This window comes from Leucopleurus acutus, assembly GCF_964270905.1.
Source record: "Leucopleurus acutus genome assembly, chromosome: 14".
Classification (NCBI taxonomy): Eukaryota; Metazoa; Chordata; class Mammalia; order Artiodactyla; family Delphinidae; genus Leucopleurus; species Leucopleurus acutus.
In genome coordinates, this window is record NC_139156.1 from 31,645,881 (window position 1) to 32,222,596 (window position 576,716).

Consider the following 576,716-nt stretch of genomic DNA (forward strand, 5'->3'; position numbering starts at 1 on the left):
TGCAGATGACATGATACTATACATAGAGAATCCTAAAAATGCCAGCAGAAAACTACTAGAGCTAATCAATGAATTTGGTAAAGTAGCAGGATACAAAATTAATGCACAGAGATCTCTTGCATTCCTATACACTAATGATGAAAAATCTGAAAGAGAAATAAAGGAAACACTCCCATTTACCACTGCAACCAAAAGAATAAAATACCTAGGAATAAACCTACCTAAGGAGACAAAAGACCTGTATGCAGAAAACCAGAATACACTGATGAAAGAAATTAAAGATGATACAAATAGATGGAGAGATATACCATGTTCTTGGATTGGAAGAATCAATATATTGAAAATGACTATACTACCCAAAGCAATCTACAGATTCAATGCAATCCCTATCAAACTACCAATTCCATTTTTCACAGAACTAGAACAAAAAATTTCACAATATGTATGGAAACACAAAAGACCCCGAATAGCCAAAGCACTCTTGAGAAAGAAAAATGGAGCTGGAGGAATCAGGCTCCTAGACTTCAGACTATACTGCAAAGCTACAGTAATCAAGACAGTATGGTACTGGCACAAAAACAGAAATATAGATCAATGGAACAGGATAGAAAGCCCAGAGATAAACCCACGCACATATGGTCATATTATTTTTGATAAAGGAGGCAAGAATATACCATAGAGAAAAGACAGCCTCTTCAATAAGTGGTGCTGGGAAAACTGGACAGCTACATGTAAAAGAATGAAATTAGAACACTCTCTAACACCACACACAAAAATAAACTCAAAATGGATTAAAGACCTAAATGTAAGGCCAGACACTATAAAACTCTTAGAGGAAAACGTAGGCAGAACACTCTATGACATAAATCACAGCAAGATCCTTTTTGACCCACCTCCTAGAGAAATGGAAATAAAAACAAAAATAAACAAATGGGACCTAATGAAACTTAAAAGCTTTTGCACAGCAAAGGAAAACATAAGGTAAAAAGACAGCCGTCAGAATGGGAGAAAATATTTGCAAACGAAGCAACTGACAAAGGATTAGTCTCCAAAATATACAAGCAGCTCATGCAGCTCAATATCAAAGAAACAAACAATCCAATCCAAAAATGGGAAGAAGACCTAAATAGACATTTCTCCAAAGAAAACAGATTGGCAACAAACACATGAAAGGATTCTCACCACCACTAATCATTAGAGAAATGCAAATCAAAACTACAATGAGGTATCACCTCACACCAGTCAGAATGGCCATCATCAAAAAATCTACAAACAATAAATGCTGGGGAGGGTATGGAGAAAAGGGAACCCTCTTGCACTGTTGGTGGGAATGTAAATGGATACAGCCACTATGGAGAACAGTATGGAGGTTCCTTAAAAAACTAAAAATAGAGTTACCATATGACCCAGCAATGCCACTACTGGGCATATACCCTGAGAAAAACATAATTCAAAAAGAATCATGTACCACAATGTTCATTGCAGCACTGTTTACAATAGCCAGGACATGGAAGCAACCTAATGTCCATTGACAGATGAATGGATAATGAAGATGTGGCACATATATTCAATGGAATATTAGCCATAAAAAGAAACGAAATTATTTGTAGTGAGGTGGATGGACCTATAGTCTGCCAAACAGAGCGAAGTAAGTCACAAAGAGAAAAACTAATACTGTATGCTAACACATATATATGGAATCTAAAAAAAAAAAAGGTTCTGATGAACCTAGGGGCAGGACGGGAATAAAGATGCAGATGTAGAGAATGGACTTGAGGACACGGGGAGGGGGAAGGGTAAGCTGGGACGAAGTGAGAGAGTGGCATTGACATATATACACTACCAAATGTAAAAAGATAGCTAGTGGGAAGCAGCTGCATAGCACAGGTGCTTTGTGGCCAATTAGAGGAGTGGGATAGGGAGGGTGGGAGGGAGACACAAGAGCAAGGGGATATGGGGATATATGTATACATATAGCTGATTCACTTTGTTATACAGCAGAAACTAACACAGCATTGTAAAGCAATGATACTCCAATAAAGTTTGTTTAACAATAAAGTTTAAAAAAAAATGGCTCAAAGATATTCTGCTTAGGTGGAAAAAACCTAAAGGAAAATTTTAGATAGATTAAAAGAGACCTTGTTTTGAAGGGGGAGAAAAGCCAGATGACAGCAAAGACAGAATTCTTCCTGCCCTCTTCCTTTTAGCTTACCCAGCACTGGCAGGCCTAAGTAACACAGCATATTAGCAATTTGGATAAGAAGGGACTGTAGCAGGGAGAAAAACAGGGATCTTTATAGAAACTATTGAATATTTACATTAAAAACGTGCTAGACTTATCCCACAAAGGTATATTTCAGTCGTACTAAAAGAGAGGTTTTAGGTTTAAACATACATGAAAAGCAAAAATTACAATTTAAAATAGGTGATTCATTAGCCTTCTTCAGCTTCTCAGTGTCAAAGGAATATTTTAGAAGAGACTGTCTATAAGTAACGTAACCCATTGATCTGCTGCTATACCAGAATGATTCTGCTATCCTCTTTAACTTCATAATCTAAAAAATAAATAGGCAAGTGTAGCTGTGGTCCTGATTCTTCCTGCAGCTTGAAGAGGGGCCTATAAAATATGTCCCACCTTCTTTCATGCAAGATGCATCCTTCTGTTAAGGACCTTAACCCTCTATGTACTTTACCATGTTGCACCATGCAATGATTCTGCCCACTTTCACCATTTGACTGTTGGTAAAAAAGTATATTTTACTCTTTTCCACGAAGTTTGAATCCTGTTTTATCTCTGATTATAATTAACACTTGTTTCTGCAAGATTAGCAAAATGATGACAATTGATGAATTCTGTAATGGGCACATGGATGTGTATTGCATTATTCTAGTTTGTATTTGAAAATTCTCATAATAAAAAGTTAAAAATAACTTGTTTCTATTTAGACCTCTCTGTCCAGATGATAATCGAAGAATATATCCTTCAAATGGATTTAACTGCAGGAGACAGAGCAGATTCACACCATATTCTTCACAGGGACTTCCATCTTCATGCGTATTCCTAAAAGGTGGTTCGGTTGACTAATGTAAGGTAAAAATCCAAGAGGTACGGAATAGCACAAAAAGTCATATTTTTAAGCTACTGATTACAAATATGTATGCCTGTGTACTGATGAGCTTTAGAGAGAGCATTATGATTTACCATCAGAAAAAAGTTCAATTGGTATTGAGTCGTTCACTTTACAAACAGCCCACCATTTACCTATCTTTGCCCCTTTTTCATTGTTACTTGGCCAAAAATCATTTCATAATAGAAAATTTACGTTGTATGTCAAAAGGCAACTTGTGTTATTACAAAATGAGCCATCTACATTTTTTAAAATATTTAAGAGTATTTATAAATATAAGGAAACTAACAGTGTGGAGCATGTATAATTGTTGCTTTTTCAAAATCAGAAATCTAATTTATTGAGGCTGTACTTTTAGTTACATATGCTAATGAATTGCATTTCTGGTTGTAAACTTTGTAAAAAATAATTTCCTTATGATTCATTGTTTTTCATTTTATAAATAATTCTTGTGTGCATATGGCAAGAGATTGTAGCTTCTACCCAGCTGGCTAGACTACAAAATCACAGTATTTAAAACCCATCAGAACTCTTTCATCCTTGGTAGAGTGACAGCAAAGGAAAAAGCTATCAGAGACAAAAATAATAAGAAACCAGCAGAAATTTTAAAGAATCTTTAAAGGTTGCATGTAGGCGTGCATTATGGATCGCCTTCCAGCTCTTTCCCACAGGGTTCTACCAAGAGCACAGAGGCAGTAACTGAAGGCTAGGGGCAGGGTGAAGAGCTGGGAGAAATCCCTCTGAGGCACACCAGTTCTTCACTTGAGTGCCAGGCAGTGGCTCCCCAAAGGCAGAGGGCAGCACAAACAGAAAACTCCTGAGGCACAGAAAACTGACAAAGGAAGAAACACTTGGGGGTTGTTGTGTAGCAGAGGGAGCAAGCTTTGTAAGTGGCAGTCGAGCTGGCCCACTGTGGAACAGGCTGCCAAATGAAGCAGGGCAGTCAGGCAGTAGACGGCCACTTATCTGAGAGCCATTAGAAGGAACTCCATGGAATGGGAAAGTAATCTAGATCTTTGATACCCAAAGTTTGGTTCCCATACAGTTGTAGTGGCATTACCTGGCAGCTTGTTAGAAATGTAGAACACCTCAGCCTCACCCCAGACCTACTGAATCATTTTTTATTAATTAAAATTAAGTAATTTTTACTTCAACAAGACCCCTGGGTAAGTCATATACACATTAAATTTTGATAAACATTACCTTTTAAGGTACATTCTAATCCTTAAAATTCTACTTTAATAATATGCACAATCAATTCCCACGTAGTGAGCTCTATTGAAACTAAATGCATGGTCCAGAAGGGAAAGTTCAATGTGGGTAAAATCAAAGAGGGCTTCACTGGGGAGTCAGGAGTTGAGCTGGTCCTTACAAGCTGGAGGAAGAGGATGGTCATGTCAAGAGATAACATAAATAAGGATACTGATGCAGAAACAGTGGTATGGACCAGCCCATCTGGCAATGGACAGAGCGATTAACTAGGACTGTTACCTTAGTTCCTGCTAAAATACCCCTGAGCCCAACTTTTCAAAAAGAGATAGGTCACATATCTTGTCCCCAAGAAGCTTAACCCAAATACTGAATAGAATGGTCTGAATGCTCTAATGGAGGCCCAGGTAAAGGGCTGTGATAGCACAGGGAAGAAGCAGTTTATTCTGACTTAGAGATTTGGAGAAGACTTCACTGAAGAAGGGTCATTTGAGCTGAGCCTTAAACGCAGAGTGGGGCAAAGGTGCTCCAAGTTGAGCAAATAACCTGAACAGCTCTGGGTAAAGAATCAGTCTACCTTGGCTAGAGTGTAAGGAACATCAGAGGGTAAAGTGGGATGTAAGCCTGGGAGAGCTTATAGGCATGGATCAAAGGGCCTGAATGTCTGTTGGAGAGTATGACCTTATTTCATAGGCAATAGAAAGTCACCAACAGTTTTAGTTGAGGAGCAATGTGATTAAGCCCACTTTTTATAAAGATTAATCTGGAAGTAATAGTTTGGAGACAAGATTACTGTTTCTGATATCAGGTCTCTACTGGGGTTAAAGGGGAATCAAAATGAAAAATGCTGCAAAGGCAGAATGGGCAGGTCTTGGCCAGGACAGGCCCCTGTCACTTCAACATTGATAAAGTTGATTCTGATCTTGGTTACTAGAGGCAGTGGTGGCATTAATCATGATAAAATGCAGGAGGAGGAGCAGGTTTAGGAGGAAGGGTACAGTTCAGTTTAAGTCATCCTAAATACATACTGTTCCCTATCTGGTTCACATGACTTTCCTCCCCTCTCTTCTTAGAACTTCATTATAAGAAATGATGTTGTTTCTTAGGTGACTGTATCTCACTTCTCATTGACTAATCCATGTTCTCTGCTATTCATCATGCAAAAGGGATATAAAAATAAAAAGCCAACTCAGATGCTGATGACAGTGGTGCCATCATTATATCATCAATTTAAATTTAGAAATTAAATTACTTAAAATAGAGAAATGCAAAAAGTACAACAATGCTTTTACCACATGCACAGTCCTTAAATGCCACTTTTGAAAGAGAAGGCTTTTGGAGACATTCCTTTCCCTTTTATTAAAAAATCCATTATACCTATGATAAAACAAATTATGTTCAGTTGTATTAGGTTCTTGTGCAAATAAAAACTTGGGTAGTTAACTATACACTGTCCTAAACATATAAGGAAAATAAATAGATGGTCTCTTAGGAAATCTATCATTTTAGAATGTGAGACTAATTTAGGAGCTGCCAGAGCACCCTGATTAAGGCCGTGAAAAAAAGTTGTAATTGATGATGTCACAGAAGAAATGACATTTTTTAAGAAGAATATTCTTTGGCAAGATAAGTAGATTTTAATTTGAAGAAAACGTACTTTATGTTTCAGTTAATGAGACGCTGTGGTAGATTGAATCGTTGTGCCCAATGTTTCACGAGTTTTCTGTGTTAGAATTAGTTATTCATGTCCTTTGCCACATGACTCTGCCATTCCTCCCAGTGTTTCTCCAGCTCCCTAATGTTGGGCTTAGTCATATGACTTATTTTGGTCAGTAGAATGTGGATGGAAGTGACAGGGGCCTGTCCTGGCCAAGGCCTGAAGAGGCATCCTGTATTTTCTCTCCCTTTCTTGTGCCCCTACCACTCATCATGGGAACATGGCTCAGGAAGCCACCAGACAAGGAGAGTGGGAGATATATGGAGCAGGCCTGAACCAGACCTACCACCGCAAGGAGATATACTAGCTGACTTGCAGACCCATGAACATGAAAAATCAATGTTTATTGTGGTAAGCCACTGAAATTTTGAGGTTGTTATAAGAAATTTTAAAAAATTATAAAACTAGCACAAACTGAAAGAAATACCTGGCTAGCATAGGCTAACTATGAGCAACTTGTTCTAACAAGATAGCAACTATTAGACTCTGAATCAGAGAGGAATGAGACCAATTTCAGTGAAATTCAGCTCATCTTTCAAACTGACAATAAATGAGAATATGTTTTAACAGTAACGTTACTATTATATAGTAAACTTTGCTCTGTGAGCTATTAAGAGACTAATCTTTATTTTAATATTCAAGTTTACATTTTGACCATAGAATATAAGCACCCAATTATCTTGTATTATCTTTGAATCCAGATTAAATTTCCCAAAGGTCTTTCATCAGGCATCTTGGCCTGAATAATAGGCATCTGTGTCTTCACAAAAAAGGCAACAAAACCTGAGGAGTAATGTGAAATTCTGAGCTGGGATGTTAAAAGCTTGTTAAGAATAATGTTAAACTTCATATATAATAAATAATAGCAAGAATGTTATAGCATCTATAGCTGTTTAAAGAAAATTCCCCCCCTCAAGAGAAAGACAAAGTGTTATTGCCTGTGTCTTTTTAGCTGTGAATGTACTTTTAGACGTGTGCTATTCAATATGGTAGCCACTAGCCACACGTGGCTATTGAGTACTTGAAATGGAGTCCTGGTTAGGATGTGCTGTAAGTGTAATATACACAACAGATTTCAAAAACTTAATATTAAAAAATATATCATTAGTAACATATTAATTACATCTTGAAATGGGTTCTAGGTACCTTCACCATAAGCATCTTTGCCATTGACATCTCTGCCACAAGCACTTCTGCAACAAACATTTTCGTCGAATAACTAATTGGCTGTAAGGCAAATTCCCTGTGAAAGATAAAATAACTGGTTGACAGTTTTTGGTTTGACAGTTTGGTTTCAACTGGTTGAAATATGTTAGCATTTCTTCCAGTTGGCGACATTATTGATGGCTTTATCGAGCTGGCATATGACAGTGATTTGCCCCAAAAGTTGGTTTCTTATTTTGAAACACACTACAGTGGAGGAGAAAGAGACCAAGGTCCTGGAAGGTGCAGAGGTGAACCCACATTTCCCACACAACTTTGGAACATCTGTCAATGGACACGTGACAATATGCCAAGAACAAACAACAACCATGTAGAAGCTTTCAAAACACAACACAAAGCTCAGTTACAAAGATGCCTCTAAGTATTTGGAAACTTATATCGCTCTTTACGAAGGAAGAAATTTTAGCAAAAAAAGAAAAAGTACGATGCAGAACGAGGAGACAAATCAATGAGCAAAAAAAAAAGTATAAAATGCTATGAATGAAAGACTTGGAAGACAAGTGCTTAGATACAACCCACAAAATAAAATCAGTTATGTGCACAGTATTGCCATGAATCAACACACACTTTAAATGTACTCAAATATTTTATATTTCACAATAAGTCTTGAATTTTGTTATTCGTTTCATTATGTCCTTTTAATTATCCCTCTTTGATTTTCCATTATTTTATCTTTTATGGCAAAATTGCTTTAGAGCCAATTATTTGCAGTGAAATGTTTGTGGCAAAAATGTCTATGGCAAAGATGCTTAAAGCAAAAGTACCTAGAACCGGCAGCAAAACTTGCAGATGTGGTTCCTTGCACATTTTGTTGTGTAAATACCATGACAACAAAAAAGGCATGCCACTCTTCACTAATGCAACTCTTTCACTAAATTAAACCCTGGGACAGTAAGATATGGCATGGCTTTAAAACTCAGTGAGCATCTTTGTGGTGCAACTGGTTAGCATGCTTGGCTGAATGGAAAGGTTGATGGTTCAAGCCTACCACAGGATGGTCTTATCCCCAGCCAATAATTTCTTAGTGATGAAAATATTCTGGAATTAGATATTGGTGACAGTTGCACAACATTGTGAATGTACTAAATGCCACTAAATTGTATATGTCATAATGGTGAATTTTAGGTTATATGCGTTTTACTGCAATAAAAACAAAACCCCAATAGATGTGTTGGAGGATGCACTTTCCTGACCTTGTGTTGTAACTGTATTTTTCTTCCTGACATGTGTACACCTACCAGATAATATGCCCTGATATTTGAATGCCTATGTATATGTACAGCAACTTTTTAAGTAATCTCTGGTCTGGGTGTCCCACTCTAGCATTTTGGCATCACCCAGGAATATGTGACTTACCCACATCCCTCTTTTGTCTTGGATTAACTATTGGATTAACTGCACATCCCATAAATTCCTTTGTAGGACTCTTTCGCCCTAGCACATACTTGCCTAGACTAGAAAATTCTCCCATGCAAAGGGCAGGCTGGGCATGGGATATGTGTCTGTCTTCTCCAAAGGCATTGGATGGCTTTCTTAATAAATGGGAAACAGGAGAGAGAAAGGGTCTGTAAGACCACAACTGAATCAGTTCCCAAGATTCTTCTTTCAGCCAGGGCAACTTCCCAGCACAGGACTCAGGACTCTCAGTTCTTCTGGATAAAGTCAATATTGTTCTTTTATAAAGCAACTATCATGAAAGGAGGCAGGTCTTCAAGAGCTACACAAGCACAGAGTACAAAAGAGAAAGGGGGGGAGTTTGGAGAGACTCACAAAAGAGACAATGTCTGCCAGGAAGTTCTTGAGGCAGTGGGTGGTAAATACCTCCCATGGAAAGGCTTCAGCAAAAGCCAAGGAAGCTTCATGCTGGTCAAGACTGGCCTTGTACACCACTGTGGAGGAAAGTGCTCCCTGGGCAAGTTTTCTTCTCACTTCAGCCAGCAGATTTCAGCTGTTCCTGCTATACCATGTCTTTCCAGAAATACGAAGGCTTGTGAAAGATAAATATGCCTATTACGACCACTATGACCAGGATCAGGGAGAAGAGGACCATGAGGAAGACATATGTGGAGTGGGAGAGAGGTGTGGACAATGGCTCTTCAGATGGGATCATGTTGGTCAGGTTCAGCATGTAGCCCAAAGTCCACCCGACGCTGGTGCTCCGGACCTGCAAACAGTGGGGAAAGTCTGTTGTTTCTGGTCCGAGGATTAAATGAGCTTTCATGCAACCCTGTCCATAACACTGAACAACCAGGAAGTGAGAGCACCATGTTCAGTTCTCTAAATGGATTACTTTTATATTCTGAATTGGGAAGGCGGCTGTGGGGAAAATGGAGCAGGAGCAAGTGATTAAGAAGGAGAGTGTGGGGCCTCACTACTAAATTCCCCCACTTCAGAAGAGTGTGGGGCCTCACTACTAAATTCCCCAAATTCAGAGAGGAATTTGGGGAATGACGGCTCAGTTCTCCTGCCTAGAAGAACTTAATTTAAATTAGGCCTTTGGAAATTTGCATTCTTCTTTTGCTGTTTGTGTGAATGTGGGTGGCTGGGGTGGGGAAGCGGGGGTGGATGACGGGAAGCGGGCAAAGGGTGAGAGAATAATGACTGTCCCTGGCCTTGTGTATCAATGTCAGGCCCAAGAATCTCATCCATATGAAACCAGGACTTCTTTTATGATTCAACTAGGGAAAAATTGGGGAATAATCCCAGCAAGTCAGTCTTACTTGACGAAAGATGAAAGACTGCATATGCATGAGAAAGGATTATTCTTAAATAAAAAAACATTTTCCAACCCTGCCATCTTCCTAGGAATATTTTCAAGTCACCTCAAAATGTATTGAAATACAGGTAGTCTATGAATAACAAAGAATTGTGGAAATGTTTCTATTACATGAGTTGTATGTGGTCATGGTAGGAAAATCATGAAGTACAGATAATACTAAAAAAGAAAATAAAAACCACCGCAACTTCATCATTCAGAAGTTGCTGCTATTATCATTTTGTGACATATCCTACCAGTCCTCTCTGTGCATGTTTTTCACATAAAAAATGGAATTAAATTGTATGTAGAATTATTCACTTAACAATTCCTTGTAAACATCATCCCATGTCTCTTAAGGGATTTCTGCAACATCATCACTGACATGAACTGCCTTGTATGTTCATTTTTACTCATTTTGTTCAATTATTTATAAATCCTAGAAATGGAGCAACTGGACAAAATGATGTACATGTTTTAAGGCTCCTAGCTCATGTTGCCAAAACAGTCTTCCCAAAGGTTATGCCAGTTTACATTCCAACCAATACCATGTGGAATGCTCCTCTCCCCTAAACCTTTACCAGTACTGGGAATTAATAATTTGTAAAAAGGCCCATGTCCCTTTATGGGGAATGGAACCAGATCTGACTGCCTGTGTCAAGGAAGCCTCCAGAGTTAGAGGAGTTATCACTTAAGGTTTAGAAATAATGGATCATAGATTGGAATTCAAAGAATATAAATCACTAGGTAAATTTGGCATAGACATATCTCTCAAACAGACAAACTGTGATGGAACGGAAGGAAGACTGGGATGTTAAAACAAGGAAAAGATTTTAATTAGCAAAGTCAATATTGATAAGAGTGTGATGAAACTAGTATCTTTAAGGCTACTACAGCCCTCTGCTGCCTCAATGCTTTGTTTTGCTTGAAGTCACCATATTTAATAAAGGGGTAAATTGTTTTTGCCATTAGTGGATATGGGTTTAAAAGGTAGAGAAACACTGCTCTTGATATTTTTCATCAAGCATGAGTGTGCCCATGAGTCTCGCTGCCGAGGTAAATGTTGCTGTATGCCTGGAGGTAATGCTATGGTAATGCAAAGCTATGAGCTTGCTTCTTTAAGGCTCATGCTAAGCCTGGCTTCTAAGCAAAGGCCCCCATTCACAGCCACTCATCTCATTCTTCACAGCGAGCTTTCAGATTGGTGAGTCTTGAAGCTACAACCAACAAGGCCTTAACCCCTTGTGACAAACCATGATCATCCCTTCTGGATTCACGAAGGGGCCTTTGGGATGGATGCTGAAGTCAGCTCGCAGAATCACTGTGGCTGTTGAAATACTGTTATATTACTTTACTATCTCATTTTTTGTTTTATAAGGAGTTAGTCACTGTTCTGTGAGCAGAAAGGCGAGGCTGAGAATGCAAGTAGCCCTCCTTAGACAGGATATCCGCAACTGGCTGGTCAACATTATCAGGAGATGCCATCTTGGGTTACCACCCAACCTCCCCACAACCTAACAAACCTTGCCCATGAAGTGAATATCCTTCCAGGACTCAGCTGTAAAATGATAGCCATTCAGAAGAAGAGCGAGGATGTAGGTGCCAGAAAAGCAGTATTCACTCAGGTACTTCTCCTTCACTTCACCAAAATACATCTGCAGCTGGAAGTGAAGTGAAGAAAACATCATACTTGGACAACAACAGGCACTTCTCCATAGCCCTCATGTTCGCTATTAGAGCTGATCAAGAGAGGAAAAAGCCCCAGCTCACATGGGCCTGAGAGTTGGCCCCTGCAGAGAGCTTTGGGAGTGGTGCTGCACTCCTTCAGTGGGTGCAGGGGTTCACAGTTTAGGGTCTGTTAAGCAATCTTTTCCTCCACAGGGTTCTATGAGACATTGATAAGTGTTCTAGGAAAAAAGTAGTTTCTGTGGTCTGAGAGGTTCAACAACACTGAATTTTACTATAGTTTGCCATCCCTTGTGAAACTTGAGTTTCACAATCACATTAGCATATTAAAAACTGTGAAAAATCTTGCATGAAAGAAATCTAGTAATCTTTGTTTAACCAGAGTTTTCTGTATGCTCTTGACCAAAGTCTTTGGTTTAGAGCCTCTATAAGCATCTTGAAGAAACAGTTTCATAAAAAGCCTTGCCACTCAGTTAGGTCTCTGGACTAGCAGCAGCAGCATCCCCTGAGAACTTGTTAATCCCCACCCCTGATCTGCCAGTGCAGAATGTGCTGTTTAATATGATCCCCATATGATCACATACATAGTAACATTTGACAAGCACTGCTCTGGAACCCAGTTTAGGAAGCATTTTGCTCAAGAACCCGAGATGCTCGTCTTTCTCCACAGATCACCACTAGCTGCAAAAAGCCTCCCCTGTTTTGTAAAGTGCTGAGGCATATTTGAGCTGCTCTTTCCAAAAGCCCTGAATACCCTTCCTTCATGTTCTAACTCAGACAAAATACTTAGAGAAAATTTCAGATGTCCAGGCTCTTGCACAACCTTCCTTCCTCTGTTGTCAGTGCCCACGAGAACAGCCTTCATTTTTAATTAATTGCATATCTTCAGAATGAAAGCACTGGTCACTTTTGCAATCTCTCTTAAAATCACTCATTTTAAGTCACTTTTGTCAACTTAAAACAACTGCTGTTTTGAGCCACTCCTAGGTGATCTGTTTTTCTAAATCAGAGTAGACTCCATATCCTTCTCTCACGTCCCTGGAAACTTTCATCAGGTAGCACTGGATCTTGAATGACTCAGTGCCTCAGACAAGAAAAATTTTGGGCTTCAAATTTATGAATAAGTAGGAGATACCTTGGACCTGTCTGATGAAAAAAGGGTCTTACCACAATGGTGTCTGTGGCAGATTCTGTGAACTGCCTGTCTTCCCTGGGAGTTGGGGGAAGGAGTGGGGGACAGTGTGCTCAGCTCCAGGAAGTAGCTCATGATGGATCTAGGGCTCTAAGCCAGTCATAAAATCCTGCATCCTGCTTTCCCAGCCAGTCCTGGCCAATGAGATGTAAGAGAAAAGACTACTAGGAGCTTCTGGGATAGCTTTTGCTTTCCTATAAAAAGGAACAGACGTATCTGGCGCTATCCTTCTTCTGACCTCGAACACGGCTGTGATCCCTGAAGCTACACCTTGCTTCCATGAGGAAACAGGCCTAACAACAACTGAAGAATGGCTGAGATAGTCAAGCTGCCCACTCCATGCCAGCAACTGACTACTTCCGGACTTCGAATTAGGTGAAAACAATAAGACCTTTTTTGTTTAAGCCATTGTATGCCAAGTTATCAAGGAATGCCAGTGAACTTACTCTTAATTGAGTGTACCATCTAGGCTTCTCTAACATGAGTGCTGGATCTTGGTCACATTAGCATGACTTGAAGAGCAGACTCACATCCTCCATGCTGTCAAGGGCAGAGAGCAATGGTAACAGATGCTGTTTCTAGTCACTTACCTCTTCCCAAGGCCGAGAGCAGAACTTTTCCAACGTGCTAATCATCTTTTTATGAGTTGACTGTTCCTCTGATGTAAGGTTTAAAAACTCCATCACATAGTAGAAAGCTGAAAATGCCTACAAGAGAAAAATGCTGAGTTTGGTGCAGTGTCCAACACAGAGGGACACTGATTCACTCTCCAGAAGGCCTAATGAAAGTGCCTGGAAATCTCTGATGAGTAAATTATGGATCAGGTGATACTCCATCCCCAACAGCTGCTTCCTTCCTGGAAGGGGGTCACTTTGCTGCTGACATGCATTTCTGAGCCATCTGGTAGCTAATTTTCTCGATAATTTTAATGGGAGAGTCAGGGAGAAAGAAAGATGGGGGAAAAAGAAGATAAGAGGAAAAGTTACAAAACTCCCATCTTTTTTTTTTTTTTTTTTTTTTGCGGTACGCGGGCCTCTCACTGTTGTGGCCTCTCCTTTGTAGGCATATGTTCTGTAATTTGCAACCAAAAACCATTGTAACAAATATATCATCATGTCACAAACTTACCCCAAAATTCCCTTGGAGGGGTGGCAAGAAAATCCCATTGAAGGAACAGCTGGAGTAAGGGCAGTAACTGGTGTTAAAGAGTTGAAGGATGCTTCGCCGGCATTGTTGATAGTTTCCAGTGCCACGGATTTCAACTTCAGGGAATGGAAGAAATGGAAAAGTTGCCTCAAATCTCCCGGTGCAGGGAGCCTCATAAAGGTCACTCATGTTCATTTTCCTCCGGTATCCAGAGTTAAAGCATGGGTCACGGATGGTTCCATTTGTAGCCTGAATAGAAAAATCACTTGAAGGCATCATGTGCAAATGCTTTGAGTACAAAAGCACCAGTCTGACTTCAATAATGTGTAGCAATTGAGAAACAGCCAGGCACTCAGCACTGGCATCAATATGCCCCTGCGCTGCCTTTTTTACCCTTGGCTAACAGTCATATTTGTATAACAGGCACCAGAAGTGGTATCAGATGTAAATGAACTTTTGCTATTCACAGAAAGCTAATATCGTTGAAGCTGGGCCCAGAAATTCCATTAGTTTGGAATGGCCCCTAGCGCTTAGTACTAATCGCGTAGGTCAGAAGCAGATCCACAAGGAAAACTCTCAAGGTTCTCACAATTCCGAGCCTAGGGTAGTTCTCTGGGGGTCTGCCTATATCCCTGGCCCTACCTCCAAGCCGAAAAGCAAAAGCTTCAAGAGCTGGAAGTGCCTCAGATCACTTAAGGCAGGAGTACCAAAATGGTTTTCAACCCACAACCCAGTATGTTCACGAGACGTAAAGGGGCTGCTGTGGATGAGAGGCTTAGTGGAAACTTAGGGCTCACTAGGCGTCTCTCAGCAGCCCCTCCTCCCATGGCAGTCATCTTATTGATAGTGTTTCTGAGAACCAGAGAGCGAGCTTTGGAGGAAAGCAGAGAACTGGTTGTCCTTTCAGTAGAGACAGGGAACAGCTGGATTTGACATCCTTGCTCTGTGTTTGTCAGGATGTGCTGGTACTTGCATGATTTTGAGTATGTTTAACTTTTCTCGCCTTCAAAACGCAAAAAGCGTCTAGGGACAAGATTTGAAGTGTTGATCAATAAACTCTGCATTTTCTCTGAGGTTTTTTTTCTCCTCCTCTCCAGGTTGTTTCTAATAGCCTTGTTTTCTGCAGGTCGTAGGAAATGGAGATTGAAAAGTGGGAAAGAGCTTAAAAACTGTGTGCACGCACACACGCACACACACATACACACACTACTGTAGCAGGTACTTTTCATTGTCAGCCCCACAGGGGTGAGAAATTATTTCCAAAGAAAGGATTTGAGTCATGTCCTTGGAGACAGTGCAGTAAACAAACATAGGAGGTGGTGTCTGGATGGGACAATTCACAGGGGTTGACCAGATGTCGTTAGATATCCTGCCTGAAAAGATTTGGAAAGTACAGTAACCAACTTCAGATCAGTTACTGAAATAGAAAGAGAAAACGACGCGGGGGGCTGGTGGCCCAGTTGTGGGGAGGGTGGTCTGGATTCAGTTACACTCGCCTGAAGGTCCTTGGACAGTTTCTGCAAGAGGGCTTGATCCTTCCCATAGCACAAGAAGCTGTGCGTGTATACACCGTAGTTCTTGCCATAGAGGCGAAAGTGCAGAGTGTTGTTAGAAGACTCAGTCGTTTCATTTCGAGGCACAAAAGTGATTTGTGTAGAGGCTCCCCCAAGGTCTAAAGCTCCATAGGTTTCCTGAGTATCGCCTTCACTTGGTTTCAGGTTAAACCAACTCAATTTCTGAAAGACAGTACCAACACCAGTGGTAGAAGGATCTGGACATCCCCCTTTTCATGCTATTTCTTGGACTCAGGGACTTCCTAAGGCAAAGGAGCAGGAGGATAAGGGTGAAACAAAGCTCACCAGAGGTTCCTGAGTCTGCATCAGATCAACAGCAAGAAAACAGGGGCTTCAAAGACATAGCTCAGACTGCGGCAACATAGGAACAGCTTACAAACACAAGATCTGGGGCCAGAAAGACCCAAGTTCAAATCCCTACTCATTGGCTTATTAGCCATGTGACCTTGGGCAGAATAATTGCCTCCTCTAGGCCTCGATTTGAGGCTCTAAAATGAGAGAACACCTCATATGGTTATTCTGAAGATTAAGTCAAACAGTACATGAAAAGTGCTTTGCATAGCACAAGACACATGGCACTACGCAAATGTTAGCTATTTTTAATGATAGATTTAAACATTTTTTTTTCTGTATCTCTGTATATGGCTTCCTTATTCTCCAATAGTGAGAGTTCTTGTGAGAGAATTATGCCTCTGGTGACCCCTGCAAATGTGAGGGTAAATTAATTTGTTCATTTATCCATCATTCATTCTGTCTAGTGATCCAAGTACTGCCTGAGATATCAATGGCATTGACCCACAGGGAGCCACCTCCACGGATGCTGTGAGACAATCACCTGAGTGAATCTGCCCAGCAGATAGTTGATAGTAATCCAGCCATAGGCACCTTCCTCTTGGCCAGTGATGATTCTGGCACCCTGGAAGTCAAAGGGGTAGCTGCTGATGCTCTTTGCCACTGCAGCCAGGATCTTGTCTGCCAACCGTTCATTTTCCATCCTGCACAAAGAGCTGAGGTTACTGGTTTTGTTTGAATAACTATGACTACCCATTGCAGCCAGAGCTTCCAGCCAGTTCCCCTAGGAAGTGAAGCATAAGCTCACTGCAATAAACAGAAGGATGGAGATGCCCACACATGGCTGTCTGAGAAGCCCTCCTTTGGGGAGGAGCATAACTACTCTTTTGGCCCCTCTTCTCCAAATCCAGATCCTTCCAATCCCTACGTAGGTTGGTCCTCTTAAAATACCATTTTCATTGTTGTTCCCTGGCTCCAAGAAATTATCAGAGTAATTTAAATTGCTGTGGTGGTGGTAGCTGGATATTGTTTGATCACCAAGCCTAGAGCTGATGTGTGCTACATTAGCCATTGCCGGTGGCTTCAAGCTGCTTACGTAGCCTCAAGGCTCTGCTTGAAGTTTTAAATTAGGGCTCTAGCAGACACCAAGTGGAAAACGTCCTGGGACAGATACCCAACCTCAGTTGGTGCCGGAGCGGGGTAAAAAATCTTTCTCATATTCTGCCTTGGTTTTTGGGTCTGAGACCTTGAGATCTAAAGAAGAAATCTTCCAGGGTTGTCACAATGAAGATGGAATACAATTGCTTCCAAGATCTAGGCAATATAATACTGAGAGTCTCTGGGTCAGAAAATGCTGCCTTCCAACTGGCATTAGACCCCAGTAATCTCTCATTTGAATGGCTTCCTTACCCTATCAACTGGCCTCCTTGTCCCTAGTTTTCCTCTCCTCCAATCCACCTCTCTACCACTGGCACCAGTTGTGTAACATCCTTTAATGGCTTCCCATTGTTTCCCAGATAAACTTCAAACTCCCTAGCATGGCCCACAAGGCACTTTGTGATCCGAATCTTGCCTTCACAGAATCCCACTCAGAATCCTAGCTCTACCACTTGCCAGGTATGTGACCTTTGGTGAGTTACTTAACATCTGTACACCACAGCTTCCTTAATCTGATTAATAATAGTTAATAATACCTGTTACTTCATAGAGTTACAGTGATTTAAATTAAAGCACAGTGCTAAGAACATAGTAAGGGCCCAACAAATACAAGCTGCTACCATTACCATTGTCATTATTAGTATTAACTCTATGTACCCTATGTTCTATCTATGCAGAACTATCTATAGTCCTCTGAACATGCCCTGATCTCTCACATATCACTCCTTTGTGCATCTATTAGAACACAAGATCCAGGAAAGCAGGGACTTATGCCTGACACATAACAGGTGCCAAATAAACATAGGTTATGGAACGCATGATGTCTGCTCTGCCTGTAATGCCCTTCCCCCTCCCCCCACAAGTCCTTCATGATTTGGCTCATGTATCCCCTCCTCTGGTGAGTCTTCTTGACCTCCTCCCATTCTTGGCAGGGACAAATATGCTCCCATAGCAGCTCTGAGCACTCTTCTATCAAAGAATCGGTCGCCCTGTATCAAAACCCTGATCTTGGAAGATGAGTCACCTACTTCCATGTCCTGGGACAGAGCAGGCAGTCAATACAAACTGAATGAATGAATGAACAAACAAATGAACAAATAATGCCCACAGATACTAAGTGGTGACCAGTAAAGATGTGCTAATTGTGATGATTTGTGTCTCGGGATGTCTGCGAGTCTCCTCTGGCCTTCCTCCTCCCAGATGTGGAATTGCTAAATCTGTAGCCCCAAATCCCAGAGTATAAAGGCTCAATCTTCCTCTTTTTGTGCCATCACTCCCTTGAATTCCCTGTGGGGAGATGAGTAAGAGGCCTTTTTTTTTTTTTTACGTACTTAAACTCCCATCATTATGCAAGCTAAGAGTTTGGGAATTTTACCCATTTACTGAGATTTTCTTTCTTAGGTGTGGACATTTAGCATGTCTAGAATTGGGGTGTTAGAGAAGTGTGGCGTTCGCCCATAACTCAGAGGCTCTAGCAACTGCCAAACCTATCTCCCTGCAGCTCTCAGTCCCTACAGGCTGCTATACCTGAGCAACCGCATGCCTGCCGTGGCTCCCAAGTAAACAGGTGTCTCTGTGTGCTGGGATGCTGGAATCACTTTCCTGGCTCTTTCCATGCATGCAGTCAGATAAATGTCTATTTCACTTAATTTCTGAGCAAATTCTGAGATTCCAGGACCTAGAGAAAGCAGATGAAAAAAGTAGAAAGTAGAAGCAGATGAAAATTGTTTTTAAAAGTAAAGGACATATCTTCACATTATTAGAGAAAACACTGATGTTTTCTGAGAAAATGCAAGGAGACAATTTCTTTTTGTGATATCTGTTAAGTTTTTGTACTTAGAGGGTAACTCACTGAATCTAGCCTCAGTAGGATTTATTTTCAGACCTCAAGCCGGGTCTGTCTGCTGTTCGGTAATCTTGCCACTGGATGGCGCAATTTTCACATTTAATTGCATGCATAGCCTTCTTAAAACCAGGCTCTCTCAGACTTAAATGGGGATCTTATAGATAACTACTCTATATAGCTGTTTATGACGCTTCTTCCACAAAGTTGTAATTAACAACACTAATTCCTAGAAGATGGGAAAGGCAAAAGATAACAGAACAAAAATTAAAATATGTACCAGGCACATGGGCTTTTACTGAAAAGACAGGAACAGCTACTAACTAACACTAAAATTTCTGCAGCAATGTTTCTTCCTTTGTTAGAAGAAACAGGCATAGAACCCATGTCTCCTCAGCAGCTTTTCTACTCTGATACCCTGTCTGCCTAGTAAAACTGTCCAGTTTTAGAGCTGTTTTAACTGCTGCTGTGGAGAGGATTAGAGAGCCAAGATGCTTTACGCTTTTTGAAGTTATTTAACAGTTAACAATTTTGGCTCACTTTAAGCTAAACAGCTACATTTTCAGTGCTTTATAGTGAGGATTTGCTTTAACAATAAGTAACCAGATATCTGATCCATATCTCGTTCACCAAATTTTAAATAGCCTGTTTACTTAACTGTAATGAGAAAATCAGCTCCAACTCATCAGCTAAGTGTTTTGACTCAAAAAGCCTGGCCTTCCATAACCGGTAGCTTTCAACTCACCTTTCTATTTAAATAGTTGATTAGAGAACTCTATTTTTTTTTTTTTTTTTTTTTTGCAGTACGCGGGCCTCTCACTGTTGTGGCCTCTCCCGTTGCGGAGCACAGGCTCCGGACGCGCAGGCTCAGCGGCCACGGCTCACAGGCCCAGCCACGGCTCACAGATCCCAACCACTGTGCCACCAGGGAAGCTATCTTTTGAGAAGGGAAAATTACTGCATTTATTAGGCCAAACACGCATGGGGATATGTGTCTCAGGAGACAGCTGCTAGGTTAACACCACAACAACACGTGGAAGAAGAAATGGAAGGCAGTGAATTATTAAATAGAAGTCAATAAAACGAGGGATTTGGGTTTTAAGAAATGTTTGAAGTACTACCTCAGAACTGATGGGGCCAGATTCTGAGGACATCAGGCTACTGGGTAGAACGACTTGCTCTCTTGGAAACGTATCCTATCTACAGCTTTCTTGATAAACTATGAAAATTAGTGGACACCACAGGCCACCAAACTAAAAGTCAATTATATTCTGGGGCCTAGGTTACCTGTCTGACCAAAACTAAACAGTGAGTCCCTGGCTAAAAAGGCCAAGAGAGATGAAGGTCAGAAAGGTGAGGGCACGGGTGGGAGTGTTGGGCAGGAGGGAGCGGGAAGAGCTGCTGTCCACAACTCTAACTGGTCTTGTGACCTTAAAAGGAAAGTAACTAGGAAAAGACTCAATACGCAGTGTGGTGACTCAGAGTAGCAGGAAGCCTGCAGTGCGACTTGGAGGCCCAGATTCTTGTCCTGGTTCTGTTCCTCCTTGCCAGTCACTAGTCTTTCAGGTTTTTGCTTCCTTTTCTATAAAACAAGACTTCAGTGATCCACAAGGTCCTTTTTGCAGCCCTAAGGGTCTATGATTTGCCTGCCTATACAGAAGCTAAAGGCTTTTGAAAACTCCTTCCAAGCCATAGATTAGAGGACAAAGATTAAGAGCAGCAAGGCTCTGGATCCACCAGCCTCAACATCACCTGGGCACTTGTTAGAAGTGCAAATTCTCAGTCCTCATCCCAGACCTACTGAACCAGAAACTCGGGGGCAGGAGCGAGCACCTGTGCTTTAACACACCCTCCAGGTGGTTCTGATGCAGGTTCAAATTTGAGAACCACTGGCTAACACATGGGTTTAAAGTTGGGCAGATCTTTGCACAGCAAAGGAAACCACTGACAAAACGAAAAGACAACCTACTGAATAGGAGAAAATATTTGCTAATCATATGACTGATAAGGGTTTAGTTAAGTTTGGGCAGATTTCAGTTCGAGCCCCAGTTCCATCACTTACTAACTAGCTCAAGTAACCTTAAACAAGTGCCATAACCTCTTTCAACCTCAGTGCCCTCATTTTTAAAAAATGGGAATAATAATACATTCCTTAAAGGGAGACTGTGAGGATGAAATAACACATTTTCAGTACCAAGTGCATGGCACATAGAATTGTTCTGTTGATGGGAGTTACTATTACCCAATTATTTGGAAGTTTATCTTTCAAGGGCTTCATCATTAAGGACTGATTTCAGTACCGTTTTCATAATGATAATAAAGTAGCAATTATTTATAAAATAGCAACAATAGCAGCTCCGCTGCGTTCTCACTTGACTTCCCTTTTTCTCGTGTGTTTGTTTCACTTCCCACATGCCTCTCATGCCCACTGTCTCCCGGTCCCTTTTTCTTCATCTTACCTTTTACCTTGCACTCTTCTATCTGAGTCACCACCCCTGTGTCATTCTCCTTTTCTGCTGGCCACTTATAGATGTACAAATTCGTGTGAGAAGAGCCCGCATCCAGCACAATCCCAAACTGAGGGCAAAACAAACCAAGAACTCATCAGCATTACATCATTCTTCTCTGTATTCAGCTTGCAACAGAAAGGAGACAAAGACATGGGTTTTCAAAAACACAGAGGAGAAAGTATTTTAATTCATAGTGGGGGTAGGTTGGGGTGGAGTGAGTGCCTGGAGTTGTGCTGATCATAAGATCTACCAGGACACCAATCCCTCTAGAACTATGGCTCTCAGTGCTGGTTGCACATTAGAAATATCCAGGCCTTAGCCAAGGTAGGGCCCAAGCACCCGTATTATTAGAAGCTTCTCAGGTGATTCTAAATTGGAGGCAAGGTTCAGAACCATACACTGAAGTAGCCGAGACAATATAGAGGGAGTAGAAAGCCATCAATCTAGCAGTTCCCAAACCTGTATGCACATTGGAATCATATTAGAATCATCTGAAGAGCTTCAAAGGCTACTGATGCCCATGTCTGACCCCCAGATTTGTGATTTAACTGGCCTGGTATGTGGCCTGTACTCTGGAAAAGAGACATGGAAAATACTAAGTGGGCTTGTTTTTAATTACAAATATAACTATAAGTTGTATTCAATAAATTTTAAAAGATTTGTACTTTAACTTCATGCTTTTGGCTCTTAAGCATAGAAGGCAATGAATGGAAGAATAAAGTAAGAAAGAAGGTGGAGGAGGAAAGGTAAAAAGACAATATGAGAAAGAACTAGGTGGTCAGAAGAGAAAGGAGAAGAACAAAGTCACCACATCACATTTCATGAGGGCATGACGTGCACCAGCCTCGTGTTGTGAGGAGTATTTTATAAGAATTATCTGACTTAACTGCTAGACCAGTACTATAAGGTACATACTGTTTTCATGCCCGCTATACAGATGAGAAACTAAAGTACAAAGAGGTTAAGTAATTTAGTCAAGATACAAAGTGATTAGGTGACGGAGCCTGGTTTTCGATCAGAGTCAGGCCTTTAAGTGGGGCACCAATTTGAAAACTATAGTCTGGACCTTGCTCCTCTGTTCCTCTGTATAAGGAGCACAAGGTCTTGGGTCTGACTCTGATCCAAATCCAGGCTCCGTCACCTAATCACTTTGCCCGAAGCAAGCATGCGGGCCCTTTTCTTTACGGGGGCATAACGCTGACTACCACAGGGAAGCCCCACTGTGCAGAAGGAGGCAGAGATACTGCAGATGTTATGCAAGGTCAAGGATGCTCACACAGCAGCACAGTGATACTCCCTGGGGTGAAATGGAAGAAAACTTGACAGCTCAACAAGCTCTACGTTTAGCTATCCGCAGTGGTCCAGGGAGCTGAATTCTAATTCTTGTCTTCTTTTCTCCCTGGAGTTTTTAGGTTCTTCCCAGGTATAAGATAAGACAATATGAGGGGAGAGATGTAAAACAACTGCTGACTTAAGCATTATCAAGTGGCAGATCGCACTGTGAGGGCCACAGCTCAGATGAGCAGCAAGGAAGGAAGCTGCGCAGACTCCTCAGCAGCTAGGCTTGCAGTGAGATCAAACCAAGAACGGGCTTAGGCGGTGACCTTTGTGAGCAGACAGGGGTCTAACTGAGGTCTGGGGCCTTTGAACCTGTGGGAAACCTCTCAGGGTGGAGCAAAAGCCTCAGGCGTTACACGGCAGGAAATCCTGCTGTTCCCTAGCAGGGTCCCTGAATTCTTCCTGTCAGAAGATGTTCTAACCACAGAAGTATATGATAAAAGATAGCGAGGCAGCAGCAGCAAGAAGCCTTTATCTGGAATCAGGATGTTCTATTCTGTCTACTATGTTGACATGAAAGATACTCTTCCAGTAGAGCAAAGGAACCAGCCTTGCTCCTATCAGCCTGTTTCTCTAAGGCCTTACACAGTGAGGTGGTTGAGAAAGGAAAACTTTTACTACATTTCATTTGGCAAATGCTTGAGAAGGGCGGGTAGAGCATTGACACAGGAATTGAGGGCATTTCCTGCTGTTATGGCAGCCTGGAGTGCTAACCTGTTGAACTGGAACAAATGTTCTTTGTCTTCCAAATGAATTGCAGAAGGAAAATTCGGCATCACTTGCTGCCTTTAGGGAAAGATAAAGCTTGATTGTCTGCAAATTCTCTGTTTGAACATTCGGGGAGTTTGCCTTTCATTGTCACAAACCTACAAGCATATTCACTTGTTTTTCATAGCTGGCCCATTTTAGAGCTAGAAGTTTATTTCATCAATCCTCTTATTTTATAGTAGAAAACTGGGTCCAGAGCAGTTTGACTTGCTGAATGGGTAGTAAAGATAGTTATACCTCACCTGATCCATCTAGAGCCCCAGGAGCCACCAGCTTTTGCTCTCTTTCCCCACATAAGCATCTTCCAAAGCATGTTCCAGAGAGCACTAAGCCTGCAGGGACCCGAGTGAAGAAAGTTTCCCAAAAGTCTGGGGAATGCTGCATGCTCTCTCCCCATCCTGGGCTCACGAACCCACTAGGTAGTGACTGCTTCAGAGAATTCTAACAGTGGAGAAGCCCACTTAACCTAGTTTAAACCAGCATCCCCCAGACTCAGCGACAACAGAATTCTGTTTTAAATAAAAATTCCATCCTATAGAAATGTTTTGTGAAATGCTGTGCCTTGTCATGCTATTACTCGTACCCAATGTTTCTCTGTAGCTCATATTTAAAACATTTCTAAAACCCCTAAAAGTATGTCCTTCACATCAAAGAAAAATCAAAGATTTGAGTAGTGAGGAAGAGATCTGACATCTCCTTAGTATTATTATTTCAATATGACTTTCTCTTTTAAGAGTACTATAAATTTATTAAGTAACATCTAGAAAATGAAAGGAAAAGGGAAAAAAAGACATTAAAGATTTCACCAACTAGCCCCAATATTCATTTACAGCACTATTTACAATAGCCATGTCATGGAAGCAACCTAAATGTCCATCGACAGACGAATGGATAAGGAAGATGTGGTACATATATACAATGGAATATTACTCAGCCATAAAAAGGAACAAAATTGGGTCATTCATAGAGATGTGGGTGAACCTGTCATACAGAGTGAAGTAAGTCAGAAAGAGAAAAACCAATGTCATATATTAACACATATACGTGGAATCTAAAAAAGTGGTACAGATGAACCGATTTGCAAGGCAGAAATAGAGACACAGATGTAGAGAACAAACGTATGGACACCAAGCAGGAAAAGGAGTGGGGGGGATGAATTGGGAGATTGGGATTGACATATATACACTAATATGTATAAAATAGATAACTAATGAGAACCTGCTGTATAGCACAAGGAACTCCACTGTACAGTAGAAACTAACACAACATTGTAAAACAACTATACCCCGATAAAAAAAATAAAATTAAGGAAAAAAAAGATTTCACCAACTAGACATCACTGTTCTTTTTATTTATTTCCTTCTGGTCTTTTTTAATGCATGGTAATTTTTATATGGTTGCAATCATACTGTGTATAAACTTCATCTTAAGCTAGTTTTTGATCATACACATGATTTTATCAACCATAACTGATCTTCATGAGCTATGCTGAGTGAACAGAAGCAGTGGTCTAGAAAGAGGGTCAACAGAAATGACCTTGCTTGGGTCATGAGACACCAGTGTGCCTTGGTGAAGATCTGGAGATGTGGGTAGCAACAGAGCCCGAGCTCAGGGAGACTGGAGGCCATGTGGAAGTGGGGCAGATCCTGTCTTTGGATGGAAATAATTCTACCTGTGCAAATGTCACAGGTCCAGGCCTCTGAGTAAGTCTCCTTCAATGTGAAAAGAAAGAGAAAATTGGAACAGTAGATGACGTACTTCTACTCCTGACTCAGCAGAAGTGGGATGTTCAACCCTCTCCTCATTCAGAAAACACCCACCCTCACACTAGCGTACTCTCAGTTCCCCACTGGCCACGAGGTTTCTGTTCCAGAGACTTTGCCCAGAAAGCCCTTCACCTGAGATCCCAGCTTTCCCTGACCTTCTCAGATCTGAGTCTACCCTCCTAATCCATGTCTCAGACAACCTGTATTTTCCCTCTAAAGACAGCACTTGCCACAATGTGTAATTACATATTTACGTAGCTATTTGATTAATGTCTGTCTTCCCTATTAGATCCTAAGCTATATTAGGGCAGGTCTGTGTTGCATACTATGGTATATCCAGCATCCACAATGGTAGATCCTATTATATGTTAGGTACAAAGAAGGAATTCAACAGACAACTGTTGCTCAAAACACATGAATGAATAAGGGGAGTTAGAACTATATAGTCCCTAAACTCCTTCCAGTCCTAAAAGATGTTAATATACAAGTCTAATATAAAGTAGTGCCATGGGGCTGAGTTCCACCCCTTCCCCGCAACAAAAACCCCAGAAGCCAGGTAACATGGGCAATGGTGTGAATTAACTTCTTTTGGTCTCTTCAGACAGACTGGTCCTTTAGAATCTTTCTTAAAAGTCCCTGTAGCTTTTATTTATTTTTTTTTTATCAAATTTATACACATCAGTGTATACACGTCAATCCCAATCGCCCAATTCATCACACCACCATCCCCACCCCTGCGGCGGCTTTCCCCGCTTGGTGTCCGTGCGTTTGTTCTCTACATCTGTGTCTCAAATTCTGCCCTGCAAACCGGTTCATCTCTACCACTTTTCTAGGTTCCACATACATGCGTTAATATACGATAATTGTTTTGCTCTTTCTGACTTACTTCACTCTCTATGACAGTCTCTAGATCCATCCACGTCTCAACAAATGACCCAATTTCATGCCTTTTTATGGCTGAGAAGTATTCCATTGTATATATGTACCACAACTTCTTTATCCATTCGTCTGTCGATGGGCATTTAGGTTGCTTCCATGACCTGGCTATTGTAAATAGTGCTGCAGTGAACACTGGGGTGCGTGTGTCTTTTTGAATTATGGTTTTCTCTGGGTATATGCCCAGTAGTGGGATTGCTGGATCATATGGTAATTCTATTTTTAGTTTTTTAAGGAACTTCCATACTGTTCTCCATAGTGGCTGTATCAATTTACATTCCCACCAACAGTGCAAGAGGGTTCCCTTTTCTCCACACCCTCTCCAGCATTTGTTGTTTGTAGATTTTCTGATGATGCCCATTCTAACTGGTGTGAGGTGATAACTCATTGTAGTTTTGATTTGCATTTCTCCAGTAATTAGTGATGTTGAGTAGCTTTTCATGTGCTTCTTGGCCATCTGTATGTCTTCTTTGGAGAAATGTCTATTCAGGTCTTCTGCCCATTTTTGGATTGGGTTGTTTGTTTCTTTAATATTGAGCTGCACGAGCTGTTTATATGTTTTGGAGATTAATCCTTTGTCTGTCGATTCATTTGCAAATATTTTGTCCCATTCTGAGGGTTGTCTTACCATCTCTTTATGGTTTCCTTTGCTGTGCAAAAGCTTTGAAGTTTAATTAGGTCCCATTTGTTTATTTTTGTTTTTATTTCCATTACTCTAGGAGGTGGATCAAAAAGATCTTGCTGTGATTTATGTCAAAGAGTGTTCTTCCTATGTTTTCCTCTAAGAGTTTTAGAGTGTTTGGCCTTACATTTAGGTTTCGAATACATTTCGAGTTTATTTTTGTGTATGGTGTTAGGGAGTGTTCTAATTTCATTCTTTTACATGTAGCTGTCCAGTTTTCCCAGTACCACTTATTGAAGAGACTATCTTTTCTCCATTGTATATTCTTGCCTCCTTTGTCATAGATTAGTTGACCATAGGTGCGTGGGTTTACCTCTGGGCTTTCTATCTTGTTCCATTGATCTGTGTTTCTGTTTTTGTGCAAGTACCATATTGTCTTGATTACTGTAGCTTTGTAGTATAGTCTGAAGTCAGGGCGTCTGATTCCTCCAGCTCCGTTTTTTTCCCTCAAGATAGCTTTGGCTATTCGGGGTCTGTATTGTCTCCATACAAATTTTAAGATTTTTTTGTTCTAGTTCCGGAAAAAATGCCATTGGCAATTTGATAGGGATTGCATTGAATCTGTAGATTGCTTTGGGTAGTATAGTCATTTTCACAATATTGATTCTTCCAATCCAAGAACATGGTCTATCTCTCCATCTGTTGGTATCATCTTTAATTTCTTTCATCAGTGTCTTATAGTTTTCTGCATACAGGTCTTTTGTCTTCTTAGGTGGGTTTATTCCTAGGTATTTTATTCTTTTTGTTGCAATGGTAAAAAAAGAGTGTTTCCTTAATTTCTCTTTCAGATTTTTCATCATTAGTGTATAGGAATGCAAGAGATTTCTGTGCATTAATTTTGTATCCTGCAACTTTACCAAATTCATGGATTAGCTCTAGTAGTTTTCTGCTGGCATTTTTAGGATTCTCTATGTATAGTATCATGTAATCTCCAAACAGTGACAGTTTTACTTCTTCTTTTCTAAACTGTATTCCTTTTATTTCTTTTTCTTCTCTGATTGCCATGGCTAGGACTTCCAAAACTGTGTTGAATAATAGTGGTGAGAGTGGACATCCTTGTCTTATTCCTGATCTTAGAGGAAAAACCATTGAGAATGATGTTTGTGGTGGGTTTGTCGTATATGGCCTGTATGATGTTGAAGTAGGTTCCCTCTATGCCCATTTTCTGGAGAGTTTTTATCATAAATGGGTGTTGAATTTTGTCAAAAGCTTTTTCTGCATCTATTGAGATGATCATATGGTTTTTCTTCTTCAATTTATTAATATGGTGTATCACACTGATTGATTTGCATATATTGAAGAATCCTTGCATCCCTGAGATAAAACCCACATGATCATGGTGTATGATCCTTTTAAGGTGCTGTTGGATTCTGTTTGCTAGTATTTTGTTGAGAATTTTTGCATCTATATTCATCAGTGATATTGGTTTGTAATTTTCTTTTTTTGTAGTATCTTTGCCTGGTTTTGGTATCAGGGTGATGGTGGCCTCATAGAATTAGTTTGGGAGTGTTCCTTCCTCTGCAATTTTTTGGAAGAGTTTGAGAAGGATGGGTGTTAGCTCTTCTCTAAATGTTTGATAGAATTCCCTGCGAAGCCATCTGGTTCTGGACTTTGTTTGTTGGAAGAATTTTTTAATCACAGTTTCAATTTCATTACTTGTGGTTGGTCTGTTCATATTTTCTATTTCTTCCTGGTTCAGTCTTGGAAGGCTATACCTTTCTAAGAATATGTCCATTTCTTCCAGGTTGTCCATTTTATTGGCATAGAGTTGCTTGTAGCAGTCTCTTAGGATGCTTTGTATTTCTGTGGTGTCTGTTGTAACTTCTGCTTTTTCATTTCTAATTTTATTGATTTGAGTCCTCTCCCTATTTTTCTTGATGAATCTGGCTAATGGTTTACCAATTTTGTTTATCTTCTCAAAGATCCAGTTTTTAGTTTTATTGATCTTTGCTATTGTTTTCTTTGTTTCTATTTCATTTATTTCTGCTCTGATCTTTATGATTTCTTTCCTTCTGCTAACTTTGGGTTTTGTTTGTTCTTCTTTTTCTAGTTCCTTTAGGTGTAAGGTTAGATTGTTTATTTGAGACTTTTCTTGTTTCTTGAGGTAGGCTTGTATAGCTATAAACTTCCCTCTTAGAACTGCTTTTGCTGCATCCCATAGGTTTTGGATCGTTGTGTTTTCATTGTCATTTGTCTCTAGGTATTTTTTGATTTCCTCTTTGATTTCTTCGGTGATCTCTTGGTTATTTAGTAACGTATGGTTTAGCCTCCATGTGTTTGTGTTTTTTACATTTTTTCCCCTGTAATTGATTTCTAATCTCATAGCATTGTGGTCAGAAAAGGTGCTTGATATGATTTCAATTTTCTTAAATTTACTGAGGCTTGATTTGTGACCCAGGATGTGATCTATCCTGGAGAACGTTCCGTGCGCACCTGAGAAGAAAGTGTAATCTGCTGTTTTCAGATGGAATTCCTATAAATATCAGTTAAATCTATCTGGTCTATTGTGTCATTTAAATCTTCTGTTTCCTTATTTATTTTCATTTTGGATGATCTGTACATTGGTGTGAGGTGTTAAAGTCCCCCACTATTATTGTGTTACTGTCGATTTCCCCTTTTTAGCTGCTAGCATTTGCCTTATTTATTGAGGTGCTCCTATGTTGGGTGCATATATATTTATAATTGTTATATCTTCCTCTTGGATTGATCCCTTGATCATTATGTAGTGTCCTTCCTTGTCTCTTGTAACATTTTCTTTTAGAGTTCAGGTAGTGTTTTGGTTTATTAGTGTTGTCACAGTGACAGGAACACCCAGAGTAGGAAGAGGAACTCCTACTAGAACCTTTCTCTTACCATTCCCTTCCCCTGGGGCTCAGAGCCTCTAGGCTTTTCCTTTCCCCCTACTTCCAGGCCTTTCCTTTCCCCCTACTTCCAGGCCTTTCCTTGGCCCTTAGCATGCTAGGATGTGGCCAGGAATCAGAAACGGATCCTTTTTCCAGCACTAGCTGTGTGCTGCATTCATGGAAAGTGGGAAGCTATACACAGGTATCCGTCTTGGGTACCAAGATTACCAGTTCCCATAGGGCTGGATCTCGGCTGTCTGGTAAACCAGTGGCGCTTCACTGCCCCAGGGTGGTTGGCCATCCTTCTGGATTTTTTTCCCACTGCAGCAACTGCCACCATTCAGGATGGCTCCCCACATCTGGCACGGCCACCATGAGTTCTAGGAGCCAACAGGGCTTCCTCCTCAGAACAGTGCTCGGGCAATCTTCCTCCCTGTGGCCTTGATCTTGGGAAAAGAACCCCCTCCTCCCTCACTTGGGGGAGTTCCCGAGGCAGAAGGGCCACTGGCATGGCCCACTGTAGCAGTGGAGGAACGTCACCGCTGCCGCAGGAGGAAATCGAGTGAAGCTCCATCCATAGCGTAGAAGACGTTAGCCGAGGGGGGGATAGTCAGCTCTCGCTTCCCTGGGAGCAGCTGCACTAGCTCATACTCTGAAGCCACCGCAGAATCGTGATTGTTTTTCTTAAGGACATGACTGATGACACTTGGAGCCTTGTCCTGGCTTGTCACCAAGATGCTCTTGTAGACACTGCCGTCTTCCCCCAGCTCCATCTGGACTTGGATGATGCGGCAATCAGAAGCCCCTGGCCCAGACCCCCCTCCCCCATATCCAGCCCCCCTGGAGGCCCCTTCTGCACCCCCACTGAGTGGGGAGCCACAGGAGGCTGAGCAGCAGTGACCTCGAGAAGGCCTCAGGAAGGAAGTTGGGGGAGAGAAGTGGCTGGGGTCAGCGGGACTCTGCAGGGCTGGAGTGCTTTCCAGGGTGGAGTCCAGAGATGAGACAGACGGCCACTTCATGTGCTGGGCCAGCCGGGTCAGCAGTGGAGCGGGGATTCCAGGCACCTCCTCTGCCACCACACTGGGCCAGTCCCAGGAGACAAGGGGTGTGGGACCTCCAACAGAACCCAGCACCTCTGTCCACTGCGAGATGACCAGCGTAGGCCGAAGCACCCGTGGGGCAGGAGGGTCACTGGTACTGGATGGCTCCACCTCACAGGACACTTGATGGCTCTGGGCCTCTGTCAGTGGCCGGAGCCCCTGTAGCCACCGCTGGATATCAGGGTCAGGGCGGAGGTCATAGCCACGACATTTGTTCTGGAGCTGCCTCAGCTCAGAAAGGACAGTAAACTCCTTCCTCTGCTTGTCAAAATTGATGTATCCATTCTCCAGCTCATCCTTGGAGGCTGCGTCCAGCATCACAAGGTCCTTCAAGAAGGTGCCAAGGTATGGGACCACACCCCCACCCTGGGAGCCAGACCTCGGGGACTTCTTGGAATTTGGCTCCCGAGAAGGCTACAGCTTCATCTCCTGCAGGAGGAGCTCCCGGCTCTGGGAATAATTATCCTCCTCGGAGAAAATCTGGCAGAGGCTGGAAAAGACTCTGAGGCTGTCCCTGGCTGCTTCCTCCCAAGCTGTCCGAAGCCTGTGGATGGGGCTGGATTGCAGGGCCGACACCACAGCATACACTGAAGAGAAGTTTCGGAGCAGACGGCACTCCTCTGCCACACGGATCCACTTCTCCAGCATCCGGGCCCTCTGGGGTGGACGGAGTGGCCGTATGGTCACCTCCTCAGGCCCCTCTATGGTTGAGGTAGCCCCCAGGACAGAGCTGACCACTGCCCCTGCCACCTTGTTGAACTGTATGACAGGAGCCCGGACAGATGGGCAGAGGTGGGAATGTCCTGGCCGGTCTCTGTGACCCCACAGACCCCCCAGGCACTGAGAGGGGACCAGATTGAGAAATAGCTCCGCATCTAGCAGGGTCAGCTGTTTGGCCAAGTGGTCAGCGACGAACACCAGGACATCCGTGGGGTCAGCAGGGGGATCGCCGGGGAGGGCCAGGGGCTTAGGAAGTTCGGGGGTCTGGGGGTCCACCCAGGACCGGAGGTTGCGGATGAGGTCAGCGCTGCCCCCCACAACACCCTCCCCTGCTGCATACCCTGTCCGAAGCAAGAAGCTCTCAAGCCGGTCAATCTGACCCTTGACCTCAGAGCCAAAATCTTCAGGGTGAGAGGCCAGCCAGGTTGACAGTACAGAGATGGCTACCCCTTTTGTCCTCTCTAGCTCATCAGTAGGATGAGATTCAAGGGCTTCCAGCCTGTCAGCCATAAGCCCTAGCAGGGCGGGCGTGGAGGTGAAGGCCCGGTGAGTAGCCAGGAAGGCTGCTGTGAAGGTCACGTCAGTCCTCGATGTCCAGGCGTCCAGCAGGTGTCGGACCAGGGCCTCCAGAGTGCCAGCTCGGAGCCTCCGGGAGGAACGCGGGGGAGGCCTCAGGGCCAAGGGATCAACAGGCCGATACTGGCGACTTGTGACAGTAAAGGTGACACCATCCTCCTCCTCGTCCCAGACAGACACAGGGGCCTCATCGTCTTCCTCCTCCTCCTCCTGCCCCCCGCCCACACCCCGGCCACCTGTGCCCCCACCCTCTTCGGGGTCTCGACTCCGGACGCTGCTCAGCACGACTCCCCCGGGGGGGCTCATGTCCCAAAACAGCCACAGGGGCCGCGGGAGCATGGCCGAGTGAAGGAATCAGTGGGGTCAGGCCATGGGGGCGCCTGCTCAGGAGGGGTGGGGGCAGCGCGGGTCCCGAGCCACTGTTCCCGTAGGTCTCCGGCCCCTGATCCTCTTGTAACATTCTTTATTTTAAAGTCTATTTTGTCTGATATGAGTATTGCTACTCCAGCTTTCTTCTGATTACCATTTGCATGCAATATCTTTGTCCATCCCCTCTCTTTCAGTCTGTATGTGTCCCTTGGTCTGAAGTGGGTCTCTTGTAGACAGCATATATATGGGTCTTGTTTTTGTATCCATTCAGCAAGCCTGTATCTTTTGGTTGGAGCATTTAATCCATTCACGTTTAAGGTAATTATCGATATGTATGTTCCTATGACCATTTTCTTAATTGTTTTGGGTTTGTTTTTGTAGGTCCTTGTCTTCTCTTGTGTTTCCCACTTAGAGAAGGTCCTTTAGCATTTGTTGTAGAGCTGGTTTGGTGGTGCTGAATTCTCTTAGCTTTTGCTTGTCTGTAAAGCTTTTGATTTCTGCATCGAATCTGAATGAGATCCTTGCCAGGTAGAGTAATCTTGGTTGCAGGTTCTTCCCTTTCATCACTTTAAGTATATCATGCCACTCCCTTCTGGCTTGTAGAGTTTCTGCTGAGAAATCAGCTGTTAACCTTATGGGAGTTTCCTTGTATGTTATTTGTCGTTTTTCCCTTGCTGCTTTCAATAATTTTTCTTTCTCTTTAATTTTTGCCAGTTTGATTACTGTGTGTCTCAGCATGTTTCTCCTTAGGTTTACCCTGTATGGGACTCGCTGCGCTTCCTGGACTTGGGTGGCTATTTCCTTTCCACGTTAGGGAAGTTTTCAACTATAATCTCTTCAAATATTTTCTCTGGTCCTTTCTCTCTTCTCCTTCTGGGACCCCTATAATGCAAACGTTGTTGCGTTTAATGTTGTCCCAGAGGTCTCTTAGGCTGTCTTCATTTCTTTTTATTCTTTTTTCTTTATTCTGTTCCACAGCAGTGAATTCCACCATTCTGTCTTCTAGGTCACTTATCCGTTCTGCTGCCTCAGTTATTCTGCTATTGATTCCTTCTAGTGTATTTTTCATTTCAGTTATTGTATTGTTCGTCTCTGTTTGTTTGTTCTTTAATTCTTCTAGGTCGTTGTTGAACATTTCTTGCATCTTCTTGGTCTTTGCCTCCATTCTTTTTCCAAGGTCCTGGATCATCTTCACTATTGTTATTCTGAATTCTTTTTCTGGAAGGTTGACAATCTCCACTTCATTTAGTTGTTTTTCTGGGGTTTTATCTTGTTCCTTCATCTGGTACATAGCCCTCTGCCTTTTCATCTTGTCTATCTTTCTGTGAATGTGGTTTTTGCTCCACAGGCTGCAGGATTGTAGTTCTTCTTGCTTCTGCTGCCTGCCCTCTGGTGTCCCTGTAGCTTTAACAGCAACTTCAGCAACCTCATCAGTCTGCCTCAGTTAGCCCTTTTGAATAAACAAAGCTTGTCCTTTTGAATGTGACTTTAGTACTCTATAAACAAATCAGGTCTCCATTAGCTACAGTGATGCTGGCAGGGCCTGGAAACAGAGACCATTTTCCTCCTTTCTTTTTTCTTCAGTTGGAGTTTCTAGACCTTTAATACAAACTTCAATTTTGTTGTTGTTTTCATTTTTTTAATTGTGGTAAAATACACTGAATATAAAGTTGACCATTTTTACTATTTTTAAGTGTACAGTGTAGCATTAAGTACTTTCAAATTGTTGTGTAACCATCACCACCACTCATCTCCAGTTGTTGTTTTTTTAAAGTCCACTGGAGTAAAAATAATATATTTTCCAAGAGTATTTGAGGTTGAAAATTGAGGTAAATTCTTCCAAATTCTCCATAAAAAGATAAAGTCACAAGCGCTCATCTAAGAACAGCACTTCAGTTCCCGGCGACAAAAGCAGATGCCTGGGGACAGGCCACTTTCCCTTAGCAGCAGTTGGAAATCCTGGGAGCACCCAGCTCTGTGACCACAACACACCAACAGCTAAGGGCCTTTCCTAGAACTCATCTCCCCCAAAGCAGTGTTGACAGCTGGTCTCCACTGAGGGCTTCTGACGTGCTGGGCACTCTGGTAAGTGAGTTAGTGGTATGATATTATTCCATTTAATCCTCACAACCATCCTCCAAGTAGGTACCATCTCCATGTAACACATAAGGAAACAGGTGTAGAGAGAATACACTTGCCCAAAGTCTCAGAGCTGGCAAATGGCAGATCTGGGATTGAAATCAAAGCTGTCTGGTCCCTGGCCAGCATTCCACAGAAGTGGCAGCTTTTAATTAAGGCACGTGGTTTGGGACTGGATCAGGTGGTGCCTTCGAGAGAAACCTGTGGGGTTCTATGTGTGCCAGAATGTACAATGTTTGTGCTAAAGGAATATCTGACAACTCGCTAACTGCCAGTGACAAACCAGCAATTAAGGAAGTGGTAAACCAAGCAGACCTCAACTCTACCTCCCCGCCAAGTCCACCAGGACAAAGGCACTTTCCCAGGGGACACAGGTACAGCTCATGATTCTTCAGTTCATTAAGCCCTATGTTTGTTTGTTTCTGCAACGTGGTCGTTGCGTATCTACATGGCAGTAGTTCCCAGACTTCAATGTCATGAGAACAGCCCAGGATGCCTGTTACCTGTGTAGATTCCCAGGTTCTGCAACCTGGAGGTTTGAACTGGGTATGCTCTGGGAGTGAGAACGGGGAGCCAGCATCCGCAGGGGAGCCTGAGGCAGAGGCTGACAGATTCTGCTGTCAGGCTAGTCTTTCTTCACAGGCTCTTCACAGCCAAGGAGGCAGCAGTTTTACCTGTTCAAGATGCTCACTCTACTCACTGAGTCAGCGAACTTCTATGAGGCAGCCACCCAAGTCAGAGGCTGTGCTAGACTATAACCTTCATGAGGGCCAGGACTTTGCCAGTCTTGCTCAGTGCTGTATCCCTAGGGCCGAAAGCAGAGTAGACGGTCAATGACTATTTATTAAATGAATAAATTGAGTGAAAGAGTATTAAAAAATAGGCAAAGACAAATGAAACCCAGTCCTTGTCCTCAATATGCTTACAAGCTGGGTAGCTGGGCAAGTAGACTCATCAGTACAATAAAGACTTCCTGTGTTTTGCCAGATGTGGCCCAGGCATGAGGCCACCACCTCCCCAGCAAGGCTGAACCCAGACTGGACCAGGCAGGAAGACGACAAGACTGGATCTTCAGGACTGGAGGGCTGACCAGAACTGGGCTAGAAGAGGGCAAGTCAGATGGGAAGAGGCAGGGAAAAAGATAAGTGGCGATTTGTCACCAGACAGATAGGCTACAAAGATGATAATGATAACACATGAGCTACCAACCACTGAGTACCTGCAATGGGCCAGCATCCTATTCCACACTTCACACTGCATTTACTTTATCCCACTTCATTCCTACAGTAATTTATGAGATATCAATTATCAGTTCTGTCTTACAAATGGAGAAACTGGGGCTCAGAGAAGTTATGTCCTGTGACTGTAAGAGCAGGGCTGAGGTTTAAACCCAGGCAGTGTGAACCCATGGCCCATGTTGTGTCACACTCTGAGCAGACAGAATAATTATTCCTGCAATAAGACAGGGATGAAGAATCAGAGGCAGTGGGTAGAGAGACAGCTGAAAGTCTTTCCATAGAGGGGCTTATGGCCACCACCCTCTTTAAACAGAAGCATGCAGAGGCTGTTCTCAACATTACATCCCAACGTGTTCCATCTTTATCCTAAAATGTCCTCTAAGAAATCTAATCACTAAGATCTGGTCAACCTAAGTGTCTCTCACATTATCTCCTTAATGCCTTAATTCCACAGAAAATGCCTTAGTTCCAGGCTCAACTGCCTTGTCTACACAATGTCAGGAACATCCTAACTGGTCTTTCCTCTTAATATGCTCTCCAGCCAAGAGGAATCTTGGAAACACAATCTGGGCATAACCTTCCTGTTTGAAACCTTCGAAGCAGTGGTTGGCAAGCATGACTGCTCATTAGAATCACCTGGGAAACTTTTAAAACATAGCAGTGCCTGGGCTTCACCCCAAAGATTCTGATTTAATTGACCCAGAGTAGGGCCCAGATATGAGTATTTTTAAAAAGCTTTCCAGGTGCTTTTAATATGGAGCCAATCTTGAGCACTACTAGAGTTGAATGGATGAGACATCCACTCCTGAGCTAGGCAAACTAAGCTCAGACTCAAGTCTCCTCTCCCACCATTCCTTCCTGCCCCATATTTAATATTCCAGCCACACTGAACTGCTGGTGATTCCCCAAGATCACTTGCTAATTTAGGCTGCCACTCTGTAACACATGGTATGGTCTTTGTAAAGAACATGTCCTACCTCACCTCCTGGGAAACTCCTAGTGTTCCTTATTACATGGCCCCAAGGCTGCCGCCTCCATGAAGTCTTCATGTGACCAGGCACAATTGGTGACTCCTACCTCTGGGCTGCCATAGCACTACACCTACCTCTGTATTAATATGTCTCTATTGTTCTGAAACTATTTGTACAAACGACTCTCTCCCCCTACAAAAAGCAATAGGTATAGTGATGCTTCAGATACCTCTTGTGGCCACTTCACATGTCCTTGACCAACCTTCTTACTCCAGCTCCACCTGTACCTTCTCATCTCTCTATTTCTTCTCAGGGTCCTCTCTCCTACCACCTAGTAGGTCACCTGTGGTACCCACATAGCCCTTCTGACACATGTGCAAAACTGGAAGTGCCCAGGAGTTAACAACCTCTGGGACGACCCTTGACCAACAGGGGTAGATCATTCTGAAGTGCTTTCAGAATGGAAAGGGGTAGATCTACCAACAGGGTAGATCATTCTGAAGTGCTTTCTCCACGGCTCTTCAGAGGGTCCTAGTGGGATCAAGCCAGTGACATTGCTATAAAGATACACTTCAGATGCCAAAGACCTTGCTCCGTTTTTCCAGGCAAACACAATATAACACAGAATCACGGCAGTCTTGAAGACAAACATCATGAATGACGGAAGGTCATCCACGACCATGGGTATTCACCGAGAACACAGAGCCTAAGTCTGTCGTGGATTTTGCCTCCTAGGCAGTCTCCCTCTCCAGTGATGCAATAATGAAGATATAAAAAGGTCAAATCAAGAAGGCAATCATGTACTTTTGGAGCTGGTAAACAAATAGCAAAACCAAGATGTCATGAGCCTTAAGTTGTGAGTGAAGTTTTGCCAGGAGAGCCAATATCACTCAATATTAAAAAGCAAGAGACCATTGACAATGAGACAGTATCAGCCTTCTGTGCTGACAAAGGGACTGCTGTGCACAGCCCCACTGGGTTGAATCTGTGTGGCAAACGGATGCCAATGTAATATCCAGGCCTCTGCTATATAGCAAATGGCTTGGGTGGTTGGCAATAGTTTCAGAGGCCTGGCATATGCATCCATTTTTCCAGGCTCACAGTTTGGTATCTTCAAATGCAAAAAAATATATACTTCTGTATATGTATTCCAGGGCCTCCGTAGTCAAGTTAACTTCTGCCCACGTGTACGTATGCCTTCATTAGCATATTGGTCTCTTGGCCCTTGAAGATTTATTTATTATAATTCAAATGAAAGTTTAACATTGGTGTATTTGCAATACAAATTTAAACTTACCATATGTTTCTAAATTAATGGATTAAATAAAATGATGACCATATTACAAGGTATTAGTGAGCTATCCATGTCTCTGAAATTCTACTTTGATGAATTTGAAAGGAAGCAGAAATAAATCACAGCAGAGTTAATGACCCTAATTATTTTTAATGATACTAACTAGCTCTTCAAATGTGGAAATTTCACAAGAAGTCTGTTCATCCATGAATTCATTTCAAATTACTATATTTGATACATGTATGTGTTCTCTGGGGTCTTTTTTAAGTTGATTTTAAAATTGATTTATTTAATATTTTGGAGATGAGGAACAAGTCTTCTCCACAATCTTTGTCTCCCAAAGTGCTTTATACAGAGCTGTCTAATAAATTTTATAACTTTGGTGATAGTGATAATAACAGAGTAAGGGGACTTCCCTTGTGGCGCAGTGGTTAAGAATCCGCCTGTCAACACAGGGGACATGGGTTTGAGCCCTGATCCCGGATGATCCCACATTCTGTGGAGCAACTAAGCCCGTGTGCCACAACTACTGAGCCTGTACTCTAAAACCCGCGTGCCACAACTACTGAGCCTGACTGCCACAACTACTGAAGCCCACGTGCCTAGAGCCCATGCTCCACAACAAGAGAAGCCACCACTATGAGAAGCCTGCGCACCGCAACTAAGAGTAGCCCCCGCTCACCACAACTAGAGAAAGCCTGCGTGCAGCAATGAAGACCCAACACAGCCAAAAAATAAATAAATAAAATAATAATGGAGTAAAAAGAACAAAGAATGCAGTGTTCAATAAACAAAGAGTTCACTGTTTCCACAATGAAACAGTGAGTAAGAAGCAGAGATAGCACTAGATCGTAGAATACCAGCACAGTATATCACAGATCTGGATGTGGTGAATAAAAGCATTTGTCTCTATTAGAATATTGATTTAATCAATTTGCTGAACAATCATCTTCCCACCACTAATTGATTCAAGGCGTTCTTTCCTTCAGAATGAGCATCCGCTGCCATTTTACTTGCCTAGTTCCACGGAGACTGACTTGCTCCTGGGCTTCCAGAACCGCAACTTCTACTGTATGCTCTGACTTACCATAACCTCACTTTCCCTCCACCCCACCCAGGGCCCCTCAAACACATGTGCGTGCACACACACACACACACACACACACACACACACACTCAGGGGTTTGAGTTACCTTAACATTTTCTGGCAGTGGTTTGTTCTGGGTCAGCCCCAGAGCGAGCAGTGCTACCACAGCGATGACACAGGAGAAGCCAAGGATGCCCAGTATGTTTTTAGAGCAAAATATCTTCACTTCAGACTCTAAAAACGAAAGAAGAATAGAAAATATCAACAAGAAATCAATAGACATTGATTTTCTTCCCCTTTCTCTATGGCCTTGTGCTGGCTTTCTGGAGACAGCAAAGATAGATAAAAGCTGATCTTTATCCATGAGGCACTTGCAAAGTAATTGGGAAATAATACAAGAACAAAAGGATTTGTCTGTACTGTGACAAGGGCCAAAACTGAGTTAGTGGCTATGGTAAGGAGAATGGGCAGAATTAGATCGGTGATCAGATATGGGATGAGGAGAAGGAAAAATCCCAAACTGGCAGCTTGTTTAATAGGTCATGTAGGTCTATCAAGGTTCAAGTAACAAAGAAAGCAAGGACAGCCCTCCTCATTTCTAAAATCTACCGGAAAATGAGCATGATATTAAAAAGTATTCAGAGTGTATCATCGAACATCGTAGTCCCTCTACTTCATGACATTTCCTGGCTTGACACATTCCTTCACTTCAACCACGCTTATATGTTAAGTAATTGGTAACAGCGTAGGGGCTGTGGAGTCTTGAACATTTCATCATTCACATTATCTTGTCTATCCTGTTCATACTCTTACCATCATGGGACATAAAAAGTTCCAGAAGGAGAATTCTATAAAAGGCAAATTTACTTTCATCAGGATAAATAGAGCCTACAGCAGAGGTGAACAGGAAATGGAATGGTTACACCATTCCCTCCATTCTCATCCTTCCTCTCTCAGCTTCCCAAGCTATCCTCAAGCCTTTTTCTTAGGCTTTGGGGAAGAAAGATAGGATCAAGTAATAAAAAAGCATGTGGAAATGAGATGGGTTCTCCAAAATAGTTTTCACTTCTCTAAGGACAGGGGAAGGTATTAAAGCAACTGAAAGAGGAACCTGCATCCCCTCCTCCTCTTTAGCTCTTTCTCAGCAGCTGTGGCTGCACCAACACAGGAGCTCCCCTTCGAGCTTGTGAGCACAGGTTGGACTTAATCCAAAGGACTGGAACTGCCTGGGTCTCCAGTCTGCATCCATCTTTAGAATCTTGGACCAGTTTGTACCCATCAGACCGATCAGTACAAAACTTAGGAGAAAAAGTTTTATCAACACCATTATCTATTGCTTCCAAACAAGGGAATCATAAATGAAATATACAGCACTTCCCCCCTTCTCGCTTCCCAAAAGAACCTCAGTTTTGTTCAGATGCCTGCCCCTCCCCCAAGCAGCCCATACACCTCCTAGAAAGGGGCTGACTGTTCTGCATAATCTCATTCCCTCTCCAGTGACTGGTTCAACAGTGGGCATATACTCTCAAAATGGCCTGTGAGACCCTGGAGGAAGTCTGCTGGGGCAAGCCTAGGAAAAGAAAGGAAGCATTCTCTCTTCTTCCTCAGACACTGTCCAGCCAAGGATGGCTGAGCAGAGAGATGGAAAGAACTTGAGTTCTTAAAGCATTTTGAGCTGCTAAAACAGCTAACCCTGATCTGATCCTCCCATGAGACTTACGCTTTGATCCAATTAGAGTCATGATTTAAAGACCTTGAAGCCAAAACATCCTGGTGTGGCAGAAACGTCCTTTTTGCTGCCAGGGCTCTGGAATTTGGAAAAGAGCCCCCTAAGTACTGCCTACCTACATGAGTACTACCTACCTCACTTCCCAAAGTCGTGATATTGACAAACACAGCTTACAACAAGCACGTTTTAGACGAAACATTACATATCTAATACCCGAGGGTTGCACACTGCAGCAATGTTTCTACTATAATAGAACTTTGAATGCTTTCCTCCTTCAAACTGTCCAAAAGGTCTACCTAGTGGTTTCCGTAAATACAACAATTTTGATTATATCATTTTCCTTCTATTCATTCAGGCACTAATCTTAGTAGCCAATGAAAATGACCAACAAGGTCCCTGATCTTTGGAGTTCACATCTAGTTGGGGAGACAGATGAACCAGAAAAGAAGTATGCAAATAAGTGACTTCAGGCCATGAAAAGTGTTGAGGAGAAATTAAAACCAAGGAATGTTACAGAGTGACTTGCAGCAGAGTTGGGGTGGGGAGATCAGACTGAGGGTCAGGAAAGGCTCTCTGAGAAGGTGATGTTTGAGCTTAGACCTGGATGATGAGAAAACAACAGCTATGAGAAGGAGAAAGAACATTCCAGGAAGAGGAAGTATCAACTGCAAAAGCCCTGAGGTGGGAAATAGATTGATATGACTCTAGTTGTTTCTTCCTTTTCTTAATGAGAATATTTACTAACTCATTATTATCACTGAACAGTTGAAAGTGTACTTTTCCAGGGAACCCACCTATACTGTTGGTGGGAATGTAAGTTGGTGCAGCCACTATGGAAAACAGTAAGGAGGTTCCTCAGAAAACTAAAAATAGAGTCGCCATATGATCCAGCAATCCCACTGCTGGCATATAACCAGACAAAACTAAAACTATAATTCAAAAAGATACATGCAATCAAGACAGTATGGTGCTGGCACAGAAACAGAAATATAGATCAATGGAACAGGATAGAAAGCCCAGAGATAAACCCACACACATATGGTCACCTTATCTTTGACAAAGGAGGCGAGAATATACAATGGAGAAAAGACAGCCTCTTCAATAAGTGGTGCTGGGAAAACTGGACAGCTACATGTAAAAGAATGAAATTAGAACACTTCCTAACATCATACACAAAAATAAACTCAAGATGGATTAAAGACCTAAATGTAAGGCCAGACACTATAAAACTCTTAGAGGAAAACATAGGCAGAAAACTATGACATAAATTACAGCAAGATCCTTTTTGACCCACCTCTTAGAGTAATGGAAATAAAAACAAAAACAAACAAATGGGACCTAATGAAACTTAAAAGCTTTTACACAGCAAAGGAAACCATAAACAAGACGAAAAGACAACCCTCAGAATGGGAGAAAATATTTGCAAAGGAAGCAACTGACAAAGGATTAATCTCCAAAATATACAAGCAGCTCATGCAGCTCAATATCAAAAAAACAAACAACCCAATCCAAAAATGGGCAGAAGACCTAAATAGACATTTCTACAAAGAAGACATACAGATGGCCAAGAAGAACATGAAAAGCTGCTCAACATCACTAATTATTAGAGAAATGCAAATCAAAAGTACAATTAGGTATCACCTCACACCAGTTAGAATGGGCATCATCAGAAATTCTACAAACAACAAATGCTGGACAGGGTGTGGAGGAAAGGGAACCCTCTTGCACTGTTGGTTGGAATGTAAATTGATACAGCCACTATGGAGAACAGTATGGAGATTCCTTAAAAAACTAAAAATAGAACTACCATATGACCCAGCAATCCCACTACTGGGAATATACCCTGAGAAAACCATAATTCAAAGAGATACATGTACCACAATGTTCACTGCAGCACTATTTACAATAGCCAGGACATGGAAACAACCAAAATGTCTATCGACAGATGAATGGATAAAGAAGATGTGGCACATGTATACAATGGAATACTTCTCAGCCATAAAAAGGAAAGAAATTGAGTTACGAGTAGTGAGGTGGATGGACTTAGAGTCTGTCATAGAGAGTGAAGTAAGTCAGAAAGAGAAAATAAATACTGTATGCTAACTCATATATATGGAATCTAGAAAAAAGGTACTGATGAACCTGGGCAGGAATAAAGATGCAGATGTTGAGAACAGACTTGAGGACACAGCGGGGGAAGAGGAGGCTGGGATGTAGTGAGAGAGTAGCATTGACATATATACACTACCAAGTGTAAAATAGATAGCTAGTGGGAAGCTGGTGCATAGCACAGGGAGATCAGCTCGATGCTTTGCGACGACCTAGAGGGGTGGGATAGGGAGGGTGAAAGGGAGGCTCAAGAAGGAGGGGATATGGGGATATATGTATGCATATAGCTGATTCACTTTGTTGTACAGCAGAAAGTAACACAACACTGTAAAGCAATTATACTCCAATAAAGATTAAAAAAAAAAGACATATGCACCCCTATGTTCATAGCAGCACTACTCATAATAGTCAAAACATGGAAGCAACCTAAATGTCCATCAACAGATGAACGGATAAAGAAGATGTGGTGTATATATACAATGGAATACGACCCAGCCATAAAAAAGAACAAAATAATGCCATTTGCAACAACATGGATACACAGCTAGAGATTATCATACTAAGTGAAGTAAGTCAGAAAGAGAAAGACAGATACCATATGATATCACTTATATGTGGAATCTAAAAAAATGAACTTATCTACAAAACAGAAACAGACTCACAGACATAGAGAACAAACTTGTGGTTGCCAAGGGGGAGGGGGGGAGGTAGCGGGATGGACTGGGAGTTTGGGGTTAGTAGATGCAAACTATTACGTTTCGAATGGATAGACAACAAGGTCCTACTGTATAGCACAGGGATCTATATCCAATCTCCTTAGATAAACCATATTGGAAAAGAATGTAAAAAAAAGAATGTGTATATGTGTGTATAACTGAGTCACTGTGCTGTACAGCAGAAATTAGCACAACACTGTAAATCAACTGTACTTCAGTAAAAAAATAGAGAATAAAAATAAGGAAGTATACTTTTCCACATTTGCCCAGTTTTTGCAATGATATCCATATTATTAGAATATATTCAAGGCTTTCATCATATTTGTCTTATTAAAGATATGATAAGAAAAAGAACTTAGATCAGAGAGGAAGTTTTGGAATTTTTCATACACAATTTTCAAAAGCTGTATTATCAAAAAAATAATGGCTAAGTTTGTTTTTCATGTGACCGACTAGATTACCCAGAGAGGAATAATTAAAATACTGTGTTTTCTATGAACCATGGCAGGTAATTTTCAAAAGTCCTTATCACATGGAGGAAGCCAGACTCTTCTTAGGAAGTGGTAGCAGACGCGGGGGTCTAGGTGGACATATCTAGGATGTATTCATAAAAGGGAACCACTTCAGTAACTGCCCTCTCTTCCCAGGCCCCAGAGCTCTTTCAGATGCTATGACTGCTACAGTCAAGTTCTGTTACAGAAAATTCACAATGACTGTATTTCCCCCTGAAAAGCTATTCATTTCCCTTGTGGATAACAGAAACGTGACTTATATCATACAATGTGAAACAGTATTTCAAAAAACAATTTCAAGGAACATTTTTACCAAAAATATCTACCAACAGCAAAGTGTTGTATTTGTTTTCCTTTGAATTGTCTCACTATCCTGGAGAATTCAAGACTGCCACTTCCCTCCCATTCTCCTCCTTTCCTATGACAAATGAGAAAGCTTTTCTGTTTGAGGTGAGAGCCAGGTAGAAATGTCAGCTCTTCACTTGACAGAGACAAAAGTGAAGGAAATTCAAGCTCTGAGAAAACACAGACTGATTTCAAGCCAATTAGCTATTTCAGAGGCAAAAAAAAAAAAAAAAAAAAAGCTGATTCTTTTTCATTCTTACAGAAACAGCCATCATGACATCCACAGTTGGCATCCTATTAATGATTAAAATTATGTAATCTGTCCTTAGTCAAAATTCTGCTATACAGAGAAATCCCAGCACCTCTACTTCATGGTACCAAACATTATCCTAAAATTTTACTCCATTAATAAAAGGATTTGGGGTGTTGACAGATGTAGTGGGTTTTTGGCAAAAACAACAAAAGTTTTGCTCTGCGGATTCAGTGAGACTCACTAGATTCAAATCACTTCCAACTTCTGATGGGTCACATCCGGACCAAGCTTGGCTTGTCACATAGAGAACAAAGCAGCCAATACAGACAAGCACTGGAGAGTAAACATCAGTGCAGTGCTGTGGTCCTTCCTGTGTTTACACAGCCCAGTGATGGAAGAATCACTGAAGCTCAAGGGACTGGTCCTAATCTGGCTTTGCCATTTCCCCAACTCCTAGAGTCTCTGCCCCCTTTCTGCGATCTTCCTTCCTCTCCATCACGGAGGAGTTCTTGGTGACACGCACTTAAGACTGTTCTCCCACTCAAGGGCTTTAAGATCCTTTCCCAGGTGCTTCATTCCAGGGCCCTTAGACCCAACCTCTTCTATGGTGATATCCACCCCCCCGTTCCAGTCACCCCCACCTCTTCTACAATAGCCCTTTCTGGTATCTCCCTAATTCCCTTTCCTATCAGAATCCATCCTTCATGCGGCTGCAGAATTCCTCCATAATTGACATTCCCAGGGTTCTCCCTAATTAAGAATTTAATGTAGCTTCCTTCTGCTTGCCAGATGAAAGCCTCACTGGTCTACTTGGACCCCTCAGCCCTTCAGAAATTTAAGCCCTTCCCATCTCACCATTCCAATAAGCAGATGTGTGTGCCCGAGATCATAATGCCTGACATTATGACCACTAGACTGTAAGTTCCTTAAGTGAAGGGACTTTTTTTTCTGGCTCATTCATTGCTATATCCCTAGTTGAATGAATAAATGAATTTTGGATTCTGACATTTGTCAACATGAGATTTCCTTCAGTTGGAATTCTGTTCCCCTCTTTCTCCACCAAATCTTTTTCCTTGTCACCTTCAAAAGCAAGCTCCCCTCCGTATGCTCCAAAGCTCAGTTGTTCCAGTAGTCCTCTCTTCACGTGCTACCTCTGGATATTTAATGGATTGGCCTATTTCGGTTCGGGAGTTCTATAGTTGTTGTTTCATTCATTGTTCAATTAGTCAACAATTATTTATTGAATGCATTATACTATTCACAGACCTGCCCTGGGCTCTGAGCTACAGCAGTGAACAAATCAAACAAACATCCCCATCCTCATGGTGCTTAGACGTTAGTCTGAAAGAAAAGATAATAAGCAAGATAAGTAAAATTTATAGTATGTTACATAATTATAAGTGCTAAGGAGAGAGAAAAAGCAGGTGAAGAGGCAGGATAGGGTAATTAGGAAAGACCTGAGATGGTGATATTACAAGTGATAGGAATAAAGAGAAAGCAAGCATACCACTTGGGCAATAGAATTTAAGGTAACTGGAACTGCATGTGCAAAGGACCTGGGGTGGAACAGTGCCTGGCCATAAGGCCAGTGTGGCTGGATGAGTGATGAAGGGGAAAATAGTAAGAGATGGTCAGGGGTGGGGTCACTGGGTGCCTTGCTTGTGGGGCCTTGCAGGTTCTGGTGAGGGCTTTGTCTTACTCTAAGTGATCCGACTTACTTCTAATCATTTGTATAATTTACACTCAGCACCATAGGGGTAAACAAGGAACCACCAGGAATCTTTGAAGTACCTGGATAGGAAGGGTGTGGCCTTTTAGGCGGCGCACCCCTGTCTCTTGTGATGAGGTGCTGAGGCACCCCCATGAAGTCAGGTCATAGGACAACCACACAGTCAAGTGTGGACAGAGCGTGGTTCTGCTTGTGCCAAGACCAGAGCTGAGAAGACGCATCCAGGAGGAGCAAGTACCATATCATGATAGGTCTTCTCTATACCCTCTGGGCTTCTTGGTGACCCAGGACTGGTGAATCTTTGCTGAGAGAGCACCATTATGAGGGGTCGCCAAGCCAACAGTCACCAGGATCCATCAGTAGAAAGCCAAACTCCACAGACTTCTGAAGGGTGGCTCAAGCTAGAGCAGAGTCCAAACAACCTCGCCTTTGCTCAGTCTCTCTAAGCCTCCAATTCCTTGCATGCAAAATGGGAGTCACAATAGTACGGAATTCATAGGGTTGCTAGGTAAGAGTCAGTGAGCAAACAATTTACATAACAACCTACAAAAGAGCCCTCGATGCATTCCAGATTCTGCTCTCAGCACTTTAAACACAGCAACTAATTTAACCTTCACAACACTCCTGTGAGGTAGTACTATTATCATCATCTGTATCAGTCTCCTAGGGCTGCCACAACAAATTACCACAAACATGGTGACTTAAAACAATAGAATTTTACTCTCTCACAATTCTGGAGGCCAGAAGTCCAGAATCAAGGTGTTAACAGGGCCAAAGACTCTGGAGAGATTCCTTTCTTGCCTTGTCCAGCTTCTGGTAGCTCCCGGCATTCCTTGGTTTATGGCTGCATCACTCCAATATCTGCCTCTGTCTGCACATGGCCTTTTTCCCTGTCTCTGTGTGTATCAAATTTCCCTCTCCTTTCTCTTAGGAGGACACCAGTCATTAGATTTAGGGTCCATCCTAAAGCCAGAATGATCTCAAGATCCTTAATTACATCTGCAAAGACTTTACTTCCAAATAAGGTCACAAATTACAGGTACTATTATTATCCTCATTATTGTCACTTTACAGGTGAGGAAACTGAGTCAGAGAGAGGTTAAGAAGATTGCCCAAACTTACACTGATGTAAATGTTGGGACCAGGAATTAAAGTCAGGCATTCTGGATCCAGAGGCCAGGCTTTTAGCCACCACCCTACCCTACACCACATGACTGAGGCTTAGTACGGTGCCTGTTGTGTGGCACTAGCGCTGTACGTAGAAGCCAACCTCATTATCCAGAAGCGAAAAGTGACTGACTTTGAGGATTTGGCTGAAGGGGTTGTCTGGACTGTTGTCACTGATGACATCAGACAATGTTATATTTTTAAAATATGAAGTCTTAGAGAACGGACTGGAGGGCACAGTGGGGGAAGGGGAAGCTGGGACGAAGTGAGAGAGTAGCACTGACATATACACACTACCAAATGTAAAATAGCTAGTGGGAACCTGCTGCATAGCACAGGGAGATCAGCTCGATGCTTTGTGACCACCTAGGGGGTGGGATAGAGAGGATGGAAGGGAGGCTCAAGAGGGAGAGGATATGGGGACATATGTATACATATAACTGATTCACTTTGTTGTACAGCAGAAACTAACACAATATTGTAAAGCATTTATACTCTAATAAAGATGTGAAAAAATAAAATAAAATATGAAGTCTCTCAGTCCCTGATGGTCAGAAGCTAGCAGCTAAGAGGCAGAGGCTGGGATTACAGTTCCTAGGGAGGTTAAGGGACTTGCTCAAAGTCACACAGCTTGCAATTGGCAGAGCAGTGACTGGATCCAAGTCTCTCAACTCCACTCCACTGCCTTAAGCACTGCCCTGCATTAGAGATGCATAGAAATTACTCAGCTTCATTCCTTCTCAGGTGACACAATGCAAAAGAACTCACCCAAAGTTCTGTTCAAATAGAAAGATCTTACATTTCACACCCCCGCCCCATATTCTCCCAATTAATAAATCCAGAGTCAAGTTTGAGGATAAAGCAGTTTAATTTGGTGGGGTTTTTTTCCTGCCTGCTTTTAGGTCGAGGAAGTCAGTACAATGTCAATAAATAGACAAATGCTAAAAATGTACTTCAAGGCCTCAATGATGACCAGTTAGTTAAACGGTGAAAAGTAAAGGAGAGGGAGGGAAAACAAGATAGACACAGGCTTGGGAGAAGGAGCCAGAGAATAAGAAGGGAAGGGATAGGCGGGGGTGGGAACAGAAAGAGAGGTAGAGAGTCAGGTTATTGAGTAAATACCCATGGTCCTGTTCCACTGATCTCCTGAACCCAAGACTTCAGAGAAAGTTACTTGCTTTTACTTAATGATCTTTTGTTTCTGCTCTTTGAGATGTTACTTAGCTGGTTAGTCTCCGTTCACAGCTCTTTAGTTAGAAAAGGGGTGCATTTATCCTAACAAAGTAGACTGGCTGATCCTGAGTGGGCGCCTCAGAGGTTCAGCTTTGGGTGGGAAGAGCCCATTTCGTGACCCGGGGCAGTGGAACCGGGGTGGGAGTGCACAAGCTCTTCCTGCAAATCAGACTCTGCCAACTCCACACTCTCCATCCCACCATTCCTTTTGCTGTGGGCTGTGCTCTTCTCAGATTAGAAGCAAGTAACTAACTGACTTGGCACTGATGTGCCTGACTCTAAAAACGTTAATGACTGCAAAAATCAAATGCCAACAGAGGATCTGGGTGTGGGAAATAAGGAAGCAAAGGAATCCCCTTCCCTCTCTCTCCTTCTCCTTACTTCCTCCCACCATTCCGTCCACCTCCTCACCCACACCCCTTCTGGCCTTTCCTGAATTCTTTTACCCACAGACTGCATGGAGCACAATAGGTCTTTGCGGACATCGTCAAATCCCATACTCAAGTATAGGGTTGGCAAGAAGAGGGTTGTTTCTGGCAGAGTGATATCATTGAGACTGCAGACAGGAATTCCGTGTCTCAGCCAACCAGTGTTAACAATCTCGTGTATTGATGGTCTCTGCAATAAACACATTGCTCCCGCTAAACAAATCATCTTCCACATCTGAAATTGAAGAATTGTGCCCTGGGGATTCTACCTTTTCTCAAAGCAGCTGCGTTTGTCAACAAGCCTTGGGTATGTGTTGCTGGTGAGAAAGACTGAGACAATCTGTGCTGGCCAAATATCACTAGTGTGGGGGTCAGAGTGGGGATGGGGTGAACTGATTCACCCACGTTTCCCAGCCTTACAGCCCCCTGTCTTCTACATCTCACATTTGTAAGTTACCTTATTTCTACCTCCTCAGTTTTGTACCTATGAGGTACAAAAGTCAGAAGCAACATAAAAATATTTCTGCAGCACAATATGCCATAAGCAAAGTAAAAAATAACAAACTGAGGAAAATGTTTGCAACGACTATTAAATAGTTGGTTTCCTTAATATACAGAGTCATTAAAAATCATTAATAAAATGATCAACCCATCTAGTAGAAAAATGGGCAAAGAACATAAATAGGCAATTTAAAGAAAAAGAAATATTTTCAACATATTAGAAGTATTCTAATTACCCTAACTTAAAGAAATGTAGTCAATGAAAATTGAGATACCTTTTATTACTTAGAATAGCAAAGTTTTTTTAAAGTTTGATAATATATAATATTATTACATACTCATTAGAATGGCCAAAAAACCTGACAATACCAAATGTTGGCAAGGATGCAGAGCTACTGGAACTCTCATACACTGCTGCTGGGGATGCAAAATGGCTCAGCCACTTTGGAAAGAGTTTGGTAGTTTCTTATGAAGTTAAGCATATACTTACCATATGACCAGGCAATCCTACTCTTAGGTATTTACTCAAAAAGAGTGAAGACATGTCTACACAAAAACCTGTACCTAAATATTTCTAACAGCTTTATTCATCACCAAAAACTCAAAACAACCCAAGTGCACATCAACTAGTGAAATGTACTCAAATTGTGATACAATGGAATTCTATTCAGCAACAGAAGGGGCATAAACTACTCATCAATGCAACAACATGGATGAATCTCAAAAGCATTATGCTAAGTGAAAGAAGCCAGACTCAAAAGACTATGTGTGATTTCATTTATATGATATTCTGAAAAAGGCAAAACTAAGGACAGGAATCAGATCAATACGCAGTTTCAGGAACTGAGGATTGACTACAAAGGTCCACAAGGGAACTTTCTGAGATGATGGAAACATTCTATATCTTGATTGTGGTGGTAGTTACAAGACTACATATATCTGTTAAAATTCACAGAACTGTACACCTAAAAAGGGTGAATTTTATTGAAAATTTGATAAAGAAATATATATCAACAAAAATATGGGGAAACAGGTACTTCTTGCATGTTGATGGGAGTAAAAATCCACACAGCCTCTTTGGTGGGGGGCAATTTTGCAATATCTATCAAAGAGCAAAGCATATATATCCTTTGACCCAAGAATTCTACTTCTAGGAATTTAACCTGCTGGTAATACTTATCAATGTATGAAAAGATGCATGTATAGAAATGTTCAATGCAGCATTATTTGTAATTGCAATAAAAGTTACTAAAGGTCCATTAATTGAGATCTGAATATATAAATTCTAGTACAGTTATGCATAATACTATTCAGGCATGGAAAAGATTAAGATCTATGAAGGTTGATGCAAATAGTCTTCAAAACATTTTATATTGTGAAAAGCAAGATGTGGAACAATGTGAACAGTATGTTCCCACTGGGTAAAGGCATAGACATTTCTGAAAATTTATAGATTCACTAGGAAGACTCACAGGACTCAGCATATAGTCATAACTCATGACTAAGATTTATTACAGTCAAAGAATATGAAGAAAAATCAACAAAGAGAAAAGAAGTATCAGACAAAGTCTAGGGGAAAGCAGGTGCAAGCTTCCAAGGGTCTTCTCCCAGTGGAGACCACAGGACACATTTAATTCCCCAGCAATGAGTTGTGATAACACATGTGAAATGTTATCTATCAGAGAAGCTCACCAGAGCACAGGGCCTTCACTGGGGGCCAGTCACACAGGCACCTACCATCCAGCATACATCAAGATTCCAGACTCCAGATGGAAAGCAGATGCCCAACACAAACCTCACTACCTGCACAAACAGTCCAGGCACAGCAAGCCATTTCCTTAATTCTCAAAATGGTGAGAACCCTCCCCAAATCCAAGCTCCCAGACACCAGCCAAAGGCCAACCCTGTAGGCAGGTCCCCCCAAGGATAGAGTCCCAGGCCTGCATGTTAATGCCCTTTTGCACTGAGCAATTCATAAAATATTTTACCATGTGACCTTCCTTACTCCTTCCCTTCTTCTTTCCCCTCCCTTTTTCTCCTCCTCTTCTCCCCTTCCCTCTCTTCCTTCCTTCCTTAATTCTCTGAGCAATTAAAAATTCTTAATAGAAATTCCTGAAAACCCAAAGGCTCTGAGTTGAAGAGAAAGAATCTACAGAGGGTTTCCAGTTTGGATTAAAGTGACAAAGATGCTAGGAACCTGGAAGGTGGGCATAGGGTAAATGGGAAGAGATACGTTGGTGATTTGATGTCAACTTTGCTGATCCTCTGCCCACTCTACCACTGTGCCAGCTACTCACCAACTTAATTAGTCCAAGCATCCGTCTCTGGGTCCCCACTCATTCGGTCTTCCCAGATCAATGTCATCTCTTTTGTATTCTTTAGAGCAAAATCGTCAGGTCTCATTTGGCCAGGCTTTGGGTGGATTAAAAGCTTTATTCTAAGGGAAATTTGGCACCTCTGCTGTCACGTATCAATACAAGAGGGAACAGCTCTCTGAATAAGATATGATCAAGTTTCTAAATGTCCATGGTAACTCTGTCACAGATGACCTGGTATCTAAGCAGCTCTCTTCAACGATCAACACAGAGTATCTGCACTTTAGATGCTTATGTGAGAACGCAATCTTAAATTGATTAGTATCTGGTTCCTGTCAAGGATGTGACAGATACAACTGATATTTGGGAGGGGCAATCTGAGAGTACCCTAGATTTTTTAAAGCCTATTTTCTGTACTCATTTAGTGAGGTGGAAAGCAGGAGGGGTTAAAGAAAGGTTCCTGGACCTTGGAGAAAGTGTCTTCCTTAAAGAAAAACTAGTAAGATCAACCCATAACAGATGGGGGCAGCTCCTACCAAAATGGCCCACACTTTAAAAAAAAAGTATTTTCAATCTTGTGACTTGAGTATTTCCTCGAATCCAGAACGCAACTAAGAAATTGATGTCCTACTCAATTCTGTATACTGAATGAAGAAAGATGTGTGAATATGGAGAGGCAAGGTCATCTGCATGGAGTGAAAAGGCAACTAAAAGAACTGGTCAATGCAGTGCGCCTCTAGCACAGCCTTGGGGGAGAAGGTGCCTTGGCTCATGGTCACTTCCCAGAAAGTTCTTTCTCCATAGTGATGTAGGATGACTCCGCAAAGTTAATCAAACTAACCCCCTACTATGATTTCATGTTCAAGTTATCTTGCCATGATTTTTCTACAAGGTGAAAAGTGAGCTAATCATTGTTAAACAATAGGGGGTATTATGCCACATATAGATACCTCATATGCATGTTTGGTTTCATGGGATTCTCATTTTCTTTATTCCACAAAGTGAAATAGATTGTCTCTCCCTGTGAGACGCAGGCTGCCTGTAGAATACTGATGCAATGCGGAGACCACAGGAGCCACATGTACAGCACAGTCTATGCACTTCTTGCTCACACCCAGGCGGGCTGCTTCCTTATTTGCTCAGACTCACAGAGGTAGGAGGAGCTCAGCCAGACAAGGAAGCACACTTTAGGGGGTCAAAACAGACAAGAGGGATCCCATATACTTTCCCTCCTTTGGAATTATAATAATGTTCTGAGTGGACGGGAAAGTGTCTCCACCTCAGCAAAAGCTCAGGATACCACACAAGGATACCGTACAAGGAACCATACCTTATGGTCCTTGGAAATGGTGGCTAAAATAGTTGAAATTCTTTATAAAAATTCGTACACACCCAAAGACTCTGGGGAATGCAAGAGTTGAAGAGGAAAATTTTACTCCACCTTCCAGGAAAGTCTTTGTTGCCTAAAACTGACCTCTGAGAATGCTGCATTGGTAGACCGTCTTCAGGGATGGGATAGCTAAATCAGATAACAAAGACGCTCCTGGGCCCACCACCACCAAGGCTCTTAGGACAGGGTGGAGAAAGGCCACTCCCCCTTTTCTCAGAGCTTTATACAGCGCAGGGACGTTCATTCCATTTCTCTTGCCTTTGGCTCTCTGCCTCCAGCCTCCCAGTGAGCTGATACAGGCCGCACCAGTTCTTAAGATTTGACTTCCTCTGACTTGTTCTGTTTTCCTCCTTGCACTCTATGCATTCCTAAATTCCACCTTCCCACAACCCACTCACTCCTTGATCCACCACACCTGGCTTCTGTCCCACCATTCTACTAATGCCACTCACACAAATATCCGATGGGTGCTTTTCCATTTCCTATAGAATGTGACACTGTTTACTACATAAACTCTCTTTTCTTGGCTCCCATGACACCAGACTCTTCTAATAGTCCTCTTACTTCTCTGACCCTTACTTTGCTGGCACCTTTTTCTCACCATACCCTTTAAATAGGGATGTTCCACAGTGTTCCATCTTGGAAACTTGGCTCATGTCGCTTCATACACATACGACCAACTGAATGGTGATGGCTCCCTAAACTTTATTGGGATGACCCCCTGATCTGTATCTCCAGTACAGGACTTTATCTGGAGCTCCAAATCTATAGTTCTAGTCACCTACTGAACATACCTGCTTTGATGTTCTGCAGCCAAAATCACCATGTCTAAAACTAAACTTTCTTTCCCACTCCAACTGTCCTGTATAATCTGCTCAGTGAAGGTTAGCGCCATGCCCCCAGTCTCCCCAGACTCTCCCTTCTCCCTCCAAGCAAACTCCCTCCGAGGTTTTACCGATTCTACCCACTAAATATCTCCCAAATCTTTTCATTTATCTATTTCTTGCCTGGACTTCTACAGTAGCTTCTGTAGAGGCCTCCCCACATCTAGGCTCTGCCCCTTCTAATCTGTCCTCTACTTTGAAGCTACCATGATCATCCTAAAAATGCAAACCTGATTATATGACCCCACCAGTGTGAACTTCTTCAATGATTCCCATGTGTCTCAAAATAAAAGTTACACTCTTTAACCACAATTTTAAGGCCAAGCCCCCACACAGTTCACGTGTAGTTCAAGGTGTTAGTCTCTAAATTGGCCCTTCTTTTTCATATCTTCATGTCTTGTACAATGTTCCTGCTTTTCTCTTCTGCCTGAAGCTCTCTTCTTTATCTTTTTGTACCTTATGAAGAAACTGAAGCTGAGGATAATCAGTTTATGTGTCACCACTTCCAGAAAGTCTTCCTGAAAGCCTCTTGCCCCTCCTCTAATGATGGATTTAATACCCTCCTTTGCATCTGTCTCATAGCTTCCCTCCCACAATGCTATAATGGCCTTTAACCTGTGTCAGTCTCCTCTATGAGACTGAGCACCTTGAGAACACAGTATACCTTTTTAGATCTCCAGAAACCAGCAAAGGGTCTGGTCTGTGTCAGTATTCCATATGTCAGTTGAATAAATGAATGGATAAGATTGATTTGAATTTTTAGTACACAGTGTTTTCCCTCAAGAAAAGGGGAGATTTATTTGATTATTCCAAACGTGTTTTAACTTCTCAACTCTATGGTTCTGACTATTTTTAGTGAGCTGCCAGGCAACTCGACTTCAGTTTGCATGTATTGTAGGAAGCAAGAGGACAGATGTTTAGGCAGTAAATCCCAAATCTGGATCCCAGAACTTAGTCATAACCTCCATGGAATACTTTCTCGCTGAATTACCAAGAATAATAGACTCAGATGATAAGTGTATAATAGAAGGAACTACACATTTAGCTGGTCCTTTCTAAGCAAGCATGGTTAACTACATTGTCTCTGACAGTGAGTCATTCTAAGAGAAGCAGTATGATTAGGTAATAATGCATCTATTTCCTTGTTTTTGATTATTATAACTATCCTGTAGGATGGACACTCACCCCTGCCTCTTAACTAGCTGTGTGACCTGAGAAAGTTACTTAGCCTTTCTAAATTTCATTTTCTAGACCGAAATTTTAAAAACATCCATCACTTAATTTGGGGAGCTGATGTGAAGATGCAGTGAGCTCTGTACGAAAAGAAGGATTAGAGTGATCCCAACCAGCCCCATGGCCTCTGTTAGTACTGTCCATATGTGGGAAATACACTAACTTATATTTAGCCCAGACATATGTATTCCTGACCTTTCAGCTGCCTCCTTGACCTTTCACCTTGGATAACTCACAGGCACCTCAAACCTTTTCTGCCCAAACAGAATTCATGCTTTCCCCTTCTCCCCAAACCTGTTCCTCCCCCAGCTCTCCATAGTTCAATGCCCATAGGTCAGTGAGCATATCTACTACTCATCCAGTTGTGACCCAAGAACAATGGCATCGTCCTCCATTCCTTCCTCACCCTTGTCCTTCACATCCAAGGAGCCCGCTCATTCAGCAAATGTTACTGAGAGCTTGTGTCAAGTCCTGGGATTCTACCTCCCAAAGATTCTGATGCCCACGCCCCCCCTCCATCACCCTGCCACCTTCTTAGTCCAGCCACCACCACCTCCCACAGCAGGCTCCTGACTGGTCTCCCTGCATCCACTCTTGCCTCTCGACAATTTGTTCGCCACACTGCAGCCGCAGTGACCTTTTCAAAGTCTCCATATGATCACATCACCCACTAGTTACTTAAAACCCTTCATAGCTTCCCATTACTTTAGAATAAAGACCACAATCCTTCATGTAACCCATAGGTCCTACTTGTCCTGCCCCTTCTTGGGTTTCCAGCCTCCCTTATCACTACCCTTCCCTCACTCTTTGCCTCGTTTCAGCCCTCACTTCACCTTTCTTCCCCTGCCAACAGGCCCCCGCACAATTTTTTAACTCTGCCTAGAACATTCTCCTCCCACTCTCTTTGCTTAGCTATATTCTGCTCGGCCTTCAGATTCCAGGTGCAAGTTCTTCCTCAAGGATGCCTCAGAGACCCCTTCCATGAACCCCACACTAGCTGGCACTCCTCACAGCACTCTAAATTTTTCCTCATATCACTTAAGGCTACTGTAATTAATTAACTACATGCTTAAGTCCTTCACTTCGTCAGTCATTCTCAATTCTAGCTGCACATTAGAGTCACTGGAGAACTTTGTGAAAATACCAACCCGCGAGTCCCATCCCAGACTAATTAAATCAGAATCACTGAGGTGAAGCCTGGGCATTGTTATTTTTTAATGGCTTCCTGGTGCAACTAATATGTAGCCAAGGTTGAGAACCACTGCTTTGGAGGGCAAGGACCAGGTCTGCTTATCCACAACTTTATCCCTAGTGCCAAGCACACAGCAGTGTCTGCACACAGTAGGCATTCAATAAATGGTAACTGTAGTCATGGTTATTATTGCTGTTGCTGTTATGGTCAATATGGTTATGATTAAGATCATAACTTTTTCACACTTCTGGCATCTGTGATTCTTTACCACAAAACTCCAATTATGTAGCAGCCAAATCATGTTTTTAAAATTCAGCAAGTTTCTATTTTCCTGTCAACATAGAGCTTCAATTAAGGACTGACCAGACCTACTAGACAAAATATTTTCACAAGCTACGTCTCCAAGGTGAAACAAAATACAGCATATTAAAAGAAAACCTCAATTCATATCTTATTCCTTTCTATGTAGGTATGTATTAGTAACTACAGTCATTTGAATAGGAACTTTCTAGTTTTGTAACGACGAGTGTATTGGCCACTACCTTGTCATTCTGATTCCACTTGGTTTTGCTCTTCTCTATTAGTAGTTTTTCTCTCCTGCCACATGACCTATTTTACTAAGCAAATGTCAACCGCACTCCCTACCCTGGCTCAGTGGTTACAGGCGAAGTTTCTTCAGCTTGCAGTTTTCCTGTTCAGGCCTGTGTCAGAGGGCAGGCTCTGTACAACTTTTAGAGAACCTTCTAAAGACATAGTTTCTATAGTCCTATAGTCCAGTTCTCAACCATAAACCTGCTCAGAATCACCAGGAAAGTTTATTAAAACAAAAACTGCTGGACCCCATCCTCAGAGTTTCTGATTCAGTATGTCTGGGGTGAGGCCAGAGAATGTGCACTTCTAACAAGTTTCTAGGTAATGCTGCGGATGCTGGTCCAGGGACCACACTTTGAAAACCACTGCTACCTCCCACTTAATGGCTGATATTTTAAAAAATAGAGAAGTTGTGAGAGCTTTTAGGGGTACAGTGGGTGAAGACTGTATCTAATTTATTCTTTATATTTAAGGCACAACCATGGGACTTTTTCCCATGATTTCAGAGGGGTTTTCTCTGCGCTATTTTTGTAAACAACTCAGCACATCCCACCCATACGTCTCTTTTTATAAGAGACTGTGAAGGTATAGGGGGCAGCACACCTCCAATCTGTTCCCAACAGGCAATTCCCTCAGCTACTTCCAGGCTCCTTTTTATTTTTTATTTTTTTTTTTTTTTGCGGTACGCGGGCCTCTCACTGTTGTGGCCTCTCCCGTTGCGGAGCACAGGCTCCGGACACGCAGGCTCAGCGGCCATGGCTCACGGGCCCAGCCGCTCCGCGGCATGTGGGATCCTCCCGGACCGGGGCACGAACCCGCGTTCCCTGCATCGGCAGGCAGACTCTCAACCACTGCGCCACCAGGGAAGCCCCTCATCTTTTTATTTTTAATGTATCTATATAATTATATTTGAAGTGAGTTTTTTGTAGATAGCATATAGTTGGGTTATGTTTTCTTTTTTAATACCTTTTGACAATTTCTTTTTTAATTGGAATATTTAGACTGTTTACACTTAATACAATTATTTATGTTTGGACTTAGGTCTACCATTTTATTATTTGTATTCCATTTGTTCCATCTGTTTTTGTCCCACTGTTTTCTCTTTCCTACATTATTAGGTTATTTGAACATTTCTTAGCATTTCATTTTAATATATCTATTATTATTTTTTTATTTTATTTTTTTATTTTTTTTTTGCGGTACGCGGGCCTCTCACTGTTGTGGCCTCTCCCTTTGCGGAGCACAGGCTCCGGACGCGCAGGCTCAGCGGCCACGGCTCACGGGCCGTGCTCCGCGGCATGTGGGATCTTCCCAGACCGGGGCACGAACCCGTGTCCCCTGCATCGGCAGGAGGACTCAACCACTACGCCACCAGGGAAGCCCCAGGCTCCTTTTTAAAGGCAGCTCTGGTTCACCATCCCTGAAGCCAGCCAGCTTTCTAAAGCTGACTTCCGGATTGTTTAATACAGTGGTGGAGGGGCTTGAAATAGCAGCAAGGGAATTCCTAAGCAGCTCCTCAAAGAAGCAAGCTTCAAAATCACTCTAGGAGGTTTCATCAGAGGTTGGTGGGGAGAGGTGGAGTAAGGGATTCCAAGGTATACCAAAGAAAGCTACTGAGCCCGACGCCAGCACCCTGGCAAGATGGCAGGCAAGCAAGCAAGCAAGACACTGTCACTGGAGAAAACAGCTAGAGTGCACGTGAATTTTAGCCTTAGCAACTGCTAAGCATATCATGAAAGACTTTGTTATACATCTTTCTCATACTGAAGTACTTACCAGTAAAATTACATAATATGTGGGATTTGCTGTAAAAAATTCCAATACCAACAACAAAAAGGCTTGGTGGAAGGGAGAGTAACAGAGGAAACAAAAATCTCAGAACATGTATTGATAAATGTTGAAGATGGGTAATGGGTATGTAGAGATTTATTATACTATATACTACTCTCTTTTTTTTTTTTCTGGGTACAGTGTACTTTATTGATGGTACATGCTCTCTTTGTTTTTGTCTGAAATTTTCTATAACCAAAAAATTTTGTGAACCTCTTGCTGAAATAAAGTACACTATTTCTATATATTTGAGAGACCACCAAAATTTATTAACTCTAACAACTTCCTGCACGTCTTCCCCATAATTACCCCATATCAAATTGGGGTAATTTGATATAACTTGACTTAGTAAAACTATGTCAGTTTCAAGTGATTGGGTCCTTTTTTTGTCCTAGGTGTTAATAAATCTTTCATGTTTATTTTAAGGATTTGCCAAGAATCAACCTCATGTGGAGTTTCCAGAATCCATCCTCTCCCATATTTTATGATTTAGATTACTAACTCTGAGAATTTAAAGAACATCATCTCTGTAATGTTCTTTAAACTTATTTAGAGAAGTCAGGGGCTCTCGTAATAACTTCCCATCTGTTTCAATGACTTCTTAATGATACATGTTTTAGTTTGTATTGATTGAATTGAATTTTTCTAGATTGAAGCAAAATGGAAGTTCAGAGGTTCCAATTCCTTTGTAAAATCCATTATCATTGTGCATCTCCCTTCCTGTTCATGTTCTTGCACTGAACCATAACCAAAATAACATTTTTTTGTTATCTTTAGCATTTTTTCCTGCATGCCTCATCTCCAAGTGATACTTAGCCCAAGTGATGCTGCTTTTAAAAGAATTCTCCTAGCTTCTAAACATTTTCTCAATTACTTACCATTTTTTCTCTATTGTACAAATACCTGGGGAAATTTTTTTTATTTTATAGAAGTTATGGTCATCATAGAAATTTTTAGAAAATAGAGAAATATATAATATAAAAGAAAAAACTCCCCCATAATTTCTGAGCTCCTTATCAAACTCCCTCTGGTCAAATGAGTGTTTTAAATGCCTTTCACTTTTCTTATCCATTAAGATTACTTGTGATTACATGAGCATATGTCTCATTTAGTTGGTTATTTCATTTTTAGACTCTTAACCTTTTTGAGCCATATTCTTTAGCAAATCTGGCCATGATATCTCACCTATCATCTTTCTGATTTTTTTAAAAAAATCTGCCTTCTTAAAAATTGAAGCCATGTGCCTGATTGCCTTATGTTTCTCTTCTTCAGGATTATCAATGCCTAAATGAACTAGTCACTTCTCCTACATTCCTAACCATATCTTTCTTTTGTATCAGAATTAAATCAAGGAAGAAGGGCACTAATATCTTCCTCTAACTTGCAAGGAAAATCAATAATTTTTCACTCTTTGTATTTTTTGGAAAATTATATTTCCAATTAATGTCTACATAAAGTTATAGTGCTTCAGAATTTCATACAGGGTTGTGGTGGGGGATAGTGGAGGACAGGGTTGCCAACATCTATTGTGACCTTCTTCAGGCCAGGCACTATAGTAGGCACTTCACATAACTTTTTTTCACTTAATAATCTTAAAGGTCCTGTATGTTAAGTACTGTTTTAGCCCCTGTTTTACAGATAAGAAAAATGCAAATGAGATAGGTTAAGCAACTTCTCCAAGACAATGTGGTAGAATATCTTTGAAATACTGTACTAATAATTTGCATATCCAGTGTACCAAGTCCTCCCTTAGTTGAAATATTCCACTGATGGTCTATTTTGCTCCTGTCCTTGCTTTGTAATTTGTAAGAAAAACACTTCATCCAAAGCTTCCACTTGACTGGGGTGGCTTGTCTTATTCTCATACAACAATGTCCTTTTCACTCTCCTTTGTATTCTCACCCAAAGCCCTTCGTGGAGCTACCAATCTCATGCTTCTTTGTATTTTGATATAGACAAACATTATCTTTAACATTCGCTCCCCATCCTAAAACATCTATGTCTTTAAATAAGAAATAGACTTCGTGGCCCTTAATTAATTAGGAGGTCCATCCTTCTAAGCTCTTTGTAACATATAGAGCTTCATGTCTATGTAGAGTGGAAGCAGCATGTCTATTTCAATAGGTTACACTTTGATTCGAAAAAGAGAAAGAAAAAAAAGAAGATGGTCAAAATCAAACTTGGAATACTAGACTGATCAAATTTCCCTAAAAGTTGTATCATGAATCATAGATTTAGTCTCCTTTTTTCTCTCTCAGCTCTTTTCCTGGAAATTAATATAGCTTATTATGCTTGACACTGGAAGATGCAAAGTCCATAGCCCAGCACATTTCTACAGTTCATTCTAACGTTGGTCGCTCACCTAAATCAAAAAACAAAAGCAAAACAAAAGCTAGAGGTTACTGGATCTGGGATCTTGAGTAAACTCACATTCTCACCCTTTGTTTTCTCAGCTGTAAAATGAGGATTAATGGTAATACCTACTTGACAAGGTTGTTAAGATGATTAAATTTAATCGAATAATGTGTAAGAAACTGCCAAATGAACTGTAAATTAAATGATTGGGATGATTAGTAAGATGATGATTATAGTCCACAACGCCATAACTTCATCTGTAATCTACATATAAAATCAAATATGCAAATATGCAATACCCGAGTAACCAGAGCCTTTTTACATCTGTAAATGGGGTTGAAAATTTTAATTTCCCAAAATTCCAAGGTTCCTCTTTTTCTTATGATAGAAAAGTCTAGGGTGGATGAAAAGATTCCTGTCACTTTAGCATTTGCTGATACTTTTCCTCCCAGGATTTGGTGCTTTTAGGAGCCAGTTTTGCTGCTGACAATGGGTATGGGGAGCCAGAATCCAGGGCTGACCCTGGCTTGGTGGGTGTCAGTCCTGAGTTGCCCTCTCCCTTGGGTAGCAACATTAGCCTCATGTTCTAGAATCAGGATTCACTTTCTCAGGCAAAGAAGCGGGATGCAGTAGGGAGGTTAGGGAACCCACACATTCTTCCTCTCCTGCTGATCCTGCCCCTTTCCCCAGGTTTGGCTTTCAGGTTCTTTTCAGGGCAATATGGAGGGCCTTGTGCTCTAAGTACCCTCTACCTTCCACTGCTTCTCACTCAACTAATTTCCAATTTGGAGGAGTTAAAGAAGAAATAGTCTGGTGACCTTAAAAGTAGAAGGGAGTTGTGTGGTCCTTCACACCTTAGAGTGAATTGTTGAGATGGACTGTGTTCCCCAAACCTGGCTGTGGCATAGCTGAACAGAAAGAATAGGAGTTTGGAAGTAGTATAGACAGGAGAGGGGCAAACCACCCCATGGGATGGTTTAGGAGCAAAGGGCTTTAGGCAGCTCCCAGGCACTGGGCAGCAGGGTGGGAGGACATAAGGGAACAGGAGTAGAAGAGTGGCTCAGAAATGAGGCCCTCAGTTAACACATCTATTACTTCACCAGCACCCAGTTTTGCCCAGTACCTACCCTGTCTCCTTCCCACCTCCTCAGGTGGAAAGAGCAGGACTCTAGACCAGAAAAGCTCCCGTCATCCTCACAGTCATGTTCATCATCATTTGTTATGTGCTTGCTGGGTACCAGGCACTGTGCTAAGCACTTTACATGCATCATTCACGAAATCCTCCAACACTCTAGATATCATTAGCCCACTTTGCGCTTGAGGAAACTGGGGGGCAGAGAGTCTAGTAGTGTGCTCACGGTCACACAGACACTGAGTGCAGAGCTGGAATTTGAACACAAGCCTGTCTGACTCTGGGAAGTCTATGCTCTTAATCACCAGGAGGAACTGATAATCATTTAACTCTTTTCTCTTCTATCCCTGCCACTCCCACCTACCACCTATCCACTTCCTTCAGCCAAGTGGAGCCAGTTTACATAGCCATCCTCTGAGAAAAGTTGCAACAGATGGTTTCTGTCTCATAAGTTGCTAGGTTGGGTTTTGTGACTAACCTTCCAGTCCTGTGACCTTATGATCTTGGCCACAAAAGATTGTTCCAGCAACTGCTGCTTGAGCCAAAGTGTGGGCTGGGCTTGCATGATCTCATTTAATATTTATAACAAAGCTATGAACTAAGTACTAATATTAATCCCATTGTACCGGTGGAAAAACTGATACTCAGAGAAGTTAAGTTACCAACCTGAGGTCATATAGCTAGTAAGAGGCAGAACTAGGATTGGAAGTCAGTTCATCTGAATGTTTGAATACCCTACTCTACCTTCTTTTGGGGGAAAGATCAATGGAGTTGGCCTGGAACAAGAGACCCTCCTGAAATCAATTAGTGACAACAAAGGAGAGTTGTCCAGCTACTGCAGCAGATGCTGCAGAACAGAGAACAGAATCAGAGAAGAGTGGAGTTTTTGCCATGCAAGAATGATCAGAGGGGGAGACTTCCACAGTAGCTGTCCATTCACGTGAGCTGGCACTACAACCGCAACAAAGGGGCCCCCATTCCAGCTGATATGCAGCAATAGAGCCTGTTACTTGTGTTTCCTGACTTCTCCGTATGGGCCTGTCAACTCCTATAACCTCAGGTAAAAGAACCCAGTTCGGGGCTTCTCTGGTGGCGCAGCGGTTAAGAATCTGCCTGCCAATGCAGGGGACACGGGTTCAAGCCCTGGTCCGGGAAGATCCCACATGCCGCAGAGCAACTAAGCCCATGCGCCACAACTACTGAGCCTGCGCTCTAGAGCCTGTGAGCCACAACTACTGAAGCCCGCGCACCCTAGAGCCCGTGCTCCGCAACAAGAGAAGCCACCACAATGAGAAGCCTGCAAACCGCAATGAAGAGTAGCCCCCACTTGCCGCAACTAGAGAAAGAGCCTGCACAGCAACAAAGACCCAACGCAGCCATAAATAAATAAATCTATTAAAAAATGGTAAACTAATTAAAAAAAAAAAAGAACCCAGTCCGTATCATCTGTGCCTGACACATACACACTCCCTTAGGCTTAAACCCCCTGCAACACACCCCATCCTAATCTGGCCGATGGAATGGAGTGGAGAGAGCCTTGGAGCCTTGCAGATCCTGATGCTTGAATTCTAACCACACCCCAGCCTCCAGCTTTACTTCCTCTCCCAACAAGTAACTCTCTCCCCTCTCTCCTCATTGTCTGCCAGCTCCAGGAGAAAACATTGAGGCCTAGGGCTGCTTTCCAACAGGCCCTCAGTATTCTGGGTGTGTATCAACTGTTTCCTGGGGGAACAGCAAGTCAGATGCAGTGTGCAACTCAGAAGGCCATACAAGTATCGGTCTCCAGAATTTCCACTTCCTGGGTCTACCAGGGTCTTGGGGTGGCTGGGGAATAAAGCCAGAATCTTTTTCCAGGCCTTCACACCTGCAGTTAGCCCATGAGACTCTCTACATGAGACATCAGAGCGCACAGCAGTCCCCATGTCTCTGAGGTTGGCCAGAGTGAAGAGTTGCTGGTGAGAGTCAGTGCGGGAAATGCTGGCAACAAACCATGTAATACGTTTTTAGTGCTCCCATGAAGTCTGGGTACTCTAAGGAACTTGTATTCATGAGCAGCTGGTGCTGTATCTTCAGATGTCACGCATGATGGGCTGTTCCAAGAAAGATCCAGGAATACAAAAAGCAGGATTTCTTGGCTTCAGTGTCTCTTCCCTTTGATACTCTGTCTTATGGACAATTTGGCAAATAGTCAAATTGCTATCCTGATCTTTCCTACAAAAAACAAAAAAAAAAACTGAAGAAGAAAATCACCTGGTTATTAAAGCATCCCACCATATTCTGCCCTCAGGAAGGCAGTATACAGTAATCAGAAACAGACAAAAAGAAAAAAAATTTGACTAGGAACCTGCATTTTTTACGTAGATCTACTTCCTTCCACCCTCTTCCAGGGCCTCCTGCTGTTCTATTTCTTGATCCCCAAATTGTCCCATCTCCAAATCTGTTCCTCCTTTCCATAATCAGTAATATCTAGAAACTGAGTTCCCAAGGCAACCACAAATATTTGCTATCCTTTCTGTTATGTGACTTGCCCTAAAAATAAACTCAGATATTTTTCCTACCATCAAAATGCTAGGAAGAATGTAAATGGATATTGGGTTTTTTATGCAGACCTATGAAATAGAGAAGGCACAGTGCTACTTAAGCAAAATTTCTAGGAATACTGTGAAAGTCCTAAAATAGAAGATATTTATAAAAATTGGGCATGTTAGAAGATTATACCATGTATAAAATGGAACAAGCAAAGGAAGGCTTGGGGGAAAAGGATCAGAATAAGCAGATATACATAAGTTACACACACCCAAGTAAGTAGAATTTGTTTTCCTTTTTAGAAAGGGAGTAGCAAAGAGAAGAGTGCACATTTGCTCTGAGGTCTAGTCAAGGTTTAGCCTCTTTTCTTTGAAATGCCCCCTTGATGTGCCAGCCAAGGACCCCCCAAGACCTCCATTTGAAACTGACAGTACTTGAAGCCAATTCACAAACAAGATTTGCTTTCTGTTCTCATGTGACTCCAGGGTGGCTGACCTTTCAGGAATCGTGGATAAAGTCTCCATTTAAGGCTCCAACGTGGTAATGACCCCACTACACAAATCACTGTGAATTAGGGAGGTTCCAAATTAAACGAGGTTCAGCAAATGGCAGTGTCACAATAGCAATAGTGACAGTTATAAAACTTTACATTTTGATGGTCTCAACAACAGTTTGCAAACACATTTACGTCCACTCTCTTTTCCGATCCTCAGAAAAACTCTCTAGGACACGGAGGATACATAGACACACATACATAAATCCCGTTTTCAGGTATGTAAAAGCTGAGGCTAAATAGCAAGGGAAACTGTCCAATCTGTATGTGGCTGGGAGTACAAAGGCTTCCACACCCAGCCCCGTGTCCTTTTATCTTAGATGTTCTCTATGTCTCCACCTCGCCATTCCCACTATCATCCAAGAATCCTAAAACCAATAGGATTTGTGATACAGAGGACCGGAATTTTAAAAAGCATCCTTAGAGCTATTGTAAATAGAGCTGCAATGAAAAATGTCATCAAGAACCTAGGGGTAAGACAGGAATAAAGACACAGACCTACTAGAGAATGGACTTGAGGATACGGGGAGGGGGAAGGGTAAGCTGTGACAAAGTGAGAGAGAGGCATGGACATATATACACTACCAAACGTAAGGTAGATAGCTAGTGGGAAGCAGCCGCATAGCAAAGGGAGATCAGCTCGGTGCTTTGTGACCGCCTGGAGGGGTGGGATAGGGAGGGTGGGAGGGAGGGAGATGCAAGAGGGAAGAGATATGAGAACATATGTATATGTATAACTGATTCACTTTGTTATAGCGCAGAAACTAACGTACCATTGTAAAGCAATTATACTCCAATAAAGATGTAAAAAAAATAAAAAATTTTAAAAAAGCATCCTTAGAGCTTTCAGGGAATCAATTCAGAAATAGATAAAACAATAGAAAGACTGTGGAGAAACAAACAAACAGGAAGTGTTTAGATGAACTAATGCAGGATGAAGTCAGTAAGGCAACAGGGAAATTCTCTCTCTCTTCCTCCCTGCTCATGACTGTCTGTTCAGGACTTCCCCAAATGGCCCTATAATAACCCTTTCCTCCAATATTGGATAGTCCCTTAAAGTCCTCTGGCTAAACTTCCTGATTGACCAGGAGCAGGTTTCCAAGTTTTTCTTGGAACTACCATATTAGTACCAGTCACATTCATGTCCCTACCCACTTCAGCACATGTTCTTTATATAACGTGGCCTCTGGATCCTTCCCCTTTCTGGACACATCCACCCACCCAGTTTATCAACATCTCACTTTCAATGTGATGCACAAAGGAAATGTACCACCCATAAAGTGATTTTCAGTTCTTCACTCAATAAATCAACCATAAAGTTGGGGACAAAAAGGGCTGTTGTAGGACTAAATGAGGTAGTGAAAGTCAAGCACTTAATAGGGGCTGGCACAACCTAAGTCCTTTATAGATCGCTGCAGATCAGTGCCTTCATGGCACTATCTCTGCAGTATTAGCTACACACGTCAGAGCAGTGTGTTTTGAGAAAGACATTAAGAAGCCAGAGGGAAGAAGATCCAAAGAAGAGAAAGAAGCTCCTACTCACTGAACTTCCAGCAGCAATTTGTCCCTCTCTGTTTGCCCCTGCCCAGCTTTGCCCTCCTCTGGTAAAGATATAATTGGTTTTCATCCTGAGGAGCAACCCCACCTAAGTCCTGGAACATACTAGGAACTTTTTCACCTTAGCGGGAAAGCGTCTGAAAAACCATGACTGCTCCCATGCCTGGGGTCAAGTGCCCTGGAAGGACTCTAACCTCCCCTTTGGGAGAATCTGGAAAAACTTCTTTAGCTAAATCCATCCCAAAGTGTATACCAGTCTGTCTGGCTACATTTCATTTCCACTCCAGGACTAGAGTCTGGCCATATATGTTAACCAAATTGGTAGGGGGCTGACTCCCTCTACTGGTTTCAGTCCACTCCTTTCAAGTAGGATCTAAATTCAGTTTCTGATGTCCCCCTGGTGCTCATGCAGACAGATCTCCCTACCTGACGATTTGGCTACAGACCAAGAATGTACTCCCCTGATGCCGCTGGAGCTGGACCCCACACCTCAGATCAAAACCCTTAAATATGGCCATGGCCTGGATCAAACATGAGTTTATTCCTCTCCCTCGGACATGATGATCTGAACTAACCAGGGCAACTTCCTTTCACTCTCTCCCATCTGCAGAGCTGCAGGCATATCTCATGTCTACGGATATCCCATTTAGAACACTGACAGGAGGGAAAAAATGTACAAAGAGCAGACATATGAGCTCATAGAGCAAAGCAGTCTATTTAGGATTTAGTATAGGGGCAAATAAGTCTAAAAATAATAATAGACCTAAAAACTTTAATAGTCATTACTGTCTTATAATTTCATCCATTCATTCATCCATTAATTATGCGCGCATTCATATACTCATGCGCACACAGATATGAATCATATTTGATTGCCTGGAATGTGCTTGGTACTGGATATATAAATATGAATAAGACTTAATCACTGCTCGTAAAGAACCATAAAAATTAATACTCAGAATGTCAATGTCATCACCTTGACCTATCAAATACATTTTTTTTAATGTTTGGTGTGCTCTCTTAAAGAAAAGGGAAAGATGCATTATACCTTAGTAAATTAGATAATTCCATTCAACAATATCAGCTATAATTAGCACGAAGTGTAATGGGTGAGCTTCATTTCTTTAGGTAACAACACTATCAGCCTTGAGTCTGGCATTTCTAGGTCTGCATCTCACCTTTGGCCCTCCTAGTTATACGAGGCATTGCCCTCACTTCCTCACTTCTAATATGGGAATAACAGTAGTTCTCATCTCAAGATTACTACAAAGGTCTGGTGAGGTAATGTGTACAAAACATTCAACATGGTGCCTGGAACAACCCTGTTTATGTTGTGCTTTCCTTTTCAAATATGCATATTATACTTTTTATTTATGCACTTTACATTAACAAGATCTTTCCATTTTTCAATATCACCTTAGCACCTCCGTTTTGGGTTAATACTATCCAAGGTCAAGTGCAACTGGCCTGGAAAAGGAAATCCTAAGAAGTTAAAACAGTAACTAACATAGAGTCCCCCACCCTCACCCCTTCACTAGACACTTCCATCCCCGACACCCTCCCCGTCCCTTACGCGAACCAAGCCTCTTCCCAATGCAGGGCCTTGGCATATGCTGTTTCCTTTCCCTGCTGTATGTTCCCCTTACCACATCCTCCCCCAGTTTCTGCCTTCTCATTTTTAGATCTTAACTTCACCTCACTTAATCGTACCTAACTTTTGTTGGGTGCCTGCTGTCCTCCTGACACTGTAATGAGTGCTTTCATGGGCTTTCTTATTCAGTCCTGGCAACAAACCCTGAGCCTCTACCCTCACAGAGGCTTTCAGCAATAATCAGGTGACCTGTGGAGACAGGACTCAGATGCAGACTCTGTGTCCCACCTCCCTTCCCCTACCCACCTGTACCCCCTCACCTCCCTGCACCCTCTACCTCTTCACCCCTCAGCTCCATGACCCCACCTCCCTACACCCCCAGCTGCCTGCATCTCTCACCTCCCTGAATCCCCACCTCCCCTCACTCCTCACCTCCCTGCATCCCCATCTCCCTGATCTCCCACCTCCCCACACCCAACAAAAAAAAAACCCATAACACTAATCAAAAGCAGCCCAGAAATTAAACTTTGTGAGAAACTTATCAAAACTATCACCTACTAGGAAAAGATGCACATGAAACTTCCCAGGCTAAAACTAAACCAGTGGCAAGACACAAACAAACGTATGGACACCAAGTGGGGAAAGTGGCAGGGGAGGGTAGTGGTGGGATGAACTGGGAGATTGGGATTGACATATACATGCTAATATGTATAAAACAGATAACTAATAAGAACCTGCTGTATAAAAAAACTTTTTTTAATTGCTATAAATAAATAAATATAAATAAAATGAGACTATCCCACTCAAGGCTCAGTGTTTCAAAGCACATCTGGAGTCTGCATGAAGTTACAGATACTACACTTAAAGTGAGACCTTGACAGCTAGGAGCTGATCCAAAGGCTTACAAAATGTTAGCCAACTGGAGCTTGACAAAAGAGTGAAATACAGTAGGAGAGACTAGGCCTCTTCAGGCTGGGGAATGGCAGACACAGAGGAGGCATGACAGTAACCTTTCAAATATCTAAGGGACTATCCTATGGAGGGGCATTTAGATTTGGTCCATATCTCTATGGCCCAGAGGACAGAACTAGTGCTAATGTCAGAGGAAAAATGCAGGGAAGGAGAAATGTTTCAATTAAACATTAGAACGATCAGATCTTTCTAACAGAGCTGTCTAATATAGTAAGACAACTGTCTCTGGGTATTGCAGGGAGGTAAAATATAGGAGGGTAAGAAGAAACTTTAAGGATTCAATAGAGAATCCAACTTGATTGAGAAGCTGGACTGTGGATGTGGCTGGTCCGTGATGACTTTTTCAGACATCCATGGTAAGAAAAATAAAACAATAATATACTCTCTAAGACCCATTAACTATAAAATGAGGATAATAATAATATCAACCGGATAGAATTGTGTGAAGATAATAATAATATGTAAAAAAAAGTCTTCAACATGGAAGACAGAAATGAAAGCAAACAACAAAAAGAGGAAACAGAAGAAAGCTTCAATTTCTAGCCTCAGAGAAATAAGAAAATATTACATCTATGAGACCAAAAGTGTGTACAGTTTTGTTTAAAGAGATCAGAAAATAAAAACAAGCTTTTACAAATTTAAACTATAATAACTGAAATAAGAAATTTTAACAAATGGTTCAAAGATAAAGTTGAGGAAATATCCTAGAAGGTAGAGCCAACTGTCAAAGAGTAAAGAGAGAAAACAAATGAAATGAAAATTATTACCACAAGAGAGACATCTGACTAATAGGCCTTCTAGAAAGAGAGAACAGAGAAAATCGTGGGCAGGAAATTATCAAAGAAACCATATGAGAAAATTTCCCAGAACTGAGATCTGAGTTGCCAGACGGGAGGGGCTGAATGCCTAACACAATGGATGAAAAACACACACCAAAGTACATCAGCATAAATTTTAGTACGTAAGGGATAAAAAAAAATCCTAAATGCTTCCTGGAAACAGAGGGTGGGGTGGGAGGAACAAGTGAGATAAAAATAATTGGGAATAAGAATAGCATTGAACTTCAAAATTCTGATACACAAAGGCCTCAACATTTTTCCTCCAATGCACCTTTTCTCAGGAAGTTACTGAAGGGTATGCTCCACCCAAATGAGGTGGTGAACATAGAAAGAGGAAGAGATATAATACAAACTGAGAATCAACACAGGAGAGAGGTCAAGGGAAGCCCAGCAAGACAACTCTGCAGCTGGCCAGGAGAGCAGCCAGCTTAGACTAGAACAGGACAACAGATTCAGAAAGGAGGTTTTAAAAAGGACAGACAGGGGGACTTCCCTGATGGCGCAGTGGTTAAGAATCTGCCTGCCAATGCAGGGGACACGGGCTCAAGCCCTGCTCCGGTAAGATACCACATGCCATGGAGCATCTAAGCCCGTGGGCCACAACTACTGAGTCTGCACTCTAGAGCCCACGTGCCGCAACTACTGAGCCCAGGCACTGCAACTACTGAGCCTGCATGCTGCAACTGCTGAAGCCCTCTTGCCTAGAGCCCATGCTCCACAATGAGAGAAGCCACCGCAATGAGAAGCCTGTGCACCACAACGAAGAGTAGCCCCTGCTCGCCGCAACTAGAGAAAGCCCGCATACAGCAATGAAGACCCAACACAGCCAAAAATAATAAATGGATTTGCCTTAAAAAATAAATTAAATAAATATAATAAATATATTTTAAAAAAGGACAGACAGGAAAAGAAGGGGGACAAAAAAGAAAAGATTACTATGTAGGAAATTATATCAAAGGGTTTGCAAAAAAAATTACTATTAGAGACATAGATGAAGAAATGAGACCTTATTAACACCAGCAAAAATGAAAAGTTGTACCGGAAAGGAAATCTAAGGCACAAACAATACTTACCTAGACATGCTAAGGTAAATATTGGATACTGATTTAACCAAAAATTGTGATATCACTATATAGAGGTGGTATGGAGAGGACAACCCTGAGGGAATGTAAGAAAGCAAAGTACTCAGCTACCACAATAGAAAGCAACAGATAACATCTAAATTAGCAGAGGAAGCACAAATGGCAAAAGAAATCCTAAAAAGATGTAAAGGGCTACTCTGGAGAATAGGGTTTAAGGGTGAGGGGAGGGTAGAAAGTGATGGGATGGGTGACTGCAGTTCTTTGCTATGATTATTAAACTTGACTTTTAATTATATGCATGTATTACTTTGGTAGAAATTGATATTGACTTTTTAAAAAGAAAAATCCTGCCAGTCCATCAAATTTAAAAATTCCTGGGCTTCCCTGGTGGCGCAGTGGTTGAGAATCTGCCTGCCAATGCAGGGGACACGGGTTCCAGCCCTGGTCTGGGAAGATCCCACATGCCACGGAGCAACTGGGCCTGTGAGCCACAACTACTGAGCCTGCGTGTCTGGAGCCTGTGCTCCGCAACAAGAGAGGCCGCGATAGTGAGAGGCCCGCGCACCACGATGAAGAGTGGCCCCTGCTCACCGCAACTAGAGAAAGCCCTCGCACAGAAACGAAGACCCAACACAGCCAAAAATAAATAAATTTATTTTAAAAAAAATTCCTGTAGCCACTGAACTAGGCGGTTATCAAGGCCTGTTCTGCTTTGAGACTTATTTGATTTCCTCATGTCCTCTAGTGGAGCTATTGTTCTTTGCTGGGAAACTTCATTTACAAGGCAGGCAAAGGAGCATCGCTGCCAACCTTACTATACCCATATGTTAAGAGTTTAACAGTTTTCAGTTTTGTAAACACATGTTCTTTTTTAATCCAATATAATTTCCTCATTTCACTTTCATTCTTATTTTCACCTGCTTCTGCTATTTGAAATTCATGTGTATTTCTTACCTGCTTAATTTTTTACTAGTCAATTAGTTACTTTTCATTTAACGTTAAAAGCTTTCCATGACAGATTTTTTTATGATTGTAAAATATTATATGCTTACTGTTAAAAATTTGGAAAATACAGAAAAGTATAAAAGAGGAAAATAAAATTCACTCTTTTGATCACCCATAAATAGTCTTTTTAATATTTCACTATATATCTTGCCAGTCTTCCTCCTGTGTATATTTCATGTCTACATTTATTAAATATTTTAACAAAATGGGTCTTGATTGTTCAACTTTATAACTTGTTTTTCTCCCAACAGTGCTTTTTATCTCTTGTTCTTGGAAATTCTTTCACAACATCATTTAATTATTTGGTTGTTTCACCTAGACATATACATTACTTCAGGTTATTTATAGTTGTTCACCATTACAAACAATGCCCTGATAAATATCCTTGAAGGCACATCTATGCACACATCCAGGCTGCTTTACTTAGGGTGAGTTTTCATAGTAGATGTTCTGGGTCAGAGTGCACACATTTTTAAGGCTTTGAATAATTATAGCCACATTTCCCTCTAAAAAAGTTTACCCATTGCCAACAATCTCGCCAACAATTTGGGCCACCTCTTCAACAACAATGGACATTTTTTAAAAAAAAACAAAAAACTTTGCCTTTTGATATGTGAGAAACACAGCCCTAGTTGGGTGTTCAGGGGTCAGTGGCAGACCTTCTGGAATCTATCTTGGGGATATTCTGAGATGTGTAACTGGTATGTTTTCTATAGCATATTTTTGACATCTAGGATCATTTTACATATTAGGATGAATCATAAGAAATTGACAATTTTTGACTGTACAAAACTGTCAGTTTCAAAAGCTTCAATCTAATAAATATATTTGTAAATTGGGGAAGGTCTTATAGGCTAAGAATTGGCCAAATTGCCATTGCCTTTTAAAAGTTTCTCAGTTATGGAAGAGCCACCAGTACAACTTGCTCCAACGTGTAGGCCTTGCTGTGTTTCTGCCAACTGACTGGATGGGTTGGGGTGAGTCAAAGTGAACCACAACTCGGGTAGGAGGGGGACTCAATCACTGGAGTCCACTGAAAGGTGGCCTTCCTATCGAGAAGCACTACTGTGAAGCAGGATTTTGGAAAGAAAGTATATAAACAGTAAGGGCAAAAAGAAGTCAGAGAAACCTCAGGAACACCTCATGTGTATGAGGAAATGTCTAGTGGGTATGGCCCTTGACTAATAAAGAAATATTTATCACCCTAAAGGGGAAAGGTATCTGAGGAGCACCATCGTCTCTCATGAAAACAGGTGTATCTAACTGTTCAGAGTTCACGCCCACAGATGAATTAGAGGACTAGTTTGGCATGAGTGGGAGCCACACAGTTTGCAGGAAAAATTTATATGTCATCAAGGTCTAAGGGTTCCTGCAGGACATCACTAACAAGAAGCTGAAATGTAACAGGAAGCATGGTGTCAAGGAAAAGGGTCTCTCAAAAGACAGGGAGCTGGACTCCAAAACACACTCAGCCACTGACCAGCTGAGTAACTTGGGCATACTCCTTCCTAACTCAGGACGTCAGTGTTTCTGTCACTCAGATACTGCTGTAATTTGGAGAACAATTTAGAAATTCTACTTTTAGGAATTTATCCTAAAGACATCTTCAAAGACATGCACTGAGATTGATCCACAACAGTTTTTATAATAGGAAAATATTTGGAAATTTCCTAAATATTCCATAAAAGGTAATCATTAAATAAGTACATGGTATATGTTCAAATGATGGAATACTATATGCAGTCATTAAAAATCATACGGTAAAAGCCATTTGATTGTCATGAGAAATTATGAAGTAAAATAGAAGATTACAATCAGTAAGAAAAACATGGCTCCAAATTTTTAAAAAATTAATAATAATAAAAAGTAGGAGAAAGAAGAGAACAAGAGAAGGACATGACAAAGAGGTATGAACAGTGAGCTTACAGAGAATTTTTATTTTCTTACTTGTTCTTTATGTATCCCAAATTTCCTGTAATAAACTTGTATTATTTGTGTAATTTTAAAAGACAGCAATGTAATTAATTCTGTTTTAATGAAGAGATTTGAGAATACTCAAGTCCCTTCCAGCACTAACATTCACTGAGTCTTTTTAAAATGCCAAATGCAGAAATATCTAGACCATGTTTGAATTGTGATTTCCTACTCCTACCCTGCCCTTATCCTCTCTTAAAGTGTAAAGGCCTCCAAATCACTGGATTTTGCAAACAGATATACCACATGAAACCATAAGGCAGTTCTGGAAAGTGTAACAGTAACTAGGAGCCTGGGGTTTGGGCTATCTTCACAGTCTGAATCCTGGAGTGAGCTCACTGAGAAAGACACATTTGTGAAAGAACACACTTCCTAGCCCTGTAGGGCCTCTGGCTTTTCTTTCAGAGAAAATGTCTGCAATCTGGATGGTCTATCAGCACCAGGGGTTTATATGCCTTCCTATAAAAGTTTCCATTCCTAAAAATCTTTACAGAGAACTGATGCTAGAGACTGTAAATAGGATACACAGGACAGGAACAGGCTATTTCTGGCTAAAGTGAACATTTGCTGTATTGTCTGCCAAGAATCCATTTCCCCTTCTTCTGGTACTAGGACTCTGAATTTCCTTTGAGGAACCATGCCTCCCTCACACTCAACCATGTTCTTCAGGTACCACTGATTTCTCCTTAGTTCAGGGAGGAAGGAGGGGGAGAGGAGAAGCAGTAGGATGAACTCCAGTGAGAATTTTGCTCCCAGCACTCCACCAAACAGGCTCTTACCGAGATCACCACGGACCTCCACTGTGCTAAATGCAATGGTCAATTCTCAGTTTCACCTTATTTGACCCATGAGCAGCATTAGATCCAGCCAACCACTTCCTCCTCTTAACACTTTCTTTACTTGGATCTCAGGACAACATACTCTCCTAGTTTATCCCCTCCTCCCACCCCAACACACACACACACACACACACACACACACACACACACTCTCTCTCTCTCTCTCTCTCTCTCTCTCTCTCTCTCTCTCTCTCTCTCTCTTTCTCAGTCTTGTTGGATGATTTCTCCTCTTGTCCCCAACCATTAAATTTGTAGCATCCCAAGGCTCAGTCCTTGGAATTTCTTTTCCATCTACATTCACTCCTTTGGTGCTCTCATCCAGTCTCGTTGCATTTAAGTCCAGTCTCACTGAGTTTAAACACCACCTAATGACCCAAATTTGTATCTCCAGCACAGTCTTCTCCCCTGAACTCCAGACTTGTATATTCATCTGCTTAATTCAAAATCTCCATGTCAAATAGGCATTTCTTTTCTTTTTTCTTTTTTTCTTTTTTTTTGGCCACGCTGCGCAGCATGCAGGATCTTAGTTCCCTGACCAGGGATCGAAACTGCGCCCCCTGCAGTGGAAGTGGGGAGTCTTAACCACTGGACCACCAGGGAAATCCCCAAACAGGCATTTCTTATCAAAGGCATCTCAAACTTAAAACATCCAAAACTGAGATCCTGAGCTTCCCACTCAAACATGTTCCTCCTACAGTCTTTCCACTTCAGCTCAAGGCCACTCCATCCTTCTCGTTTTTGGAAGGCCCAAAACCTTGGAAACAAATTTCCTTCTCTCTTTGTTTTCCATCCGGATCCAGTCAGGAAATACTATTGGCTCTGCCTTCAAAATCCAATCACTTCTTGGGAGAGTTCCCAAGAGGGTAGAGTAGGAAGCTTATATCTTCTCATAGGCACACCAAAATTACAACTATTTACAGAGCAACTATTGATGAGAAAGACCAAAACCTACCAGAAAAGATATAAAGAAGGAACTACAATGAGATGGGCAGGAGGGGCAGAGGCACAGTACAGTCAAGACCCATATCCCCAGGTGGGTGACCCCCCAAAGGAAAGAATAATTACAATTGCAGAGGTTCTCCCCAAAAAGCGAGGGTCTGAGCCCCACATGGGGCACCTCAGCCCTAGGGTCCTGCACAAGGAAGTCGAGCCCCCAGAACGTTTGGCTTTGAAGGCCAATGGGACATACTTTTGGGAGACCCAGAGAGCTATGGGAAATGGAGACTCCATTCTTAAAGGGCTCACACAAAATCTCACATGCTCCAGGAACCAGGGCAGAAGCAGTCATCTGAAAGGAACCTGGCTCAGACCCACCTGATGATCTTGGAGAGTCTCCCAGAGAGGCAGGAGGCAACTGAAGCTCACCCTGGGGGCACAGGCACTGGCAGCAGGCATTTTTTGGAGCTCGTTCTACTGTGTGGACACAGGTGCTAGCAAGCTCCATTTTGGAATCCTCCCTCTACCTTATTAGTCTTGGGACCTAGCCCCAGCCCCGCTCACCAGCCAGTAAGCACCAGTACTGGGATGCCTCGGGCCAAGCAACTAGCCAGGCCGGGACACAGCCCCACCCACAGCAGGCAGGCTGCCTTAAGATTCCCTGAGCCCAGAGCCATCCCTGGACACAGCCCTGTCCACCAGAGGGCCCAGAACCTAGCCTCACACACCAGTGTGCAGGCACCAGCCCCAGGACAACCCGGGCCCTGGCCCCACCCACCAGCGGGCAGACACCAGCCCCAGGACAACCGCAGCCCTGCATCCTGCCATGGAAGGACCCAGCCCACCACCAGCAGGTAGGCACCAACACCAGGACCTACTGGGCCCCAACTCTGCCCACCAGCAGATCAACACCAGCTCTGAGGCAAGTTGAGCCCCTCAGCCAGCCACACTGAGATGGGGCCTCACTTACCAGCAGGCCAACACAAACTCCAGTACATCCCAGATCATGCAGCCAGCTGTGCCAGGAACTGGCCCCACCCACCAGCAGTCCAACACCTGCTCTTGGACCCCTGGGCTCTGGAGCCAGAGACTCTAGGACCTGGCTCTGCCCACCAGTGGGCCAGCAGCAGCCCTGGGACTCCCTGAGATCCAGCCCCACACACGAGCAGGCTGACACCAGCTTCAGGACCCCCAGGGCCCTGTAGCCAGAGACCTTGAGACATGGGTCCACCCACCAGTGGGCCAACATTATCCCTGGGATCCCCTGGGTTCTAGCACCACCCACCATCAGATCAACACCAGCTCTGAGATACCTTGGATTACTCAGCCAGCTGCCCCAGGTTCAGCTCCACTCACCAGCAGGCCAGCACCAGCTTTAGGACACCCCAGAACCCACAGCTAGCCATGTCAAGAACAAGCTCCACCCACCACCAGGCCAACACTAGATTAGGGAACCCTGACGCCACAACCACCACCCCAGAACCTGGCTCTGCCCACCAGTGAGCCAGCGCTAGCCTTGAGACCCCTGGGGTTCTTCAGGCAGCTGCCTCGTGACCCAACCCCAGCAACCAGCAGCTAGCAGCCCCCACACAAAGCAGGACCTGGCAACCAACCAGACTGGGGGCCAGCCACACCTACCAGACCATCCACAGCAGTCAGCCTGCCACAACAGAAGGACTCAGCCCACATGGGAGCACCCCTAGAGCATATAGCTTTGGTGACCAGAGGGGAGTCTGCTGCTGGGACTCATAGGACATCTGCTACAAAAGGTCACTTCTCTAAGTTTGGGAAATATAACCAACCTGCCAGAAACATAGAAATAAAAACAGCAACTTAGGCAAAATGAGGTGACAGAGGAACATGTTCCACAGGAAGAAACAAGATAAAATCCCAGAAGAAAAACTAAGTGAAGTGGAGATAGGCAACCTATCCAATAAAGAATTCAAGGTAATGATTATAAAGATCAAAGAACTCAGGAGAAGAATGGATGAACAGAGTGAGAAGTTAGAAGTTTTTAACAGAGAGAAAATAAAAATAAGAACCAAACAGAGATGAAGAATACAATAACTGAAATGAAAAATACACTACAAGGAATCAACAACAGACTAAATGATATAGAGGAATGGATCAGCGAACCAGAAGACAGAGTAGAGGAAATCACTGATGCTGAACAGAAAAAGGAATAAAAAGAAATGAGGAAAGTTTAAGAGACCTCTAAGATTATATCAAGCATAATCAGCTGACTTTTCAGCAGAAACTCTGCAGGCCAGAAGACGGTGGCACAATATATTTAAAGTAATGAAAGGGAAAAACTTACAACCAAGAATACTCTACTCAGCAAGGCTTTTGCTCAGATTTAATGGAGAGATCAAAAGTTTCATAGACAAGCAAAAACTAAAAGAGTTCAGCGCCACCAAACCAGTTTTACAAGAAATGTTAAAGGGACTTCTCTAAGACAAAAGAAAAGGCCACAACTAAAGACATGAAAATTACAAAAGGAAAAAGCTCATCAGTAAAGGCAAATATACAGTAAAGGTAGTAAGTCAACCACATACAAAGCTAGTAGAAAAGTTATAAGACAAAAGTGGTAAAATCATCTATATCTGCAATAAGCAGTTAAGGGATACACAGAAGAGAAATATGTAAAATATGTTGTCAAAAATAGTAATCATGCTCAACATTGTTAATCATCAGAGAAATGCAAATCAAAACCACAACAAGATACTACCTCACACCTGTTAGAATGGCTATCATCAAAAAGAACACAACTAACAAATGTTGGCGAGGATGTGGAGAAAAGGAACCCTTGTACAGTGTTGTTGGGAATATAAGTTGGTGCAGCCACTACAGAACAATATGAAGGTTCCTCAAAAAACTAAAAATAGAACTACCATATGATCCAGCAATTCCACTCCTGTGTATATATCCAAAGAAAACAAAAACACAAATTCAAGAAAAAGATACATGCACCCCCATTGGTCACAGCAGCATTATTTACAACAGCCAAGATATGGAAGCAACCTAAGTGTCCATCAACAGATGAATGGATAAAGAACATGTGGTATATATATACAATGGAATACTACTCAGCCATAAAAAAGAATGAAATTTTGCCATTTGTAACAACATAGATGGGTATTATGCTTAGTGAAATAAGTCAGACAGAGAAAGACAAATACCGTATGTTATCACTTATATGTGGAATCTAAAAAATAAAACAAATGAATGAATGTAACAAAACAGAAACAGACTCACAGACATAGAGAAAAAACTAGTGGTTACCAGTGGGGAGAGGGAAGGGGGAGGAGCAAGATAGGGGCAGGGCATTAAGAGATACAAACTACTACATATAAAATAAATAAGCTACAAGGATATATTGTACAGCACAGGGAATATAGCCCATATTTTATAATAACTTTAAATAGAGTATAATCTATAAAAATTTTGAATCACTGTGCTATATACTCAAAAGTAATGTAATATCGTAAATCAACTCTATCTCTATTTTTAAAAATCCAATCACTTCTCACAACTTCTACTGCTACCACCTAGGACTAGACACAATCATTTCTCACTGGTATTATTGAAGTAGTTTCCCAACTGATCTCTCTCTTCTACCCTTGCCCCCTTTCCGTCTATTCTCCACATAGTAGCCACGGGGAGCCTATCAAAATGTGAACTGGATCCAGTCACTACTCTGCTCAAAACCCACAGTGGTTTCCCATTTCACTATAAGGAAAGCCAAAGGTTAACAATGGCCTGCAAGACCCTAGACAGTCTGTTTAGTTCAAATCCACCTCTCAGCTCTCACCTCCTGCATTTTTTTTCCTTTTATTTTGGCCGCACAGCATGTGGGATCTTATTTCCTGACCAGGAATCGAACCCACACCCCCTGCATTTGAAGCATGGAGCCTTAACCACTGGACCGCCAGGGAAGTCCCTCAGCTCTCACCTCCTTGTCACCTCTCTTCAACTCAGCCACACTGGCTTCTTTGCTCTTCCTTAAACACTTAATTTCTCTGCAGGACTTTGTATTTGCTGGCCTCGCCACCTGGAACATTCTTCCCAGAGAGTGCCACATGCTGGCCTTCTTTACCTCTTTAAGGTCTTTCTTCCCAATCACCTTCTATTTTACCACCCTATGTAAAATTGTAACCTCCCAATACTTCTCAACCCCCTTTCCTGCTTTGATTTTTTCTTAGTACTTATCACTAACATACCATATACATCTTACTTTTTTTTTTTGATGATTATCTGTGCCCTCACCCCACCCCTCCACCCAGAACATAAACCCTGTGAAGTTAAGGATTTTGTTTTGCTTTCCACTGTATCCTCAGTGCCTAGAACAGTGCTTGACATATACTCTTTGCTCAATAAATATTTGTTAATGAATGAGTCCATCTCCCTTCCATTGGCTCTTTTTTTGTTTTTAGTATAATTGTTGTTTTATTTTTTAACATCTTTATTGGAGTATAATTGCTTTACAATGTTGTATTAGTTTCTGCTGTATAACAATCATCCCCTATACTTTCCAGGGTAACTCATACTTTAAATGCTCATATTTTCAACTATTGACTCCATGCTCCAACTCTAACTCCCATTATCTCTTGATTTTGGCCAGACCTCTCCAAGCTCTACATCCACATTTCCAGCAACCAACAGAATATCTCTGCCTTGATATCTTATAAGCATCTCTTATTTAGCATGTGCCAGGATAAACTTATTATCTCCCTCCTCCCCTGCCAAATCCACTCTCCCTCCCTTATTCCCAGTCTTATTCATAAATATTAATCCAATCATCTAAAGCTAAACTTGAGAATAAATCTTAACATCTCCTCCTCCTTCCTTCCCAACAAACCACCTAGCCCTCTACCTCAAACTCTACCTCATAAATATTGTTTAAATCCAGCTCCTCTCATCCATCCCTCTTCCCCATCCACCCACCATCAATGCCTTAGTGCAGGTCCCCATCATCTCTCACCCACTGGACTATTGCAAAAGCCCGATACTAGTTTCTTCCCATTGCTCACCAACTTCTTGGTTCATTCCTGCCCAAGTGATCTCACAGAGCCAAGTCTTAGGACCACTAAGTATGATGACAGCATAAGTGAAAATACTTTGCCACACTGTCCCACATTCTTGTGAAAATCTATATCTGTATCCTAAAAGAAATGATATTTTTTCCTCAAATGAAACGTCAGTGCATTAGCATTAAGAAATGACGCTAATGGCCAGCATCACCTCTTCTGAGACAAGGCAGCATGAGAGAGGCAAGTAAGCAGAGGCCTCAGCTGGCCCACCTAACACTCATTAACTTGGGATCAACAAAAGCGCACTGTGGGAGAAGAGAAGCATGGTGTGACGGGAGGGGCACAGGGAACACTTTGGGAAGTCCCGGGTTTGTTGTTTTGTCTTGCTTTGTTTTGCTTGTTTGTGTGTTTATTTTTGCCTCTGTGAACTGATACGCTCACTCTACCATGAGTATAAAGAGACTTAGAACTGATCTCCAACCAAAGACATTACTTGGGCAAGGTGCTAAGCAGTGGCATAGGAGCTTACTCCGCAGTTTAATGAAGGTTTGCTCTCAGTGGGAAAGGGGCAAAGGCAAGAAAATGGGCCCAGAGAAGGGTCCTTCCTGAATGCCTTTATGCCTCTGGACAAAAATACTGACAGAATCCTGAGAGCCCTAGCCTCTCTATCCTCTGAAACATGACTCTATGGCAACAGGACTGTTGCCTTCTTTCCTGGATCCGAGTGAGCTTTCTTGGGTAGAGGACTGAGATGTCTTCCCACACATAGAAGGGGATGTTGCATTTGGTGATTGCATTATTCTAGGATCCAAACGGAATCTAAGGGAGCAAAGGGTAGACCAGGCATTCCCCATCTCTAACACTGAACTGGGATGAATCTCCCCTAGTGCTTCCTTAAATTCTTTTTAGAATAAGATGAAAAACACATAACATTCATTTGTGCACCCCTACAGAAGGTATCTCTTTTCTTTCAAGGATAAGGCCTTAGATTAAATAAATTTTGCAATAAGTAGAAAGAATGGTAGAGGAAAAGCTTGCTTCCAAAATAGATATGAAACAGGAAAGAGAGGGAAATCTTTATTTTTTGGTTAGATACAAGAGGATGTTGGTCTGAGAAGAGAACAGATTAGGATAAAAGATTTCATGGAAACTAAAAATACTGTAGCTGAATGAAAGTTTATACTAGAAATAATTAAGGGAAACTGAATCACTGATGTAGAGAATATTAGGAAAATATTGTCAGAATACAAAGGAAAATAAAGAAAGGAAAGGAAAGAAGGAAGGAAGGAAGGAGAGAGAGAGGGAAAGAAAGAGTGAGAGAGAGAGAGAGAGAGAGAGGGAGGGAGGGAGGGAGGGAAGAAAGGGAGAGATAAACGGATGGAGTAAGTTCAGAGATAAGAGATCCAAATAATAGGTCCCTGAAGAAGAAAAGCAAGCAAACAGAGTAGGAGCACTGATTAAAGTTATGAAAAGAGAAATCCTTCTTGCCCCTAAAGAAGTCCTGAATTTGGAAATCAAAAGGGTTTACCACATTCTAAGCAAAATCAATGAAAGGAAGTCTATACTCAGTTGTCTCACTGTGAAAATGTCAGGAATAGAGAACAGAAAAATGTTCAGGCTGAAAAAGTGTCCTCAAAGTACTTCACAGCATCAAACTTCTCAAGACAATGTGGGCATATTTCCAATTACTTGAGGGGGATAAGCTATCTATATTTAGACAAGTTGTCACTCTCTTACCACACTGATGCCCCTTCTAAAAAATTACTTTCATATGCACCAGATCATTTTGACAGGAACAAAAATTAAGAACTCAAAAATGGGGCAAGTCATAGTGAGAAAAGAACTATATTAAAGTTAATTAAATTCATGCTAATGGGTACAGGTTTTCCTCTTGTGGTGATAAAATGTTCTAAAATTGATTGTAGTGATGGCCGCACGATTCTGTGACTATGTTTAAAAACAATGAATTGTAAACTTTAAGCAGGTTAATTATATGGTATGTGAATTATATCTCAAAATAATAGTAAGATCAACAACTATGGGTTCAAATCTCAACCTCAGCACTTACCAATTGAGAGACTTTAGGTAGGTCACTTAACTACTCATTCCTTGGTTTCTCATTTGTAAGACAGGGACAGTATCAACTTCAAACAGTTGTTTGAGAACTGAGTTAACATCTGTAAGTTGACTGGAACAACATGTGGCTCAATACACACTACAAACCTGTAGATTAACTAACTAAACCATCACCACTTCCATGTATTGAACACTTACCCTGTTAGTTTCCTACAGCTGCCATAACAAATTACCACAAACCCATTGGCTTAAAACAATACACATTTACTCTTACAGTTCTGAAGTTCCAAGTTCAAAGTCTGAAATCAATTTCACTGGACTGAAATCAAGGTGTGGGCAGGGCTACTCTTCCTTTTCCATCTGCTTGATGGCATTCCATGCATTCCGCATTCCACATTCCTTGGCTTGTGGACCTCTCCTCCATATTCAAAGCCAGTAGCACAGCATCTTGCTACAGTGGTTGCCTTGCCTTCTTCTGTGTCAGGTCTCCCTCCTCCTCCCTCTTATAAGACCATCTGTGATTATCCAGGATCTCCCCAGTTTAAATTCCTTAATTTAATCACATCTGCAAAGACTCTTTCCGTATAAGGTAACATTCATAAATTCTGGGGATTCAGAGCTGTAATCTTTGCAGGCTACCACTGTTACTATATCAACCAAAAACGAAGAAAAAGAAAATAAATCTACGAAAAAGCCCTAACGATTATTTGTAAGTACACCGAAATAAAGCAATAAAAAAGAAGACATTAAGCAAAAGATGGTATCAAGAACATTTCACACAGCTTAAATTAGAAAATATGAGTACTGCACTATTACTTTCTATTTACCAACCTTTGTTCACTGGAAACTTTTCGAGTCCTCCCTACCCTGCCTTTTCAGTTCAGTGCCTAAAAAGTTATTTTGCTGATGACACACTGCTTCAGATGTCTTTTGTCCATATATCTGAGTCTTTATCCACTTGAGCAATACTGTTTCAATTTTATAGTTCAGAGATTCTGACCCTCACCTCCTATATCCTGCCAACCAGACCCACCTCCTGGCTCTGGCCTCCTGGGGCCTGCCATGATTATTTGGGAGGGAAAGACTTGGTAATTTTCACTCACACCATACTACAATACTTCCTAAAGTTATATAGCCATACAAGGTTCAGCTGTCTAAGATGCTGAGAACTTTATCTCATCTTCTTTCATCTTTCTCAAGACTTTATTGACTTACTCCTTCTCTGCATCTATTTTACTTCCTTTTATAGTCCCAACTCTCTATCACTGCCCCCCACCCTTTTCTAATAAGCCACAATAAAAAGTTATTCACAGCTCATTCTTTTTCCTGGAATTAAAATTCTCATAGGTAACAATAAAAGTATACAAAAGTAAATGCAGATGTACTATAATTTCACATAGGAGAATATTATGGTTGAGGAGGGATTACCATATACTTGAAATGACTGGATAGATTTACAAATATCCAATTTTATATCTTAAAAACAGAATATATCTTATTCACAAGTGTTCACATTTATAAAAATTCACTACATGCTTAGGCACAAAGAAACCTCAGAAATACTAAAGCCATATTCTCTAATCATTGTGAAATAAAATTAAAAATTAATAAAAATTAATGGTTTAAACAAAAATGACAATTACCTGGAACTTTCAAAAAATTATCCTGGGTTAAAGAGACAATAAATGTAATATCAAACTTTTTTGAAAATATAACACCACAGATAAAAATGTATTGGATCTATTCATAGCTGTAAGTCTCTGTATAAAAACACTAAGGTTTTGGAAAAACTGTTGCAAATATAGTAGAAAAACCTGAATATCTTTATTTTATCAAGAGCTCACATAAATTAATTTAAAACATAAAATCCAATAAGTAATAAACAGGCAACGGATGTAAACAGTATACAAAAGAAGAAGCACATTATGTGAAAAATGTCAAATTCACCAGTAATTAAACAAACTAAAACAACATAAAAGTGGACACGATTATTTAAAGAAAAAACAAAACAAAACACCTAAGTTGTCAGGGATGCAGCAAAACAGGAACTCCTCGTGGGAGCATGAAGGGTCCATCCTTTGGTAAAGCAACTTGTTAATAGTAATCAAGAACTTTAAAAAACATTTACAAATTTTAATCCAGTAATTCTACTTCTGGGATTCTATCCTCAGCATGCATCCCTACATATGGAAAAACTTCACTCACAAAGATGTTTATTGGAAATGGGAACAACCTAAATGTTCAATAACAGGGACACTTAAAAAAAACTATGTGACTATAAAAATTATGCTAACGAAGACTATGCTATAAGGTGGAAAATACTTGTGCTTCACTGCTACACTGAAAGTCAGGCTTTAAAACTGTATGTATAGCCTAACAATCACAATGTCACCTCGTAATTTTTCAAGGTTGTAGTCAAATAAGTGCTAAAAAAGAGAAACAACCCAGGCATAGAAAAAGGAACTACAAGGAAATACACCAAAATATTGTCATGAGCGATTGTTTTTCTTTCTCCTCTAATCCATATTTCATGTCTTCTTTAATGAGTATATGCCATATTACTTATATCTTCACAGACAGAAAGAAATTGTCCACATCCTCCTTATGGATCAGAAGGAAACACCTTTTTTTTGTGTGTGTGTGTGTGTTACGTGGGCCTCTCACTGTTGTGGTCTCTCCCGTTGTGGAGCACAGGCTCCGGATGCGCAGGCTCAGCAGCCATGGCTCACGGGCCTAGCCGCTCCGTGGCATGCGGGATCCTCCCGGACCGGGGCACGAACCTGCGTCCCCTGCATCAGCAGGCGGACTCTCAACCACTGCGCCACCAGGGAAGCCCAGGAAACACCTTTTTACGTAGGGCATGTACTGCCATTGTTCCTGGGTCTCTAAATTCATTTTGATACTCTAGCACAAAAACTGTGGGATGGAAGTATGTTAGGCAAACTCCCTCTTGCCTTCTCTACTCCAACGACTTCTTTTTTCCTTATGATTCCCTCAATTTTCCAAACCTAAAGAAATCCTATCAGTCCTCTCTGCATTCACTATCCTCCTTTGCGTCTGGGATCATTCTCACCTCACTTCTGCAGTGCAGACAGTGCCCCCCCTGGCACGCTGCTCCCAGTCTCAGAGTCCTGAATCCTTGCTAGCCCCAGCTCTCGGGCACTCCAAACACCCAGCAAAGGGTTCTGGGGCAACCAAATGTTCTGTTCCAGTACTTCTCAGGTTGGAGGAAGGGAATGAAAGCAGCATAAGGAATCTTGGAGCCATAGAGAAAAGGTGGGAGATGTTTAGGAAATCCAACACAGGGCCTTTATGTGCAATTACAGATTGTATGTGATAAAGATTCAGATTTGTTTCTTGTATGGCAAAATTCTAGGACATATGTTTACTGAAAGAACAAAGGAATGCATGAATTAGGTTTCCCATCATCCTGCAATGACATAACTGATCAGTGACTCAAAGTGGTAGCTTCAGAGGAGGGGGCGGGGCAGGGAGCACTGGGGAAGGAAGGGCTTGGTTGTTTGGTACCAAAATAAGCCCTGACACTATGGCTTGCAATGACACTATGACATGGCTAGTCGAAGTGTGGCCTATGTAGGGGCAGCATTACTAACACCTGGGAGCTTGTTAGAAATGCACAATCTCAGATCCCACTCCAGAGCTGCGGGATCAGAATCTGCATTTTAACGAGATCCCCAATGATGCACATGCATATCGAAGTTTAAGAAATACTGCCTCAGAACACACACACACATTCACCAAGACAAAGGCAGTGCCTCTGCTCATCTGCACTTCCATCAAACCTTCAAGAGGTCTGATGATTCTTCACCACAAGGGCTGCCCTCAACTTTGGCCTCCCTCCAAACTTTTTCAGGGAATGGAGCTCACAAGGAACAGACCCGATGGGATGTGCCCCAGTCCTCACCTTCACTCTGCATAGGCAGGTGGAATTAAACAGTAATGCCCTTCGGCACAACCACTGGTTATGGAGTGCAGAAGCAACCATAAAGACAACACAAGGGAGAAAATACTCTTAAAATACGGTTTGGCCAAGTAAAAGCAAGACCAATCACTGCCATTTGTAAAAAACTGTTTACCACATGTGCCCAATGACCATGCAAGACAATCATGATTAAAGAAATCATTTAATATGCACCTGTTGACTTTGTAAAGGTTTATTAGATTACAGGACTGGTAATCCCAAACTCATAATCAAGGTTGAACTTTGGACTTCTGCCTGCAAATCTCCAGGATGAACATGTAAATAGGTTCCCTACTTGGAACCTGGAAAAAAGTGAAAAAAGCTTTTTATTCTTAAATCTAGGCTGCAGTTTTGGTAAAAGAGAAAGGTCTTTAAGCACTGCTGGGATGTGGAACGGCTTATTGTGGGCACCAGACTCTACTCATCTTTCTAGGTCCAACTGAAGCGTTCCACATCTTTGAGAAGTTTTCCCCCAAATCATCAATCCCTGTTCTGTTTCTCATGGGATTTTCCTTAAACTTCTATTATGGCTCTTAGGGAGGTAGGAGAACTTATCTATTAGGAACCCATGCTTTGCAGCCTAACTATATTGGTCTAAATTCCCCCCTTTGCCTATTACTATCTGGATGATGTTGGCCAAGTAACTTCCCTCCACAGCTGTAAGATGCAGAAATCTCTATCATAGGTTTTTTGGGGAAGATGACATGAGACAATGCCAGATGTATGTATAAAAATTACAGTGCCTTGCACATAATAAAAAACCAATGTTAGCTATGATTATTAGCACTTCACAGAGTCTGGCTTCAATTAGAGTTGGTTGTATATATGTCTGCCTCCCTCACTAGACTGTGAGCAAACTGTTTATATCCCACACATCTGGCACAGGGATTTACAAATGGAAGACACAATAATATTTGTCAAACGGGTTTGAAGGTATGCCAAGAAAAAGAAAGGGAGGGTGCCGAAACAAATTTAATGTACTTTATGATTTTATCCAGGGCCAACCTCTGTGGTGTTTGTTTTTCTTCTATTACCAGAGTATGTTGTCTCAGACTACGAGATTGGTCGCTATAAAATGGGGCTGGTGGGACACTATTTCTGGAACCAGATGTTCTGTTCAGAGATAGTGAAGTTGTGCTGTGAGGCATCTGAAATCTCCAGTTTGGTTCTCAGCTGAAAGGGGACTGGGGGCTGAAGTTCAGCCAGAACTGGACGGGCCAAATGGGGTGCCCTAGCATAGAGTCACATCAGCTCTGAAGGTCACCCACCTAGAAGAAATGCATTTTGTTTTTCAGTGTATTCACTTAGAGGGATGTCTTTACATATTGCACAAAAGAGCTGTTTGTACCAGCAGGACTCCACTGCAAACTCAAAGGTCCCCTTTTAAACCAGCCTACTGACGCTTGGATGAACATCAACTAAGATAATATTACTTAGCTTACTAAATATTTATTGAGTGCCCATTATGTGTTAAACACTGTGCTAGACACTGCAGATCCAAAGGTAAATAAAGAAATTATAGACAGGGGAAGGTTGGGAAGCAATGCAGAAGGCAGGAGTGTGGACGAATATGACAAGTGCCACCTTAGGTGTAAGTGGTGAGGTATTGCAGAAACATCCAATATAAGGCTACTATAAGGCTTAAAGGAGGGACTAACAATCAAGATGAGCCTTGAAGGAGTGATTGCCACAGGTAACATTTATTGAGCACATATTATATACATCAGGCCCTGTTCTGAGAACCCTGCATGAATCCCTCATTTAGTCCTTACAACAACCCTGTGAGGTAGATAACATTATTCTCTTCATTTTACAGATGAGGAGACTGAGGCTCACAGGAAAGGGTGGAGCTGGGATTCAAACTTGAGCAGCTTGGTTCCAGACTAAAGGAGGAGGAGAGGGCCAAATCAGCCTTCAAGGCAGAGGCAAGTGTCTTGAAACAATCTGGAAGGGAGGAAAGAAGTTCCCCAAGTCCCTTGAGGAACTGAAAGTGTCTGGGGGTGGGGACAGAAGTTCAGAGATGACTCAGCTCAATCTGCAGGTTAGAAGGGAAACCAGAGGCAGGGGATTTCTAGTCTGCTTTGGACTTTTGAAAACGAGCTGTGTGATTCCTGCCATCTAACACCTCCTGGCTTCAGTCTCTCCCTTTTGTAAAAGTCAATAATAACAATACCTGGGCCCTACCACAGACAATGGCCACGGGCACCAAATGGGAAAAATGCATGTAAACTTGATAGCAAAGAACAAATTCCTTACCAGACTTGAGATTTCACCAGTATCATTTCCCCTGTAGCTTCAAAGATTTGCAAAGCCAAATCAACAACGTCGAAGCAGTAACAAGAGACTCTGAAGTGGAGCAACAGGGTAGGGAAATAGACCCTCGGACCCTGCGTCTGTCGCCTGCATTCAAATTCACCACTTACTGTGTGATCCCAAGGTAAGCTACTCTCTCACTACCTCAACTCCATCATCTGGGCAATGGGGATGATAATGATAGCACTCACCTTATAAGTTGCTGTGAGGAATAAGTAACACGTGTAATACGCTTAGAACAGCTCCCAGCACAGAGTAAAGACGAAAACGTTAACAGCTATCATTACTGTCATTATTAAGAACTCTAGTGACTACTCATCCCATTCCTCCACGTTGTATGTGATAAAAACATGTGGGGATATTAGAGACCAGAGCTGATGAAGGTTTGCAACCCTACACAACCACGATGCTGCAGACATTCTTCCTGGCTCCCACGGGCTGGCAAGCAGCTGGCTCTCTGTCCTGGCAGAAAATGCCCAAAAGAGGTAAAGGACAGAGACCGCACACCATCTGTGCAAACCAGGCTGCTCTCCCAGTTTTTAGACAAAATCTAAATATAGTCCGTCCGATAAGCCTTGCTTTTTAAAGATAAAACTGTTCTTCGTACCTATACCCCTTCCCTCCCTCCCCACACCCATGCACACTCCCCCACACCTCCCAAGAAAAGTTTAGTCTTTTGTAAGACATACTCTCGGGTCCTGTTGTGACAGGCTCTTGCCACATTAACTTCTCTGTCTAATTCCAGGCAGAGAAGCCTTTGCTAGTTTCACAACAGGAACGCACACAGGAAATTCGAGAACAAGGCAAATCTACACACAGAGCCCAGCATCTTCAAGCAAACTCACTGAGGTACTGACCCGAAGCAAGACGACTCTGGACTGTAAATGAGGCAGCTGCCTCCTAAACTGCGAGGGGACGGAAGAAGTCTTTTGCCTCTAAAAAACCAGATCTGAATACCAATTGCTAATGAATATTCATGAGCTGCTCCAGCTTGCTCAGGAGCCACCCTTGACTCTAACCCCGGAGCCTGGCTTCCTAAAATGTTTCCCAGAGTTTTTTCTCTGCCTCCTCTCAGAAGGAGAGGGTGGAAAAGTGTATTTAGGGCTTTTTGCCTCTTGCTATTTCAAGTACTTGCTTTTGGTCCGGGCTTTTGGTTTTCTTTTTTCCTTTTTTTTTTTTTCTTGTTTGTTCTTAAGGATTCAGATCAAATCAATTTTGCTCTTACCCCTTCTATCTTCCATAATTGGCAGCTTTTGTTTTCTTCCTCTTTGCTCTTTATTTTTCAGCCTCTGCTTGCTGTGGTCGGTCTCAGTGAGAGAGGTACTCAAGGCACAGAGATATAACAGACCCTCGGGCTCGTGGGAGGGGCTAAATTAGCCTGCCCCGTTTCGGAAGGAACCTCAAACCCTATGTCTTTTTCATTGAAAGGACAGACTGGCCGAGAAGTCCAACAGCTCATTCCCCTAAAGCTTCCCCAGGTCGCAATTTTTTGTATCCTGAAACAATGTATGTTCAGATATCTCTCTTCAGCTCTTTCCCTCTCCCTTTGTTACAGAAATCCATTTTTCCCCTAAAAAGTATATCTTGGCTGCAAGCAAAAAAAAAAAAAAAAAAAAAAAGCTACTTACTTTTTGCAATTTTGAAGCAAGATAACAAGAAACTTGTTACCTTTATTCTGCTCTGCAGTAGTTATTTCCAATATTTTATCTTCCAGGTCACTTATCTGTTCTTCTGCCTCAGTTATTCTGCTATTGATCCCTTCTAGAGTATTTTTAATTTCATTTATTGTGTTGTCCGTCATTGCTTGTTTCCTCTTTAGTCCTTCTAGGTCCTTGTTAAATGTTTCTTGCATTTTCTCTATTCTATTTCCAAGATTTTGGATCATCTTTACTATCATTATTCTGAATTCTTTTTCAGGGAGACTGCCTATTTCCTCTTCATTTGTTAGGTCTGGTGGGTTTTTATCTTGCTCCTTCATCTGCTGTGTGTTTTTCTGTCTTCTCATTTTGCTTATCTTACTGTGTTTGGGGTCTCCTTTTTGCAGTCTGCAGGTTCGTAGTTCCCGTTGTTTTTGGTGTCTGTCCCCAGTGGCTAAGGTTGGTTCAGTGGGTTGTGTAGGCTTCCTGGTGGAGGGGACTAGTGCCTGTGTTCTGGTGGATGAGGCTGGATCTTGTCTTTCTTGTGGGCAGGTCCACGTCTGGTGGTGTGTTTTGGGGTGTCTGTGGCCTTATTATGATTTTAGGCAGCCTCTCTGCTAATGGGTGGGGTTGTGTTCCTGTCTTGCTAGGTGTTTGGCATAGGGTGTCCAGCACTGTAGCTTGCTGGTCGTTGAGTGAAGCTGGGTCTCAGTGTTGAGATGGAGATCTCTGGGAGATTTTCGCCGTTTGATATTACGTGGAGCTGGGAGGTCTCTTGTGGACCAGTGTCCTGAAGTTGGCTCTCCCACCTCAGAGGCACAGCACTGACTCCTGGCTGTAGCACCAAGAGCCTTTCATCCACACGGTTGCAACCTTGCCCCCCGACCATGCTCACCCAGTGCGCCCACAGAGTCTGGCGCTGGGTAGGGGGCGGGCTTCAAGGACCCTTCCTCGCTCCTGGCCTCTCTCCCGCGGTGTCCTCTCTGCTGCTGCTGCCACTCTCTCTTTCTCTGGGCTTCTGTTGCTCAGTGGGCGCCTGCCACTACCAGCCGCTGGCACCCAGCCCCAGCCGGCCAAGCCCATGGAATTGGAAACCAGCAACAATGTAGATCTTTTAGGATGTGTTTGATCTTAAAGGACTACCTGCTAGTGTTGGAGGGTCTCCTGCAGAGGCAGGGGGTGGCTGTGGCTCACCGTGGGGACAAGGACACTGTCCAAGAAACTTGTTACCTTGATACCCACCGGAAAAACTGTGGGACCCAAGAACAGTTCTTCCAGCCCCATGAATCTGATCACTTCTGGTCCCCTAATGAGCAATCCCTTTTAGAGGCTCATTACACCAGAAGAGCAACGGGTCACCCTAGCAAAAGATGCTGTGGCGAGAGAAAGCGTGGTATTGGTCAGAAGGCAGGGTGGGACGGCAGGGGAGGCTGCTCGCTGGGAACAGCTGTCTAGCTGTACTGATGCAAGTTGTCTACCTTTTCCAAACCTAGACCTCCTATCTCTGAAGTCTTATGAGCAAGAATTGCTACACCCAGGCTTTGCCAACATGACCCAAATGCAGATGAGAAACTGACCAAAACATTTTAAAACTGTGTATATGAAGTTATTTTGAAATCAGGACAACAGCCAAGCCTCAGAGAGGAAGGTAAGTTCCCAAGTCCCAGGGCTGCCTGTCTGGGCAGCTTCCCCCTCCACAAGGCTGTCACAAACCTTAGCATTTTAGATTTGAAAGAGACCTCGGGCATCTAGTCTAAGCAAGGATAGAGGCGTGGAGATGTTAAGCTACAAGTTCATGTTCACATTGAGAGCAGGGAGCTGGTTACTACCATGCTCTCCAGCACTTAATATAGTTCCTCCCACGGTGTAGGATCTCAATAAATTTTTGATAAATGGTTGAGTTAATGAACAGCAGCAAAGCAGAACATAAATCTGATTTCACTGATTGCTAGTTCATGCTCTTTCTACACTGTTTCTTCAGCATGAGAGATGGTATCTAAAGCCAATTGTACCATAAGACATTTTTCTTCCAAATATACCATAAGCCATTAAATTTGTGACCAATAAAGATTGTTTTTGACTCTATATATAACATATATTCTCCATTATACTTTTAATCATACTTCAATAAAGGCAGGGGCTTTTTTTAGTTTAGGCATCTCTGCTATCTGCACAGTGCTCAGCAGCATAGTATGTGCTCAATAAATGTTTGGTGCTGGACTGCCCTGGTGGTCCAGTGGTTAAGACTCTGCGCTTCCACTGCAGGGGGCATGGATTCGATCCCTGGTCGGGGAACTATGATCCCACAAGCCGCATGGTGCGGCCCCCAAAAATAAATAAATAAAAATTTTGGTGCTTTAATAAATCTGGGTCTGTACAATACTCTTTCTTCACTTTACTAAAGGTTTCAGATTTAGAGCATTTGCCATTTATAATAAAAACTAATTATACTAAATGAAAATCCAGTGGATGCCTTCTCCCGAGCCCGTTTAGACTCCATTTCTAATAATATTGGTTTGATATCTGTGCTGTTGTGGTAAAAAAATTTTTTACTCTTTTTTTATTTAATTAATTTTTATTGGAGTATAGTTGCTTTATCATATGTGTTTACAATATGTATTTTGTGTTAGTTTCTACTGTACAGCAAAGTGAATCAGCTATACGTATACATATATCCCCTCTTTTTTGGATTTCCTTCCCATTTAGGTCACCACAGAGCAGTGAGTAGAGTTCCCTGAGCTATATAGTACATTCTCATTAGTTATCTATTTTATACATTGTATCAATAGTGTATATATGTCAGGACTTCCCAGGGGTAGAAGGTAATAATTTAGTGAAGACCTGGGGGAATGAGCTGTGTGGTTATTTATGTCCTTTTGATATTATTTAAATGGTTCTTACTCATGGTTGGTTTCAAGGCTAAAAGGAGACTGCAAAAGAATGGGGTTTTATCATAGATAGGGATGTCAGAGGCATGATAAATCATACTTCAAGAAACATGTTAAATGTTGTATGGCAATTAACAAATCTAATCTCAGGAATTCATAGATTTTTTTTTTTCCACCAGGAACACACCCAAACCCCATCTTCTTACACCTGCTATAAACTAAGATACTAAGTCAGTACTCTTTGGTATTTGGTGTATGAATATTCAACAAACAAAATTTGCCAGCACCTTTTGAAAATCATATCAAATTTTCTTGACACTATTTGACATTGTACTTTGACAATCTATCAGCACCACATGCACGTCTTATCAAAAAAATTGTTTAGATTAACTCAATCATATTTGTAGTTCTCTACCATCAGTAATAACCTCTGCCCCCACTCCACCTGCCTGCTTACAGGTATTTAGGGATGATAAAAACCCCTGTGAGGGATAGGAAATAGGGCATGGGGTGGATATAAAAGTACTCTGAGAGTATTTAGAATGCACACTGGTTCAGAAAATGCCCCTTCCCTTCTTTTAGGAGAGGAGTAGGAAAGGCACTGTCTCTCAGAGCAGAGCCATGGTTCTCAACCCTACCTGCACATTATACATTATATGTAATCACTGCGGGTGCTTTAAAAGTGCTAATGCTCATCCCTACCCTCAGAAATTGGAATTTGGTCTGGGATTCAGATAAGGATTTCTCATAAAAGGGCTCAGGTGATTTTAATGTGCTGCCAGGGTTTTAGAGTTAAGGAGATCTAGGTTTGAATCTTCACTGTGTAAAATTAGACAAGTTAGTGAGCCTCTCTGAACCTCAGTTTATCTGAGAAATAAAGATTAAAAAAAAAAAACCTACTTCATAGAGTCATTGTAGGGAAATAAATGTGTAAGAAATCCCAACAGAGACCCTAGCACATAGATGGCACTCAACAAGTTTGAGTTCCTTTCCTCTTCACTTATAGGCTAGGTATATGGTTCAGATTAAATAAAACATTGTCTTCTCTTCTTGTGTCCCTTACTTTCTCCCCCTCCAATATCTTCCATTTATTTTTCAGACCTTCTCCCCCTCCCATATCTTCCATTTATTTTTCAGAAGTAACCCCAGGGCAACTGAAGGGAATGAGAACAGAAGTCCCTTCCCTCCAACAGCACATAGTACCTCTCCACCTCCCTTCCCCAAATTTAATGTGATCCTACATATTCAACAGCAACTGTGGGACTAGGGACATGCTGAGAGACGGGACTGGGGAGTGAAGTATGACCAAGGGTCACCCATGCCTTTGTTGTTCCAGGATAAGCAAGTGGTCTTGGTAGTCAGGAAGGAATGCCCTGAACTCTGAGTTAGGGGAAGCCCTTGAATGTTGCAGAATGGCCAGCTCTTCCAAAGTGGAAGTATGTGACCAAACAGTTGCACCAGAAGAAGGCATGCTCAGAGCACATAGCACAGCAAAGTCAAGCACAGCAGACACTCAATAAGGAGTGTGCAGAATTGAAATAAAGGTCCTGAACTGCAGGTAAATGCCTAACCTGATCCCAGTACTTCATCAAGTCTGTGTTGTGTAAGCATTATCTTGGTTTACATCAAGTATTTCACAACTGATTCATAACCACTCTTATCTGAGCTACAACTACCCCTTACTTCCCCCGCATTAGCTGAAATCTCTTGCATTTTCTGTTGAAACATCCCCTTTACCTCCTTCATCCTTCTACCCCCACTTCAAGTGCCCTGATTCCTCTGAATGTCTCAGAGGTTTGCAGACATAATGAGTGAAGTGTCCCTTCATTAAAAAATGATAAAATTGTATTGCTACTCAAGAGGCAGGCCCCAAATCCAAGAGTTTCAGGTATAATAACTGATAACAGCTATAACATCTTTAAGGTCAAAGACATTCATTTCCAAAGAAAGTACTCACAATCTATGAAAGTCCAATCGATTTATAAAAGCCCCAACTATTTAAAAATTTTTTTTAATTTTAACATATTTTTTAAATGTTAAATTTAAATAGAGATGGTAAACAGATCAGTGGCTGCCTGAGATTCACTGGGGTGGAGGGAGGTCTGAATAGGTGAAGCTCAGGGGACTTTTTAGAGTGTGAAACTATTGAGTATGATACTGCAATGCCAATGTAAACGTGACGATATTCATAACCTATAGAAATTTAAAGGACAAAAATGAACCTTAATGTATACAGTTTTAAAAAAAATCATCCATGGGGTTAAGGGATCCCTGAATGGAATGTTGATTGTGACAAAAGAATGTAACTGTATTACGAATGTATGAAAGAGCCTCATTGAAGGGAGTAGGGGAAAGGGTACTGACCTGAGTCACTTTGGAAATGAGTAAAGTTTGTAAGACTAAAGGCAAAAGGAACTATACAAAAACATATTACTCTATTTGATGAAGCTGTTTCCCATGGGGATACAAGTTCATAATTCTGAGACCACTACATATGTATACTGGAATTGAACAATTATGTAAATAGATGACAGTAGGAGTCAGGGTTCTCACTGTTGGAGCGGAAGGTTACAGACAGGCAAGGGTAAATGGCTAATTATAACAATCTATCACACTAATTTAAGATGTTAACGGGGAAACTGGGCATGGAGTATAGGAGAACTTTCTGTACTATCTTTACAACTTTTCTGTAAATCAAAAACTATTCTAAAATTAAAAGTATATTTTTAAAATTATGTTGTTAAGCATTGTATAGGTGTTTAAAGGCATCTGTTGTACCGAAACCCCTTGCTGAAGGACATCTTTACTAAAGTAACTGCTAAAAGGACACGGTTTTGCAAAAGCATTTGTTACACATGATTTCTTGTTCAAACAATTCATTGTCTCTACATCCAGCAAAGCAAAATTAACTCAGGCTGTGGGCCAAGACATGGAAACAGCCTTGTTATATAGACTCAGTGTGATACTGGTAGTACTCAAATCTTTTCATCCATGACACACAATATCTCCATTGGTCTAAAAGAAAAAAAAGCCTCTAAGTTGATTCCCCACTGGCTCAAAAAGTTTCCAAATAAGTGTCTCTGGAGAGAAGTCAGAAACTCTGGAGCCAAGTGAGGGCAGGAAGGAGAACGGACTGCTGCTTCCAGAACTTGAAAAAAATAATAATAAAGGAAGGGAAATGCCTACGCTTCTTCAGACGGCCACCGTCATAGGGGAACATTGCCAGAGAACTTAAAGTAGCTCCGAGAAGGCGAAAAGTTGGAGTTAAGAAAAATTCATCCTATTTAACTGACCCTAAGTGCCTGACTGCATTTGCTAAGCAATCAAGATTACAAAGGGCATAAATCTCTGTCTTCTAATTGAGGACATTTCTGGCCCTAGGAGGCAGGGGAAATTCTTAAAGAACACATGGCTTCTAGAATCTTATGCTCAAGACCTTAACAGGGTGGCTCAAACACCCAGTTTCTGAAGACAATAATAGCCCGTAATACCAGGCCAGTCTGTAGCAAGAAGCTCCCATGTTGCTGTTAATGCTCTGCCTCTGCAGAGATCTGCCGGGGGTGACAAACCCTGGAGACAAGGCCAAAGTCAGGCACCCTGCACTCCTTTACACTCCTTACACTCCTTCATCCATTCAGGACCATCAAAGCCTGAAGAAATAATAGAGTGGGAAACGATAATAGTGATTTTCTGGCTTTTGAGATTATTACTTAGCCTAGACAGTTATCCCAGCTCATCCTTCAAGGTCTAGTTCAAACCTTAAATCTTTAAAGCCTTCCAGCTCCTCCAAATTCTGAGAGCATAATTCTTCTCTCTAAGTGACAAATAGCTTGGCACTTGCTTAATGCCTTGCATTGCTAGCTTCAAGTGTGATTTATCTCATATGCACAACGTAGAGTCTGACTGCAAATTCTTTTTCTCTCCTCCCCATCCACATCTTCCATATTCCATGGCACCCAGTCCAGGGTTTTGCATATGTGCTTAAATTTTAGGGGGAAAAGTTAGCTAGAACCTTTTAATAGATGAACCATTCTCAAGTAAAACTCCTTCTCAGCATATGAATTGGTCACTCAAATCTCTCCCAACTCCGAAATTTTCTGATCTAGTCCAAAGTATGTAACAATTCCTATTGTTTTTTTAAATTCATTATTCGGCATATGACAGGTAATCTTCCACTGCTGAACTGTAATCTTTAAAAGGTTTCAAAAGCCAACCGGGAGTCATGAATTAAATTAAAATTCACCTGCATTAGGCATTGTTACAAACAGCTCATCTGAGTTGGCGATCAGATGAAAAGATACCTTCCACACAACACTAAGCATGCACGTGCACAAAGACAAACACAGCATAACTTACAGTTCTGCCTGGAAACAGACTGATTTCTTTTGACATTAATTGCGAGACACACACTTAATTTCAAAACGTTAAAATCTGTTTTTATCACGTGTTTTAGAATTAAGGATATACAGACTACATATAGAAAATGTCTGTAAGCCTACCCACACAACCGTTCACCTTAATTTCCAGGAAAAATAGAAATTACATAGGGTTCCCTGCTCCAAAGCCTCTGCAATGGCAAAGAGAAAGCTGCCGGATGAGAAAGGTGTCTGTGGGAGGGACGACGCGGGAACACAAGGATCTGCACTTTGTGTGTCAACAATGCCTTGCAGACGAGACAATGTTTTTTCTGCTGCCATAATCTGGAGGATGGACAACATGGATTTTACAGGACATACTGAAGCGTGACATGCAACTAGAGGAAAGTAGAAGGAATTACCAGGATATAATACGTCATTAAGGGCTTCCCTGGTGGCGCAGAGGTTGAGAGTCCGCCTGCTGATGCAGGGGACGCGGGTTCGTGCCCCGGTCGGGGAATATCCCACATGCCGCGGAGCGGCTAGGCCCGTGAGCCATGGCCGCTGAGCCTGCGCGTCCGGAGCCTGTGCTCCGCAACGGGAGAGGCCACAACAGTGAGAGGCCCGCGTACCGCAAAAAAACCCAAAAAACTTCATTAATATTTGACTAATATATAAATATTTACCACATGTACAATTATGTTACTGTGCTTTGAAAAGGGAGTAGGTTAGAAGAGAATCAGTGAGGGAAAGAATAGTTTCCCCTTCTCTGCTTAACTGCCCTCCAGTTCCTTCTTCTGCCTAGCCAGAAAAGCCCTGTGAAAAAGAGACTGCAGTGCTCCCAAACAGTATGCCATGATTTATTATAGCTGTGCTACATCCCTTAGCCTCCCATACAGCCAGCACTTGTCATATTCTGCTTTTGTTTGGGTTATTTATGCATGGAGCAGATTCAATCTTAAACCACCACATTTAGGTATCCAAGAAATTTTGCTATGTTTATTTTCTTTATATCAACTTAAACCCATCTCAGTTCCCTCTGAGCTGCCAAGAAAATCAATCACAATCATTACTGGAGTCCCCTCACCTCCCTGGTTTACACCATAATCTGGGAGAAGTGCATGTATCAGAAAATAGGGGAAGGACTCCTAATCTCTCATTTACTTTGATCCCTTTTGATATTCTCACTGCCCAGCCTTGAAATGTGACAGGCTTTCTGTTCCAGTGCTGAATGGGGATGGATGAGGACTGGCGAGGGAGCTTTGCCTCTGATGGAAGCGCTGGCCATCCTACTGACCAGGACACAACCACAGAACAGTCAAGGGTGCCCAGTACCCATGGCCCACCAACCTCCACCCCCTTCCCAGTGCTCCAGAATTTCCACTCTTTCCTGGCCCTCAAAGGTACCCCTTTATTTCTTCCTGAATACTCTATTGCTTCAGAGCACCTTGCGCAATTTCAATAACAAGCTAGGGTAGGATTGGAGACCCACAATAACTAACACCTTAACAAAGTATCCTGCCTCTTACACTGAGTTACCATTCCTTCCCACTCCAAACTTCCCTTCAGTCCTCACTACATTCTCCATCACTACTAGACTTGGAGTTCTGGAGGGAATGGACAGTTTACTACTCATTTTATATCCTCTAAAATACCTAACATGGGGATTCTCAACCACTGCACACAAGAAGTCAAATCCCCCCTCCCCAGTAAAAATTTAGTCACTCCAAATTTTTACTGATGTTTTAAAAAAACTTTTTGCTACAGTTGAGTATAAATATTGTCACAGCAATGCCTGAGGCATGAAATGAAGCATATCAGGCAGCTGAGTGTAGAGCAGCTTTGCTGTAACTAAGCAGTATGAGGTTAGCATATCACCAGATAGGGCTACAGAGGAATTCCACGAGCTCTGCCTCCAAGAAGTGCACAGCTGGGCAAAACCAGCTCTTCTCCAACAGCAGCTATCCTGAAGAGCAACCCATAGATAACCCTGATACCTTTATTGACATTATGGTGGCGATTGCGTTATAATCATTGCTGGCCTGATTTGTGTTGCTGTCAACCATTTAATTATCCCACAGTATGTCTCCAAAAATTCTAAAGTTTGAAGTGTTCCTCTGAAGAGACTGCTAGCTGTTCACTCCTCTTATTCTCATTTTCTTCCGATCTAAAAGAATATCCATTGTTTAGCCACCCGGCATAAAGACTACATTGCCCAGCCTATTTTGCAGCTGTGTGTACAAGAGCAGTGAATCACTCTGGGGCTAGCAACAATGGGTATCCATGACTACACTTGACCTGAAGGGGCAGGGAGAGGAAGGAAGAGGTTCCTGGAATCCACAGAGTAAGCTGTAGCTACAGAAGACAGCCGTCTGACAAGAACTGTGGCTTCTGCATTGGGTTGGGGTCCCCCAGAAGTAATTCTCAAAGGTAGGATTTCAGCACAAGTAGTTTATTTAGAAGCAATTCCAAGAGGCACTGGAAGTGGGTGGGTAAGTGAGACAGGGGAGGGAAGGAGGCCAACACAGTGTGCACTGATCAGCAGATCACCACTGAGTGCAAATGGGGCTCAGTCTCGATAGGGACCTCTAGGAGATGGTGAAGAACAAGGTTCAGAGTTGTCCCAACCTGGGGGAGAGGACATGGGGGTGTTTACCCACCAATTCCCATACATCATTGGTTAAGGGCTGCTCCCTGGGGATATCAACTGTCCAGTACCTTTGCCCTGCCCTGCGCATGGGGTAGGCATGCTTCCATGGCCAGAAAAAGCCCTCAGGCAGAGAGTGGCGGGTGTTCACACAGGAAGCAGCCACCACCGTACATCAGGCATGGTGAGGGCTGAGGGTACCTGGGCAGGGGACCTATGGCATCTGCTATACCTTCAGTTAAGGACTGTAGCCACTGCCACTGTGGCCCAGCAGGGAAGGAGCAGAGGAATAAATACCTGACCTCACTCTCTGCCCTCCCATCTCCTGCTGAACCTAATCAGAAGCCCCTTGATTCAGTTCACTCTGAACAACCTCCCGTGGCACAGAGGAGGGTGGAAGAGGATCAACAGTGGACTGTGGAGCAAGCAGAGAACATCTAGCACATCTGCCTCCAAATGTCTATATTTAAAATCTAGGACAGGGACTTCCCTGGTGGTCCAGTGGCTAAGACTCTGTGCTCCCAATGCAGGGGGCCGGGGTTTGATCCCTGGTCAGGGAACTAGATCCCACATAACACAACTAAGACATGGTGCAACCAAATAAATAAATATATAAAATATTTTTTTAAAAAATAAAATAAAATCTAGGACAGCACTTTTTGACTATAGAAATATTGTGATACATTTATATCTTCGCTAAAACTAAAGAAACCTGTGACTGGAAAGGACCTTGGAAAACATCTCTGTGAGTCCAAGCAGTAGAGAGAGCACTAAGAAAATGAGAGGAGACTTAAGTTCTAGTTCTGGATCTAATAATTACAAATGATGCCACTTCGGGCAAGTCATTTAGTACTTCGGGCTGTTTCCTCATCCTTATAATAGGGCAAGGTCCTACTGACATAACAAAGATATTATGAAAATCAAAACAATATAAAATACCCTGTAATTAAAAGGGTTATACAGTGAGGTGTTAGTATACCCTCACTGTTCCAGACAGATGAGAAGTAATACCACTTTTAAACACATTTAGGAAGGAAATGCCACTATTTTGTTTAACTATGTTTTTTTCAATTAGGAAAATATTTACATATCTACCACCACAAAAATTTTTAATGAGACAAGGCAAAAATAATTAACATGTATTTACTTATAATTATTTTCTGACCACTAATCCCCCACAAAAAAATCTACATTCAATTAATTACATCAGTTTCCAATGAATAGGCATAGTCATTTTTCTCTAGTTATTTCCTTTTATTGTTGACAGTGTGCTTTACTCTTTTAACCACTTCTTCTTTTATCCTATGTGTTCAACATTTCTGATGATCCAGTAATCATGCCCAAGATCACAATTCTACGTCTTTTCTCTTTTCACTTCCCTTTTAATGTAGAAAATAAGGCTAATGATGGAGGCACCATCAGATTATAGTAAGAAATACTAGGTAGAACATCTTCTAGGTGCAATCACCAATCCAAGGAATGAATAAAGTTACAATTATTGTTCCTAAATGGAGATGTCAGAGTTGCTGCCTTGCTACAAATCAGGAATCAAGATAACATTAACCCAGAGAAATTCATGAAACAAAACGCAGTGTTTCCTGTGGTGTTATCACACTCTTACTGCCTTAAGATCCCAACCAGTGTAGTAACTCATTTGGCTGGCCTAAAGTTTTCACAAAGGAACTCTGGGGGAGGGGAGATTGTTTTTAAATGTACCACCACTAGGAAAATAAGCATTTGATAGTTCTTACCCATCTACAAGGTAGAGGAAGTGGAGACAAAGTCATTAAGGAAACAAAATAAGACATTTCATAAGAATGAACAATTTTTTTAAAAAGAGTGAACATAAAGATATCATTCTTTTTGCTGACTCTATTGTTTCAAGTCTTTGTGGTGGGTGGGAACAGGAAGACTTTAAAGCAGGGGGAAGGAAAAGGCTTTGCCCTTTTCCTTAAAGCAAGTTAACTCTATTTTACTTAGCTTTCTGGCTGTTACCTCTTTGCTTCACATCAAGAACACTGCAATACCCCATTATCACACCATCTTGAGGAAAGAGATACTGCCCTCCTGAACTTTGGCAAGAAGCATAACAGACATAGCACCTCAGGACTGACCACTCCAGAAAAGTTTTTGCATAGACCCTCCTCCCAGTAAGGTTAAAGGAAACTACTTAAAAAAAAATTCTCTATGAAATGATAAGCCATTTTCCATGTAGGTAATTTTCATTGTCCATGTTTACGTTTCTCTGAATATAATTGTTAGAAACTCCATTTAAAATGCTAGAATGTCTGATATGTGCTTAAAAAAAGAGGGGGGAGGGAGGGAAGAGGGAGGGAGAGAGAGATACGGGGAGAATACTGGAGAAGAAAATTCAAGTAAGATGAAATATATTCAGTGGCTAGCTAGCCTTAATAAGCTATTATTTTTATATTCCTAAAGTTGCTAAAGATTATTCCAATTTGTAATACCTAAAACAACAAACTTATATTAGGATTTAAAAAAAGGTTTTGATGGAAGGGATATTCAAATAATTTAATTTACAAAGAATGTTAAGTGAATACTCTGATATTTACACAACTTTCTTTCCAAATGTGGAAACTCTATAGATTGGTTTGGGTTTCGGCATCAGACTGCTAGGAATAATCAAACAGATAGATATTATCTGGGTGTTATTTTTAGGGTGCTGTTAAGAGAGCTTCAATCAAAATTTAAATACCTCTACCACCTGCCTGCTGAGATTTTAGACCTCTGTTAACTGTGGACAAATTCACTCCACAATTAGCTGTAAATAGCCATGAGAAAAGTAACAACAGATACCATTTCTAGGTTTAAAAAAGAAGAAAATGCATGTACTTAAATGAATTATAAATATTGATATTGATATGAATTGTAAATATTGATCTGACCAATAAATGGGAAAGAGGGGATAGAGAGGTTATGCTCTCCCCAGAACACATTTTGAGTTCTTCTATGGCTGATTGACTAGTGAGAGAGTTCTTTCCCAATGAAATGGGTATTAATTAAAATAAATCTTTATGATTGTAAAGTATGAACTGCATACATATTATCTGCAGGAAATTCCTAGACAACTTCCAAACAGAAGGTAGAGATCTTGAGGTCATCTCTAGACTGAATTCTGACCCCAGTACTCAGATACGGAGAAGAAATTCTAGAGAATAAATACAAATAGAGGCCTTACATTTTGGAGGTTGTCTAGGCTCACTGATACAAGAGTTTTGCTTGATTAAATGAGTCCTTTTTCCCCTCAAATGAGAAAATTCAATGTACCAAAGCTACGACTCACCTCTAAAGGTCAGCAAACATTGTGAGTACCAAGTGTGATCACAACCCCTGATGTTAGAGCTCCATATTATGGGACAAATGGGCATCCTATCAACTTCTGAACCTAAGCTGGGGCATAATTTACTGTGGAAACACTGTTGAAGGAACTTCATGTCTTGGAAGCTCCCTGGATTATAAACTCTGAACTAGAGCTAGCAGTGAGTGTGACTAGACAAAGTTTGAAAGTTCATGCTCCCAGAGAAGTGGTAATGCCTTCAAACCCAGGCAAGAGGCCCCTGCCCTAGTCCTGCACCTTAGACGGACCCATAAACCAGAAAACCATAAATGATGAATTTGGTAAAAATCACACTGGTACTTCTGTCACTCAGGACCCAGTGCTCAGTGATGACACTGGGCAATTCACAATCCAACACATCTGCTGCTGTGATTCACACCATTTAGGCACCAGAGAAACACTCTGCTACACTACCCTGTGTCCATAAAAGACAACTATGTTCAAATGAAGAATTGAGGACTGTGGCACTGCTGATATCAGAGATGGACAATGCTTCAGAGTATGAGGAGCATTTGAGTTGGAGAAATAATTAGGTAAGAAAAAAAATTAGCTCATCATATCTTTTCTCTCAAATCTCATGACCACAATAGATTTTTGAATAGCAAACTATTTGTCATAGAGCAGAGTGTTCATTGTCTTGAACTCTCTACATCCAATATTCACAATTTAGCACAGTTTTTACAACAGCTGCACATGGTATCTGAGAAAAATTTACAATATTAAACAATTTAATAATAACCTAAATCTGTATATATGTAAGTCTAGGTAAAACATATATTAAACACAACACCTATTCTTCACATTGATAGCTACAATTATGAATAGTTTAGGTTTATAGAAAAAATTTATAATACTTAATTAAATTTCAAAAACAGTTAAAACTTTCAATTATATTTAACTAAATTTAACTTAAATTTTGATAGTCATTATTATTATGTTTTGCCTTTGAACTTAGCAGATAATATTGAATATATTCAAAGAAAAATAATTTCTTTTTTTGTTTGTTTGTTTTGGTTTTTTATGTTTATTTTTTCTTATTAGTCATCCATTTTATACACATCAGTGTATACATGTCAATCCCAATCTCCCAATTCATCACACCACCACGACCACCCACCGCTGCCTTCCCCGCTTGGTGTCCATACGTTTTTTCTCTACTTCTGTGTCTCAATTTCTGCTCTGCAAACCGGTTCATCTGTACCATTTTCTAGGTTCCACATATATGCGTTAATATACGATACTTGTTTTTCTCCTTCTGACTTACTTCACTCTGTATGACAGTCTCTAGATCCATCCACGTCTCTACAAATGACCCAATTTCGTTCCATTTTATGGCTGAGCAATATTACATTGTATATATGTACCACATCTTCTTTATCCATTCGTCTGTCGATGGGCATTTAGGTTGCTTCCATGTCCTGGCTATTGTAAATAGTGCTGCAATGAACATTGGGGTGCATGTGTCTTTTTGAATTATGGTTTTCTCTAGGTATATGTCCAGTAGTGGGATTACTGGGTCATATGGTAATTCTATTTTTAGTTCTTTAAGGAACCTCCATACTGTTCTCCATAGTGGCTGTAGCAATTTACACCCTCCATCATTTTCTCCACACGCTCTCCAGCATTTGTTGTTTGTAGATTTTCTGATGATGCCCATTCTAACTGGTGTGAGGTGATAACCTCATTGTAGTTTTGATTTGCATTTCTCTAATAATTAGTGATGTTGAGCAGCTTTTCATGTGCTTCTGGGCCATCGGTATGTCTTCTTTGGAGAAAGGTCTATTTAGGTCTTCTGCCCATTTTTGGATTGGGTTGTTTGTTTTTTAATATTAAGCTGCATGAGCTGATTATATATTTTGGAGATTAATCCTTTGTCCAATGATTCCTTTGCAAATATTTTCTCCCATTCTGAAGGTTGTCTTTTCATCTTGTTTATGGTTTCCTTTGCTGTGCAAAAGCTTTTAAGTTTCATTAGGTCCCATTTGTTTATTTTTGTTTTTATTTCCATTTCTCTAGGAGGTGGGTCAAAAAAGAATCTTGATGTTATTTATGTCATATAGTGTTCTGCCTATGTTTTCATCTAAGAGTTTGATAGTGTCTGGCCTTACTTACATTTAGGTCTTTAATCCATTTTGAGTTTATTTTTGTGTATGGTGTTAGGGAGTGTTCTAATTTCATTGTTTTACATGTAGCTGTCCAGTTTTCCCAGCACCACTTATTGAAGAGGCTGTCTTTTCTCCATTGTATATTCTTGCCTCCTTTATCAAAGATAAGGTGACCATATGTGCATGGATTTATCTCTGGGCTTTCTATCCTGTTCTATTGATCTATATTTCTGTTTTTGTGCCAGTACCATACTGTCTCGATTACTGTAGCTTTGTAGTATAGTCTGAAGTCAGGGAGCCTGAATCATCCAGCTCCGTTTTTCTCTCTCAAGATTGCTTTGGCTGTTCATGGTCTTTTGTGTTAACATACAAATTGTGAAATTTTTTGTTCTAGTTCTGTGGAAATTGCCATTGGTAGTTTGATAGGGACTGCATTGAATCTGTAGATTGCTTTGGCTAGTATAGTCATTTTTGCAATGTTGATTCTTCCAATCTAAGACACAGTATATCTCTCCATCTGTTTGTATCATCTTTAATTTCTTTCATCAGTGTCTTATAGCTTTCTGCATACAGGTCTTTTGTCTCCCTAGGTAGGTTTATTCCTAGGTATTTTATTCTTTTTGTTGCAATGGTAAAAAAGAGTGTTTCCTTAATTTCCCTTTCAGATTTTTCATCATTAGTGTAAAGGAATGCAGGAGATTTCTGTGCATTAGTTTTGTATCCTACAACTTTACCAAATTCATGGATTAGCTCTAGTAGTTTTCTGCTGGCATCTTTAGGATTCTCTATGTATAGTATCATGCCATCTGCAAACAATGACAGTTTTACTTCTTCTTTTCCAATTTGTATTCCTTTTATTTCTTTTTCTTCTCTGATTGTCATGGCTAGGACTTCCAAAACTATGTTGAATAATAGTGGTGAGAGTGGACATCCTTGTCTTGTTCCTGATCTTAGTGGAAATACTTTCAGTTTTTCACCATTGAGAATGATGTTTGCTGTGGGTTTGTTGTATATGGCCTTTATTATGTTGAGATAGGTTCCCTCTATGCCCACTTTCTGGAGAGCTTTTATCATAAATGGGTGTTGAATTTTGTCAAAAGCTTTTTCTGCATCTATTGAGATGATCATATGGTTTTTATTCTTCAGTTTGTTAATATGGTGTATCACATTGACTGATTTGCATATATTGAAGAATCCTTGCATCCCTGGGATAAATCCCACTTGATCATGGTGTATGATCCTTTTAATGTGTTGTTGGATTCTGTTTGCTAGTATTTTGTTGAGGATTTTTGCATCTATATTCACCAGTGATATTGGTCTGTAATTTTCTTTTTTTGTAGTATCTTTGTCTGGTTTTGGTATCAGGGTGATGGTGGCCTCATAGAATGAGTTTGGGAGTTTTCCTTCCTCCTGGAAGAGCTTGAGAAGGATGGGTGTTAGCTCTTCTCTAAATGTTTGATAGAATTCATCTGTGAAGCTATCTGGTCCTGGACTTTTGTTTGTTGGAAGATTTTTAAGCACAGTTTCAATTTCGTTACTTGTGACTGGTCTGTTCATATCTTCTACTTCTTCCTGGTTCAGTCTTGGAAGCTTATACCTTTCTATGAATTTGTCCATTTCTTCCAGGTTGTCCATTTTATTGGCATAGATTTGCTTGTAGTATTCTCTTGGGATGCTTTGTATTTCTGCGGTGTCTGTTGTAACTTCTCCATTTTCATTTCTAATTTTATTGGTTTGAGTCCTCTCCCTCTTTTTCTTGATGAGTCTGGCTAATGGTTTACCAATTTTGTTTATCTTCTCAAAGAACCAGATTTTAGTTTTATTGATCTTTGCTATTGCTTTCTTTGTTTCTATTTCATTTATTTCTGCTCTGATCTTTATGATTTCTTTCCTTCTGCTAACTTTCGGTTTTGTTTGTCCCTCTTTCTCTAGTTCCTTTAGGTGTAAGCTTAGATTGTTTATTTGAGATTTTTCTTGTTTCTTGAGGTAAGGTTGTATAGCTATAAACTTCCCGCTTAGAACTGCTTTTGCTGCATCCCATAGGTTTTGGATCATCGTGTTTTCATTGTCATTTGTCTCTAGGTATTTTTTGATTTTCTCTTTGATTTCTTCAGTGATCTCTTGGTTATTTAGTAACGTATTGTTTAGCCTCCATGTGTTTGTGTTTTTAATGTTTTTTTCCCTGTAACTGATTTCTAATCTCATAGCATTGTGGTTAGAAAAGATGCTTGATGATTTCAATTTTCTTAAATTTACTGAGGCTTGATTTGTGACCCAAGGTGTGATCTATCCTGGAGAATGTTCCATGCCCACTTGAGAAGAAAGTGTAATCTGCTGTTTTTGGATGGAATGTCCTATAAATATCAATTAAATCTATCTGGTCTATTGTGTCATTTAAAGCTTGTGTTTCCTTATTAGTTTTCATTTTGGATGATCTGTCCACTGGTGTAAGTGAGGTGCTAAAGTCCCCCACTATTACTGTGTTACTGTCGATTTCCTCTTTTATAGCTGTTAGCAGTTTCCTTATGTATTGAGGTGCTCCTATGTTGGGAGCATATATATTTATAATTGTTATATCTTTTCCTTGGATTGACCCCTCGATCATTACATAGTGTCCTTCCTTGTCTCTTGTAACATTCCTTATTTTAGAGTCTATTTTATCTGATATGAGTGTTGCTACTCCAGCTTCCTTTTGATTTCCATTTGCATGGAATATCTTTTTCCATCCCCTCACTTTCAGTCTGTATTTGTCCCTAGGCCTGAAGTGGGTCTCTTGTAGACAGCATATATATGGGTCTTGTTTTTTTTGTTTGTTTGTTTGTTAGTTTTGGGGGTTTTTTTGGCAGTACATGGGCCTCTCACTGCTGTGGCCTCTCCTGTTGTGAAGCACAGGCTCTGGATGTGCAGGCTCAGCGGCCATGGCTCATGGGCCCAGCTGCTCCGCAGCATGTGGGATCCTCCCAGACCGGGGCATGAACCCGTGTCCCCTGAATCGGCAGGTGGACCCTCCACCACTGCACCACTAGGGAAGCCCTGGGTCTTGTTTTTGTATCCATTCAGCAAGCCTGTGTCTTTTGGTTGAAGCATTTAATCCATTCACATTTAAGGTAATCATCGATATGTATGTTCCTATGACCATTTTCTTAATTGTTTTGGATTTGTTTTTGTAGGTCCTTTTCTAGAAGAAAAATAATTTCTTGAAGGCATTGTTTGTAAACTTTTTTACATTTACTTTAATTTAAACTTTCTGTATAAAAGATATTCAAAGTTTGTATACATTTTGTGGCAGTTTAAAAAATTGGCTTCAATTCTTTTACACACCTCCCATAGAGAGGTCGGGGGGTGTCCATATAGTACTCTGAGTAGGCTTGAAACTTCTTCAGCCAGTGAAGGAAAGTAGAAGTGACACTATATGGCTTTTAAGTCTATATCAAAAAGGCCATTCAGGTTCTGCCTTGTTCACTAGAACACTCACTCATGAAGCCCTGAGCCACCATTTAAAAAGTCCAACTATCCTGAGGCTGCCATACTGTGAGGAAGCCTAAACCACAAAGAGAGACCACATAATAGGCATTCCAGTTAATAGGCCCAACTAAACCCAGTCTTAAAGTATTCCCAGCCCAGGCACCAGACATGTGAGTAGGAAACCTACAGATGACTCTGGACCCCAGCCAGTGAAGTCTCCCTCAGCTCTTCAAGTCTTGCCAGCAGAGACCTCAGACATCATGAACCAAAGCTAAGCCATCTCTGCTGTACCCTGCCCAAATTCCTGACCCAGAGAATCCATAATGACAATAAAGTAGTTGTCACTTTATGCCACAAAATTTTGGTATGGTTTGTTATGCACAAATAGATAACTAGAATGCTTTGAATACAGTTACATTTTATTTTTTAACTTATATTACTGAAGATGATTATTAGTTAAACTAGTGATAGAAATTGTAAAAGTGGAGGGAAGGAAAAAAATGTTTAAGGGACAAAAGCAGAAAGAAGGACTTCCAGTTTTGGCAGCATGAGGGATTCAGCAATGCCTCTCTGTAATAAAACACATAAATGCTTCAAGGAGGAATGAATAGATATATTTTTCCATATTCTTGCTGGTTAAGTACAATTGAAAACTCTAGACACTGTATATAAAAAAATAAGAAGATTCTATAAGATGGAGAGAAAAAGGCAGATTGGCTAGTGACCTAGAGACCCTAGAAAAGACACAGTGATGAGTTCCCTAGGATTTATTTTTGCCTTATACATCCCAGACTTGGAGGAAGCTGGCTCTCACTCCCACCCAGCAGTAACAAGCAGTGTTGCTCCCTCGGGTATCAATGGGGACTGAGTGGGGAACCAGGACTTTCATTGCCACCTGGCAGTAATGGGGCAGCACATTCCTTCCACAGTAGTATCTGAGGAAGCTGGCTAAAAGAGAAGTAAATTAAGATACAGAGCCCCATAACATAATAACCAAAATGTCCAAGTTTTGACCAAAAATCCATCATACCTATAACCTAAGATCACAAACTGAATGACAAAAGATAATCAATAGACACCAACACAGAGATTCTAGTTTAACTCTAGTTTAAATTCTACCTTAGTTTCTAGCAAAAATTCTGATTTAAATATGTAAATATATTTAAAGTAATCATGTGAATCAGTCTTTGGGAGTTCTAATTATTATGAAAGTATGGGTAAGCTGCTAAAATATGTTATGATTTCCTTTACAAAATTATTTCTCTTACATACGAAAGAAGTCCAGAGGTAGCAAGTCCTGTGCAGGCACAAAGTTTTTATGGGTGTCAGGGATCTGGGTTTCTTCCATTTTGCTGCTTAGCTTTACTTACATGTCTTCCCATGTTCCAAAATGACTGCTAAAACTCCAGCCATTTCACTCAAAACTTAAGCAGCAGGATAGAGAAGGGAGGAAAAGGGGGAACAGCCTTCATTTCTCAAGAGATTTCCCTGAAGTCCCATCAGTTCATTAATGTATATCTCTTTGGTCAGAACTATATGCAAAACTCCAACTTGCTGCAATGTAGTCATCTTTTGGCTACATTGTGCTCAGTAGAAAACTGGGACTCTGTTTATTTGAGAGAAAGGAGAATGGGTAAGCGGTTAGCAATTATCAGTCTACTCAAGATTCAGACTGGAGAAAAGGTGGGACAATAGACAGTCTCCAAAGGATGAAATGAGGAAGAAAAGTAAAAAAAGAAAAGAATGGAAAAGAAAAGGAATAGATACTCCTCCTGCATTAAGAAGAAGGATAACATCATAAGTGAGTTTCTATTTAGGAATGGTAGGCAGTGTCTAATTAGTATAATACTTACTATTAATACTAACAGCTAAAGAAATTTTTTAAAGTGGTTTCAAAGTGAAAACATATTTCTTCCTTCTATAATGTATTCTTTGTTTATTAATCTCTTAACAAGCAAGGAAATTAATTCCTCCAGAGTTACTAAACTTTTGCTTTCTGTTAAACATATAGGCACCATTTATTTGATTGACTTGGATAAATGCTTGTGAACCACTGTTTAAATTACACAGTTATTGGACTTCCCTGGTAGCACAGTGGTTAAGAATCCATCTGCCAATGCAGGGCACATGGGTTCAAGCCCTGGTCCGGGAAGATCCCACATGCCGCAGAGCAACTAAGCCCGTGTGCCACAACTACTGAGCCTGCACTCTAAAGCCCACAAGCCACAACTACTGAGCCAGTGTGCCACAACTACTGAAGCCCATGCACCTAGAGCCTGAGCTCCACAAGAGAAGCCACCACAATGAGAAGCCTGCGTACCACCATGAACAGTAGCCCCCACTCGCTGCAACTAGAGAAAGCCCGCGTGCAGCAACGAAGACCCAATGCAGCCAAAAAAATAAAAATTTTAAAAAAATAAATAAATTACATAGTTATTTTAATCGTGGTTATTATAAAAATTAATGATGGTTAAAAATGCATTCTGGGGAGAGAGAGTGGGGGGTGGGGTGGGAATGGTTATGAAAGAACAACAGGAAGGAACTTTGTGGTGATGGAACTGCTTTGAATCTTTACTGTGGTGGTGGATGCATGAAACCACATGTGATAAAACTGCATAGAACTTAATATACACGCACGCACGTGTAAAAGTAAAACTGGGAAGATCTGAAGAAAATGGGTGGATTGTATGAATACCAATATTCTGGTTGTGTGTACCATAGTTTTGCAAGTTGTTATCTTTAGGGGGTACACAGTATCTCCTTGTATTATATCCTACAACTTCATGTGAATATACACTTATCATAAACTTTAAAATTTAATTTAAAAAATATCAGTTGATGAAAATGATTCAATGCATATTCATTGCTTATTTTCTTAAGGAAAAAAATTCAGAAGCTTGCCTTTTAATTCTCTTAATGGCATATTTTTATTAAGAGAAGTTCTCGACTTTAATGATAAACTATTTATCAATATTTTTATGATCAGTGATTTTTCTGTACAGTTTAAGAAATATTTGCCTTCCCCAGATCATAAGGATGTTCTCTCATGTTATCTTCTAGTAGCTTTGTTGTTTTACCTAAGTCTACAATCTATGTGAAATTGATGTTTGGGTATACATAGCTAGGAGTCAAGACACACTGTGGTCTTATGAATATCCAATTGACCCAGCATAATTTATTGATAAGCTCACACTTCCTCACTGCACTGCAGTATCACTTTTGTCATAAATCAAAAGACTATATATGTGTCGGTTTGTTTCTGGCCTCTATTCTTTTCTATTGGTCTATTTGTCTATCTTAGAGCCAAAGCTGTACCATTTTATCCTAATAATGAGCTTATCTCAATAATAAGAGGTGATATATGGTAGGTATAGGCCCTCCAACTTTGTTCTTCTTTGAGACTCTCTTGGCTATTCTTGGCCTTTTGCAATTACATATACAGTTTACCCTTGAACAACAAGGGAGTTGGGAGTGCCAACCCCTACCCAGTCGAAAATCCACAGATCATCTAGTAACTTAGTATTTACTATCGAAAAAAATCTACATGTAAGGGGACCCACACAGCTCAAAGCCATGTTATTCAATGGTCAACTGTAAATTTGAAATCAGCTTGTCAATTTTTACCATAAAATGTCAATTTTTACTGGGACTGCACTGAATCTATACATCAATTTGGAAGAAGTAATATGTTTTCATTAAAAGTCTTCCTAGCCTGAATTTGGTGCAGCCCTCCATTTATTTAGGTTTTCTTTAATTCCTCTCAGAAATAGTATATAGTTTGATATGAAGAGATCTTGCACTATTTTAGATTTATTCATATGTATTTAATTTTTTATATTATTATAAATTTTATCACCTAAAATTTTTTATTTTCTAATTTATTATTGCTATAATATAGGAATACAATTGAGTTGTATATACTGACCTTGTATTTATCCTTTCCATTGCTCTTAATTTATTCCTGCATTTCTGTGCTTCCATCTGGGATCATTTTTCCTTGAGCCTGAATAACTCTCTTTAACAATTCTTTGTGTGGGTCTGTAACAAAAAAGTTTTTTTCTCAATTTTCATTTTCTAAATACATTTGTATCTTCATTTTGAAGTCTATTTTGCTGGGTATAGATTTCTAGGTTAACTTCTTTTAAAACATTATTCCACTTTTCATGGATTTCCTTATTTCTGTTAAAAAGTCAGGTGTGAGTCTTATTATTGCTCTTTTGAAAGTAATATGTCCTTTTTAAACTATATTTTTGGTAGATTTGTGGAGGAGGGAATGTTGGGTGTGCAGCTTGATAAAGGGAGTTGATACCAGTCTTCAATATGTGGGGCCTCTCTCTTCCCCCTAGTTGTCAAAAGCCCTCCTATCTTTTTAACAAAAGTGCCTACATGACTGTCCCTGCCTTCTTTAGGAGCAAGTTCTTCGATCCACTGCTTTCACATGGAAGCAAGGTTGAGAGGCTGACCTATCTGACTCTTCCTACAGTGGTACCTCAATCAATAACTCAATTGTCCAAGGGCCCTACAGATATCAATAGCTTCTTTCTGTGTGCTTAGAACACCCCCAAGGGCCACTCCTACTTCTGTATTAAGCCTCTGCTTATGCAACTTTTGTTTGTCCAACTATATTCCAGTCCCGTTGGCCTTCTTTTTTCAAAGATTGTCATAATGTCTGGGCCATTGAGAGCACTCCTTCATCTTTTTCAATATCAATGTATGTACATGGATGCATATGAGAGGGTGTATTCATCTAACTTTCCTGTAATTTTTAGAGAGTTTCTAAAGAGGGGAGGAGTCAGGAGAGGCTAGAACTTGTTCTTGGTCTGCCATCTTGATTCAACCTCTTGGTTAAATTTCTAAGCACATATTGAACTCTTTTAGTACCAAACACAGACAGCTGCTAGTATCATATGATCTTTTTTGGAAATCTCTGCTTCTGAGGTGATATCATATTAAGCTATTTCAATTTAAGACTCAATCCCCATGTTGAAATTGGCATCTGCATGACACATGTGAATAAGTTTCATTGTCATTCCTCAAAATTATCTTCCAGATTTTAATATCTCAAAAGACCTGAGAGTTCCGCATTACAGAGATTCCCAAAAACATATCACAACAAAATATAAATAATATTTTTGCTCAACTATAACAAAAAAGAGTATTTAAAAAATATGTAAAGTGCTAAAATTCAAAAATAAGAAAAAGCAACTCAGTAATCTTGAAATGTTATTTCCCTACACTCAACCCTGAAGTTACTTCAATCAACAGGCTCTTTTGCCAACACTAATAAATTCATTAATAATTTATCATTGATTTACCACTGATTGAGAATTAAAGAGTAAAATGCAAACTTGGAAATCTAAAATGGTCTCCAATTGGTTGTACAATAGAAATTTTATATAAATAAATGCAATCCTGAAATCATATAAACACTAAATATTCATAGCAGCTAAATCTAAAGAGTTCAACAAAACAATCTTTTAAAAAATATTAATGCATATCTAACATGCCCTAGGCACAGTGAACAAAACAGACAAAACCCTCTGCTTTTTGGAGCTTATATTATGATAAATGCATATAATTTGAATAATATGAACGTGGCCTTTTCCTACAGAAATTACTAAAAAGGTAGATAAATATTTTATGCCCAAACACAAATATAGATAGCTCTTATAGCACTCCAACACACAATCACATAAAAAGATTTTGAGAACATTTATAACACAGAGATACATTTAGCCACTGACTTCAAAACAACAGAATATCAATATCTTGTCAGAGAACGTGAGCAAGGTCAGGTGCCCTAAAATTTATCTGCCTAAGCGATTCACTTGGAAAAGAAGGTATTAGCTAGGTTTTGGTAAGGGTATTAGATGTTAGGCAACTCTTAACAGATCTTAATTTATATCCCCAACCAAGCAATTGAAATAATCCAGATATCAGGACTGTGCAGATTGACAAAAACAGTGAGTGTAGCAGGAACAAGATTTTGATATCCTAGAGTTGTACTATCCAATATGCTAAATACGAGTCATGTGTGGTTAACTTTGAATTAATTAAAATTTTAAAAGTCAGCTCCTCAGTCACATTAGCCACACGTCAAGTGCGCAGTAGCCACATATAGCCTGTAGCTGCAATACTGAACAGTGTACATACAGAACATTTCCCACACTGCAGAAAGTTCTATTGGACAGTGCTGTTCTAGGGAATCAGAAGAGGCACACGACTCCTGGGAAAAAACAAAACTTTCTAAAGAGGGCTACAAAAAGTGGCAATTTAAGGAATTCGTTGGCAGTCCAGCGGTTAGGACTTGTCATGCTCAGTGGCAGGGGTCTGGGTTTGATCCCTGATCGGGGAATCGGGGAACTAAGGTCCCTCAAGCCCCGCGGGGCAGCCAAAAAGAAAAAAAAGAAGTGGCGATTTATAATAATAGCAAAAAATAAGTTTCTTCTCTGTCCCTTGGCTATTTTTTAAATTTAAAGAAGTTCTCAGTGTGACCGTCAGTGTGATTTCCTCCCTAAGATTATCCTTTAGAAAAGGATTCTCAGACCTCCCTGGGGGCGCAGTGGTTAAGAATCTGCCTGCCAGTGCAGGGGACATGGGTTCGGGCCCTGGTCCGGGAAGATCCCACATGCTGCGGAGCAACTAAGCCCGTGCACCACAACTACTGAGCCTGAGAGCCAAAGCTACTGCGGCCTGGGCGCCTAGAGTCCGTGCTCCACCACAAGAAAAAAGCCACCACAATGAGAAGCCTGCGCACCGCAACGAAGAGTAGCCCCCGCTCGGCGAAACTAGAGAAAGCCCATGCGCAGCAACAAAGACACAACGCAGCCAAAAATAAAATAAACAACAAAAAAATTCGCCTGCCAATGTAGGGGACACGGGTTCGAGCCCTGGTCCAGGAAGATCCCACATGCTGCGGGGTAACTAAGCTCGGGCGCCACAACTACTGGGCCTGCAATCTAGAGCCCACGAGCCACAACTACTGAGCCTGTGTGCCACAACTACTGAAGCCCGCGTGCCTAGAGCCCATGCTGCGCAACAAGAGAAGCCACCGCAATGAGAAGCCCACGCATGTCAAGGAAGAGTAGCCCCCGCTCCCCGGCTTGCTGCAACTAGAGAAAGCCCCCACGCAGCAATCTAGGGCCAATGCAGCCAAATAAATAAATAATAAAATTTTAAATAAATAAAACGAGCTCTCTAAAAATGGGCTCATACTTAAAAAACAAAAAGAAAGAAAGAAAGGATTCTCACCGTTAGAATCCGGAGTGGAAAAGATACGCAATTCTAGTTGCAGCCTCTGAGGCTTCCCTCTATCAAGGAAGGGCTCTGCCCTCTGGGCTGCGAAGTCTGTGCACTCTGGGCATTGGGCTGAACTCCTACTGCCACTCAGCGGAGAGAAGAGACAAGGGCTTCTTTGCCAGTTTGGCGGTTGCCGAGCGACGGAGACAGTGCCGGGCTTGGCCTAAGGAGGAGGGCGCAGACTGAAAGATGCTGAAGGATCTGTAACAACGCCGCCTTCTATTGGCTGAAGAGCGCTCGGCCATTGCCATGAGCCAATGAGCAGACGCATACGGATGACGTCAGACGCCATGCGACTCCTCCCACCCACTCTCTAGCGACGCGTCTAGAGACCACCGAAACCCACCTCAAACCCTTTGGTGGAGACGTCTGTATTACCGCATGTTTACCTCGCAGCTCGCGCTGCTGCAGGTGTTCTTCCTGATGGTCCCCGAGGGCGTCCGGCCTCAGCCATCTCCGTCCCCGTCTGGGGCAGTGTCCATCCAATCGGACCTGGGGCTAAGGACGCAGGGCGAGACCCTTCAGTCCTCCTCGGAGGTGCCTGGCGTCTCTACAGTGAGTCCTACTGTCGTGACTCCCTCGGCGCCTGGGAATAGCACCGTGGATCTCTTCCCAGGTGAGGGGAGAGGATGCGGGGTTGGAAACTGTTGACTCAGATCCAAATTCTGTGAACAAAGTGAATTCCCATAAAGTAAGGAGTGGGGCTGTTGGAAGAAGGGGAATTAACACTTGGAAGAGTTTGGGGATGCACACCCCATTTGCTCTGCTTTATGTTGTACTTTTATAGTCTTACCGATTTGTGTCTGTGACTTGACTCCCGGTGCCTGCGATATGAATTGCTGCTGCGACAGGGACTGCTATCTTCTCCATCCCAGGACAGTTTTCTCCTTCTGCCTTCCAGGCAGCGTGAGGTGAGCTGCGATGCTCAGGTTGAATCCTAAAGGGGATTGGGGCAATAGAATAAGTAACATTTGGAAGTAGGAAGAGTTAGCCTTCGTGCCTCCCATCCCCACTTCCACTCCTGGGAATGGAACTACCTTGGTTTTTCCCAGGAGAGCCGTTCCACTTCTGATGCTCTAGAGCAGGGCTGGCCAATAGAATAGAATCTTCGTATTGTCCTGTGGCTGCCCAAGGAGTCCTATCTTTGGCATCTGACTGATACCGGTGGGGCACCCTTCTTGGGACCTAATCCTCATTCTAAATGTATCTATTCTCCCTCCTGTTTCCTCAGGTCTTCAAGTTGGGTGTGTGTAGACAACTCTCTTATCTTCCGAAGTAATTCCCCGTTTCCTTCAAGAGTTTTCATGGATTCAAATGGAATTAAGCAGTTTTGTGTCCATGTGAACAACTGTGAGTAGAAATATGTTGGCTATTCCTATTGCCTAACATTTACTGGGGGTTAGCTTAGTCTCTGACGTTTATTCCTTTTCTTTGTTTTTTAAACTTTTTTTTCCCCCTTTGGATCTCTGTCATGCTCCCTCTCCTTCCACCTGTCCCCCTGCCCCTTCTGTTTTCTCTTATTAGTGAACATTGGCAATCTCTTTTGCCCTCTTGGCTGTGGACCAGAAAGCCCATACAGAACTTTAATTTCAGTCAGCCCTCTTAGCTCAGAGGATTACAGATAGACTATGTCTCCCACTTGCTACAATCTCCATGAAGGGGCTCACTGAATCCCCAGTGCCTGACATAAGAGGCACCAAATAATACGTGAATGAATGTCTTTGACAAATGAGTCTACATCAACCTTGTTTTTATTTTAAGAAGCAACAGTATAGGGGAAAGAACATTTGACTTGGGTCTCAGCCCTTCATTTACTTACCAGCTGCACAGTCTTGAACAAATTTCCAGGCTCATTTCTTCAACTGCAGAATGAGAAATAATATCACTAATTCTGAATGTGAAAGTGCTCTATAACTGTAGAGTGCAATAAAAATGAAAGGTAGTTGTTATTAAGGTTTTTAAATAGACTTAGATGGCTTCTGGGGTGGCGCAGTGGTTAAGAATCTGCCTGCCAATGCATGGGACACAGATTCGAGCCCTGGTCTGGGAAGATCCCACATGCTGTGGAGTAACTAAGCCTGTGCGCCACAACTACTGAACCTGCGTGCCACAACTGCTAAAGTCCGTACGCCTAGGGCCCGTGCTCCACAGCAGGATAGGCCACCGCAGTGAGAGGCCTGTGCACCGCAGGGAAGAGTGGGCCCCGCTCGCCGCAACTAGAGAAAAGCCCAGCAGCGAAGCAGGCAGCGAATACCCAACACAGCCTAAATAAATAAATAAATAGACTTAAAAATTTGTTGGTGATGAGTATAACATTTTTAAAGATGTACATCTAATATATCTTTTTTTAATTTATTGTCTAAGAAGCAAGATAATGTTCTCACATATAATAGACTTAAATGTCCCTTACACTCTGGAAGTCAGCTCATCCTGGTTTCATCTGTTAGAAAATAAATTGCAAAACTATATTTGTTTCCTAAAGCAACCAAGTTTGGGTTTGAGGGGACTTGAATTTGGAAGCAGTTATCAGGAGCCTTGCGGCCATTCAGGTTGTGAGAAGGTAAAGGGAGCAAGGCAAATGCTGCATTTTAAACTAAGGCTGTAGGGCTTCCCTGGTGGCGCAGTGGTTGAGAGTCTGCCTGCTAGTGCGGGAGACACGGGTTCGAGCCCTGGTCTGGGAGGATCCCACATGCTGCAGAGCAGCTAGGCCCGTGAGACACAACTACTGGGCCTGTGTGTCTGGAGCCTGTGCTCTGCAACAAGAGAGGCCGCGATAGTGAGAGGCCCACGCACTGGGATGAAGAGTGGCCCCCGCTTGCCACAACTAGAGAAAGCCCTCTCACAGAAACGAAGACCCAACACAGCAAAAATAAATAAAAAATAAATTAATAAAATAAAGCTGCAGCTTTCCCATCCTTTCCAAATCTCCCGTTGCTTTCTAGTTCTAGCCTCATGAAAATGCTCCAGGGATATCGCAGTAGCGTTCAACTGGTGCTGCCTGCTTTTAATCCCCTCCTGCTTCCCATGCCATACTGTTTCCAGACCAGTATTTCTGAACTTTCTTTCCCCAGCAACACCTGAGAGTCACTCCTTTAGAACTTATATGATACTTTGAATTTTTATCATTTTATATGAATGTTGTGTCTCCCCAGGTAAATTGTCGGCGCATAGAAAGGATGGACCATATCTTTGCCCACGGTGCTTAATATTTGCTGATAATAATCATCAGTAACAGACATTGTTAGAGGCTGTAAAACATGATGGAGTGGGAAAAATCCTAGACCAGGAATCGGGAGATCTGTGATCTACTCCTGGCTCTGCCAGATGGCTCTGTGGCCTTTTGCAACTCATTTACCTCTTAGGATTGAAATTTCCTAATGGAATTGGACCAGATGATCTCTGGGCTTCCTTCCACATCTGAAATTGTATCAATCTAAGTCTAAATACCTTTAAGCCCTGTTGGGTATAATATACCATATATGATGGTAGAAATTTTAGGTAGAAATTCTATTTATCCTTAGCCTGTGCTTCTTATCTGCATTATTCCTGCTTACCATCACTACCACCAATATCCCTGCACTACGAGAGACAAAATGTTAACGTTCTCTTACTCTTTTAAGCCATGAAAAAAATATTCAGATGGATATTTTCCATCTCAACGTACCTTTTTTTTTTTTTTTTTTTTTGGTACGCGGGCCTCTCACTGTTGTGGCCTCTCCCGTTGTGGAGCACAGGCTCCGGACGCGCAGGCTCAGCGGCAATGGCTCACGGGCCCAGCTGCTCCACGGCATGTGGGATCCTCCCGGACCGGGGCACGAACCCCTGTACCCTGCATGGGCAGACGGACTCTCAACCACTGCGCCACCAGGGAAGCCCGTCAACGTACCTTCTTTTTTAGCTTAACTTTTCTTTCATTTATAAAGATAGAAATAACTACATTTTTTAATGAGGTAAGTATTTCTTCCATGTGGTTTTCAGGGTATGAGTTCTGAAGGAACTATTAAACAGCGCCTGGAAGCTTTAAAATTTGAACATTTCAGATCAGAGATGGAAGAAGGTGGTCTGCAGACCAGCAGCACTAGCATCACCTGTTCCAGAGCAAGGCTTTTCAATCCTAATATGCACCCACATCACCTGGAGATCTTGTTAACATGCACATTCTGATTCAGTAGTTCTGGAACATGGCTTAAGATTCTGAATTTCTGACAACATCCCAGGTAGTGCTGGGGCTGCCAGTCTGTGCACCACACTTTGAGTAACAAAGATCTAGGAGACAGATAGAAAGTGAGTAGCCTGAAAGGCCCCAGAATTGAGAGTTATCTTCATTTCATGTTCCGTCAGAAAGCTGAAAAGTCAAATGAGTAGGACTTTGTGATCACAGAGGATAAAGGTCAAGCTTATGTTATGTGGCATCTTCATTAGCTTTTGGTGCTACATGTCTTGATTTCCTTTTGAATCTGTCCAAATGACCGTAATTATGAAGAAAGAAAGAAACTAGTATGGGCCAATTTTCTGCTACATCCCTTTTTCAAGTTAGCAGAAAACTTGGGTGGCAAAGCAGAGTGTTGTTCATTACAGGCCACCCTCTGGGCAGGGGAGAATGTCAGAGGCTTTTACCTACATCTCCTGGTTCCGAAGTGCCATAAGGAGGTGGCTGCAGGAGCTTGGATAGATTTATACATTGCTATAATATAAATTACAGAATTGTTAGAGAAAATACCCTTCGAGTGTATTTGAAAAATCTTGAATGTAGAAATTATAAGGTGAAAGGAATAAAATACAACAAATCCATATACTTGAGAGATGGAAGCCTTATGAGGACTGGTTAGTTGAAGTTTAGAGGACATTGGAAGACTTGGAGAAGACAAGTCAAATATTGTCTCCAACTCTGCCATCTTCCTATGGAAACAGTACCATTCTGTTGTACTAGAGACTCCTCTGGTATGGGACAAATGTGTGCATTACTGAGACTCCTATTTTCATCACAAATTGCTAATCATACACATTCCTGGCATCAGAAGCATGGAACTGACTGGCATTCGTTGGTCATATTCTTATATCAGATCTTAATACTAAAGCAATAATTGAATTAACAAATTACAAATAAATTATTAGGTGATAGAAATCAAAATTGTTATTATATCTGAAGATGGCGTATTGATTGGGAAGCTGGGAAAATGTTCTGAGTGGTAGTAATAAAAGTATATAAATGTTTAAAAATTCTTTGAGTTTATGCTTAAGATGAGTGCATTTGCATACTTTACTGTGTATATTTTACGCCTCAATAAAAATATTTTTAAAGATTGGTTTCTTGGTATGCCAGATACTTAAAAATGATTTTATTTTATCTAAACCGCTTTTCTTTTTAAAATTATTTTAGCAAAATTAACCTATTTCCAGAAGCTCCAAAAGGTCAATGCAACCAGCTTCCAGGCCCTGGCTACAGAGTTTGGAGGTGAATCATTCACTTCAACATTCCAAACCCAGTCACCACCACCTTTTTACAGGGTGAGCCTACGGAAGGGGGAGGGATCGTTTGGTTTTGTTTTTCCCCACATATTGACAATTGACGAGGTATCTTTGAGATACCCACCTGCAACTAGGTAAGCCACTGTCAGCTCTTTTGGAGGGCAGTATTGTCCATGTTAACAACCTATTGAGTTAACTTGTTTCTGCTTATTCTTTTCTGGTGGAGTTCAGTCCAATCTCGCTGTGAATAAATTTCTGCTGTACTTTGTTTAGGCTGGGGACCCTATTCTGACTTACTTCCCCAAGTGGTCTGTAATAGGCTTGCTGAGGCAACCCGCAGGAGTCGGAGCTGGGGGACTCTGTGCTGAGAGCAATCCTGCAGGTGAGCCTGGAGTACAAGCGCCAGCCTTTTTGTTCAGTTTAAAGTAGGCTTTCTCATGTACCACTCCCTTAATTCTAAGGTTTCCTGGAGAGTAAAAGTACAACCTGTGCTCGTTTCTTCAAGAATCTGACAGATAGCTGTACCTTGGATCCCACCCTCAATGCTGCCTCTTATCATAACTTCACAGTCTTGAAGGTGGGTGTCCCTTCTCTCCCCCCACTGTCACCGCTGTGGACTTAAAAAGTTATGCTTCCCACAAACACTGAACTGGAAGTCAGGATGCCCAAGAGCTATGTAGAAGGCAGAGGGCCTAAAAGCCCTGTCATCTGAAGAAAGATGAAAGAAGTAGGGATAGATAGGATAAGAGGTTCTCACCTTTCTGGCTAGTGGAATTTGCTAGGGGAGGTTGAATGGGGTGACATCTCACTATTTCACCAAAACTTCTTGCTTTTGCTGTTTGTTAGAGCTCTACTCAGAATAGGTGGGCATCACAGTCCATCCAACCTCAGCTGAGCCCTGCTTCTGGCATTTTAGTGTAAGGAAGAGTCAGGTAGAAAAAAAATGTTGATTTTTTTTTTCCCCCAAATGAGAAACCACAAGCTCCTGGAGATTTTATGTTAAGATATATGCACACTCATGTCCTTGCTGTTCTCTTATACTAGGTTCCAAGAGGTTTGAGTGATCTGCAGAATACAAAGGTATGATGCTTTTTATCAGGAAAAACGAAAGAGAATATTTGGTCCCTTTACATCTGAGGCAGTCTCGCTCTAGATTGTAATGCTGAAAGAGAATGTGTTTGTGATGCATCAGACTGTTCAAGTATGAGTCTAAAAGAGTGTTTTTCTTTTTGTTCTATATAATTAATAAGCATCATATGAATAAGAATCATAAGGTATTAGGTAAGTTTGAGAAACTTTGGGTAAATAAAGTTAAACATTATATTTAGGATGGACTACTTGAAGTCTTTAATATGCTAGAGGGTCTTCTTAATCTCTAAGAGGGAAGTGCCAGATATAGTATTTCTAAAACTTATTTGACCATGGAACCTTTATTTTATATCTAATAGAAGTAATGTTCCAAAAAATATGTTTTGAGAAGTGCTGAATTAGAATGACTTTTGAACTTAAGTTGTAGACTGGCAATGGAAGGAGAGAGGAAGGTGATGGTCAAAAAGGAAAAATACTCATTTCAGCATAATATGTAACTAGAAGAAAAAGTGCTGCTTTCAATTTTAATTGATTTGCCTCTTTCCCTTGCTAGTTCCAGGTGCCTGTAACACCTGTCTCACAGGCTGACTCTCCTCTGTTGGCTGGAAACACTTGTCAGAATGTTGTTTCCAAGGTAGGGACGCTGACCTCAGATTCTGGACTGATGTATGTTGATCAGCATTAGCAGAGGTGCTTCATCTTCCATTAAGTACCAGGCCAACCCCACGTGAATTTTTGTGCATTACCTGAAACTTAACACATCAAGGACTGAGCCCATCACCTTCCTCCCCACATGTTTCAGTCGTTTCCATTGCTGCCATCCTCCTGCATTTCACATCCAGAACATTAAAATTATTTCTGGTTCCTCTTTCTTTGCCCATGTGCAGTCTGTTATGGTTTTTACTGACCACAGTTTCTTTTATTGACAAAGTCAGTATCATCTGAACCTCTGAAATAGACTAGTCAACATCTTTTCCTTTATTCTCTCTCTTCTAATCAACCAACAAAAGTAAGAATTATTGGAAAGCATCATTTTAAAAACTATGCTCAGAAATCTCAGGTTACCTTCACTTTTTCATGACTTCCGTCTCCAGCTGCCATCTTTATTCATCCTCGGACATTGTGAGAGCCAGGCAAACCAGGTTTCCATTCCATGCTCACCTCTGCCTGTGCTTCTACTCACCTCCTCTGCACAAGATCAAAACTTATTTTTCTTCCCTTTCAGTTCTTACCGTAAACTCACCTCTCCCATGAACTCTTTCAAAGAGCTCCATCCAGTCTCTTTTTTTATGTGTAGATATAATATGAAGTCAAATTTTATCTTTTCATGGTATTTGTATTTGGCATTTTTAAGATTACTTTTTTAGTCTCTCTCATCCAGTTACTTTTTAAAATTGAGATGTAATTGACATATAACATTGTATTAGTTTTAGGTGTACAACATAATGATTTGATGCACATATATACTGTGAAATGATCATCACAATAAGTTTAGTTAACATTCATTACCACACATAGTTAACAAATTATTTTCTTGTGATGAAAACTTTTAAGATCTGCTCTCTTAGCCACTTGCAAATATATAATGTAATATTGTTAACTACAGTCACCATTCTGTTCCCTCATTCAGTTACAATAAAACCCTTAAAGACAGGAAATCTTCTGTCCTAAACATAATTGGCCCACAAAATAATTTTTATTAATTGATTCTACTTTTGTATTTCAGGTCATCTATGAGATAGAAACCAATGGGACATTTGGAATCCAGAAAGTCTCCATCAGTTTTGGGCAAACAAACCTGACTGTTGAGCCAGGCACTTCATTCCAGCAACACTTCATCATTCACTTCAGGGTTAGGGCCCTTCTCCTACAGGGGATCAAGAAGAAAGAAATATCGGGTTAGAAGTAGCACCCCTGCCTCTGTAACACATGCAAGATAGAATAAGAATATGAAGGACTAGTTCAATCTGTCAACTGAAGCCTCAACATTTAATATTCCATAATTTAACTTCAAGTGATAAGGATTCAACAGTGTTTATTCATTAGCATGTTCCCCCAGCAAAGCAGGACTTCACTCACAAATCCAAACTCTTTTTTTAAATAGTCATTTTGAATCATTAACTCAACTAATATCCCACAAAAATTCTTTAACTAGCTTTTTTCATGTTTCTGGGCATTCAGCGTTTTACTCATTTCCCACTTAATCTAAGTTTCCAGTCTTGATTACCACCTTTTGGCTTTCTTCTACTTTCTTTCTTTTTGACCCAGCAGAGTCCAGTTTCTCCTCAACTCTGCCCACAAGTGATCAACCGAATCCCATGTCTCTCAGAGTTCATCTGTGGAACATCTATAGTTAATTAAAATACATTTCTAAATTACATTTAATTAAAATACATTTCTAAATTACATTTAAACTCCTGGTTTTAGCCACACTGAACATAGCCCTAAATTAATAGTAATTTTGAAAAACAGGATTGATAGATCGTTTATAGATCTTTAGTTGTAATCCTTGGTAGAAGTAGCATGTAGTGAACATCAATGTTCAGATCCTCAGGATTTATTTTAGTGAATAAAAAACAGGAAAAGATGCTGAAGTATCAATTTCTACAAAATGCTGCACTGTGGAAGGAAGCCAGATTGTTCAGTGCAGCTAACCTACAGCATTGCCTAAAGGAAGGGTATGAAGCCACACTGGAAGGTGGGAGAGCATGCTTTTCTCCATATTGACTTTTCCTTCACTCTTTCTGCAGGCTTCTCAACAGAGCACAGCTGCTTCTCTTACCGGTTTTAGAAGTGGGAATCCTGGCTATATTGCTGAGAAGCCACTCCTGGCTCTAACCGGTGATAGAAGACACTCAGTATCCTTTTTTGGGTCTCTGGGTGGCCTATTGCAGCCTAATGAGAAAAGCTTTAACTACTGATCTTTTGGATTTTCCAATTCTGAGGTTCCCCCATTTTTTAGGTATTGAGGACTTCCTTTACTAAACCATTAATACATTAGGATCTCAAATGTTGATGCTACCAAAGGCTTTAGAACTTACATTAGCCTGGCCATAGGTGAGGATCCTGACTGAATTTTGTTTGTTTTAATGAAATATTTATATGCTGGTGTGTGGTCATCCATTTTTGGAAAAACAATAATTGTTTCTCTATATTTTCATTGCCAGAGGAAAAAGAATTGTGACTTGAATAATATATTAATAAAGTACAAAAAGCGTTAAGGAAATAATAAGAAGCATAAATTTTCCAATCTGCCTACTTTTTTTTCTTTTATGATCTCCTTGACCATCGCCTTCCACCTCAGATGACCCTCTTACAGAGCAAGGGTGATGGAACTTGCTCTATTAAGAGACATGAAGTACAATTTGGAGTGAATGCTATATCTGGATGCAAGCTCAGGTAGTTCTGTGCTTCCATATCATTTCCAACAAATTTGTCTCTGCCTGTAGGGAATATGTTGATGTGGCAACTTTTATATTTTGAAATCAGAGTTCAGAGAATGCTAGTTAGGAGTAATGTTTAAATAATATTAATATTACTAAGAGTTTTTTTTGACAGTCCTTTATATCTGCTAAGGATTATTTCCTTCCGTTTATTTTAAGATATCATTTCTAATGTTTGGATGAATTACATTATTATGTTAGCATTGGACTCCAGCCTCCGTGGTGTTTCATTTCAGGCTGAAAAGGGTGGACTGCAGCCACTTGCAGCGGGAGATTCATCAGACTCTTCATGGAAGTCCCAGACCAGAGCACGTTGCCATCTTTGGTAATGCTGACCCAGCCCAGAAGGGAGAGTGGACCAGGATCCTCAGCAGGAACTGCAGTGTTTCAGTAAGGAGAGAAATACACATTCTGACCAAAGCTCACTTTCCTCTTTTGTTTATTAAGATTAACACCAGCCCTGTTTCCATAGTTGATTTGGTTGTCATAGAAGAAAGATAATGTGGTTGTCATAAAAGAAAGAATATAAGAAATCATGCCCATTTGAAGTCATTATTTCAGGTTAGGTTTATACATAACTTTCCTCACTCAGAGAAAAATTTGAAGGTAGGAAGTCTAGAGATTGGCCTCTGGTTCAAAATCAACCTTACTCATAATAGGAGAAGAATAAACTAAATATATTTCATATATATTTCAAATATTCTCTTACATTCTTGAATATTTGGTCAGCACAGATTCTTTCTTTGAGGTTGAAATTGTGTTCCTTGTGTTATAAAACTTTTACATTTATGTTTAGTAAAAATACATTAACAGGGTAAAAATTCAAACCATGTAGAATAGTGTTAATGAAAAGTAAAAACCTCAGTACCCACTGCCCCTGAAGAAATCTCATTTAGCTGTTTCTGTTTTTACTGTTTCTGGTGGCCACTACATCAGTCCTCAGCAGGTGTACCTCTTGATTCCAGTCTAAGTAAAATAGGGAAATCTGTGTGTGTCTAAGTAAAATAAAGAAATCTTTCTTCTTCCTCTTTTGCCTACCCCCTACCTCCTGGCTTTAATCACCTGTACCTTTCATTTTATTTCCTTTCACTTAAACTTTTTAATTGTTTATTTTTCTGTATAAATAATACATACACTTGGCTCAAAAGTACAAAATAAAACTCTCTCTCAGACAACTCTTCCCTTCCACAGAGGCAAACGAAGTTACTAGTTTCTTTCCTTCTAGAGATGTTGCATGCTCACACAAGAAAATACTCATGTTCTTTTTTTTAATCCAAATGCTATAATATCATAAACACAGCTCTGCACTTTGCTTTTTTCACTTGACCTTCAGAATTTATTCCATATCAGTATATAATAAGCTTCCTCATTCTTTGCATGGTATAGGTGCATACTATTCCATTATATGGATGAACCATAAATAATTTATTTAGCCAGTTTTATCGGCGAACATTCAGGTTGTTTTCAGCCTTTTGCTGTTACAGTGTGGCATTTTATTTTATTTTATTATTTTTTTAAATAAATTTATTTTTGGCTGCATTGGGTCTTCGTTGCAGTGCGCAGGCTTCTCATTGCAGTGGCTTCTCTTGTTGCGGAGCACAGGCTCTAGGTGCACAGGCTTCAGTAGTTGTGGCATGTGGGCTCAATAGTTGTGGCTCGCGGGCTCTAAAGCACAGGCTCAGTAGTTATGGTGCACAGGCTTAGTTGCTCCGTGGCATGTGGGATCTTCCCAGACCAGAGCTCGAACCCATGTTCCCTTCATTGGCAGGTGGATTCTTAACCACTGCACCACCGGGGAAGTCCTTTTTTTAAATTTAATTTAATTTTATTTTTTTGGCTGTGTTCAGTCTTTGCTGCTGTGCACGGGCTTTCTCTAGTTGCGGCGAGCAGGGGCTCCTCTTCATCGTGGTGCATGGGCTTCTCATTGTGGTGGCTTCTCTTGTTGCAGAGCACAGGCTCTAGGCATGTGGACTTCAGTAGTTGTGGTGTGTGGGCTCAGTAGTTGTGGTGCACGGGCTTAGTTGCCCCGCGACATGTGGGATCTTCCCAGACCAGGGCTCAAACCTGTGTCCCCTGCATTAGCAGGCAGATTCTTAACCACTGCAAGTGTGGCATTTTATAACCTGGTTCAGGCACCATTTCATACATGTGAAAATAAACCTATATGATAAATCCTAGAAGTAGAATTGCTAGATCAAAAGGTATTTGCAGGGTTTCCCTGGTGGCACAATGGTTGGGAGTCCGCCTGCTGATGCAGGGGACACGGGTTCGTGCCCCGGTCCGGGAAGATCCCACATGCCGTGAAGCGGCTGGGCCCGTGAGCCATGGCCGCTGAGCCTGTGCGTCCGGAGCCTGTGCTCCGCAACGTGAGAGGCCACAGCAGTGAGAGGCCCGCGTACCGCAAAAAAAAAAAAAAAGAAGGGTATATGCATTTAAATTTTTAATAAGTATTGCCAATTTATTTCCCATCAGGTTGTACCAATTTACAGTCCCACTATCCATCTATGAGGTGGCTTGTTACCCCATACTCTCCTCAACACTGGGTTATCAAACTTTTAATCTTTGCTCATCTGATAAGTGAAAAATAGCATTCCATTGTAGTTTTTTTTTTTCTCTTGCTGTGAGTAAGGTTGAGTATCTTGACATATAGTTAGTTGAACAATTCGTGTTTTCTTCACTATGATCTATTTATATCTCTTGCCCATTTATTGATTACTTGTCTTATAACTTGAAAATCTTTGTATTTGAGAAATTGGCTCTTTTCTCTTGTATGATTTGTAGATATTATTTTCCCAGTTTGTCATTTGTCTTTTGACTTTGTTTATGGCTTTCATGCCATGCAGAAATTGATTTTCATATTGTGAGATTTATCAATCTTCTTTTTCTTTTTTTCAACTTTCATGTTTTGGTTCAGACTTTGAAAGGCCTTTCCCCTTAGAGATTATTTTTAAAATGCCCCCTTTCCCTTTCTCAGCACTATGATGACTTGATTCCTTGTATACTTCTTTCCTTTAATGAGACTTGGGGGATAAGTAGCTACATGTACTTGATCCAGCCTTTGGGGAACTGTAGTCAAACTGAGTTCTCTTAAACTTCATACAGCCATACTGAGGGAGTGTGGTTTTGGGTAATACATGGCTGAGTACAGAAAAGGGATGGTTAGTGACAAGGATTGAGATTATAGTGGAACTACTCTTTATTATTCTTTTTTTTTTTTTTTTTCCTAATGTAGATAGAATAAATGAAAGAAAAAGTATTTTAAAATATTTGGAACAAACACATGAAAAGATTTTCAACATCATTAGCCATTAAGGAAATGCAAAACCCCAAGGAGATACCACTTCATACCCACTGGGATGGCTATAATTTTAAAAATGGACAATAACAAGTATTGGCAGGAATGTGGAGAAATTGGAACCCTCAGACATTGTTGGTGGGACTGCAAAATGGTGGAGCCGATTTGGAAAAGAGTTTGACAGTTCCTTAATAAATTGAACATAATCATAGTCTGTCTTCCCCTAGTCCTAGTTTAGACATGTTATTGCCTGTGTCTGAGCCTTACTATAAAAAGTATGAAGTTAGAAAAGCACAGGCATATTTGAGGATAGTTTGTATCTGCTAAGTTATAGTAACCTCCTGATTTGTGTCCTCACTTCCATCAGTGCTACCTGCATCTTGGAATTAATCCTCCTGGGGGTCACACTGCTTGGTTGGACTTCATAATCTAACCCTGAAATGTCCTTCCTTAATCTTTTCGCTGTTCCTGTGTTCAAATCCTTTGCTTCAGTCAAGTGATCTGCTCAAGGCCAGTGCCTCACACATGTCTGGCACATAGGAGACACTCAGTAACTATTCTAATTAATCAGCAACTGTCCCTCAGTGGCATCATATGCTGTTCTAGTTGCATACCATTTTATATGCCATCTCTCTACGTAAATTTTCCTTTAAACACTATTTTTTCCAGTCACATATTACTCATCCCAGTTCCACAAAACCATCCTCAACCAGAAATGGCTGTTTCTTCTTCTGGCGTTCCACAGTACTGACTGCACCACTCACTGAGCACATCTTATAACCATTGTACATGGGTTCATGTTTTATTAATCTCTACATTAGTATTTCCATTTTAGAATATTAATGTTTTAAGCTCATGGACAGTAATATGGCCTATTATGAACTTCTGTGTCCTTTCTCTAAGCCACATTGCCTTCTCTGTTATTGTGTAATGTTTAAGAAACAGTGGCTACTTAATGCATGGTAAATAACTATAGGCAACCATCAGCAATTGAAGCAAATGCTTCTTTTCCCTTCTGCAGGCTATGCATTGTACTTCCTGCTGTGTCATACCAGTTTCCTTGGAGATCCAGATACTGTGGGCATATGTAGGCCTCCAGTCCAACCCACAAGCTCATGTGTCAGGAGCCCGATTCCTATACCACTGTCAGCCCATACAGGTAAGTCTTGGCTCATAAAGGACCACCAAGCCTTACAAAGCCTCGATTGTCTTATCAGCTGTTTGATGACCAGATAATTTTTTAACTTCTGAGAGCCAATTTATGCTACCAGCCAATGTTTGGTTAGAATGAGCTGACACAATTAACTTTCAAGTCAATCCTCCCTGCCTGGTTACTGAAATTTAACATGTTTTTATGGTGAATACAATCTATATCCCTTTTTTTCTGTTTTTTTTTTTTTTTTAATTTCATGACTATAGTAATAGGTTAGTTCTTTTAACTTAATCATACCAGTATTACTACACTGGTTGATTCAACCACAGAAAAGATTTTCCATAACTGTGTTCAGTGTGACAGTCACATGCTAATTAGAGTCTCTGGGCCTGTTGGTTGCTGTTAAAGTTACTGCTGTAGCTAGTTTGTAGTCATCAATTCTTGGTTGATTGCACTCCATTAAAATTAATTTTTGGGGACACAGGTTTGTGCCCCAATCCGGGAAGATCCCACATGCTGTGGAGCGGCTGGGCCCGTGAGCCATGGCCACTGAGCCTGCACGTCCGGAGCCTGTGCTCCACAATGGGAGAGGCCACAGCAGTGGGAGGCCCACATACCACAAAAATAAATAAATAAATAAAAATGAATTTTTTTTTTTTGGCTGCACTATGCGGCTTGTGGGATCTTTGTTCCCGGACCAGGGATCGAACCTGTACCCCCTGCAGTGGAAGTGCAGAATCCTAAACACTGGACCGCTGGGAAATTCCCTAAAATAAATAATTTTAATATGTAGTAAACATATACCCATTGTTTATGATGTGCCTTAAGACAGCTTTAGCGTCTGTCTTGGTTTTAGAACCTAACACTTAGCTTTAGAAGTTCAAAAACAGAAATCATTAGGTCCTGGTGAACTGATTCATGTATGAACTTATTAACTTTTAATGGAAATTAAAACTAATTGAAATTATTACCTGTAAGTCATTGCATTTACCTCCCAGAAAAGAAACTAGAGACTACATTTAAGTCAGAAGTAAAATACCTTTAGCTCCTCCCTCACAACAGAGTTGACCACCTTAGCTCTCTATGCCTGTAAATGTGTTAAAACTTAGGTTGCTGGAAACTGTGTTAATGAGAACATTCCATTCTCCCTGTGTTGGTTTACTGAATAAGATAGAACTCTCTGTAAGACTCATTTAATCTGTTACAGATACTGCACTGAATCTATTGTTTTATTTTTATGAACTGTATCTTTATTTATGAATACCTGTGTAGTTTGGGAGTATACCTACAGGACTGTTTTTATCTTCCTGAATCTCTGGCTCTGTTAGGCATTGAAGCTACCCAGTGCCTCTTTCTTGTCTAGATATTTTTAATCATTATATTTTTCTAGTATTTAGTAAAGGTTAGCTTTTCAGGTTAGTCTTCCCCCTCTACAAATTGTTTTGTTTTTTAAATTTGTGTCAACATTTAAAAATCAAGAAATTTTACCTTCACATCCAGATCTCTGACTTCTCTTGAAAATCTGGTGGTAAAGATCCTACACTCCTGCATGGCATAAACTCTCCTGCTGCTGAATGGTGATTTCAACTAATAGAGTACCCCATTCACACAGCCTATACCTACCTACCCTTAGCCATCCCACTTCTCTCATTCAGGTTATTTGCTTAGGCTGGTAGGCATTTGTGTTTTTGCACCTTGAAATGAAGGTCGGCTGAATTTTGAACTGAACTGTCTGAATGACTTTTCATGGTATAAATGTAGCTTTAGAAACACTTGAGATTCCTCTCACTATAAAAAGTAAAGCAGCAAAATTTTTGGAATGTTCCCAGCAACAAACTACAAAATAGGGAAGAATTTAAGCAAAACACTGTGTAGACTTCCCTGTCTTCTTGTATGATAATAATAATAGCAAAACATTTATTGAACATTTACTATGTAACAGGCACTGGTAATATTTTTTATGTGTTTTTAGTATTGAATTCTCACAACAAACCCATGAAGTAAATAGGACTTATTTACATGATACTCTGCTGCTTATGTTTTTGTACTAATTGGTCCTTTAAAGGGATCATTAAGTTTGGGTCTTGATAAAATACATCATGTCTTCTGTCTGAATATAAACTTTCTTTTAATTTAAAAAAGAAAATATATCTCAAGGAAGAAACAACTAGTTATAAAGAATATTTTGAATCAATAAAACCAAAATAATAAGTGAGGTAAAAGAACAGTGTAGCATCACAGGATCAAAGCTCTGAACCTTTCTAGAATTATAATATTCATTTCTATATTTAAGTGGATCATCAAGCTTTTTGGATTATCTAGGAGACCTGTTGTCTGAAGTTGAGGGTGGTAATTAAGATCCCAGGCATGAGTCAGACAGACGTAGGCCCAAATCAAGTTATTTTATTTCTCTAAATCTAATTACTCTCATCTATAAGATGGAGATTAATAATAATACTTCATTAGGTTGTGCAGATTAAATGAGATCATAAAATAAAACATTTAACATTTCCTGGCACATAGTGAATACTCAGTAAATATCGCTCATCATATCATCATTATTATTTTATTATCATACCTTTTTTGGTTCTGAATTTCCATATAAATAGCATATCAAATAGGTTTAAAGCAAAACACAAAAGAGATAAGCAGGAATTAGAGCAGTGTTTTTCAACCTTTGTTGGCTATCATCCATGGTAAGAAATATATTTTACATCACAACCCAGCTTATAACACATACTTATATAAAACTGAAATAAGATTTTTATAAAACGTTATCTTTATGCAGTACACTCTGTGATAGTCTGTTCTATTGTAATTTATTCTGTTTTTTTTTTTTTTTATTTTTTTTTTCTGTTTTATTTTTAATGGTAGACACTAGTGGGTCACAATTTGCAATTTGAAAAACTTTTAGAGAGTGTATCTCTGACTACATTTAAAAACTAAATATATTGTTTAATAAATGCCTTTTGTTCATTATATTGTAAATGAAAGTTAGCAGTGTTTATGCCTCAATTAAATAGCATATGCTAGAAAAACTGCCAACTTAGCTATCAGTCTAGCTAGTGGTTCTTAATTTTATGGATCCTGTTGAGAATCTGTTGAAAGCTATTCACTTACTAGAAAAATGCACAGGCACACAACATTCTTTATATAGTTTCAAGGGATTTATTGATTTCTTGAAGCCTGGCTAAGAATCTCTGCCACAATCTCTTAATTAAACAGGCAGTATACTAGGAAAGATAAAGAACACTAAACAAAATAAGAATAATACAGAATTAGATTTTTTGAAATAATTGCTATGAAAGAAAGGACTAGGAAGTGGCTGGATTGGTAACAAACAGTTCTGTTTCTCGTTTCTGTTGATGTATTGGAGAATACCAAATGACCTCTCTTCCGAGAAGGGGCAACAGTAACACCGCCAGTGGACTTGGTTGCTATGACAGTCAGTAAAGTTTCTGTCACTAAAGTCTTTCTTTTTCAAGGATCAGTCAACCACTATTTGCTTCTCTCTCGATGAATGATTAGACTATAGAAGTTCTCTGCCCCTTTCTGTGGTTCTTAGTAGCCTGTATAGAACTTTACCTAGTTCACTGGGTTGTTCTGTTATCTTATTACCTCTTTTCATTTTTTTAAAGAACTTTTTAAAGTTATGCTCATTGTTCCATATGTTAAAATGTATAACCAGCTAAGATCTCTCCCTGACACATGATGTTTAAGAACATTTACTCTAACATACTCATTCTCTTTGACTCATTTGAAAATCTTGATAACTTCACTGACATCTTTAAAATAAGTGAGGGTATTAAAATTTTTCATTGGTTTTTCCCTCAAATATATGTTTTTCCCCAAGAAAATATGGAGAAATAATATATATGTTATCTGGAAAGTGTTATGTATAAATAATTCATTAGTTATTTTTCAGAAATTATTATTGATTTTACTGTATTTAAATCACTAGTTCTCCTAAAATCAGCTTTAATACCAGATATCAGCAAACTTCTTAAAAATCATGTACTTATAAGTTCTAACAATCATAATAGATACCACCATTTCTGATTGTCTTAGATTAAATGAGACTCATGAATATAACAAGCAGATGTAGTTCATGTTTTTGCATTGGATTCTCATTTGGACAAACAATTGTAAAATATATTTTTGGATAGTTGAGGAAACTTGAATATAGACTATATTTTAGATAGAAATACCATTAACATGAAAAAATAGAGATTCATTTTTTTAAAGTAGATTATAAAACAGCCTATACAGTATGATCCCATATAGTTAAAAATGCATATATCAATGTCTGTGTGTATAGATAAAGATGTAAATGTTAATAGTGGTATTCTTGGTGATGGAAATATGGTGTTTTTATATCTTTTTTATTTATCATTATTCTTTAATTTTTTACAGTATAATTTACTGCTTTTGTAATAATTAAACTTTCTCAAAGTCACTAAGAAAACATCTAAAAATAACTAGATGTTATTTTCAGGAATTCCCTGGTGGTCCAGTGGTTAGGACTCTGTGCTTTCACTGCCAAGGGCATGGGTTTGATCCCTAGTCAGGGAACTAAGATCCTGCAAGCAGCACAGCATGGCCAAAAATTAAAAATAATAACAATAATTAGATGTTATTTTAAAGATGAATTTATTCAGTTTCATTTACAATAGCATGAAAAAACATAAAGTACTTAGGAACAAATTTAGCAAAAAGAATGCAAAACCTCTTCATTATAGAACATTACTGAGAGAAATTACAAGAGACCTAAATAAATGGAGTGATATACCATGTTCATGGAGAAGAAGACAGATCCATTATCTGTCCCCAGATGGATCTATAGAATCAATGCAAACCCCCAAAACTCCTAGTAGGCATTTTTGTGGAAGTTGACAAGCAGATTCTAAAATTTACATGAAAATGCAAAGGACTTAGAATAGCCAAAACAATTTTGAAAAAGAAGAACAAAGATGGAGGACTTTACTGATTTCAGGATTTACTCTAAATCTTAGTGTGGTGCTGGTAACAAATAGACCAATGAGAAAAAAAACAGGAAATCTAAAGATAGATCCACAAAAAATTCAATAGGAAAAGGACTTTTTTTAAAACAGTTGGTGCTGGAACAACTGGATAAAACTGGAACTACTGAATAAACATATGGGGAGAAAATGAACTAACTCCATACACAAAAATACTTATGCCTTGATCATAAACCTATATGTGAAATCCAGAGTCATAAAGCTTCTAAAAGAAACAGAATATCTGCAAATTTGAAGTAGGTAAAGATTTCTTGGGCAAGAAACAAAAATCATTAACCGTAAAACTAAAAACTTGATAAATTCGACCTCATCAAAATTTAAAATCTCTGCTTATCAAAAGATACCGTTATGAAAATGAAAAGCCAGACTGCAGCTTGGGAGACCATATTTCTCAATGCATTATCTGACAGAAGATCATATTGAGAATATGTAAAGAACACCAACAAATAAATAATACAAGGACCAAAAAAAAAACCCACTAGAAATGGGCAAAAGATTTGAACAGATACTACATAAATGACCAATAAACATGAAAAAGTGCTCAACATCTTTAGTCATTAGGGATATGCAAATTAAAAGCATAAGACACCACTCACTAGAATATCCAATAGAATATGTACTAGAATAGCTAAAATCAAAAAGACTGTGATAACATGAAATCTTGCAAGAATGTAGAACAACTGGAGCTCCCATACTTCGCTAATGGGAATGAAAAATGGTACAATCACTTAGTCTTACAAATTCATCTTCTCTATGACCCAGCAATTTTTCCTGGTTATTTACCCAAAAGAAATTAAAACATATGTCCAAAACAAGATTTGTACAAGAATGTTCATCACAGTGATAGTTTTCATTTGTATTGATTTGACATAGAGGATTAGCACATAATGGTTTAAAAGTTATCATTATAAATATGTAATATAGTAACATATAGGGTGTACTTCTTATTACCAAAGCCAAACAGAATCTAATCCAAACTTTTCATGTTATTAAACAGTAAATCTTACTTGGGGACAAAGTATTTTGGTGCATGTAAACTGAACTGAAACAAATCAATCCCCTAAAGCTTCACAAAGTGTTAAAACAGAATTGCTGGTGGCAAACATCATAAAATATTATAGCTTAAGGTAGAAATAAATTGTCAACCATACATAACAGAACTAGATCCATAGTAAAAGAAATTGTGCTGACTTGGCTTTGTGCTTTTGTTTTGATAAAAGAAATGAGATGACCAGACTTCTTTTTTTTTTTGACTGTGTTGGGTCTTTGTTGCTGAGCGTGGGCTTTCTCTCGTTGCGGCGAGCAGGGTGCTACTCTTCATTGTGGTGTGTAGGCTTCTCATTGCGGTGGCTTCTTTTGTTGCAGAGCACGGGCTCTGGGCGTGCGGGCTTCAGTAGTTGTGGCACCCGGCTTAGTTGCCCAGCGGCATGTGGGATCTTCCCAGACCTGGGATTGAACCCGTGTCCCCTGCATTGGCAGGCGGATTCTTGACCACTGTGCCACCAGGGAAGTCCCAATAACCGGACTTTGAGGGTTTTTTGGGTTTTTTTGTTTGCTTGTTTTTTTGTTTTGTTTTGTTTTTTTCAGTATTCTTGCTACACATGCTAAACAGTGAATTCTCTAATTTTGCTTATACATAACTTTTAAAATGCAAATAAAAAAGTTTAGACTTAAGAATTCATGTGTAACACACTGAACTTAACTTTAAAATCTTTTTCATGTGGCACTAAAACACAGGTTCTAAAATGGGTCAATAACATTCAGTATTATCCAGTGACCTGGCAAGTGCATTCAAGTTCCTTTTAATTATTGGATTATCTACTAGACTGCACTTGTTCCAAACCTCCACATAAATATGGAGGCATATTTTTAATATATGAAGAATAAGCATTTCATTTGAAATATTAACAAATAAGTATATGAATGAATGAACCACAGCCTTTAGAGATCCTAATTACAGTGTGGTGGGAAGGATAAGGAGTCAAAGTAACCTGTAATTGCTGACTCTCAAATTAGCTATGGCATACTTACTACCTTGTGATTTATTTACCTCTTCTTACTTTATATTAGTTCCCTATCTCCAAAATACCTCTACTCATTTGTGCAACAAAGGATCTTTGTTGAGTGCCTCCCCTGTGCCAAGTATCATGCTTGGTGCTAGGTACAGTGTGGTAAACAAGATAGACGTCATCCACCCTTACAGAAGGTGTGGAGCAGTACCGAGGTGAGGTTTGGAACACTGTTACAGAAACTACCCAGGATATGCTGATAGCCTGGGCCCAGATGTGAGGGTTGCAGGAAGGAGACAGAGTTCAGGAGATTTATCAGGGATAGGACTTGACTGCTTGGATGCAGAGGTTGAGGGAGAGAATGAGTCAAGGATGATGGATAGTTTTTAGTTTGGACATTTCATTCAGTTCTTTTATATCTTATATGGTAATAGCCTGTTGACTACCAAATGTAATCCTACTTTTTGCAGTAACCCTTGTATTTTTCATCGCCCCCCCACCGCCACCACCACCACCCTTTTTTTAATTTGGTAGGTATTCTGAAGTTTTTCTTCCTTTTTTGTTTTGTTTGTTTTGGAAGGCCACCCTCAAGCTACAGGCACCCACTTTGCCTGTCAAGTGCCTGGAAATATACATCTCCCAGATGGCTCTTAACTAATGACTTAAGGGCATAGGAATATGAGAGCCCAACTCCCTTGCCTTGGGTTGGGAGCACACAAATTGTTGGAACTGTAAATCCTACATTATAGCTCATAATTCCCCTGCAGATTAGGCTAATGCTACATAATGGTATAATATATCAAATTAATTAATAATTGTATATTTTATCAAAATAATATGTAAACATATTTTTAAAGTCAAAAAATGCTAGAAAAGAGGATCTCTTAACAAAAAATAAAGTCCCATATGCCCCCTGCTCTCCAGAAATTAACCTGTTTAACTCTTTTCCTCTTTCTTGCTGGTATTTGTCTCAATTTCTAAGCAGTATCATACTCAGTTATCTCTTGAATTTAGAGTTTATATAATCTATTGACATCCTATCTTGGTAGTTGAGTTTAGCTTTGTTACCCTTCTCCTACCCCTCCCACCACTCTCCCAGTATAGTTACATCAAAATGTTTTATTAAGTCAATATTCAGTGTTTCGTTTTTGTGATCATGCATTTATGTTGAGCCAAGTAATTAAATTTTTGTAAAATGTTTTATTCTTCCTAAAGTTAATAATTACCTCATATTTCATTTCTTTAATTTTCTTTGAGCTAATGGCTAAAACTTCTCACATACTCTAACAGCTCTGTAAAATTTCTCTCAATGCAGTTTTCCAGCTGCATTGCCAGCTGAACTTGCCAATAGTGCTACTTGTTCTACCTTTCCTACGTATTTTCTTCATGGAGAGCTCCATAATCTGATGTAAAATGGACTAGTTGCTGCCCAGCAGCTGTTTTGGAACTTTCCTTTATTGTCATCTTGGAGATTCCCCCTTGCTTCCTACTTGTGTTAGAGTTGCTGTTAACTAGACATTACCTTTTCATTTTTCTTGGCTTATTCTCTTGTTTCGGTGGAGCTCAAATTCTGATAACATCTTTGAAAAAAGGAGCATGTAAAATACATTTTTTTCTTTAGTTCCCACATCTAAAGATAACTTTATTTAACCACCATCGTTATCATTATCATGATGCATAGTTGATCATTTGGCTAGGTATAGAATTCTAGATTGAAAATAATTTTCACTCTCAATTTTGAAAGCATTCCTCTAGTTTCCAATATTGCTGTTGAGAAGCCATTTTAAGATATTATTTTTACCCCTAATAGTCTGAAGTTTCCACAGAATGAGGCCTTGGGTAGTATTTTTTCTTCATTCATCATACCAAACAATTCATGGGATTTTTTTACTCTTTTAAAGCTCAGTTCTGATAAATTTCAATTATTATTATATGTTTAATAATTTCCTCCCCACTATTTTCTGTTCTTTCTTTTTGGAACTCCTGTTAATCTGTTACAGGATCACTATATTGATTCTCTAATTTTTTCTTTTCTCTTATATTGTCTCTCTTTTATCTTTTTGTTCTTTCTAGAAGAGTTCCTCAACTTTGTCTTTGACTCTTTTTACTGAATTTCTTTTGGCTATCACATTTTTAATACCTGAGAGCTCACTCCTATTCTGTATCTTTTCATAATATCCTTTTCTTATCTATTTTTAAGATATTAACAATTTTTTGTCTTCATCTTTAATCTCTGTTTCCTCTGAATTTGTTTATTCCATTCATTTGGTACAGTTTTTCTCTTTAACATGAGAAACTTCTCCCACTTACCTGGCAATCTCTAGCTGTCTATCCAAAATAAGAGTAAGGTGCTAAACTGATGGAAAGCTCTGTGATCATGAGTGAGACTTACTGACTTGTAGGCTTCACTGTAGGGTGGTTAGGTGCTGTAGCTTTGAGGGTTGTAGGACTGCCAATGTCATTATCTTTTTATCTTCTTATTGGGACTGTTAATTTTCTCCAGAAAAAAACCCTTCCTGGCTCCTGACTGAAGGGTATGTGTATAAGACCATCTCTCACCATTTTGAAGCCAGACTAGGGGAAGGGATTTCATTATACATAATAATTGCCCTATTTTTAGTTCCATACCTCACTCTGTCCTTTTCTTTTTAATTTATTTATTTTATTTATTTATTTATTTTTGGCTGCGTTGGGTTTTCATTGCTGTGTGCAGGCTTTTTTTTTTTTTTTTTTCTCTAGTTACAGAGAGCGGGGGCTACTCTTCTTTGAGGTGTGAGGGCTTCTCATTGCAGTGGCTTCTCTTGTTGCAGAGCACAGGCTCTAGGTTTGCAGGCTTCAGTAGTTGTGGCTCGCCAGCTCTAGAGCGCAGGCTCAGTAGTTGTGGCGCATGGGCTTAGTTGCTCCACAGCATGTGGGATCTTCCTGGACCAGGGCTCGAACCTGTGTCCCCTGCATTGGCAGGCGGATCTTAACCACTGTGCCACTAGGGAAGCCCTCACTCTGTCCTTTTCTATGTCCAGTGGCCCTAAATCCAGAATTTCTCTGGTTTAAATTTTCTAGTCTCTTGCTGAGATAGGGAAAGGGTGGTTGTCTGATTGCCTTGAGGAAGGTATCATTCAGTAACCATTTTCTGTCCCTGCCTCATCCCTGCTTCCCTGTTGTCTTCTGTTACTGAGTCTTTCAGGGTTCTACAGAGATCTTCTTCTAGTCTCTGAAGGCTTTTAGGTTTGGCCTTCTTTCCCTCTGTGAAACCTTGCCTCCATCTGTTTTCTGTATTCACATATTATGATATCTCTCCATTTCAGTGAAGATGGAATTTTGTATCTGTTTCTTATTGTATTGGAGTGGTTTTAAGATATACAGAGAGAAGACGTGTCTTTACATTGCCATCCTAAAATCAAGTCCAGTAGTAGCTCTTGATGAGCCTAATCCCAAGTGAGTCTGAAGAAAACAGTTCAAAGAACTTTTACCATGTGGGATTTCCCAGCCATCGAAATACCACTATAGACTTAAACATATATATATGTGTGTGTATATGTATGTATATATGTGTGTGTGTGTATATATATATTTGGGTAGACATGGGCCTAAAGTTTGCCTTCTTGGGCTCATAGCTATCTAAGAGGTCAGTTCTCAGTATAGGCTGACCCCAAGGCTCCAGAAGTTCCCTGATTTTGGAGTTTGCAGGGGCTAATGACACTTTTCCCTACCTCAGCTTGAAACCAATTAAAAGAGTCAGGTGGAGATCAAAATATCAGCTTTATCACTAATAAACACTAGATAGGTAGATTTGGCTTGGGTGTGTAGCAGTGAGCTTCCTAACGTAAAACTACACTCTTCCATTATGAGGCCACTACCCTAGTTATAACCACAACACCTGGGACTGCTTGTAGGCAGTTTAAAATCTCCCCTCCCCCTAAAGGCTCTGAAATGAGTCAGAACAGCCCATTAATTAAATCAACTCTTAGGCAACACTGAACCCAAGGCTGAAAATTCATTCCCTATTCTATTTCCCATCCCAAAGTGTTTCTAGCCATCCCAGCTCATATAGCTCATCAGGCATTCTGCAGTGAGGTTAAATAACAATTTTAACGTATTTCAATAATGTCAACTGCAAAGGTTTGCTCCAAAAATTGAATATATATCCTTTCCCCATTATAAAGTTCCTAGGGAAAAATTAAAATCCTAAACAGGAAATCCTTTTGTAAGTTAAAGTCCAAAGAAAGTTTATTGCTTAATCTTAAGTAATAAACTCCTCCCCATTTTCTTTGTCTGGTTAGTCTCAGCCAGTTTCCAATGCCTGGCTGGAGTCAGGATACCCTCAGCATCTTCAGCCTAAGCTGGCTGTACTTGGAATGTATGTGGGTCTTTCAATGCCACAGAAGTTACATTAGTTCTATGCCAAGTCTCATATGAGCGTCACTGTTTAAAAAAAAAAAATCCAAAGAGTTAGTATGACATGCAAGATTATCACAGCACTGGCCCCACATCCATTTATTTTAAAAATGCCTGTGGAAGGGTATACCAAGCAAAATTATGTTCCCAGAGCCTGATATTTACTGTTGCCAAAGACCACAGCAGAGATATGTGGCATCAGAGTGAAGGAAGGTAAATGAAAATCTTCATTTCTGGTTCAACAAGATAGTTATTTACTGTCAAATTATAATCAAAAGTTTGCCTAGTGAACAGAGTCAGAACAAAGGGAATTCAGTTTAGACAAACTTAATTCCAGTCATCAGGCTGCAACCATATCTACCCAAAGCTGTGTCTATTAGATCAGATACTTGAGTCAGCTTGACAAGGAGCATCTTTTTCATTTGACTTGAATTGGTGTTTAGTTGGGAGGATCCTTTCTAACCCTGAGATTCTGTGAATTTGATGGTTTTTCAATCTACATTACTGAGTTCTTTGCTTTTTCCATGAAGTTTCACATTTCTTTCTACAACTGAAGAAGGAATAGAAATACTGCTAGTACATGTGTACTGTTTCAGAGCCTGGAACCTTCTGGGACCTGATAAGGTAGAGCTGCTAAACACCTAACAGCAGCAGTTTCTACCTGATAAGGTAGAGCTGCTAAACACATAACAGAAGCAGTGGCTTCTTTGATATCAGACAGGTCCCCAACTGTGGGAAGCTAGAGTCAGTCTTTTGGTAGGTGTAATTGTTCACAGTTCTGGTGTCCTCGAGTATTGCTAAGAAATTAATTTCCTTGTGTCTCACTCAGAAGGAGAACTACATAGGATCAATATGAGAAAAAGGTCTGTCTTGCTTAGATCAGTGTGTTTTGAGTCTTTATTCAGGGAAGTAATAATAACAGTCAAATTGGAGGGCTATTTGAATGGGTACCAAGCACTAACCTGTCACAGACATTCTTCCTGCAGGATTCCCAACAAGAAACAGAAGTACCTTTGACAACTGTTGTGACCTTTGTGGACATTACCCAGAAGCCAGAGCCTCCAAGAGGCCAACCCAGAATGGACTGGAAATTGCCATTCGACTTCTTCTTTCCCTTCAAAATGGTATTCAGCAGAGGAGTAGACTCTCAAAAAGGCTCAGTCTCTCCCATTCTTATCCTGTGTCTCTTACTACTTGGAGTTCTCAACCTAGAGACTAAGTGAAAAAAAGAAGAAGCAGATTTCAGTTTTTCCCATGGGAAGTTCAGAGGCACCCTGCTTATCTTGGCTAAACAGATCCTCACCTACTCATGACCAGAGGAGAGCATTTAGGAAAACAGAGGACCTAAATGAAGGAGTGGAATTGCTGGGCAATACGGTAACTTTATGTTTAATCTACTGAGGAACTGCCAAACTACTTTCCAAACTGGCTGCACCACCAGCAGTATGTGAGGGTTCCAGTTTCTCCACATCCTTCCCAATATTTGTTATTTTTATATTAGGCATCCTGATGGGTGTGAAATGGTATCTCATTGTGATCTACCATGCCTTTTTAAACTGTAGTGTATGAGATCTTACACTAGAAATGAGCACATCTGCTCTTCCAAGGCAGGAATACCGCAAGTATTCTTTTCCTCTCTACCCCTCTGCTAATTTGATTAGCTTGTAAGCCTAGTTTCCAATTACAAAGCTGCTTAACATATCTTAGATAAGATTTTATGATGTTCTTATCTCCAGTCACTCCCCTTGTAACAGACCTTTGAAAAACATTTTTTTTGTTTTTTGCGGTACACAGGCCTCTCACTGTTGTGGCCTCTCCCGTTGCGGGGCACAGGCTCCGGATGCGCAGGCTCAGCGGCCATGACTCACGGGCCCAGCCGCTCCGCGGCATGTGGGATCTTCCCGGACCGGGACACGAACCCGTGTCCCCTGCATCGGCAGGCGGACTCTCAACCACTGCGCCACAAGGGAAGCCCTGAAAAACATTTTTTAAAATCATCTAGAGAATAATGCAGTCTTCTTCCCTCCCTTTATTTATACAGGAGGTCTCTTACTGCACGAGGTCTCTATTGTAATCATGTATTCAATTTAAGGAGCAAGTTTTACTGTAAAGGGGTATGTGCAATTTGGATAGAATGAAATTGAAATCCCAGCCGGCCCGTTACAGGTGTGGAGAAACAGGTACTCTCGGATACTTTTAGTGAGAACATAAACTGGTAGAAACTTGGAGAGAAGGGCAAATAGCTATTTAATATGTATCAAAAGCCTTAAAAATGTTCACAAACTTTAACCCAACAATTCCACTTATTAGACATTATGGGGGGGATGTCCAACAATAGGGAATTAGTTAAGTAAACTATGATGTATCCATAGATTGCAATGTTGTACAGCCACCGAAAATTGAGTAGACCTGGCTTTATTGCCGTAAGAAAACATTCATGATCTATTTTTAGTGAATAAAATAGGCTACAAAATAGTACATATACTTAATGGTGCTATTTTTGTAAAACAAAAAATATTTATACATATGTACTTAAACATCTAGAAAGCTAACATGTCTAAAATGGGAATTTTTTCTTAATAATAAGCATTTCTGATTTTTTATAATCAGAGAAAATAAAACTGTATTTTAAAGAAAATATTTGTTCTCCAGGAAAAACCTCCCTGTTTATTGTATATAGGAATGTTCCTTATTTATGAGTAACTTCCCATTTCTGTTGATATATTTGCTTGTTTGGCATTCTGGGCCTGTCTTTTAAAGCAGGGGTTCCTAAAGGCCAGTCACATCATAAACTGGGGTTCTCTAAAAATGCTGATTCCTCGGCCCTGCATCTAGAGATTCTAATTCACTGGGGGCTCAAAGAATCTGTATCTTTTAAAAGCCTTCCTGGTGCTTCTGATATTCAGCCTGGTTTGTGAAACTACAAAGTTATATTGCATAGTCTGGCTGAAACTGGTTAAGTGTTTGTCCTAACATTGCCAACTCACGTAACATGTCTACCGGCCTAGCCTACTCCCTTTTCTCAGAGAATCCCCTCCACACAGAGCTCTGCTGTGTTGGAGTTACCTGCATGACCCCTCCTCTCCCTGCCACAGCTGACTAGACCAAAAATGGAGTCCTGGACCAAGTTAGGCCAGTAAGATTTTCTCTCTAGGAATATGAAACTAGGATGAAGTCTAAAAGTCAGTGGGGAGGAGGCACTAAAGATATTTTAGGGCTGAGGAAGCCATTTTCCACCAGATGTTCACTAATGAAGAGTGTATCTTAAACAGAGAAAAAAGAAGCAGATTGCAGACAGAAGTGTAAATAGGAAACCCAGAAATGGAGGAGAATATTGGTTCCCAACTTCCAGTTCCTTGTACCCACCTCTTATGACATCCAATTTTACCTTCTGCTCTTCTTTACATTTTACTCTTTCTAGTAAATTGTTTTGTTTGAAAAAGTTTCTGTTACTAACAATTAAAGAACCTGAGACTAAGATAAATTTATTTTTTAAAAGATTTATTTATTTTATTTTTGTCTGCATCAGGTCTTAGTTGTGGCACGCGGGATCTTTCATTGCAGCGCGCAGGCTCTTCATTGCAGCATGCGGGCTTCTCTCTAGTTGTGGCGTGCAGGCTCCAGAGCGTGTGTGCTCTGTAGTTGTGGCACGTGGGTTCCAGAGCTCATGGGCTCTGTAGTTTGTGGCACGCAGGCTCTCTAGTTGAGGCGCACGAGCTCAGTAGTTGTGGCATGCGGGCTGTTACCCCGCAGCCCGTGGGATCTTAGTTCCCTGACCAGGGATGCAACCTGTGTCCCCTGCATTGCAAGGCAGATTCTTTACCACTGGACCACCAGGGAAGTCCCCTAAGATAACTTTAACCTAGTACTCTATGGCAGGTAAAGATGCAGTCTTCAATCCTGCATTCTTATAGTCAAGTTCTAAATAGTCCACTTCCTTTGTGACTTTCTGGTCATGTCCAGCCCTATTTCCACTTGCTGAGACAAAAGTTAAATCCCTCCAATCCAAATAGAATCACTTTTTTTTTTTTAAGTTACATAAAGGAAAGATACCATGGCTGTATTATTTCCTTGATTTCTTTTTTCTTTCTTTCTTCATTTTTTTTTGGTTATATTCACTAGTTTGTTTTATTTTCTATTTCCTTCATTTCTATGGAAAGGCAAACTAGATTATAATTCTGGTATTTGATTTTTCCCAACCCACAGTCACATATCCCACTCCTTTCTCTTTATTGGTGAAGTAGAATATTAATAGTAAGACAGTAATGAAAATAAATAGAAAATATTTGGACAATGTTAAAGGATTTTCATATTTGATCTTTTTGTTTTGTTTTGTTTTGTTTTGTTTGCGGCACGCGGGCCTCTCACTGCTGTGGCCTCTCCCGCCGCAGAGCACAGGCTCCGGACGCGCAGGCTCAGCGGCCATGGCTCACAGGCCCAGCCCTCCGCTGCACGTGGGATCCTCCCGGACCGGGGCACGAACCCACGTCCCCCGCATCGGCAGGCGGACTCTCAACCACTGCGCCACCAGGGAAGCCCCATATTTGATCTTAACAATGCTATAGGCTAATTTATGTAGAATATAGTATATAGAATATAGGCAAGTATAGAAGATAGACAAGGGCATTATTATTAACACATTGCTTATTTGAGAAAACTAAGCCCAAGGAAATTATTTGAGATAACTAAGCCCAAGGAAATTAAGTCCATTCATTTATCAAATATTTATTGGCTATTATGTGCCAGGAATATACTTCCCTGCTCTTGGGAGCTTATATTCTATCAGGGAAGGTAGACAAACAATTAACATAAGGTGATGTGTGGGTTAAGGACACATTAAGAACAGAACAGCACTTCCTGAGTGGAGAAAGCCTCTGTCCCTAATGATTTTAGCTATACCCACAGTTACCTATTTTGTTCTAAGTTCATGGTGAGAATCTTAAAAGCTCAAGTACCCAATGAAACTGCTGGAGGGCAGTTTTATTTCTTTTGTATCCCCTACCCTACTTTAAATCCAAAGTACTCAAAACTTAACACATGTTCGGTGTTCTCATCCATCACCCAAAAGAATTGCTCCCCTCATCTATTTCCTAACACTGTGTTGCAGCACCACCAGATTTGCAACTACCCCTCCTTGTCTCTCACCCTCCCCCTTTCAAGTAGTTAGCGAGGTCACCTCTCCCTCCTTTATGCTCCCTGCCCCCTACTGGAGCCTTTTCCCCAGTTATCATTTCTTTACTTGGGCCTTTGCGATAGGCTAACCAAGCTCCCAGCTTATACCCCTCTTTACTGATTTCAGACACACAAATCTGATCATGCCACTCCAGTACTTTAAAAGTCATGGTTCTCTAACTTTGAGGATGATAAAACTTGAAACCTTTAGCATGGCACAGAAATTTTGCAAGATGCCCCTACCCCACCCAACACCCCACCTATCATGTCCCACATGCAGCCTCTCCTCATAGGGTGTCTCCTGCCTCTGCATATTCCATTCCCTCTTCCTCCTGTGATCCTGCTCCCCTCTTATACGTGAACTACTTCTTGTCCTTCAAAGCACGATTTGAGGGCTTCCCTGGTGGCGCGGTGGTCGAGAGTCCGCCTGCCAATGCAAGGGACACGGGTTCGTGACCCGGTCTGGAAAGATCCTGCATGCCGCGGAGCGGCTGGGCCCGTGAGCCATGGCCGCTGAGCCTGCGCTCCGCAACGGGAGAGGCCACAACAGTGAGAGGCCCGCGTACCACAAAAAAAAAAAAAAGCACAATTCGAATATCTGCTCTTTTCAAAGCCTTGCCTGTTGTGCCCCTGGGCACCCCCTCCTCTAATATTAATCACACAGTGCTGTAATCTTTTGCTCACCTGTCTGCCTTCTCATAAGGCTATGGACTGATCTAGAGAGATGATGATGTCTTCCTCCAAACCTAGGGAATGCCTGCTACATGAAGTAGCCAACGTTTTAAGAGCGAGGGAATGAATAAATAGGCTCAGCAATGTTCTCAGGGACAACTACGCAAGGGGCAAGATGCCTTCCTTGTCACCGACCTCCACCCAAGTGCTCTGCCCTCCCCAACCCCCCACGTGCCCAGTGTGCCCAGCACTACCTCTGTGCCTATGCAGGAATGTGTCCTTTGAGGAAAACACAGCAAGTATAACAGAGGGAGAGAGTCTGAAATCTAAAGGGTGGATCCGCATTCACCTTTGGAATGGTGTCAGTTGCCAGGGATTAAATACAACTATTTTAAACTACAGTAGTCTCACCAATGCCCTTGCTGAACGAGAGTTGGGCTGGGACACTTGGGGAAATCTCCAGGCGGCTAGGGGGCAAATCATTTTATCACAGTGCCAACATATTTCCATTGAGGCAGCAGAAGTTTGCCTGGATTGTGGGATCCTCAAATTGTGTACATTGATCCAACCGATTGATATTTCTGAGGTGTGCCTGGGATATGATGATCAACAGTGACAAACACACCGTATGGGATCGACCAAGCAGCTGAGGGATCCAGGCATCTTTTCTGCCTCCCTGTAAGGCCCGATGGGCGACCCTCTTCAGCCCAGTTCCCGTCTGCTCCTGGGACATGGACATTCACCCAGAGCGCTCCAGCCCCGCCCCGTCGCCCCCCCCCCACCCCCCAGTCGTCCGCCTGGCCTCAGCGGGCTGGGCTCGCCACGTGGAGCGCGGGCCCGATTCTCAGAAGGCGTCTACGCCATTGCCGCGGCGCAACTCCGGGCCGGCCCCTTGCGTCGCGTCAACAGCGGAGGCCGCGCGGCCTGGGTTTACTCCAACGCTGTGGACGTAACGTCATCCTTGCGGGACGTGGACGGAAGAAAAGGGAGTGTAAGCCGGTTCCAGAATCCGTCCGCGTGTAGTACGGGCCGGGCGCCGGGGCTGGGCGGCTGCGTTCAGGAAGGTACGGGCGGGCGGCGAGGATGGCGGGGACAGTGGCGGGAATGGGGTGGCGCCGGTGCCTCCGCGGGGGCTGAGGCGCCTCCCGGGCTTGGGCGAGGGAAGGTGTGTGCGCAGGGTCGCGGGCGACCGAGGGGGCTGCCGGGGCGCGCGGCCGCAGCAGGGTGGCGGGTCGGGCCCGCGAGTGAGTGTGGGAGCGCGGAGGGATGGTGGCGGGCTGGGCCGCCCAGAGCGCGTTGCACCGCCACATGCCCAGGCGCGGAGGCCCAGGCGCAGCGGGGACTGCGGGCACCCGAACTCCGTGGCAGCCCTCGGATACACCCAAATGCAGGAACTGATCTATGTGGACGCTTGACGACCCAGCGGACCCCTTCTCCGCCCAGGAGTCCGGAGCCAGCTTCCAGTGCACCTGCATGGGTGGTGGGGTTTCACCCTGTTTGTGACTGTGCACACGGCGACTCTCAGGGGCGTGTGTGTGCAGTCCCTCGCAGCCCGCCCGGGCTTTCGTTATCCCCTCTTGAAAACCATTCCCCCCCACCCCGCAGCCGGAGAGCTCGCTCACCACTGCCTTTCGCAGCGTGGCATACGGTCTGTGAAGAGTTCCTTCTGGCACATCAGGGCGGGCCCAGATCCATCCCCTCCCCCATCACCTTTCTCTGCTCTAGAGGCGGTGAGCTTTATCTAGAGGCGGTGAACCATATACCAAGCCTGTGTTTCTGGGCGACGTTTGTTGAGACTAAAGTTCAGTTCTCTCTTCAAGTAAGAAAGATAAGGGCTTTCTATTTAGAACCTGTAAAAAGGTACTTGAGAAATGTCTTGAATCAAAACATGGAAACTTTTCATTTGATGACATGGAGTCTAGACAGACACACATAACCTTTGCTCCCTGGAATTAGCCGTGTACTTTTTGAGGGCATAATAAATTCTGGCAGGATGAACTATCCTTTGCAGTGAGGTAGGGGTCAGTCAGAGGCCATGAGAGAGGCAGGGAGGCCTGATTTCTAGATCAGTCTTCAACCTGATAACTTACCTTAAACATTCAGAGCTTTCAGTTATTCATAGATAAGAGAGAGGTAAACAGTCCATAAATATAATTTATGATTACATCTGTCTATCAGAGGATATGGAATTCTTTGTGCCTGTGACAGGTCCTGAAAGAAATAAAGAAATGCATTGTAAGATATCATTAGTGTCTGAAAGACAGACAGAGGAGAGCAGATGTTTATTGAGCATCTCTTGTACCCAGGCATTCCATGCATTCTCTCACAATAATTCTATGAGATCCTTACTGTTATTGTCCCTAGTTTACAGATGAGGAAACTGAGACTTAGAAAGATTGGAAGACCCACAGCTAGCAAGGCACACAGCTAGCAAGTGCAAAGCTTGAACCTAAATCTCTCCAACTCCAAAATCCTTGTGTCCCATGTTTACCATGCTGTCAGTGGGAAGTTTATAATCTAGTTGGGAAAATCAGCAGTAGCACATGAACCAGTCAGAAACTAATGCTAGAGTTGCCGGGGAAAGTTTGTGAAGGAGATAGTATTAGAATTTTAGTGTCACTATTTGATTATTTTACCCTTTTGGCTCTTCTAGGGTTATTTTGGAGAATTCATATGTAAATAATTGTTTAGCAATAATTACTGAAGGAATTTATAAAAGCAGCAAACATAGATCATGGGCTCATATCATGCTTCAGTGTTATGCAAATAATTTTCTCTTGGGACCTTCCATACTGTCACAAACACTGAAGTCAACAGAGAGCACTTAACACTTTCTGTTGCCTATTAGAGGCCATATCTTTTACAACAGATGTATCCTGCCAGTCTCTTCTCTCTTCTTTCTGTACCTTTGTGCAGTATAAATTGAAGAGCATTAACCATTCCTTGTTTCTCTTCACTTTGGGGCAAAATGCTAGTCTTTTGAGGCATGTTTAAGCACGTTGAGGCATGTTTAAGAGGGTTGAATATACTACCAATACGTAGAGAAGTTAAAAGGAGACCCGCAAGCAAAGAACACACAGTGTTTTTCTTATCTTGTGAAAACAACCATGTCCCTGTAGTGTAACAGCTGCAATAATGAATGGCATATTCTCTGTGTTTTTTTATATATATATGTGTGTGTATATATTTGTATATATATGTATATATGAAGATAGATAGATGAAGAAGCCCCCTACCTATTTGTGAAGTAAACTAATCTTTGTCTAAAACTTGACCCACCGTGGGAAAATGCCCACAGCCACTATGTTCTCAGCTCTGAGATTTCTAGGTATGTACTCATCCTCCAAGAGATGTGCCCACGGTCATTTCAGATGCCTGCCATTTGCAGGCATTGCCACTCCTTCCCAGGGATTCAAGAGTGTGCTTTGGATTCCTGTGGACAGCAAGAAGAAAGACAAAACAGCAGCCTCCGACCTTTCCTCCCTTTTCTTGTGTCAGCAAGGATCAAGCTGACGTTTCAAATATGTGGTTTTCAGAGTTCTGTCGGGAGGTGCTAGCAGGAAGGTGGAGATGGCTGCTTACGGAATGTTGAATCTGTTTTTTGATCTGTTGGAGACTCCTTAATGGTATAGGAATTGTGGTGAAGATTTAATATCAATATGTAAACATTATACCTTAAAGATTTTTTTGTCACTCAAAATATTCATAATCCTTAGTTTCAATTTGGTTACATAAAAACTAAAATGGGTGGGACTTCCCTGGTGGCACAGTGGTTAAGAATCTGCCTGCCAGTGCAGGGGACACTGGTTCGAGCCCTGGTCCAGGAAGATCCCACATGCCGTGGAGCAACTAAGCCCATGCACCACAGCTACTGAGCCCGCACGCTGCAACTACTGAAGCCCATGCTCCGCAACAAGAGAAGCCACCACAATGAGAAGCCCGCGCACTGCAACAAAGAGTAGCCCCCGCTCCCCGCAACTAGAGAAAGCCCGCGCGCAGCAACGAAGACCCAACGCAGCCAAAACATAATTAATTAATTAATTTTAAAGAAAAAACTAAGATGGTTGTAAGAAAGGAAGAATAGAGTCAGAGCCTGGGAAGGAGCCATTTGTTTTTTCTCTCTTTTCTATGTGTAGAAGAGGTGGGAGTTCCTCTAATACAGGGGAGTTTGGAGCAGGAGAGTCAAGTTTTTACTCTCAGTGTGGGGAGGTGGATGAAAATAAAATGAATTGTCTAGTATTTTGATTCTTCATTTTTTAAAATGCATTCTGCAGATACCTTGGTCAGTGACCACCTCGCAGCATGTTGAGTCGAGTCTGCCGCTCTGGGTCCCCGTCCTTCACCCACCGTCTCCTGCCCTGGGTCCAATCCACAACACTCTCCAGATCTTGTAGGTACCGTAGGAAACATAAATATGTGGGAGGTTTGGTCCAAGTGTGTTTCAACAAGGTTTTAAAAAGTAAAAAAAATGTAATTTGGCAGAATTGGACAAAGGCAGTAAGCAAGGAAGCAGCCTACTGGTGAAACGTCGTGTTTGTATTTATCAATAAAGTGAAATTTTTGGAGGGGATAGATAGGTTTATGGCATAGATTATGGTGATGGTTTCACAAGTGTATACTTACCTGCAAACTCATCAACTTGTGTACATTAATTTTGTACAGCTTTTGGTATGTCAAATAAATAACTCAAAATTTTAAAAAAATTTTAAAGATAAAGTGTTACCTTTATTTAATCCCCCAGGATTTTTTGCATGCTATTTTTCTTCATTCCTTCTTTGTAATTAAGTGTTTAATTTTGAGATAATTATAGATTCACTTGCAGTTGCAAGAATTAATACAGAGAGATCCCTTATACCCTTTCCCCAGTTATCACAGTATCTCAACCAGGGTATTGACCAGGGTGGACAGAGTCAAGATAAGATTTCCATCACTATAGAATCCTTCAAGTTTCTCTTTTCTAGTTTTCCTCTCCTTTCTGTCCCTAACCCCTGGCAGCCTCTAATCTGTGCTCCATTTTTATAATTTTTAAATGTTATATAAATGAAATCATACAGTATGTGACCTTTGGGGGTGACTTGTTTTACTCAGCATAAACCTCTGGAGATTCATTTAAGTTCTTGTGTCTGTCAGTTTGTTCATTTTTATTACTGAATAGGATTTAATGGTATGGGGGTACCACAGTTAGTGTAACCATTCACCATTGAAGAACAACTGGTGGTTTAACATTTTTTGTCTGTTATGAATAAGGCTGCTGTGAACATTCGTGTATAGGACTTTGTGTGCACATAGTTTTGGTTATCTGGGATAAATGTCCAAAAGTTCAGTTTCTGGGTTGTATGTTAGCTGCATGTGGTAGTTAGTTTTATAAGAAATGGCAAACTGTTTTTGCAGAGCGGCTGTACCATTTTACATTCACACCAGCAATGTATGAGTGATCCACTTTCTCTTCATCCTCACCAGCATTTGATGTTGCCACTCTTCGATTTTATCCATTTTGATAGATATATAATGATATCTCACTGTGGTTTTAAATTCCTTTTCTCTATTGACCAGTGAGGTTGGACATCTTTTCATGTGCTTATTTGCTGACTGTATATCCTCGTCAGTGAAATGTCATTTGCTCATTTTTAATTGGATTGTTTGGTTTTCTACTTTTGAACTTTGAGAGTTTTTTAATGTCTTCTACAGACTAGTCCTTGGTCGGATTTGTGATTAGAAAGTATTTTCTCCCAATTTGTAGCTTGCCATTTCAGTCTCTTAACAGGGTCTTTCACAGAGGAAAGTGTTTTTTACTTTGATGAGGTCCAGTTTATCAGTTTTTCATTTTATGGATTGTACATGTGAGGTCAAGTCTAAGAACTCTTTGTATAGCCTTAGATCCTGAAGATTTCCTGTTTCTTTTTCTAAAAGTTTTGAACTTTTGCATTGCAGTCCATGATCCATTTTGGGTTTGTTTTGTTTTTTTAGCATTTTTAGTGGAGTATAATTGCTTTACATTGTTTTGTTAGTTGCTGCTGTATAACAGTGAATCAGCTATACATACACATATATCCCCATATCCCCTCCCTCTTGAGCCTCCCTCCCACCCTCCCTATCCCACCCCTCTAGGTGGTCACAAAGCCCCGAGCTGATCTCGCTGTGCTGTGTGGCTGCTTCCCGCTAGATATCTGTTTTACATTTGGTAGTGTATATATGTCAATACCACTCTCTTACTTCATCCCAGCTTACCCTTCCCCTCCCCATGTCCCCAAGTCCATTCTCTACTCTGTGTCTTTATTCCTGTCCTGCCCCTAGGTTCTTCAGAACCTTTTTTTTTTTTAGATTCCATATATATGCCTTAGCATATGGTATTTGTTTTTCTCTTTCTGACTTACTTTACTCTGTATAACAGACTCTAGGTCCATCCACCTCACTACAAGTAACTCAATTTTGTTTCTTTTTATGGCTCAGTAATATTCCATTGTATACACGTGCCACAGCTTCTGTATCCACTCATCTGTCGATGGACACTTAGGTTGCTTCCATGTCCTGGCTATTGTAAATAGTGCTGCAGTGAACATTGTGGTACATGACTCTTTTTGAATTATGGTTTTCTCTGAGTATATGCCCAGTAGTGGGATTGCTGGGTCATATGGTAGTTCTATTTTTAGTTTTTTAAGGAACCTCCATACTGTTCTCCATAGTGGCTGTAGCAATTTACATTCCCACCAACAGTGCAAGAGGGTTCCCTTTTCTCCACACCCTCTCCAGCATTTATTGTTTGTAGATTTTTTGATGATGGCCATTCTGACCGGTGTGAAGTGATACCTCATTGTAGTTTCGATGTGCATTTCTCTAATGATTAGTGATTTTGAGCATCCTTTCATGTGTTTGTTGGTACTCTGTATATCTTCTTTGGAGATATGTCCATTTAGGTCTTCTGCCCATTTTTGGATTGGGTTGTTTGTTTTTTTGATATTGAGCTGCATGAGCTGCTTGTATATTTTGGAGATTAATCCTTTGTCATTTGCTTCGTTTGCAAATATTTTCTCCCATTATGAGGATTGTCATTTCATCTTGTTTATGGTTTCCTTTGCTGTGCAAAAGCTTTTAAGTTTCATTAGGTCCCATTTGTTTATTTTTGTTTTTATTTCCATTTCTCTAGGAGGTGGGTCAAAAGAATCTTGCTGTGATTTATGTCATATAGTGTTCTGCCTATGTTTTCCTCTAAGAGTTTGATAGTGTCTGGCCTTACATTTAGGTCTTTAATCCATTTTGAGTTTATTTTTGTGTATGGTGTTAGGGAGTGTTCTAATTTCATTGTTTTACATGTAGCTGTCCAATTTTCCCAGCACCATTTATTGAAGAGGCTGTCTTTTCTCCATTGTATATTCTCGCCTCCTTTGTCAAAGATAAGATGACCATATGTGCATGGATTTATCTCTTGGCTTTCTTTCCTGTTCCATTGATCTGTATGTCTGTTTTTGGGCCAGTACCATACTGTCTCGATTACTGTAGCTTTGTAGTATAGTCTGAAATCAGGGAGCCTGATTCCTCCAGCTCCGTTTTTCTTTCTCAAGACTGCTTTGGCTGTTCGTGGTCTTTCGTGTTAACATACAAATTGTATAATTTTTTGTTCTAGTTCTGTGAAAAATGCCATTGGTAATTTGACAGGGACTGTATTGAATCTGTAGATTGCTTTGGCTAGTATAGTCATTTTTCGCAATGTTATTCTTCCAGTCTAAGAGCATAGTATATCTCTCCATCTGTTTGTATCATCTTTAATTTCTTTCATCAGTGTCTTATAGTTTTCCGCATACAGGTCTTTTGTCTCCTTAGGTAGGTTTATTCCTAGGTATTTTATTCTTTTTGTTGCAATGGTAAATGGGAGTGTTTCCTTAATTTCTCTTTCAGATTTTTCATCATTAGTGTATAGGAATGCAGGAGATTTCTGTGCATTAATTTTGTATCCTGCTACTTTACCAAATTCATAGATTAGCTCTAGTAGTTTTCTGCTGGCATCTTTAGGATTCTCTATGTGTAGTATCATGTCATCTGCACACAGTGACAGTTTTACTTCTTCTTTTCCGATTGGGACTCATTGTATTTCTTTTTCCATCTCTGATTGCTGTGGCTAAAACTTCCAAAACTATGTTGAATAATAGTGGTGAGAGTGGGCAACCTTGTCTTGTTCCTGATCTTAGTGGAAATCGTTTCAGTTTTTCACCATTAAAGACAATGTTGGTGGGGGTTTGTCATATATGGCCTTTATTATGTTGAGGAAAATTCCCTCTATGCCTACTTTCTGCAGGGTTTTTATCACAAATGGGTGTTGAATTTTGTTGAAAGCTTTCTCTGCATCAATTGAGATGATCATATGGCTTTTCTCCTTCAATTTGCTAGTATGGTGTATCACATTGATTGATTTGCGTATGTTGAAGAATCCTTGTATTCCTGGGATAAACCCCACTTGATCATGGTGTATGAACCTTTCCATGTGCTGTTGGATTCTGTTTGCTAGTATTTTGTTGAGGATTTTTGCATCTATGTTCATCAGTGATACTGGCCTATAGTTTTCTTTCTTTGTGACATCTCTGTCTGGTTTTGGTATCAGGGTGATGGTGGCCTCATAGAATGAGTTTGGGAGTGTTCCTCCCTCTGCTATGTTTTGGAAGTTTGAGAATGACAGGTGTTAGATCTTCTTTAAATGTGTGATAGAATTCGCCTGTGAAGACATCTGGTCCTGGGCTTTTGTTTGTTGGAAGACTTTTAATCACCAATTTCAGTGCTTGTGATTGGTCTGTTCTTATTTTCTATTTCTTCCTGGTTCAGTCTCGGAAGGTTGTGCATTTCTAAGAATTTGTCCATTTTATTGGCATAGAGTTGCTTGTAGTAATCTCTCACGATCCTTTGTATTTCTGCAGTGTCAGTTGTTACTTCTCCTTTTTCATTTCTAATTCTATTGATTTGAATCTTCTCCCTTTTTTTCTCGATGAGTCTGGCTAATGATTTATCAATTTTGTTTATCTTCTCAAAGAACCAGCTTTTAGTTTTATTGATCTTTGCTATCGTTTCTTTCATTTCTTTTTCATTTATTTCTGATCTGATCTTTATGATTTCTTTCCTTCTGCTAACTTTGGGGTTTTTTTTGTTCTTTCTCTAATTGCTTTAGATGTAAGGTTAGGTTGTTTATTTGAGATGTTTCTTGTTTCTTAAGGTAGGATTGTATTGCTATAAACTTCTCTCTTAGAACTGCTTTTGCTGCATCCCATAGGTTTTCGGTCATCATGTTTTCATTGTCATTTTTTTCTAGTATTTTTTGATTTCCTCTTTGACTTCTTCAGTGATCTCTTGGTTATTAAGTAGTGTATTGTTTAGCCTCCACGTGCTTGTATTTTTTACAGATTTTTTCCTGTAATTTATATCTAGTCTCATAGCGTTGTGGTCAGAAAAGATACTTGATACAATTTCAGTTTTCTTAAATTTACCAAGGCTTGATTTGTGACCCAAGATATGATCTATCCTGGAGAATGTTCCATGAGCACTTGAGAAGAATGTGTATTCTGTTGTTTTTGGATGGAATGTCCTATAAATACCAATTAAGTCCATCTTGTTTAATGTATCATTTAAAGCTTGTGTTTCCTTATTTATTTTTATTTTGGATGATCTGTCCATTGGTGAAAGTGGGGTGTTAAAGTCCCCTACTATGAATGTGTTACTGTCAATTTCCCCTTTTATGGCTGTTAGCATTTGCCTTATGTATTGAGGTGCTCCTATGTTGGGTGCATAACTATTTACAATTGTTATATCTTCTTCTTGGATTGATCCCTTGATCATTAATGTAGTGTCCTTCTTTGTCTCTTCTAATAGTCTTTATTTTAAAGTCTATTTTGTCTGATATGAGAATTGCAACTCCAACTTTCATTTGATTTCCATTTGCATGGAATATCTCTTTCCATCCTCTCACTTTCAGTCTGTATCTGTCCCTCGGTCTGAAGTGGGTCTCTTGTAGACAGCTTATATACGGGTCTTGTTTTTGTATTCATTCAGCCAGTCTATGTCTTTTGGTTGGAGCATTTAAACCATTTACATTTAATGTAATTACTGATATGTATGTTCCTATTCCCATTTTCTTAATTGTTTTGGGTTTGTTATTGTAGGTCTTTTCCTTCTCTTGTGTTTCCTGCCTAGAGAAGTTCCTTTAGCTTTTGTTGTAAAGCTGGTTTGGTGGTGCTGAATTCTCTTAGCTTTTGATTGTCTGTAAAGGTTTTAAATTCTCTGTTGAATCTGAATGAGATCCTTGCTGGGTAGAGTAATCTTGGTTGTAGGTTTTTCCCTTTCATCACTTCAAATATGTGCTGCCACTCCCTCTGGCTTGCAGAGTTTCTGCTGAAAGATCAGCTGTTAACCTTATGGGGATTCCTTTGTATGTTATTTGTTGCTTTTCCCTTGCTGCTTTTTTTTTTTTTTTTTTTGCGGTACATGGGCCTCCCACTGCCATGGCCTCTCTCGTTGCAGAGCACAGGCTCTGGACGCGCAGGCCCAGCGGCCATGGCTCAGGCCCAGCCACTCCGCAGCATGTGGGATCCTCCAGGACCGGGGCACAAACTCGTGTCCCCTGCAGCAGCAGGCGGACTCTCAACCACTGCGCCACCAGGGAAGCCCTCCCTTGCTGCTTTTAATACTTTTTCTTTGTATTTAATTTTTGATAGTTTGATTAATATGTGTCTTGGTGTGTTTCTCCTTGGATTTATCCTGTATGGGACTCTCTGCACTTCCTGGACTTGATTGATTATTTCCTTTCTCATATTAGGGAAGTTTTCAACTATAATCTCTTCAAATATTTTCTCAGTCCCTTTATTTTTCTCCTCTTCTTCTGGGACCCCTGTAATTCAAATGTTGGTATGTTTAATGTTGTCCCAGAGGTCTCTGAGACTGTCCTCAATTCTTTTCATTCTTTTTTCTTTATTCTGCTTTGCAGTAGTTATTTCCACTATTTTGTCTTCCAGGTCACTTATCCATTCTCTTCTGCCTCAGTTATTCTGGTATTGTTTCCTTCTAGAGAATTTTTAATTTCATTTACTGTGTTGTTCATCATTGTTTATTTGCTCTTTAGTTCTTCTAGGTCCTTGTTAAACGTTTCTTGTATTGTCTCCATTTTATTTCCAAGATTTTGGATCATCTTTACTGTCATTACTCTGAATTCTTTTTCAGGTAGACTGCCTACTTCCTCTTCATTTGTTTGGTCTGGTGGGTTTTTATCTTGCTCCTTCATGTGCTGCATATTTCTCTGTCTTCTCATTTTGCTTATCTTACTGTGTTTGGGGTCTCCTTTTCTCAGGCTTCAGGTTCGTAGTTCCCGTTGTTTTTGGTGTCTGCCCCCAGTGGGTGAGGTTGGTTCAGTGGCTTGTTAAGCTTCCTGGTGGAGGGGACTGGTGCCTGTGTTCTGGTGGATGAGGCTGGATCTTGTCTTTCTGGTGGGCAGGACCGCATCTGGTGGTGTGTTTTGGTGTGTCTGTGAACTTAGTATGATTTTAGGCAGCCTCTCTGCTAATGGGTGGGGTTGTGTTCCTGTCTTGCTAGTTGTTTGGCATGGGGTGTCCAGCACTGTAGCTTGCTGGTCATTGAGTGGAGCTGGGTCTTAGCGATGAGACAGAGATCTCTGGGAGAGCTCTCACCGATTGATATTACGTGGGGCCTGGAGGTCTCTGGTGGTCCAGTGTCTTGAGCTCGGCTCTCCCACCTCAGAGGCTCAGGCCTGACACCCGGCCAGAGCACCAAGACCCTTGATGAAGAATGCTGCTACACAGGATGGTTTGACCGCAAGTGCCAGTCCCCCAATTTTTTTAACCCCTCACAGTGATGGCACAGTTCACACCATAGAAAGTGATGTGCTCTAAATGTCAAGGCTCACAGGTTTTCTTATCAGAATTTCCATGAGTCAACACAACATTGCAGAGAAGCAAGTATTCTCTGTTGCTACTGTACTCCAGGGCTGGGCAGACAAAAGAAAGAGCATCCTGAGAAAGGCTACCATGATGGGGTCCAAGTTCACAGTAGCCAGCGCTCCCCACTCCAAAACTCAAGGTGTACAGACAGCTGCTCTGAGCTGGGGTCTGCCTGCTCCCTCCCTCTCTGGGTAGCCAGCACTCCCTCCATGATCCATTTTGAGTTAATATTTGTATAAGGTGTGATGGTTAGGTCGAGGTTCATTTTTTTGCATCTAGAGGTCTAGTTCCAGCACCATTTGTTGAAAGGCTGTTTATGATGTTTTGAGTTGCCTATCTCTTGATAACACCTAAATGTTATCAACAGTCTGTCTCAAAACCTTACTGCAAGAGGACTTGCTTATCAGCTAATCAAGCTTATCATCATTGGAAAAATCTGTTTCCTATTCATGTAAAGAAGAGTGTAAAGTTTAAAAGTTCAGGGTCTGGAACTAGGCTCCCTGTGTTTGAAAACTATCTCTGCTACTTACTTAGTGACCACAGCTATGGATTTCGGTCACATTTCCATGAGTCGGCATTTTGGACCATGCTCAGCTACACAGTGGTTCCGTGTCCTTGTCAGCTCTCCATTGGCTCAGGGTTGATTGTTGAGGGCCAGGGGAGAATCTGCTGGGTTGATAGATCATCTCTGTTCCACATGGCCTCTCATCTTCAGCAAGCTATCTGTGGCTTCTTCACATGATGCTTCCCAAGAACAGCAAGCATGGCAGTGATAAGGTCTCTTGAGGCCTAAGCTCAGAATTTACACAGAGTTAGGCTTCTGCTACATTGTATTGGTCAAAGCAAGTCATAGGGCCAGCCCCTATTCAAGGAGTGGGAAAATAGACTCCACCTGTTAATGGGAGACGCTTCAAGTATTGTGGCCATTTTTCCAATCTGGTAATGTTGGTAAGTTACTCAACTTGTCTGAGCCTCAGTTTCCTTATTTATAAAATGAAGCTAATAATAATAATAACTAATTCATAATAATACCTAACTCATGAGTCTTAACTCATGAGAATTCAGGAAGATGATGATAACAATAATGATGATGATAGGCATAGCTAACCCTTTTTTTTAAAAAAATAAATTTATTTATTTATTGGCTGTGTTGAGTCTTCCTTGCTGTGCATGGGCTTTCTCTAGTTGCAGCAGGCGGGGACTACTCTTCATTGCAGCGCACAGCCTTCTCATTGCGGTGGCTTCTCTTGTTGCATAGCACGGGCTCTAGGCGCGTGGGCTTCAGTAGTGGTGGCAGACAGGCTCAGTAGTTGTGGCGCAGGGGCTTAGTTGCTCCGTGGCATGTGGGATCTTCCCAGACCAGGGCTTGAACTCGTGTCCTTGCATTGGCAGGCGGATTCTTAACCACTGTGCCACCAGGGAAGCCCATAGCTAACACTTTTTTATAATACCAGCCAATATTTATTGATGGTTTACTTTGTGCCAATCCTTGTTCATGCATTAACTCATTTCATTCCCTACAACAACCTTACGAGATCAATGAGATAACAGCAAGTAAGTGAAGGAGTTGAGATTCCAGCCCAGGGAGTCTGACTCCAGAGCCTACACTTGTCCTTTCATATATCCTCTGCCTCTGTATAAGGTACATGAATAGTTAACACAGTTCCTGATATATAGTAAATGTTCGCTTCAGTATTTTTATTGTTGATGTTATTTTTTATTCTCATTAGACTCATTCACAGAAGGAGGCACTTTCTGATCTTATCCCTAGATTTTTCTTTGTATCCAGATTTTTCTGGAACCCCATGTTCACTGACCATGATAAGCAGAAGAGCAGAAAAGAAATTAAAAAGGCAAAGTGAAAAAGCATAGAAATACAAACAGAGGGAAGTGGAAGACCAGGAAGAGAGATAGAAACCATGTCAGGGTTCCTTCCTGTTCAGGCCTGGAACACAGCCTCATTTATTACGGAGAATTAGGACTCTGGTGCTGAAAAGCTAAAGGGCTTCTCCTCCCTTGGAGTGTGACCCATGGCACTTTTGAGGAATATGGACAACCCCCTCCCCCTAACACATTTGCATACACATATACCTCGGTATCCCCTCATCCTTAACAGGAGGAGTTGTCTTTTCTTTGAGACTTAGAGCCTAAAGTTTCCTTAGAAGGTGGGAAGAGATTACCCATCCAGAAGCCATGGATTTTTCTTAACTAATCAAGGCCTTCTAGTCCTTCATATGGACCCTAAAATGTATAATACACTGCAGCACATTAAAAAATGCCCTCAAGAAAGATAGGGTCAATCTAGGAGGGTGAAAGCATTGTTGAATAGGAAACCCAGAAAAGCCCTGGACCGCATGGAGCTCTCCTTGGTGCAGAACCCACTGGATATGACTGAGCTTTTACTTGCTTAAAACCTTGTTCAGGGACTTCCCTGGTGGTCCAGTGGTTAAGACTCCGTGCTTCCAATGCAGGGGGTGTGGGTTCGATCCCTGGTCGGAGAACTAAGATCCCGTATGTCACGCTGCCAAAAAAACACACCTTGTTCATAGATGTAGCCTCTTCTTGAAGCTTATCAGCCCTGATCTGCTGTGACCCAGTTGCCTGCCGCGAGAATGACCCTTGACTGCCCGGCACCAAGCCACGCCACCCTCCTCTGCTGATACAGACTGCGAATCAGGAGTTTCATGCTAGTCTGGCCTGGTAGGACTGACCTGCTTGCCACCACCTATGTCCCTGAGGGTCCCTCTCAGGCTGCCCACCCATGCTCAGCACTTTGCCAGGCCAGGACATGCCCTACAGTACACAGGAGAGAAAAGTAGGCAGCAGGCCTAGTTCTGACAGCTGTCAAAGAGACACGTGATACTTGGGTGCAGCTCTGAGCTGAAGATGATGAGGGGTATGATCCCAGGTCCAAACTCCAGGGGAGTAAGTCTCTCCCTCTACCACCCCTCCCTCCACCAGGTCAGCGAGGCCAGAACTATTATATGGGTACAACTTTTAAGCGTAGACTTAGGTGTGTGCATTGCTTAGGGTAATATTCCTGAAGGTGGGGCCAGGGCACCTATACTGATGAGCCTGATGGAGAAAGGGAGCTCTCCACGGAACGGCCCTCACAACACACCGGTGCTTTCGTCCCCGGGGCTCCCCCAGCAGGAACAGGGCAACCCATAGCAGGGGTGCCAAGCCCCAGTTCTATCCCAGATGACGGGCTTACTGTGCAGCTCTCTGCTGGGGACTGGACTGCAAGCCTGTTGTTAAAAAAGACCCACATCATCTGTCTTGTTTCTCCAGCAGACTTGAAACATTGTCACTTAAAGAAACAGTTATTTAAGAGAGAAGGAAAGCCTCTTTATGACTTCATTTAAAATGTTCTTTCTCAAGTTTGTGCGTGAAGGAGGCAGAGAGGGAGGAGAACGGGGATCTTCTCGTCCGTGAGAATAGGATTCTGCCTGCTTTACCCACCATTTCTGTAGCGTAGAGAGAGACAGTGGATGCTTGATTACAGCTAGATGGGTCAGAGTGGTCAGGCGTTAGAGGCACTGGGTAGAGAAATTCTGAGAAATCTGTCTGTAAATATAAAGGGAGGTGATAACGGTTGATTCAAGTGAAGGAAGTTTACTCTGTAGTAATACAGTTATAGTAGAATAGTCTGAAAGGTGGCTCGGAATGATTACTTTAGTAACTCATTCCAATATTTATTAATGTCTATAGTGATACCTAGAGAACTTGTAGTGGGGGAAGGCAGTCAGCAGTGGTGAAGAGGTTCAGTGCCTGACATTCAGCCGTGACTGTTAGATTTTCAGCTTTTTAATCAAGTTTGGTTTTTTGTTTTGGTGGGGGTTCTTTTGGTTTTTTGTTTTAAACTCTTAGAAATTTTGTTCCATGTTACAAGAAAAAAGAATCAGGACAGAATTGATTAGGGGCAGATGTCTAAAGGGATACAAAGAAGTATCTGACTCCAACGTTACTTTCCCTTCAGAAAGTGCTCCAGTTTCTTTCTTCATTGTTACAGGCAATTTGTAGGGAGATTAGCTATGATTTTTTATTACTTAATACCTGTTACTTTGTTCTGTATTGTCTTAGCTAATCAGACTCACTTTTTTTTAATAGCGGTGTGGTTTCTTTAAAAGCACACATATTTTTCTGATTGTGAAAGCAATGCATTTTTACTGCATAAATTTGGAAAACAAAACAAGAATAAAGAAGAAAAATAAATCACCCGTAACCCCATCATGAGATAAAATAGTAATATTTTTATTTATTTATCTTTTCCTATGCATTTAGAAATGTATGTGAAACTAACATATGAGCATTTTCCTATGTTATTGAAAATTCTAAAAGTATTTAAATCTTTTGTCCCTTTTTTGGATGTTTACTCTGCTTCTATTTTTCCTGTTATAAATAATACGGATGAATAGCCTGCTGATAAATCTCTTTGTCTCCACCTCTGATATGTTCTTTAGAATAAATTTCTGAACATGGAATTGCTGGATCAAAGTTGTGAACATTTTTAAGGCTTTTGATATATTTTGCCAACATGTCTTCAGGGAAAAATGTTTCATTTAAATTCTTGACCAGGAGTGTTTGAGTGTACCTGTCACCTGTGTACTGGGTACAAACTCCACATGATACTAGAATAAAACATGCTAGATCGGTGTGGCTTTTGATACACTGGTTTTATGCAGTTAAGAATGTTAAAGCTGTTTTTTGGCGGCCAAACTGGTTACTATTTTGCACGCATATTTTCAATGAGAAATTATATTATGTATTGCTATCCTTTTTTTCTTGCATTTGACTTTGTTCGGGGGCTGCAGGTCGTGTCCAGCCTTCAGCCATCAGACATGTTCGTTCTTGGAGCAACATCCCCTTTATCACGGTACCCCTCAGTCGTGCGCATGGCAAGTCTTTTGCCCACCGCAGTGAGCTGAAGCATGCCAAGAGAATCGTGGTGAAACTCGGAAGTGCCGTGGTGACCCGAGGGGATGAATGTGGCCTGGCACTGGGGCGCCTGGCATCTATTGTTGAGCAGGTAATTGCCAAGATGGAAAATACAACTGAACTAAAACAAAATCTGCTTTTTAAGCTGTCATTAGAAGTTTCTCAGCTCGTAAAAATAATTCTGATTTGAGAACAATAGATTTCAACCCAGTCTGAAAACTCTGTTTCCTGATGAAGGTGCCACTGGGAGACACCATCCCAGGGCAAGCAGACGGGGTGTCAAGGAGTGGAGTTGATTTCATGCAGTTCATCCCTCAAGCGTCTTAGTGAGAACTAGCTTTGTATGTCAGTGATTCTTAATCCTGGCTGCACATTAGAATCGCCTGAGAGGCCTGGAGGTGCCTGGGCTTCACAGTCAACCATTTAATAAGTATCTCTGGGATGGGACGCAAGCATCTGTGGGTTTTTGTTGTTGTTGTTGTTGTTGTTGTTGTTGTTGTTGTTTGCAGTACGCGGGCCTCTCACTGTCATGGCCTCTCCCGTTGCGGAGCACAGGCTCTGGACGCGCAGGCTCAGCGGCCATGGCTCACGGGCCCAGCCGCTCCGCTGCATGTGGGATCTTCCCGGACTGGGACACGAACTCGTGTCCCCTGCATCAGCAAGTGGACTCTGAACCACTGCGCCACCAGGGAAGCCCAGCATCTGTGTTTTTAAAGTTCCCCAGGTGACTGATATGTAATCAGGGTTGAGTACCCAGATGGACTTGTGTGAATATTGAGCTTTTTTTTTTTTTCCAGTTTTGCTGGGCTTTATCTTTTCTAGTTAGACTAGAAATCTTGAAATAAGTATGAGCTATCATTGCAAAGATTTCCCAAGTTCAGATTATAGTGAAAGGACTTACCAGACTCCACAGAGAATACCCATATAAGGCTTTCATTTAAAGGCAAAGGGATACAAGGCCACAGAGGGAGTGTAAGCAAGCATTGAGGGTCTGAGAGACATCCTATGCACAAGCCCATCCCCCACCCCCTAGGGTCTTTTATTTGCACAGAGACCACACTCTGTCTCCATACTGAATCACCAAAAGATCTGTGCAAGGAATCTTGGCTTTGGAAGGCCTCACAGCAGAAGTTTTCAGTGGGAACTTTATGCCCCACTGGCCATGGAGTCAAACCAGGCTGAGCACTGATAGTTTATCAGTAAAGAAACTGACCTTCGGGGTCATCATGGGAGTTTTGGACTTTAAATATCACATCGCAAATCCCACTACCTTTATCTTTTCCAAGAGCAGGGATCAGCAAATTTTTTCTGTAAAAGGCCAGATACTAAATATGTTAGTCTCTGTAGGCTGTACAGTTTCTGTCTCAGCTACCATTGTAGCACAAAAGCAACCTTAGACAATACATAAATGAACAAGCATGGGCTGTGTTCTGATAAAATTTTATTTTCAAAAACAGGCACAGGTCAGATTTGACCTGCAGGCCATAGTTTGCCAATCCCTGACCAGGAGTCAAAAAATCCCAAACATGCAAGTATCCTGGAGATAAAGCTAGAGCTTTTCCATTCTAGCTGTAATTCAGCTCTATCTTCCATAGCCGTATTTTCAGTTTTAAAAAACAATTTTGGGGCTTCCCTGGTGGTGCAGTGGTTGAGAGTCCACTTGCCGATGCAGGGGACATGGGTTCGTGCCCCGGTCCGGTGGCTGGGCCCGTGAGCCATGGCCGCTGAGCCTGCACATCTGGAGCCAGTGAGAGGCCCGCGTACCACAAAAAAAACAACAATTTTGCTGGAGTTGGTATTAGAAAACTACTAACCTGAAATTTGATGGAATTTTCTTCATATATTTTCTGTACTAAGCAATTATTATCAAATCTGCCTTTCAGATTGAGTCCCTCAGATCAATGCAGTGTAACAAATATTTATCAAAGGGCTACATTGTGAGGGCCTTAATAGACCTCTAATGGTTGTCTCTGCCCTTGGGGAGCCAGACTGGGACTCCCAAAATAATTAGGTGATTGTTCAAGACAGATAATATCCAAATGAGAGGGCACAAATGACAGTGACTGACAGGTCCAGAGGTGGGAAGTTCAAATGAGAGTGTGGTCATTCTTGGGACTTCCTAGGAGAGCTGAGACTCAGGGTGGGCCTTTCTGACTGATAGGATTTGCACCAGCAGAGGGGAAATGTTCCATGCTGCTAAGTGCACATTGTGAATGGTGCCCCTGGTATTGTGTAGCCTGATGTTTCTGGGGACGGGGAGGCTCTACAAGTAGTTTCCAGGTGGGAGACAAAAGCAGGAATGAGTATGGCAAGCTGGTGGGCCAGAGAGGAGGTGAGAGGAGTGGTGGTGATCTCATCAGGGAGAATGTGTATAATCCCATTAGGCAGGGCTTTGAAACCAGGTAGAGGACTTGGGGTTCAGTCTAGGAGGAAGATTGAAGATTTTGAGCAAAGGAGAAACTTGATGAAAACAGTGGGGAGAACCTGGTAATGGTTTGCTTAGGTTGCCAGCTCTCCTTCTGGGGACACCCCTGGACCTTAAGGAACAGTTTTCTAGATCAGTGCAGTACTAACATATGGAGTCAACTGTCTTGTCCAAGGCATCTGATCATGTTAGATGGACTCAGGAGCTGACTTAAAGAGGCTTCCATTGGTCAGAGATGGGAATATCTGAACATCAATAATTACTGCACTGAATTTAAACACATGAAATATGTTTAAATCTATGAATCACAATTATACTTAAAAAAAATTCATTGGTCATCTTGAAGGATTCTAGAGAACCTACTCATTTTGGAAACTGGTAAATAAAGGGAAAGAGACACATATCTGTGCTGCCTTTCATATACAAACCATACCTCAAGGTAGCCAAATATTTAATGAAGGAAAGTTTCCCTTTATGGAATTATTCCAGCCTGTAAATAAAGAAGAAATGCATGAATTAGAATATCAGCATTTTATAGCCCCTAATGGATTAATAGGTCTTGGTGATGATGATCAACAGTAACTAACATCACAAAAAGAAAGACAGTCAGGCCTTATGTATCCCCTGATGGACACCACGACCTGTAAAGAATTCTTGACCAAAAAAATCAAGCCTTCATACCTAACAGCAGTTTGCAAGAAATAGAATACTATACCACAGAGACAGAAGCAGGAAAATCACAGCTGAGAAACCCTAAAGGACAAATAACCCAGTTTCTTTAACAAATTACAAGGGAAAAAAATTATAGAGAGGAACCTATGGATTAAAAGTGAATTAAGAGACACTTCAGCTAATTGCAATGTGTGGGCTTAATTTTCACCTTAATTTGAGCAAGCTGAAAAAACTGGGGAAATGTGAACACTGACCAGATATTTGATATTAGGAAATTATTGAAATATTTTAGATAATAATGGTTTTGTGGATGTGTGCCTATACCCTCTGTTTTAGCAATTGCTTTCTGAAATATTTGCAAATGAAATAATGTGTCTGGAGCCTGGGATTTGTATTAAAATAATGGTGCAGGGACTTCCCTGGTGATCCAATGGCCAAGACTGTGCACTCCCAATGCAGGGAGCCCAGGTTCAGTGCCTGGTCAGGGAACTGGATCCCACGTGCCACAACTAAGAGTTCACATGCCTCAAGTAAAGATCCTGTGTGCCTCAAGTAAAGATCCCGCATGCTGCAACTAAGACCCAGTGCAGCCAAATGAATACATAAATAAATATTTTAAAATAATAAAATAATGGTGGAGCTATAAAAGGAATATTGGAGAGTGAGAAATTGGCCATGAGAGGTGGTTGTTGAAGCTGGGTGAAGAGTACATAGGGTTTTGTAGTTCGATTCTTACCACTTTGGTTAAGTATGAAATTTTCTGTGATGATAAGTTATTTTTTTTAGATCATGGTTTATCATAGCTGTCTCCGGGTTCCTGAGCTAGGTTATAGGTTCAAGCATCAGGAGGAATGGACAGGTTAGGAATATTGAATCTTTGATTCTTTCATGTGGATCCGTCCTAGGTGGGAAACAAAGTAACCAAAACTGGTTCTAGGCAGAGTGGAACAGCACTGTCCCTGGTCTAGCCAGAGGCAAAGCATGAGAATCAGACGCGCCCCAGAAACAGCTTCGTCTCCCCAGGTCATGCCTTAGAATTTGAGAAGCCATCTGCTAAGTTTATGTTGCAATTCCTGGCTCCAGACTTGTATTCTGAGCTTTATTTCCTGAAACAACTGGATCTTCCGCATTATAGACTCCTCCACATATCTTCAAGTCCTGTGGTTGCCAAACCTACCTACACACTGGAATCTCCTTATTAAAAACTTCTCATTTCTATCTGCCACCTACTTATCAGATTCGAGGAAGCATGTAGGAGTCTGTGTTTTTACCAAACAACCTGGGTGATACTTCCAGAGCCAGCCCAGTGCTGGTCTGTAAACTGGCATTTGGGATCCACTCATTAGTCCACCCTCCCTGAATCTCTTGTGATGAAACGAAAGAGATATTACAAGGACTTGTGCCTTTTCCTTCCTCAATGTCAGGTGTCAGTACTGCAGAATCAAGGCCGAGAGATGATGCTGGTGACTAGTGGAGCTGTAGCCTTTGGCAAGCAACGCTTGCGCCATGAGATCCTTCTGTCTCAGAGCGTGCGGCAGGCCCTACACTCGGGGCAGAACCAGCTGAAGGAGATGGTAAGTGTGGCTTCCCCACCCCCTATAACAGGGTCCTCAGGCCCCCTTCCCTCGCCCCAGCCATACCTTGTCTGTTGGCATGTTACAGGCAATTCCAGTCTTAGAAGCCCGAGCCTGTGCAGCCGCCGGACAGAGTGGGCTGATGGCCTTGTATGAAGCCATGTTTACCCAGTACAGCATCTGCGCTGCCCAGGTGAGAGGCTGACCCTCCACAAGGTGGGTGTGGGACCTGTGAGGGTGATTCCCGTGGAGCAAGGTGATACGAGCAGGGCTCTGGAGCCAGACTGCCAGGATACAGTCTCAGCTTCACCACTTGCTAGTTGGGAGATCTGGAGAAAGTTTTTAAGTCTAACCTTTTTGTGCCTCAGTTTCCTCATCTGAAAAATGAGGATGTCATCAGTGCCTATTGCAAAGAGTTTTTGGAAGGGCTCAGTGAGAAAATATATGAAAAGCATTTAATATGTCTGTTAAATAGTACTTTCTCAGTAAGTGTTAGCTCTTGTTATACAAATAACTCTTAGGACTACTACAAGTACTGATACTTCTGAAGATAGAAAGGTTAGATATCTTTATTTCATTGGCTTCTTTGACTTCAGCTGGCTTGTTTCTCTTTGCACCTGGTTGCCTTATATAATAGATATCTACTAAGTGTTGAAGGGAAATGCTGGTGTTTGGTTGTTTTTTGTTTTTTTAATTATTTAACTTTTTTTTTTTTTTTTCCGGCTGTGTTGGGTCTACGTTGCGGTGCACGGGCTTCTCATTGAGGTGGCTTCCCTTGTTGCGGAGCACGGGCTCTAGGCTTGCGGGCTTCAGTAGTTGTGGCTCGCGGGCTCTAGAGCACAGGCTCAGCTCAGTAGTGGCGCACAGGCTCAGCTCAGTAGTGGCGCACGGCCTTAGTTGCTCTGCGGCATGCAGGGTGTTCCTGGACCAGGGCTCGAACCTGTGTCCCCTGCATTGGCAGGTGGATTCTTAACCACTGCGCCACCAGGGAAGCCCGGTTGGTTGGTTAATTCATTTAGCAAATCTTTATTGAGCACCATGTGTACCAAGGAGTCTGTTAGACATTGGGGATACTGCAGTGAACAAATCAGCCATGTTCTAGTCCTCATGGAACTCAAAAAATTTTAGTGGTCCCCCTGAATGTGCTAGAACCTTCTTTCTACATTATTTCTTTTTTACCTAAATTTCCAGAATTTTTTCAGTTGGGTTTTTAATCAGCTATACAACTACACACGAAATAGAAACATCTAAATATCACAAAACAACTGAAAAAATCTTACTCCCCAAGGTACTTTCAAATTTGCTGCCTCTGATCCTATCATTTACACAGATGTTATTATACACAGATGATGTTACGTATACATCCTTTCAGGTTTGGCCCTTGCATTTCCTATCACTTTTTCTGTTTTCCATCATTTTTTTTTAATTTTTTTTGTTTTTGGCTGTGTTGGGTCTTTGTTGCTGCCTGTACACAGGCTTTCTCTAGTTGTGACGAGCAGGGGCTACTCTTCGTTGCGGTGCGCGGGCTTCTCATTGCGGTGGCTTCTCTTGTTGCAGAGCACGGGCTCTAGGCGCGCGGGCTCAGTAGCTGTGGCTCACGGGCTCTAGAGTGCAGGCTCTGTAATTGTGGCGCACGGGCTCAGTTTCTCCGTGGCATGTGAGATCTTCCTGGACCCGGGCTCGAACCCGTGTCCCCTGCATTGGCAGGCGGATTCTTAACTGATGCACCACCAGGGAAGTCCCTCTCCATCATTTTTAAGTTGTTATCCACAGTGACGTTCTGGCATTATACCAGAGTGTCCTTGAGTCAGGGAGCTGAAACAGAAAGGCATGGACTTGGATACTTTTGTTTGTGGCTGGGACCCCACTCTCTGTAATCTTAGATTTTTTTTTCGGTTACATAAATGCAATGGAAATCTCAATTTTTGTCTCCTTTTATTATCAGCTCTTTTTTCCTCCATAGTGCAATAACAGTTTTAGTCTTTAATTTTTTTTTTAGGTGCATGGAGCCAGGTGAGGAAACTTAGATCCAGGAACTATGCTTTTGTTTTGTTTTGTTTTTTCCCAGGTATGATACTTCTTGAGGTTTTTTGTTCGTTTGTTTGTTTTAGTGACAGTATCATTAAAAATACTGTACATTAGCTGTTGTTTTTATTAATATTGATGTAAAAGAGCTCTGTGCCCTCCAGTTTCCAGCAAGCCTTCATCCAGGGGCCCCTTCACTCCCACACCTTTGCCTTCCCCATGATCTGATCTGTAAGAAATCTGTACCCTTTGCCCCTTATCCTATGGTTCCTTGTTTTCTTTAGTAATCTTGTTTTGAAGACCATTATCAGGGGCTTTTGAAAATCTCCCATAAGTTGTTTGTCAGATTAAAGACTTAAACAAGGACAACAGCTATTTTTCATTCATAGAAATGAAACTTATTTGCATCCTAACAGATTGCCCTTCTCCAAGCACATACTTTTCTCTCTGGTCTCTTGTCTCCCATGTCTTGTTTGTTAAGCTGTTGGAGCCACAGGTGTTTTCACTGGACCTTTATACCTCTGGCTTGCCTCTCCTACACACACGTGTTTACTTTTATTGTTTGACCTTGCACCACCAGAACCAGGATCTATATATTCACCTTTGTCCCAGGCCTTTTTCCTACAGGGCTAAACTTTCTGAAAAGACATTCATGATCTAACCCGTTCCATCTTCCCCAAATCATCAACATTTTTATTCTCCATCCCAAGAGCTAGTACAGGATCTGGCATTTCAGAGGTACTCAATAACTTTTTTATCAAATGAGTGAGTAAATTATTTCCCTTGGTGATGTTATCATTTTGTCTTCTTCGCCCACATTTTCCATATCATTAAGGCTGCTGTCGTCTTCTCAGTTACCATAGCCAGACCCTAGTTCAGGGCTTAACCATTCCCACTTGGACTGTTTCAGTACCTTCCAAGAATTCTTGGCCATCCGCCTCCAACCTTTTCCTACATCAGCGCTGCCCTACATCACAAGAACCCTCTTCCATGAACGTTGCAGGGATTTCACTGAAACATTTATTCCTGAGCTTCGGAGTTTGTTACCATTTTGTTTCTTACTGTCACCCCCCTTTATCTTTCTCTCCTGCTAAACATTGCCTAATACCCTGATTCAAGCCAGGGAGTGGAGCTGTTAACCGGCCCCCACACCCAGCTCTCCACTCTGCCTTTGAGCAGCTTGTGTGCATCCCGTCCCCTGAGCGAAGTTTTGTCAGCCCTTCCTTCAGTTTGTGACTAAAGACTCACCTCCCTAAACCTCTCAGACTCATCCCACTTGACCGTGTCTCTGCTGACTCTGGCAGTGGTCAGCCACAGAGCAAAAACAGGAACCACATGGCCCTATTCCCTGTGGTTTAATACATTTTCCAGGCAGAGCAACCGTTCATTCATTCACTCACTACATGTTTCAGCACCTACTGCGTATGGCCAGACTTTGAATCAGATGCTGGGATACAAAGATATTTTAGAAATTTATGGCAGTCATTACTCCCTCCAGTATCCCTCTAAAGTAGATACATTCATTTTCTTAATTTTGTAAATGGACGAGATTTCATAGCTCTCTGAGGATTAAAGTACTTTTCAAAAGTCTTAAGCATCCTAAAATAAATCTTCCAGGTGATTCTAACTTTTTTCCAATCTCCAAAAGAATTGGATAAGTCTCCAGAGATGTGTGTTCCATTCTGAACTCCTCTACTCTTAGCATCCTTTGGATGCTGTTCCTCGGAAGCTCATCATTTTCCTGTCTCCTGCGTTTTTCAATCTCTTTACCCCTTTTATTTTTATTTATTTTTTTAACATCTTTTTTGGAGTATAATTGCTTTACAATGGTGTGTTAGTTTCTGCTTTATAACAAAGTGAATCAGCTATACATATACATATATCCCCATAGATTTTGGTGACCAATTTGGATTTCCACGATGAGCAGAAGCGCCGGAACCTCAATGGGACACTTCATGAGCTCCTCCGAATGAACATCGTCCCCATTGTCAACACAAACGATGCTGTTGTGCCCCCAGCAGAGCCCAATAGTGATCTCCAGGGGGTAAATGTGGGTAAAGTATTACCGAGGGTTGAGCATGCTGTAGACACTAATGCCATGCTAGGCTGCATGTACTAACACCGGACTTTGGGCATAAACAAGATGGAGAGATGGGGAGAGAAGCTGGCATCCTGGAGCAGTGGCTGCATAAGCTCTTCTGAAGACAGGGGGTTTCGTTCAACTGGGTGAGGCGCAATAGTGATTTAAGGTGGTGCTGTGAGCATGGCTTGTGTATGTCAGTGGATAGAAGGGTGCATATTTGGAAAGGGGGTTGCCAGTGGGCATGGTGTTTTGCAAACTGAAAGGCCTGTAGGAGCTGTCATGCACATACTCAGGGTTGTTGATTTTTCCTGCCAGACCCTAGCTGAGTACTTCCGTGAACTTTTTTGAACTGCAAAGCTCATGACTTTTTAACCTGCATTTTAGGTTATTAGTGTTAAAGATAACGATAGCCTGGCTGCCCGTCTGGCTGTGGAAATGAAGACTGACCTCTTAATTGTTCTTTCAGATGTAGAAGGTACAAAGTAATGCCTTTTCTTTTTATCCAGTCTTTGTTTTAAATACTGTATGTGTGAGCACATGAGTTCCCCTCTTTGTTTGAGTGCTTCTGATCTTTTTAACTGTGGACCATTATTTTCTGAGCCATATGGTCCGAAAAGGGTTTTGTGATTCAAAAGAAGGTGGGGGTGGTCTGGGAGATGAAGTTTGAATGCTGAAATGTTGTTACCTCCAGGCACTTTAATTTGTTTTTTATAACCGCTTTATGGAGATACAATTCACGTAACATACAATTCACCTATTTAAAATTTATATTTCAGTGATTTTTAGTATATTCATACAGTTGTTCAACCCTCACCACAATTTAGAACATTTCGTATCACCCCATCAAGAAACCCATACCCATTAGCAATCGTTCCTCACTTCCCCTGAAACTCTCCAGCCCTTGGCAACCTCTAATCTACCTTCTGTCTCTGTTGATTTGCTTGTTCTAGACATTTTATATAAATGTGATCATACAATATGTGATCCTTTGTGATTGACTTTTTTCACTTAATGTTTTCAAGGTTTATTGATATTATACACATATTAGTACTTCATTCATTTTTATTGCCAAATAATATTCCACTGTATAGATATACTACATTTTATGTACCTACTCATCAGCTGATAGACATTTAAGCTATTGTGACTAATGCTTCTGTGAACATTTGTGCACAAGTTTTGGTGTGAAGATGCTCTTTATTTTACTTAGGAGTAGAATTGCTGGATCATATGTTTAGCCTTTTGAAGAAATACCAGCCTGGTTTCCAAAGCAACTGCACCTTTCTACATTTTCACAGTAGTGTATGAGGGTTCTAGTTTCTCCACATCCTCACCAACATTTCCCTCTTGGTATCTGCCTTTTTGATTGTAGCCATCCTCATGGGTGTGAAATGATACCTCATTGGGGTCTTGATCACTTTTAGTTTTAATGTAAATCACAAGACACATTATTTTAAATTGGAGCCACTGCAGAAAATCCAGGCTGTATGGCCACTGTGTTCTTCTGTGTTACTCTTTTCCTCTCTGCTTTCGCCTTCTTCGTGGAGGGGCCCCTCTTGGCTCCAACTTGGCTCTCCATTCACTCGTCTCACTTTCTTAAGCTGTTCCCGTTTTACATTTTGACCCACAGATATGGTACATGTGTCTAAATTAGGCCAAACCTACAGGATTCCAAAAGTCTCCCATTACATTCCCAGGAAGTCAGAAAAACCTATTTAGTTCCCTGCCCACACCCATGGCAGGTTAATATGGCAGGACTTTTCCCCAGTTTACACTTCAGCAGCATAAGTGAAGGTCAGGGAGCTGCCTGGTGGAGGCAGGGGCAGGTACCAGTGCTGTGATCTGTCTCCTGTGCACGTGGAGGGTCAGAGATATCATACTTACAGATCAGTATCTTTACCTGTATGAAGTCTTGGTACCATGTTTATTCACTGTAAATTTGAAGTCTCAGGATAGGAACAACTAAGCTGGGGTAAGAGTAAGCCACTCTGGAGAACAAGGCGTTTTGGTTAGTCACAAGATGTTTTTTCAACTTCTGATGTGTACAAATACTGTGCTAGGTGCTTTATAAATGTCAATTTATTCACCCTTGTAGCAACCCTGCAAAGTAGGTAGGTTAGCCTATTATTCAGGTGAAGAAATTAAAAATTGAATTCACGTTAGTTAAATGGTTTATTCAAAATCACATAGCTAGTACTTGGCAGAGGCTGGTTTCGAATCTAAATCTCTTCAGTTTAAAAATCTACACTCTTCTCTCCTATACTGCCTAGCAAGGCAAAGGATATGAGTTTGAGAGATCAATATATAAAATCCAACTTGAACTAGACTCTAGTAAACCTTAGTTTCAATGCAGCCTCAAACCCCAAAACTGGTCGTTTTTCAGGCTTGTGCTTTTCACTCTGATTAGTTATCCACTGAATATTGATTTTTAGAACATTATCTGAATTTTAAATATGCTCTTGGTGGGTTTGAGAGCTGCTATAAAGAAGAGGAGGAGGCAGAATAGCAGAATGCTAGGAAGTCCTAGGCATCTCTGGGGGTTTGCCTTAGAATTGTCCAGTACTACTCATGATCTCATAGCAGAGTGCCTTCTGAGATGAACCCAGCAGAAGACCCTGGGAACTGTGGGGTGCTGTGTTGAGGTGGATAGGGGTTGTGAGAGGTTATTTCTCTCTCCCTGTAATTGCTGCTCATGGTTTGCACTACTTTGTTGTGCACTGGACACTGATGTCCTCACTGCTCCGATTCACTTACTCTCCTAGAGAGGGTGCACATGGCACAGTTGTGTTAAAGATTTGGAATAGGGCTTCCCTGGTGGCGCAGTGGTTAAGAATCCGCCTGCCAATGCAGGGGACATGGGTTCGAGCCCTGGCCTGGGAACACCCCACATGCCACAGAGCAGCTAAGCCCGTGTGCCACAACTACTGAGCCTGAGCTCTAGAGCCTGCAAGCCACAACTACTGAGCCCACGTGCCACAACTACTGAAACCTGCGCACCTAGAGCCCGTACTCCGCAACAAGAGAAGCCACGACAATGAGAAGCCCATGCACTGCAACGAAGAGTAGCCCCCACTGTCCGCAACTAGAGAAACCTCGTGCACAGCGACGAAGACCCAACACAGCCAAAAATAAATAAATAAATAAATTAATTAATTAATTATTTTAAAAAAAGATTTGGAACAGTGAAGCACAGGGGTATATTTTAGCACAGGAAAAGCAGTAACTTAAAAACCAAAAACATCACTGCCTAAAATGTCCTTCAGCCAGTTCCTGACCACTAGCAGTTCCTCCCTGTCTGTGTCCCCCTTAGACCTTGACATGACTCCATTTTCTCAGGCCCTCTTTTCCCCTTCTAAGGCTCAGACACATTCTTTTTTGAAATGAAATTGTGAGGATTTTTAATCTCGGATGGTATGCATGTAACATTTTGTGTACCTCTTATTTTATGTCACGCTACTCAGTTATAAAGAGGTCACAGGCTTTGTGGTGACAAATCCAGACTGAAAGCCAAGAGTCATGCGCTCTTCTGCTGACTCAGCCTAACCTTCAGAAAGGCTTACCCATAATGTGGGGCGTATAATGTGACTGTTTCAAAGGGTACTGTGAGAGTTAATGAGAACCTGTTTCATATGTCATGCCCTTGGAAAGAGTCACATTAAACAGTATACAGCTGCTGCACTGTTTGTGCAAAAGCCACTCATCTTTTTCAGTTGCATCCTTAAGGTTCAGCATCATAGTAGAAATGGCAAAGGTGAGGATAGCTTCCCTGTAGACTGTGGGCAGGGCCAGTAAATTCTGTGCCAGGGATATGGCCGTGCTCTGTTGCTGGCAAACATTCATTTATGAGGCAAAGTTATAAAAGTATGTAAGGTGCGTCCTCCCGGAGCTGGTTTTCAGTGTGAGTAGACTCCACGAATCCCTTGACCTCTTTTCTTGTTCGAGCTGGTGGAATAGCAGAATTTATCTGGATGAGTCGAGTACAGAGTAGTTATAGTTGGCAGGTCCCTGTGGAGGTCTGTCTTGGGGGATGCTCACTTCTGTTAAACAGCATTACCGACTCTTGTCCACTTTTTAGGCCTCTTTGACAACCCCCCAGGGTCAGATGACGCAAAGCTCATTGATATATTTTATCCCGGTGATCAGCAGTCCGTGACATTCGGAACCAAGTCCAGAGTGGGAATGGGTGGCATGGAAGCCAAGGTAAGAATCTGGTGCCTTTACTGCCCGTAACAATTTACAAACCAAACTGTATTTTATCCTTCTTACTTTTGTAATTGAGGGCTGATGCACATACACACTTAAAGATACACATATCTAAATACAGGTTTAATGCATATTGTGTACCTATATTTAGTGATGTCTTTCTATGTATTTTTATTAATATATTAAGCGTGTGTTCATATTATAACCTCCTCAAGGGCAGGGTCTATATTTTTTCATAATTCATAAATCCTCTAAGTGTTAATATTAGAGCTCAAATATTTCTTTCTTTCTTTTTTTATTTTTATTTTTTTGCGGTACGCGGGCCTCTCACTGTTGTAGCCTCTCCCATTGCGGAGCACAGGCTCTGGACGCGCAGGCTCAGCGGCCATGGCTCACGGGCCCAGCCAGTCCACGGCATGTGGGATCTTCCCGGACCGGGGCACGAACCCGCGTCCCCTGCATCGGCAGGTGGACTCTCAACCACTGTGCCCCCAGGGAAGCCCCAGAGCTCAAATATTTCTTGATGAAACCTTTAAAAGTTCTTCTCTCCCATTAATTGTTCTAAGAAGTTATACCTTTTAGGTACAGAATCATACGTAGCAATGGCAGAGAGGAGGACAAGAACCCCAGGTACAAAAGCCCAAGAGTGCTCATGATCAGATTCCAGGCAAGCAGCAAGCTGGACGCTGCAAGCTGGCACAATAAGTCAAATGTAGAAGTTATGCGTCCCAGTACTAGAGAGGCTTAGAGAACACGCTGAGCACAAGGGGCAGATTGGTTTATCTTTAGACAACACATGCCAGGGTTGGGTTGGGAAGAGTGCATGGGCTGAGCATGTCTTGAGAGCTTCTGAGCTGTGCAGAACCTTCCTACAGATAATTAAATTGCTCAATATCATGTTGTATTTGCTATGTTTTTACATGTTTAAAGTGCAGGGGCCTAGACCCTACAAAGGTCTGAATCTCATCCATGGATCTAACTTCTCCCGTTAGGTGAAAGCAGCCCTCTGGGCTTTGCAAGGTGGTACTTCTGTGGTCATTGCCAATGGGACCCACCCGAAGGTGTCTGGGCACGTCATCACAGACATTGTGGAGGGAAAGAAAGTTGGCACCTTCTTTTCCGAAGTAAAGCCTGCAGGTAAGTAGTTCTTCATAGAGTCCCATGGTCTCTGGATGATTGCTAGTAACTCCATGGCCTAGATGGGGCTGAATACTGAGCTCTCCCTCTGGGAGGAGAGCTTACAAAATTCATGTGCTAACATTATGAAATATGGTATAGTTTCGAACACTGCTTGCAAAATTGGATTCTACTTTGGTTTTGTAAAACTTATCTAACCTGCCTAACTAGGCCTCCTGTTCTCACTAAAATCACTAAGTGAAAGAGTATAAGCATCCATTTTCTCAGGAAACATTTGCTAGGCCCATGCTGGATGCCAGATACTAATGAACACTGGAGATGCAAAGATGCATAAGAAATAGTATGGGCTCTCTCAGGTGTTCCCAAAGATAGCACTGCCATATAATCTGCATTCAGAAATGCAAACACATTAGAAAATGTAAGCCAAAGTGGAATTGAGAAGAGCTCTAGAAGACATAAATCATATTGTCTGCCCCCAAAATGCAGACAGGTTCTTGTGTTTCTGCCTGAGTTAATCTGGTATGCTCTTCTGCCAGTTTATTGGTCAGAGTGATCTCTGGATGTGAAAAAAGCACACCAAGACCCTGAGCGTGTGCTGTGTGCCTGCAAGGAGCCCGTGCACATCTGGGATAGTGAGGGGGCAGTGAGCTGACCGTGAGCTGATGTTTGCAAATGTTCTTGCAGGCCCTACCGTGGAGCAGCAGGGAGAAATGGCTCGATCAGGAGGAAGGATGTTGGCCACTTTGGAACCTGAGCAGGTAATAACCCTAGCTGATAGTTTTGTTAGTTTTCAGAGTGAGTCATAACTGTGAGGTTTAGTGTACAGTCAAGCCTGCTGTTTCCCCCTTTATTCCTCGAGTCCTGTAGAGTTAGATCTGAGTTACAACTCTGATTCAGATTTGTTCTGCCTTTTTTCTTTTTCTAAATTTCATTTTCCCTTCTGTCTTTTATAGGCTTGAAGCCTAAGGTAGCTTTGCATCACTATGATGTTTTGATCAAAAGTATCATGAAAATCATGAGACCAGAGAGGCTCCCAAATCCTGCCACATAGTGGGCAGGGAAATGTAGGAAAGTAACTTTTCCCACCTCATCCAAATCACCAAGATTACCTAGAAGATGGAAGTTCAGAGCCTGCTCCATGTCATAGCCCTGCCCTGTCCACAGTGACTCAGTCAGTTGAAGTAGCAGACACGATGAAGTGTGAGAAGGTCGGGTGGAAGCAGGGTGCTGGCTTCCCAAGGGTTGCGGTGTTAGGGCTGGATTTGAAAGTGATGTATATACGTTTCTTCTGGGGAGTACTTTGGCCTGAGAAGGGAGAAGAAAATTTAAAATAACTACAAGTAGGAAAAGGCAAGCCCAGGAGAACCCTAGCTTCTCTCTCTATTAAATCAATTCTTTTACTCCTTTAGTAATCACTACTCTGATTTGCCATGTTTCCTTATCTAGGTGGGTAAGGATTGGGGTCTCCTCCAGCATCCAGGACTGGGTTTTTCCCCTTTGACTGAATTCATTTAATAAATAATTGTCGAAAAAGAAGAACTAGATGCAAAAACTTACCTGGGAAATCAGCTTTACAGCTGGTGCTATTAAATAGGTGAGATGTGTATGTCATGCTGATTCAAAGTGCTGGCGCCTATCTCATGGACAAACTGAATAATTCATCATACCCTCTCCCCCACCACAAAGCTGTGGTTTGCTAATCATCATCAAGAGTGGTAAAAGAGGAAGAAAAGTGAGAAGAAATGGGGAGGTTAGTAGTGAGAGAGGAAGGAAAAATGAGGGGAGCAGTGGTGGGAAACGAATGAGTGAAGTAAGGAGGTTTCAGTCGTTGATGACTGGGATTTAGGAGCAAGGCCGGGCACACTCAGAAGAGTAGGTTTAAAAGTGCGGTGTGCGTTTTTTATGGGGTAACATGTTTGCTTATTTGTTTTAATGTTTTACCTTTTTTCCTAGAGAGCAGAGATTATCCATCATCTGGCTGATCTGTTGACGGACCAGCGAGATGAGATCCTGTTAGCCAACAAAAAAGACTTGGAGGAGGCAGAAGGTAAAGACCAGGCAACTTAGTTATAGAGAGATTTATTTGGGGTTTTAGTCTTTGTTTTACTAATAATTCTTATATCATAGTCTGCCTAAAGTCAAGATGGTCATGGAAGAAATTACATACTGTATACATCATTTTTATTGAGGGTTGGTGCCTGGTATTCATTGGGAGTTTTCAAAGTACACGTACTACCTCCACCCCTTTTCTCGGATATTCCATATAAACCTACCCACCCCCCACCCACTGAGGGGCTTTTTCCTTCCATTCCCCACAGTCACAAGCCATGGCTACTGTGGCAATTTCAAGACAAAAAAGAAAAAGATTGAGGACCTCGCTATTTTAGACATTAGGCTAATAGCAGCTAACGTTTACTGAGGCCTTTCTGTGTTTCTGGGCATTATGCTAAGGGATTAACAGGCAGGATCTGATTTTCTCTTCAGAACATGGTACCTATAAGGTACCTACTATTTATTATCCCTGTTTTACAGAGGAGAAAACTAAAGCGGAGAGAAGTTGTTACATGCCTAAGACCAGACAGCCAGTAGCAGATCTGGGAACGAAACCCAGATGGACAGTGCATATAAAATAGTTGTGGAAATAGTTTGTGCAACCTGTGTTGAAAGATAGCTTATCTCCTAGTTCCTTAACCAGTATGTAGTCTGCCATCCAGAAATGCCCTTGAGGTGCTAATGGTAGCATAAGTGAGACGGCTGAACTCTCATTGAAGACAGCTAAATATGTGGAGTCAGGTAGGCCCTCATCTTTCTCTCCTTTTCTTAATTCTCTGTCTTTTCCACCCTAAAATAATGGGGGTTGATTTTACGGGGTTTTAAATTTCCTTTTCTTGTGAATAAATGTGCCTCAAATTGAACATCCAAATTAGTGGTGTTCCCTTTAAAGAAACCTTGCAGGGCTCATCAACATTATTTTCATTCCTTAAAACATTTTTGAGCCATTACTTTGGAACTTGCTTTAGACTTTACATCTGGTCTTTTGAATTTTTGCAGTATTGGAAAGCCATAAAAAATTTAAATAAATGGAAGAAACCTTTATTACTATTATTGACATCTTATCCAATTCTTTAAGTTAAAAGAATTAAGACCCACAGGGGTTAAAGCTGCTGCTCAAGGTCACACACCTAGTTGTTGGTAGAACTCTGACTTCTGATCCCAGTTATCTCTCTCTGGACATCCGCAAGGACACACATGGCTTAAGAACAAAGTCTCAGGTATACACAAGCATGGTAATCACCTTTGAGTCCCGTGAGCCCATTTCAGGAAATTTATCCCTAAGAAAAGATTGCAAGAGGAAAAAATAGCTCTGTATATAAAGTTTCTTAGAGCAGGATTATTTATACCGTTGAAAACTGGAAACAACCTGAGTGTCTGATAACATAGGTACAGTCATGTACATTGAACTGTATCAACTCAATGGAATATTTAGTAGTAATTAAAATAATTTTGGCAACATGGAAAATGTACGTGCATTGAGGTGAAAAACTAGAGTATAATATTTAATATGCACTACAATTAGAACGATTTTTAGCACATGGGGAGAAGTGAAGAAAATTAATTAAATTGATGTAATTGGTTGATAAAATAATGGTTTCATTTTTTTTCTTAGTATAAGGTTGGCTCCTCCCCTCCAAAGTAGAAGTCTTTTTATAATTTTGTCTTGGTGGTTGTGACTATAAAAAAGAAGGGGAAATTTTTCATAATATCATTCAACATTAACCATAGTAATGATTTATGATACATGATTGCAAATGGTTTTCCTGAGTATGTGTGTGTTTGTGTGTGTGGAGAGAGAGATGATCACACTGTGCATGCTTTTATATGAAAATTTAAAGAAAATTCTGTATATGAACTTACCATAATTCTATTTAAGTTTTTATTTCAAAAGAAAACATCTTTATTACTTCTGCTTATAAAAATAATTCACTCATTATAAAAAATTTAAATAACGCAGAAAGATAGGCAGAGATCATCACTGTTCTTGATGCTTTCCGACATCTCTCTGCACATGTATATGCAATGTGTGATAACTAGGGTGATGTCATACATGCTGTTTTATAGTTTGCCTTTTTCACAAACTACATCCTGGACAACTTTCCATATCAGTAAATATAGACATTTATTTATAGTAACTGCATTGTACCCCATTGGCTGAATCTATAGGTAGAATTCAGTTTCCCACTATAATAAAAATGCTGTGATAAGTATCCTCACTACATGCAGGTTTGCTGATACAAATGACAAATTTCTGGGACCGAAATTGCTGACACCAAGGGTGTGGGTGTGTCCACACCTTTACATGATGATGTATACTGCCCAACTGCCCCTCCCAGAAAAGCTGTGTAAATGATATGTCCTTGTCTCCCTGAGACCCCCTGAGTTCCATGTCTGTTCCTAACACAGTGCCATGTGTTCAGTAAAACAGCCATAGCCCTCCCAGGTCTACTGCTTCATCATGTGCTCTTCACACCTCTTCAGGGAGACTCGCAGCCCCTCTGCTGAAACGTTTGAGCCTTTCCACGTCTAAATTGAACAGCCTGGCTATCGGTCTGCGGCAGATCGCAGCCTCCTCACAGGACAGCGTGGGGCGGGTTTTGCGCCGGACCCGAATTGCCAAAGACTTGGAGCTCGAACAAGTGACTGTCCCAATTGGAGTTCTACTGGTCATCTTTGAATCTCGCCCTGACTGTCTACCCCAGGTATGTGACTAATGCCTGCCGTTAGGGTAGGGAATTGGAGGAAGAGCTTCTTTTCAGGACGCAGATAAATCTCCCGAAGATATCTTTCTTTTCGTTCCTTTCCTGCCTCCCTCCCTCCCTTCCTTCCTTCCTTCCTTCCCCCAGAGGTAATTTTTGAGACTTTATTCTCAGGTTGCGCTTAAGGCAATTTATGTTTTTGATTTTTCTTGTAATTCTAAAGAAGGTAATTCATATGTCCATTTTACAGTTGAAGAAACTGAAGCTTATAGAAGTTAATTTTCCTGTGACATTTGTAAGGATGGAGCTGGGCCTCCAGCCCAGATGAATCTCCCATGCCATGACACGGGAGTACATTTCCAAAAATCTTAGGACTTCCCTGGTGGTCCAGTGGTTAAGACTCTGTGCTTTCACTGCAGAGTGTGCGGGTTCAGTCCCTGGTCAGGGAACTAAGATCCCACATGCCGTGCAGTGCGGCCAAAAACAAAAACTTAGCTCACTGGAGCACTTTGTCCCCTGACCACAGGGTCCCTGCTAACCTACTGCAGGCTCATTCACCTAGTAGCTGGTTGTGCCCATGTGAAAAAGACCCATTTATTATCAGTGTCGCAGATGGCTTCCTGTAGGTACATCTCTTAGGAAGAAGAACTTTCAGTAGTTAATGGAAACTAGCGTGTGACCCCCTTTAAGAAATCTGACAAATCACAGGCTAATTGAGGCAAAGCCATGTGGCAGAGGTTTTGCCAAGTGGCCATGCTCTGAAGTATAAGGTGGTATTAGAGGGTGGTCTTGCTCATTGCCCTAATTCTCGCCCAGAAATCTGGAACCACTTCCCCACTGGACTGTCCAGTAGGATGATACCAGCCTTTTCTTTGCATTAGCCCCAAAGTCTCACAGAGAGATTCTATTTAAAAACAAACAAAAGGGACTTCCCTGGTGGCGCAGTGGTTAAGAATCCGCCTGCCAATGCAGGGGACACGGGTTGAATCCCTGGTCTGGGAAGATCCCACACGCCACAGAGCAAGTAAGCCCGTGCGCCACAACTACCGAGCCTGCGCTCTAGAGCCCGCAAGCCACAACTACTGAGCCCGCGTGCCACAACTGCTGAAGCCCACGTGCCTAGAGCTCAGGCTCCGCAACAAGAGAAGCCACTGCAATGAGAAACCTGCACACCACACGAAGAGTAGCCCCCGCTTGCTGCAGCTAGAGAAAGCCAGCGGGCAGCAACAAGGACACAGCACAGCCAAAAATAAATAAATAAATAAATAAATTTATTTTAAAAAAATAATTTTAAAAATAAATAAATAAATAAGAACCAGTACCTTTTTACGCTAGGGCATAGGTGACCATGGGAGTCCCACATGCTCTGTGGTGGCTATTCCCTGACATGACCTAAAACCAGCTGGTCCACCAAGGGACTCTCATACCATTGGGGTCTGTCCTCAGCCCCTTTCTGCCTGTATATCTGTCTCACAGAGAACCCCCAGAGATAACTGCAGAACTCCCATCAGCTGGTAGAAGTGGGTCCTAAGTCTCTCTGTAGGCCGTGTTCATTAAGTTTTCTCTGCTACCTTTTATCCATACTAGCGAATATTTCATGAGGGAAAGGTTTCCTCTTCAGCCAGTTACAGCTGAGGTTCCTCACATGGCATCACAGAATCCATGAATCATAAAAGTTGTATGTAGAATGCTGTGTGTTTGTGCATTTATCTGGAAAAAGTTTACATAATTTTTGTAAGGGGTTCATGAGCAGCAAAAACAAAAAGGGGTTAAGAACCATTAATGTGGAGATTAACGTGTTCAAGCAAGTTTTTCTAAGTTTCTTTTGATACATTACAAAAACGGGAAGATTTTCATTCATCCCGAGAGCATTCAGGAAGTTCAGCTTCGGGCCTTGGATGGTCAGGTGAGTGTCATTAGCTCTTGGCTCTAAGAGGGTAACTAACCCCCCTCCTGGATGGCCTGCTTCTTCCTCCCAGCAGTCTCTGCCGCAGCTGTCCAGGGGCTGGCGGCTCTAGTCCTCTCCAGGGTCTCAGCAACAGCCATTAGAGCTCTCGGAACAATGACAGGGCCAGGGTACGATGTGGCCAGAGATGCCGCCCAGCCTGAGTCAGGTGGAACAACACCTGAGTCAAGAGGCCGCTGAGCACCTGTCCTCCACCGTGGCCAGAGAGGGGAGTGCTCATGTGACCCTGGGCACTTAACTCAGGTTACAGCGTAATGGTGCTAAGGAAGCTGTACAGCAGAGTTCCTGCGATCCGGGGCTTTGGCTCTGGAGTCAAGGCCCCCAGCTCTGCCGCTTATAAGCTGTGTGACCTTGGGGAGTCACCAACTTCTCTGTGCTTCAGTGTCCTTATGTGTAAAGCAGAGGATAAAACAGGTACTTAATTCACTGGAATGTTGTGAAGATGAAACATGGCAGGCCTTACAAAGTGACTAACAGTGGTTGGCACAGGAAACGTGCTCAGCGAGCACTAATGTTACCCTTACTTTTACTGCTTTTTCCCTTTGGTTCATTGCTCTCCTCTGATCTGCAGGTGGCAGCCTTGGCTATCGCAAGTGGTAATGGCTTGTTACTCAAAGGAGGGAAGGAGGCCTCACACAGCAACCGGATTCTTCACCTCCTGACCCAGGAGGCCCTCTCAATCCATGGAATCAAGGAGGCCGTACAGCTGGTAGGTCCCTGGGAATGAGCCAGGTCAGGCCCAGAGGGCCAGGTCAGGTCTTTGGGTGTTTGAAGCAAAGCTTAGGCCACATAAGGCCAAGCCAGTGCAGACAGGTTTGATTGGAGGAGCAGCAGGTCCAGTGTGCCGGTGACATTAGACAATGGCAGGGCTGCCTTGACCCAGAAGGGTCTTGAGTGGCTCAGCTGTCTCATACAGCTGTGTCCTGGTACCGCTAATTTACAAGAATGCCTGTTAGCCCTTCATTCTTAAGGTCACAGGCAGCAGGAATACCAGACCCAGACTATGAGTGAGGCCTGGGTTCTGCTCACTGGTAGTGATTTAGGCCAAGTCAGACAGATACATTTTATGAAGGTTTGTCGGAAACCGTCATGCAGCTTGTAAGTATGAGGTCATGCTGTTAACACTATTATTATTATGGTCATTATTTTAACCATTGTGTCACTCTCCTCAACCGTCCAGTGGAGGTTTTGAAGTACTAGATAGTTTTATTGAGTACCTACTGTGGGCAAGGCACTTTCATTCCATTATCTCATTTAATCCTCACAACAATCTTATGAGAAAAATTATTAGGTCCATTTTATAGATGGAAGAAAAATAGGCTCATTGGTAACATAACTTAGCCAGAATCACCCAGAATTTAGATTTAGGTTGACTTAGGTTGACTCCAGATCCTTCTCTTTTTCCCTTGAGGCCCACTCACTCCAACATTCCAGGATTCCGTTGGCTGCTAGGAGGGTGTCTACAAACCTGCCTCATTACATGCTCCCTGACAAGAAGCTGGGTTATTCTTACAGCAACATAGTGGGTAGAAAGAGCACAGGCTGTAGGGGCTCCAATCCCAGCTGCTCCATACCCTAGTTTTAATTCGACAGATTTCCTCCTCTCCTCCTTCTTATTGATGTATAACATACATAAAGTACCCTGATCACATGTGAACAGCTCTGTAATTGTGTCCGCTTATATGCACGCACATAACCACCCCCCGCATCAAGATACAGACTATTTCCAGTACCCCAAAGTCTCCCTTGTGCCCTTCCCCATCAGTAGGCCCCACCCCACCACCAGGAAACCACTCTCTTTTTACTTTCTTCACATTCAATTTCTTTTGCCTATTCTTGAACTTCATATAAGTGAAATAATACAAAATGCACTCTTTTATCTGTATTTCTTCTGTTCAGGTATTTCTTTCTCATGTCCATGAGATTCATCCTCATTGTTGCATCTAGCAGTACTTTTCCCTTTTTTATTGCTGTGTAGTATTCCATTTATATGCATGTACTACAGCTTATCCTTTCTTCTGTCGATGAACATTTGGGTTGTTTCTGGTTTGGTGCAATGCAGATTAAAGTTGCCATGAACCTTCTTGTACATGTGTGTATATTTGTACTTCTCTTGTGAGTAACATGTCCATATGGGGGAAAATTAAAAATCCAGAGGAAGGAAAAAATGCCCATAATCTCAGAGTTCTAACACAAGCACTTTAGTCACTCCAGCCAGCATCCCAGGGTAGAGGTTGTCAGCAGGAGTCGTGGAGAACCGTGACTCCCTAGCAAGACCAACATGTCATTAGGCTGTGATTAGAGAGCCAACGGAGCAGCCACTTCCTTTTGTGATCTTCATAGCCTGGCATACTCTGTACCTCCTCGACCTTCCAGAGATAGCACGTTGTACCTCTTCTAGCATCTTAAAAGTGTCTGTCCTGTGTTATGGCTAGTCATAGGGTAGTCCTGTCTTCCCTATCAGACTCTGAGTTCTTTGAGGGCAGGGACCCTGTCTTGCATGTTTTGTAATACAGAGCACAGGACCTAATGTGTAGAGTTTGATAAGCATTTGCTGGACAACTTTCAATTCCCATGATCAGGAACTTAATCTTGTTTTTGTTTTTAATATTTATTTATTTTCCTTTTTTTTTTTTTGGCTGTGTTGCGTCTTAGTTGTGGCACATGGGATCTTTGTTGAGACATGCGGGATCTTTTCATTATGGCACGCAGTCTGCTCGGGTTTCTCTCTAGTTGCAGCACGCGGGCTTCTCTCTAGTTGTGGCGTGCAGGTTTTCTCTCTGTAGTTGTGGCACGTGGGCTCCAGGGCACTTGAGCTCTGTAGTTTGTGGCACACGGGCTCTCTTGTTGAGGTGCGTGAGCTCAATAGTTGGGGCACACGGGCTTAGTTGCCCCGCAGCATGTGGAATCTTAGTTCCCTGACCAGGGATCAAACCCACATCCCCTGCATTGGAAGGCAGATTCTTTACCACTGGACCACCAGGGATGTTCCTTAATCTTGTTTTTGGAATAAGTTTTCAGAGCATCAGACTTAGTTCTCAGGAGATACAGACATTTATCTGTGAAAGGGTTGCTGCTACTTCCATATTTTGTGTGATCAGAAGATGTCATCTTTACCTTTTATTCTCTGCCTTTTCAGGTGAATACCAGAGAAGAAGTGGAAGATCTTTGCCGCCTAGACAAAATGATAGATCTAATCATTCCACGCGGCTCCTCTCAGCTGGTCAGAAACATCCAGAAAGCTGCTAAGGGCATTCCAGTGATGGGGCACAGTGAAGGCATCTGCCACATGTACGTGGACTCAGAGGCCAGCGTCGACAAGGTCACCAGACTAGGTGAGCTCAGTGGTGTCCCGTTTCATGCGGGCAAAATACTTGTCATGTCCTCGGTGGCTCAGGATCACGTTAATAGAAACCATTTTTTGTCCTCCTCTTTCAGTTAGAGACTCTAAATGCGAATATCCAGCCGCCTGTAATGCTTTAGAGACTCTGTTAATCCACCGAGATCTGCTGAGAACACCATTATTTGACCAGATCATTGACATGCTGAGAGTGGAACAGGTAGGACAAGTCCATCACTTCCTGTCTTCCCTCCCGAGATTTAGAAGCTGTGGGATCAGACTGGGAGCAGCTGCCATACCATTTAAGGAAGTGTGAGAAGCAATATTTTTGAGCATCTGCCATATACAAAGTTCTGTGCTGAGTACACAGTGAGTAAGACATGCCTTTGCCTCTGACAGTCTAGTGGATGGAAGAAACCCATACACGAATAGCTTCATTCCAAAGTGGTGTGTGTTCAGTGCTAAGAGGGTTCAAAGATAAAGCAGGTCACATGGCAGCCCACTGAATGGACTCTTTCCTGCCACCTCTTACTCAGGCGGCATACAGTTTATGCTTCTGAACACACATTCTTGTTTGGATTTGATTTGAAAAGATTGTGCAGAAATGTTTTCAAACCAAAGATTTATATATAGCTGCTCCTCCACAGATGTCTTCAATTACCGATATTAATGTGCTTATTAATACAGTGATATTTGGGAGTGAGCAGTTTGTATAATGTCCTCTCTGGATTATTTTCTTACCGTGTCATTAAGATTATAAACCACCAGTGCCAGTAAGTTTCAACTATAAATGTATGCTCCATCCTAAATTCCTGATTGCAAGAAAGATAGATGTTCTCCAGGTGAAACTGGACAATCTTAAATTTCCTGTCAGGATGCATTTTAAGCTTCAATATCTGATGTCAGAATTATGTAAACTAGCACAGCAGTAGAGAAAGTGACTGCTGGTCTTCGTTGCTTTGACCCTGAGCATGTGTCTCTTCCCTTCCATCCTTTTGCTGAAAAGGAAGACTTCAGTCAGCTTATAAATGTGGCATGGTCCCAGTTTGGAAAATGAAAATAAATGTACCCCACAAATTATAAGGGAGTTAGATCACATGATCACTTACGTTTGGGGCCTGACCTTCCACTGGTGGCCTGTTTGAGTGCTCACGTATGCCAGGCAGCACACTGGCCTGGACTGGACAGGAGGAAAGCTCTCCTGTATCCGGGAATGAAGCCCCCAGTTCTGATTCAGACAAACCCACAACATCCTCAGTCATCCTCAGCATTGCCTTGAAATCCCTCAAGTCAGAATGAGCCAGTATGTGTACTTCAGCCCCTTGTAGTGTAGGAAGTACACCAGAGGACGACTTGCACACGGGTGGGGTTCCAGCCCCTGGGGAACATGGTTGGACCCCAGGCCTGGAGGAAGTGTGGTCCCAGATAGGAAACCATTCAAGGCCTTGGGAGCAACGAGGACATGACAAATGTGGTTTGTTGTGACTTGAGCCAAGTCAAGAGCTTGGCCCTAAAGAATCAAGGCGTGAACGCTGCCCTGGGAAGGTCTCGGAGAACAAGGCCTGAGTGGGATCACACTGTGACCGGGGTCCCCAATGACCAGCCTCAGCATCCTTAAATTCCTCCAGCCAGAAGCAGGGTTAGCCCCAGAATCTGGACCTGAGCTGAACCTGGAAATGGGGCCAGACTGACAAAGTCAGAAATCTAACGACTAACCACAGTTTGAAGTGGTTACTAACCACAGTTTGAAGTGGTTTCCAACCGAGTACTGTTTTCCTCTAAAGCACGCCTAGGACTTCTCCAGGGCAGAGGGAGGAGAAGTGTGTTTGTGGCATCTCCCTCTTTCCGTCTGAGTCCAATGCCTAAGTCCCACATGCTAAGAATGGGATTTTTCTCGTCACGTGTTCGTTTTAGTAAAATGCCAGCAGTCAAGGGCTTATGTCAGTAGCCCATTAAATGCCTTGCACATTCTTCACATTCAGAGGCTTCCTGCTGAAATCCCTGCTCCAGTTTTACTGGGGGCCCATTGCTGACAGGTGGCCGTCAGCATTTCCCAAAGCAGAGCATCCTGGAGGGTGGAAGGCTGCCTCTAAAAGGAAGCAGGGACTAGTTTAGTTTCCAGGCCACAGGAGCCCTGGACTCATCATCTTCAGGCTCATCTTGCTGTTGGATCCCAGAGGGAGGAGTGTGCGCTTGCCTCTTTCTGCTGTGTTTATGTTGTTGCCCCGGACTTCCTCCGTCCCAGGTGAAGATTCACGCAGGCCCCAAGTTCGCCTCCTATCTGACCTTCAGCCCCTCCGAAGTGAAGTCCCTCCGAACTGAGTACGGGGACCTGGAACTGTGCATTGAAGTGGTGGACAGTGTGCAGGAGGCCATCGACCACATCCACAAGTATGGCAGCTCCCACACGGACGTCATCGTCACAGAGAATGGTAAGTGTGCAGGGGCTGCAGCACACGGGGTCTGCGGGGTCTGCGTTTTCTGCCTTGATCTCCACGCTGACCCTGCTCCTCTCAGCCCCTCTTAGCCTGCAGGAGAACGTAATCTCAGTGGACTGATAACAATGCCTGGTGTGGGCGGCACTTGCTGGCTTGCTGAGTGTTGTCACAGTGGCCCCGAGGGAAGAGGCAGGGAAGAGGTGATTCGCTCCACTTTATACGTGGCTCACTCTGTCTCAGAGGCGTTACCATTTAATCCATGCAGCAGTCTTTCCCAGTTGCTGGAATAAACCCATTTTACAGCTGAGGAAATCAAGGTTCAGGAGGTTAAGCGCAGAACCAACTAGTTTAGGGCAAAACCAACTCTCCACAGTCACTCATTCCCTCCACAGGTGAGCCTGGGTGTCAGGCACTGGAGGCCCGATGGTAAAGGATGCCAGCATGGCCCCCTCAGGGAACTTGCAGTCAGTTTACTGGGGAATCACAGCACAACCAGTGAAAACAGTTAATACTTGAGCACTTGCCATCTGCTAGGCTCTGGGATGAGTGCTCCATGCTGTTGGTTCATTTTATCCTCTCTGCAAGCCTGGGAGCTGGGTAATACTGTCAGTCCCCATTGTACTCAGGCACAGAGAGGTTCAGAAGCCTGTCCACAGTCACTCAGCTGGTGGGTGTGGAGTTTGAGTTGAGACTTTGGCATTTGACTCAGAGCCTATAAACAGATAGTGTAGACAGGCCATTGCAGCACTGAGGGTATGTCTGCAGGGAGATCTGGATTCCAGCCCAGTCTTTCCCAGGTACCTACTCCTTCAACAACAGGACTGATGAAGCTGGTTTGCTTTCACAAGTCTGCATGTTTAATACGTGGGGAAGCACCTCAGGGGCCTGGGCCCTGCCCCAGTCAGGCCCTGTTGAGTGGCTGGAAGCAGGGATGTTCTCCCTGGCCCATCCTAACTCAATTTCTTCCCTTTATGCTACAGAGAAGACAGCAGAGTTCTTCCTCCAGCACGTGGATAGTGCCTGTGTGTTCTGGAACGCCAGCACTCGCTTCTCTGATGGCTACCGCTTCGGACTGGGTAAGAAAGAGTCTGGTCGGGGAGAAAGGAGTCCCTTGTGAAACACTGTGTGGCCCCAAGGAGCATGGTAAGGGTGGAGGAGACACCTGGCCTTTACAGTCACGTGCATGAGCACGATGACGCAGACATACCGAGGGAAGGTTGGTTTATGAGAGAGAATGATAACAGCTACCATGAACTGGTAGAAGTCCTGTGTTCTAGGCATTTCACATGCTAAGAAGGTAGGTACTTGTATTTCCTTTTTCATAGATGAGGATACTGAGATTCAAAGAAATGAAGTAACTTGCCCAAAGTCATGCAGCTGGTGTTCAGACCCAGACTTCCGTGAGTCCAGAGCCTGGACTCTGCCACATACAGCAGACCACAGTGTGTCTGCATGCATGGATTATGACAGGTGTGCATGCCAAGGTCCCGTGAGAGCACTGCCGCTGCAGACTTACTCCTTCAGAGGGACACAGCCAGGTTGCCTCAGAGCTAGGAATCCACCCTGAGGACAGGACAAAAGAAGGTGTTAGTACCTATGCTGGGCTGAAGTATGAGCATCAGAAACAAATAGGTAAGTCCAGAGGTGCAAGGTTGACTTCTAATGCAGACTTTGAAATAAAAAGCTTCACAAAGACACCCTCCCCACTTCCATCATTAGTAATAAATTCTCCATCCCCCGGTAGTATAAGGAGTTCTCAGACAGTCGCTGGTTTTCAGGGGTACCATTTTACAAAGCTCCAATAAGGCATTTGTGGCACATCTGAGAATTATTTCAACGACTTAAAACATTTTAATCCCTCTGAACGTTTGAATAGAGAACTGCCTAGAGAAATAGTTCTCACTGAATTGTTAAAGGTTATTAAAGGGAATTTTGCTGTTATTCTTAGTCATTGGACTCTTTATTTTTAGTTCCCTGTTTCTGTTGTGTTGGGGTTTGATTTAATTATCACATCACTTGCACTGATCTTTGTATTCCATGTTCTTGAAGAAGAAATAGCACACTTGTAAGGGCTGAGGTGCCCAGCTTTCAAGTGAAAGTCCAAGATGGGGGAGGAGCGAAGACCACTCCATTGTCTTTCCATCAGCCGCTCCGAGCAAAAGTTCAGACTCCGGTTGGGTTAAGTTCCTGTGAAATGCATGAATAACAGTAACAGATAACATTTATTGAGCATTTACTGTATTTCCGGCACCGTGCTAAGTGCATCACATGCATTATCTCACTTAGTTCTACATAATGGATTCTATTATTTTCTTCCTTTTCCAAAAGAAAAACCTGAAGCAAGAGGTGGTTAGGTAACCTGCCCAAAGTCATGTGATCTCTACGCTATTAACCGAGAATTTGAAGCCAGTGGTCACCATCTCCTTGCCGACCACTGCCCCAGGCACCTCGCTTGCTCCTCTCTGCCTGCAGCGGCTCTCCACTGCTGTCCCCTGGCCGGCTCCTTCTCATTCAGGTTTCAGCCAAAGGCACCTGCTCGGGGAGGCTCCCACTGACCACCCTATCCAGGGTGCTGCCACCCTGCCACACAGTCTCCGTCCCAGCACCCTTCGCTGCACCCCATCACCACATGGAATTATTTGTTGAACTGTTCTTTGGCTGCCTTGCCCACAAGAATACAAGCTCCATGAATTACATCAGTTGTTCACCACTTCATCCCCAGGTCCCAGCCCAGTGCCTGCTCAGTGAAGTTGTGATGAGCAAAGGAGCCCTGCCTCAACGGCACACGGTGCAGAACACCAAGCCAGACCTGGGAAGAGCCCCGGTGCCCCACGTCTGAGGCTGGAGCAGGAGGGAGGAAAATGAAAAGCTCTCTTTGGTGTAGTCAGCAGCCATTTCATGAGCACCTAGGAGCTAGGCGTTCTAGGGAATACCTAGAACATGTCCCTTACCATCTAGGGTTTAAAGGATACTCGGGGAGATGAAACCTCTATACACTGTCGTACACCAGAAACAATACCCAAATGTCAGATGATGGTACGCAATCCAGACACAAGACAGATATCGGAGACAGTGCTTGTAGTATTGTCAAAATGGATTGGGGATAAAATACAAAGGAGAGACCCACGGTCAGACCTCTTCTTCTTTTCTTAAAGAAGGGGCCTGACCGTGACTCACAGCAACCAGAGAACATGTTTATGGGGACAGTGGAAGTCAGGCTAGCCCAGGGAGGATGGGTCAGGAGAGGGCAGAGAGAGGGGGCCAAGTGAGGAGAAGGAAGAGACGCAGGCCTGGCGGGTGGTCAGGAAGCAGAGGCTGGGAAAGCCACACCCTCATCCGTGCTTTTCCACAGGAGCTGAAGTGGGGATCAGTACATCTCGAATCCACGCCCGGGGACCAGTGGGACTGGAGGGACTGCTTACTACCAAGTGGCTGCTGCGAGGCCAGGACCACGTGGTCTCGGACTTCTCAGAGCATGGAAGTTTAAAGTACCTTCACGAGAACCTCCCTGTTCCTCAGAGAAGCACCAACTGAAAGCATTCAGAGGAGAGCCGGGCATGTTCCGAGCGGTCTTCACAGTTAAACTCACCTTAAGCCTCTCAGGGGGTGAACCAGGTCTTTTCTCCCACCTCCTGGAAGGGCCTGCCTGTTGGAAAGTGCCCCTCAGCGTTTACTGGGCCGTGTGGCAACATCAGCCTGGACTAAGGACTCTCATTCCCGCTCACCCTTTTCTTTCTTTTTAAGGTAGAAAATAATTGCTCTGGATAGGGATTTTGCTTAATTGCTAGAGGGGGACTTTGCTTCACATAATGCAGTTCCCTTCAGTGGTAGAAACAGAAAGGTGCGGTTTCCCCACATAAAAGGCAATGGAAAAGTCACGGCCGCCTTTTACCTTTTATCACCTCAATGAGGTAGTGTCTCCCTTGGTATGTGGTTGTTATAAGGGCCAGTCGTACCTGGTAAGTCTCCACATTTCCTTTCTTTCACTCTCTTAGTCGTCTTCAAAAAGGAAAGATTTGGAATTTAGAGAGAGGCAGCCCTTTTTAGCATTCTCATTAGAAACAGTCACAAAAATAGACTGAATCATCTGCACTAGGAAGATTGACCTTTTGTATTTATTTGTGGAGTAAATATAAACAAGCATTCCAGATGCTGTAAGCCTCTGAATCCAGGAGCTTGGCACTACCTGTGACATGGTTAGAACCTGGAGCTGCAGACAGGAGGCACAAGTTTCAGGATGAAGGACCTACAGCCATTGTGCTTGAAATTTTTATATGAATTATTTTGTCATCCTATCCTCTCCCTCCAAAACAAAAATTAGAGGATTATTTTAATACTTTGGATTCTTGCCCCCTTTTTGAGAAATAAAGTTCTTATGAGAAGCCTGTGTGCATGATTTAAGCTTTCTCCATCACCTGTTGTTATCCTCTTCCTCTTCCCTCCCTTGTGGCCCTCACACCCCACTGTTACACAGTCTCTTCTCTGGAAGTTGGTTGGGGACAGAGGCCATCTGCCTCAGCAGTGTCAGTGGAAGCAGCACAGGCAGATCCCCAGGGGAGGGACTCAGGCTGAGAGAGAGGAAAGGAAAACATGATATGAAGCCCCAGGAGCTTAGGGACTAAAAACACGGTGATGGTCTGAAGTTCATGGGTGTGACTGACGTGAGCGTACTGTCCTTGTGCCGTGTCCACACGGCATCCACGTGGATTGTTCTGCCCGTCGCGTTGCCTCAGGATCGCCTGCTTCAGTGATGGCCCTAAGCCCTCCCTGCCTCCCTCCGTCCTGTTCTTAAGGTCCTTGGTGCCTGACAGTCTGCAGTTGAAAGATTTCTTGTCTCATGGGGGCCCTCCCAGAGAAATAAGTACTGACTTACACGTTTCTTTTTATCCTCTGAGGAGGTTTTATGAGCACAAGAATTACGGTGTCGTGTGGGGAACATGTTCCCGGCTGGCTCCAGGCTGCACCTCTCTTCCAGACCCTTACATGGCCGGCCACGTTACCCTGCCCGCCCCGCCCTCTGAGTGGGGAGTTCTGGCATAGCTTGCCTGAAAAGGCAATAAACAAAGTCCTGCCTGAAACTCTATGGCAAATACCACAATCAGCTCCCAACCACACAACAAACGCCCCTGGAATCGAAAATAGAAAGTGACCCAAGAAGGCCAAGCCCTTGGGGAAGACTCCACTGAGGAGGCAGACCTGGAGCTGGGCCCTGAGAAAGACAAGTTGTAGGGTAAGGAGAGGCGAGAGCATTCAGGCAGGGGACTGGGGAAGCAAATCCAGAGGTGGGGATGAAATGCAGGTCTGGGGAGCAGTGAATATACCAGCTCGGGGCTGAAGTTCATGTGGGTAAACAGGAAGGTAGTACATCCAAGACAGCTGGGAGACAACCTCTGCCTGAGCCACCCTTCTTAGGGCGTGGGATGGGGTGAGTTTAGTGCAGAAAATGCAGCTAAAGCTCTCATCCAACAAGTCCATTCTCCCTTATGCAGACACTTCAGTCCTTAGTCCATTTCTGCAGAGAGTGGGGGCCATCAGTCTCCGTTTTTCCACCAAAAGCAGAGAGATTCCCAAAAGAAGGCCAGGAGACAGCCGTAGCTTCACAGGGACCCCCACCCAGGCCGTCTTCCAGTATGTGGCTTGTCCTAACTATAGGAAGCTGGCTTTTTATTCTGAAATCCCTTCTGTGGTCCTGCCCTGCTACTTCCCTTTCTTGGCCACCAACTCCTGGCAGCACCGGGTGTGAACCAACCAATCCTGAAACTCCCACCTCCCCACCGAGGGGGAAAAACAGCCCTCAACAAATGTTTTTACTCATCAAGCCAAGTTTACTTGGGTTTAGATTTTCTGTTACTTAGAAATAAAGATGGTAATAATTATAAAGGTAAATATAATAGTGATAAAATTAATGTCTGAATGATTCAGTATATTCATATATTATGGGGGCATTTACAGAATTATTCATATGGGAGGAAAATTGGGCAGCCAAGGACTGGATTATAGTAGGTGTTATTTGTCTGCTCTATATCCTTTATTTTATGAAACCATCTCTTCCCATTTTGCAGTAACCCAGCTCAGTCTCTGTGACTTGGGGCGGGGGGGGTGTTCATCTCCCTCTGGTAAGCCACCTAGTAAGCCTGTCTTTGGATTCCCCACTGTCTAGCGAGGAGCAGTGCACACAGGTGCTCACCGACCACCTGGTGACATGGACTATCTGGGCAGAGTTATGGAGGTGGAAGTGGGACTTCTCTGAGATCCGTGGACCATTCGGGACACTGGTGGGAGGGTGGCAGCCTAAAATGGTCATATATCTTTGCTGACCCCAACTCATTTCCTAGTAACTGAGCAGCGTCATCATTCTCGCCTAGCCGTGCTCGAAACATGCCTTGGAGTCTGTTGGAGTGGAAGGTGGGTTAATGTTACAGTGTTTTTTCTGCTGGTGCTTCTGGCAAAAATCAGTGAAGACCTTTAAACCATTCTTTTGGCAGCACTCCGCTCCCCCTTTAGTGAGGATGAGTTGTAAAACTTCATTCAGTATTCAGTCAGCACCTATTATGTGCCATGTGCTGGGAATAAGAGACATTATCCCCCCCCCACCCCCGCCAACGGTTCAAAGCTTAACCTGAGCATCACTGCTCTATCCCCAGATAATTATTCTTAACTCCCAGTCTCTACCACCTATTTTACCCCTATTCCTAGGAGAAACCCTTTGGCCAATAAGAAGACACCAGACTAGACAGATCTCCAGACAGGAGGGGACGCAGGTTCACTACCACCTCAGAAAACAACTCGCTGTGGATTCCACCTGGCCCTAAGATTCTTCTAACACTAGAGGGCGGTCAGGCCCCACAGACCTAAGGAGGTCGGTCCAAGTCTGAATGAGCTCCATGTGCCAGCATCCTCAGACTGTCCACCTGGAGATGAAGTGCTGGCGCAGTAAAATAACTTCCAGAGATCCATTTACTTAGAAGGTAAGAACATAGGCGTTTTTTGGATAAGAGGCAGATGAGAGTTTGGATCTTGATGCCACCACCTGCTAGCTGTCTGAGCTGGGGAAAGTGTCTTAACCTCTCAGAATTTGATGAACTTATCCATTATCCATAAGTGGGTTTTGTGAAATTATGTATAAGACACTCAGCACAATATCCAGCTTATGGTAAATCTTCAATAACTGTTAGCTGCACTGTTTATTTTGTTCTGAAGAATAGCTTTCACTTAGTTCTGTACATTGCTATTTTATTTAAAGTCCAAACATCTCTTCCTAGGAAATGAGGTGGGGACACTCTTAGGAGATAATCTACTATGTACCAGGCACTATAGCAAGAGCCTTACAGATGATGCCACAGCAATCTGAATGAATTATCTCTATTTTATAGGCACAGAAACCAAGGATCAGAGAGGTTGAATAAATTCCCAGGTCACCCGGTTACAGAGTGGCAGAACCTAGATTAGAAACAGATAACTAGACTTCAAAGCTCTTAACCACCACAGCAGGCTGTAGCAGTAGTGTTTTCCCAGAAGTTCCTGCATCTTAGCCCAAGGCAAGTTGTAAGGCAGAAGAAGGAGGTTGCCATAGCTACTAACTAGACCCCTTTTCAAGTAATCAGATCCCAGGTCTGCTCCAGTTTTGCAAGAGGAGATGCTTGTCTGGAAACTCTCCTCAACACCTGCCCCTGGAGGGAGCCGATTGCACCTGAATTATTTACAGAGTCCCTAGACATTTGATATAATGAGCAGGTGTGGATGCTTCTCCGACTTTCCCCCAAACATGCCTTTACTGACCCCCTTCCCCTCCCCCTAGTTGCCTATGAGGAAAAAGAAGCATCAGCCTTCCCACATTGTATGTGTGTCTGCCTCCTTCATTCTCCATTCCAAAAATTATCTGTAAGAAGTGAACCATTTTCCTTGCAAATCTCAAAATAATGTTGGTTTGAGTTGAAATTGATGGTGTAAATTGGACCCTAGCTAGTAAATGGATAAATTTTTCTACTGATACACAGTTCCTTTTCCTCTATCCTAAGGTTATACAAGTCAAACCTAAAGACTGAGTTTGTCAAAAATATTCATTCTATGGATTTCAGTTACATAAAGGAAAAAAAAACTATGCTTAGAAAAAAGACTAGAAGGAAATATGAATGTAAAGGTGGCACTTGGCCTATAGTTTTTATACCACAGTAGCATATGGAGTAACAAAACGGCACTTATTAATAAATTCAGTGATGAGCGTCATGAGTTTTCTAGGGTCTGTTCCCCACCCACATCCTCATGTGAGTGCTCACATGCACCCCTTGCCTGGACAATCCATCTGTCGCTTCCCTTCTCTCCCTTCCTATTCATAGGCCAGTAGTGGGGTAACTGTGCAGGCTGAAATTGTCCTGGTAAAGAATTGCTTCCAGGTCTGTTCCTCATCCTCTCTATCTAGTCTGTGAGTCTGTGTTGTTTCAGCATCTTTTGTAGTACCCCAATTAGATTTTCATGTGAAATCAAACTGAATCCATTGAATCTTAATAGTATTTTAGGTATATATCTCTTTACAGTGAACTATTTGAAAACAATTAGCCATTAAAAACCTTGTTTGTAAAGAATATTGATTGACATGGAGAAGAGGCTCACTACAAAATGTTGAAGAAAAAACTTGGCTTTACCTCTATCCGTGGTTCCTCCATATCCACAGATTCAACCAGCCATGGACTGTGTAGTACTGTAGTATTTACTGTTGAAAAACATCTGTGTATAAGTAGACCTGCACAGTTCAAATCTGCGTTGTTCAGAGGTCAACTGTAGTTATTCTGGGTCCAGGACAGTAGGACTTCAGCCATATCTGTAATATTTTATCTTCCTTGAAAAAATATTTGAAGCACATATGGCAAAATTTTAAGATTTGGTCTTGATGGTGGGGGCAGTGATGTCTGTTATATTACTTTCTCTGTTTGAATTCTTTCATAATTAGAAAACAACAGTGAAAAGATATTTATTGTTCATATTGACATCTTAACCAAGTTATTTTTGATCGAATTTTCTTGTATCCCTGTTATAATGCCTGGAATAATGTAGGTAAATAATAAGTATTTTCTTTTTGAAAAGAAAAAGAAAATAAGAAAAAACTTGGCTTTAAAGAGGTTAGTTAAAATTTCCCAATTATAATATATATATATTTGGTTAGGAAGAAGACTGGAAGAAAATGTATCAAAATATTATGAGTGATTCTTTTTTATCTTTATTGAAATATAGTTGATTTACAATGTTATATTAGTTTCAGGTATATAGCAAAGTGATTCAGTTATATATATATTTATATATATGTGTGTGTGTGTGTATACATATATATATATACACATACATACACACACATATATATATTCTTTTTTAGATTATTTTCTATTATAGGTTATTAAAAGATATTGAGTATATAGTTCCCTGTGCCATACAGTAGGTCCTTGTTGGTTATCTATTTTATGTATTGTAGTGTGTATATTTTAATCCCAAACTCCTAATTTATCCGTCCCGCATCTTTTCTCCTTTGGTAACCGTAAGTCTGTGTTCTATGTCTGTGAGTCTATTTCTGTTTTGTAAATAAGTTCATTTGTGTCAGATTTTAGATTCCACATATAAGCAATATCATATGATATTTGTCTTTCTCTATCTGACTTACTTCACTTAGTATGATAATCTCCAGGTCCATCCATGTTGCTGCAGATAGCATTATTTCATTCTTTTTTATGGATGAGTAATATTCCACTGTGTATATATACACCACATCTTCTTTATCCATTCATCTGTTGATGGACATTTAGGTTGCTTCCATATCTTGGCTATTGTAAACAGTGCTGCTATGAACATTGTTGGGAGGGGGGTGTGTGTACATGGATCTTTTCAAATTAGAGTTTTCTCTGGATATATGCCCAGGAATGGGATTGCTGGATCATATGGTAACTTTATTTTTAGTTTTTTAAGGAACCTCCATACTGTTCTCCATAGTGACTGTACCGATTTACATCCCCACCAGCAGTGTAGGAGGGTTCCTTTTCTCCACACCCTCTATTGTGAGCAATTCTTACTGAGTAGTGGGATTAATAGTGAGTTTTACTCACCATTATACTTTTCTGTTTTCCAAAGTTTCTTTTTTACTACTTGAAATATCTTTTGAATATTTTTCTTGTTTTCATAATATTTATTCCTGAGGGAAATTAGTGGTATGATGGTGAAAATAAAATTTGTGATAACAATCTTTTAAATCTAGAGAGGCTTATTTTTCCATTTCATCCCCCTTTGCAGACTGTCTTGCAGAGAAGAAATCAAGGCTCAGGGGGCTAAGTCCTAGAACCGGGCCTCTGCCCTGTAGGGGGATTGTGGCCTCAGGGGAGACACTGGACTAGTCAGCTCTAGGGCGCCTCCAACCCGTGGCTCCCAGTGCGTCTGCGCTGTGTTGCTGCTCGGGTTTCACCCCCGTGCTTACAGCCCTCCCAAAGCCAGGGAACGTCAGAAAGCCATAAAGTGTTTCTGCTCCAGGTCCTTCACTGAACTCGAGTTTTCCTTCTCTAACGCACAAATAAGGCTACATCTCTGACTCTGTGTTGCCAGATTCTGTTTCAATGCATACAATTAGATGGTAAATAATTCAAGAGAACGGAAACTGGCAAAGTGGTGTGTGATGTCCAAATAGCTATCTTGTTTACCCTCTGGTGTAAACTTCAGGCTCATCAGCAAGTCGGAGCCCCAGGAGCAGGTAAAATGTGCAAACACAGGACTCTACCTCTTTCCATTCCCTCCCATCTTTGAATCTTGTTGAGGATAAGAATGCAGTTTCCCAGTTTGATTAAAGTAAAACAGCATGGCTTTGGCAGACAGATTTGGCTGACTTCTTAGGTAAGTCTGAAGTTCCTCCCATGGTGAGTTGGGTGTCCAGAATCTAAAAGCATCCTCTTCTCCTTGTAGTGAGGATTCGTGATCCAAAGCTGAGGTCTCAGCAATATTATCATGCATCCTCCCTCTCTTCCTTCTGTGCAGTGAGGGAGATAACCTTTCACCAGGCCCTTCTGAACCTGCCTGTCATTAAAGAAGCAGTCTTAGTTAAGATTCTTTGAGTTACAAGTAACATAAACCACCTCCACCTTGCCTAAGAAGAAAAGGCTAATGTATTATATGGACACAGGGTGCCTCATAAAGCCCGAGGGCAAAAATATTAGAGCTGGCCCACCTTTCAAGAGACTGAAACTAGCTCAGGCAAAAAAGAGAAATTTGTGCCTCAGGTTAGCAAACCACAGCAAGAGCGAGTGACTGGAATCAGGGATCCCAACATCCCCTCAGCGCTCCTATGCCTCTCCTTTCTGTATGAGGGCTTCATTTCCTCCTGCTGGAAACTGGCTTCTTTCATGAGCATGGGACACAGCCAGTGGAAGCTTCCAGACTTATTCTCACAGCTTTGTTTCACCCACCCCACCCCCCACCCCCGACCAACCACAAAAATAAAAAGGCTCTCGGCTCCCAGTTCCAGTGCAGAAGGACTCTAGTTGGTCTACTTGGGCCACCTGTCCCCGCTGTAGTGAAGATGTAGAGGAGGGGCCATGGCATGGTCTGGGTTGATTCAGCCATATATACCTGTATAACCATGCCATGGTTAAATCTTGCGATAATTTCATAAGACTTCCTCTTCTGGTAGGATGTAGTATGTAGCAATAATCCAGTGTTCCTGTTGGAACTAGAAAAAACTGGATAAATTAAAAAATCATATTTTTAAAGGCACTGGAGAGGTGTAGCAGCAACAAAGACTAATGAATTAAAATTCTGGAGAGGAAAGAGCCTTTTCTAAATGAGCTGATAATCTCTGACCATTTTCTTACCTGGGTATATTTGCCAAATCAGAGCTTGACCCGGGCATAAGGTCTTTACTGGGACAAATAGAAACTGGCAGAGCTTTTGATGATCCATGTGATCTGGCATTGGAATCTAGAGGAGCTCTAAACACATGGCCAGTTTTCCCCATGCAACATTTGCTGAATTCTGGGATGCAGCAGGAGAGGCTGAGCTAGAAGTGTCTCATAGCAGAGGGAAATTTCCCGCAGACTTGCAGTAGGTAGGAAACAAAGTCCCGTTAGAGGGATGAGGGCTGCATTAAACATGATGGCTGTCCCCTCAAGACATTTGCTAAATTTTGAAACTGTGTGGGGCAAGAAACAAAAGAGCCTGAGCTCCTAAGAGCAGAATTGAATCTTGCACAGGCTCTCCGGGTTGAGAAGACAGAGACCCACCATACTGTCAATCAAAAGCTTGAGCGGGCTCCCTCCAAGGAACAGATGCCCCAAAGTTGGACTGGGACTAATACAACTACCATCCAGCCCCAGCGCAGCTGAATCCCTGACTAGATTGAGATGATCAGTCCCTCACCACATCCGAGAGGGACTTCCCTGGAGGTCCAGTGGTTAAGATTCCGTGCTTCCACTGCAGGGGGTGCGGAATCCATCCCTGGTCAGGGGACTAAGATCCCGCATACCGCACGGAGCAGCCAAAAAAAAAAAAGAATCATCGCTGGAGGAAAATATCATCTACAACCTCTATGGTTCTTTTATATAATTATGAGACATGCAAAGAGCAGGGAAATATAACTAATAAGAGAAATAGCAGAGAATGGAAGCAGACCCACAAATGATTCTGACATTTGAGTTAGCAGACAAGGACTTTATAATAAGTATTATAAACGTGAGAGAAAGTATAGAAAATGAAAAGAACACAATATATGAAAAGGTAAAGAATTTCAGCAAAATTGAAATCTATAAAAAAGGAATCAGGGCTTCCCTGGAGGTGCAGTGGTTGAGAGTCCACCTGCTGATGCAGGGGACGCGGGTTCATGTCCCAGTCCGGGAAGATCCCACATGCCGCGGAGCGGCTGGACCCATGAGCCATGGCCGCTGAGCCTGCACGTCCGGAGCCTGTGCTCCGCAATGGGAGAGGACACAACAGTGAGAGGCCCGCATACCACAAAAAAAAAAAAAATAAATAAAAAGAGTCAAATAGACATTCTAGAACTGATAAATGCAATATCTGAAATTAAGAACTCACTAAATGAAATGCTTCCTTACCAGTTGGTAAATACCTACTGGCCCAAGCCTCCTGAGTTCCTTATCCTCCACTCCATGGCTAACTGGCCCTCCCTGGACCATCCTGGAGTTCCCCATGATCCAACAACTAAAGAGTTCATTGCTGACCCAGCCAGGGGCTTCCAGGACCCTGCTTTACCACTGCTGCAAATATCCCTTCTGATTGGTTGGTGTCTGTGCTTTCCCATTTGTCAACTACGTTGATGTCACTCCTTGGTACTGTCATTGAAAGTCCTCACCAGAAACAAATGATTGAAGTTGGGGAGAAGGAATCCCCCAAAGGGGGCGATACCAGAATAAAAGGAAAAATGAAAGGACATAAAAAGGGATGTTTGTTCACTATGAGGCTCACTAATAGAGCCAGAAATCTGGAACCAAAGGCTGCTATTTGCTGAATTTACATTATTCTAAATTTCCTCTCCACCATGGCCAGGGAGAATGGAGCGAACTGTGGAGAGGAGACCAAAGGAGGTTGGTCCTCTCCATAGCAGCGAGGTTGCTATGTTGCTTGGTCTCTGGAATCTGATTGTCTGGTAGCTCCCACACGAGTTCATCTCATGAATTGCCCAGGATAGCTGTAGAGACTTGAGTTCCTCAAAGGCAAAATAATCTGTTGAGGACTAACTGCCTTTCATAGTGTAGGGCAAGAGAGCAGGATTTAGAAACAGACCGTTCTGGGTTCAGATCCCACACCTGCCATTAGCTGGTTGTTTGACCTTGGGCAAGTCGCTTTGCCTCTCCTATTTGTCTCACATGCTGGTAGCAGGCACTGTTGGTTAACTGCCTAACAGTTTCCTCCCTTCTTTGCTGAAAAAGGCCTTTTTTTTTTTTTTCTTCCCAGAGTGTTTCAACTCTTTCCCTCTCAACTCAGGAGTGAATCATGCTTGGTCTAGGCCCATTGTAGTAATTCTACTCCCTGGGCAATGGTTGGATTAAGCATGTGTGTATGATGACCCAGTTCTGGCCATTGAGGTGAGAGGGGTGATCAACCAGAAGATTCTTGGAAAGCTTTTCTTGTACTTAAAAAAGAGATACAAGGGGATTTCCCTGGTGGCCCAGTGGTTAAGAGTCTGCTTTCCAATGCAGGGAACATGGGTTCGATCCCTGGTCAGGGAACTAAGATCCCAAGGGCCCCTGGCCCACTAAGGCTCCGCTCCGCGACAAAGAACCTGCACATCACAAAGATAAGATCCCGTGTGCCGTAACTAAGACCCAACACAGCCAAAAATAAATAATTAAATATAAAAAATAAATAAATAAAAATTAAAAAGAGATACAAAGAAGAGACCATCCCTCTGCTAAACACTGTCATGTTCAACTGGATGCCTGGAAATTCAGCAGCTATTTTAGTCATGAGAGGTGCTAGCCTGGAGACCAAGCCAAATGAGCAAAAAGATGGAAAAAACCTGGGCCCCTGATGACATTATCAAGCCTCTGATTTAACCAATCCTGAAGCGGCCCTTGCTAGGGACTTCTTGTTGCATATAAAATAACTGCTTTCCTTACATTTAAGCTATTGTGAGTTTGAGATTTCGCTTACGTAGAGTCAAAATCTTCCTGATGAGTTCAGGGTTGTTACTGAGGATTAGATTAAGTCATATAATTTAGGTAAAGCACTTAACATAGTTCCTGGTATAAAAAGTGCTCAAAAGAATGATAGGTATTATTTTTTTTACCATCATCATTATTATTATTTTATTTCACCTTATTGCTTCAGCTCTGGTTATAGGCAGAGAAAAATAAGTCTGGGATTTAAAGCTGTGATGACAGGGATGGGGGTGTCAGAGGAAAAGAGGTGAATCCAGGTACTTTGGCTCCTCATCCAGTGGTCCTTCTAACAATGGTTTTAGTTAAGAGTTTTTGTTTGTTGGTATGTGTGCCTAAGGCAATAGAAACTGGCATAGGTTAGCTCAAACTAATACACAAAAAAATAGTTTTTTGAAGGCCAGTGAGTGTGTCACCTAAATGAAGAAAGAAATGAACAAAGAAGATTTAGACAAGGAAAGAATTAGGACAATACCAGATACCTCTGCAGCCAGCATCCATAGATCATGCCATTGATGTGACTGTTTCAGGAATGTTCAGCCTCTGCATCTCTGAGAGGCAGAGTTCTCAGATGAGAGAGAGCAAGGTGTCTGCCCTGTAATTAATCAACTATAGCCAAGATGCAGGGTCATATAGATGTTACTAATTGAGGAAGGTCACCCTTTGTTATCAGGACTCTTCTGAGAGAAGGGAGAACCACGGTGAGCCCAAGATGTGTCTCATGCTCCTGCATGTTCTTCCAAAACTGCAGGTTTCCACCGACTTTAAATGAAAAGCAGAAGCCCCAAGCCAAATTCTAAGCATGCTCAATTCAGTAATGCCAAAGACAGTCTGTTTTCCATGATGACTGGGAAAGGAAGAGGAAAAATTTGGGCAAAGGACTAGACTGGACTGTGAAGTCTACATCTCCTTACTTAGGAGATACAAAAACTGACTTGGAATGTCTGAGCCAGAAGGACCAACGCTGCCCTGATATTTGCAAAAGGGCAAATATTTCCCCATGTACCATATGTCTAAATGTTTAAAAGCTATAAATCAAGCTATATCCACCGATGTCCCATGCTCCCAATCAGGTCTTTCTTTCCCCCTATAGCCCACTTCTCTGAGATGTGGAAGTTAAAGGAACCAGCTTCTCCCTAGGTTCCAGCTGGATGCCAGAGTCGTATGTAGCATGGTTGTGCTGGGACAGGGCAGGGTAGAAGCTGGTCCTGGGCCCAGGACTCCTGGGTGGTGACTGGATGTACCGAATCCCAGAATAGAGTTAAGGTGGGCAGGTCACCCTTTCCCCACACCTTACTTTTCAGTTTTGGCTGCCTCCTGATACTTTAGATACCATCACAGCCAAGGAGCAGGGAGTGGGAAAGGAGGAATGAGCAGGAAGGTGGTTACTGAGGAATGAGTTCTGTCTAGAAACCCATTTGGGTTGATTTGAGGGGCCAGCTGTACACTAGAGCGGGCACTCTTTCCCTGACTTCCCAGGGCAGATGCTGTGATTCTGTCCTCTCATCCCCCACCCCTACCACACTCACGGGCAGCCTCAGCCCTCGTTCTCTGGCCTGAGAGGACCAGATGGGCCTAAACACGTCCCCTCCCTTTATGACTCGATCACTCACTTACCTTTCAGAAAACTTTCCTATGAGAGACCAAAAGAAGAAAAAACACATTGTGTCTCAACATATATGATACCTGACGCCAAGGGCAGGCCCCCTCTTCCCCTGGTCTGAGGGCAGTGCTAAGAAGGACCTGAGACATTATCTAGGAAGCTGAATCCACAGAAAGTAAGAGCCTATCAAACTCTATTGGAGTTGGCCCAAAAAGGATCAGGAGCAGATCGGGGGCTCCCACAGTCCCCTTGGCCAATGATGGGATAGTCAGTAAGAATTAGAACTTCATTGAACTCAAGCTCCTTAAATATGTTTAAACTCATGAGTTCATACAGCACTTTAAAAATAAAAAAAAAAAAAAACACACCTCATTTGTCATCTTTTGAAGGCTACTCCAGGAATCAGCCTATTATTTTGAAACTGGTAAATAAAGGTAAAGAAACAGTGTTTATTCTGCAATGCCTTTTCCAACTGTATGTCAGGATAGCCAAATTGTTGGTGAGGGGAAGTTTTTATAGAAATATGCCAGCAAATAAATTAAGAAGACATGAAGCTAAGAAATAAGGTTAGCATATCAACATTTTTACAACTGTTAATGAAATAATAGATCAGGCAATGATCATCAATGGCTGCTAATGTGAAAAAAAAGGGCATTGGACTTCCCTGGTGGCACAGTGGTTAAGAATCTGCCTGCCAATGCAGGGGACACGGGTTCGATCCCTGGTCCGGGAAGATCCCACATGCCATGGAGCAACTAAGCCCATGTGCCACAACTACTGAGACTGTGCTCTAGAGCCCGTGAGCCACAACTGCTGAGCCTGCGTGCCACAACTATTGAAGCCCTCACACCTAAAGCCTGTGCTCCACAACAAGAGAAGCCACCACAATGAGAAGCCCGCGCACCACAACGAACAGTAGCCCCCATCACCACAACTAGAGAAAGCCAGAGCGCGGCAACAAAGAGCCAACGCAGCCAAAAATAAATAAATCAATATTTTTTTAAAAGCCCTTTCAAAAAAAAAAAGGCATTATATGTCTCCTGATGGAAATACAAAAAACTACCTATGAAGAATTCTCAACAAACAACAACAAAAGAAACCTGAACCATCACAAGTAATCTTTTGATCTAACTACCAGTTTGTAGGAAATGCAAGGTTCATGTTAAATGACATGATGGAGAGGCAACCAGCAACATCCTCTGTGGAAAACCCTAGGACAAGAGACCTGGCCCCTGCAAAATGTAAATCACAAGCAGAATGTGTGTGTGTGTGAGTGTGTGTGTGTTTGTATGGTGAGTCTAGATTAAACAAAACTTAATATACATATCACCCAATTGCGATATGTATTTTATTTTTTATAGAAGTATAGTTGATTTACAATGTTGTGTTAGTTTCAGGTATACAGCAAAGTGATTCAGTTATGTATATATACCTACTGTATAGCACAGAGAACTATACTCAGTATTTTGTAATATGTCTGTGGCCTATTTCTGTTTTGTATGTAAGTTCATTTGTATCTTTTTTTTTTTTTTTGCTGCACTGTGCAGCTTGTGGAATCTTAGTTTCCCGAACAGGGATTGAACTCGGGCCACCGAAGTGAACGCACCAAGTCCTAAGCACTGGACTACCAGGGAATTCCCGAGTACCATTTTTTTTTTTTTTAGATTTTACCTATAAGCGATACCATGTGATATTTGTCTTTCTCTGTCTGACTTACTTCACTTAGTATGATAATCTCCAGGTCCATCCATGTTGCTTCAAATGGCATTGTTTCTTTCTTTTTATGGCTGAGTAATATTCCATTGCATATATATATACCACATCTTCTTCATCCATTCATCTGTTGATGGACATTTAGGTTGCTTCCATGTCTTGGCTATTGTAAACAGTGCTGCTATGAACATTAGGGTGCATGTATCTTTTTGACATAGATTTTCTCTCAATATATGCCCAGAAGTGGGATTGAAAGATCATATGGTAGCTCTGTTTTTAGTTTAAGGAACCTCCGTACTGATCTCTATAGTGGCTGTACCAGTTTACATTCCCATCAACAATGTAGGAGGGTTCCTTTTTCTCCACACCCTCTCCAGCATCTATTATTTATAGACGTTTTAATGATGGCCATTCTGACCAGTGTGAAGTGATACCTCATTGTAGTTTCAATTTGCATTTCTCTAATAATTAGCGATGTTGAGCATCTTTTCATGTGCCTTTTGGCCATCTGTATGTCTTCTTTGGAGAAATGTCTATTTAGATCTTCTGCCCATTTTTTGATTGGGTTGTTTGTTTTTTTTTATATTGAGCTGTACGAGCTGTTTGTATATTTTGGAAATTAATCCCTCGGCAGTCGCATCGTTTGCAAATATTTTCTCCCATTCAGTAGGTTGTCTTTTCGTTTTGTGTATGGTTTCCTTTGCTATGCAAAAGCTTTTAAGTTTAATTAGGTCCCACCATTTGTTTATTTTTACCTACATTTCTCTAGGAGATGGATCCAAATATATATTGCTGTGACCAATAGCAATCTTTAGATCCTAATTTATACAAACTCTAAAAAACATTTTTAGGATATAATCATGGAAATTTGAACACTGAATTTACATTAGATGATATTTAAGGAATTATGTTCATTTTTTAGGTGTAATGATGTTGTATTTACAAAGTACTTATCTTTCAGGGTGACATATTGGAATATTTGTGGGTAGAATTATACAATGTCTGAGACTTGCTTCAAAATAATTTGTGAGCAGGTTTAGAAGTCAGTTGGGTGGGAGCATAGGAAAGCATAGGAAAGCTAGATTGGCCCTGAGGGATGATTCTTGGGTTCCCATGTTCCCATGGGCACATGGGAATTTATTTTATGTTCTCTTTGCACTGTGTATGTTTGGATCTTAATGAGCACTTAAGGAGGTACATGCCAGCACTGAGGATCTTGAGATGAAGCAGGCACCATCCCTCCTCTAGAGTGTCTTACAGCCCGGTTCCCAAACTCTTATCACTGAGCACCTCTTCTGTTATTCTTTTTCCTGGCAAACCCCATGTTTAAATGATTCTGATCACTAAATTAAGGTATTTATTATGTATCTTTATATGATATATATATGTATATGTATACACACACAACGGAATATTACTCAGCCATAAAAAAGAATGAAATAATGCCATTTGCAGCAGCATGGATGGACCTGGAGATTATCATACTAAGTGAAGTAAGGCAGACAGAGAAAGGCAAATACCATATGGTATCACTGATAGGTGGAATCTAAAATATGACACAAATGAACTTATCTACAAAATAGAAATAGACGCCAGACACAGAAAACAAACTTATGGTTACCAAAGGGGAAAACGGGGGATGGATAAATTAGGAGTTTGGGATTAACACATACACACTACTATATGTAAAATATAAACAACAAGAACAACATTGTAAAACAACTATACTTCAATAAATAAATAAATAAAATACTATATCGTTGGAGTGCTTTGAAATGTCCAAACATTTCTTCTTTTGTGTAGCCTAAAAGGGAGTCTTGGCTGGGAACCCCAAAGTTCTCCAGCTATAAAATTTTATGGAGGTGAAAATGAGGTAGACAAAGAGACTGCCCAGTCATCGGCTGGCAGAAGTGGGACTAGTGCCTAGTTCTCCTAAGTCCACTACTTTTTCCAGTGTATCGTCAGCTGAGCATCAGAGGTGTTTTGGGAATACGTACATTATCTAGTTTGCTGTACTAGAAACAGTCATATATGAGCCTGTCACCTTTTTTTTTTTTTTTTTTTAAGGCTCAGCTATGCCAGTTTTTTCAATTTTCCCTCATAGATTTTATTTACTTGCCACCTTCTGGACTATTCCAAGGCTGTCTGACACATTACCAGTTTGTTTCAAATTTCCCTCTATGACAGGTTTCTTAGCACTTATTTTCCTCACCCCTCTTCAGTTAAGAGTGGAACTAAGTGAATAAGTCAAGCACAGACAACTCTTGGTTATCTGGGGGCAGGTTGGCCAATTTTCTGTCAATCATGGTCAAAACAAAACAAAACCCCCCAGGGCCACCACATAATAGGCATAGAACGGCAACCAGTAGATGCCCCGCTGATTAACTTTGATGTTAGAATGTCCCTCCTTTCACCAGTCCCACAGCGTGTGCAGGTTAGTTTACTGAGAAATGTCTACATGTGGGAGTTTAGTATTTTATTTCGGATGCTTGTCACAAACACTTTTACTGAAACTTTCCAGTGTTAAAGGGCACCTCAGTGATGCTTCAGTTGCAACCTCTTCTCCATCAAAGAAGATTTTCCCGTCAAAATGGCAGAACCACATCTCCCAAGCCTCTATCTAGCTGACGGTGTAGAGCCAGTAACCAACCTCAGTTGCCAGTGTTCTCATATTCAAGATTGAGATCTTTAAAAGTGCTTTTGGATGGTACTGTGGTCAACTCTGGTCTCTGTTGGGAATTATTTGGTTTCCTTCCTGAATTTCTATCAAGGAGAAAAAGAGGCTTGATCTGCCCCGAGCAAGAACAAGAAGTGGCTTTCACAGCAGCTGATTGGAATGGAAAACCAGGATCAGATCCACCTCCAAAAAACTTTCACGTGAAAAGGGATGAAGTTTCAGTTATCTGCTCCAATTCAAGAAGTTCCAAAAGCTTCTTGAAAATTCAGAATTTCTTACTTAAATTAATGAAAGAAGAAACACGAACTATAAGTAGAGCCAACTTTTGTCATTGATACACTCAAGCGTCCAGGAGAGTCTTTGAACCCCAGTGTCACAGTTTAAGAGCTGAGTATAGGAGTAACTCTCAGAGCCATGAAAGTCCCTCAGGACAGGATGCTCCATCATCCCCCAGCCTGAGCTCTTGGCCTCAATTCTTTCTTCTGATGTTCCCAGGACACCTCACAAGTCAACCTACTTATCACCCTGCTTCCCTGATTTTCATGCTTTACCTCCAACCTAGAAACTCACAACTGCATATTATATAAGCTTAGCAAACTGGATATCAAAGAGAACTCCCCCCATTGGACAAAAGCTATTTGGTACAAGACCTAGAAAAAAATCATAATTAATGGCAAAATATTTGAAGGATTTCCATTAAAGTCAGGAACAAAACAGGCAACTCACTGTAGTGTACTAACGCGGCGGACAAGGAAAGGAACGGGAAGCATACATATAGGTGAGAGGGAAAGAGAGCTTCCTGTTTCCCCTCAGTCCTCACTGCTGATGGCCTCCTTTCCAGCCTTGATTTTGCCACTCAGTCTGTGGCAAGGAGTGATGGAAAATGGCCTGTAGCTTAAGATGCCTATTAGCACTTAACCGATTAGCACAATTAGCACTTAACCGATTTTACTGTTACTAGGTTGATCATTTCCTCTCGTCTATCTGGAGTCAAGGTAGGAGGCAGAATAGAAAAGGAAAATTTTAAAAATTTAAAAAAAAAGAGAACTTTACTAGAGTTTCCATGAGAGAAGACATGATGTAAGAAAGATAGGAGGAAAAACAAAAAGCAAGAATTGAGCAAGAAGGACAATAAAAGAGAAACGGAGAATGGACACGTGGATGGACGCACAGGTAGCAAGGGGTAGGACGGAGAGGTAGAAGCCTGAAGTGGACAGCGAGCAGGAGCAAATGGGAAGAAATAGGAGCCAGGAAAGCATCTGGACACAGGGCTTGAAGCCTTATCTTGACTGAAGGAGTATGGGGGTGTCGGAGATGGAGCTGGGTTAGCAGGAGGATTTGGCTGGGAAAGAAGCAGCGTGCAGAGGCGTGGAGAGCTGTTAGGTCCAAGGTAAGGTTTGGGGAAACTCCAAGTCCTTAGAGATGTGCCAGGCACTCTGCTAAGTGGTTTACATCCACTGTCTCATTTAATTTAACCCTTACACTAGCTCTGTTAGGTAGGTGCTCTTATTTTTTTCCCCTGTACAGGTGAAGAAACTGGGGTTCAGAGAAATTAAGTATTTTGCCCAAGATCAGTCATTTAACAATAAGTGGGCTGGGATTCAACCTGAGGCTGCTGATTCTGGAGCCCGGGCTGGGTAACGTTCAGCTTCGCTTCTCCAAATTCTTATCTGGCTTGACCCAGTTTACCACCCAAGACTGGGTGTATTCAGGGTGGTATGGGAGGGGTTGCTATGCATTGTGTAGGTAGGGAAGAAGAATTTTCTCAGACTAGTGAAATTACAGATGCCAGTGCTCGAAAATCCATGTCAAAAGAGGAGCCTTTGGAGAAGCTGTGGTTGATTAGTCCGGAGGAGAGAAAGGTGGGACACTGGATATTTGAGGGACTGACTTGGAAGTGGTGATCATCTCCAGAGTCATTCCAGAGAGGAGACCCGTGGGTGTGATGGGGAGGTGATTACAGTTCAGTCTTGGGTCAGACTTTCAGTCAAGGCTTTCTGAAAGTGGGATGAGCTGCTTCCGGCTGCAGAAACTCCCCATTACTGAAGGTGGCCATCGTTCACTCATCCATTCATACAGATTTCTGTGGAGGATCCACAGTGTGCCATCTGTATTCTAGGGAGGCAAATATGCTCACTACTCTCCCGGAGATTGCATTTTATTGGGGAAAACAGGCGATAAACAAATACAGAGACCAATAATTATATAAACTACTTATAAATCATGCCATGGGTTATGAAGGAAATAAACAAGGGTCTGAGACAGGCAATAAGGGAGGAAACTGGAGGGGGTCTTGTGGGTGCTCCTCTGAGGGTTCCCTGGATCCCATCATGGTTACTGTGTGCCAGTCCCCCAGCATCTGTGCACTTTTGCTATAAGAATCGACTCCTGTAACTTAGTTTCAAGGAGAGCCCTTGGGCCACTGGAGCTCTTTACCTGCATGTGCAGAGAGCAACCCCTAACTGCCCTTAGCCCAGGACTCAGCCAGTAGAGCAGGAGTGTGAAAGCCCAGAAACAACGTTCGGGGTGCGCTGCAGCCTTCTAGGCTTCTTCCTTCCGCTTGCCTGTGCAGCTTCCCCTACTCCCTTACCAGTTTCTCCTGGGGCACTTTTTAAAATAAAACACTTGCTTGTGAATTCTTGTCTTGGGGTTTGCTTCTGGGGAACTCAACCTAAGATGAGGAGAGAGTCCTGATGTGACTGACATTTTAAAAGGTACCCTGATTCTGGGGGAGAATAGACTGTGAGATTGCAAGTGTGGAAGTAAGGGGACCAGTTAGGATCCTAGCAGTCTTGGTGAGGGATGAAGGCTTGCTCTAGGAGGATGCCAGGGGTGATACCAGGGAGAGGAGAGATTTTAGATCTCAACAAGAATCAACAAGGTTTGCTTGGAAATGACTGAAGGAAAGGGAGGAATCCAGAATGTCTCCTAGATTAGACGAGGGGATATAGGGATATCAGGGATAGAAATCCTCTCATTGACTGGGAAGTAGAACTAGGTGAATTCAAAGCCATGTATCCATTGGAAAATCCATTTGCAGTGGCTGGATTTAGCAACCAAACAAAAGATGGGAGCTAGAGATGGCCACACATGAGAATAAACGGAAAAGCACAGGGAGTGTACATAGCCTGGCAGGTAGCTTGCAAAAATCAGTAAAGTAACTCAAATTTCTTTTGAGTTACCTAATGTAGGGTGTTTCCATTTCGTGCTCCTATAGTTCCCTACCCACTCGGATCCAGGCCATACCTGGCATTGTGACATGTGCTGGGCCTTTCTCTAGGAGGAAAGTGTGTGTGTGAGAATCAGGCAGACTTTCTTGGTTTGGCTAATCCGTGCTCTTCCTGTCTGATCACCTTGCCTTTTTAAAGAAAAGATGCTAAGCTGCTGCTGTCATGGCTGTTGTTGTTATCATTATTATTGCTAAGCACTTAGTAAGTGCCAGGCATTTTGCTTATCGCTTTGCTTATATAATCTCATTTACCCTTCACAGCAACTCTTTCAGGTGCTTTTGTATTCTATTCTCCTTTGGGGGCTGAAGACATCACAGCTTAGCTACTTGCCCAAAGTCAGATAGCCTGAGAGTGGCAAAACTGGGATTTGAACCAGAAGTCCCATTCCAGACCCCAAGTACTCAACCAGTATGATTAAACTGACTGAAAAAAAGAAAATACTCTCAGGGGAGCCTGAGCACTTCCTCCGCCTACACAAAACTCTAGTCATCCCAGGGCATTGGGGCTGATTCTCACTGTCCCACGCGCCACAGCCTCTCGGCATCCACGCCCACTGCCCTCTGTTCCTGTCCAGTGCCAGCGTCCCAGTTCTTCATGGCACTCAGATAGCTCTGCTCTACAAAACAGGCCTCCCTGATTTCTTCCTTGGGTTTCTAGTGAACGATACAAGCTCTTGAAAAAGTCTGTCTCTCTGGGGTTCGGGAATTTCCTTAGAGTCCATCCCAGAGTACCTTGCTTAGAGGCACTTAGATCCATTCAACTCACGTTTCCCAGCAACCGCTTTGTGCTAGACTCTGTGTCTGGCAATGAGAGAAGGAAAAAAAGTTAACAATCTGTATCTTTGGCTGTAAGGAAATCACAGTCACTGTCAAGCATGTTGTCTAAGCAACACATACCTAGAAGGCTGAATACTCCCAATTGTCTGGAGATTTCAAGGGCCTTTTCTAGTTTAAAGCGGGGGAGGGGGGCTCCCTAAAGCTAGAAAAGATTCCTGCCACACGTGAAAACAGCTTAAATGTCCAATAGTAAAGGGTAAGCTCACTGATATACTATTCCACAACACAAAACATTCTTAAAGGATTTAGAATTCTGAATCACATGGGTTTCATGATATATTTTTGTGAAGTGAAAAAAAAAGTAATATAACATTTTGCAAATAGTGATGCCATTTACATGAAAAAAAGTTACATGGTGTGCATGGTTAATAGTGATTATCTCAAAATATGAAATTCCTGGTGGATTTTGTTTTCTTCTTATGATTGGCTTGAAAGTTTTGATTTTAAAATAATTTAATTAGGGCTTCCCTGGTGGCGCAGTGGTTGGGAGTCCACCTGCCGATGCAGGGGACATGGGTTCGTGCCCCGGTCCGGGAGGATCCCACATGCCACGGAGCGTCTGGGCCCGTGAGCCATGGCCGCTGAGCCTGCGCGTCCGGAGCCTGTGCTCCGCGACGGGAGAGGCCACGGCAGTGAGAGGCCTGTGTACCGCAAAAATAAAATAAAATAAAATAATTTATTTAGAAGCCTATCTGCAAAGACTACATACTGTATCATCTCAACTATATGACATTCTGGAAAAGGCAAAACTATGGAGACAGTTAAAAGAAAAATAGTTGGGACTTCCCTGGTGGTGAAGTGGTTAAGAATCCGCCTGCCAGTGCAGGGGACACGGGTTCGAGCCCTGGTCTGGGAGGATCCCACGTGCCACGGAGCAACTAAGCCTGTGCACCACAACTATTGAGCCCGCACGCCTAGAGCCTGTGCTCTGCAACAAGAGAAGCCACCGCAATAAGAAGCCCACACACCACAATGAAGAGTAACCCCGCTCACCGCAACTAGAGAAAGCCTGCAACACAGACAAAAACAAACAAATAAATAAATAAAATTAAAAAATCAGTGACTGCCAGGGGTTTGGGTGGAGGGAGGGAGTAGGGAGGAAGAAATAGGTAGAACAGGAGGGATTTTTAGGGCAGTGAAACTACTCTGTGTGATATTGTAATGATGGATACGTGTCATATATTTGTCAAAACCTATAGATTATACAACACAAAGAATGAACCCTTTTGTAAACTATGGACTTTAGTTAATAAGAATATATCAATATTGGCTCAGTTGTAACAAATGTACCATACTAAGGCAAGATGTTGATAGTAGGGGAAACTGTGTATGCTGGGGGGTGGTGAGAAGGTATATGGCAGCTCCCTGTACTTTCTGCTCAATTTTTCTGTAAACCTAAAACTGCTCTAAAAAATAGTCTATTAATTTAAAAAAATCTATTCTATATTTCAAATGTGCAGAAAAATACAGAGAATATAGCGAACACATTTATTCACCACGCAGATTTAATAAACCTTAAGATTTTGCCATATTTGTTTCAGATTATTGTTTAAAGAAATAACAAATTACAGAAACAAAGCCTCTTTGTATCACTCCCATTTAATTTCAACCTCTTTCCTCCCTCACCAGAGAAAATTCCTTCCACCCATTTTTCTATACTTTTTTTTTCTTTTTGTGGTACGCGGGCCTCTCACTGTTGTGGCCTCTCCCGTTGCGGAGCACAGGCTCCAGACGCACAGGCTCAGCGGCCATGGCTCACGGGCCCAGCCGCTCCGCGGCATGTGGGATCTTCCCGGACCGGGGCACGAACCTGTGTCCCCTGCATTGGCAGGCGGACTCTCAACCACTGTGCCACCAGGGAAGCCCTTTCTATACTTTTTACATGTCTGTCAACATTAACAATATATAATATTGGTTTTTATATTTTACTTCTCAAAAATGGAATTATATATTTGACTCTGCAATTTATCTTTTTATTAATCTTATCTTAAAAAATATTTGTGTTGATACATGAAGCTCTAGTTCATTCATTTTAACTGCTGTAGAGTATTCCATCTTTTGAATATACCACAATAATGAAAAGTTTTAAAATAATGTTTTGGAGCATATGTAAATGATATAGGGAAGCACTCAAGATATTAAGTGAGAAAAAAAACAAGATATAAAACTTTACTTACAGTATGACAGGGCTTCCCTGGTGGCGCAGTGGTTAAGAATCCGCCGGCCAATGCAGCGGACATGCGTTCGAGCCCTGATCCGGGAAGATCCCACATGCCAGCAGAGCAACTAAGTCCATGCACCACAACCACTGAGCTTGCACTCTAGAGCCCATGAGCCACAACTACTGAGCCCGTGTGCCACAACTACTGAAGCCTGCGCACCTACAGCCCATGCTTCGCAGCAAGAGAAGCCACCGCAGTGAGAAGCCTGCGCACCACAACCAGTAGCCTGCGCTCCCTGCAAGTAGAGAAAGTCCACATGCAGCAACAAAGACCCAACGCAGCCAAAAATAAATAAATAAATAAATCTGTTAGAAAAAAAACTTTACTTACAGTATGACACAAAACACATACATACAAAATAAAACGCTGCAATGGCAAATATAAAAACGTTAACAATGTTACTTTTGGATTGTGGGATTATAGATAGTTTTTCATATTTCGTAAACCTTATACAGTGAATAAGCATTGATTTTATAATTTTTTAAAAAGTAAGACTAAAAGCATGCAGTTCTACTAAAAAGTAAGACTAAAAGCATGAGTTTGAGCTATGTATCCCACAAAATTACCCCCTCCCTCCCCACCTGTGTTGGTAGAGCCCCTGGGCACTCTGTAAACTGCCCTGCCCCGTGTCACCCCGTCCTCTCACAGGTGGGCAGCAACTGGCCCTGTGGCTCCTGTCCCAGTAGCCATATCTTCCTGATCACCAACAATGAGTTGGTTTCTGATGCCTGATACCCGCAACGCAATTATGGGATTGGCTATAATTATGCTTGCAGTACTATTATAGGATTGGATATAAATATACTTGCTACATGTTAAGAGAGTTTATTTCTGTTCACAGTTTACCATCTGCCCGCAGTACACGCCTTCCTAGCTGGGAGGGGGAAGAGCACTATCAAAGCCAGAGGTGACACAGGAGTCAGATTGGAGGCTTTGAATCACCAACTTCTGAAAAATCATCTCAACGTGTGTGATGGAGCCAGAGTGTCAGGAATCACAGGAATGAGGCAGCAGGTTTTACCAGGTCTGTGTTGTTCTTTTGCTGCTCTGAGTGTGGAATGGAGCTCATTCAGGCTTGCTCAGAAATTCCTAAGTCACAGCACACCTGAGGTACACACATTCCCCACCTTCTGCCTTGACCTCCCTCTCCAGCTCAAGTCCTACATCTCCACCTGTCTGATGAGTGGTTCCATCTTCCTGTCCTACTGTATCACCAAACTAAATTCAGAATGATTTCTTCTTAGACGCTCAAATTTCGACTTTATCCTGACTCCTCTATTTCTCTTAATGACAGCACCATGATCCTAGTCATCTCGGGGGGGGGGGTCATCTTTGGTAACCTTTCACTTAGGACCTTGTATCTAAGCAGAAGGCAAGTCATGCCATGTCTTCCTTTATGAATTCAGTCCCCAGATCTAGCACAGTTCCTGACTCTCAGTGGTTAATAATTTTTGAATGAATGAACGAGAAGATGAACGAGATGTTTCTTCTTTTCCATTGCCCATGGTCACCTCCCAGCCTTTATTACCTCACACCAGGACTACTGAAGTAACCTCTCAGCTGGTTGTTCTGCCTTCCGTCTTTCTCAGCTTCAGTCCATCCTGCTGTTGCCACCAGACGGCTTGTGCTTACATGCCACCGCCATCACACCACCCCCCTGTTTAAAAGTTTTTGGTGACTCCTCACTGGCTACCAGATAAAATTCAAGATCATGACCTTAGCTTCCAAGGCCACTACACTCTAGCCTCAATTAATATCTCTAGCCTTTTGCTTAAAACTACTCACATTCCTGGGCTTCCTGGTGGCACAGTGGTTGAGAATCCGCCTGCCAATGCAGGGGACACGGGTTTGAGCCCTGGCCCAGGAAGATCCCACATGCCGCGGAGCAACTAAGCCCATGGGCCACAACTACTGAACCTGCATGCCACAACTACTGAAGCCCACACGCCTAGAGCCCGTGCTCCGCAACAAGAGAAGCCACCGCAATGAGAAGCCTGCGCACTGCAACGAAGAGCAGCCCCCGCTCGCCGCAACTAGAGAAAAGCCTGCACGCAGCAACAAAGAACCAACACAGCCAAAAATAATTAATTAAAAAAAAAAACAAAAACTACTTACATTCCTAAACCCTCTGTACTCTTCTCATGCATCTTGGACCCCAATTCCTGCAGGACACACCCTCTTAAGGGATTAGATTTTATGTTAACCTGTCCCTTCCCCACTTGCCTGAGCCAAACCATTCCAGTCAGACCCCCAAGGGCCAAATGGGCTACCAAACAGACAGAGTGTGAGACCCTCCCAGGCAATGTCATGACACTGTGGAAAAGGCCTGATTGGAATAAAAAGCAGGTTATAAAACAGCATGAATTACCTGGAATTTTTTTTTAAACAACTTTATTGGAATATAATTGCTTTACAATGGTGTGTTAGTTTCTGCTTTAAAACAAAGTGAATCAGCTATACATATATCCCCATATCTCCCCCCTCTTATGTCTCCCTCCTACCCTCCCTATCCAACCCGTCTAGGTGGACACAAGCACCGAGTTGATCTCCCTGTGCTATGTGGCTGCTTCTCACTAGCTATCTATTTTACATTTGGTAGTATATATAAGGCCATGCCACTCTCTCACTTCGTCCCAGCTTACCTTTCCCCCTCCCTGTGTTCTCAAGTCCATTCTCTACGTCTGCATCATTATTCCTGTCCTGCCCCTAGGTTCTTCAGAACCTTTTTTTTTTTTTTAGAGTCCATATATATGTGTTAGCATATGGTATTTGTTTTTCTCTTTCTGACTTACTTCACTCTGTATGACATCCACCTCACTACAAATAACTGAATTTCGTTTCTTTTTATGGCTGAGTAATATTCCACTGTATATATGTGCCACATCTTCTTTATCCATTCATCTGTTGCTGGACACTTAGGTTGCTTACATGGACTTATTTTTAAAATAATTCTGCATTGTGGGAGAAATTTTGCAAGATAAAAATAAAATTTATTAGAGATGATTTAAAAGTTTTTCTTGGGACTACCCTGGTGGCTCAGTGGTTAAGAATCCGCCTGCCAATGCAGAGGACACGGGTTTGAGCCTGGTCCGGGAAGATCCCACATGCCGCGGAGCAACTAAGACCATGTGCCACAGCTACTGAGCCCACGTGCCACAACTACTGAAGCCCACGCGCCTAGAGCCCGTGTTCCACAACAAGAGAAGCCACTGCAGTGAGAAGCCTGCGCACAGCAACGAAGAGTAGCCCCCGCTAGCTGCAACTAGAGAAAGCCCGTGTAGCAACGAAGACCCAATGCAGCCAAAAATACATAAAATAAAATTTAAAAATATATATATCAGAAAATAGAAACGTGTGTGGCCAAAGTATTAAAAAAAAAGTTTTTCTTTTTGCTTATCAATGGTTTCCAATTTTTTCACAATGATCATATCTTCCTAATAGACTGTTTAAGGAAAAATAAACTTAGTGGCACAAGAAATTATAGAATTAAAAAAAAAATCACTATATTTTGTGTTTTGTAAATGTGAATTACTAAGACAATCCTTTTGTGATTTGCTCTCTTGGAAAGTTCATAATGCTGTTCCTTGCTAATTACATCACCTGTTACAGAGGGTGGTTTAGAAACACAGAAGTTAGCGTTTTCTTACAAAACTGAAAGTCCCACTTCTCATACATGTTGGCTGCCCAGGCCCCTCATTCACAGCTGCCGAATCTTGACATTGACCAACCCCTGGGCACAGGGAACCCTGGGTTAGGGAGTTCTCCTGGCATGGCCCAGAGAGGCTTAGACAAGCATTGCCACAGAAGCATCAAAACAATAGAATGTGATGTCGTGGGCATCCCAGGGGGGAAATAATGCTAGTCTGAAATGCATTTTTGCATCATTGACTCTCCCTGCTGATTGAGCCCTGTTTATCTCATTTGGCAGATCAGCCTCAAAGTGCATGAACTATTTGTGCCTCATTAGTTTCCAATAGATTGATTTTGCTAGGGTTGCGAATTGGCCGTCTTGCATTGCAGCCCGCAGGAGCCGGCTCTGGCTCAGCCTCAGGGCACAGGCACATGGAACAGCAGCAGCCCCTGCAGTGCGGCCACCAGAAAGAGACTGAAGGGCTGTCCTACGGCCACAAGGACAGCAGTGCCTTAAGTCTTTCCTGGAACCAGGTAGGATAAAATAGGGACATATAAGAAAGCAAACCAGGGCCATCTCTGCTCTCTTTTCTTTCTCTTTCAACGTACATACTCTATTTGGCACCTCCCTCCTCTTACCCCCAAATCCCCCCACTCCCAACCTTAAGCCCCTCTTCAAAAGTAAGAAAAATAAAGATAACATTAAAGAAAAACTAAAATAAATAAAATTGATGACCAGTTTATAAAACAGTGAGTGCTGAACTACTTACAATATAATGATTGGAGAGAAAAGCAGAATAGAAAACTAAACATACAGTATGACATTGCTTTATAAAAAGTAGACACAGAAAAAAAGATTAAAAGGGAAAAAGCAAACCAAACGGGGATAGAGGTAACTTTGGACATTGAGGGATATGGACGCTTTTCATGTTTTTTTTTCCTTTAAACTTTTCTGCATTTTCAAAATTGTCTAAAATGATTAGTAGTACATATACATATCCTCAGAAAATTTTTATTAAAATATATAAGGTAATAATACATAAAATAATAAAGCAGCCCATGCTTTTCATTCAGCAAGGTATATTGCTTCTGCCAGTTAAAAGAACAGAAAACTGACCCAAGCTAGTTTGGCAGTTCCTCAAAAAATTAAACATAAAGTTACCATATGACCCAGCAATTCCACTTCTAGGTATACATCCAAGGGAATTGAAAACATATGTTCATACAAAAACTTGTACATGAATGTTCATAACAGAATTGTTCATAATGACCAAAAAGTGAAACAAACCAAATGTCTATCAACTGATGATAGGATAAACAAATTGTAGCATATGTATACAGTGGAATGTTATTTAGTCATAAAAAGGAACAAAGTATTGATACACGCTACAACAAGGATGAACCTTTTCCACATTACGCTAAGTGAAAGAAGCCAGACACAAAAGGCCACATACTGTATGATTCCATTTATATGAGATGTCCCGAATAGGCAAATCTATAGAGACAGAAAGTATATTAGTGATTGCCAGGGGCTGGGGGGAGAGGGGAAACAAAGGGTGACTGCTAGTAGGTATAAGGTTTCTTTTTGCGGTGATGAAAATGTTCTGGAATTAGTTTGTGGTGATGGTTGCACAACCTCATGAATATACTAAAAACCACTGGACTGTATACTTTTAAAGGGTAACTGTTCTGATATGTGAATTATATCTCAATTAAAAAAAAGTGTGTCTATCACACTGTCTTGTAATCACCCATGTCTTTATCAGTCTCTCCCACTCCATTGTGAGCACCTCGAGGATGAGGGCCTATCCTTGTTCTCTGGTTCTCCAGCCCTAAGTAGAGGACCTGGAACAGAGGGGGCACATGATATTGTTAGCTGAACGACTTGAGAGTTCTCTTCCCACAAGCCTAGGGCTACCTGGCTGGCTCTGCTCCCAACCCTCAAGAATGGTCTGGGTCAGGAATTCCCTAGTGGTCCAGTGGTTAGGACTCGGCACTTTCGCTGCCTGGGCCCAGGGCCCGGGCTGAATCCCTGGTCGGGGAGCTAAAATTCTGCAAGCTGTGAGTCGAGCCCAGAAAAAGCCTGAGTGTTAGAAGCCCTAGTTCAGGTATAGTATCTTCTGGAATCTAAGAGTGGAGCAGCCTTCAGTTTAAATACCAACCGGTGGAATCACATTGTTTAACTCCATTGAACCTTGTCCAGGGGTCACACTGAGTCAAACAGAGGGGCTGCCACTGACCCCTTGGGGTCCTTACTTTCCTCCTGTTGGAGTGCTCCATGATTAACCTTCCTTCTTTGGAAGTGGCAGCCTGGGCTGCAACAGATTCTGAGAACCAGGGTCTAGCATGCTTTCTGGTTCTGTTCTAATTCTAATCAGGGTCAAATGAAGAAGCCCTTGGTTCTTTTGGCCTAAGGGAGGAGATAGGTATCTCTGTCCACTTCTCCCTTGTATAAAGTCCCGTTGCCCTTACTCCTTGGGCCGTAGGACACGATTCTTTCAGATTATCTCCTTCTCACAGAGTCAGATAAACAGGTAGGCCATGCAAGCACAACTTAGATTGCCAATTTAAAAAGGGCTTCAAACATCCCTGGAAATGTGTGATTTTCCAAGACCTCCTCTCACAGAGAAAGCCATGCATGCCTGGAAGAATCGCCTGGTTCAGCCAGTTGGGGCAGCAGGCAGGAAGATCCCTAAGAGGCATGGCTCAGTGACTAGAGATGGTCACTAAAATAGCATTCATAAAAGTGGGTCGAGGTAACCGAAGGTTTAGAAGACAGGTTTAAGAGACAGGGCAAGCAAGTTTGGAGACAGGACAGACTTGCTGAGGTAATGGAGAAGGGCCGATACCCGATAGGCACGCCCGCCATCTTCCCTTCTGCCCTTTCCACGGTGCTCAGCATCTCCTCTTGATGAATGCTGACAAAGTGTTGCTAACCTTCCCAGGACACCCATGTGACTCAGTTTGGCCTTGTGTAATGAGTTCCCCCAGTGAACTCTTCCAATCACCTCTGACAAGCTTCCAACAGCTTCCAGAATGTCAGTTATTACCTTAACACCATTATTGTTGATTTTTTAACCTTGTTAAGGTTATATTAGTTTGGTGAGGCTTGTTGCCCCATTTCTGCAATTGCTGTATTTTTTCCCTCAGGCCGTTTAAAATGACCTGTCTTCCTCTCCTTTGCCGTCTCTCTCATGTTCTCTGGTTCTCCCCCTCTTTCCCTGTGCCACCTTTTTTTCCCTCTTCCTGGCTTCCTCCTTTTATCTCTCCAGCCTCAATCAGAATGCATCTCTCAGAGTAGTCAGCTCTATTCACCAACCATAAAAATGGTTTTCTCAAGTAAACGCTTCATTAACTGAATTACTTTAGAGTAGTAAGTCTTTCTCAAGTAAACGCAGCATATTCTAATTAATGAATCCCCTGCCCAGTCAGAAAAAAATGGATCTCCCAGCAGCAGCTGCCTTCAAACTGCCCCCTCCTCTTTTCTTTTATTTTTTTATAAATTTATTTATTATTTATTTAGTTTTGGCTGTGTTGGGTCTTCGTTGCTGTGCGCGGGCTTTCTCTAGCTGCAGCAAGTGAGGGCTACTCTTTCATTGAGGTGTGCAGCCTTCTCACTGCAGTGGCTTCTCTTATTGCGGAGCATGGGCTCTAGGTGCGAGGGCTTCAGTAGTTGTGGCTCATGGGCTCTAGAACGCAGGCTCAGTAGTTGTGGCTCACAGACTTAGTTGCTCCACAGCATGTGGGATCTTCCTGGACCAGGGCTCGAACCCATGTCTCCTGCATTGGCGGGAGGATTCTTAACCACTGCGCCACCAGGGAAGCCCTGTCCCCTCCTCTTGTCCCCCACCCAAACCCTTGACCTAGGGCAGGCCCTTCCATTAATACAGTGGAAGTGGACAGAAGTGCATTCTGTCCTTCTGGTTACTCTCAAACGTCCGCCCAGCTCAACACTTTAAACGTCTTATTTTGATTATCTAATAGCATGAAACATTCTCAAAGCCAAACCTTACACCCTTGGTTGAATACAGTACAAATGTATAGAGTTGGGATTTTATTATGTACACATGCTTTCATCCTAGCAACAACATGTGGCATATTGGAGCAAGCGTTTTTTAGATTGATGAACAGAGGCCTGAAGGCTAGGCCATTGGTGTGACCCATTCATTTTCATCTCGGCCCTGCTTCCGAAGCACAGCGATGTCCTTGCCTGCTCTCATTCTCTACCTGGCCACTTCCTGACCAACCTCCACCCGTCTCTCCAAAATCCCCCAAAGCAGCATCTGCTCCCCCTGACCGCCAAAGAATGCGGAATTCTTGGATCTGGCATCCCACGATAGTCAAATCAGTTTTGTGCCCTCAGGCATGAGTGTAGAGATTTGCTTCTCAGTAATTCATCAGCAAGAAGCAAGAGAATCCATTCTTTAAGGAAGTTTTGCTCTTTCCACTACTTGCTTCATTTTCTTCAAGATGCTACAAAAGAAATTAGGTGCATATGGCCACCAGGGTTTTTAGTGATTTAACACCAAAAGGGTTCATAATTCCCTTTCTCTCATTTGATTTTCTTCTTCCCTCCTGGCGTTCTCCAGCTGATATGTCTGAAAATGACCACAGTCAATCTTTTGGGTAACTGGGGAAACAAGTTACCCAAACCAACACATTTTAAGAAAACATCTTTCACAACTTGGCCTCCTAGTAATATTAATAATAATATCCTCTTGGGACTTCCCTGGTGGCACAGTGGTTAAGAATCCACCTCCCAATGCAGGGGACACAGGTTCGAGCCCTGGTCCAGGAAGATCCCACATGCCACAGAGCAACAAAGCCCGTGCGCCACAACTACTGAGCCCGTGCTCTAGAGCCCGCGAGTCACAACTACTGAGCCCGTGCGCCACAACTACTGAAGCCTGAGCACCTAAGAGCCCGTGCTCTGCAACAAGAGAAGCCACCACAATGAGAAGCCTGCGCACCACAGCGAAGAATAACCTCTGCTTGCTGCAACTAGAGAAAGCCTGCGCGCAGCAACAAAGACCCAACGCAGCCCCCAAAAATTTTTTTAATAAAAATAAATGCTTATATGAAAAAGAAAATAATACCCTCTTAGCAAGTGCTTATGTGTCAGGCAGCCGTGTAAGCACTTTACATGCGTGCTGTCATCTACAGCTCACAAGTAAACCTGAGGAGGGTTGTGTCTCCCTCCTGTTACAGATGAGGGACCTGAGAACTTGCACAAGAGTTCCACGTTAGGCATTGAAGCCAGGAGTCTGCCCACAGGCTTAACCACTATACTTCCCGCCATCTCTAGATCATCTTGTTTCTTTCCCTCTCTCCCAGGGCGTGTGACGCTGAAGATGGAGGAAAGGCTGACGACTCTGGGCTGACATCTACAAAATCCTGCTTGACCCTCTCCCAATCCCTCACACTTAATGGCCTGCTTGAAGGATGCTTCCTACAGCACATTTATGACCCTGGTTTGTGTTCTTGACCCTCCTGCCTGATATTTTAATTTCTCTCCAACAGTGGAAGGACTGCTGGGAATAATCTGATGCACAAGAAGAGAAAACCAGGAGTTACTAGTAAGATTAAATTAAATGTAAGCACATTTTTAACAGTGTGTAAAGCATAGTGCTAAGCACTCTTTGAGATGAGCAGACACAAGCCAGGACATCATGGAATTTACAATCTGGTGGGGAGAGAGGATGAGGAATAAGACTACATACATATATACATGAGTTCATGCCAAATATGGTGAATTCCATGAGAAAGGAATAAATGAAGTGCTGTAGGGCTGGAAAGCAGGGAGTGCTCACATTTCCCTGGGGAGCTAGGAATGAGGCCATATGATATAAGAGAATGGCTGGGATGAGAGTAGAAAGCCCCGAGCTTTACTCCAGACTCCGTCACTGATATACTATTGTACTAATAAGGCCTTGGTATTTCTCCTCCCCAGGACAGGCCACATAATTTATAGGACTCAGTACCAAATGAAAATGTGGGGTCCCTTGTTCAAAAATGAAGAATTTCAAGATGGCTAGAGCAAAGCAATACCCAAGTGTGGGACTCTTCTTAGCACGCCCATGAAGCAGGACTTCCCTGAACTTCTGCTACCCCAGGGGTTACCTTTGGGAGGTGGGGAGGCAGGTCTTACCGGCACCTAGCACATGGCCTGCTACTCAGATGAATCGTGAATGACTGGCGACAACAGTGAGTTGACATGAGTACACATGATGATTTCTTGGGGCACTTTCAGTGTTAAAATGTTATTAGACCATGATTCTGAACACTTCTTGAAGGAGACATTTGAGATGAATCTTGAAGGATAGTAGGATTTTTCTTTCCCTTTATCTTCCCTGTTTCCCTTCCCTTCTGTCCTTTCAGTATTTTCCCATTTATCTCATAAACCCTAATGACATACAGACTGGAACCAGCAGAGGAGTGCAACATTTGAGGGATGACTCAGAGACCGAGGCCTCATTAAAGATTTCCCCAGGCAGTTTCCCACTTACAAGGGAAGGCCTTGCCGAGGGATCAAATCTCCACAAGTAGAGTGTGATTTTTCATTTTAAGATTATTTTGTTTTATTTTCATTGAACAGTTTGATAGATGTTTATGATGAAAAGAATCAGAAAAATATAGATGAGGGAAAAATACTCATAATCCCACAAGAAATAGTTCTAATGAGATTGCAGTGCAAAACTAGTTTTCAACCTACTTTTCTATTCAGGAATATGTTATGAGCATATTTTTGTTAATGAGTCAGTATACTTGTTTATTTTTCATGGCTGTATGATATTCTTTCTTATGGTTGTACTGTAATTTTCTTAACCAATCCACTCAAACTGAACATTTGGATTGTTTTTGATTTTTTTTTTTTTTTTTGCTATTCTAAGTGGTGTTACCCTGAATTTGCTGGGTAGGCAATTTACTTAGTTACTCCAGCAGTTATTTTCCTCCTCTGTGGATAAACTCAAGATAACAGTAGCATTTCTTCCTGGGGTTGCTGTGTGGTATTGGTCAGTTAATGCATGTATGAACGGACAGTTATGGTCAGTTAATATTAAACTGGTCAGTTTATGCTCTTAGCATAAATACATTATACTGCACAGCGGACTAGACATGCAGTCAGCCCTCCCTAAACGCAGGTTTCACACCTGCAGATTCAACCCAATCAAATGTGATCAAATTTTCTTCACAGTTGGTTGAATCCACAGATGTGAAATGCACCGATTTTGGGGGGCCGACTGTATTCCTTGTACTACTCCATTTTAAATAAGGGACTTGAGCATTCACAGTTTTCGGTATCCATGGGGTCTCCTGGAACAAATCCCCCACAGATACTGAGGGACAAGTGCATTAGCCGTTTCATTACTTTACAGGCCCAGGAGGAACTGCCTCCCTTAGATTGTGGTGGAAGTTAATAGTAGAGCCTGCAAAGCCGGACTTCTAGTCTAGTGTTCTTTGCAAAACAGCAGGATGAGGTGCAAGCTGGGGGACACCTGGTCTGGGGACTCCCTAGATTGAATAGCTTTCTAGTAGTTTCTTGTCTCTTCAGTTGTAGAATAAGTTCCCAGGTGGCTAGGAGACTTCTAATTTTTTTTTTTTCTTTACACAGCAGGGGACAGCAGGTGCTCAGCAAAGACTTGACACTGTTCCTTGACATCCAAGAACCTTAGCAGATGTGTTTCCCATCAGCCTGTGCAGTCATCAAAGCCTTTCTTTCCCTTGCACACACAGCCTGTTAACTGGGAAGTGCCCTGGCTGAAGATTCTCGCCAAGGGCAGCTGACAAAAATCAGTTCTGTTCAGCCCAAGGGATGCTTGCCCCACCTTCAGGGATGCCCCAGGGATGTGGGAAGCTAGGCGTGGAGGGAGCATGTTCCAGGCCGGTTACTTGCTGGCGGTGACCTTGGGCAAGAAGTTTCCCCTCTCTGCGTTCTGTTTTCTTTTTGTAACACTGAGGGGGACTGGAGGAGGTCAGGATGGTATCACAGTGGTTACCTCTGAACCCATCTAGCAAAGTACTCTTCTCCCCACTTGCGCATGACCCCGTTTTGTTTTATTCACCCTATTTTGCACATTGCAGATGATCTTGTTTATTTATTCACTCGTTTATTTGCCTGTCTCCCTCACTAAAATGGAAGCTTCATGAGCGGAGGGGTCTTGTCTGTTGTATTTTCGGCAGTAACCCCAGGGCCTAGTATATGCCTGCCATAGAGCCGCTGAATAAAAGTATTACATGAATGAAATCTCAGAGCCTGGGTTCCAATGCTGATTGCACCGGTTTCTGTGTGACTTTGACCAAGCCGCTTAAACCATTTCAGTTTTCCCACTTGAAAAATATGGATTAGTAATAGTGACTATCTTAAAAGACTATGAGGATCAAAAGAGAGAAAAACTAAGAAGTATTAAGCATACTGGCTGACATACAGTATAATAATGATAGTAGTAAACATTTATATAGCGCGACGGCCAGGCACCGATCTAAATGCTTTACATACGTTAACTATATTAATCTTCTCTATGTCCTGTCCTGCGAAATAGGTACTGGTTATTATACCATTTTAAAGATGAGCAAACTGGGGCACAGGAGTTGAGTAAGTTATATGTACTCAAGACAGGTTAGCTGTTTTTTTTATGCCTAAGATTCCTTCCCAGCTCCCCGTGGGCGACCCCTCAGAAAGATCAGAGGGCGCGCCGGGCCAGCCTCCCGCCCAGCCCGAGGCCGGCCGGGACAGAAAGGGTTACTGGGACCGCGCGCACGTTCTCGACGGGAGATCCGCGGGCCCGCGCGCCGGGCTCACAATGCTGCGGGGCGGGGCGGCGGGGCACTTCATCGCCTCCCATTGGCGCACACGCCCCTTCCTGTCACTGCCGGGTCCGGCACCGCCCCCTAGCACCGCCCACCTCCCAGGCGCCGCCGGAGTGGATGGTTCCAGACGCATGCTAATGAGGGGGCGGCCGCCGCAGCTCATTGGCCGGCCGCGGAGTGTCGGTGAAGTCAGCGCCGAGTCCCAGAAAAACAGAGCGGGGCCAACTGCAGAGTGTAGTGCGAGTTGGGCAGGAGGCGCGCAGCTGGCCCGCCCGCCCGGAGACCCGCAAGGTAAGCCCGCGCCAGCGGCCCCTCAGCCCGCGCTCGCCTGATTGTCAGCGCCGGCGCCGGGGGCGTGCGCCGGCCCGGCCCCCGCGGGCGGCGCCTTTGTTCCACGCTCGGAGGAGGCGCGTTTAAAGGGCCAGCTGTTGGAAGGACTTGAGGGACCCCCTCCCCCAGAGCATCCCCCGTGGTCAAGGGGAACACCGTGGTCCCCCTCGGCGGAACCCTCCTTCCTGCCTGCTTGGTGGATCCCCAGTCTTTAAGGGAAAGTTCCCCAGGATGCGGGGGTTTTGGAGGATTCCAGGTTTTTGTCTTTTTTATTTTTTGTTTGTTTTTATTGGTGGGTGGGGGTACGTGCGATCATGGCCTCTGCTAGGAGAGAATGTCCGCCTGCTTCAGGCTGGCTGCAATATGGGTGGGTGGAGGAGACATCAAAGCCCGCGTGGGTTTGCGCTGTAAAGTGAAACTACCGAGGAGAGGCTCCTCTGCAGTAGCCAGAGGAGGAAGGAGGGAGCGAGCGGCAGGATGGAGGCATCTCAGGTGTGTTCATTCATCAGCATCCCTCTGGAGGAGAGGAAGGCGGGAGGGCAGCACGGACTACCGGTCTGGCCTAGGACCCGCCAGAATGAGCGGGTACGTTTGTGTGTGTGTGTCCGTGTCCGGGGACGCCGGTGCCTGCTCATCTGCCCATGCTCCTTCATCCCTCAGTGACTGGCAGCTTCTTGCTAGCCAGCTCCTCACCGAGATGAACAGAAAGCAACTCCTTTCTCCGAATTCCCCGGGCATCCCCGGCTCTCCTCTGGCTTCTTTCCGAGGTGGCTTCCTTGATAAGCGCTAGCGCCATTCAAGATAGAGGGGGAAAGAGGCTTGAAATCATTACGTTTTATTCACAGGGGAATGTGCTGTCGAATTCTGCATCCCCGTGCATCCGCTGTCGTAAGATGGCTTTGAAATTCACCAGTGCATGCTTTCTTCAGGCAGACAGAATTTATTACGCTATTACATTGCTACATAAAGGCAGAAAGGATCCCACTGAGCGTTGCTCGTTTTATCCAGACCCTGGATTTTCCCAGCATGTTCTGGCTGAGCCTTTGGATTTTTTGTTTTAAACTGAGCGCTGGGATACCCTTCCTGTCACAGGGCCGACCTGCTGAAATCGCCGGAATTGATTTCACCGTCAATAGGAGGGAGGTTCATTTAGAGATATCATGGAGCCTGTCTGGCATGTCAGGCCTCTGACATCACCCCCCGCCCCCCGCCCCCCACCCCTTGCGCCCTTTTTCTCTCCTAAGTGAAGGCCAGGGAGGGCTTGTCTCCATGCCCCCCTCCTTGGTTTGTGAGCTTCTCTAGATTCAGTTTTGTGTTTTTGACTGGAAAGGTGGCTGGGTTGTGATTGAAGAGAACGGAGTGGATTAAGAGTGGGGTGGGCAGCAGATGGGGACAGCAGCCTCAATTACAGAAAACATATGCTGGACATTTGGGGACTCCAGATCTCCAGCCCTTAGAGACAGGTGAGGTTGATGGGTGTGTGTGGAGCAAGAGGTGTGTGTGTGTGTGTGTGTGTGTGTTTGTGTGTGTGTGTGTGTGTTGGCTGTGAGGGAGCGGTGGAGAGGAGGATGCTGCCAGCAATTTTCTGCCCCACCCTCTTGATGCTGCCTTAAATAGCTCCTTGCCATTCAAGCTCTGATGTTTCAGGCTCTTGGCCTGAGGGTAGGGGAGGGGAGGGGAGGGTTGGTCTTTTGGTACCTCTGCCCTGGGCACTGTTAGAGTGGATGGTTAGGAAAGGGTTAGTTCTCCAGGGGTTGCAGAGAGCTCATTCCTCTGCTGGAGGGCACTGAGTTGAACTAGCTCGGGTGACTTCCCCGCAGGGTATTAGCAACTGAAAAGAAATGCTTTCTTCCCCTTAGGACGAAGAGCTGGGAGGGTATTGTCACCGTCCGTCCGTTTGACACTCACCTGCTGTTGGCCCTTTCCTCCTGTTACCTCCTGCTTTCTTTTATTCTAGTTGGCGAGTTTCTGTGAACTTTTCCGAAGGTACTGGGAATATTGGGAGGTGAGGTAGGAGTTGTGGGAAAGGACTAGCAGATGCTTCTTACTGGCAGAACAAAGAACTGTGCCACTCTCCCTTTCTCCCCTCTCCAAAATACAGTCCCATATAGATAGCAGTCTGGGGTTTTCTTTGCAGAGAATGAATGGGCAGGGTTCAGGAAAGAGAGCTTGTATTAGGCAGCATTAGTAGTCATCTGGCCATCCAAACTTAGCTCTGGCCCCTCCCCTGGACTTGCAAATAGATTTGCTGTAGAGGGCACTCCCTGGTAATTTGGGATTTAATCTGTCTCTTGAAAAAGGAAACGGATGGTATCACAAAGCTTTGGTGGAGGTCCTCTGGACCAAAAGCAGGACAGCTGGCTTTGATCCAGGCTCCAACCTGCTTTGGGCTTTGGGCTAGTGGCTTCCGCTCTCTGGGCCTGTGTCCTTGTTGGGAAAGTGGAGGGCTTTGGGGTAGATTGTTTTCCAGGGTTCCCGACAGCATTACTGTTCTTAGATTCACAAGACAGTTTGTGATGGCATTTCTAGAGTCTTTGCTAAGCTGATGTTAAATTCACAGTATTACTCGATGGCACGAAAGAAACATTCCAGGACTCAGCCTTCTGTTGGATTCAGATGCATCTGTTCCTTGATTAGTGTGATTGGTAAGGTTTTGCTGTATCTAAATAATTTAGAGCTAGAACAGCCCAGAGTGAGACACAGCCCCTCAGTGTGGGTGGTTGGTTGGGAGACCAGGTGGGGTGACAGAATGCTGAGGAAAGGGAGTTTCTATAGTTCATTCTCTCTCCCTGTGTATGTTTAACTCACTGATTTATTTATGGTTATACAGGTGAATGTTTAGATGTTTAGAACCTGAGAGTTGGAAGAGACCTCTGTGATTGCCAGGTTCAGCCCCCCTCACTGAGGAATTTGAGGGGTTGGGTGGCTCAGCCATTTGTTCAAGGTCACACAGCTAGCAAGATGCAGAGCTGGGCAAAAATCCCAGGTGGATAGATTTTAGGTCTTGTTCTAGATACACCTCTTAAATCCCCTCTTCCTCTGAGAGAAATGATACTAAGATGCGGTAGAGAAAAGAAAGGAGAAATTAGGGGCAGTAGAAGGGAGAGGCTGGGGAAACAGACCAGGTAGGAGGTTGGGGGCAGGTCAGATGAGGAAGGGGAAAACAGACACCAGGCTTGGAGGAAAAAGGGATGGAGCTGGAAGGGGGAGGCTTTATCAGCTGTGAAATAGCAGATTTCTACAGCCCTTAGAGTGAAGTAAGTAAGGAGAGGCTTGGCTTAGACACGGGTTGGGATGGGTGAACGGAGTCCAGGCCAGGGTTGGGACTGACTTGGAGTCTCTTGGGATCTCTCTGTTGACCCTCAGATTGCAGTGTGTGGTAGAGGCTGATTTAGTTTCAGGGCCAACTCAGGCCTTTGGAGCCAGTGGGGCAGGCAGAACTTGAACACGTGGAAAGTCAGATGTGCCGGGAGTGATGCTGGAGAATGCTGAGGTGGGAACCCATTCTGCTGAAGTTCCAGTTTTGTTTTGTTTTTTTAATTTAAAACTAAAAAAATTTTTCCATGGAATTTTTTTTTCAATTCAAACAGCATTTTCTCCACTGACTCTCATTGGTGCTTTGTACATTTTATGAGATAGCGACTTGTGTGATAGTGTCTCTTGTACTTCCTTTTCAGAGGAGATATTGGAGGTGACTGATTTACTGAACCGTAGCTCATATGGAGGGAGCTTCCGGCCTATGACCTGAGCTAAGCCTCAGAATGTTTAAATGAGCAGTTAAAGAGCTGTGAACAGTGGTTAACCACATTAGTAACCATTCAAAGGCAAGGATAAAAGGTGATAATACTTTGAAGTCTATGGCCCGAGCCTACAGCTGGCCATGTACAGTGTAATTTACTTTGGCCTAGGAAGTCTTTCTGTGGATCCTTTAGTTGTTCCCTCTTTTTGTGTATGGTTACTCCTGTCTGTCTGTCTGTCCCTGTATCTTGCTGTCTTCCCATCCTTCTTTTCCCACACCCCCCGCTCTACCTTTCTTTTTCTCTCCTACTATTATACCTTTTTCTTTGACCTCCTCCTCCATCTTTTTTTTTTTTTTTTTTTGCGGTACGCGGGCCTCTCACTGCTGTGGCCTCTCCCGTCGCAGAGCACAGGCTCTGGACGCGCAGGCTCAGCGGCCATGGCTTATGGGCCCATCCGCTCCGCGGCATGTGGGATCTTCCCGGACCGGGGCACAAACCCGTGTCCCCTGCATCGGCAGGCGGACTCTCAACCACTGCGCCACCAGGGAAGCCCCTCCTCCTCCATCTTTTATTTACTGTCAATAACATAGCTCTGTAGTGTATTTTAATATATTTATTGTGTTATTAAAATCTCATCCTCTCTGTTCTTAATTTGAAATCAGTTGAGTTCACTTTTTTGAATGTGTGTATATGTGTTTTACACACAAAAAACAAACAAACCCAACCCAATTAAATTGCTTTTTACTTCTGTGTGGCCTTCCATTGATTTTTTTTTTTTCCTCTGCTCCTCTTCTGTGGTCAGTAGTGGCTCTTTACAGAAAAAAAAATTTCCCAGCTCACTGTCACGTGGATATTATTGTTTTTATAACAAAACCAGCTACAACAATAGAAAAAGTTTCCCCCTTGTTTGTGGACACAAGGGACACCCTCTCCCAAGAGATGTGCCCTATTTCTTGACTTCCTTCCATGGAAAGAGTGTCTGCAGCGTATTCTTTAACAGGGGCCTGTACTGTAAGGGGTTGGAGGTGCTGATGGGGGAGCTGAGGTTTTATCAGTGATCCTGGTAATGCTTAGAGTGTGGGTGGGAGGGAGACAAGAGAGGACATGTAGGAAAAGTTCAGTGTGGTGGTTTTTCTTTATTTCCCCAGGCAGATCTAACTCATCCAGCAGTAGTAGGACCCAGACCCCTTTGGAAAAGAATGAGATGCTTCTCAACTTTCCCATTCGTGTTGGGACCCAAGGGACATCTTGTGTGACACAGGGAGTGCAGGCAGCCACTGACAGGTTGCTGTTATGAAGTCCCGGGTGCTTTGATGGATGCATGCTATGGTGTTTTAACCTTTCTTCTGACTCGTATTAATTATAGAGAAGCCTGAGTCTTGATGCTCAGTGGTCAGCAGATAGTTTAGTGTCTAAAGTGGGCCTCTCAAACAAGAAGTTGCCTTGAAGTCTCCAGTTTTTATGTTAAAAATTCACGTGAGGGGACTTCGTTGGTGGTCCAGTGGGTAAAACTCTGTGCTCCCTATTGCAGGGGGCCTGGGTTCAATCCCTGGTCGGGAAGCTAGATCCCACATGCCTCAACCAAGACCCAGTGCAGCCAAAATAAATAAATAAATAAATAAATATTTAAAAAAAAATTCATGTGAGTTTTGTATTCTGTAATACATCTGTTCTGGTTTTAGTATAAAAGTATTTAAAATGCTTTACTGTTGACTACAGTTGATGGTCCAGGAAAATGCTGTGTTCGTCTGGGGTCCTTGCTTGTCCATGCCCGCCCTAAATATGCACAGCAGGTCCCAGACCCCAGCCAGAGAAGCCAGCAGTGGGGCAGGTGTCACACCTGTGGTGCTGGGACCTGCCCACTCACGCTTTCCTGCTGACTCTGCCAGACCCACTGATGTCCCGTCATTCAGAACTCTTACACGTCCCCCTGGTCTTTGTCCACTCCCCGGAAGGCCTGTTTCTCCTTTGCCCGGCTGACTTCTACTCCTTTCAGACGCCTTCATGTCTCAAAGAGGTGTTTTCTTCCTGTGTTTGCCTTTCAGCAGTAGCTGTTTCCCTGTCTTCTCTACCAGATTGTGAGATCTGGCAAGAGAGAATTTGTTTCAGCTCTTTTTTTTTTTGCGGTACGCGGGCCTCTCACTGTTGTGGTCTCTCCCTTTGTGGAGCACAGGCTCTGGACGCGCAGGCTCAGTGGCCATGGCTCACGGGCGCAGCCGCTCCGCGGCATGTGGGATCTTCCTGGACCAGGGCACGAACCTGTGTCCCCTGCATCAGCAGGCGGACTCTCAACGACTGCGCCACCAGGGAAGCCCATATATATATATAGTTTTAAAAGTCAAATAACACTGCAAGCCTTATAAAGAAAGCTGTGTCAGCCCTCCTCATCCTGGTGATCCACTCCCCAGGGTTAGTCACGGAACACGATTTTCTGTTGCTGCAGGAACAAATTACCACCAATGTAGTAGCTTTAAGCAGCACAAATTTAAATTACAGTTCTGTGGGTTAGAAGTCTGAAAAGGGTCTCACTGGGCTAAAATCAAGATGGTAGCAGGGCTGCATTCTCTTCCGTGCGTCTTCCCCTTTCTGGAGGCCGCCTGCATTCCTTGGCTCATGTCCCCCTTCCAACATCTTCAAAGCCGGCAATGGCCGGTTGAGTCCTCCCATGCATCACTGACCTTCTACCATAGTCACATCTTCCTGACTCCCTTCTCCGTCCCTCTTCCACTTTTAAGGACCCTTGTAATTACTTTGGGCTCACCTGGATAATCTGGGATAATCTCCCTGTTTTAAGTTCATTTGGTTAGCAGCCTTAATTCCATTTGCAACCTTAATTCCCCTTTGCCATGTACCATGCTTATGGGTTCAGGGATTAGGGTATGGGCATCTTCATCTTTGAGGGACCATTATTCTGTCTACCATAGTCACTTCCAACCCTTTTAGCTGTTTCTCTTGATATGGCTATTGTCCTGCTATGGACTAGAGGAGCCCTTATTCCCCTTTTCACTCCTCCTCTCCTCACATACTTCCCTTCCTTCATGTCCTCCCAGTGTGATTATGTCACAGTTTTTGGTTACAACGATAGTCAATACTTATATTATTTTGACTGTGTAAATAGTGTTCATGGCTGAGCCTTATAGTTGTACTGTAATGAAATTTCCTTTCTGGTATGTCTCATGTTTTTGAGTTAATAATTGCTTTTTTTTTCCTATTTAGTTTCCTTTGTACTTATTACTAATTCCCAGTGTTTCTGATGGCATTTTAAAATATCTCTGTTTCATAACACAAGTTCCTTTTTATTTCACTACAGTCTTTTTGTCCTTGGAGACCTCCCTCCCAGAGGCCTCCATCCCTCACCTTTATTCCCTGCTGATTGACCTCTAGGCCTGGGGCATGACTCATCATGGGGGTTCCCTCACCTTGCTCTGGGTTGGATCCTCTGTTTCCTATTTCTTGATTTATTCCTCAGGAGTTTCTGAGAGAGGGTCTGTACAACTTGATCACCTCACATTTGCATGTCTGAGCTGTTCTATTATACATTCACACTTGATTGGTGGTTTGATTTGTCTAGAATTTTAGATTGAAAGCCATTTGCCCTTAGGTTTGAAGGCATTGCTCCGCTGTCTTCTAGGTTCCAATATTGATGTCAGAATTTGGATGCTATTCTGATTCTTGATCATTTACGGGTAACCTGCATTTTTCTTGCGGAAAGTTTTAGGATCCTCTTTCTTTCCCTGTATTTGGATTGTTCTTGCTTTAAAAATTATCATGCTGGCTCCTTGATCTGAAGACTCAAATTCTTCAGTTTGGGGACATTTTCTTATATTTTTCTCTGTTAATTTCATTTTCTCCCCTTTTCTTGTGTTTTGTCTTTGGAACTCCTATTACTTGGATGTTGGACATCCTGGGTCAAGTTTGTAATTTTAAAATCTTTTATTGTTTTCCATTTTGCTTTACTTTTTCTTTTTATTATTATAAATTTATTTATTTTATTTATTTTTGGCTGTGTTGGGTCTTTGTTGCTGTGTGCGGGCTTTCTCTAGTTGTGGAGAGCAGGGGCCACTCCTCATCGCGGTGCGCAGGCTTCTCATTGCTGTGGCTTCTTTTGCTGTGGAGCACGGGCTCCAGGCGCGCGGGCCTCAGTAGTTGCAGCACGTGAACTCAGTAGTTGTGGATCACGGGCTCTAGAGCACAGGCTCAGTAGTTGTGGTGCACGGGCTTAGTTGCTCCGCGGCATGTGGGATCCACCCAGACCAGGGCTCGAACCCTGGTCCCCTGCATTGGCAAATGGATTCTCAACCACTGCACCATCAGGGAAGCCCTTGTTTTACTTTTGAGAGACATCTTCAGCTTTATCCTTAATAACCCTTTTGAATTTTTAATTTATGCTTTCATGGTTTTGCTTGCAACATTTTTGCATGCTTTACTTTCTAGAATTTGCTAGTTCTCTGAAGGCTCATTTTTCTTTTTTTGTTTTGAATACCATCTTGTTCTTGCTTCATGGGTGCAGTAAACTCACTTATATGTGTTGTATTTCGTTTTTTGGTGTTTTTCTGCTTCCCCTGCATTGTCTTTGTTTCCTCCAAGTCCCTTTTTTCTGCTTCTTTTGGTTACTGTATTTCCCATTGGAACCATCCTTCCATGCATGCTGATCCTTGACTGTCCATTTATATTTTAAGAGTGGAGACCAAAATGCTGATTGGGCACCTGTGCAACAGGAAAGGGGCTTGTGAACCTCGTGGTACAGTGATTCATTAGAGAGCCTCCCTTTCTTCCACTGAGGACACCTAGAAATCAGTGCATATAGATCTTTTCTCTGGGAATGTTGGGTTTTCCCGGAGAGGAGTGTGCCTGGGGGTGTAATAGCCTGTTTGTTGCTCCTCCTGGGAGCCTTGATGGGGAAGGAGGCTGGGTACCCTGTCTGGTATGCAGATTTTCACTCAGTCCATCTGTTTTCGGAAAGTTGCCCCCCCTCTCCCTACCTCCCTCAGCTGTGTCTCTCCCTCAACTGTGTCTGAATCCAGAGAGTCTCTGGTGTAGTTGCCTAAACAGTGAACCTCCACCTCTTGCCGGCTGAGGGAGGGAGGTCACCAGACTGAGCAGATTGCAGGAGAGACCCTGGCATCTTTTTGCTCCTTTCGCCAACTTTCTGCAGGCTCCCCTCTTTCTAGTCCCGTCCTGCTTCTCCCCTCGCAGTCCTTGGTGCCCCCCATTCCTGAGCCTTCTCCTGTTCCTGTGACATAAGTCACCATTTGTTCAGTGGTTTTCTCCCCTACTTGCACTCAGCAGAACAGATGAAGCAGAAACCCGAATCAGCGACCGCATGGCAATCGGCTCTGTCTCTTCCAGAATTCTGTTAACATATCTCATCAGCCATCGTCTCCTTTCCATTAAAAAACAGATTCCTCTGCTGCCTTTTCGTGGGGTTCTGGGAGAGAGCAGAGATAAATGTGGCTGTTCTGATCTGACCAGAAGTTCGTTTCATCTCTTTATCCAAGCCTTTAAACAGGTGCCTGATATATAGTATATTCCCAAGAAATGTTTGTTAAATGATTGGACGCATGTTTCTAAGATGGTATACATACAGCAGCTCCTCAGATTTTCAAGAATCCCCAACATACAGTTGTCCAGAAATAAATCCATTGTTTATTCTGAGATGGATGTAATAACAAGCAGTGGGCAGACCCTGCCACTCTCCCCCTGAAGGGTCGGATAAGAAGTGCCGTGAGATGGATTATAGACTGTTGGGCTGGAAAGTGATGAGATCCAGGTGCCACCTCCAGCCCCATCACTAACAACTTGGGTCACCTTGAGAAGTCACTTAACCCATCTGAGTTGTGGTTTCCTCAGCCTTTAAAGGGGCTGTTCGTCAAGATTTGATTCATTTCACTGCCCTGAGTGCCTGCTGTGTGCAAGGCACGGCGCAGGGTCCCTCTGGGTATCTCTTTAGTTCAGTATTTTGTACATGTGTCTGTTATGGCATGTGTCACACTGAGTTGATGGTGTTTGGTTTGTATGTCTTTCTCCTGATCGTCCTTCAGTAACTTGCACGGGGTAATACTCTGCAGATTGCACCTCTTACCCTTTCTGGATATGGGCCCCTGGTGAAGGCTTACGTTATAGCTCTCTTTGTATCTCCTGGGTCTGCCACAGTCCTCAGCTCATAGGAGATGTGTGGAAACTTAGATTTTTGCACTTAGAAAGAATACATCAAGGAGACACAAAAACGTGAGTTGCTCTGCCAGGATCCCCAAACCTTGCTTGGAGAATAGGGCCTCGCTCGTTGGGAGTCTAGCTGTATACGCCGCGGCTCACTTATGGAGGTGCGGAGGGGGGGACTGAATACATTAAGTCAGCAGAGATAGCAGTCCTGGGCCACAACCCTGACACTGGAGGATTGTTCCCCACATGCAGATCTCAGTCATGTAGTTGTTTAACCAGCCTTACAGTGAACTAGGATTGGACTCATACTAACTGAGAAAGTGACTTACAGATATAATCCTGTATTTAAAAACGTTTAAGTGCTGGGACTTCCCTGGCGGTCCAGTGGTTAAGACTTCACCTTCCAATGCAGGGGTTCGGGTTCAGTCCCTGGTTGGGGAGCTAAGATCCCTTATGCCTAAAAACCAAAACATAAAAGAGAAGCAATATTGTAACAAATTCAATAAAAGACTTTTTAAAAAAATGGTCCACGTTAAAAAAAATCTTAAAAAAATGTTTAAGGGGGCTTCCCTGGTGGCGCAGTGGTTGAGAGTCCGCCTGCCGATGCCGGGGACACGGGTTCGTGCCCCGGTCTGGGAAGATCCCACATGCCGCGGAACGGCTGGGCCCATGAGCCATGGCCGCTGAGCCTGCGCGTCCGGAGCCTGTGCTCCGCAACGGGAGAGGCCGCGACAGTGAGAGGCCCGCGTACCGCAAAAAAGGAAAAAAAAAATGTTTAAGGGCTGTTTCATAACTTATTTTGTTTTTCCCAGACCTGTGAGCTAGCGTGCCAGGACTAGTAAGTAGAAATTTCAGGGAGATAGTTTAGCTCCGTAGAACTTTTAGAAGATTTGTCTCCATAGCTTTTCATCTTGAGAGGTGCTCCCTCTCTTACTGCTTTGGGAGGCCTGAGCTCCTGGGCAAGCTGAGGTTAGATGTCCACTGGGCAGGGAACCTGAAGAATCAATGCTTGGGTGTCAATGAAGTCATATTAGAGCACCTGGAAAGTCCTTTGCTTTTGATTTGTTCAACAAATAGTTAACTGAGCTCCAACCATAGGCTGGGGTCTATGCTGGGCTCTGCGAATATAGCAGTGACCAAAGAGAAGTGGCACCTGCCATCCTGGAATTTATAGACTAGAGTTGAACTTTCCAGTATGGTAGCCACTAGCCACATGTGACTATGTAAGTTTAAATTAATTAAAGTGAAATACAGTTTAAAATTCAGTTTCTCGGTCACACTAGCCACATTTCAAGTGCTCCATAGCTACACGACACTAGCAGCTGCCCCATGGACAGCACAGAGAGAGAACCTTTCCATCACCTCAGGATGTTCTCTTAGGAGACGCTGGACTACAGAGCTAAGAGTCTCTGTTTCTAGACCAGGCGTCCGTGATCAGCCTTGTTTCACAGTCGAGGCAGCTGAGGCACAGAAAAGCCATTTGTTTAAGGTCCTGTGGCTGGATGGGCCTGAGCTGGGAGCAGATCTCTTACCTTGGAGCTCGGCTCTTCTCTCTCGGAAGTGAGGTCGGGGAGCAGTGACGAGGCGTGTGGTCTCTGCGCTCAGGCTGCTTGGGCCCCCATCCTGGCTCTGCTGCTCCCTCAGGCAAGTTTCTAGTCTGTACCTCAGTTGCCTCACCTATAAAGTGGAGAAAACAGTAGTGCCTACATCACAGGACTGTGTAAGTCTTTAGAGCTGTGCCTGACACGTAGTAATCCCTCAGTAATGCTGGTTGCTGTATTGAGAATGAGAAGGGGACTGAAGTTATTGGCAGAGTCAAGGGGGCGTTTTCAAACAGGAGACCATGGAGTGGAAAAAACATTGGCAGGCAAAGCTGTGTTTGTAGAGCTGACTGACCACCTGGAGAGGGACACATAACTGAGTACGTCTAAGCCGGGGGCTGCTTCGGTCACGTGAGCTGATGTGAAAATGCCAGTGTGTTCCTGAAGCCGTCCCAGCTCCAGTACTGGTGACTGGTACTCGGAACAAGAATCCTTTTGATGTCTCCTTCCTCCTGGTCTGCCTCTACCCACAGCCATTTCTCTGGTCCCCAAACATTCCTCCCCTCTCCCCCCCACCCCTGACATCTCCACCTTGGAAGGATGAGGTCAGAGATGTTTGCCATTACCCCTGTGGAGCAGAGGGATGTGCCAGAGAAGTGCAGCAGAGAGAAGGGATCCTGGTCTTTTCTTAGCGGTTTCTATCCCTTGGTGATTTGCATTCCCACGATCGCTCAGTCCTGCAAGCAGGTCCATGTAATGTAGCTTCGTGTTCCAGAGGTGCCCATTTTGCTGGGTGAAGAGAAAGAGAGCTCTGCTGTCAGCCCCAGGGACGGGATGGTGCCCCGTTTGAGAGGTGAATCCCTGCCTGCACGTGGAACTTTTGTTTAAGAAGTGCTTCAATAACCACAGTCTCATTTCACTTGTTAAACAAATGCTGGTGAGCAATGTAGACATAGGCCCCGCCCTCCTGGAGTTTATTTCCTCATTAACACCCTGAGGGCTGGGCTCTTCCCTGGCAGGCGTTCAAGTTTGTTTTGGGTTTTGAGTAGGAAGGTTATAGTGTGACAAAGTATGTGGGGCGTGGGGGTAGTGAGGACACGCTAGACATGCATAACCCATGTGGCAGGTAGTAGAGAAAGGCCAGCGGTGGACCTGAGAAGTCAGGCGTGTAGTAATGATCGACCAAGGAATGACCTGTGAGCAGTCTGTTCCTGGCAACCTGGATTCTCAACGTGCCGTAAAAGTGCTGCCTGAGTTCCAATACCAGTGAGCAGGAATACTGACTACCTTACCTTATAACCTATACCTTGCTCTGCCGATCTCATTCCCATTTGGGCCTTGACTTTTCAGCATCGTGGGGATGTTCTAGCTCATGGCAGTTGTAATAGAAATGGGTGGGGACGCGGAAACTCATTACTCGTTTGTATCATGCCTTATACATCGATTATTAACACCTGCCCGCAGGCCCACCTTTCAGCTTGGTCTCCCAGTATGAAGTCACTAGGACATACCATGTGAAATCCTGACAGTCACTGCCAATCCCTGGAATGTGTATGGAACCAGGAGGCTGTGCACGTGAGCAGTTCCCTTGTCCGATGTGTAAATAAATAGACAGTTCATTTGCAGGTTGTTCTCCACTCAGAGTTGGTCTTTAGTCAGTGTAGATCCAGTGTTGGGTGACTGCTTCCCACAAACACAGAATGATGGTCAGGGGTTGTAGCTGCTGATAACAAACTAACAGGAGAGAAAATGGGAACATTTTCACGGTACGTCGCTATTAGGGGGTCTTTGCAAGGCTGCTCTAGCATACATACTGCTGACCCGTCTGTGCTTGGGCCTCTCTTTATAGACAGTGCGCACAGCAGGCAGGATCTGGAAGGCAGGGATGAGGTAAGAAAGGCTGGAATTGGATTGGGGAGATACGAGTTGCTGCCCCAGTGGCCCGGGTAGTGGGCTTGAGAGCGGGCCAGGGATCTCAAGGGAGGAGTCAAGGCAAAAGTAGGAGCTGGGCTGCTTTAAGCAGGACAGAATGAATCAGGCTCCAGAGAAAGCAAAATCCCAACAGGGACAGAAAATAGAGTAGCTGGAGAAAGCTGGGACTTGAGGGAGCCCAGGGCCTCCGCAGGGTTTTGTGGTGGTTGCTAAAGATTAGGCTGCCAGGCCCATGAGCCTGGGCCAAGACGGCCTCAGGCCTTTTAGGACTATTTCACTTTTGCTTTGTGGGGCCTTTAGTTGGACCTGGTGCATTAGTGAGCCAGCACCGGCAGGTGTGAGGGGGCGAGGACCCCCCTAGGACCTGGGAAATGTTAGTCATGCCTGGGCACTGATAGAAGATACGGCTCCTCTTCGAGACAGCTGCTGCAGCAGGAGGCTCCACAGCCCGCCAGCCTGCAGTCTTGGTTTTATCTTTAATTATTAAAGTCATGGGCTATTTAAACACTCACCTGAAGCATCATTGTAAATAATTTTCCCTTCTTGGGGTCAAAAGAGCTCCAGTAGGGAAGAGGTTTTGTGGCTGTGGTTCTGGAGTGTCCAGGTTGCTCTCACAAGGAACATACACCTGGGCACCCAGAGGATGCCCTTGACCGTGGGTACGCACCTCCTTGGACTGTCTTGCAGATTGGCGTTTATTTTGCATAAATCCTTAGTTCAAGGAGTATAGGGCTTTCCTTCTATTGTAGGCAAGGAAGAAGCCATGCTGTTAGAAGATGTAAAATATTTAACACTCTCTTTAAAAAATTAAACTGCCCAGGAGCCTTTGATTGGTGGTGCCCATGGCAACATGCATGGTTTTCAGGAGTGGCTTCCTGTGGCTTTTGGGCTCCTAAGAAGCAGAGGAGGGGTGGGGGAGTTGGGGGGAGGCGGGGGGGAGCCTGCCACTGGCAGGACTGGCTGGGAGGCAAGAGAGCCCACCTGCTTTGCTTGGCTCGGTGGCTGGGCATGTAGCAGGGCTGAGTGACCCCTTCAGAGGCAGGAACTGGGGGGCAGTCTGTTTTGATAAGTAGAGAGGAGTAAAGGGGAGGAGAGGAACTTGGAGCTTGTTCATTCATTTTGTTTTATTGGCCTCTGTTAGTCCGTGACACTTAGGCTTCTCTGTCCAGCCTCAGGACTTCTGTCCATGCAGCTTCCTTAGCCTGGAGTACTCTTTCCTCCCTCACCTAGTTAGCTCTGCTCATCCTTCAGGTCTCAGCTGAAGCAGCATATTCCTGGGGAAGCCTTCTCGGACCCCCCAGAGCAGATTAAACCCCCGTGTTTGAGGCTGTCCTGATTCCTTGGTTTTGGACAGAGCATTCTGCACAGCGTTTGTGTCAGCCGCTTTGGTACACTTGTTTGGCCAGTCCTGTTTGTCTGCCTACCCAACAGTCTGTAGGATCCGTGAGGCAAGCAGCCAGGCGTTCTATGCCCAGTGCCTACCTAGCATGTGCCTGGCCCACAGGAGGTGCTCCCTGTGTGTGGAGCAAATGAATTCATTTACTAAGTTTTCAGGTCTGTCCCAGATTCTGGGAATACAGAGGGAATCAAACTCCTTCTGTCCTCACAGAATTCCTGGCCTAGAGCGGTGGGTGAGTTCTCAAGGTCGCTATTGAGAGGCCGAGAGAAAACATTATCAGTTAAAGTTCTATTTATTCTTTAACTCAAATAGAAGAAAGATGTAGCTTTCCTATTTATATTGATAGTAGTCCAGATTTTATCATTATCAGTAAATATGCTCAAAGCGATTTTACTGATAGGAAGGTATGATCAAAAAGTTTGGTGACCACTGGTCCGAAGGGAGAGAGAGGCACGTGGAAGAGTTTTTATGCCAAGCGTGATGAGCGGTAAGTTAGGGCAAGTACAGGGGGCCGTGGGGGCCACACAGGAGGGGAGCTGGACCCAGCCCGGAGGAGGGCGTTCCTGCTGAAGGCAGGGTGGCGTGAGAAGGGCAGAGGCTTCAATAAGGCTGGAGTATAAGACAGGAGGAGGGCCTGCTGGATGCCTCTCCTGGTGTGGGGGGGGACTGAGAATTGGGAATACCAAAATGGGTGAGACGGGGCCCCTGTCTGCAGGGTGGACACAGTCTAGTGGGGTCTCCTACTAGAGCTGTGCAAATGTGCCTTAGGAGAGAGAGAGAACCTGGAGTTCAGGAGAGGGCGGGCATTTTGCTTAGGAGGGCTCAGGCCTAGCTATGCTTCCAAAAATCTCCCATGCCGAAGGCCACACCGCCCCCTTCTCTTCATTGCAGGAGGGGAAGGGGAGAGAGCTGGGGACTGATTTCCAGCCTCTTTCAGAACCCCTGTCAGGGTTTGGCTTCTCCATGACATTCTCCTTCATCTACCCGGGGAGATTTTTACCTTAATGTGATTTAGACACCCCAGCCCCACCCCCTGTGGGCTATATTTTCTGGGTTAGAAAGTTATATATGGGGCTTCCCTGGTGGCGCAGTGGTTGAGAGTCCGCCTGCCGATGCAGGGGACGCAGGTTCGTGCCCCGGTCCGGGAAGATCCCACATGCCGCGGAGCGGCTGGGCCCGTGAGCCATGGCCGCTGAGCCTGCGCGTGCGGAGCCTGTGCTCCGCAACGGGAGAGGCCACAACAGTGAGAGGCCTGTGTACCGCCAAACAAACAAACAAAAAGTTGTATATGAACAAGAAAGTGGCTCATGGTATATGTGAGTATGCATATTTGATGTGTTCACTTACCTGTGTAATCCTACACGCTTCTTTCTTTTTAAGTCCCAGGGCTTGAAGTAATTATGTAATTGGAATCTACATAGTGTGGCTAGATAAGGTGTAATTAAAGAGGAAAGCCTAATTTTGGAAGAATGATAAGAGGTCATTTGACTCATTCTGGGCCCAAATCCAATCTTGGGGGAACAGTAAGAGGTCACTTGGATGAATGGAGCTTGAGGCCACCCAGGAGCCCAGACTGGCCTGCTGGACAGATTATGCTTCAGTTCCCTGTGAAGGCTGTTCACTGGGCATCTTCTTGGTATGGGTATCGTACGGGGCCCAGCCAGGAGTAAGGAAGAGAAGGTCTGGATCTTAGGGAGAACACGGGTTGGGGGGAGTGGCACATGGGCTCGAGGACAACTAGGAGATCCTAAGGTGAAGATAGGAAGACTCCTGGGGGTGGAGGGGGAAGGTGGATAGGGGAGGGAGTCACAGAGCAGGTGGTGTCTCAGCGGTGCCTTGAAGGGTAAGGAGGGTTTCAAGAACGAGGACAAGCACTTTCTGGCACCTTAGAGGCACTCGGATAATGTTTGTGGAGTGAATGCCAGGCTGAGGCTGGAGCTGGAAGGAATGTAGCCAGGTTGTTGGGTGGCCCTTTGTGGTTTGGTGAGGAGATAAAGCTCAGATAGCTCAGAAGCGTGGTGACAACAGGGGCCAGGAGGATGCCGGCCTGAGGCCCTCAAGTCTGGAGAGGGGGGCTTGAAGGGCAACAGGATAGGGAGAAAGCCGGGGAGGGAAGACTTGCCAAGGAGGGAAGTGATATGGGCCAGAGTCTGGGGAGAGAGCTGAGAGGAGAACATCCATGAGAGAGGGTTAGGGGCGTGTAGGGGAGCAGGATAAGTCCAGGTGGGCCGGAGCTGGTGAAGGCGGTGCCTGGGGGTCGGGCGTGTAGGGCAGGAGAGGTTTGATCCAGTGGGACAGAGGAGCCGTGGCAGGTTGTTGAATGGGAGAGTGGCATGAAAAAGGCTTGCTGTCCTTGTCCCAAGGTGATAGGGGCCAGACAGTGGCCCCTTATCACTGAAGAGTTACTGGTCTTGGTGATAAGAAGGAGACACGAGGCAAGGGGAGAGGTGGAGGTGACTGTGGGCTTCCCCGCCTGGGAGGATGGTGATGCTTGGGACAGCAGGGGACCTGGCTGGTGAGAAGGAGGGTGTGGGCAGAGGCTTCATGTGTCTAGAGAGCCCAGAGACCCCTGTTCTAACCCAGCCCTGACTCTGAACTAGCTGAGAGATCTTGGGCCAATTCCCTGATCTCCTGTGCTTTTTTTTTTTGGTCAGTAGGCACCTCTACCCTGTGGTTCCAGCTCATCTCAGACAGCAGAGTCATTTCAGTCCTAGGGTTTGGACAAGGGGAAGGGTCTGGTCTGGAGATCTGTGAATTTGTGAGGCCGCCCCACAGAGAAGAGAGAAGAAACCGCAGGTTTTTGTCTTCCTGGAGCGGGCAGCGGGGGTGGGGGAGGGGCTCTGGGTGACCAGGTTGGATGAGAAGTTGTGGGGAGAGGACCATCCAGACTCACCTGCCCTCTCAGGGTGCTTATGAGACTCTGACATAAGGAGTGTATAACGGCCAAGCCTGGACAGTGTTGAGGTCACCACTCCATTCGGGGGTGGAGCAGGGGAGGGGTTAATCGTCCTGGATTCACAAAAAGGAAATTCTCTGGGCAGGGAACTGGTTGTTAGTGAACTCCTGCCCCTCCTTCTCTCCACCTGCCCCTCCCACCCCACTCCCCAAGCCAGCCTTTGGGAGACTCTGGCCTTGGACCTTTAGGAACAGAGTCTGTGCAGAGAAGCCTTCCTGACAGAGGAGGGCTTGGACAGAGCCTTGGGAAAGGAGAGAAGGAAGGACTTTCCAGAAGAGGAGATTGACATGGAGTTACAGTATAAGACTTCAGATGGAGAGTCCAGAAAGGAAGGCACATGTTTTTTGTTTTTTTTTAAAATAAATTTATTTATTTATTTATGTTTGGCTGCATTGGGTCTTCGTTGCTGCGCGCGGGCTTTCTCTAGTTGCAGCGAGCAGGGGCTACTCTTTGTTGCGGTGCGCAGGCTTCTCATTGCGGTGGCTTCTCTTGTTGTGGAGCACGGGCTGTAGGTGCGTGGGCTTCAGTAGTTGTGGCACACGGGCTCAGTAGTTGTGGATCACGGTCTCTAGAGCGCAGGCTCAGTAGTTGTGGCACACGGGCTTAGTTGCTCCGCAGCACGTGGAATCTTCCCAGACCAGGGCTCGAACCCGTGTCCCCTGCATCGGCAGGCGGATTCTTAACCACTGCGCCACCAGGGAAGCCCCAGGCACATGTTTTTTGAATACCTAGTGTGTACACCAGCTCTGTGCCGACTGGTTTCATGATCTTTGTCTCATAATCTTTACATCATTTCTGCCTCTATTATCTCATTTTACAGATAAGGCAACAGGATTAGAGAGATGAACTAATTTGCCTAAGGTCTCAGCAGTGCAGGGTTTCACTTTACTCAGGCCTCTGACTCCAATGGCAACACAGACCCATTTCTGTATTCTGCAGATACTATGTTCTACTGGCTCTCAGGGCAATGTAGGGAAAAAGGGGAATGATTTGTCTTTATGACCCTTATAGTTAAGCACTTACTTAAAGTGTGGTCCAGCTGCCCTCCGTGCTGCAGCATTCCAGTACAGCGCAGTGTCTTGGAGCTCATCAGGGTCTCAATCCCTCATTTTACAGATTAGGAAACTGAGGCCCCGAAAGTGAAGGGATATGCCAAGGTCAGGGGCAGGATGGTGATGAGAACTAGAATCTGGAGACTTTGAGATTTTTATGGCTCTCTTAAAGCCTCCCTGTGGAAAAGTTTGTTTTTAGACAACAATGGAAGCCTTTGTCTGGAGAGCTGGTCTGGGTAGGGTTGGAGCTGAAAGGTTCTGTGTGTGTGTGTGTGTGTGTGTGTGTGTGTGTGTGTGTGTGCATGTATGTGTTTTCTTTCCCTCACTTTAACCTCAGATGCCTTTGAACCTGCAGGAAAGATTCCTTAAGACCAAAGGTTGAGACCAAAGGCATTTAACAGGTGGAAAGGGCATAGGAAGGAGGGGGAAGATCAGAAGCCACAGAAATAGAAGACTAAACTCTAGGCTTGGCTAAAAGGAATTTTCCAGGCCTGTAAATAATCACTAACATTTATTGAATCCTCACTGTGTCAGGCAATCTTTACGCATCATTTTATGTAACTGCCACGGCCTCCCCATGAGATAGGTGCTGTTTTATTGTTCCCATTTTACAGGTGAAGGAACTGAGGCTTAAAGAGGCTAAGTGACCTACCTCACGTTGCAGAGTTAGTAAGAGGTAGAGCCAGGACTCCAACCATGATCCGTCTGATCAAAAGCTCTGCCTTTAACCCCTAAGGTGTTTTATAGGACTGGGAGTTCCAGATGCCTTGAGCATTTGGGTATGTATAGAATAGCACATTTTGGCAGGGGGGCGCCCTTTAGCCATGGTTCTCAGCCGAGGCAGTTTTACCCCTACAGAACATTTGGCAATGTCTGGAGTTATTTTGCTTGTCACAGTGTAGGGGGTGCCACTGGCATCTGGTGGGTGGAGGCCAGCCTGCTCCTGCACATCTGACAATGCAGGACAACCCCACAACCAAGCGTTATCCCACGCCAGATGTCAGTGGGCTGAGGTTGAGAACCCCTGACCTTGTACCTTCACCTCAGGCACAGGGCTAGTGGAAAGCCATCTGGAAAGCCCACCTGAGTTGTTCCCTTACCTCCAGGGACTTGTGTTGTACCTTAATGGATGTTTGCAGTTTGGATTCCTCACTGACTGAGCCCTGAGGGGCCGGCGTGGTGGGTGCAGGCCGTGAGGAAACATTCCAGCAAGGCTGACAGGCCAGGGTGGCCCAGGGCTGCGGATGAGCCGCAGCAAGTGAGAGGTGGGTGGGGTCCAGTCCGGGCCGCTGAGAACCCATTCAGCTGTTTCTCTGGGTGTAATTGAAATAAGAACTCAGATCCAGCTAATTGTCTATTTTTTTCCTTCATAAAATGCTTTTATTAAATTATTGCTACGACTACTCGCCATCGATATGTCTGAGAAAGGGGTGCACATGTTGCAGATGCACTTGGATGTGACCGCGCCGCTTGCCAGACTCCTTTGTTACTAGTTACTGTTTAATCTAACTCTCGTCTGCCCAGGGCCACTTAGGGCAGAACTGCAAACACATCTGGGAAAGACCAGGGACCCATGGCCTTTACTTAAGCTTCTCTGAGCAGTTTTATCTGCACATTGCAGGACTTGGGTGAGTCAGTTAACCTCTGGAGAAACAGTGGAGTATTGAACCAGGGTGACCTTAGCTCCCTTGCAGTATCAGTGTGGAATGAGAGGCACAGCTGTCGGATGTGGGATGTTTCTCTAAGGTTGGTGGAAATTCAGGTTCCCCTTTGATCCCATACAGATTCGTGGAGAATTTGGAACTCCTTGTTAGGAAACTGTCTCCAGACTAAATAAGTAAACTTCTTTAATATTAATTCTTTACTCAGCAAATGTTTGTTGAGTGCCTGCTGTATCTAGGGGTGTGTGATGGGTCCAGCAGGGCTCTAAGATGGGTCTCTTGGGCATAGCCTTCAAGGAGCCCACAGCCTTGTGGGGCTGTAGGTGTGTCTATACAAAACCTTAACAGGGTGGCCTCCAGCATATTGCCCGGTGTCCATCCTTAGTACCTGCTATCACAATTGTGTACACACACACACACACACCAAAGTTCCAGAAGAGGTGGAATTTTTTCAGTCTTCTTCACTATGTGCCTAACACATAATGAGCAGTCAGTAAATATTTGTTGAATGAATGCAGTAAAGAATGGCATCATTTGACTTGGATTTTGGAGGAAGTGTAGAAGTTAGACCTACATAGATGGGGCTCTGGCCAGGGGTGGGGTAGAGCAGGGGAAGAAATGGTGTGAGCAAATGCACAGGGATAGCAAAGCCCAGGGCATGCTGGGTAACTGCAGGTCCTTTGGGATTGGACCATGCAGGATGCAGAAAGACTGGAAAGATGAGTTGAGGCCAGAGGGTGGGCAGTCTTGAATTCAAGCTTATTTATCCTATAGTTGATGACCTCACCTTCCAGTTTCCCAGGGTGGCTTTGCCTGTTGCCCCAGTGCGATTATTAATAGAGCCCCCTTTCACCAAGTGTCCCTGTCTGGATGATAGTCATACGGTCCTGGTATCCTAAAGGCTGTGGGGAGCCCTGGGTGGGACGCGTTCAGGCGGGCCTTGGGGAGGTCAGTGCCCATGGTACTTGGTGGAGCCTGGAGGCTGGGGAAGAGACACCTCGAGTCCAGGTAATTTAGGCCTGAGCCTGAGGAGTTGTGATGACACCTGAAAGGAGGAGATGGTTACAAAAGAGACGAAAAGCCGAAGTGACACCACACATGGTCCCTAAGATTACTCCAAAGCGGCTCTTCCAAAGGGAGACCTGCATCCTGGATAAGCGGTTTTCTAACTGGAAGTTAGGACTGGTAAGAAAATCTACGTTGCGCCCGTTTCCTGAGCAATTAAAAGTCAGAGAAGCTTCTTCCCAGCCTCTAAAACATTCTGGTGCAACAGACTGGTATTCACAGCATTGTTCCTTGGAATTTAAAATAGCTTATGAATGTGCCTGATGTCAGGGAAGATAAATCTGTGAGGAGGACTGTAGTCAATACATTTCCTTTTTAAGTAGAAACAATATAAAGAGCTTAATTCAGTCCCGAATCAATCTCACTTTGTTGCCATGATTGTGTAAAACCTGAACTGCTTTTTGTCTGTCACACTGTTTATATTCCCCCAGTGTTCCCCATCTCAGCTGGCCTCACAAGGAGTCAAAGCCTTTTTAGGCCATGCGTGGCTCTCTTCTCTCAGGGTTGTTTTCTTGTCTGCTGCAAGATGGTTGTGCTGTGAGCAATGATTTCATTTAATCTAGGGGTGCTTTACAGGGTGGCTGTTCGATGGTGCCCCCGCATGAGCTTCCTTTGTCCAAGCGACTTGGAAGGCTAAATTCTTTAGCCTTTTTCCCCCCATTAAAAAGGTGATTACATTTTTAAATGGTTGCTACATACACATGGTTCAGAAATCAAAACACTGTGAAAATGTGTGCATTGAAAATTTTCATTCTCACCCCTGCTGTGTCCACTTCCCTTCCTCCCCCAACCTGGTCCCCATTAGGTGGGCTGAACATACATTCCAGTTGCCCACGACAGTCCTAGTTTACGTTCTCTGTCCCAGTGAATTATCAGTAACACCTTCTTTCATGCTCAGAAGTATCCCAGTTTACGTGATAAATGATTTATTCCCCTAAAGATTAGATTCCCCTAAAGATTATTATTTCTTTTTAGTCTCTTATGTAGTCCTTCCAATATTTCTATATGCAGACGGATACATAAGGGAGGTGATATACATTGCCTTTGTCACTTAACAGTATGTCCTGGAAAACTCCTTATCAGTAGAAATGGAGTTTCCTCATTCTGTTAAACTTTGGATTGGAGTCTTTGGATAGGAGTGTTTGTAGAGACTGGGAGGCAGTGACCTTTCCCTTGGTTTATCAATTTAACTGCTGTTTAAGAGTTGCTTCTGTTTACCTAGGGAAAAACAAAAGGCTGTGGGAAATGAAGCCAGCTTCCTTCACTAGGAAAGCCAGTTCCGCAGTAAACTCATCCAGGAAGCATTTATTAAGCACCAGCTTTATGCCTAAGATGGTGTTAGGCACTTTGGATGAAATGGGTCCTCTCTTCATCTCCAGTTGCCCAAATGCTTCAAGATCCAGCTCACATACCTCAGCCCCTCATGAATCCTTCCCTGATTCCCTGGCCAGAACTCTTTGGCATCCCTGTGCCTCCACTTACCCATCCATTGTCCGTCCACCCATCCATCCATCCATCCATCCATCCATCCATTTATCCATTTCGTGAAGCAGCCTTTACCAAGTGCTTCCTTGTGCCAGGACCTGTGCTAGAGATGAACCAGATGATGAGTCCCTTGTTGTCAGAGACAGAGAGAGACAGATGAATGAACAGGCGATTGCAGTTCAGTATCGTAGCTGCAGATCGCAGCAGCATCATTGCTCAGCTCGTGGGGAAGCACAGGGAGACGGATGCCTGTTTACTGTTGAGCGTGGGGGAGTTGGCGAGGCTTTCTGAAGACACTTCCCCTAATGGGACTTGCTTTTTACTTTCTACTGTAAGTATTTGCCTTATCTTCACTGGTACACTGAGGTCCTTCACGTTCTCCTCAGCTCTGGAACCCTTCTCCTGTCACTTCAACCCCTGGTGTAGTGCTCTGCATTTAACAGCCACTCAGGTATTTATTAACTGAAAAAAGAAGCCCAGATTAATTAGCCTCAAGGATCCTAACATGAAAAAGGGTAGGTGAGATGTTCTTCGCTGCCCGTGGCCTTCGTGGTTTATCTAGGCAACTGGTATCCTCAAAGGTCTCTCTAAATTAGTGCCTGCCCCTCCCGTCAGTCTTTTTTTTTTTTTCCCACACTAAGCGGTCTCTGTCCCCACTCCACCCATTACCATTGCCATGACTGACTGATGCTGAAGAGGAAGAGCTGTGTGAATGGAGCCCCAAGTCCCACCCCCTCTTTGGTCTTGGTTTCCCCCTTGGAAGGAGGGGGGTTAGGGTCCAACCCCTAAGGACACTGCACCTCTGACATTTAGGAAACAATACTTTCAGGAATCAGCCTGGTGTCTCAGCCAGCTCCTTCTTTTATCTTCTAATAAATCCAGCTTCCCTTGAAGTTTCCTGGTGCCACAGGGGGTGGTCCGTGCATGATAAGAGATGGCCAGGCCAGGAAGATGACCTTTAATAAAGTTGAAAGGGCCACTGGGAGAGCGAGGATGACGGGCTGTGTGGCCGTGAGCCGCTGTGCTGTGTGCTGTGCTTGGCACTGAAAGAAGATCCAGGTAATGGCTCCAGCTGCTGCTGCAGAGGAAACCAAGAGAGGCGGATTGTCACAGGAGAGGGTTCTGGCAGAATGGTAGCAGACATTTCCCTGAAACTGTGCCGAGCAGCCTTTCGTGGGAAGAGGTAAGGTTTGGTTGACAACTCGTCCTCCCCTCTCTTGCCTCCTTTGTTCTTTCTGCAGTAGCTTTGCACAGGAAATAGGAAGGCGGGCCAGCGTTTCTCTGGTTAGTCCATTTTGGACTGACAGAGTTTGCCTGTGTGCCTGGCCCTGCACTGCGTCTCTTACATTCCATTAAAGCAGTGGTTCTTCTGCTTTGGGGAGCATCAGAATCACTTGGGGTACTTGTTAAAAATGCATATTCCTCCCTGGTGGGACCCAAGAATTTCAACACTGTCCCCTAGGTTTGTACAGGTTGTCTGAATATCTTCAGCTGCTTGTAACAAATTCCACCTCAGATTGGCCAGCAGTAGGGAAACTCATCATCTCTCAAACAGGCGTGGTGCCCTACTCAACTCCACGACCCGCCATTCATGTGGCCTGCACTGTGGATTATGCCCCCCTCCCGCCGGAGCTATGCAGTGGGGGCAATTCTGAATCCAGAGGTTGGGTGGGCTTTGGGGTTAATTCAGTGGCTCCGTGATGTCAACAGAGCCCCGAGTTCTTCCCATCTCTGCCATCTTGGGTGCTGGCTTCATCTGCAGGCTGGGGATAAGACGGCTGCAGCATTTCCAAACATTTTAGTCAGATGCAACCACATCCAGAGGAAGAAGGACATAGATCAATTCCTGGCTCTCTCTCAGGCATCTGAGGCACCTCCAGCACCTTCCACGGTGCCTCCTTGGCTGGAGCTGGGTCCCATGATCACCCCAGGCCAATCACTGTTCACCAGGAGGCAGCCGCACTTCTGGAGTCATCTGGAGCAGGGCTGGGTACCTGGACAAAGTGGAGGGTCTGTTAGGAAGGAAGAAGGACCGGGGACTAGGGGCTGGGGAGGCAACCACCAGGGCCCGGTGCACAGGTGGTTTGCAGACCACAGGCTGAGAAACATTGCCTGACGTCATCCTGAAGGGCTGGGGCTGTTGGTAAGGTTCTCTCTGTCCTGCAGATGAGGAAATGAGACTCACTGAACTCCAGGGACTTGGAGATAACACGCCGCCAGAAGGTTGTGGGTTGGGAGTGAGGGAACTGGGGTGTTTGAGAGGCCTTTTTAGCCCTAGGAGAGCAGTCATCATCCTTTTTTGCTTTCCTGAGGTGTCAAAGCAGCCTCCTTCATTTCTGATTTCTCCTCCGACTGCAATTATTCACGGCTGGAGGCCTATGGGAAGAATTCTCTGGGCACAAAAAAACTATATATTGTGCTTCCCCCACATCCGTGCGCCCAAAAGCAGTTGAAAAAATAGCTCCAGTTTGGGGGGAATAGCCTGTCAGCCCCTGTGCTAGGTGTAGTAGCTACCTGATCTTGAATCTTGGCAACAACCTCTTCAGTTAGGCTTTATTATCTATATTTTCTGGATGGGGAAACTGAGGCTCAAGAAGGTGAAGCTGACTGGTGGGTCGCACAGTTTGGCGGTGGAGCCAGGACGGTTGACACCCTGCCTCGAAGTCGGTGCTCCCCCCTCCACACTGCGGCTTCTCAGCGGCTTCCAGCCTGGTTATGCCCCATAAGGAAAGTTCTCAGGGAAAGGGGTTTTAGTGTCAAAACAGTTCCAGAGGAGCTGAATGTTTCCTGTGGGAATAATTCTCAGGGCACTAGGAAAAATACCCTGAGCATAATAAACACAAGAAAGAAACAGGAAGTCTGGTTTTGTTATATAGCAGCTAAAATGTGAATAGGAAAAGCTCTCCAAGGAGCCCAAAGCTTTGTTAGATTGGAAAATGGAAGGCCCTGACTGAGAGGGTAGGAAAACCACCCTGGGTTCTTGAAACGGTGGGTCAGTGGTGGACAGTGTGGCAGCGAGAAGGAGAGCTGGCTGCAGAGTCTGAGTGTGAAAGCCTCACTTTCCCCCCAGTCCTACTTTTGTGCTGTGTGACCTTGGGCAAGTCACTTAGCCTTTCAGAGGAAATGGGGTCCTGGCTGGCACCTCACCAGGCAGAGGGAACAGAGAGGTAAAGGGTGGGGCGAGCCTTGCCAGCTGGGCAGGACTTGCAAAGGTGAGAGTGTCAGGGTATCAGCACAGAGTAGACCCCTTGAAGTGGTAAACTTAGTGCAGCTCTAAGGTTGTGAGCTGTTAGTCATCTCCAGCACAGGGGCACATCACAGCCGGTGGAGGGCGGGTGTCTGGCTGTGGCCTCACCTCAAGGAGAAATCAGCTTTGCCTGAAAAGCCTCCTTTTGAAGCTCTGGATGTTTGGAGTCCCTCCCTGGGTGTGTTGCCTGGCCTGTACCTTGAGGAGTATTGTCCGCAGATGCCCAGGAGGAGAGGGCAACAGTACGACGTGGGCAGAGATAAGTGCCCTGGGCTCAGTTCAGAAGGTACAGACCATGGCTACTGTGGGAGGACCCCGGGGGCTCTGGAAGCTGTGGGTACGCTGGGAGGAGGGAGCTGACAATGTGTTGATGATGGACCACAGGTGTGTGTGGGTTTGGGAAAATCGACAGGTGAGGCCCTTTCCAAGTGCAGCCAACAGACCTCTCTGATGGTGGTAGCACCGGAGAGACAATGACTTGACTTTTCAAACATGAACAGAGGAAATAATAGGGGTTTTTCTTTTCCCCAGGGAAGCACATCTGCAGCTTCCTAGGGTTTTGAGTCTGCAGCAAGGTATTTAAGATTAGCTTCTCCCAAAACCATAATTCAAGAAGGCACATGCACCCGAATGTTCGTTGCAGTACTATTTACAATAGCCAGGACATGGAAGCAACCTAAATGCCCATCGACAGATGAATGGATAAAGAAGATGTGGTACATATATACAATGGAATATTACTCAGCCATAAAAAGGAATGAAATTGGGTCATTTGTAGAGACGTGGATGGACCTAGAGACTCATACAGAGTGAAGTCAGAAACAGGAAAACAAATATCGTATATTAATGCATATATGTGGACTCTAGAAAAATGGTACACATGAACCTGTGTGCAAGGCAGAAATGGAGACACAGATGTAGAGAACAAACGTATGGACACCAAGGGGGGAAAACGACGAGGAGGTGGGGTGGGGGGGTGGGATGAACTGGGAGATTGGGATTGACATGTATACACTAATATATATAAAAATAGGTGACTAATAAAAAAATAAAAGATGAAAAAAATTAGTTTCTTCCTCTTATCCTTCCTGCCCCCTCCCATTTATTGAACAGCTTGTAAATATTTGTTGAGCAACTTCTGCTTGGCAAGCTGAGCGTGGGGCCCAGGTTTCAAAGACCAAAATCATTGCCCTTGAGGAGTCTCCTAGGTAAACAGGATAATTACAAAGCTGGGTGATAAGTGCTAACAGGCATGTACAGGGTCCTCTGGGAGAGTTAGGAGGGAAGGACAGTTATTTCTCAGAGGAGGTGACCCCTGAACTGGGGCTGGAAGGCTTGGGTGGGGAATGGACCAGGTGGCCCAGCCTTTTGGAAGGCATTGTAGGCAGAGGTAGGTAATAGCTTTCATCTGACCATAACCAAGCTCATGAGCGCCTGCTGTATGAGTGGTGATGCAGAAATGAATGGGACTCAGTCCCTGCCCTGCAGATGCTCACAGGCAGAGGTGACTAGAGCTCTGTTTAAGAAGCTAGCTTGCTGTCTGCTGCCCTAGGGGTTGGCCCTGCCCTTCAGCAACTGTGGCATCTATTTATACTTATGGATTTCTTCCTGGTGGAGCCAGCCCTGGATTTAGGAAGTTGGACTTGGGCAAGGAAGGTACTATCACCTCTCTGGGCTTTACTTTTTTCACTTATTTATAAAAATGGCTGTTGGACCAGGTTAGTTTTCTCAAGCAGTGGCCTAGGGACCACCTGCCTTAGAACGTCACAGGGTGCTCCTTGAAATACTGGGTCCTGGGGAGGGGTGGGGGGTAGCTCCTCTCCCCATTCATATACTGTCAGACTCTTGGGTGTGGGTCCTGGGATTCTGCTTCTAACAGGCACTGCAGCTGATGCTTAGACATCTTAGAGTTTGGGGAGCTGGGCTACATGATTTCAACCTCTAACCCTTTCAGCCTTAATCTCCTCAGCCATATATATGACCACAGGAACTGGAAAAATAAAATGTTAGCTCACTTGATGTTTTATCCTAGGTCTGATGCCTTCAGCAAACTGGCCCATAGTTTAGGTGTCCTAATTCTTTTTTTTTTTTTTTTTTTTTTTGGCGGTACACGGGCCTCTCACTGTTGTGGCCTCTCCCGTTGCGGAGCACAGGCTCCGGACGTGCAGGCTCAGCGACCATGGCTCACGGGCCTAGCCGCTCCGCGGCATGTGGGATCTTCCCAGACCGGGGCACGAACCTGTGTGCCCTGCATCAGCAGGCGGACTCTCAAGCACTGCGCCACCAGGGAAGCCCTAGGTGTCTTAATTCTTGACGGTGTGTGCTTGTGAACTGTTCAGCAGGCTGGCTTTGATATTCCTTGAAGAAGAAAAGCCTTGTTAACATGCACCTGAATGTGACCGTCAGAATCTGTTTATGAGCTGAATCATTGCAATAAACATCTCAGCTTTTCAACCCTGGCTTTGGAGTGTTTGCCCAGCTTCCCTTTTCTGAGTCATTCTGCCTCGGCTCCTGCATTCTGACGAGGTCATTTGCATCGTCTAACATGGAGCCACAGGTTTCACCTTCTCTTTGACAAACGGCATCTCCGCTTTGCTTCCCCTCCGATCGTGATCATCTTTGTGAAGTTATTAAGGGAGGCTCATAATTTTTTAATAGCTGCTACGCGTGTTCCCCTTGTTTTTGGTATTGTGTCTGAAAACACAGTTTTTAGTGTTCAAAGCAAGTAAATTAGGGCTTTATATGGCTGGCTGGGAGTCTTCCCCAGTTTCTTATCCTTTCCCCTCAGAAATCTCCTAATAGCTCCTAAGATTCCACAGTGCTGGTGACTTTGCGAAGCTGTTGCCTGAAAACCGCTCTCAGCCTGACCCCTTCATATCACTCAGGTGTGAAAGAAATGGCCTTAGGTGAGGGCGTTGTATTTTGTCCCTTCATAAAGATAAAACCTTGGCACCTAGGATTTTAGATCTTAAAAATTAAGATCTTGGCTCACTTCTCATTCTGTTAATCTGTGCTGTGGTTTTCCTTGTGAAGGTTGACCTGTAAACACAGAATTTTACACTAGTAAATTCTGGTGAAGCCCTTCACATTACCCAGGTGGAAGAAATCCAGAGCTGTCCTGAAACTGCGAAAAGTGGTAAATGTAGGTGTGCTGCCCCAGAGGACAGGGCTGGCGTGAGTCTCCCCTGTATTCCCCGAGGTTCTTGTGCAATTCTCTGCCCACAGTGGGTGCCCAACAGGTGGCTGCTTGAAGCATGAATTTTAAAAATATGATAGACCAGTAATTAAACTGGTGAAGACATGGAATTAAAAGGGGGGGGGAATCAGTGTGATTTTGAATTTGCCCTTGGATATTCATTAAGCTTAATTTTCATGGAAATACCAGTTAGATGCAGGATTAGTTGCAGTGCAGACTGGCAGAGAGGAGAAGAGGCAGACGTCGTCGGCATTTTAAGTACTTTGGTACCTCTGTTAGTTGTTTGTTATTTGCCAGTCATTTTGTTAGATAATTCCCAGGGACTGACTGATGAGCCCCCTTCATTTTGTGTCCAGGGAAACTGAGGCACGGGAGTGAAGTAATTTCTCTAAATTTATGTGGTGAAGCTGTTGGCAGGCTAGTTGACCCATACTGAAGAAGGATTTAGAGGGTACCTCCTCTCTACTGGGGTGCACGAGAATCAAAGTTTAGCTTTGCAAAAATTATTAGAGGTGAAGGAGGTTCCCTTGGAACGTAGAATTGCTTTGTGACATTTCTGTCCCTTGGCTTGTTGCTTTTGCTGGTGTCTCTCCAAGGAAGGGGAGCTCACTATTCACTGAGGCAGTTCATTTTATTTTTGAATGCTTCTAATTATTAGAATTCTTTAATATGAGTTGTCATCAACTCGTCTTATAATTTCCTCCTTTGGGCACCATGTCTCAGTAACAAGATAGACAAGGTTCTTGCCTCCTGGAGTCTGGTATTCGTATAGTAGAAGGAACATTGAACTAGATGTCAGCAGTACAAGGCAAAGACATTTATTAAAAAAAAAAGAAAGAAAGAAATGAAAGTTTTGTATCACTTGCAACCTGTATGAACTTGGCTAAGACACTTGAGTGTCTGTTCTCACTTCATTTTGCAGAGGACATTATCCCATTGGACCTTCCAAAGCAGTGAACGTTCACTGGGGTGACGTGCCTTGTAAAATGTTAATTGTTATCTATTACAAGGAGTAGTGGTAGCTCTTGCTTCCAGAGCAGTAGTTCTCAAAGCGTGAGCCAGCTGCATCAGCATCACCTGGGAAGTTGCTAGAAATACAAACTCCTCAGCACCACCCCAGAACTGCTGACTCAGAAACTCGGGCGTGGGGTGGGGCTTGAAAATTGTTTTAAAAGGGTTCCAGGTGAGTCCAATGCCTGCCCTTGTTGGAGAGCTACTGTAGACCAGGGCAGTAGTTCTCAGCCCTCACTACATATTGGATTCACCTGAGAGAACCTGTACGTGCTGCGTCCTGCGTCAGAATCTGAAGGCGGAGCTTCTGCAGGAGCTGCTTGTGTGATTCACGTCTGCAGCCGGGAGTTGGGGGGGCTGAGGAGCACAGACGGTTGAGCTGCCCAGTTTGGTCTCAGTCTTGGCTGTGCCCCTTATCAGCTTTGTGGCTTTTGGCAAGAGGACTCTGGCCTCAGTTTGCTTGTCTGCGTAAAAATGCCCATCCCTTAGGGCTGTCATAAGAGTCATATGGGACGATGAGTTTAAGTATCCGAGGATGTGTCCCGGCTGTGGTGAGTAAGGACGGAACTTACTGGTGGTGGCCCTGGGTATTTGAAGGTGACGGTTCTCATTTCTCCACACTAAGGCTCTTTGCCTCTTCCTTCTAGGGTGTAATTTCTAGCCCCGTCTTTTGGGAAACCCCATTTTGTCCATGACTCTCTTTAAAAGGCAGTGTCCCATTTGACAATACCCATCACAACTACAAATGCAGCCACTTTTTGTCCTTGTAATTCCAGTTTTTGGAATTTGTTCTACAGGTATGTCTGCATATGTGAGAAATGATGTTTGTTTCTTACAACATGATTTGCAGAAGCAAAAGACTGGGATAACCTAAATGTTCATCAATCTAGGGTCTCCAAGCTTTTGAACCCTGTGGCTATGGAAGAGAATGAGGCTGCTTCTCAGGTACTGGCGTAGAACTCTGTAGGATATGTTTTTTAAGTGAAAGAGGAGAATATATGCTTATTTGCTTGTATATACATGCAGTGCATTTGAAAGAGTACAAAAGAAATGGGTAATGTTGGTTGCCTCTGAGGAGGAGACTGGGTGGAATAAAGATTTTTCACTATAACCTATTGGGTGCTTTTTATTTATTTTTAAAATAAGTTTAATTTTTGGCTGTGTTGGGTCTTCGTTGCTGTGCACGGGCTTTTCTCTGGTTGCGGCGAGTGGGGGCTACTCTTGTGTTGCGCGGGCTTCTCACTGTGGTGGCTTCTCTTGTTAGGAGCACAGGCTCTAGGCGCACGGGCTTCAGTAGCTGTGGCTCATGGGCTTCAGAGCGCAGGCTCAGTAGCTGTGGCGCACGGGCTTAGTTGCTCTGCGGCATGAGGCATTTTCCTGGACCAGGACTCGTACCCATGTCCCCTGCATTGGCAGGCAGCTTCCTAATCACTGCGCCACCAGGGAAGCCCCGGGGTGCTTTTTAAATGCTGTGATTTTAACCCGCTAAAAAATTAAAAGTGTGGTGTCCTAGCTGAATCCTGCGCTCATGGCCTGACCATTGTGGGATAGAGTGGGAGTATTACCATTTTCTTCCATGAACTGGACCCTGTCCTACTTTTGATGCCATTTAAGATTGCCTTACTCTTGGCACTGTGAGCTCCGATGAACCTTGCGGTCAGAGACTGCACCCAGCTCTGTTTCACGTGGATGGTTGCCAGGGCAGGTCTCATGGACTCGAGGAAGTTTCGAACTGCCCCCGCCCAGCCTGTACTTGCACAACAGGCTTTGTTTTTGGCCCAGAATGCTGGGCTGTCGGGACCGTTTGAATCTTGATTCTGCCGGCTATAACGTTAGCTCCTCTTTGCCGTTTTGTGCCGTCTGGGGAGTTGGTGAGCCTGCCTCCTGAGTCTGTCTTTTGTCAAGTCATTGTTGAGAAGACATTGGACAGGGTGTGGCGAAGAATCGAACACTGTGTTGTGCTGTCGGTAACCTTTCTCTAGCTCGTCATCAAGCCACTGGAGACACTAGTGTACACATCTTAGAGTGCTGACCCCTGGGCTAATAGGAAGACAGACCAGGAGCTCAGTCAGGTGTAGTAAGTGCCGTGAGAGGGCTGTGTACAAAGTACAGTGATGGCCCAAAGAGGGAGTGATGTACATTCTGTAGGGGTAGTTGTTCAGCTGGCTAGATGGGCATAGCCTTGCACAAGCTGCTTGACTATTTCACTAACTTATCTAGAAGTGAATCACAAGAGTTTTTAAAGATGCTTTGCTGAAGTCAAGACACGTGATAGCTCTCACATTTCACCTGGTCTACCAACTTGGTAATCACAACAAGGAACAGCTGGTTGCTTTTTGGCACAGCTTGGTCGTCGTGGACTCACATTGCCTTTTCCCCATGTTCATTCCTTTCTAAATGTCCCTAAACCATTTGTTCTCTACTTTTGCCAGGAATCATTGTTTGCAGTTATGAGGGCTTTTTTTATTTATATATAAAGTTTTAATTTTTGTCTGCGTTGGGTCTTCATTGCTGTGCCCGGGCTTTCTCTAGTTGCGGTGTGCAGGCTTCTTATTGAAGTGGCTTCTCGTTGCGGAGCACAGGCTCAAGGTGCACAGGCTTCAGAAGTTGTGGCACGTGGGCTCAGTAGTTGCGGCTCGCGGGTTCTAGAGCACAGGCTCAGTCATTGTGGTGCACGGGCTTAGTTGCTCCGTGGCATGTGGGATCCTCCCAGACCAGGGCTTGAACCCGTGTCCCCTGCATTGGCAGGCGGATTCTTAACCACGGCGCCACTGGGGAAGCCCTAGCAGGGCTTTTTATTTGTAGATGTCAGGATCACCAACTTTCCTACTTTAAAATCGGGACATTTGCCCCTGTCTCATGCCATCGGGCCCCTTTCTCCTTTTGTGATTTTGAAGTTGATCAATTGCAGTCCTAAGAAACTTTTATAGTCAGTTAAATATGCATGAAAGAAATTATACGTCGTCTAAAGAAAATTTGGAGCCACATCAAAAAGTGGACGGAATGCTAAAACCAATCAGTCATGGCATGACACTCCAGCTCAGCCCCTGCTAACATTTTGGTGTTGTTACTGCCAACTATGTGAAAAATAATCAAAGCTTACAATCAGACTGCTTGGAACGGCTGTGGTTTACAGGGGGAGCCTGACGCCTAAGCTAATGAGTAAAGTTTTTAGAGGAGCATGATTCAAGTGTGTTCAGCGGGTAGTGGAAGCATCAGGAAGAAAAGGGGTCAGCTTCATCTGGGCAAGGAGGTAGCTAGGAAAGGCTCCACAGGACAGATGACCCTTGATAAGTAAGCAGAAGTAGTAGCTGGAGGAAAAGAAAACAGAATTGTATATAAGCCACAGTCATAATCGTGTGCTAAATATACATGAAAAAAACTGCAAGGAAATGTCCCCGAATAATACCACAGTAGGATTGTTGGTGAGTGTGGTTTTATTTTCTCTGTTTCCCAAATGGGAGTATATTGCCTCTTGTTAGTATTTTTCTTAACACCACACACATGTGCTGGGTCTTCAGCGACTCAGGGTTAGCAGAACTTGGCTGCAGGCCTGCTGCAGAATCAGGAGCTCGGAGCCAGGCTGGCAGTGTTCACGCAGCCCTGTCATTTCCATTGGTGGTACCTGAGGTTGAAGTAGAGAAGCTAATAATACAAGGTCAGACCTTGCTTTTCTGTGCTGAGGTCTTACGTAGCAAGTTACTTTCAGAACGTTCCAGCGCCAAAGCTTGAGATAATGGTTGAGGAGGTAAGTGGCGTCACTGGGGGCACAGAGAATGTTTACATGCAGGCTTCTCCCTTCCACTTCCCTCACTTAAAAATCATGAAAAGCAAATAGGTATTTACTGCTGTCATTCCCTGTGATATTTCTGGCACATAGATTTTCCCACCCTCAGCATTGATTTCCACTGACCAGATCCATACACAGAAGGGAGGGGCACCTGCAACTGGGGAGGGCCCTGCCACAAGTCCTCCAGACATTGAGTCCTGTCTGATTCAACTCTACCACCAGGAAGAGAAGAGTTGTTGGACTTTCCTGGGTCCAGATTTTGGCTTTGCCTCTTACTTGTTGTGAAACTGTAGGCAAGGTCTTTGAGCTCAGCTTTTCATCATTAAATTGGGATGATAAAATTGACCTCAACATTTGTAAGGATTGAACCAGGTACTTAAGCACTGGTCTAATACCTGACCTATGAACAGGTGTTGATACATCATGGCTACTCTTATTTGATTGTCAGCCCCTCAGGTGTGTCCTATATGTGGTCGTGCAGAAAAAACTGGCCCTGCTCTCATTATCAGTGCTTTGCACCCATGAATCTGTGTATTGACGTGAAGTTGGCAGGGAGTGGGGTGCTAGTAGTTGTGGTTGAACAACGTAAAATAGTATTCAGCAGAATTTCACTTCAGAGGTCACTTTTTTACAAAAGACTTTTTACAAGATCCCCCAGGGGCGGACTTCATGAAATGTCACGTGCTCTGTATACATCAATAAAAGCTGTGTTAAAATGGAAAACATGCATATGTTAAGTAAGGGCTCAAGAAATATGCGTTGATTGACTAGACAAACAAAAAAGGGAATAATTAGGAGCTGGGAAGAAGAAAAGGGAGAAAAGGAGGCCCCTGTGGGTTGGATCTTGGGACCGTGGAAAAGCTTCCTCCCCCCTTCCTGTCTCTCTCTGACCTATAACCACACTGGGACCTGGCTCTGAGCTTTGAGGGCCTGGAAACTTGTCTTAAAGTTAGTGATGTGACTTCATACTTTTTTTTCTGGACAGCCCCAGTTTTCCCTTTTCTACCACTCTGAGGTCCTGCTGAATTCCAGATTCAGTGTTATTGGTGACCAGAAACAAGATAAAACTAGGGAAGTAAGGTTTGCCCTCTGTTAGGAGGACCTGAAGCGTGGGAAGACTGGCTCAGAAACTTCCAGAGAAAGGATGATGAAAGAGTTAACTAGTCTCCATTTGTCTGTCTGCCTCTTAAGATGAAGAAGTCATCTGTAAATTAGGGCTGACCTGTTCAGTTGTGTGGACCAAGCTCTCTCTGTGTGCCGTCCACCTCTGCCTGCTGTGAAATACTAGCTGTATCTGAAGGTGTGGTGTGATCTTCAGTCCTCTCCCTCCATTCTTACCCTGTCATGGCTGTTTGGGGACTGGGAAGACAAGGGGTCGAGCAAAAGGGGGAATCTTAGCTCTGCGGTCTGGCACACAGTAGGTGTTTAATAAACATTCTTCCATCTCATCCGGTGCAGGACCCATCTGCGGTAAGTACATCAGATTCAGGGCCTGGATAGAACTGGAACTATCCTTTTTGTGTTTGTGTCTTTTTAACAGTAGGGTAGGTGGTATTTGGAATATTCAGGTTAGTATAATATATAAAAAACACTCAATATCTTTTTGTAGAAATGTCCATTTTAACACATTTTACAAAGAGTGAAAATCTGTTGGTCTCCGTTTAGCTGCCTACTACCCTTTCCCTAATTTGTAGAATCATAGCTTTAGATCTAATAGATTAGATCTGTCCTCAGTCTTACTGCAGTCTCTTAAGCCTCCCAGCATTTATTGCAAAATGCTGGTGGTATTTTCATGCCCTGGCACTGCACAAGCATAATGTTTCATTTATTTTTAAATAACTTAAAATGTTTGTTTTATAAATCAAGGTATATTTTATCATTTAATTGGAAAGGGTTTGCCTAAGTATATTTAGGCATTTAAAGGCTTATTTTAGAAGCTAAAAATGTCTTTAAACTCCGTGTCTGGTAACTTACTTGGTGGTGGGGTCCGCTCAGCATTTGTCAGTTTGCTTTCCTTATTTTGCAGGAGATTGGGTGCTGACGTCACACAGTTGATTGGTTAGGTTTGTTATGTCTTTGATGTCTGCTGTTTGGTAGGCGGATGGGGGTGGGGTGGTGGAATCGCACATCCCTCTTGAACAGCCTTGGTAAGCAGGGCTGGGGGAGAAGACCAAGGCTATCAAGGCAGTGTCAGGTGGTGGCAACTTGATACTAGGCTTCCTCTTTAACAGCATTCTTCTCTTTATTTTTCCTTCTCTTTTCTTCTTGCTGTATATCCCTTGTTTCTCCCTACTTTCCTGCCCCTGAAATATTTTGTGTACATTGTTAGACGTTAGTGCATCTAGGCTTGTGGTAAAGAAGAGGGCTGTGCCTTCCTTCACTCCCCCTTCTGCTCCTCATATTTCAGACTTTATTTTGATGAACATTTTAGAAAATGTCCTTGGCCATGTCCCCATGCCTTGCCGCCTGTGTAAAGGTCAGTATGGGTATTGCAAAGAGGGTGATGGCTCAGAGGTCAGCAGCCTTTCCCAAAATGGATGTCAACTATTTGTGACTCCTCTTTTGGTGCTGGGGGGTGGGGGAGGCGGTGACTGTGCTAACCCTTGGCGGGGACTGGCAGGAGGTGGTGACTTTAATCAGGGCCAGTGGCAGCACAGACTCACGTGCTGCTGAAGCCTGGCCAGCACCAGGCTCCTTGGTTTCCGCTGTGCCCACTGCTGACTCCGCCTTTCAGCTATTGTGTTTTGTCTTCTGAAGTGTCATTCATATTGGCCACTTAGTCTGTGCTGTTCCACAGCCTTTTCATCATTGGAATTACACAACTTGAACATTTTTGACCTTGTAAGGCTTTGTAGAAGAGGCTAAATTCCAGATCACTCTGTACAGCAGGGGCTGACGCTTGGGTGAGATTGTTGCTTGGATTGATGGCCTTGGTCTCTGAAGGCTGTTGTGCAGTTGGTCTTGAGTGTATGTTGAACACATCCCAGAGGGAGCTGGTGCCGCATAGAAGACTGCTGGTGGGCATGAGCCCAAGGAAAGCTTGGGGATATAGACACCTGCTTCTTTCACAGCATACGGTATTTTTTCGATTTCCTGATGTAGGAAGGGAGGTTTGGGTTAATTAAGTGTATGGTAAACAGTCTCCTTTAGCTTGTTGCTTATCCTTGGTTTATTCCAAGCCAGTTTCAGGGGGTCTATTCAGTAAATGCTTAAATTGGCTTTAACCATGATCATTTTGACATCTATGATAAATACGAAATAAACAAGGTCATGCACACCTTATTAGACAATTTTGAGTTTTCACCAACATATTCTTTAGATGATTTAGTCAAAAACTAGAATTATTTAACATTTTGACTTATGTATGCTTTATTTAACAAGTGCATGAAAATGCTTAATCATTTGCATGGAAAGTTAAATGATTATTTTGTAATCTGTATTTCTTAAAGTTTTATACATTACTTTCTCATTGTTCCTGAATTTGTTGTCCTACACATATAATATATAGAAATGTGGATAATGAAAGGAAGAAAAAAAGAAAAGTCAGTGGCCTGACATTCCTTCCCTCCCCACCTGAAAGCTCAGCGTCTCTGGTTAACCTTTACTTTGGGTGAGGGAGAGCTGAGCTGCAGCGTGGCAGGGTCCTGGCAGGGGCCAGGCAGGTGTGATTTCTTGATAGGTTTTGACTGGAAGGCATTCTTATGTGCTCAGCAGGTCTCCTCTCATAATGGCCATCCAGGCCACTCTTACATTACTGGGGAGGCAGCCTCCCTGGGGCCCGGGGAGGTTAAGTGACCTACCCTGGGTCACATAGTCGTGGAAGAATCCGGAATTTGTTGTCTTTCTGCAGTGTGTTTTACACCATGTTGCGTTGGCTCACCGAAGCCCGTACGCCCTTCAGTCTGGAGAAACCTATACCCCGTGTGGGGAGAGGTAGCTGAATATGGCTCACAGCACACATTTTGCAACCTAATTTGGGTTCCATTTCTAGCTCTGCTACTTATTAACTATGTGATCGTGAGTGTGTTCCTGACCTCCCTCAGTCTGTTTCCTCACCTGCAGAGTGGGAACCATGCCTACCTTGTTAGGTTTTGAGATCACCCCGGCTGTTCGAGGATGTAGCCACTGAATACATTGCAGATTGCAGCAGCGTTTTCCATGCTTTCAGAGTTCAAGCTGGGATGAGGCTGGAGTCATCCCTCTTTAACTGGTACTGAGGTAGGGAGAGCTGCAACAAATTCCATACCTGCCTGGATCTTCACTTCATTCAGCGCTTGCCCTGTGAACGAACCAAGGCCCTGGGGGATGTGTACCCATTGGAGGAGGATGCCTGTGCGTTTAGTAACTTGGGGGTTTTATCATCAGCCTTTATTGACCAAGTGATAATGGCAGAGGCAGATTGATTTTTTTTTTTTCTTTTAATTGGGGCAGAAAGAGTTGTATGCTTCTCCAGGTAACCATGAGTCAAGACCTTGTGACTTATCTGTTCACATGCACAGCCAGCTGCACACAACCTCCTCTTCCCTTTACCCATCCCTGCTCTGCTGCCCTAGTATGATTCATTCTTCAAATATTTGAGGGCCCACTGTGTTCCAGGCACAGGGCCAAGTACCAGGGAAAGATACTGGGGAGCAGAAACAAACCTGGACCTTGACTCCATGGAGTTTATAGGGTTGTGGGGAAGACGGACTCTAAGGGTAAAATTCTAATCATTGTAAGGCTATGAAGAACTACTTGGGGCCATGGGAACATTTTAGAGAGAGTTGACCCAAGTTGGGAGGCCAAGGAAGGTTCCCAAAGAAGTGACGATTGAGTTGAGCTGAAAAAAGGCCAGGGGAATAGGTGGGTGAGATGGGTGACCTGACCTTTGCCACACCCTGAGCCTCCCACCCTCCCTTTCTCCCTCAATCTTTTGATCTTTTAGGAGGCAGTTAATCCTCCTGCAGTCAATCCTTCTGTAATTTCAAATGTATGCTTTTTTTTTTTTTTTTTTAATTTTGACCACACCACTTGGCTTGTGGGATCTTAGTTCCCCGGCCAGGGATTGAACCTGGGGCCCCAGCAGTGAAAGTGCCAAGTCCTAACCACTGGACCGCCAGGGTATTCCCAAATGTATGTTATTTTTTTTTTTAATTGCATAGTTTTCAGGGCAGAAACATAGTATGGTGGCTACTTTGGGAGTTAATATAATCTACAAGCATTTGTTGAATGTCTACTGTGTGGCAGGCATTATACATACATTGTCATTTAATCCTCTAAACAACCCTGCCAGGTGAGTCTTACGGATGAAGAAACTGAGGCCCAGAAAGGCCATGTGACTTGGGTTTTGTCTCCTTTTGGTTAATGATGGGAAAGCTGGGATTTAAACCTTCTGGCACTGCCAAACCTGCCTATGCTCTCTTCTGCCTCTCCCTTTTGTAGATGGACTTTTGTGGCTTGATCTGAGATCCAACCACCATCTCCATGTTGTGTCCATGGGAAAATGCAATCTGAGTTCCAGCCTTCCAGTTTACACATGAACTTGGTGCATAGCCCATTTATCAGTTGAGGATCGTTGTCTGTGTCAGGTCAGCATTGAGACTAAGTGGATGTGTCTTGAAGTGGGTTTAAAATTGTTTTTTCAGTTCAAATCCAGAATTAATGGAGGACAGTCTTAGAAATAGTCACTTGAGGTAAGTAACAATGGGCTGGATAAAAAGGAATGTCAATATCATTCCTGCTGCCAGCAGTGTCCCTGGGGGCCATGGGAAAAAAGAAATTGGTATGGGCTGGTAACTCTTTTTTTCCAACTTTATTTTATTTATTTATTTATTTACCTTTGGCTGCGTTGGGTCTTCGTTGCTGTGTGCAGGCTTTTTCTAGTTGTGGCGAGTGGGAGCTACTCTTCTTTGCGGTGCCCGGGCTTCTCATTGCGGTGGCTTCTCTTGTTGCGGAGCACGGGCTCTAGGCATGTGGGCTCAGCAGTTGTGGCTCGCTAGAGCCCGCAGGCTCAGTAGTTGTGGTGCACGGGCTTGCTCCGCAGCATGTGGGATCTTCCCGGACCAGGGATCGAAGCCGTGTCCCCTGCATTGGCAGGCGGATTCTTAACCACTGTGCCACCAGGGAAGTCCTGGGCTGGTAACTCTTAGTTATTTAGAGTTAAGTCTTGGTGACTTTCCAGTGGCTTGTCAGTGATGGCTCTGGGTGAGGGTAACTCTGTCAGTCACTCCATCTCTCTGAACCTCAGTCTCTCTACCTATAAGATGGGATAATAATTCTGCTTTATCTACCTCAGCATTGCTATGAGATTCAAACGAATTATAGGACCTTAGGATTAGAAGGGGTATCCCTAAGATATTATATTTGAAAATGTTTTGTAGGCCTAGGTAAATGCATGCCACACTTTTGTTGACTTACCATTATGGTTCATATTAACAGCGTAAAACACTGGTTCTCCAACTTTAGCTGTTTATTAGAATTACCTTCAGAGCTCATTAAGCTACAGGTCGTTGGGCTCCTCCTCCAGAATTTCTGATTCAGTAGCTCTAGAGTGGGACCAGAGGATTTGTATTTCTAATACGCTCCCACATAATGCTGATGTTGCCGGCCACCTTGCTCATACCACTCAGATCTGCAGCTGCTTGGCTCTGCCGCTCCCTCAGGCCTAGGGAGAGACAGGTGAAACCCACTGACCTTTGGGGGATGGTGAGTGTAGATGTCAGTTCCAGACCATGTGGTAACCAGACAGAGTAAGTGGGCATTGGCCAAGTGGCTGTGATGTCTGGAGTTGGGTGGAAGCACTTCACTGTTTCCTTGGAATCCCTTAGGACTTGGTAGTCACCACTTCTCAGGGCTGTGGTGCGGGGGGCAGAAGGAACCTATTGCAGGGGGCTTTGGGCCAAACTTGGACAGTCCCATCCACATTGGTGAACTCCTCCATTCTTTTTTTTTTTTAAATTTTTTATTTACTTATTTTTTTGGCCTCTCTGTGCAGCTTGTGGGATCTTAGTTCCCCAACCAGGGATCAAACCCGGGCCCCGGCAGTGAAAGTGCTGAGTTCTAACCACTGGATCTCCGGGGAATTCCTGAACTCCTCCATTCTTGGGGCTGGCCCAGATCCACTCAAACTCAAGCCCTCTTTGGCTCCTGTAAAGAAACCACCTTTCTTCTGATCTTCCAAGGTTGCAGTGGAGCGAGAGTCTCCGTGTTGGGCTGGGTGGTCATCATCACATTCTCTCTCGTGCTAAGAGATTTCCCACTGATTGTTCCAGCCTCTTTCTTCTCTCTCTTCACATGTGTGGTTTCTGCTTAAATCTCTTTCCTCATTGAGGCACCCAACCTTTTCCTAGTTACCCCCATGTCAGAAGAGGACAGGCCGGAACAGGCTAGCAGTAGTTCTCACATTTTTGGGGTCACATTGAGTAACGGGTTAAAGACAGAGCTTCCCTGGCCATGCCCTCAAAGATTCTGATTTCTCAGGTCTAGAGAGATTGTAGGGGTTCTGATGCCAGAATCTGAAAACCATACTTAGGGAAATAACTAAAGAGACTTTGACTTGCTTTTCAGTCTGCTAGCATGTGGTGAGCACCACTTTTACACTGACCACCCCAGAGCCCCTGCTTGGTCATCTGTCCCGCTTAGAGTCTCCCACCTTGGAATCTGTATTCCAGCCCCGAGGGAGACAAAGCCGTGGGGCTGGAAGGGGAGGGGGTTTGCTTAATGGTTACTTTCTTGGTCGACCAACAGATGACCTGACCTTTGGTTTCTCTGAGAAGAAAACCTCGGTATCTGTTTTGCCCTCTAAAAGAGGTCTTTCACCTGGAGTGTATTTCCCAGTGCAAGGTCTGGGTGACCTTTGCAGCCCATATTTGCTCCATTCTCACAACTTTTTGTGACTGAAAATGGTTTTTAAGATTTTTCTTTTCCTTTATATGGCTGGCTGACTAGCTGTCACTGGGCTGATTTTTATCTCAAACTATATTGTAAGCGTCCTCGCAGTTAAGATGTCTGCATGGTGCTGGGCATACAGATGTCTAATGGTGGGATAGGTAGGTTTACCATGATGCTTCTGGGCTGGATTGGGCTGGGCTGGCCACTGCTTGATCCTTACACAGATCTCAAAACCGTGACAGTAAGGGTCTAAAACTGGCTTGATCTCTACTGTGTCTCTTAGCTGGAAAGTCATTTTTAGTACAGGCCCTTGAGGATTACCGTCACCAAATAGTACTTCCAAGGAAAGAGCCCAAGGCAACTGAAGACCAAGGTTTTCACCCAAAATAGACCAACATCAGGAAGGGAGCTGGTCAGACAACTCTTCCACTGCATCAGTGGTTGGCAGAGGCTCCTGGCTATGACAGAGTCAGCTGGGCATCCACCAAGGCGGCGTATTACTCATAAGGCTAGTTGAGCGTGGATGAGTTTTTGTGTATGAGGGAGAAGAGAAGAAGCCCTTACTTCAGACACCATTCTTCCTGTGTCTCCCAAGGGTATACTTCTGTCCCCTTAAATGTTGCTTGTTTCTTGTTTTTTCCACATAATAGTCAATGTTCAAGATTGTGGAGAGGAAAATTCAGGAACCGGCTAAAAAACCCAGTTTTCAGAAGGGTCTGGGCAAACTCTCAGCATTTTGTAAAGGGCTCTTTCGAGTCTGGATCCCTTCTGTGGTGTCATGCCCGATCCCTCCGGCAAGATAGCTGGGTGCTTGGCCCATTTTTGCTCTCAGTCTAAAGTAACTTCTCGGTTCATTCTAGTCCTTTTTAATCTGTGGCTTATTGCATTTGGGTTACTCGATTTAAAGCGAGAACATGGAATCAATTCAGTAGAACCACAGACCCAAAGACAGAGCTGTGAGAGTCCTTCCTGGAGAGCCTAACTGGCCCGCAGAGATCTCGCAGCCATGTGCTGCCAGGGTCTTAAGTCCAAGTACCCCACTTCTGGCTTTAATATTCTTCTCCATACCCTGAACTGCCATTGCAGAGATCCTGGTTTCCCTCCGCTCCTCCACTTGGCCAAACTGAAATGTGGCCGGTAGAGAAAGAAGGGTTTCCAGGGCTGAGGCCGATGGAACCATTTAAGTTCGAGGAGACCGATGAGGAAAGGGTTGGTATTCAGATTGCATTTTCAAATGGGCTGGGAATAACACTGGCTGTGAAAACATTATCAAAAATCTGCAAAATCAACATTCTTTCTTCCTGGTAAACATGAAAGCTCGGCAGCTGCACCTCCTGCTCACGTGTTGGGCCAACTGCTGTTCGGGACATCATGCCTCCCTTGGCAGTGCCTGGGATCTGACTGGAGCCAGGGTTGGCATTCCAGCTCTTGCTGTGTGGATCAGGGCGTTTCAGGGCTCTCAAAAGCTGGACCAGTCAGGTTGTCCTTGGACTTAAGCTGGGGCATATATCCATCCGTCCAGGGTTACATGGACCCTTCGATACGGCTGTCCGTCACTAGTCAGGTTTTGCCGAGTCAAGACCCAATGCAGGCAGAAGAACTGATCCTAGTCAAAGGTGATTTGGGGGTGACTTCTTTTCCACCAGAATCCTCACCCTCTTAGTCACCTCATAACCTCTGTTATACAAGAGAATTTTGTTTATTTCAGAGAATCGGCCCACACACAGGTTTGAAGCCAGTCCAAAAGGAACATTTGCCACTGTATAAAAACTTACCTTGCTGCTCTTTGAGAACTGAACTGCCCGTTTTAGTCGCCCCTCCACACCCCCTCCCCCAGTTTCCTATATCATTTGCAGAAAACTTACTGTATGGGAATTTACTGGTTTATTTCTCAGAAACGGAGCAATTGCCTGACTTTCTTCAGGAGATACTTGGGGAAGGCAGAGCTCCCTCGTTTACGCTCTTTTCTTCCTTTAAAAATTTTTTCATGTATCTTCATAGGGAAAATGGCTTGGTACTGTTACCAAGAAGAATGCACCAGTGATTAAGAACCAGTATGAGTTGTGCAAGCCTGTCAAACGGAATATACTCCTTTCTTGACATGAACTCAGGGAAGTGCAGTAGATACTGTATCTGTTGGGTACATGACCCATGTGTGATGTCAGGGAAGCATCTAAGGGGAAGGATCCCATTAGGAGCCTAAAGCTAAAATGGGAAGTGAGGGCTGGGTGATGAGGCCTCCAGTGGATTCACTGCTGGCTGGATTACCAGCTCAGATTTGTATTTTCTGTGTGGGAAGCCTCTGTGGCAGACCTAGGATTGTGCCTAGGCCTGTCCTGGTCAAATATTTTTTTATCAGACACTTGGAGCTGTGGAAGTCAGCCATGGGAAGTATGCAGATCTCTGAGGGCTGGAAGAGAGAACTTATATTTCAAAGAGTGATCGGGACCCAGAAAGTTCTTTTAAGATGTATCCAACATCTGGGTTACAAAAGTCCTATAGGTATAGGATGGGGGGGGGGGGTTAACCTGATTTTAGAAGAAGCTCTTGCAGGGGAAAAAAGACTGAAGACATTTTGGATGATGAGAAAAAGAGGCAGGTCCTTCTCAGAGGGATGGAGGAGTAGGTGGTGGTTTAGCTCGATGCCCTGATAGTTATAGGTTTGCCTTCTGGATCTACTGATGCCCCCACTGGAGGCGGTGCTGGGCTGCGGGCATGACCCTTCCTCCTGCAGGTCCCCAGGGGAAGTGTGAGTTGGCTTTGACTTCAGTCCTCCTCCCTGGCCTCTCTGGGAAACCATCCCCTTGCCCACACAAGGCCTCTTCTACGTCTATACTGGCTTTTCCAGGCAGGGGTCAGAGCTCTTATTTCTGAGGGTTTCCTAGTCAGGCCATGCACCCTGGGGCTACAGCTGCCTTGTTTTGTTTTAAAAAAAAAAAAAAAAAAGGTACGGGGACCTTAGAAAATGGATGAATGGAATACTTTGTGTTCTTTTTTTTTTTTTTTTTTTTTTTTTTTTTTTTTGCGGTACACGGGCCTCTCACTGTTGTGGCCTCTCCCGTTGCGGAGCGCAGGCTAAGTGGCCATGGCTTATGGGCCCAGCCGCTCCGCGGCATGTGGGATCTTCCCGGACCGGGGCACGAACCCGTGTCCCCTGCATCGGCAGACGGACTCTCAACCACTGCGCCACCAGGAGAGCCCTGTGTTCCTGTTTTAAACTTAAAGACCATTCTATTGTGCAAATGCAAAAAGTAATAAGAATATGATTTCAGTTCCATATTCCATCAGGTTGAGGGTGTCAGGGGAAAAGTATAGGTGTGAGAGGATGAAACAAGAAAGTGGGGTGGAGTGGGGAGGAGAGCTAGTGACAGGTGGGTGGGGAGAGAGAAGCGAAGACATGCATGGGAAGAAACAAGGCACACAGGGAGAGAGTCAGAAAACATAATTTGAGGTAAAACCAATGTCCGGTAAGGCTTCCACCCCACTGCTGCAATTTGATGTCTAAGAATACTGAAAATCACAATACCCTGTCCAAAAAGTATTTTTTTCTTTGTAAATACACCATGTAGTCAAAATATGACAACCTGGCATGCCTATCCTAATATATAGAAAAGCTTGATATTGACTGATGATATACGAAGCGAAGGCCCAAGTTATTTAATGAATAAAATATTCCTTCTCCAAAATCAAACAGAAACCTTATGGTCATTGGATGACTCCAAAGAGTTAAAGAAAATTCTTCTTATTGATACATGTATGTATACATATACACATATATAAAAAGAAACTACCTCCAAATCATCCAGTGATTCTCTCTGGATGATGATTTTATAACTATTTATTTTAAGTTGGGAAATAAAATACATACATCCAAGGTATCCTAGCCCTGTTCCCTCTTTTCTTCTTTTTACAGTTTGTAGTTTTGTGTTTTTTTAACATCTTTATTGGAGTATAATTGCTTTATAATGGTGTGTTAGTTTCTGCTGTATAACAAACTGAATCAGCTATACATAAACACATATCTGCATATCTCCTCCCTCTTGCGTCTCCCTCCCACCCTCCCTATCCCACCCCTCTTGGTGGACAAAAGCACTGAGCTGATCTCCCTGTGCTATGTGGCTGCTTCCCACGAGCTATTTTACATTTGGTAGTGTATATATGTCCATGCCACTCTCTCACTTCGTCCCAGCTTACCCTTCCGCCTCTCCGTGTCCCCAAGTCCATTCTCTACGTCTGCATCTTTGTCTTTATTCCTGTCCTGAAGAAAAACGTTCTTCAGAACCTTTTTTTTTTTAAGATTCCATATGTATGTGTTAGCATACGGTATTTGTTTTTCTCTTTCTGACTTAATTCACTCTGTATGACAGTCTCTAGGTCCGTCTACCTCACTACAAGTAACTCAATTTCATTTCTTTTTATGGCTGAGTAATAGTCCGTTGTATATATGTGCCACATCTTGTTTACCCATTCATCTGTCGATGGACACTTAGGTTGCTTCCATGTCCTGGCTATTGTAAGTAGAGCTGCAATGAACATTGTGATACGTGACTCTTTTCTTTTTTTTTTGGCGGTACGCAGGCCTCTCACTGTTGTGGCCTCTCCCGTTGCGGAGCACAGGCTCCGGACGCACAGGCTCAGTGGCCATGGCTCACGGGCCTAGCCGTTCCGCGGCATGCGGGGTCTTCCCAGACCGGGGCACGAACCCATGTCCCCTGCATCGGCAGGCGGAGTCTCAACCACTGTGCCACCAGGGAAGCCCCACATGACTCTTTTTGAATGATGGTTTTCTGAGGGTATATGCCCAGTAGTGGGATTGCTGGGTCGTATGGTAGTTCTGTTTTTAGTTTTTTAAGGAACTTCCATACTGTTCTCCATAGTGGCTGTATCAATTTACATTCCCACCAACAGTTCAAGAGGGTTACCTTTTCTCCACACCCTCTCCAGCATTTATTGTTTGTAGATTTTTTGATGATGGCCATTCTGACTGGTGTGAGGTGATACCTGACTGCAGTTTTGATTTGTATTTCTCTAATGATTAGTGATGTTGAGCATTCTTTCATGTGTTTGTTGGCAATCTGTATATCTTCTTTGGAGAAGTATCTATTTATATCTTCTGCCCATTTTTGGATTGGGTTGTTTGTTTTTTTGATATTGGGCTGCATGAGCTGCCTGTATATTTTGGAGGTTAATCCCTTGTCACTTGATTCGTTTGCAAATATTTTCTCCCATTCTGAGAGTTGTCTTTTCGTCTTGTTTATGGTTTCCTTTGCTGTGCAAAAGCTTTGAAGTTTCATTAGGTCCCATTTGTTTATTTTTGTTTTTATATCCATTTCTCTAGGAGGTGGGTCAAAAGGGATCTTGCTGTGATTTATGTCATAGAGTGTTCTGCCTATGTTTTCCTTCCTCTAAGTTTTATAGTGTCTGGCCTTAAATTTAGGTCTTTGATCCACCTTGAGTTTATTTTTGTGTACAGTGTTACGGAGTGCTCTAATTTCATTCTTTTACATGTAGCTGTCCAGTTTTCCCAGCACCACTTATTGAAGAGACTATCTTTTCTCCATTGTATATTCTTGCCTCCTTTATCAAAAATAAGATGACCATATGTACGTGGGTTTATCTCTGGGCTTTCTATCCTGTTCCATTGATCTATATTTCTGTTTTTGTGCCAGTACCATACTGTCTTGATTACTGTAGCTTTGTAGTATAGTCTGCAGTCAGGGAGCCTGATTCCTCCAGCTCCATTTTTCTTTATCAAGATTGCTTTGGCTGCTCGTGGTCTTTTGTGTTTCTATACAAATTGTGAAATTTTTTGTTCTAGTACTGTGAAAAATGCCATTGGTAGTTTGATAGGGATTGCATTGAATCTGTAGATTGCTTTGGGTAGTATAGTCATTTTCACAGTGTTGATTCTTCCAATCTAAGAACATGGTGTATCACTCCATCTGTTTATATCATCTTTAATTTCTTTCATCAGTGTCTTATAGTTTTCTGCATACAGGTCTTTTGTCTCCTTAGGTAGGTTTATTCCTAGGTATTTTATTCTTTTTGTTGCAGTGGTAAATGGGGGTGTTTCCTTAATTTCTCTTTCAGGTTTTTCATCATTAGTGTATAGCAATGCAGGAGATTTCTGTGCATTAATTTTATATCCTGCTACTTTACCAAATTCATTGATTAGTAGTTTTCTGGTAGCATCTTTGGAATTCTCTCTGTATAGTATCATGTCATCTGCATACAGTGACAGTTTTATTTCTTCTTTTCCGATTTGGATTCCATTTATTTCCTTTTTTTCTCTGATTGCTGTGGCTAAAAATTCCAAAAGTATGTTGAATAATAGTGGTGAGAGTGGGCAACCTTGTCTTTTTCCCGATCTTAGTGGAAATGGTTTTAGTTTTTCACCATTGAGAACAGTGTTGGCTGTGCGTTTGTCATATATGGCCTTTATTGTGTTGAGATAAGTTTCCTCTATGCCTACCTTCTGGAGAGTTTTTATCATAAATGGGTGTTGAATTTTGTCAAAAGCTTTTTCTGCATCTATCGATATGATCATATGGTTTTTCTCCTTCAGTTTGTTAATATGGTTTATTACATTGATTTGCGTATATTGAAGAATTCTCGCATTCCTGGGTTAAACCCCACTTGATCATGGTGTATGATCCTTTTCATGTGCTGTTGGATTCTGTTTGCTAGTATTTTGTTGAGGATTTTTGCATCTATGTTCATCAGTGATGTTGGTCAGTAGTTTTCTTTTTTTGTGACATCTTTGTCTGGTTTTGGTATCAGGGTGATGGTGGCCTTGTAGAATGAGTTTGGGAGTGTTCCTCCCTCTGCTATATTTTGGAAGAATTTGAGAAGGATAGATGTTAGCTCTTCTCTAAATGTTTGATAGAATTCGCCTGTGAAACCATCTGGTCCTGGGCTTTTGTTTGTTGGAAGATTTTTTTTTTTTTAATTTACTTTTGGCTGTGTTGGGTCTTCATTGCTGTGTGCAGGCTTTCTGTAGTTGCGGTGAGCGGGGGCTACTCTTTGTTGTGGTGTGCAGGTTTCTCATTTTGGTGGCTTCTCTTGTTGTGGAGCATGGGCTCTGGGTGTGTGGGCTTCACTAGTTGCGACTTATGGGCTCTAGAGCGCAGGCTCAGTAGTTGTGGTGCACGGGCTTAGTTGCTCCGCAGCATGTGGGATCTTCCCGGACCAGGGCTGGAACCTGTGTCCCCTGCATTGGAAGGCGGATTCTTAACCACTGCGCCACCGGGGAAGTCCATCTTTTAGTTTTTCTGATCTTAGCTATTGTTTCCTTCATTTCTTTTTCATTTACTTCTGATCTGATCTTTATGATTTCTTTCCTTCTGCTAACTTTGGGTTGTTGTTTTTTTCTTTCTCTAATTGCTTTAGACGTAAGGTTAGATTGTTTATTTGAGATGTTTCTTGTTTCATGAGGTAGGATTATATTGCTATAAACCTCCCTCTTAGAACTGCTTCTGCTACATCCCATAAGTTTTGGGTCGTTATATTTTCATTGTCATTTGTTTCTAGGTATTTTTTGATTTCCTCTTTGATTTCTTCAGTGATCTCTTGGTTATTTAGTAGTGTATTGTTTAGCCTCCATGTGCTTGTATTTTTTAAAGATTTATTCCTGTAATTGATACCTACTCTCATAGCACTGTGGTTGGAAAAGATACTTGATACGATTTCAGTTTTCTTAAATTTACCAAGGCTTGATTTGTGACCCGAGATATGATCTATCCTGGAGAATGTTCCATGAGCACTTGAGAAGAATGTGTATTCTATTGTTTTTGGATGGAATGTCCTGTAAATATCAATTAAGTCCATCTTGTTTAATGTATCATTTAAAGCTTGTGTTTCCTTATTTATTTTTATTTTGGTTGATCTGTCCATTGGTGAAACGGGGTGTTAACGTCCCCTACTATGATTGTGTTACTGTCGATTTCCCCTTTTATGGCTGTTAGCATTTGCCTTATGTATTGAGGTGCTCCTATGTTGGGTGCATAACTATTTACAATTGTTATATCTTCTTCTTGGATTGATCCCTTGATCATTATGTAGTGTCCTTCTTTGTCTCTTGTAATAGTCTTTATTTTAAAGTCCTTTTTGTCTGATATAGGAATTGCTACTCCAGCTTTCTTTTGATTTCCATTTGCATGGAATATCTTTTTCCGTCCCCTCACTTTCAGTCTGTATGTGTCCCTAGGTCTGAAGTTGGTCTCTTGTAGACAGCATATATATATGTCTTGTTTTTGTATCCATTCAGCTAGTCTATGTCTTTTGGTTGGAGCATTTACATTTAAGGTAGTTATGGGTATGTGTGCTCCTATTCCCATTTTCTTAATTGTTTTGGGTTTTTTATTGTAGATCTTTTCCTTCTTTTGTGTTTCCTGCCTAGAGAAGTTCCTTTAGCATTTGTTGTAAAGCTGGTTTGGTGGTGCTGAATTCTCTTAGCTTTTGTTTGTCTGTAAAGGTTTTAATTTCTCCATCAAATCTGAATGACATCCTTGCTGGGTAGAGTAATCTTGGTTGTAGGTTTTCCCCATTCATCAGTTTAAGTATGTCCTGCCACACCCTTCTGGCTTGCAGAGTTTCTGCTGAAAGATCAGCTGTTAACCTTATGGGGATTCCCTTGTATTTTATTTGTTGTTTTTCCCTTGCTGCTTTTAATATTTTTTCTTTGTCTTTAATTTTTGATAGTTTGATTAATATGTGTCTTGGCCTGTTTCTCCTTGGATTTATCCTGTATGGGACTCTCTGCGCTTCTTGGACTTGACTATTTCTTTTCCCATATTAGGGAAGTTTTCAACTATAATCTCTTCAAATATTTTCTCAGTCCCTTTATTTTTCTCCTCTTCTTCTGGGACCCCTGTAATTCAAATGTTGGTACGTTTAATGTTGTCCCAGAGGTCTCTGAGACTGTCCTCAGTTCTTTTCATTCTTTTTTCTTTATTCTGCTGTGCAGTAGTTATTTCCACTATTTTATCTTCCAGGTCACTTATCCGTTCTTCTGCCTCAGCTATTCTGCTATTGATTTCTTCTAGAGAATTTTAAATTTCATTTATTGTGTTGTTCAGCGTTGTTTGTTTGCCCTTTAGTTCTTCTAGGTCCTTGTTAAACGTTTCTTGTGTTTTCTCCGTTCTGTTTCCGAGATTTTGGATCACTTTACTATCATTAATCTGAATTCTTTTTCAGATAGACTGCCTGTTTCGTCTTCATTTGTTTGGTCTGGTGGGTTTTTACTTTGCTGCTTCATCTGCTGTGTATTTCTTTGTCTTCTCATTTTGCTTAACTTACTGTGTTTGAGGTCTCCTTTCTGCAGGCTGCACATTCGTAGTTCCTGTTGTTTTTGGTGTCTGCCCCTCGTGGGTAAGGTTGGTTCAGTGGGTTGTGTAGGCTTCCTGTTGGAGAGGACTGGTGCCTGTGTTCTGGTGGATGAGGCTGGATCTTGTCTTTCTGGTGGGCAGGACTCCGTCTGGTGGTGTGTTTTGGGGTGTGTGTGACCTTACGATTTTAGGCAGCCTCTCTGCTAATGGGTGGGGTTGTGTTCCTCTCTTGCTACTTGTTTGGCATAGGGTGTCCAGCACTGTAGCTTGCTGATCGTTGAGTGCGGCTGGGTCTTATCATTGAGATGGAGATCTCTGAGAGAGCTTTTGCTGTTTGGTCCACCAGAGACCTCCTGGCCCCACAAAATATCAATGTCTTGAACTCTGTTCTCCCACCTCAGAGGCACAGGCCTGACACCCGGCTGGAGCACCAAGACTTTATCAGCCACCCAGCTGGTCTTCCTAAAGCTGGGCCGCCTGCAGCAGCCTGACCAACGGAATATTCAAATTGGAAATGTTGCCTTAGCACTGGGTGCTAGAGGAGATCTCCATCGCTCCATACCAGAAATACAAAAGGATGGACAGCTCCTCTAAGCTGGGGTTTTCATGAATGTGAAGTGGCTGCTCCACTGTCTCTTTCCCTGTCTCCCAGCTGAAGCAGAAGACTCTGAGGCTTTAGAACGGGGCAGTGCTCCTCAACATTGTCAAGGTCATCAAAAATGAGGGAAGTATGAGAAATTCTCACAGCCAAGAGGAGCCTCTGGAGACGTGAAGACTGAATGTAATGCTGTATGAAATCAGCAATGTTGGGGAAATTTTCTCGACTTTCCCAGAATGCTAGTCCATACTGCAGAGAGTTATGTAGTAAGGCTAATTATTGACAGTGTTCTGAAAAGGTAACAACACCAATAAACTTTTCTGGACTTGCAAAGGAAAAAGAGAAAACAGCTGGCTCTGCTGGCAGTCGAGCTTCCAGAGCTAACTGGCATGCCATCTGCTCGCCGCAGAGTGGGAACCATGGTTCACGTGTCACACCAGCGTTCGTGTTAAGAAGGTTGCCCCAACAAGCCTGGGCAACTTCGCTTCCGTGCAGGTTGCTGGGGGGAGGGGTGGTGGCAGCAGCATCCCCAGCGTGTATATCGTTTTTCCGAACTCCATCTGCTCCAGTTTGTAGTTTTTATCAAATTTACACATGCATATAGTTTCAAGAATCAAACAGTTCTCCAGGAACACCCTCTCCTGCCTCCTCTCCCCCTACCTGCCATCCCCTGTGGCAGTCACTTAAAAATCATAGCTGATTCTTTTGGTGTTTACTTACACGTTTTTCAATAGCTTGCATGTTTTGCTACTCTGGGGTATTATCTATTGGCTCCTCCTGAGGATTTTGCTCTCCTCCCCCTCCCCATGCGCTGTGCCCCAACCCCCTTATCTTTGGAGGAAGAAAAATCCTGTCTTCTGCAGAAGTCAGGAGTGTCATGCCTTATCCTAGAGGGACATGGGGGTCCCTACGTGGAATAACATGCACATCTTTTCGTCTTCTGTGATCTTGCCAATAAGACTTTAAAGTCTGTCCAAAATTCTAAGCTGTAGGTTTGAATTAGACCGTGTGTTGTTACTAGCTCTGTGGACCAACCATAACCAAGGGCCCGTTAGAAGCTGGATTGAATTAGGACGTCTTCTGGATACGGTTTTTTGGGACCAAATGTCAACTTATTTTGTTGTCCTTTGCCTCTATCGTAGAATGTAGAAAAAGTACACTGTCCCCGTTAATTGCAGGCCATTGTTTGCTGGACTTGGTTATCTTGGGGGTCCTAGGAGGCCCCTTTCTTGACCTCTCAGCTCCAGGACGCTCTTAAGGAGATGATGGCTTCTGCTTATATTTGACCGGTGATGTCCAGGGTCTGTGGGAAAGTGGCAGAGCTGCCTGTGTCTTGGGGACCCAGAGGGATCTGTATTAAATCCTAAAAGTGCCACCTTTTCCAGAAAAGCTGCTGCAGTCCAGTCTCAGGATAGGGCATGTGGACTCTACTCCGAGTCTCAGCATTCCACTTTGTTTCCAGAGCCACCCACAGACATCTCTGAATTCTTTGTCCATTCCTAGAGGACATGCTTCTGGGCTTACCTGTCTCCTCCAGGCTCAGGAGTGACTCCCATCTCTTGCCCTTTGCCTCTATCTGTGGCCCTTCTGAGTTCTGGAGAAGACTTCACTGGAACTCATGCCAGTGATCTTGCCATCTTTCTCGTTAATGAGGAATGAGGGAAGGCAACAGGGCAGCACCTTCTGAAATGAAGGCTGAATTTTAAAGTTGTGAGGGACCTTGGAAGCCACATGGTTTGTATAACTCTGCTTGCATACCTCCGGCAGTGAGACTCTCACTGAAGGAGCCACCCTTTTCCAGTGATGGGTGCTCATCTCTTGGAAAGTTCTTTCCTGCTGAACGGACATCCTTGTCTGGGATGCCCCTCCACTAAACAGATGAGGACAGCCTTGAAACTAGTCAACAAATTATTCTTCCTGTTTTTCTGGCCTAAGTGGTATCGAAAATGGTTTTAAGAGGCAGCCATAAAAGATGCTGGTAAAAACTCATGTTTTCTAAGCACCGAGTGTGTTGCCAGAGAGGTTCAGTTTTGTTTTTCTTTATCGTTATGATTTTGATTTATTTGCATCTGATAGAATGGTATCAATGACATGGGGAATAATTACATCTCTTTTGAAATTCTACCCTGGAGCCCCACCAGGAACTGACCCAGATTCGTGCCAAGGAACACATCGTAGGCTTTGGGTTTTTTAAAATGTGTACTTAAAACACTCTTTTGAAATGCTAGACTTTTTGATACTTAAACAGCATTGTTTTAATGGGTGGAGTTCTTTTTTGATCTTCTAAGTTTAAATTTCTTAGCTCAGGGGTGGCCATAGTGACCATCCTGTATTGTGAGTTCAAGAGGCCTCTGAGAGGCAAGCCCTGCACACGTGTGTGTGCGTGTGTGCACGTGCACTTGTCTCCCTTTAGTCAACCAGTTCTAAACTTTTCTTGATTCTTACTGCTTTTACGGAATCTTCAGAAATACTGGCCATTTTAGGAAAGCCATGTGACATAATTCTTTAAATAAATAAAAATTATTTGACTTAGAGTAACTGGCAGCAATAAATCAACATGGTTGGATTATCATTTCCTTTGAGATTTCCTTTGTTTTCCCAGCTTTATATGACGAACATGTATTACTTTTATATTAGAGGAAATTATTTGGGAAAGCATGGCTGCTTCCAAACTTATTCTTAATCTGCCAATGAGGTAACAAGGTGGAGGATACAGGAGGGGATAACGGATTGGAACATAGGGATGTTGGGAGCCAGGGCTGCCATGGGAACTGTTATTGCCAGTCTTTTTTACCATCAAAAATGCCTCTTTTATTTTTATATGTATTTATTTTTCTTCTAAATGCCCCTTGCTTTGAAAGATTTCATCTAACCCAACATTGTATTTGTTAAATAGTAATTCCTCCATTGTTGATCAAAGACTAACTCCCTATTGGAGAGTTACTGGGTTACTTTATGGAGTTGATGCTGTTCCAGCTGAGAGTAGAGACATGTGATATTTGAGTTGGCCCTTCGTTAGGCACTCATCTATGTTCTCCACCTTCATTGCTACCTAAGGTGGGACTTTCTGAGCTGAGGACCCAAGGTTGGGGTTCTGCAGTTAGAGCCCTTCTGTATTTTGGGCTCAAGACCCTGTATTCCCTCTGGTACTGGTATTTCTCCCCAGCAAACCTGCCTTGATTTTGTTTTTAAATGCAACATCTAAAAAACCACAAAACCAGTAGTACAGTAAGGCTTCATGGCTGTGCTAACCTTTTTCTGCCTCATCCTTCATCATCCTCATCATGGTAATAATAGTTGGTATCAGTTGAGTTCGTGCTTAAGGTGTACCAGATACATGTTAAATGTCTACATAGATGATCTCATTTGACCCTCATAATTCTTCCTCTGTGAAGCAAGGACTGCTAATTAGCCCCCGCATTTTACTGATGGGGAAGCTGAGACTCAGAGGTTGAGTAATTTGTCCAAGGTCATGAGGCCAAAGAACAGCAAAGCCAGGACTTCAGTTGCTTCCCATCTCTTACACCTTCCTTTAATCTCTTTCCTCTTTAATCCTTTCTTTACAGACCAAGACCTCAGCTTCGAATCTTCTTCACATCCCAACACATCACCTTGTTGTGTACCTGGAATTAGTTGATTCTCTCTTCACAGTTCCCCAGTAGGGGAAGAATCCACAAAGTTTTCATTAGATTCTCAAAGGGATCTATGACCCAATAAAAGTTAACGTAGACCACGTTCCACATGCTATCCTTGGAATGGAACTGAGGTCATCCTGTGGGAAGGGAAGCACCTCCTCTAGCATCCTCACTTCCAGAAGGAAGGGGTTTGAGGCTTTCTCTGCTGGAGAGCAGGAGAAAAAGAACTCTGGTGAATTGCACTGGAGGCACTTAATAGGCATTTCTGTGGCTGAGAAATGCCTCCTTGGATCCCTTAAGACCCCACCCTAACAGTGGGAAATTAAAAAGGACAGAACCAGATCCCAGCTCCAATTGCCACACATTCAGGAATAAACGCACCCTATCCGGGCCCATCAGGGTGCAGGAGGAGGGCTTCTGGCACTGCGGCCGAGCCCGTGCATCCCAGGTGTCTGGACTCCTCCCCAGAAAAAGTGCAGTGATACAACATTTATGTTGTAGGCATTGTGCTAAGCACTTACATGTATTACCTCTTTTAATCTTCCTCATAACCCTATGAGGTGTGGAGTGTTGTCATCCCTATTCTACAAATGAGGAAACTGAAGCCCTGAGATGTTTAATGACTTCCCTGTGGATATGCATTTAGAAAGTGGTTGGGTCTTTACATAGGATTTCAGTTGCACCCCAGGACCTGGAGTACCTCAGTTCTAGAGTACAGGCCACCACCTGCATTGCTTAAAGATGGGAACGTGTACATGTAACGGGGTATTAGGTAGATACCAACCCCCAGAGCTGGTGATGAACCTGCTTGTCAAGGTGGTGGAGGAAGGGGAGGCTGCTCTTGGCTACCCTTTTACAGAATCCTCCCCCATCCTTTTGGACCAGTTAGGTGCATCTGCGTGGAGTTTCTAAGTGTCCAAGCTTTGCAGGGCTCCCACAGAGTTATCTCATCTGCATTTATCAGTAGGTGGGAAGTCAGACAATCTGGGCTTCCCCCCTGGTTCTGCCCGTCCAAGCTGTGTGACTTGGGGGCTCATTCAGGCTCTCCGAGTCTCTCTGCTCATTTGCAAACCAGGGAGTTTGAACTCTGGCCTTCATCAGGATGAGGAAGGGTCTCAGCACTGTGGGAGGAAGGCCCTGCCCTTAATGTGTCTTCATAAGCAAATGGCCTGCTCCAAGTACACTGTGCATGTTGTTCTGGTATTAAGATTAATGGGCCAGAAACCTACCTGTAAGTCTGGCCACGCTTGACAACTGTAGCTTTAGAAGGTACAGTGAGTATTTTCATAGAGCGATAGTGATCATCATAATTAAGATTTTCGGACCGTTTGTACTCCTCCTGTCTGCCTTTCTATTCTGTTCTCCACCTGTTCATGACCCCCACTGCAGGTATCCTTAAAATCAGAGAGCTGTGGAATATCAGTGCTGGAGAGGAACTCTGATCACCTATGGCCAACCTTCTCATTTTACAGGCATAGAAATAGGCTCAGAGAGGAATAGCAACTTGCCTACGGCCATTCTTGGTAGAGCCAGCATGTAGGTTGGCATTCTTTTTTTAAACATCTTTATTGGAGTATAATTGCTTTACAATGGTGTGTTAGTTTCTGCTTTATAACAAAGTGAATCAGTTTGGCATTCTTTCACTTGTGCCCTGCAGCTGTCCCTTATCTCTCCTCTTAACTTCCTTCACAAGCAGACATAACTTTTCATCAGTTTTTACCTTGTATGGCTCTTATGGCCTGTACTTGCTTCCTTGAAAGCAGAGGCTGGGTCATTCTCATCATAGTTTCTCCCTCTTCCTCCTCACTGTCCCTGTGTGTGATGAACAAAGGAACAAGGCCATTGCATAAGCAGAGCCATCTCAGAAGTCCTTTATGGTGCTAGGCCCACTGTTCCACATATTCAGATCATTGCGACCTCTCCAAGCACCAGGATGAATCTCTGCTGTGGACAGAGACCTAGGAAATAGCCCTCTCCATATACTACTTTATCCCATTAATGTAGTGATGGATATTCACAGCCAGTGTGTTACCGGAAGCTCTTGGAAGCCAAGATGTGTTGGCTTCTTCATGGCTGTGCTGGGGCTGTCTCTCCAGCAGCGGTATAATCTGGGTATAAAGAGCATCTTTTCTGATCTGAGTGGTGACGTTTAACTCTATCCCTTTGCCACATGGCACCGTGTTTATAGACTTTCTCCTCTTCTCTCTGTTAAACGTAATTGTTATCTATTACTCAGCTTTCCCAGTTACCCTACCTTTTAAGGAGAATTTTCTCTTGGTTAGCTCAGTTCCTGGTCCTTTTCTATTTAGAGGCAATGAGTGGAGGATGAGCTGGAGGGCGGGTTAGAGTTTGTGTGAGTGTGAATATGTGAATGCAGGTAAGGAGGGGCTGTATTTATATCTGAAAAGACCCAATACTTGTGTGTGAGAAGAAGGAACAGAGGCTAAAGGAAAGGAGAGGGAAAGTGTGTATGAGCTGGGAGTTGGGGAGAGTGGGAAGATAAAGAGAAGAGCCTTTAGAGGAATAGCTGCTCTCTCTGTATGGGATAGCAAGTGGTAGAGAAGGAGCAGGGGTTTTAAAGACAGCTCCCAATGCATTAAGAATTTAATTCCTGGGCTTCCCTGGTGGCGCAGTGGTTGAGAGTCCGCCTGCCAATGCAGGGGATACGGGTTCGTGCCCTGGTCTGGGAGGATCCCACATGCCGCGGAGCGGCTGGGCCCGTGAGCCATGGCCGCTGAGCCTGAGCGTCTGGAGCCTGTGCTCCGCAACAGGAGAGGCCCCGACAGTGAGAGGCCCCGCGTACCGCAAAAAAAAAAAGAATTTAATTCCTTCCCATTGGTGTTCAAGAGATCAGTAACATTTTGCGTTTTATGTTTGGGCTGGATTGTTTGCTTACATGGCTCCCAAGTGAAGACAGGGCTACATGGGGACTCAGTTATGTTCATGCTACTCTGGCATGTTCTAGCTGGGAGACAGAGGCCAACTGTGGGGCAGAAGAATGCGAGAAGCAGACTTCTGGTGTGTGGGGGGGTGATTTGGAAGAATACTCTGTGGTTGGGGTCCAGGGGCCCAGGGCTGATGCGCCAGAGTCAGCTTGTAGTTTGTATTACTATGAACAAACCCCAGATCATTTTCCTGCATTAAAAATAAAAAATATATTGGAGTTCTCAGATTTGGTACTTATTCACTTTGTACCCAATTTCCAAAAAAAATGTGAGGCAGTTCAGACTCGGTGGAGAAAATGTAGTGATCCGTTCATGTTGTATTTTTTTCATAGATTTGCCCTAAGAAGGCAGAATAGGTTGAGTTTCGTGATCATATTTTACTGACAGAAATACTGGGAAGGATATTTAAATTTTTGTTCTCCAGGAAATTGCTCTTTTGTACTGGTTTGAGATGGAGATGGCTTAGCACAGAGAAGGTTTTAAATCCAAGGGAAGGAGCAATGGCTGGTCGAGATAAAGTTCTGTCTTCTGCCGGTGTGCCTCCTGGGGTTGGATTGATCTGTGCACTCTGCCTATCTAGCATTCGTGTTTGGTAAGATGACTTCTTCCACTGGTTGAAGGCCCCAGAAGAATAAACAGGCTACTGGAACTTGTAGGTCTGTCCATGGAAGTCCTGGCCTCTTTCTGGGCTCCTTGGAAAGCAGGAGAAACACTTCTGCAGAAGAGCCTGAAGGATTGGCCTGACATCCAGAAAGTTCAGGCAAGCGTTGGTGTTTTGGGTACCAGGCAAGGGCAGAAAGAGGACCTGTCCTGGACCCTCTTGTATGTTGCTGGTGGGAGTGCCAAGCAGCCTAGTCTTTTCAGCCCAATTGCCAAGTACTTTGAAATTGTACTTTTAGATCCTCTTAAGGGGCCTTGTGTGAAGGTAGGAAGTGTCAGCCACCTTTTGAAACAACATCCAGGGCAGACAGTCATTTCCCACCTAGCTTTACAAGATGTCAGGAAAGTAGCCCTCTGCTGGGGAAGGGCCCTGGTCAGCTCCGGGCCTCTCCGTGAGCCACACCTGCCTTGTTCAGGCTGGCCTGCTGACTGTAGGCTGGGGAAGTCCCAAGGCAGCCCTAATGGTTTTGGCCACAGTTCCTCAGCCATGTCAGTTTCTCAGAGGGAATCCTAGGCCATGGGCACCAGAACGTTCCAAGGTTCTTATGAGCAATGTGCCTACCTGGTCCCACACCAAGTGGACAGTCAGAGTCCCTGGTTGGGGGCGGGGGGCGGGGTTAGGGCTTCTCAGGTGATTCCTTTGTACCCTCTGGATGGAGACCCTCTGTGCCGTCCATCTGCAGTCACGGCCCAGTTCTGCACACTGTGGTTAGTAAATTTGATGCCAGGAGATCCTGGGTTCAAATTTTACGGACTTCAAGCAGTCAGGGAAGGAGGAGGGCGAGGAAGGTCACGGGTGTTGAGTACCAGCTTCAGGAAGGTGTCAGCCTGGTTCTTCCAGTTACTAATTATGCTCCCCTCGGCCCAGCGTGCTGGGTGTTCTCATGCCCGTGTCTGGGAGGAACTGAGCTTCCCAGAGCTCAAGAACCTGCTGAGGGTCATGCCCTTCGGTAGATGACAGGCCTGACCAGCGTCCTCATGTTTTTCCATTAGGATTGTTAACGCCCACCCTAGAATGCTGAGTGTCTCCTCAAGCGTGGCTGTGTAATAGATGTGAGCCACTTATGTCAGTAGCCACACTTAAAAAGGTAAAAAGAAATGAAATTAATTTTAACTATATATTTTTAACCCAGTATATCTAAAATATCATTTCAATATATAATCAGTATTTTTAAAAAGATCTGTGAGCTATTTTACGTTTTTTTCCCATACCAAGTCTTCAAAGTCCAGTGTGTATGTTCCCCTTACAGTACATCTCAAGTCACACCAGCCACATTGCAAGGGCTCAGTGACCACGTGGGCTAGTGGCTGCCTTACAGGCCTGCACAGCTTTGGCATCTCTCGGCTGGAGACGTGTGTCTTGGCCGACTGCCCAGGGTAGCAAGGGGGTCACAGTTTTCTAAATTAATGGTTTCCAAACGCCACAGGATGAATCAGTCCTGGGCCATCTGCAAGAGTGTCCCCTGAGGAGCATCGTCTAGAGCCCCAGGTGATTCTCTGTAGCCTGATTGGAAACACTGTTCTAAAACCGTTCACTGGGCAGTTCACCAGCGTCCTGTGCCTTGGCCTCACCCCCTTTCAGGGACACTTGCATTCCAAGCACGTTCCTTTTGGGGGGTGGTGATGGTAGTGGTGTGAAGGGAAGGGTCGGGGAAGGCATGCCCTGAGGGCCTTTTCCCTCCCCTGCTAAACAGAACTGCAGTTTCAGTGGAAAAACAAGATCTTGCTTATTTATCTGGATGTGATCATGCATAAGGGGCACCTTCTCTTTTGGTGGCCGAGAGCAGGATCCTGTGTTCTCAGGAAAGGTGAGATGAAAGAACCAAAATATTTAGGGCAGAGTGGGTTACTGTGTGCTTAAGCTGTGTTCTTTTCCAGTGGTTTGGTTTTAAAATTTATTTGCTGACTTAGAGTAAAAAATTTGGTCCTAAAGAGTTAGAGTCCAGGGTCCAAACCTCAAATGCCTCAGGCCAAGCAGGTAGCATGCGTGAAGGGTAGGAGATTTCAAATCGAAACTCACAGGAATGTTTTTCACTTTCACAAAAATGTGGCCATCTCCCTTTTTTCTGGACATATGAGACCCTCTTGGTCTTTCATTTTCCTACTCTTGGTAGAGCAATATTTCTAAGACAAAAAGCACTGCAGGCACCACCATAAACAGCAACTGACACTTGGCCTTGGTGTTTCGGGAGAGGAATCTGAGAGCCATGCCCATGTAAGGGGGAACAGCTACTGCCCAGCCCCATCCAACTGTTGGCCTGGAGGCCCAGTGTCACCAGATCTTGCTATTATTAAGGAGAAGCCACAAATCAGAGTATTTAAAAGGTAAAATCTTTGGGGTTTTAAAAGAAGTTTTAACCTTAGAAATACAGACTCCTAGGAATTTGCCCCACCACCAAAAGATACAGGGTCCTGTGTGTCCTTCCCTCAGCCTCCCCCAGTAGTGGCATCTTACATAACTAGTACAGCATCCAAACCAGGAAATGGACACTGTTGCAATCTACAGTCCTTATGCAGATTTCACCAGTTTATATATGTACTCATTTGTGCGTGCATGTGAGGTGCTTCAAGTTAGTGTACCTTTTCTGAGTGCCACCTATGTGTCAGGTTCCGGACCAACAGGGATGAGTTAGATTGGACCCCAGTGATCAAGGAGCAGTCAGTTGGGGGAACCAAACGGAAGAAAGGGCTTCAGAATATATCATGATTGTGGGATAGAGGGGAAGGGCACTGGGCCCAACCACAGGGGCCTTGAGGGACAAGAGGGAGCTAACAGGTACCGAGGCAGCAGAGGGAGCGGCCTGAGCAAAGGCTTTGACTTTAGGCCTGGTGGGGCCACACAGCTGAGCTGGGAGCTGATTGGTGGTGATGGAGGCTGCAGTGGGAAGCTGGGGTATTGGAGATGAGTTGGAAGAGTAGCCCCTGTAGGTGGCTCCGAGGCTCCTCCCCCGAGAGTCTCTGCATTTGCTCCTCTCTCTACCTGCAGAGCTCTTTCCCTGTCTCTTGCCATGGCTGGGGTATTCTCACCAGGGACAGCTCAGATCAAATAGCATTTCTTAACTGAGGCCAGCCCTGACTACCTAACTTTAGTCCCACCAGCAAAAACTACTTTGATTCTGTACTTATCTTATTTATCCCATCCAGGGGACAGGAATATTGCCTGACTTGTTTATTGTCAAGATTTTCTCGTGCTTGCTTCAGCACGAGAAAATTGGAATGATATAGAGAAGATTAGCGTGGCCCCTGCACAAGGATGACACAAATTCGTGAAGTGTCCCATGTTTCTGGGAGGAATAAATTAGGAGTTTAGGATTAACATATATACACTAGTATATATAAAATAGATAACCAACAAGGACCTACTATATAGCACAGGGAACTATATTCAATTGTTTGTAATAACCTATAAAGGGAAAAGAATCTACAAAAGAATATATGTATAACTGAATCACTGCTGTACACCTGAAACTAACACAAAATTTTGTGTTAGTAAATCAACTGTACTTCAGTTTAAAAAAAAAATTTTTTTCTCGGGGGCCCCCAAATCAGAACAGGAATCCTGAGGAGGTATCTTGTTTTAGGACTGGATGGGGAGAAAGGAGGGTACGACCACCTTTGGGAGGAGGAAAAGCATATTCCAGTGGAAGAAAGTACGAAGTCACTGTGAATCATTTAAAGTAGGTGTCCTTTTTTTTTTTTTTTAAGGAGATAAAAATCATTTTTCTATTTTTCAACTAATTTTATTCTACTTTAAGAGCTTTGTGTCATTCAGAGAACTTGGAAACTTCATTCTGCCTCCTACTGAATTTGTGGAGTAGGTGGGAGAACTATAAAAAGATCCACTTTCTTCTGCCAACGGGTGGGAAAGGGGGACAGCGGGGCAGTGGGACTAGAGGTGAGTGGGGTTTGGACATAGGAGCCCCCTGGGCATTGAGCATCTTGGAAACTTCAGTAGTGTTCAGGTCCTGAGGATATGGCACTGGGTCTGGCCCCGGCCCCCGTGGGATTTGCTGTGAGAAATAGGGAAGTGCTTTCCAAGGTCAAAACATGAGTGAAGTCATGTTAAAGCATTAAAGGCAGTGTGATTTTAAAAACTGCACAAAAAGGAAAGATAATTATTGTGAGTTGTTTCCTTCCCAAATTGGTCAGCCTCAAGGCCAGCTGGGGATTGATTTTTCTCCCCTGGACTGTCTGGGTTTGTTGATGGAGGAGTTGGAATTTGTGAGGGAGGGGAGTCTCCCATGAGCTTGGGAAGAAAGTTGGGCCTTGGACTCAGAACAAGGAGAGAGGGGCCAAGTCTGAGAGGCAGGAGAGCAGGTAGGTAAGGTCGAGTTCCCTTCAGCAGACATTCCTATGTGCCAGGTTTTGGGGGGCGGGGGTGTGTGCGGAGGGGGCAGAGCCAGGAGCTAGGTGAGTGCCATGGGCAGGATGCATCAAGGTCGCGTAGTTAGGTGGAGTTAGGGCACACACAAAGTAGCAGGGGTTGGGGCAGGGAATGAAATCAGAATTCCAGGGAATGGTCAGGGACCCAGAAGTTTCTAGGAGCTGAAGAGTAATAGGAAACAGCTCTGGCATCAAGCAGTCCCAGAAATTTGAAGTTATGTCATGTCATGCCTCATAACTAGAATTATCAGATTCCCGGTGAGATAGAAACCAGGCAGAGTACAGGTGCTTTGAACATCAGGTTGAGCGTTAGTGTCAGACCCTGGTTAGGGTCGACTAGGAACCTCAGATTACACATCTTGACTCTCTTCTTCTCTCCTCATCACCTGGTAGACTTTTCCATGCTGACTTTGGCCTTTGCAGGTGAACCTGACCTTGGGAGTCCAACTGGATCAGTGCTTTACCAGTACTAGACTAGCCTTCTGAGCAGGGTCCTTCATAGTCCACTAAATTAGTGGACCAGTTAGTGGATGCTTAGATTCCAGAGGCCAGTGGTAAGACTGAGTAGTTAGGGAATGGGTTGACTTGGTCATCTTTTAGCTGGGAGGTATGAAATTTGGGGTATATTTTGAAGGAACCTAGAGGGTTTGAAGTCACTATTGGGATACAGTGATCGTAAGTCAAGCAAACAAGAGAGGTTAAACAACAACAAAAAGACAAAACAAATGTTGACATGATCCTTGTCCATACATATAGGTTAGTGGGAAAACAATGTAAAAATAAGTGATTTGTGCTCTGAAGGAGAGATACATGGTAGTTAGAAGAACATGTATCCAGAGAGGCTCCCATTGGTCCAGAGCTGGTTGGATTGTTGGATTGATGTTGAGTGGGAATGAAGGTGGCTAAGGTGACTTTCACAACATCCAGGATTGTTCTGTGTTCTTGGGATAGGCTAGAGATGGGGATGTAGATGAGGAAGGTGATGGTTCAGGGTGTTTGGCAGGGCCTTGAACAACTCTTGTGACATCTTTTGGAGGGTTGGGTCAGAGAATGGTCTTGTTTTAGGCCAGGATATAATGGTACTGCAAGAAATATTGGACTGCTTTTCTCCCCAGAAGGGATAAATTAGTATCTTGTGCTTTTCCTAGACTTCCTGCCTCACCTGTGCTCTTCCGAATTTGCGTTATGGCGGAAGTGGAGGGCCCTTAGGTTGAAGGGGAGGCTTGAGTGTTTCCTTGTTCTCGTGAAGGATACTATGGATTGCTGCTGGGCCTTGCAGTCAGGAAGGCTGACCTTGGTCAGCCATGGGTTTCTCTGGTGCCGGGCTGTCTGAAGGTCACCTAGTAGCATCTGGTGATGTCGGGGAAGAGATCTCTGGAGGCTGGTCCATTCAGGAAACCGGCTTACTCCGATCTGTCATCCTTGTGGTACACAGAACTTACTTTGCCGTTCTTTGCTCGAGATTGCTCAGGTCGTTTCTTGACCACAAGTGGAAATCTGGGAATAGAAGTGCTCGGCTGGCTTGGCAGGTTTCCAGGCATTGCATTGACCTGCAGTGTCCTGCTCTTTGGTGGGCAGTAAGGATCTGATCAGAGTGCTGTGTGCCTTGGAGCGGTTCCTCAAAGGCCACCTTGGTGACCAGATGCTCCCCGACCCTTTGCTCTACCAGGGTGAGCCTACACAGGTGTGCAAGGGCTCAGATCTGCTGAGACTGGACAACTCCAGTAGATCGTCTGGAGGTCCCGGCGTTGGGTCATGATGTATAGCGACAAGGGCAGAGAGGGACGCTGGCTTCACTTACCCAGTTGCCATCCTGGCTGCTGGCCTTCTATTTTTATTTAGAATAAAAAAGAGTAAAGTGATGGTTGTGACAGTGTGATTTAGGGAGTGGGTAAACATACTAAGGATGTGCAACTCCCCCAAAGCCTGGATCCTTGAATCCTGCTGGAAAGATGCTGAACTAATAACGTTGAGATTGTTCTGGAGAGTGAAAGAGTGTTCTGGAAAAGGGTGAAAGATACCCTTTTCCAAATGAGTATCAGAGTCTAGGCATCACAATCACCTGAATAGTTCCTGTGCCTCCAAACCAGAAATTCAGATTTAATGGGTCTGAGGCCCAAGAAACGGTTCTAGTTTTCCAGGTGATTCTAATTTTCAGCCAGATTTGGGAACCTGCCCACCAGTTAAGATCCAGGGATGCTTCCTTATTTTCTCGAACGGACCTTGACCCTGAACCCTAACCATGGCCACATATTTGGTCTTCACTCCCCTTTATGCCCCTTTCCTAACGCTTGTCTTTCAGAGATGCTGCCCCTTGGCTTTGCCTCAGCCTAGATCAGGGCTGGCGGCTCCTCCCTTTTTTGTCCGTGAAGAAAAGGGGAGCTCCACCTGGGCGTTTTGATGGGCAGATATTCTGGAACACTTTCTCACAAAACTTGCTGCTTGAGGCTCGACCACATAGTAGATTCTGTCTGTAGAAATCCAGATCCTGAGATGCAGGCAGGACCGTCCTGTGATGGCACAGGAAAAAAAATCTGTTTACTCTCGTCTTAGACATCATGGAAGTTCTGGAAATACTGGAAGGCTCAGTGTTTCTACCCCCATGTTTCTTGGGTCCTGCAGACTCTGGCACAGTATTTGTTGCCCCGAGGGTGTGAAAGGTGGGCATTGCCAGGTAGCAGGGCTGAATTGGTGGCTTTTTTTTTTTTTTTAACAGTTCAGGTCTTTTATTTTCTTTACACCTATCATGCCATGACTTCATAGGGAATGGGTTCCAACAGTTCAGGCTCCTTTCCACTGGTGCTCACGAGGTGTGCTTCCCTGGGTGGAGCAGGCTGGCGCTTCAGCTGAACCCAAGTCCCTTTCTCTTTGGCTTACTTCTTTTTCTGATCATTTTCCTTCACCCGTTTCAGGAAGCTATCTCGGCTCTTAGGGTGCTTAATATGCTCAATACGCACATTAATTCTCTTGGCAAGAATCTTGCCCTTGTTTACGACAATGCCAACAGCATGCTGGGTAACATTGTAGACTCTCCCAGTTTTGCCATGGGGACACTTGTGGGGCACTCCTTTTTGAACAGTGCCCATTCCCTTGGTAACTACAATATCACCTTTCTTGTGGATTCGCATGTATGAGGCCAAAGGAACAGCTCCATGTTTTCTAAAAGGCCTAGAGAACATGTAGCGGGTGCCCCTCCTCTTTCCCTTTGTGTTGGTCATTTTGGCGAATTACTGGAAGATGGCGGTTCCGAAACAAAGGCTTGGTGGCATTGTTGATATGGGCACTTGGCAAGATCAACTTCCACGGGTGCACGTGTGGGGCTTGTGCCTCAAGTCTCTGCAGATGTTGGGTCAGGTGGCATAAGGTGATACAAAATCTGGACAAGACTCAGTCGGAGGGAGGGACTGTTCATATTTTTCGCCTTTGCCCACACTGTCCCTGTCATTCCCTCCTTCCCTCGGTTCGGCCCCCGACTGCTCCACTCCCACCCCTGCTTTAGGCTTTCCTCAGGCCTCTGTCCGTGCTGGGAAGCATCTCTTCACCTCAGCTGCACTAGGAGCCCCTGCTCAGGGCTCCCACAGCACCTGTGCCTACCCAGATCTTTATGTTTACTCGTTGTTTTAGAAGTCTTTGAGTGTCTAGATTCTTTACCCAGACAGAGCCACTTAGCGGCAAGGACTGGGTCTGTTCATCTTTGTGTATCCATCACCTCGTGCACTGCCTGGCATATAATAGGGTTCAGTAAATATCTGCTGAGTGAATGAATCAATACATGCTTTGAGGGACGATATAAATAACTCCCTCCACGACCTTATAGTTGAACATTGTTCATTTATTACAGTGTTGATACCTATACATAAGCTTACTGATAGCCTTGTATTCAAGATGCATATTAAAGGACATTTTTCTAGCATAAGGAGTGTTTCAGACAGTTTGGAACGTTAACTGAGCACTTTTGAAGTAGCGGATTTATGGTATTTGTGAGAACTATTTCTGTGCTTAAAGCAGTAATGTTTTATTGAAAATGTCACATTAGGAAACAAGCCCTTAGGGAACCTGATATAACTTACTCTTACATTCTTCGGCAAATAAAGGTATGGCAAGCATTTTAGTACAGAGTAGGTTGGATACTTCAACTGTAGTTCCTTGAATTGAGTATCTAGCTTGGAGGGAAACACACACATACGTGTGTGTGTGTGTGTATACACATAAAATTTGCTTTTTGCTTTGTAATATAAGATTACTGTGCAATGGGGCATAGCAAAAGAGTCTTGGATTGGACCTAGGGTCTAAAGGCAGAGCAAATGCTAACTGTGGGAGTGGGTAAGTTAGTTTTCTGCTTACACTTGTATGAAATGGGAGTGTTGTTCTTGTTCAGGGGTTGCAAATGTCTACAGGAGTGAGGTTGCTATATGTGCTATACCATTTTTTTTTTCCTCTCAGACCTCAGCCCCTTTTTTGTGTTCCTACTTTTGTTAGAATCAGAGGTAGAAGGAAATATTTCTGTACCCCGAACAAAATAACGCAAGGACAATGATCGCCACAGCTTTTCTCTGTGACGATAGGGAGTGGTAGGGACTGTGGCGTATTGGAATAGCCAAGCCTGCCTGTGAAGGGCAGCTGCTACTTAGCACCAGCTGATCATTTCCAGACATGAACATGGGCTATTTTGACAGATCCTCTTTTTTTTTTTTTTTTTTTTAAAGAGAAGCCCGAAGTCTGGGTTTTTATGTGACATCTCTGATTTTTAAGTTTTGGCTCAAATTTCTAGGCATATCCTGCAGATTAATATAATATCTCTGTAGGCTAGATGTGACCCACTCGACATCCGTTATAAATGATCTCTAGAGCTTCTTTCTGTCCAAGATCCATTGATTCTAATGGGGACCATTTCAACTAGTGAACTGAAGGTTCTGCTTCTACTAGGCGAAGTCAGGGTAAGAAGGAAGTGGGGCTGGAAGATGAGGAGGGAGGCTTTGAGTCCAAACAGGGTGCCTGGCAATTGGTATTTGGATGGCCTCCTTGGAGAGAGGCCACAGGATGCCCAATTCACAGCAGATGCCTTGTATGTTTGTCATTGCAGGAGTGGCATTTATTGGAAGAGTTTGTGAGACCTTCTCTCTGTCCACAGCTCCAGGACCAATGCGTCTTTCCAGCACCTTAAACCACTGGTGAATATGTATGTGTGTGTGTGTTTTTTTCCTGCTGCTGTAGTGAAGGGACATGTTTTCAGTGAACTGTAGAATGTGATTTTCAGAGAACCACACTGTCCTGTCTATTAGAGAGGGAAGGACACTGGGATGGGCCTATAGGCATATCTGGGTTCTGGTACCTACTTCGCTGCTTCTTGTGGGATCTTAGGTGCATTGTTTGGCTTTGCTGGGCCCCCAGACAGAAATGAATCCTGCCCTGCTGAAAGCTTATATGAGAATGCTTCCAAGGGAATAAAATGCTGAGCAAATACAGAGTAATCCTATTTGGCTCTGAGACGTAGAGCTGGGCAATTCTGTGCTAACAATGAGATGTGAATACATAGGTTGGAAACATGGATTTTAAATACCGATTTGGAGTCCTCCAGAGTGGTTCTTCAAGAGATTTGCATTTTCCTTTTTTTCCTTCCTACCAGTCCAGCTACCATTTTTTTAGAAAGATAAATTAACCATGTTTCACAATTACCTTCATTTTTATTTGCGATCAGATGATTTCACAGTTAACAAATGTTCTTCCTTTTTGCCCCCGAAAGAAACTTAATTTCTCATCATAGCAGGTAAATGTCTTGCATCTGTGGCAGTTGAAAGAGGCAAAAATATGTCCTTAACACCAGTGTGTTCCAGTGCTGACAGCACTTTGAGGCGTGCTAGCTAGTTGATGGTGAAGGTCTCACGTGAGTACTGAGGGCAGGACACTGAGCCAGGGAGGCAGTATGACCCATGCGTCTCGAGTCCAGCCACCCTTTGTTGAGAGAAGCTGGCTTGCTTGCTGCTGACTGCCTGGTCCGCTCCCCACGTGGACCAGGTGTTCTTACGACCCAGTGAGATGCGTACCCGTGGCATGGCCACCTGGGGAGCTTGCAGGGTGCCTTGGTGGGCAGAAAGGAAGGGCAGTTAGTCAGGCCCAGGGTTAGGGACCCAACTCAGGTATGGGAGGCTGACTGTCCCCACTGCTGTGCCTAAAGGGACACAGCAGACATTCTGGGTCCCTCAGTCAGAGACCCATCTGTTAGGAAGAACTCTGTGGGTGGGAGTCCTCAGGGAAGCAGATGGTCTCAGGCAGATGGGATGCTTCAGCCATTTGGTAAATACGTATGAATGCCTACTCTGTGCCAAGGCACTGCTCTGGGCACTGGGAACCCGGTGGTCACAGACAGACTGGAGCTTAGATTCAAGTGGGGTGACAAGCAAGAATGTGACCTCCATGAGGGCAGGGATCTTTGCTTATTCACTGCTGTCTTCTCAGCTCCTAGAAGAGCACCTTGAACATAAACATGGTGAGTGCTCACTAAATACTGTTTTGTGAATGAAGGAAATAACTAAGTAGACAATATAATTTCAAGTGATAATAAGTGCTATAAAACGAGTGAGGGGTTCTTTTTTTTTTTTTTTTTTTGCGGTACGTGGGCCTCTCACTGTTGTGGCCTCTCCCGTTGCGGAGCACAGGCTCCGGACATGCAGGCTCAGCGGCCATGGCCCACGGGCCCAGCCGCTCCGCGGCATGTGGGATCTTCCCGGACCGGGGCACGAACCCGCGTCCCCTGCATCGGCAGGCTGACCCTCAACCACTGCGCCACCAGGGAAGCCCTGAGGGGTTCTTTTTGAAAGAGGTCTGAGAAGGTCTGTGTGTGTGAGGGGGGTGGGTAGAAATTTTGTGCAGAGATCTGGGTGGAGTGCAGGAATCTGGGGGGAAGTGGTTAGCAGAGGGAACAGCAAGTGAAAAGAAAGGCCTTGGTGTAGGCTGAGCTTGGCGTGATAGAGGGACAGGAAGGCAGCCAGTTTGGCTGGCCTTGAATGGGGGCTTGTTATGGGGAGAGTGATATGAAATGAGATCAGTGGTAGGTGGGAGCCAGATCTTGTAGGTATGATAGGAGTTTAGATTTACTCCAAAACCCAGAGTGTGATTGGATACCTTTTGAGAAGTTTGAGTAGAATAGTATGATCTTCTTTGAGCTTTGAAATTATTTCTCTGGGTCCTGAATGGAGAATAGACTTTGGAGGCAAGAATAGAATCAGTGTGACCTGTAGGAGGCCCTTCCGGCCTAGGCTAGAGATAAGGGCGTAGCTTGGATTAGCGTGGTGGTTATAAAATGATGTGAACTGGTCAAGCTCGGGGTATATTTTGAAGGCAGAGCCTGCTGAGTTGGGTGTGTGGTTTGAGCAAAAATAAAAGCCAAGAATAAGCCCAGTGTTTTTGACTGGGTGAATATAATGATGCTATTTACTGAGATGGGGACCAAAGAGGAAGGTTTGGGGAGGATCCTGAGAGTTCTGTTTGGGCATATGAAGTTTGAGATGCCCATTCGATTTTCTTAGATTTAGAGTTGGCTGGAGCTGGAAATGGTACCTTTGAGCATCATTAGCACGTAGATGGTATTTGAAGCTATGAGACTGGATGCAATCACTCAGGGAGAGAAGGGAGGAATAGGTAGGATTTGGACATAGAAAAGAAAGGCAAAGAGTGGATTTTCCATATAAAATCTCTACTAAGAAGTAAATGAAGACAAATGCTAATGAATAAGGGATAATTTCATGTAATGTAAATATAAATTATTCAAGTTAGATGATATGACAGTAGTAATAAAGCCTCACCTTATGTTAAAAAAAAAAAAAAGGAAATACTGTGACTCCCCCAAATCAAGAATATTAGTTTTAGAATTGCATGATTTAAAATCTGGCCAGCTGAGCGAATTATAAACTGCATTTATGCATTTGGCACATGGCTGTCTTTGGCTGGCAAGTAGAACGGTCCACCATTCTTTGCCAATAATAGCCTGTAAGCTACTCTGTTCTTTATCTGCACTAGAACTTCTACAAGCCATTTTGATGAAGTTTAATTCACTGTTAATACATTACAGATTTTTTTCATTCTATGATCATATTCAAAAGTTCATTAAGTGAAGGTTCACTGAGTGGAAAGCAATGCCCGAAAATCAGTAATTTTGCGGTGAAAGTTGTGATGTAATTTTATGAAAAGGCCACACAGTCACCGTGATTTGCAGGACCACAATTTAGGAAACATTTTGGATAACTTTGAAGTACGAAAGATAAACGTTACAAGATAATAAGGCTGCAAAAATAGACCTGATGATAGTTGAAGTGATGGTTGTAGTAGACGTATGTGTTTCAGGACCACCCATACCCCTTAACCATCATCCATTGATATGAGAAAATCATATTTTGAACATACACATTTTCATCTCTGTGGGCTTCTGGCACAAAATACAGCTCTCCTGTATTAGTTTTGTCCAGTTCCCAGAGAAATTGCCCCACTGAGCTTCCAGCATATTCTCACTGGGCTCTTTGATTTTTGCGTTTTCAGGTTACCTGGGAAGTCTCTTTAGTCTGGGTATCTCCAGCCCCCATAGACACTTTTGTCCCCTTCCCACAGTTACCAACTCAGCGCCTGCCGGCCTCCTCCCTCTTGCTGGGCTTCGGGGCCCACCATCTCTGACTACCCTGTGAGCCTCAGGGTAGCCTCCCCAAAGACTTTTGAATATCCTCAAGATTCTTTTCTTTGTAAACATTTCCACTTTTTCTCCAGGCTTGTGGTTTTTGTTTTGTTTTGTTTTTTTCTTCAGGCCTTTTGTGGAAATGACAAAAGAACGGGAAACCAGTGCAGCTGTTGAGGGCAGTGGGACAAGCAGCTTTCTAAAATGTGCTGTTTCAAGTTGCGTGGGCCACGGGCAGCCCCAGCTTGCTTTTCCATGTATCTCAAGACCCTTGTGTTTCGGTGAAAATATTCTCAGTGAGACTTCTGGAGCATCTAATCTCTGGAAAATGAGCACTGATTGTGTAGCATTCTATGTCTGAAGCCATTAATTTATGGCAAAGTGAAGGTTTCAGTGGAATGTTCATGACGATTGACACCAACCCTAGTTTCCTTTGTCATCTTAGAGTGGAACCTAAATAAGATTAAAAAGAATGAAACTGACTGGCAGTAATAGTAGGGAGGATTTCTCCTGTTTCCTTTTTAGTAAGTGATTTCAGGAATGAGAAAAAAAATTTGGTACCTTCCCATGCCCCTGGAGACTTAAGGGTGGTGGAGCTTTTTTAAATTTTTTATTTTTTATTTTTTTGCGGTACGCGGGCCTCTCACTGCTGTGGCCTCTCCCGTTGCAGAGCACAGGCTCCGGACGCGCAGGCTCAGCGGCCATGGCTCACGGGCCCAGACGCTCCACAGCATGTGGGATCCTTCCGGACCGGGGCACGAACCCGTGTCCCCTGCATCGGCAGACGGACTCTCAACCACTAAGGGTGGAGCTTTTTTTAAAAAATTTTTTTGAATTTTATTTAATTTTTTTGTACAGCAGGTTCTTATTAGTTATCCATTTTACACATATTAGTGTATATATGTCAATCCCAATCTCCCAATTCATCACAAGGGGTGGTGGGACTTTTTAAAAAATGGTGGAATCTTCCTTAAGTTAAAAAAAAAAAAAAAGGCCAGGTGTGCAGAATAGTGCTTCGTTGCTCCTGTGCATGTGGACCATCTCAGGAGGAGCTGCTGGAGATAAGTAACCTTGGGGGGAGGCGGGAGGGAGTGGTATAGGAAGAAAACTTAGTTTTCACTCTATACCATTTTGTCCTTCTAAATTTTTTTGTATCATGTTTATGTATTACCTTTAAAAAGGATAACAGTGCCCCTTCTGGGCGTAATAAATGATCTAGAAAACTTTTAAGTTCCTTCACTACTTGGTTTTATCGTTACTCTTGCTCGTAGTGTATGTCACCCAAGGTCACTGCCTGTTCAGTCTCCATTGTCTGTATTCCGAGGCTTCAGGTACATCAGCAACTTGGGACTAGGCTTTGGTAAGAAATTTTCCTTTACTTTTATAGGTTCTTCTGGCTGATCTAAGGATTAAATTGACATGAGACGGATTAACAGGAGAAAACCAAACAAAAGTGTAACAACATGTATACATGGTAGAGAGCCAGGAAAACTGAGTAACTCCCCCAAGTGACCAACTCCGTTGCTTTCAATACCATCCTCAGCTAAAGATAAAAGAGGATGAGCGGCAGTTATGGGAGGTGGCCAGGAAAAGCACTGTAAGCCAGGGTAAGGTTGTTATGTAGATTAGTCATCTTCTCCATTGTTAAGGGTTTCTAGAGATCAGATCATCCTCCTCTTCCTGGTATAGCCATGGAGACACCCTTACAAATGAAGATTTCTCTGATAAATGTTTCTTCCAAAAGGGTAACTATGATTTGGTTTTCAGAATTTTTCCCATGTCTGCTATTTCTTAGAAACTGTAACCAGTTTAAAATAATATGTCAAAGAGACGTGTTTTGGGTGGCAAATTCTGTTCTCCTACAGCCTCTTTAACTTGAGTTTCTCATTTTTGCGTGTTACGGAAATGTCAGGCCAATTTCATTCCCCCTTCCCTTCTTTCAAAAAGGATTTAAGGTTGTTTCTGGCCAACATTTTATTCAGCTACTTGAGACAAATGTGGATTCAAATGAGGTGTAGTTGGCATGAGCTGAGCCACAAATTACGTCTGTTTCAACTGGCCATCTCCCTACTGCCCTTTAGCGCGGTCTTGTTTGCACTGTGGAGCAGGCCATGGGATTTGGAATCCGTTGTGGTTGATAGTTCCTAACCCCAGAGTTCAGTCAAATTAAAGTGATCATCCCAAATTCATTTTCCTTATCTTAAGAATCTCAGCTACTGTCAGAAAATGTTCAAAATGGAATTTGCATAAAGTGAAGGCTAGAATTCAATGTCTAGAACCAATGTGCCGGTCACCACACTGTTTGGAGTGTGTGCTGTTTGGGTGTCAGTTTCTACAGGGCTTATTGCCTAAAAGTATCTCCCTGGGCTGCCATATTGGTTTGTGTTACCAGAGGTTCTATAATGTTTCTTTCTGGCCAACATTTTTGTGTCCTACAAAGACATGACATCCGTTCCATGCAGCACCGACATTTCTTACTATTTGATGTTTCTCCAAGAGATTTACACATTTGATTTTATACTTTTAAAACAAACAGGAAGCTCTATCACATTTGCCAGCCAACCATGTGTAAAAACAAGATACTTTCTCCTTTTCTATCTAGTCACTACAAATAGATACATTTTTTGCCCCCCCGCCCCCCAGTTTGGGGAAGTAAATGTTAGACTGTGCTTGGGGATGCCACTAAAACAAGGCTATCAGCAATCATTCTGATCGCTCCACTAATTTAGGCTAGGCACCACCTGATACGTACTTCACAACAGTACCCCTTGTCCTGCAGTCTCCTTATCAACACAGAGGTGACTCACTTTGTTTTCCTCACTCAAAGAGATTTTCTCTGGTCTGCTGATTAAGGCAGTGATTAAATTAAAAAATGGTTCCTGCAGAGGTATGCTTGAAAAAAACGACTGCATTATTTATGCTTGAACTTGCACAATTGAACTTTCACTATTATAATCAGGTGTTGGTTCTTAGACTTTTTGTGGGGGGGGCGGGGGGAGGGTCAAGAAACCCTTTAAGGTGCATACGCACATACATAATTTGCATAGATAATACTTTTACATTTTCAGGAGGTGACATTCCCCTACCCAGTTATCATGCCTTCTAACTTAGTCACAGAAACCATTAGCATACCATTATAAAAGCAGCTGCGTCTGGATAGCTCTGGGTGGCATTTCTGATTAGACAAAATGTTTTAGGGAAAATTGCTATGCCTAGGGCAGCCTAACTTCAATGAAATTTGCAACTTCTGGAATTGTCCCATCATAGACTCAAAAGCTGGACATACTCTTATATGAATTGCTATTGTTTTAATACAAAAGAAAGTAGAGGTACCTTTACCTTTCTTGCTTTCTAACAGCTAATTTCAACTTTTTTTCTCAAATTTATGTATTCCCCCATCCTCCTTTCTCTTGGGCAAGAGAAAAGTTATTATAGGGGAATATAGGTTTAAAAAAGAGTATATAGACATCAACCTTTATTTTCCAATAAATTAGTGTTTCTAGATGAATTTGCTCCCTGAATTAATCATGTTTATATAGCATTTTCTCCTTCAAACTAGCTGCCCATAAAACACCAGTGTTTTAAAAGTTTTTGAAGTAAGTGGCCAGAATTTTCAAAGTCGGGAAGTTTCACGTGATTTGATTTCTAGCTGCTCTTGAGAATTAGAATATCCAGCAGTGTTGGGCCATATTGTTGCATGGAATAGCGTGGCCTGGAGTGGAACAGCCCTGAATCCCATCGTGTGGGAGTATATGAGTACCAATTTGCTGCAGTTCTACACCATCATTTGTTATCTGGTTGGCCTTCTTGGCCTATTGGTTTTGTAACCCCTGGCTTTCAGTGTCAGTTTAAAATCTTATCTTGACAAATCAAGGGATCTTGAGGTTCAGCAAAACATCATTTTTGTATCCTCCCCCCTTTTTAAAAATAAATTCATTTATTTATTTTTGGCTGCATTCGTTGCTGTGCACGGGCTTTCTCTAGCTGTGGCAAGCTGTGGCTACTCTTTGTTGCAGTGCACGGGCTTCTCATTGCAGTGGCTTCTTGTTGTGGTGCACGGGCTTAGTTGCTCCACGGCATGTGGGATCTTCCCAGACCAGGGCTCGTACCCGTGTCCCCTGCATTGCCAGGCAGATTCTTAACCACTGCGCCACCAGGGAGGCCCATTGGTATCCCCCTTTTAAAATAATGGAAACTGCATTTAAAATGATAGAAAAACAGTTGGCTGTGGAGTGAAACAATTTTTTTTTCCTTAAAGAGATTTGTGCATTTTTAAGCAAGAGGGGAAGGAAAGAAAGCAATAATGTAATTTGTTTAGTATTCTTTACAGTTATCATATCATTATATTAGTTTTGAAACATATCGTGTACTCTGTATAATGTGGTTTGCTCATAAAATTATCATGTTGGAAACATTTATACAAATCTACTAATCACATTTGCTCTTAAATTGTTCCAGTTTTTTCTTCTTCTTCTTCTTCTTTCAAACAGAACTGAACTACTGAACTTGAAGGAGCTTGAACATTTCTTAATCTCCCTTTTTACAGTAAGCAGGCAAAAATATAAAGCAGAATTATTAGTGTTTGGGGGCCCTGGTACCTTCCAAAGTATTCAGTAGATTATAGGCAAGGAGCTTCATACAAACAGAAGCCAACAAACCATCCTCAAACTTTAATAACTGTGTGAATTTAATCTAAATCATTCCCCTTTTACGAGCTACTGTGATCAGTTTGATTCTAATAACACCCTTTTCCTCCTAAAATCATTCTTGTAAACTTCCGAAAACTAAACGCTAGCCAGAATGGAGACAGCCTCTTGATCCTTTTTCATTTTTAGCTGCTTGGCTTTAGGGTGAAAGATCATCAGAGACTCTTGGTTTACTGGACTGACTAAAGAGGAGACGGGAGCTCTCACTCTGGCCACCTGCTGGGCCCTGAATTGCCACCTACCCTAGGACAACCCACCCTCCCTGGGCTTCGTTTGTTTCTTATGTAGAATGAGATCATATTTGGGTTTCACTCAAACTCTTAACAGTCAAGAATTCTGTTCTGTCACATGCTCTGCCCACTCAGAGCTGTGCATGAGTTCCGGGAAACTTTGGGGTACCGACTACGTAACCAGTTCTGTGGGGCTGGAAGAGCAGCATCTCAATGGGAAACTGCTAGGTGGCCTTTCGGGGGGCTCCAACGAGCTCTGATTCTTTATGACTCAGCGCAGAAAGAATTCAGCCAGAGGCAGAGTGGTAGATAAGAAGTGATTTATTAGAATAGGATGCTTGTGAGATTTACAAGCGGGTGGACAAGAGGGTGCCACGCCCCAAGAACTTAGTGGGCTACAGTTTTATAATCAAAGGAAAAGTGGGGAGGGGGAAAAGACCACCTTCTTCCTCATTCTTCAGTAGACGTCACGCTTCCATCATCAGCTCCTGCTGCAGGTTGGGCAGGGGAATTTTCTTGTCTCTACATGGTCAAGCTCGGACTGTCATGGCACTATGGAAAAATTATTTCAGGTCTCAGTACAATGAGGGTCTTTCACTTTGAAATGTCACCTTCCATAAATTTTTGTTTTTTATGTGTGCAGCCAACATGTCCTAGGGGTCATTAACTTACTGAGCTCACTGGGCAGGATGTGGGTCTCTTGCCACCCTTGTTTTATTGTTTGGGGGCATGTCTTGTGCTTCAGTTGCATGGTTTTATTGCTAAGCAAGCCTGCTTTCTTGAGTGATCATTAACTTACAGGGGTCTCCCATGTTTTTTTTCTACTTACAATCCCCTAGTGGGATTAACTGGTTTTTAAAAAATATTTTGTGGCAAGTGGGATCTTTTTTTTTTTTTAATTAATTATTTTTGGCTGCGTTGGGTCTTCGCTGCTGTGCGTGGGCTTTCTCTAGTTGCAGTGAGCGGGGGCTACTCTTCATTGTGGTGCTCAGGCTTCTCACAGTGGTGGCTTCTCTTGTTGCGGAGCACAGGCTCTAGGCACGCGGGCTTCAGTAGTTGTGGCTCACGGGCTCTAGAGCGCAGGCTCAGTAGTTGTGATGCACGGGCTTAGTTGCTCCGCGGCATGTGGGATCTTCCCGGACCAGGGCTTGAACCCGTGTCCCCTGCACTGGCAGGTGGATTCTTAACCACTGCACCACCAGGGAAGTCCCGGCAAGTGGGATCTTCGTTGTGGAATGTGGGATCTTTTAGCTGCAGCATGCATGTGGAATCTAGTTCCCTAATCAGGGATAGCACCGGGCCCCCTGCATTGGAGTCTTAACCACTGGACTACTAGGGAAGTTCCGGGATTAACTATTTAATCACCTACTTTGTCCCTTTACTCTGTCCCTATCAAATGGAGGAGGGTTTCTAATGCCATTTCTTCCTCGTAGTTACCTGGAATAAACATGAGAGAACTAAGTGTAAGGAGTTGTGTACTCAGGAGCTCATGGCGTTGCCCTGACCTTGCAGCACTGTGGGAAAGCTCTCTAGCTCTGTTTAGTAGATGGTGTGGAGGTGATCTGGGCAGAAGTGTTTATCTTCCTGGCATTCTGTAGCATACTTCAGTTGCTCGGTACTCCCAGTCTATAAGCTGACCCCTGTTCACTGGTCAGACTACCCGACACTCGAATTTATCAATCTTAGGTGATACTTTTCCTTTATTTCTTGGTATCAGGTCCAACAGCAGTTGCAGACCGTCTCTTGTCCATTATGAGTCAAAATTGTTGACCAGAGCAAAAAATAAATAAATGGCAGGCAGAGAAGTGCTGGCAGAGTAAACAATACACATTGTAGAACATGTCACCACGGGGCGGTGCCCTGGGTGTTTTGCTTGGGGCTGTGTCCTCTGAGACTGTGTTGTGCTGCTCTCCTTTGGCTGAGAACTTATACTGGCACTGAGAGCATGGAAAAATAAATAACTGCACACACAGTGCAGTATAACATACATGCAATATATGGAACCTATTGAGTATGCATTTTATATTAAATATATTGTGTTTTGGGGAAATTTATTTCAGAAATAAAAGGCACTAAAATGTTTCAGTGCTGCTTAGGTTGGCATTAAATGGACTGTGTGTAGAGGAACAAAGGGACCAGAGACTAGGCTCGTGAAGGCCTTGCCATTGTGTTATAGAAAAGGCCTTTTTGGCAGAATCCTAGGCTGCATTCTTGGTTCACATGCCTGAAGATACTATGTATTTGCAACGCAGAATCAAAATCTGTTTACCTGTTTCTTCAAAAAACAGTTATGGAGTACCTAATAGTATTTGCGTAATGCCTTTTGGTGTGCAGGGTACATACGTTCACCTCATCCCACTGAAGTGTGCTGTTTCAGAGCCCAGTCAGATGCATGGGCAACAGCCTGTATGGGTGGATGACTGGTTTCTGTTTCTTTTTCATTTCTTTTGTACTCATGAGCAGAGATCCCCACAGCTTGGCCTGGGCTGTGTAGGAAGGAGCTTGGGACAGGTGGCCAGAAGGATTGCTACAGGAGCAGTGCTTGGACAGGCATTCCCAGGAACGGAGGAGGTGGGGGTCATCTACTGAGCATGAGTGGGGTAGGTGGGATGCAGCCGTGGCTCTGCGGAAGATGGAAACTATTTGGAACAGCTGTCATGGGTTGGGCACTAGGGGCCAAGCAGGAGTTGAAAGCAAGGCCTGCTGAGTGACTGCGAAGAAGCCTGTGTATAAAACAGGTGTGGTTTGGCCATGTGACTCAGGGAAACAGGGAACTGCTGGGGGGCAGCGGTTGGGTGGTTGCCTGATGGCTGACCCGGTGTTGGCCTAGGGAGATGTTAGGGTGAACAGCAGGGGACTGGGGGGAGCCTGGGGGTGCTGACAAGAGCTCTTCTTAGTATGGCTTATAAGGCCCTTTATCTCTGAACTCCTCCCATCGTGTGTGCCCTATTGGGCCATTCCTGTGTGCTTCTGTACATATTATTCCTTCTGCCCTTTGCTATGGCCTAATGACCTACTTCAGGTGCTGGCCTGGGCATCACTTCTGGGAAGCTGTTCCTGATTGCCCTCTTCCTCTGCTGGGTCAGCTGACCCTTCACCCTGTCCACACATTTCTCCCTCTGTACTGCAGAAGCTTGTTTACAGGCTGCTGGCATAACATGGGTTGGAAGGTTCCTTGAGTGCAAACTGTTCTAGTACCCAGCAGAGCACCTGACATACAGAAGGTGTTCAATAGAAGGGGCATTACTGCTTTGCTGCAGCATTTAGTAGTGTAACAGAATGTTATAACTGGAGGAAAACTGAGGGCAGCTAGTCCAACTCATTCATTTTACTTTATTATATATATATTCTTTTCCATTATGGTTTATCATAGGATATTGAATATAGTTCCCGGTGCTATACAGTAGGACCTTGCTATTTTTTCATCCTGTATATACTAGTTTGCATCTGCTAATCCCAGACTCCCAATCCTTCCCTCCCCCTTGGCAACCACAAGTCTGTTCTCTCTGTCTGTGAGTCTGTTTCTGTTTTGTAGATATGTTCATTTGTGTCATATTTTATTTTATTTTATTTTATTTTTATTTATTTATTTTTTTTGCGGTATGTGGGCCTCTCACCGCTGCGGCCTCTCCCGTTGCGGAGCACAGGCTCCGGACACACAGGCTCAGCGGCCATGGTTCACGGGCCCAGCTGCTCGGCGGCACATGGGATCTTCCCAGACCGGGGCACGAACCTGTGTCCCCTGCATCGGCAGGCGGACTCCCAACCACTGCGCCACCAGGGAAGCCCTGTGTCATATTTTAGATTACACAAAGAAGTGATATCATATATTTGTCTTTCTCTTTCTGACTTACTTCACTTAGTATGATAATCTCTATATCCATTCATATTGCTGCAAATGGCATTATTTCATTCTTTTTTGTGGCTGAGTAATATTTCTTTGTATATATATATACCATATCTTTTCTTTTTTTAACATCTTTATTGGAGTATCATTGCTTTACAATGTTGTGTTAGTTTCTGCTGTATAACAAAGTGAATCAGGTATGTGCATACCTATATCCCCACATCCCTTCCCTCATGCATCTCCCTCCCACCCTTACCATATCTTCTTTATCCACTTATGTGCTGACGGACATTTAGGTTATTTCCATGTCTTGGCTCTTGTAAATCAAATCCTTCATTTTATAGTTCACAGAGAACTAAAACTCAGAGAGGTTGAGTGGCTGACCTGATGTCACACAGCTTTGCTCAGGGCAGAGCCAGGACTCAGAGTCACCTCCTCTGACTCCAAATGCCACGTTCTTTTCACTCTACCACAGCAACCTCCAAATTGTCTGTGGGTGACTTTTAAGTGTGTGAAGGTCGCGAGCCTCTGCCTCTGCTTAGCGCCTGGGTATAGCCTCCTGTCACTATTCATAGCGGTCTGTTATCTCATTTTTCTTGTCGAGAGGAAGGCTGCGTCCTGACAGCGCTTTTCCTCTGCTTGGTGCCAGGTTTACAGCGGCTCTTACCTCACTGCTTCCCCTTCCCTTTCCGGGTTTGTCCTGGTTTACCTTTGGGGGTGAGCATCAGCAACTGTTTCTAAGTAAACAGAGGGATTGCAGATTCAGGGCTTGTGGTTTCAAGCACTCAGTGCTTTTGCTTTAGCCTGTCCTCTTCTGGCTGCTGTCACTCCTGCTCCTGTCTTCAGATTGTGCTGCCTTAACATGTGCTCAAGACTGCTAGTGCCTGGTGGAAGTTTCCTTCTTGGAGCACGCAGAACTGAGAGAGCACTGGAAAAGGGAAGCCATGGGGGAAGAGAAAGTGGACACTTATCTGCACCATTGTGTATCAGTTGGAAAAAAAAATAACCTCTTGGTTTTCAGACCCATTCCTGGAGTATGGGATACTAGGTGGAGTGTCTAGAAATGCTTGTTTGTATATTTTCCATCTCCAAAATGTGTCTCTGAGCTTTTGGACAGTATCTGAGATTTAGAATGTTCTGTTTAGGGTTAGAGTCTCAGCGTGACAGAGGGTGGAGTGTGGCTGGTCCCCTTACTGCCTGTTCGTGGATGATGCAGTTTTGTGAGGTTGGTTCCAGTTCATTGCGGATCGTCTGAACTCTCTACCCATCACCTTTGGTCCAGAGTACCTCGGGGTCAGTTTCAGGAATGGAAGGTCCAGTCATTGAGCACAGGGGATAAGGGGTGACTGGTTTGAACCTTTTGGTTCCTCTGGGAACTAACCAAATAGTACATGATGAAAAAAATGCTCATTTTGGAAAAAGTACTTTGAAGACCAGGGTCTTCAAATTCTTCATGACTTTAGGGAATTCAGCAGCACTGCTTCCCTTAAGCACCTCCCCCTCCCCCACTTTTAAAAGTAAGAACTAGGGCTTCCCTCGTGGCGCAGTGGTTGAGAGTCCGCCTGCCGATGCAGGGGACACGGGTTCATGCCCCGGTCCAGGAAGGTCCCACATGCCACAGAGCGGCTGGGCCCGTGAGCCATGGCCGCTGAGCCTGCGCATCCGGAGCCTGTGCTCCGCAACGGGAGAGGCCACAACAGTGAGAGGCCCGCGTACCGCAAAAAAAAAAAAAAAAAAAAGTAAGAACTAGATGATGTCTCCTTTAGCTCAGAAATCCTGTGGCTTCGGATGAGCCCAGTGTCTTTGGTCTTAGGGGTTTCTGAAGCCACTTCGGACCTTCTTGGCTCCCAGCCACTTGGGAGCCTGTTTCTGATTCTCTCTGGGTTGGTCTTGAGTTCCAGGTATTGAACTGAAAGTACATCAGCCAAGGGTTTGGACTGCGTCAGAAGTACTTTGATTTGCTGTATTCTCTGCTTGGCATGTACTCATTTCCTTCAGGGACGTCCCCTTCCTTGGAATAAATAACTCCCAAGATGCTTGTCTCACTGAACTAAGAAGGCATTCCAGCCAGGCGTTTCCATTCGGGGATCTTGGCTTGTCAGCCACAGGTCACTGGGTGAAAAGGATGTCACCCCATTTGAAACGCTCCTGACACCCACTCCTTCCTGACCCACTCCCTCCAGCAGTGGTCCTCATCCTGGCCAGTTTTGAGAGTGACCAGCTTGAGACAGAACCAGCTTGACAACAGCAGGTGTGGACCAGATACTACTGTCCTTTGTTCAGCATCAACGCGTTCCCTGCTCCTGTGGCCCAGACATGCAAATAGACCATTCTGAGACCAGGAGCGCATTTTGCAGCCATTTAAAGAACTTTCCAGGGCTTTCCTGGCTCTAGTCCTCCCCACTCTTTTGGACGACAGGAGTTTCTCCTCCAAACTCAGATAACCTCTGCCTTCCCTGTGTGCCCTTCTGAGAACTTTGCTTCTCGCCGTCATGTTCTCTCGAATTTTAAGTTGTGACCGGCTGCCTGGCATAATCATACAGGGCTGAGTCAGTGACTCAGGATTCAGCCATGCTGACCACCCAGAACTTTGATTCCCACCCTGACTCCCCAAGAGAGCAGCTCTTCAGAACTCCCACCCAGGGCTGGTCTGGGCTGGGTCTACTGATCCCTCTGCCAGGGTTGAATTCTCAAGGAGCATCTGGGCCTCTCCCTGAGCTGAGGCACAAGACCAAGGCTACCCAGCCCCTGGGTCAGAACCAAAGGAAGGGAACGGGCCAGCAAAGAGAATGGGCTGCCTGAGCTTGGAGCAGGACATTTGGGGAAGGGAATAGAAGGGGAGGTTGGAAAGTTTGCTTGCAATAGCTTTGAGGATTCTAATCCAGGGGGACTCAGGCAGTGGGGTGTTTCACTTTTCTGGAACTGGGTATTGGGAAAGCGCCCTCTGAGGTGCCTATCCTATTTTGGGATGAGTAAGTCAAGGAGCAGCTCTACCCTGGCGCCTGGAAGTGCCTCCCGTTTCCTCATTTTAGACTTGTCATTCCTATAAAGAAAAGCACCTTAACTCCATTATTACAGATTCAGGCTGGATTGAAATTTATCTCTCTACTATCTACATAAAAGGATATACAGAGAAAAATCTCAGTGAGGGTTGTTGATTTAGGGGAAAGCCCTTTAAAGGGCCCATTTTAGGCATGTACATTTGCATACAAACAATGAAAGTGCTAGTTAAAATGATTCTCACATAGTCGTTTTGCTGTGTGGGAACTGCTGCTTGGCAACACTCGTGGCATAGAAGTGAGCGAACTTGGAAATAATAAAATATTGCTCCTTCCATCCATCTAACCAACAACCTAGTGAGCACCTTCTATTTGCAGGCACCTGTGCTGAAACCAGGGTGGGTGGGGGTGGAAAGCCAACCTAATATTTACCCTCCAGGGTGACGTGAGGCTACTGGAAAAGTCCAGCAAGGACCGGGATGAGTTGGTCACCCTGCTTCAGGAGTTGAAAGCTTCGTAGGAATTAACAAAGTACCTACAATGTTCTACCTGTTAGATAGGCCACACCTGTTCATTTTTAAAGCTGTCAGCATTCTGCCCTGTAGGGCTTTTTCCCCTCTAGCTTGAGTAGTCTAATTCCCTTTTGAAACTGTATCCCAACATTTAATATTCCCGTGGTCATCTTCATCCTCAGTGGCATCAGCTATCACCGGACACCTGCTGTGGGCAGGGCTCTGAACTCGGTGACTGTGGGTGGGGCTGGCGTAGTATGGAGGTGATTCGAAAGCCTTTCAGCTCCTGAGGAAACACGACCACCACCTCCTTACCTTTTTTTAAAAAGCGTGTTAGAGCACAGTAGTTGCAGAGTAAATACTTGTGGATTGAAGTTTAGTAACTGTGTTTTAAGAATGCAGGGTCCAGGGAATTCCCTGGTGATCCAGTGGTTAGGGCTCTGTGCTTCCACTATAGGGGGCATGGGTTCGATCCCTGGTCAGGGATCTAAGATCCCGCATGCCACGCGGCCACAAAAGCCAAAAGAGTGCAGTGTCCGGAGTGGCACAGACCCCATTTCAAATCCTGGCTCCCTGCCATGTGCTTGCTTTATGATCTCGGCTTGCTTATGACTTAACCTCTGAGCCTCGTTTTCCTTATTTGTGGAATTGGGATTAAGTGAAGGTATTCATGGTAATGATGATGATAGGCTGTATAGTATAGTGTATATAGTAGCACATACTCTGGAGTCAGACTGCCAGGGTTCAAATCCCACCTCCTGGTTGTGTAACCTTGAGCACATTACTGAGCATCTCTCGTCCTTAGTTTTCTTATCCATGAAACAGGAATAATAATAGTACCTGTGTCAGCAGGTTATTAAAAGTAAGAATTGTCCAGCACCTTGTGCCTGGCCTATAGTGTCACATAAATGTTTGCTGAATGTTAAAAACTGTAAAACTATTATTTCACTTTGGTTCTTATAGAATTCCTGTGAGGTTAGACAGGGCAAGTATTATTCCGTTGCTTATTTGTTGTTGTTGTTATGTTTGAGGGGCAAAAATGAAATTCTGATGGTTTAAAATGGTCTACTGAAGGGAATCTGTTTCGTAAATATCATTTACGATGTTTCGTAAATATCAAAACTGGGACCAGAACCCGTGGTCTTTGCCATAAAAGAACATACAGGTGCATCGATATATATTTATCGTGGGCATGCATGAAAATATTATGGTTTTGATATAACCTGGAGACAAGTGAATAGCAGTTGTCCCTCTTCTGCACCCACTGGCCTCAGTCAAATGTGCTACAGTCCGCCGACGTACTGCTAAATGATGTTCTCTGAATTAAAGCACTGAGCTTATACCTTCCAGTAGGGTCCCTGAGACTTATTAAGGTTGCCTGTTTAAACCTCTTGAAGATTCTAACCGCCTTAGTGTTGCCTGCTCTCTGGCTGGACTCCTTTTAGAGATGCTATTGTATTTATGTGCCTGATTTCAGAGCCCCTTAGATGAGCCATTTCATTCAGGAGAAGCCCAGGCTAAATAGGAACCACTCCCCCTTCCCCTGCCTTTTATTTGGTGTTGAAACTCTTCATTCTTTGTGAGAAACTTAATTATGAAAGCCGTGGATGAGGGAATGTAAAAATAGCTTTAAAACGCTTGCATTTGCCAATCTCTTGTCAGGCAGAGAGCTTTAGATCGAAATGTTTTCATGTCTGTTCACAAGCATGAGTACTTCTTAAAACTGCTGCAATGTAAAGGGTTAAAACATAAATAGTATCCTATATGAGCAGTGAAAGGTGCTTTAGTACTTAAGTCCTATTTTTGAGCTCTGGAATTCAATTCCTTCCTGTTGCCAGCTGAACCTGGGACTGATGTATTAGATGAAAATATATTCCTATCTTCAAACGTGGACAACAGGACATTCTGTCCTCCAAATTTCAGCGTTTGAGTTGGGTGTTGCAGGAAACTTGGCACCCTTTCTTTCTTTTCAAAATAATAAACAGAGATGATGTTGCCTCAGGTTTCATCTGATGGGGCTTAGATGCTGTTGCCTCATAAAGACTGATTCATAGACAAATGTGAACTAATTATAGTAACTTAAAAATAATGTCCCCGTTTAAATTTGGCAAGGCAAGATGCCTTGCGTGCTTTGTAGGACATGAGAGATTTTGTTTCTTTAGTGGCATGGACGTGACATACCCATTTCTATTTTGGCCATACAGTAGTTGTGCTGGGTCACTACCTGTCATCTTTATTTTTTTAGGGAATTCTCGTGTGCTGTCATGCACACCCCAAGTCCAAACATTGAAACACCTTTTACTGCCATCTACACAAGGAATTCTTTCTTGCTATATGTCCACTGCATTTTTAAGAAACAAGTGTCTGAGTTGAAGAAAATGGATGGCATAATTTTTTTCTTTTTTTAGTTCTAAGCATTTCAGAATCTCTACTATGAAAAATTGCAGGAAGTTATCCACTTCTCTCTATGGAATGAATAGAAAATTGTCAGAGAGACTGTTCTCACTTCTATTCTACTCACCTTTTTCTTTTAGTTTTCAGATGACTTTATTTTTTAAATTTTAATTTTATTGGAGTATAGTTGATTTACAATGCTATGTTAGTTTCAGGTGTATAGCAAAATGATTCAGTTATACATATACATACATTCATTCTTTTTTTAAAAAATTTATTTTTGGCTGCATTGGGTCTTCGTTGCTGCACACGGGCTTTCTCTAGTTGCAGAGAGCGGAGGCTACTCTTCGTTGCAGTGTGCGAGCTTCTCATGCGAAGGCTTCTCTTGTTGCGGAGCACAGGCTCTAGGTGCTCAGGCTTCAGTAGTTGTGGCATGCGGGCTCAGTAGTTGTGGCTCGCGGGCTCTAGAGCACAGGCTCAGTTGTTGTGGTGCACGGGCTCAGTTGCTCCGCGGCATGTGGGATCTTCCCAGACCAGAGCTTGAATCCATGTCCCCTGCATTGGCAGGTGGATTCTTAACCACTGTGCCACCAGGGAAGTCCCTATATTCATTCTTTTTTAGATTCTTTTCTCATATAGGTTATCCCAGAATATTCTACTCACTGTTTCTACTGGGGATTAGGTTGGAAAATATTTCACCATGATTCTCTCAAAGTAATTTTTGCTTTTGAATTTTCTTTAAATACATAGGTGATATATGACCATGTTCAGAATTCAAAAGTTAGGAAAGGTTTGTAGTAAAATGTAAATCTTCCATCTCTCCCATACTTCTTGCTTTAGAATCAATCCTGGGCACCAGTTTTTTATATACTATTGTGGAAATTTTCCCTACGTTTATAAATATGTGTATATATATATTTTTCCCCATACAAAGGACATCATACTATCCACAGTGTTTTGAACTTGGTTTTTCTATTTAATCATAATCTTAGAAATCATTCCATCTCACATTTTGAGCTACCTCATGATATGATTGTTTTGTTGTTCCCATTGAATAGATGTCATAACACATAAACAATGGCCTGTGAATGGTATGTAGGCCATTTTAGTCCTCTACCACTAAAATCATGGTGTAGTGATGATCTTGTAGTCTGCTGTGGAATAGGCTGTCGTCTCAGTGGTGATGAGTATGGGCTCTGATAGCCCAAAGGCCTGGGTTTAAAATCCTAGTTTCTTCATTTACTATTGAACTGTTTGGTCTTGGCCAGTTAGTATTTATCTCATAGGTAGGATGTGATGATTGAAAACACTAATCTATATAAAGCGTACAGACCAGTGCTGGGCATGTAGACAAGTCTATATTTAGTAGTGTTATCATTTTGCATGATGTGGGAACACACGGATCCTGTACTCATCTCTGCATGTTTCTGAACCACTCCTAGTGGCTTTTAGCAGCCATAATACAGTTTTTGAGTCTGTGGGTTCTCTCTCTCCTAAATTGACTGAAATGTTCACCCTCCCCTCCCTCATTTCCGTGTTGCTTTTGTAGAACATCCTGGAGGAGAAAAGGGAAGATTGTGTTTCCGGCCACTATACTCATGTGTCCAAACCCCTGCAAAGGCACAAATTGCCTTTGTTAATTTTTAACAAATGGTCCAAACTTCCCCCCATAAATACGTAATTTAGAACTTTACGAAGAATTATATTTTACATTTACACAAATATCTAGCTTGTGTGTGTGTGTATGACCCAAATTTATTTAATTTCACCATGTTTCAAATTATAAGGCAAATCTTTGGCAAAGATTGGAGCATGTACTTTGGAGGTTACCTGCTCTTATGTCAGCTGTACATCTTGCATCATAGAAGACCACCACTTTTGGATTCAGACAAGCCAGAGCTAAAACCCCCATGCCGGCGTTTTCCCACTGTGAGTCCTGGGGCAAGTCACTTAGGCTTCCAGGGTGTTGTTTCCCCCTCTGTAAAAGTAGACATTGATCCACCTCATAGGGCTTTATGAGAGAATGGGTGAAGGAGCCAACAGTGTGTGGTACAGAGCAGAGCAGGTGCTCATGGACCATCTAACCTTCCCCTCCCACATCCCACTTCCTCCTTCCTCAGTCCCCTGGAAGTCACTGCCTCCACCTTCAGCTCTTCATCTCCACTCCCCTCCTGACTTGTCATCTGATTTATCACTGTGCTTTCTCTGCCTTAACTGGGAGGGCAGTTCCTGTCTCAGTTGGTGTCGCTTGCATCCTACCTTAGGTTGACTGTTCACGGAATGCCAGTGAGTGAGGGAGGGAGAGGCGGGCTGGCTGTGTCCCTACCCGGTGAGGGCATTACTGTTTCACTGGAAGCAGCAGCTAGCGACAGCATTGCGAGACCAGAGTTAGGGGCCACGGTGAGTTAACGTGATCGTAGAGAATGGCATTTTCACTCTTGGTCGTTCCTTTGAGGAAGTTGGCTATAGCCAACTCATGAAACTTATACTCCCAGATAGTCTTTTAGTTTGGAGGATGGGGGTGAAGGGAATGTCTAGAAACTGTTGCATGTCATCAAAGCCCCATTAGAACTGCACTTGCAGGAGGATGGCTTTGACTGTTTCACACCCACTTTCTAAGAAAAGGACCAGCCAGTTGGCTTGTAGACTTAGTGGCCAGCTCTCCTTGGGCCTTGCGTTAATGTCCTGGAGGTGGGCTGCTGGGCACCCAGGATGAGCAGGAGAAGTGAGGCTACAGCTGGAAAGTGAGCAGGAAGACCTTCTCTAGATCCTCCAAATCACCTACTTGGAGAGGAGCTTCTCTATCTTGCCGTAAGTGTTTTGCTGCAAATTTCTGAAAAAGCAGTCACACCTGTATTCAAATGTAAGAACCAGAGTGGTATCCAAAGATGTGCAGGCCCGGTCCCTTCCAGCTACAAAAAGCCACGGCTTTACAAACAGATATTTGGGCAGTAGGACCCATTGTACCACTTGGAATGCTCTTCCCTTCTCCCTTTTTACTTGGGGCTTCCTGTCCTTTAAGATCTAGGTTAATTCCCACTGTCCAGTTTTTTCAGTCTTGACACTGGGCTGTTGGACTGGCTGTTGGTTAGATGTAGCCTTATGTGCTGAACTGTTAGTTATTAACCTTGTGGTTGTTTAGGCGTTTTCCCATGTTTATGCCCTGGCTTCCCCACTAGGTCCTCACTCTCTAGGCCGAGGCCCTGTCCAGCCCCTGTACCACTATGGGTGGGCGTAGTGCAGGGGTTTTCACCGCTGCCGTGAGTATCGCCTGAAAGCTAGTTGGAAATGCACACCAACCCCACTGAATTAGAAAGTCTGGGGTGGGACTCGGCAGTCTGCAGTTTAACAAGCGCTCCTGGTGATTCTGCGGGGCAGTGAAGTTCAAGAGCCTCTGCTATAGTGGGAAGAGCAGTGGTTTGGGGGTCTGAGAGGTGTGGGTTTGAAGCCTGCTCTGCCATTTACTAACTGACCTACTTTAAGAAAGTGAATTTTTCCTCTTCTTTCCCCGTCCAGGGGTATTTTATAGAAATCTGTTCTGCACGATGTTAATGGGTGCTCTAAAAATAGGGATGGGCAAGGGGTTCTGTGGCCAAATAAGTTAGTGAAATGCTGCTTTAGTGAATTTCAACAAGATTCTTTATGACAATACTTCTCAGATGCCTAAATGTCACTGAGGGTCCCTGAGGGTTGCACGGCAAGTCTGCAAACTTCTTAGATTCTGTAACACCTTTTCTGCTACATACTTGCCAACTTCTCTGGCAGTGGTGTTTTGTGGGACCCGTTTTGGGAGATGCTGGTCTGGGTGATCTGTAAGGGCACTTTGAGCCTGGAGATTTTATGGCCCTGCCAATCAGTGAGGAATTCAGAAACTTCAACTACAGGGCAAACCAGACATGATGCCATAATTTATCATTTGAATAAACCAGGCTTACACAACACCTTGAACATTGAGATGATATAGAAGTAACTAAACATTGAGGAATAAAGGTTATATTTTTTTAAAGCAGAAAGTTTTTCTTAGGTAGAAAACCAGATATCAGGGGAGAGGTGGGGAAGACGAATTAAGGAAAATGTCACTTACTGAGCATATTGGAGTCCTGGCAGGAAACATGGCACAGTCAAATCGGGTAATGTAAGGAGATTTAAATAAAGGAACTATTTATAAAAGGTGTAGGCAGAGTTTGGGAAAAGCAGCACTGGTCAGCGCAGGACTTGGATTCCTCTATATATGCAATGTTTACGTAGATCACATTTAGTCCTCATAATAACCCCAAGGATAGGTTTTTATTATTTCACACTTTGCAGAGGAGGAAGGTGAAGCTCAAAGAGGCAAGGCAGATTCCCCGGAGATAGCACTGGGGAATGGAGGCGAAATTCACACAGCCCTGCCAGCCTCGCAGCCCCTGCTTCTGCTCCATGCTTCTTTAGGCAGAACATCCTCTCTTCCGTCATGTGGTGAGCCTGACAGCGCTACTCTCTGAAGCTCGTGTTCTGAGGTGCTTACTGAGCTAGGATCAGTAGACAGGAGAAAATAGCACATTGGGCAAATATGTAAATTAACAATAAAAGTATGCAGATTGCATATATGGGGAAGAAAGGTGTAAACATGCACTTTCCAAGTCTAGGGGGGTTGGGGCTATGGAAATCTGTCTTTCATCCTTTTGGGGGAGCCATCCCAATGTAGAAAATGTTTTTGGGGAGGATATGGGAGCCGTTCGAAGGGCGTGGGTGAGGCAGCTTAGCTTGAAGGGGCTAGGAGGAGGTAGAGGGAACTTTCCGACATATGGCATCGCTTGGGAAGGCTTGGCTGTAGGAGTGGAAGGAAAGGGCGCTCTTTTCATAGGTGCCTCAGCCAAATGGAAATGGTCCTGGTGGTGGGAGGCGAGCAGGCAGTTGGGAGAAGAAAGAGGTGTCGTGATGGGCTCTCAGGGTGCCCCGGACTCCAGTTTTTATATTGGGGCCACGCTGGTCCAGTGAAGTCTCTGTAGCCTAATACCTTTGTTAGAAGATGGTAAAGGTTGAATTTTCTCAGGACTGATTTTTTACTTCCTTCAGGAAGTTTCAGAGTACACGAATGCCTAATTTCTCTTATGCCCTAAGAAAACGTAAAAGTCATGTCTCTCAGGAGGCTACTTTCCCCCCATGTCACTTTGCATTTAGTTTTTTTTTTTTTTTTTGGCTGCATTGGGTCTTCGTTGCTGCACGCGGGCTTTTCTCTAGTTGCGGCGAGCCAAGGCTACTCTTTGTTGTGGTGCACGGGCTTCTCATTGCGGTGGCTTCTCTTGTTGCGGAGCACGGGCTCTAGATGCACGGGCTTCAGTAGTTGTGGCACGTAGGCTCAGTAGTTGTGGCTTTTGGATTCTAGAGCGCAGGTTCAGTAGTTGTGGCGCACAGGCTTAGTTGCTCCGCGGCATGTGGGATCTTCCTGGACCAGGGCTCGAACCCGTGTCTCCTGCCTTGGCAGGCGGATTCTTAACCACTACACCACCAGGGAAGCCCTTAGGTTGGTTTTTAATGCCCAATTAGAATATAGCTTATGGTCAAATCCCCTTTATTCCAGAAAACAAGAACACCTCTCAAATACTGTGCATAAGAACTGCCTTTGAAAACATCTGGTAAAAATAACAAGTTGCTTGGAAAACTGTGATTCTCAGATGCGGCCTCCACCCCTGTATTAGCGGGGAGTCACTGGAGTAAACCTTTACTTCCTGTTGCTTCCACACAGCAGTCCTTTACGGAAATATTTCGCATGTTTCCTTAAGCAGCAGGGAACCTTGAAGGGCAAACAGTGCTGAGGCCCCAGAGAGGAACAGAGATGCTATTTTTGCCTAACAGCACCTCAGGGTGTACGGAAAGCCCGCCTGGGCCTCGGAGCTTTGAAGCAGCGCCAGTCTCCTGTCCAGAACTGCTAAAATCTCCAACTCTCTCCCCCAGGCACGAGCGAGGCCCAAGCCTGCCACACCTCCAGCTCCTCTTACAAGGGAGAGGTTTTAGAATAGTCTGAAATGTCAGACATATTTTTTTTCACAACATGCCGCAGACATCTCATAAATTATTCCTCAGTAGAACTTTAATAGGAATGCTTAGAAAATTAAGGGTTCTCATCAGCGGAGTTTTTGGTAATTGGACAACTGTTAACCCCAAATCTTCCTGCTTTTCCCACCCCAGAACTCATGGAAGAAAGTCATTATGAAATAATTTTCCTGAAGCCATGCTTCAGGCTGTCTTTGGTGACTGAGGTCTTATGTACTCTCATAATGCCACGTGTTAGTTTGAACAGTGGGATACTCCAATATTTGGCTATTTTTGACTTAAAAGAACCATCTGAAGTGGTTCAATCTGATAACAATATAAAGTATAGGAGTTTGAGTTCAGTGTTTTCTGACTTCAGAATAGATCTAGAAAAATTTTTAAGAAATCTGTGATATCTTTTTTTTTTTTTTTTAATTTTATTTATTGATTGATTTTTGGCTGCGTTGGGTCTTCATTGCTGTGCACGGGCTTTCTCTAGTTGTGGCAAGCGGGGGCTCTACTTCGTTGCGGTGCGTGGGCTTCTCATTGCTGTGGCCTCTCTTGTTGCGTAGCACGGGCTCTAGGCGTGTGGGCTTCAGTAGTTGCAGCACGTGGGCTCAGTAGTTGTGGCTCATGGGCTCCAGAGCGCAGGCTCAGTGTTTGTGGCACACGGGCCCAGTCGCTCCGTGGCATGTGGGATCTTCCCGAACCAGGGATCGAACCTGTGTCCCCTGCATTGGCAAGCGGATTCTTAACCACTGCGCCACCAGGGAAGTCCCCTGTGATATCTTAATACCTTGCCATTTGCTTCTTTCTCATGAAAATGGGTAATTCAGGATTCTGGTGGTAGAATCTGCATTGGTGCTCAAGCTGTGTCTGCTGTCACATTGGCTCCACATGGGGCACGTTTACAAATATGCGTCACAGCTACAGCCATAGACATGCTCGGTTCTATTTCGTGTGTAGGTGCTTCTGGGGGTGAGCTTGTGAGCCTGCTCTTTACGGGTTTCTAGCCATTTGTGTCTTATGTTTATTTTTTACCTAAAATGCTTCCTGACTTGATTTATTCAGTTACTAAAAACTGAAATTTGGGGGGGAACTTTACATTGTTTATTGGTGCAAAGAGAAAATTGGGGGCTGTCCTAATAGTCTGGGATATATTCCACAACACGGAATCGTGATCATTGCCCACAGCGATGCTCTCTAGATGCCTGTGGCCTATAGAAAGGAAATAGTACAAAGGTTGCTAGTATATTTCATTTCACAATATTTCTCCCTCTTCAAAAATTGGACTTCTTAGTCTTTTTAGGCTACTATAACAAAATGCCCCAGGCTGGGTGGCTTTATAAACAACAGAAACTTACTTCTCACAGTTCTGGAGACCGGGAACTTCAAGGTCAAGGTACCAGCAAGGTCGTGTTTTGGTGAGGGACCTCTTCCAGGCTGCCGACTTCCTGTTATAGCCTCACATGGTGGAAGGGCTGGGAGCTCTCTGGGGCCTCCTTTATAAGGGCATTAATCTCATTCATGAAGGCTCTGCCCTCATGATCTAAGCACCTTCCAAAGGCCCCACCTCCTAATATCATCACCTTGGGTGTTAGGTTTTCAACATAGGAATTTTGAGGGGAAATGAAACATGCAAATCATAAAAACCAGCGTATTTCATTATTTAGAACATTCTATTATTTCTTTGTATATGGAAAGTTAATGTCTAGAAGAATTTTTCATAGTGAGAATATAGTTCTTAGTATCATTTGCCTTTTTATGTAAAATCAAATCAACCAAATATTAATTGCTCCTTTACTACATCCAAGGCACCGTGTGAAAATTCAGAAAAAAATATTTGCAGCAAATAAAGAATTCTGCTTCCCTTGAAATATGACCTAGTGTGACATTCTCCTTACCACTTGATCTATAGAAAGGTAAAGCCAGTTAGTTGTGTCTTGTCTCAGGGCAGCATCCTTTGGGGGAAACAGCACTGATTGTGAGTTAAAAGCCCTAGTTTCATTCTTGTTTGGGTCACAGGCTCTCTCTGACTTTGTGGGCATCCTTCTCCTTTCCCACCTGAGCTGTTTTCTCATCTAACATAGTGAAGATTATTTCTAAACATCCTAAGATCCTTCATAACAAAATAGACCCAACAGTGATTTTTATTGAATGCTTTTCACTATGTAATGTACCGAGATAGTTTCAAGTAAGTGTAGGAGTCTCTCCTGGGAGTTTTAAAAGGTTCCTCATCCTTAGATAAAACAAAAACAAAAAACTCAAAACATTTGTTGACCATCCTGCAAGAATAGATCCCTTCAAAGAGCAGAGAAAATTCTAGAATGTGTAGAATACTCACCTCTCCCCCTTCAGAGAGTCATCTCTGGTTTACAGAAGAATAAACGATACAGGAGCTGTCACGTAAGTGGGACAAAGAGTGGACGAGACAGTGGGTGCCCCGAGTACTGAGGAACAGCTGCCGTTTATCAAGCGCTTGCACTATGCCTGGCTCTGTGCCAAGTGCTTCCAAGCGCTTTACCTGTATTATCCCAGCCACGCCTTGTAGTAGCCACATGAGAGGAATGGTGTGATCACCCCATTTTGCACATGAGGAACGGAGGTAACTCACCCACGGTTGCACACCTAGTAAGTGGAGCTGATAATTGTTATTGAGCCTACATTCTTTTTTTAAAAAATTATTTTATTGAAGTATAGTTGATTTACAATGTTAGTTTCTGCTGTACGGCAGAGTGATTCAGTTATACTTATATATACCCTTTTTCATATTCTTTTCCATTATGGCTTATTATAGGATATTGAATATAGTTCCCTGTGCTACGCAGTAGGACCTTGTTGCTTATCCATTCTCTATATAATAGTTTGCATCTGCTAATCCTTCCCTTCCCCTTGGCAACCACAGTCTGTTCTCTATGTCTGTGAGTCTGTTTCTGTTTTGTAGATAAATTAGATTCCACATATAAGTGATATCATATGGTATTTGTCTTTCTCTTTATGATTTCTTTCACTTAGTATGATAATCTCTAGGTCCATCCATGTTGCTGCAAATTGAGCCTACATTCTTTTTTTTGAGCCTACATTCTTAATCACCATGCCTCTGAGGGAAGGCAAGGGTATGGGTTAGAGAGGCAACAGGCTTCTCATTAAAGAGAAGCATGGAATTGCCAAGGATTAGTGATGGAAGGAAAAGGGTGACATTCATGATCATGGGCCACCTACACTGATGCATTGCCTTAGTGTTCTCCTACCTTGATTACCTGTCACTGCCTTGCCGGACCCTGGGGAATATGCCTTTGTGAAGGCTGTAGCCCAAGCTTGGCCACAGAAACTCCTTTCACCTCCCCTCCAGCACTCCTGCCAGCGCTATAAAGAGCTGCGTGTTTACTGGAACTTGGGATATCTTTGCCACTTGAACTGACAAGAGTCAAGGAAGTAAACAGCTGGACTTGGGATTGGAGGGTGACCCCAGCAGCATAACTATGAACAGGTTTCAAAATTCTTTTTCAGATGTTCCAAGAGTTGTTTTTACTTTCATGTTTCCCTTTTAGTATCTCCATTTGCAGAACCAAACAATTCTCATTTTGGAATTTGTGTGAAAGGCTTAGAGTAAACAATGTGAAGAGTCCTTAACCACCTCTTAGTTCATTTCGTGGACCAAGGTGGGGGGGGTCACTTGTCTCTGCTCACAGGCCTCAGTCCAAGCTTCTGTTCACTGTCACACCCTCAGCAGCCAGCAGTGGACCATGGCCAAGCATCACGTGGCTTAAAAACAAGAAACCCAAACCCCTGTCCTGCTTTTAAGCAGCCTCCACAGCTTGGATTGCAAGCCCCTCAAGAGCAGTGAGTGCTCATCTCTGCAGCTAGACTGAGCACAGTGTGGGGACTAAGCAGATGCTTCGGAAAGGCTGGGCTATTCTGTGGAATGCTCCGTTGAGCACATTCTCCTCATCACTATAAAAACGAATGTACTCGGAAGGTGTTCTTAAAACGAGCAGGGAGGGCAGTGTAGGCAGCGAAGTGCAGTGCAATGCAAGACACATCTTTGTAGAATGAGGTCATAGTTAAGGGCCTGGGATTTAAGGTCAGACGGGGTTTTCTGTCACAATTCCACCACATACTGGCTGTGTGACCCCAGAGAAGACACTGAACCATTGCTTCCTTTTCTAAATTGGCAGCAACAGTTCACATATCCTAAGGTTGTTAGGATTAAATGAGACATTGTATGTAACGTGCTAAGCATAGTGCCTGTGCTCAGGGGGTTCTTGGTGATAACATTAGTTGTATTTAATTTATTGCTAGGAAAAAAAGATCAGATTTGGCTACCTTTCAAAGTAAATGTGAAGCAGAGCTTGAGTATATGCCCCTCACCCCCAAATTAAAGTTTACATGTTACAGAGTGGTATAATCCTGAATACTTCGCAGTTACCTGGATCAGAAACAAGGTGTGAGTGATGTCTGTGACAATTTGGTCCTTCAGATTAAGAGGTTGTGCTAGGGTGCTGACATTATGGATCCTTAATTTTCACATGCTCAGCTCTGTGCTTACATTTCTTTTGTGCTTTAAAAAATAAACCTGATAAATCTTTAAAAATTCCTCTATTTATTTATTTATTTTTGGCTGCATTGGTTGGGTTTTTGTTGCTGCGCAAGGGGTTTTCTCTAGTTGGCGGCAAGCGGGGGCTACTCTTCGTTGTGGTGTGCGGGCTTATTGCGGTGGCTTCTCTTTGTTGCAGATCACGGGCTCTAGGCACACAGGCTCAGTAGTTGTGGCACACAGGCTTAGTTGCTCTGAGGCATGTGGGATCTTCCCGGACCAGGGCTCAAACCTGTGTCCCCTGCATTGGCAGGCGGACACTTAACCGCTGTGCCACCAGGCAAGTCCCTAAAAAAAATTCCTCTTGAAAGGAAATGAAAAGGGGATTCTTCTTAAAGAGCTTAATGAATACTTGAGCAGCCACTTTTGCTTTTTTGGTTTTAATTGCTTTTCCAATTGCTTTCTACAAGAAACTTCTCTATTGTTGAATAATTTAGTAAGACTGTATTTAGTGGAAACACATTAGAAGTTGGAAGTGTAAGAGTCTGATATAAAATGAAAACGGTCCCCTTACAACAATATGATAGGATAAAGTATTAATGGCCTATTAGAAATCAAAGACTGTCTAATTAAAAAATAAACATTTGCTCCTTAGATGGCATCAACAGTGTGTGAAAATATATCTTTTGTTAGGTTAGTGTCATTTTATGGATTATGATATGAAATCGTCCTACCTTTCGTGTTCATTTGAATTCTTTGCTTTCTCAAACACCCCATTTAGGAGTATTTAAGCTAATAGACGAGTGTCCTCTGAGTTACTTCCTCATTTGGAAACCCTGTGCCAGACTGTGTGCAGATGGGGCAGCAGTCATGCCTGGCAGGCCCTGCAAGTGGAATTACATTTGCACATTGTTTTATTCACTGTGAACATTTTGCAGGGAAAAAAGGAAAAACTGTCTCCCTGCTTAAATGAAATTCTGACACAATCAGTACAAATTATAAATTATGTTTAAAGTGATGCAACAAATTCAGGATGGTTTCCAGCTTTGTGTACAGCATTGTGGATGAGCTGTGGGCGTCTAGTACTTGGTTCTGCAGTAACCTGGGCATATTGACCAGTGTCTCTCAAAGTATAGCCTGAAACCATATCCGCCAGAAATGCAGATCCTGGGGCCTCCTTGGAACTTCTCAATCAACATATCTGGGAGCAGAACCTGCAATCTGCATCTTAAGCAGGTGCCTTCTCTGTCAATGTATGGCAGTTTTTGAGACCCTCTGGGAAGATAGTGGGAAGATTTTGCAAAGATTGTTTTAGTTATCAGAATTGAAAATATTTTTAAATCCAGAGAATTCAACTTTATAATGAAAATTGAAGTACAAGTTAAGAATTTGGGGGACTTCTGGCAGTCCAGTGATTAAGACTCTGTGCCTCCAATGCATAGGGCGTGGGTTTGATCTCACATGGCCGGGAAACTAAGATCTCACTTGCCGTGTGGTGTGGCCAAAAAATAATAATAATTAATTAAATAAAAAAGGAATTTGGTTGAAAGGCACGTTTGAGAATAATTTTTTAAATGCCTCCTGCTCTTTTCTGAATTCCCCAATTAATTGAGTTGACTAGCAGTAGCATTGCAAGTTGGCCTTTAAAATGCTTTCTCAATACCCATAAGAACAAAACTTACATTTGAGAAAATCGTTGATTATTGAGTCACTTGTGAATTTATAAAAGTATATTTGAGGGAATTACTGAATTTGGAGGAAAAGGAATGGAAATACCCAAATGTTACCTCATATCATAGGCTAAAACCAGTATTTAATAAGTATAGCTTATTTGGGGATAGAAGAGAATAGGTAGTTCTCCACAAAAAAAAAAAAAGACAATGATGGTTCTCTTAGAGGCTTCCACCACATAGTTACACAAAGCAGCATTTTTGGCTTTTAAAGTAATGAAATGAAAGCCAAAAGACGTCAGTGTGTGTCTTGCCATGCTCTGTATATTGCAGATACATCTTTAAGGGAAAAAAAGTCAAGACATAACAGAAACCATTACTTTGATTATCTTAAAATTTCTTTGACTTTAAAATGATTTCATTTTGGGTCACAAATCAAGCTTTGGAAAATTTAAGAAAATTGAAATCGTATCAAGCATCTTTTCTGACCCACAACACTGTGAGATTGGAAATCAGTTACATGAAAAAACCTGTAAAAACCACAAATACATGGAGGCTAAACAATGCACTACTAAATAACCAAGAGACCACTGAATAAATCAAAGAAGAAATAAAAAAATACATAGAAACAAATGACAACGAAAACACGATGACCCAAAACCTATGGGATGCAGCAAAAGCAGTTCTAAGAGGGAAGTTTATAGCAATTCAATCTCACCTCAAGAAACAAGAAAAATATCAAACAGTCTAATACTACACTTAAAACAACTAGAGAAAGAAGAACAAAGAAAACCCAAAGTCAGTAGAAGGAAAGAAATCATAAAGATCAGAGCAGAAGTAAATGAAATAGAAATGAAGAAAAGAATAGCAAAGATCAATAAAACTAAAAGCTGGTTTTTTGAGAAGATAAACAAAACTGATAAACCCTTAGCCAGACTCATCAAGAAAAAAAGGGAGAAGACTCAACTCAATAGAATTAGAAGTGAAAAAGGAGAAATAACAACTGACACTGCAGAAATACAAAGGATTATAAGAGACTGCTACAAACAACTATATGCCAATAAAATGGACATCCACAAAGAAATGGAAAAATTCTTGGAAAGGTACAGTTTTCCAAGACTGAACCAGGAAGAATTAGAAAATATAAACACACCTATCACAAGTAATGAAATTGAAACTGTAATTAAAAATCTTCCAACAAACAAACATCCAGGACCAGATGGCTTCACAGCCAAATTCTATGAAACATTTGGAGAAGAGCTAACACGGATCCTTCTCAAACTCTTCCAAAAAATTTCAGAGGGAGAAACACTCCCAAATTCATTCTACGAAGCCACCATCACCCTGATACCAAAACCAGAAAAAGATATCACAGAAAAAGAAAATTATACGCCAATATCACTGATGAATATAGATGCAAAAATCCTTAACAAAACACTAGCAAACAGAATCCAACAGCACATTAAAAGGATCATACACGATGATCAAGTGGGATTTACCCCAGGGATGCAAGGATTCTTCAGTATATGCAAATCAATCCATGTGATACACCACATTAACAAATTAAGGAATAAAAACTGTATGTTTTTTATTTTATTTCTGCATCTCAATAGATGCAGAAAAGGCTTTTGAAAAAATTCAACACCATTTGTGATAAATAACTCTCCAGAAAATGGGCATGGAGGGAACCTACCTCAACATAATCAAGGCCATGTATGACAAACCCACAGCAAGCATCATACTCAATGGTGAAAAACTGAAAGCATTTCCACTAAGATCAGGAATAAGACAAGGATGTCCACTCTCAGTGCTCTTATTCAACATAGTTTTGAAAGTCCTAGCCACAGTAATCAGAGAACAAAAAGAAATAAAAGGAATATAAATTGGAAAAGAAGTAAAACTGTCACTGTTTGCTGATGACATGATACTATACATAGAAAATCCTAAAGATGCCACCAGAAAACTACTAGAACTAATCAATGAATTTGGTAAGGTTGTAGGATGCAAAATTGATGCACAGAAATCTCTTGCATTCCTATACACCAACAATGAAAAATCAGAGAAATTAAGGAAAGACTCCCATTTACCACTGCAACAAAAAGAATAAAATACCTAGGAATAAACCTGCCTAAGGAGGAAGAAGACTTGTACTCAGAAAACTATAAAACACTGATGAAAGAAATCAAAGACCACATAAACAGTTGGAAAAATATACCATGTTCTTGCATTGGAAGAATCAATATTGTGAAAATGACTCTACTACTCAAAGCAATCTACAGATTCAGTGCAATCCCTATCAAGTTACCAGTGATGTTCTTCACAGAATTAGAACAAAAAATCTTAAATTTCGTATGGAAATACAAAAGACCCTGAATAAGCCAAAGCAATCTTGAGAAAGAAAAACAGAGTTGGAGGAATCAGGCTCCCCGACTTCAAACTATATACCATAGAGCTACAGTAATCAAGACAGTATGGTACTGGCACAAAAACAGAAATATAGATCAATGCTACAGGGTAGAATGCCCAGAGATAAACCCATGCACATATGGGCCCCTAATTTACGACAAAGGAGGCAAGAACATACGATGGAGAAAAGACAGTCTCTTCAATAAGCGGTGCTGGGAAAACTGGACAGCCACATGTAAAAGAATGAAATTAGAACACTCTCTACCACCACACACAAAAATAAACTCAAAATGGATTAAAGACCTAAATGTAAGGCCAGACACTATAAAACTCTTAGAGGAAAACATAGGAAAAACTTTTTTTTTTTTTTTTGCAGTACACAGGCCTCTCACTGTTGTGGACTCTCCCGTTGCGGAGCACAGGCTCCGGACGCACAGGCTCAGCAGCCATGGCTCATGGGCTCAGCCGCTCTGCGGCATGTGGGATCTTCCCGGACCGGGGCACAAACCTGCGTCCCCTGCATTGGCAGGTGGACTCTCAACCACTGCGCCACCAGGGAAGCCCAGGAAAAACACTTTTTGACCCACTTCCTACAGTAACAAATAAAAACAAAAATAAACAAATGGGACTTAATTAAACTTAAAAGCTTTTGCACAGCAAAGGAAACCATAAACAAGACAAAAAGACAACCCTCAGAATGGGAGAAAATATTTGCAAATGAAGCAACAGACAAAGGATTAATCTCCAAAATATACAAACAGCTCATGGAGCTCAATATCAAAAAAACAAACCGTCCTGTTAAAAAATGGGTGGAAGACCTAAATAGACATTTCACCAAGGAAGACATACAGATGGCCAAGAGGCATGTGAAAAGCTGCTCAACATCACTAATTATTAGAGGAATGCAAATCAAAACTACAATGAGGTATCTCCTCACGCAGGTCAGAATGGCCATTATCAAAAAAGCTAGAAATAATAAATGCTGGAAAGGGTGTGGTGAAAAGGGAACCTTCCTACACTGTTGGTGGGAATGTAAATTGATACAACCACTATGGGAAACAGTATGGAGGTGCCTTAAAAAACTGAAAATAGAACTACCATACGACCCAGCAATCCCACTACTGGGCATATACCCTGAGAAAACCATAATTCAAAAAGAGACATGCACCACAATGTTCATTGCAGCAGTATTTACAATAGCCAGGACATGGAACCAACCTAAATGTCCATCGACAGATGAGTGGATAAAGAGGATGTGGCACATATATACAATGGAATATTACTCAGCCATAAAAAGAAACGAAATTGAATTATTTGTAGTGAGGTGGATGGACCTAGAGACTGTCATATGAGTGAAGTAAGTCAGAAAGAGAAAAACAAATATCGTATGCTAACGCATATATATGGAATCTAAAAAACCCACAAAAAACCCAAAAAACAGTACTGATGAATCTAGTTGTGGGGCAGGAATAAAGAGGTAGACATAGAGAATGGACTTGATGACATGGGGTGAGAGGGCAAAGGTGGGGCAAAGTCAGAGTAGCATCTACATGTATACACTACCGAATGTAAAATAGTTGGCTGGTGGGAAGCAGCAGCATAGCACAGGGGAATCAGCTCGGTGCTTTGTGATGACCTAGAGGGGTGGGATAGGGAGGGTGTGAGGGAGGCTCAAGAGGGAGGGGAGATGGGGACATGTGTATGCGTATGGCTGATACGCTTTGTTGTGCAACAGAAACTAACATGGTATTGTGAAGCAATTATACTCCAGTAAAGATCTATTAAAAAATAAAATGATGTCACATATCTATATTTGAATACAGTTTCTTAATGTCATTTGATTGAAGAAATGAATGAAATAAGATTTAAATAAAACTTAACCTCTGTTTAGAAAGACAGATATGATATCACTTATACGTGGAATCAAAAGATCATGCAAATGAATCTATTTACAGAACAGAAACAGACTCACAGACATAGAAAATAAACTTATGTTACCAAAGGGGAAAAGGAGGGAAAGAAGGATAAATTAGGAGTGTGGGATTAAAAGATACAAACCACTATACATAAAATAGATAAGCAATAGGGAATTACTGTATAGCATAGGGAACTCTTCTCAATACTCTGTAATGACCTGTAATGGGAAAAGAATCTAAAAAAGTGAAAAAAAATCTTAAAGTAATCTTAGAGTATCAAAAAAAAATTAGGCTACAAGGACCCCCCCCCCAAAAAAAGTCCACTCATATTTAGTGCAGAATTTTATGTGTATTTCTGTCTTATAATTTAAATAATTCTTGTCCAGAATTGATCTTTTTTGTCCTCTGTTGAAATATCGTCTGAGCTGGTCTGTTCATCCGCATCGTTTTATTTATCTTTGGGGACTCCCTGCCCTTCTTCCTGCGCCTTCCTCCATCTGTTCTCCCTCCCTGATGGCAGTGAGGCCTAGCGGACTGGAATGTGGCCCCAACACATTCTACAGAGAAACCACGCTTTATTTCCAGCCAGGAGCAGAGCAGCACCCTGAGGATGCTTTCCTTTTCTTCCCTACAGCGGCCTGAAATCTCCCTTCTAGCACTCATCCAGGCACTCAGTCTACTCTCTTGGCTTTCCAGAGCTTTGGTGGGGTCACCCTTTGCCTTTCCCGGCAGCTGGTTTCACTCTGAATTTAATGAGGGAGCTGAGCTGAGTGGCCAGAGAAGGGTTTCCCCACCTGGCACTCACTGGAAGGTCTCGGCCACTTGTCCATGTTAAATGAGTAAATGCCGACCTCTGGGAGACTCCAAGGCAAGCCCTTTCCAGCCAGTTCTCCTCTGGTCAGCGTCTCGGGCACATTCCTGAGCCCCTCTGCTTCCTCCCTCGTTTCTCTTTGGACTTCGGTGTAACTGACAGTGGAGTAGGAATGTATTTTATTTTATTATTTATTTATCTATCTATTTATTTATTTATGGCTGCATTGGGTCTTCGTTGCTGCGTGCAGGCTTTCTCTAGTTGCGGCGAGCGGGGGCTACTCTTCGTTGAGGTGTGTGAGCTTCTCGTTGCAGAGCACAGGCCCTAGGCGCACGGGCTTCAGTAGTTGTGGCTCGCGGGCTCTAGAGCGCAGGCTCAGTAGTTGTGGTGCACTGGCTTAGTTGCTCTGCAGCATGTGGGATCTTCCCGGACCAGGGCTCCAACCCTTGTCCCCTACATTGGCAGGCAGATTCTTAACCACTGCGCCACCAGGGAAGTCCTGTGAGTATTTTAAATTCCACGTATATGTAACTTTCAGAGTCACTGGGGTTTTCTGTCCCTGTTCACTGGTTGGACTTGACACTTTAGCAAAGCCTGTTGGCTTACTTTGTGTCGTCATCCCGGATTTCATGCTGCCCAAGGCCTCACTGCACCTGATTCTCTGCCTTTAAATTTGCCGGCTAGTTTTTCGAGCTGTGATATTAGCAGATGGGAATTTGAAATGCCTCATACCATGCTGAGAGTTCAAGTGTTTTTCATTTCTGTTATAAGAGTTTTAGCTCATCTTTTAGTTTTTTGGCCCCCTTATAATCTAGTGTATTTACTTAGGCTTTACATTTTTATGTAAGAAAGAACTTAATTTATCTTTGCACTTTTATTAAATAGGAAGTCTATAATTATAAGCTTGTTAAACTGGATTTCCTCCGGAAGTGTAATTATATTCACCAAACTCCACAAATTATATTCACCAAGCTCCCTTTAAGAGGACTGGGGAACCAACCCAAGAGTTCTAAAGTTATATTTTTATGAAAGATTTTTGTTACTTAAAGGGTGGGAGAGATTTCTGCATGGGACCTTTATCCTGTCCCCCATCTCTGCAGTCTTCTTAAAATGTCCTCTGTTAGAATTTTGAGGGATTGATTTCCAGACATGTAAGACATACTGTACATTTAAAATAGAAGAACCACACTATTCAGTGCCTCACATTAGTGAACTTTTATTGAATGAATTAATGGGTTCAGAAGCATCAAAGGGCATTTGATGGTAGATTTGCCTTAATGATTTATTTTTAAAAATGGAGAAAGCCATTTATTCTCCAACTTTGTACTTGTATATAAGATTTTTGACTTCAGTTTGAGACGTTTGGACTTACTATAAATGTTGTGAAACCTTAGATGTTAATTTTCTACCGCTGCTTTTTAAGAGGGAAGGGCGAAATGAAATTTTAGAAAGGAATTGAGAACAATATTTTAGTGCCCTCGTGACTTACAGACTCACATGGTAACATGCCTGCCTTTGGGGAGCTTAGCTTCTAGAAAGCACAGCAGGCCCACAGGCGTAGTAGCTGTAATGCCTATTGCTGGCTTGGCTTTCCCCCTTGTCCTGTTGGAAGGGCTTGGCAGGGTTGGGGTTCTTTGTTTCAGGGAGTATGTGTGCCTGGATTTTGCATTTTCTCATCTTGATGGATTGATCTGGACTTCAAGGCTCATACATAACATTTGGAAATTGTGGTCCTTTCCAGCCTTGAAATTCTGTGATGCTCTGAGATCTTTGGCCGTACGAAACCCTGTTCAAGACAGATCATATGGCCTTTCACCATCACCACCCTCCCTTTTTTAAAAGATTGTAGGCAGCCCAGGCCACTGCTAGCACTGCCTTGTGGGGGGCTGGGTGGAGCTACCACAAATTTTATGTTTTCTGTCAAAGGTAAAAAGCCTCATTTCTTGGCAGTGCCCTTGCCTCCTTTGAGCAGAATCCCAGTAAACTATTGTTATAGTAAAGTAGTGACTAATTAAATCCTTTTATTAACGAGGATTCCACTCACCTCTGACTCTCCTCATATTTGGAATTATTGATAGAATGAGGCAAATTGGAAATAGACCAGTTATGTCAATATGACCATTTATTGAGTTCTCGTTGTGTGCTACGTGGGTGATGCTTGGCCCCATTAATCCTTAACAGGAGGGATGTTAGTGCTATTTTAATTCCTGTTTTGCATGTGGGGGAAACTGAGGTTCACAATGGTAAAGTCACTGCCTAAACGCCTGGAACACTTTGCTGATAGTGGGCTGTGAGGAATTTAATATTCTCTTAATCGGGATCTCAGTGTCGTCATTCCATCCCTCTGCCCCCAATCCTACATTGAATGTAATTGAGTACATAGTTCTTTTCTTCCAGTGTCTTATATCTATGTGAGTTGTGAAGGCAGGGTCATTTTGTGTTGAGAACTGTTCTCTTCGACATTAGTTTGAAAATAAACTCTTAAACATCCCTGTAATCTTTTATTTTAGTGATTGCTTATTGTAGTGTCCTATTTGGTTAGTAAGCTTCTTTGAGTTCTAAAGGTTTCTTGACATCTTTTACTTTCTGATAACTTTATGTTGTCAGCCACCAAGGCAATTGAGCAGGAAAAAAAAAAATTTGCTGTGGGCAAACGTGGCAGAATGAGATGTAAGGAGTAAGCTCAGAAAATCAAATTCTCTCTGAGTTTTTGCTACAGATAAGCAAGACGAGACACATGTAGAAGTTATCATCTGTGATTGCTGTAACCAAAGCCTCTGTGGAGCTTTTCACAGCCAGATGGGCAAAACAAGTTCTTTGGGTGCTACTTTCCTGGGCAGAGTGGGTGTATATGGTTGAGGGATATTTGTGTGTGTGTGTGTGTGTGTGTGTGTGTGTGTGTCTTATAAAAAGCACTAGATGTGACTGCCCTTGGCCTGACCTCAGCTCACAAGCAGTCAGCTCACATATTCTCCCTGCCCCAGTGCACCCACCTCTGTAGTTCATCCTGCATGCCTCAGTCAGATTAATCTTGAATTAGGAAACTTCCAAAGAATTTATCTTGAATTCTACGTCCTGATAAGAGGCCAGCACAAATGCCATTGCCTGGCATTCAAGGCCAGTTTGTGGCTTTGGCACACCACCTACCCAATGTTCTTTCCATAACCTCTTCAGTACAGATCCTTTCCATCAACTGAACTGAACTGGGGTCCCTTCTGTGTACCAAACACTACCTATGTGGAACCCACCTTGGAAATTTTCACCTTAGGAATTTTGTGAGGAGAACAGCTTGTTAGTAGCAAAACACATGAAAGATGATACCTTTTATATGTAAATCAAGTGATACCCAGCCAGGAACAGAACTATCCATGAGAATTTACTGTTTGGAGAAAAGGTAGACTCATTACTTTGCTTCTTATGGGAAGTTGAGTTTTTGAGAATTGTGCTGTTGGGGAAAGACAGGCCAGGTAACTTCAGGAGAGAGAGGAAGTGCGTGCAGTGAGCTCTTGCAAGGAGAGCTGGTTGAGTCTGTCCTTTTAATTAGCTTGAAGAGACCAGCCTCCCTGTACTTGAAAAAAGAACACCTGCTACTCAGAATCCAGCTGAGGGGAAAGTGGTTTTGAGCCTCAGATGCTGTTGATGATGCTGATCGTGCTGAAAGCAGCTAGAATTTACTGAGCACTTTGTAACACTGGGATAGTCGCTCGATGTGCTTGACCTCATTTAATGCTCACCGTGACACTCTGAGATTGAGGACTTATTCTTCCCATTTTATAGACGAGGAAACCAAGTTTTAGACCTCAGCTCGAGTATCTAGTAAGTGGCAGAGCAACAACTGAAATCCAAGTTATTTATTCTAGAGTCCCTCTACACCTTTTACAGGTGTGTGGGGGTAAGGGGGTGTTGATGGGTGTCATTGCTTCCTACAGGCTGCCAGGCTGTGTGTGATCTAATTCAGCTTAACGTCCCCTGGGAACCCTCTATAGAGAAGTTAATATTGTAAGTACTACAGGGATATTTTAAACATTCATAAAGGGGTGTATTTGTCAGCATGTCCCCTGATCTTTCCCAGGTGAGTCTTGAAGCTTGGCATCCTCTTGGCTGTCGTATTCCTACAGTGGAGGGCAGTCCATAAATGCTCTTTCGTGCTGTCTTTAGCGCCTCATCAGGGTTTCAAGGCTATTAGTCTTCTCAACTACAATGTAAGGTCTCTGAAGACAGGCACCATCTCTTATCTTGGTTGATAAATTTGATTATTACCACAGCTGGATAAAAATGCCCCCTGAGATTATCCATCTCTCTCTCTTTTTTCAAATATTTATTTGTTTGTTTATTTATTTATTTAGGCTGCGCCGGGTCTTAGTTGCGGCATGCAGGATCTTCACTGCAGCATGAGGGATCTTTAGTTGTGGCATGCAGACTTCTTAGTTGCGGCATATGGGATCTAGTTCCCCGACCAGGGGTTGACCTGGGCCCCCTGCATTGGGAGCTCAGAGTCTTACCCACTGGACCACCAGGGAAGTCCCCTATCTCTCTTTTTAAGGTGTGTCTATTCTCTTAACAACCTTCATATAGGGGCATCTTGCTTCTGGCAGGGACTGTGCTGTGCCTCTTCGGGTGAGGATCATGGACTGGAAAGAGCCTGGGTTTGGGAGCCAGAACCAGGATCTTTCCTACTTGCTTCTGCAAGACTCTTCAGTGAGTCTTTTCACTTCCATTGAGGCTGTTTTTTAATTTGCAAAATGGGTATGGGAATCTTATAAGGGGTTCTCAAGATTAGAAATGATGTAGGTAAATGGCTGGTTCACAGTCAGCATTTAGGAAATGAAGAGGTGTTCATCTCTCTGTTCTGAAGCCTGTGCACAGGACCTTGCATAGAATGCATGCACAGTAAATGGATCTTGAATTAATGGTGGTTCCTTGAGACCTGGCCTTAGAGAGCAACTCTGAAGTGTCTTAAAATATGTTTTTATGAAGAGTGTCCTCCATTGCCTGATTTTGCATAGGAAGGCAGAGCCAGAGATGGATTTCTTGGTTTTTAGATGCTACTTCAGTTTTTAAAGCCTGACGTTTTATACAGGTAAGTATTGGTAATATCAACTTCATGATAAGATACGCAGTGATTATATTCATCAGTCTGTTAAAGCAATAAAAGGATAACAGGACTAGACTATGTTTAGTGGTCGCTAGAATACGTTTCCTCGTTTGCTTTTATAACAACACTTTACAATATTTCATATAGATTTTAAAATTTAGAAACACCTTATGGAATTAGGTGTTGTTCGTTTCTTTTTGTAGGAGGAAACCGAGGCTGAGAAACTAAGGGCCTTCCCAATTTGCAGCCCTGATAGAGTTTGGTTTCAAACCCAGTTCTTCTGACTCTTTTTTTTTTTTGCGTTACGCGGGCCTCTCACTGTTGTGGTCCCTCCTGTTGCGGAGCACAGGCTCCGGACGCACAGGCTCAGCAGCCCTGGCTCACGGGCCCAGCCGCTCCGCGGCATGTGGGATCTTTCCGGACCGGGGCACGAACCCGTGTCCCCTGCATCGGCAGGCGGACTCTCAACCACTGTGCCACCAGGGAAGCCCCTGCCTCTTTTTTTGTAGTGGTTTTGCACAGCCACTAAACACATATAGAAACCGTTAGCACAGTATATTTTTCTCCATCCATTTACTTTTAATCTGTGTCTTTATATTTAAAGCAGTTTTCTTACAACATAAAATTGGGTCTTGTTTTTTGATCCACTCTAGTAATCTCTCTTAATTGGTGCATTTAGACCATAGATGTTCAAAGTGATTATTGATATAGTTGGATACACATATAGCAGCTGAAGTCAGAAATGTGTGTGTGTGTGTATAAAATGTTTATTAATACATAAATGTATAATAGATGCCAACTGATTTCTAGGTCATCTGGTCTGAGAAATAACATAGATTAAAAAAAAGCCAAAAACTTTTTATTGAATGCTTGCTATGACCTTGGCACTATATTGAATATTTTTAGTGATTTTAGCATAGTTGGAAGAAAACTCATTTCAGAAATTTGCACTGTATTTTCAGATACTTGGCTGTAGCTTTTATACCTGATAAACTTAAATTGCCTAAAGTTAGTGCAAAATACAATTAAAAGAGAAAAGTAGCTAAAGTACTGCAATTTACTGAGTGATGAATGGAAGTCGGTGTCTCACATATATTGCCATTAAGCATCAAGGATCTGACGCAGTCCTCAGCTTCCAAGGTCTGGGTTCAGGGAGTATTGATTCTGGGCCTGACTATGTGTTCCACTTCAGTTATTAAACAAATGCTGCTGAGAATAGAGGTTTTCTCAGAAAAGATGATGTTTTCAGTGTTTCTATTGGCTGTTTGCTAGGTTAGTATACTTTCAGTAAAATTTCAGAACGTCTTAAGGAAAACAAGCAATTCCTGAATAAGCTAGTATTATGAATTGAGGTATTTATGTATTTGCAAAAGACCCAGAGTCTTTTTACTGAATGGAACTTCTGTTCCCTCATTCCTCAGCGTGGTATGGGCCTGTACTGCAGATGTCTGTATGATATACGATGTGGTAAATATGTGGCCTTAGGAATTTTGTGGTTTAAAAGAAAAGTTGAGAGGGAATTAGGGATTTTCTAGAAGCGTGGACACCTCTCCTGCCATATCAAACCCACACTTCTTTCCCGTGCTCAAGCTCTAAAAGACCCTTTTCAGCTGTTTAAGATTTTTTTCAGCCACCCACAGTGACTTCTTAGTCTCTTTACCGGTAGCCTATGGTTCAACCTTGAGTCTCCTGAGAATTCAAAATGCCTTCATTCATGCTTTCTCTACGGGTAGACATTGTGTAGTAACTACTTCAGAAGAAAGACGTCATCTGTATCCTGGGCTTGCCTTTATTATTTTGAGGTTGCGTGTTTACAATTTAAACAGAGCTAAGATGTTTTGCTGTTATCTAACGAATTTGGGCACCTGCCCTTGTTTCAGTCATCTAGGCTTCCTAAGTGGAGGGTTTCCAGGGTACCGGATGCTGTAGTTAGACAGCTTTGTTTTGGTTCTGTAGACACAGCCATATTTGGGAAACACACACGTGGGCCGGTTTTTGTATTTAAGACTTGTCTTGGTTAACAATGCAGGCTTAAGAAACTGTGTGTGCCCAGAGTTGTACATATAAAGAGTTTGAGGAGCTCAGGTCTCTGGAATGCCATGGAATCAGGTTAGGAGCAGGGAATTGGCAGCGAGCAGGCTTTGGGAGTAGTGGGGTACTGTGTGTGTTGTCACCTGGCAGCCCCTGTGGACTATTTTAAGATGAAACGTTTTGGTGTAATTGCTTCTTTAGGAAATCTAGCTGAACATTCCAGTCACTTTACTGCCTCCCTTGTCCTCATAAGGAACTGCATGGGAGTAGTTCGGCTTCATTAAACAAAAGCAATCACTGGCAATTAATGTTGCAATTCCATATTTGGGGTATTTGTTATGGGTCCTGAGAAAGATTGCATCATGTGGGGCTGCCATGTTCTAATGGACAAGACTGTTAGTGGCTTTTTTTTTTTTAGCTTGTCTGCTAGAATTTGCTCTTTAAAGTTCTGAAGATTACACAATTGCATATCAAATGCCAGGGAAAGATTAAAAAACAACTTCCTTTCATTAAAAAATAAGTGTATTATAATCACATTATAGGCAATTTGGAAAATAGAAATGAAATTTAAAAGTTACCTGTAATTCCATGCTACCATATCATTATGAGAATTTGGGCATATTTCCTTTGAAGTATGTACACATGTTTCGGTTTTTACATATTTATAATCAGAAACGTCACACAGAACTACATCCTGCTTTTTATTCACCTAATCTCATAAGAAGTGTTTCCCCATGTTGTACGGTCTACATAACCATTGTCTTCATAACGGTTCAGTCCACCCACGGGGTGAGTGGCCATGTAATTGGCCCCCTGTCACTGAACACAGGAGTGTTTCTAGGTTTTTACTATTAACAAAGTTGAGGTAAACATCTCTGTCTACGTAGCTTTATTGTCATTTGGTGTTCTTTCTTTGAATTGGATTCCCCTAAAGCACAAAGGGTGTGAGCTATATTAAGTCTTGATGTGCTATGCTGAAAACAGTGGTAACAATTTACAGGGTCAATGACTGTAGGAAAATGTCAATGTCTTTGCATTTGACCACACTGAGCGTTAGTGCTTTTAAATTTGTGGACTAACTTAAGAAGTGGGAAAAATGGTTGGCCATTATTTGAATCTTCTTTTTAAACTAATCAGGTTAAGTGAACATTTTTCTCAGATTTGTTTGCCTTTTTTCTTGGAATTTCTTCATGCCTTTAACATTTTTTTCTTGGCAATAAGTATTGAGTACACTATAAAACAAGGATATTAATCCTCTCTATTATGTTTGCTGTAAACCATGTGTTGTAGTACATAACTTGTAATCATATATTATCTCCGAAATTCTGTTGTCTGACGCTCAAATAATTTTGCATGTATAAAACTTGAAACTCTTTTGGGCTGTGTTTTCTTATTGGCAATTTTGTTGGCAGAATCAACTTTGCATGTTTATTTAAAGACTTCATTTAAGTATAAAAGGGAAAAAAAAAACATTGCAGGTTTATCGGTAGCTAACTTTCCAACTCCGGATCTTGCTTGGCCTGTCTCTGGCAAGGGCCTGAGATGAGAGTGTGATGACTTTAGTGGGAGCTTGGACATGGGATTTCTGAATTCTGTGATTATTAAATAAGTCTTATTAAATGAATTCCTTATCATCATGACTTTCAATAGTGATTAAAAAATAAAACTAAACCAAAATTAAAATCTTCCGTTTTTGTTGGGTTGGTGGATCTGGTGACTGGGATTGGCCTTAATGTTTGGGGAGGTTTGGGAGAGGGCATTAGTGGGAAGTAACAATGAGATTAAAGACTTGGAAATGGGAAATCTTGTTCAGGACTCAATAGGAATGACAAATATGATACACATGGAGTTTAGGGCTTATTGATACCTGGTGGAGATGAGACTGGAAAAGGAAGTGGGACTTCATTTTACAGAGCCTTATGGTATTTTAAGGAATTTGGACATTTAGACCAATGTTTCCCAAAGCATGACATTTAAGGTGATTTTAGAAGGTGTGACGTTGAACACTTAAAACATTTTAGTATTTATTCATTCCTTGATTCTCTCTTCTTGCAGAATTTATTCCTCTTCTTTCTATGCTCCTGTAACACTTAGGTCAGATCACTAGCAGAGGGTTACCCATCATATTATATTAAATGGGACATGTCTGTTGTCCTACAGCTCCGTGGTGGCCTCAAAGATGGCAAATGTCCAATTCACGTTGGTTTCCTGTGGGCCAAGCACTATTCTGGGTGCACAGTAGGTGCTAAAGTTATGCTGTTGGAATGGTATCATCAGGCCTGTGTTTTACGTACCTTATTCTCTCCTGGGAGGTTTGCTGCCTTTTTTCCTTTTTCCCTGTACCGCCCAGCCAACCCTTCTGAGTTTATAGGGGCCCCGCAGATTTTTTTTCTCCAGTGAAATTTGACCGAGGAACTCTTACGCTGCTAAAGTCAGAACGTGTCAGGACACGGGCTATAGGGTGATTCTGAGGCTTATTAGGACATTGTAATTGTCTGGGAATGAGGTGGTGGAATAGAATGGTGAGTGTGAGGATGGAAAAGCAGAGCTGGCTGGGTTGTGTGAGTCATGAAGGCAGAAGAATTGACAAGACTAGGCAGGTGGCAAGGGAATGAGGAGACAGACATTCACCCCACCAGTACTGATTGGGTGCCTGCTCTGAGCTAGGCACCATACTAGACAGTAGGATACAGAGATGATCAAGACCCTGCCCTGCTGGAGGGGCCTCACTGTCTAGTGAACTTGATTGGCGGAGGGGAATCCAGGAAGGCAGGGTGGGAAAACATGAGTAATGGACTTGGCCAGTAATCTTTGTAACTGATTATCAGAACACTTTGCATTGTTCGGTGAGTAACAGGGTGATATCAGAAGGTTATAAGGGGGAATTGGCACTGGCTAGTTCATGAATTGGCTGGGGATGGTTGCTTCTCATCTGGAATTCAGTGTTCATTGCCAAGACACAAAGGCTGAAGGTGCCCTGAGGAGGAAGAGGGATGAGAGGCTGAGTAATATTCCATTGTGTATATGTGCCACCTCTTCTTTATCCATTCCTCTGTTAGTGGACATTTAGGTTGCTTCCATGTCCTGGCTATTGTAAATAGTGCTGCAATGAAATAATGCCATTTGCAGCAACATGGGTGGACCTAGAGATTACCATACTGAGTGAAGTAAGTCAGACAGAGAAAGGCAAATATCATATGGTATCGCTTATATGTGGAATCTAAAAAAATGGTACAAAGAAACTTATTTACAAAACAGAAATAGTCACAGATGTAAAAAACAAACTTACGGTTACCGGGGGGGGGGGGGAAGGGGGGAAGGGATAAATTGGGAGATTGGGATTGCCATATACACACTACTATATATAAAATAGATAACTAGTAAGGACCTGCTGTACAGCACAGGGAACTCTACTCAATACTCTGTAATGACCTATGTGGGAAAAGAATCTAAAAAAGAGTGGTTATATGTATAGCTGATTCACTTCGCCATACAGCAGAAACTAACACAACACTGTAAATCAACCATACTCCAATAAAAATTTAAAAAAAAAAAAGAGGGATAGGAGGGAAAGTGGGCTTAGTAGACGGAATAAAGAGCAAGACTAAGGGAAACTTCCTGAATCCGTTTTTGCACCTAAATAATAAGGGGATGGATTAGATTTCTGGTTTATGAATTTTTTGTGGCCATACAACCCGTTTATCCAAGGAAAGCTCAGCGAGTATAAATGAATGAAATCGATAAAAGCACAGCTGCCCCGTTAGCCTGAGGGGGCTCATGGAACTTTCTTCCAAACAGGTGGAAAACCATGAAAAGGGGCTAGGTAACCTGCACGGATTCTTCTGGTTCTAATAGTCCAGGTGAAATCTTCTAGGAAGTGAGCATGCAGTTGGAAAGGAATGAGGACCCAGCTCAGGGTCCTCTAGCCCTTTAAACTCCTAGAAGAACTGCAAAGATCCTGTTCTAGAAGGAAGAGTCTCATGGCTCAAGGTAAACCAGTCCACAGTGACGTTTACAAATCAGGACCAGAAAGTGCTTGGGAGGAGGAAGGAGTTAACTGTCTTAATTTCAGTGGCAAGGTCAGTGAGGCCCCGACCACTGCAAAAACTGTTGCGCTTGGCCATGTGTGTGCACTGGAAACCTTTCTGAAGGCCATTTTAGATAACTGGTTAGAACGGAAACCACGTTGGAGGGATTCCAGGAGGAAATGGGAGGATGTGGGGGATGACCTATTGCTCCCTCTCCAGAAGCATCGGTCTTTCCACAGAAACCGTGGGCTTGTGCTGTTCTGAGCCCCCAGCTGTGTCATGGGATTCCAGGCTGAACTTAATGTCAGGGTCGAGTTTATCCTAACTTCCTCCCCTTGAAAGGAAGTGTTAGCGACTCAGTGTTTATCCCTTCTAGTTTTCTGAAGAGCCTTCTGCATCCTCTCCAATAATGCAGAGAGTGCATTCGAAGAGAAACGACATGATTAGAGATTGAGAAGAAGATGAGCTGTCAAAAAACTGCAGAAACATACCTTTGCCGGTGGATCAGCAAAGTATAATGCAATAAGGCCAAGCATGTATTCTGGGGCTTTGTGAGCTGTACCTATTCTTTTCAAGCCACTGGAAGTAGCTGCAAATATATATGCATATGTATATGTGTGTGTGTGTGTGTGTGTGTGTGTGTGTGTGTATCAGGTCGGCAGATTGGATTTCAAAGCTAGAGTATAATCAGGGTCTGGTCGAATGGGGAGCTAGTTTCCTGTAGGCAGCTACAGTGGAGATAAGGAGGATCTTGGTTATTTTGAAGGTAAGACTTGAAAGTTAGGTTCCGAAGGCTAAATAGAGATGAGGACAAAGTTCCTGACTGAACACCCACCCACTAAATGCTCAGTCCTGAGGATGACACAGCGTCTCCCTTCCAGAATCTTACAATTGTGTGTGTGTGTATGTGTATTTGGGAAGAAGCAATGGAGGCAAAACACCGTAGGTCATAGGGGAGGCTGGAGCATGCTGAGTGGGAGGTCAACCAGGGACTCATTCTCTTCCAAGAATCTTTGCTGGACCTTGAATTTATTTTTACAGACAAACTCAATTCCTCCCTTGTCCTATATCCCTGAATCATCCATATAAGGAAGGACCTTCTTTCCTTCCCCAATAAACAACCCATATTTAGTTATTGGATTCTATTTCAGCTGGGAGCATGAGCAACTTTTGCTTTTTGGTAATTATTCACTCTGTGTCAGCGAGACTTATCAGAATTATAGGGTTGTGGAATTAGAGAGGGACCGTGCAGAACCGTTACTTAATCTGGATGCATTCTTAACAAGACTGGCTACTTCACATCTTGTTCTTTTGGTGGAATGTCTGTTGATGCTGTGGTGTTCTGACCAAGTTCGGTAGGTCTTGACAGCCCGAGGGGTGCAATGGCAGCTTGAGCCTAGCTGGCCCACCCAAACCGTGACACTGTAGGTTCCTGCAACCCGCCGGGGGATTGCTGCCCACTTGTAGTGGTCCAGTTTTGCCACTAGGTGGCACTGTTCGTCTTTTTTGGCTTTTAACCAAAGGCACCTGCCTCCTTTGGAGGGGACTTGGGGGAGAAATTATAAAGATGTGCCATCATGTTCTCAACCAACTCAAACTCTTTACAGCTTAGTTTTTAAATAAATATTAAGTGTCAGAAATTTTTATGTAAAATAAACTCTCACGTTTAACATATGATGGTAATACTTGTACTATCTCTAAATAAACTGCGGGCATTAGACTGTGACTTCTGAAGCTTTCAGCGTTCTCTGGTCAGACTCAGTTTGTGCAGCTTCCTGATTGCATCCCCGCCGCCCTGGCTCTCAGCTCTTCAGGTTGTAGAGACAAAACCGTTTGCTGAGCCACTTGGGATTCCCCTCTGGACGGCCTTATTCAGGAGAGAGGAATGAAGATTCTCCTCTCCCACTGAAACCTTTGGGGCTCCCTCGTCCCCCTCTCCTTGTGCTGCTCAAGATGCCTTGGTTGCAAACGACCAGACATGGCCTCTGGTTGACTCAGAATGAAAGGGGGATTTATTGGCGAGATCTCAGGTAGTTCAGAGTTTACAGGAGGCAGGCGAACCACACTCAGAACAGGCAGAAATTCAAAGAGGCTGAGATGGATGGACTCAGAGCCAACACCAGGCCCCGGAAGAGTCTGGATAAGGTGTCACTGCTGTTGCAACCACCGCCGAGGATGGGACACTGGGCACCGTCCTCAGCACAACTGCCACGGCCACAGTTTTTATTTTGATATTACTTTAAACTACCCCCTGCTTTGTGTCACCTGCTGCCCATTTAAACAACCAAGTGAGAGCATGTAACAGGACCTACTACCGAAAAAGTCTATGTGTGCAGAGCTGGTACCCACCTAGGCATTGTCATTGCCGCCTACTACATCATACATGTTCTTCAAGTACTGGAATAGTGTCCTACCACCCTGGGCCCATTCTCCTTCCATCTTTTCGCAATCCAACCACTAAACAGTAAAACACCTGGCCTGGGGAGGGGCCCCCCCGCAGAGAGCTCTACACCTGGCATCCACTCTGGTTGGTGGATGTTTGTAGTAAAGTGATGGTTAGTATTTGGGATACTATCCCTGCCCATATGTACTTTAGGTCACTTTGTAAGTAAGGGTAGTGCTGACATCTAGAAATTACTAGTGTCTGTATTGAGAAATATATAAAATGTGCAAAGGGTGGCCGACATATGACAGATGGTGAAGACATCACGTGCGAGTTGAGGCGTCCTTTTTGTTTGCTTTATAAGACATTTCCATTCGTTTCTTCCCCGGCCTAAGAATGCTGTTGTGCTATGTACTTATTTTTTTAATTGAAGCATAGTTGATTTACAATGTTGTTGGTTTGAGGTGTACTGCAAACTGATTCAGTTTTATATATATATATGTATGTGTATGATGTATATAATATATATATACTTTTTCAGATTCTTTTCCATTATAGGTTATTATAAGATACTGAATATAGTTCCCTGTGCTATACAGTAGGTCCTTGTTGTTTAGCTGTTTCTTATCTATTTTAGTGTGTATCTGTTAATCCTAAATTCCCAATTTATCCCCCCCCCCACCCACTTTCCCCTTTGGTGACCATAAGTCTGTTTTCTATGTCTGTGAGTCTATTTCTGTTTTGTAAATAAGTTTGTATCATTTTTTTTAGATTCCACATATAAGTAATATGATATTTGTCTTTCTCTGACTTAGTAAAATAATCTCTAGGTCCATCCATGTTGCTACAAGTGGCATTATTTCATTCTTTTTTATGGCTGAGTAATACTCCATTTATGTACTTATTTTTAAAATTAAGACAAACTCTACAGAGGGAGCTGGTAAATGAATTATGGAACGTTACAGCCATTAAAATGATGACTGTAAAAATCCAGAAAAATGTTCATGAAATATTTAATTTGAGAACTAGAACACAAAGCTGTCCAGACATTGTTTACAACTATGTAAATGCTATTTATACAGATAAAGGTTAGAAAGTATTGTAAAAAAAGAAAAATATTAAGATAACTTCACTGTTGGAAGTAAGTCAGAAAGAGAAAAACAAACACCCTATGCTAACACATATATATGGACTCTAAAAAAAAAAAGGTGGTTCTGAAGAACCTAGGGGCAGGACAGGAATAAAGACGCAGATGTGGAGAATGGACTTGAGGACACGGGGGGCGGGGAGGGTAAGCTGGGACGAAGTGAGAGAGTGGCATGGACATATATACACTACCAAATGTAAAATAGATAGATAGTGGGAAGCAGCTGCATAGCACAGGGAGATCAGCTTGGTGCTTTGTGTCCACCTAGAGGGATGGGATAGGGAGGGTGGGAGGGAGGGAGACGCAAGAGGGAAGAGATATGGGAACATATGTATGTGTATAACTGATTCACTTTGTTATAAAGCAGAAACTAACACACCATTGTAAAGCAATTATACTCCAATAAAGATGTTAAAAAAAAAGATAACTTCAGTGTTGAAATGAAAACATTTCTATAGTCGTGCTTTAAAAGTTAAATAAATAAAACCTTAGCATAATTATTTAAATGATTTAAAAAATAAAACATTTGGATGCTATCCTGACATCCGTTTTGGCCCTGGGAGGCAAACGAAAGTATCATAAAACCAGGATAGGAAACCACCCGGGCATATGGAACACAGCGGGTTGTGTTCTTAACTGAAAGAACAAATGTTTCCACAGCTTAGAGAACAATCTGAGGGGCTGTTGAAGGTCACGGGTAGTCTCAGGTGTACTTGACAGTGACAGAGGCAAACTTACGGCTGATTTGGGCTGGAGAGAAGGACCTAGAATGATTTCCTTTTTGCCCCCAGCTTCTATTCAGTCAATTCCAAGGACAGTTAACAAGACAACCACCCAGAAAGGAAACTGGTGCCTGACTTCAGTGTTAAAAAGGAGACTAAAGCGTGTCTCTTGGTGCAGACCCTCAGACCATACCATGACCTTAATACAGAATTCATGAACCGGGGAGTTGATATCTTCTACATCATTGCTTTTCACACTTGAAAGTACCTAGGGACCAGCTGGGAAAATACAGATTCTGATTCAGTTGGTGTAGGGTTGATTCTGCATTTCTCCTTTTTTTTTTTTTTTTTTTTGCGTTACGCGGGCCTCTCACTGTTGTGGCCTCTCCCGTTACGGAGCACAGACTCCAGACACGCAGGCCCAGCGGCCATGGCTCACGGGCCCAGCCGCCCCGCGGCACGTGGGATCTTCCCGGACCGGGGCACGAACCTGTGTCCCCTGCATCGGCAGGCGGACTCTCAACCACTGCGCCACCAGGGAAGCCCTTCTCCATTTTTTAGTAAGTTCCCAGCTGCTGGTCTGCAGACCACATGTTATATAGTAAGGTTCTACAGCTCATGAAGACTTACTTTTCAGGTTGTCCTTCAGATGTGTTTAGCTAGACCTTACTATTTAAAACATGTGCAAGACTTGTACCTTGAAAGCTACAAGACATTGCTGAGAGAAATTAAAGGGGACCTGCATAAAGGCAGAGAGTTCATTCTCATGAATTGGAAATTCAGTGTTGTTAAAATGTTAATTTCCCCCCAGATTCATACATAGATTGAACAGGAACCCATTCAGAATTCCAGCAGGCTTTTTTTTGTTTTGGTGGAAACTGGTAAGATGACTCTAAACTTTTTATGAAAATGCAGAGGACCTGGAAGAACCAAAATGATTTTGAAAAAGAATGAAGTTGGAAGACTCATACTACCCGATTTCAAGACTTACTATAAAGCTCTAATCATCAAGACAATGGATTAGATAAAGACAAATAAATGGAACAAAGTCCAGAAATGGACACACACGTATATGGCCAGTTGCTAAATTGTGTTATGCTAAGTGAGAGAAGCCAGGTACAAAAGATTACGTACCATATGATACCATTTATGTAAGATTCTAGGACTTCCCTGGTGGTGCAGTAGTTAAGAGTCCGCCTGCCGATGCAGGAAACACGGGTTCGATCCCTAGCCTGCGAAGATCCCACATGCCGCAGAGCAACTAAGCCCATGAGCCACAACTACTGAAGCCTGCGTGCCTAGAGCCCGTGTTCCACAACGAGAAGCCACTGCAGTGAGAAGCCCGCACACTGCAACAAAGAGTAGCCCCCGCTCGCTGCAACTAGAGAAAGCCCGTGCGCAGCAATGAAGACCCAATGCAGCCAAAAAAAAAAAAAAATTCTAGAAGAGGTAAAACTATAGTGACAGTAGCCAGTGGTTTTGGGGGACTTCAGATGGGACCATATTAAATGAGAGGGTTACTGTTTGCATATCAGTGAGTAAGTGGACTGCATTCCCACCTCAAAGCAGTAGAGTGTAGTTCCTAAGTGCCTGGGCTTTCAGGTCGGGCTGTCTGCGTTCCAGAACCAATTCTGCCACATGGGCAGCAAGCTGTTCGCCTCTCTGTGCTTTGGTTTCCTCATCTGTGTAAACTAATACAATGCTGGTTCTTACCTTATAGGGTCCTTGTGAGGATCACATGAATTAATATATTTAAAGCACCTAGAACATTTTCTTGAGCATAATAAGCTATATATAATCTTATTATTACTCTCCAATAATCAGTTTGTGTTGTGATTTTATCTCTCTGTCCTAAAACTTGGTTCTTTCCTTCACCCTCTCCTTGATCCACATGGACTCATGTAACTTGAGGTTCTTAATAGAATATTATAGGTGGAAGGGATCTTGGATAGTATCTAAACCAAGTACAGTTGACAAAATGGAGGCCAAGGAGTTTGAGTTATGTGCCCAAGGTCAGGTTAGTACACAGCCAACCAAGAACCAGAAGGCTGGCCAAGTAACACCTGGTCCAGCTCTGTTTTATCAAGGCTTATATACGGTGTTTGCATTTTTAATGTGAACCGTAGGGATTTATCTCGAACCTGCCATTTATCAATTCCATTGTGGTGTTTGTTTTTCTGCAGAGCCCCAGTTACAGAAGACTTGTCCTGTCACCACCATGAGCTCTGGTAAGTCATTTAAAACCCTGTCTTCTTCGTGACAAATCTACAAAACTGGACTGTTTACCCAGATTTCCCTCTTACTCTGAAGGCCCCAACTGCATTTCATTGTTTATTTTTCGAGTCCTGGGTAAGCGTCAAAGTTTTGTCATAAATCGTCATCACAACCTTTATTATTAATGATTTACTGAGTACCTACCCTATGTCAAGAACTATGCTATACACTTTACATGTACTGTGTCCTAATCTTTATAACGGGCTCCCTTTCCCTCGATTTAACAACTTTATTGAGATATAATTGGCATACAATAAACTTGTGGATATTTTAAGTATCTTATTTGATAAATGTTGACATATGTATACACCTCAGTGGCATTTCTTAATCTGAGTGACTGCAGCACAAGTAAACAGATCGACCATAATTGCCCCATAGTATAAGCTAATCCGTCACTTCCTTTATCAGGGCAAAACCACCCTTTTGCTCTGCCTTTGGTAGTAAAAATCAAGACCTACACAAATGAGCAGTTCTGAGTAGTTTTGGTTTAGAGCTGGGGTAGAAAGCCCGGGCTAGGGAAGACAGAAGGGAATAGGTAGGTACCTGCTCATGTAGCCAAGAGCTATCAGCTCTCCAGCCCAGGATTCGGGGCAGAGAAGTTTCCATCCGGAGATTGAGGCCCACCTTAGCTCCTGAGTGCACCCTGGAACCTCCTGAGATCTGCAGGCAGGGTGGGCTGGGGGATGACCTAGTGGATAGCTCACTCAGGGGCCTCCTAATCCTGAGATATCTCCAGGGTGCTATCAGAGACCTCTGGAGGTTAAAAACAAGCCTTTCCGCTTATTTACATGCAGTGCCCTTTTAGCCAAATCCTGAACCTTGCCGGACAGTGTGTGCTTATTAGGAGAAGGAGGGCCACACACACTGAGTGTGCGGGCTTTGGCCTGTGGTGGATCCTTCTCTCCACTCTCCTCTGTAAGATGGACATCACGAAAGCACCACCTCATGGGGATGTTTGAGGATTAAGTGAGGCAGTGCTTCTAAAGTACTGAGCACTGAGCCCAAGGCCTGTCCAATGTCCCATCCGTGGGTTACCAGCTCGGGTTCCCTCCTTGCGAGGAGAGGGACTGGGCTTGTCCTTGACTCCATGGGTGCTTCTCCTATGCGTGAGGTGGCTACGTCCCTTCTTTTCCCCTCCAGGTGGACTCGGGCACTGCCAGTAGTCCCTGCTTTGCAACTCATTTTTTCTTCTCGCTTGGCCTTTTGTTTTTCCTGTCATTCACAATAGGCCAGGGTTTTATTGCTTTGTTTTGTTTTTTTCTTAGCTCTGTAGCCTAAAGTTTCTTGTTCTTCTAATATCACGATAAGCCTGAACTGGTATCACCACTCCTGGCATGAATAAGGGGGGGAAGAAGTGGGCAGGGAGGGGCTGGTCAAGGGTGCAGAGATGCCTGTGGGACTTCTCCCCAAGTTCTCTCTCAGGCGTGACGCTGAAAGGAGGCATTTCCTAGGAGGAGTCCAAAAAATCTGGACCCTTTGACCTGATAATCGCGCTCTTGGGAATGTCTATCTTAATTCAAAGGAAACAAAAACACCCACATGAAGGTGGGGAATGAGTAGGTTCGTTATGTGTGTTTACTTGATGGGAGATTATGCCACTAATAAAAGTGATCATCCGGAAGAAAGCAGCTATGTAGAAAACATTCGTTTTTAACCTTTGGTGGAAAGAGCTGCATGTCTGGGGTCACCTGGCTAGTGACTCCTGAGGCAGCCCCAGGCCACCAGCACCGTGCTGCAGAGGTGTGAGTGCGAGGTGATGGAATTATTTTTCCAAATTTCTTAAAGTTTGGTTGTTTGATTTAAAAAAAACACACAAAAGGAAAGGAAGGACATGGGTCTGGGCCTTGTGGAAGCTCAGAGGCTGCTGGCACTGGGAAGGCCCAAAGTAAGGCCTGTAGTCCTAGGAAGGGGATGGTTAAGAGAAATTAGGGCAGGTGCATAGGGAAGGGATAGTCAGAAACGATGGAGTGATAGAACGGGTGATATTTCTTTTACTTGGATTTCTGGCTTTCTGCCAACACCCTCCTTCCATCCATCCCAGAAATGTAGGTGCAAAGGGGACTTTGGGAGAACTAGCCTTCGTCTGTAGGTAGATTGGGGGCAGTGAACAGGACGGGCCCTATGGGGCCAGTGTCGGGAGGTCATGGCCGCTGTGGCGGGTCTGGGGAGCGGGCACAGGGGCAGTAGCCCTGCTCACGTCTGGATCCAGGAGCGCCTGGGCTGGCCTGTCAGTGCAGCTTATGTCAGGGAGGCTGATTGTTAAGAGCCCAGGTAGGGTGACCAAGTCTCAGCCCAATGAGCTGCTGGGGTTGGGGGCTTTTTTCATTTTAAAAATAAAAAATGTTTATCCTAGCTGGGTTCAAAGAAGATAAGCTGTGGGTGGGATGGACCAGACCAGACTTCAAATCCCTATTTAGTGATCTTAGAGCCCGGCATCCTTTCTGAGCTTCAAATTCCTTAACTGTAAAATAAGAGTTCCTAACTTCTAGCTCCAGGGGCCTGGGTATTAAGAATAAAAATGAGGTGCTCATGAAATGCTGAGCATGGACCCTCCGATCCGGGTAAATAGAGGGCTTTAGAAACCCATAGCTGTTCTGATTATATTTGTGGCTTGGTTTGCTCTTGGCCGCAGGGGGCGTCACCCCAAGCACACTGATCACATGTCCCACCTGCTTGTCTTCTCTGGACTGCTGCCGTCAGTTCTGGGACGGGAAACTGGGTGGGGCTTAGGCTGCCGGTGGGCAGTGAGGGTCTCAGTGTCTGCAGCTGAGCAGAACTTTGAAAGGTCTCCACTGGTACACAGGAGGTGACATTCAAGGTGAACCTCAAGGTGCAGAGGATTTCCCCAAGCTAGGAAAGGGGGAGCATGCATTTCTGGCCGAAGGCCTTGCAGGAACCAAGGCCTGAATGTCGGAAAGTATCTGATGTGCTGAAGGGGTTGTGAGGAGACCGTCATGGAGGGCAGGGGCAGGAGGGAACTGCAGCTGGAAAAGGGCTGGGACCTGTGGCTGAAGTGCCTGGAGTCCGGGATGAGTTGCCCAGGCTTTGTCCCTGGGTAGCTCCTGGTTACTGGGGCTTGTTTGTTGGTTTGCTTTTAATTATCAGGAAGGTCAGTTTGTTCATTTGAATATAACCACTTATGCCAACATACAGGCCATCTCACTGACTAAAGAATGATATTCCTAATGTACATTTGGGGGAACTTGATTCTAAGTTCAATTTGTTTCCTAATTGAAATGATAACATGTATGGTTGAATTCCCAGACTAAACCCTGATATTTTTATTTCTCAAAATAGAAGTGAATTATTTGCAAAGCAGAAATAGAGACACAGAGGTAGAGAACAAGTGTGTGGATACCAGGGGGGAAGGGGGTGTGGGAGGAATTGAGAGATTGGGATTGACACATATACACTATTGATACTGTGTGTAAAATAGACAACTAATGAGAACATACTGTGCAGCACAGGGAACTCTGCTTAATGTACTGTGGTGACCTAAATGGGCAGAAAATCCAAAAAAGAGGGGATATATGTATATCTGATTCATTTGGCTGTACAGTAGAAACTAACACAACATTGTAAAGCAACTATACTCCCATAAAAATTTAAAAAACAAAAATAGGGACTTCCCTGGTGGTCCAGTGGGTAAGACTCTGCGCTCCCAATACAGGGGGCCCAGGTTTGATCCCTGGTCGGAGAACTAGATCCCTCATGCACGCCACAACTAAAAAAGATCCCACTTGCCGCGACGAAGACCCAGTGCAGCCAAAATTAAAAAATACATATAATAGTAAAAATGTAATTTAAACATTAAAAACAAACAAATAAAATAGAAGTGCAATACGGTAAATACGGTATATTGAAAGCGGAGGGCTTTAGAAAATCATGTTGCTTTGTCCTGTTTTGTACTCTGTCCTGCTCACTGGGGCTTTTTCAGCCAGATGGGGGTCTAGAGGGTGCTCTCCAGATACAGACTGAGGGCTGGGGTGGAGAAGGGGCAGAACGAAGGCCAGGAGAGCGGTCAGGGGGCCAGGTCATCGCCACAACCAGAACACAGGAGCCTCGGCTGGGGGCCCTGGGCTGGGGGCAGGGCCGGCGTGGCTTCCATAGCAGCGGCGGTGGGGCGGGGTGAAGGGAAGTGCCACAGAGACGGAGGTTTCTGTCCTGGCGTCTGACAGCTCTCATCCGGGATGCACAGGGATGCGTTCGAGCGGCCTTGGAACGGTGGATAAGCCTTTGTCAGGCAGGAGATGCCATTTTCAAGGAATTAAGGAGATTTCTTTTAAATGTCAGAAGTGAAGCCAAGCCAGGAAGCCAGAGAATTTACAGCGCTCGCAGCACACTTCCCATCCCAAACAGCTTTGGCGTTCTCCCTGCCACAGAGCATTCTCGGAGCTCAGCTACGACGCCCTGGGGCCCTTCTTCAGGCCTGAGGAAGCCTGCAGGGCCAGCACTTTGCACCGGGTGGGACTCAGGGAAGGGCAGCTAGACGTGGTCGCAAGCCTCGGGCTCTTTCTTTCTTTCTTGCAGAATGCGACGTGGGTGCTTCCAAAGCTGTGGTGAATGGTTTGGTACCGGGCAGCAATGGGCAAGACAGAGGTAAGGCTCTTGAAGGGAAACTTGGCATTTCTAGAAGGAGCAGGGCCCGGGCCACCTGCCTGGTGGGAACGGTCACTGGTCTAATTAGGCCGTGACCTGGAGACCTGTTCCTATGCTGTCCGAGAATCAGGAGTCTGAGGCTGCCGTTTCCCAATGTGAGGTGATGTATTAAAAACTGTCCCTAGCTCACAGGATGCTGTGAACCACAGACCCCAAATACACGGGCAGAGTCCTCGTGTGTATGGCATTTATCAGCCTGCAGTCTCTCTTACCCGGCATTTCACCTCCACCTGTGATAAATAGTGACACATTCACCATTCTGACCCTGAGGCAAGAGCCTAAATTGCTGAAATAAATTATTTTGGTGACATTAGTTTCATGCGCATCCTCTCAGATTTTCAGTTTTTAAAATTTTAGGACAAAAGATGTAAGTGTGAAATGAATGACGGATAAGATGACCTTTGAGGTCCCATCTCTCATCCTGAACAGCCAGGCCTCAGGCTTCCCATGTCACTTTGCAGTGTGAGGAAACAGGGGCTCGGGTCCTGGTCTGCTGCTCGTAAACAGAGACCTCTTGGGAGGTCCTTTGTCTTTATGGCTATGAGTTTCCTTATCTAGAAAATGAGAGAATTTGATGATCTGCAGTATTTTTTCCTGCTTCAGATTCAGGTTCCAGTGATTCTATCAGTGCTCATCCCACAAGTCTTATGGTATCAAAGAGGGGAGGGCAAAAGTCCTGTCATGGGCATTTAAGTCAAAATGCACCCTCCCTCAAAGAAAACGCTTACAAAGTTTGACATATTTGGGGCTTCCCTGGTGGCGCAGTGGTTGAGAGTCCGCCTGCCGATGCAGGGGACCGGGGTTCGTGCCCCGGTCCGGGAAGATCCCACATGCCGCGGAGCGGCTGGGCCCGTGAGCTGTGGCCGCTGGGCCTGCGTGTCCGGAGCCTGTGCTCCGCAACGGGAGAGGCCACAGCAGTTAGAGGCCTGCGTACCGCAAAAAGGAAAAAAACAAAGTTTGACATATTTGGACTTTGTAATGACCATCTGGGTCAGCCAAGTATTCATTCTGAGACGAGGCAAAGTGTGAAGTCAGAAAGAGCAGCCAGGAGGGGAGGCGTAGAGAGCGGGAGAGATGGGGAGCCTGGGGCCGGTTGGTTGGGAGGGTCCTGCCGTTGTCCTGTCTTCCGTGTCTCCCTGCCCGGCCGCTCTTCTCCACGCCTGGTGTGAGGCAATGCTCTCGGGCTCTTGGACAGCCTTGGCCAATTCGCTTAGGGAATGTTGAAGGGCGCTGCCTAATAAGCATCTGATGAGGAGCACACGGGGAGACGAGCGTGTCTGATGCTCACCCCAGCCCTGTGAATTCATCAGCACAAGAGACCTCGGAGGTGGGCGGGCAGGGTGGCCCGTGGAGTTGCATTCCCCTCGCTCCTTGGTAAGACCCACCTTTGGTTGGAAAGAGGAAGCAGATGCAGCCTGGAGCCATCAGGGCGGCCTGGGGCGCTCAGTAAACCGGGTGCCAGGACAGCTGGGCTCCAGTCTCGGCCTCTTCGCTTGAGCACTGGATGCCTCCGACCAGCTCTCTTCTCCCTCTGAAAATGGTAACAGAATCCTCCCACCCAATCTCCCAGGTGGCCGTAAGGAGCAGTCGGCAGGATTGCTGTGAAAGCTTGTTTGTATCTTAACACGTGCAGGGTTGTTATTATCAACTCAGTTCTTGGCGGCTGTATGACTGCCATGGACCTTGTGAAATGACAGCCTGATGGACTGGAAGGTGAACTACCCGCCTCCGAGCTGCCTGCCTCCCTCCTGTCCCCTTGACAGGCTCGTCAGCATGATGCTGATGCAGCCGTGATGGTCTTGCTTCCCAAACAGCCCTACCCCCCAAGGTGTGACGTGGATCTGGGACCATAAGAACTCCGGGTGTTGCTCAAGAGTGACATTGCCACCATAGGCTTGTTGTGAGAAGGAGGGTTTGGGACTATGCCCACCATTGAGATTCCAGAATCTGGGTAGGCAGGGGGCCCAGGGAAGCCTGTGCCTAGATAAGCATGAGCATCCGGGACTTGAGGACAGCAGCCTTCACCCACATCCCAGGCAGTATCCCAGCTTTCAAAGCTCAGCTGGTGTCAGCACCCTGGGCCTCGCGCTTGAGCGCGCCCAGAGTCTTGAACAGGCACTTGGACACTCGGCAACCTCTTGCCCAGGGAAGGATGGCTTTAAGTAGGCCATCTGCTGCCCAACAGATGGGCCTCTGATTTGCTCAGGGCCGGAGAGCTGTGGTTGTCAGAACAGGCACAAGACCCCAGGAGTTACGATCCTGGAGAAGCGGCTGTGATGGCTGAAAGGACCAGGCAGCTCCCAAATTTGTTCCCTGTCCTTCCTCCACTCCTCTGGAGTTAGAGGAGCCATAACTCTCCTCCTCGGAGCCTCCCCCCAGCATAGACACCCTAGCCTTCTCCCAGGGGGCCCCTTGGACCCTGCTTGCTCTCCCCTTCCTCTATTTGCCAGGCCATCTGCGTCTCTGTAAATCTCTTTGTCTAGCAAGTTCCTGGTGTGGCAGGCAGCACAGACACTGATCAGCTGCATCTGGGGGACGGTCATGGGAGGGTTCTGGTGACTTGGTACAGGACTCTAAAGAGCGAAAGCAGGTTATTTTAAGTTACTGCATCTACCGCTCTTCCTATTGTTCTTTTGGTGTGGGCGACTTCCTCCTATTGTCCCTGCGGTTCCTCCACCGCCTGAGTGTTTCCCAAATGTTTTTTCTGGATGCACCATTTACCCTTTTGTGTTTTCAGCAACTGCAGACCCTATACGTGCACGCTCTATTTCTGCTGTTAAAATAATCCCTGTGAAGACAGTGAAAAATTCTTCAGGCCTAGTACTCCCTCCAGGTATCTCTCCTCGGGTTGGTTTTGGTTTTGTTTTTTTTTAAATTGTTAGCAGATCATGCATGATCCTTTCTTCTTTCCTTCTAACAAAGACTTGGAGGCTTAATCCTTGCATGTTTAGGAGCCACTCCCTTTCACTTCTCTGGCTGGTTTCCTTTCTTCGTGTGTGTGTGTGTGTGTGTGTGTGTGTGTGTGTGTGTGTGTGTGTGTGTGTGTTTCTGTGAGCCACCGGCAAGTGTGGAGAGGAACTGACAGGTGCCTTGCCCCTCCCCCTTAAGGAGAAGGTCAGTCCAGAGGCTGAATGTTGATTCCAGCTGGTGTAGGTCTGAGCCACATAGATGACTTAGGTCCCCTTTAGATGTTCCAGCTCCCAAGACTTTATTTAAAACTCCACTGTCCCCAAGAACGAATGTGGCTACACAGGGAATCTCTGAATGGGTGTGAACTTGAAGCAGCTCCCTTAGATGCCAAACCTGGCTGCGTCTCTGTGATGCCGGACGGACCATTTCCCTGAGCACTCCCTCCTCTGCCCCGAACCTCACCAGCAGTCACTTCCTGCCTCTCCTCTCCAAGGAAGGGGGTGCAGCTCAGACGACAGCTCTGGCTCATAGCTTCCTTCTGTACAAAATGGGACGAGGGAGGCCCAGGTGGCTCTTGATCCCACTGGTGGTTCTTTCAGGAGTTGGGCCAATCTGGCTGTGCATCCAGGACACTATGGACGGGCTGGGTTTGTCACTTTGCCCCTCACCCTTTGGCAAAGACCATGACTTTGCCCCTCACCCTTTTGAAAAGACCGTGAATCAATTTTGCCAATAGTTCTGTGACATCAGTCACTTATCCTCTTGATAGGGTTGGATGAGTCAGATGCTCTCCAAGGCTGCTGCCCGCCCTGCCATACATTGTGGTTTTGCGCTTTGCTTTCAGTGGAAGAGGTGCTGACGGCAGATCTGTCCTCTTCTGTAACACTAATGATCGTTCTGTCTGAGCTGTCAGAAAGGGGGCTGCCAGAGTGGAAAGGAGAAGCAAAGAGGCTTGGCTCCTCTTGGCCCTGGCACAGGAATGGGCATGAGTTGGACATCTGAGCCCACATCCTGCCCGATGCCCACCTTAAACTTTACCCATAATCCCAGTCATGACAATTTGAGGTCCAAGATCCAGGCTGTGCTGTGAGCAACTTGAAAAACTGTGGAATTCAGTTCAGCTCAGCTGTACAGAGAGAAACATTCAGCACGTGTACCTCCTAGGGCTGTGTGGTCTGTGTGGCTTTCTTGTTTCCCCGTTACTGATTTTCCTGGAGGATGAACATCCAGATCTTTTGAAGCCTATTTTGAAATCCTTCTCCATGCAGTTCTGAAAGATACCCTTGGTCTGTTATTAGGCCATTGTGAACTGTAGGAGAGGTCGGGGCCCAGGAAAGGCTCAGCTGGAAGTGCAGCGAACACCGTTCCTTGAAGGATTTAGCATTTCTAGTCGTTTTCTTTGGTGTGAATTTTCTTCATTAAGTTTCGAATGTGAGGCTCTGGCCCTTGACCTTTCTCCCCAGGCAGCATATCCTGTCTCACCAGTACAGGGGGCTTGGCTTGCTGATACAAGGAGATTGTCTTTTGCTTTTCCGTTGGGGGGGCTGCACGGAGCAGTGATTCTCTACAGAACCACCACCTAATTCCCTGTGCTGTCGACTTGCTCTTTTTTAAGAAGGATGATGTGGGAGCTTGAGAAATCTTTCATAAATTCTTTCTTGAACTGAGCCTTACTAATTGGTCAGAAGCTGCTCACCAACCTAAACTTCATTTAATAAAAGGAATCAACCCGCTTTGATTTGGAAATGTTTACAGCTGACGTTGTAACGCATCCATTGACTCAGAACTCACTGTTGCCTCCATTTCCTCCTAACCTCATGATGGGTGGCAAACCTCTGAAAATGTGATTTGTCCCTCTTCACCATCCACAGGTTAATTTTCATTGACCGTCAGACTTTGCCTGTCTGTAACCAGGTTCATCTCATTCCCCAGCTGTACCAAGTTGCTGGCTGACTGTCGCTTTCATCCTCCAGGAGCCTGGGACTCAATCTTTCCTCTTCGGTCTTTCCTTTTCAGACACGGATCCTACAAAAATCTGCACTGGGAAGGGAGCGGTGACTCTCCGGGCCTCGTCCTCCTACAGGGAGATCCCAAGCGGTAGCCCTGTGAGCCCTCGGGAAACCCCGCAAGAGGAAAGGAAACCAGGTGCGCTACCTCGGAGACCAGGGGAAGGGTGGGGCTCTGCCTACCGATTCTCCCAGGGGCCCCTGGCACAGTCCTCTCCGTCTCGTCTCTGTGGTGGGTGGTGATCACTGCCCTAAACTGACAGGTACCCACTTGCTTCAGGCAAAGGCACGGCGGCGACCACTTTACTCTAGCTTTTGACGGAATGCGTGAGCAGTCTGAGGCTCTGCAGACTAGTTTAGGAGGATGGAGATGGCTGAGGGGCCTGGGGAGGGAGTGGTGGGATGGCCTCCAGGCTTGGCTTCTCTGAGCCGTCCCCACTTCTAGGGGCTCAGCTGTGACCATCCAAGCGGGGCTGGGGCTGGGGAAGAAGCCAAGGGAGACTGAAAAGTGCAGGCGGCCGAATGGCCTCAGCTCCCGGAAAGCAGGGAGGCATCCCGAGGGAGCAGGATCAGGAGAGCGTGTCTAAGGCCAACGCAGAAGCCCCCGCCCCTCGGGAAACCCGGGCGCCTGGAGCACGGTGCTGAGGTGGACACCTGGGACTTCGGGATCGGCACATGGGGTTCATGTCCTACTTCCACCACCTGTTGCTGTGCAGCCTGGGATGAGATGGCTGCTCTCCCTCAACCCTGGTGAGCCCACCTGTCGGATCAGGTTGATAACTGTACCTGCCTCGCCGCGTCATTGTGAGGATGAAGTATGTCAAGGGTTTTGCATTGAGGTTTTGCATTGTCGACAAGTTCCCAGGTCGTGCTGATGCTCCTGGGCCAAGGACCACACTTGAGAGCTACTGCCATAGGGGATGGGAGTTTTCTCCCATCTTGAAGGAAGGAAATGGAGAGAAAATGAATTGGGGTGATGACCACTTCCTTGGGACCAGAGACATGTAAGCTCTTCTGGTACAGTCGGGAGTGGTGTGTTGTGACAAGATGGAATTGTACAGGATGGAGATGGTCAGTACCCAGCATCCTGGAAACTTGACTTTCTTTCTGTTCCCTGCCAGCCGTAACAGGTACCAAGGCAGATGCCCAAGGACGAGGCCAGGCTAGGGTTTGAGCACCAGCCCCGTTCTGGTAATGTCAGTCCCTGTGGAAAGCTTCTTTTTCCCTAGGCTCAGGGGAAGGCATGAGTGGCCTCCAGCACTATTAGGTTGAAAGTAGCTGCTTGGCTCTGTTTTCCTGAACCCATACCTGCCTCTTTCCCTACTGTACTTTGCCACTCTGGTCTCCAGGAGAGGTGGGGCCACTGGGAAGATCCGTCTCCCAAGCTGGAGGACCTCTGGGAAAGAGAGAAACCTAAGGGATAATTTAAAGAGAAGGACCATACCTACAGCCCCGTGGCCCGATAAAATGACCTCACAACCTCCTGGCCCTTCCTCTGGTGGTGAATGGGAATGGTGAATGGCAGGAGAGGGAGCCTTGAGCTCCCCCTGGTGGTCACAATGTGGCACTAACACAGAGCCCCGATGTTATTCTTTACCTTGCTGTCTGTAGGTTTGCACTCCAGTGCAGTGATTTGAGCACTTAAGGAAGCTCTCTCTAGTCCCCAGAGAATTCTATATCTTACAGATTTATAACAGATAATTTGGATTTAAAAAAGATCTTGTTTTAAATTGAAAATACTCTGAAGGATTGGGGGATGGCTATCAGTCATTCACACCTTACAGTAAATTAATCTTTGTAGATTATTTTTCTCCAGATAAATAGAGGTCATTGAATCCAAATCAGCAGACATTCATTCTGCATCCTATAGGGGCCAGGCATCACTGGGAGTCATGAGGAATTGTGGCGAGAAGGGAAGAAAAGGGAGAGAAATTTGGGGGCATCATGTGAGAACAAGAGTTCCAACCAGAGAGTCAGGTGTGGAGCCCCAGTCCACTGTCATGCTTTCTGACCACACGTATGTCACACCTCTGAAGCACGTATGAAGTATGAGGGACTTGGGAAAGATGGTTTTCAAGCCTTTCTAGTTCCAGAATGCTCTGTGAACTTGGGAAGTTTGGGAATTAACCTGACACAAACAGAAGCCTATTCACTGGGGACACATTCAGGATTGTACACTAGGCCAGTTTGGGTGGAAAGGAACAAGCTGGGGTTGAGTAGGGGTGGGGGGAAATTACACTGATTAGGTGAACAGCAGGCTGGAATGAGTTAATGCTGGAGGTGTGGATAAAAGAGGATGCACCTCCAGAGGTGGGACACTCAGGACCAGAGATCTTGTTCTCTTACTCTCCTGGCCATTGGCCAGCATCCTGCTGGCCCTTGACTCTGGCTGGGTCCGTGTGGCTCCCCAGCCCTCCTCATCCCTGCCTGCTCCCTCCATCTGAGCCTCTGGATGACAACTTGCTGGCCTCCACCAAGCCTCTGAGACTTGACCGCCTCATGGAAACGGTTTCCGGCAGCATTTGACGGCAGCTGTGCTAGCCTGGACTGGGAGCCCAAGTGTGAGGCAGGGAGCCTTGCTTGGCTCTTGCCAAGGACTGGGCGTGCTTCCTTTTCCCAGCATCTTCACAGATAGTGGGTGTCAGATAGCGTCCAGGTCTCTCCCCTGCCACCAGGCCCAGCATCTGTGCCCCAGCTGCTCTGGCTGTCTCCTCTCTGCATTGCTCCCTGGCTTTACCACATTCCTCCATCCCTGTAGATCTCCAGGTTGCTGATCATCTGCCTGAACTGGAAGCTTCGGTCTCACGTTACTGCCCAGCACCTGCGGCCTGATGTCTTTCCCCATATGGCCCCTTGACACCTGCATTTCAGAGGTGGCCCCTATTTCCAGTCCTTGCTCCAGCTCCCTTACCCTGTGAGAGGTGGTCTCGCTCTCAAGTCACACAGTCCTCTCTCAAGGCTCAGCTGTACCACTTACTGTCTTGGTAACATGGGCAAATAAACCTTGGAGAGCTTCACTTTCCCCATCTGTAAACTGGAGATGACCTTAGTAGAGTTGCTGGGATGCAGTGAACGCTTCCATCTCAAGATATAGCACAGAGCCAGGCTTGTACAAGGTGCTCTTGAATGGAAACGATTCTAGTTTCTGCGGATCAGGAGGCCACTTAAAGACTTGCAGTAATTTCTCGTAGAGGCTGTGAGGGTCTAGGCCCAGCGTGGTGGTGGTGGGAATGACGAGCAGGGGCCAAGCGAGAAGTGTATCTGGAGAGTGGAATGGCAGGGCTTGGCACGGTGTTTAAGGAGTGCGGAGAGGTAGGGCTCCACGCGGAGCAGAAGGCGCCTTCCCCGCTTGACTGGGAGAATAGATGTGGCACTCATGGAGATGCTGGATTTATGAGGGGAGTTGGAAGGAATGTTGGATTCCACTTCTTGACGTGCTGAGTTTCTTGGCAAGAGAAGGACTTCTAGGAGGAATTTTCTAATAGGCATTTGGAAATTTGGAATCCAGGGTGTGGATTTGGGAGCCATTGGCATCCAAGTGAACATGGGGAGGGTGGAGATGCTCTCTGAGGTGGAGTGACAGAAGGAGCCCTCAGAGTTGCCCAGTTTAAACCCAACCTCCAGGCTCCTGCCCTCAGTGGTAGCTTGACTCTGGATCCCTGACCACCCTCCTAATCTCTGAATGTAGACCTAGGTTTGGGGATCTGAACCATCTGGAAAGAGCTACAGTAATCTTAATGCTGATTCCCGGCCTCCAAGAGAGGCCTCTTATTCCTGCTTCCTGGTATAATAGCTTGGCCAGGTTTGGGTAATGGCCCTGTTGGTTCAGGTGTGACTCCACCTGTGTCCCCAGGTCACGGTGATCTTAAGAGGAGACAGGGAGCCTGAACTGGTGGTGGGCGCTGTACGAAGCTTCCTTCTGGTATGGCATGGAGACCATCAATCCCTGTGTTCTGACTCAAAAGCCAAAGTTCAGTTCGACATTTACAGCTTATTCTGTGCCAGTTGGCTCCCATCCTTCCTGTCTGATTCTTGACTGCAAAGTTAGCTATGGATGTAAAGATTCTTGGACCTGCAGTCAACTCATTTCCTCACATTTGCTCTCGAGAAATGACAGTAGCAAAAAGATAAGAAAATTGACATTAAAATAGTTAGACATTCCCTACCCCCATTAACTAAGAGTCTTCTTCGTGAGCTCATGTATGAGAAAAGGGGGCCAAATGAGAAGTAGTTGGAGGCAGAAGTCCCCACAAGAGAAGACTCTCACTGTGACACCAACTGCAAGGTCAGGGGATTCCCACAACCACTCTCAGGTTTGATAATTTGGTAGCAGAACTCAAAGAACCCATTGAAAGCTGTTATACCCACAGTTCTGGTTTATTACGGGGAGAAGATACAGATTAAAATCAGCTAAAAGAAGGAAGCATGGAGTTGGTGTGGTCCCTCTCCTGTGGAGTCAGGACATGTTAGTTCCCAGCACCGCGTGTGAGAACATGCTCAGAGCAGTGCCAACCATGGAGGTCATACAGGCTGTGGTGTCCATGGTTTTCATTGGGGCTCTATTACATAGGTGTTATCCACTGCCCAAGTGGTTCGTCTCACTCTCCAGTCCGTTAGGAGGTTGAGCGCAAAGGCCCCCAACCTAAGTCACGTTATTGGTTTAGCACAAAGACAGTCCTATCAGGATGACGTTCCAAGGGCTTAGAGATTAACTCCTGGAAGCCAGAGGGCAAAGGCCAGACCTCCTTTTGGGGAAGAGTAAATTCTTTACCACACAGCATGAATAAAAGTTAAACAAGGTACGGAACGCTCTTAGACCCACTTTGAACACCTTTCCTCTAACTCGTGGATTCTCTACCAGGAAACACAGATCTAACGCAATGAAAAGTGTCCTGAGATCCCAAGAAGTGATCAGCAAAACAAGCTTACAACAGACCAAAATGAAATTAGCACAGAGTGAGATAAAGGAGAATAAGTAAGCTGTGGCCACAGGCCAGAAAAGATTGTATATAAAGAATAGATGGGGCTTCCCTAGTGGCACAGTGGTTGAGAGTCCGCCTGCCGATGCAGGGGACACGGGTTCGTGCCCCGGTCCGGGAAGATCCCACATGCCGCGGAGCGGCTGGGCCCGTGAGCCATGGCCGCTGAGCCTGCGCGTCCGGAGCCTGTGCTCCGCAACGGGAGAGGCCACAACAGTGAGAGGCCCGTGTACCGCAAAAAAAAAAAAAAAAAAAAGCATAGATGGAGAAAAAGATAAGGCAAAATAAATTAAACTTCTCATGGAAAGGTTTGGTCTCCTCAGGGCTGCAAAACCTCCTGAGGGACCCAGGTTTCCAAGGCCCTCCTCTATCACGGGAGCTCTGAGCTCACATTTATTGAGAGAAGCATTTTGACAGTCTCCCTAACCAAGAGTTAATAATTGATGATCATGTACATAAAATTTCACCTGCCACCCTCAGACACAAATGGCCCTGCTACCAACCTTCAAGGTTCAGAAGAGTAGGTAACAGATGAAGGAGGATGAAACGTCAGAAATGCAGCTCTTTTAAATAAGAAAGGAATGTTCTGAGGAGTCCTGGGAACTGCCTTTTTGGGGACAGGGTAAGGGGAACAGTTTTAAAGACTTGGAATGAGAAGAGAAAGTGGGTTCATTCCCGAGGATATTATGTTCTTAAGGCTATTTATCAAATGGCAGAGTCAACTGCTCTAATTGCTGTGTCTGGGAAATGTTTTTCCCCTTATGCTTTGGGTCCCGATCTTACTAAGCACATACCTTATGCCACATACTTCCACTTAGTCCTTATGACGAGAGAGAAAATTTCTCATTTCACAGATGAGGCTATGTCCCTTGCTGCAGGATATGCAGTAAGCAAAACAGGATTCAAACTAGGCTGTCTGATTCCACAATGACAGTCCCTTTATGATACCTAAGGGTTTGGGAGGAACAGACTCACCTCAGCTTTCCACGACACATGTGTGTGCCAACATCACCTGAATAGAACCAACCCAGCCAAAGAGCAGACAAAATAACATGCTTCCACATCCATGTACAAAGTTCACATCCTTTACTGATAGCCTCTCATCAGAACCTGTTGACATAGGGAACAAACGTATGGACACCAAGGTGGGGGAAGCAGGGCCGGGGGTGGGGGGATGAACTGGGAGATTGGGATTGACATATATACACTAATATGTATAAAATAGATAACTAAATAGAACCTGCTGTATAAAAAAAAATTTTTTTAAGAGAACCTGTTGACATTTAGTGCGTGTGTGTAAATCAAATAAATTTGATAGAATGACTTGACAAAGCCGGACTAGAAATAACCTAGGAAGGACGATGAGATAGTACAAGTGATAGATACAGGGGAGGAAGGAGAAACATTTTCATAGTGTGGCACCTGGTACCTGAAGGCCTGTGGGTGCAAGGAAATCTCGGGGCCAGGATCTGCGTGGATGCACTAGTGAGTGTTAAAATGGTCACTTTTCCTGCTATATAGCACAAGGAAGTCTTCTCAATACTCTGTAATGAGGTATATGGGAAAAGAACCTGAAAAAGAGGGGAAATCAGTATATGTATAACTGGTTCACTTGGCTCTACAGCAGAAACTAACACAACATTGTGAATCAGCTCTACTCCAATAAAAATTTTTTCAAAACGGTCACTTTTAGGACACGTCACGTACCTGACCTCAGCAGCCCTGTGCGGTGTATGTGGGGTAAGGATTATATTTTATAGATGGAAACAGTGAAATTTAGGGCGATCAACAGCTTGTCCTTGATTGCACGAGCTGGTACATCGCAGTAATGTGAGTAAAAACCAAGTCCTGTAAATTTCCCAGCCATGAGGTTGGGACAAGAAGACAGATATCTAGGAATTGTCCCTAAGGGAGTGGCAGAAATGTGACAGCCAACCTGCTAAAAGAATGTGCAACTGAAACAGGTTATAAAAACCTCGTTTTAGAGGAGGACGGAATTTGCAAAACTGGATACGGTTTCCCAGAGTAAGGATGTTTTTGAGTGTACGTTAGTATGTCATTGACTCTCAAAGTGAGCTTTGGGTTATGGACCAGCAGCCTTACTATAACCTGGAGACATGTTAGAAATACAAATTCTCAAGCCTCACTTCTCCTCTGAGTCAAAAACTCTGGGGATGGGGCCCTGCGATCTGTGTTTTAACAAGCACTCCTGGTGGCTCCGATGCAGATAGACTGCTGTACATGGATGCAAGTCACTTGAAACCTTTTCCCCTGCCTGGCCTTTTGCTCTGACACCCTTTGGCTTCCACCGTCTCCCTGGAATGTAGGCTCTGCTTTGTGGCAGATGGCAGGGTTGGTGGCCGTGGGGGGTGGACAGAGTGCTGCACTTGATTCTGGAGACCTGGGCTGACTGCTTTATCACTTCCTGGCTGTGTGACTTTGGGCCAGTCAGTTGGCCTCTCTGTTTTTTCATCCATGAAGCAGAGTGATTACCTACCTCACAGACTTGTGTACACTGAATTAAATACTAAATATATGCAAAAGTGGCCAACAGCGTCTGGCACTTAGAAAGACGTTCGATCCGGAAAGCCCATCTCCGATCCCTGAGGAAGCCACATTGAAATGGAGCCTTGGGCTGTGAGAGCTGCAGTGCTTTATTCCCCTCTTTATATAGGGTGAGATAAGGAGGCAACCAGAGAGGAGGAGGAAATTAAGGGACTGGCTCCATGAGGGGTTGGCAGACTGTGGCGCTTGGGCCTAATCTGGCCTATGCTTATTTTTGTACATCCCTTTAACAAGGGATGGGGTGTGTGTGTGTGTGTGTGTGTGTGTGTAATATTTTTTGGCTTGTCTTTAATTAGACTTAGCTCTTATGCTTTTAAAAGTGGAATCAATCAGAAGGTAAGCGTGTAGGGGAATAATTTTCCAATACATTTCTTGTAAACTCAAATTCTTCTTTGGAATAAAGCAGGCTTTGGTTTACTGTTCACAAGGTTACTTCTGAGTTGCAAAAGAAATTACCCTCTTCAATCTGGGCTGCCACAATTGGACAGAAAGCATGAGGACGCTTTTTTCTTGCATCTGGGTTTTTATATTTTAAGGGTTGAAAGAAAAAGAATGTGCTGTGTGAAAATTACATGAAATTCAAACTCCAGTTTCCACAAATAAAGGTTTATTGGAACACAGCCACCCTCGTTCACTTGATATTGTTTGCGGCTGCTTTTGTGCTACAACAGCAGAGTTGAATAGTTGTGACTGAGCCCATATGGCCGTCAAAGCCTAAAGTATTTGCTAACTGGCCCTTTACAGAAAAGGTTTGCTAACCCCTGGGCTACATGGAAGATAGAGAATAGAGACAAGAGATGATGCAGAAGATGGTGGTAAATAACAAACGTTGCTGAGCTCTGCCAGGCACTGTTCTAAGCATCTCTCATGCATTATATCTTTTAATTCTTAAAACAACACGTATGAAGCAGGCATATCGTTACCCCCATTTTTCATATGGGAAAACTGAGGCTTATAACTTGCCCAGGGCCACAGAGCCCATAGGTGGAGGAGCCAGGATTTGAATTGAGGTCCAGCTGCCTTCCCAGCCAAGCTTGTGACCACTGCGCCGTCCTGCCTCGTGGTGCTGGTCAGGTTAGGAGAGGTTTAGGGTCTCTGAGCTGCTCCAGGCAATAGATGGAGGGCAGGGTGGTAGCTGGCTGAAGGGGGACAAGGGTGCCTTGTAGTATGATGAAAACTCAGGGTGATTAGATTGTGAAATCTTTATGTAGCTCGTTTAATGGAAAGAAGAAAGGCAGGCAGGGAGGGAAAAAAGCCCTTATCACAGCAGATACCTTGGGGCTTAAATCATGTTCTCCCCTTTGCGCAGCACCAACAGCCATGGAAAAAGTGCTTATCGATGTCTCCCTCTCCGGGTCTGTTAATTAGCCCAGGCTGCTGATGAGGAGAGGTCATTCTGGGCCCACGTCAGGCTTATAAAAGGGGAATGCAAGTTAGTGAGTCAGGACTGGACAGGAGAGTTCTGTGGCCTTTTTGTCTGTAAAATAAGAATGTCAAGAACAATTGTTTCTTCATTACTGTGAATGTGAGCCTTGTGTTTTCAAAGGTCAGCGCCTGTGAGCACATCATGGTTTAGAGTGGGTTCCTATGGTAATTAGACCATCGTGACTGAGGGCATTTTGTGTCAGGCAACGGAGTGCTGGAGTTTCGTCTTTCTGTGCAGTACGTGCTTGTTTCCTGCAAACGTAACCATTTCTGTTTTCCCCCCTTCTTGTTTTCATCCTTTGTGCGCCACATGTAGTTCTGGAGTCAGAGAATTCCTCAGCAGGTATGATTTCTCTTGCATCCTTTCTGTCCCTGCCTTCCACCAGGAACCCTTCAATTAAGAGGAGAACCAGGGAGTGTTCCTGTGAGTGAGGGGTTTCTTCTTTTTTTCATCTCTCAGATGAGTGGAGGCTTCCTTCCAATGCTGATGCCAATGGAAACGCCCAGCCCTCTCCACTCGTTGCCAAGGGCTACCGAAGTGTGCATCCCAACCTTCCTTCGGACAAGCCTCAGGTAGGTGGGCGCCCAGGGCGGGGTGGGGACTGTTCTTGAGTCGTTTAGCTTTCTGCACTTGTGACTTCCTGCTCGCCCAGCTGGATGACGGACTGGCTTCTGAGTCCCACTTTTGGCCAATTCTGAAAAAGCCCCGGGAGGACCAGAGTTAGGGAGAAGTTGGGGTCAAGGGAAGCAGATGTATGGGATGAGGCTGGTCTGTACCAGGTATCAGAAGCATAAGCCCAATATTCCGTAGGTTTGAAACGTGTGTGGAAATGTTCTGAAAGAGGGAATGCCAGGTGGGAAGAAGGTCTGAGCCTGTTTTATGAAAACTCTTTAGAGCATAATATTCAGAAGGCGACTGTACTCTTGTGTTTATTTCATTAATTTGCTCGTGTTGAGGCTGTAAGTTTCAGCAGCTCCATCCTTACAGATTAAGATCAGGGAGCTGTGGCCAGCGCGGAATCCAGCAGCCTAGAAGCAGGCAGAAGCCAGAATGGCAGCACAGCAGGCTTTACACTGCCTGGCGCTACCCTACGCAAGAAAGTGTACCCCACGTTGTACAACTTGCAGTAGGAATAATTCTGCTTAAGTTTTCCCCCTACGTTGTTTTCCTCATCTTTCTTTCTTCCCCTTCCTGTTGGCTGCACTCTGCAGCTTATGGGATTTTAGTTCCCCAACTAGGGATCAAACTCAGGCCCTGGGCAGTGAGAGCGAGGGTCCTAACCACTGGACTGCCAGGGACTTCCCTGCTTTGCCATCTTGACGAAAGTAATAGACCCTGTTTTAATTCAGGCAATCTGTGAAGAGTGTTTTTATAGAGCAGAGTAATATCCATGGAACAGAGCAATCCTTTCTTTTAAAAAGAGCTGCGCTGCTCAAAAACGGCAGAAATGTGTTCCCTACGCAGTCCACCTCCCTGCGCCCGCCTGCCTTCTGTGCACATGCTCTCACAACTCGCAAGGAGCCTGGGGAATCCACGTGCCTTCCTTGTTCCCACCCCCGCTTCTCCGATAATCCTCTGGGTTCTGCTCGTGAGGACATAAAATTGCGCTCGTCCCTGGAACGAAACCAAGTCCGAGAGGATGCCTTCCTTCGCCTTTGCAGACCCTTGTCTCCCAGGCTTAGAGGAGGTTGCTGAATCGCGTGCCAAGGCAGCACTACTCAGCCTCCCCGCCCCTACCATGGCCTGTCTGCTGTAGCTACTGCCACGTGCATGCAGGGCTGCTGGTCAGGGCCAGGAGCTGTGAATGGGCCTGGCCTCCTGAAGTCCTCATTAGACTCGGGATGTGGGAGGTCTGTTGTCTGGTAAACGACTGGCCATAGTTTCCCTGTTTCTAAGACCTTTCCCAGCATCTAAGTGTGCTGCTGGTGGCAGGCACACTTCCTTCTTGGCGTTCTCGAGGTTGGATACAGTTGGCTCTATATCCAGGGTAGGGAATAGTTCTGATTAATGCAAGGCAAGTGTGGAAGCACATCCTCTTCCACTCTCAGGGACTCAGCCCGAAGGGTAGCTCACTAATTCCTTTTGGCTTCTTAAATAGCTCTTCTACAGAGAGAATTTTAACAGCGTGTGAAGTAAATAAAAAGCCCCTTTAAATACATGTACTTACAGCAACTTTACTGAGCGTTTGTTGTGTTTGGATCACTGTGTAAACATTGCCCTCAAGGCGTGTGTAAGGGCCAGCCTCATAACAAGGATAATCGTCCTGTAATGTGGGCTACGAATAGTGTATGCGTTTTCTCATCGGTCACTATCCGGGAATTTTCTTTTTACCTGGGTGTCTGAAAAGATACCTGGCATATTGCTGATGTAGAGGTGTTATTCTATATATTCAGTGTAAAATTGGCCACCCAACTTTCAAGAGGCTTGAGGTCATAGATTCATTTTCTGAACACAAAAATGACTTCTTGTCTCTGTAGCTATTGCCAGAGCTGTAAGTATACGCTGGCTTAGACAAAGCCAAGGTGGGCTGGGCTGCTCTCTGCTCTGGCTTGGTTACAGATGAAGACAGCTCTCAGACACCTGCAGGCCTAGCATCCCCTCCTAAGGATTGAGCTGGAGTCCGAGGACACACGGGCCAGAGGGGAATCCTATCTTGTGATGCTCCCACGTCTGCCTTTCCTCCTGCTGCCCTGCTCTCCTCACCCGCAGTGACGCGGAATCAGGGCTTTCCCCTCTCTGACAGCAGCATCTTGGGGATCCCCAGTGGAGGCAGGGATTGATAGTTTCTGGAACTGTACATACGAGGAACATGTCAGATTCTTCAAGCAGCCCCATTTTTGTCACCACCCCATCTTCTAAAAAGATAAATGGGATTTCATTAGTGGCCAGCTGGGCAGGAATGCCAACTGCCTATATGGTTCCCACAATGTTTACAACAAAACAGAAAGTAGTTCCTTACATGTAAAGTGACTGTGCCTATCCCCCTCCTTCTCTAGAGCTCACAGGAGCCCCAGGACAGGAAGACCTTGGCTCTGAGCGCGTCGTCAACACTCTGGGGAAGCGTCCTCTCTACAGGGTCAGAGCCCTGGGAAGGCTCAGGCCTGTTATAATGCAGCCCTGGCACCTTATATGGCCACAGCCAAATTAAGTTAAAAAGTCATTGAAACCGATTTCTATCTTTGGGCAAGAAGAAATCACATGTGGGACACTTGAGCTCGAAGTAAAAGTAAATTTGAGCCTAACTCAAAATTGCCTTTTACTTACCTCCCTGGCAACCATCGTCAACTTACCCGCGGTCCCTTTGGCGCGTGCTTGGTCAAGTGTTTTGTTTCTGGAGAGCATCATTTTAGTCTGTGAGTACACCCCAACCTCCAGCCTAAGTTCACTGAAACCGAGAGTACATCTGGATGGTTTTGCTCCTACTAATGACTGAAGATACAGTTTGTATTTCTGGCTGGTACACATGGCCACATTCCACTGGCAGTGTCCTGGGCACCCTGTGGAAAGGATAGGCATCAAGTTAACCTAGCTTGCTGAGGGATGGGCTGTTTACTGTCTCTGGGTTAATATTCTAGTCCAGACTCATACTTTATTCTCACTTATTTACCCTCACTAGCATCCCTTCCCCCTTGCTGCCTGCACTCCACAAAAAATAAAAATAAAATAGGCCCACACCCTTGCACCCTCCCAGTTTGGGGTCACAATCCATTTGCCATTTATCAACCAAACTCTAATATACTTTATCTGTGCGATTTAGCGGAAGGTTCTCATTTTCTTCTCATACTGGGCTATCTTTAAAGAGAGGGACCAGTGAAGAAAATCTAGGTGTCTTAGGCTGCTATAAGAAAGTATCAAAGACAGGTGATTTAATCAACGGACATTTATTTCTCACAGCTCTGGAGGCTGGGAAGTCCAAGATCAAGGTGCCAGCCTGTTAGGTTCCTGGTTAGGGCTCTCTTCCTGTCATGTAGACACCTGCCTTCTCACTGTGTCCTCACCTGGTGGAAAGACAGGGCTCTGGTCTCTCTTCCTCTTCTTATAAGGACCCCTAGCCCATCATGGGGTCCCACCCTCATGACCTCATCTAACCCTAATTACCACCCACAGGCCCCATCTCCAAATGCCACCACTTGGGGTTAGGGGTTCAACTTAAGAATTTGAGGGGTCACACATCCAGTCCATAACATTAGGAAAATAAACTTAATTCCAAGTTGAGCCACAGGTTGACGGGCGGCTGTCCTTGAAATGAGGATCATCTGGAGATTTACCCCATTTCCTGACCCTCTGCCTCGCTGAGACCCAGGGAGGAGCGAGGGGCTGTGTTGAGGGAGAGGGAATGAGGTGGGAGCTACAGCTTTCTAGCTCTGAGCCTGGAACCAGAGCTTCGGGCTTAACCATGAGCCTGAGGCTGATCACCCCCTTTTAGGATTGTCTGTGCCTGGTGGGCTGGGTGGGAATGAGGAATGGTCTGGAGTTTGGTGAACAGGCACCGTCCAAGCCAGTCAGATGCTTCATTGCCTGGTCTCTTTGTTCTGGGTGCGTCAAAAATGGGAGACTGCATGCTTTTAACCTCATGCCTGTCTTCCTTCTAATAATTAGTTCCATCAAATTGTTTCCTCTGAGACAAGACGTGCGGATTCTAAGTCCTTAGCTAGCATTCTCTTCTTGGTGAGTTTTAATTTGTTATGCTTATGGAACTGATGCTAAATCTTAGTGACTCAATTAAGACGGCCGCCTCCTGTGAACAACTAAGGATGATTCTTCCAGTTGTCCGTTTCCTGAGGGAAAAGAATGGAAGACACTCGAGTTGGAGGGAACTTAAACTTTTAAACCTGAAGGTACAAAGAGGAAAATCTTTGAGGTCTGGAGAGAACTGGGGCCTCTGGGGCTTCTTCCGCTGGCGTTTAACTCTTGGGCACCCTTCTTGGGTCAGGAGGTCTCAGACGGTACAGGTCAACCCAGGACTCGTGTCAACCTGACTTAGCACCTGGGCTGAGCTCAGCCTCCCTGTGATGTAAAGGAGAGTCAGGCCTGCCTCTCCAGGTGAGTAGGATTCAGTCCTTGGCTTTACCGCAAGGAAAAATGTACGGGCCATGAGGAGTCTAAGCTGAGGATTTGCTTAAAAACGTGTCCAGAGTTGTTTTTTCTTCAGGTCGTGTCGTGCTGTTTCTAATGGTCATCCTTCTTTCCATTTTCCCTCCTCTTTCTTTCTTTTTATTGTCTTAAAAATACTACCAAAGGTCCTCTCTCCCCCGTGCCCTCCTCTCCCTCAAGAGGACTGCTTTGCATGGCAGCCCCCCGGCACCCGCAGTTCCTTCAAGGACTCCCTTTACCTGAGCTCACCAAAGCCATACGGCCCACCCGGCACCCCCAGCCAGCAGAGCCCCTCACGACCCCGGCCCGTCTCTGTCCCCCTGGCAGCCAGATCAGCGCCCGAAGGTGTGCTGTGTCCCGGGCCCTCACTTCCGGGTTCCACGCTCCCCAGTGCTTGGTCCCACCCCCAGCAGTGCTGTGCAGCTGCCAGGACAGTTTATAGAGAGAATGTGAGCTCTAACCCACGTCATGAGGCAGTTGGGAATAAAAAGGTCAGTAGCTTATATGTACCTTGTTTATCCCGTAACATTCGCCCCATGGCATCGGCAAACCTCTCTGGTGTTGCACGTGACCCAGACAAAGGCACTCCCTTGGAAGCTGCGGGCACTCGAGCACGGGCTCCCAGCATTGCCTCCTGCACAGCCGGCGCGGGGAAGCCACCCTCTGCTCCTTCTCCTGGCCCTCCCAAGCTGTTCTCTGCCATCCGTAAGGATGCCATTAGCCGTGGCGAGAGTCCTTCCCCGGGGACTCGGCCTTCATCAGCAGACGCAGTGAGACCACCTGTGCTAGGCCCCCAGGTTACCTCTGATCCCGAAAACCGGAAGAGAAAAGAACCTTACCTTTTGCAGCCCTGTTATCCAGCCAAGGCAAGGAACTAGGAATGTTTGTGTGTCTCCTACACCGTCTCTTTCGAAAACTCGTGCGAGCAGCTTGTTTGTTTTCCGGGCCGCCCTACCTTCTTTTCCCCGTGAACGGTGCTGCAGCTTGAGGCGCAAACCCTTCTGTCTCAGCATCTCAGCACAGTCCTCCCTGTGTCTCCCCGCCTCTCTTTTCTATAAATACGTAAGTATGCTGGAGCCTGGAATCCGGAGACTAATAATATGGTGAACTATTCTGTTACATGTGTTTTGTAACAAGGTGCCAAAGAGACTGTATTTACTCCCAAGCTTTCAGGCTCTGCAAGCAGTTTTGGGGTTAAACACAGCCTGCCTGCCTGTTCTGTTGTTCTCTTTTTCTCAAGTGTTAAAAGGACTCAAAAATAGATGGGTGGAAAGTAAACTTGGATGGGGTTCCCTCTGTGTCATAGTGTCAGGAGGCCAACTGGCTAGCACTGACTGTCTCGTGTACTCTGAGGCAAGGGCACTGATTAAATATTTCTCAGCGTACATCACTGCATGTCCGCTCTCAGCTGTTTAAATATGGAATTCCTTCTTCCCTGCTGTACCCCTTTACGTAATGACCCCCTTATTTCCTACAGGATGCCACTTCCTCCAGCCCAGCCCAGCCTGAGGTAATAGTTGTCCCTCTCTACCTGGTTAACACTGACAGAGGGCACGAAGGCACTGACAGACCTCCAGCATCTCTGGGGCCCCACGGCCCCCCGGTCCCGGCGGCCGTCCCTGCCGGCTCACCTCTGACCTTGCCGACTCTAGACGATTTCATTCCCCCTCATCTGCAGAGGCGGTCTCACCACAGCCAGCCAGCCAGCGCTCCTGGCTCCCTCCCCCCCGTTAGCCAGACACCGCCATCCTTCTCACCACCGCCTCCGCTGGTCCCTCCGGTCCCCGAGGGCCTCCGCAGAATCTCGGAGCCTGGCCTCACGGGAGCTGTTTCGAGTACCGTAAGCTTGCTAGATCCCCTTCCTCACAGCCTTCCTGAATGTCTGCTCCCGGCAGTAAAGAGAAAAAAAAAAAAGAAAGAAAGAAAACCCCCAAATCCCTTTCTCACTCAAGTACTAAGTTCTGAGAGAGATGTTGGCTGCCCTGTGCTTGTGTGATGACGGGACCCGTGTTTGCTTTCACTAGAGCATGCCTCCCCTGTGTGTTCCGTGGGCCCCTTGTGGCTGTCCAGCAACCTCTCTAGACCCTCTTCCTCTCTGTCCTGTTTGGAATGCACATCTCCCTGCAGAGCAGACCACCTCTGTGGCTTTCCTTTGGCTGGCTGTGCTCCTCGTAGGCCAGGCAGATGTAGTGCGGAGAGCGGAGGAAACCTGAGGAATTGTGTGGAAAAGCCATCAGTAGGCATGGTGCTAACTGTTTCTCTACCAGGGAGCAGGGAGGTTCTAGGAGAGGGAAAGATTCACTCGTGCTGATTCTGCAAGTAAGCAAACTCTCTTTTATATACAGCAATGGCAGAGAGTGGGTTTAAAAAAAAGTTTAATTGAGCAAATGGATATACAAGCCTGGTACAAGCATTAGCACTGTTTCCTCAAAAGGCAGAAAATTGCTGGGGCCCCTGCAGGGTGGCTGCCAGGGGCTTTGGAGGCAAAACAGTACCTGCCCCAGTGGTCATGGGAAGTTAGAGTGTCCCGACACTTCAGGTGCTGTCCTGCGAGGGACGAGGCCCCATCGTAATGGGAAAGCCCAAGTGCTTTAGAGGAAAGGCCAAGTCAAAGGGCTCAGTCTGTTCTCCCCTCAGGAGCCCTGGGAGCTGAGAGACTGCAAGAACCTCAGTGTGAGTCGTAGAATGGGGACGCACGGATCTGTCGGGGCTGTGGGTGCAGTGCAACTGAGTACGCAGAAGTTTCTGATACAGGGCTTGGCACACAGAGAGTGCCCAGTAACTGTTAGCTTTGGGGCTGAGGAGTTGCCCTAGCAAATGGACCAGAGCTCCTCAAAACTAAGTGGCTGACTAAGTAGCAGTTCATCATTGAGTTCCTGCCACGTTCTGGTTTTCCTGCTAGACCCTGTGGGCACAGCTGTGAACAGGATTTATCTGAGTGGTGTATTGGTGCTCAAGTGTAGCGTACATGGGATCCTCTGAGGTTATACTCCTTGAGTTTTTTATTGCGTGGGTCTGGGGAGGGGCCGAGGACTGAGATTTGGTAACAGGCATCCTGGGGGATTCTGGCGCTGAGGATCTGTGGACCACATTTTAAAATGTAGCAACCTAGTGGGCCATGCAGTTGGCTGCTGGAATTAAACGTTCATTGACATCCCTCTGCGGAAAGAGGTGTGTGCCTACAAAACTGGCTCCAGTGGCTCATTAAACTGAAGCCAGTCACACAGAAAGCGGGAAGGAAACTTGTTTTTTGACTTGTAAAAGAAATTACAGTGAGATATCAGGCACGCCAAAGCTGGGAAAGGCTACATCCTGGGCAGGTCCTCTTCTCTAATCTCTAGGTACAGCACATCACGGTTAGGTGAGGACCTGGCCAGATGTGGCCCAGGGGCTTTGGATATCCTAGCTTTGAGCTTGTCCACTCAGCCCTGTTGGAGGAGGGTGCCAGATTGTTCGCTGATGCATTCTCCTCACCCCAGCTCAATTTGTAGGTGCGTTTAGAAGCCGCTCTTGTTTTGGAGAGTACAGGCACAGAAGGTTTCTCTGGAGCGTCATGTAAAGCAAATCTTATTTTTAGTGCACTAGTAGCTTTCTTGTGTACCCTACACTTTGTCATTTGCATAGATCTAGATTTTCATATTGAGTTTGTCTCATGCGTGCCAGGACAGATGAGTTGGGACAGTGTCCTCAATTTCTCAAACCTGTTTGGTCAGCCTGGTACTGACTTCCCAGGAGGACTTCCTTTGGCCCGATAACTTCTGGTTTGGCCCTGGGTACAAACAGTAAGAGGTGAAAAAGGAAACTGGTTGGATTCCTGCAATGAGTGAGAATTGTCAAGAGGAACAGGAGCCCCTGTGGATGGTGGCCAAGCCACAAGTTGATATCTGCTCCATCTGCAGGGATTGGAGAGTAAGAGGGAAGAAAATTCATGTTAATTGATCCAGGTTCTTTTAGCCAATAGCTATTTTTGTGATGTTCCCGAGATAAGATTTACACCAGAGTAAAATTTGTGAGATGCTTAATGTTCACACGATCCATGCAGGCATTTATACTTTACGGAGCTGTATGCCTGATTTTTTGTGTGTTTCCTGGGGGCATTATGGCAGATTTATCTTTATTACATCACTTCGGAAGTCATTTAGGAAAAGTGTAATTGCTTTTCCACTATACCAAAGAAAAAGTTGAGATGAGGCACTTTTTGAACAAGATCATATTGTGCCTCTTGAGTCTTAGGGAAAGGTTTTATTTACTAAACTGAGCTGCCACTCATAATTAACAGCGATGACATTAGGGCACTTTCAGAAGAGGTGAGCTGACCAAGCCAGTGTTTTTATTTTTTTTGTTTGTTTTTGTTTTTTTTTTTTTGGTACGCGATATGCGGGCCTCTCACTGCTGTGGCCTCTCCGTTGCGGAGCACAGGCTCCGGACGTGCAGGCTCAGCGGCCACGGCTCACAGGCCCAGCCACTCCGCGACATGTGGGATCTTCCCGGACCGGGGCACGAACCCGTATCCCCTGCATCGGCAGGCGGACTCTCAACCACTGCACCACCAGGGAAGCCCCAAGCCAGTGTTTTTAAAGGAAGCTCCTACTGTGTGTCAGGAGCTGTCCTGGGTCCTGACACTCACATCCTCTCTTTTGGTGGGCATGTGTTCTCTTGCTACAGAGGTTGTTCAGAGACACCTTTGCTGGTAGACGACTCCTGTCAGCCATGTGACATTTACTGAGCACGCGTGGTCTGCAGGGCATTGTGCTAGGTGCAGGGGGAAGAGGAGGAAGGGAGGCATAGCCCTTGTCCTGCAGGTACTTACAGAGCAGTTGGTCTCTGGTGGCGCACACTGACTGCTTCGAGCTACACTTTTATCTAGAAGGTCTTGTTCTTCAGACCTTTGGGGAATGACATTGTGGCTTTGGGGTGTGTAAACTTCAGAATAGAAACTTGGCAAAATTTATAGGCATGATAGAGGGAACTGTCTACATATCTTTACTACGTTTTGAGGTCCTATTTTCATGTGTTTAAAAAGACTGCTATTATTCCCATCATGCAGATTATAATGTTAGTAGTAATAATTTTATTGGTATTTCTGGCAGACACCTCAGGATTTCCAAGTCAGGATTTTCATAAGTCTTTACTTCAGAGATCTTTGTCAGTCAATATTAGAGTGAGAAAATGTCACAGTACGACAAGATAATGTCCAGATCTCAGAAGTGCGTGCTAGTAGGGTCGTTCAGTGGTGTAGGTAAGAGTAGCTTTCCAAGAGTTCCAGTGCTTAACTCTTCCCTCTTCTTACGTCAATGGCTTCTCGTCCTCACAATGTCTCGTGTTGCTCTAAACAAGTACTAAACTTTCCTGATTTTCCCCAATTAAACCACCTTTTGTTCTCAGATTGCATTGGGGATTGCATGAGTTTTGCATGTTATGCTTCTTCGAATTTGCTTTTTCAGTAACCGGATTGAGCCACAGTTATGACCAGATGAAAATAATGAATGACGTTGCTGAGACTTCGAGTAACAGTCACCTTCCTTCTCTCCCTTTACTAATCCCAACAAAGAGAATAAACATTCCAGATTAAACTTATCTAACTGGAATTAATATGTCTCACTGGTTACATTTCTTTTTATAATTAAGGTCCTTGTAAAGCTTTAAATCTCTTCTTTTTAAAAAGTGGTACCTCTCGGTTTCACGTAGTTGCAGTGAGTGACAACGTTTGTTTTCTTTTCAGGACTCAAGTCCTCTACTAAATGAACTTTCTTCATCGCACGTTGGAACTGATTCCCAGACCTTTGCACCAGTTAGCAAGCCATCATCTGCCTACCCCTCCACGACAATTGTCAATCCTACTATTGTGCTCTTGCAACATAATCGAGGTAAGGGATCTGCAAGGAGCACCCCGCCCCCAGCTGGCTGGAATCAGCCATAGCTGCACTGTGACATCTGGGGCAAGGATTCTGCCATTCCACAGCATTTTCTACAAATCCCATCCTTCCCCGAGGCCATCTGCCCCAGTTTACTCACTCCCACGACCCACAAAGTAGATCACAGCAGCAGACAGAGGCCCCTGTCTGGGCATGAGGTCAGGTGTCTGAATAAGTAAGTAGGTGACGTGTGTCCCACAGCCAGGGTATTCAGTTTTCTTCAGATGGGAGCTCCAAAAAGAAAGAAAAGACAGAAAGGAAAACATCTGCCCCTTAACTACCGTCATGAGAGTTCTCGTCAGGGCTCTGCTAGGAAAATCCAGGTGCAGTAATACCTCTTTTAATTACTGTCCTAAATCCTGTAGTTCTGTGACATGAATTTTCTAGAAAGTAAACTTTTGAGCACCAATATTAAAAAAAAAAGGAAAACCTACTGGATGGGAAATTTTCTAGAATAGAAAACATGTTTTTGTATCTCTGAAACAGAGGCTTTTGAACTTTTTCTTAGTGACTCATGGCCTTCATTCTCTCCAGAAGTCACTGCACTGGGCTTTCCCTCAGTGGCGCCCTCTGGGGACTTGACGTTGGTGTGGCTTCTTGCCCCTTGCCCTATGTGGCCCCCGGTACGCGGGCCTCTCACTATTGTGGCCTCTCCCGTTGCGGAGCACAGGCTCCGGATGCGCAGGCTCAGCGGCCACGGCTGAGGGTTTTCATGTTTGTTTTCTAGAGTTTCTCTGACTGCTGCTGGTTGGTTCTTCCCTTTCTCTGAAGGGGTGTTATAGGGGAAACGGAGCGCGTTGAGGTAGTAATGATATATGTTGACCCTTCTGCTTTAAAATCCCAGAAGATGATTCTAAGTCCCAAGTTTTCCTTTTTGAAATTCCATAGAGGAATAAACGTCCCCTTCACAAAAGTCCTTTGCGGTGTGAAATGTAAAGTCTTCAAGCAGTTTCCTAGTGTAGAAAGGGCTCTTGAGTCTGAATTTCAAAGAACGGTGGAGGTTTAATTATTTTATTTAGAGCTCAGAGCTCGGTACCAAATCTTCCTTTTCTTGACTCCCTGCTCGCCTACTTCATACTTTTCCTCCCCTCCCCTCCCCTCCCCTCCCTCTCTGTATTGACTTGGATGAGAATGGGACTGGAGTCTATTTTTAATTGTTTTCCGTATTAAATGGAGTTTTCTATTTCCTGCCCCAAACTTGAAAAGCAGATGAATGAAACATTTTCTCTCACAGCCATCCCACTCAAATCATAGTTATTTTAGTAATTTTGTTTTTTTTCATTCTGTGTGGTTCCCATATTAATTTTCACCCATGAATCTATGTTCTTCAAAAGATAGAAGGGCTCCACCCCCTACACTAAGCTACGTAAGAGCCCGTTTTCCTTTCAGCAGTGCCATCCCCCTTGCTGGCAGTAGCCTTCTCTGCCCAGAAAGTGCCCATAATGCAGGACAGAGTGAAATGCTGTTCTCTATGAACTTCTTTATGACTCATCTTTTTAAAAAACCCACTCAAAAAGAAGCAAGTTAGTTCCCAGAAGGAAGGGCAGTTTACTCCCAAGGCCGCTTGGTTTTTGGGAAATGCCAAGTGTAATGCCAGCTACTTCTGGTGGCACCTAGTGAGACATTTTTGGGCACAGAAGTGCCTTTGCTTCCTTTTTGCTTCTTCCCTGAACAAATGGAGTCTTATTTGCTCAGATGCCTTTGGTTCTTGCCTTTCTCTTTTGTCCAAGTCCTGCCTTTGGGCTTAAACATCAGAATCGTGCAGCCTGAATCACACGTCCCTCAGGAAAGGGTTCAAGTACTTTGCCGTTTGGAATTAAAAGGTAGCTTCCCCTATGCTCCTTAAGGAGGCGGGAAGAGTTGAGGAGCACGGAAACGCCCAGTGCAACTGACTTTGGATCACTAATCATCAACTCACTTTAGGTCAGGCATTTTTGGCTTCGCTTTGGAATTTACCCAGCCTGACAGCCCTGCTTTGCCTCACAAAACGTACCCGTGAAAACAATTTAACTATTGCGAAGTCTCCTGAGGGAGCGATAACTCTGCTCCACTTCTAGAATTCTAGTTTAGTCATCGTAAAAAAGGTTCCCGTTGTTCCTGCCTAGGCTGCCCCAGGGCGTAGTGCGACAATAACCCTGTCTCCCCAGTTCAGGCCCCCCTACTGCAAACAAACGGAGGGGCACTGCGCCTCTGGCCTGGCTCTTACAGTTGTGTAAACATAGCCCTTGCCCCTCTCTCTGGAGCTTTCCGTCCCACATGTGTTTGAGGGCAGATGGCTTATGATCAGTCTGGGGAGGAGGATTTAAACTGGAAACCTCTCAGGACTGAGAGTGCACGGGTGGTTCTTGGTCTCCAGTGTGCATAGCATGCTGGGAGTCACATTCAGGAGGTCTTTGGCGGGGAGGCATGGGGGAGAAGCTCTGCATTTTTCAGCACGCTTGCAGGGCAAGTCCATGGACCACATGAAGGACAGGAGTTCCCCGCGGTCCCAGACTTCTAGATCTCATGGTCACGTGAAACGGCCTGGGGACTAGCCTGGGGTTGCTAATTTCTAACTTTTGCTAAATAACACTCTTGAAAAACAACCACTGTGATCTACACTGCATGCATCTCTTTCTATGAAGGAAAGGCTATTCCACACCTCAGAAGTGCGATACCACATAATCTTTTCAACTGAATAAATTTGCTTTTGATTGCTAGGGAAGGCCTTGCTTCCAGCTTGGAGACTAGCGTTTGGTTACCATAGATCCAGTGAGCACTTTGATTTAACAGACAAGGAAACTGAGGCTGAGACGTTAAGTGGTTGGTCAGTGCCATCTGGCAAGTTGCTGGCAGAGCTGAGCCTAGGGCTCTGCTGGGCTTCTGTGGTACAGCTAGTGTGAACCTTGCCCACGTGCCTGACGTACACAGGGCGGCTTCCACCAGCTGCGAGCTCCCCTGCTCTGTTTACTTCTCGCCACACTGGTTCTGGAGGGAGGGTGGGGATGCTGCCAAGGGGGACGATGACAGCACCCTTGGGCTGGCAAGTGTTCTATTTTTATACATGTGGCTGCTTTATACTTAGCAGCTGTAGAAGGTAAAGGTCATGTCTGTGCTTATCCCAAAGCACATACGCACAGAACTCTCCGAAGGAGATGCTGGCCTCCCCACCGCGAGACTTCCCAGGAGGGTGGGAAACCGATGGACCTCCCACTGTTAAGGAACCAGTGGGACCTGGTGATTAGAGTTGGAAAGACACCTGGGGGGACCCAGGTTCTAGACGCAGCTCTGATTTTCAGTGTCATCTTGGGTAGTTTGTGCCCCTTATGTGAGGTCTCTCAGCCAGTGCTGACCTACCTGCTAGAGTTACTGTGAAGATTAAAAGCGTTCACACACGTGAAAGCTCTTAAAACAATATCTGGCATTTCACAAGCTCTCAGATGGTAGCTGCCATGGTTATGATTACATTCTCTTAAAAGGTACCAAGACTGGGGTGTATAAGGTCCTGCTCCCTTGAGACCAGGGGAGTTGAGGGCCTCCTTCAGATCACTTTAAGAGGTAAACAGCCATAAAACAGTGATTGTTCCCTGAATCCTGGCACGAATCTAGGGGGAGAGGGACAGGAGACACCACACCCAGATGATGAAGCCACATTAATATCCCTGTATGCAGCTGGACTACACAGCATTTTAGCATCTAAGCCCAGAGGACAGTAAGGACACAGGTTTGGGGATCCTAACGAGTTATGCCAGGACTTCTTGGTCTTACCATGTCTTTGTAAATCTCACTTACACTGTGTTTTTTTTTTTGTTTTTTATCACAGAACAGCAGAAACGACTCAGTAGCCTTTCAGGTAGGTGAGAAATATTTATTTACATACTAACACGTGTTCCTGCTAAAGCCATCTTCTGTCCACCACCTGATGTGTTCAATCAGTGAAGTCTTGCGAGCTTCTCTGATGTGTTGGGAACTGCTTATTGCTGGCTGCAAGGATGATCAAAACAGGCATGGTTCCTGCCTCCCTGGAACTTGAAGGCTGGTGGGGGCACACTAGTGGTGCAAACTAGTAAACGTGTCCAGTGGGACAGTGACAAGTGCCTTGATCGGTAAGAACTGGCTATTCTGAATAAAAAGGACAAGGAGCTATGCTTTGGATGGAGTGCACCTGGCCAGCATCATTGAAAAAGGCACCTTCCTATTGCTTCTGTGTCTCTTCTAGGGTCTGACAATCTGGGGTTGGGAAATGTGGATCAGTTCTCTCCTTTTTGGGTGGCAAACCCAAATGCCAATAGATGACCCTGGGATGATGGACCAAGGGGAGAGCCTCCAGACCAGCAGTGCCTGGAAGAGGGTTGGGGAGCACAGCTTCTTGAACTTGAGCTGGCATCAGACCCTCCTGGAGAGCTGGCCAAAGCCCAGATTCCCGGGCCACACCTCCAGAGTTTCGGATTTCATGGGTATAGGCGAGAAGTTGCATTTCTTTTTTCTTTTTTTTAAATATTTATTTATTTATTTGGCTGCGTTGGGTCTTAGTGGCGGCATGAAGGATCTTCGTTGCGGCACGTGGACTCCAGGGTTCTCTCTTTGTGGTGTGCAGGCTCAGTAGTGGTGCACGGGCTTAGTTGCCCCACGGCATGTGGGATCTTAGTTCCCTGACCAGGGATCAAAACCACGTCCCCTGCATTGGAAGGCAGATTCTTAACCACTGGACCACCAGGGAAGTCCCAGAAGTTGAATTTCTAACCAGCTCCCCGGCGATGCCGATCCTTCCCTCTGTACGGACTGCACTGGAATAGCAGGTTTCATCAAGAGCCGACAGTGGTGGGGAGTGACTGCAAATATAATCAGATATCAGGGCTCACTGCCTGACAAAGTACGCAGGATTGGGACAGGGTTGGGGTGGGCAGGGAACCCAGGAATGGGAATGTTTGGCCATTTCCTTCCGACTTTCTGCAGCCATAATCCTGGTTCTGCCACCTACTGATGGTGAGACCTAAGGCAGGTTACTGGTGATCTAAACTACAGATCAGTTTTTATCTGCCAGATAGGGAAAGCAGTAGTGCCTCCTGGGTTCTGCTTGTCAGCATCTTAGCACTGAGTACTGGCACTCACGTGCTTGATAGAAATGAGCTACTGTTGTCAGTAGGTGCCTCCGCGGGCTCACTTGTTGTTTTATTGAGTGCCTACTTTGTGCAAGGACCAAGCCAGGCTCTGGGGCTGTTGCAGGGAACTGTGCTGCCCTCAAGCAGCTAATGGTGTGACATCGTGGCTTGTAACCTTGTTTTGGTCACGGACTCATTTGGAGAATCTAAGCCAGGCAGTAGATTCATTCTCTAGAAAAAGCCACATGCATGCAAACACATGGATTTGCCGGTACTCGTGATCTCTGGGGTTGAGGACCCCTGATCTGGTGGATAGCAAAAGCCACCATTTTTCTGAGCAGCTACTCCATGAGTTCTGTGTTCCTTCATCCCGCTGCTGTCCTTGTGATTCGTGGAGAGCCTGGTGGGGAGGACATGGGGTTCTCACACCCTCTCCACTTTATCCAGGACTTGGCCACAGGACCAGGACAGGCCGTGGCTGAGTTCAAGGTGCCCTTTGCTGCCCCTCCTGGAGCTGCCGCACTCCAGCCCACTTCATTCCCTGGCCCCAGCCCAGATTGCTGAGAAAAGGGCGGCTCTGAAAAGGAGCTCCTGTGGGTGCCTTCCTGCTTTGGGGAGTTTGAAAAGGCACCTCAACACAAGTTAGGGGACCCAGAGTTTGGTCCTGGTTCTTCCCTCTTATAGTAGCTGTTTGTCCCTGGGTAAGTGACTTCACCTCACTGAGCCAGTTTCCTCGTATGGGAAATAGGCTTGTAATCCTTGCCCCTGCCTCAAAGAGGCGTTGTAGGTATCATTTGTGATGGGAAGAGGGAGGAGGGTGCTTTGCACACTGGAAGGTGCTGTGTGAATGTCGGGGCTTCTCTATCATGCTGGCAGGCTCAGGCCACTTCCTCCGCTTTAAAATAAGCCCAGCGCTTCCATCCTCCACTTTTGGTGCAGATCCACTAAGGGTATTTGATAGAGCGGGATGTAAAGTAGGTGCTCACTAAAAGCAGTTTTGTTTAAAAAGGAAGAGCACCGTTTTGTTCAGGAGCTCCTGAGGGAGAGAAGGCTGGTGGGGCTGGTGCTCTAGTCTGTGCTCTGGAGGAAGAGAAAGTAAGGCTTTTCCCCCCACCCCAGTGGTGATGGGACTTGGAAGGACCACCAGCCTCCCTCCCACTAACCGATTTTTTTATTAAACCTCTGTGGGGCTTCATGCTTAATGAGATTCCTCCAGGAATGAGACCCGCATGGGATTTGGCCTCACGAAGCTCCTGTCCCCTGGGTGGAAAGACAGGAAAACAAGGGCTGGGACAGAGGGGCTGGCATAGGGTACGGAGAGGCCACCCCTCCCTTCCCCAAGGGATGTGTAAGCAGCGCTGTGATCCTCAGTCACAAAGCTTCGGATGTGAAGACTAGGGATGCTTTCCCACCTCCCACAGACACAGATGCCCTGTCCAGGTTGTCAGCAGCATCCTTTATTGAGTGGCCCTTTCCAGGACCTTCCTTTGAAAGCACAGTATAAAACTCGAAGGAAATGCTCCAGGGTGTCACGTATTTGCCTAGTGAGACATAGCAGCAAGGCTTCATTGTAACCCATTGGATGTCACAGGGTGGCCCCATCACCTGCATGGTACAATGAAGTGTCACCTTGGGTTTCCACTATATAAAGAAACACTTCTTCTTTAGAGGCTGCAGTTCAGCCCTCTGTGTGTTGAAACCCACTCAGTTACAAATCACATGATCATAGGCTTCTAAAGTAAAAGAGTTCAGGGCTAATTTTCGTAGATCACAAGGGCTCTGGCAGCTTGGGAACAAATCCATGGACTGTCAGCCTGAGTTTTGCAGTTAAGTGATGGCTGCTAGAGCCACCTGCCCTAACAATTTCTTAAGAATTACTCTAGGTCTGGAAACGCTGAGGTTGGCATATCTGTGATCTGCCTCTGAAGAGATGACAGTAGAGCGTGAGGACAAGCATCTCTAAGCACTCGGTGAGACAGCTTGAAATCAGCCTCACCTGCTGCAACTTGATCACACTGAGGCAAGGCCTTTCCAGTCGGGGGGGGGGAGTGTTCAGCACAGCCATGTTAAGGGGGGACTCTGGTAACTCAACATTCCCCCACCCTCCCGAGCTTCCTGCCAAATCCTTGGCCTCCTGTTGGAATTTTGTGGGAGCCTGAGAACTCATCCTGTAAAACCAGTCTGGTCTTAATCTTGTAAAGCTTATGGTGGTGATACCAGAGATACAACAAACCAGTGAATAAAACAAAAAAGAAGTAGGCTCACAGAGGTAGAGAACACACTAGTGGTTTCCAGTGGTGTGAGGGGGTGGGAAGTACAACCTATTGGGTGTAAGATGGGCTACAAGGGTATATCATACAACACGGGGAATATAGCCAATATTTTGTAATAACTTTAAATGGAGCATAACCTTTAAAAATTGTATTAAAAATTAAATCAGAGCAGTGTGCAATCATTTTAATTAAGGAAAATCCCTGTCTTTAAAAAACAACAGCTTACGGTGATGGGGTTTTCTGAAGCACTCACGAAGCTGAGTCTTGCACAGAATGTTTAGAAATTGTTCTGCGGTCGCAGAATGAGTATTCATTTCAGTAGTTTGTTTGAAACCCGGGCAAAGCCACTCCATGGAGCAGTCTGTGAAAGTCGTAAACCTGGGCTCGCTGGCGGCAGTGTTTCCCCAGCTCCCGCGCACAGACATCTCTGACCTCAGCACCGCTTTCCATGTACCCTGGAACATGGAATGTTTAGTCCTCCAGCTAGCACTCAGAACGTTTTCTTTTCTCAGAGATGAGAACCTCTCCCTCAGTCAATGAACAGATCCTTCCCGGACACGTCCTAATAGCCCGGGCACATCTTCATCCCCTGCTGTCTCACCTCATGGGCTCCACTGGTAGGACATTAGACTCCCCGGTGTAACCCTTTTTGCCCCCCAGTCTTTTGGCCTCTCTGGTGACCATCTGACATGCTCCTTCCTCCCGTGCTGACCTCCTCCCTACTTAACTGCCCGCTTCCTGCCCCTGAAATCTGGCATCTGCCCTCACTCCCCTCCTGAAATTTTCTCGCTCAGAGAGATCCTGTGACTCTTTTTTTGCCTAAGGTAACGCCGCTTCCTCTGCTTCAATTTCTTTTTTTCTTTTTTCTTTTTTTTCCTCTGACGCATTACCATCCCACTTCTTGGAACTCTGTCTTCTCTGGTTTCAGTGACACCTCACTTGTTCCTCTCCGGTTCATCTCCTATCGCTCCAGCAACAGCTGCAAGCTTCTGGGAACCCTTTTTTTCCCCCTGCTTTTCAGCCTGTAACTGTGACATTCCTTCGTGCATGACTTCGGCCCTTGACTCTGCTGTCATCTCCTCCACTGACCTCTTCCATCTCCTTGCCTTCAGCCATCACTTTTGTGCTGATGGCTCCAGAATCGCCCTCTTCCGGGGCCTCTCCCTGGGCTTCACTCTCACGTTTCTTCAGGGTCTCCAGGGCACTTCTACTTGAGTGTCTCGCTGTCCCCTCAAAGTTACCCTGTCTAAGTGCAAACAGCCTTCTCTCCCTGCCTTCCCCAGCCCAGTTCCCTTTCCTGACTTCTCTGTTTGGATCAGGCCAGGCTCCCAGGCTCGAAACCTTGGTCCCACCTTGGAGGGAGGCCAGACAGGATGTGGTTCAGCGAGGACCGCTGGAGTCAGGTGGACGCTAGGCCAAATCCCGGCTTGGCCACACACTGCTGTGTGACCTCAGGCAGGCTACTTTAACTTTTCTGTGCTTTGTTCCCCTTGCCTGTCTTTTAAAAATGGAGGGATGACTTAATGGATCAGTAACTGATACTCTGAAAAGCTCAATGCAAACCACAGCACTAATAAATGGTTAGATAGGCATTCATACTCTACTGCTGTTCTGTCCAGTGTGGTAGCCACTAGCCAGCCCCATGTGGCCATGGAGCACTTAAAATGTGGCTAACGCAAATCAAGAGGTGCTGTAGGTATAATACACGCGCTCACATGCAGTGCTTGGTACAAGATAAAGAATGTATGACACCTCATTAGTAATTGCTTATACTGATTACATGTTGAAATGATATTTTAGATAGAGTAAATAAAATAAAAATTAATTTTACTTGTTTCTTTTTTTAAAAAATGGAGGGATGATGATAGTTTCTTCCTCATAGAGTTACTGGGAGGATGAGCTGCGATAATGTACGTGAAGAGCTTAGCACACTGCCTGGCCCATAATAAGCTCAGAGTAGTCCAGAGGCCCCTGGCATTTGCTTATGCCCTTCCCTCCGCCAGGAGCACCCTTCACTTCCTCTTCGTCTGGCTGACCCTTCTGAGAGGTGGTGCCTGAACCCAGTTCCTCAGTGGAGTGGGATGTGGACTCCTCTGTCAGCACTGGTTGCCTCCATTCTCATTGCTGGCTCTCCTCTTTCTGCCCACTAGACCGTCAGTTCCTTGAAGGCCAGGCTGGGAATGGTTCACCCCCATGTCCACAGCACATGTGAACGCATAGCACCTGGCAGGTGCTTTGTAAATGCCTCCCATAAATAAATGACATGCCTTGGAATAACAGAGCACACTAAGTAATTTTATAATCTGTAGGCCACACGTGGTATGTTTATTAGCTCTCTGTAGCTTCCAATCCTGGATGAAATTAAATAAACTCTAATGTGCATTTAGCAGTTTACCGTTTTCTGAGCACTTGGCGTAAGCTATTTTATTAGGTCCTCACAACATTGCTGTGAGCTGGCCAGTTGATGTGTTATCCCCATTTCTGGATGAGAAAACAGAGGCACAGAAAAGTTAAGTGACTTCCTCAAGGGGAAACAAGAACTTTCAAGTAGTGTCTGGCCACCCTCGTGTGGTTTACCTGCTCCCTGAATTCCTAGAAAAGTCAGAACTACCTGGATGTCTGGAGCACCAAGTACAGACATCTATAGGGCACTTACCACACTGTCCACACATTTTTTAAAAGGGCCTAATGGGCGGAAAACAGTATGGAGGTTTCTCAAAAAAAAAAACAAACCCTCAAATAGAGCTACCATGTGACCCAGCAATTCCGCTCCTGGGTATATATCTGAAAAAAACAAAACCACTAATTTGAAAAGATACATGCACCCCAATGTTCATAGCAGCATTATTTACAGTTGCCAAGGTATGGAAGCAACCTAAGTGTCCATCAACAGATGAATGGATAAAGAAGATGTGGTATGTACACAATGGAATATAACTCAGCCATAAAAATGAAATTTTGCCATTTGCAGCAACATGGATGGACTTGGAGGGCATTATGCTTGGTGAAATAAGTCAGAGAAAGACAGATACTGCCATGATATCACTTATCTGTGTAATCTAAAAAATACAACAAACTAGTGAATAAAACAAAAAAACAGACTCCGGTATAGAGAATAAACTAGTGGTTACCAGTGGGGTAAGAAGAAGGGGAGAGGGGCAAAGTAAGGGTAGGAGGACAAAGGGTTATTATGGGATTATATGAAATCATGTGTGTGAAACTTTTGAAAATTGTAAAACACTACAGAATCTAATCTTTCATCCAATAAATAAAAAACAAATACTAAACAAAAAATAGGGCCAGATGGTAAATACGTTAGCCTTCGCAGGCCATAAGGTTTCTGTCACAGCTACTCAGCTCTGTCGTTGTAGCTCAAAGCAGCAGTAAATAATATGTAAGCAAAGAGCATGGCTGTGTTCTAATAAAACTTTATTTACAGAAACCGGGGGCTGGGCCATGGTTTGCTGACCCCTGCTCTAGGCACAACTTCCAATTGAGAACTGGCAGACACACTCTACCCTAGCTGGATTGTTTGTGGGGAATTTGCTTTGCAGCCACCAGAAGAGCTTCAGCTAATGATTGCTTTTCTTTTCCAGATCCTGTCTCGGAAAGAAGAGTGGGAGAGCAGGACTCAGCACCAACTCAGGAAAAACCCACCTCCCCTGGCAGGGCTGCTGAGAAGAAGGTGAAGGATGACAGCAGGCGGGTGGCAAAGAGCACTCAGGACCTGAGCGATGTTTCCATGGATGGTGTGGGCATCCCACTCCGGGTATGAGTGCGGACCTACAGGTCCTTCTTAGGCTTTGTCCTAAGCCAGTGACAGGTGTCCACCCCTGGGTCCATGTGAACCCCGTCTGTGGGTGGCAGAGACCTCAAAAGGAGGGTCCTCAGCACTGTCTTCTCTCTAAGCCCACTAAGGCCTGCAGAGCCTCCAAGAGCTGGGTGACAACTTTTCCCAAAGCAAACGTTAGCTGTTTCTAAATCCATGAGAAAAGGGTTTCATGGTCAAATGAATGTGGGGGAAAGCTGGGTGGAACAAAGGCAGATTGCTTTCTCTGTGGCAGAGCTTCTGAGAGCCTTCAGGCATGTGTGTGTTCAAGAGGAGAAGGTCGTGAGCTGTGTTTCCCAGTCTCCTTCGTTATTGTGCTGTAGTCCAGGGTTAGAGAACCCTGGGAAGAGTGCCAGGCTCAGGGTCCCTGCCACCATGCGTTCAGGAAGAAGTTCCCTTGGATGGGAGATAGCCCGTCATCCAGGGAGAGTGGGAGACTCAGGGACACACAGGGTGGATTCAGCCTGCAAGGCCTCAGAGCAGGGTGGGTCTCGTGGCAGCCCTGGCGTAGCCCTCCCCACTGTGCAGGCCCACCGGCCTCCTGCAGGCCCTGGGATCCCAGAGAAGCCCCACATTTGCACCTGGATTGGGGTGAACCCCATCTCTCTCCATGTGCCAGAACCAGAACACTGGCTGTGATGTGTTTCTGTGTGATTTCCATGGAGCAAAGGACAGGTTTTTGTGTCCCTTTGGGGGAGGCTGATAGAAACAGCAGTGGGCTAAGCCTCAAAAGAATTGTTGTCCTAAGGAATAATAAGTATTCCAATAATAATAAGTAGTAGTAGAAAGAATTATTACTAATAATGATCGCAATGTTGGTTTGCTAATGCATTATCTCATTCAAACATGAGTCACCGTACAAGGTAGGTATTAATATCATTCCCACTTTATAGATGCGGAAACAGGGACTCAGGCGGGATTACTTGCCCAGGATTGCACAACCTGTGGGTGACAGAGCAGACCCTTCCCGCTAACCATCCTGTTGGGCAGCCCTTCCTCTCACCTGCTCTGTGACCATTGACTTTCTGTATCATATTTTCTCATCCTTAAGGTGGGAGTGGAAGTATCTGATCTAACCACCTGTCTCCTTCCTTATTTTTATCTTAAAAAACAACCCAGCTTTGTGGTTAGGATGGAAACTCTCTGGCATTGGATGCTATAATGGGTTACATTTTAATGTATACGTTCTAAATCTAGCCCTATGCAGGTGGCTTAGATACACTTCTACAGAGTAACCTGAAATGGGTGGTAAGCATATGTTCCTTGTTTCTTACGTTTCTAGGAGGCTTTACTTCAGTTTAGTCATCTATATATGGAGAGAGGTTCTCTCTAAAAATTACCTAAGAATGGACACATTTCAAGTGGATCCTTGTCCACTGGTTTCAAAACCTGCATCCTTTTGACCAAATATTACCTCGCAGGTTCAGGTCTGAATCATTGGTTTGTCGGTTCTTTCTCAACAGTTTTGCATTTAAAAAAGAAAAGATTTCAATGTGAGATCACAGTGATGTACAGAATTACATGAGTTTTGACTGTTGTCACTTTGCGTTTTGCTTTCGCAATCATGGAAGTTCCGAAACGTGCTGAGATTTCCATTTTATTTTCCTCTTTTTCTCCAGAACACCGAGAGATCAAAAGACTGGTACAAGACCATGTTTAAGCAGATCCACAAACTAAACAGAGGTATTGATTTTCATTTGTAGAAGCTGTGCTGTGCCTATATGTTGACTATTGTGGTGAGGACCTAAACTCCCTTGGCCGGAAGACTGGGCCCTGCAGCTTGACCTCATTAGGCCCGGGCCTGCCTGAGCCCAGCCATGCACCTGCAAGAGCAGAGGGGGCGGGAGAACTTGTGCGCCTGCCTCACATGTGGGAGCTCAGGCTGGCTCCCAAGTCCTCCCTCCCAGATGCTGGGGATGCAGCAGGCTGAGCCCAGCACTCTGCCCGCGTTCTTTAGCACCTGCCTGCCTGGGATGTGAGCAGCTTCGGCTCCCACCTGCTTCTGGCTTTAGGTGCACCTCCCGGTGTCAGCCCATGACTGCCTTGTAGGCAGAGCAAGTTGAGAAGGCATGAACTGGGAGTTAAAAAGTGTTCTCGTCTGGGTTCAGTCCCCCGAGCACTCATGTGACCGTGGGCCACTCATGGACCTCTCTGTGTCTGTTCCCTTCCCCTTCCTCTGAGGGGTGTGGCAGGGCCCAAATGAGAGCAAATTCTGCCTTGTGAAGTCGGACGCATGGTGCACCTGTATGACGGTGTTAATGTGAAAAATAATCTTCCCCAGCTGGGAGCCAGCACTTGGCAGGGAGCCCTGAGAGCCAGTCCAGAGCTGACACAACAAAGCCCGCTCAAGCTGGGAGAGTAGTGCTTCCAAATCAGGGGCCTGCTGGGCTGCCAGCAGGGGACCCAGCATGGTGGGAGAACCCCAGGCCAGTGCTCAGGCAGGTTGCAAGCCCCATAGCTCTCATCCGCCTGTGCCGCCACTCAGCTGCTGGGCAGGGATGCAGCTGCGCTGTGAGAAGGGTACCACTCCTCCTGCAGGCAGAGCATCCTGTCCTTCCCTGTGGCCAAATCCAGTCTGGCCGCCTGGCACAGAAGACACACGAAGGCAAAGGAAAAGCGTCTGATCATTGTCTGGTCAGCCTGTGCCGCAGATAACCAGTCTCTCTGATTAACTGTGGCTGCCAGCTAACATCACTGTTAATTAGCTCCTGCAGGGTTCAGAATGAACCTGGGGGTACCCCTCTTCAATTTGTTTCTAAATTTTGAGATGCTCAGTATTTAGTGTTTCTGAGCCAAGAGTAAATTCACTCTTTTTGAGGTAGATGAGCTCAGTCACGGTGGTGATGCTGGCTGTCTGATCAGATGGTGTCAGTTGCACTGGTCACTTCCTAAAGCCAATGTCCATTTCCCCAGCAATCTGTCTCGCACCTTTAGATCCAGCTTTGGCGGCCCAAATGCCAAGACACAGGTGCATATGTGAAAAATATGTAATTCTGCCCCTCAGGCAGCATTGGTCCTCTCATATATTATAGATGATAACCTAAATTACAGATTCTGAGCGAAACTACCTGCCCTAGGCAGAGGTATTTGAAAAATTAAGAATCTACTAATTTGTCCTGATTCTAATGTCTACAGCACAAGCTTTGATTTTTTAAAAAAAATCATTTGATGACAGTTGTTTTCTTTACACACAATTTATTAGCATACTTAATATTTTTTTCCCATAAAAGGTGAAAATTTGAAGCTTTGTGCTAAATGCCTTTTGCTTATTGGAGACTGTATTCATGGAATTCTTTGTCCAAGAAGAGAAATGATATTGTGTCTTTAGACGTGTCTCAGTCATTCAGGCAAAAGGACTGGATTTTTAAAAGCAATTTGAATTCCTTTCATCACTGGTGAAGCTTAGTATGTTCCAGAATTCAAGGAGCCTGAATTGTGTGTGGATTCCTATTCGTTCATTCTCTCCATTTGTATCTTCCTCTATTCTCTCTACCAAACCTGCTCCTCTGCCTAGACACTCCTGAAGAAAACCCTTATTTCCCTACGTACAAATTCCCTGAACTTCCTGAAATCCAGCAAAGTTCTGAAGGTACCATGAACTTAGACAGTGTATCTGTTGTCCTAGCCTTAAATTAATTCTTACAGTTCCATTTTAGGAATAAGATTTGGCTTTTAGATTTTGTTTTGATAGTCACTTTTGGTTGGCAGAAATTTTATTTCACTTATTTGCATGAATGTGCCGTGTTAAAATAACCAAGTCCTTTCTAATTCATTAATCTCTTTTCAAGTGTGATGCCGTGTGCTTTAATAACACTAAACTAGGTAATCAGTCATTTGAAAGAATCAATTGGAGATTTGTCACTTCCTCCACTTCGTGGTGGATAGTTTCAAAATCCACTGCTTTTCTCTGCTACAGAGGACAATCCTTACACTCCTACCTACCAGTTTCCTGCATCTACTCCTAGTCCTAAATCTGAAGGTAATTAAAGGAAAATCATGTGCCTCGCTTTGTACCGATACTGTTACTCTCTTTTTCACCTTGGGGTTCTTCCTGGTTGCTAAGAGCTCTCTCCCCATCATTTGCTTCCCTCTAACCTTGTGTTTTGTGGTGTTCTCTTGCTCCTTGCTGACTGTGTTAACAGGAGTCTATCCAGGTGGTATTTTAATCCTGTTCCCTTGGAGTTTACAAGATTAATGGGGTAACCAGTGTGGCTTCGTTACGATACTTTGAACGTGTGGGGCTCTGGGAAAAGCTGCCTGTACTCAGATACCCAGGGCTTTGTATTTGGGGGTGGTCACGTGATGCTGGTGGCAGTGCACTGACTCGGGGAAGCTGAGTCATTATGGCTCATGGGCAGGGGGTAGACGTGCCAGCGTCAGCAAGAGAAACATTACCTGGTTCCCATATGTGCAACTAACTCTCCACTGGGCCCCTCTTGTCCTGGGTGTATCTCCAGGTATATCTCCTTGGTAGGGAACTCCCCAGGACATATCCAGGTATGGGATTCAGTCGTGGTGGGAGATGATAGCCCTTGAAAATAAGGGTTTTGACCAAGCTAGAAACCTTTTCATGAAAGACCTGGCTAGGAATTTGGACCTGCTGGGGGAGGATGGCCATGCTTGTATCTAAAAAGATATTCTTTTCTGGGGTAAATAGCCTAGGTGTCAAAGAAGGTTCTAAAAGGTGAGTGAAGGGCAACATCCTGAGAATTATTCTAATCGCAGGGATTGTCTGATTTTTAGATGAGTGACCCAGAAAGAGAGGAGTGGGTGGGGTCGGCAGGAGGCACTTTGATTAAAGCTCTTCTAGGATGAGATGTTGAGTGCTCTGAGCTTCGTTGATCCAAGTAGCATTGAGCATTTGTGTGTGTGCCACATGCTGTCCTTGGAAGTGAGGACAGTGCCGTGAATAAGATATGTCCTCTTTTCTCCCAAGTTCATGTCAGGCAGGGAGTTAGACAAGGGTGCTTCATCGTACTGGGTCCAGCGTGGTGGCAGTTGGGAGAGCGTGTGTCCAGAAGGCCCCAGAAAACCTTGCTGGTACACAGTAGGTCCTCAGCACGTGCCTGAAGAGTGTTGCTGAGTGAAGGCTTTGGACCTCAGAAGCAGAGCTCTTCCTAGGGATGAAGCCCAGTGCAGTCCCGTCCTCAAGTGCTTCTCTGTTCCAGTCAGCTCAGCAAACCATCCTGCCCAGCCCGCCTCGTCATTGGTGAAGTCATCCATTCAGCTCAGCAAACCATCCTGCCCAGCCCGCCTCGTCATTGGTGAAGTCATCCATTCAGCTCAGCAAACCATCCTGCCCAACCCGCCTCGTCATTGGTGAAGTCATCCATTCAGCTCAGCAAACCATCCTGCCCAACCCGCCTCGTCATTGGTGAAGTCATCCATTCAGCTCAGCAAACCAACCTGCCCAGCCCGCCTCGTCATTGGTGAAGTCATCCATTCAGTCACTCACCAGACTTTGACCGATCACTTAACATATATGCGATGACATGCTGAGATGCGTTAGATACAGTTTTAGTTCGAATACCATATTCCATTTTTAGTCTCCCTGTGATGTGCCCGGTGGTTTCCAACCCTTTCATGCCTGGGGCCTGTTGTGAACAAAAAGAAAAGTCTACGGAAGGAACTGATACTTAAAAAATTAAAAGCTGTTGATTTCATTTTAATCAGTGACCTCCTTGCGTCCAGCAAGCGTCTATCTGGTGTGGGATAACCTAGTTTTTTGCTCTTGGGGTGCTGATTCTAGCCAAAAAGCATTGCTTCAGAAACAACAAGCTGAACTGGATGAGTGAGAAATTTTTTTAGGGTAATTTTGATCAAACGCAGTTTTTGATTTGTGCTTTATTTGGACTTGGAGAACCCAACCCACTCATAAGATAGGATCCCTTTCTAGGGAAGGTGACCAGCACACAGCATGCCTGAAGGTGTAGAGTCCCATAGACATGGGCAGAGGAAGGCCACCTGGAAGAGTCCTGTGGAGAAAAACAGTGACTCCCATCAGCCTGGAAGAATGCCTTAGGCCTGTCGCAGGCAGTGCCAGCAGCTTCCAGGCAGCCTGTTGAGCTGAAGACAAGGGTTTTGCCTTCTGGCCTCACACCCAGAGCTGCCATGTCATCAGGCGCAGCACCTAGCAGCCCTGGCTGACGATACCGTCTGCTTGGTGGTACATGTCAAGTCGGGCTTATTTTACCACGAGGCATAAAGAGTAAGGGTTGGGACAGTGGTTAAGGGTGGCGCAGTGGTTAAGAGTCCTCCTGCCAATGCAGGGGACACGGGTTCGATCCCTGGTCTGGGAAGATCCCACATGCTGCCGAGCAACTCAGCCCATGCGCCACGACTACTGAGCCAGCGCTCTAAAGCCCGCAAGCCACAGCTACCGAAGCCCACGTGCCTAGAGCCCGTGCTCCACAACAAGAGAAGCCACCGCTGGCTGCAACTAGACAAAGCACGGGTGCAGCAACAAAGACCCAATGCAGCCAAAAAAGGGGAAAAAAAGTAAGCGATGACATGATAAGTTTTCACTTATAATTTAGGAAGCAGACCTTACCAGTTTTTATTTTCAAAGACCAAAAAGGAAGAAATCATCTTAAAGGATAAAGAGGAAGAAAATTAGATTGGATATAAAAGATTCATAATAACCAAGATGATTAGACTTCAACACAAGTTTCTAAGAAGTCTTCTTCCCTGGAGATTTTTTTAAAAACAGGGTAGGTTCTGTCTCGCCCCCGCTCTTGCCTAGATGACAGATTCAGACATAGATCACAGATGTATTCAATTAGATGAAGGCTTTTTACAAATGAGAGAAATCTTTGAGCTAGCTCACTTTAAAGAATTGTTATTTTAATTTTTTTTAAGTAATGAGAGAGTCTCAGGTTTGTGGTTTAGATGTTTGTGAGTCCTGGCAGGTCCTCCTCAGCCCTGCCCTTGGTACCACTCCAGCCCCAGTGCTACCAGTCGGTGGCCCTGGGCTCTGCACACCCTTCTTAACATGGGAAGGAGTTATCCCTTTCAAAGAAGGGTGTTAAAGATGGATTAGCACCTAACCAAGGCAGCCTCTACGCATAGTTTTTAACGAGCATTAAAAAATAGACGGATTTACTGAGAAATGTGAGCTGTCATTCTGGAGTCTGTCCCCTGTGGGGAGGAGGCGGTTGTTACTGCTGTTTTTTTTGTTTCGTTTGAACTCAGAATTTGAAACTAGAATTATTTACAATAAACCTATCAAAACCTAGCCTAAGGGCGGCTGCCTTTTGTCTAAATTCTAGTTGATTATAAAGTATAAAAAAGACATTTCTAAGTGTCTCAAAGCTGATTCTCCTAAATAGTGAAGGATTATGTGAAAGTTTGTGTCAAGCTTAGCAACCTTCCCCCACCCCCCCGCCCTCAGCTACAGTGAAAAAGTAAACTTCTGGCCAGACTTTCAGAAGATAAATAGAATTATCATGTCTTAATCAGTGAGATTTAAAATGTACTTTTAAAGAAGCCTGTAAATTCCAACAAGGTGCAGTCACTTCTAGTCATTTTATAATCTTTGACACCACTCTGTGGGACAGGAGCAACGGTTATGTCTGATTATTCTTTATCTCATGGGGTCGTTGGGAGGAATTAGGGCTAGGAAATTTGGGAAGCGTAGAATGAATTCAGAAGACTTATTTCTTATAATTTCTCTATATACCCTGGTCCCTAGAAAGCTTATCAAAAATAAAAAGAATTTACCAAAATCCTTTGGGGATAACTTTACTTTCTTTTTCTTTTAGACCTTCACTTGACCCACCCTCTCCTGCCCACCATTCCTTCCTTTCTGACCCAAAGCTACTTGTCTGTGAATTACACTCCAGTCTCTCTCTTAAAGGCACATGTCCCTTCCCAGCATCTGAGATGCCTCTAGGTCTTTCTGATTGTGGGCGTGGGGAGAGGGGATGTTGATAGAGGCTAGAGCCTGCGCCACCCACTGCTGCACCCAGACCATGGAGGGGCTGCTAGACATCCTGCCCATGGTTTCTTCCTGAAGCAGGAGCCAGAGGGACATGCTGTGGAGAAACAGCCTCAGAAACTCCTCCACTGCCTCCAGCCTTAGGAAGTAGCCCTGTGGTGGAACCCTGTTACTAGTGATAATAGCACAACCACTGCAGTGACGTGCTTGGCACTGCCCTGTCTTGAGCCCTTACTGAAGACAAGGCTCCATGCTGGGCGCATCATAATTGTTACCTCATGTTCATCCTCCCAGCAACCCCATGAGGTAAGTCCTCATTTTTGGCAATAAAGGGTATGAGGCTCAGAAAGGTTAAATAATTTGTGGAAGATCACACAGCAAGTGGCAGAGCCGGGATCCAAACCCAGGTCTCTGGGGTCCCCCAGACATGGGTTTTTTATTTCCTCTGCTGATTCCTTTCCGTCTCCTGCTGCCCTCTGTGTTCTTGGTTGGCCCCTTCGCCAGGGGCTCTCTGATGCCTAACCCCAGGCATCCAGCTTGCCCTGCTTCTGAGTCAGTCATGCTGCGCTCGGCTGAGCCAGTCTCCCGGTGTGGCATCCAGGAATATGAGGTTAGGAAAGCTCCCCCAGTAATTTGGCATATGATCAGGGCTGAGAACCGCTGCAGTGGAGGAATGCCACCCTTTTCATCCTCCAAAAAAGGAAGGAGATACTCGCCAATGCAAATTTGGGGATTTGAATATAGAATGAGAGTGGGGAATACAGATTGAAAAGAACATGCTTTTCTACTCTGAACATGGCCAGATGATGCTGGCTCTCTTGACATGCTTCATGTCAAGAAAATGGGAGATTATTTTCAAATGATGCCCCCAAGTCAGCAAAGCCGAGTAACTGGTGTATTACTTTGTGGTCCATGCCGGTGAGAACCCATTTGGCCCTGTCAGGATAAAGGGCTATCATATCAGCCAAGGGTGAAATCTCAGAGACCAGCTTTTTCCCTTGCTTTTGGATGCCTCTTCCACTGCTGTCCGGCTGATGGTGGCCACTGCCACCTCCTGGTGAAGTGACTCAAGACACAACCTCAGGGGTTTTCCCTGGTGGCACAGTGGTTGAGAGTCCGCCTGCTGATGCAGGGGACACAGGTTCGTGCCCGGGTCCGGGAAGATCCCACATGCTGCGGAGCAGCTGGGCCCGTGAGCCATGGCCGCTGAGCCTGCGCGTCCGGAGCCTGTGCTCCGCAGCGGGAGAGGCCACAACAGTGAGAGGCCCGCGTACCGCAAAAAGAAAAAAAAAAAAGACCCAACCTCAGGACATCCTCAGGTTGTGGTGACTTACCACGCCACAGTGGTCAGTCTCACTGAGCTTCTTCCCCGTTCCTAGATGGGGATGCACTAAGGCAAGGGTTCAGGAGGCTGATTTTCCCAAGCATATCTGTATTTGAGTTAAGATAAGCCTCTACTGGCCTTAAAGGATTTCTAAGAATAGCCTTATTTTGCTTGAATTCAAGCAAATGGTTCTATCGTTAAGATGCCTGGCCAGGATCTGTGCCCGAACTCCAGCGAGGACTGCCCGAAGGAGGGGCTGAGTGCTTGCAGCCATCACCTTTGCTCCCCTAACTAGAGCTGCCCAGAATTCCTCTGCTTAGCAAGCGCAGAAGTCTGACCTGCGAGATAGTTAAGAGAGAGTAGCAGCGAGTCCCTTTCCACCTTCGAGGGAGGGACGCCCCGGGAGATGAGGCCGGTGAGTTGTCTTCCAGCCCTCTGGTCCTTTCATGCCCGTCCTGCTCCACCTCATTCTCTTTACTCCTCACGTTTGATTTTTTTCCTGAATTTGTCTTCTGTAGCTATTCTAACAGCCTATATTGATCTTTTTACAATGTTTAGAATTTGATTGCTTCCAACCAGAACATAGATTTGGGTCTGTTCCCCCAAGCTCCCTGGACTCTTCCTGACCATCTTGCCCCACTCCCCCTTTTTCTTATTCTTCCTCCCCAATCCCACGTAGCCTCTATACCCACCTCTGCGTACATTTTTGTTTGACCGTTTTTGTTTGTTGGGTGTGTGTGTGTGTGTGTGTCTGTCTCAACCCCTTTATCCTTTCTCCTCAGTGTGTGGGGTAAAGCAGGAAAAGGGATTAATTTGAGCAGTGGAAAAAGATTGTGTTAAAAATGAGCCACTGATATTAGAAAAATAATTTTAAGTTTAAAGGCCTAACAAATGCATAAAATTGAAATTTAATTGATATAGGCAAGCGATTATGCAAATACTGCTTTTAGTCAGTCATCCCATTTTGGTCAATTACACACTTTTTATAGAACAAACAGCACTTTCTCCAGTGTCTTTAAGATTATTATAAATTCTTTAAAAAAAAAAAAAAACGGAAGAAGTCTTTTTTAGTCTATTTAAAGTTACTGTGGTTGGAAAGGCAATTATGTGCCTCCTGGCAGTTTTAGGAGAGTAGCTGTCCCCAAATGGAGCCTCCAAGAACAGATTGCCAAAGCCCAGAGGGCAATCACTGGTGTGCAGACATCAAAGCCCGGCAGGGGTCTTCAGGGCTCAGGAGTGAGTTGTCCACCCCCAGTAAATGCTGCTTAGTGTTAGAACTTTCTGGAAGTCACTGGCACGGGAAGTTCTGGGTATTGCTGCCAAGATTTGATGTTTGCTGCTTGGGGCTCTGAAGGACACAGTCAGCGTGTGGCTCCACCACAAGCAGGAATCACAAGATCCCGGCTCTGCTGAGCCCACTAGGACGTTCTTTGAAAGGACTCTTGGAGAAAGAGTGAAAGCAGGATTTCATGCATAGATGATATCTGTGCTCATAGACAACTTGAGAAACATTTCATTTAGTGTGTCTCAGCTATGATTAAACACACACATATTTGGCCAGCTCTGGTGTACAGAAATGCAGAAGGTGAACCTTATAGCCGGTTTTCCCATTCAGTGTATTTCCAGCTGCATCTCCACCTGTCCCAGTATAGACTTAGCCTGCCAGGAGAAGGTACAAGAAGCAGCAAGTGAAAGATGTAGCAAGAGTGACTTAGTTTTACCCATTTCCCTGGAGAAGAGCAGGAGGAAAGCTAGAAGTGTGGTGGGGTAACTCAGAAAACTTGCTTAAATGTCCCCGGGGGTGGGGGGGGGGCGGGGCGTGTTGCAGAAAAGTAGAGCAAAGGCTTCAAGGGCTAGAAGTCAGCCTGGCCAGCACTGCAGTGCGTGACTCGAGTTTCAAAAGAACACCCTCCCCTGCCTCTTCCCTAATAAAAATGACAATGGAATAGCCACAGTTCTCCCCAGGACTGGGCAGATGAGGGTAGAACAAAGTCCCATCCCTGTCACAGGGATGAGGGGCAGCATAGGTAGGGAAGTGGGGTCAGAAAGACCTTGAATCCATTCCTGCTTTGTCTTTCTCACTGTATGGCTAAGGGCAAATTTGCTTAACCTCCCTGGGCCCTAATTTCCTTGTCTCTAAGATAGACATTTACGTACCTCCGGGAGTTTTTGCAAGGATTAAGTGAGACAATATTAGTAAATTACCAGTTACTATTAGGCTCTTAATAATGGGAGCAGCTATTATTTTTATTCATAAATGTAGGTAAAATTTTCTCCCATTAGATTTGCAAGACAAACATTACATATTAAAAGAATAAATTATACATCCCCTGGAACTTGTCCTTACTGCTAGTGTTCTGATGAATCTGTGCAACTCCAGTTTGCCCACTTGAAAGTCAATGAACTGAAATCCACGTGTCAGACTTGGATGCTGTGGACACTGGGAAAAATGAAAAGCTAGTTCACGGAGACACCCCTGCCCTGTGCTAGCCTGAGACGGGGGAGATTTCTTTTTCCACTTACCCCAAGTAAGAAACAGCTTTAAGAAGGTTCGGTCATTCGAACTTCTCTGTTGCCTTCACCCCCCACCCCACGCTTTCCTACTTCTTCTAACTTTCAAAATACACGGATTAACTGTCCAAGCCATGCTGTTTCTTTTTTCCATCTCAGAAGAACTGTTTCTCATTTTCCTTTAACAAGTCCTCTAGAAGTCCACATTAGAAAGCTCTAGGGAGCAAAAACTTTTAAAGAGCTGAGAATTTTTTCAAAGATCTTTGAATGTTTAAAATGCCATTTTTCCCTCATGAAAACTGTGCTGCTTACCTCAAGAGCGAGGTTATAAGTTAACCCTCACCTCACCATCTGCTCCTAGGCTGCCATTTCCCCATGATTCAGAGAGAGACAGTGTTTTGAGCTAAGATGCTAGGCTGGATTTTAAACACTACTTACACTGGTTTCTAACTAAGCTAACTACTCATTTGGCAGGCACCATTTTTCCAATCAAATCTCTGCATTCAAAGCTGATTTTTCGTTTTCTTTGGGGCTGTGGCATTTTATCAGTACAATAATCAGAAGTTGTGTTAAAAAGCAAAAGCCCTGTTCAACTTTGAGGATAAGAATTAGTCAATATCAAAGGAACAAGAGGGAGGGAGGGAGGATAAAAGATATCTTGGTACCTGAAGCCTTTCCATTGTTGGAGCTGGGGAGACCTGGGACAGATAAAATGGGGAGATGAAAGGGGAGATAGACTGGTGTTGAATAATACTCAAAATAATAGCAGTGTGAGCTTTATTTACATTTTATAAAATATTCTGGCCTTTTCTGCTCTGAAACTTAAAATGACTTGCGTGGAGATAAGGACTTGACTGACACTTAGCCATTGACACATTACGTCGGATTCTCTGACTTGTCTTTGCAGGCTAGTTCATGTGCTTTGTTAGAGCTGGTACTGATTTTAAGGGAAGGAGTTGGGTCTTCATTCCATATTCATGAATTCTGAATTCAGGTTAGCGAGCTGTTAGAAAACGGGAGAGGCTGTTTCAGCCTCACTCTTGTTGGGGAAATTCTTTGGAGGGATGTAGTGATCCCTCGTGGGATCGTGGATGTAGTGACTAATTATCCTGGGTTTCCAGGACAGTCCCAGCAGAAAAACCTATTCTCGTCAGTGAACCTGCGGTCTCATTTTTAGTTCAACGCAGCCGTCTCCACGAAGGGTTTATGTCTTGTCTTTGTTCTGCCAGTCTTAGCGCCGCAGTCGGTGTTCCACTTATTTAGGGACGTGTGCTGTGCCCTTTGAGAGCCATCTCCCACCACAGAAACCCATGTGTGTTTGCACTTTCCGTGAGCAGCACCTTTGCAGAGCAAACTGTGTAACCACATCTGCCGAGGGCATGTGGGGTTCCAAGGAAGGAAAGCTACTCGAGGAACCAGTTTGAGGTGGAATCAAAACAAACGATTATGAGGGGTTTCTCAAAGTGTTTTCTTAGCTGCAGTACCTCTTTGCTCCATGATATTGTATGTGGAACCCTAGCATATGAAATGGGTCACAGCTGAGCTGGGCAGCTAGAACCCACACCTCCAGGCCTCCCCATCCCATCCAGCAGGCCTGGGGACTCCATGAAACTCAGCAGTATGGACCAGAGACAGCGTGAGCACCCAGGCATCTATCTCAGCCCGTTTCCCACTCAGCCAGGCTGGGGACCAGCTTTGCTTGTGGAAATTCTCTCGAGAGGGCCTTTGGCTATTTGTCCCCATGCGTTTCTGGGTGTCAGGAGCAGTCTTTCCCCAGGCGTCGTGAATGTACCTTCCTGACTACAGGTCTGTTTGGTTGGGTGGGTTCTCCAAACCCAGCTCTGAACTGTGGTTTGCCGTGGTGTAGCTTCTGGTGCTGGGCTCCTCCTCTGTCTGCTGGGCTTCCGGGTATGGCTGGATGCCGGTGCAGGACAGTGGCAGTGGGCGACGTGTCACTCGGTTCTCTTACCTTAGCCGGATATCTCCTGATCACGTTTTGTTTTGTTCACTAGATGATGATTCAGATCTGTACTCTCCTCGATATTCCTTTTCTGAAGACAGTAAGTGACTTAGAATTTCTTGGCTGTAGGGGAGGAAGGGAGAGTGGTGAACGAGGGAAGACATCTTCCTGTTTTCAGTTTTCATCTGTTTTAAGTCTTTCTTTTAAAACCCACTTTTTGCTTCTCCAGCAAAATCTCCCCTTTCTGTGCCGCGCTCAAAAAGTGAGATGAACTACATTGATGGTGAGAAGGTAGTTAAGAGGTCGGCCACGCTTCCCCTCCCGACCCGCTCTTCCTCGCTAAAATCAAGCCCAGAAAGGTAAGTGCTCTCATCAGCTCTGTGATTTTAGGTTCTCATACACAGTCTCTTTCTCTGGGTCAGGCAGCATTGGAGCCAGGAGTCAAGCAGACCCGAGTCTGAATCCCTGCTCTGTCACTTACTAGCAGTGACTTGTTTTTTCTGAGTCTCAGTGTTCTCATCTGTAAAATGGGGATATATTTTGCATTCATAGGGATGTTGCAAGGGTAAAACAAGATGCTGCATGTAACATTGCTAGTAGTGCCTGGCTCACAGTATGCACTTAATAATGTTGACGATAATTATCATCCCTTTTTACCTCTTCCCAAGAGAAATCGTAGCCGTAAGATTTGTTATGTGTTTTTATACTCTGTGCGTACTGATGGGGCCCATAGCCAAGAATATAATTTTAAAATGAAGCCACGCTTTTTAATATCTATTTATTTATTCAACACATTATCAAAGCATAAGGCTCGCGTGGTTGTGATGATATCAGTCATCTGTTAATGCCCGCACCAGATGACCCGACTGTCTTTTATTGAGTCTTCTGCCCTCTGGAGCAACCTCCTGTGCCATCTGGACTGGTGTCCCATGCGTCTCCCAGCTCCATCTTCCACCACTTCTCAATCCACAAAAAGGCCCTGGGCAAACTGAATTCTTTATTTTTCCTTTAAATACACACTGTTTCACACCTACCAAACTTTTTCCATCTTCATAGACAAATAAACGGCTGTTTTTGAAATCCCACATATACGTAAGTGACATCTGCCTGTGGAATTTGATAATTACTCTGAAAGGAAGGCTGGGTATACCCATAAATCCTTACAAGTGCGTTCATCGAGCGCCTACTGGGTACATTCTGTGTGCGGGTTGAACCAGATGCTATGGAGGAATATAAACATACATAAATCATCGTCCCTGCCTTCAAGAAGTTTATAGCCTTGCAGGAAAAACTGAATATAATATCACAGTGCAAAGTGCAATTATGTGCACGTATAAAAATTTTGCAAATAATTTCCAAGGCTTCATGTATCCTCTGAAATCCCTCACTGGATCGGGTTAAGTACTTGTGCCAAAGGCTGCAGTTTTGATGATTACCGGATGGGGTGTGGAATAGGGAAGAAGAACATGGTTATAATAACAAATAACATTTATTGAGTGGTTCCTGGGGTCCTGGCGCTCTGCTAAGTGATTTACATGCTGAGACATACTGTCTCATTTAATCCTTACAGAAACCCCATTTTTCAGATGAGGAAACTAAGGTAGGTAGCGGCAAAGTGCTTGGCCCAGATCAGCTAGCTAGCAAGTGCTGTAGCAGGGCTGGAGCCACAGCTGCCTGGCTCCGGGACCTGCATTCTCTCTCACTGCACTAGCCTGAGTGGGAAGTACAGGCATGTCTGGGGGATGATAAGCTCCTGAGAGCAGAGCAAGGTGAAGGATTTTTCCAGAGCAAGCTTTGCTGCTGCCGCTGCTGCTGCTTCCTTTCTTCTCTTTCTCTTCTCTCTGCTTCCCAGTGTCTGGTTGTGAGCACAGGACACCTCAAGCCTTTTGTGAAGCGAACACAGGGATCTGTTTGTTTGAAGAAGGAAACCAGCACAACTAAATGCTTTGGGCGGAGTCCGATTTTGTGCCTCGGATATAAAAATTCCTTGATTAGACTAGGGTCAGCCAAAGTCTGACCTGTCGGATGCCAATTTTCATGAAAATAGCTCTAATAGGATTTCCTTTCAACAGAAACGACTGGGAGCCCCCAGATAAGAAAGCGGATACAAGAAAATACCGTGCAGAACCCAAAAGCATTTACGAGTATCAGCCGGGCAAGTCCTCCGTTCTGACCAACGAAAAGATGGTAATGTGCATATTAAAGTTCTTTTGTCTCACCCTGCCTGTGTTCTTTAATCCAGATGCACTGTGTGTGCACTTGGATTACATTCTTTCTCCCTTGAAATAGACTTGCTTTGTTTAGAAGACAATGAAAATATGAAGCATTTTTACCCTTTTCATTTTTGCAGGTGTTCACAAAATAAGTCCCAAGAATGCTTTGAAAGAATCCTCTCACTGTGGCTTTGTTGCTCTCTTTGCTCATGGTTTTCACTAATTTTAAATTTTGTAATGTAAGGTGGATTTTGCCACTATCTTTTTTTAAACATCTAACCATTCGTTTATCAGGCTTATTACTAACTGGACTAAAGTTGGGGTTTCTTAGGTGACTCTTATTTGAACATGTGCAAAGTTTGTAGAAGTTACTAGTACATCATTAAAAGCCAAATAATTAATATGATGATGTGACTTGGGGGAAAAAAGCCCCCGGCTGTTAGAGTATGTCTTTTAGGTCTTCCTTTTCTGACAAGTGCAATAGAGAGGACGAATTTCATATTCAGTCTGGTTTATGGTTCCCTATACAAGTTCGCATCTCCAAGCAATTATCAGTGGGGAAAATGGCCTGTATGGGCATAGCAGACCACCCTGCAAAAGCAGGGGAGAATTTTTACAAACTGATTAGTTTCATATCTGCCGATCACGTTTCCTTTTATTCACCCTTCATTAGAAAAAGCTGGTTTCAGAATTCTGAACATGGTTAAAGGGATCCTCCAAAGCTCTATAAACCCTGCAGCTGTGCCAGCAGGATGGAATTATCATGCTGGGGATTGATTCTTATTAAAATGCTGTTACCACACTGAGTCCAGAATAAGTAGGCCTCTGAAATGAGGGCTCAAATTATTCTCCCTCCACCTCTTTTGCTCTACATGTTTTTAAGGAATAATTGATTTGACTTTTAATAAAAAGGTGACATCTTTAAAAGCACAAAGGGATAAGTAATTTTAATTAGGAAAAAAGGTTCAACAGGTCACAGAAGTGCTTCAGAGTCGTCATTCTTCAGCATTTACTGTGCACCACAGTTATTTTAAGCAAAAAGTTCTGAGAGGAGCGGAGAATTTTGCCTCTGCTCAACCCTGCATTGGAGGTTCTCTCTCTCTTAGAAGGTAACAAGTACGAAAGGTAATCCTCCATACAGGTCTTCCTAGAAAGAATGTCACGTCCTTTGGGTATATTCCCGACACTTCAATAACAAGTGGTGGACACACCATCACCTGTCAGTACACTTCAATGATTTTAGAGACTCTGTAGGCCTTTGGGTGCTTTTGTATTGGCAATTTATTATTTATTATTGTTCATAGGAGGTCATTGATTTATTGAAGGCTTGCCCCTTAATTTCTTCTCCTTTGTTTCCTCCTCCTTTCCTTGGTTCCTAATAATTTGACCACTATTCAAAACTAGGAAAAAAGCAGTAACATAGTTTTATTTTTCTCACTGATTCCACAGTGGTCACAATGTCTTCCATGTCATAGTCCTTGGGATCATTTATATTGTTTTTACAAACCCTGAAAAGTAGCACACAGTGCCCACGGGGCCCTCTTAGGGGAGTTGCGCTGACCATACACGTGGATTGCCAAGCACCGTCTGGGTGTTCCCACACAGGGAGCCCCCTGGTTGTACCAGGACCTGGGCCAACCCAGTTAGGACGTAACACCAAAGGCTGGCCAGGGAGGAACATCACTGTGCAGCTGTTTTAGTTTCGTGCCTTTCCCTCTATTTAGCGCTGTTCTTCCCAAAGAGTCATTTTTCATTTCAGAGAGAATCTTCATCTTTTCACAGTCTACTCTTCACAGGGGTTGAATTCGTCCTTTATTTTTGAATTTCTTCTCCCGCTCTTTTTGCCACATGAGCAGAAACATTGGAATGTGAGTTTCAGTACGTGAGTCCTGCCTTTTGGTTTCCAGTGTCGGGTTTACCAGAATCTGAGGAACCCCCTTCCTTCCACAGCCACCACCCCACCACCACACACATACATAAACACACACACACACACACACACACACACACATTCTTGTTGTTGTTAACTGTGAATAAGTATACTAACTAGAGACAGACAGATGTAGAATGTAAATGTGCTCTCAGAAATGCACATCCCCTTTTAAGGGGGAAAATCCACTTTTCCCCCCAATTCTTTTCCAGTTGGAGGTGCTCGTGTCTGCTTAAGCCTGGCAATTTAAATTGTGGCCTCACAGGCACATCTCTCTATCTGTTGTTCACACAAAGAGTTGAAGAGTAGGCTGTAAAGGTTGCCTTAGAGCACATCTTGTTCCTGGAGCAAACCCACAGCATCCCAGACAGATAAACACTGTGCTACCTTCAGAATCCCCCCAGGAGATTCAGTCTTGGTGACCTAGTCAGCTGTCTGGCAAACTCACCTGAAGTTCTTCCTAACTGTTTGGCCTCCCTCTTATCATAGTATGAGTCCATTTTCTTCTCTTCTGGTCTTGGAATTGGAGACCTGTTGGTCAGTCCCTGCTTTGTCAGAAATGGCTTTTTTCAGGCTGTGTTCCTTTTACTTTCCTCCAAAGTCCCTCATAGAACTGAACTTCAGCTCAATTCAATAAATATATACAACTGACCCTTGAACAACATGGGTTTGAACTGCACAGTCAACTTATACATGGATTCTTTTCAATAGTAAATGCTATAGCCCTACACAGTCGTGGTTGGTTGGATCTGTGGATATAGAGGAACCGTGGCTACAGAGGGCCAACTGTAAATTATACTTGGATTTTTCGATCGCATGCACCCCTAATTGCCCACACTGTTCAAGGGTCTGCTGTATAGAATAACTTTGATGTGGCGAGCTCTGCATTAGATGTTGGAGTTCCTGCTCCCATAGGGGTATAGTAGGAAGGACAGACGTTAAAATCGTTATTACAGACACGATATATATTTGAAAGTGTAAAACAAGGGGATTTACCCAACTTGGTTTCTTCCCATTTCACTGTCACCTTGAATTCCTTCCTGACTTTTCAAGTTTGTCACTTGCCCCTGTTTTAGCTTGGTGTCGTCCACAAACTAAGCAGGCCCTCCCCCTTCTCATGGGGAGTATGAGAAATGTAAACAGAACTGGACTAGGAATTGCAAGGTCTGAGTTCTGAGTTCGAATTCTGACTCTGCCTTATGTCTTGGAACATCGCTTAACCTTTCTGAACCACAGTGTTTTCATCTATAAAATGAAATTATTATCTGGCCTGCCAGCCTCACTGAAGCATTGAGTGAGAGGATCACGTGTGATAATGTGGGTTAAAGATCTATGACCATTATAAAGTGCCGTGTAAATGACCGGGCCACATTCAGATTATTTAATTAAAATCTGAAGTTAGTCTCTGGCTCCCGTCCAAGCAGCAAAACTGTCCTTCAGGACAATCAGGTGTTCCCCTCAAGTCACCTGCCTTTTCTGAGGATTTTGCCAAGCTGGGAAAAGATAGCCACCCGTAGCAGAGAACTCAGCCTGGCCTTGTGGAATCTGCTTTGCCTGCCAGTACAGGGAGCCTGTTCTGCATCTAGAAGGACGTTTTCTGCCTGTCCGTCCTGCACTTGGATCTGTAGCGGAGTTATAAATGCAGGATCAAATGCTGTGTGGTATTGCCTCTTTCACTTTCCCTCTGGCAGCTCAGAGGGCTGAGGCTGGCCGCTCTGGGTCCAGGCTGGTTGACATACCTCCTGACTCAGTTCTCAGCCCGGCATTAACCTCAGCAGTAAAACAATCTGCAAACAACCTTTGACAATAAAATGGGTTCATTCTTTCAGGACTGAGTACCAGAACGTTCAGGCAGTTTCCCGAAAGAGTTGATACTTTTTTTTTTTTTAATGAAAAGAAACTACTCCCAGAGAGCAATTTATAAATAGTCTTTTAAAATAATAAACATGAAATAGGTTTCATGGAACCCCATCATACAAGGATCTAGGGTGTCCCTGTGTCTAAACTGTCTCTCCTGAAGAGTGGTGCCTTTGTAGATATTGTGCCTCAGTTCACTGAATAAATACAGAATCCATTATTTTACATAACTGCAAAATCCATTGAGAAGGAACACGCATTCTCCAAGATTTAAGCCCTGCGCCCCTAAAGACAGTTGGAGGAGGTTTTAACCTGGATTCAAGAGGGCAGACTCTGTTTCAATATATATTTCCCTTTGATTTCAACTAATGTCCATCCAGTTAATTTCTGTTGAAGAAAAGTCCTCTGCCATATTTTCCTCTATTTAAAGCAAAAGTAGAAATAATGGTAAAGATTCTTATAGGGATTTTTAGAAGAGATTGGTAAAGGTCACTAAGGAAGTTTACAGTCATTTCAATAAGCCACAAAAGGCCTGTTAACGGAATGTTAAGAAAAATGTATCCAGGAGGAGCAGATTTGGGAAGGAGTCACTTGGAGATGCGTCCACAGGATCTGCAGTTTCCTACCTCATGTGTCGTGGCCCTGAGGGCGTGAAGTTTCTTATGATGTTTTCAATCACAGTGGAAAATGTACATTTACTATTTCATATTGTTGTCAGAATATCACCACCTATCTGTTTTGTGACTATCAAGATCTTTTTAAACGTATATACCCGTAGGAATTAAGCCGTGAGCCTCTAACACTTCTATCTGATGTGACCATATCTCCAGTTTATTAAGGGGAAACCTGATTTGCTTTCCAGGCATTCATTTTCCAACTAATTATTTCCGGAAACACATGCTCTTCCACAGAGCAAGGTACCAGAACTTTATAAATATTTGATTCAACATGAAATCCCATGGAATCATATTATCAGTCTGTGAACTACTTTTTAGAGTCATATAAAATGAGAAATCTAACTTATTTTTGTAACATAACCCCGAAGTTTTTTCCCCACCTGTCGTTCTGTTATCTGTCTTGTTCAGCTTTTCCCTCGCTTTATTTTTTCCCTAGTTCTTTAACGTTTATTTCGTAGAACACAAAGTATATTCTGTCTGTATTCATCCCCATGGATGCTTGTTTAAAATGTTTTTTCACTTGTGTCTACTGTTTTTACTTACATCATCTTTCACTTTACTCTGTATGGGACATGGTTTCTCACCTACTCATGTGCCATTAAAGATGCAGTATTAACAAATTGGCTTTTATAAAAGTGTCAGTATTTGCTGCTTATTTTGAAACCCTTAAGGCAGCCTTACAAATAAGTACTAAAACTGTACTAGCCCATGAAAAGTGTTTGCTGTACTCATCTGGCGTAGATGGCTAAACGTTTGATGTGTTCCCCAGGTTATTTGCTCTTGACTAATAGCTCTTTGCAAAGAGGGATAAGGGCTCTCTTTTCTCCCACCACTCAGACAATTACCAAGGGAAACTGTCATGCCCATGTTCAGATCTGTTGGGAAGGCGGCAGTGTGGTGCAGCGTTCTCCATCTGTCGTCCCTCTGCCTTGGGACCGAGAATGACTCCCTCACTGCTCCCTACCTCAGTGTGCCTGTTTTCATAAACACATCCTTTCCCGCCTGTTTCAGCTCCCCTGATTTTGCTCATGTCAATAAAGAAATGGATGATCGCTGCTGTTGAATGCAGGTGCTGTATATTTCTGGAAACCACTGCATCTCTACTGGCCGGTTCCTATGTAATCTCTGCATAATGTTATCCTTCTCTCTCTTCCATTTCCCTATCACCAACCCCTATAGAGTCGGGATATAAGCCCAGAAGAGATAGATTTAAAGAATGAACCTTGGTATAAATTCTTTTCGGAATTGGAGTTTGGGAAACCGGTAAGTTTAATAGCTTCAGTGGTTATAGACATCTTTTTTAATAGTGCTGTTGATGCATTGTTGCTGCTAAAAAAATCAGACCTATTTGTAAAGAATTCAGGAAGTGGGGAGCAGCCTTGTTGGCTGTCAGTGGTGGGATTGTCTATTCTCGCTACAACCTGTGAGCTTTCCATTGCTTTACTTCACCAAGAAAGGACAGTGAGCTCTGGACAGTATTTCTTGCTAGAAATATTTCTTGCTAGAAATTTCTTGCTAGAAAATCCCCCAGGAGACATGGCTAAGTCATTGCTTGTTTCAGGACCTCCCACCACTAGCAACAAATATCACACACCTCGTAGATTGCATTATTTCGGCCTTTGGTTCAGTTCTTTGACCAAAGACTTCATGGTGTACTGAAGACAACCAAGAAAACACATTACACACTGAGAAAGACCAGCATTGTCACTGCTTTGAATAGAAATTTTAGAAGCACACATGCAAGGGAAGTGGCAGTGCAAGTGGAAAAGGGCCTCTCTATGCAGAGGTGATCCTCGAATGCCATCCTGTTACAGGCGACTTTTAGGGAATGATTTCTTTGAGGTAGGATAATATTTCCCCAAATTAGAAATGAGAGTTAGGAATTCTAGCAAACTTAATATTCAGCCCAATAGCCTGTAGCTTCCCTGTGATGTGTCTGAGTTCGCTTTGGTACAAATTGATTTTTGGCACTTAAAGGAGGATTTTCTTGGCCTTGCACCCAAAGGAGTATCAAACCTAAGGGAGAATTGAGCTCATTTTTTCCACTGGAGATGACTGGAAACTGACTTTAAAGCTCCAGTTACTTTAAAGTCTTAATTATTACAGCTGCAAAAAGAATTTACAGGTGGAGGGATTTAGTGTATAAAAATAAAACATTTTATTAGATGTTTGTATGAGACTTTAAGCATTGAATCGGCATTTGAATCACCAGGATTTAGAATGATAGTTTTATTTGCAGATAGCAATTAACTTTACAGCTCAGTAAAATGTTCAATTCTGTAGTACATTTTTAATGAAGATGAAGACGGAGAAATTTAACTGTTGCTCTGGAATTGCTGAGCTTTGTTTGAATGTTCAGTCATTTTCTGAGTTAGGAGCACCTGCCTTGCAAACACCCCTTCTTGTAGGAACAGGCATTTCTCCCACTTTGTCCCCTCCCTGACACTGTCACCTAACGTCAGCCGAGGTGTCCTGGATGAACAGCGCCACCTAATGACCAGCAGAGAGGGAAGCATCCAACCCAAAGTCTGCACCGTCTCCTCCTCCCCACCCCCCAAAGCTTTGGTACACACCTCACTTCGCCCCTCTCTCCCCGTTTTCTCTGCTGTCCACCATTCACACATCAATGAAGTCTACCTCACGCAGTCTCTTCCACATGCAAAGATTTAACAGTATTCTAACCCTTTTCCTTTTCTTTTTCTTAAAACCTGCTCAATTATCTCACAAAAAACCCTGCAGAAATGTGTACCCCTGCCCCCTTAAAAAAAAGACCATGATTGGTACACGCAATAATAATGCCATACTTTCATCAGAGAAAGCAAAAGATATTAGCTTTAAATTGTTTATAATAAGGAGACTATGCCATTGAGTTTTGAAACCCTGTTCAGAATCCACAAATTTCCAGCCATCTCTTCATTTGCCAGATAACAAATAACTATTTTAGTTTTACTGAAATATTAACTTTTAGGAAAAGTTATGAAGCCATTTTTTTCTAATTAATTGTGATTGGTTTGTTTAATTAAATCTGTCATCGTAAATAATACTCTTCGTTAGCAGTAGACAGCATTTCAGTCACAGCATATTTAGATAGGCTCTGTGAATAGCTCCGTGAATTAGCATCGTTTCTGCTGGAAACTGTAGTCTGAGCCCACACAACCAATCCAGACAAATGTTGACAACACGGTCCATTTGCGTACGGGGACCTTCCTGTAATTTGTATTCCTACCCCATTGTCCCAACTGCCTCTTAATTATTTAAAGACTTAGAGATGCTTTTCCAAAATGTCATTTTCTCTGAAGCCAGAGTGTTCCTTGCATAGACCTTAGAGTCCTTCTTCAATGGGACTACCTCGTTTTGTGTAGGTCTTTTAAAGTAATAGAAGATGATACTTTTGAAGACTTGCCAAAATAGCTGAATCAATGCCTCTATCCTGAGGAACAGCACTGAGGCGAACGGGTCCTTATGGTCTGAGTCATCCTGAGGGTGGGCTTGTTATCTGGTTGAACCAGGTTGATGACTCCCAGAGTTTGGGAGGAAGGTGTGATGGGGAGAAATGTTTTCTTCACTTCTCTCCTACCCCAATCAACTCTGGGCCACAAAAGAGCAAGAGACATAAATAAGAGGGGTGTAATCCATGGCAGCTGTTTCGGAAGACTTTTCAGTCATTCAGAAGCAGAATGAAATTAAAACTACTATCAAACCACGTGGATCATCGTTTCTCCTTTTTACGCCACGTGAACCTAGGACCCACTTCCCCCTAGTAAAGCCTGCCAGAACTTTAGACATTTAGCCTGAACTCCTTTCTTCCTTGGCCCCTTCACTTAAAGCCACCCAAAATGAGCTGAAGTCTCAGCAAGCTCCTGACTGTAATACCTTTTAGGTCTAATGAGTTGTAGGATATCAACTAATTTAAGACTCCAAGGACCATTTGGGGCAAGATTATTTAAAACCAATTTAATTTGTAAGCACTGTCTTATTTTTCACAGTAAGTAAATGAGTAGGGCTACCAACAGTGACCTGGAAACACCTCCATCCCCAGATGAACAATCCAGCTGTATTAAGTGCTTAAAGCTGAATGGTAATTGTCAGTGGCACTTACTTTACAAATTGCAGAATACACGCAACTGATATTACATACACAAGTTACTGGTGAAGGCACCTTGGAATCAATTACGTTTCATTTGTAAAATCAATTACTTTTTATTTGGCCTAGAGTGTCAGCTCTTTCTTCTTTTTTCTCCCCATAATTTCTACAGAAATGGATGTGATTTCTGTAATAAGCTCAGGGCAAAATGTAAAACTAATTTGAATGTTTCCACAGACTTGGTTATGATGAAATTTGCACAGAATGATAGGAGTTATTAATGATATCATCTCCTCAGGGGTCATTGTGTAAGGAATTTCAAGTCTAAGTGGGCAGAACAAGAAGGTTTACTTAGTGGAAGAGAGGTTGCAAAGATAGAAGCGGCTTGTAACTTCCAGATGTCCTACCCTCTGGACACCCCTTAAAACAATTCTCCTGGCAGATTTCTACTTCGGGAATGCAGTTCTAATTCTAACATGAACAGTTAAAGGAGAAAATAAAAATAACCTTACAGTTCACTGTTTACATTCAAAGTATAAACTCTGCTCTCTAAGAGAGATGGAAGGTTTGACTCTACCATCAGCAGTATTATCAAAGTCTAGGTAAACTGTAAAAGGAGATTTTTTAAAACTTATCTAGTGAAATTGTCTAGTTCTACAGTGCAGTATTTAACACCTGTTTCATACATGGATTTCATCGCCACAAGCCACAGGAAGCACATTTAGCACCATGTACCCACCCTTGGTCAGATCTCCAAATTCACACGTTTATGAAGACATAATGAATTTACAGGCGAGAAGGCTAGCTTCCAAAATGTAGGCTCTCAGTGTCCATCTTAGTTGGAAAAGAACAATGAGGAATTTAAATGTTTGTTTTTGTTCAAATTGGCGTTAATGCTTTTTTTTTTCTTTGTTCTTTTTAAAGTTTTCAATATTTATAATCCAACAATGATGGACTCTTGAGACAGAGATGCAGAAATAAACCTCCCACTTGAACATTTCCAGCTCCTGAGTTCCATGGGGTCCCCAGGTGGCCTCAGGAGACAGGGTGCCCGCTCCTTTTGTTTTTAGTTCACTTTTCTGTGTTGAGACAGTTCTCCTAGTGTTGCCCCTCTTGGTTTGAGCCGGTCTCCATGTTTGTCTTTATGTCTTTACGCTCATTTCTTCATTTCCTCCTCTGCTTCCCGTCAGCCTCCCAAAAAGATATGGGATTATACTCCTGGAGACTGCTCTATCCTTCCTAGAGAGGATAGAAAGGTAATTCCACTGTGGGCTGTGTGTGTGCGCTCTGGCCTGGCTAGTGTGCGTGTGTCGTGGGCTTTTTTCTTTTATTAAATCCCCCCCCCCTTTTATTTTTAACTTGATTGTAACTTTTTTTTTTTTTGGCTTGGTGATAAAACAGTTTAACAAAGTCTCTTAAGACTTATACTAATGTGTAGAGGTTTTTAAAGCAATTGCTTATTCTTCTGACATATAGTATGTGTCATAGTCACCATACTCTGAAAAAGAGAAAATAGGTATTTCCTAAAAGGTAGGTTTTGGGGGTCTGTGTAGTTCCTCTCTCTAGCAAGTAGAGTAGAGTTTTGGAGCTCTGATTACCACAGGATTTATATTCTCTATGCCTAATGTTGCATTCCCTGTTTTCCTGTCTTTAACTCATTTCTAGTAAGCTCTTGTGTTTTAGTCATGCCATCTTTGCCTTATTAATGTATGATACTAAACAAACTCGTTTTTCAAACGTAACCTTCCATGCTGTCTGCCTTTCCTCCTAACTAAAACACTCTTTCCCATCTTTTCTTTCTTGAACCAGACTAATCTAGAAAAAGATCTCAACCTCTGCCAAACAGAGTTAGAGGCAGATTTAGAAAAAACGGAGACGCTTAATAAGGCACCCAGTGCAAACCTGTCACAGGTATTTCCGAGTTTTTCTCGTGCCCTCAGTTCCCTTTGCTTTCTTCTTTGTTCTATGGTTTTTGATGTAGTTGGGGTGATGAATGGTTATGCTGGTCATTTTTAAGCTGCATGGCTTTCTGACTCCTGTTTTAGGTCACCCCTGACCCCCAAGTTAATTGTTGTTTGGATTTCTTTTGAGCTTGGCATCTTCCTTAAAGGGGCTTTTTCAAATATATATGCAGGGTGGCTAGTGATTGAACTGCTCCCCCTCGGCTTACCATCCTCTTTCTCTGCTTTCAAGGGGTCACCCTTTTAACTCCCCTTCTGCCCCCTTGTGTGTACACCTTCTCTGAATTTTCAGGGAGCCTTTTTTGGGCAACTTCTATGTCTTTTTTGCAGCCCTGGGAGATACCAACCTCAGAGATCATTTTCAAAAACACAGCAGCTGTGATTCGAGTGCCTCTTGCGTGCAAGGCACTGTCAGAATAGTAGTATTTGTAATTTGAAAGGTCAGAAAGTTCTTAATGAAAAAATGCACTCCGGAGACCAGACAGCCTGGCCACAAGCATTTGAAACTCTGCCTACATTGATATTTTTAAAGGGAGCTATATCCCAATGTGGTTTATTAAAGGATGTGTCAGAAAGAGCGAGAGTCCAGGGTAAATGGGCTCCCAAGGCGAAGAAAAATACCAAATGTTTGGAGAACTACCCCCAGGGTTCCCTGACAAAACAAAGGAGACGCTTACAAGGAAAGGGTATCTTTATAGAAAATAAAAAAAGGAATGCGGACACTGCTGAAGAGGCTAGGACGTCCACAGACTGTGGCAGGAGAAATGGAAAATGCTAATGGACCGTGTTATTCTTAAGCAGAACTGAGACAAGGAGGGTCAGGCCACCAGTGTGTGTGACTTGGGTACGAAGTCATGTAGAGCCAGAGACTCAAAGCAGGTGATTATGGCCGCAGCGAGGGGGGCCTGGGATACGAGGGGCAGAAGCCAAGCACTGCAAGCTGATGCAGGGGAGTTAGGGTTTGGGAATTCAGAGTCACCGAAGGATGGGGTAGCCAGCAGGACCAGCGGTTAGGCCCAGGGGAACACAGAAGGTGAGCGACAGGGCATGCAATCAGGCAGATGCGTGACGGGGTGGGCACAGTGGGGAGCCGAGTCTCCAACCAGGGCGGAGACTGGCACCAGCTGTAGCTGCTGTGGGAATGGAGGTCTGAGCTGGGTCTAAAGGAGAACTGTGGCTGCAGGTAAGTCCTGAAGTGAGCTGGGGGGCCGAAGGGGAAGTGAATCAGCAGGCACTTTTTTCAAAGTACTGTAATAAGAGTGGTTCTGTAACGTGTGGCAGGATGGACAGCAGCTAGAGAACTACTGCAGTAACCGCAGCCTCCTTGGGGCAGAGATGGCATCCAGTACCTACAACCCTGCCTGGGGCTAGGTGGGCCCGAAGAGGTGTCTGATGCATGAATGAGTCATCTTGACATTGGTTCAATTATGCGTTACCCGTAGTCCCTAACGTGTGTGACGTGCTGAGGGAGGTTCTAAATCAGCACAAGAGTGGACTTTGCCTTCAAGAACATGACAGCTTAGTCACACTCATAAATAAAAGATCTCCAACAGTACACAGCAATGCCTGGTAAGAGCTAAATGAACGCCACAGCCTCTAAGTGCTCAGAAGAGGGGGAAATCTTCCAGGAAATCAGGGAAGACTTCTCAGGAGTTGGCCAAGATCTTAAGGGATTGATGGAATTTAGGTACATGGCAGAAGTGGGGACCATCCACTTGAGGCATGGTAGAGAGCACAAAAGTGAACGTGTTTAGGATGGATTCAGGAATAAAGTAGATGAATTCATCTGTAATAGAAAATTTGGGGTGATAACAGTGGAAGGCATGTTTGGGAAAAGAGGGTTGACCCTGGGTTGTAGAGACTCCAAAAATATGGTTAAAGAGATGGTTGATTTTGCCCTCAAGTCAATGATGTGATTCAGGACTAGTGTTTTAGGAAGGTTAGTGTCCTCACTCTAGAGAGGTTGAACTGAAGGGATAACCTCCAGTTGGAGGTTGAGAGGGCAAGGAGGCTACTGCAGCAGTCCAGGCATGTAGGGGTGAGTACTCCAGTGGCACCAGCATGACGGGATGAGGGTAGATGTGAAATCACAGAGGAAATTGCAGTGGGACATTTTAACTAATTGGTGTGAAGAACAAAGAGTTGGGGTAATGGGATGGAGACATAGACAACTGTAGGGTTTTGGCCAGGAACCTGGAAGAATGGGGACATCCGTATGTCACATAAGAAAGGTGGGGAGAAAATCAGTGCAGAGGTAAGATGAAGGAGGTGGTTTTAGGTAGTTTATTTTCGAGGTGTTTGTTTGGTATCATATAGGGAATATCCAGTACACAGTTGGAAATAGAAAACTAGGTCCCATGAGAGGCAGGGATGTTGAAAGTCAATCCGAGTCACCTGAAGAGAAGTGATGGTTGAAGCCCTGGGAGCCGGTGGAGACACCCACCCTCGGAGTAGATTACAGATCGAAGAGAGAGTCATGCAGAGAGAAAGGATGGGAGACAGGCAGCTACCCATTGGGATGCTGGATGACACAGAATAGGAGGAGGGGCGGGTCAGAGAAAACCAGAGTGAGGAGGAAACGTGAGAGGCGGAGCAAGTGTGAGAGTTGCCCAAGGGGTCCCCCAAAAATAGACTCTGAGGGAAGGTCAGGCATTTGGTAACCATGAGGCTTCTAAAAGCTGTGGTGGTTGCTGGGTAAGTAGTTGATGGGAGGGAGAGTATGTGGTGAAGAATCAGGGGAGCCCCCAGGGGTACAGCACTGATCGGCAACATGTGATTGTGGAAGGAAGGAAGGGAGATGTTTCCAGAGGACTCAGCAGGGTTGTGCAAGAGTTCTTCCAAGATGGAGACCCAGAACGGGGCAGGTGCCAAGGCTGGGAGACCAGTGCGGGCAAAGGGGCTGGAAGGATGGGTGTGGCGGTGAGAGCAGTGCCTTCTCAGGAGTAGAGGGGGGTGGAGGGCAGAGGGCCGGGGGTGAGCCCCTGACGAAGGCTGCCTCCCCTCCCATCATCCTCCCTCTTTCCCAATCTCTTCCTTTTCCTTCTGGTGTTTTTCTTTCTCTCCTTTCCCCAAGTACCTCTTATCCTCCGCAGAGCTTGTTTTCCTTGAAGTGGTCATTAGTAGAGGTAGGAGCTTTTGGGTTTGGTCGTGCTGTGTGGCTTGCGGGATCTTAGTTCCCCGACCAGGGATCGAACCCGTGCCCCCGGCAGTGGAAGCTCAGAGTCTTAACCACCAGACGGCCAGGGAATTCCCAGGAGCATCTTTAAACGTTAACTTTCATGTTGATATATTCAACTAACACATTATTTTTAAAAACAAATATATTGAACCCTTTGCCTTTCTTTCTCCAAGACAACAGAAACCCTAAACTCTGTAATTATGCTGCTTTTTCTCTGCATAGACTCTTGGTTTTCTTCCTTGTGCATAGGGGCCTGTAATTTGATAATATGTTCCCTCCCGTCACGCTGAAATGGTGATTAATAGGTTTTGTGAAACTGCATTTCTCCCCATTTCCACACTTTTCAATCTGCAGGGGTAAATAAATGATCTAAAAGTACAGTCTTTTAAAATGCATTTTTTTAAAAACATCTTTATTGGAGTATAATTGCTTTACGATGGTGTGTTAGTTTCTGCTGTATCACAAAGTGAATCAGCTATATGCATACATATATTCCCATATCCCCTCCCTCTTGCGTCTCCCTCCCACCCTCCCTATCCCACCCCCCTAGGTGGACACAAAGCACCGTAAAATGCATTTTTGTATGTTCTGTACCTGAAGTGTTGGGTGACACTCTGGTTGAGGCATGTGGGTGCATGAAGGAGTCTGGCTCCGAGGGTGGGGGGATAAGCTGCTGGAGGGTGCTGTCCATGTCACTAGTGCCTGTTGCCAAGTGGTGGGCCATCTTTCCAGTGGGCCTGCGACTGGAGATAAATGTTAAGGAGTGGGGCGTCTCCCGACCCACCCAGAGAGCCCTGGCTGCAGCCACTGGGAGGCAAAAGCCCAGAAATCCTTCTAGAGAAAGAGCGCCGCCTTCCGCCAGCACTGAGACCTTTCCAGCCGAGCCCCCATCTCTCAGGGGGCTTTATCTAAATTAGGAAAGGAAAAGGACTTCTCTCATTTTCCCCTTGGCTTGAAATATCTGAGTCGAAGTAAGTCATCTACATTCTTTTTTTTTTTTTTTTTTTTTTTTTGACATTTACAGAGCTCAGCAGTCAGCCCCACTCCGGAAATTTCTTCAGAGCCTCCTGGATAGTAAGTTATCACTCTTTACATGGCTTGATGTATTAAATATCAGAAACGGGAAGAGGCTTGTGTTGTATTTTGTTATCAGTCTAGTGGATTTGAATGACGTACAGTTTGGTGATAAGTAGCAATTATCGTCCTCAAATTATTTTTTCCCCCTCCTTTTCCAAATTAATTTTGCGTTGATTCATATTACCTTTGATAAGCTTTTCCCTGTGTTGGCATCTTTACCTTTAGAATGTGTGCTGATCTTTGGGGGAATGGAGTGGGTGACTAAGGCCACGTCTGGTATAAAGGTGGGGGTGGGGTGAGGTCCTCAGGCTGGACCTATCATGAGGAAGGATGGGGCCAAGAGGGGGCTAACGTGTCTGATTCTCAGAGATCCTGGTTTATTCCCCCATACCAATTCTTAGAATTCTGCCTGAGTGATGAATGCACACCCCACGCACTTCTTCATGGGCTGACCACCAGACTCCTTTCCCGTCTCCAAACCATCCCAGGTCCTCTCCTAGGTTACCTGTCTTAGTACTTCACTGTGCAGGTGTTATCCCAGCCGAAAATGCTTCCGTGCTGCTCCCTACCCTTACAAACACGGTGAATAGCCAGCACTTCAGCTTGTATCAATGGGCCCTGACGGGTCCTTCCTACACCCAGTCTCACATTAATACCTCTTACGGCATTTACTTTTCTGTTGCTGTCTACCTGACTTATGCTCTTGTATTTTTTTTTTTTTTTTTTTTTTTTTTTTTTGCGGTACGCGGGCCTCTCACTGCTGTGGCCTCTCCCGTCGTGGAGCACAGGCTCCGGACGCGCAGGCTCAGCGGCCATGGCTCACGGGCCGAGCCGCTCCATGGCATGTGGGATCCTCCTGGACCGGGGCACGAACTCGTGTCCCCTGCATCGACAGGCGGACTCTCAACCACTGCGCCACCAGGGAAGCCCTATGCTCTTGTATTTTTATAACTATAATAAATTATGAACTCCATGAGGGCAAGGACTGCATCTCCGTACTGCCTGGTGCACCCTATAGATTTGGGAGCTGTTCTGGTAGGAGCAGCTTCTCATCTCATCACCATTATATCACCATCTGTATCTCATTCTTTGAAATATGACAAGGAGGAAAGGCACACTATTACCTGTTCCATTTGGGTTGGGTAAGTCCACAATGAGCAAAGTTCACCTCTTCACATAGAAGCCTGACTTGGTCTGAATGCTGAGTTTATGGGGGCAAATATTATGGTCACTTGGGCGTATCCAACCTATCATATCTTGCCAAAGAAGGCATTTTGCAAGAGTAGTTTCATTTGAAAGTCAGTGAGCTGGGATTAGGGTATTTTGGTGAAAAATTGCTTCAGGTGGCTGGCTGAGTGAATTTCTACAGGATCTAAGGCACTATGCTGGGTATTCTTTTTTTTTTTTTAATATAAATTTATTTATTTTTGGCTGCGTTGGGTCTTTGTTGCTGTGTGCGGGCTTTCTCTAGTTGTGGCGAGCGGGGGCTACTCTTCGTTGCAGTGCGCAGGCTTCTCTTTGTAGTGGCTTCTCGTTGCAGAACATGGGCTCTAGGCACATGGGCTTCAGCAGTTGTGGCACGAGGGCTCAGTAGTTGTGGCTCATGGGCTCTAGAGCGCAGGCTCAGTAGTTGTGGTGCACGGGCTTAGTTGCTCTGCGGCATGTGGGATCTTCCTGGACTAGGACTCGAACCTGTGTCCCCTGCGTTGGCAGGTGGATTCTTAACCACTGCACCATCAGGGAAGTCCCTATGCTGGGTATTCTAATAGGAGCATAAGGTGCAGTCCCCTAATAGTTTCAGGGGCAAAACACGCAAAAAAAAAAAAGTTAGTAAATAAAAAGGCAATGTGGCAACTGAATGAAATAGACTGTAGAGGTTAAAAGTATTCAGAAGACAACTCCCACGGGATATCAGAGTTAAGAGTGCAGGTCTTGAATGAAATGATAATTTTAACGCCTGATTGAGCATTTACTATGTGCCAGGCCCTGTGCGTAGCATCGTATATACCTTACCTCATTTAGTCCTCAACATTTCAGGATCAGGCGTTATTTTTTATCCCCATTTTATAGGTGAGGAAACAAGCACAGAAAGCTGGTGTGTGCCCAGGTTCCACAGCTGTGTGTGGCAGAACTACCACCAGAGTAGGAGCAATGACGTTCTAGGCCAGGAGACTGCCAAGATCTGCTGGTGGCAGCAGTAAACTCTCACCTGCACTAGTACTGATTCAAAATTGGGTAATAAATTAACCAAAGGCATGCTAGGGTTTACTGTTTTGAGCAGTTAAAAAAACAACTTAACCATTTGTGTAATAGTGGGTTAGCAGGATTGAGGGGGACTCATGCAGACTTTTTAAAAGAGCAAGTTGCTTTCAGACACTCTGAGTACTGGTGTACATAGATATTTGATGTGCTAATTTACCAAGCACTGTATTTGTATCATGGAAATAGGTCCAGAGACCTCTGTTTTTCAGCCATAGCCCAGCTCTCATGAAACACTTGACAGGAATAGATGAGCTTTTCCCTCCTGCTGTTCTTCCATGTGGGGATTTTTCAGTAATTCAGGCTTGGTTTTCTCCCAGTTTGTTCAAATGAGTTAGGTTTTTCAGTATTTGGAATTGGTGAGGAGTCAACATAAGTGTGGTGCCTGATACGTATGAAAATGCACAGTAAGAGTTTGTTGAATAAATGAATGCATCTGTGAATCTTAATTAACTAGAATCCAACTTGCTTAGCACTGAGGCAGGCTGCTTGTGAACGGAATCTGGCCCCTTTCACTGCATGGACACGAAACGTGAAAGAAACGTTGGCAAGGCTTGACTTACTTAACCCAAGGGCTGAAGAAAGAGGAGTCACCGATACCCCAGGATCAAAAACTCTGTGGTCACTGGAGAAGTGATGGTGTTGTCTTAAATCTACTTTCACATCTTGAGCAGACTGCAGCTTAGCATTTTATTAGCATGGTTCCATATCACAATATTAGAAGAACCTGGGAAGAGAAAGGAAGAAATTCACCCACAGCCCCAATATCCTAATACAACATCAGTCCTTCCTCTCAAAAAATATATCTTTCATACTTGTAATCATAGTGTATGTCCCGTTTTGAATTTAATTCCCTGGAGTTATCAGATCTGTAAGTCAGCGGTATATTTTCATCATGACTTATCATTTGGGCATTGATTGGCACGAATACATTTTTTTGCCTAACCAAAGAGCTTTACTCTATTTGGCCAGCAGGTGGCACTCAAGAACAAGCTGCTCTTTCCTAAATGGTGATGGTCCACTAGAGAAAACATTTCCCTTAATCCAATGTAAGATCAAAACACAAATCAGGGCTTCCCTGGTGGCGCAGTGGTTGAGAGTCCGCCTGCTGATGCAGGGGACATGGGTTCGTGCCCCGGTCCGGGAAGATCCCACATGCCGCGGAGAGGCTGGGCCCGTGAGCCATGGCCACTGAGCCTGCGCGTCCGGAGCCTGTGCTCTGCAACGGGAGAGGCCACAACAGTGAGAGGCCCACGTACCACAAAAAAAAAAAAAAAAACACAAATCATTACCTAAAGAGCTACATGAAAGATTAGAGACTCCCCTGGGCCTTAAAAATGTCAGAAATCTGTGTGCTTGTAGGCATGTAACTTCATAGAATCATTTTTTCCCACTAATATGTATTTGGTGAACAACAGTGCTAGACACCAGGCATGCAATGATTCGTAAGATAAACTCCCTGGCCTCAAGGGGCTCAGAGTGTCATTGGGAAATGACACTTGTACATGACAATCAGAATGCAGTGTGGTCAATTCAATGATGGGACCCAAGAAGGAGTGAGCATCTCTTTTGGGGAGAATGAAAGAAAGGTTTTATAAAGCAGCAGCAAATAAAAAGTGAATGACAGTAGCATTACATTATAAATACAAAAAATTTTTTTCATGCAGTACAAAAGGCTTTAAGATTGTCTAGACTCCCTTCCCCAAAGTCTAGAAAGAGTTACTTTCTTTTTTTCCTGAAAACACCAAATGTTTTTTGTCTCCTGCATCGGCAGGCGGACTCCCAACCACTGCGCCACCAGGGAAGCCCAGCCACCAAATGGTTTTAAACAGTGAGGCTGGAATTTTTTGTTTTGTCCTCTGTTGAATCTCCACCTAGGAGAGTGATTGACACTTAGTAGGTGCTGCGTAAATATTTGTGGCATGAATAAAATCAGCAGTGGAAGGACAAATTGAGATGTTCTCTAGAAATATCATGGGCAGTGATTTGCAGATATGATTGGAGGGAGTCAGGGCTGCAGGCTCGGGGAGTGGTGCTGTGCTTCCTGCAGAGGTACAGACGAGTGGTCAGTGGTCGTGAGCAGTCCCGGGAGGGAAGGAGCAGAAGAATTGATGTGAGCTGTGTCGAGGGCAGGACCTGGTGACTGCTTAGGTCTGGGGAGCAAGGGGAGGGAGAAAGGGGTTGATTCCCCTGGCTTTCTGGCTTGGGTGAAGGAAGACAGAGGAACAGGGCTGGGGTTGGTTTGGAACAGGTTGGGTTTAAGATGCCTGAGGACCATGTAGGTGAGGATGTGTAGAAGGCAGTTAAATGTCTGTGTCTGGAACTCAAAAGAAAGGTCTACACAGATTACAGATTTGAGCGTGGATTTCATGGACAGTCTCTTTGCACCTTTTAGTTTTGCAAATGAAAGAAATTGAGGCTGAGAGAACCAGATTGTTTCCAAGTTCTTAAACAGAGTGGGTTTGCCTCAGCAATCACATTCCTCATTGGAGCCGGGCTGGAATCACAGCCTGCCAGGACCCTGCCTGTCTCCTCCAGAGCCCTCCTGGTAGCATGATTGAAACAGTTGGGCCTAAGATGATTGCTCTCTTCTCTCACTTTATCCTTTCAGTGAGTGTGTTTTTATTCAATCCCCCTTGAAACTCAGCAGCCAGCTCTGCATCTCAGCCAGAGGGTGAGTTCTCCGCAGTGTCCCCCACCCCGGCTTGCTCTTTCCGAACCGAAAACAGCTCAGCTCAGGCTACTGAGGGCTGAGCTTCTGAATTCGACTTGTTTTGTGAAGCAGTTGGTGGCTGCTGGTCCTGATCGGGCTTTCCTCCATCAGCCTGGCTCATTTTCCCATCTTCTCTGATCTGTTTGAACACAGCAAAGACCCAGGAACTCTGTGACCTTCTGCAAATCCCTTCACCCCTCTGGTCCTCGGTTTTGGGGACAGTGGGACAAATGACCTCCAACATTAGGAGGTCTGATGGAGATGATATATTTAAAAACATTGGTCAAGAGTTTTTAGATACTGTTTTGAAACAAGGAGCCCCTCAGTTGCAAAGTGTTACACATGTGGAAAAAGCATGCTGGCTTTGGTATCAGAAAGAAAACAATTGGCTAGAGCAAATCCATTCTGAGAGGTTTCCTGAGTGCTGGTTTGTTGTTCTGGTGGGGAAGCAGGAACAAATGGTGATAACGGGTGGACTAAAGCCAGAGGTGGGGTAGTGGCAGGAGGGAGGGACGTTCTGACAGCTGGTGCAGTAGAGGCGGTAAGGGGTCAGGCAGCTGGTTGCCGCTGAGAGTCAGCACCAAAGTGAGGAGGAACTAGGGGGGATTGGGTGGGAGGTTCTGACTGAGGCTGAGGCAATTCAAGGGGAAGGACAGCAGAATAGAAACTGCTGTCAGGCACTCCCCCAGCGCCGAGGGAGGTCTGGTAACCGCAGACCAAGGTGAGCGGGGCTTTAGAGACTGTCCCCTCCCAAAAGGCTGTTGGCCGGTGAGCCTCAAGGACATCTATGCATGGATCTTAGTTAAGGTTGTACAGAAAAGGAGAAACGTGGTTAAACTGAAGGACAAAATCAGAAAATGCAACCAAAAAGAAGAGGGTGGACTGTGAAGGGGAAGTTTAGAAAAGGGGCAGATTTGTCTTTCATTGTGAAATTCATACTTAGAGCCGGTTTAGAAGAGCTTACATTTATTTAAATCGGCAGATAGTGCCACAACCTTGCAAGTCACCTTTAGGGGTCCTTCAGCTCTCTAGCAAGAGGTGACGGTTTTTATTAATCAGATCCTGGGTGGCGTCGGTGAACGCCACCTGCAGGCAAAAGCAGGAGAGCCAGAAGCAGCATGGGTGCAGCCATTGTCCCAGAGCCTGCGGGTGAGAGTGGGCACCTCCCAGCAGGGACCAGGCGGGCACCAGTAAGGACAGCCAGCCTGAGCTCAGGCCGTCCTAATTCCCTGTAGTTTTTCTCTTTTCACCCCTCTGATGACTCCATGGTCACTGATTTCAGGAGCTAAGAGCCCTCAGTGAATGTGATATAATCCTTATACTTGTAAAAGAATTTCTAAATACATAATTTCGCAAATTAAAGCATATCCTTAATCAGATCATACGTGCCAATTTTTACTTTCAGAAAATGTGACCTTTTATTCATTCCTCAGATATTTATTGAGCATACCCGTGGCCGAGATGGTCTAGTGGGCGCCTGCAAATAAAGAGTGTTTGCCCCATCCCGACCTTTCCAGAGGCCTCTCTCTGAGACACGAACCCTGGAGGGCTGCATGTAGACTCACTTCATTCCCATGCCTTTTTTTTTTTTTTTTTTGGCCATGCCGCTGGGCTCACAGGATCTTCCCTGAGCAGGGATTGAACCCGTGTCCTCGGCAGTGAAAGTGTGGAATCCTAACCACTGGACCACCAGGGAATTCCCATATTCACATGCTTTTTGTCCTCAGCTTTGAGGGTTGGTTTTCTTTCCCCTTAGGTTCCCAATAATGTTCTCCTGTCTTGGCCGAGGAAAGGGGAAGAGATTTGACCCCCTGACCTAGGCCAGAGATAATGAGGAGGGGCCTGGGAGAGCCCTGATAGCCCGGCAGTCCCCTGAATAGAGCACGTGAAGCCCTTCAAGCAGTGGCGGGCACATGGCAAGGGCCCGGGAAGTGGTGGTGACTGGGAGGGGGTGTTACCAGTGCTGGAAGCAATGGAATTGCTCCGGGGAACTTGACTACTTTGAGGTGGAGACATTGCCTTTCCTACCACGGAATTTCCACCTCTTTTCCACTTCTGCCTCCTGGCTCTGGATATGCTCGTCCCGGGGGTGCATTCATGGCAGGTAGCACTCAGCAGTGATGACGCACACGGAGCTCCGGCATTCTTAAGTCCTGTTTCCCTGTGATGTGCAAGCCTGGGCTCTTGGAAGGTGCTGCCTCCTAGGTGGTAGGGAAATGTTAGAGCGGCCGAGAGTACCGTCTGTGGTGCCCGACGACAAGGCTCAAGTTCCAGCGCCGCCCGTGCACTGACTGCGCCAGCTTTGATGAGTGCCTGACTCTCCCAGTGGCTCGTCCTCATCTGAAAATGGGGAAAGTAGGACCGTTCGTGGGAGTTAAAGAGAGAATGATCATCGGCCACTTAGCACAGTGCCCCGCACATAGGCCATCTCAACAAGCAGGGTGTACGGCTGCTGTTGCCGTCATTGTGTGTAACTCTGGGGACCCAGAGTCTGCGGGAAGTATAAAAATGATTGTATGGTGATGCATGGATAGAAGGAAAGAGACGGACAGATGTATGAGGAAGCAAATGCAGCCCAGCGTTCCTTGTAGAATCTAGGTTGGGGGTGGTATATGGGTGTTCGCTGTTGTAATTCCTTAAACGTTTCTTTCCATTTGATAATATTCATAATATTGGGATGAAGTAATTTCATCAAGCTGTTTACATCTTTAGAGCTGGAAAAATTCCATATTGATGCCGGTAGATGGAATTTGGTAGAACTGAAAAGCAGCCTGGCAGGAGCCTGAGTGCTTTTGTGGAAAAGGGGTCATCACTGATCTGAGTGAGTGTGTGAGCGTGCCCACATGTCAGTGTGTTGGTGGGGGAGGGCATAGAAAACTGGAATTAGGGGAGGGGGAGGGTTCAGCGAGTAGGCGCTCTTAATTTTTTCTGTGCCCCACCTCATTCCAAAAAGGATTTGTGGTAACTTGCAAAAATACCTAGACTTTCAACAAGATAAAAATAAATGAAGGATATAAACCAGCAATAGTTTATACTCATAATACATGTCATAAGGTGCTGAATACAAATTTTGAAAGCAGTGGATGGGATAAGAATATATAGAATCCCAGCTTCCGGTTGCAGCTGGGGGCTGATTTTCCTGGAGACCCTAGGCAGCTGGGCCACCTCCTTTCATTGTTGATTTTTTTTTTTTTTTTTTTTTTTTAAGCGGTACACGGGCCTCTCACTGCTGTGGCCTCTCCCGTTGTGGAGCACAGGCTCCGGACGCGCAGGCTCAGCGGCCATGGCTCACGGGCCCAGCTGCTCCGCGGCATGTGGGATCCTCCCGGACCGGGGCACGAACCCGTGTCCCCTGCGTTGGCGGGCGGACTCTCAACCACTGCGCCACCAGGGAAGCCCCTCATTGTTGATTTTAATGCTCCATTGGTCAAAGCACTTGTGAGGAACAACCCAGCAAAATAATCCAGGTGGTTGACTTGAAATGGCCAACTCTGGCTGGCAACATGTCAGAAGCTCCACTCATGTCCTCGACTGTCCCATCTTGAGTGCAACCACTGGGCCCCCAGAACCTCCTCCTGTCTGGCCCCCCTCCTGCCCTCCATCCCCAGGCAGTGTTTCTCAGAGTTATTCTTTTAAAACACAAGGTAGTCATCTCAAATAGAGCACCTTGCTGTTTAGACACTATTCCTGAGCATTCCAGGGCACCTGTGGGCCTGCCTTGTCTGTAGAGGTCTGTGTCTAACTAAGAACGCCCTTTAGAAGGGACGGTGCTTGGCTGGGATGCCAGGAAGTGTGTTTCCTTGTCCTCAGCTGGTAATGTGCTTTTTAGAAAACTGTTAAAAATACTAAATCCTACTCTCTCTTTTTTTTTCTTCTCTCTTTTAAAATTTCATTGTTCTCAGTGTATATTCTTCCAACTTCCACGCGGTGAAGAGGGAATCAGATGGGGCTCCCGGGGATCTTACCAGCTTGGAGAATGAGAGGCAGATTTATAAAAGCGTCTTGGAAGGAGGAGATATCCCTCTCCAGGGCCTGAGTGGGCTCAAGAGGCCATCCAGCTCGGCCTCAACTAAAGGTAACTGGGCGAAGCCTGCAGGCCTCTCGCCCATCCACACGGCTATCAGGGTATCTCTCGCCCGTCCACACCCATTCCTGGGGTGATGACAGCACGAGGGTGAACCTCCAGCGACTGGGATGAGTTTTGACTTGTTGAGATCCATCTCCAGGCCACGGAGCCCTTGTAGTCCCCTCCCCTAGTATCTCACCGGCCATTTTTCTTTCTGGTACGAATAGTTTCCCTCCCTTTGAACCCCAACCTTGCTCTCCCTGAAGCATCTCTCTCTTTTTTGTTCTGATTCCCTTGTCTTAGAAATTAGCGGAGCTTTTCCTAACTCTAGCAGGGTGGCCATTTTTCTTTGCATCTTTGCACCTGCTTTGCAGCACAGATTATTTTGCTTCCGGACATCGACTGGAAATTAAAACAAAAGACAAAACACCCCTTATGACCAATGAGCATGTTTCCTCTCCTTTTTTTTTTCCTTGTAGCTTTCAGCTTTAACCTAATGGGTCTGTTTATTTTATTCTGCATGCTTTCCAGTGGATCATAAAGGTGGGAATGCTCACATGATTTCTTCATCTTCAGTTCATAGCCGAGCGGTTCACACTAGCAGTGCGTTAGGCCCCGGGTGTAAGCACAAGAAACCCTTGTCCGCTGCGAAAGCCTGCATTTCGGAAATCCTCCCCTCCAAATTCAAACCCAGGCTCTCTGCTCCCAGCGCTCTTTTGCAGGATCAGAAGAGCGTCCTGTTGCCATCGGAAAAGGCTCAGAGCTGTGAGAACCTTTGTGTCTCGGTTCCTCTGAATGATTCCAAAAGAGGCCTCCCCCTGCAAGTGGGGGGCAGCGCGGAGAACCTGCTCGTGCGCTCCCGGCGGGACTACGACGGCAGGTCGAGCAGCACCATGAGCCTGCAGGAGTACAGCACCAGCGCCAGGAGGCCCTGCCCACTCTTGAGGAAGGCTGGCCCGCAGTTCACCATGCTCTACCGAGATATGCACCAGATCAACCGGGCCGGCCTCTTCCTGGGGTCCGTCTCCTCCTCCAGCGTGCGGGATCTTGCCTCCCACTTCGAGAGGAGCAGCCTGGCGTTGGCCAGGGGCGAGCTGGGCCCCAACCAGGAAGGCTCGGAGCACGTCCCCAAGCACACCGTCTCCTCCCGCATCACAGCTTTCGAGCAGCTGATTCAGCGGTCCCGGTCCATGCCGTCGCTGGACCTGTCCGGCCGGCTGAGCAAGTCCCCCACGCCCATGCTGGCCCGGAGCGGCCTAACCTCTGCCCGCTCGGCTGAGTCCCTCCTGGAGTCAACCAAGCTCCGGCCCAGGGAGGCAGGCGGGCTGAACCCTGGGGGCATCTACGCCTCCCCAGCGTGTAGCCGGATGGCGGACCCCACCTTGGGCTTCAGGGGCCTCGTGCCTTCCGAGCCGCTCTCCGCCTGCTCGGACGAGCTGGACCGCTGCTCAAACATCTCCAGCGACAGCCGAGAGGGCAGCAGCGGCAGCGTTCACGGAGACTTCCCCAAACACCGCCTCAACAAGTGCAAGGGCACCTGCCCGGCCTCCTACACCCGCTTCACCACCATCCGTAGGCACGAGCAGCAGCAGACCTCCCGGCGGCCCGACTGGCGCCCGGATCCCAGGGGGGACAAGGGCACACTCCTCAGGAACATCTACCTAATGAGCCCCCTCCCTTTTCGGTTGAAAAAGCCCTTCCAGCATCCCTCCAGACAGCTTTGTCCCGGGGACTTCTCAGGCCAGAAGCCAGACCCCCCCAGGGGGTCTCAGCCCCATCAGGACGAGCCCCCCTCCGGGGGGAGGCCCTTGGTTCCCAGACGGCTGTCTTCCCGGCACACCATGGCCAGGCTGAGCCGGATCTCAGAGCCCCCTCAGGAGAGACCCGCGGCCCCGGAGGTCTGCCTGACGGCCTTTAGTAATGGGAACTCTCTGCCGTACTCAGACCACAGCCTGGACAGGAACAACAACCCCCAAAGTGAACTGGGAACGTCCCTCGGAGGTGGCCTTCTGTGTATTTGCCCAGTCTCACCTCACCCATCTCTCCACTCTGCTTGCTTTGTTCCCTCCTCCCGTGTGCCCTTGGTGCTCATTTTCTGGTCCGTCCTTTGTTTTCTGTTTGTTTTGCTTGGCAATTAATCATGGCTCATAGTGGCTGCACTTCTTTAAAAACAGATCCCCCATGTCATATAGACTAACCACCAAACTCTGTTTCGAAAGAAAAATTGGCCGTTTAGCTCATCTGAGAAATGTGTTCATTTGAACTCCTGAACCCCTTGCAGTTCACACCAATCCCAATTCACCCTGAGGTTTTTTGAGAGGCAGCCTCTCTCGGTGGCCCTGTGTATGTGTGTGTGAGTGTACAGTGTGTGTCCCTGTAAGATCCTGCACGCCTCTTAATAGGGACACTTTTCAAAGACGGTCCTCTCTTTGCTCACCTTTTGCCTCTGATTAGTTTTCTTTGTATGAAACTAGTTCACAGGTAAATCCAAAAATCGGGAGGGGGAGGGCATTTGTTTTTTTTTCCTTCAGAATCTGAATACTGACCACCAAACGACGACGGTACAAACTTGATATTTGTCATGGATGAAAGGTGAAATCTTTTCCCAATCTGGTTTCCCACTAAATCTTTGCCTGTTTTAACTTTACTTTATTGTTTTGAAGATTCAGAATCACCAAGGCATTTTATACCAGCTGATTACTTGGAATCCACAGAAGAATTTATTCGAAGACGTCATGATGATAAAGAGGTAATCGCCCCCTTTGAAATCTCTTAGCTCTTGTGCAGATAAAAATATGAAGGAAGTAGACATTCAGGGAGGTGGCTTGGCCTAGCAGTTAGAAGCAAACATTGGGATTTTCACAGGTGACTTTTTATATGACATGAACTCAGTCACTCCTCTTTTAGTCCACTTTTCCAAAGAGTAGGACTGATTTTCCCCAAGGTGCTAAGTTCCAAATGCCAAATCTGCCCGGGAGGTTCAGAAAGAGCTTGCCCACCACTGCATTCAGTGCCTTTTAAGGGGAACCTAGAGTCCTTCCCCCTAACCCCTGCCTTATTACTCTCCAGGGAAATCCATCCTCTTATTGGCACAAAGCACAGTTCATATTGAGAAATATGCAGTAGGAGAAAGAGGAAACTGAAAAAGAATAATGCCCATGATACATTTTATAAAAATAGTTTGAAGAAGTTGCCTTTAACTCAGAAGAAGAGAGATACCCCAATAAACGTTGATAACCCCTCTCCCCCAGAACTTCAGGATATAGACCTTGTCCTGCAGCTACTGAAATGTCTGTACTGCAGTGATCTGACTGACGGGGCCGGGAAAGGAACGCGTTCTCTTGGGATTTAGGAAGAGGTAGTTCTGCACATCAGCTAAATGGGCAAAATCACAAGCTGCTGTTGTGATGAAGTGTTATGACGAGGCATGTTTTCTAGACTTTGCATTCCCGGAAGAAAGGGTCCTATAGCTTAAACAAGCTCTGATGAGTGTTTTCTTGCAATGAAGAGATGGAAGAATTGCTTTGAACCTGGTGGCAGCAAGGGAAGGTGTTCGTGTGTATGCAACTCCGTCCCTTTCCCCGTAAAGTCTGAAGCCCTTTTTCTGTGTTGTGCTGTTTTGTTGAGTTGGTTTCAGAGCTTACGGGGATTTTCCTTAAGGATTTAGGGTAAGGCTGACATTGAAGAGAGCTGGAGGGTAACAATCATTGCTGCCAGCTAGAGAGACAAAGGACAAATAAAACCACAGCTCTGCCCTTCTCTGGGCACAATACAGACAGTGCTCAGTAAGACATTTGCGCCTGTCTGTGAAAAGAAACAGGAGGAAGCATTTGATGGACAGAATTATTTGTGATAGCATGGTGAAAAACTCACAGTGGACGTCCATCTGGCCACAGAACAGACTCCTTTTTGTCACTGTCACTGAGATACAAGATTCTACCTATCGAAGCCTGGCCTGCTGTGATGAGGGAAGGTGACATTCCATTTCAGGATGATAAACCCTAGCATCCGACATGGCAGGTTTCGTGGTAGAATTCTCGCCTGCCACATGGGAAGCAGATTTTACTTTGCTGGTTTAGCAGTTTAGAGGGTGAGCAGCTTGTTTCCTGAATGACGCTGGCTCACAGATCCTTGGGTCTTTCTCCCTGTTTTTTGGCTTATGTGTTTAAACTATGGGAATGATGGATTTGCTGAGGTCAGAGTCACACACTGGGTAGGGAGCTCTGCTCCATTTGCATCTGTCCATTCCCATTGCTACAGAAACAACTCACATGTCCCAGCTCAGGGAATGCCAGTCCTGGCATTTTTCCATGCAAGTGGCTTCTTATTAACATTGATGATAATGGCATTTCAGAAAACAAGAGCCTGTCAGTCCTGGAAGGGACATTAGTGGTCATCTGGGCAATTCCCTTGTTTTATCCAGGAAAGGACTGCCACAGGACAGTGGCTTGCCTCGGGCCACACAGCCAGTTACCTTGTACCAGAGGCAGAGCTGGAAACCAGGGCTCGACCGTGCTTCACAAAGCACTTTCTCACGTCTTTTCTCGTTTAATCTTTACCACAACTTACCTGAGCACTGGGAATCCCACAGCCATTTGACGAGTTATTGCTTTATTACTGGTAGACCCTGGAGAAGAATAGAAAAGTGGGCCCACCATCCTTTGGGACTAGGTGTCACTTAAGGCATTTAATTACCTGCTGGGAGAAGACTAATGCGTTATTGAGAATGCTCAGAATGATCAGTACTAATCAATGCTTTCCTGCAAAGAATATTAATCTCAGGAAGGTATGATTGGTATGGAGTAAGAAAACACATTAAAATTCTCTTCCATAGGGTCCTTTCAGTAGGCAATGAGGACATTTAGTTAAATGGAACCTTGTTTAATTATTTTAAAAGGCCTTTAAAAATAGAAATAGATGACTATTTCCTTAATTTAGGAGAGAATATTTCTTCTAAACCCAGGTACCATTATTCTTAGTTTATCTCCTGCATTTATAGTCTACCTCGTTCCCTTAAACTCAGTTTCATTTCACCTAAGGAAGAAACAGTTAAGTAGGAAGTACAAGGTAAGTGATGCTTTCTGTCAGTCACATAAATAGCCTTCGGTGCATGTGCTGAGGCCTCCTAACAACCGTACTCGGAGGAAGGGTTGGCTGGCCTAGGAGAAGGGGTGCCACGTTTTCTGAAATGGGTATCTCTACTCTCTTGAGCATAAAGTAGCAGGAATAGGAAGCACAAAGATGACCTGCTTGCCACAGAACCACACAATAAGAGCCCACAGCAGTTTTAATAGCCTGATTTGAGGAGGAGGAATCAGCCAGCCCTGGTCCCACTATGGGAACTCATCACTGCCTGAGTGAGGGAAGGATAGCACTTCCAGCCTCCCACCATGCTCCATGCTCGTGAATGCTCCGGACGGACCCCCTGGATGCCCTGGCCGCCTTGTGCCAGGAGGCAGGAGGCTTTTGGCTGAGCTGGGAGATAGTCTGCAGACAGCGTAACCGTATGGGACCCAGCGTTCCCCGCAGCCCAGTGCTCCCCCGGTTTCTCCCCGCAGCGCTGTCTCCTCCCTACACAGAGCGCACGTGGGTGGGTACAGCGGGAACCTTGCAGTTGCGGCCATAAAGCCCCCCCAACATGTTTCCTCCCTATTGACCCAGCACCTTTTTCCTTAGTTGTTTTTGTTGGCAGTTTTCCAATACCCTGGACCAGATGATTCACAGCCCATTTTATGCAATTTCATGGCAGAAACTTTTAGCGGACCAGAGACGACTTAAGCGTGAGCAAGAAGAAGCCGATATTGCAGCTCGACGCCACACGGGCGTCATTCCGACGCACCATCAATTTATCACTAATGAGCGCTTTGGGGACCTCCTCAATATAGACGATACAGCAAAAAGGAAATCTGGGTCAGAGGTCTGTTTTGGTCACCTCGATCTGCTGCTTGACCCAAAGCAATATTTGCCTTCCCTCGGCATTGCCCTCTGTAGGCCAAATTACCTCTCCAGACAGCATCTGTCATCCTGGCTTCCCTTAGGCTTGCTTTGGCTCTTCTCTGGCTGGTCGGTGGACATGATTCCCATCATGTCCTGTGCTCTGTATGTCCAAGCATGCCTGGCTGCGGGACCGGGATCTGCTGGCGCACAACCTGAATGCATGCCTTAGAGCATCGGCTGCCTTCATGAGTCTGGTCTTCTCCATCTGCATTTTATCATGAGACTGTGTTGCCTGTGCACTTTGCTTAGAAACCTATACCTTAGTTCATAAGCATTAGTAGCTGTGGTGTGGACAATTACGAGGTTCTTCTTTGAAAAGATGGTTTAGTGAACCTTGTATTACATGCAATGCAGCCACTTGGTATCCTCTGACGATTTAATTGACTGAAGTGTTCAGTAGAGCTGAAGCCTCACTGAGGAATTTTGAAAGCCAGACCGTTTTTGCAGTTAGGGTAAGCCATGGAGGGTAAGCGCTCTCTGAGAGAGATCTCCTTTGTTGCCTTAATTTTGACGTTTCTCAGCTGAAATTATGAAACTTCATATTATACAAGGAACAAAGAAGTACAAGCCTTTGAAGTGATTTTATCCAGGCCTTGGCCTCCTGCGTGAAGGTCAACATATTGAAATTCTTGTGCTGGCCAAACGCCGCAGCTTGCATCAGCGTTTGTTTGGCCACGTGATCCTTAAGTAGCCCTGCTGAAGATTAGCTCCTTTCAGGGAAGCCTGTGTGCCTGGGGCTTGGGGAGGATTGGGGAAATGGGGCAGTGACACCAAAGTATATACAGTTGTATAATCGTTCAGTGTAATAGCCAATTAAATACTCATGTCTCTATCTTTTGAGTGACAGAGGCACCACTGGCTGTTCATCAAATGGTTTGGGTTTTTTTTTTTTTTTTTTTTTTAAAGAAATAGAAGGTGACTGTAACAATGAGAGAAAAGGGGGAACCAGACTAGAAGAAGGAAAGCTGGGGAGGGGAAAGAGACTCTAAGGTGATAGAGGAAAATAAAATGTAATAAGGGGAGGCAGAAATTAGCAGGAGTTACTCAGATGCAAGTGAAGGACAACCGCCAGCCCTCAGCATTCCAGCTCCTGAATACCACCCTGTCCTGAAGGCTCTAGTGATGGGTTATCCTCATTCCCAGGGCTACCTGGTTGTGAGTGACGGAGAAGATGGGAACATGCAAAGGCACCCTAGGGCTGCCTAAGCCACGTGTAGATAATACATGCAAATGAAATGCAACCAGGGCACAATAACCATGGACAGAGGCAGGCAAACTCTGCCTAACCTGCCTTGCCTCCCTTCTAGAGCAGAGGTTCTCAAACTTAAGTGTGTCACAATCCCCTAGACGCTTGTTAAAATACAGGTTGCTGGGCCTCATCCACCAAGTTTCTGATTCTGGGGTGGAGCCTGAGAATTTGCATTTCTGAGCAGTTCAGGGACCACATTTTGAGAATCACTGCCCTAGATGTCGACTGACAGACATGGGACAATAAAGACCAATGAGTCCCAGGTATACCAGGCTATGTGGATGTACTTCTGTACCATTCAGTAGAATTTGGATGACCACTAATTTGCCCAGAACCCTGTGAGGGGATAGAAACAAGACTCAGACTGTGCCCTTGGGAAGCTGGCAGTCTAGTGGAAGAGGCACCCTCGGAACAGTTACCTCTGTTGTAATAAGTAACACAATGCCTTGGGAACCAGAGGAGGAAAAGATCGATTCAGCCTCAGGAGGATGGAGGAAGATAAAGAAGGAGATGATGCTTTGTATAGGCAATATGACTCATATAATATGTCTTAAGAGTTCAGTGGAATCAGTGTTTCTCAATCTTGAATAATGTATGGATTCCCTTTGGTGAAAAAAAATTTTCACCAACCCGATTGGGTTGACCTAAGCCAATTTACAAATTAAATAGTAAACTGTACACGTATACAATTTTTATTTAATAATTATAAATTTAATTGAGAACTGATTAATATTCATGTCCCTATCTTTTGAGTGACAGAGGCACCACTGGCTATTCATCAAATGGTTGGATTTTATTAATTTAATTGATGGTTGATATAATTTTGCCTGAACTCAGTTGCCACTCAGAGTGTGAATATCGTGCTGTTTTGGTATAAATTTTTTTAAAGTTCATACAGCTTTACAGCTGGCTGTCAACCAGCCCCCCTGCCCCCCACTTTTTTAAATTGGAATCACTGAAATTTTTGTGCTTAAAACGTTGGTCATTTGGCTTTCTCTTGTGAACTTGTCGTTTATCATTAACTCCACATTTGTTCTTATTTGCTTACAACTGTTGAATTATGCTCTTTGGTCACAGGCAGGCATTGAAATCTGTGACATTGATTATAAGGTCGTCATTCAGTTGACTTCTAATATGTATGGTAGATAGATGGAAACATCACATGAAAATGCAAAATTAAAAAAAATTCCTGTGGAGAATCCATGGCCTTAAAGAAGATCCCTGTAAGACCCCAGCTTGAGGAACCTGGAAATATGGGGCATTTCACTGAGGGATCAGGATCTAAAACTAAGCTTCATGAAGCTTCTGAAAACCATTTTTTTCCTCACAGAGTCTCCCATTTTTCCCCTCTGCTTTGTCCATGCCTTCTAATATTGAAGAGGAAGTATGTAATTTAATTTTCATCACATTGTTTCCCTATACCAGAAAGTTATAGCAGTTGAAGAGGTTGGAGCTGCTCATGGCTGGGGCAGCATTATACTGGCAGCTGTAAACTGCTTGCTCTCATGATTTCTCCCCTCTATCTTTCTTCTTTTTAAAAAAATTCCCCACTTTTAATGGTGGGGAAGAAAGATGTACAAATAAACATGGTAAGTAAAAGGTAACCTTTTGCTCTCTTTGTTGGAATTGGAGATGAGGAAATTCCAGACAGAGAAAGGGTGTCTAGACAAGGTGCAGCAAGTAGATTTGCCTGACTGGGACAGGAAAAGTGTCATAGGAGATAAAGGCGGTTAGGTATGAGTGGGGAGAAATGACCCAAAGGCCTTAACCCACCTCAGGAATTGAGAGTTGATCTGAGGCACAGTTGAGAGACTGGGCCAACTTCAAAGCAAGGAAGAGATGTGATGGAGGTATTTGAGGAATGTTATTTGTGCTCCTGAGCGACAGTAGATTAGAGTGAAGAGAACTGAAGTCAAAGGAAGCTCTGTGCCTGTGGGAAGTAGAGGTCAGACCTGAGTGGGGTTGTGGAAGGGACGGAGGGAGGGTTGGCGTGACTTAATGACAGGCTCGATGAGAAAGTGGAGATGGGGGCTGTGGATGACTTCCAGTCTTGGGGGGTCTAGGAGGAGAGGGCTACCTAACAAGAATGGAAGCCTTGAAGGAAGAGCATGAGCTCAGGGCTCGCTTTATCTGGCTTTTTTGGGTGATTTCACAGACCTGGAGAAATATGTGGAGTTGGAGGTGATGTGAGAAGTCACTCAGGGTTCATTTACTTGCAGGTCATAATTTAAGTCAGGTAAAGAGAACATGTTCCCCAAAGACTAAGACAGTTAGATAAGGAATGTCTCAGGACTTCTAGCTGGGTTTTGTTTGTTTGTTTGTTTTTTAAATAGTGGTGTCAGCCTCGGGGACCAGCATTTCAACTTTAGGACTTTTCTAACCATCTCTTCCCCACATCTGCCCCTCCGTAGGGCGATCCTCACGCGTGGCATAGCTGATTGAACGTCCATGTAGTGCTCTGCTAAGGTCAGACAAGTAGATTTCTGCCCAGATTTCGACACCAGAGTAAACTGGTTAGGGTGGATTTTTCTGCTTTGCTTTCCGGAAACTTGTAAACGTGTGTCCTTTTCATTATGCATAAATTGTGATTTTAACTTGTCACTGTTTCCTGTGTTTAGATGAGACCTGCCAGAGCCAAGTTTGACTTTAAAGCTCAGACGCTAAAGTAAGTGCCACCAGTCATATTCATTTATTTTAACTGCTTTGAAGCACAGACGTGCACTCATAGAGAAGAGTGGGAGAAAATAACAACAATAAGAAACAGGGGTTTTTAGATTGTACTATGTGCAAGCACCATTCAAAGTACTTTACGTATGTTAACTCATTCATCCCTCATTGGAACCCTGTGGGGTTGGCGCTATTGTTATTTCCCTTGTAGTAATGGGGAAACCAAGGTTCTGCAAGGTTAAGGAACTTGCCCAAGCTGGTCAGTGATGGAGTTGGGATTCAAATCCAGGTAGCCTGGTGCCAGAGCCTGGGCTCTCACCTCTGTGCTGCTCTGCTACCTCCTATGTGGGGACTCAGTTTGCTTCATTAAGTGGTGGCTTGATCTGACTTTCTCTACGGAAGGAACCAGAACCAGTCTCTAGGAAGATAACTTTGCCAGTTTTGCTGCAACATCCCGAGAGATTAAAGGCTTATGTGAACCCACAGGAGACCAGCATTTCTCTTAAGTATGTTCCTCAGAGTGCTGGCTCTGTAAATATTTCTCAAATAGTGTTCCATCATAGAAATGAGTCTGGGAACCACTGCGTCCTATGTCTGTACCTCCTGCCCCTCCTTGAAGAGAGACTTTGCTATTGACATATTAACGGCTCTCTAGAAGTTTCTCAATAAAGAAACCTAATTAGCTGATTTAGCCAATGTTACCTAAGTTTAGACGACCAGAAAACCTTTCCATTTTCCGTAGAATGAAATGTGAGAAATGACTGGGTTCCTAGAGGAACCTGCTCACTTCATATCTGATCATGGATTAAAACGGGTTGTGAGTTTTCATTGGCAGCAGCGAACAGCAGCCATCCTGCTGTCCTGGTGACGAAAGGGGAAGGAAAGCCCTCCATCCTTGGACGCTGGAAAATGCTGTATGGAGGCTGCTCGGCTGTGGCTCCGATCTCCTCCAACACAGAATGAGTGACTAGCCTCCTGTTTCCAGAAGCTGGGCACACATCTGGCGCATTTGGCTTTGCTTGTAATTACTCCAGTGCTTTAGCTTGTCACCTCATGAGAGGTGGTGGCATAATGTGCTGGGTTGATTATGGGCTCTAGAGTCAGGAAGTCCTGGGTTTGAATCCCGACTGTGCCACTTACTGCCTCTGATCATGGGCAAACCACCAACCTCTCCACCTCAAATTTCCTCATCTGTAAAATGGGCATAAAAATGCCTCTCTTAAAAAAAAAAGGCCTCTCTTGCAGGGCAGCCAAGGTAATACTTGTAAGATATGTTGCATAGTGTAGCAAAAGTGTCTCCCTCCTTTTTTTAAACCAGAGACCTCTGGTTATAAAATATATATATATATATATATATATATATGTGTGTATATATAGTTATGTAAATTAATTTTTTAGTTTAATCAAGAAGTACCTTTTCCTCTTTTTTCTTTGAATTGAGAAAGTTCCATGTAATCATTGAACGGTATTGTGATATTACATTTAGCTAGATTTCATTTAAAAATCCTCACAGATAGAACAGGTGAGAAGGCTAAGATAGACAGAACTCATCACCATTTACCAACGTTGCTCATGCTGGGACAGGGCTCCTTCCTCCTGACCCAGTGCTGTCATTGTACCACGTTGCCTCCCAAGAAAAGTTAATAATACTTTTTAAAGAGAAAACAAAAGATCCACAGACTTGAATATTTTAAAACATCTCCAGTCACTGGGTTCTGTTTTCCTCCATAGTATGTTACTCAAAGAAGTGTTCTGTGGGAGCACTTGTTTCAACCAAGTTAAACAGGTTTCTGTCCCACAGGACTTTCTCCAAGCTTCCACTGTGCTAATGTACATGGTGACACTCCAGAAAAGATCTAAAGTACATCATATTATTTCCCAAACCTTGTTATTACCAGACCTTGCCATGTGCCTAAGAGACCTGCGAGTCACTTAGGGTGGCAGAGCTTGGAGCCTGCAGATCTCCAGCAGGGGTGGATATTGTGAGGGTTCTGCTCATCTGGGTGCCCATAGTTGGGAGTAAATGGAGGGGAGAATTCAGAACTCCCCCAGGGAGGGCTATGGCAAGAATTTGGCCAAAGACCTTCTTTCTTCCAGAGACAAATGCCCCGGATCCCCTTCACAGGCTTCTTTAGGGTTAGAATCCTGCCTACCAGTGCAAGACCCACACAGGCTGCCTTGTTCTCTCATCATCCAGCACAGTGCTGACTTTGTGTGAGGTTTTCCAGATGTGCCCCTTTGTTTAGCCAGCATCCCTCACGTACCGTGGGACTTCCCGGCACACTGCAAAGCAGGCACACCCCGTCCAAATTGCAGTCAGAGTCCTGTCTTTCCATGCTGTTGGTTTGAGGCAAATGGAAAAGATCTAGTCATTTTTTCTTTTTTTTTGGCTGCGTTGGGTCTTTGTTGCTGCGCACGGGCTTTCTCTAGTTGCGGCGAGCGGGGGCTACTCTTCGTTGCGGTGCGCGGGCTTCTCCTTGCAGTGGCTTCTCTTGTGGAGCACGGGCTCTAGGCGTGCAGGCTTCAGTAGCTGTGGCACTCGGGCTCAGTAGTTGTGGCTTGCAGGTTCTAGAGCGCAGGCTCAGTAGTTATGACGCACGGGCTTAGGTGCTCCATGGCATGTGGGATCTTCCTGGACCAGGGCTCGAACCTGTGTCCTCTGCATTGGCAGGCAGATTCTTAACCACTGCGCCACCAGGGAAGCCCAATTTTTTTTTTTTTTAATGCAAGAAAATTTCAAGGTACAGTTTTTGTATTGCTTAAAATTTATCTTTCTCTCTCAGTTTTTAAAATGGAGTCCTGGTTAGCGGTTAACATATTATTGAGGCAAACAAAGGGATGTATATGGAAAAGTTGAAAAGGGGCAGGAAGACCATTTGAAGGAAAATCCACTTTTCTTTCCAAGATCCCTTTTCCATGTTGAAAAGAAAGTGAATTAACATTTACTGAGTGTTAACTATGTAACAGGCACCGTGCTAGGTGTTTTATTTGTAGTCTGTTGCTGAATTCTCCACCAACTCTGAGTTAGCTGCTGTTTTCAGATAAAGAAAGTGTCTCAGAGAGATTAAATATCTTGCCCAAGGTACCAGAGCTGGTAAATGGTATAACTGGGTTTTGAACCCAGATCTGCCTAATATCAGAGCGTTTCTACTGCATGATGATGGATGGATGGATGAATGGGTAATGAAATGAGTGGTGGATGGATGGCTAAACGGATAGAATGATAAAAGGATATCCGTATGTCACAAACAATTTGAGGGTAATTTAAATGTCATGGGTAATGAAGGCATGCATTTCTAGGGCATAGAAGAGGGTAGTGAAAGTATCTAGAAGGAAACATTTTTCATTAATGAACAGCAGCTAAGACTGCTGGGTGCATCACTGTGTGTTGCATAAATATTCTAAGCATAAGACAGCATTGACAAAAAATACATTGGGGAAACCACAACAAACTAATAAGGTGTCTGGGCACTTGTCAGTTTGAAAGTTAACCTTCATCCCACAAGACTGGAAAAATGCCGAATGTGCTGCAGTTTCCTGAATAGTGGAGTTGTCGCATCCACATATGGAGCCGCCTCTTCTGTCACTTGTCCCCTTGGACCTCACTCGAAGTCTCCTTTTGCTAAAACAAGGAGCATCTTAATCTTACACACATTGGGACATCTGATAAGATGCTGTGACCCTCTGTCCACAGGGAGCTTCCTCTTCAGAAGGGAGACGTCGTGTACATTTATAAGCAGATCGATCAGAACTGGTATGAAGGAGAGCACCACGGCCGGGTGGGAATCTTCCCCCGCACCTACATTGAGGTACTCTGGCTCTTTCTCTTTCTAAGGAAAAGCCTGGTCGTGCCCAAAGCACAATTCATTTAACTTGTGTTTTGTTTCCTCCATTCATTTCACTTTCTTCTCTTTTCCATTCTCCTTCGCCTCTTTTTTCCTTTCTCAGCTTCTTCCTCCTGCTGAGAAGGCTCAGCCCAAAAAGCTGGCACCAGTGCAGGTTCTGGAATACGGCGAAGCTATCGCCAAGTTTAACTTTAATGGTGATACACAAGTAGAGATGTCCTTCAGAAAGGTAAGCTGCCCTCTCATCCCACGCCAGGGGGCCCCGCTGGGTGGCGCTGTCATCGTGGGGATGGGGCACTGCAGCGGTGGCCACTGTGGTGAGGCTGCCGTGCCCCCAAGCTCCGTGCCCCATCAAGGATTGCACAGAGGGCAGTTGCAGGGTTTCTGCCATGAAGTATTAAAAAAACAAACCCTGCATTGAGTTCACTAATGAACGGTCCATGAATTCTCACAGACCTACCTCTTTTGTAAACCGTATTCAGTGTTTATCGAGCACCTAGTAATGTGAGAAGTGCTGTGTTGGTAACTAACTAGGTGGTACAACATTAATGTGGAGAAAAGGAAGTCCAGGAGAAGTTTGAGAAACTTTGAAGCCAAGAGTCATAGGTTATCAGCTGTGTGGCTTTGGGGGAGTTAAATAATTGTTCAGAGCTGCGATTTTTCATATGTAAAATGAAGATAAATGGCCCCCTTCCAGAGCGGCTGTGAGAAGATTTAATGAAACAGCCTCAGTGAAGCCCCCGGTGTGACACGTGGCATCTAGTTGGGGCTCACTGAGCAGGAGATGACAGTGTTATCATTGCCTTCAAGGCGCTCATGCTTATTTTGAACACAGTTAAGCTGTGCAGAGACACTGTCCTTCCCACGAATTCAGACGCTGTCTTTACATGCCAAAATTCTCAACTGGCTGAAGGTATTAAAGTTACTAATTTTACTGAGGATTGAGGGAAGTGAGCTTATGCCTGGAAAAAAATGAGCCAGCTTATAGAAGAAAGAAACACTGGAAGCAGCCTAATTGCCCTACGTCAGGAGACCAATAATTAAACCATTATATGTATGTACAATAGAACATCCTGCAGTGGGCCATTAAGCTGTGCACCGCCAGGAAAAATGTAGAATTCTATTTCTTGATAAAGAAGGAGGTTCACTATATGTTATTGAGTATAAAAAAGCAAGTTGGAAAGGGGAATAGAGTGCGTATTCAGTTTTCATAAGAAAAAAGTATGTGCAAGTCTAATTCACATGGAATTATCTACACCAAAATATTAACAGTGGTTACCCCCAAGTGATAATATTATGGTAATGATTATTTTCTGCCTCAGGTTTATGTTTTAATTTTTCTGTAATAATGCAGGAAAAAATAAAATTACATAAAAAAAGAAAAAGAACCCCAAAAACCTTTACCTTAGAGAAGAAGATTGGATATCTGTCTGTTTTGCCTTAGATGAGTCAAAAATACTATGTTTGCCTGTTAGCTTGAGAGAATGAGTCTGACCTTCTCCTTTACCAAAGTATGTAAAGACCAAGCTTAACAGCCTCCAGGTATCTCTACTGCTGTTAACATCTCCGTCCCAGTGATAACTAATTCCATCCAGGTCTAGCAAAGAAGGTTTTTCTGAACAAAGAATGTAATAAATAATGCAGGAGAGCACGAGGTACAGGCAGGGGCCTCAGACGTGCCAAGGCTGCTAGGACAAGGACCCTTGCCTTTCTGTGTCTTGCAGGGCGAGAGGATCACGCTGCTTCGACAGGTGGACGAGAACTGGTACGAAGGGAGGATCCCAGGGACGTCCCGGCAAGGCATCTTCCCCATCACCTATGTGGACGTGATCAAACGGCCGTTGGTGAAAAACCCCGTGGATTACATCGACCTGCCTTTCTCCTCCTCCCCAAGTCGTAGTGCCACTGCAAGCCCTCAGGTACCTAAGCTTCTCGCCACTGGTTTTCACACTCAGCACGACAAACCTCAGTGCTAATAGCACACAGCCCCCCCTGGGGTGGTTCTGCAACACTGTGATTAAGAACCACCTGCAGCAGTGCAGGGTTTGTTCTCATGTGTACAGATGGCATTTTTCAAGACCTTGGTGGGAGAAATACTATCTTGGGGAAAAGGAAGTGCTTAAGGTGATTGCTCTGGGGATAAGATGATTAGGGAGAGAGAAATAAGCGCCATTATCAGTTGGTCCAAAACTCTGTTCTGGGAGCATCCCTTCCTGGGTGAAGCTGGTTGTCTGGATACCACCACTGTCCCATACATACCATGGCCAGTATGGTTCTCTTAGTCATCTTACTGGTCAGGCCTGTAGAAGACAAAGATTGAAAGAGAGAATTTCATGGGCTCATCCTCAGACATACAGACTGGATTCAGAGTGTTCTTTGCAATCAAGAACCGGGTTGGAAAAGGAACTTGACAGTGTCTCTGTCTATACTGGGCTGAAAAGAAGTAGATTTATAGGCATAATAAGATCTTTGCTTGCCTGAACATTAATTGTGAACAAACTTGTTTTAAAATATAAATTATTCCAAACCCATCCCCACTTTCCCAAAGCCAAGAAAAAAATCAGACCTTGGGTTCAGGAGAGGCACAGTGGGGTGACTGCTTGTGAAATAGACTGACCATAAGTGGTAAGTTACAGGGAGTATGGCCAGAGAAATGAGAGCAGGACCTGGGGACACTTGGATGGTGCCTCTTTTCTCTCATCTTCTAATCATTTCCTCCTCTCCCACCTGCCACTGCTGACCCCAGGAGATGGTTCTTGGCAGGAAGCATGAGATGGGCTGACCCAGGGCTTCCTGCACAGCGAGATCCAGATCCTATGATCTCTCGAGGAGAGGGTGTGAGCCAGGCGCAGGGCGTTCTGCTTCGTCATAGCATGGGGAACTCAACTAGATTTTTTGCTTGACTGTAGCCAAGCACAACTGTAAAACAAGATGACTACGATACTCATACTCCTCTCTGGAAGGCTCTCTGCTGAGCCCCCCCTAGAGAGAATAAAAGCCCAAGAAGGGTCAGAGCAGTGGCAGGCCTTGTTAAACTTTTTTTTATTGAAGTCTAGTTGACATACAATGTTATATTAGTGTCAGGTGTACAGCACAGTGGTCCAACCAGGACACCTTTTTCTCCTCATGGCTCTGGGTCAAGGCTGCATTGGCAGAGGCAGTTGGGTGGGGTAAGGTGGGGAGCTTCCAGTGTGTCCCTTTACAAGTCTGATTCCACAGACCAGCCGGCACCGTCTGTTCCTGTCCTGATGGGACCCTTTCTCCCATCTCCATACCGCGTGCTTCTCCATCCTCCCCCCGCCTGCACACACCCGCGCATCCACACGCATGCACCCACATCCCAGTTTCTCTCCCAACCTAACCAGATGATTTCCTTTTTGGACACCAGAGTGTCCTGCTCTTCCTCTCCATTTCACTCCTCTCCATATAGCCCTTGTGATTATTTTCCCCTTTTCTTCTCTGTGCTGACACTTGTGCCTTTTGCTTCTTTTGTTTTCCTCTCTCTCCTTTTCTTTTGAAGTTTCCCGGTCACAGCAAGCTCATCACGCCAGCCCCCTCATCTCTGCCCCACGCCCACCGAGCCCTGTCCCCTGAGATGCACGCTGTCACCTCTGAGTGGATCTCGCTGACCGTAGGAGTCCCGAGCAGGCGGCCTCTGGCCCTGACCCCACCCTTGCCTCCTCTGCCAGAGGCTTCTGTCTATAGCCCTGAACCCCTGGCCTTGTGGGCGAGGCCCAGCTCCTCCCTTACCCTCAGCCTCCCCCGTTCGGGCTGGTCGGCCTGGGCCACCCCACGCTCAGCAGTCTCCCCGCTGGCCCTGCCTCCCCCGCACAAAGCCTGCTCCCTGGCGCCCGGTTCCCAGACCTCCCTCCACGCCAGCGGAGATGGTGGTACCCACGTGCCACCTCCAGGGGTCCTCAAGGATAGCTTCTCCCAGCTGAGGCTTGGGCGTTCGGACAGGGTCATCTCGGAGCTTAGTGACGCCTTTAGCAGCCAGGGTGAGCGGCAGCCGTGGCGAGAAGGAAGTGGAGCACGTGAGAGGAAAGCAGACAGGGAGGCAGGTGAGAGATGCCCGGGTGGACCCGCCATCTCTAAGAAGAGCTGCCTGAGACCGTCAGACGTGGTCAGGTGTCTGAGCACCGAACAGAGACCCACAGAGCTCCACACCCCAGAGGAGAGCCGGCCCCGCCAGCCCCGGGGTAGCCCTTTCCCGGGAAGGGAGGCTGAGCCCTCAGAGCTGCAGAGAGGTGGCGAGCCGGCCGAGAGGAAGGCCGCTCGGACTGCCGCGAGCGAGGTAGGCCTGCAGCATGCCCGTGTGTGCCCGGGTGTCCTGGCCAGCAGGGTGGGCTCGCCCCTGGCCGCGTGGACGCCCGTGAGAGCTGTTTGCTTTCTTGGGAACAAAAATATGACCCAGGAGGGAATGGAGGGGTCGTCCATTAATTAAGGTGTCAGGGCTGGGACAGTGGAGGCAGAGGACAGTCTGTATTCTGGCCTCTCAAGGTGATTCAGAAGCGACCCCCACGTTGGGTACCTCCTGGGCTGGTGCAAAAGCCCACGAGAAGGCAGGCCTTCCTCCGGCCCCGTCGTGCTGGGGCTGATCCTCGGTCTGCCCCAACACGGCCGAGAACACCAGGCTTCGGTGGGGCTCCGTGTGATTCGGTTTTGTGTGCGACACGCTTCGTTTCCGTAACCCACGGTGCTCTGCCTGCCAGCGCTCAGCCGTGTCAGGTCTTCGTCCTGTCTCGTGTTTGTGTGGGAGCTGACTTGTTCACTGAAGAGCAAATGCGTTTTGGTTCTGGGGGGAGTGGCCCCGTGCTGGGCTCCTTGAAAGGCAGGCCAGGTGTTTAGGTGACTGTCCCATTTTCTCTCCGGGTCCGCTATCAGGATTTGGGGGTTTGGACCAGGGCGGCCCTAGGGTGTTTTGAGGGCTGAAAATCTGGGGGCAGGGGGAGATGAACTTAGCAGTTAGATCACGGTTCTAATTTTGGCTGCGTTGTTTACTACCCCAGAAGGCAGATTTGGGCAGCTTCTCTAAAGCAGCCAGGTTTGAATGCCTGCTCGCGTCTCCTGTCCAGTGACTTGGGAGTGAGTTACTTCCCCTCTCTGAGCTTCAGTTTCCTCATCCATAAAATGGAGATTGACACCTACCTCAGAGTCTGGTTGAGAGGATTCCACGAAGTGATGCATGTGAAGTGCTAAGCACAGGGGCTGGGAACGGAACATGTCAGCACTTTACAAATGGAAGCTATCCGCTTTGGGTGATGGAGAGCTGCTTCTGGAACTGAGAACATTCTAGAATGTTTTTCGAACCAGATAGAATTCTTGAAGATGTCTCCAAATCATTTATTATCTACTGTGCACAATGTCCATGATAGACGATGCTTGATCCTCAGACCTGCAATCCCAGTTTCCCTTTAAAGTGTCATTTACTCAACAAATAGTTGATTGAAGGCCTGTAGACACCAGCCTCTGGGCAGGATACAGGGGTTATCTCATCTCTGCCCTTGAGGAGCCTTATGTTTCAGTGAGTCTGACGGACACAGCAGTAGAGGTGTGCTTGGAGGCCGCAGGAGCCCAGCGGCCTAAAGCACAGGTGAGGCCAGACCTGCAGCCCCAGGCTGTGGCGGGGAGTGGGGCATCATTGCTGCAGGGAAGGACAGTGTGGGATAATGATAAATAACCAGGCTTAGCCTCCCCACTGGTTTTCTCCTTTGCAAAGCAGGAGTGGAACTCTGTCCCTCCCTCGAAGGGCAGTGTAAGGATTAAATGAGGTGGGTGTGGTGCCTGGCATGGGGGAAGGCTCCCTAAAGTGGATTGTGTGGGCCTGAGGAAAGAGAATACCTGGGGAGGGTTTTACCTGGCCCGGGAGCAGGTGCTCCTGGAAGGGGTGTTCTGTGAGGAAAGAAGGGTGTGTCTAGTCAAGGAATGAATAGTTCGCTGGGGGAGAGCGGGTGAAGTGGCTGGTTGAAAAGAAGTGAATGTCTCAACACAGGAACAATTCCGTAAATGTTCTAAGTCAGCGCCTGGGGCCTGGAGGCCTCGTTATGGTCAGCAGTGAGTCATTGCGGCCTGACGCCAGGACCCAGTGTGCACAGGAAGTGCGCATGGCGCTCGCTCGGGTGAGATTAGTGGTACGCGCTTCCTAAGAGGAGAGGAGGGGGCTGGCAACACAGAAAGCCAGGCTTGTTGAAAACTGATTTGCCTTTCTTGGTGGGCTTCCAGACCCCAAGTGCACCGCTTCCTGTCCCTTCCCTTCCTCCTGCTTTCCTAGCACGAGCCCCTTCTCCACGGCACCCGTCTTGCTCCCTGTTGAGAGCTGGGGGTTGTGTGAAAAGGGCTCCTGCCCACACACTCCCTCCCAAGCCCCTTTGCCTTCCCCTCCTGGCACTGGGAGCAGGATGGCAACCCGGGAAATGAGGTCCTGCAAAAGCAGCTTTCTGCCTCTTGAGGGCCTCTTTGGATGACAGAGCTAAAGATGGGAAGGGCTTGAATGACAGGTATTCTCTGGTGACCCAGTCACAAGATGTGATCTCAGGCTGTGTCACTTATTTGAATAAATGCATTCCAGACCAGTCTGCGTTATCAGGAGAACTGCCAGCCACTCCTGTCCTTGCGGTGCGGTGCTAAACCAGTAGTTCAATTCTGTTATCACTGTTGGGAAGCTAGGTTGAGCATCTGACCCATAAGTCGAGGGAATTTAACCTGAGAGCATGAAAAGACATTGGAAAATGTTATGACCATTGCCTCTTCCATTCAAGCATCTAGGATGTTCTAGGCACTGTGCTAAGTGCTGCAAGAGGCACAGAGGAGTGAACATCGTCAGGGGCTCCCCTTTGCTCTCAGGAAAGTCTCTCCTCCTTCATGGGCTTAGGAAGGCCCCATGGGATCTGGCCCCTTAGACAGCAAGCCAGCCTCACCTTCCAAAGCCTCCCTTGCTTTGTATGTCTGGGAAATTCCCACCTGTCCTTCACTTTTCCACTTAGATGTTGCTCCTTCCAGGAAGCCTTTCCTGACAACTTTTCCCTCCCCCTGCAAGACTAGATTAAATGCTGGACTTTGTGCTTTCACAGCTCCCTGCACCTGACCTAAGGGGCACTTGTCAGCTCTATTGTATTCGTCCCTTTGTTTGTCACCATTAGAGCATAAGGGACCAGAACCCCTGAGATATGGAAGGCTTTGAGTGAAAGAAAGAATACAATATGACTGACCCCAACTAAAGGAGTGTATGAGCTCCACTGGGGGAATAAGACATGTTCACAATTGTAACGCAGACAGGGAAGTAGGGTCACAAACAGTTCGCTCTGAGAGTTCCAGATGGGAAGAAATAATAAGCGGCAGGAAGAGGAAGATGGAAAGACTTTAAGAGAAAAGCGGCTTTTGATCTGGGGCTTAAAGAACTGGGAGTTTTATGATAGGTGAACAGCAGGAGGGCGGCATTCAAGGCAAGCAAATAGCCCAGCCAAGCCCCAGGAGTAGGAACGGGAAAGGAGGGAGGGGAGTCGTGAGTTCCTGGTTTCACTGACGCTTCCGCAGGTGGACAGAAGGGGCTGGGAGCCGAGCTTGGAGGGCTGGCTGGTGCCTCATGTGGACACTGGTCAGCACCCTCTCCCAGTGTGTCTGGTCATCTTCCTCAAGTCCTGTGACCCCTGCTAATTGCTCATCAGCATTCCCTAATTGTGTTAGTCCCTGCTTTGCTGCTTTCCTTCTCCTGAGTCACCTGTCCAGCCCAGCCCACTGCCCCCATCTCTGCAGCTGTGAAAGGGTTTGACTTTTCACTCCTTTGTAGACTCCCAAGCTGATGAGACATTGGGTTGGTTGCTCGTGGTGGTCTCTGAACAGCAGAAAGGGGTGAATGAGAGGTAGGGAGTGTTAGGGGAAGCCGGGATCGTTGGGGAGGGTGCTGCACTGCAGGTCAGGATTCCTGGGCTCGAGCTCCCGCTTTGCCATGAGCCTGCTGTGTGTCTTTGGGTGAATCACTTCCTTTCTCTGGCAGCTTCCTCATCCATAAACAAAAGATTCAGACAAAGATAACTTCCTGTTAGCTTTGATATTCTATGATCAGCTAAAAATCCTGTGAATTTCAGTTACAAGGAGAGAGAAGAACAAATACAAAATTTTAAGGAGGGGGTTTATGATAGACCTGTGGACTTGCACAACAGAAAAACAAAAGCTTTCCCTTTTGTTTTTCGAGGGACAACTTAACCAATTGGACAAAGACATATGCACAAACACATCCAAAATGCCCAAGAGTTCAGAATTATCAACCAAGTTCTTGGATCTTGTTGCGTGTAAATTTTGGCCAAGAAGGTTTAGGACAATTGGTCAAGAAAGTGAAGGGGAATATCATCTGGGAGATCTCCACCATTAGCATCATCAAATATTTTCTGAGCTTTCCCCAGGATAGCACTGTTTGCAGACTGGCATCCAGACTTTGTTGTTAAGAGCTCCTACAACTGAGTGAGAGATCCTCACAGAATTTCTGAATTTAAAAGAATCTTTAAGTATCATCTACTCCAGTGACTCATAACTTTTTCTGGATCACAGAACCTTTGAGAACCTGAGGTTAGCTGAGGACTCTAGGCCAGTTGTTTGGGAAAGAGGGTGGCACACATACAATTTTGCATAAAGTTTTAGGAGATTCACACCTGAATCATTCTGAGAGCTCCCTAGGAGTCCACAGACCCCCCCGCCCAGGTTGTGAACCCCCAGTCTATTCTACTTTTACAATGACAGCACTGAGGCCTGAGAAAAGTGACAAAACCTATGTGATGTCAGTTTGGGTCCTAAAGAGGAGAAAGCCAATCAAACGGTAAAATCTGAGGGCATCACGTTTAAATAAAAGTATTCAGGAAAGCTCTGTGTCTTCAAAGCATCTGAGAAGCATAAGAACAAACTACAGCCTTAGAGAAAGGAGAGGAGAGAGGGAAAGATGACAGGAAGATGTGCTTTGGTGAACTCAGAGGGAACATCCCTTACCGCATGGAAACTAGGTTAGTTCCCAGAAAGGTAAGAACAAAGGCATAGGCCCTCTTTGAGCATGGAAATCAGAAGTAGAAGGGAAAGCATGTGATGCAACTTACAAGAACAAAAAGAAAATTAAAAATGTTAAAATACCCACCTAATAAGGGGAAACATTTTCCTTTGACTCACTCAGAAGGGAAACCTCTCAATATATACAGAGGGTGCTCAACAGTGTACAGGATGGAGAGACATTGGCTGCAGTTCTTAGAAAAATGATCAGCAGGTATGCGCTCAACACCTAAGGTGCAGGGAACTAAGACCTGCAGTTGCAGTGTCCACCCCTACAAAGGTGTTAGGAGAAATGGAGGATTGCAGTAGAAACGCTCATGCCAGCTGCAGAGTGCGGGGCGACTTAAGGTGGTCTCTTGATGGGCACCTCCCTCAGCTATTCTGATGTCTTCCCCTCTGGCAGAGCACAGCCCGGCAGATCAGGGTGTGTTGGGAGGGCAGGGAACCTGCAGTCAGAGAGAATGGGGTTCCAATCCTGGCGCTTCAATTCCCAACTCTGACATGTTGGGTCTTAGTTTTGTAAGATGAGGTAAATACTGATTGCCTTATTGAGTTATTATGAGGATGAAATGAGGTTTCCTGGAGATGAATGAACCTAGCACAGAGCCAGTAGCTGGGACTCGATAAATACTTGCTGACAGGGAAAAGAAACAAAAGTAGTTTATTTTATCCTCCTTACTCCATTCCACCTAGGAGAGGAAGATGGGGTTGGGGGACAGAAGAAAGTAGAAGGTGGAAGAATTCTTTTACTTTGGTTATACAAATCCAGAATTTAGAACATTTAGAATTTGCACCCTGTAAATCAGTGCTTCTCGTTATTCTCTCTCACCTCGAGTACAAAGGCATCCTCTTGGAAAGCTTTTGGTTCCTTCATACTTGGATACATATTTGCCATCACTCGTCTGATTGTTTTGGGAAAGAAACATACCCCGCCACAGACTATGAGAAGGCTGAGCGTGTTAAGTTTAGTGCTGTCATCAGATTCACATCACAACAACGCCGATGTGTTGTCTGTGGACCGATCTGCAAGGAGATTGAGTCTAGGCGGTAAGCAGTTGAACTAATTGGTGGTAATTAGTTTTATACGTAAGCTGGGATCTTTTTCTTAATAAATGCAAGAGGAAAACTCAGTGGAGTCAGACTGTTCTGCAGGACCTGCCGGGCAGCTCCTCGCCTCCCACACTGCCAGAGGTGAGCTCTCCAGCCACCCGGAGGCGACAGTCAAAGCCGCCCTCCACCCCATGTCCAGTGGGCAGTGAGTGGAGTGCTGGCCCCCTTAAGCCAGGTCAGCCTTGCCCAGCCCTGGTTCTCAATTCATAGGACGAGCACAGTCTCATTACTACATTAGAACTTTAGAGCCAAAAAAGATGTTTATGTAAATCATGCCAAAGCCTCTTATTTTCCTAAGAACTTGAAATCCAAGGAAGTTAAGCATTTTGCTCAAAAATCAATAAATTACTGGGAGACCCTGTCCTGGAACCCAGTTTCCTCCCTCCCAGTCCAGTGTCCCCTGGGAGGCCAGTGTGGGTCTCCAGAGAGGTGAGGTCTGAGGAGAAGAGATTTGGGGTATGTGATGAGCAGAGGCACGCCATCTCTGAGAGATGCACGCAGGTTGGGAGAGCAGAGACTTGTGCCGCTTCTAGAGGGGCTCGGGGCCACGTGGAGGTGGAGTCCTCTGCGCTGTCCACGTCGCCAGGACTTCCTGATGGCCTCTAGCCTGGGGACATTTTATTTTGGGCTTCAAGGCTTTGGCACACGCCCAGAGCTGGAAGAGAATGCTTAGTAACTCACAGGAGCACCAGGTGTTTTTTGTGGATCCAGAGGGATTAACAGCCCCAGGGATGCAGGGTCAGATTTCTGAGGGACCGCTGTGAACTGAAGGTAGAAAGGCAGCAGGGCCACAGAGCAAGGACACAGGAAGGGCTGCTCACTCGGAAGAATGAAACAAAAGCTCCAGGCCAAGAGGGCCGACTTGTGTTTCTGTGTGCAAATATGGAAGAAAAGCTGTTTCTGGATCAGCAACTATCACCTGCTTACTGTTGATCCGGGCAGTGCAGTGGGGCGGGCGGGGGGTGCTGGTGGCTGTTTTTCTAAACATGTGAAAAACTGGAATGTATTTCCAAGAGTCTGAAGTGTACTTAGCATGAGATAATAGTCCCTTTATCCCCAGCCCTGGCTGAGGTCCTGGTTAGAACTTTGTCCACTTTTAGGCTTAAAGAAGGGTGTACACTAAGACCCGGGACGGGTTGGCAGCATCACTTGCCAGCAGAAATATAACGTGAGTCGCGTACGTAATTTAAAATTTTCTGGTAGTAAAATGGAGTAAGTGAAATTAATTTTAGTTATATTTGATTTAACCAAACATATCTAAAATAGTATCATTTTAATATATAATCAGGATACTTGTTGAGCTATTTTACATTTTATACTAAGTTTGGGAAATAATTTTGTAAAAAATAATTTCGTAAAAAGTGTAAATAATTTTACACTTATGGCACAGTTCATACTGGCCCCATCTCAAGTGTTGAGTAGATACATGTGGCTACTGGCTACCGTATTGGATAGGATAAGTTCAGAGGAAGAGATATATAAAGCTGTATATGGTTAGAAAGTGGGACCAGGGAAAGACAAGACGTACGTCCAGAGGGAAAAAATGTCTGAAAGTAAACAGCCTTCAAAGTGAAGGGCGAGTCCCTGTAATGGATATCAATGGTTTCCACCTCCACCAAAGGTCCACATGCTGTACCCACCTCTACTCCACCCACCCCCACTCCCCCCCAAAAAAAACTGGTTTACGTTTCCGCTGTATGAGATGTTTGGCTTAAATCTAAGGAATGCATTTCAAATAGGGAGAGACTGAATCTTCCCTAACAGGATAAATATTCTTCTTGCTGTCTTCATTTATTCCACAGACGTTAAGTAAGCAACAAGGTGACTCTCAGGGATGAGTTGAGTTTGTACTAGATGTTAAGTTTGTCTAGATATGAAGGTTGCGGTGACGATCATCCTCTGGTTTGCATATGACCTGAGTCCAAGGAGGGTATTAGCTGGGTCAGGATCCCTTTTCAGAACTGCGGCTCCTTGAGTTAATGATTGGATGATATCCATTACTGCACACTGGACCTTTTACACAAAGAAAAAGTATTCAAGAAAAGTTACAGTGCCTGTTTTCAGGAGAGGCAGAAGCTGGGTGTTGCTATCATCCTTACCCCAGCTATCCCATCACGAGCCAAGAGGAGGTGGTGTATGGTGACTAGAACCTGAGAGGTTCAGTACTCAGGGGCTTTGCCACCTTGTGAAAATCTTCAGAATTCCATGAGCCTTAAAATTTCCTTTTCTGCCCTCCCCAAGTCAAAGGGTGAGTATAAAAGTCATGTGAGGTAATGGACCTATATGTGCTTTTTTTTTTTTTAAGATGTTGGAGGTAGGAGTTTATTAATTAATTTAATTATTTTTGCTGTGTTGGATCTTCGTTTCTGTGCGAGGGCTTTCTCTAGTTGTGGCAAGCGGGGGCCACTCTTCATCGCAGTGTGCGGGCCTCTCACTATCGCGGCCTCTCTTGTTGTGGAGCACAGGCTCCAGACATGCAGGCTCACTAGTTGTGGCTCACGGGCCTAGTTGCTCCACGGCCTGTGGGATCCTCCCGGACCAGGGCTCGAACCCGTGTCCGCTGCATTAGCAGGCAGATTCTCAACCCCTGTGCCACCAGGGAAGCCCCCCTATATGTGCTTTGAAAGCGACTTTAAAAAAAAAAAGATGCTTTACAAAAGAAAGGGACAGTGGGACCTCCCTGGTGGTCCAGGGGTTAAGACGCGGAGCTCCCAATGCAGGGGGCATGGGTTTGATCCCTGGTCGGGGAACTAGGATCCTGTATACCACACGGATCAGCAAAAAAAACCACAAAGGGATAGTAAACTATCAGGTGGTTCTTAATGTAGCTGATTCACCAAAACTCTTTTAAATTTAAGTGTGAAATAGTTGCTAGATGATTGATTCCAGTCACTCCTTTAGGATTAACGTTGATTTGAAAGATGCTAGGGGGCTTTGGTAAACTGGAGGTCATGTCAGTATATTGTCTGCATCCTCTCTTTGTGCTGCACTTGACCTGAGGTTGTTAGGCCACCAGCTGGAGTTTGGAAATATTTTCTCTCTTTATGAGAACTTTTATTTTCACGAGGTGAGCCAGACCCACCAGTCTTGGCACACTGTAGACAAAGAATCTCAGTGTTGGGTAACTGAGGTGCTCTGCAGCCTTGCTCCCCAAAAGTTGGTCTGTGGACCAGCAGCATGGGCACCACCAAATGGAAATGAACAGGCTTAGGATGCATCCCAGATGTGTCAGATGAGAATCTGCATTTTAACAGGATCCCAGGTGAATCTGACATACATTAGGGTTTGAGCAGCAGTGCTCTACAATGTCCCATCTAGCAAAAGTCAACACTGCCTCAGCTGGAACAGCTGCTGGGACTGACCACTCACCTCCTCTCGAGGCAGTCCCTTCTGTTGGACAGCTCTCATGTTTAGCAAGTTTTACCTAATATCAAGTCAAAATCTGCCTGTAGGTATCACCCACTCAGTGCTGCCACATAGAAGCCCATAGAGTAGATGCTTGGGAGTGTCATTATTTTCCTTTGTTATGCAGAAGCCTTGATCCAGAGGCTGGATGGGCAGTGAGTAGGGCCACACAAGGTCAGCTCCCAGTCACCTGGCAAAGGCCCGTGGGTCCTGAGACGTCTTCTAAAGAGCAGAACCCTTGCAGTTCTGTCTCTTCTCCCCGAGTCCAAGGGCGCTGGTTTAAGAGGTTGCAGTTTGGAGAACTTGAAAAGGTTTTCCAAAAGGACGAGAGTATAGAAGTGATGGCTGGGATGAAGGCTGGTCCTGCAGGCCACGCTAATGGATGAGAATTTACAGCGGAGACGAACAGGAAGGGATGGTGTGGTGGGGCAGTGTTACCTCTTGTTAGCTGTGTGACATTGGGGAATGCACTAAACCCCTCTGAGCATCCGCTTCCTGGGCTTTAAAAGAAAATGGGATGATAAACCCTGTCCTGCCTGTCTCCAGGGTTTCTGTGGGACTCATTGAAAATAATGTCAGTGAGCACACTTAATAATGAGGGAAATGGTCCGAGGATGAAAGAGAAGGTCCAACGGGACAGTAGGTGAATCCAGGAGGCAGGTCTACCACTAACTTGCTGGGTGACCTCGGGGGAGGCCCTCACCCTCTCTGGGCCTTCCTGTGAAACAAGGGGGTCACACACTGAAGATCTGAGTGCTCTTCTAGAAGGCCCTGGAGTTGCTGTGACTCATCACTATTATTGCACGTTACCTGGAGGGTTTCTCCAAGGATGGCTCTTCAAATATTCATTTAGGGAGACTTCTTAGAGCTTGGATTTGAATCCTCTCTGGGATAGATAATTCCAGACATTCTTCCAGTGAAGGCCTGGCCTGTGCTACAGGATCCTTACTTAAAAGACAGGTCCGCTTGGCCACGATTGCACCTTATTTCCACGTCAGCATGTGGAGCCTAAGCTGGTGAGTGAAGAGTGATAGTTTCATTTCTAGCAGTGTGTCAGGACACACCATCCCGTTTCTGGAAGCAAGCTCTGCCCCCATGAGATATCAGAACTCATCGATCGCATACTTAGCTGGAGAGTATCATGTGCAGGTTTTTCCTGGGGAACAGTCTCACTTGATACGTCACATATTACCAAGGAGTTTTTCAAAAGTGTTGCTCTTTCTATACACACGGGAAAATGGCATACCTGATACTTTTTATGAGCCTGCTCTGCCAGAGGAGGTTCCCAGTCAGAATAAGTGGAACTGGCTTTTGGTACAGCAGCCCTTCCATAGATGCTTGCCAGCTGAGAGCAAGGGGACCAACCTGTGTGGTTACAGAGGGACATAACTGTTCCTTAAGGTAGCCCTTCTGTGTCTCTTCCCTGCCAATCTGGGGTCCCTGTGTTGTTCATTCTCACCTCACTGCAGCCATGTTCCCAACTGCTCATTTCATTGCCTGGAACCTTGCTTCTAACTCTGTACATTGCATTTTCTCCTCTGCACCCACCGTGTTGTCTTGGAAACTCGGTGGCCACAGGCCACGAGTATCCGGTGTCATCGAATGTGATGGTGTGGTATGTGTATTTGCTCACACTTTTATTTTGAATCCTTTCCAATGTTACATCTGCTAAAATGTCTCCCTTATAATTTGCTTGGTGATCACAGCCTTCTCATCATTCATTGAGAGCAGGACCTGATCTCACAGAATCTGAAAAGAGCTATGTGGTAAGATGCCTGTTGAATAAGACTGTAGCTTTTCTAAAGAGAATTCTTACTGATTTGTAGAGTCTAGACTGGAGTAATGCCTGGTTAACTCACAGAGCCATTATTTACAAGAATTATATGGCTATTGTAGTAGAAAGAGATGTTAGGCCACCCTCTCCCCTCAAAAAAAAAAAAAAAAGCAGAGGAATTTTGAGACCATATTTCTACTCTGCCTACATGTGGGATTAAATTAATATATTAGTACATGATTGGGGATACATACTTGCATTTCTATCCTGTAATTATTCCATTTGTAACAGTTACTCACTAATTACAGGCTTTTATGCTGCTGCCTTTTTTTTTTTTAAATATTCATACTAAATCCCAAATTCTTCTGTATCTTACCTGTTTTTTCCATGCTTACACCTGGATTCCTCCTGCACTCCACTACTGGAATATCTATTTTTTTAACCTGGATCTTCAACTCTGTTGTTTCCCTGGACTTATGTGCTTCGTCTGGAATGTTACATCTCTTCCTCTCTTTCTTTTTTTTTTGTCCCCATGTTGACTGTTTTATGGGGGTTTCTGGATATCTCGGGGCCACCACAGGAAGCAGTTTGCAATGAGATCATAAACATTGCCGAAAAATCTGTTCATTACTGCAGCACTGTTTCTCATCCCCTTGACTTTCATCACAAGGTATCCCCTTCTGACAATAAATCATCTCTAATCATTTCTCAGCAACCTCAAGCCCAGCAGCGAAGAGTCACCCCAGACAGGAGTCAAACCTCCCAGGATTTGTAAGTACACTTGGCGAACCTCAGTTCTCGAGTTCTCAGTAGACCGTTGGGCTTAGGAAGTGGGTCACTGACTGACTGTGGGAAGGGCAGCCATTTGGGGGGATGAACCAGTCACTCCAAGCTTCTCTGAGGGTTTCTAGTTAAGGCTGTTTCCCATCAGCCAACGTGAAAATAGGTGGCAGGTAAATAAAGGAGGTCATGGACTCTTGGGGGAGAGAGGTAAAGAATTTACTGCCGTATAGGGCAACTGGGAGCTGCGCTGACTGGTTTCATTCCTAGCGCTGTGATAGTGTAGAGGAAGGAGTGTTAATTCTGACTGGAGAGGAATGAATAGGGTTGATCCATTCATTTAAAAAAAAAAAAAAGTATTGGATATCTATGTTCTAAGCACAAAGGAGTAAACTCCATTCACAGAGGAAGGGGGTTCTGGAATAAGCATTGAAAGACAAATCGGATTTGAGAGCTACAGCAGGGAGGTAAAAGGTCTTCTCAGCTGAGAAAAGCAAATGCGCAAAGGCCCGGAGTAGGTAGTGTGTTTGGAGAACATCGAAAGACCCCTGTGGCCACGGTGTGCAGTTCACGGAGGGAATGGAGACAAAGCTCAAGGAGCAGGTTAGGACCAGACTGTAGAATGCAACTGAAATAAATTTGGATTTTAGTCTGCATTCACTCAGGAGCCACTGAAGGTTTTTAAAATCAGGACCATACTTGGGAGTTCCCTGGTGGGTCCAGTGGTTAGGACTCAGCGCTTTCACTGCTGTGGCCCCCGGCTTCAATCCCTGGTCGGGAAACTAAGATCCTGCAAGCCACGCAGCGTGGCCAGAAGAAAAAAAAAAAAGAGGAACACATGAATTGGATTTCGTTTTAGGTAGATACATCAGTCAACAGAGTGGAGAGTGGATTTCAGAGACGAAGGACAAAGATAGTGGTTTGGAGATATGAATACAGCAAAAAAGTGGTGAGGGCCTGAGCTAGGAAAGAGTGGGCCTCTGGTGCATGGAAGAATATAAGATTATATAAGAATATAAGATTCCCCGAGGAGATTGGGAGAAAGGGAGAAGAGAACTGAGGATAGATCCTTGGGGAACCAACTTTTAAGGCAACAGGGTAGCAGCCAGCAAAGGAGACAGCAGGAGACACAGGCGAGGGTCTAGGAGCACTCACGTGTGTGCCACAGAGCAAGCAGTGTGTGGCCAGTGGTGCCCCTGCTTCAGAGAGGCGAGGAGGGTAGGAAACGAGAAATGTCCTCCAGGTGGCACCTGGAGAAATCGTTGGTGACCTCTGCAACGACAGCGCTGCTGCAGGCAGACCCTGTGTTACAGAGGGCTGATGAGTCTGTGCGATGGTGAGTGGGCGGAGTGGGCGACAGGGAGGCTGTAGGTTCAGGGAGTAGCAGAGACGGGGGAGTTGTTCTTAGGATGCAGAGGCTTAAGCACATCTATACTTGAGAAGGAGTTAACAGAATCGAAAGATGTAAGAGAGAAGACGTTAAGTCGAGGAAATAGCCCAGGGAAGGGAGTTTAGCCTGGCCAGGAACAGGGACCCTTCCTTACACATGGCAGTAGGGGCAGGAGGGGAGGAAAATTAAAGCTCTGCTCAGAGGTGGGGGAAGGACTCTATGGAACCGTGTCCAAACAGTATGAAGCCCCTCCAAAATTAGAGCCAGTCGGGGACCCAAGCAGCAAGGTTGCAGGACTGCTTCCAGCCGGTCTCCGCTGTCTGGGGTGAGACAGTGAGGCAGATAACAGGAGTAATCTCCCAGAGCTGAGACTGGCAAAGCAGCCACAGCGGCAGTAAAGGGCCTAAGGCATCATAACGAGTCCAGGTTGGGTAAGAGACAGCAGGCAAATACAGAAACATCAAAATGTATTCATTTACCAACTGGAAATCCATCTGCAACTCTTAATTCCTCATTAGAGACCTTCCTTCTGGCGGGCAGATCCATTTACCAGAGTTTCACTACATTTGAATAAATATGTAAAATTAAATTGCCCCTTTGGTTTTAGCAGAGAGCAGAACCTCTTGTTTCTAGGAACTGACTCCACTTGTTTCTAGTCTCTCTTGCCCACATGCTGGAATTCACTGACATCCACTGAAAATGGTAGATGATGGGCTGGTTTGCAAAGTTTTACCTGCTACTGTTGTGTTTCAAAGTAGCAAGTAAACAGAACTGTGAACTGGTGCATAGTAGGTGCTTCTTAAATATCTATCAAAAGAGTAAATGAAAGCAAGCCTTTATTTGTTGCCAAAACAGGTATCAGATTTCACAAGTAGTCCAGCTTTTTCCAGAGCCTGTTGTCAGAACAGACCAAATTGCCTTAAGGCCAACTAACAAGCAAATAAAAATCTTAACCCCAAACATCACTGGGATAGAAATGCTTTCAAGAGTTTCAGAAAAGTGGCATCCCCGTTTAAAAGCAATTAATGAAATGTGTGTTGGCACGTAAAGAAACTCAAGGTACTTTTGCTAAACAGTGAGGCAATTGAGATGTACTTTTAAAAATTATATATATACATGACAATTGCCTCATGTTCTCCAATGTATGTGACCAGAATATAATGTCTGTCTCTGGACCTAAGTAACTTCTGATTATCCTTGATAATCGACATGTATTACCCTATGTTAAGAAAAGGACTCAATTAACTTTAAAGGGGGAGCATCTAGACAAAATGCTTGGCTGTGGTAACCAAATGAAACTGAATAAAGGACTGATCAGGACTTGCTTCTCAGAAGTTCCCCATCCCTGTGAATCTTAATTTGCTTATCACATGGATCTCCCCAAATTATTAGAGAAATAGCCAATAAAATACTTTTATCCCCACTGATGAGTAGGAAACACTACCCAAATGTTGATTCAGCTGAAATGGGTTTTTAAAACTCATTATTTAATTCCATCAGTGTTTGAGTCAATGTTTATTTCTCTCACAGATTTAGCTACCAAGCATTGTATAGCTATATACCACAGAATGATGATGAATTGGAACTCCGAGATGGAGATATTGTTGATGTCATGGAAAAGTGTGACGACGGATGGTTTGTTGGTAAGTGACATCATACTTTTCTTACCAGTTGTGTATTGAAGGAAGAACTAGGCGTGATGAGTCACGAAGAGAGCACTGTTCTCTACACACAGAGAAGGGCCTTCTCAGTTCCTATACCACCATTAGGAACGATGAGCCACCCAGTTTATGTTTGCTCTCAGGGCAGTGTGGATGATGCTAGCATTGAACCTGACAACCAAAAATGCCAACACCTACTGCATGGAAGGGCAGTTGCCAGCTTCATCCATTGAGTTCTGTTTGTCTGTCTTTTTTTTTTTTTTTTTTTGTCTGTGCCATGTAGCTTGCAGGATCTTAGTTCCCTGACCAGGGATGGAACCAAGGTCCCAGCAGTGAAAGCGCTGAGTCCTAACCACTGGACCGCCAGGGAATTCCCTCTGTATTTCTATTGCGCATCTGTCCGTCCTACATTCGGAAATTTTAATTTTTAAAACGCCTGTGAACACCACAAGAACACTTGAGCCTAGATTTCTGCCATGAAGCTCAAGCATATGTGTAGACATTCCAAAGACCTCATTTACTCCAGGCTTCTAATAACTTTCCTCAAAGCAACCTGCTTAATTAAAGGAGTCACTTTCATAGGATGGGGGAGAGAAAGATCAGAATTTGAGATTCTGTAACAAAACAGATGCTTGGTATACTTTCTTACTGAAGTTCTCTCAACAAACAGCCTGTAAGACAAGAATTATCCTCTTTCCACAGATTCAACAACTGAGGCCCAAAGAGGTTAAGTAACTAGCCCCAAGGTCACACCCAGGGAGCAAATGGCAGGGCCAGTATATGAACTTAGGCTCGTCTCTCCCTGAGCCTCTGTTCTTTCTGCTCAGGCACAAATATAATGCTGGGAACCACTGACACTCTACCCCTCAAACAACTGGCTTTACCTTTATCTTCTTTCCAAAGACCACCTCTTTCCTATCTCCCTAGAAAAGCTTTGCTAAATCAAAATAATGTCAGGACTGGGGCCGTGAGAACAAGGCCTCAGCACAAATGGGAAGACAAAGATCTGCCTTGGCCTCACCAGCCTCCTAGAAAACTACCCCATCCTCCTCCCAGGGCCCGCAGAAGTTTTGTGGTCCTCACCACGTTGAGGTTCTATTCAGAAGGAAACCAGGTCTGAAAGTCAGCAACATTCTAGTGCAGTGCAAGTCCAATAGAAACATAATGCAAGGAATTCCCTGGCAGTCCAGTGGTCAGGACTCTGTGCTTTCACTGCTGAGGGCCCGGGTTCAATCCCTGGTCAGGAACTAAGATCCTGCAAGCCTCACAGCACAGCCAAAAAAAAAACCATAATGGGGCTTCCCTGGCGGCGCAGTGGTTGAGAGTCCGCCTGCTGATGCAGGGGACACGGGTTCGTGCCCCGGTCCAGGAAGATCCCACATGCCGCGGAGCGGCTGGGCCCGTGAGCCATGGCCACCGAGCCTGCGCGTCCAGAGCCTGTGCTCCGCAACGGGAGAGGCCACAACAGTGAGAGGCCCGCGTATCGCAAAAAACAAAAAAACCATAATTCAAGCTATGTATGAAATTTAAAATTTTCTGAAAGCCACATTGAAAAAAGTACAAAGAAACCAGTGAAATTCATTTTAATATATTAAGCCCAGTGCATTTAAAATATTATCATTTGAACATGTCATCAGTATGAAAAATTGCTAGGGAGGTATTTTACATTCTTCTTTTTGTACATAAGTTTTTGAAATCCGGTATGTATTTTACAGTCACAGCATCGCTCGGTTCAGACCAGCCCTGTTTCAAGGGCTCAGGAGCCACATGTGGCTGTCCTATTAGAGTGCAGGCTAGCAGGGATTTGTTAAACTCTTCCAGGAGTATTTACATTTTTATGAGAACTTGGGATGGGGTGAGGGGCATCTGCCAGGCAGCTAAATAAAGGAAATATTTTAGATTCCTTAATTCCTCAAACACTTAGAAAAGTGGCCTTGTGTTCAGACTATGAAGAAAATAACCCAGGAGAGCTCATTTTTCTCATCCGTCAGGAAAGGTGCTCACCACCCATATGAGCACATCTCTGGGCTTTCCCATCTCAGTTCTCTGCAGCCTCCTTGACCATCCCCCTGGGGTTTCAGCTAGCTGTTTTAGATGGCCTTAGCTTTGACACATTCTTCTAGCCTAGAAGTTTTACTTTGGGCAACAACTCCAACCCACTGATAGTGGCTGCTTGAAGTGTGTTCAGCAGGATTCTGAAGCCCTATCCAAGCCAATCGGGGAAAGGATGCAATGATCACATTGTGATGTTTGCTAATGAGAGGGTAATAATGACGCAACACCTATCTGCCACTCCACCCTTATCTCCCAGCTTTAGAGAGAGAACCCCAAGGGAAGGAACTATTGCTAGATTAGGGATCCAGCAATGCTGGATGTGGAGCAGCCCAGGAAGGGCTTGTTCCCTGGTAGCTCAATGTTCCTGGCTCAGAGGGAACCCTGACAAGGTTGGTAGTGAAGACAGGGAGTCAATCTGGGGCCTAGGCTCAGGAGGGAGATTTCCTTTTGCTGTGCAGTCATAGCCAGTGGACTTTAGAAATCCTACAGTTTAGAAATTCTAAATCCCCAGTACCTTGTTGTGTTGGTAACCGTTCATTCTTCCATAACGGAGAAGTACTGGAAAGAGCAATGGGCTGGGAGTCAGAGACCTGGGTTCAAAGTCTGTCTCTCTGAGTTTGGGTTTCTGTGAAAAAAAAAATGGGAGTGTTAGAAATGCCCGCCTTGCTTATCACCCAGCATTATTCTGCAGCCTAAATGAGATAAGATAGGGGAAAGTGATTTGGAAACCAAATGCCCTTCTACAAGCTGCAGGATTGTTACCAAGGACTCTCTCTGAACTCAAATGGGTGAGTCTTCTCATTGTGTGTATTTTTTTTTTTTTTTTATAGGTACTTCAAGAAGGACAAGGCAGTTTGGTACTTTCCCAGGCAACTATGTAAAGCCTTTGTATCTATAAGAAGACTGAAAACCACAGAGATGATTTTTATTGGAGGATGAAGCATAATTCATGAATTTGTCTCTTTATTTAAACATTGAGTCAGTAGGAAAACTAATGCAGTGGATAAAGAAAGAAGAAAAAGAGAGGACAGAGAAGTGTTGCATTTAAAACCTGAACCTGTCTAAGCTTACTGCGTGTATCAGGGCTGAACCACGCAGAAAAGGAATGAGGCAAGTTGGTATTTACTTAGCTGCTTCTGGGAGCCACTCCAGCCCTGCCCTCTCCCCCCCCCCCGCCCCCCCTTGAGTAATCTGACCTGCAGCCTGGTCCAGGAGCAGTTAGGCCAGAAATGCTTCTTGCTGCTCCAGGCTTGACCGGCTTTGGCTCAAAAGGGTCATTTAGCCTGCAGGAGCCCTCAGAGCAACAGGCAGATCCCCAGCCATCCTCCAAGGCCCACACAGACTCCCCCAGTCGCCCCGGAGCCTGCCAGTCCCCTAGTGCTGTGAGAGACCAGTCAGGGCTGCCAAGGCGATCCCTAAACAGTAGTGGAGACCCCAAACTACCCAAGGCCCAGTCCCTCACTGGAGGTAGGTGGGGAAATGGAGGTCAAAGTAGGCGCCCAGTGCATTCAGCCTGCGTGCAGCTTTGCCACTGACGCCCCCGGTGTTCAGCCACAAAAGCACACTAGGTTTGCCCCTGGAGCAGGGTAGCCAGGCAGATAGTTAAATTTGTATTTCCAGTTGATTAACTCAAGAAGCGCTGTAGCCTGAGGGCCCTTGCAGTGGCTCCTTCCCCGTATCACTGGCTGTTATGAACGGTCACCTTCAGGGCAGCACAGTTTCATTTAGCAGAATGCCATTGCTGCTCTTTCTTTTCTGGGTTGTTTTAGGCCAGGACAGTTTGGGGTTGATAGGCCTGTTCTCACAGAGAACCAAGGATGGTATTCAGTGACTCAGGTAACGTACACCAGTGTACACTGGACGCCAGAGGAGTCCAAGGACTACCCCAAACGTAGGAACCCAAGGTTATGACTCACCCTGTGAGGCTTCTCTTAGAGCAGAAGGTGCAGATACAGTGGCCCTAAGAGTGAGGCCGTGATCCTGCCACTCCCAGGAGGCCAGGCTTTTGTGGGGGACGGAAGCTGCTGGGATGCCTGGGGTGTTCCGTCACAACTTTATCCAATTCAAGGATGCTTACTGGCCACTCTGTTAGACACCTTGGAGAGAGAAAGATAGAAATAACTCATTCCCTGCCTGCTGGGAACTCAGAGGTGGTTGGAGAGACAGACACACAAAAATACTGAATCAAGAGAGACTGTGATAAGTGCTAAGAAGGGTGTGAGAGAGGAAGAGATGAATTTTCCCTGAAGGGGCCCTAGAAAGCATTGTCATATTTCTGTCTCCGTTAGCTCACCTTGAACAACTAGGATGCTGGAAGAACCTTTGTCTGAAGGTGGTTTATGGCTGGAAATACTTGGAACTGTTTCCAGGGTCTTCAAACTCTCATCCTGCCCACAAATACACATCCAAGGTCACAAATAGGAGTAGCAGTTCCAGGTTGATAGGGTGTGTACAGGAACCCTGACTCTTTGCATATAGCTCAGAATTGGCCTAGGACCCATGTCCCAGAGTCTTTATAAGCACAGAGTTTGTCTTCAGTGCCTCAGCTTCCCCCTCCACTACGCATCTTAGGACCCCCACCAGCTGCCCACCCCCGTCAGAGAGCCACAGTACCCTCACTCCCTGTCCTTCAAAGCATGCTCTCAGGAAAGCAACTGCCACTGACTCCTTCACAGTAAAGTATAAATGACTGATAAGAGGAAGGTGTTATTTCTTCACAGAAACACTGGTTTTTCACTAGAACAGAGGGGGAAAGGCTGTGGAAATAATGGTGGAGGTGGGGCTGGGGCTATAGGTGAGGGCGGATGAGCTTCCTGGGTAGAAAGGGACTTATTGCTATTCCCTAAGAAAGCCTCAGTGCTTTGGAAGTCCACCTCACCATCCAAGGGCACTCTGTTTCTGTCTCTCCTCCCCGCTCCGAATATAGTTCAAATGCATTTCACACAGCAGCATCACCCATTTTGGAATGTATATTGGCTAATGTGTTTCCTGGTCTTTCTTAGATGCAAACCATTCATAACACGATCTTATCTGTTTTTTGAGGGGTGCTTATTGATTAAGTAGGTAAGTTTGAACACCTCTTTAAATACAGCTAGAAAATAAACCAATTTGTAAAGCCACATTTGCATATGATGCCAGCCTCACGACTTTGTATATCTCCAGAATCCCAGGTATGCCTCACCAATTTGCCCATCTTTAATAAACTCATCTGTTAAAATTTGCATCAAACTTCAGCTTCCTACATATGACACAAGGAACAAAGGGTTCCAACTGCCCCTTTGTCTTCAGACATTTAGTAATACAAAATACCTATTTTTATGCTGAGATATTTATACAGGTTTATTAATTGCAAGTGCAACTAACTGGCGGCATGCCCTGCAACACATTTTGAATAGATTAGCCATGCTTCTGGGTAAAGGCAAGCCCCACACTACTTAACTTCTGCAGTCTTTCTGGGATCAGTAAGAGAAAAAAAATCACATGCTTAAGAAGTGGGACTGTAAATATGTATATTTAACTTTGTATAGTCCATGTACCTACTTTGTATAGAAAAATAATTTTAAAAATTCGAACCGAAGGGGGAGTAAAATAAGGAAGTCATGAAGTTTTTTTGCATATTTAAATGAAGGAATTCCAAAATAACTTACCTGCCGATTTTTAGCACAAAAATAGCCCTTGTAAAGTGTTATAATTTTAAATAATCATTCTTTCTGGGAGAGAAGGTAACTGTTATCTCAATTATAGTGGTTTTTCTTATTTTGTTTTTGATTTTTTTTTTTTTGCAGTCCTGTTTATCTGCAGTAGTATTAAGGCCTATTGCTAGAATAGGTTACTACAAAAAATATATTCTGAAAGAAAAATAACTGACATTATATATAACCAATTAAAGTATTGCCATTTAAATTATACACCAAGAGCATGTACTATGCAGACACAGATTTTTCTGTTCATCTATTTTTCTTTATGCAGTGGATCGATCTGACAAATAGATGTTGAATTACTACATTGGCTGTACATGTTATTTAATAAACTTTATTCAGAATTGCGTGGCATATGTTTGTTCTTACCATTCATTGTTTCCTACACTTTCAAGTTTCTCAAATGAGACCTATATTCACCTCTTCAATGGTGCACACTCTCCTTTTCCATTCTTACTAACATCTGGCTTCCCCCTCACTCCTTGAGGGTACCACTTACTCTATTCTCAACAGGCTAACTCCGTGACACTCTGAATTGATTAATGTTGACCATTTCACCATTCTTTCTAAAATGTTTGTATTTGTTCTGATTACAAGAATAATGCACGTGTCTTTAAAAGCAAAAGTGACCATTATAAAATATGTATAATGGGTCTCAATTTACTCCACAAGACATGGGTACAGAAAATGAGACAGCACTTAGTTTTTCTAAACAAGTTAAATCTGGCTACGAGTCCACAGTGGGTGAAAATGCAGTCTGTCCTTGTGTTCACTCCCAAACCAAGTGTGTCAAGGCTATGGCACTAGGCATCCAGCCTCCCCTGGCATCTCCATTTGGGGTGGGGCCTGCTACAGCAGCATGGGTCTGTCCCATAGTAGAAAACACCAAAACTCCCACCCTGCCTCTTCTGATGCTGTCCTTCACCCTTCAACTCAAAGCACCCATTCGCACTGCTACCCCTTTGGGGTGACTCGATGGAATCTCCTTTGCTTAAGCCTTCAACAGTCCTGGGAGAAGGGTCATCTTCCAGGGGTCTGACAGCCTTGATACTGGGCCCTGAGTCACAAGCACTACTTCTTCCTTCCATCCCGTCCAACAAATCCATCAGCTCTACCTTCAAAATACCTTTAGAACCCAACCACTTCTATCACCACAGTCCAAGCCATTTTCTCACCTGGGTCATTGCAGTCACTTTCCAACTGGTCTCCCTGCTTCCACCCTTGCCGCCTCTACCTCAGTCTGAACAGAGCAACCAGAGTGATCCCTTTAGCAGCTACTCCTCTCCCTCGGAGTGGTGCAATGGCCTCGAGTCCAAAGGACACTGCCCTGCCTCCTCTCCCTCGGAGTGGTGCAATGGCCTCGAGTCCAAAGGACACTGCCCTGCCTCCTCTCTCACCTCTGCCTTTCTCACTGTTCCTTGCCGCCATACAGTCCTTCCGGCCTCACACTCACCAAGCACGTTCAGCTTTAGGGTCTTACTATGCTGTGTCCTAGGCCTGAAAGACCCTGCCCCCAGAGCTGCATGGCGTCCTTCCTTCCTTTAGGTCTTACTGCTGCCCTCTCAGGGAGGCTTTCTCTGACCACTTTATATGTAATAGGATCCTACGGTCTCCACCCCCAGCATTCTATCCCATGCTCTTTTCCTCTGTGCTTCTCCAAACACTCATCACCATCTGATATTTGTTTTCACAATCAATTGTATAAAGTCCACGAGGGTAAGGATTCTGTCTTGCTATTACATGCCCAACACTTAGAAGAGTGCCCAACTAGTTGGCACTCAGCCAACTAGTTTGAGCAAACAAATGGTTTGAGCAAACAAATGAGTAGATAAATGAATTAAATTAAGCAATGAACCTTTCCAGACCAGAGATCTAGAACTCAGAAAACTGACACTAATTGTGAAAGCAGTGAACCATCATCATGTCACTTTCTTACAGCAGCAAAAATAACAGAAATTAATCTCTTTAAATATTCTGGGCTTTTACAAACATAGAAAGTGAAAGTTCTAAAAAAAAAAAGAAAGTGAAAGTTCTCTGTAATTAAAGTCACCTCCCCACAGAGATCACCTAACTATCCAACGTATGATCCTCCAAGCTTTTCGCTTTGCGCATACAAAACACATCTCTAAACAAATGCTTTAGACAGTCTTACTTGCTTTTTTCCCTGTTAACAATAGAACTTGGACATGTTTCCATAATTTACTTAACCAACCCCCTATTGGTGATGCAACAGTTTGATGTTATTGTCAGCTTTTTACCACAACAAACAATGCAGCATTGAGTAGAATTATTGGCTCAAAGAGCAGGAACATTTCAAACGTTAAAGAAATATTGTCTTCCCAAAAAATTGCACCAGTTTACACTCCCACCAAATGTGTTGTGTTTCCCCACCACCCAACTGTCTGCTTCCATGAAAGGCTCTTCCTTGGTCTGCCCACCTTTTCTGGCCAGAAGCTTCTCAGTCCCCTTTCTAGATCTTCACCACATCTCAGCCCTCTGTTACTTTCTCTCCACACATGCTCCTTCAGCAAGCAGACTCCCCACGATATAATTTGGCCCGAAGAGTCAATTGTCTGGGCTGCTTTCATTGATAAGTAGTGGAAAACTAACATACTTGCTGGTATTGAGTCACATCCCTGGGAAGAAAGGAGCTGGAAATAGCCTCAGGCAGGAGTGAATCCAGAGACTCAAACTTTCTCTGTATTTGTCTTATTCTTGGCTCTGTTGGTCTTGTTTGACTACATTTTCACCTCCTGAATGCAGTAATAGGAACTACAGCTGCAGGCAGCTCCAGCCTCACTCTTCCAGTTCTGTAACTCGAGACCAGGCAAAAGGGCCTTCCTGTGACTTCCCTGAAAACAATTCCAGAGGAAGGCAGGCCCGACATGAATATTTAGTGTTCCTTGACTCATCACTTGGGTTAAAGGGACTGGAGTGTGATTGGCAGGCCCACCAGAACATCATGGAATAGGGGACAGGAGAAGGCCAGGCAAGGGGGTGGACTGCTATAAGAAGGCAGCTGGAGAGATAACTCAATGTTCCAAACTGGACTTTAGGCATTATTGTGACAAACTGGAAAATGGGACACCATTTTCCTGTCCCAGGACAAACTTCAGTGTAGCTGAATGTTGGCTCTCTGTGCAGAAGGTCTGCTAGCCAAGGTCTTGAGAAGGACACAGCATAGGAGGACGTCCATCCAGAGGAGGAGGCTGATGTGACCAAGGGGACATAGCACAACTGTATCACACACTAAAAGTATGATTCTTCTGAAAAGGAACAAAGAGTGGTGTCTCAAAAGTCATGAAGTGTTTGGGTGAGTTGTATGTGGGTGTATTGGACAAGTCTTAGCATGTCAAACCTATCAAGTCTTAGCATGTCAAACCTATCTCAGGGATACTTAGCGGAGGCCTATTAGGACAAACGAAAGAAGTTACTACTTGATAAGTAGTTTGTGGAATGTATTAGGCAAGAAGGTGGTTCAGATCGAAAATATTTATATATAGGATGGATAAACAACAAGGTCCTAGTGTAGTATATCACAGGTAACTTATATTCAATATCCTGGGATAAACCATAATGGAAAAGAATAGTAAAAAAAAAAAAGCATGTTTCTATGTGTATAACTGATCACTTTGGTCCACAGCAGATTGGCACAACATTGTAAATCAACTCTACTTCAATAAAAAACAATTTTTTCAAAAAAAGGAGAATATTTAAAGAAAATTTAAGATGAACCCACAGATATAAAAGCCCTGATGAGATACTATGAATGACCACGTGACACTTTAGCTTATGAGGTCTCTCCTGGAGAACAACTATGTTCTTCCAGCCCCCTCACTCTGGCATCATCAGAGGCAAAATACTGGGTAGATTGAGTCTCTCTGGCCCCTTCTGGCTTACTCATTTTTAAAGTGACTTCTGACAAACTCACATGAAACTGCAAAAGAGGTAGATCTGAGAATAATCTTCAAAATAGCATATATCATGTAGATTGATGAGAGCTTATATTATTAAGGTCAGTGGATCTCAAAGTATGGTCCATGGACCCCTAGGAGTCCCTAATCCCTCTCAGGAGATTCATAATGTAAATTATTTTCATCATAATGTTAAGACACTTGTGGTAGCCAGCTTCCAAGAACGCCTTCAGCGATCCTCACCTCCGGGTATTCACACCCTTGTGTGGTCCCCTTCTGCATTCTATCAGGGTTGTGTGACCAATAGAATATGGCAGAAGAGATGGTATGTCAATAACAAGTCTAGGCCATAAAAGCCATTGTGGCTTCTGTCTTTTGTTTGAACTACACTTTAGAAATAAGTAAGTCCTAGTTGTTGTGTTGGATAAATGTGCTAATTCATCCAAAAGGAGGCATTAAAATGAACAATGGGCTGTGACATTTTTCACAGAACTAGAAAAAATTATCCTAAAATCTATATGGAACCCATAAAGGACCCAGAATTGCCAAAGTGATCCTGAGGGAAAAGAACAAAGCAGGAGGCACAAATCTCCCAGACTTCAGACAATACTACAAAGCTACAGTAATGAAAACAGTGTGGTATTGGCACAAAAACAGACATGTGGGTCAATGGAACAGAATAGTGAGCCCAGAAATAAACCCACACACCTACAGTCAATTAATCTTTGACAAAGGAGGCAAGAATATACAGTGGAGAAAAGAGAGTCTCTTCAGCAAGTGGTGTTGGGAAAGTTGGATAGCTGCATGAAAACCAATGAAGTTAGAACACACCTCTCACCATACACAAAAATAAACTCAAAATGGCTTAAACACTTAAACATAAGACATGACACCATAAAACTCCTAGAAGAGAACATAGGCAAAACATTCTGACATAAATTGTAGCAATGTTTTCTTAGGTCAGTCTCCAAAGGCAATAGAAATAAAATTGAAAATAAACAAATGGGACATAATCAAACTTATAAGCTTTTGCACAGCAAAGGAAGCCATAAACAAAAAGAGAACCTACGAACTTGGGGAAAATATTTTGAATGATACAACTGACAAGGGCTTAATTTCCAAAATATACAAACAGCTCATACAACTCAATAACAAAAAAAAAACAACCACCATTCAATCAAAAAATGGACAGAAGACCTAAATAGACATTTCTCCAAAGAAGATATACAGTCAATAGGCACACAAAAAGATGTTCAATATCATTAATTATTAGAGAAATGCAAATCAAAACTACAATGAGGTACCACCTCACTCTGGTCAGAATGGCCATCATTAAAAATTCTACAAATAACAAATGCTGGAGAGCATGTGGAGCAAAGGAAACCCTCCTACACTGTTGGTGGGAATGTAAGTTGGTGCAGCCACTATGGAAAACAGTATGGAGGTTCCTCAGAAAACTAAAAATAGAATTACCATATGATCCAGCAATCCCACTCCTGGGCATATATCCAAACAAAACTATAATTCAAAAAGATACATGCACCCCTATGTTCCCAGCAGCACTATTCACAATAGCCAAGACATGGAAACAACCTAAATGTCCATCAACAGATGAATGGATAAAGAAGATGTGGTATGTTGAATGTAGTAGTATTATGGAATACTACTCAGCCATAAAAAAAGAATGAAATAATGTCATTTGCAGCAACATGGAAGCAACTAGAGATGATCATACTAAGTGAAGTAAATCAGAAAAAGAAAAATACCACAATATTGCTATGAGGAATCTAAAATATGACACAAATGAGCCTATCTAGAAAACAGAAATAGACTCACAGGCATAGAGAACTGACTTGTGGTTGCCAGGAGGGAGAGGGATGGAAGAGGGATGGACTGGGAGTTTGGGATTAGCAGAGGCAAGCTATCATATACAGAATGGCCAAACAATGAGGTTCTACTGTATAGCACAAGGAACTATATTCAATATCCTGTAATAAACCATTGTCAATTGAAAAACAATGCACAACTTAGAAGTTGAGAGTTATGTTTTAGTTGGTGGATTTTCTGAGGACTTCAAGCCCAGGAGACAGGACTCTCAGATAACTCTGAGGGACTGCTCCAAAGAGGCAAGCGGGGAGCCAGGATATATAGGAGTTTGGGCATCAAAGACCAGGTAGTCGGAACATCAAAAGATTATTGTTAATTAAAGAAAACCAGACATCTCAAATTAATGAAATTAGTGCTATTCTACGTGTGGGAAGATGCAAAGTCTGGGCTCACTGAAATCATTCCTTTGATGTGCTCCTCAGCTCCCTGGGGCCAGTATCCTGTGCTTTCTCATCCTGAGTCTCCTCAGCGTGCACCCTTGGGGGAGTGGCTGCAGCAGCTGACTGCTTGTTGACCAGCATTCTGTTTCCATCCTGAGTTCCCTCTGGGCTCACCGTCAAGGGCGGCTGTAATATGTTGGCTTGATAGCTGCAACATCCTTTGTTTACTGATATGGCAGGCAACGTTTCTCCTTCACAGTCATAAATTTGACCAAGGTTTGGGAGACATTTCATGACCAATTTTTTGTCCCACATTGCTAGGAAGCTTATTCCTAGATCAGGCAAAGATTCTGCTGATATGCCACTCGAGGTGCTAATTTTGGGTCTGGCCCTGTTGACACTTTAAAATTCTCTGGATCTGTCTTACTAGTCTATTATGATCCAGAAAATGTTTTCCTTTGTTGCTTCTTCCCATATCTAGAATTACACTATTGCAATTATTCTATGTACAGTTTTAAGTGTGATCTATTTACTCAAGATGTTTAGCCATCATCAATTTTGTTAGAGGCCTGTTTACACATTGGGTAAGAGACAACGATCTTATAAAATAGACAGGATATAAGTAATAGAGCCAGTAACATTAATAAAGTCATAGTGCAGCAGAGAGACAGACAAGCAAAGAACAAAACAATGATTAGTATAACTAGTTGTAATCCGGTTGCACTAAACCATCAAGTCCACAGGAGAGCCAGCTGGAGAAGCCAAATTTTGGAATGATAAGGTAGAGAGGAAAAAAGTATACTGTTGTAAACAAAGATAAAACATTTTATCAACTTGTTGTAGGTCATAGCATGAGGTAAGATTTTTCTGGAAAACAAAGATTAAAAGCCAGTATAGGAATTCCCTGGCAGTCCAGTGGTTAGGACTCCAAGCTCTCACTGCCGAGGGCCCAGGGTTCAGTCCCTGGTTGGGGAACTAAGATCCTATAAGCCACACGGAGCAGCCAAAAAAAAAAAAAAAAAAAAGTGCTGGAGAGGGTGTGACGAACAGAGAAGCCTCCTACACCGCTGGTGGGAATGTAAGTTGGTGCAGCCACTGTGGAAAACAGTATGGAGGTTCCTCAGAAAACTAAAAATAGAATTACCATATGATCCAGCAATCTCACTCCTGGGCATATATCTAGACAAAACTATAATTCAAAAAGATATTACATGCACCCCTATGTTCCCAGCAGCACTATTCACAATAGCCAAGACATGGAAACAACCTAAATGTCCATCAACAGATGAATGGATAAAGAAGATGCGGTACATATATACAATGGAATACTACTCAGCCATAAAAAAGAACAAAATAATGTCTTTTGCAGCAACATGGATGCAACTAGAGATTATCATACTAAGTAAATCAGAAAGAGAAAGACAAATACCATATGATATCACTTATATGTGGAATCTAAAAAGTATGACAAAAATGACCCTATCTATGAAACAAACAGAATCAGGGACATAGAGAATGGACTGGTGGTTGCCAAGGGGGAGTGGGGTGGGAGAGGGTTGGATTGGGAGTTTGGGATGAGCAGATGTAAACTGGTATATATAGAATGGGTAAACAACAAGATCCTACTGTATAGCACAGGGAACTATATTCATTATCCTGTGATAAACCATAATGGAAAAGAATATGAAAAATAATGTGTGTGTGTGTATATATATATATATATATGTGTGTGTGTGTGTGTGTTTGTGTCTGAGTCACTTTGCTGTACAGTAGTAATTAACATTGTAATTCAACTATACTTCAATAAAAAATAAAGATTTAAAAAAAGAGATGTAATCATCTTATATAAAGCCCATCTATAAATTCTTACAAACTTTATCTCAATCCTATCAACTTTTATACCCTTAACTTTAGTTTTCATTAGGATAGGACCCAAACAACAAGTTTTGATCTTACAGGAGGTATCCTAGAAATTTTTCTTTCTTTTGTTTCCCTGTCCATTTACTCTATTTTTATATAAAAGGCTCTGGGATCCCAAGAGAGGGGTTGAGCCTCAGGTCCTTTTGTCAATCTTGATTAATTGGCCTAACTGTTGCCCCAAGTAATTGCTGATCAAGTATATCAGTGTAATTTCCCAGCCCCTTATATAATTTAAACTGGGGTAAATAGAGCAGACTTGTTTGGCCTTTAATGTTGGGGACCAGCAGGGGGTCCCTTTTAGCTAATTTAACCTTAGGTAGTATAATATCAAAACCTTGTGTTTTAATCCCATAAATGTCCATTTTACTTATCCCATTTAAAATAACCATCTAAAGATTTCTTTATCCATTTGGGATAAGTACCTTTTAAATGTCTACCTTGTTGGAAAAAGTCTCTAGACTTTCTCTACAGTTTTTTCTTTCCTGTTAATCAACCTAATTTAATGTTTTTATTAGCATCTGTAAGACCCATTGAGGGGAAGCTAAGAACACTATAAGGCTTTCCAAACCAGTTTTTCTTGTTTGCTTTAAACTAAGGGAGTTCTTAGGTTAACCATTAGAGATACATATATATTTATATTTTCACATTTGATTTTTTTTATAGGTACCAAAAAAACAGTTTATAATTAGAGCTCTCTAAAAATATACCAATTTAGAAGTTTCTCCAGTTTAAAGGATCTATCTCTGGCTATTAATGAGATATACATTAACAGTGATTCAAGACACAAGAGGCTTCTCCATAAGAGAGTGGGGAGGATGTCACCTAAATAAGATCCAGAAAGTTTACTCCCCAAAATAGTATGGCAGAGGTCAAGTTTTCAACACACACACACACACACACACACACACACACCCTAAGATCAGGTAGAACATTTACATCTCAAAGACACAGGAAGAGAAATGCAAGTTCCCCTGGTTAAGGTCAGAATTTTGAAAATATGTTTTTATCAAGCAGACTTTTTAACTGAACTGCGTATGCAAAGAAACAAAAAACAGTTTTGGAATGTCAAAAGAGCCCCAATTTGGCCATGTAAGGTTGAGATCTCTTTTAATATAATTCCCCAGTTAGGTAGGTACTTCCAAGTGCGAGCTCCGTACGTATTGTATTGAATACATGAATCAGGCTGGAGTGTTAGCTGGAAGTTGGCTTTCTGACGCCCCTTTCTCTGTTTGAGAGAATCTGTTTCCCATTTTAAAGTTGAATTTATTGGGGATAAAATTTTCTAGTGAAAACTGTGTGGTGGGCTAATGTGCTGTCTTTGAGCTTCACTCCTCTAGGTTTTTGGCCTCAAGTTGTTTTAGCTCCCTTTTACATGTCTTGGGTTCTCCCTTTGGTAGCATAAGACTACCGTGGGTGCTCAGATCATGGAATGGCCAGTTCTTATTTGTGTCCCTGTTTGAGCAGGTTGTTAACTAAAATGAGTAGGTTTCCCTATAGGGACAGCTACCCAGCATGAGGTCTTTGCCTCCACCACTCCTGCAAGTTTCTCAGCCTCCTGAGAGAGCTGTTGCCAGCCAGGAGGAGAGAGTTACTTCTTCGGAGCTGAGAAGCTCTCATGTAATATTTTTACTTTTATCCCGACAAATTCTTATTAATTCTTGTTAAGGTAGCCAATCTGATGAAAGACGTCAGGTCAGCCTCCTCCCCAGCCTCTCAGTTCAGACCGCTCAGTTGCCTTTACTGAGTAAATCCCAGGCTCCCCTAATATCTTTCAGTTATGGGCACTTTCTCCCGGTGTTTTTCAACCAGCCTCACCTAATGCCTTTAAATCGGGGGAGGGGGGCACTCCCCAATATCTTTCAGTTGGGGAGCCACGTACCGGTGAGATACCACCAAATAAAACTCAGGATCATCAACCGATAATCAAGAGATCCGAGAACCAGGAGAGACTCCTCCAAATTCGTCTGTACCCCTCGAGGAGGCAGATGGGCCCAAGAGGCCTCTACTGGTACCAAGGTTCCTGTTCCTTGCAGAGTTCAGGCAAAGGAGAGAAGTCTACTCTGGGACCCTTCATAATTGGCCACCAAAACTGTTGACTGAAAAAAAAAAAACAAAAAAACACAACCTAGAAGTTTAGAGTTATGTTTTATTTGGCAGACTTTCTGAGGACTTCAAGCCTGGGAGCAGTCCCTCAGAGTGACCTAGGTTGTGCTTTTTTTTTTTTTCTCAGTTAACACCATAATGGAAAAGAATATGAAAAAAAAAAATATATATATATATATGTATAAGTGAATCACTTTGCTGTACACCAGAAATGAACACAACATTGTATATCAACTATACTTCAATAAAATAAATTTAAAAAAAAAAGAACAATGGCCTGGGAGTCAGAAGACCTGGGTTCAAGTGCTGCCTCTGACACTTATCAGGTTATGAGACTGCAGAAATGCCACTTAAGCTGAGCCTTGGTTTCTTCATCAGGGAGGGGAGACATCTGGACCAAAGAGGGGGCTCTGTTAGGAAGGAGGAACAGGAAGTGATGTTTGAACGGCAACCTGCAGTGCCCACTACAGAGCTCTCCAGTTATTCCAGTGCCTACTGTGTACCAGCACTTTCCATGCATTATCTCATTTACTTCCCATACCAAAGCTATAAGGTAGGTATTCTTTTCTCTGTCAACAGGTGAGGAACCTGAGACTCAGAGAAGTTTAGCCCAAGGTTTCTTTCTTACAGCAAGTAAGTGGATTCAGTCTCACTCCAAAGCCAGGGCCCTTTCCATTGATTACATTCTACTGCCTCCAAGGAAAGCCATCAAGAACAAGTTTGCAGACCAGTATACCTCTGGAACATCTAAAGTTTATGCAGATTATAACATTTCCAAGAGTGACCCCATGGAATCATGATAATAGTGATAACCATTTGATGAGCACCTATTATGTGCTTGAACACCGAAAGTTCAGTATGTCCCTCCTCAGTCTTCTGCCAGAGCCAACAACAGCAGAAATTGCATAGAAGTAATTTTCAGGTACCCCTCATGATTCCACGTCATGTTATTTTTTTATCACTCAAAAGCCTCTCAGAAGTGTGGTCCAGCCTTGCCTGGACCTGTGCTTCCTCACTGCCACACTAACCCTTCATTGCCTGCACTATGTAGTGTTGCAGATCTGCAAAGCTCAAAGGTCATTAAGAACTTTGTGCCCCTCCATATTTTCTGTATCAGTTAAGAATGACTTTAACTGTAGTACAGGTGGTCCAACAAGTGGCAGCTTATGTGACACAGATATGTCTTATATTTCACAGGAAACCAGACAGGGCTCTGGGTTAGTGTTTGAGTCCCCTGAACTTTCATCATTATAAGCTACGATGGCAACTCCAGGTGTCATATCTTCATACAACTATATTTGAAGGCAAGAAGCAGCACAAAGGACAGAATTTTTCTCTTTTTCTCTTTATATGCTTCCCTCATTAGGGAAGGAAAAACTTTTCCAAAAGCCATTTCATTGGCTGGAGCCAATCATGTGGCTACTCCCGGCTGTAAAGAAATTGCTAAAGGGGGCTTCCCTGGTGGCACAGTGGCTGAGAATCGGCCTGCCAATGCAGGGGACACAGGTTTGATCCCTGGTCCGGGAAGATCCCACATGCCACGGAGCAACTAAGCCTGTGCACCACAACTACTAAGCCTGCGCTCTAGAGCCCACGAGCCACAACTACTGAGCCCACACTCCACAACTACTGAAGCCCATGCGCCTAGAGCCTGTGCTCCACAACAAGAGAAACCACCACAATGAGAAGCCCGTGCACCACAATGAAGAGTAGCCCCCGCTCGCCGCAACTAGGGAAAGTCTGTGCACAGCAACGAAGACCCAATGCAGCCAAAAATAAAATAAATAAATTTATATATATATAAAAAAGAAATTGCTAAAGGGAGGGGGCAAGGCAGGAGACGGTTGGGAATGGCTTTGGGTAGCCAATCAGCAGTGAGTACCACAGGCTAGCCCTGCCTGGATGCTCTTTTTCTTTAACTTCCAGGAGATCTTCCTGCCTTGCTCCTCACTGTTTCTTTGAATTCTTCTCATCCTCTCCTCACCCTTTCAATACAGACAAATGTTCCCCAAGCTTCTCTCTACAGTCTGTTGCCCAGGCAATCTTATCTGTTCTCTTAACTTTATTACCCCTTTTTCCCCCACAAGTTGCTTTTTTCTACTTTTTAAACAATACAAAGTTATTGGAGAGACTTGAGACAAGATAGCAAAGAAGAAGGACCCTGAGCTCACCTCCTCTCATGAGCACGTCAAAATCACAAATAACTGCTGAACAACCACTGATAAGAAAAAGACTGGAACCTACCAAAAAAGATATTCTACATCCAGAGACATGAAGAAACAACAATGAAACACAGGAGGGGTGCACTCATGATATAATCAAATCCCAAACCCCCAGGTGGGCTATCCAGAAACTGGAGAATTATATTGCAGAAGTTCTCCCACAGGATTGAGAGTTCTGAGCTCCACGTCAGGCTCCCCAGCCTGGGTGTCTGGCAGCAGGGGGAGCCTCCCCCATAGCATTTGGCTTTGAAGGCCAGTGGGGCTTGATTGCAGGAACTCCACAGGACTGGGGGAAACAGAGACTCCACTCTTGGAGGAAGCACACAAGGTCTCATGCACACTGGGACCCAGAGCAAAAACAGTGACTTCATAGGAGCCTGGGCCAGACCTAACTGGTGGTCTTGGACGGTCTCCTGGGGAGATGGGAGGTGGCTGTGGCTCACTCTGGGGACAAGGACACTGGTGGTGAAGGTATCAGGGAGTATTCATTGGTGCGAGCTCTCCTGGAGGCTGACATTTTGGCCCTAAGACCTGGCCCCACCCAGGCCTGTAGGCTCCAGTGCTGCTATGTCTCAGGCAAAATAACCATCAGGGCAGGAACACAGCTCCACCCATCAACAGACAGGGTACCTAACGACTTCCTGAGCCCACAGCTGCCTCTAGACACACCACTGACACAACTCTGCCCAAGACCCAGCTCCACCCACCAGTGGGCAGGCACCAGCCCCTCCCACCAGGAAGCCTGCACAAGCCTCTAGACCCGCCTCACCCACCAGGAGGCAGACATCAGAAGCAAGAAAACTACAATCCTGCAGCCTGCAGAAGTGATTCCACAAACACAGGTCAGAACCTACCCCAGGACCAGCTGGTCCCTGGCCCTTGGGTGATGAGAGGGGATTGTGCTGCTGGGACACATAGGACATCCCCTACAGAGGGCCAAAGTGGAGAAACATAACTAACCTTCCACATACATAAAAATACAAATAGAAATTTAGACAAAATGAGATGGCAGAAGAATATGTTCCAGATGAAGGAAAAAGATAAAACCCCAGAAGAACAACTAAGTGATGAGGAGACAGGCAGTTTATCTCAGAAAGAGTTCAGAGTAATGATCATAAAGATGATCCAAGAACTTGGGAAAAGAATGGATGCACAGGGCTTCCCTGGTGGCACAGTGGTTGAGACTCCACCTGCCGATGCAGGGGACACAGGTTCGTGCCCCGGTCCGGGAAGATCCCACATGCCGCAGAGCAGCTGGGTCCGTGAGCCATGGCCACTGAGCCTGCGCGTCTGGAGCCCGTGCTCCGCAGCGGGAGAGGCCACAACAGTGAGAGGCCGGCATACCGCAAAAGAAAAAAAAAAAAAAAAAAAAAAGAATGGATGCACAGAGTGAGAAGTTACAGGAAGTTTTTAAACAAAGAGCTAGAAAATATAAAGAACAGAGTTGAAAAATACAATAACTGAAATGAAAAATACACTAGAAGGAATCAACAGCAGAATAAATGAGGCAGAAGAACAGATAAGTGAGCTGGAACACCAAGTGGTGGAAATCACTGCCACAGAACAAAAGAAAAAATAATGAAAAGAAATGAGGAGAGTTTAAAAGACCTCTGGGAAAACATCAAATGCAACAAGATTTGCATTATAGGGATCCCAGAAGGAGAAGAGAGAAAGGCCCTGAGAGAAACTCTTTGAGGAGATAATAGCTGAAAACTTCCCTAACATGGAGAGGAAATAGTCACTCAAGTCCAGGAAGTGCAGAAAGTCCCATACTAGATTAACCCAAGGAGGAATAAGCAAATACATATAGTAATCAAATTGACAAAAATTAAAGATAAAGAGAAAATATTAAAAGCAACAAGGGAAATGCAACAAACAAAATATAAGGAACCCTCCATAAGGTTATCAGCCGATTTTTCAGCAGAAACTGCAGGCCAGAAGGGATTGGCACCGTATGTTTAAAGTGATGAAGGGGAACAAACTACAGCCAGGAATACTCTACCCATCAAGGCTCTTGCTCAGATTCGACAGAGAAGTCAAAAACTTTACAGACAAGCAAAAGCTAAAAGAATTCAGCACCACCAAACCAGCTTTACAACAGATGCTAAGGAAACTTCTTTAAGTGGAAAAGAAAAGACCACAATTAGAAACAAGAAAATTATGAAATGGGAAAGCTCACTGGTAAAGGCAAACATACAGTAAAGTTAGGAAATCATCCACACACAAATAATATCAAAACCAGTAATTATGAGAAGAGAGAGTACAAATGCAGAATATTAGAAATGCATTCGAAATTAAGAGATCAGCAACTTAAAACAATCATGTATGTGTGCTATATCAAAACCTCAGGGAAACCATAAACCAAGTCTAAAATAGATATATACATACAAAAAAGAAAACAGAATGCAAATACAATGCTAAAGATATTTATCAAATCACAATAGAACAAAAGAGAAAAGGAAGAAAAAAAGACCTACAAAAAACAAACCCCAAACAATTAACAAAACAGAAATAAAAGCATACATGTCGATAATTACCTTAAATGTAAATGGATTAAATGCTCCAACCAAAACACATAGACTGGCTGAATGGATTAAAAAATTTTTAAAAAGACCCATATATATGCTGTCTACAAAAGACCCACTTCAGATCTAGAGACACATATGGACTGAAAATGAGGGGGTGGAAAAAGGTATTCCATGCAAGTGGTAATCAAAAGAAAGCTGGAGTAGCAATACTCATATCAGACAAAATAGACTTTAAAGTAAAGACTGTTACAAAAGACAAAGAAGGACACTACATAATGATCAGGGATCAATCCAAGAAGATATAACAACTGTAAACATATATGCATCCAACATAGGAGCACCTCAATATATAAGGCAAATGTTAACAGACATAAAAAGAGAAATTGACAGTAACACAATAGTGGGGGATTTTAACATCCTACTTACATTAATGGACAGATCATCTAGATAGAAATCAATAAGGAAACACAGGTCTTAAATGACACATTAGACTAAATGGACTTATTTGATACTTATAAAGAATGTCATCCAAAAGCAACAGAATACACATTCTTTTCGAGTGCACATAGAACATTCTCCAGGACAGATCACATGCTGGGCTACAAAGCAAGCCTAGGTAAATTTAAGAAAAGTGAAATCATATCAAGCATCTTTTCCAACCACAATGCTATATATTAGAAGTCAACTACAAGAGAAAAAAAACCTGCAAAAACACACAAACATGTGGAGGCTAAACAATATGCTACTACAACAACCAATGGATCACCGAAGAAATCAAAGAGGAAATCAAAAAATACCTAGAGACAAATGAAAACAAAAACACAACAATCCAAAACCTGAGACACAGCAAAAGCAGTTTTAAGAGGAAAGCTTATAGCAATACAAGCTTACCTCAGGAAACAAGACAAATCTCAAACAACCTAACTTTACACCTAAAGCAACAAGAAAAAGAAAAAACAAAACCCAAAGTTAGTAGAAGGAAAGAAGTCATAAAAATCTGAGCAGAAATAAATGAAATAGAGACTAAGAAAACAACAAAAAAGATCAATGAAACTAAAAGCTGGTTCTTTGAAAAGATAAACCAGATTAATAAACCTTTAGCCAGACTTATCAAGAAAAAAAGGGAGAGGGTCCAAATCAATAAAATTAGAAATGAGAAAGGAGAAGTTACAACTGACACCACAGAAATATGAAGGACCATAAGAGACTACTATAAGCAACTATATGCCAATAAAGTGGACAACCTAGAAGAAATGGACAAATTCTGAGAAAGGTACAATCTCCCAAGACTGAACCAGGAAAAAATAGAAAATATGAACAAACCAATCACAAGCACTGAAATAGAAACTGTGACTAAAAATCTTCCAACAAACAAAAGTCCAGGGATCAAGATGGCAGAGTAGAAGAACGTGCCCTCACTCCCTCTTGAGAGAGCACAGGAATCACAACTAGCTGGTGAACAATCATCGACAGGAAGACACTGGAACTCACCAAAAAAGACACCCCACACCCAAAGACAAAGGAGAAGCCACAATGAGATGGTAGGAGGGGGGCAATCACAATAAAATCAAAACACATAACTGCTGGGTGAGTGACTCACAAACTGGAGAACACTTATACCACAGAAGTCCACCCACTGGAGTGAAGGTTCTGAGCACCACATCAGGCTTCCCAACGTGGGGGTCCAGCAACGGGAGGAGAAATTCCTAGAGAATCAGACTTTGAAGGCTAGCAGGATTTGATTCCAGGACTTCGAATGACTGGGGGAAACAAAGACTCCACTCTTGGAGGGCACACACAAAGTAGTGTGTGCATCAGGACCCAGGGGAACAAGCAGTGACCCCCATAGGAGACTGAACCAGACCTACCTGCTAATGTTGGAGGCTCTCCTGCAGAGGGGGTGGGTGGCTGTGTCTCACTGTGAGGACAAGGACACGGGCAGCAGAAATTCTGGGAAGTACTCCTTGGTGTAGGCCTCCCAGAGTCCGCCATTAGCCCCACCAAAGGGCCTGGGGAAGCTCCAGTGTTGGGTCGCCTCAGGCCCAACAACCAACCCAGCCCCACCCATCAGCAGACAAGCGGATTGAAGTTTTACTGAGCTCTGCCCACCAGAGCAACAGCCAGCTCTACCCACCACCAGTCCCTCCCTTCAGGAAACTTGCACAAGCCTCTTAGGTAGCCTCATCCACCAGAGGGCAGACAGCAGAAGCAAGAAGAACTAAAATCCTGCAGCCTGTGGAATGAAAACCACATTCACAGAAAGACAGACAAGATGAAAAGGCAGACAGCTATGTACCAGATGAAGGAACAAGATAATACCCCAGAAAAACAACTAAATGAAGTGGAGATAGGCAACCTTCCAGAAAAAGAATTCAGAATAATGATAGTGAAGATAATCCAGGACCTCGAAAAAGAATGGAGGCAAAGATCGAGAAGATGCAAGAAATGTTTAACAAAGACCTAGAAGAATTAAAGAACAAACAAACAGAGATGAACAATACAATAACTGAAATGAAAAATACACTAGAAGCAATCAATAGCAGAATAACTGAGGCAGAAGAATGGATAAGTGACCTGGAAGACAGAATGGTGGAATTCACTGCTGTGGAACAGAAAAAAGGAAAAAGAATGAAAAGAAATGAGGACAGCCTAAGAGACCTCTGGGACAACATTAAATGCAACACATTTGCATTATAGGGGTCCCAGAAGGAGAAGAGAGACAGAAAGGATTCAAAAAAATATTTGAAGAGATTATAGTCAAAAACTTCCCTAACACGGGAAAGGAAATAGCCACCCAAGTCCAGGAAGTGCATAGAGTTCCACACAGGATAAACCCAAAGAGAAACACGTTCAGACACAGTAATCAAATTGGCAAAAAGACAAAGAAAAATTACTGAAAGCTGCAAGGGAAAAACAACAAATAACATGCAAGGGAACTCCCATAAGGTTAACAGCTGATTTCTCAGCAGAAACTCTACAAGCCGGAAGGGAGTGGCATGACATACTTTAAGTGATGAAAGGGAAGAATATACAACCAAGATTACTCAACCCAGCAAGGAACTCATTCAGATTTGATGGAGAAATCAAAAGCTTTACAGAAAAGCAAAAGCTAAGAGAATTCAGCACCACCAAACCAGCTCTACAACAAATGCTAAAGGAACTACTCCAAGTGGGAAACACAAGAGAAGAAAAGGACCTACAAAAAACAAACCCAAAACAATTAAGAAAATGGTAATAGGAACATACATATCAATAACACCTTAAATGTGAATGGATTAAATGCTCCAACCAAAAGATACAGGCTCACTGAATGGATACAAAAACAAAACCCATATGTATGCTGTCTACAAGAGACCCACTTCAGACCTAGGGACACATACAGACTGAAAGTGAGGAGATGGAAAAAGATATTCCATGCAAATGGAAATCAAAAGAAGCTGGAGTAGGAATACTCATTTCAGATAAAATACACTTTAAAATAAAGAATGTTACAAGAGGCAAGGAAGGACACTACATAATGATCAAGGGATCAATCCAAGAAGAAAATATAACAATTATAAATATATATGCACCCAACAGAGGAGCACCTCAATACATAAGGAAACTGCTAACAGCTCTAAAAGAGGAAATCGACAGTAACACAATAACAGTGCGGGATTTTAACACCTCACTTACACCAATGGACAGATCACCCAAACAGAAAATTAATAAGGAAACAGAATCTTTAAATGACACAATAGACCAGATAGATTTAACTGATATTTATAGGACATTCCATCCAAAAACAGCAGATTACACTTTCTTCTCAAGTGCGCATGGAACATTCTCTAGGATAGATCACATCTTGGGTCACAAATCAAGCCTCACTAAATTTAATAAAATTGAAATCATATCTAGCATCTTTTCTGACCACAACGCTATGAGATTAGAAATCAATTACAGGTAAAATGAACGCAAAAAACACAAACGTATGGAGGCTAAACAATACGTTACTAAATAACCAAGAGGTCACTGAAGAAATCAAACAGGAAATCAAAAAATACCTAGAGACAAATGACAATGAAAAGACAATGATCCAAAACCTATGGGATGCAGCAAAAGGAAGTTTATAGCAATACAATCTTACCTCAAGAAACAACAAACATCTCAAATAAACAATCTAACCTTACACCTAAAGGAACTAGAGAAAGAAGAACAAAACTCATAGTAGAAGGAACGAAATCATAAAGATAATAGCAGAACTAAATGAAATAGAAACAAAGGAAACAATAGCAAAGATCAATAAAACTAAAAGCTCGTTCTTTGAGAAGATAAACAAAATTGATAAACCATTAGCCAGACTCATCAAGAAAAAGAGGGAGAGGACTCAAATCAATAAAAGTAGAAATGAAAGAGGAGAAGTTACAGTGGACACCGCAGAAATACAAATCATCCTAAGAGACTACTACAAGCAACTCTATGCGAATAAAATGGACAACCTGGAAGAAATGGACAATTTCTTAGAAAGGTATAACCTTCCAAGACTGAACCAGGAAGAAATAGAAAATATGAACAGACCAATCACAAGCAATGAAATTGAAACTGTGATTAAAAATCTTCCAACAAACAAAAGTCCAGGACCAGATGGCTTCACAGGTGAATTCTACCAAACGTTTAGAGAAGAGCTAACACCCATCCTTCTCAAACTCTTCCAAAACTGCAGAGGAAGGAAACTCCCAAACTCATTCTATGATGCCACCATCACCCTGATACCAAAACCAGACAAAGATACTGCAAAAAAAGAAAATTACAGACCAATATCACTGATGAATATAGATGCAAAAATCCTCAACAAAATACTAGCAAACAGAATCCAACAACACATTAAAAGGATCATACACCATGATCAAGTGGGATTTATCCCAGGGATGCAAGGATTCTTCAATATACGCAAACCAATCAATGTGATACACCATATTAACATACGGAAGAGTAAAAACCTTATGGTCATCTCAATAGATGCAGAAAAAGCTTTTGACAAAATTCAACACCCGTTTATGATAAAAACTCTCCAGAACGTGGGCATAGAGGGAACCTACCTCAACATAATAAAGGCCATATATGAAAAACCCACAGCAAACATCATTCTCAATGGTGAAAAACTGAATGCATTTCCTCTAAGATCAGAAACAAGACAAGGATGTCTACTTTCACCACCGTTGTTCAACATAGTTTTGGAAGTCCTAGCCATGGCAGTCAGAGAAGAAAAAGAAATAAGAGGAATACAAATTGGAGAAGAAGTAAAACTATCACTGTTTGCAGATGACATAATACTGTACACAGAGAATCCTAAAGATGCCACCAGAAAACTACTACAGCTAATCAATGAATTTGGTAAAGTTGCAGGATTTAAAATTAATGCACAGAAATCTCTTGCATTCCTATACACCAATGATGAAAAATCTAAAAGAGAAATTAAGGAAACATTCCCATTTTCCACTGCAAAAAAAGAATAAAATACCTAGGAATAAACCTACCTATGGAGACAAAAGACCTGTATGCAGAAAACTATAAGACACTGATGAAAGAAATTAAAGATGATACAAACAGATGGAGAGATATACTATGTTCTTGGATTGGAAGAATCAACATTGTGAAAATGACTATACTACCCAAAGCAATCTACAGATTCAATGCAATCCCAAGCAAATTACCAATGCCATTTTTTTTTACAAAACTAGAACAAAAAATCTTAAAATTTGTATGGAGATACAAAAGACCCCAAATAGCCAAAGGGGTCTGGAGGGGACAAAAAGGAGCTGGAGAAATCAGACTCCCTGACTTCAGACTATACCACAAAGCTAGAGTAATCAAGACAATATGGTAATGGCACAAAAACAGAAATATAGATCAATGGAACAGGATAGAAAGCCCAGAGACAAACCCACACATGTATGGTCAACTAATCTATGACAAAGGAGGCAAGGATATACAGTGCAGAAAAGACAGTCTCTTCAATAAGTTGTACTGGGAAAACTGGACAGCTACATGTAAAAGAATGAAATTAGAACATTCTTTAACACCATACACAAAAATAAACTCAAAATGGATGAGAGACCTAAATGTAAGACCAGACACTATAAAACTCTCAGAGGAAAACATAGGAAAAACACTCTTTGACATAAATCACAGCAAGATCTTTTTGATCCACCTCCTGGAGTAATGGAAATAAAAACAAAAATAAACAAATAGGACCTAGTGAAACTTAACAGCTTTGGCGAAGCAAAGGAAACTACAAACAAGAACAAAAGGCAACCCACAGAATGGGAGAAAATACTTGGAAACGAATCAACAAAGGATCAATCTCCAAATTATATAAACAGCTCATGCAGCTCAATATTAAAAAAACAAACAACCCAATCCAAAATGGGCAGAAGACCTAAATAGATATTTCTCCAAAGAAGACATACAGATAGCCAAGAAGCACATGAAAAGCTGCTCAACATCACTTATTATTAAGGAAATGCAAATCAAAACTACAATGAGGTATCACCTCACACCATTTAGAATGGGCATCATCAGAAAATCTACAAACAACAAATGCTGGAGAGGGTGTGGAGAAAAAGGAACCCTCTTGCACTGTTGGTGGAAATGTTAATGGATACAGCCACTATGGAGAACAGTATGGAGGTTCCTTAAAAAACTAAAAATAGAATTACCATATGACCCAGCAATCCCACTACTGGGCATATACCCAGAGAAAACCATAATCCAAAGAGACACATGCACCCCAGTGTTCATTGCAGCACTATTTACAATAGCCAGGACATGGTAGCTACCTAAATGCCCATTGACAGATGAATGGATAAAGAAGATGTGGTACGTATATACAATGGAATATTACTCAGCCATAAAACGGAACGAAATTGGGTCATTTGTAGAGACGTGGATGGATCTAGAGACTGTCATACAGAGTGAAGTAAGTCAGAAAGAGAAAAACAAATATCGTATATTAACGCATATATGTGGAACCTAGAAAAATGGTACAGATGAACCAGTTTGCAGGGAAGAAATTGAGACACAGGTGTAGAGAACAAACGTATGGACTCCAAGGGGGGAAGTGGCGGGGGGCGGGTGGTGGTGGTGTGATGAACTGGGAGATTGGGATTGACATATATACACTAATATGTATAAAATGGGTAACTAATGAGAACCTGCTGTATAAAAACTTCAAAAAAACCCCACAAGAATCTTCCAACAAACCAAAGTCTGACACCAGATGTCTTCACAGGTGAATTCTATCAAACATTTATATTTTTAAAGATTTATTTTATTATTTATTTATTTTATGTTTGGCTGCATCAGGTCTCAGTTGCAGCATGCAGGATCTTCGTTGAGGCATGCGGGATCTTTCATTGCAGCATGCGGGCTCTTCATTGTAGCGCGTGGGCTGCTCTCTAGTTGTGGCATGTGGGTTTTTTCTCTCTACTTGTGGCATGCAGGCTCCAGGGTGTGTGGGCTCGGTAGTTATGGCGCGCAGGTTCCAGAGCGTGCAAGCTCTGTAGTTTGCAGCACGCAGCCTCTCTATTTGAGGCGCACGAGCTCTCTCGTTGTGGCGCATGGGCTTAGTCACCCCGTGAAATGTGGGATCTTAGTTCGCTGACAAGGGATCAAACCCGTGTCCCCTGCATTGTAAGGCGGATTCCTTACCACTGGACCACTGGGGAAGTCCCTATCGGACATTTAGAGAAGAGTTAGCACCTATCCTTCTGAAACTATTCCAAAAAACTGCAGAGGAAGGAACACTCCCAAACTCATTCTACGAGGCCACCATCACCCTGATATCAAAATCAGACAAAGATACCACAAGGAAAGAAAATTACAGGCCAATTTCACTGATGAAGACAGACACAAAAATCCTCAACAAAATACTAGCAAACTGAATCCAGACACAAAAATCCTCAACAAAATACTAGCAAACTGAATCCAGACACAAAAATCCTCAACAAAATACTAGCAAACTGAATCCAACAATATATTAAAAGGCTCATACACAATGATCAAGTGGGATTTATCCTAGGGAAGCAAGGATTCTTCAATACCTGCAAATCAATCAGTGTGATACACCACATCAACAAATTGAAGAATAAAAACCACACGATCATCTCAGTAGATGCAGAATCTTTTCATGAAACTCAACATCCATTTATAATTAAAAAAAAAAAACTCTTCAGAAAGTGGGCATAGAGGGAACATACCTCAACATAATAAAGGCCATATATGACAAACCCATAGCTAATATACTCAACAGTGAAAAGCTGAAAGCATTTTCTCTAAGATCAACAACAAGACAAGGATGCCCACTCTCACAACTTTTATTCAACAGTTTTGGAAGTCCTAGCTACAGTCATCAGAGAAGAAAAAGAAATAATAGGAATCCAAACTGGAAAAGAAGAAGTAAAACCGTCACTGTTTGCAGATGACATGTTACTATACACAGGAAATCCTAAAGACACTACCAGAAAACTACTAAAGCTCATTAAGAATTTGGTAAAGTCGCAGGATACAAAATTAACACAAAGAAATCTGTTGCATTTCTATACACTAACAATGAAAGATAAGAAACAGGAATTAAGGAAACAATCTCATTTAGTATCACATCAAAAAGAATAAAATACCTAGGAAAAAACTTATCTAAGGAGGCAAAAGATCTGACCTCTGAAAACTATAAGACAGTGATGAAAGAAATAAAAGATGACACAAACAGATGGAAAGATATACCATGTTCTTGGATTAGAAGGGTCAACATTGTCAAAATGACTATACTAGCCAAGGCAATCTACAGAGTCAATGCAATCCCTATCAATTAGCAATGGTGGACTTTCCTGGTGGCACAGTGGTTAAGAATCCACCTGCCAATGCAGGGGTCACAGGTTCGATCCCTGATCTGGGAAGATCCCACATATCATGCAGCAACTAAGTCCATATGCCACAACTACTGAGCCTGTACTCTAGAGCCCGCAAGCCACAACTGCTGAGCCTGCATGGAACAACTGCTGAAGCTTGCACACCACAACTACTGAGCCCGCATGCCTAGAGCCTCTGCCCCCCAACAAGAGAAACCACCTCAACAAGAAGCCCACGCACCACAATGAAGAGGAGCCCTCGCTCGCTGCAACTAGAGAAGGCCTGTGTGCAACAACAAAGACCCAACGCAGCCAAAAATAAAAAACAATTTTAATTAAGAAAAAAAATTAGCAATGGCATTTTTCACAGAACTAGAACACAAAGACCCTAAATACCTAAAGCAATCTTAAGAAAAAAAAACAGAGCTGGAGGAATATGGCTCCATGACATCACACTATATGACAAAGCTAGAGTAATCAAAATAGTAATGGTACTGGCACAAAAAACAGACATATAGATCAATGGAACAGGATAGAAAGCCCAGAAATAAACCCACTCACCTATGGTCAATTAACCTACAACAAAGGAGGCAAGAATTTACAATGGAGAAAAGACACTCTCTTCAAGGTGGTGCTGGGAAAACTGGAAGCTACATGTAAAAGAACGAAATTGGAACATTCTCTAACACCATACACAAAAATAAACTCAAAATGGATTAAAGACCTAAATATAAGACCAGATACTATAAAACTCCTAGAGGAAAACATAGGCAGAACACTCTTTGACATAAATCCCAGCAGTACCTTTCTGGATGCATCTCCTAGAGTAATGGAAATAAAAAACAAAAAACAAGCGGGACCTAATTAAACGTAAAAGCTTTTGCAAAGCAAAGGAAACCATAAACAGAACGAAGAGACAACCTACAGAATGGGAGAAACTATTTACAAATGAAGTGACCGACAAAATATACAAACAGCTCATGCAGCTCAATGTCAAAAAAATAAACAACCCAATCAAAAAATGGGCGGAAGATCTAAATAGACATTTCTCCCAAGAAGACATACAGATGGCCAAAAAGCACATGAAAAGATGCTCAACATCACTAATTATTAGAGAAATGCAAATCAAAACTACAGTGAGGTATCATCTCACTTCAGTCAGAATGGCCATCAACAAAAAATCTATAAACAATAAATGCTAGAGAGGGTGTGGAGAAAAGGGAAGCCTTCTACACTGTTGGCAGGAATGTAAATTGGTACAACCATTACGGAGAACAGTATAGAGGTTCCATAAAACACTAAATATAGGGCTTCCCTGGTGGCGCAGTGGTTGAGAGTCCGCTTGCCGATGCAGGGGACATGGGTTTGAGCCCCGGTACGGAAAGATCCTACATGCCACGCAGCGGCTGGGCCCGTGAGCCATGGCCGCTGAGCCTGCACGTCCGGAGTCTGTGCTCCGCAACCGTAGAGGCCACAGCAGTGAGAGGCCCGCGTACCACAAAAACAAAATCAAAAACTAAATATAGAACTACCATATCATCCTGCAATCCCATTCCTGGGCATATATCTGGAGAAAGCCCTAATTCGAAAACATACATGCACCCCAGTGTTCATATAACACACACACAATGGACTATTACTCACCCATAAAAAAGAATGAAATAATGCCATTTGCACAAGATGGATGGACCGGGAGATTATCATACTAAGTCAGAGAGATACAAATGTCATATTATATCACTTATATGTGGATCTAAAAAAAGATACAAATGAACTTATTTACGAAAAAGAAATAGACCCACAGACATAGAAAACAAACTTATGGTTATCAACAGGGAAGTGGAGAGGGATAAATTAGGAGTTTGGAATTAACATACACACTACTACGTATATAGATAACCAACGAGGACCTACTGTAGAGCACAGGGAACTATACTCAATATTTTGTAATAACCCATAAGGGAAAAGAATCTGAAAAAGAATAGATATATATAACTGAATCACTTTGCTGTACACCTGAAACTAATACAAAATTTTAAATCAACTATACTTCAATAAAAAAATAAAATTTAAATTTAAAAAATTAAAAAGAAAAATTAAAAAGAAAAAATTTAAAACAATACAAAGTTACAGAGCACTCACATCATCACTGCCACTGAGATAAAACCTCTTGAAGTATTCCACACAGATATGCATATGTGTAACATGAGTGTCTGTAACCTGCTGTTTTTACTTATCACAAGCACCTTTCTTGACAATACATAGTCACCTCTATGTCATTGTTTTAATGATCACATGGTATATCTAGCAGCCCTCTACTGTTGACACTTAGGATGTTTCCAGTATTTTGCAACAATGGATAGTCTATGATGAACAACCTTTTGTGTACTCTTAGTACCTTAATTGCCTACCATTTTTTTCTAGATAAGTTCCTAGAAGTGGAATTGCCAGATCAAAGGTTATACCATATTGAAGACTTTCAACACATCTATATTGGCACACAACTGTTGACAAGGCCTGTCAGTTCTTCCTTGGAACTTATCTTCGATTTGTCCTTTCCTTTCTGTCGCTAAGAATTCATCATCTTATGCCCCGCTCCACCCTCAACTGATACCACTTCCTAAAATCTCTTCTATGATAAAATGCTTCCTACACACAGAATCACTGTGGATTTAGAGGTGGGAGTCCATTGTAGAAGAACCGTCTTATGTATTTTTCAAAAGTTCCCAAAAGACGAAAGTGGGGCTCCTTAACTTGCAGCATTGGGAGTCAAGGAGGGCAGCCATTGTAAAGGGGGATATGCCAGAGCAGCTGGTGTGGATCTAAGGGGCACTTCTAGGAAATTACAAGAGAAACAGGCCAGATGAGATGGGGAAAGCGGAGCTGCAGGACAAGAGAACCTAGAGCTTTCAAGAAGAGCCGCACGAAGAACCAGGACAGAGAGGAAGCTAAACTTTTAAATTCAGGGGGCTTTACAGGGTCAACCAGGAGCAGGGTCAGGCCAGAGAGAGAATAAGGAACAACAGAGTGCCTTTCCAGGACGCTGCAAAACACAGCCAATCCACTGTCTCCAGTTAAGGAAAGCCTCTCGATGCTGCTCCTCCTCCAGCTACTGCCTCGTTTCTCTCGTTCCCTTTACAGCAAAAGGCCTCGGTACAGCTGTCTCTACTCGCTGTCTCCAATTCCTCCCCTCTCATTACCCCTTGAGCCCACTCGCATCAGGATTTTGCGCCCACGTTGCAATAAAACTCTCTTGTCAGAAACCTCGATGACCTTAACAGCATTACATCCCGTAACAGCATTACATCCCGTAACAGCATTACATCCCGTAACAGCATTACATCCCGCGGTTGATTTTTCCCCCCTATCAATTTATTTATTTATTTATTTATGGCTGTGTTGGGCCTTTGCTGCACACAGGCTTTCTCTAGTTGTGGCAAGCGGGTGCTACTCTTCCTTGCGGTGCCCGGGTTTCTCATTATGGTAGCTTCTCTTCTTGCAGAGCACGTCCTCTAGGCACACGGGCTCACAAGTAGTGGCTCGTGGGCTCTAGAGCGCAGGCTCAGGAGCTGTGGCGCACGGGCTTACTTGCTGTGCAGCATGTGGGATCTCCACGGACCAGGGCTCGAACCCGTGTCCCCTGTATTGCCAGGCGGAATCTTAACCACTGCACCAGCAGGGAAGCCCGCACCCCCTCTGCCGCGGATGACTCTTTTTTTTTTAAGTTGTTATTATTAGCTTCATTTATTTATTTTTTAAACATCTTTATTGGAGGATAATTGCGTGCGGCTGATTCTTATCGCCCGACTCCCTCAACTTGTCAGCAGTATCTGACACACCTGATCACTCCTTCCTCCTCAAAACACTTTCCTCCCTTGGCTTCCAGGACCCCACCCTCTCTTGGTTCTCCTCCTCCCTCTCTGGCTGCCCCCTCTCGGCCTCCTTGGTAGTTTGTCCTCATTTCCCAGGCCAGCAGCTTGCATTTGGCGTTCCCAGGCCCAGTCTTCGTCCCTCGCCTCTCTACTTCCCCGGTGCCCTCATCGACTCTCATGTCTTTAAAAATCCTCTCCATGCTCATCTCTTGCCTGGGGCTCTCCCGTGGCCTGACTCCTACCTACAAGTGCCTGCTCCACGCCTCCACTGAAATACTGAATGGGTGTCTGAAACTTAAGTAAGTCCAGAACTAAACTCCTCAGTGCATCCCCAAAGCTGCTTCACCCACAGGCTCCCCCATTCCAGTTAATGGAAATTCCATCCTCGTAGCTGCTCTTCAGGCCAAAACACTTGATTCATCTACGACATCCCTCCTGTACGTCACTTCCTATCCATCAGCAAATGCTTTAAAATATAGCCAGAATCCAAGCACTGCTCGCAGACCCCTCTGCTCCCACCCTGGGTCCCAGCCAATAATTGTCTCTTGCCTGGATTATTACAACGACCCAATGACTGCTCCCCTGCTTCTGCTCTTGCCTCCTCTTCCACCTGCTTCACACAGCAAGCAGAGCGTTGAAAACGAAAGATCAGTTGAATCCTCTGTGCGAAGCCCTTAGGACCTTCCGTCTTACTTCTAGTGGTTCTCAAACGCCCAGACAGGCTGTTATTTCTCTCACCTCCTCTCCTACTCTTCCCCTCACTCTCTCAGCTACAGCCCACTGGCCTCACTGCCAGGGAAGGTGCCAGGCTTGTTCCCTTTTTTTTTTTTTTTTTGCGGTACGCGGGCCTCTCACTGCTGTGGCCTCTTCCGCCGCGGAGCACAGGCTCGGGACGCGCAGACTCAGCGGCCATGGCTCACGGGCCCAGCCGCTCCGCGGCATGTGGGATCCTCCCGGACCGGGGCACGGACCCACGTCCCCTGCAGCGGCAGGCGGACCCTCAACCACTGCGCCACCAGGGAAGCCCTGTTCCCATCTTTGAACTTACTATTTCTTCCGCCTGGAGTGCTCTTCCCCCACATAGCCACATGGGCTGCTCACTCACCGGGTGCAGGTCTTGACTCACATCACTTTCCTGAAGTCTTGTTACTGAATGCAAGTTCGTGGAGTTTGGGAGCAGAGAAAGGTTTACCGCAGGGTCAAGCAAGGAGAACGCTAGGGTCCTGCTCAAAAACCCAACCTCACTGAAGGCTTTCAGCAAGGTGAGGGCAGGGCGTCCCAGGGTACTGATCAGCTCGTGCACAATTCTGATTGGTTGATGGTGACCAATCCTTAGGCACCAGAAGGTCTGTGGCTACGTGCTCATGATCATCAAGCAGTTAATATCTTCCACTTGCTGGTGGTTTTAGCATCTGAAAAACTGAGGAACTGAGTTTTCAGCATCTGAAACTCATCAGATAATATTATCTAGGTACTTCAGAGAGGAGCTAAAGCAGAGGAGGTGGGGAGAGTTCTGTCCCGGGAAGCCCCATAGGGTCCTACTCCTTGGTCTTCCCTCATCATTTCATGATTGACATTTGCAACCTTGCTTTATTTTTCTCCATAGAACATAACGCCATCAATCATGCTACATTTTTTTCTTACAAACCATTTTATTTGGAAATAAGTTCAAAACCACTGAAAAGTTCCAAGAATAAGAACAGCACAAAGAACACCCACATATCCTTTACCCAAATTCACTTATTAACATGTTATCCCGTTTGCTTCATTTGCATTCTCTTTGCCTCTCTCTCTTTCACACACTCACAAATACACAACTTTTTTCCGAACCACTTGAGAATAAGTTATATACATGTGGCCCTTTGTCTCTAAATACTTCAGTATATATTTCCTAAAGATACGGATATTCTCTTACACAACCATAGTTATCAACCAGTAAGTTTAACATTGATACAATGCTTTTCTACCACCTGTATCCATTTTTCTCTCCAGTACAAGGTCAAGTCTACTATCAGATGTATTGCGTTTGGATTGTCTGACTCTTTACTCTCCTTTAACCTGAAGCATGTCCACATCCTTCCTTTGTCTTTTATGACATCACCATTTTTGAAGAAGATAGTCCCTCTGTAACTGAGCAGGACCCTATGGGTCCTTCCTGGGACAGACCCTTCCCCATATCCTCTACTGTAGCTCCTCTCTGAAGTACACGGATAATAGTATCTCAAGCCTATTTCCTGAGTTTTTCAGGGACCAAAACCACCACCAAATGGAAAAAATTAACTGCTTGATGATGAGCACGTAGCCTCCCTCCCCCCTCCCACACACCTACTAGCACCTAAGAATTCATTAACGGCTAACCACCTCAACATCAACCAATCAGAGAATTGTGCACAAGCTGATCACGTACCCTGCAACCCTGCTCCCCACTTGGCCTTTAGAACTGTTTTGCTGAAACCTTTCAGGGAATCCAGGCTTTGGAGGGCATGCACCACCCGTTTCCTTGCATTGCCCTGCAATAAACATTTCTTTGCTCCAAACTCTGACATGACATATTGGGATCGCTGGGCCTCACTGTGCATCGGGCACATGAACTTGCGTCTGGTAACAACATTTCAAAATTCAACACCGTCTTGCCAGGAGATCAAAATTAACATCACCACTGAGGGGTCAAAGAACACTGTGTGGGACTTCCTTGGTGGTGCAGTGGTTAAGAGTCTGCCTGCCAGTGCACGGGTCACGGGTTCGAGCCCTGGTCTGGGAAGATCCCACATGCCGTGAAGCAACTAAGCCCGTGTGCCACAACTACTGACCCTGTGCTCTAGAGCTCGTGAACCACAACTATTGAGCCCTTGTGCCACAACTACTGAAGCCCCCACACCGAAAGCCCGTGTTCTGCAACAAGCCACAAGAATGAGAAGCCTGTGCACCACAATGAAGAGTAGCCCCTGCTCGACTCAATTAGAGAAAGCCCGCGTGCAGCAACGAAGACCCAACGCACCCAAAAAAAAAAAAAAAAGAACACTGTGTGACTCAAAAATAACATCCTGAGAAGGATGCTGCATTGCTATGTAACATTCCAGCCAGTAGAGCATAACCTGAACCTAATCACAAGGAAACATCAGACAACCCTCTACTAAATAAAAGGGGTTGGGGGAGGTGTCACCAAAAGCGAGTCCTGCTTATTTACAATGTACTGTTGTTTTTTTGTCCTTTGCATCTAATAAGCAATCTGTGGGGAGATACTTGAAGCCACCATCACCCTGATACCAAAATCAGACAAAGATACCACAAAGAAAGAAAATTACAGGCCAATATCACTGATGAAGACAGACACAAAAATCCTCAACAAAATTCTAGCAAACTGAATCCAACAATATATTAAAAGGCTCATACATGATGATGAAGTGGGATTTATCCCAGGGATGCAAGACTTATTCAATATACACAAATCAAGCCCTGTGATACACCACATTAACAAATTAAGGAATAAAATCCATATGATCATCTGAATAGACGCAGTAAAAGCTTTTGACAAATTTTAACACCAATTTACGATAAAAACTCTCCAGAATATGGGCATAGAGGGAACCTACCTCAACATAATAAAGGCCATATATGATAAACCCACAGCAAGCAACATACTCAATGGTGAAAAACTGAAAGCATTTGCACTAAGATCAGGAATAAGACAAGGATGTCCACTCTCACCACTCTTATTCAATATAGTTTTGGAAGTCCTAGCCATGGCAATCAGAGAAGAAAAAGAAATAAAAGGAATCGAAACTGAAAAAGAAGAAGTAAAACCATCACTGTTTGCAGATGACATGGTGCTATACATAGAAAATCCTAAAGATGCCACCAGGAAACTACTAGAACTAATCAATGAATTTGGTAAGGTTACAGGATACAAAATTAATGCACAGAAATCTCTGGCATTCCTATACAACATCAATGTAAAATCAGAAAGAGAAATTAAGGAAACACTCCCATTTACCATTGCAACAAAAAGAATAAAATACCTACGAATAAACCTGCCTAAGGAGACAAAATCCTTGTACTCAGAAAACTATAAAACACTGATGAAAGAAATCAAAGATGACATAAACAGATGGAGAAATATACCATGTTCTTGGTTGGAATAATCAATACTGTGAAAATGACTATACTACCCAAAGCAATCTACAGATTCAGTGCAATCCCTATCAAACTACCAATGGCATTCTTCACAGAATTAGAACAAAAAATTTTACAATTCGTATAGAAACACAGAAGACCCTGAATAGCCAAAGCAATCGTGAGAAAGAAAAACGGAGTTGGAGGAATCAGGCTCCCCGACTTCAAACTATACGACAAAAGCTACAGTAATCAAAACAGTATAGTAATGGCACAAAAACAGAAATAGAGCCCAATGGTACAGGAGAGAATGCCCAGAGATAAACCCACACACATATGGGCACCTAATTTATGACAAAGGAGGCAAGAACACTCAATGGAGAAAAGACAGCCTCTTCAATAAGTGGTGCTGGGAAAACTGGACAGCCACATGGAAAAGAATGAAATTAGAACACTCCCTTACACCATGCACAAAAATAAACTCCAAATGGATTAAAGACTTAAATGTAAGACCAGACACTATTAACCTCTTAGAGGAAAACATAGGAAAAACACTCTTTGACATAAATCACTGCAAGATCTTTTTTGACCCACCTCCTGGAGTAATGGAAATAGAAACAAAAATAAACAAATGGGACCTAGTGAAACGTAAAAGCTTTTACACAGCAAAGGAAACTTCAAACAAGACAAAAACACAGCCCTCAGAATGAGAGAAAATATTTGCACATGAATCAATGGACAAAGGATTAATCTCCAAAATATATAAACAGCTCATGCAGCTCAATATTAAAAAACAAACAATCCAATCAAAAAATAGGCAGAAGGCCTAAATAGGCATTTCTCCAAAGAAGACATACAGATGGCCAAGAAGCACATGAAAAGCTGCTCAACATCACTAATTATTAGAGAAATGCAAATCAAAACTACAATGAGGTATCACCTCACACCAGTTAGAATGGGCATCATCAGAAAATCTACAAACAACAAATGCTGGAGAGGGTGTGGAGAAAAGGGAACCCTCTTGCACTGTTGGTGGGAATGTAAATGGATACAGCCACTACGGAGAACAGTATGGAGGTTCCTTAAAAAACTAGAAATAGAATTACCATATGACCCAGCAATCCCACTACTGGGCATATACCCAGAGAAAACCATAGTCCAAAGAGACACATGCACCCCAGTGTTCATTGCAGCACTATTTACAATAGCCAGGACATGGAAGCTACCTAAATGCCCATTGACAGATGAATGGATAAAGAAGATGTGGTACATATATACAATGGAATATTACTCAGCCATAAAACGGAACGAAATTGGGTCATTTGTAGAGACGTGGATGGATCTAGAGACTGTCATACAGAGTGAAGTAAGTCAGAAAGAGAAAAACAAATATCATTGTTAACGCATATATGTGGAACCTAGAAAAATGGTACAGATGAACCAGTTTGCGGGGCAGAAATTAAGACAGAGATGTAGAGAACAAACGTATGGACACCAAGGGGGGAAAGTGCCGGGGGTGGGGTGGTGTGATGAATTGGGAGATTGGGATTGACATATATACACTAATATGTATAAAATGGATAACTAATAAGAACCTGCTGTGTAAAAAATAAATAAAATACAATAAATAAATAAATAAATAAATTTATTTTTTAAAAAAAAGGGCAGAAGGCCTAAATAGACATTTCACCAAGGAAGGTATACAGATGGCCAAGAGACACATGAAAAGCTGCTCAACATCACTAATAATTAGAGAAATGCAAATCAAAACTACAATGAGGTATCACCTCACACCAGTTAGAATGGCCATTATCAAAAAATCTACAAACAATAAATGCTGGAGAGGGTGTGGAGAAGGGAACCCTCTTGCACTGTTGGTGGGAATGTAAATTGATACAGCCACTATGGAGAACAGTATGGAGGTTGCTTAAAAAACTAAAAATAGAACTACCATATGACCCAGCAATCCCACTACTGGGCTATACCCTGAGAAAATCATAATTCAAAAAGAGTCATGTACCACAACGTTCATTGCAGCTCTATTTACAATAACCAGGACATGGAAGCAACCTAAGTGTCCACTGACAGATGAATGGATAAAGAAGATATGGCACATATATACAATTGAATATTACTCAGCCATAAAAAGAAACGAAACTGAGTTATTTGGAGTGAGGTGGATGGACCTAGAGTCTGTCACACAGAGTGAAGTAAGTCAGAAACAGAAAAACAAATACCCTATGCTAACACATACATAGGAAATCTAAAAAAAAAAAAAAAAAAAAATGGTACTGATGAACCTAGCTGCAGGGCATGAATAAAAATGTAGACACAGGAATGGACCTGAGGACACGGGGTGGGAGGGGAAAGCTGGGGAGAAGTGAGAGTAGCATTGACATATATACACTACCAAATGTAAAATAGTTAGCTAGTGGGAAGCAGCAGCATAGCACAGGGATATCAGCTCGGTGCTTTGCGATGACCTAGAGGGGTGGGATAGGGAGGATGGGAGGGAGGCTCAAGATGGAGGGGAGATGGGGACATGTGTATGCATATGGCTGATTCACTTTGTAGTACAACAGAAACTAACACAGTATTGTGAAGCAATTATACTCCAATGAAGATATATTTTTTAAAAAAAGAGCATAAAAGCATCCTGTTCCTCATAAAACTCTCACCCTAGATTTTGCACCCAGTGATGATTCTTGCCTGAATTAATTTTGACTATGATATTGCAAAAAGATGGTTTTTCAACTCCTGTATTCCCTCTACATTTCTTAGCTGGCATTCGTGTTTTAGGTGACCCCCTTATGAGTCCACCTCCTCGAGGTCCACACCGGGAACTCCTACCCCTTCTCCCAATTCTGAGGGGGAACAGTTTTTCAGACCATCTACCCCTAGCGCCCCACCTGGACAGCTGGAAATTCCACCACCTTATCCCTCCAGCCCTGTCCTGTATCCTCCATTACCAGAGGTGAGTCCTGCCAGTGCTACACAAAGCAGAGTTGTTAGGGAACCATTGACTGAAACTGCCCACCTTGGCCAGGCACATTGATAATCGCTTGCCTGTCTCACAACAGGAGGTCTCTGTTGCTGCCGCTGAAAACTAATCAGGAAAATTTGGAAGGGGCCAAAAGGAGGGGGGAGGAGACGATATGTCCTGCCAAACTCCCAGAAGCCCTCACGCTGGAATCCATCTTGGCTGAGAGAAGTGTGCGTCACCCGGAAGGACCCTTAGTCACCAAATATGGGCCAGAGATGATTGGCCAGAGACAACCTGGAAACTAACCCCATTACCATAAAATCTGAGACTTCGAGCCACGTGGCAGAGCAGTCCTCCTGGGTTCCCTTCCACTGCTGCTCTCCGGGGGGCCCGGAGAGGCCCTTTCCAATAAAGTCTTCTGATTCATCAGCGTGAGTGTCTCCTCGGACAATTCATTTCCAAGTGTTAGATAAGAGCCCACTCTCAGACCCTGGAAGGGATCCCCCTTCCTGCAACAGGGCTACCTACCAGCCTCCCAATACCAAACTCTGTCCTTCAGGCGGAGTGCTGGCTGGTGACAGGGAACAATCAGGGTCCATGTCCCTTTTCCTATGGCTGACCTAGCTACTTGCAAAGAGAAATTTGGTCTTTTTTTTTTTCTGAGAACCCCAGAGGAATTCACCAAGCTGACAAAGTTCTATGAGTTTACTTGGGGGGATCCCCCCTTTCTACCCGCTGCACCTTTGAAGAGAGAAGCTGGATCTTTGGTGCAGCCCTGGTGCCTGCTGATGAAATGGCAGTCCAAAGGCAGGAACACGCAACCTACCTCTCCCTTCTCTGACAAGCAACTGCTTGAATCTGCACTTTATAACTCAGGGGAGGTCATGGAGGCTGGAGTCTGTTCCCTACAAACAGGGAATGTGGGACACGGAAAGGCTTCTGTGCCCAGGAGCCCCACAGGGTCCTGCTTGGTTTCAGTAACACAGGGAAAAGATGAGAATCCAGCCCTCTTCCAGGACTGCCTGGTGCTTTTAGAAAGTATACCAATATTGCGACTTCCCTGGTGGTCCAGTGGTTAAGACTCTGAGCTCCCACTGCAGGGGGCACGGGTTCGAGCCCTGATGGGGGAAGTAAGATCCCGCGTGCCTGCCAGAAAGAAAAATTAATTAGTCAATTAAAAAAAAGAAAGTATACCAGTATTAATCCCATACCTCCAAAGGGCAAGTCCTAGTAAATACCCATTTTTATTTTATCACTCAATCTACCCCAGACATTAGGAGAAAATTACAGAAGGCAGCTATGGGACCCCAACCCCCCAAGAATCAGCTCATGGACTTGGCCTTTGGAGTATTTAACAGTAGAGATAGGGTTGAGGAAGTGAAAAGGATTCAGGGACAACAACGAAAGGCACAATTATTGGCGGCAGCCCTAGCCCCTGCACAACCTCAGAGTTCCTGCCCCGGCTTATGAAAGCTCACCGGGGGGTGGGCAGGATCTAGAAAATCTGGATCAGAGCCACTGCCCCACGGAGAAGGGACATGTTTTAAATGCAGCCAGGAGGGCCACTGGAAGGATGAACACCCTCTGTTTGGGAAAAATCCACCAAGACCCTGCCCGATATGCAAACTTAGGGCCACTGGAAGTGGGACTGCCCTCAGTCCTGAAGGCGACCTGGGGCTCCCAAACTGATGATGGCTGAGAGGACTGAAGGCTGTTGGCCTGCAGCTCCCAAAGGATGCCTGGTCATTTCCGTGGAGGATCCTCGGGTAACCCTTGATGTGGGAAGTAGGAAAGTTATTTTTTTAATTAGATACAGAGCCGCCTACTCTGTGCTGACTGATTTCCTTTGACCCTTGTCCTCTCAATCCTGTATAGTAACAGGAATCGATGGACGGCCCAAAGCCAAACGATTCAACTGCTTACTAGGAAGTTTTACCTTTGCCCACCAGTTCCTGCTCATGCCTGAGTGCCCCGTCCCCTTATTGGGAAGGGCTTTGCTCACCAAGTTCCAGACAATAGTTCAATTCGGAGACTCCCTCAGAGAAGGCACCCACCAGGAGAAACAATTGCTCTTAGCCACGGGAGCCTGACTGCCTCGGTCACAAATCAGAGGAAGTCTCCCTTCCACCCCATGTTGTTTCTCAAGTAAACCCCCCTGTCTGGGACTCTGAGGTTCCTGGCAGAGCTACTAATGTGCCCCCAGTTCAGATTTCATTAAAACCTAATGCTGATTACCTGTGGAAAAAAACAGGATTCCTTGAGCCCGAGGCCCAGCCTTTAATAACCAAGTTCTTAAAATATGGGCTGTTATGACCCTGCCAATTTCTATGTAATACCCCCATTCTGCACATAAAAAAAAACAAAGTGGAAAACAACAAGGTTCTACTGTATAGCACAGGGAACTATATTCATTATCTTGTAATAAACCATAAGGAAAAAAGAAATTTAAAAGAATGTATATATATATGTGTAACTGAGTCACTTTGCTGTACAGCAGAAATTAACATGATATTGTAAATCAACTATACTTCAATAAAAAAAATTAAAAATAAAATTTAAAAAATAAATGAAACTTCGACACATGCTAAAAAAAACGAAGTGGAGAATACAGGTTTGTTCAAGACCTGAGAGCAGTTAATGAGGCAGTGGGTCCCAGATCACCCGATAGTCCCTAATCCATATACCATACTGACCCAAGTTCCAGTAAATGCTCACTGGTTTACAGGGCTGGACCTAAAGGACACCTTCTTTTGCATTCCCCTGCACCCAGACTCTCTTTGCCTTTGAGTGGACAGATCCAGATACTCATAACACTTCCCAGCTAACCTGGACCACGCTGCCCCAAGGCTCCAGGGATAGCCCCCACCTATTTGGGAACACATTAGCAAAGGAATTAATAGAATTACAGTTGGTCAATGGGTCTCTCCTACAGTATGGAGATGACCTCCTAATTTCCAGTCCCACTAGGGAAGACTCAGATAAAAACACCATTCACATCCTCAACTTCCTAGGGGGATAAGGATATCAAGTCTCCTCACAAGGCCCAGGTTTCCACCCAACAGGTTAAGTACCTGGGATGTGTGCTCACCTCTGGGATGAGGACTCTAGCCCAGGACTGAAAGGAAGCCATTGTAACCCTCCAGACTAAGAGGTAACTGAGGGCCTTTCTGGGGATGGCGGGATTTTGCAGGCTCTGGATACCTGGATTCAGGCTCAGAGTAAAGCCTCTCTAGGAGGCCCTGAAAGGAGGTGACCACAAACCCCTCAACTGGGGTAAAGATTGCCAACAGGTGTTCCTAGCTCTAAAACTAAAATTAGGGACTGCCCCTGTATTAGGTCTCCTGAACTTAGAAAAACCCTTTACCCTCTATATGGCTGAGAGACAAGGGGTAGCCCTGGGTGTCCTCACCCAAAAACCTGGGGACCTCCCAAAACCAATAGCTCATTTCTCAGAACAACTTGATCAGGTGGCCACTGGATGGCCACGATGTCTTAGGGCAGTGGCTGCCCCTCTCTGCTAGTAGAAGAGGTCAATAAGTTCACTCTGGGACAACCACTGGAAGCCCTAGACCCTCACCAAGTACAAGGAGTCCTAGAAGCAAAGGGACACCAATTCCGATGGGTGGATGATGACTTAAACACCAAGCCCTCCTACTAGACACTCCAGGCGTAACTCTTAAGGTCTGCCAAGCGCTGAACCCAGCTATCTAAGGCCAGACCCCCCCACACCAAGGGTCCCTTGTTCACTCCTGTGTGGAGGCTACTGAACAAGTTTACTCCAGTAGACCTGACCTCGAGCCCCTGACCAATCCTGATGCAGAATGATTTACCTATGGAAGCAGCTGTACACATGAAGGGGTTAGAAAGGCCGGCTATGTCACAGTCAGTTGAGTCAATTGTTGAGTCTGGAGCTCTACCCTCTCATACTTCCGCCCAAGAGGCCGAATTGATTGCCTTGACCAGGGCACTCTAGCTAGGAAAGGGATTAAGAATCAACATATATCCTGATTCCAAGTACGGATTCCTAGTACTATATGCCCATGCTGCCACATGGAAAGAAAGGGGATTACTAACAGCCAACGGGTCCCCTATAAAACACCAGGCATAAATTCTAGAACTGCTAGAAGCCATCCAGCTTCCAAAGGAAGTTGCAGTCATTCACTGCAGAGGCCACCAAAGGGACAACACCTCCCTTACAAAGGGAAATGCCCTGGCTGACAAGGTCACTAAGACAGTAGCCAAAGAACAGCTGGCCCTACAACCTGCAGCTCTCGGACCCAACAAGCTCCTCCCTTCTCAATGGTGCCACCTTATACACCAGAAGAACAGGTAGGGAACTGGAAAGAGACCTCTCAGGGTGGCTGACAAAAGATAACAAGCTTCTCACTCCTGGGGCCGAGCAATGGAAAATACTTAAGCACTTCCATGAATCCTCCCACTTAGGGCAAGACTGCCTATTCAAACTGGTTACGCAGGTGTTCCTGGGTAAAGGACTGTCCCAAATTGTGTCACCAAGGCTTGTGAGCTTTGTGCCCCCAGTAGCCCAGGAAGACACCCCATACTTCCCCCCCTAACTTGGCCCATACAACATTGGGGAGCCTATCCAGGGGAGGATTGGCAAGTGGTCTTGACCCAAATGCCCCCATGTAGGGGATGGAAACACCTATTGTTATTCATAGACACCTTTAGAGGGTGGATAGAAGCTTTCCCTACTAAAACTGAAAAAGCAATAGGAGTATCCACATTTCTGCTTAAAGAGATAGTTCCGAGATCAGGTTACCCAAAAGCTTACAGAGTGATAACGGACCTTCCTTCACTGCCAAACTGACCCAACAGGTTTCCTCAGCTCTGAGTATTAACCACAGCTGCCACTTTTCCTAGAGGCCTCAATCCTCAGGCAAGGTAGAAAAGGCAAATCATGTTCTACAAAGAACGGTTGCTAATTTATGCCGAGACTTCAGAAACCTGGGTCTCCCTCCTGCCTCAGCCCTTTTATGGACCAGGATGGCCCCAAAGGGAATTTTAAAACTTAGCCCCATTGAAATGACCTATGCAAGGCCCTTTTTTGACTTCAGATCTTTTGTTTGATGAGGAAACCCACAAGTTGGTCTCCCACATTGTTAGCTTGAGCCAAGTTCAGAGTGCCCTCCAAGGGAACGAAGTGCTACCCACCCCCACAGAAGAAAAGGTCGTGGTCTCTATCCACTCAGGGGACTTTGTCCTACAAAAAACTTGGAAGGAAGGGTCCCTTGAGGACCAGCTACAACTAAAATGGAAGGGATCATATCAAGTGTTACTAAGTACTCCAACTGCTGTCAAGCTAAGAGGAGTTACTAGCTGGGTACATCTGTCTAGAATAAAACCTGTACCTTATGAGACTCAATAGGAACCAGAGGGGACCGACTCCTGCGAGGCAGCGGAAGACCTCAGATACTTGTTCCAGAGAACAGATACGGGTTGACCTAGTCATCCTTGTGTTTCTGACTATCATGCTCTTATTCTGCCACTTTTCAGAACACCCTCCCCCAGGTAAACATCTTCTTTGCCTCCGCTGGGTCTGAACAAATATATAGTAATATGATGTCAAAAGCCACGATACTCCTAGTAGGACTTCTGACGATGGTCATGGCTCAGGGTGAATGGGAAAATAATGTTTTAGTAAACACATCTAAAACAGTCACTCGGGGAGAAAAACTAGTTAATTGTTGGGTCTGCCATAAAATCCCTGGCTTACAACAATTACAGGTACGAATAGGTACATATAACAAGAGTATTATCAATTCAAACACATGGAACAACCTCCCTCTACCGATTTGAGCATGATGGGTCATACCCCCCATCAGGCCCAATATCTTGCCTATGTTTGATTCCTTTTAAAAGGGTGCTTATGGGCTTCCCTGGTGGCGCAGTGGTTGAGAGTCCGCCTGCCGATGTAGGGGACACGGGTTCGTGCCCCGGTCCGGGAGGATCCCACATGCCGCGGAGCGGCTGGGCCCGTGAGCCATGGCCACTGAGCCTGCGCGTCCGGAGCCTGTGCTCCGCTACGGGAGAGGCCACAACAGTGAGAGGCCCGCGTACCGCAAAAAAAAAAAAAAAAAGAAAGGGTGCTTATAACTTTTCCATTAATCATGGCTACTTTCGTTATTCAGAAAACCAGTCATGCTTCTGATGCCGCTACGCCTCTAATGGTTCTCCTGGGTATGGTGAGACTCTTTAGAGCAATCCCTGGCCACCAGATGGTAATATCACAACGGTGTTTTGGAACCCAGACCCAAACTGCATTCCTACGGATGCCTTCATTCTGTGTGTTTATAATGAAGACCAGACCCCAAGTGCCTATGGGATAGGGATGGAATGGACTAAAAATTGGGCTAGAAATTGTCAGGCTCTACGGAAGCAGTGGGTTAAAACCTTCTTACTATACCATCTCATCTAAGCCGAGGGCATGGAATATTCCGGACTTAACTATTTTGAATCTACTAATGGGCCCTTGTCCCTGCATTGTGTTCATAACTTGTCCCTTCCATGGATCCCTACGGCTGCTTCCTTGCTAAATTCTTCTGTTCCCAGATCTCTTATTTCACCTTCAGGATATGTCTGGATATGTAGCAAGTCCCAGAATGAGAGCCCAAAGACAAGCGCACCCCAGGGAAAATTTGGCCCCTTTGTAAATGCTTATCCTTATATCCATAATGTGTGGCACGAGAGAGAGGGTACATTAGGACACTTGGTCCCATTCACAGTCACAGTTCATAATAATACTCAATACAGTCCCAAGAGGGCCATCGGATTAATATTAGCAGGAACAGGACGGGCAGGGGGATTGGCAGCTCCATGGGAAGGCTTTGCCTTCCGTGAGATAACCCTAGAAAATCTAACTAACACTTTAGAAAGCCTAGCCCTGACCACTGGCAATGCCCTAAATAGACTTTCAACTTCTTTAAACTCACTGGGCAATGTGGTCATGGGCAATAGATTGGCGTTGGATTACTTCCTGGATGAGCAGGGTGGTATTTGTGTGGTTATAAACAAAACCTGCTGTACCTACGTTAATAACTCGGGCCAGATCAAGATGAACATCAAAAAGATTTATTAACAGGCATCATGGTTATACCACCACAACCAGAGGACAGACCCTAATGCCATCTGGTCTACTATTAAGAGCACCCTCCCTAGCCTTACTTGGTTCCTGCCCCTCCTGGGTCCAGTTGTGGTCATACTCCTCCTCTCCTTTGGACCCTGCCTCTTTAACCTCTTGGTAAAGTTCTTGTCTTCTGGGTTACAACAGTTCCACATCAAAATGATGGCTATGCAAGGATTTCAACCCATACCTCCCTCTGACTTAAAACAAGAAGCTGTCCTGCCCCTGGGGACAGGGGACAGTAAAAATCCAGAGATTTTTACTCCCTGACGGGCAGGGTCGATGCCCCTGCTCAGCTCTGAAGCAGCTACAGAAGACGGACCATTGCCCTTCTGCTTCCCATAAGAATATGGGAGTAAAATCTCTGAGCAGGGAATGAGACAGGAGGGAAAGGGGCAGGACACAAACGCTAGATAATGAAGAAGGGGTGCAGCTGTTGGAATGTGATAAAGACCAGCTGGAATAAGTTGAAACCAAGGTGGCTTTGAGAATAGTCCAGTCATTGACCTTTAGCTCATTATACCTTCATTGTAATACTAAAAGCACTCCCCCTTACACCATGACAGTTCCGAGGAGGACCAAAAAAGGCCAAAAAGTGGGCAGTGGCCCAGTTCCTGGGAAATCCCTACCATGCCCTGACATAGCAAGAATATTCCTCCCACTCGTTGGCCTATGAAACTACTTAACCTATAAAAACCGACGAACCCATGCCCCAGGGCCGCTCTCACTTTTTGACAGTCCACATTCTGCCTATGAAATGTGTATCTCTCTAAATCAATTTGCTTTCCCTTTCCTCTGGCTGCTTTTGAATTCTTTCCTGCTTACGAGACCAAGAACCCTCACTTGGGTTCACCCTAAGGACTCCTGCAGGTCCCAGGATGTGACATTTCCCTCTCCTGCAATACGCCCGCCACTTATTCAAGCACTTTCATACTCTCTGCATAAAAAGCTAATCCGGGCTCCTCTTGTCCCTATCCTGCTGCAGCCCTAGAATTTCCTTAAGAAGCCCTGGTTCTTTTTATGGCATTTAGAAACCAAGTTCAGGAAAGCAAGCGTACTCATTGCTCTGGAGTATCTTTGCTCCTAGGCCCTTTTGGCAGGAAAACATGCATGCAAATACGCATAGATATACATAGTTATTTAATACACACACACCTACATAAACGTATATCCATAGTTTACTTATTTATTTTGTTTGTCCCTTACACTAAAATGTAAGCTCCACGAGGGAGAAAATTTTCGTCTGTTTTGTTTGTTGTTGATTTTTTAGTGCACAGAACAGCACATAGTAAATGGGGAGTATTCAGTAGATAGTTGTTGACTAAAACAGAAGAAACAGCCCCAATAGGCTAAGTAGTTTGTCAAATCCTCGCAACTGACCAATGACGGAACTCTCTTTTTAGCATGCTTCCAAGACCCAAAGTAGGAGCTAATATCTGGCTGGATAGCACAGGTCTTCATGGTCATTTTTCCACCTTAATTTTTTTCTGGCCTCTTTTTGTAAGTCTACCTCTAGACTTTTGTAATTTGTATCCTCTCTTCCTACCCTCTGGGATTCATAACCTCAGGTGGTCAGTGGGTAGGAGCTCAAGGCAGAGGCTAGGTGGCTAGTCCTGGAAGTAGAAGAAGACCCCAGGCTCATCACCCAGCGGTGATGGCTGAGACATCTCCTCAGCCTGGAATGTGGTCTAATACAAGGAGTGGGGTGTCCAGGTGTGGTATCTGAAGTCAGTTATCATTGCTAGCGTACCCAGCAGCAGCCCTGATGCTACCCAAGAAATGACCACACAGAAGCAGAGCATCAGAGATAATAGAAGACAGATCCAGAGCGAGCGGGTGGAGACCCAACAGAGAGGAAGCCAACCTCCGGGAGCCCTGGCGTCATGGAAACTGGCCCTGCCACTCTATCTGTCCTCAAATGCTATAAATAGTCAGTTTCAGTATCAGCCATGGCCAGACCAGGCCAGCACCACGATCAAACCCTGAGAAGAAATGGATTTGGGGGAGGAGGTCACAGAGAGAGAGAGAGAACGGTTGGAATGGGAGGAATGAGATGAGATGGAGGGAAAGCTTTTGCCTGTCCCCACTGCACACCACAGCAGGCCTCTGGCACTCAGAGCCCACCCCACAGAATTTTCCAGGCTGCCCATCACCCAATAATGCTGTTTCACCAAACCATCTCCCACCCTTCCTACTACTTTGCTTTGTTTCTGCCGCTCAGTATGGCCTTTCTGCCTCCATATTTCTTCATACTTTTAAAGCTTATCTCAATTTCTACTTCCTCCAAGGAGGAAGTCCAAAAAGCCATCCCCCAAAGACTTCTAGTCTAGTTGAGTTGCTGACACTTGGGCTGTGGGTGTCCCCGTTAGTGGAGAAGGAAGATCTGGCCCTTGGGCCCTCCGTGAATTGTGGACATGAGGTGTCTTCTGGGATCCTAGGAACCCCTGAATAACCTCCTGTCCCTCCCTTTTTCTGTTACAAAGTCCTCTGGACCCTGTAGCTCCTCCTCTGCCTCCCCAGCCCAGACTTTTCTCTGTTACTTGGTTACTGAATGATTTTAGGGAAGTCTCTTGACCTCTCTGGGCCTATTGCAGGCTGAGTTCTCTGGTTGCAGAGACAGAGTGTCTAAGCAGGATGTTTATTAAGGAGAGCCCTTGGGCTCAGTGCCTGGGGGAGGGAGGGAGAGGAAGCTGGATTGGGCAGAGGGAGAAGCTGAGCTACGGGGATCTCTGGAGCCATAATGACCCAACAGAGTTGTCCCATGTTGGGCCCAAATGGCTGGTCTTTTATCCCAAGATCAGTCATTGAATGCAGGCAGTCTGGGGTAGGGCATGTCCGTGGGCAAGGCTGCTCTCTGCGACAGTGGCAGTCCCTAAAGGGGCTAAAAGTTGAAGGCTGTCCACCTCCCAGGAACTGGAAAAATAAGTCCTTCCATGAAGGGGGACCTGGGCAGCGCATCAGTGCCTCAGCTTCCTCCTGTAATAAGGGCATCACGGGACTTCCCTGGTGGCCCAGTGGTAAAGAATCCGCCTTCCAATGCAGCAGACACGGGTTTGATCCCTGGTCGGGGAACTAAGATCCCACATGCTACGGGGCAACTAAGCCCACGTGCCACAACTACTGAGCTTGCGCACCTCAACGAGAGATCCCGCGTGCCACAAACTACAAAGCCCATGCGCCCTAGAGCCCGCACACCACAACTAGAGAGAGAAAACCCATGCGGCCACAACTAGAGAGGAGCCTGTGTGCCACAACTAAGACCCAACGCAGCCAAAAAAAAAAAAAAAAAAAAAAAAAATATATATATATATATATATATATATATATATATATATACTTTTAAAAGGGCATCACAATACTTCACTGGGCTATTGTGTGGATGAAATACAATATATGTCAAGTTCCTAGCACACACTCTCATAGTCACTGTTTAGTAATGGGGACAATGTTTATTGACTGGGTATTGGACTAAGGTCTGTTGGGTGACTCTGACCCCAAGCCACTTTTCCTCTTTTGGGGGGAGGTGACCAACGGGTGGGTCCATGTACACTAAAGATTCAAATTTAGACTTTTGAAGTTTTTCCCTATGAGGTTACATATAAAGCCATTGAAATATAATAACAGCAATGAAATATGTTAATCATACAACTTTAAATTTAGGTATCAGGAGGTAAATCATACTTTTTATTAATCCATTAATTATCTTGTGAACAACACTATTACATGACGTTGTCTTTTTGTCTTAACTTTTCCAGTATGTATGCTTAATATGAACCACTTTATCTATGATCTTGTTTTGGAATTTCTTCTTTTAATATTCAGGGATGCTTGAGAAATGGTAGTGGTCCAGCCTCTTTGATGACTTGATGATTTTTGTGCCACGTGTCCAGGGATCCAGGAGGCAGGTGGACAAAACAGCTTCCTGTCTGCTAGGCACACGGCAGGCCTTAGATCTGCCAATTCATCTGTCCACACCTTTATCAGCCCGGAGGGGACTTCAGCCAGGTCAGGTGTCCAGGTGTCCTTAGGGCCCGACGCTCCACAGAGCATGCTCCGTGTGGAATCCGACAGGCGCCCAATCCCAAACGGCCACTTCAGGATCCCACCCCTTCACCCCACCCACCACCCACCCCTCCCCCTGGGGCCGGAGCAGAAAGCGGGAGAAAGTAAAAAAATTGGGCGTCCGATTCCCTGACCAGTCCCTGGCTCAGCCGAGGGCACCTCCCCCCGGTCAGCCGTCCTGGAGTGTACTGGGACCAGCCGCGCGTGGGATCCCAGGACAGGACGCGCTGACCCTGGGAGCGGGGTTGAGGGTTGATGGGGACCAGACAGTGGGGATAGGACCTACCGGGAAAAGATGCTTTGTTTTGCAAGCTTCTGAGCTTGGGTTTCGGTTCTTTTTAGAGAAAGAAGAAACAAATCGCTGTGATGTCATTTGACCAGGGCACCCCGGGCAGCTGCACCGGTTTGGGGATCGGGGAGCCGCTGCGCCCTGAGCCCAGTTGGCCGCTTCCGGCTCTCTAGCCCCTGGGCAGAGCCGGCCGCAGATCCCAATGGAGGCGTGGAGCCTGGGAGTCACCTACGCTCCTCTTGGGTCAAGGCTCAGTCCCAGAGGGGGGAGGGGTCATGGCCGGGATCTCCAGGAATGGGAGCTCTGCAGTCCCCTGAGCGGGTCCAGGACTTGTCCTGGAGATTAAGTAAGTCCGTATGTAAAGGCTAGTACAGTCCTACTCTCACTGTCCTTAAGAAATGGGGCTGTTATTCCCTCAGCACAGTGGCTCTGGAGGGTCCTGGCAGTGGCACCCTGGGTGTGGGAGTAGCCAGCTCTGCAGAAGCCCGATGGTGGGGGGTGGGATCCGCCAGCAGATGCCACCCACCCTGTCCACCTTGTTAAACTGGCCTGAGAGGTGGACATACCCACTATCCCCTGACTTCCTAGACCATTGCTCCTCTGCCCTCTTCCTGTCCTTGCTTCCATTTCTTCAGCATCCTCTCTACCCCACCTGCACCCCCTCATACGCAGGTATTTTGATGTAGGCTGTTTAGGGTCAAAAAACTTTCATGGAATTCATTATAATAATAATAGACAAGGCAACTGAAGTTCAGAGAAGTTGCTTAAGGCCATTCAACTTGTACTCAGTAGGAGTCAAGGGTGGCCAGTGAGGGAACTGCAGAGTTTGGATTAATAAATAATGGTGTTTAAGATAAAACAAGGTTGCTTGTGTTTGGGGGTCAGAGCTGTCAGTCCATCACTGGGTATTTTCTGAGTACATGCTGTGTGCCCAGCTCAGAGCTGGCTTGCTGGAGCAGGGAGAGGGAGATCAAAAAGATAGAAGATGAGGTTCCCCACCCCCAGAAAGACTAGCATTTAGTCTGCATCCAAGGAGCTGAGGCCATTTAATTGATTTTTGCTTTGAAAACTTTACATCATTGTTAGAAGAAATTATTTAAAAAATTTTTCTCCAATTCCATCTTCCAATACAAAGTTAGTTTTTGTACTTTCTCCTAATTTTGGGCAATAGGTAGACATAATTTTTATTATTTAACATGAAATCTATAATTTTGTTTACAAATAATAACTGGTTTACCAATAATTTTGTTCCACTCTTTTTTACATATCTTGAAAACACATTTCCCTGCCTTCTCAGTCTTTTTTAAAATATTTATTTAGCTGCATCGGATCTTAGCTGCAGCACGCGGGCTCTTAGTTATGGCGTGCGGGATGTAGTTCCCTGACCAGGGATCAAACCCAGGTGCCCTGCATTGGGAACGTGGAGTCTTAAACACTGGACCACCAGGGAAGTCCCTCATAGACTTCATGATTATCATTTTTATGCTGCATACTATTCCCTCATATGGCCATACCATATTTAGCCACTTTTCTGTTGCTGCTTAATGCCAGTTTTTTTGGTCATTATAAATAATGTGGCTATAAATATCTTTGTACATAAAACTTTTACCTCTTCTTTTAAATTATGTCCTTGGAATTAGTACCCAGGAAGGGGATGGCCTGGTCAGAGTGCTGACTGTTTTATAGCTCTTGTTATGTAGAGCCAGACTGCAACTGACAACATTTAATAACTAAATGAAGTAACCTATGTACTTCTGCCCTATATCTGAAAAGAATATTGTACAGAATAAGCACTATTGGCACCCACAATGTATCAGGTCCATGCTAGCAGGACACCTGGGGATGAACGAGAGGCAGTTCCCACCTTTGGGGAGCACAGAAGCTGTGGCTCTTCAACCTTTTTCCTCTTCCTAGGACACAAAATATTCAAAACTTCTACCCATCTTAGGGCAGACCCAGAATTTGGTGATTCTCCCAAATTCTGCAGGGACTTGAAACACAAGCATGTTTTTAAATCAGGAGAATCTTAATCAAAGAGGGTATAATTTTTGGCTTTGATGAAGCAGGTAGTTGACTCCTGGCTGTAACTCCACATTCCTTTTTCTCAGATTCAAGAACATCAGGATATCTAGAGCCTGCGCTCCACAGCAAGAGAAGCCACTGCAGTGAGAAGGCCTCGCACCGCAACGAGGAGTAGCCCCCGTTCGCCACAGCTAGAGAAAGCCTGCGCACAGCAACGAAGACAACGCAGCCAAAAGTAAATTAAATAAATTAGAAAAAAAAAAAAGAATACCAGGATGGGGAGTCGGGGGGATAAATTGGGAGTTTGGGATTAACAGATACACACTACTATATATAAAATAGATAAACAACAAGGACCTGCTGTATAACACAGGGAACTATATTCAATATTTTGTTATAACCTCTAATGGAAAAGAATCTGAAAAAGCATATATATCTGAATCACTTTGCTATGCACCTGAAACTAACACATTGTAAATCAACTATACTTCGATTAAAACAAAACAAGAATATGAGGATGCAAGATGAGAGGGATGGATAGATGACATAAAACGACTCTGATTTCTAAATTCAAGCAAACCATTCCCAAACCAGGCATTTGTGCTGTGACACAACTGGACAAGTAAGGTGATCCTTTTATGTGTACATCTGTGCACAGGGCTTCTGGGTAGGTAGGCCAGGATCACAAAGAGACAGAACACTGGGGCTCAGGTGCCAGGATGAATTGGAGCCAAGAAAACTATGAAGAACCTGGGACCCAAAGGTCATAAGGTTGGCCAATGTATTGAGTTCATTAAATACTATGTACTAGGCACTATTATTAGGCGCTGGGATACAGCAGTGATCCAAACAGATAAAAACCCCTACCACTGGGGAACTAATGCTTAGGGGTGACCGGGGAGTACAAATAAGTGAAATATTGAGTATGTCAGATGGTGATAAATACAATGGGAAAATAAAAGCAGAGGAAGGTGACAGGGTGTTCTAGAGAGGAGGTTTTAAATAGGGCTTTCAGAGATGGCCTAACTGAGATGATGACATCTGAACAAAGGGCGAGCCTTAGGATGTCTGGGAGAAAAGCATTCCAGAGGCCCTGACGCAAAGCCTTTGAGGCAGAAGCAACAGGCCAGTGAGGGCTGGGAGCAGCACAAGGAGATGAGATCAGAGAGGGAGTTGGGGCCATTCTGTGGGTGGCCCTACAAGCATTTTAGGCATTACAGCTTTACTCAGAGAGAAGTGGGGGACCCAGTGGACAAGGAGATGTGGTCTGATCTGGCGAGGAGACGTACTCCAGGGGGAGGGGGGCAGAGCCCAGTTAGGAGGCTAGTGGCAAGTCAGCAACCCAGGTCTTCGTACTCAACCCAGTTCCCTTTCCACACACTTGGCCCGCCTCAAACTTGAGGTGTGAATTGTTGGGAAGGGCAGAACCTACAGTGAATCCAGCCCGGCGGAAATGTTTCTAGGAAGGTTTTTAACTTCACTTACAACTTCGTACGTTGGTCTCATTCGCACTAGAAAAGTTCCAGTGTGCGGTTTTAACACGGGGAGCCTGGGCGACGGTCCAGTTACACCACGGACAAGCTGTGTGGCTTCTGGCAGGTCTTCTAACCTCTGGCCGACCCAGTTAATTCATCTGTAAAATGGGGCTATAAATGCCCTGACTGCTTCATATTTTCAAACGATATCACTCAAAAGCACCTTTGAAACATCGTTGTCGTTTACAATAAAACAAATGTGAAAATGGAGCTGACCTCAAAGGGATGACTTTGTACAGCACTTCCAAACTCTTTCAAAAGCGCCAAGCTTTGTCTCCTTCGAGGTCGCCGGAACCTACTCGCCTCTCACCTAGCGCCCGCGGCGGGGCTGGGAGTGCAGCCGGGCGGCGGCTGGCGCGGGAGGGAGGTGGCGCTGGGGGCCGGGGCGGGGCTGCTGAGATCCCGAGCCCCTCGAGCTGACCCCAGGCTCTTTCTGCCCGACTCTTGGCCAGGCCCTGTGCGGGCGCCGGGGCGGGGGGCAGCTGCGGGCCGCGGGCGGGAGGACAGGCGTGGCAGGCGGCCGCGACGCGGCCTGGGCGGAGCCGCCCCCGCCCTCCTCCCGCCCAGCTCCCGCCCGCCCCAGGCTCCCCGGGCCCGCGCCGCGCTCTCTTTCTCCGACAGCTGCCGGGGAGCCCAGCGCGCCGCTCTGCATCCTACCCCGTCTGTCCCCGGGAGTCGCCGACCGCCGTCGCCGCGCCATGACCACGCAGCAAATAGCGCTCCAGGGCCCGGGACCGTGGGGCTTCCGCCTCGTGGGGGGCAAGGACTTCGAGCAGCCTCTCGCCATTTCCCGGGTAAGAGCAGCCTGGGACGCGTGGGGAGCGGGGCCATCCCGGGCTGGGGAGCGGCGTGACCCAGAGGGGAGCTGGGGCGGCCGGGGCGCCGCGGGCGCTGTCGGAGACGGCGGCTTCCGGAGCCCGGGACGGAGCCGGGGCGGCCGGGCGCAGCCAGGTGCGCCAGGTGCGCCGAGCGCTTTCCGCGCACCTCGGGCCCGCAGCCCCCGCCGCGCTTGCCGGACGCCGCGCTCCCAGGCGAGCCAGCCGGCTGCGGAGCACCACTTACCGCGTCCGCGGGACAGAAAGGCGCAGTTTTCATGCCTTCGCTCCGGAAGCGTGGCCGGCGCGTGGACGCGCTTTGTCCGCGGGTGAAAGGCTCAGGGTCCCCGCAGATCCCGCACGCTGGGAGGTAGCGCTTCCCCGTTCTAAACAAGCCGCAGAGCGGCTGAAAGCAGTTTGGAAGTAGCAGGAACCACCTGGAAAGTGAGGTGGAGAGGATGGGAAGTTTACTGGGGCGGGGGCGGGGAGGGCGAATGAGGTTAAACGCAACAATCGAAACAATTAGTTTCTCACTCTTTGGACTTGATCCACGGCCAGGTTTTACCTCTCTAATGTCTGTTGGAGAAATGGCGGGATTTTGGAAACAGACCAACCCGTATAAACCCTCTTGGACATTCCACTACTTCGCGGGAGATGGCCGTGCCATATTTCTGCCTGGCATTTCGGGATTACCAACTGATCGGCCCTTTTCCCCCATAAATAGGGCTGCGGTGGGGTTCCCACCTTATGTGTTTGTCTGGGGGAAGTTGGTGCTTGAAAAATTCTCAGAGGGTCCTCATCTGTTTGGAAGGGCCCAGGTTCAATCGGAGACGACCAGGTCCATGATCCCCAAATAAAGCGGAAGCCCGAGGGAGACCCAGACTCACTGTTTGGAGGCCCAGGCTTTGGTCATCTTGCTAAAGGCAAGGTTGATGTCCCACTGAGAGTTGCCACATTCAATGTGCCACCAAAAGGCGGGCAAGAAATTTTTTTTGAATGAAAAAAGGGAGCGCAAACACTCTGGTACCCAGCTTTTATAGGCCTATCATTCCATTCTTGGGCTCATCTGTTTGCTGAAGATGACCCTAGACCTGCCTCCCCAGCCATCTGAACATTCCTCCTTTTCCTTAGAGGGGGAGGGTGGAGAGGGAAGGGGAATATCTCTATGGGTCTTTTTGACTTAGGTGCTTGCCTCCAGCCCCCGAAAGAATATGGTGGGAGGCACAGGAGGAAAAGAATTGGGGCTTCCTCTTTGGCTTCTCTCCAGCCACAGTCCTACCCACATTTCCTTGCAGGTGGGCCCTAGTGGAGTGATGTCTTCTCTGACCATCCCACTCCCAAAAGGGGCAGGTGCTTCAGTTCTTAGGCCCTGTCTTCCACCTGCTGTCCCCAGGGGACAACTTCGATTATTCTTGCAGGTACATGCTGTCTTCCCAGCCACCAGCCAGATTCCTCAAGTGCAGAGACTGTGCCTTCCCCAAATCTGGACCCCTGCCCCCAAGGCTGGCACCGAGCTGAGCCTGGCAGTGCCCAGTAAATCTTTGCAGGTTTATTAATAAATGCTTATCCAGGGAAGGCACATTTAGACTCGCTTACCTCATAGTCCATTTGTCCCCACTCTTTTGTGTCTATAATTAACCTGTCAGCCGGCTCAGCTTCTGAATTTATGTATGACATGAAACCCTTTCTTAAGAACTGGAGAATATGGCTTCCTCCAAGGAGTCGGAGCTGGAGCTGGAGGGACAGAGTGGGGGTGATTAAAAAAAAAAAAAAAGAATTGAGAATATATTGGCCATCTATTAAAAGGGCAATTACTGCCTGCCATTTTAGCTGGTTTTAAAAGACTTAATGCAAGTGGCCCTGTGCAGGAATGATGGTATGGGGTGAAAAACACAATACTGTGAATTCTTTAGTTTGTACCCTCATCTGTTTGTTTATTTTTTTATTAGCACATGTCTCATGAGCATATAGCATATTCTAGAAACTATACAGCAAAGCCCTGGAGTCCCAGAAATGAAGAAGACATGGCTCCACTCTCAAGGTGTTCATGGTTTAGTGAGGGAAGCTAATCTTTATAACGCCCTGGGTTGTGCTTTAATTGAAAAGTGAAAGTGACTCAGAGGAGGTGACGTTCTCTTGCTGACAGTAATTTACCTGTTTATTCATCTCATTATTCCCACATGGAAAAAACGTGGGCCTCCTAACTTCCTGGGAATGGGAAAGTCATTGTCATAAAGGGTCCCTGAGGTAGCTGTCTGAGATCTGGTATAGGTCTGATTTTTGCTTCTTACTTGAGCTGGACCTGGGGTGAGTCTTCTACTGTCTGTGGCTGCCTTTTTTATCTCTGCAACGGGGATAACTCCAGCCATTGGCTGTGAGTTAAGGTATGTGAGATTGCTCTGTAAACAGTGAACAGTAGTGAGGAGGTGTGAGCATCCGCAAAGTTATACAGACGTTCTGGTTGGTAGGTGTGCTGGATTCATCATTCGGGGCAGATACAGTTTGCTATGGTTTTGTATATGCAGACTTTGAGTCTCCACACCAAAGCAAACCATAAAATTAGGCTGGGAAAGGAGTGCCTTTTATTTAAATAGCTATGTTTGCTTTCTCTTGCATGAATTATTCTGGTATTGGCTTCATTCTTTTGTCAAACTACTAAAGCTCCTGAATATAACTCTGTAATCTTGTATACTTGAAATTATTTTTTTCTTTTTTAACTTTTTTATTGTGAAATTAAAAAGTCATAAACTAAAAATGCACAGCAAATGCTTATAAAGTAAAGACCTGTAGAGTTACCACCCAGGTCAAGAAATAGAACATTACCAGGACCTCAGCAGCTCACTAACCTACCTCCTTGTTTTTAGCCAGTTTCTGAACAGAAACAAACAGAACACATTTGTGTGTGTGTGAATAGCTGCTTTTGTTCCTCAATATTTTCATCTTTGTTATTGTGATACACTTAAAAAATTTCAATCCAGCTCTCCACCTGTGAATGGACGTAAACTGTCTTTCTTCCTTTTACCAGTTTCTCACTTAAGCCTCACCTTGCTCCCTGAAGTCCTCCTTGGACTCCTGACACATTTGCAATTGTCCTCTGAGATTTTTTTTCTCTGTCAGTTCCTGCTCCAGGTCTACAGTTGTCTATCTCCTTGAGTTGTGGTATTTTTTTTTTCCTTGTCAATTTCTTATTTCCTCTAGTTGCTTTCCATGGAAGTCTTCAGAGAATCCACACCCAGGCCAAAATTGCTGCGGAGTTTATGTTGACTGTTTTTCCTCTCCCAGCAACTGACAAAAGGCAGGAAGGGGCGGGGCCAGAGATAAGGGGGATGCTCTTGGTGGGAGGAGTTGCTCATTTGCCTCTTGAGTCCTGGGGAAGCCTTTGCTAAGAGCCTCTGGTTTTCGCTCAAGTGTCCTAAGGAGTGTTTAATAATGGATACTCTGTAGTCACAGGGTCTTTTCTGACTTTAAAGAGTGTCATTTCCAGACTCAAGTAGGCTTGCATCATGTCCTTAAGGTCGAAAGAGCAGGGCTTATCTGTCAGATTGTGAAAAGTGAGAATTGTCCATAAAGGCTCATTATGCATTAATGGCCCTTGCTCTGTACTCCCTCATTCTGTGAAATTGATCACCTGGGAAATATTAGCTGCTCCAGCTGATCTAAGGAGAGGAGGAAGAGGATGAATTACAGGGAATGGCTTGGAAGTGAATGCTTGAGCCTACTGGCATGAAATTCACCAAGCCATGTTATGTCCCTTTGACCAGAGACCCTGCCCCTTACCTAAAATCCTGGATGCCAACCTTGCTGGCTTGTCTTTGAGGAGGAGAGAGCGGAGAATGGTGTTAAGGTATTGCAACAGGGCAGATAATTGAGAGGACGTTATCATTTAACCACTGAGATCACTCTCCTACTGTGATCAGGACTGGGGAAAGCACCAGAATTGCTCCTGTGCTGGGACTAGTTAGGAGTGGCTTCCAAGCTGTGCTCATTCCCTAGGCCGTACCTTGCCATTGCTCCCTGGAGGAGAGGAAAAGGAGTATTCTTTGCCTTTTACAGGGGAGAAGCTCAGTGCCCATAGGTTAGGTAATTTGTTTGAATTTACAATTTTTTTCAATGAATGAACTACTTCTTAACTTCTTTGTAAAGGAAAAGGTAAAGGCTCATTTAAAAATGAGCAAAGGGCTATGTCAGAAAATTAATTTTTAAAGGATGATTTGACTTCCAGTATGTCTCAGAGGAGAGCCTGGAGAAGCTTCCAGAACTTCTGTATGGTGCCTGGTAGAGTGTCCAGGGCAGGAACTCAGGCTGAACTCCAGTCCTGAACACCACACTGGGTGACCCCAGGGATGTCACGTGCCTTCTCTGGGGCTCAATTCTCTGTAAAGATAAATAAAATAATAAATAAGTAAACCAGTGGTTTTGTACCCTTTGAATATGAGGGCCCCCTTTTTTTTTATTGTTAAAAAGTGTCCCAACCTCTCATATGACATTAATTGTACCTTCAACCACCAGTTGATGAGAAAGCGTAATATGAATTCAGAAATGTTTTCAGATGAATTTGGGTTGTGTTATTCATCTGTGAATATCTATGCCCAAATGACTCTTATGTTAATCACAAGAGCCTCCATTTACACTTGGAAGATTTGTGTGAGACTATTTATTTGATTGGCTTGCAGCAATGACCATAGTTAAACTGTATATGACTTTTTATATGCCAGGCAGTGTTCTAAGAGCTTAACATAGTCTTTCAGTAATCATCACAAGTATCTTGTGAGGTAGATACAATTAAGATACCCATTTTACAGATGTAAAAACTGAGCCATGGGAACATTAGGTACTTTGCCCTTGTCATACAGTAGTGAGTGGATAGAACTGGAATTTGGCTGAGCGGTCTGGCTTCAAAGCCCATAGCCTCAACCTCTCTGTCATAATAATGTTTTAACAGTAGCTAATATATTTTGAATGGCTACTCTGTGCTAGGTGTGCACTTGCATTATCTTTTTCTGTACTCCCCACAACCCACGACACAGGGACACAGGACACACAATACATACGGTAAATTGAAGAGCTGGGATTTGAAGCCAGACAGATTGACTCCCAGGCCAGCTTCAACCACAGTATTCTGCCCCCTGATAAGCTGTAACTGTCAATATTTCATTGATAATAATATTACCCAGCACCCAGGTCTGAGAAGTGCTAATGGCGGGGCAGTCATCAACATGAGGGGCAGGACTCTCCTGGGCTCCTCACCCCAGAGGCCCTCATGCCCATGGGGGTTGGCTGGGTTGGCCTCAGCCTGAGTGCCCCTGGAGCTCAGAGCAACCTAGAGAGCAGCACCTCCCCTTCCTGTTTCTCCTGAAAAGCTAGAAGCCATGGCCCCACCTGGGAGAACTGACAGACCAGCCACAGGATTCCATGGCCGTGCGGGCAGGGAAGAACAGAAGAGCCGAGGAATTGGACGCTTTGCCAGAGAAAAGCCTCTGTAGGCGGCCAGGAGGGGATTTGGGGGCAGTTTTTATGGCAAATGAAGATGACCAGGGAGAGGACAGATCCACCTTGCCCAGCCAAGGATGGGCCTGCAAAGTGGCGGCCAAGCCAAGTCCAGAACAAAATGTACCTCAGACGAGGAAGGTAACTTCTGTATGGCACTTAGCGCCCTGTGTGATTGTTGATACTGTACTAGCGCCGACGTGGGTGACGTGGAAAGCTCATCTGTGACTGAGGTCCGTGGTGTATTTTCATATGTGTAGTACACTGCCTTCTCAGCAAATGCCATAAACATGAAAAACACCTTTCCGAAGAACACTCTGGTCTTGTAGGAGGCCAGGTTCTTGATCAAGGACTCGGCCTAATTTTTATAGATATGACTACTCATGTCTATCAGATAAGAAGATAGGACATAGGGATGACCTGTATAGGATAAAGTTGTCAAATGCATACAGATAAATAAAATTCAGGTGATGCAGCAACGATTTACATCCATTTCTTTAAAAAAATTATATAAAAAATAAAAAAAAAATACTTACACTTCCACAGCTGAACGTGATCAGACCCTATGACCCAACAATTCTCCTAGTTAACTGCTCAATAGAAATGTGTCCACATGGCACCAAAAGACATGTCAAGAATCTTCAAAGCAGCACTGTTCACGATAGCCCCGAACTCGGAACAGTTCAGATGCCTAACAACAGTGGAATGGAGAAATAAATGGTGGTATATATAAATGTATTTATAAACGTATAAATAATGATATGAAACACTGCAGCCATGAGAATGAAGGAATTACAACCATGCACAATGACGTGGATCAGACAGGCAGACATGATGTTGAGAGAAAGAAGCCAGACATAAAGCGTAAATACCACGTCATTGCGATTATATAAGATTAATCAGGCAAAATTAATCTATAGTGTTAAAGGCTGGGATCACAGTGACCTTTGCCAGGAGGTTGGTGATGGGAAGGAGGCACGAGGGGCCTTTGGAAGTTCAGGTAATGCTCTGTTTCTTTATTTGGTGCTGATTCCATGGGTGCGCTTTCTTTGTGAGAATCCATCCAGCTGTTTACTTACAATTCGTGTCCTTTTCTGTATGTGTGTTATGCCTCAATAAAAAACTTACATAACAACCCTTGTGCTTATTATAAAAGATCAAATAATATAAAAATGTGGACAGCGCAAGGTAAAAGCCTTCCAACACCTTTCCCCAATCTTACTTCTCAGAGGTAAACACTGTTTAACGGTTTGCTGCAAAACTTTTCAGACATTTTTCCATTCGTGTAGCATTTTTAAAAATCAAATTACCATGTCATGGTGAACTATTTGGATGTCACTGCTTTGTACTTTCTGCCTTATTTTTAATGCAGCAAATCAAGAATTAAAGCCATCTTGGTGTCATGGGAAAATGAAGTCTCGGTATCAGCCTGATCTGGGTTCAAACCTTGTCTTGTCCCCATATTAGCTGTATGTCCTCAGGCAGGGTTAGCCTCTGAAACCTCAGTGCTCTCATTTGTAAAGCGGGAATAATAGTCCTTGTCTTCAAAGGTTGTAGTGAGGATTAAGATGATGTCTAGACAGAGCTTAGCACTATGGCTAACACATAGAAGGTGTCAGGATACAGTGGTACTATTAAAAAAATATATTAGTGGTAGCTACTGTGTATTGAGTGCTTATTATGGGCCAGACATTGTTCTAAACTCTACAAATGAAATCTCATTTAATCCAGCAACAAATGAGGTTGACCCTATTATAAATTTTATTTGATAAATGAGGAAACTGAAGCAATGGAGAGTGTAACTGCCCAAGGTTATGTGTTTAGTGAATGGTTAGGATTTGGGTTATGGGTGGTTGTTATTGGGGCTGTTTAAAAGCACACGGGATTCACTGGGACTTGTATAGGGACTTTTGAGAGACTGATGACTTCTTGATCAATTAGTCAAAGTATTCTACTTTGCTATCAGCTTTTTAATTATATTCCTACCTAAGAAATGATGGTCTTTCAGACTAAGAGCAGTAAGTCTCTTTGATCGGCCACCCCTTAGCGTTAATAGCTTCCTTTTGCAGCGAGTGCGAAGTGAAGCTGGATTACGGCATAGCTCAGCTACTTGGACCTGAACTACTTCATTGCCTCATTTTCTTAAGAAAATGGTTATGGAGTAACCAAGAACATTTTGAAACATTCTTAGGGTTTTCAAGCCAACTGCATAAGCTCATACAGCTTCTGTTTCTATAATGTGGCTTCAAAGTCTGTGCCATAGCCTGGGCCCACAAACAAACTGAGTCAGAAGTCTGACCAAGGAGAGTTCAAATTCCGCATCTAAGTGGCATACTGCAGGGGCGGGGCTCTGCTTTGTCATCCAGCTCAGAGTCGTTTAAATTTATACCTAAATAGGGACTTCCCTGGTGGCGCAGTGGTTAAGAACCCGCCTGCCAATGCAGGGGACATGGGTTCGAGCCCTGGTCTGGGAAGATCCCACATGCCGCGGAGCAACGAAGCCGGTGCACCACATCTACTGAGCCTATGCTCTAGAGCCCACTAAGCCACAAATACTGAGCTCGCGTGCCACAACTACTGAAGCCCATGCACCTAGATCCTGTGCTCCGCAACAAGAGAAGCCACCGCAATGAGAAGCCTGCGCACCGCAATGAAGAGTTGGCCCCGCCCGCCGCGACTAGAGAAAGCCCGCATGCAGCAACGAAGACCCAATGCAGCCAAAAATAAATAAAATTTTAAAAAAAAATTATACCTAAATACTTGGACACAGCCATTAGTTTGAAGGAGGTTTTCCCTAAAGGTGCATGGCACTGAGATTGAACGTGAATTCCAAATTTCTTTATTCCAGTCTTGTTTGTATAATGTTAAAAATTATTAAGTTATCATTATTTAATATTAATACACCCAACTTGTAAGGTGATTTATAGCACCAAAATACATGGCTACAAAATTTCAAACAAAAGAACACACACCATAAGATGTAACAAAAAATTGGGGTCTTCCCTGGTGGCACAGTGGTTCAGAATCCACCTGCCAATGCAGGGGACACGGGTTCGAGCCCTGGTCCAGGAGGATCCCACATGCCGCGGAGCAACTAAGCCCGTGCGCCGCAACTACTGAGCCTGCGCTCTAGAGCCCGTGAGCCACAACTACTGAGCCCGTGTACCACAACTGCTGAAGCCTGTGCGCCTGGAGCCTGTGCTCCGCAATGGGAGAAGCTACCACAATTAGAAGCCCCCAGCAACTAGAGAAAGCCCGCGCACAGCCACGGAAGACGCAACGCAGCCAATCAATCAATAAATTAAAAATTTGGAACATAGAAGAAGAAAGAGATGTGCCAGGACCTTTCAATGAGGTGGTTTCTGTAATTGCATACTACATTTAGCTGTGAGTTTTCTGGTGGAGGCAAAATAGGAACCATGTTAAGTTATTTAGGCATCTGGAATGAAATAACTTCTGCAGTACTCCATTTGCATTCAAGGATGTTGACCAGTGGTGTAGGGGATTTTGTTTTCTTTGTTTTGGTAAGAGATAGGAAAATACTATTCTAATGGATGTTTCTTTTCTTTTCTTTTTTTTTTTTTTTGGCCTCGCCCCACAGACAGCATGTGGGATCTTAGTTCCTACCAGGGATGGAACCCCTACCTGCTGCAGTGGAAGTGCAGAGTCTTAACCACTGGACCTTCAGGGAAGTCCCTGGATGTTTCTTTTAAGGGCCTTTTATGCATTTTAATAGAATGTAAGCCTTGAAGTTGTCTCTGGAGGCGCTGAGATCTTAGATTCTAAGTATTTTTTGTTTACCTGGTTAACTTCGTTCAGGGAGACCTTTGGGGGAAAAAGGCTGGTCAGCATCTCCCTTGATGTTCCCAAACCTAGTGAGCATCAGAATCTTCCGGGAAGCTTTAAAAAATAAAGATTCCTGGGTCACACTGTGTAGACCAGGGGTCCCCAACCCCCAGTCCTCGGACCAGTATCTGTCTTCAGTCTGTTAGGAACCGGGCCGCACAGCAGGATGTGAGCCTCATCTGCCGCTCCCCATCGCTCGCATTACTGCCCGAACCAACCCCGCCCACCCTATCTGTGGAAAAATTGTCTTCCACGAAACCGGTCCCTGGTGCCAAAAAGGTTGGGGACCGATGGTGTAGACTCCCCTCAGTAGATCTGAAGTGGGATGTAGAGATCTATTTATATTTTTAAAACCTGAGGGGATCTGACGACCAACTTGTTTGGGAACCATTGCCTCATCCTTGCCAATGTCATTTCCCCCTGAGTTATTGGCGAGCTAGGTCAATTTCTGGTCTGAAGTTTAGATGCCAGTTCCAAGGGTCAAGGTTAGCAACATTCTGTGAACATTCAGGAAATTGACCTGTATTCCTGTCTGCAGAAGAAAGTCAGAGAACCTTTGAACAGGGACAGTTTTTCCCTTGCGGGTGTGGGGTGAGGCTGCTTCATTCAGAACTGTTTAAACTGTTTGACAAGTATTTGGTTAAAACCCCCATCTCTGTCAAAAGAGTGGCAATACAATTTATCATCCAGACTGAAACACACTGTTGAAAATGAAATGGAGTGCTTTTGATAATTAAGCTGGGAAAATCTGTTACCATCCTGGGCAAACCAGGGTGCCTTGTAGTCCTAGTCATAAAACATTTCTGCATATAATTTTTTAACTAAGTCAGTGGTCACAAGCACATTTGCATGAAGGGGTTCGGAGACAACATAAAAGAGTTTTGACTCGAGGGTGAGGTAGTGGAAAAATTAACAGCTGCAAGAAAGATGCTAAATGGCAGCTGGTCCCAGGTTTCTGTGTTGGGGGCAGTAGAGCATGGTGAGAACTGACAAAATGGAGAGTGTCTGCCTCAGCTAAAGGGGGCAGAGTAATTTAAATTTTGAAAAGCCAAGATTGTAGACTGGATTCATTTCATGGGCCTCCTCCAGCTTTCAATCTTGAGCTTAGGGAGTTAAAGGAACCCAATCTGGCTGTCAATCAAACACGTAATTTTAAGTAGAAGTGCCTTTGGACAAGTCCTCTAGGGGAAGCCAGCCTCAGAATGGCTGTCCTATAGGCTGAATTGTCGACCCCTCGAATGGGTCTGCTTCTCTCAACTGCCATTAGGGAATATCTGACAAATACAGTCACCTTAATCTCAACAGAGCTAGGGCTCATTGGTTGTTTCTTGGCAGTAACTGGGCAGTTGAGTCAGAGGCTACGTTTAAACTCCTTTGTTGTTCCCCATTGTTTTCCAGATAAAGTACAGTCTTGTTAAAAAGAAAATGACAGAACTCTTACAGCCTGGTCTATTTTTACATTTCCAGACTCCTCCCCTTCCTCTCCCTTCACTTCCTGTGTTTTATCTGTGCCAGTCCACGGTGCTATTCCAGTAAATTGCCATGCTCTTTTCTGCCTCCTGTAGTGCCTTTGCACAGTTTTAAGCAATGCCTCCTCCATGGAGCCTTCCCTGATTTCACCTTTAGGCTCCCATTGCCTCTTTACTTGTTTCTAGCATCAGCTGTTGTACATACCTGTCAGCCCCAGGAGATTGTGAACTTGACAGTGTGCTCTGCCTGAATCATTTCAGGTAATCCTCACAACAGCCTTTCGATGCCTGGACTGTTATCACCCCTGTTTCATAGGTGAGAAGAGTGAGGCACACAGAGGTGAAACATCCCACCCAAGGGTACTTAACCTCACAAGCACCAGAAACGGGACTTGAACCCTGGTCATCTAACTTCAGTAGCCACATCTTAATAAGCTACACTGTCTTTGAGAATGGACTTAAGGAATGTCTATCTGATGAGTGAATGAATGAAAGAAAGAGGTAAAAGAGGAGGGATAAAATAGGTATATGCCATAACACGGGGGAAGAAAGTCATCTTTTCATTTGCTGTGGCCAGAGGGTATGCATCCAGTTTTGTATAAAAGCAATATTTAGTTATTTAGATGTAAATCGAAGAAAGTGGGAAAGCCACATCATAGTCCTATTCTGCACCATTTAGAAGTGACATTCTATGAACCTTCTTTTGTGTTTAGAAGTCTGACGGCAGTGCACAGGCTTTAATGATGCAGTATAGGATGGATGTACAGATTGGACTCTGAGCAAAGTGTCTGCCTGCGGGGGCAAAGGGTGAGAGAGGCATGAGTGAATTCTGCAGAAGACGGCAGATTGTTCATTAGTGGAAATTGTGCCTAACCCCATTTATTCTCGGGTATCAAGAGTTGTGTGATCAAGTTGTATGGTCCCTGGGGAAGAAAGCTGGAAGAGGGTTTTTGAGAATGTCCATTGAACAAATTAATGGGCCTGTCCCTTTGGAGGAGAGTATAGGACTTCTGTTCTAGAAACTGAATTGAAGCTGATTCCATTCTGAGCTGGTTCTGATGGAATTTGACGGTCAGGAGGAAATCAGAACAGACAGTGGGGCGTGCTGGGTTAGGTGGACGGACCTCGGAGCCCCAGAGCCCGCCACTCACCAGCTGTCAACCCGTTCCTCCACTTCCTTCTCCATGATGATGCAAATAATGTTGGCTACCTGATAGTATCTCAGGAGGACTGGGAAATTCTACCCTTGCCAAACAAACTGTGTTTGACACATAATTAGCACTCATTAACTGATAAATACTGCTATGATTGTGATGAATAGTTAGTATGCAGTAAGGTTTGGAGTCCTCCATTCATGGTGGGAACTAACCAGAGTTGGAGACACAGGCCTTCTGTCCTGAGGGCTTTTCAGTTCTGACTTGAGTATTTTATAAGGGGAGGAGTTACTGGGCCCCAGCTCAGCATAGACCAATGGAGATGGTTGTCTGATGGATGGTGAGTGGCACCCAGGCCTTGGCAGGAGTTTGCGACACTCCAGTTCCCTGTGTTGAAGGCCACGACAGATGAGTCTGCTCAATTCTGGATTTCTCTTTGGCTCTGACAGTGGGGTTTGGAGCCTCTGCTTGTGGCATTGTGGTAAAGCAGAAGGGGAATGGAATTTGGAATGAGGGAATCTGGTTTCAAGTTCAGGCTCCAGCCTTTAGCTGTGTGAACTTGAGTCAGTCACAGCTTTTCTGAGTTTCAATTTCCTCATCTGAAAAATTATATGTTGGTGGTGAGGTCATCATCATTATTATCTCAACTAGGAGAATGTTTGTGAAAGAGCTTTGTAAAACGCAAATCCCATAATTTGTTTAAATCCATTTTCCCCCCAGAAATAGACAGCTCATAAAAGAATGCGGACTTTATTTACGTGTGATTCCATCTGAGCCCCACCTAATGATGTTGTCTTATAACTTTCTGAGATTTCCTTTGGCTCCCCATTAATTTGGCTTAAAAAATAAATCAGACCAAAAGATAGGATGGCCAGGCCTTGATTACTCAGACTCAGGGCTCTTAAGACTGGTTCTGACTTGTCCAGGATCTGTCGGGATGTACTTAGCAGAAATGCCTCACCTCCAAGACAGTTGGAACCAAATGCTGGAAATTCCAGAGTTCTTAGCAGCTGAGCGTATGAAAGTAAAAGGAAATTTCTATTTTCATTTTCTCAGGCTTTTTGCCCCCCACCACCCCCATCTCCTCATTTTAGTTTTGTGAGTGGTCCCAGTCCAGGATAGCAGTGCTGGGGAAAGTGATTATTTGATTCCTTTTGAAATAGTCATTTTTTTTAAAGGATGGAACGAAGCAGCATGATTACATATTTAACAACCGCTAGATATTTTGGATTCAGTCACTCATTGGACAAATATTTATTGAGCACCTACTATGTGCCAGTCACTGCTAGGCACTGGGGATACCACAGTGCATAAGGCAGACAAATCCTGCTCTCCCACACCTTACTGTTTAGTAGGTTCTCAAGCATTATGTAAACAAACCCACAGAATAGATTTACAAACCTAACTGACAAGTGCCATGAAGAAGAGAGTGTGTGAAAATGTTGACGGGGTGAGGGGGGCAGGGGGAAGGTTGACAAGGGATCTAACTTATTTTTATTTTATTTTTTTGCGGTACGCGGGCCTCTCACTGTTGTGGCCTCTCCCGTTGCGGAGCACAGGCTCCGGACGCGCAGGCTCAGTGGCCATGGCTCACGGGCCCAGCCGCTCCGCGGCATGTGGGATCTTCCCGGACCGGGGCGCAAACCCGTGTCCCCTGCATCGGCAGGCGGACTCTCAACCACTACGCCACCAGGGAAGCCCAAGGGATGTGACTTAGATTGGAGGATTCAGGAAAGTCTTCTGTGAGAAGGGTCATTTAAGCCAAGAAGTTAATCAGGTAGTGGCTACAGCAGGTGCTAAGGCCCTGAAGCAGGAAAGAAGGCAGGAAGGCCCCTGTAGCTAGAGCTTAGTAGGGGAATGGCACAGTCCTGAGGAACCTCATTGGTGATTCCGGATTTTATCCAAGGGGACTTCTTTTTAAGACCATGAAAGTTGGTCGTGACAAATGAGTTCAATCAGGCTGTTCTCCCTGGAGACAGAGTTTGCCAACCCAGAACCACGCTCATCCCAAATAAAGTGATGCTTAGGGCCATTTGTAAAACAAGGGGTCTGTGTTGTTCTTTAGAAAAAGCAAAATATACATGAAGTCACACCAGGTGAGTCTTCTCGGGAAGACGGGCAGAAAATGAGAGGAAGTCGTCTTTATGGCACATACTGGGTGACTCAGAACTAACTCCCCGAAGTCAAATGAAAGGAGTGTGGCCTACGCTCGCCTGTATAAAATATCTTTTCCCAGTGGCTGCATTAGAAGAAGATCTGAACCTTGGATTGGGGACTTTTGTTTTCTAAAGGCCAGATCTCTGGTAAACAGATGATGGGAAAGCCAGAAAGGAAGGTTAGGAGGTCAGGATCTCTGCACTGGTTTCCACATCCTGCTACATTCCAGGAGAGTTTTGCCTGATAAAGTCATAGCATGTCTGAACCGGAAGGAACCTCAAGGATCAAGTCATCCACCCCTTATTTTGTGGGGACAGGGCACTGATGGGGGGATGGCCACGACAGCAGCCACCACACTAGCCCACCTCAGAAGGGTCAGTCTTTTCCGTTTGGCGAGGGCTGATTGGAAACTGGCTGCTGAAAACTGCATCAGACACGGAGGCTCAGGACATAAGCCTTGTGTCCTGATTTGATGTCTTGAAAGGCCTCTTACCTGTGGTTCAGCCTTACGGAGACCCTCAAATGTTCATAAGATCTTCTTCACTGGGCTCCCAGGGGTCAAGGGCCTTCTCCAAGGTGAGGCCAGAGCCCTGTGGGTGCTGGGAGTCTGGGCGTACTCTGCTCCTGGAGGGCTTGGACTTCTCATCAAGGAAGGTCTCTTAATGTCAAAGTCATGGACTGACCTTGGGATGATGGTCCTATTTTTAGTATACCTTGGTTTAGAAAATACCTAATAGGAAAAATCATCTCTGAGGTTAGTACTACTTCAAAATGAGTTCATACTTTGGTCATCACAATAGCGTCTATTCACTTGAAAGATAGTTGGACATCTCCACGTGAAGCTTGATATTTATTCAGGTCACGTGTCATGCTCACTAGGCAGATGAATTTGATGACCCATTGCGGTCATTGGCTGGCTTCCCCCAAGCATCGGTTGCCCATAAATTTGGAACCACTGGTTTTAGAAGCACTGGCCTGTAAATCAGCCACCCAAAGGGTCTAAACCCTAATAGTCAATTTCCTGGCTGGGAGGAAATGAACCAGTATAAACCTATACTATTGTATTTTAAAATATTCTTTGTTGCTTTTTTCAATTACAAAAGTAATTCAAGCTCATTGTATAAACCAAAAACATTACAGAAATGTAATACTGTGAAGTTTGGTATGCAGTATCTCAATATTTTTGTGTGTAAATAGCATATTAATTGTTAAGATTTTTATAGAAATAGGATGTTTCTGTACATAATGTTCTCTAAGTGTGTGTTTTTTTTAAATTGGTGACTTATTTTAGGGAAGCAGCAAGAGACAGTGGGAAGAACATTGGGTCTGCTTTAGGGTTTGAGTCCTGGCTCTGTGTTACGCTATTGATAGTTGGATGACTAGTAATACAGTAATGTATCCGTTGGGTGATCCCAGGTTAAGTCACAGATCTTTCTAAACCTCAGTTTCTTGGTATCTAAAATGGGGACCAATATAGGGTCGGATACTTGCCTTCCTTTTTCACAAGGTTATTGTAAGGATCCAATGAGATGGTATATAGAAAAGAACTCATTGTAAACCACGATGTATTACATAACTATAAAGGATCATTATTATTGAAACTTATGATTTTAGCCTTCTTTCCTTTTTAAATGCTTTGATCCACATTAGTGAATACTTAATCCAGTGGTAATTTACTCAGTGGTTTCCTTGGAGACAGATGGTAACTAAGCCAGCTCTCCTCTCCTTTTTTCCAGGTCACTCCCGGAAGCAAGGCTGCTACAGCTAATTTATGTGTTGGAGATGTAATCACAGCCATCGATGGGGAAAATACCAGCAATATGACACACTTGGAAGCTCAGAACAAAATCAAGGGCTGCACAGACAACATGACTCTCACAGTAACCAGGTGAGGCCCGTGGAAACACTCGCTCATTCCTGGTTGACTGGAAGCTGCTTGTGGACAGGACTACTTCACCTATTTCAGGATCCCCTACCCACCCAGCTCAGTGCCTTGTATGGTGTAGGCAGGCAGAGGTCTGTGGAACTGAAATTTCAGGTTGCTCATTTTCCTCTCTAATTTTCACAGTGCTCTTCATAGTATGGGCATCTTTCTCTAAGATATTTGCATTTTTATTTGACCTAACACAACTAACCAAAATTTTGAGGTAGTGAAATCAGTATAATGAAATGAAAACCATCTTGTACACTTCAGAGCCCTACCCCCATGGGAGGTGCACTATTACTATCCCCTCAAAAGCACATTTATCCCTCATTCTTGTCTCCATTTCTATCTCAGTCCACATCTTCTCCTTCAAGACATTCATTCATTACAGATTAATTGATTTTTTTGATCCATTTACCAACACATTGAATAGCTCCCTCTTGTATATATCTGGCCTTGTGCTGGGCACTCTGAAAATAAAAAGATAAGTACAAATATTCTTTACCCGTAAGAGTGAAAAGATGCTACACTAATGAAAACTGAGAAAAGACCTAGAGAGTTGCTGTGTGAATGGTACAAGGAAATCCTTTCCAAGCTCAGAAAAGGAGGCATCACTTTTATTTGGTCCAGACACACTTCACGAACAAGTTGGTTATCTGGTCTGGATCGGGAACACTGGATGAGATAGAGGAGCTTGTTCCGTCCTGAGCAGAGGTGGGGCGGCATCAGGCATGCCCAGGAGCATGGAGGAGGCCGGGGTGGCTGGGTCAGCGGTACAGAGCGCAGTGGGGGAGGATGAGGCTGGAAGAATGACAGCAGCTTGGAAAATCCCTCAGGGCTGAGCGCACACAGCCATCAGACATGATGTCATGAGGTTGGTGCTTCCGAAAATCACACTGATAGCAAAATGGAGGGGAAGGCGCGGGCAGAGTGCTAGTTCAGAGGCTAGCAGTCGGGCAAGAGGGGACGCTTTCCCACTACGTTTTTAGTATATTTTATTTATTTAGCATGCATGAAACAACAGCTTTGTCAATCTGTTGCAGATCTGAACAGAAAATCTGGTCTCCTATGGTGACAGAGGAAGGGAAACGTCACCCATACAAGATGAATTTAGCCTCTGAGCCCCAAGTAAGTACTTGCCCACCATGGTCCTTGCGATCAGCACCCAGGGGCCTTTCTGCTTTTGACACCGCTAGGCACACTCCCATTTTTCCTGCCCTGGAGGCAGGGGATAGGACGCAGGGGGAGGGCCCTCCGCTGACACTGCTGGGACCTGGCTCTTGTTTGGTTCTTCCCGTAAGGGAACTGTGGGAGGAAGGGGCTGGAAAACCCCAGGGCAGTGACGCCAGGGCCTTGGCTGGACACAGCGGGTAGGAAGGGGATACGGGAAGCGTGTGGAAGCTTTCCTGTGCAGAACAGGGTGGCAGAACCACGGCAAAATAGGGGTGCTGACTCAGCTCATTATGGATTGCAGATGCAAATGAATCATGCCAGGGACAAAAAGAAGGCCTAGAGCCTAGAGGAACTATAAGGAAATTTAGTGGTAAACCCAGACATACCCCGCCCCACCCCGGGTCCCGGGTCCTACTGCCTGGTTTCCAAGAGCCTTAGGATGGGAATCTCTAGTTTTCTTACAGTGAGATCTTAAAATTACTAAAATAAAGTGGTAGTTCATATTGGAAAATGTGATAGGGAGTCAATGCACAATTTGTTGGCCAAATAGAATTTCCTGGATGGGAGACTATCCTGAGATCCTATATTTGTACACAACAGATTATAAGCGATTGTATTTCTTCTTTAACTACATCTCCTAACTTATCTACAATGAATGGGTAGTCTTTAGAAACAAGGGGAGAAACGTAGAGAAGAATGTTTAGAACATCTTTGTAAAATTCCTCACTCCTGATATGCTACTTTTTGTTTGTTTGTTTTGTTTTTTTTCTGATATGCTACTTTTCACAAAGTGTGTCTCTCGGATAAATTAATGAGTTGTTAGTAGGTAAGTCAATAATGGCTTTTGAAACTCCTTTTAGACTGGTTTGTGGTTGTTATACATTTAGCCCCAATTGAAGATTTGAACTTTAATTTTTTTTTTCTAAATTTGGGACACTGTTTCATTTTTATGGTGTATTGAGGTATAATCAAAAGATAACATATAGCTCGTTACCTTTTATACCTAAAACAGAAACTTGTATGAAATTGAACTCACTGGGTACATTAGTGTGGGTAAATTGAGTGGTTGTATGTGAATGGTTATTTTCTCAAATGTCTTCCATTAAACTGTCAGAAATGCAGTCACAGAAAATTTTTCCCATTAATAAAAATAATATTTAGTCCTAAGAGTCACTTTAAGGATCATTTTGCATCTGGCATTTCAAAACTGACATGACCATATTATTCTGTACAGCCCCTCTAAGGAAAGTTCATGAAATGGCATTCAGTCTATAAACTGGCAGTTGTGCAAACTAATTTAAAACATGCCACAGTCAATTCCAATTTCCTAGGGAGTTCTCAGCCACTTCATTAGATTTACTATAAATGTTGTTTTAATGTGTTAAGTCCTTATATGTTTTATAATATGTAAGGAATGATTTTGTTTTAATGTGGTCTATCTAAAATCCTAGTTTCCACTTCAGTAAGGCAATGCTTACATTTTAGTTATACTTTTTATATGTATTATACTTGAATTTTCATCTTAAACATATAATCTGAGTACCTATATTAATCTTTTGAAGGTAGTTTTCTTCAGATTAAAAAAAAAATCTCCAACACTTTAACATCTAACTTGACTATACATTTCTTTTGATTCCAGTAATTCTTTGTTCATATGAAAAACTTCCCACCTCTCATTTTTCCAAAATCTTCCACTTCCAGTCATTCTAAAACAGAGGAATGAGTAAGAGCAGAGTTCATCTATAACTAAAGGATTTGTTCATTCATGTAAGGCTAGCCCACACCCCAGCTTATCTGAGGTCAGTGTAGTTACACACCTAGTTTATATTTCCTCATTATTGAGTTTCCTTGGAGACATAAATACAAAGCCCAAACAATGACATCATCCCTTCCAAAAGGCAGGCCCTGAATTAACCGCCTGACTTCTGGAAAGACCAGTATTTACATGGGGTTAGAGATACTCCTTTTATATACAAAACAGATACGTTCTTAGGAGATTCTCTATAAAGTAAAAAATCAGAATTTCCAACCTGGATTTTCTACTGACTTCCATTCTAACTGAAAATGTGTTTCTATGGAAGGAGAAGGGAATGACACTGTGACTGTCTGCTGTGTGCTGGGCACTGTGCAATGGCTAAGAAAGAAGTATAACTTGCCCAAAGCCGAGCAGGAAGCAACAGGGAAAAAACTGAGCCAAGACAGAAACATGAGGGCTCTTCCCTGGTGCTCAGCATCCTGAGATGCTCCTAAGGAATTGCTGTGGGGAAGGAGAGAGGAGGAAAGAATTGCAGTCCTGGCTGCCGCTGTCCACCTGCCCCACAGAGCTGCAGGGTAGCCACTGACGGGGGCCAGAGTCCCAGGCCACCCTTCGGGAAGTCTGCTGCCATTAATGACCCCTTCTTATTCCTTGGGGTAGTGCCGAGGAACGCACTTAACCATTCTTTGATTACTGCTGAAGTTATTTTCTTAACTAATTATACTTCCCCTCTGGTGAACAAGCTGTGTGTACTGAGCTTCTTTCCAATGTGGATAAAGTCAGCTCAACATAATGTATACAGTAAAACCACACTGATTCTGACTTGTTGAAGAGGGAGACTATCTGAATCATCATAAACACATTTTCATGTTGTCTTTTAAGTCAGTACACAGTGAATTAAGCTGGTGGTTTTCATCATCGTTTTCTAAGAAAGTGTGAAAGACTTGAAGGTTTAGTGAAGAAAGAGAGAGAGAAAAAAAAGGAAGGGCAGTCATTCTGGGCCTGGGTGTCAACAAGGAGTACAGGATTCAGGAGGATTTCTGGGAGACCCAGAAAATAGGACGCACATCGAGTTTAGTCGGCTGCACAGAGTACGCTCTCACCTGCGAGCAGAGTTTGAACCAGAACACCCATGCGGAAAGCATCTTGCTAACTGAGTCATCAGAAAAGCCGTGATCTTTTTCAAAAGGCGAATGTTAGTTTAAAAAGTTTTCGGGGGTGTTCTTAAAGTAGCTGCTAGGTGTGGCAGCTGTAGTGATTATCCACCAAGCCCTGGCAGTCCAGTGTGGAGGTGGAGGTGCTTCCTCAAATTACAGGAAGAGGGGAATGAGCACAGGAGGAACTCAAAGTCCTTTCCTGCAGCTCCCCCTGGGCACCGCTCTGTAGCAGGTATCCCCCAGCCTTCCATCTGATCAGCCTTGGCCTTCTCCCACACAAAACACCAGATCAGTCATTCCCCGTTAGCCCCTTCTGCCAGCGCCCTGAGGCTTCTCTGCCTAGTCAGCAGCTGCTTCACTGATGACACAACCCTCTTATCTTGCTTCTCTAAACCGCTCCTTCCTGGGGAATTCAACTCCACCTTTTATCATCTCCTGCTCCGCACCAAAGTGATGCCAGTTCCTCTCTTCCTGGTACTTAATCCCTCTGGAAATGTGCCCTGAAAAGGGTGTTTCAGCTCTGACTTGGATCCTGACAGCCCAGGGCATCAGGGGGTGTCCTGCCCAGGGGTACCCAGCAGGAGATCAGGCTCTGCTGGGCCTCAGGGAAGAACCAGGAGGCAGAGCTGACGGATGAAACTGCACACGTGCCTGGCTTGTGCAACGTCCTGGGTCTTGCCCCGTGTCAGGTGGGTTTGTCAGAGCCCCTCAGCTAGTTTGGCATTGAGCCAGGGCCATCATAGCTCATTGGAACACCTCTCTCTCCCTGGCACTCAGCCTGTACCGTCCATCAAGGGGTGCATATTGGACACCCCCCTGATTTCTCCTCTGATCTCTGCCCGCAGGAGGTCCTACACATAGGAAGCGCCCACAACCGGAGTGCCATGCCCTTTACCGCTTCACCTGCCTCCAGCCCTGCCCCCAGGGTCATCACAAACCAGTACAACAACCCAGCTGGCCTCTACTCCCCTGAAAACATCTCCAACTTCAACAACGCCTTGGAGTCAAAGACGGCAGCCAGCGGGCAGGAGATGAATGGCAGAGCGTAAGTAGGCCCGTGCAGTCCGCTCTGGGCCAGTCCTGGAAGAGGCTTTTCACGCCAGGACAGGCTCGTGCAGGCAGCGGGGAGAAGGTTCAGCCACTGGCCCTGGGAGAAAAATGCCTACTCTAGCACAGTTCCTTCTGTGTTCATTTTCCTCATCTCTAAAAAGGGGGGAATACCACCTGCCTTGTGGGGCTGTTGTAAAATAAGAAGTAACCTGTAAAATGCCAGTACCGGGTCTGACACACCAACTGAGTATTCACCGAGACCTGTGTTATTATCATCCTGGTTTCCGTGGTCATCGTCTTCTTCTAAGTGACCATCTTCCTTCCTTGACAGCTCCGCTGCTTCCCAAGAAACTCTTCAGTTTTTATAGTTTGGGCTTTCTGCTTACGATCACCATTTGGTCTGAGCGAGGGAAGAGCACCTGAATGCAGTTTTCGGTGAAGCAGTGTTTGCCTTTTTCCCTCAAGTGGCCCAGTAGAGATAACAGAAAGAAGTCCATGAGGATATAAATGTGTGTCTGTTAGAACAGGTTCAGCTCTGGGGCAGAGGTGGGCTTGCCCAGGGGAGAGGAAGGGTTGCAGGTGGCCATGGTGGAGAGGTCTAAGGAAGCATCTTGCTTAGGGCTGGGGAGGCCTGTCGCCTTTGGCCACAGCTGCCTCTAAGTCTTTATCCAAAGGATCCTCTGCATCTTCCCAGCAGAGGGGGCCCAGAGTCGACTCCCTCCCAAACACTTTGAAGATGAATCCAGAAACACTGGGAATCTCACAGCCCATGGCAGAGAACTGGGTTTGACGATAGAGAGTAAGAGATGGGATCAGTTGTCTGTGGTGGAATACGGGAGGGACTAGGGCACGAGTTACCACCTCACATGCCCAAAGGTGGCAGGGAAGATAAGGACTCAAGGACAGAGCTCTGAGTACAGACAAGGGGGAGCAGAGCGACCCGTGGCGGCTGGACAGTGCATGCCCCATCCAGAGGGGGAACCACTCCTTGGCTCCAGCCAGACACCACGTGCAGGCCTGGGATTCCCATTTCTGATGATTCATTTCATCAAACCAGAAGGCAGAGAGCTTTTCATCTGAAATCCCCTGATTTTTAGATGTTGCTGACGGTCAGACTTGTTGGAATATACCATGTGCTCCAAACTTGTCTGATCTCGGAGGATCTTTTCCGCTTGGAACCCTCAGTTCTTTTTTTTTTTTTTAATTGAAGTATAGTTGATTTACAATCTTCTGCTAGTTTCAGGTATTTATATGTATAAAGTGATTCGGTTTTTTATATGTGTATATATATATATATTTTCAGATGCTTTTCCATTATAGGTTATTACGAGATACTGAATATAGTTCCCTGTGCTATACAGTAAATCTTTGTTGTTTATTTATTTTATATATGGTGGTGTGTATCTGTTCTGTACTCTTAATTTATCCCTCCCCCCTTCCCCTTTTGTAACCATAAATTTGTTTTCTATATCTGTGACTTTCTGTTTTGTAAATAGATTCATTTGTATTATTTTTCAGATTCCACATGTGATATCATATAATATGTCTGATTTCACTTAGTATGATATTATCTAGGTCCATCCATGTTGCTGCAAATGGCACTATTTCATTCTTTTTTATGGTTAAGTAATATTCAGGGGTGTGTGTGCGTGCGTGCGTGCATGTGTGTGTGTATCACATCTTCTTAAACCAAACGTCTGTTGATGGGCACTTGGGTTGTTTCCATGTCTTGGCTATTGTAAATAGTGCTGCAGTGAACACTGGGGTACATGTATCTTTTCAAATTAGAGTTTTCATCTTTTCTAGATATATGCCCAGGAGTGGGATTGCTGGACCATATGGTAGCTCTATTTTTAGTTTTTTAAGGAACCTCCACTGTTCTCCATAGTGGCTACACTAATTTACATTCCCACCCACAGTGTAGGAGGGTTCTCTTCACACCCTCTGCAGCATTTGTTCTTTGTAGACTTTTTTTTTTTACTTTACTTATTTTTGGCTGCATTGGGTCTATTTGTTGTTGGGTCTTCGTTGCTGCATGCGGGCTTTCTCTAGTTGCGGCGAGTGGGGTCTACTCTTCGTAGCGGTGCACGGGCTTCTCATTGTGGTGGCTTCTCTTGTTGCAGAGCTTGGGCTCTAGAGCACAGGCTTCAGTAGTTGTGGCGCATGGGCTTAGTTTGCTCTGTGGCATGTGGGATCTTCCTGGACCAGGGCTTGAACCCGTGTTCCCTGCATTGGCACCAGGGAAGTCCCTCTGTGTAGACTTTTTGATGATGGCCATTCTACCTGGTGTGAGGTGATGCTTCATTGTAGTTTTGATTTGCATTTCTCTAATTAACGATGTTAAACATCCATTCATGTGCCTGTTGGCCATATGTATGTTGTCTTTGGAGAAATGTCTATTTAGGTCTTCTGCCCGTTTTTTTTTTTTAAAGGTACACTTTATTTTTATTATTATTATTTTTAAAGTAGTTGTGTATTCAGTATTTTTATTTATTTATTTTTGACTGTGCTGGGTCCTCGTTTCTGCGCGAGGGCCCTCTCTAGTTGCAGCAAGCGGGGGCCACTCTTTTTTTTTTTTTTTTTTTTTTTTGTGGTACGCGGGCCTCTCACTGTTGTGGCCTCTCCCGTTGCGGAGAACAGGCTCCGGATGCGCAGGCCCAGCGGCCATGGCTCACGGGCCCAGCCGCTCCGCGGCATGTGGGATCTTCCCGGACCTGGGCACGAATCCGTGTCCCCTGCATCGGCAGGCGGACTCTCAACCACTGCGCCAACAGGGAAGCCCTTCTGCCCATTTTTTGAGCTGTTTGCATATTTTGGAAAGTAACCCCTTGTCAGTCGTATTGCTTGCAAATACGTTCTCCCAGTCTGTAGGTTTATCTTTTTGTTTCATTTAGGGTTGGAATCCTCAGTTCTTATACTAGCTCTGAAGCCAATTTTGCTGTTCAATTTCTTCTCAATTCACCTTTAACAAGACTCTGCCCAGCTGTTAGGGTGATTAAACGGCAAACCCACTGCTGCAGATGTAGGTTAGGACAGGTTAAGGCACAAGAGGTTCCAAACTACTTAAATGTTTGGAAAGAGCTATTGTGGGGAGCCCCTTGATCTCTCGAGAGCCCCTTGATCATACTGTGCACATGGTCCTTCTCTCCGAAAAAGAGAGGCAGGTGTTTTGGGCACTGCTACACGCAGGTCCCTGTGCCCAGCACTGAGAGGGCCTTGCAATTTCCTTTTAAGCTTCGCAGGGCCTAGCAGGGGAGACTTTCTGCCGTGTGACTTTGGCTTTACAAGATGTTAAAGGTCACCAGCATTTATTGTAGTAACCAGTAATAGTAGTAAAGGGGCTACTAATGCTTCTTCGTCCTTCAGTTCTGAGTCCTGCCAGGCCCTACTGGCTTGAGATGATGAGGATGCCCTTCACGGTGACTGTGGGGGCCTATGGGGTACCTGAGAAAGAGCGCCATGCTGGGCCCCCCTAAGCTTTCCACGGACATACCCTGAAGGGAAGCTTTCTCCCAAGCAGCTCAGTGGGGAGTTGAGTGGTGGAAACACCGAGAGCCGTGATCCCCATTCTTTGCTGCTTTTGTGCTGGGGGAGGCTGAGAACGTGACCCTCTTTTACTGTCCCAGAGTGGAATGTTCCATGATCTGGATTTAATAACCCAGGAAATGACACATCCTTAATTGAAAGGCTGCTATGCATTGGCAGAAATATGTGCCAGGGAGGTATTTTTAGTATGGCCTTGGCCGTTATTCTTTAATTAATGTCTTCTTTCTTCTCTCCTGCTCCCCGCCTGTTCCCTCCCTCCAGTCTGAAACGATTCAATCTCTACTGTCTGGACACTGCGAGCCTTTCCTGCCTCCTGTGGCAGACTTTCTTGGCTACAGCAGCCTCTGAGTCTTTATCACAAGTTCTCCGTCCAGATTTTCTCAGCAGAGGGGTCCCAGCTCCTGCTCTATCCCAAACTCTCTGAGGATGAATCCAGCAACAGTGGGAATACCGGCAACCCCTGGCGGAGGAAATGCCCTGTGCGTGGGTCTCTGCTTACTGGTCTGCTCCTAGAGAGTCCACTTGTGCATATCAGTGAAGGAAGATTCTCGTGCAAACCCAGCAGCTACCAGGTCATGTTGCCGCTCTGTCAGCAGAAGTCACAAGCGCTCACCCGCCACTGTTTAGTCTGTGAAATTCGCTGAGGTTACAGAATTGGCTCACTTCATACTTTGCATCTGAGGTCATCACGGATACCCTGGGGCGCACTCTCAGTTTCTTTGTCGCATGCCCTTCAAAGCAGCCTGGTGTGTGTGTGGCCGTCTGTCTTGTAGGATTTCCCAGGGCCCCATCCCCGTCAGACAGGAACACAGACAGCATTGCCACTGCCAAATTCAACGGGGAAGACAGGCAAGAGGTGCCCGCCATCTGCCTCCTGTTCTCCCAGCACACACAGTTGAGTGGGAGGGCCTCTGGGTCAGTTCAGCTTAACAGTTGTTTACTGAGTGCCTGCTGTGTACCAAGTGGGTGGAGGAAATGTGTCTCTGATCAGCAGAAAGCTTTCACCTGCCCTCTGACCCCCTTCCACTGAGTTTAGGGGCTCTGGTCATTTTCTGGTGATTTGGGGCCTGGATTTCATTATATATGTGATACTGCTTGATACTTTCTTAAAGGTGCAGTCTTTATAGATAGAGGGGCCTGAGCCTGAATTCCAGCTCTGCCTCATGCTAGCTGTGGGACCTTGGGCAAACCACGTAACTTCTGAAACTCAGTCTCTTCATCTATAACGCAGATAATACAAACTACCTCACCACCAGGTTATTGAGAAATTTCAATGCGATGTGCAAAAACTATCATCCAGCCTGGGGCATGGCCTCTGGTGGTGCTCGGTAAATGCTACTTGTTACTGATTTCAGCACCTGTAAGGAGCTCCATACCCATCACTTCTCAGTACTTGGGGCTCCAGAGGGCGGAAGCACGTAGACAAATGTCATGGAGAAGATTTTGCTGTAACTTAGGGCAAGTTTCTTTCTTTCCCAGCACTGTAGCTTAAGTTCAGCCAACCAGTACAATTGATTACCTTCCTGATGGAGTGGTATTCATGGAATAAGCAGCTGGGCTCCCGTAGCCACCACAATAGTCCCAAGATACTAGCTCTTCCAATTTGTGCTCTCAGGGGATCCCCCCATAAACTCATGAGGCAGATTTCTAAGCAGGTACAGTGGAAATAAAGGGGAGCATTCATTGTTCTTTGTTCAGTTGATACCAGAGGGATGATATTAGCCCTGACTCACTGGAGCTTGGTCAGAAGAAAACCTCCATCATGAAGGTGGCTGCCTGCCCCTCTAACTAAACTTGCCCACAGCCCACAGAGAACTGGCCTGGGGGTCTGGATGTTCCTCCCTCTTCTCCTGTGCCCAAAATTACTCCTCTGGTTTCTTATTAGATCCAACATCTAGGCCTTGGAAGATTAAAACTTAGGGAACACTCTGACCAGGCTCCCCTTCCAAAAATGATTACATAGGGTTTCTCAGAATTGCATATTTGGTGAACACTGGGGTAATGAGGTTGGGGCAGCTCAGACATGAACAGTTTTTCTGAGTCAGCCTACCTCCTTTCTCCCCACCTCCATAAAAATCACATACTAAAATCTCCTCTACATCATTTCCAGTTAGTGTCTAGCCTCCATCATTTGGAGAAGATTTGTCTTAAACTTAACTAAACTTTGTAGATTCATATTGCCCTTATAGGGAACAAAACAGAGAAATCCCCTATAACTTTCACCCAGTTTCCATCAATGGTAACATCCTGAAAACCATAAGCATGAAATCAAAACTAGAATATTGACATTTATATGGCCAAGATACAGAACATTTCTATCACCATAGAAATTCCTCAGGTTTCCCTTTTATAGCCACATCCACTTCCCTCCCACCCCTGCACCCCACTTTACCCCTGGCAACCCACTAAGCTGCTCTCCATTTCTGCAATTTTATTATTTCAAGAATGTTATTAATGGAATCACACAGTATGTAACTTTCGGGGATTGACTGTTTTTACTCAGAATCATTCACTGGAGATCTATCTGATTTTAGTTAGGTTGTTTTAGGTACCAGTAGTTCCTTTTTTTCTGTTCTAAAGATATATATTTTTTAATTGTGGTAAAAAACACATAGCTTAGGGCTTCCCTGGTGGCGCAGTGGTTGAGAGTCCGCCTGCTGATGCAGGGGACACGGATTCGTGCCCCGGTCCGGGAAGATCCCACATGCCGCGGAGCGGCTAGGCCCCTGAGCCATGGCCGCTGAGCCTGCGCGTCCAGAGCCTGTGCTCCGCAACGAGAGAGGCCACAACAGTGAGAGGCCCGCATACCGCAAAAAAAAAAAAAAAAACAAAAAACCACATAGCTTAAAATATACCATCTTAACCATTTTTCAGTATAAAGTGCAGTAGTGGTAACTACATACATATTCTTGTATAGCAGATCTCTAGAAATGTTTTGTCTTGGAAAACAGAAACTCTCCACCCACCGAACTACTCCACTTTCCCTCCTCCCTCCAGCCCTTGGCAACCACCATTCTATTTTCTGTTTCTAAGAGTGACTACTTTAGACACCTCACAGAAGTGGAATCATGCAGTATTTGTCTTTCTGTGACTGGCTTCTTTCACTTAGCATAATGTCCTCAAGGTTCTGGGACAGGATTTTTTTTTTAAAGGCTGAATAATATCCATTATCTGAATAATCTACATTTTCTTTATCCATTTATCTGTCAGTGGACATTTAGGTTACTGCCACCTCTCAGCTATTTATTGTAAACAATGCTGCAGTGAACACGAGTATGCAAATATTTCTCTGAGAGCCTGATTTTTATTCTTTTGGATATATACCCAGAGGTGGGATTGCTGGATCATACAGTAGTTCTATTTTTAATTTTTTGAGTGATCTCCATAGTGTTTTCCATAGTGCTGTACCATTTTACATTCCCACCAACAGTGCACAGGGTTTCAGTTTTTCCATCCTCATCAACACTTGTTATTTTCTGGTTTTTTGTTTTGTTTTGGTTTTTGGTAGCATCTATCCTAATGGGTGTAAGGTGATATGTCTCATGGCTTTGATTTGTGTTTCCCTGATGAATAGTGATGTTGACCATCTTTTCACATGGTTGTTGGCCATTGTGTATCTTTTTGGAGAAACGTCAGTTCAAGTCCTTTGCCCATTTAAAAAACCTGGTTATTTGGGGGGTTTTTTGTTGTGGAGTTGTAGGAATTCTTTATATATTCTGGACATTAACTTCTTAACAGATACATGGTTTGCAAGTATTTTCTCCCATTCTGTAGATTGCCTTTTCACTGTTGATTGTTTCCTTTGTTATGTAGAAGCTTTTTAGTTTAATGTAGTCCCACTTGATTTTGATCCCTGTGCTTTTGCTGTCATATTCAAGAAATCATTGCCAAGACTAATGCCATGAAGCTTTTCCCTGTTTTCTTCTAGGAGTTTTATGGTCTCAGGTCTTACAATAAGTCTTCAATTCATTTTTAGTTGATTTTTGTATATGGTGAGATAAAGGTCCAATTTCATTCTTTTGTACACAGATACCCAGCTTTCTCAATACCACTTAATGAAGAGAATATCCTTTCTGCATTGTGTATCCTTAGGACCCTCATCAAAGATCATTTGACCTTATATGCCAGGGTTTATTTCTGGGCTGCATATTCTGTTCCTTCAGTCTATATGTCTGTATTTATGCAAGTGCCATACTGTTTTGGTTACTGTAGTTTTGCAGTATGGTCTCCTCTCCATCCCACCCCCCCACACCTGTTTGTTTGTTTTGGCCCTGCCATGCCGCCTGTGGGATCTTACTTCCCTGACCAGGGATCAAACCCATGCCCCCTGCATTGGAAGTGTGGAATCTTAACCACTGGACTGCCAGGAAAGTCCCCTCCACTATGTTTTGACGTCAGGAAGTGTGATACCTCTGGTCTTGTTTTTCTTCTTTAATATTTCTTTGGCTATTTGGGGTTCTTTGAGATACCATGTGAATATTAGGATTTTTTTTTCTGTTTCTGCAAAAAATGCTCTTGGGATTTTGATAGGGATTGCATTGAATCTGTACATCACTTTGAGTAGTATTCACATTTTTAGCAATATTAATTCTTCTAATCCATGAAAATGGATATATCTCCATTTATTTTTGTCTTCTTCAACTTTTTTTTATTATGTTTCATAGTTTTCAGAACAAGTCTTTTGCCTCCTTGGCTAAGTTTATTCCCAAGTATTGTATTCTTTTGTTGCTATTTTAAATAGGATTGTTTTCTTAATTTTCCTTTTGGATCATTCTTTGTTAGTATATAGAAACACAATTGATTTTTGTGTATCGATTTTGTGTCCTGCAACTTCGCTGAATTCCTTTATTAGTTTTAACAATTCTTTTTTTTTTTTTTTTTGGCCACACCCTGTGGCATGCGGGATCTTAGTTCCTTGACCAGGGATCAAACCTGTGCCCCTGCAGTGGAAGCGTGGTGTCCTAACCACTGGACCACCAGGGAAGTCCTAGTTTTAACAATTCTTTTCATGTATGGAAGCTTTAGGGTTTTCCACATATAAGATCATGTCATCTGTGAACAAAGATAATTTTACTTCTTGCTTTCCAATTTGGATGACTTTTATTTCCTTTTCTTGCCTAGTTGCTCTGGTCAGGACTTCTAGTACTATGTTGAATGGAAGTGGTGAGAGTGGTCATCCTTGTCTGGTTCCTGATCTTAGAGTAAAAACTTACTTTTTCAATATTATGATGTTAGATGTAAGCTTGTCATACATGGCCTTTATTATGTTGAAGTAATTTTCTTCTATTCCTAGTTTTTTTAGTGTTTTTATCATGAAAGTGTATTGAATTTTGTCAAATGCTTTTTCTGCATCAATTGAAATGATGATGTGGTTTTTGTCTTCTAATCTGCATTCTGTTAATATAGTGTATTAATTACATTGACTGATTTTTATATGTTGAGCCATCTTTGCATTTCAGAAGCAAATCCCACTTACTCATAGTGTATAATCATTTTAACGTGTTGTTGAATTCAGTTTGCTGAGGATTTTTGCATCAATATTCATCAGGGATATTGGTCTGTAGTTTTCTTTTCCTGTAGTATCTTTGTCTGGTTCTGCTATCAGGGTATTGCTGGCCTCACAGAATGAATTTGTAAGTGTTCCCTCCTCTTCAGTTATTTTGGGAAGACTTTGAGAAGGATTGGTGTTAATTTTTCTTTGAATAGTTGGTAGAATTCTCCAGTGAAGCCATCTGGTACTGGGCTTTTTAGTTGTTATATATATATATTTAAAGACCTTTTATGACTTTTTTAAAAAAAATTCATTTAACTTATTTTTGGCTGCGTTGGGTCTTCGTTGCTGTGTGCGGGCTTTCTCTAGTTGTGGTGAGCAGGGGATACTCTTCGTTTCGGTGCATGGGCTTCTCATTGTGGTGGCTTCTCTTGTTGCAGAGCATGGGCGTGGGCTTTAGAGCGCAGGCTCAGTAGTTGTGGCACACGGGCTTAGCTGCTCCGCAGCATGCGGGATCTTCCTGGACCAGGGCTCAAACCCGTGTCCCCTGCATTGGCAGGCGGATTCTTAACCACTGCGCCACCAGGGAAGCCCTGTTGGGAGATTTTCGATTACTGATTCAATCATGTTATTTATTATAGGTCTGTTCACATATTTTTTTTCTTTCATGATTCAGTCTTGGTAGGAATTTATCTATTTCTTCTAGGCTATCCAGTTTGTTGGTATATAATTGTTCATAATAGTCTTTTATGATCTTTTTTATTTCTGTCACAGGCATGGTAGTGTCTCCTCTTTCATTTCTGATTTTTTGTTATTTCAGTCTTCTCTCCTTTTTTTTTCTTAGTCTAGCTAAGGGTTTGTCAATTTTGTTGATCTTTTCAAAAAACCAGACTCTTAATTTTGTTCCAGTTTTCCTCTTTTCTATTTTATGTCTGCTGTAGTCTTTATTATTTCCTTCCTTCTACTAACGTTATTTATTTATTTAAATTTATTTTATTTTATTATTTGGCTGCGTTGGGTCTTCATTGCTGTGCGTGGGCTTTTCTCTAGTTGTGGCAAGCGGGGGCTACTCTTTGTTGTAGTGCACGGGCTTCTCATTGCGGTGACTTCTCTTGTTGTGGAGCACGGGCTCCAGGTGCACAGGCCTCAGTAGTTGTGGCACGCGGGCTCAGTGGTTGTGGCTCGTGGGCTCTAGAGCGCAGGCTCAGTAGTTGTGGCACATGGACTTAGTTGCTCCACAGCATGTGGGATCTTCCCGGAGCAGGGCTCGAACCCGTGTCCCCTGCATTGGCAGGCAGATTCTTAACCACTGTGCCACCAGGGAAGTCCCCTTCTGCTAATTTTAGTTCTTCTTTTTCTTGTTCCTTGAGGTGTAAAGTTTGCTTATTTGAGATCTTTCTTCTTTTTAAATTAGGCATTACTGCTACTATAATGTTTTCTCAGCTTTTGCTATGTCCTGTAAGTTTTGATAAATTCTTTTTTCATTTTCATTTGTCTCAAAATATTTTCTAATTTCCTTGTTCATGAGTGGGTTGTTTAATTTCTGCATGTTTGTGAACTTTCCAGTTTTCCTTTTGCTGTTGATTTCTAGTTTCATTCCATTGTGGTCAGAAAAGATACTTGGTGATTTCAGTCTTCTTAAATTTGTGAAGACTTTTTTGTGGCCTAACCTGTGATCTGTCTTGGAGAATGCTCTGTGTGCACCTGAGAGGAACGTATATTCTGCTGTTGTTGGGTATAGTGTTCTGTATGTGTTAGGTACAGCTGGTCTATAGTGTGGTTCAGGTCCTCAGTTTGCTTATAAATCTTCTGTCTGGTTGTTCTATCCTTTTTTGTTCCTTTTTATTCCATGGTATGGATATACCACAGTTTGTTTAACCATTCACCCATTGAAGGACATCTGGGTTGTGTCTTATTTTTGGCTATTATGGATAAAGTGGCTGTAAAGATTTGTGAACATGTTTTTGTGTAACCATAAATTTTCATCTCTGGGACAAATGACCAGGAGTACAATTGCTGGGTCATAAGGTAGTTACATGTTTTATTTTACAGAAACTACCGAACAGTTTTGCAGGATATCTCTACCATTTTACATTCCTACTTACAATGTTTGATCTAGTTTCTCCGTATCCTCTCCAGCATTTGGTGTTGCCACTATTTTTTATTCTAGCCATTCTCATAGGTGTGTAGTAATGTATCATGTGGTTTTAATTTGCACTTGCCTTGTGGGTAATGATGTTGAACATCTTTTCATGAGCTTATTTGCCATCAACATATCCTCTAGTCCTTTTCTGGATATCTGGGCTCAGATCACCTCCTGCCTCTCAGCCTCGGCTGTTTTTTCAGAAGCCTCCACCCTCTAGGGAAGAGAGATAGAGTACCCAGTGGAGCCAAAGAACAAATATCAAATGGTGGTGCAATTTATCAATACAGAAGGAAAGGTTTGTATGTAAAGAAGTTCTAATTTGTGAGAAATAAAGCCACATGCTCTCCAGTCCACCAGGCTGTCTCCCAGGTTCAAGAATGCAGGCGATGGCTACAAACAGTTTTCTCAGCAAATCTAACCACTTTATCTTTAGGGGTAAAGACAATTTTACAAGTGCAAATGAATTATTCCAATTATGTTTACTCACTCATTTTGCATCCGCTCATTGTATAACTAGCTCACATGTCATTTTAAAAAGAAAACTGAGGGACTTCCCTGTCAGTCCAGTGGTTAGGACTCAGCACTTTCACTGCCATGGGCCCAGGTTCAATCCCTGGTAGGGGAACTAAGATCCCGCAAGCCACGCAGTATGGCCAAAATTAAAAATAAAATTAAATTTAAAAACAAAGAAAGAAAACTGAGATATAGGTTTTCCCTGGGTAATTCTCCCCAAGTTACTTCTTCCTCTCCTCTCTTTTTCTTTTTCCTGTCAGCCTCCTGGGGCACTTGAAGTACTCAGGTTCCCAGCTGGAAGCAGGGTCAATAACAGCAATGAAGCTCACAGAATGAACATGCTCTGCTGCTCTCAGGGAAGGTCAAAATTTAAGTAGAAGAGACTTATCAGCTGGTCACTTGCAACAGGCTGCAGTGGGGGGAAGGGAAGCCACCACCCCTGTATGTCCACAGCTGCTGGTCCCTGCTCTTGTCTCTCTGCAGCCCACCCTCAGGGGACTGTGGGAGCCTCCCATCCCCAGGTCAGGTGATGGGCCACCATGAGGCGTGGTTTCAACCAAGGCGGAGATAGAAGTCCAGTCTCCCCACTCTACTGTGTTGACACTGGAGGTTACTGGAGGCTGCTCATTATTGCTGGAGTGGGAGCTCTGGCTACCCACATGGCCTCCACAGACTCACTGCAGTTGAGTGGTGGCCTTGTCACTGCTGGGTGGGGGTGACATACGGGCTCCCTACTGGAGCCTGGAGTGTATGACCACTGTCATTCCTTGGGTCCCAAGGTCTCTGGCGGGTCTGCCTTCTTCTGTCCCCCTTTCAGAGTCTTTTTTTTTTTTAATATAAATTTTATTTGTTTATTTATTTATTTATGGCTGCGTTGGGTCTTTTGTTGCTGCGCATGGGCTTTCTCTAGTTGCGGCAAACAGGGGCCACTCTTCATTGTGGTGCATGGGCTTCTCATTGTGGTGGCTTCTCTTGTTGCGGAGCACAGGCTCTACGTGCATGGGCTTCAGTAGTTGTGGCATGTGGGCTCAGTAGTTGTGGCTCGCGGGCTCTAGAGCGGAGGCTCAGTAGCTGTGGCGCACAGGCTTAAGTTGCTCCATGGCATGTGGGATCTTCCCGGACCAGGGCTCGAACCCGTGTCCCCTGCATTGGCAGGCGGATTCTTAACCACTGCTCCACCAGTGAAGTCCCCCGAGTCTTCTTGTGTTCATCTTATATAGAATGTCCAGGGTTTTTAGTTGTACTTAGTGGGAGGAATAGGGAAACTTATGTCTACTCCATCTTCCCAGATGGCAAAACGATTTTTATGAAGAGAATGTCTTCTCCTGTCTGGATGCATCTTATAATTCAAATAATCCCTCTTTGCGTCCCAAACTTTGTCACACACACAGGCAGTTTTAGTGCAGAACCAAAGCTGACTTAGTATGTGAGAAAATGATGCCATTAAGGTTTTATCAGCAGTGGGAATTGTTTTCTTATGGCTTCCTTGTTTTAGCTGAGATTTATATACAGATTATTAAGTTGCTTCCATGGGTGATGGCTCAAGTTTAAAAAGAAAAAAATTAAAGAGTCTCTTATGTCCCCACTCTGGTCACTTCACCGTTTTGATGGAGTAGATGCTCATCCCAGGGCTGCTGTTCCAAAACCATGGGTGGGCTTTTCCTCTGTTCTCCTCGACCTTCTTACCTTCACCCCAGCTGCTCTTTTGCCTGGAACAGGCCTTTGTGTCACATAAGGTCTGCAGGCTCAGCTTCTGAAATCCTCTTCTTGCAAACGAGCTCAAGCGGAGTTTTCTTCTCACGTTCTAAAGACCACCAGCCTTAAACACCCAGCTACGTCAGCCACCTCGTCAGGCAGAGCGCCACCTGGCTGTGAGATCCCTGGGGAGACAGGCCCTGTGGTCAGGGCCTAAAAGACTGAAAGAAAACATTTAGGGAACTGGTGTACATTCAGCACCAAGTCTGACTCAGGGAGAAACAAGAAGCAGGAAACATGAAGAGTGTAATGGATAGTTGCTCCAAAGGAGTTGAATTTGATTAAAATCTTGTATTTTGTTATTAAAATTGTAAAGACTGGGTTTAGAAGGCTGTGCTTATTCTTAGTGACCCACTCTCAGAAGTTTTTCTCCTGGTGACTCAGTCATGTAGCTCATTTTTTGAGAGCTTATCACTATAGAATTCTTCCTTTCAATGCTGTTACTATATATAAAAAGTGAGAATGCTTTTTTTGGGGGTTCCATTTCTCATGCATGTTTTTGTCCTAGAATTTTTTTTTTAATATATTGTGATGTCATTTGTCTGCATCTGATAGTCTAACATCTAAGACTTGGGTCTTAGGATATTATCTTTGAATTAAGCAGATCAATGCTTCCAGTAAGGCGATGGGTATTGAAAGTGCTTTATAAATTGTCAAGTGGTAGAAAGATATTATCATTATTTGAGAATAAATAGTAAGCTGTTTTCTTTTCATTAATCATGGAAATACTTTCCAAGACCATTTGCTGGAAGAATACGTGATGACCTTGTAGTTCGGCTTCTGTCATTTTTAGCAGTCCCTTGGTGGCTTCCAGACATAACAACATACACCAAAGAAGGGGAAAAATTCTCCCCAAGAACATTCCACGGTCTGATCTTGATTTTAAAATAGTTCTAAGTGTAATAGAAAAAAATATTTGTCAAAATAACACAATACATTTATTATAGGGCAAGCTCAGAACTCAAGACGCAAAGAAAGAGTCCAGCATGTGTCTCAGACAACAGGGCTAAAAAGGTGGGCCACAGGAAGACTGTGGCCCCCGGTTACAACCGCTCCTCAGGGCGGCCCATCACCTGCCTGGGGGACGGAGGGAAAGAGACACGGACAGAGACCAGCAGCTGTGGACAGGCAGGGGTGGTGGCTTCCCTCCCCCGCCCCCCCACCGTGGCCTGCACAAGTGACCAGCTGATGAATCTCTCTACTTGCATTTTGACCTTCCCTGAGAGCAGCAGAACAGATGTCACTCTTTGAGGGTTTTGTCCTCTATTGTGAGAACCTGGTTGTAGTCAAAGGGAAAACCTAGAGCTTCACTGATGCGAGTGACCCTGCTTCCAGCCGGGGCCTTGAGTCACATTTAAAATGGAATGTTAACTGATTATGCAATGGGTGGGTGATGAACTGCACCACCATCTGGTATTTCCTCTCTGGCTCTACTGGGCGCACTGCCCTTCTTCCCTAGCGGGTGGAGGCTTCTGAAAAAGCAGCTGAGGCTGAGACGCAGGAGGTGATCTGGGCCCAGGAGGCTGGACTGCCCATGTCCCTGGCACAGCCCTGGGGGATTCCCTGCAACCCCACAGGAGCAGGGAGAGGGTGCAGTGAGGAGGAGAAAGGCACTTAACCCACTTCTCTAACACCTACCATGCTCCAGCCCTGTGCCGGGCACTGACACAAGGCAGGAACACAGTGGTGAACAAGGCAGGCCATGGCCCTGCCCTCGTGGGGCTTACTTTCCAGGGGAAGACAGACCATAAAGAAACAAGTATAACTGATGGTGAGTGAGAAACAACATGGAGAAACAGGCAGCAGAGCAAGGGGAGAAGTGACAGGGATGGAGTGGACTGTTTTAAGCTGAGGGTCCGGGACCCTCTCTGAGGAGGGACATCTGAGCAGAGACCTGAGTGAAGTGTGGGAGCTACGGGGCTCTCTGTGGAGGGAGCGTTCCAGGCAGAGGGAGCAGGATGTGCAAAGGCCCTGAGGCTGGTGTGTGCTAGAAGCCCCATGAAGGCTGGTCTCACTGGAGCGAGCAAGGGGTGCCAGGCGATATGTTTGGAGAGGGGAGCAGAGCCACATCTTGTAGGGCCTTTCTACTTTTTGTAATGAATATTTACTCCAAAGGAGATGAATTTGGTTAAGCTTGTGTCTTGTTACTAAAACTGTGAATATTTGGTTCTGAGTCAGATGGGAACACTTGCAGCCACATCCCCACACAGTCTGATTCTTGTGTTTCAAATACCACCCTGGCCTCTGGTCAGAAAAGTAAGGCAGTCCTGGGGGCTGAGAGTGGCGGCAGAGGAACAAGTTGCGAAGCTGGTCAGCCGTGCTGTTAACAGATGGCGTGGCTGGGACAGGGGAGGAGGGGGTGGTGCAAAGGGGTGGGACTCAGGACAGACGTCACAGGTAAAGCTGACTGGAGTTTACCTCCTTTCACTCTCCTCGTTCCCCGAAACCAGGCAGCAGAGGTGTCTCCCCTGGAAAATGGGCCCTGGGGGAAAGAGGCCGCCAGCTCTACCCGTCTCACCCTGTCGTGCGGAGCCCAGAAGGACAGGGGGAGGCGTGGGCGGCAAGGCCTGGCTTGCCCCATCCCTGGGCCCGAGCGGAGGCCTCTGCCCCTCGCTCAGCGGAACAGCACGTCACTGTTTACAAAGTACTTAACTCGGGAGTGTCATACTGAGTGAAGTAAGTCAGATAAGGACAAATATGTGATACCGCTTATGTGTGGAATCTAAAAAATGGTACAAAGGAACTTATTTACAAAACAGAAACAGAGTTGCAGATTTAGAAAACAGACTTATGGTTACCGGGGTTAAGGGGGGGCGGAGGTAGAGGGATAAACTGGGAGATTGGGATTGACATATACACACTACTATATATAAATAGATAACTAATAAGGACCCTGTGTATAGCACAGGGAACTCTCCTCAACACTCTGTAATGGCCTATTTGGGAAAAGAATCTAAAAAAGAATGGATGTAGGCATATGTATAACTGATTCACTTTGCTGTACACCTGAAACTAACACAACATTGTAAATCAACTAGACTCCAATAAAAAAAACAAGAAAACAGAAAACAAAGTTCTTGCCTTTCTCATCCTTGCCAACAACGGTGTGAACTGAGCAGGGCAGACACTGTTACTTCTGTGTGGTAGGTGAAGAGACCAGAGCTCCTTGCTGTGAGAATTAGGAGAGTTTATGGAGACAGAGAGAGCCTTTTGATGTCATCAGCAATAAAGAACACTGATTTCTGCTCTGGGGAAAGTATGTGGCCCGTACTAAGGGGACCCAGCTGAGTTCTTAGTGCTTGGATTGTGGTTGACATTTTCCCTCTTATAAAATTTCTTTCGACATCATGTTGTTTATGTAATTTTGAAAGAAGCACGGCATTCCCATTCCATGGGATGAGGCTAAAAAGTAATTGAATCACTGAAACTATCTAGAAAACTAGCCTCTTATTGTCTGGAAGCAGCAGCCAGCTCTGCCTACAGACACCTCACAGTATCGGCAGGAGGTCTATGGCTGCATTAAAGAAGGCTTCGTCCATTGGGATCATTTCTCTCCACCCTTTGATTCATGGGTGCCTTCTCTTGGAAGGGGGTGCCTGGTGAATTTTTTTCTCCTAACTTCTGACATGTCCTAATGAACTTGCAAACATTCTTCACAGCTTAGACCATTCTCAGCTTCCAAGCGGACTCGTCATTGACAAAGAATCTGAAGTTTACAAGATGCTTCAGGAGAAACAAGAGTTAAATGAGCCTCCGAAACAGTCCACTTCATTCCTGGTTTTGCAGGAAATCCTGGAGTCTGAGGAGAAAGGTAATCAGTCGTGTGTGTGTGTGTGTGTGTGTGTGTGTGTGTGTGTGTGTGTGTGTGTGGTCAGAGGCTCTTGTTCAAGACCTGGGCAGAGGAGCAGTCATTGCTGAAACACAGATGAACACAGCCCTGAAGAGGTGGAAAGAGCACAGTGTGCTTTGCGCATGGGGAGGCTGAGGACGTGGGGAGCTTGACTGTTGTGGGATTCTGTCGTCTGTCCCTTGGCCACTGGTTTGGTTTGAGCCCACACACCATGTTTCTGTGGTGGTTGGCACCTGTGAGTGGGTGAAGGCCATGGGATATGAATGACAAGCAGAATGAAATGAATCAGCAGCAGTGAAGCCAGGCTCTGAGCTTTACTTTGGGGCCACATGCCTGTTCTTGCTCTAGGGAGGATGGCTTCCTGAGAACCGGAGGGCCCCCAGTTTGGCCACATCCCCCCCACCGAGTGACCTTAGGCAAGTCTCTGAACCTTTCCAGGCTTGTTTGCTCATATGCCAATCAGGGATGAAAACCCTTTCCTCTAAGACTGGTGTGTTGATCAAATGTTATAAATTACACAAAACACCTGTCACTGTGACCGGCACACAGTAGGTGCTTCGTAACTGTTATGATGTTTGAGACCTCATCAAGAGGCTCCACGCCAGCCTTAGCTTGTCCACACGTGAGCTCCAGTGCCCGAGGCGCCCAGGGCCACACATGTGGCTCTGCTGGTCTCAGGAGACAGGCTTTGCCCTCTACACATCATACGCTACTCACGATAATTTTCAAGTGGGTGGCAGCAAAGCTGTCTCAACAGCTTTGTAACAACGACAAGGAGAAATTTCTGGCAGATGGGTGTGTTGCACAAGAGATGTTTTTTTCCCCTTCTCACGAAGGTGACCTGTGAGCGACAGCTCTCGGGCTTGCCCACCTCGCAGGTGGTCATTCACAAGTGCCTCTGATTCTCGCCATCAGCCTAACTACCAGTGAGTTCTGGAGAGTTGGGTTTTGCAGCCCTTCCTGGTCTCAGCGAGGCCCAGCCCTCCATAGTCTGCACTGTCCCTTTCCACGAGGCTCACCGGAGCCCTGCCTTCTCTTGCTCTCTTCTTCTTCCCAGTGTGCCTGCCTGTGAGGAGAGTTGGTACTTCTGGGAGGGACACTTGGTTGTTCTGTTTCAGAGACCCGCTTCAGCCAGGCTCCTGAGGGGTTGGTTCTTTGCCCAGGGCGGCCAGTGAGGGTCAGAGCTGAGTGCCCTCTGGAAGAGTCACCTTCCGCCTGGAAGCCCCCAGCTGCAGAGTTGGCTTCCCAGGAGTCCTTCCTGAGCTGAAAGTTCCCTCCTGAACACACTCAGCACCCAAGCTTCCTCCCCATTTGGGTGGTTCTTTAGAGAAATTGGCAATTTACAAGCACAGGATATTAGGAAAATTCTTCTTTTATGCTAGAAGGATATTGTCCCTACCAGCAATTTTCCCCTTTTCTTGGAGTACCTGTGCAATTTGAAAGGAATGGGTCATATACTCTGTATTAAGTTCCAGTCTTAGCCCAACTGACAGATGACCTGGGGGCCAACCCTAGAGGATGATGGTTTTTCAAAACGTGAGAAACCACAACTATACTCTGAGTAAGTGGGTGCAAAACCCTTCAGTTAAGAGAGGAAAAGTCAGGCCATTCCAGCCCAAAGTAGAACATAGACAGACATTGCAGGGCTCACCTCACTGCATGCCCTCAGGTCACAGAGGTCACAGAGAAGGACTTGAAGCCCAGGATCACTGAGTTGCCCTGAGGTGGCAGCTCCCTGCTCTTCATGCTTCATCCCTTCCATCCTGTATTCTTACCTGCCAAGCCAGTGGCTTCCATTCTCAAGGCTACCTCATGGTTCTAGTTGGCAGCTGGTGCTCCAGCCATCATGCCTACTTCCAGGGACCAGGAAGGAAGAACAGGGAAAGGGCTAATTGGGGAATCCCCCTTTCAGATGAACCAGCTTTCTTTTTCCCAGAAGTCCCACATGACTATTCCACTTATATTTTGACTAAAATTTAGTCACATGGCCCCATCTAGTTGCAAAACAGTCTGAGAATTATAGTTTTTCTCGCCTGGGCTGGATGGCTGGATATCTCCTTGCTCCAAAGAAAATAAAAAATTTGCTAAAAAGGTAAAGGGAAATAATCTTGTGGTCTCTCCCTTATCTCTTAATATGCACTTGCATTAAATTTTCACTGAATGGAACAGCGTAAGTTCCAATCCAGACATCTACCACATGCAGAAGGCTCTCAAGTGAGGGAGCTCAAATACCTGTTTTCATTTGAGATGAAATGGTCAAAGCTCAGGGCAGTGGCTGGTGCATGGTGAAGGCACTCCGTGAGGGTTACTATCATTCGGGAAGGGCTGTGGTTCATGAAGCAGCACTGCACCACCAGCACTGGTGTCCAGGCCCTGCCCGAGACCCACCACGAGACCTCCAGCAAGTGGCTCCTCTCTCTAAGCCCTACTCTATCTGCACACATCCAGTGACGCTAATTATGGCTACTTCACGGGTAGTTTAAAGCCTTAAGGGAAACAGTGCGTGTAATGTGCCAGGCATAGTCAGTGAGGCCCCCGAGGGAGGTCTGGCTGCAGCAGGGCTTGGTGATAAATCTCCAGACTCAATGTGGGTCTTCTCAATTGGGGTGAAATTCAGCCTCTGGACTAGGAGAAAGGGTCCTGGGTTCCTCACACTTCCTCTTGCTCTGGATCAAATTCTAAAAATTGCAGGTAGAAGGAGGCTTTATTTTTTTTTCACTGTGGGGACATATACCTAACACAAAATTTACCGTCTTAACCGTTTTTAAGCATATGATTCCGTGGCACCGAGGACACTCATACTGCTGTGCTGCCATCTTCACCGTCCATCCGCAGAACTCTTCATCTTGCAAAACCGAAACTCTGCACCCATTCCTCATGGCTCCCTCTTCCCCAGCCCTTGGAAACCACCATTCTACTTTGTTTCCGTGAATTTGACTATTCCGTGTATTTCATATGAGTGGAATCATGCAGTATTTGTCCTTTTGTACCTGGCTTATTTCACTTAGCATAATGTCCTCAAGGTTCACCCATGCTGTAGCGTGTGTCGGCATTTCCCTCCTTTTTAAGGCAGAATAATATTCTGTGGTATGTATACACCACATCTTGTTTATTCATTTATCTGTCCCCAGCCATCATGGACTGAGAAACACAATGGGGACCCCAGGCTCTGAGATAAGAAAGCTGGAGGCTTGCTCAGGAAGTATCTAGGCTCATCTTGGCTGGTTCCCAGGCTTCCAGGAAAATCCTCAGACGGTCTGCAGTCAGGTCATGGAGGACCACCAGGTGCAAGGTTAAGGACCATGAATTTGATTCTATAGGTAGTGTAGTCACAGAGGGTTGTTGAGCATGGAAGTGGATAGTAAAAAGGCTATACTTTACTCCATTCATTTTCACTTTTTTTCCCAAAAGCTTTGAGATGCAAGATTCATTGGAAGGAGAGATATTTGAAAATTTTTGTAGTAGCCCACAGTCTGAAGGGAGCTATTTCTACTGTAAGCTAGTGGAGAGGGAAGGAAGAAGGGAAATTTCTTTTGCATTTGCAGTGTTGGCTGAATAGGTGAGAGAAGAAAATGGAGCCAGCAGGTGGCGCTGCAGAGCTGAACGAACTGCAGCGAGGCGGGCTTTATCTGGGATCCCAGCAGAGAGCAGTGTCACAGTCCAGGGCTTGCTGTTCTTTTTTTTTTTTTTAATTGTAGTATATATAGTTGATGTACAATATTACTAAGTTTCAGTTGATGTACAATATTACTAAGTTTTTTAATTGTAGTATATATAGTTGATGTACAATATTACTATTATATAGTTGATGTACAATATTACTAATAGTGATTTAATAGATTCTTTGTTTCAAGTTATTGTAAAATATGGCTATATTTGCTGTGCTTTACAGTATATCCTTGTAGCTTATGATTTTGTACACGATAGTTTGTACCTCTTAATCCCCTACCCTTATCTTGCCCCGCCCTTCTCTTTCCCCACTGGTAACCACTAGTTTGTTCTCCATATCTGTGAGTCCCTTTCTGTTTTGTTCTATTCATTTGTTTTTTGTTGGTTTTTTTTTGCGGTACGCGGGCCTCTCACTGTTGTGGCCTCTCCCGCCGCGGAGCACAGGCTCCGGATGCGCAGGCTCAGCGGCCATGGCTCACGGGCCCAGCCGCTCCGCTGCATGTGGGATCTTCCCGGACCGGGGCACGAAGCCGTGTCCCCTGCATCGGCAGGCGGACTCCCGACCACTGCGCCACCAGGGAAGTCCCTGTTTGTTTTATTTTTTAGATTCCACATATAAGTGATAACATAGAGCATCTGTCTTTCTCTGCCTGACTTACTTGACGAAGCATCATCCCCTCCAGGTCCATCCGTGCTGTTGCACATGGCCAGATTTCCTATGGCAGAGGGCAGCTCAGTGGCGTTAGGGCCAAGCCACACAAGTGCACTTCGTGCTTCTAACCAAACAGGGCTCACATCTGCCCACACTCCGATGGCCAAAGCAAGTCTTGTGGCCAAACCCAAAGTCGATGGGATGGGGGAGTATACTCCACCAAGAGCAAGTTTTCCTCAGCCTTAGTGCTGTTGACACTTTGGGCCAGATAAGCCCCTGTAGTGGGCTGTCCTGTGCGTTTTAGGGCACTCAGCGGCATCCCTGGCCTCTACACTAGATGCCAGCAGCACTCCCTTGCAATGGAGACAACCAAAACTAGGGAATAAGATCGCCACCAGCAGAGAAGCACTGACCTACTGGGAAGTATGGGAGGGTACGGATAACTGCAGATAAAATATACAGTCTACCACGCCTAGCCAACTCTAAATGCCCCTTATGTCACACACAGTCTCAATTTTGGGTTCAGAAGTGCCAGCCAGCATATGGGGACTCGTTTTTGAAAAGGACAAGCGAGCTAGGGCCCGCATTTATCAGCCCCAGGATTGCCCCGCATGCCTGCAGATATGCGATGACCCTCTCCTCGCCCCCTCACCTGACACAAAAAGCCATTTGTCGCTCTTATTCAGTGGTTCTCAAAGTGTGGTTCCTGGACCAGCAGCAGCAGCGCCTGAGAACTTGTTAAAAATGCAAATTCTTGGGCCCTACCTCAGGCCTGCTTAACCAGAAACTCTGGGAGTGGGCCCAGCTATCTGGGTTTTAATGAGCCTGCCAGGTGACTCTGATGCACAACAGCATTTGAGAACAGCTGTTTTAGTCTAAGGAAGTGGATTTTAACCTGGAGTATAGAACAGGATATCCTGGGGCCCCTGCACCTGGAGATGCTCCTTCAGCAGGTCTGGGGTGGAGCCTGGTCTGTGAATTTTATGAAATCTCTCCTGGTGCCCAGGATGCTCAGAGAGCATTCAGAACCATCAGTGTAGAGACATCTCCAGCTTCCTGAGCCAAAGCATGCTGGACTAAGAGAGGGACCATCATGCATTTGTCACGGCATTTCATCATCTATTTCTCGTGTATTTATTGAGCCTCTATTATTTGTCAAGCCCGTGGTAGGCTCTGTGGAGTACTGAAAAATATATGAAATAGGGTTCTGGTGCTCCAGTAATTTGCAGTCCAGACAGAGAGACGTGTAAATAGCTGACAAACCTAACAATGTTTGCTAGGCCACATCACAGTAAAAAAAAATGTGATGTGGAAACACAGCCAGCCAAATATATAGCAATAACAGTGCTTTCAGTAGCCTACCATTATTAATAGCTACCATTCCACAGGGCTCTACACAGGTGATGAACTGGGCTGTAGGCAGTTCAGCACCCAGCAACTTAGGAGCTTTGTCTTGTACACAGAAAGCTGACTGCAGGAAGGCTGCCGCTGACTCTGCCCTGTAGCGGGTGGTTTTTATCTGGCTGCTTGTAGCACTCTATGATTTTGTTCTCTTTGTAATGTGGGTTTCTTTTGGCATCTGACTACACTGCCTTTCGATTTTCAGACATTTTTATTTTTTCTATATAAAGCATTTTTAATTTTTAAGTCCCATATCAGTGTTTGCATGTATTTAATCAGCATGTAATGTAATTTGTGTTTTGAGGGCTGACCATGTGCCAGGGAGGGTTTTATGTGTCTTTTTTAATCTTTTTGTCCCACTGTGAGGGGGAAATGATCTCCTGTTTTATAGAAAAGGAAACTGCAGACCAGAGAAGTAACTTGCCCAGGATCACAGAGCAGAGTCAAGTCTGTTTGACTCCAGTGCCCATGACCTTGCTGGAACATACATATAAGTGAATCTGAAAGAGCTAAATGATACTTACGCAATTCTACACTTCCGGCCAACCCAAGTGTTTTCCTCCTTTTAGGGGATCCCAACAAGCCCTCAGGATTCAGAAGTGTTAAGGCTCCAGTCACCAAAGTGGCTGCATCGATTGGAAATGCCCAGAAGCTGCCCATATGTGACAAGTGTGGCACCGGCATTGTGTGAGTATCTGCCTTCCAGGGCATCAGAGGCCCTGCAGCTTGGGTAAACCATAAAAATGTGGAAAGTGTGGATGTTGCACATTTTGGGTGTGATGGAGAAAAAAATCCTGCCTGGAAAATGGAGCAGAGAGGCCAGGTAGGTCCTGTGTCCCAGAGCCAGGTGGTGAAAGCTTTCCTTGGCTGTAGAACCCTTAGGGTATGAACATGTAAAACCAGAAAAAGCAGGGCTGCTCTGTTGAAGTGGGAAGGACTTCCCGAAGGCTTCAAGGGTAACGTCTTTGGACCCCAGGCATGAGAAGCCCCTTTATGACTGGAGGCCAGTTAGGAGGCTCTGATCTGCCACATGGGCCCCTTGGGAGGAGGCCCTGATCTGCCACATGGGACCCTTGGGAGGAGCCCCCAAGCCTGGTGTCCCCTTCAGGTGCTTGTCACTAAAGGAGCCCCTCTCCTCCCTCCCTCCTGCAGCGGCGTGTTTGTGAAGCTGCGGGACCGTCACCGCCACCCTGAGTGTTACGTGTGCACCGACTGTGGCACGAACCTGAAACAGAAGGGCCATTTCTTTGTGGAGGATCAGATCTACTGTGAAAAGCACGCCCGGGAGCGGGTCACTCCACCCGAGGGCTACGATGTGATCACTGTGTTCCCCAAGTGAGCCGGCAGCTCAGCACCGAACGCTGGTCTCCCAACGAGCCCCTGCTGCATCTTGTCCTCTGAAAGCTCTGTCTTCTCTTATCTAGAACGTTCTCGCTTACTTTGGTTTTATCCCTGCTCGTCAGCTAACTGACTCACGCTGGCTGTGTGACGCCCGCTTTTATTATTAACGGAAGATGGTTTTGTTCAGTGTCCCCTTACCAGCATCACTGTGTCTTCTCTTCTCCTCCATTCATCTCTGCTGCAAATGGACACCAGCCAAACTTGAACCAAACCAAATTTAATATGTCTGACAATGATTTCCTTTCACCCAATAAATTAATAGACTTCAAGGCAGTGTGGTGTCTCTTTCATGTAACCATGTATCCTATTTCCTGTCTCAAGCCACACGAGATTTCTGAGGGCTCTCCTCTTGTTTGGGGGTTCCCATACCTCTGAGATTTGCAGGCCTTCTCCTCCAAGTGTGAGAAAACTGGCATCTGAAAACAGTCTTTTTTTTTTTTTTTCTGCCCCCCCATGTGGCAAATGGGACCTTAAGTTCCCTGAGCAGGGATTGAACCCGGGCCCTTGGCAGTGAGAGCTCGCAGTCCTAACCACTGGACCACCAGGCAATGCCCAACAGCCATGTTCTTACATTTCTTTGAAGATTGGTCCAAATCATCTTTCTCTGATGCTAATGTAAGATAGTTATGTTGTGATGAAATGTTTTCTTTACATCTGGCTGTTTGGGGACTTAGAGGAAATGAATGCTTTCCAAATAATAGATGGTGAGCTTTTTACCAGGCTGGTTTGCTGCCATCACAACCCCTCTCCTTTGTGAAAGGAAGCAAACTCAGGACCGTGGCCAGCAGCCCTAAACCTGCAGGTTGCTCAGGGAAGTGGCAAATGCATTCTCCTCCAGGAAGAGACCCGGAACCCTGGCCGTTAAGGGGCCTTGAGTCAGAGATCTTAGGTTACCGTAGGTCATCTTTTGGTGACCAACCACTAAAGGAGTCATTTGCTCAAACAGTAGCACCCCTGTTGCTCTAGAGACTGATTTGTTAAGAGAGACAGACAGGTCATTCCACCAGCCCTTCTTCCTCTGAAACAGCAAATCATCTACGCTTAAGTAGTATTCATCACCGCAGGCAATAGCTGATGTCCTTTACTGATGAAGGGACTAGCTTTCTAATAGTAAGGATTCTAGTTAGATGGTAGTGCTGGGATTTCACTTGGCAGATCTCTGAAACTTGGACACACTGCAGACAGTTTAGACACAAGCAGTTCTAATCTATAAGACAAAAACTTCCAGGCAGAAAATTACTTCATGTTAAAGCTCTTGATTTTTCTTTCTATCTTTTCCTTCCTTCCTTCCTTTCTCTTTCTATTAATCCTTATTTTAAACTCTTTCTAAGTTTGTAAAAGGCAAGGTGGCTGAAACTTTGTAATTTGGGCAAATCAAGATAAAATGAAAGCTCTCTGAACCACAGCAAGTTTGATGCATTTACAAATACAGTAACAACTGTGACCTGGGTTTATTGACTGAGGGGGATGAATGGGTAATATACATTCTTAGAACTTTCTCCAGTCCCTTTTCCTCAGATAATGTGCCAAATGTCCGATGCTTTTCTTGTTCAACGACAGTATTACTTCTTAGGAGTGGATCTTACGTACAGGGTGCCTCCCTTCCGGTGGAGGCCAGATACTGGGAGTGTCAAGTGACCACTATGGCTGTTTTCCGTGGCCTCCAAGGCTAATTTGTTTCCCGACAAAATGAAACAGGATGTCAGCATTACTGTCGTCAGTGCAAGTTGTGTCTTGTGGCTAAGAACTCCTCTTTTCCTCCAGCCTTTAGTTTACATTGATAGAGTTACTTCCTGCCAAGAGCAATTTAAGATTTGACCTATTTCTTGTCCTTCTTGCCTACCATGTTCATCTGATTTTATTTCTTCTGTCACGATTACTCTAAAATGAAGACAAAATGGAAGAGTATTGGAATATCTCTGATCTGACTTGCATCATCCTTTAATTACTAAGCTTTTGGACAACTTCCTGGAGAGGAAAAACAGTCACAGACTTTGATGAAGTGATTCCCTCTGACTTGGAACGCTCTTCTTCCAGTTTTTTTTTTCCCCCCCCTGGTACGCAGGCCTCTCACTGTTGTGGCCTCTCCCGTTGCGGAGCACAGGCTCCGGACGCGCAGACTCAGCGGCCATGGCTCACGGGCCCAACCGCTCCGCAGCATGTGGGATCTTCCCGGACCGGGGCATGAACCCGTGTCCCCTGCATAGGCAGGCAGACTCTCAACCACTGCGCCACCAGGGAAGCCCCCAGTTCTTGATTTAGTAAACATCAGTGGTCTTTCAGGATGAAGCCCCAGCGTCCCTCCTCTAGACAGTCTTCTCTGCTGGCCCACCAGGCCTAGGATCTGTTGTGCTCCTGTATCCAGGGCACACCTCCTGGGCACACATCACATAAGACACTAACCATAGTCTCCTGAAAGGAATGAAGCCCCCATAAGAGCTATTCCTCTATCTGTATCAGTTTCGTCTACTCGGCCCTGAGCAGGGAGATAGTCCACAAATGTCTGGTGAATGAATCTGTAAATGGATGCTTCATCATTGTCCAAAGAAGTACAATGAAAGCCACACATGTAATTTAAAACTTTCTAATAGCCACATGGAAAAAGAAAAAGGTAAAATCAATAAATCAATTTTAACAATATATTGTATTTAGTGCCATATACCCAAAGTGTTATCATTTTAATCTATGCCACTAGCCACGTGTCAAATTCTCAATAGGCATGTGTAGCTACTGGCTACCTTACTGGACCACACAACCTGCACCTACCTTAAAACAAGACATCTTGGACTTCTGCTTCGCTTCTAGATACCATGTTCTTTTCCCTTGTTCCCATGTGTCCACCAAATCTCTTCTAATTGCCTTGTACTCTGGCTTCTCAATTCTGCCCGTCCTCCAGCAGGACAGCTATTTTGAAAGCACCCCGATGATTTCTCCAGCCAAAACCTATGTTGACTTAAAGAAAAATGCACAACATGAGAATTGTGAGTTTGAGTTTGATTCGGGGTCTTACTGAGGACTCCCGCCCGGGAGACAGCCACTCTAGCTCTGAGGAACTGCTCTGAAGAGGTGGGCGAGGAGCCAGGATACACATGACTTTTTTTTGGCTGGGAAATACGTGTAGTCAGGCATGCATCTTGGTAAAAGATCACTGCTAATCACAAAGAACAGACGTCTCAAGTTAATGATTTTAGGTTTTTCTATGTATGGGAAGATGTAAGAATCTGGGTTCCTTGAAATTCTTCCTGAGATATGCATCTAATTATCTAGGGTCCTGTTTATCCAAAGCAGAGTGCCTCATCCTGTTTTTCATGAATTCACCTCAAGGTGCACTGTTGGTGGCTGACTTCAGTGGGCTGTGATTTAACCCACCTGTATAACTGGGTGATGACTGATGCTTGTGGTTCTTTGTTGTTCACTTCCCACTTTTGGTCATAAATTTGACGAAGGTTTGGGAGGGATTTCATGACCAATTTGTCCCATGGAGCTGGGAAGACTCATTCCTAGGTCAGGTGAGGATTTCGTTGATAGGCTATTCGTGTGCTATTCTGAATTAGGCCTTGTTATCCTAAAAAGTCTCTGGATCATCTATCTTACTAGCTTATTATGATCCAGGAAGTGTTTCTCCCTTATTGCTTTTTCCCATATTTAGAGTTACACTATTACAATTAATTTTATGGAGAACTATATATACGTGACCAATTGCCTCAAGACATTTAGCCATCGTTAATATTGTCAGAGACCTGGTTACACATTGGGTAATACAAGAAACAACAATCTTATAAAATATGGTATGAATAATAGCACTAATAGCATTAGTACGGCTATAGTACAGCAATGAGAGACACAAAGCATAAACAGTTAAAAAACAACGAAGAACAAATTAGAACAATGATTAGTATAACTGGTTGCAGTCTGGATCACAATACACCACCAAATCCAGAGGGAAGCCAGCTGAAAAAGCCAAATTCTGGATGGATCAGGTAGAGAGAAAAAGATAAATGCTTCATCTTTGTTTACATAGGTATACTTTAGTCAGGAGGAAAAGAGGAAAGGAAGGAAGGGAGGAAGGAAGGGAGGGAGGGAGGAAGGAAGGAAGGAAAAGGAAAGGAAAGAAAGACAGGAAGAAAGAAAAGGAAAGAAAAGAAGGAAGGGAAAGAAAGAAAGAAGAACAGGAAGGAAGGAAGGAAGAAAGAAAGAAAAGAAAGAAAGAGATTCCACCAAAGAAGAAAAACTTAAATTGATAATTAATTTTGCAACAGCAGAAATGGAAACTGGACCTCAATGGAAAGGTAGCTTTAATGTGCTAAAAGGATATAATAACAAACCTAAGAATTGTATACAAGCAAAAATATCTTTTGAAAGAAGTGAAAACATTTACAGAAAAACAGCAACAGATTTGTCATTAGCATAATGAACTAAAGGGTAATAGTAAAAATATTTTTTAAGAAGAAGGAGGGAAATCCCAGATAAAAGAGTGGAGAAGCAGGAACAAAATTAAATATGTGGGTAACTCCAAATAAATAAAAAATGTATAAAACAGTGATAATATGTGATAGAATTTAAATATTTGTGTATATTATACATAGTCATAGTTAGCAGGTTTCCTCATATCTGGAAAACAAATATTAAAAGCCAGTACTATTTCAGACAAAAAGTCATAAAACTTATAAATCATATTCATCAGTTCATTCGGTCCCATGTAATTAATTCTTATTGATCTTGATCTCTTGTTAGAAGTTTATGAAGCCATCAGGTTTTCTGTTAGAATTCTGTAATTTCTTACCCAGTTCGGTGGTATGATCTAAAAGTTATCAGAAACCTGTTTCTAAAAAGTCCTTTCTATGAACCGTCTTGAAGATCTTCATTTTTGTAAAAGCATCAGAGTAATATAAATGTCAAAGACTTTAAATGGCATGGTTAAAGACCTGACTACAATGCAATTGACAAAGAAACTTGGTTATTTATGCAACATATAACATCTTAAGTAAAATTATGACATAACATTATACCAGGACATATCCAATTTTAGGAATTTCACACAATTTCTAGAACATTTATAACATTTACCCATATAACCTAAGAAAGTTTATCATTACTCATTTGACAATGCTTCCCATGTAATTCAACATACCAAAAAAGCCTAATTAATCTCTCTCTTTGAGATGTTTCAGGGAACTTCTGAAGTATCCCAAATTTAGCTAGAGGTCAAAAGAACTTCATTTAGAATTTGATTTAGGGAAGTTTGTCAAAGATATCAGCAGATTTTAAAACACTTGGTCAGACAGGATAGTAGGTCACTATGAAACAATACTTATTTACTCAACCAATGAGACAAAAAGATTTCAAAGGCAAATACAGAAAGTTGCAACAGATTACTTAAAAGGTTAGAGAAACTTTACAATCTGTTATCAAAAGTTGATCAATATTCCAAGAAAACTTTGCCCTCTTAACAGGAAAAGAAAAACAAATCCTACTTTTACACCACCTTGCTTTTACTATTAAAACTCATTCACTTTTTCAGTCTTAGCCAGTCCTGACCACCCACAAAATTCCTTTCTAAAGATTCCTGGTTTTCTCACAAACCTTCTACAACTTTCTATTTCCATATTAGTTCATTCCTTATTTTCTTTTCCATTTAGAAATAACCAGGGACTTCCCTGGTGGTCCAGAGGTTAAGACTCTGCCCTCCCAATGCAGGGGGCCTGGGTTCGATCCCTGGTCAGGGAACTAGATCCCGCATGCATGCTGAAACTAAGAGCCCACAGGCCACAACTAAAGATTCTGAATGCCACAAGGAAGATCCAGCACACAGCAATGAAGATCTGGCATGCCGCAACGAAGACCCCGCTCAGCCAAAACAAAAAAAGAAAGAACCAGCTTCAGGGCAAACTCACTTTCTTTTCCCTTAACAAAATGTATTTCCATTCTTCGTATCCTTAAAAAAAAAAAAGTTCCTTGCATAAGATGTTTTCCTTATTAATTTTAGTAGTTTAAATTACATATACTAATCAGAATTGTTAACCTTGTAAACAAAGAATGTTGCCCACCATTCCAATTCTACAAGGATCAAGTCATTAGCCACTGCCGTTGCTGACCTACAAGTACACCCGGAAAGGAATTCGGGATTAAGCATTCTGTGTTTTGGATATATGGGCCCCTAGTTAAGGTGCATATCTAAGGAAGAATTTTAAGGACCCCAGAGTCTTGCATTTTCCATACATAAGCACTAAAATCATTAACTCAATTTCTTTTTTTTATCAGCAATTTTTTTTTTACCAAAATATATGTTTGACTACATGTATTTCCCAGCCAAAAACTTCATATATGTATTGGCTCCTCTTTTACCTCTTTGGAGGGGTTCCTCAGAGCTATCTGAGAGGCTGTCTGCCAGGCTATAGTCTTTTTTTTTTTTTTTTTTTTGCAGTACACG

General features: G+C 44.1%; 7 protein-coding genes, 1 long non-coding RNA gene and 1 pseudogene across 24 annotated transcripts; 5 read left to right on the forward strand and 4 right to left on the reverse strand.

Moving 5' to 3' along the window:
- Positions 1–9,230: 9,230 nt before the first annotated feature.
- On the reverse strand, positions 9,231–91,782 carry ENTPD1 (ectonucleoside triphosphate diphosphohydrolase 1). Its single transcript, XM_082854137.1, has 10 exons — positions 91,405–91,782; positions 39,367–39,494; positions 21,383–21,500; positions 18,608–18,758; positions 16,467–16,626; positions 15,554–15,793; positions 14,040–14,306; positions 13,502–13,618; positions 11,557–11,694; positions 9,231–9,442 (listed from the first exon to the last, which is right to left on the reverse strand). The coding sequence occupies exons 1-10, from the start codon at positions 91,418–91,420 to the stop codon at positions 9,236–9,238; spliced, it is 1,542 nt and encodes a 513-aa protein (XP_082710263.1). The 5' UTR covers positions 91,421–91,782; the 3' UTR covers positions 9,231–9,235.
- On the reverse strand, positions 30,171–32,501 carry LOC309971243 (ral guanine nucleotide dissociation stimulator-like 2; the record flags this gene model as incomplete). Its single annotated transcript, XM_082854133.1, is given in 3 exon segments — positions 30,171–30,302; positions 30,306–31,280; positions 31,284–32,501. Coding segments are annotated over 3 exon segments (2,325 nt in total).
- A 26,532-nt stretch (positions 91,783–118,314) lies between the features above and the next one.
- Positions 118,315–145,460, forward strand: TCTN3 (tectonic family member 3; the record flags this gene model as incomplete). 2 transcript variants are annotated; one of them, XM_082854320.1, is made up of 14 exons in its annotated part: positions 118,315–118,549; positions 118,721–118,844; positions 119,165–119,283; positions 123,314–123,441; positions 123,676–123,784; positions 123,864–123,979; positions 124,447–124,482; positions 125,045–125,125; positions 126,218–126,343; positions 127,242–127,349; positions 127,796–127,890; positions 128,171–128,324; positions 132,251–132,388; positions 144,812–145,460. In XM_082854320.1, 14 exons carry the CDS (start codon positions 118,315–118,317, stop codon positions 145,046–145,048), a joined length of 1,806 nt encoding a protein of 601 aa, XP_082710446.1. In that variant the 3' UTR covers positions 145,049–145,460. The 2 variants fall into 2 exon arrangements, with proteins under 2 accessions (XP_082710446.1, XP_082710447.1); XM_082854321.1 differs by having other exon boundaries at positions 125,051–125,125.
- Positions 145,461–150,647: 5,187 nt separating this feature from the next.
- On the forward strand, positions 150,648–197,499 carry ALDH18A1 (aldehyde dehydrogenase 18 family member A1). The gene is made up of 18 exons (XM_082854280.1): positions 150,648–150,733; positions 153,944–154,059; positions 166,411–166,625; positions 171,056–171,205; positions 171,294–171,398; positions 175,122–175,280; positions 175,698–175,788; positions 179,389–179,513; positions 180,509–180,653; positions 181,338–181,411; positions 182,607–182,700; positions 185,190–185,410; positions 187,945–188,082; positions 190,513–190,708; positions 190,812–190,933; positions 192,959–193,145; positions 194,132–194,227; positions 196,504–197,499. The coding sequence occupies exons 2-18, from the start codon at positions 153,972–153,974 to the stop codon at positions 196,683–196,685; spliced, it is 2,388 nt and encodes a 795-aa protein (XP_082710406.1). The 5' UTR covers positions 150,648–150,733; positions 153,944–153,971; the 3' UTR covers positions 196,686–197,499.
- Positions 197,500–232,694: 35,195 nt separating this feature from the next.
- On the forward strand, positions 232,695–472,184 carry SORBS1 (sorbin and SH3 domain containing 1). Of its 15 annotated transcripts, XM_082854120.1 has the most exons (30): positions 270,040–270,150; positions 354,784–354,828; positions 359,405–359,473; positions 362,271–362,366; positions 364,460–364,588; positions 373,879–373,991; positions 384,239–384,380; positions 388,231–388,260; positions 395,379–395,551; positions 397,231–397,294; positions 409,395–409,442; positions 409,572–409,701; positions 411,415–411,529; positions 417,199–417,282; positions 421,294–421,359; positions 421,913–422,014; positions 426,267–426,316; positions 435,194–435,366; positions 435,889–437,358; positions 438,021–438,106; positions 441,107–441,274; positions 445,222–445,268; positions 448,965–449,079; positions 449,219–449,344; positions 450,840–451,034; positions 452,636–453,409; positions 464,367–464,426; positions 465,015–465,205; positions 468,135–468,247; positions 471,151–472,184. In XM_082854120.1, the coding sequence occupies exons 2-30, from the start codon at positions 354,819–354,821 to the stop codon at positions 471,216–471,218; spliced, it is 5,007 nt and encodes a 1,668-aa protein (XP_082710246.1). In that variant the 5' UTR covers positions 270,040–270,150; positions 354,784–354,818; the 3' UTR covers positions 471,219–472,184. The 15 variants fall into 15 exon arrangements, with proteins under 15 accessions (XP_082710248.1, XP_082710251.1, XP_082710252.1 ...); XM_082854125.1 differs by lacking the exons at positions 270,040–270,150; positions 421,294–421,359; positions 421,913–422,014; ... (1 more) ...; positions 452,636–453,409; positions 464,367–464,426 and adding exons at positions 232,708–232,797; positions 301,573–301,668 and having other exon boundaries at positions 384,236–384,380; positions 465,147–465,205; XM_082854126.1 differs by lacking the exons at positions 270,040–270,150; positions 421,294–421,359; positions 421,913–422,014; ... (1 more) ...; positions 452,636–453,409; positions 464,367–464,426 and adding exons at positions 232,708–232,797; positions 301,573–301,660 and having other exon boundaries at positions 384,236–384,380; positions 465,147–465,205.
- Positions 266,795–271,123, reverse strand: LOC309971249. Its single transcript, XR_014326724.1, has 3 exons — positions 270,874–271,123; positions 269,048–270,166; positions 266,795–266,908 (listed from the first exon to the last, which is right to left on the reverse strand). It is a non-coding gene; the product is annotated as an uncharacterized lncRNA (long non-coding RNA).
- Positions 298,066–301,564, reverse strand: LOC309971245 (large ribosomal subunit protein eL21-like; annotated as a pseudogene). Its single transcript has one exon. The product of its transcript is annotated as a large ribosomal subunit protein eL21-like (transcript).
- LOC309971420 (uncharacterized protein) lies at positions 375,261–379,976 on the forward strand (the record flags this gene model as incomplete). The annotated part of the gene is made up of 2 exons (XM_082854419.1): positions 375,261–375,269; positions 378,555–379,976. The coding sequence occupies 2 exons, from the start codon at positions 375,261–375,263 to the stop codon at positions 379,389–379,391; spliced, it is 846 nt and encodes a 281-aa protein (XP_082710545.1). The 3' UTR covers positions 379,392–379,976.
- A 52,176-nt stretch (positions 472,185–524,360) lies between the features above and the next one.
- Positions 524,361–570,555, forward strand: PDLIM1 (PDZ and LIM domain 1). Its single transcript, XM_082853945.1, has 7 exons — positions 524,361–524,668; positions 540,539–540,690; positions 541,770–541,854; positions 545,658–545,857; positions 562,973–563,124; positions 569,455–569,572; positions 570,038–570,555. Exons 1-7 carry the CDS (start codon positions 524,573–524,575, stop codon positions 570,222–570,224), a joined length of 990 nt encoding a protein of 329 aa, XP_082710071.1. The 5' UTR covers positions 524,361–524,572; the 3' UTR covers positions 570,225–570,555.
- The last annotated feature ends 6,161 nt before the right edge of the window (positions 570,556–576,716 follow it).

Coding starts and splice junctions, on each gene's coding strand:
- ALDH18A1 (XM_082854280.1), top strand. CDS start 153,972: ATGTTGAGTCGAGTCTGCCGCTCTGGGTCCCCGTCCTTCACCCACCGT. Junction 175,281..175,697: donor GTGATCTCCAGGGGGTAAAT/GTGGGTAAAGTA, acceptor CCTGCATTTTAG/GTTATTAGTGTTAAAGATAA. Junction 190,709..190,811: donor CGACAAGGTCACCAGACTAG/GTGAGCTCAGTG, acceptor CTCCTCTTTCAG/TTAGAGACTCTAAATGCGAA.
- PDLIM1 (XM_082853945.1), top strand. CDS start 524,573: ATGACCACGCAGCAAATAGCGCTCCAGGGCCCGGGACCGTGGGGCTTC. Junction 545,858..562,972: donor CAGGAGATGAATGGCAGAGC/GTAAGTAGGCCC, acceptor CATTCTTCACAG/CTTAGACCATTCTCAGCTTC. Junction 563,125..569,454: donor CCTGGAGTCTGAGGAGAAAG/GTAATCAGTCGT, acceptor TCCTCCTTTTAG/GGGATCCCAACAAGCCCTCA.
- SORBS1 (XM_082854120.1), top strand. Junction 388,261..395,378: donor ACGACTCAGTAGCCTTTCAG/GTAGGTGAGAAA, acceptor TTTCTTTTCCAG/ATCCTGTCTCGGAAAGAAGA. Junction 449,080..449,218: donor TCCCCCGCACCTACATTGAG/GTACTCTGGCTC, acceptor TTCCTTTCTCAG/CTTCTTCCTCCTGCTGAGAA.
- ENTPD1 (XM_082854137.1), bottom strand. Junction 16,627..18,607: donor GCAGGCATGCGGTTGCTCAG/GTATAGCAGCCT, acceptor CTCTTTGTGCAG/GATGGAAAATGAACGGTTGG. Junction 11,695..13,501: donor GCTCTCGGCCTTGGGAAGAG/GTAAGTGACTAG, acceptor CTTCACTTCCAG/CTGCAGATGTATTTTGGTGA.